Source organism: Ursus arctos, unplaced genomic scaffold (assembly GCF_023065955.2).
Source record: "Ursus arctos isolate Adak ecotype North America unplaced genomic scaffold, UrsArc2.0 scaffold_1, whole genome shotgun sequence".
Classification (NCBI taxonomy): domain Eukaryota; kingdom Metazoa; phylum Chordata; class Mammalia; order Carnivora; family Ursidae; genus Ursus; species Ursus arctos.
In genome coordinates this window covers 33,833,764-34,318,107 of record NW_026622763.1, presented here as the reverse complement: position 1 = coordinate 34,318,107, position 484,344 = coordinate 33,833,764, and the positions used below count along the sequence as shown (strand labels likewise).

Below are 484,344 nucleotides of genomic sequence, written 5' to 3'. Positions count from 1 at the left end.
AGGTTTTTTTTACTTATGTAATTATAGCATGCTGACTGATTTAATTCTTATTTAATTCTGCCTTATTTCAGAAAGGATTCAAGGGGACTATATGTTTTTCTCATTAGTTCTTGTGGTAGAAATCAGATTTATTTCCTTAAAAATGGCCTAAAAACATCATGCAGTACAATAAGTGGTGTATACAAATTTTATTTATTTGAAATTTGTGTGGGTCTGCATCTAGGAATGTCAGGAACATAACAGTTTATTGTAAGCATCTGCAGACATTGAAATGGTAAATGATACAAAGCTCTTTTGGGAAAAAAATCTTATCATCATCTTGATCCTTATGCGCTTTTTTCATTTTCACATCTGGATTACCCCTCTTTTACTACTAAGTCACCTTTGTCCCCTGAAAAGAATGAGATTTTCACAAGATATAATAGCCTCTGACAAGCCTTTTAAGTGTGTCCCTTATGACTGGTACCGACCTTTTGTAATTCTGTGACCGTGACCTGCCTAAGTGACCAGTTATTCACATCACTACATGCCTTGCATTTTAGCAAATTATTCTCTTATCAGCATGGATGAGATCTTTTTGAAGCAGTCCCAATGTTTGGTTGCTTCTAGATTTTGGATTCCCAGATAGTATTCTACTGTATTTTCATTATTTTCTTGTGCAAGGAACATTGTGAAGGACATATTCTACTAAAAGCTTTTTTTCATAGTTAGCAATGTTTCTTTCAGCTAGAATTTCAGAAGTGCAACTACTGGATTAAAAGGTATGATGGGGTTTGAGAGAGTGCCTGTTCACATTTAAGTAATATTGTGGGTTTTTTTTTTAAATCTTTCCACTTTAATAAAAGGATAATCATGTTGTCTTACTTTGCACTTGCTAATTGATACTTTCTATATATTTTAGTTTCTTCTTTAGCTTTGTTCATTTATTATTAGAATCTCACTGTTTTTCTTATAAGTCAATTAAATCCTTTAAATAGTAAATACGTTAGCACTTAATCATGATTTTACAGACTTCCCAGTTTGCCCCTTTAATTTTTATAATTATCTTTTTTGGCATTAAAGTGTTTATTAGTGTAAAAAATTACATAAGAAATACATATTTCTTTGAGTAAAAACCCAAAAAGAGATATAGTAAAAAGAAAATTAAAATCATCCATTGTCCCACCATTCTGAAAGCCAGTATTGATACTTTGGGATGGATATGTATGTATATATTTGAGTGTATGTTTTCAATATAGAATTCTAAGTGCCCTGTAGTTTTCCTACAATATACTATAGACATATTTCACATATAAAAATTATTTTAATGATGTATTTGCTGTTTGGGCTGTCCCAATTTATTTAACCAGTCTTCTGTTGATGTACATTAACTTGTTACTTCTTTCTCGCCATTAAAAACAATACCGCAATTAATACTTGAATTTAGTTTTCATTCGATCTACAAGTTGAATTTCTGTGTCAAAGTGTATGGACTTCTAAAAGGCACTAGTGGCATGTTGCCCAGTTGTCTTCTCCAAAGTTTCTGCACGTCCTGGTCAGTTCCTCACTCAAACACATGGCCATCTTTATATTAAAGCACTGTATACTGCATTAACCTGTTCTCACTCTTCACAGGCCACGACCGCTTCATCCAGGCATTTCCAGGTTGTTGGTGTATGTTCACCAGTTTTTCCCAGTCAGCAAAATGCAGGTTTCTCTGATCTTCAGCCTGTGATTTGTTGTTGAAAGCTTACTTGTTAACCTCCTTGTAATGTGTCCAACATGTGCTAATCATTGATTCCTTTTTGGAAGAATAGAAGGGAAAAACCTATAAAAATATATACTTCCAGCTGACCTTTTTTAATATTGGGGAAGGATACTCTCCACTTTTTATCATCTGGCATTAGATGACCTGTCTTCTTCCTTGGTGATGCTTTCCTGAAAGCATGTCAGTCTACAACTGTCAGCTTTCAATGCTAGTCCTTTTACTCTTCTGTTAAAGGTTCTTTGTCTTATAGAAAGTTCATATTCAATTTAATAATATAGACTGTACTCTTTCCCAAGTGTGACCGAATTCCCATTTCATCATTATCTTTGTAAGAAAATTGCTTTTGATGAACAAGGTTTTAAGTTTCAGGAACACATCTTTGTTTATTTCAAGTAATACCTGTTTCTTTTTTTTTTTTTTTTTTTTTAAGTCTCAGCTGATCCCTGGGTGAAAAGTGATACCCCACCTGTATAATTACATTTCTTTGGTTTACAACTGAGTTTGAATATCTTCATAGATTTTTGGTCATTTTATTTTATATAAAATTTTCACTCTCCTTTGTACATTTTGCTACTGGGTTTGTGAAAGTTTATTAATCTTTTTCCATGTGTCATTAAACTTTTTACCTTGTTTGTGGTATCTTAAGTTGGTCTCGTGAGAATTGAAAATTTTAGTTGAATATGTTCGCCTTTCTTTTCGGTCTGTGTCTCTTGTTCAAAATTTTTGTGTGGAGAAGATGGAAAATACCACAGCTAATGGTTGTAGGGTATTTTTATCTGTCCTCTGAGTGTGTGATAGTAACTATTCCTTTTTTTCCCCTTAATAAACAGTTTATGGTTAATGTGATAGGATTCATAAAGAGAACTGGTTGGCTTTTTGACCTGTTGGAATATGTATCCTACATTTTCTTTAAGTGTTTATAAAGTTTTGCCTTTTTTTCAGACCCTGCCTAAGCCCTACATTGAATACAGTTCAGATGTAAAAGTAAGTGTTGGAAGTCTTGTGTTAATTCATTCAAAAAATACATTCAGTGTCCCTCTGTTAATGACCGACATATTAAATTATAATATGAAATGTGCCATTAAAATTTTTTTACAAGGAGACTTTAATAGCATGGGGAAATGATAGTGACATGTGAAGTGGGGGGAAAAAAGGATACAAACCTTTACATCTAATATCTCAACTATGGAAAGTAAGTATAGAAAAAAAGATAGGAAGATATTACAGGTTGTTGTAAGGCAACACCACTATGGTTGATATTTTTCTGATTCTTTGTGCTTTTGTGCTAAATATTCTCTACCAAGCATATTACATTAATAATTAGAAAACAATGTTGGATCATTTTTGTTTGTTTTTAGAATCGTTTTAATTGGGATGGGAAGGAATACAAAAATAGTTTTTAATTTATGAGTAAATGAGATGCTCTTGGGTTTTGTTTCTTGCTCTTCTTCATTTAACACTACATTTGGAAGCCTTATGAAGAGAGATCAAGATGATTAATAAAAATTAATTAACTAATGCAATACCAGTTGCAAAGTCCAGTGCAAGGTTGAATGATTTTGTTAGAATTCTCACCAATCATTGTGAATATAAAAAGATTAAGTACTCTTTTGGTTTATTACTTGATATTTCACTGCTCTTGAGCATGATCTTTACTCAGAGGTTATTTTAAAAAGATAAAAGCAAAATATGCAGTGAGAATTAGAAGAAAGAGGTATTCTTTCCAGTGGGGGATTCAAGAAGGCTTCGTGTAAGCAGGATGGTATCGTAAACTAGACCCTGGACTGGACCACAGCCTGGTTAGTAAGCACAGGCCTGCTGTTAATTGCATGGCTTTATGCATATTGCCAGTGCTTTAAGACTTCAACTTCACCATTTTTCAAAACCTTTTTGGCAATGGAACCCTTTTTTAACAAGTGGTATTCTGTGGAACCCTTGTGTAAAAAACAAGTAAAGTTGGTGTTTTATTTCTATACAGTTTCTGTTAGACGCCATGATATTTACTGGGTGAAAATAAGAGCAGTTTAATTAAATTTAATTAAAATTTTCACTTTTAAATTGATTAATGTTTCACATTGATCGATATTTGAGAGTCAGAAAATAATTGACAGAAAATGGAAAAGATTGATTTACTAAAGATAGACATGAATTTGAAGTTATAAATGTGCATATAAATGGTGCTAACATTTTGGCTTTATGTTAATAAAACAAACTTTTTTTAGGAAGAGTGTAGTCATTTTTTTAAGAAAATGTAAAATATTTTTCAGAGTATAAAATAACCTGGCTATTTTTGTACTTAAAAAATTATTTATAGATTAATGGACTGCTTTACTAATATTTGTCAGATGAGAACCTTTAATAAAAGATGTGAGTTGAATTTATACAACATGTTTTTCATGGTGAATATGGCTCTCAGATATTTTGTTCTTTTCTATTATTATTTGATTCAATAAACTAAGTCGTTTGATTAGACAAAATCATTTGCTACCCCTTAAAATGAATGTAAGAACCCATCCATGAAAAAGCAAAATTGAGATATGAATAAAAGTCAGAAGGGAATGACACTAAATGGTTAACAGTGGCTTTTTCTAAGGAATGGGATTATGGGAACACAGTCTAAGTTTTATACCAGGTATAAAAATGACTTAGTTATAACTGTTAAATTAATTTTTTAAGTTTAATAATTACTAGATTGAATAGTTATAATTAGTATCAAATTAATTATAAATAGTATGTTAATTATATTATTGATAGTAATTTGGAACACAAGTATAAGAAATGTAAATATATTTAATGAATAATTAATATAAGCAAATAATAAATTATTTTCTACTCTTAGTATCAAAATTAATACACTGAAAATTAGAAAACAAGCTAGCACTTTAAACATTAATTGTAAATGTATTAAAGTTAAAACTACTTTTACTTTAAAAAGGGATTCAGGTAATTCATGATAACCTTTCTTTTGATTTTAAGCTGCCAACTGGTAGAGTGCAGAAGTGATAACTTTCTGAATACTGTTGCTATAAACAAACATCTCTTGGGTTCCTGCTGTGTGAAAAGGAGCCAAATGTAGTGATTGTGGTCTTATTCAAGGACAGAGTGCTGATGATATCATTTCCATAGACAGTACAATGCTGCAGCTGGCTCTGTCAGTCTAGAAGAGAGCTCACTTAAAAAAAGACCATGAAGTAATTTGCAATTCAGGGGCAATATTTTAAAGGAAGTGAGCTGGAAGTCTACTTGTTAAAATCAAAGGAAACCTTGTAGTATTTTTTTTTTTTTTAATAGTTAAGTCTGTTTAAAATGTAACCATACCAGCTTGCATAGCCCATCTTAGGAATTCAGGAAAAGGGGACGGTGTTCAGAATTTTGCTTCTTGGAAAAAGTCTTTAGAGTGAGACCGTGGGTGGGGGAAGTTATATAGGTGTCTGGAATTTAAACCTACATTGCTAATTTCATTTAAGGCATTTAAGAAATATCTTTCAGAGATACTTATTAGTTTTCTGTCTCCTCACAGTGTCAGGCTGACAAGCATGTAAGTGCATGAGTCCCAGTGGCTTGAAAGCAGAGTCAGAATTCCCACCTTCTTGGCTCAAGGGAAACACAGATAAAGTAACACTCAGTGGACCTGGTCAAAAATCCGTTAAGTACATAGCTAGTTTTCTTAGGACAATATTTTAGCTACAAATGGTTTTTTGATACTCTATTGATCTCCTTACCCCTTTTTCTAGTGCCCCAAACTGTGCCTTTGGCTTCCTTATATAATAGCAAAATAAGATTAAACATACCTGTACCTGCCATGTCTTAGAAACTGTGCTAGGAGTCACGGATGTATAATATGAAACAGTGTATGTTCCAAGGTTGTTGAATCTGGTGGGGGGGAGATCTATGAACAAATGGCTTGCGCAGTACTAGACACTTAACAGATACAGGTATTGCTACTTCTAGTCATAAAATTTCCAATGTATGTACTCTTGGAATGGCCCAAAGACCTATAAGAAGCAAATCTGTTCCAGAGCATCCCTCCCTTTTATCAGCTGCCAAGCTAACAAGCTTGGTTCTTCCTGGGATATTTTTTCATATTTTGCCTATTGCCTTTTTCATCCCCACGTTGTGGGCATTTCTCAAGACATGGCACCACTCCACTACTTGGTCATCCAAGGTTTTACCAAACCTCCTCCTCCGTCCTTGACCTTTTGTTCTTTATTTAGACTTATGTCATCTACTGACTCATGTTCCCTATGTGATTGTTCAGATGATGTCTGAAATGTGATGTGTACATCAGAAAGAATTCATCTTCCCTTACCACCCACCTCCTGCTCCTTTCTTCCCAATTTCCCCAAATTGGAGTACCACTGATCTACCCATGATCTTGTAACAACCTCCTTGAATAGAATGGCCTCTCCGTTTTTTCTTCCTCCCTCTCTCCCTTCTATCTTTGTTACCACTAAGTTTCTTTCCTTCTTTCAAACTCCAACCAACAAACTTTTGGAAGAGTTCTAATTTGAATGCATGAAACTCTACTCTTTTGAGTTTGCTCTTTCCAAATACTGCTCAAGTTATCTGATCAGTTACAGTGTTATAAAACTGCTGGTATACCACATACTTTTAAAGGATAGATTTAGTAGAACAATAACAACATTATTTCAAATGGATAATTTCTGATAATTACACATTTAGATTAATAGGGTTCTGAATGCACATGTGTCTTGAATTCCCTGACCTCTCAACAATAATGGGATTAAAACAATTCTAAGATGTTGTTTGAAAGTAAATGAATAGGGAACAGCTCTGAGTTAAACTTTTAACATATATTCAGAGATTTTCTAGTCGTTCAAACCTTTATTTTTTCTTCAAATATTGGAACAACCTAGGGGTGCCTGGGTGCTCAGTCGTTAAGGTTAAGCATCTGACTTGGGCTCAGGTCATGATCTCAGAGTCCCAGGATTGCCCTGCATTGGGCTCTGCACTCAGTGGGGAGTCTGCTTGTCCCTCTCCCTTTGGCCGTCTCCCCAGCTCATGCTTGCTCTCTCAAATCGACAAAATCTTTTTAAAAAAATTTTGGAACAACTTAAATAAGCTTATTGAATCTTTTTGTATACAAGAACCAGAAATCCCATAAAAGGATCAGATGCTTCTGAATTCAGCTTGCTAATTTTCCACAGATTTGCCTATAAACCAGTTCTTTTATTTTTGGTATTGTATTCTTCTTAACAACTTTTCTTTACAACAAAATAAGTTGGAGATTCCTTGAAGTTGTTTATTTCTCCTATAATTGTCCAGGGCAGGTGTTCCAGTTTGAAGGCCAGGTCCTTCCATCTTGTGGCCCCACCATCTGGAAAGCCTTGCTGTCACCTGCATCAAGCCTGAAGAAGGCCAGAGAACATGGAGGAGGTATGTCTGCTTCTTAAAGGCCTCAGCCCTAGAAGTAGAATGCCTCACTTCCTTTCACATTACATTGGCAAGAGCCAGCCTCGTGGCCACCCTGAGGTGCAAGGGAGGCTGGGAAGTGGGGTATCCACTTCTTCATTACCCTCGTATCGCAGTCAATGGGAAGCATAGGGTTTGGTTTGCTCTCTCATCTAGGACATTTGAACAAGTTAGCATGATCATAATACCACAGAGAATACATTTAACTCAGAGTGGGGGACAGATTGAGAGAGGCTTTTGGGAGGAGATGGCATTTGAGCTGTCTTGAAAGAAGCATGTAAACTAACCAGGTGAAGTAAAGGTAAAATATTTTAGGCAGAGGAAATACATGCAAAAGGTAAGGAAGTATGAAGGAATATGGCCTTATCTTAAGGGGGACAAAAGGTGGATTGTATTGTGGAACCATGATAAAAATGTGAGCCAAGAGATGTGGCAAAGACTCTTTGGGTCCAAAGGCAAAATTATGTATTCAAGAGTTTTTTTGGATGTAGAGTCCACAAGGTTTGGAATGAGATATGACCTCAAAGAGGAGAAACAGGCAGGTCCCTGACAGTCTAGAACGCCACATGGCAGGCAGAGGGAGTAGCAAGTGTGAAGGCCTCAGGTGGGATGGTGTTGGCGTGTTGGAGGAGAGCAAAGGCTTATGGCTGGAGCAGATGTGGGAGGAGCTGCGGTCTGAGAGGGAGCCACATCACCGAGGGCCTTGTAAACCATGAGGAAATTTTGGATTTTCTTCTAAATCTGGTGGAGAGGTATTGGAAAATTTTAGCTAGGGGAGTGACGTCTTTGTACTATAAGCCTACACTAAGGACACATGTATTTATTCAGTCATAACAAATATATTCTCCCCAAAATAGTGTTTTCTAAATGGTACATGTTAATGTAGTGTACTACTGTGGAATTGTTAATTTTAGAATGCCATTGATATGTTTATTTGAATTAATATTCTCAACTATCTCATGGTGAGAAAAACAAGTTCACATACAACAGGAATAGGAAAAGACAAGTATAGGGAGAGAGGGGAATGAGAAAATAATGTTGAACATTGCTAATCCTAATTTTTTTCGAGATGAATCATTTTGGGTATGGTTTTACGAAAGCCAAGCCAAGATTCAGTGTTGGGGGAGGCCCCCCACAGGAAAGTTTCCTTCGTGTAAGATGATGGCATCATTTCTCCCGAAGGCTGCGCCCTGATTCTCTTGGAGCCCGTGGAAGGCACTGGCCCCACAACTCCATGCAGAGGATTCTGGAAGAGTTCAAGAGAAATGAAAGAGAATTGTAACTTAGAAAACTCCTGCTTCTAAATAGGAATCTGGGACATTATAATCAGAAAATGTACATTTCACAAGTGCCTTCATTAGACCCAAGGAATAGTTTTAGAAAAGGGGAAGGTGTCAGGTTCTAGAGCAAACTTTGACACAGTCACCTATAGAATGTGATGCGAGGGGCATTTCTGCAAGGATTCCCTATTCAGCATGTCTCCCTGTAACCCCTCACTAACCCCAAGAACTTACCAAAGGGCTTGGTATTAAACTGTCATTCTGTTGGTTGGGGTGAGATTTTTATCTCTTGGAGTACAGGGGAAATATCCTTACCTGACATGGTAGATACATTAATAACAACAATAGAAATCCCATCTTCTACAGGGTCCCCCAAGACACCTAACTCAGCACACAGTCAGTGTTGCTCCTCGTGCATGTGACGGTATTGCAGCACTTCAGTGGACAAGTCAGGTCGCCTCCACTTTCCTCTTTCCGTCCCCAGCAGATAAAACCATGCCTCATAATTTAAAAACAAAAACAAGGCTATGGGGTATGACCTTCTTGATTTTCCTGCCCTTTTATTTACATATTTCTCTTCCTCTGCCTACTTTGGAGAATTTGTTCCCTCTACTCACTCTGACTGATTCAAGGCTCCTTACATGACTATACTCCTGGTTCCATATCCTCTTGCTTTAATTCTGTAATTGTTTGCTTCCTTCATTCCGAAACCTTTTCTTGAACACCTGATATGTGCATGCCACTGTGCTTGATGCTGGGAATATATATGTGATAAGATGGTCATGATCAGTTTTAACAAGAGGAGCCTTTATTGGATTTTAGATCTCTTTCTCTTAAATGGCACCGTCTCTATAGTCAAAACCACATCTAATTCTGTTCCTATTACAAACAAATAGAAAAAATTTTAATGTCTCTTGACTTTATGCCTTCTCGTTACTACTTACCACTTTATCACTTCCCTCCCTTATCAGCCACAGCTTCTTGAGAAAATATCATACTATAGTTTTTTCTAAAACCTAAGTTCACATGAACTATTTTTTTTTTAAAGATTTTATTTATTTGACAGAGACAACCAGCGAGAGAGGGAATACAAGCAGGGGGAGTGGGAGAGAGGAAGAAGCAGGCTCATAGCGGAGGAGCCTGATGTGGGGCTCGATCCCATAACGCTGGGATCACACCCTGAGCTGAAGGCAAGACGCCCAACGGCTGCACCACCCAGGCGCCCCCACATGAACTGTTTTTAAAGAAACTTGATCTATATTTGTACCCTATAAAAAAATAAACTGAAAATGAGATACAGACCTAACTATAAAACTTAAAACTGGGGCACTTGGCTCAGTTAGTTAAGCATCCAGCTCTTGGTTTCGGCGCAAGTCATGATCTCAGGGTCATGAGATCAAACCCCGCATCAGGCTCCACACTCAGCATGGAGTGTGCTTGAGAGATTCTCCCTCTCCCTCTGCCCCTTTCCCCACTCTTGCACTCTCTCTCTCTCTCTCAAATAAATAAATAAATAAATAAATAAATAAATAAATCTGTTTTTTGAAAAAAGAAAAAACTTAAAACTATTAAACTTCGTAAGAAAACCTAGAAGAAAAACTTTGTGACTTTGAGATAGGCAAATATTTGTTAGGTATGTTAACAAAATACGAGCCATAAAAAAAATTGAAAGGTGGGGTTTCATCAAGATGAAGAACTGTTCTTTGAAAGACACTGATAAGGGAAAGAACAGATAAGCCAGACACCGGGACACGATATTTGTAAATTACATATCTTACAAAGAACTTGTATTCTGAATACATAAAGAACTCAAAACTCAACAACAAGAAAATAAACAACTCAATTTACAAATAGGCAAAAGATCTGAACACACATTTCACAAAAGTAGACCTTCAGATGACAAACACGTGAAAAGATGTTCAATAGCATTAGTCATTAGAAAAATGCAAATTAAAACCACAAGGAGTTACCATTACACACCCACTAGAATTGCTAAAATTAAAAGGACTGATTAAACCAAGTTTGGTAAGGATGAGGAAGAACTGGAATGCTTATACGCTGCTGGTGGGAATGTAAAATGGCACAACCACTTTGGAAAAGTTTATCCATTTCTCAAGTTAACCCTACACTCAGCCATTTCACTAGTAGGCATTTTACCCAAGTGAAAACCAAACGAAACAAAACATATGCCCATACAAAGACTTGGACACAAATATTCAGAGCAGCTTTCTTTGTAAGAGTCCAAAACTGGAAACAAGCCAAATGTCCCTCTGCAGATGTGTGGATAAACAAATTGTGCTGTAGTCCTGCAGCGGAATATGACCCAGCATGAAAAAGGAATGAGCTTTTGATGCATAAAGCAAGCATGGATCTAAAAATTATTATGCTTGGTGTATGCCGGGCAAAAAAGATTCCATGCCCCATGGTAACATTTTTATAAACTTCCAGAAAATGCAGGCCTGTAGCTGTCTAGGGCTGGAGGAGGTGTAGGAAGTGGCATTATAAAGGTGGAATTAGAAAGAGGTGGGATTATAAAGTGGCATGGGGGAACATCATGGGATGATGTATATATTTGTTTTATATTGGTGACAATTTCATGAGTGTACTATACATATGTCAGAACTCCTCAAACATGCCCTTTCATATGTGCGATGCATTATGTCAGTTATACCTCAACAAAGATATTTTCTAAAAGGCTACATAATGTTCAAATTCCATTAATATGACATTTTTGCAAAAGCACAATTATAGGGGCAAAAAGTGGCATGGGGGACATTTTTGGATGATAAAAGTGTTCTATATTTTGATGGCAGTGATGGTCATATGACTATATGCATTTGTCAGAATTCATAGGGCTCTATACTAAAGAGGGGAGATTTTATTGTATATAAATTATGCCTTAAATTTAAAAATAGAAAATCAATTCAATGAACAATAGTGTTTTTGTTAAAATTCCATGTAATAGTACACATTTAAATCAAATGTATTTTTATAAATGTTTATTATTTAAGCCAAAATACATGTACAAATAAAAATTTAAACACTCAATTCAGTGCCATCCAAGTAAGCACCATTAATTCAACAAGGTGGAGAACATGGTTTTGCTGAAAATGAAACCATTATGGGTGCAGAATCTTTCTCTGAGACCCCTCAGCCACCCCCAACACCTAGCATAGTGTGTGTGCTCTCCACAGTCCTTTCTTTCCTCTTGGGTGGTCTCTCCCTTCTAACTCCCCTTCCTGCTGGAGCTTCATGGCCTCTCCGCCCCTCAGGGATTCAGTTGCAATTGTGTCTGATTTTGTAGCCTCAAGGATCAGTGGCCATTTTCTGCTCCCCACACATCTCCTTTTAGGTATGGGAAAACAGAAGTTTCTGATCCTAAAGCGAAGAGGAGGAAGCGAAAGGAAGCCACCCCCTGGGGCTGACCTGAGAAAAGAACATTTGAAAACCAAACTGGGATGGTTGTATACCTGCTGAGAACATCCTTATTTTTATGCCGAGAGTATCTGTCTCTGTCACAGTACCTAAGGACCCCTTCTCTGACCACAGTCTTGGAAGAACCAGGCTTGAGAGGGTGGCGGGGGGCAGGGGGACAGAAATGTCTCACCCTACCAGGTGTGTCATCCCCTTCTGGGCTTGAAGTGTAGTCTCTTGTTCATCTTTGTATCCTCCATGCCTTGCACTACCTGGCATATGTCAGTTAACGAATGAGTAAATGAGTAAATGGATCAACCAAATTCATTCAATTGTGATAAATAAAACATCAATGAATAAATGGTGCAACCCAAATACAACTTAAATTTTGCCTTAATTGCTGTATCGGTAGGTGTGATGGGCATCTGGTTCATGTATCAATCCTTAATAACACCCAAGTGATATTTGCCTTTTCTAGATGCCCTGTTATCTGAAAGAGGCTTTGGGGACTGACCTTCACACAGGTTCCGGTGCAGCTTGTCTTGTTAAAGAGCCTCAGAAGTCCACATGTTTTGGGGTTTTTTAAAGTAATCTCAACACCCTGCGTGGGGCTCGAACTCACGACCCCCAGATCAAGAGTCGCGTGCTCCACCAGCCGAGCCTGCCAGGTGCCTCAGTCCGCATGTTTTTAGGATAGGAGGTACAAACTCTGTACGCTTGGGCAAGTTTGAGTTATTTCTCTGCGACTTAATTTCTTTTGAGAAATTGAGTAAAATGGGGATAATAATAGCCACAACTTAACTGAGTTGATGTGAGGAATGAGTCAATACACATAAAGTGGTTGGTACAGTGCATGCCATAAAATAATAGTAAATGTTGGTATTCTACCTCCTTGTCCTCTTACTACCATCACCACCACCGCAATCTCCGCTAGTATTTTTGCTTTCTATTTCCCATTAAGATTCAAGGATAGCCTTGCTTCATTGGAGGAAGTACTCTGAACTGTGACCATTCTCTTCTTGAGCTCGCCTGGAATTCAAGAAATAGCCGTCTGGCATAATTTCACCTGGGATCTCCACAGGCAACGATTGCTTTTTATTTAAAGTTAAGTAGAATAAATTTGAATGACTTACAAGCTCCTGGGCACGCAGAATTTGTCCTGGAGAGAAAAAAACAACCACCACTTTATTCTTAGGAGGAAAAATGGCACTAAATTGGAATGTATTTTTGGCCATACAGATTCCACAAAATTTATTCTCTATTGAATCTCTAGTCATCTAGGTGAAAAGTGGATTTCTAAAAAGGAGGGGAGTAGGTAGTGGTGCCGTGTGGAGAAAAATGACCTTGCCCTTAGACCTTGTCTCTGCAGGGGAGTCGTAGGCTGGTGGTGGCCAGCCAGCGTTCCAGCTGGATTGAGTTTTGCATCTTCATCCCTTACTGGTTGTGTGATTTGGAATAGATTATTCTCTCAGCCACCACTTGTAGCTTTGCTTTGTTCACAAATGGAAATAACATCTACTTCATATGAGGATTCAATAAGGTCATACAAGTGTGGAGGAAAGAAAATGTGATTTAAAAACCGAATTTCAGCTGCTCCTGCATGAAAGGGCTTCAGCAAAGGAAAATGTATCCTTTTGACTAGGAACGGATGTTGATGGGCTGTTGACTTTTGAGAGGCAAAGCTGCGCACCCATCTGGATTGGAGAGGTTGAGATAAAGTGGGGAGTAAAGGTAACTCGCTCTAAGTAACGAAGTGTTGGGACTTTAAAATTTTCTCCCTGAAACCCGAGAAGAGGAGTCTGTACCGTGCAACTAGAGGAAAAGGAGATGGGGGAACAAGCCCCAAGTGCTCCATTGCAACAGGCAGAGTGGATAATAACGTGAAGTTTGCTTTTTCTTTGGGCTCCAACACTTTGTTACCCTTTCCCGTGTCTGGCAAAGCTTTACAGCTTCTTTAGACTTGTTCTAACACTGCTGTGGGCAATTGAGGGAAGGTCATGTTCAGGGCAAGCTGGGGTAGCCCACAGGAGGGCAATAGACAAGTTCTAGAGCAGGGAGCAGAAGCAAGTGGTGAGAGGAACCACCAGGAGAAGGTAACTTCCTCTCCCACACTCTTCAGAAATGTTAAGGAGGGAGCTAGACTCTCCTAATTGTTAATATGTTTGTATTTTATTGTCTTTGTATTCCTTTGAAGCCAGAAAGCTGGAGGACTTAGGGATAAGTGAAATGCACTTTCTCCTGTCCCCACCTTAGTACAAGCTCCTGCCGTCTCTAGCCTGCACTGCTGCATTGCCTCTCCGCTAGTTTCTCTGCGTCCTCTGTATCCCTTCCAATCCATTCTTTATACAATTGCCAGAAAGTATTTAAGGCAAAACGGAGGAAGTCACCACCCTTCTTAAATCTTTTCATTGGATTCCCAATTCTACCTTGACTAAAGTCACAACTCCTTACTTTGACCTGGGATGTCTGCCTCCTCTGTCCCTGCTGCCATGAGCAGCCTCACATGGTACCCAGTGGCCCCCTTCGCTAACGGTGCTCTAGGACCCTCAGGCTGTGAACTTGCTCTTGTTTCTTCCTGAAGTCCCCCTCCTCCGTTCTGCGCGTGTCTGGCCCATCCCACTTTCAGGTTTCAACACCAATGTCATCTTTTTGGTGGGGCCTTTCCTGCCCACTCTAGATAAATAGGTCTCACCCTTTGACCCTGGTTATGTTGCAACAACCTGCCTGTTTCTTCATCACACTTAAGCTCGTTTTGCAATTATTCATCTTTTTGCTTTTTTAGTTACTGTCTCCATGAGGCCAAAGGCTTGGATTATTTCATAAGCCCCACCATACACCTAGCACCTGGTTTAGTATCTGAATCCTAGTAAGCACTCAATAAATATTTAAAGGATGAACAAATGAACATGTATCCAGAGAAACATCGTCCAATAGAAATATAATGTGGGCCACAACTGTAATTTTATATTGTGTAGTAGCCATAGGAGAGCATGTAAAAAGAAACAGTGAAATTAATAAAGTATTTTATTTATCCAGTATATGCAAAATCTTATCATTGCAACATGTAATCAATATAAAAATTACTAATGAGATATTTTACATTTTTTCATACTAAGTCTTCAGAATCTGTTGTGTATTTTTACCCTTACAGCACATCTCCATTTGAACTGGCTCTGTTTCGAGTGCTTAAGAGCCAAATGTGGCTATCGGTCCTGTTTGGACAGTGCAGGTCTGGAGCATGCTAGCCCCTAATATATGGTAGCTATTGGATAAAAATGATGCAGAGCTTCAGAGGAAGAAAGGCCTATTTTAAGAGCTGTAGGGAAGAGCTGTGTTCACCGGCCAAGCCAACAGGAGGAGGCGCACTCACCCGCTAACGTCTGGAAGAGCAGGGAGACCATGAGTGCCCGGATGAATGAGTAAGACAGTGGACTCAGAGTGAGGTGGACACCTGTGCAAAAGCCCTTGCCTTCTAGATACCCGTGGAGAGCAGAGGAGCAAAAGAGCAACAGGCTTGTTGCATGAGTGGGAGGAGAGAGTGGGCAGCAGGCTTTGCTGGGAAGGCCTCTGCCAGCAGAGTATCTCAAAATGGAATCCATCCGGACACCATCAGAGTCTTGCAGAAACATACTGTTCCTGGGACTTGTTGGTGGCAGAATATGTAACATGGATTTTATTTTCTTTTGTAAAATTCCTTCCACTAATTTGTGCCAACATGCTTCCAGTTAGGATGTTGGAACTAGATAAACTCTGTCTACTGAAAAGAGTTTTTCCCCCAGGTTTCTGGGTAGGAAACTGTCCCCTAAAAAGTAACTTTTAGATGTGAGCCACTCACTAAATAATATTCAGCATCGTATCTGTGGCACAGTGCTTTGGAGAAAAAATCCATTATGTATATTTAAAACTCAGTTTCCATACTATGAGAGTAAAATGTGTGCAGTGCAAAGAGATAAGCCACTTACTCTGGTGAAGCAAAAACCTGTCTCCCACCCATATTGATTAATGATTCTGTTTCATTGCTCAGTGCCTGGTCTCCTGTTGCTGCGAGTTCCTGGAGCAGAAGGACAAAAGGGCAGTTACTGCCAAGCCACCAAGCCCATCTCTTTGCTCTTCAGAAGCAATCTGAGTGGTGAATTCTGACTCATTTTGCATGGAGAGTTCCCAGAAGCATCAGTAGAGGTCTGTCAGCATGGGTGAGTTTAGAATATTTAAGGGAGAATTCCACACTGCAGGTACGAGAATCCAGCCCACAGCTCAGAGTGAACAATTTTAACATTTTGACTTCTCCAGAAAGTGAAGACCCTTCCTCCCAAGTTGCCAGCAATAATTTTGTTGGAGATCCGTTACTTACAAAAGGTACAGTACTTTTGGTGAGAGATTTCCAAGGCAGGGGTAAGGAAGGTGAGGGGTTCCTGTGACAATTTCCTCAGCACTTAGAACGCTGCTAACTTGATAAAATATCAGCTGCTATTTGACAACAAACAGAAACACAGCATGAAAGCACAACTGTTCCTTTCAGACTGTATTAATAGAAAAATCTGGTAAACAAGAAAGATTAGTACAAGAATGTTCTACCAAGCAGATCCAATTTCTCCAAGGAAACATTAATCCCTATTCACTATAGGCTTTCACATTAAAATAAAATGAGTCATTATTGTATCACAGATTATTTTAAGAGATTTTATCAAGGTTAACAGGTGTAGAATCAAATGAGTCTTTTTATTTCTTTTTCCCCTTCAAATATTCCTAAAGCACATTACGAATATAATCTTAATGAAATAAAACATTAACATACACTTGAAGATTCTCATGGGCTCCTCACCAATTTCATTCCTCATTTTCCAGTAAACTTATATTATTATGTCTCAGTTCCTGGCCTGTTTTCTACTTGCTGTATATGTATGTATCTGTAGTGAAATACAGGTGAAATACAGTTAACAGGTGTAGAATCAAATGAGTCTTTTTATTTCTTTTTCCCCTTCAAATATTCCTAAAGCACATTACAAATATAATCTTAATGAAATAAAACATTAACATACACTTGAAGATTCTCATGGGCTCCTCACCAATTTCATTCCTCATTTTCCAGTAAACTTATATTATTATGTCTCAGTTCCTGGCCTGTTTTCTACTTGCTGTATATGTATGTATCTGTAGGTGAAATACAGTATTGCTTCTGCATATTTAAATTTTAAATAAATGGTAATTACTGCTAATAGTTTGTGTCTTCTTGCATAAATTTCTATGAACATATAAGCATGTATACACACACACACTCATTTCTACACCTAGTGTTTTTCACTTAATGGATCTTAGATATCTTCTGTATTCACCCATATAGATCTCCCTCATTCAGTTTAACAGCTGTAAGTATTCCATGTTACATATACCTTCATTTATCATCCCAATTTCTTACTAATGGGCATCTAAGTTGTTTACTTTCCTCTATTGCAAACATTCCTGTATTACAAATATTGCTGGAGATATTTCTATGTATAAGTTTATCTGTGATCTAAATTTCAAAGAGTGTGTTCATTTTAAAGCTTGGTAGACATAACTAAATTGCTCTTCAAAAAGCATGAAAGTGCCTGTTTTCCCATAATCTGGGAATTATCAAATGATTTAACTTTAGATAAGCATTGAAAAATGATATTTTATTGCTTCAATTCGTGTTTCCTTAACTATGTGTGAGATTATAAACTCTTTTCATTTGTTTATTGGTCCTTTATATATATTTTTTTCTTTGAACTGCCTGTCATAGCCTTTTCGCATTTTTTTAATTGAATTTCTTTTTCAAATTGCTATATGAGTGCTTTTGTATATTAGGGAAATTAACCCCAGTCTCACAATTGCACCCTTTGCACTCTTTTTTTTAATCAATTTTTTTTTACTTTGTTTATGGTATTAAGTTATAAGACCCTGCAGAATTTGATTCTTTCTTTTCTTTCTTCGTCTAGACTGAGCTCTTGCCACTCAAAGTTTCCTATTGAACAATTACAGAACCAAAGCAAGGCATTGCAGATAAACCTGCCTCACAATACTGAGGGATCCCAGACTCTGGAATGGCTCAAGCAGGCCCTGTTTATCTGATAGGAATGTTATGTGGAGGATAGGGACATTGCATTAGAAGGTACTAGAGTTCCTTCCAATTCTCAATAAAGTCTACGGTGCTAGGAAGTTTGTTTGGAGTCATTTTTTGTAGTCTTTCAGAATGAACATTTTTTAGTCCCCTTCATGGTCTGTGGTTTCTCACATTTATTATAGGGGAGTTTTCTTTCTAGGCTGTGATTTAAACCCATGTGGCCCTCTGGAAAGAAAAGATGTTGGAGACATAGCTTGGGCTATGGCCAACATCACACACACACTTCTGCCCTTGAAAGTCCCAGCACCCTCCCTGGTACAGGCGGGGAATGAGGAGAAGGTTTGTGCGACGTGTGAGGCGTCCACAAGCTGTTGATCAGCCAGAACACAGTGTATCCCCCTCCCAGCCCACGTGCCGTGTGTTTGCTAGCTACTTCTTGAAGATGGACACATTCCCTGCTGTTTACACCATGACACTCAATAAATAGCAAATGGTGGTAGTCATAATAATAGTTGGGTGCCTCAAAATACAAACCCTTGAGTGAAACCAGCATTAGTAGACTCCAAACAACTGTCACATCTCAGGCGCCTCAGAGCAAGCTTGCTATTTGGTGGCCAATGACCTTTCAGTGAGGGCCTGCTCCTGAGTGTTACTGGAGGAGAACCAACCGCTTTCCCATAGTACACAGGGGTGGCTTCCGACAGCTGTGTTTGCCCAACTGTTTGAGATCACCTCTCTATTTAGTTCGTGGACTAGATCGGAGAAAAGAAAACACACAACAAACTCTAAACTGTAACCATGACATGGCAATGAAAATGGCTTGTTTGCTTAGATATTGGGAATGCTCCACAGAGGCCAGGCTGAAGGCTGAAAAGGGTGGCGAAGCTGAAGATTTGGGGTACCCATTTCTAAGTTAAGGCCTTCAAAAGTCTGGATTAGTTTAGCATGAAAATTCTTCAGACCTGGCCTTCCTCCATTGGGCTGCTGACCAGGGGAGAGGCTAGCGAAGAGAGTGAAAGTCTTCCAACAAGCTGGTACGGTATAGCAGTAAGGGACCCGGAATGTTTCTGGAGAACAGCCTCCTACTTCTGGCTCTACTCTGGCCAAGACATTTTATTTCTAGGCTTAGTTTATGTCAGTTTGCCCATCTGCATAATGGGAGGGTCAGACTTCCTTAGATGATCCTTAAAGCCTTTTCTGGTCTCTCATTCTAAGTTTCATTTACCTTTGCAAAGTTAAATAGAGACCAGAAACTATCCAGGAGACTTAACTTCATCCATAAATAGGGCATATAAACATTGTTTGAAATGTCCTTTGTGAATTTTATATAGATTTTGCCACTCCCTCAATCACACTTCTTAGACTTTGTACCCTGAAGAGGGTTAGGGAGATGGTAGGGTTCCACGATTCCATTCATTAGAGCAGAGGGAGTTTGACAAGTTGGAACCGTAACAGATACTGATAACAGTGTTGTCACTGATAACAGAAACAAATACGTATTGAATATTCACAGTAAATGAGGAACTTACTATGCCAGGAACTTGGTTAAAAACAAAACCAGCTTTGGGGGACCTGGCTGGCTCACTCAGTAGAGCATGAGACTCTTGATCTCAAGGTTGTGAGTTCAAGCCCCACAATGGGCATCATGGAGCATATGTAAAATATAATTTTAAAAAAACACAAAAAACAAAATCAGCCTTATGCCCAATAGGCTCACCGTCATTGTAGAGGTTAATTTTAAATAACAAGGAAAAACACAGACGGAGTAGCATTTTGTGGATTTCAGTTGAACATGGGATCAGATGCTTTGTGGATGCAGAGAGCCCTCACAGGAATCCTGAAGGAGGAGACCTCAGTACAATGAAGAGGAGGTGGGAGCTGCTCCAAGACAGAAGGACATGACGAGTAAGGGCACACAAGTGCCATGTTTTTGAGACACTGAGCAGATAAGCCTCTAAAAGGCAGGACCAGTGAAAGCAAGTGGACAGTAGACTCAGCTGAAAGGGGTTTGAGGTGTTGGCAGACACTGCTAGTTGCCTACCCCAACATTTTTTCTTTTCTTCCTTCTTAGTAACCTAACCCTGATTTTTAGCTGAGCTCCTTGCTGCTCAGAATTAAAGATTACATAGTCCAACCTTTTTTGCAGTTAAGTGTGGTCATGTGGATGAGTTCTGGCCAATGAAATATAAGCAGAAGTATTCTGGGGGACTCTGGGAAGGTGCATGATTGTATTCCACCTTTCTTCCTGTAACTTGGAATGCTGATGAGATGGCTGGAGATCTAGCAGCCATCTTAGACCAGGAGGATGACTGGAGAATGGGTATCATGTGTTGAAGTTTATAAAGAAGAAAAGCAGGAGGCTGGGTCATTAATAATGCTTGTAGGCTGCATACTAGCCCAAGGCTGCTTATCTTTAGACTTGCTTTACATGAGAGAGAATTTCAAGGCACAGTTATGTAGTATTTTTCTGGTGTGTGTGTGTGTGTGTGTGTGTGTGTGTGTGTGTGTGTGTGTGTTTGTGTATCTCCTATTTGAAGAAGAACCAGATTGTGGTAAGTATAGTATTCCAGAATAAATTGTTTGGATTTAATCCTTTAGAAACTAGGAAACCCTACAGATCTTAAATCGATCTATAAATTATATTTTGGACATCTAGTATACATCAGACACTGTGCTCGATGCTGGAGAGATGTTATGCTGACTTTCTGAAGACCACAATTCAGCGATGCTTTGTTCATCTAAATTAAAACACAGCTTCCTCTCTAGTAAGATACCCATGTACTTTGACTCATCATACACCATTAGAAAAAATAGCTTGATTATGCTTTTACTGCCCCAAAGCACTTAGAATATGCCAAATTCATGAGAATGTTTGGCCGAGGTGGGGAGGCTGGAGCATTTGAAGCATTTGAGCATTAATATTTTTAACGTTTGCTTAAAAAAAAATAAACTGGGAGCAAATTTAACAACTCCCCTCACCTTTACCTCAACACACATGCCCTAATTACTAAATCAAAAGTGGGGCTGCTGCCTCAAAGCTGATCTAATCAGCTTTCAGGTGAGGCCTATGCTGCCGGCCCGCAGACCACACTTTCCGTAGCAAGTGTTTAGAAAAGGTAATTAATCCTAAGGAGTGCTTTAATTCAGCTTCTCATGGACGCTGTCCCAGCCGGGATGATACCCACGGAAAACACTGACGACCAGGGAATATTTGTGCTGCTCTAATGGTAAGAATGTGGCCCCTCCAGGATGGCAGTCCACTGTATGTTTGAATACTCCTTGTAGTAGCAAGTTAAATTTTTTAAATTTGAGTGGTTAACATACAATGTTACATTAGCTTCCAGTCTACCGCATAGTTTCAGGTGATCAACTCTACATTTTGCTATGCTCGCAAGTGTAAGTACAATAGCACTTTCTAGTACAGTTCATGATGAAGATGATGTTGATGTTAGGAATAATCCTGATAGCGAATCTTTTTTTGAGTATTTACCGTGTGTCAGATACCACCAAAAGTAGTATCTAATTTAATGCTAGCAGTAAATCTGTACCCTAAGTACCATTAGTCTCCATATTTCACATGAGGAAACTGACTCTTGGAGAAGTTCAGTAACTTTCCCAAGGTCACGGCAAAGTTCACAGTAGCAATGGCAAATATTTCCCTGTTCCTTTAAGGTTAGTGAGTCCTCTCTAGCACCTCAGCCAGGTGCAAGCTGAGTCAAGAGTGCTGAGCAGAGATTTTTAGGCTAATGGGAGGATTTATCTGGCTATTTCAGAGAGAAGGACGTCAATTTCGACTCCCTGGGTTTTGAGGACATTTTGACAGTGCCCTTCAATCTTGCTATCTGTAGTGATATTCTTTTTAAATATATCAGAGAGAGAGGGAGAGCTAAAATGATAAATACGTGTAACTTACCTTTGAAAGGCAAACCTAAACTCTCTGTTCATAAATCTATCTTCTTTCTTAAAGATTCAAAATGAGTGCATTTGGGATACGAAGATAGAAGCTTTCCTCCTGAACCACGGATGAGTCACAGGGACTTAAGGAACTGATGATTCAGCAAAATGACTCAACGAACGATGACAGTAAGTGAACCATTCAAGATGCCTTGGCGTCTTGGGGTTGGAAGGCCCATGGCATGCGGAGGTCCCCCCAGTGTTCCTACTCATACATTGTGCAGCCGTCTTCTGGTTCTTTGAGTTGCAAGAACTGCTCCTCACCATGCAGGCTCTCCTTTTGCAGACAGCTCTAGTGACTGGAATATTAACCCCAAATCTACATCCCTGTAGCCTACCCTTGCCTTCCCTTGAGCCGTATTCTGTCCTTGGGAATTCTGCCCTTGGGAGCCGCTCAGTTTCTGACTAACCCCTCTTCCATGTAACACTAACATCTGACTCCAGCTTTGAGTTGTCTGCCTCCGATCAAAAAATAACACTGTGTGTGTGTGTGTGTGTGTGTGTGTGTGTGTGTGTATTGGGGGAAGGAAGGAGAAAAGATGAAGTCGGGTAGCTATTCAAGGACTATCTGGCTAACTCGGGTGCCTGAACATGCATGTTTGAGCTCACCTTTGCTAAGTGCTAACTGGGCTTGTTCATTCTAACTAACTGAGTTTTGTCCGGTGAGCTCCAGCCTGGAACATGCAACTGTTCTTTCTGTTGCCACTAAGTTGTCACATGAGGGAGGATGAGAGTGACTCCTGGGAGAGGCAGGTGCCACTGAGTTTGTCTCAGTCCTTGGAAGCCTCAGAGGATGGTGTCCAGATGAGCCATTGTTCCAGAAAGCACCCCTGCACCCACAGACCTCCCTCAACCCTCCAGCACATGTACCCTAAACTCTGACTCAGAGGTAGGGCTGCTGTCACGGCACTGATGGAGGAGACTCAGCAGCTTGTGAAGAATCCGGGGGGCCACGGATTGCTGCAGGGCCAGACACATCCCCCAGTGACAGGGACACCCAACAGGAGACGGGGAGTTCAGGAAATTCAGTGCAGGAGCCTAGCTGAGCATGTAGGACCAAAGGGCTCTGGTGTCAGCACTGCAGCTAATGAGCAAAATTCCAGACCTCTCTGATGGCCAGTGTCTTCATTCCGTCAAATTGGGTTTGAATCCCACCTCGCAGGCTTTAGCACCTGAAGTTTGCTGGGTAGCTCTTTGCTTCCTTCCTTTCCTTGGCTCTATGTGGAGGCAGGAAACCACTTACTAAATAGCATTTACTTGAGATTTCCCTTACAGTCCATTGGAAACAAAAGGAGAGACTGAGACAGAGAGAAACAGAAATCTCAGGTCTGAGAGGACCAGGACCCTTGGACTTGGAAGCCCAGGTTCTGTTGCTGACAGACTGTGTGGCCTTAGGGGAAACCATTCTACCTTCCTGGGTAGGCCTCATTTTCCTCATTTCTACCGTGAATGTCATCAATGAGGAAGAAATTTCTGGTGTTTTATAATACACAAAAATTCTGACCCGTTCCTACTCGTTCAAGATTATTGCATACCTTTCACATGCAAGGAACAACCCTGAGGTCCCTGCTTTCCAGGTGCCTGTGTCCTGGGGAGAGAGAGATAATAAAGAGACAAATCCATGGCCAGGGTCAGATGATGATAAGCACCATGAAGGGAAACAAAGCAGGGCAATGTGCTGGGACCGAGTGGCTGGTGGATGCTGGTTTATACACCGTGGGAGGCTAGTGCTGTTAGAGCAGAGAGCTTAATGACGGGAGGAAGGGAGCCCAGACTATCTGGGGGAAGAATGTTCCAGGCAGGGAGCCACAGCAGATCTGAAGCCTGGAGCTCCCAGCAAGAAGGCCAAGGGACTGGCGCCCACTCCATGCGGGAGAGGAGAGCCTGGGGGCGCAGGTGGGAGGTGGATGGAGGAGCCAGGAGGGCTTTCATTCTGTGTCAGTTCTCAGAGACGTAGTTCAGTCTGTGCGTGACCCACGTGGTGAGAGGGGAGAGATGGGGGCTGTCTGAGAGGAGGGGAGGGCCAAGAAGTCATGGTAGGGCTCCTTGGGGAACTCGGGCATTGGTGACTGAAGGAAGGAGACTGGAAAGGGGACACCTTCCAGTTCATCTTATATTTTCAAACTCTAAACTCACGATGTAGAACAATGAGGAGAGAAACCCTGAATTCCTGTGTATTTCCTCTTCGAGTGAGAACATAGAGATAATTAATGTCAATGCCTATGCTTTGTCTCTTGGCTTACTCTTAAAATATTTGCAAAAGCTGAATAATTATGTGGTGTGCAGAAATCATTCTCATATTATCTTCCAAAATCTTTATATGATAAAACCTTTTGAAAGCAAAGTAGAAGAAAAAGCCACAAGCTTCCTGGCCTTGGTTTCTCCTGAGGGAGGAGTGGTGTGGCGTGGCTGTGGAGGCCGGTATAAGGGCACATCTACTTTCCAGAAGCCATACAGGCAAGTTCAGGTCCTCTAAAACAAATAAAAGAAATAATAAAAAGTAAACTGATAAACGAGTAAGAAGAGCCAGGCTGGGACTGGATCCGTGAGTCTAAAGCAAAGGGGAGACACAAATGATCAATGTTCCCCCGCTATGCGTCCCTTGCACCTTTGCTGGACGTCTGTCAAGGAGGGACGGCTTCAGAGGGTCAGCAGCAGGAAGCAGAGAAACAGCAGACCGATGCCCACTCCCAAAGTTACCCCGTCAAATCCGGTAGACTTGGATCAGAACTCACTCTCCACAAGTAATAGTGGCCCTCTGGCCATCCCTGAAAAGTCTGCCAGGGACACCAGCCCAAACAGCACAACTAAGACCCTTCCCAAGGTGATTGATGTGGACCACACTGCACATGGGTCCCACTTCCTGACTCAAAACCTTCCAATGGCACAACACAGACCAACTGGATCTGCTCCTGCCAGGCACTCCTTTTCTTTAAAGATTTTATTTATTTATTTGACACAGAGAGAGAAAGAGAGAGAGGGAGAGAGAGCAAGCAGAAGCAGGGGGAACGGCAGGCAGGGGAGAAGCAGGCAGGGGAGAAGCAGGCAGGGGAGAAGCAGGCAGGCACCCTGCGGGGCTCGATCCCAGGATCTTGGGACCGTGACCAGAGCCAAAGGTAGCCGCTTAACCGACTGAGCCAGCCAGGCGCCCCTGCCATGTATTCCTAAACGGTTCCTTGCTGATCTCCTTTGTCTCTCCCTTCCGGCCTCCTTATCTTGGCTTCTGCTGGACTAGGCCAGGCCCATTCCTTGCTCCAGGGCTTTGCATTTGCTGTGTCCTCTGCCTGGAAGGGTCTCCCTCAGATGCTCACATGGCCCACTCTCTCCTTTCACTGAGGGCCGCGCTCCACCGTGACCTCATCACAGAGCTTCCCTGGCTGCCCCAGACAGCTTGCCCGGCAGCCCTTCCCACTCCTGTTAGATTGACCTGGCTCTGCTCTGTCTCCCTCACTAGAATGTAAACTCAGGAGGGCAGAGACTTTGTCCCTTAGTCATTGTCATACCCGTGTCACAGTTCCTAGCACAGAGTTGACACTTGATAAATATTTGCTGGATGAATGCTCTGAGATGTGGGGCAGAGTCCTGCTTGCTGGCCCATCCTGTGTCTCAGTATAAGCTTGGTTCATGCGCCTACAGATATCATTTGCATTGATTGTATCCCCTGGTTGTGTGTTTGTGCATGTGTGTGTACATGCACGCATTTGAGTGTTAAGCATAATTGTTACTTCTAATAAATTGCTACTTTCTTTTTAACTTTTGAAAATTGTAAAAATAGGCATGGTTGCAAGTTCGGGAGCCCATTTGGCCAGCAAATAGAGGAAAATTCTGAAACTTCAGCCATGGAAGGCTTGCACTAGGGCTCGGGGAGGGAAGCTGGCATGCCTTCCTGCTGTCTCACCCTGCTGGCACATAGAGGGAATGCTGTTCAGGACACGCCCGGCCCTGGGCAGCTGAGGACAGATCTCGAAGAGATTCTGGTACTCAGATCTCTTTAGGGCCTTCAGAGCCCCCACGCAGCCCCAAGACCTCTGTGGCTTCACTCGAATTGGGTTGGGAGTATTTGATTGTTTTTTTGTTTGTTTGTTTGGTTTCTCTGTTCATATGAAGCATTTAAAGGTCATGAAAAGACCTCAGGACCTCTGAGTTCTCTTCACCTGGCTTCCTGTCTCTTCCCCGGGGGGAGGAGAGTATGCTGATGAATCCTCGGAGGCAGTATCAGGAGGAGGGTGGCACCTGTGTGGCATTCCTACAGCTCCCACTGAGTGGGTCTTTGTGGTCTGGCTTGCACTCCTAAGCACTGACATCATTTAGCATCTGCTAATCCAAAATGCACTAAGCACATATATTTTGAATCTCTGAGATCATTTAGTGACTCTTTTCTGAACGCCTGCTATCATGCATTAAAACAAAAAATCAAATTCTGCCTTGCTTTTTCAAGAGCTAAATTCCAGTATGTAAAGGAGGGGGAAATGCAGCAATTCTGTGGTAAGCTGGTACTGAGGGAACCCCCAGGGAACTCTACAAACACCGGGGTTCCAAAGGCAGAGGTCAGAAAACCTCTGGGCAAGAGTTGTTTTAAATGTTGTTTTAAAAAAAAAAAAAAGTGTTCTTTTCAGGTCTATATGAAGAGTTGATTTTAGGTAACATGCCCCTAATTTTTTTATTTTTTAAAGATTTATTTATTTGAGAGAGAGAGTGTGTGTGTGTGCACGTGTGCCCGTGAGTGGGGGGAGGGGCAGACAGCTAGGATCTCAAGCAGACACCTGGCTGAGTGTAGAGCTCAGGCACCGAGCTGGATGGAGGGGATGCGGTTCTCCACGCAGGGCTCGATTCCAGAACCCTGAGGTCATGACCTGAGCCAAAACCAAGAGTCAGAGTTTTAACTGACTGAGCCACCCAGGTGCCCCACATGCGCCCAATTTAAACCTGTCTGATTAACCCTCTGGCAAACTGCTGACCTTCCCACTGCTTGGTAGGTAGATGGACCTGAGCATTGAGTTAGAGAAAAGAAGGACTTACACTAACTAAGTTTTGCATCTAAAACACTTGTGCGCCCAAGTATGCATCTAGGTGAGTCAGAGTCTTCTAGATTTTTCTGGCATCATATTGTTCAAACCATATTTGGCTATCACGGTTCTGATCATTGAATCTGAGGTATGTTTACTGTGGTGTGGTCAGTTTATACAGTGGCAGGAAATATTTTTCTTTTTGGCAACTGATTTGAAGGTTAGCTGCCCTGAGTCCTTGGATTTTCTGGATCTTTTCTCAGGCAATATGGGAAACAGATGGTGAGCACATAGTCATTCTCTTTCCCATCTGATCATCTGGGCAACTATCGAGGTTGACCGGATGGTTCCAATGTTCAAGTCACGATGGTTCTCTGTTAGAAATAACTCAATTTGCATCTAAGGATAAATAACAAAATACAACTTTTTCTAAGTGAGGTATAAATTGGATATCTTTGAAGTAATACATTTTGAAGAATTTAAAATGTCCAGCACTTCTGAAAACACATAATCGTTAATGAGTTGATTTTTGTTTTACCATTCTTTTCCTTTTATTATGAATTTCATTTTTATTAACTGACATGTTTGATGATAACATGATTATTTCCAACCAAACAGATGCATAGACAATAATCATTGTATTAGCTTCATTGTAAAGGTCATCATGTATCAAATCAAATGGTGTTGACACCAACATCAGAAATTTATACACATGGCCACACACATGTACATGTGTGTGTATGTAGTCACACATACATGTGTTTAATGTATGGAGAGGGAGAAATGCTGCGTTATAGCTTATATCACCCAAATGTATACTTAACACTGAAGTGATACTCATTTTTAATTTTAAGGAGTTGTTTCCAAGGAATCAGTAAGGCATGTCAATTGTCTATAACTTACTTTTAAAAATACGCAAAGGCCAAGTGTGTAGCTCAGGGCTACTCAGAGGTTAGGTGAAGGCTGTGTGGTCCCCGCCGTGTCCCAGGCCCCACAGTGTCCTTCAGGCCCATTTGCCGCCACCCTGGTTTCTCACACCTGGCGCCTTTGCATACCTCCTAAGTTGGAACGTAGTCTAATACTCAAGGGCTGGAGGCTGGAGTTGGGTCAGCAGGCAGATCCTAGAGGTTCTTTGAGACGTACCCATTCATTCAAACAAGCAATTATTGAGCAACTGCTGTGTTCTGAGTTACTGGTGAATACATACCACTGCTGTTCAGAGCATAGTGAGGGAAGACATAATGCCACGCAGGGGACCCTGTTCTCACAGGTGCCTTGGACCAGCTAACAGAGGCTGGGGAAACAGAGGGAAAAATATAACTTCGTGTAATAGTTTGCTAGGGCCACCGTAACAAAGTACCACAAGCTGGATAGCTTAACACAACAGAAATCTATTGTCTCCCAGTTCTGGAGGCTGGAGGTCAGAAATCATGGCGTCAGCAGGACCATGTTCCCTCTGAAACCTGTAGGGGAGAATCCTGTCTTGCCTTTTGTTTGCTAGCAAGCCTTGGCTTTCCTGGGCTTGTCGAGGCAGCCCTTGAATCTCTGCGTCCGTCTTCACGTTGTCATCATTTCCTCTGTGTCTCTCTCTCCGGGTGGGTGTTCTCCTCCGTGTGTCTCCTCTTCTCAGAAGGACACCAGTCCTACTGCATCGAGGGCCCACCCTATTCCGGTACGACCTCATCTTCACTAATGACATCTTCAAGGACCCTCGTTCCAAATAAGGTCACTTTCTCTGCTCCTGGGAGTTAGGACTTCAACATATCTTTCTGGGGGACATAAATCTACCCCAAACACCGTTTCATTTCGTAAAATTAATATAAAGGTTCAGGAGATGACCATGCCTAACCTGTTCCACTTCCTCTTTGGAAACTCCTGATCTATTAAAAAATAATTTTTAGGGGTGCCTGGGTGGCTCAGTCATGTAAGTGTCTGCATCCGGTTTGGGTCATGATCTTGGGGTCCTGGGGCTGAGCCCCATGTCGGGCTCCCTGCTCAGTGGAGAGTCTGCTTCTTCCTCTCCCTCTGCCTGCTGCTGCCCCTGCTAGTGCTGTCTCTCTCTGTCAAATAAATAAATCCTTTTTTAAAAAATAATAATTTTTAGAAAATGTAGCAGGATTGGCAACATTATAAACATGGTAGAAGACTAAATGTTTTCAGTCAACAAATTAATTTATAACTTATAAATTTATAATTTATAACTTATAATTTATAATTTATAATAAAATAGAGTGTAATATAATTATGTTATTCGCAAGATGATGACAGAATTTACTTAAAAATCTTTATAGTGTATCCTGGGAAGTGGGGTCCAAGTGTTAAGTCTCCTGATGAACGGAGGTTTATTTTAATCCGGTCAGTTTGTCTTGGTCAGCGATTATGTAACCTCATTAGACATAACTTCAGACGCCTCCTCTTGAGGCTTTTTGTGAAAATGAGACTGGGCCACGGGGCCGGGCTCCCCACAGATAGCATGCCCCCACTTGGGAAAGAAGCCATTTTTTTCCCACTGAAGTGTGCCCAGTTCCTTCCCCTCTGTCTGCGGAGCCACACGGCTCTGGCACAGCCCTGCTCACACCCTCGTGCCCCTGACTCACCGCGGAGCCTGCTGTCTCCCGCCCGCTGCGTGTCTGCATCCTGCCTGCTCTTTGCCAGAGAACGGACGCGTTCCGCCGAGCCCGCAGGTGGCTGCTATTTGCAGCAGTGAGCTCCCCGGTCAACACTGTACTTACCCCGGGTCCTAAGCCTGTTGGCTCTTGTTCGGTGACCCAGAGAAAGCTCAAGGGCTCAAGACAATTTTCTAAGTGCTGCAAGTGTTCTCCCGAGATGCTGCGATTGCTCCCGTAATATAGTCCCCACCTTTTGATGGAGAGGGATTGCTTTGCCCACCCACATGGCTACTGCCCCAGAGAAACGATAGTCATCACCAACAGTTATGGATTAGGCACTGTGCTCAACTGTCCCCACAACTTCTCTCATTTAGCCTACGCAAAATCTGATGAGCCTGGTGCAGATACCAAACTCATGTGATAGGTGAGGAATCCAAGGCACAAAGTAGGGGGGCTAGTTGCCCAAGGTCACACACTGTTGGTATCTTTGCAAAGCCACTGACACGCAGGTGCTCTGACCCCAGGGACAAGACCCTTTACCAGTCTGGCCACCTATGGAGGACAATGGCTAGGTGACCAGTGAGTGGGTAGATGGATGGATGGACAAGAGAGCAATAGATTGACTTCTGCACAGTGAGCACAGCTGGCCTGCCCTCAGATGTATCAAGCCCTTCAGATAATGTCACATACCTAAGTCACAGACACGCTCTGAGGCGGTAGCGCACAGGGATTGAGAGTTTGGGCTCTGGGGTGACACTAACTCTCTTTGAACCCCAGCTCCATCACCTCCAAGTTGTGTAACTACGGGCAAGTTTTTTCCATGTCTGCTTGCCTCAGTTTTCTCTTATGTAAAAATGGGGAGATTATCATAGTACCTTTCTTGTACTCTAAATGCTCTCTAAATGCTGGCTAATGTAACTATTACAGTTATCGAACAACAATACTTTACTTTTGTCTTGTACTCTGAAGCTTTCAAAGCTTATTAAAAGTGTTTTCTCATTTGAGGGGCACCTGGCTGGCTCAGACGGAAGAGCATGGGGCTCTTAATCTTGGAGTTGTGAATTTGAGCCCCACGTTGGATGTAGAGATTACTTAAACAAGTGAAACTAAAAAAAGTTTTCTCATTTGAGCCTCACCAGCCCTATGTGCTAGAGAAGGCCGCATTTATCTCTAGTTCACAGAGGGAGAATTCATCTCAAAGAGATTAGGTACATAAGAAATCCTAGAGCCAAAGATAATAAATGCAGAAAGGGCTGGAAGCCCCAAGGCCTGACTGGGCCCTGAGGGGTAAGACCCTCCCTGAGGAAAACTGTAAGTAGAGAAAAATCTAGCTTCAGCCCTTCCCTCTTCTCCTCACCGATATGGCCCCCGTTGCTGTAGGCTGTAGATCCTCTCCAAAATTTGACGCTGCCTGGAAGGGTCGTCCTTTACATTCCTGTGGTTTCTTTAGAGGGGCACTGGAGGGGCCGTGAAGACCCTCCGCAATGGACCTGTGAGAGAGAGATGCCAGTCTTTGAGGGGCTGAACTGGGGGGAGGCTGTGTCTGTGGTCTAGGAGAACTAGGCAGGCGGGCGCCTGCCCTCGCACACGGCTTTGCGTGCACGTCCTGAGGAGCTCAGGTTCACGTTCAGAGCGCAGGCAGCAAGGGAAGCGTTTGAAGCGCAGGGCTGGGACACACTTGCGTTTGACACATGCAAACCCAGCGGCTGCTGGAGAACAGGTGGGAGGCCTGCAGGGGGAGGCTGCGTGGGTAATTGAGGGGAGCAATACTTTTTTTTTTTTAAAGATTTTATTTATTTATTTGACAGAGATAGAGACAGCCAGCGAGAGAGGGAACACAAGCAGGGGAAGTGGGAGAGGGAGAAGCAGGCTCCTAGCAGAGGAGCCTGATGTGGGGCTCGATCCCAGAACGCCGGGATCACGCCCTGAGCCGAAGGCAGACGCTCAACCTCTGTGCCACCCAGGCGCCCCCAGGAGAGCAATACTGACTGGAGGCAACGGAGGAGAAAAGAGGTTGACGCGAGAGAGATTTATGAGGTGGCACTGACAGTTTACACAGACTGAATAGTGTGGAAGATGAACGGGAACTGGAGTCGGAGCTTTTTACAGCCACATTGCGGGGCGGTGTGTGTGCAATAGGAAATCGTTCCCGAAACTGTTGTTCTCGAACTTCAGCATTCTCAAGTTCTATGGAATACTTGGAAGGCTTGTGAAAATAGAGATGCTAGGCCCTACCCAAGAGTATCTGATTCCAGAGGCTGGAGAAAGACTCCACATTTACATTTCTAGCAAGTTCCTGGGTGATCCTCATGCTGCCAGTCCTGGGACCACACTCTGAGAACCACTGTCTTAGAGAATAGTCTAGTTACATGTTGATGTAACTTGTAGGGAAGATTTAGACACAGAGGAGCTGAGAAGACGGAGGACAGACTCTCAGGTGGGCTGAAAGGCATGGGCGAGGCAGGAATACGAGACCATGACTTGCCCATAGAGCGGCCTCTTGAGAACCTTAGCATGTTGGAGGTGAGACTTCCTTTTATATCCAAGCCCCTTTGCAGTATTACCTGTTTTTGAGAATTTCCCTTCCTCATGTTATGAAATGGCCATGGGATATGAGTCTTAGTGTGGTTTTCCCAAATGCAGACACCCGAAAAGGATTTAAGTGAAAGTACTCTTTTAAAAAAGATTTTATGGGGCGCCTGGGTGGCTCAGTCGTTAAGCGTCTGCCTTCGGCTCAGGGCGTGATCCCGGCGTTCTGGGATCGAGCCCCACATCAGGCTTCTCCACTGGGAGCCTGCTTCTTCCTCTTCTACTCCCCCTGCTTGTGTTCCCTCTCTCACTGGCTGTCTCTCTCTCTGTCAAATAAATAAATAAAATTAAAAATAAAATAAATAAGCAAAAAAGATTTTATTTGAGATCAAGAGAGTGAGAGTGCACGAGCGGGGTGGGGGGGGCAGAGGGAGAGGGAGAGGAAGAAGCAGACTCCCTAGCTGAGCTGGGAGCCCGATGGAGGACTCAGGACTTGATCCCAGGACTCTGAGATCATGATCTGAGCCGAAGGCAGACGCTCACCAACTGAGCCCCCGGGTGAAAGTACTTTAAGAAGTGCAGGCAACTCCAGGAGAGAAAGGCATGTTAAGCAGGGAAGAGAAAACACAGCTGCTAGGCCACGGGTAAACTAGAATTGGTGCAAAGCACGTGCCTCAGAATTAACCCAGCCGAGGTGGGTGGGAACTGACATATTTGTGCAGAAGTTCCCGTCGGCCGGTGGTGTCTGCTGATAGAGGTGGTGTGGTAGTTCTTTGGCACTCTGGACATAGCTTGCTGGGCGGTGCCGCTTTCCTTAGTCCGGACGAAAGAGCCTCAGGCGCAGAGTTGCCGCTGCAGCTTTAGAAGTGGTGCGATACAGTCACAGGGCTAAGGGAGAGGCTGGATCCCGGCAGAGCACCACCCGCGGAACCTCCAGCTGAATACCAGTAAAGGTCCCTGATAAGGCACCTGGTCTGGGCCTTTGGCAGCATGGCAAAGCAATAACCAGCCTTGTGATTCTGTGTTCATTCCATCTTGTGCGTCTGCAGAAAGAGAAAGTCAATAGCATGAACTGAGGTGGAGTGGGGGGGCGGATTCCTTCTGGTTTTCTAAGTATTTGGCCTCTGAGAAATGTACATTTTAGACTTAATATTTTCTACCTATTCCTTACATGTAGGACTATTTTCTTCCTTTCTTTCTTTCTTTCTTTCTTTCTTTCTTCTTCCTTTCCTTTTCTTTTTCTTTCTTTCTTTCTCTCTCTCTTTCTTTTTTAGATTATTATTATTTGAGAGACAGAGCGAGAGAGAGAGAGCACATGAGCAGGGGCAGAGAGAGAGGGCGAAGCAGACCTACTGAGTAGGGAGCCCGATGTGGGGCTCCCTCCCAGGACCCTGGGATCATGAGCTGAGCCAAAGGCAGACGCTTAATGACTGAGCCACCCAGGTGCCCCTGTAGAATGATTCTTTACCTACTCCCTATCCACAGAAATATTCTCTGCTTATTCCAAAAAGTAGAAGCAAGTTACAAACTGTTAAGAGGGTTAGGATTTTGTGTTGGATATCCACTTGAGATGAACACATTACTACTTTATCTCGCACTTTCTATTACTTTTTCCTGAAAATACCATGACTTGGGTACTTCTTTATTCTTCCCTGGAAGTCCTATATTCCTGGGCATCTAAAGTAGATCTGCGTTTTACTTTCAGTCCCTCCGAGTCTCTGCAGCCTTGGATTCATTTTGAGATCAGCTGGAATGATATTCTGTCACCGTTCAGAGTTAACCAAAATGACAGAGAAACCAAGTGTCTCTGCTACTTGCTAAGCTCCTGGGGTGGTTGAATGAGGCATACCTATAACCAATTAAGAAAGGTACTAATCACATTGAAGGGTTGTTTTTTTTATTGCTTTTCATAAAAAGCAAAAGGAAACAGCAGTAGGAATTTTCTAGGTTAGAAGTCATTAACCCAGTGGCTCCTGGGGTAGCTCTAAGGTACATCGAAATGCCTCTTGGATGTTTTCCTGTCCAGAGAAATTATCAAGTATTGTTTGGCTTTAAATTTTTTTAAAAAATAAAAATCAGAGCTGTTATTTACGTTTGTTAAATTAAAAAAAAATACCATTGCTTTATAATGTAATGTAATGGCTAAAAAATAGTATAAAATATTTTTTCTTGGAGGTCAAATTGGTCTTGTTTGAAAGTTACTCCATGTCAGTCTTCAGCTATAAATTCATCCTGAGACCCAAGATACGGGACATCTATTTATGGAGGGTTAGCTGTGGTGCCTGTCACTCAGCAGTCCAGTGGGGCAGCGGAGAGGTCAAGGTCTAACGCGAGCCTCACACAGGGACAGATATTTCATGCTGTCACAGAGCTGAAAGGGTCGCACAGCTCACTCATTTCACAGATGAGGAAAATGAGTCCCGAAGCAGGGAGTGATTTCCCAGAGTAACTCATTATTCAGCTGTAAACTGCATGGCACACAGGTCGGAGATAGGATCGTAAACAGACTCTCTCCTCCCAGCCTTGGTGCCAGTTTCTTTCTGTGCCCGTCCCAAGCATTTGGGTTTGGACCAAGGCAGATCTGGAGTTGCCACCCTGGACAAGTGTTAACGTGGGGATTCACAAACTGTATTTTATGGGATGAAACTGACTGATGTTATTTCAAGATATTGTTCTGTGCTTATGTCATTTTTAGACATGCAGTGTGAAACAAAAGAAGCCAACCACTTTGTGGCTCTGTTTCTTGGAGCCATCACAACTGAATGTGCCTGCAGATCTCAGAGAAGTGTTATGCTCTGCATTTCCCATACTTATCAGCAAGGGAACCCTCTTCTCATGGACTGGGTTGTGAGTCTGATGATTCTCAAGAACTCATACTGGGAAAAGCCAGTCCCAATTCCCTTGTTTACTTACGAGGAAAGGAAGCCACAAAGAGGCTCTATGGGACCAGGTTTCCATTTTGAAAAATAACTGTCCTCGAGTTTAACCAAGTCCCAGATCCTGCCACTCTGGGCAGCTGTCTACCGAAATAATAATTCCAAAAGTATACCAAGCTAGGCTTCGGTTTGAATCTGAGATTATCTGTTTGGTTCAGGTCCCTAGTGCCATCTTGGTTCTCCCGAAGGTACATCTTAGGTCACTGGAAATGATGGAGCTGGCCTAGTTTTTTGGTGACTTTCAAACCACTTACATTCAATAGGTCAGCCAGACTGTCCAGTCCATGATGAACTGGATTTCCACAATAGACCTGCACTGCAGGGATCTTCCTGGGACTAAATTGGACTTGGAAACAATGGGACAATGGTCATCTACTCAGCCCATATTTGCCATATTGTCAAACATTCCGACTTGTAATGGTATGTGACTGGCCATGAAAATGACCAACCCACTCATTTTCACTTTCCTCCTTGGAAAACAATCTGTTCTGCCCTCAGTGACAATGACAGAAAGATGAGTTAGGTATTAGTTCAAACTCTGTCAAGTGAGTTCGGCATTTCCAGACTGTTCATTACTCATGCAGAGCATGAAGGACTACTTAATCAATTTTTTAAAAAAAGGAAAAAAAAGAACTATTTAATAAATCATTGTCTACAGATGGCCTGGGTGAGTTGGCCTGTCATATACAGGACCTGATAAAATGCCACCTCCTCCATACAGCCTTCTCTTGCTAACCAGAAGTGATACAACAGCTTCCTCACCTAGACCTGCTCATACAAAAACTAATGAACATGGAAATGTATCTTCAATTTAAAAAACTGTCATCTGAGCTAGAGGAAGCTTCTATGTTGTAAATTGTGTGGCTGCCTCTATGTTCATATTCACATGTATATATACATAAATACACATAATGAGTCCTTTCTGACCATTAGGCCTAACTTTTAACAACAATGTAAGGACTATATATTTAAACTCATATTTGGAATGTCTTTTCCCTGGGGAAACACACACACACACACACACACACACACACACACACACACTCTCTCTCTCTCTCTCTCTCTCACACACACACACACACATGTATGCACACACGGACATACATACATTTAATTTGTGTGTGAGGGGACAGTTGGAGGTACTTGTGCCTTACAAGTCACACGAGATAATCAGCTTTGCTGGTTTTTCTTTATGTCTCGGATTGGAAACTCCTTAGAAGTCAGCAGTTTAAGGCTGGCAGATTTTGAGACCCCATTCATTTGTGAAGTATCTGGAGATGGGCAATCAGTTGTAGATTCTGATAATTTACTCCATAGCAATTGAATAGCTGGTAGAGTGGGTTCAAAGAACAACTTTGGATTAGGCTGTGGAGAGGAGAGAATAGAAGGAAAACACAGAAAACCCTTGGCTGTTCTCACTTCAGGGCAGAGACTGGAGAGACATGTGGCCTCAAAGTCGGGACTCTCCAGCAAGAAAACAACAAAGAGCTCACATAGGAAATAAGCCTGTGTCCAAGTCCCACAAGAAATCAGAGAAATGGGTCAGAGGGTAATTTAACATTTTAAAATCCCCCTCTTCCATGTTTCTGTATTTTTCATGGGATCTCACTTTAGGCAACATCAGTAGGAGGAGGTAGGAGTATTTAGAAAGATGAGTGTGCAACATGGGCGAAACTTACAGTGTTTGACGTGGATTTTGGAAAGCAGGCACCACCTGGACAGTTTGATAATTTGGGGGAGCTCCTATTCACACCAAATATCCTGCTGGGTTACTGGATCTGCACGTTCCACAACTGAACATGTTTAATTTTATACGGTATAATGTGTGTTTCTGATGTATTTCCATTCTGCTAATGTATGACTTAAAGTTTGACACTATATAGAAAAAAGTGGCAATTTGGAATGTCAATCTGTATCATTTTCTGCTGCTTAGCTAGGCATTCAGCGTCCTGACAGCATAGCTTCTACTCTATAGTCTTCCGTTACATCTCCACATATACCTTACTTGGCCTAAACCAGATTAATCTTCATTCCCCAAATATGCCTCACACCTTCCCACCTCTATGTGATTGCTCATACTACCTATAATCCTGGAATGTTCTTCCTCCTGTCCAAAATTTGCTCAAAATGCTATGTCTATGCTTGGGATGCAAGATGGCTGACTGAGCACCCACATTATCACCTTTCTCAAAATCCTAATGAATTTCATGAAAAAGTTAATAATAATAATAATACATGATAAATCAATAATAACAAAAAAGAAACTTGATAAATAGTGTCTCTTAGAAATTATATACAAAATCTCATTTATAGTGAAAATAAATGCTTTAATATACCTAGGAATTCACTTGTACTGCTTATTGGGCAAGATCTATATAAAGAAAACCATAAAACTTTGTTGATGGATGTAAACAAGGATCTGGATGGGAAGATTAAATTATGAAAGTGTCAATTCTTGCAAAATAAATCCACAAATTCAATGCAATCACAAAAAAAAAAACAAGGATAATTTTCATGAAACTTGATAAGCTAATTCTTAACACCTCTAAAAGAATGAAAGCATAAATAGCCAAGTGAATTTTAGAAGAATGAGGGCAGCTTGGGCTACAGCTATCAAAACATACTAAAGAGCTATAATAATTAAAACAGCATGACACTGACTTAGGAAGAGTCACGTAGATTAATTGAACACGAGACTACACTTTTTAAGGAAATTGATAAGCCATTTCTAAAATTTTTACAGAAAATTTATCATCAGGGAAATGCCAATCAAAACCTTACACCTATCAGAATGGGTAAAATAAAAAAGATAAGAAATACCAAGTATTGGCGAGGATGTAGAGAAAAAGGAACCCTCATGCACTGTCGGTAGGAATGCAAGTTGGTGCAGCCACTGGAGAAAACATGGAGAAAACACACACATGCATATACACGATGGATATTACTCAGCCACAAAAAAGAATGAGATTTTGCCATTTGCAAAAACATGGGTGGACCAAGAGGGTATGATGCTAAGTGAAATAAGTCAGTTACAGAAAGACAAATACTGTATGATTTCACTTGTATTTGGATTTTAAGAAACAAAATAAACAGACCAACCACCCCCCTCTTAACAATCTGGTGGTTATCAGAGGAGAGGCGGATGGGGGGAGGAGTGAAATAAGTAAAAGGTATCAAGAGTACACTTATTGGGTTTTTTTTTTTTAATTTTTTTTTTTTACAGATTTTATTTATTTGTTAAAGAGAGAGAGAGCTCACAAGCAAGGGGAGCAGTAGGCAGAGGGAAAAGCAGGCTCCCGCTGTGCAAGGACATGGGGCTCCATCCCAGGACCCCAGGATCATGACCTGAGCCAAAGGCAGATGCTTAACTGACTGAGCCACCCAGGTGTTCCAAGAGTACACTTATTGTGATGAGCCCTGAGAAATGTATAGAATTGTTGAATCATTATATCGTATGCCTAAAACTAATATAACATTGTATGTTAATTATACTTCAATAAAGAGAAGAAAATTAAAATTTGTATCAAATATCAAAGACAAGAAGAGCCAAAATTCTCTTAAAAATAAAATCTAAGGTGGGAGGACTTGCTTTTCCAGACATCAAGGCAGATCATAAGGCTATAGAATTAATACAGTGTGGTATTGGTACAGAGATGGACAAATAGACCAGTCCATAGGGTAGGGAGTCCAGAAAAAACCCATACATATCTGGAAAAGATTGATAGCAGAGGAGGAATTTCACCTAGTGGGGAAACAATGGAATTTTTAATAAAAGGTGCTGCCACAACTGGGTACCCATATGTAAAAAAAAATAAAATAAAATCTCTTGTTCATACCACATCCCCAAACATAACAATTTCCAGGTAGATTAAGACTTAAATGTGAAGGGTAAAACTCTAAGCTTTTAGAAGTATATATTGGGATATATCTTCATGATCTTGGGGTAGAAGGATTTTTATTCTCCAAGTCACGAAGGACAACACTGATGAAGTTGACTACATGAAAATGAAGAACTCCTGTTCATCAAATGCCAGTACAAAAATAGTAAAAAATAAGCAAAGAGAGGGGGAAGATATTTACAACACATATTAACTACCAAAAGATTATTATCCAGAATAAAGAGTGTTTATAGATCAATGAGCAGAAGGCCAACAACTGAACAGAAAAAATGGGCAAGAGAATTAAACAGACACTTCTCAAAAAACAATAGAACACCCAAATATCTAATAAACATATGAAAAGGAGTTCAACTTTACTAGCAAGTCACAGAAATGCAAATTAAAACCACAAGATTATACTATTACACACCTACGAGATAGACCAAATTTAGAAAGCTTCATCTCAAGTGGTAGCTAAGGTAGGAGCACACACTACTGATGAGAATATAAATCAGCACCAATACTGGAAAACAGGCAGCATGATTTATTAAAGTTGACGATGAGCAATACTCCTTGACTCATAATTTCCACTCCTACTTATATACTCTCATCATTTAATTGTTTATGACCACCAGAATCTGTGTGCAAGAATGTTCATCTATTCTTAAATGAAAAATGCTGGAAATACACAATTCTGCTTCAACCGTAGAATGGATAGATGGAATAGAGTCATACAATGGAATATTCTACAATAATAACAATCAATGAACATGATATTAAGTGACAAGTGAAGTTATAAAAATTGCACATAGCATGAATCTATTATATAAAATTTTAAAACAGACAAAACTAAACTATATTGTTCCGGAATGCATTCAGGTGTGATAAAACTAAAAATAAAAGAAAGGAAATTATTACCGTCAAGGTCAGGATAGAAATGACCTTTCTGTACCTGAGTGGTAGTCATATGGATGCTTACTTTACCATCATTTGCTCACCTGTACACACAAGATTTATATAGTTTTCTGTTTATCACACCTCACAATCAAATAAAGTAAAAAATAAAAATAAAAACCCAGAAAGTAAAAAAAGAAAACAAGAGAAAACACAAAAGACTCTGGAAACGGACATGCATACTAGTTCAATATGTGCTGTAAGTGGCATTTCAAAATCAAATTCAATTTATTCAATAAGCGGTGTCAAAACTGGAAAGAAGGCATTGCCAAATTTGACTGCAAATAAATTTAACACATCTCTAAGGCCACAGACACCACAAACAACTTGGAGGAAATATTCACAACATCTACAAGGCACAAAAGGCTAATATACATAATATATTAAGAATGCCTATAAATCAATGTAAAAGGGGAGATATGGGCAGGCAATACACAGAATGAAAGCTACAAAGATCAATAAACATGAAAAAATAATAAATTTTACTAGAATTTTGTAAAGTGCAAAATAGAAAAAAATTATAATATTCAGGGTAATTTAAAATAATCACAATTTAATCATTTGTAAAAATTATATACTAAACTTATTAAGCTACAAAATAGTTACAAAATATAAGAACTAGGAAGTCATTAAAGGCTAAGTCTCCTTCTGGCTTTACCATTCTTAATGTAAGACTTACCCTCATAGTCTCAAGAAGGCTGCTCTGTCCCCAGACATTACATCTGTGTTCTAGGCATAGAGAAGGGAAGAATGGCAAGAGCAAAACAGTACATGCCAGCTGAATCTGACCCTTCCCATCAGTAAAGTTATACCTTTCCCAGAAGCCCTATTCCCTAGAATTACACTTAAATCTTACTGGCAAAACTGTGACACGTTTACCCCTAACTCTTAGGGGTTTGAGGAGAAGTGTATTCTTTAAAAGAGGATATTTTTGTGCCAAACTAAATTGCGGTTTTGTTAATAAACAAGAAGTGGAGCATATATATTGCTTAGTCAACTAGTGGTGCTGTGGGAAGGAAGCACCTAGAACGGTGCTTGGTATATTGTACATACTCAATAAACATTAGTAAAAAAGAATGGGACTTTTCATATGATAATCTACATAATCCCCAGAATGACAGTGAAGGGGGATCAAGATGAGAGCCGAGCACCAGCTACGGAGGAAACCAGTGCAGAGGGAACGGAAGGCTCCCTGAGATGTAGCATGAAGTGGATACAACGACGGAAGGCTACTTGAGGTCCCCGAGACTCCTGAGAGCAGAGGTAGACATGACGTTTGAAGTAGGGAGCAGTCCATCTCTAGGATTGCGCTATTCAATGCCACAGCCACCAGCTGCACGTGGCGATTTAAGTTGAAATTACATAAAAAGTATAACAGCTCAGTTCTGCAGGCACATTAGTCACATTTTGAATGCTCAATAGCCACTTGTGGCTAGTGGCCTCCGTGGTGGATGGTGCTGCTGTGGAACGTTCCCATCATTGCAGGAAGTTCTACGGAATACTGCTTGTCCAGAAGAATTAAGCCATGGGAAAAAAGAGAGAGAGATACCAATTTCCAGAAAAACAAACTCTTGGGCAGGAAAAGAAAAATAATCAGAATATGTGGGGTTCCTCTGAGATTAGCCTTTGCTAATCATGATGTAAACACTGAATTCTGAATTACCTAAGTAGAACTTCACTGGGAGGCTGCCGGGCTGAGACGAGGCTTGTGTCTGGTAAGAGCGGGGTCTCCTATGGAAGAGTGCGAAAGCCTCACATTCCGAGGCGGGAACCTGACAGGTAATGCCTGTGACCAAAACAATCAGAAAAGAACAAGAGAGACATTTTGTTAAATGTGTACAAATAACAAAAGGTTCGCTAAAAGAGTCAAAATGATTGTCTCCGTGGAGGGAAAAATAGAGGAATGGTGGGAACAGGGAGCACTGATTTAGGAATAAGCCTTGCAAAACGATTTGATTCTTAAATGATGTGCAGATATGATTTGATTGAACTAATAAATAAAACAGAATAAACTGCAAAAACAGGGGTGCCTGGGGGGGCTCAGTCATTTAAGCATCCGACTCTTGATTTCGGCTCAGGTCCTGATCTCAGGGTTGTGGGATTGAGCCCCACGGCTGGCTCCATGCTCAGCGCGGAGTCTGCAAGAGACTCTCTCCCTCTGCCCCTCCCGCTTGTCCTCTCTCTTTCTTAAATAAATAAATCTTAAAAAAAAAAAAAAACAAAAACCTGCAAAAACAAAAGCTCTGTTACAATGTCTTCTTCTCCATCAAGTCTATTCTGGTCCACAGACATGATACTTCTATACTTTGATATTTACGAACACATCGCCTGAAACTCTGCTCTTGGCACCAAACTCTACCCTGCTTTGCTCTGTAGTTAGTTGTAGAGGCTTATAGTCAAATTCTTACCTGTTCATAAATTCTTAGACTAACTACTGTCTGATTTCAGAAGCGTCACAATATTTCAGTCTAATACAGAGAAAAGCATGAAGACTCCAATAAAATGTTTAACAACCGTAATAATAAGGAGCACCTGGGTGGCTCAGTTGGCGAAGTGCCTGCCTTCAGCTCAGGTCATGATCTCCAGATCCTGGGATCGAGCCCCCTTTTGGCCTCCGTGCTCGGGGCGGGGGGCAGGGGTGGGGGAGTCTGCTTGTCCCTCTGCTCCTGCCCCTCTCTCTGTTTGCCCTGTCTCTGTCTCTCTCTCAAATGAATAAATAAAATATTTTAAAATGGTAATAATAATTTTAAAATAATAATAGCCAACGTGTATGGAGCACTTACTATGTGCAAGGCATGTGATAAGAGCCTACCAATAAATCAGGGGGTCACTTCTTCTTCTACAGAGGAGGCCATAGATAAGGCAGGAAAATAGTGCGGCTCTTTCATGCCTAGGGGACATAGTTCCAGGTTGGCATCAGAGTGCTTATGCTTATTTTTTTATTTTATAAGATTTTATACTATGTGTTTTTTAAAAAGTCAGCCTGAATTATTTTTCAATTTAATACCATCTTTTAAAACATAAGGAATTACTAGTCAATTCTAGTTTACATCTGCCAACGGAATGCTCTCATATGACACACATATCTCTTGGTCATAAAGCCTGTGCGAACATAGAAAATGAACAAGGTTTAATTAGTTAAGATGATAAAATGATGCTCAGTTTTATTCACCACCATATGAATCACGGAAGGGGGAGAGGTACATATGTTTGAAATGTGACAATCCTTCCTAACGCTTAGCTAAAAAAGAACTATTCCAATAGGTTTAGTCTCAAATCCATGTCAAGATACAGGTGACCCGCAGGGTTTTTGCCTTAGTACAGAGGTTTAGAGAGAGATTAAATCAGTGAAAATTGTCTTTAGATAGAAAATTGCTGGGTAATTTTTACAAACTCAGTGTCATACACTCTGACTTACCTAATAGAGCATTATCTTCTCCTGGTAATTTACAGATTTCAATTTTATCTGCTATTGCTGTTTGGAAATTGAACCCTTTGGGCTTGCATTCACACTTTGCCTCTAGATGCCGCCTAAGTCGAAAATCAAGAGACCCAGTTACATATGGAAGAGGCTCTGTATTCCCAGCAGCTGGCCTTACCTAAGGAGAGAGAAGATAATGAGTATGGTCTCAGGATCCCCCCCGCCCAACCACCAAAGGATGGGGCCTATTCTCTCTAATTACACCCTGTGGCTATCTTAGCTAGGGTCACATCAAATATTTTCACCTGTCATTTCATCTGTTCACAATTTTAAACATTGTTTTTGCCAACTTGAGGTTTCGTGGATTTTATTCCTCTGTTTATTTCACATCAATGCCTGGAACTTACCTGTAGCTCACCTGGTGAGCTGCACGAGGGGGAGTATGTTTACCTCCATGAAAGGGGGAAAAGTGACCTGAAGAAAGCAGCTAAAGAAGGGTCACAGCCCCTCAAAGACGTGCTTATTTTATCCTAAATTCTTTTGCGCAAGTACGGTATTAAACAGGGTGGCAGGAAATGGGAGAGTAAACCTCAATTTGAACCCCATATGCTAGAAGTTAAGTAAAATTCCATTACATTTGAATAGTTCTAAGCAAGCAATTTGTTACCCTTTATCCTTTAGTGGAATTGATGAACAGGTGGTTTTCAGAAGATCACTCAGTATATTTAGCTTCTGAAATTCGAGCGACTCGGGATCTGATTGGCTGCTGGTACCGCGTGATAATTCGGAGCCCAGGCACCACTCTGGCTCTTGCCTGGGGTTCTCAGGAGGGAAGAGTTGGGAGAGGCTTTGCTGCTGAGGAAATTGATTTGATAGATTAAAGGTAAGGCCGGTTTACGGCTTTTTCTGCAATGGTCTTGCTGGAGATGTTCTGCAGCTTCCCTTGAAGTATTTCCCAAAGTTTGGGGTCATAACTGGGGAAATTAGGGGTGGAAATGGGACTAGGAAAGTTTGTAACCCTGTTGCCCTACTCAGGCCCTACTTACATCTGCCGTGTGTTGTGTGATCAAGGTCCTATACTAACGAGCCTACTGTTTGAGTTGGCTCTCTCGTCTGACAACATTTTAAAAAGTTTTGCCTTTGATTTTTTTTCCCTAAATATAATGGTATGTAAAAGGATCTATGTTCTGCATTCCTATATTTAGCCTGTTCTACTGGGCTTCATTTGCCTCCGAAGGAGCGGCAGTTTCGCTGGCTTAACAAAACCAGCCATGGCGGGGTATTGGTTTACGTGGCAAATATCTTCGGGCAAAGGGACAGCTGCTCCAAGTCATCATCCCCTTTTATCAAGAGAGTCCCACTCTCTGGCGTCAAACTAAGGAGGCCTTGGGAGATCCTCTCGTCGGTGCCTGAATTAGCAGCTTAGACCAGAGACCCACAGTCTTCTATGTACTTCAGTCAACGCTTGAAACGTTTCTTATTTTTCAGGTTTGAGGAAGAGCTACAGAAGCAGAACCGAAAAACCCATACAAGCCAATGGTGTTCCGGAAAAAATAACCCCATTGCCTTGAGGTTTCTATTTTTTCTTTTAAAGCTATTGACAGATTTGTTTGTGTGTGTTCTCATTTCAAGCCTAGGACAGACTGCTGTGGTGTTTTAGAGCAGTAGAGAGACCCAAAGCAGCCCTCTTAGAATTTTGGTGCTGGCGAAAAATTCTGACTTCTGGAAGCCGAGCTGACCCCCCTTTCGCTAAGACGTTTGCTTGAAAATGTTTTTCCGCAAGTATTTAGAAACTTAAATACCCTGTTTCTTTGACTCCAAATCCTCTCGCTTTCTTACCTCCGCTTCCTTTTACAACTTGAGCTAAATTGGTAGTGTAGCTAGAAGCCACGACACCTGACCTGTTACTGAGGGCATCAAGAGACGCTGCCTGAAGTCTGCGGTTTTGAGAGCCATTTTGAAATATCCCCTCTCGCGTAGCCTGCGACAATCTATGGATGTGTAGGATGGATAATCTTACGTTCTGTTTCTATAATGTTATGATTTCAGTCCTAGGGATAGATGCTAATGCATTTTCATCTGTCTGGAATATGAGAAGTTTGTAGGTGCCCCTACTACTCTGGGAAAATGGCAGATGACGAAGAATATGAGGAGGTGGTGGAGGTAAGATGAAGAGGCTGACTCTGACAGCCGGGTATTTTATGTGGCGACAGCCAAAGCCGTGTAGGTGAATTAATCATTTGAAAAATACATCATCTATTATAACTTCACAAAGAGTCATTATTAAAGCATGAGAAAGGAATATTTTACGTTCAGTTTCACTATAATTATGTGGGATTTAGAATTGAAAAGAAATCTCACTGTTTCCCACTTTTGCTTTTCTTTAAACTCTCAGAAAAACATGGTGTGGGGTAAAGGTGGTGTTAATTTGTCTTCTGAAACTACCTTCTTCCCCACATGACAGCCCTCCTGATCAGAAGGACGGAGGAGATGAAGGGACAGTTCCAAAAACTGAACTTTTAGCTTCCACATAGCGATAGGGGGAAAGGGGCTACTTACTCTTTGCTATAACCAGCTGATTACTTAGAGGGTAATATGGGTTAAGTGTTCAGAATAATACACTAATGAGATTTTATGCATATGTGAGATTTGGTATGTATGTAAATGTGCACATGTGCCCATAAATATAAACTCATCACGCTCACAAGTGACATTTGGAGCCACACTTTCTGACCAACTCCCATTCTATTTACCTAAGGGAACAAGACTAGCTTTTGCTTTTACATTTTGAAAAACCCAAAACCAAACAAACAAAAAACAAAACCCAAAGTGGACATCTTGGAAAAATTTCCTCCGGGTTATTTGTGGACATCTGACACATTCTACAAAGCTGTTAATTATTTATTTTATAAAATTGTTTTTATGTTATGGTTTTTCTTCCTCAGCTCTTGGCTTCAGCTTCACATTCTAGAATCTCAAGGCTTGGGGACTATAATCCATATAAATATATTGCCATTGAATCTGAAAGTGCTTAATAATTTATAATTAATGATGATCTAAACATATAAAAATCTCCAGGTACCTAAGATGCTTGGAGACAGTTTTGAAAATCTGTGCTTTTTCATCAGAATGAAATTAAGAGCTACCCAGAGCCAAATTCCAAACGACAGTGCCAAAATTTGTCTTTGGAAGATTATTGTAGTGACCAGTCTATATTTAGATGAAGAAAAATTTGTTCTACACATAAAATTTTTTTTACTGAAGGATTTAGGAAGAAAACACAGAATGAATCTCGTGCAGTATAACAACGAACCCCTCTGGCTTGAATGCCAAAGGCTGCATTCTCCATGTTCAGTATTACTAGTGTGCATTTCACAAATTTCCTTGTGAGTTAGAATAATCACTATTCAATAATGACACAGTTAAAAATGAAATTGCCTTTCCTGTGGCAGTAATACCAGTAATACTTTTTAGCCTCCAAGTTAAAAATCCCTTGTTTTTCTTAAAATAATTGTGTTCATTGGTCATTGGATATTGTCCTCGGCGCTAGACCTGATTGATTTAACTAGATGGCGTAAAAATGGTGGGGGCTATTTTTAGGCATCTCATCCTTGCCATTTTATTCCTATTACTACTTCTGGGTCTGACCCGCAGTTGCTGAACTGCTAGACTTCCTGCCAGAGAGTGTTCAACCAAGGTCTCTCTGACCTCAAAAAAGATGCCATGAAGAATGGAATGGTGGCAAATTTGAGAAAATGGTCAGGGAAGAGTTCAAAACCAGGAACTAGCTTTAAAAAGAGATCTTCTAGGGGCCGTGGACATCTAAATAAAATTGTGCTTTTGCTCTTTTCTCAAACCTAAACTTGGATAGAAAGGAAAAGAAGCGAGGATGCACTAATTAGTGGCACAACTCTTAAAAAAAAAAAGTGGGATTTGGCGTATAAGTTAATGCCGACCATTTGGGTAATGTTGCTTTTTTTATAAGGTTATTTCTAAGCTATGTTTACCAATGGTGAGAGCCCAGCAAAGGTAAACTGGATGGCTACCAGGGAGCTGCTTGTCCTTGGATGCTAAGAAAATCCAAAATACCTGTGCATCATTCATTTTAGTTTAGTATTTCTTCTCAAGGCACTGATGCTTTGTGTGGCCAGAGGCATGGTTCTCTGTGGATCATCATCAAACAGTATTCCCTAAAGTGTCCAAGTGATATTTCCCATGTGATGAAGGCAAAAGCATATAAAAGAAATTCTCTGTCCTAAAAGAGCTGGTGGTTTCTCTAGCTATGCGTAAGGCCATACAGATGGATATTCGATTTTAATAAAGAAATAGTGTAGAAACAAAGCTCAAGAGTGAGGGACATCAGGCAAATTTTATGCTAATCTTCCTGCAGATGAAATATAGTCGGTGGCCTATTGGCAGCGGTTAAATAACTCGATCAGAGTGCACTGGACCAAGGGCGGAAGAAAGGCCACCTGAGGGGAAATTTTGTAGTCAGTGTTTTTCCCTCTTCCTGAGTGTGTTTTGGTGGCAGAGAAAAGAAAAATGTAGCCTACAATGATATACATTTTGTGGACCAAGAAAATGAGCCCAATGTTTCATTTTTGTCCCTTTCCTTGTGTGCGTTGGCCTGAGTCTTCACTTCTGCTCACCCAGCTTCTTGGGTGAGGCTAGGGGCAGGATTCCACTCCCCTTACGCGTCTGAAACAAAATGTCAGCCAGTTCCCATCAGCATCTATTTCCTGCCGCTGATGTCAGAAGTAGAACACAAGTAGGTTTGATTTCAGATCCAGCCTGCAGGCACCTCAGAGCCATCAGCTGCGAACTGCAGCCTAACTTTCCCACATCTTGTGCCTAAAGGTCTTTGCATTTTTTCCTTCTCCCCTTGGCGTTTGTAGATTTTCATCTTCGCATCCTTTTAGGACCATCGTGCTATAGAGGGATGCACCCCTCACTCTGGAAGAGACTCCCCTTTCTTAGTAATCAGGGAGCTACAGGGGTAATTGGGATGTGTATATGCTTTCGGATCTAGTGTTTCCATGATACAATCGGGTCAAAAAGTTCTGTTTTGTTTTATTGTTAGTTAAAAACAGTGGGTTATATCCAGTTCCTTTCTGCCCAACCCACATACTCAGAATATTGTTCTCACATTTTCTCTGCAAATTATACCCTGGGTACCAGAAGAAAATTTTTTATTTGTCATAAGTAAAATAACTGCCCCGGCAAATAATCAGCCCCACACACCTTTCTCGTCACCCTGCATCTCCTTGCCTCGTCTGATGGCATCCATGTTAGTGTCCCTGAAGTTTCATCAAGCTGAAATGGATTCCTTCATGTACTTCCTTCCCACACATAGTGCACGCCAGCTGGGCTAGTGAAATAACCCAGTGGTTCAGCTGAGGCAGAGGAGAGGTGATTTCTGCTTTGTTCTCATGAGTACTTTGTGCTCTATTTGTAGTATTACACAGAGGAGACAGTCTATGAAGAGGAGCCAGGAGAGGTAAGACGCAACCCATGTCTGCACGAACTGCATGCTGATGAAAGCAGGCAGAGCCTTCCCTTCTCACAGACTCCCAGGGCTACAGAGCTGGCAAAGGGAGAGTCTGAGAGAGAGTCGCTCACTTACATGTGCCCAGTGGCGATGGTACAAGAATGAATGCTACCTGTTTGACAGGTTACGTCACTGTTTGTGCTATTCAGCATATCCAAAGTGGCTGGGGATGGTTTCCGCCATTGTTCCTGTGGTATTTTTGGTGTAGGTGGTACTAATCAAAATAACATTGTTGGCCACCAGCGCTCTGTGACTGTAGCAATCACATGGCCTTGGACATGTGATTTGCATGGGGACCCGCGGTTTTATTGTTTAGAGTTGTGACTTGTGGGGCACCATCTCTGCCAACAGGGAAGGCCCTCCAAGACTTTGTCCCTGATGATGCAATGAAATGTTACTTCGACTGTAGCACAAAGCCTCTCCCATGAATATTCCAAGGTGGAATTTTTTAGGGTGAAATACCTCACTCATGCTTCGTTTTCTGAATAGAGCTCTTTCTCTTGAGCATGATGAACAGGGATGGCTATCCCTGGATCCTGCTCAAAGAGCTTATGACTGCCCGAAGCCTAACATTTGTAGATGCTATAAATTGGTTAGTTTCTCACCATCAACGGTACATCGGTAATGGCAGAAAGCAACCTATCAGCAGTGATCTGACAGCGCTAGGGGAAGTGGACATAGATGGCCAACGTCCTTGTTGCTTCAGTTTCTCTTTTCATAATTGACGCTAGAACTCTTCCTTCGGTATAAAGGATATTAGCTGTGAAGTAAATCATGCTAGCAGAGGGATTGAAGACTTGGCTGCTTACCTTCTTTTCTTACATATAGTATTTTTAACTTTGGACTAGACCTAAACTTTGGGCCTTAGTTTCTTCTTTTATACAGCCTGTTGTAAGAAATTGTGATTTCCCACCTACTGCATGCATAGGACTATTGTAAGGATAATTACCCCCTTATGTTGTCATCATTATCGTTGTTTACCTAAGCATTTATTAGTGTACATGGCACTCCAGTTCATTGTGGGACAAGCAACCAGCTTTTTCTTAGACTCATTTAAAAGTTAATATGAAGTCAAGAAGTCGAGCTTTATTTGATCACCTTAATCTTTTGTTCTCTGATCCCAAGTTTGCTTTTACTCTACCCAAATGATTTAAGATTTTAAATGCTTGAGAATATTGTATTTCTGATTTTTATCCAACCTGAAAGCATTTGGGTTCTATTCTACAAATGGAATTTTAAGGCACTGTAGCAAATTAAGAAGGAGTAACCTTTTGACTCCACTCCTGAGCAATCAGCATTCAGATTTATGTAACATGATGTACCTTCATATGGACAGAGTGTATGTTGCCTGCTTTGGCCTGTTTTAGAGATGGAGAAGTAACACTAGGGATGTAAGTCTGACTTGCAGTCAGAATAATGCCTATATACAAGATCACGCGATCACAGTTTTTACTTCCATAACAGTGTTGAACTGCATGTCCCATTTTCAGACAATAACAGGAATCTATGAAACTACGACAACACGGACAACCACGTCTGACTATGATCAATCAAAACCTTCCAAACCCGCGCTGGCACAGCCGGTGTCGGCACAGCCAGTCCCAGCCAAGCCAGTGGAGAGGAAGAGGGTTATCCGGAAGAAACTGGATACTTCGAAGTTCATGACCCCCTACATTGTACACAGTCAGAAAATGAAGGAACTCTTTAGCCCAGTAAGTTTCAAATGACTTCTGCTAATCTAGTTTTATTATTGAGAAATTACTGATTTCAACCAACTCTGTTTTGGGTGCTTGCTGGATTTTGTTTCTCAACCTTGTATGAGATAGAGACTTATCTGCAGAAATATAAGCTCTTGTGACTCTTGAATTTTCTTGTAATTCATTTGCACCATTGAGAATCAGAGAAAGCATCCTTACTGAAATTATTCCCACAAAATAAGCAGGAGGCTGATTATAAAGCATTTATTGGTAATCACAATTTCTTAGCCCGTCTAGAACCATGAAGTCATAAATATAGATTCAGTTGAAATCCATTCATAGAAGCTAAATAACATCTAAATAAACATCTGAGCAGGATGCCTCTTTTTTTTTTTGTTTAAAGATTTTATTTATTTATTCGACAGAGATGGAGACAGCCAGCGAGAGAGGGAACACAAGCAGGGGGAGTGGGAGAGGAAGAAGCAGGCTCATAGCGGAGGAGCCTGATGCGGGGCTCGATCCCATAATGCCGGGATACTCCCTGAGCCGAAGGCAGGAGCCCAGCCACTGTGCCACCCAGGTGCCCCAAGGATGCCTCTTAAGTAGACTAGTTAGCAATATGTAAAAAGGTCTTTAAGAGTTGTATGGTGAAGAAGAACGTGTAGTTTAGAAAACCAGGATTAGACTAAGAGTTCATCTGAAATGAAGATTGGAATGTTCGACTGTACCCTAGAACAGTGTTTTGTTTCGTTTTTAAGATTTTATTTATTTGAGAGAGAGGGAGAGAAGGAGATAGCAAGAGAGAACATGAGCAGGGGATGGGGAGAGGGAGAAGCAGGCTCTCTGCTGATCAGGGAGCCTGACGTGGGACTCGATCCCAGGACCTCGGATCATGACCTGAGCCGAAGGCAGATGCTTAACTGGCTGAGCCACCCAGGTGCCCCAGAACCATGGTTTTTAACTGTGGCTGCACATTGGAATCCTCTGGGAGCTTTAAATCTACTGATACCCAGGCTGTTCTTGTTTAATCAGTCTGAGGCTGGGACCTGTCCGTAAAGACTTTTAAAAACTGCCCGGCCTTTGAAATGTGCAGCTCAGGTTGAGAATCACTGCTGTTGAAGGTCCCTGGTCCTTAACTTTCCGTGTACAGTTACACCGTAACAAGTTACAGTGACCCATTTGAATGGATCTGATTTGTTGATTGTCCATGTGGGCTGAGTTCTCACTAGGTGGCTTGATTGCACATCCTCTGGCGGCTTGAAAAAAAGAAGAAAAGCAGCTCAGGGGAACATTGGCTAATAGAGGACTAAGAGCTTACGTCAAAAGCATCCTGTTGTGATTGGTCAATAAATGGCCACGTCTGGTTTAGTGTTAACTCCTGGGGACTATTTGGTAAATTTCTAGTTTAGATTCTTGAATGATCTAAAACCTAGTTTTCTAAGACTTCGAGCTCTAAAAAAAAGACTATCTTGCCTCCTTTATCATTGCAGTATTCAGCAAAAACAAAATTTTTGTCCATTTATTGCCATAAAATCTCATAAATTCTGACAATAATATCCTAGAATTTCTGATAGTCTGAAGACTATGTTGGCAAAGGTTTATAGTATTTTTAAAGTGGTTAGTGATAAAATCAAGAGTATGATTTAGATTGTCGACTATACTCAGGAGTACCATTGAAGCATTAATAATAAATTATGCAGATTGTTATTAAAGCAAGAACTCATTGTATATTTAGCAGAAATAATAAAATTGCATTCCTTTTCAAAATACTCCATAATTCAGACTTTCCATTAATTCAGCTGGTGTCTCAGCTATCCAAACTGTTGAGATTTAGCTGCAACTTCTGAATTGAATATTTTTGCATTGTATTAGCAATCAAATCTTTTCAGACAATTTCTATATTTATTTTCTAAAATTATTGAGGTTTGGGCTTTTTATGTGTGCATTGAGACAATAAAAACATCGAGAGAATCATTTTAGGGCATTTTCAAGACAATAGTCTGTAATAAAATTTCTACTGTCTCAAGTATCCAACCATGTTTACGAAGAACAATTAACAAATCTATTTTAGTTTTTGCTGAGAATCGGGTAAGGGACAAAAAGCTGTTATAATTGATAATTGTTAGAACTTGTAGAAAATTTTTTTTTTTTTTAATCAGAAGGGGAGGAATGCATTGCCTGAAATTTCCGCTGCTGTCTTGTCAGGTTTTAGACTAATGTCTGATATTCTTTTCAGAATAAATACAAGGAGAACTATGAGAAAGCAAAAGGACAGCCATACGCCATCACAACCGATACCCCAGAACTTCGCCGGATCAAGAAAGTACAAGATCAACTCAGTGAGGTGGGCTGCATTGCTAAAGTAAAGGAGAGAGACGTGTCAAAAACATGCCCACCGCTCGGAATCGAGGGCTTTAATGGGTGTAGGGAAGACGAGGAGTCAAATTACTGTGAGCCAGTGCAGAAATCTAGAGGAAGCATTGGCTATAGATTATGTGGCCCTAGATGTGAACCTCAAGAGATTTCTAAAAGCTGGGCTTGGCAAGTCAGCTAAGAGATGATATGAGACGGGAAGTTCGAAGTCACTGTGGCCCGCACGGAGAAGGGCAGGGGGGCTGAAATTCAGCCAGGAAAGCAGATATGCAGTGACTGCAGGGGCTGTGCAGATCTTTGGAGATCATTGTTTTCTAAAATGCAGAAACTTGGCTTTGCGGTGCAGACACTGGGTCATTGGGTTACTGCTCTTTGGGTATGGATCTCCCTTAGTATAGTCACATGGGCGTGCCTGTCATGAACTCTGTGCGTTATTTCTGCAGGTTAAGTATCGAATAGATGGCGATGTTGCTAAAACTATCTGTCACGTAGACGAAAAAGCAAAGGACATTGAACATGCAAAGAAAGTGTCGCAGCAAGTCAGTAAGGTGAGGTCCTGGTGTGGATGGCTGGGGTGCTGAAGAGTGTGTAGGTGGCCTCTACCTGGCCTTAGGGGAGAACTGGACAGGCCTGATCCTGCTCGCCGGTCTCCCTCGAATCCAGGGGCTTTGGGAGCTCTAGCGCCCGCATGTGTCAGGCCGCACAGGTGACTGAAGTAGCCATAGGACCTACGGAAAGTCTCTGCCCTGCAACTCGGCTCCAGGCGGCTGCTGCACAGAATGCAGGCCCAGTGTTACCAGAGTCTCTTACTTCTTTCTAAACAAGTCAGGGAGCTTAATTTTTACGAGAAGTCCTCAAATTTCAAATGTAAGCAACTAATTAAAAACATTTTAAAAATACCACATAAGTCAAAGGGGACATGTTCACTACCCCGATTCAGTCAATGGCCAAGAAGTTTGCAGCCTTTGAAAGGAATCTATAGGAGAATCATAATCATGATTTTGTTTAAAAAATCAGTTTCAAGTAAAAGCTTACCAATGCAGGGAAAGTATTATGGGATGTGGACATGGTCAACGTTTTTCCAGTTGATTCTAGTAACACATGGGGACAAAGGCCGCCTCGGTGTGAGGACACTTTGAACGTGAAAGACTTCACAGCACTCTATTCTCTATACCCTCATGCCCGCGGGGGTGACATCAACCACAGGTCCTCTGCTTTTTCCGTCTAGGTTTTATACAAGCAGAACTGGGAAGACACCAAGGATAAGTACCTGCTTCCCCCTGATGCCCCTGAACTTGTCCAGGCAGTTAAGAACACAGCCATGTTCAGTAAGGTAAGGGGATCTGCTCTGTCGCTCCTTCTGTCCTTCCCCCGCGTAATTCAGCACAATACCCAGTGCTCTTGATGATCTGGAATGCGGTTGCCCAATCTCTTTGCGAGTATCCTTGAGCCCTGTGGGTTGCAGGGGTGAGGGTGGGCAGGGAGGAACTGGGAGGAAACCTCTGGAGTAGAGTGCAAGAGAGGGTCCTGGCGGGGAGAGGGGCAACCTGGGCGGAGAACAAGTGGGGCAAATGAGGATACCCCTGGGAACTGGCTCTCAGAGACCCTGGGCTACACTGTGGGTATCTCTGGATATCGCTCTTATTAAATGTTTATTTCATGACAGAGATCGTGCAGAGTGTCTCCTGGCTCCTTACACTTGCTTTAGTCCTTGTTGTAGGAAGCAGGTAAAGTCCCGGAGAGGAGGGGACACAAAATCAGACACATCTACCCTTCAGAAAATAAGATTTCTCAGAAGCAGCAGGACAAGCTATTAATAAATATGACGTGGACTGACTGGAAAGGGGGAAGTTGTCTGTGGATTCCGTTTACCTTTGCTCTTACCTTGCCCTCGGTTCTTGCTGTTGATGGAGGAATTCAAAATTGTGTATTTCATGTAAGTGGGAGCTCACTTTCTCACAACTTTTCACCTTTTTCTTATTTAGAAACTGTACACTGAGGACTGGGAAGCTGACAAAAGCTTGTTTTACCCGTACAACGACAGCCCAGAGCTGAGAAGGGTGGCCCAAGCCCAGAAAGCCCTCAGTGACGTAAGTCAAGCGCACGGCAGCACCGTTTGGGAAGCGGTATCAGGACGTCTCAATTTACGTCTTCTGGCCAGATGTTCGTTGCAATTCTTCTTTCAGAAAGACTGAACGTCATTATAGCAGATAAATACATCTAGAATCATTATGATGTCTACTTAGATTTTATAATTTATATTAGCTATAATTAAACCCCATCTTGTTTTTTTATTAGGTGAAGAATCTGAGTCTCAGACCGCATAGGTCATTAGTGGCAAAGCCCAAATTAGAAGCCTGGTCTTGTGATCCCAAGACCAGAGTTCTTTCCACTGTAGCCTGTGCCCTCTGTCCCCTTGGCTAGAGTTGAAGTTTTTTTCTGTGACAATAGAACAGATCCCCTTTTGGGATCATAGCAACTTTCCCAAATATATTAAGTGAAAAATGTTATTGAAGGCTTTTGATTTGCTATCCTAATTACAAAGTCTGAATTGTGGTGTGCCCCCCTTTTCTGCATAGACTGACACACTTGTCCAAACATGTTTGTGTCATGACCTCACAAAAATCGCTTGCCATTTGTCTCTGTACACAGCGGATATTTCAGAGACACGGAGGATATTTCAGAGTTCGTAAAATATCAGCAGTCCCCATTGGAAGTTTAGTGTCTTCGACCTTGAAAATAGTGTATTAGAGGGACTTAGCAGGCGTACAAGAGTCCTTAGGTTGAAAGCACTAGAAGTAGTAGAGAATAGTAGAGAGCTCCACTCGATTCTAGTACTTTCCCTTGTTTTGAGAAGCTTTATTTTTTGACCCTTGGATTTGCTAGAGGCTGTATCGAAAATCCAGACTATTGCTCTCATCTTCAGGAGAGCACTGTTTTATAAAATAACAAGTTACTTCTCATTCAGTTGTCAACTAGACCCCTCAAATCTCTGACATTCGCTATGGACTTTACATTTTAGTTCGTGTCTTGAAAATTACTGGGATTTACTTCCAATGGATCTTAGGATCTTATCTTGCCCTGTTCTGGGATTATACATACTCATTTGATGGTGTCTCCAACTTTTGAGATCTTAATCTTTTATCACCTCTCACTCGATATCATTTGCAAATTTAGGGGATATATTTCTATCCCAGTTTTCATATAATTAAAATATAGTATAGGTATACTCCTATCTTTCCATAAAGTAAGTTAGGAACTAAAGAAGCTATAACAAAAATTTAAGACCATCTAGTACATGGTACCAATTTTAATGTGAGGGACTTCTTGCTTCTCTTTTAAGTTAGGTTTTTGGTTCTGTAGCTCATGAATATATAATATTATCGTGTAACCTTTATCAAGTGATCAGTAGTTACTTGTTGAAAGTCCGTTTTGGCATGCATAGCTAGTGGGATAGAAAAGTATGACAAGAAGTTTTCTTCCTTTCCCTTGAGACTTTATAATCAGGCTGGTAAGATGAAATTGTCATACATTAAACAATAAGAAATTTTTTCAAAAATTTTAGAAAGCAAATTCTATAGTCTAATACTTGCTGAAAGACAAGACGCATGCAAGTGATTAGAGAAGACCATGTGGAAGTGGCAATCCCAAGGGAAGGGGTGATGATGAACAGGAAAGCCATTTCAGGTAGAGAATACCCTTGAACAAAGGGACAGAGGTGAAATGACTTGGGGGGGGGGCAAAGAAAGTGAAAGCTGTGGGTGCCTAGTTAGGAGAGTACTTTTAAGAAACTGGTAGTAGGACCTTGAAAATCAGACAAAATAGTTCTGACATGATACGGTAGTCCATAAGAGATATCATATGATTTTTGGAGGGGAAAACAATATGGTAAAAGTAGGATATGGAAAAATTCTGGAGGACAATAAAGTAGATTGAGACTAGGAAAAATTGTGATCATTTGAAGAAGACTGTTTTAGTAATATAGAGGGACCAAACGGATGACAGGGACAAAGGAGAGGAAGAAAGGAATTTGTATTTTAAAAGTGTTAAGGACGTTGGATATTGGAGATGAAGGAGTGAAAGGAACCATAGAGGAGTTTATGACGAAGTCTGAGTGTATAGGGGTACAACTCGTAACGATGCACTAGTGAACAGAGAAATGGAGTTGAGATGATGGAACATTCAGATCAAGGCATTTTCTGGATAAATCAGAAACTTTGTCTTACTGCATAGGTGTGAGAACAGGACGAGAGATGAGTATTTGAGAGTCTTCAGAATGAAAGGGACAGCTGAAGACCTGAAACTGTATGAGAGAGACAGAACAGTGTACGGCCAAGGGCAGAGTTTTGGAGGACACCCATTCTTAGGACATCTGGAAAGGAGAGCCAGCAAAAGAATGAGGGAACAAATGGTTAGAGAAGTTGAAGGAGAACCAGGAAACGCTATGTCATGTAAGCCTAGGAAGGGGTTTCCAAGAAGACACTTAATCTCCACATGTCTCCCTTTATCCATAAATGGAGAGATGAAGGGATACCTCCATGCCACTCTAGTGCTATGGACTTTGAACAGTTACAATTGACCCCATCTTTTGAGCTATCTCAATAGAATACATAATGGAGAATGTATAATAATGAAGTAAAGTCTTCCCATCCTTCCTCAGAAAAACTTGGCAGTTAAGATAGGGCTTTTAATTTTATTGCAGATTATGTACCAAGTATCAGATTACCAACATGCCTATTAATACTGTTGTCCACACCATGAACTTCTATTATAATTGGGCACCGAGCCCCAAGCAAGCTGTTGTTCACAGAACATACCGCTGGGTAGGCATGTAGATTTCAAACTAAGCACTTGGGTTTAGAAGCTTTCTCTCCCTCTCCTGCACTTTCTTCCTGTTTCTCTGAAACCTACTTACTGTTTTTCTTGCTATCTGAGCAGAGACAAAATACTGTGCAAATACCAAGAGTCTTTAAGTTGATCTAGAGTGGAGAATTCTAACTAGACAGAAATCTGACCAAGGTTCCTGAGAAATCAGGACTTCTAGATCTGATTTCTCTGAAGGTTTTTGACAGGATGTCATACTTAGTAAGCATTTCTCCTGATAGGACGTTGCTTATTCTCTGAGGCAGCCGTGGAAAATACCAGTCACCCTATGTCTAAAATGAAGTCTTCCCTACTTAAAGATTGAGCAGTGGAAGTCATATAAATAAATGCATTTTAAAATGGTCTTTTGTATCCTCCACTGATCTAATGTCCATAAAACTTTTGTTATAGGCAGTAGGTAGATATTATCGGGTTAAGACATAGTTAGAGTTGGTTAAAGCATGAAGAAGATGACTGGGACCTTGGAACTATCCAACCTCTTTACATTGTAAATAAGAATACTGCCACGTGGAAGGAAAAATAATTTGTATAAGTCTCACAAGTGAGTAGAAGAGTTGGGGTGATAAATCTTGAGATTTCCCCCAATGGCCTCGGTATATGAAAAGCACATTCAGAAATCAGCCTCTGAACCTTTGCTCTGGTCAGGTTCTGCCCAAGCCACAAGGGCTCCCAGGTGCTGTCCTCCCAGAGCTCACAGGCCAAGGAGGGACAGGTAGGTAAACAACAAATCCCAGTGTCATCTAAAACTTCCTTTAAAGGAGATAAGGCTAAGTAAGTTGAGTGAGATCTCAGGACAAAGGTCCTCAGGTCAGGCAGGGCACAGGAGGGGAAACTGTTGCTTGTTCTGAGCCGTGGAGAATGAGCGGCAGTTTGCAGGCAGATGGGGAGAGCCTGGAGCTGGGGCATGCCAGGGAAAAGGTCCAGAGGCATAGGAGGGTTTCTTGTGTCTGGGGATCTACAAATGGTTCTGCATTTTTGGAGGCGGGGGTCAGGACTGGTGGAAGAAAAGGCCCAAGTAGTCAGTGAAGGAAAAAAGGAGGGCAAGAGTGAAGGGGTTGCATGGTTCATGGACATGATACTTGCAGGCAAGGGAGGCCTTTAATAGGCAAAGGAAAGGAGCTAATGAAGAGGGAGCGTTTGAAGCTGTCAAGAAAGAGAAGAGGTGATGGATGGAGCTGGGTACAGAGTGCAGCTGGAGGGAACAGCGGTCTGAGTACAGGGGTCCTGCCCTGCAAGGGCTGCTTCTCTGAGCCATGTAGCAGGTGGGAGGGGCAGGGATAAGTACAGGGACAGAGAAGTGTATATGCAGCCTTTCTTTACCCTATGAAAGAAGCAGCTGAGAGCTGACTGGGGTAAGGACAGTCTTGGGGATTTACACTAGCCACTGTGCACAGAGACTGACCAGAGGCACATAATGGGCTGTTCAAGCTCCCTGGAAGGCAAAGTGGCAACTGGTTACCATAAATTCAGAGTATCGGGCACACAGCCCCATGCAAGCTCTTGTTCACAGAACGTATCACTGGGTAGGCACCCAGACTTCAAGCTAAGGGCTTAGGTTCAAGAGACTCCCTTTCCCACCTCTGTAACCTTTTCCAGCGGCCCTTTAAGTCATGCTTAGAGCATTGTCATTCTCTGATCAGTAGAGTTGCAGGGTTTGCTTCGGTAGCGCTCAGCATCCTGGATATAAGCGGAGGAAGCGTGCCGTTGAGTTGACCTAGAGCTAGGGGTTTGGTAGCTGGTGTGATCCAAAGACAAGAGGTTGGGAGTTGAGGATGCTAGTTAACAGTAGTTCCAGTTACAAATGTGGCACAGAGACAAATGGAAGGAAACAGATCTAGGGTTCATAATCTTGGAGAAGAGGGAAGACTTAATGAGATAGGACACACCCTTGCTCTCAGTATTACCAGTGATTTCTATCTGCAAGGATACATTACTATTACGTGATACACTAAAGTTTAAAAACTTCAGATACAGATGAAAACATAGTCTTTAAAAAAAAATCCAAATGGAATCTGGGATGTAGAATAATTTTCTATGGCTCATGAACATCCCCATCTTTTATTTTCAGATTGCCTACAAAAAAGGTCACGCTGAACAGCAATCTCAATTCACAACTCTGCCAGATCCTCCAGAAATAGAATTTGCTAAGAAAGTGACCAATCAAGTGAGCAAGGTAAGTAAATAGGGCTGGGACACTGTCTCCCTTAAAAACTCTGGCTTAATCATCTCAAACACCAGAGAAAGTAAGTAAGGGGAACCCGAAGATTCAACACCAACCCTGGGAGTATTTTTGCAACATGACCCTAAAAAGTCTACAGCGAAAACAATACATCCATCAACATTGTGGGCCATGTTAATAACTGTTCAGCCAGCTTAATGACTTGGTGATCGGAAAATGTGAAAGCCGCATTTTAAAAAACAGAACCTGTGTCCTGATGTCATTTAACGTTTTGGCTTAGGGAAGTGCTACTAACTGAGAACTGAGTCACCACACATTTTCTTGGAGGATCTGATTGTCTCGATTCAGTGTGAAGACCTCGTACGGTTTTATGCTCTCCGTCAGACATGGAGAAAATAAGAATGCATGAGCGATCTCTCAGACATGGCTTAGTTTGACAGCCGTGGGCCGTGCACCTCATAACTTTTAAGGCCCAGGCAAACAGCTTAGTCTGTCTATATTTAGGCTGGTAAGCTAGCTCTGAGGAATGCAGGCCTCACAGAGAATGCCGAGAGACAGATGTGCAACTGATGACCAGACCCATGCGAAAGTCCTATTTTAAATTGGTTCAAATCAGGCCACTTTCTCCTGGGATACTAAATACTTTTCTTTGCTCTCTGTGGAGTTCCCGATTTGGTCTTCTTCTCGAGTTTTGGTGGAACCTCAAGGTTTCTACCTTGTTTAGGTATTTTTGGGGAAAGGATGTCTCCTGGAAAGGAGAAGAAGAAAAGTTATGGATGATGAAGTCTACTCAGTGACGTTTTTAGTGCCTGATATTGCAGACTACTAACTATCGCCAGAGGCTACGTGGATAATAGAGCTAATACGTACAGTAAGTTTTCACTAAGAGGAATGCCATGAACCTGAAATTTGCCCAGGGCAAAGCAGAAATGAACTTTAGAACTGTCCATAAAGAGCTGGCCTGCTGAAAGTATGGATACTTAAATAAAGTTAGGGAACAAGGACAATTGATCTTTTTCAAAGAAAAAGAACAAGCTGCTTTCAAATGGTCATTTAGAAAGGAAAAAAAATCTATTTTTAATTTTTATTTAAAGCATATTTTAAAAGATATATTACTAATGCAACACACTTTTACCTTGAGTGTGCAGGTGGGTACTTGAACATGATAAAAAAAATAATAAATCCCTTTCACACTGCTCTATAATCAGTCTCTCCACTAATTTAGACATGCCAGTTAGTCTAGAACTGCACTCTTCGATGTAGAGGCCGCCATCCACGTGTGACTATTGAGCATTTGAAATGCAATTGTATGAACTGACAGTCCTATATGCGTGGTAAATAGACCCTGGGTCTTGAACACTTAGGACAAAAAAAATGTAAAATAGCTCACTATTTTCATATTGACTACATGTCGAAATCATGTTTTTGGATCTATTGGGTTAAGTAAAATATATTATGAAAATTAATTTCGCACCTGTTCCTTCTTACATTTTAAAAATTGGCTACTAGAAAATGGAAAATTTCAGTGGTGGCTTGCACTATATGCCTGTCGGACTGCCCCACCCCACCCGGATACGGTGGCATCATTGGACATTTCGGAAACCTCACCAGTGCTGGGTTTGCCCTTGTGGAATAACAGTGTAAGCCACAGGGATGGCTGTGGGTGAAAGTCACCAGATTTGGCTCTTCATCCCAGTCTTACCCAAATTCCCAGTTTTTAATGGCTGCTCTGCCTCCAAAGTAACACTCACTTTGGGAAGAAAGGCTTGTGCTTGGCAGCAGTACGTCCAACAACAGACCATCCAATAAGAGAGGACTAGGACCGCGGGTGCAGGAGAGAGAGGCGATTTAGCTGTGGGACTTGCCTCTGTTCTCTTGAAGTGCTCCCCACCGTCATGGCCTTTGACCCATGTTTCAGGATCATCATTTCCTTGCTTTCCAACATGGATAAAATCTCCTTTATCTACTCACTCTTAGGTATTTAAATTCAGCATTTCCTTGTCTGTGTCTAGCTCTAGTCCTTTGTCTTACAGCCTTCGGCTCATACGTTAATATAATGATTGTGTATCTGCAATGATTATATGGCTTATATTTTGATTATACTGCTTACCAGCTTTCCTTACTGTACCTGTCAGAATCTGTTCTCTCCCCTTTGTCTTTGGCCAAAGCCCCCAGCTCCATACAGGCACTCGTCCTGGCTCGGCTGCATCTCACTGCTCCAACACAGATGGACAGGCAGGCAGGGTGGTTCGTGGAAGCGAGCATTCCAGTGAGGTTACCGTGCACACGACAGCCAGCTGAAAGTGGGGCTCTGAATGCAACATCGGGAAGTCCCTTTAGTTTCTCTGTGCTTGCCTCTCTGGTTCATAATGTGAGGGAAAATGTGAGCTTTCAAGCCTGAACTACCAGGGATACCTAACCGGGATCTAGAGTTGAAAGGAAAAGCTCTGTTTCCTCTACTCTCTGTGCACACTACTACTGCTACTACTTCTTCCCCCTTTTTTTTTTTTTTTTTTTTTAAGATTTTATTTATTTGACAGAGAGCACAAGCAGGGGGAGCTGCAGAAGAGGCAGAGGGAGAGGGAGAAGCAGGCTTCCTGCTGAGCAGAGAGCCCGACGCCGAGCTTGATCCCAGAACCCTGAGATCATGACCTGAGCCGAAGGCAGACGCTTAACCGACTGAGCCACCCAGACACCCCTCTGTGCACACTTCTGCTACTAAATGGTTTTTGTTTTGTTTTGCCTTTTTTTTTTTTTTTAAACCATACTGGCCAATTCTTTGACACCAACTCGGTGTCCTATAACTCAGTTCAATTCCGACATTATCTACCTGGAGTTAGCCTCAGATCTCACAAGTTAAGGGCTCAGACCCACGAGACTACCCCTGTTTCAGACAACTAGTCATAAATCTGGACCTCGCATACTTCTGACTGGCTCCAATCCAGGGTTCCCACAACCCCCTCCTCAGGTTTAATAATTTGCTAATCATTGGCTCATAGAACTCAGGGAAACATTTTCTTATGTTTATTACATAATAGAAGATACAGATGAACAACCAGGATAAAGAGGTACCCATGGTGAGGGCCTGTGGGTCCCAAACACAAGACCTTCCATCCCTGTGGAGCTGGGGTGTGCTACTCTCCCAGCATGTGGTTGTTTTCACCAACCTGGAAGCTCTCTGAATTGTGCACTTCAGGGACTTTTATGGTGGTTTCATCACATAGGACTGACTGATAATTAACTTCATCTCCAGCCCCTCTCCCCTCCTCAGAAGATGAAGGGCGGAGTGGAAAGTTCCAAGCTTCTAGGCACTGCTTGCTTTTTGTGGTGACTAGCCCCCATCATAGTGCTATCCAGGAGTTGTCTCAGAACAAAAGAAAACCCAGGGCACCTGGGTGGCTCAGTTGGTTAAGCCTCTGACTCTTGATTTCAGCTCAGGTCCTGATCTGAGGGTCATGGGATCGAGCCCCGTGTCGGGCTCTGTGCTGGGTGCGGAGTCTGCTTGTCCCTCTCTCTCTGCTCTCTTCCCCCCCAATGTCAAATAAATAAAATCTTAAAAAAAAAAAAAGAACAAAAAACAACCCTATCACTCAGGAGATTACAAGGGTTTAGGAGCTCTGTATTAGGAACTGGGGACAGAGATATATATATACACATATATATATATTAGTATTATATATTATATATTAGTATATATTAGTATTATATATATATACATATATATTAGTATTTCACTAGAATGTTTTCAAAAACATCTTTCAGTAAATATTATTGCACAGCACAAAGATGCCAAGCCCTGATCTTTTAAAACCATGGAAACTCCTCTATCACAAAGAATTACGGAGAGATTTCCATTGAGTTCACCAGAAGAGATTTGGTTGAGTTAGAAAAGCAGCCCTGGGCCCACTATGGACGATGAAAATATCAGTTGGGACCCCCTCCACCTGTCTGAGAGGATAGCATTTCTATGAATGAAGCTGTCAGAAGTCCCAGTATTTAGCAACTCACAGAAAAATTGAAGTGTGATTAACTCACAGGCTTTGTATTACTTCCCTTTGATAACCACATGAAAACCACAGATGTAGATATGGAAAGTAGATAATGAAGCCACGTGTTTAAGTAGGACATTAGGGTGTCTAATTTGTGGCCCAATGCAAGCTTCTCAACTCATTTCTGAGAAGGAGGGACTATGGTCTGGGGAAGGAATTTTACTACATCTATCGACATGCGGTTACTCTCTTGCCCACAGAAGGTGTTCCAGAGCTTGTAATTGACCCAATGTACTGTCCTCTGTGAAATGAACAAACACAGAATCCTAGAGAAAGTTCAGTCGATTCTTGTTGCCAGGTTTCCATTGATTGACTTCAAACATGACAGTTAGAAGGGCTCGGGTGGAGTTGGAAAGTTGGGTTTTGGACCCAACACTGTGTCTAACCCATCTCTGTATACCATGTAAACACTCAGGCCTTGTGGCCAGATGTGTAGAGTGAGACCACTTGGTTGACAGAGGAGGTCCCATGTGAATATGTGTCTCTCTCTCCCTCTCTCATTCCTCAAGCTACAGGTCTTTATTCTTTCAACTCCTCTCCTACCTGCAGATGAAGAGGAAGGCCATAACTTCCTCAACAGTTAACAAGCTGCAGCCTTAGTCCTTTGTAGTGAAAATCTTCCCAGACTTGGGAGTACTCAGGAGTAGATTGTGAGAGATCCACCTCTAAGCTGACCCATATTAGTTACTGGTTCATGAAGAGAAAGAAGTGGGGAAGGACTTTGGGTGAGAGTGCTGGGTGGTCTTATACTCTTGTTTTGCATGTTGTTTTATTTTACCTTTTTTTTTTTTTGGAGAGAGAATGTGCAGGTGGGGGTGGGGAGTGGGGAAGGGGCAGAAGGCAAGAGAGGGAATCTTAAACTGGCTCCATACCCAGTATGGAGCCCGATACAGGGCTCAGTCTCATGACCCTGAGATCATGACCTGAGCCAAATCCAAGAGTTGGACACTTAGCCAACTGAGCCCCCCAGCACCCCTGCGTCTTGTTTTAATATCTTTAAAAATATCAGATATCTATTTCTTAATGTGAGAATTAATTTTTCCTTAATTTTCTTTAACAAATCTACATATGTGATTCTTATTATTTCCCCATAATGGCCCAACTTTTGGACCTCATTAAGAATGTCTGCTGTGGGCTTGCCTGAGTGGCTCAGTTGGTTAAGTATCTGCCTCTGGCTCAGGTCATGATCCTAGGGTCCTGGGATTGAGTCCCACATCAGGCTCCTTGCCCAGCGGGGAGCCTGCTTCTCCTCCTGCCTGCCACTCCCTCTGCATGTGCGCGCGCTCTCTCTCTGACAAATAAATAAAATCTTAAAAAAAAAAAAAGAATGCTGCTTTCTCAATTTTAAATTATGTTACAAAGTTTTGGGGATGCATCAGGCCCTGTTGGCCCTACCCCCTAATCTTGGAGGTTTCTTCTTTTGAGAGCAAACAGAGGAAGGGCAATATCCCCTGCCAAGAATGTAGATTGGAGATCTTAACCTGGGGTGCATGTACATCAAGAACCCTCTGAAGTTGTGTTTATGGGCAATTTATAGCTTTCTCAGATTTCTGAAGAGGTCTGCTCCCCGAAAAGATTAGAAATACTTCTGTAGGCAATCAGCCAATCGAAAAATACATTTTGACCGATTGAATTCAGTCTGAGTGACTGAAGAGTGACTTCAATTTTTTAAAGCTTCAAAAGAGGAGAGTAGACAAATAGCGCTTTAATGTAAATATTATCTCAACAAAGATTTCTATCGAAGAATACACACAAAATTTTCTTCAGTTTCTTACTCTGTTATGCTAGCAATGTTACCATTATTGTTACAGTTACTGTAGTCTACATTTGTTTAGCACTGTGGAGTTTGCAAAGGACTCTTCAGGGTATGAACTTATTTAATCTTTCCAACAATTCTCTGTGGAAGGTATTATTATTGTTGGTGCTGTGGTTGAGAACCTGAAACTCAGAGGCAAAGTCACACCTTTGGTAATGATGGAGTCCAGTCTTGGGCCCATAGCTTCTGGACTCAGGCGCAGGACTCTAAAAGTTCTTAAGGAGGGCACGTATTGCATGGTGCACTGGGTGTTATATGCAAGTAATGAATCATGGAACTTTACATCAAAAACTAGGGATGTACTGTATGGTGACTAACATAATAAAAAAATATTATAAAAAATGTGAAATTTCATCTATTTAAAAAAAAATAAAAGTTATGAAAACCACTTGGCTATTTATCGGCATGTTAAGGTCTTGAGAAGAAAGGATATAGACATTTGAGAAAGGGTTGAGCATCTTTTAACTCAAACTCACTGGCTCTGCACATCACTCCTCCTTGGCACTGGTTCTGTTAAAGGTATATCACAAAACCACTCTCTTTTCTCTTGTAGAGTGTAGTGGGGGTGTAGATGTGCAGACACCTTGAGACTCATTGGTTGTGTCTGTTAACACATTTCCCAAGAAGGGGAAATTGCTATAAGCCAGCTCTGGCTCATATGCACAAGTTTGGGGTTGACCAGTTTAATTTTATTCTAAGAACACTAAAGGCCAAGGTAGTTTGAAGCCGCATCTCATGGACTCAGTTCAATTTAGTGTATTTGAGCATGCATTTATGAGGTCACTTTTGTGTGCTACATTTTGTGTTAGATTCTGAGGATATGATCATAAAGAAGACATAACTCCTCTCTTCAAAACGCTCACAGCCTGGGATTCAGGTGGGGTGGTGTTTGGGAGTAAGATGGGGCAGTTCTCATTAAAATTTCTTTAAGTCTCAACTAGAAAGTATTATTAATTAGTCTGCAAGCGAGATTTTGTGGTGGTATTGCTTTCTGGATAACTAGAAGTTTTGGTAAAACTCAGAAATAAGTTCATCTGGCATGGAAATCTGAGGCTGAGTGGTTTTATTATAACTGAGATATAAGTAGAGGATGCTTCTGAGTCTCCTCCCTCCGACATCAGAGAATATCCGTAAGTTCTGAATGAACTAAGTCCCCAGATTCAACAAAAAGAGGGTCAATTATTACCTCTACCTCCTTGCTCAACTTTCTTGTTGACACTATACTAGATTTGAAGACCTCTATTAAGAACGTAAGAAGGGCCATTGTCAAGATATTTTTGTTTATTTTTTTAAAGATATTTTTAAAAGCTGCCCATTACCACTTTTATTGTCAATTTCTGTATTTTCTATATTTTACCATTCCTTTTTTTTCTCCTAGCAAAAATACAAGGCAGACTATGAAAATAAAATCAAAGGTAAATGGAGTGAGACACCTTGCTTTGAAATTGCAACCGCCAGAATGAATGCTGATAACATCAGCACAGTAAGTAGGAAGGAATGGCCGGATGTTCTTAGGTTGAGAGGGTGACCCTTTCCTTTATGACTCCTAGCCCCCAGCCGTACCTGAAGTGGTACCAGAACATTATTAGAGTCTAGGTACCTCTTCTTGGGGGCAAGACCTGTGTAGAGTTCCTAACCAGAAAAAAATCTCCCAATCTTTCCTCCCTTTTGAGAAATACTGTTTTGATCAGATTCCATTATTCTTGCCTCAATATTAATGTGAACAATAGGGCTTCAAAGTGAGTACATGTTAAAGGGGCCCTTTTAAATTTATTCTTTGCCCGGGGAACCCAAAACAGTACATTTATGAAACTGACTAGTTTCTTTCCAGATTTTCTTCACTGAAAAACACTCTTTTTCTCCTCTCTGAAGTTCTCTGCCCCTGGCCTCTGAGAGCTCCTTCTTAGAGGCTGGTTTTCAGTCTCTTATAATTGCTCCAAATCTCTTTTAAGTTGCTAATTGTTTTTGTGATGGCCCTACCATCTCTCATTGTAACCTGACCTGGGTAAGCCAAGAGGAGCGGGGCTGTGCGTAAGTTCTCCAAGCAGCCCCTGTCCCCCCATGTGAACCCTTGCACGGTCTGTGCTCCCAGCAGTTCTCCAGCATGTTTAATGTCTTACAGAGGAAATACCAGGAAGACTTTGAGAATATGAAAGACCAGATCTACTTCATGCAGACCGAAACGCCGGAGTACAAAGTGAATAAACAAGCTGGGGTGGCAGCTAGCAAGGTATGAGGAAATGCTCTCATTTGTCGTGATGGTCTTATAGTGGGTGGATTTCTTATAACTCTTGTTTTGTATATAATGAAAAAAAAAAGGGTTCTTGAGCAAGAACTAAAAAAGTACTTTGGGGTTATAATGAGGCTACCAAATTTTCGAAAAATTTTGCTATGTATGAGCATTAACAATACTCAAGTACCATCTTCAATATTTCATAAAGGACCTTTTGATACCTGCAAGTAGAAAGGCTGTGCTCTCAGGCAGAAGGACCCCTCAAGAAAAGACAACTGGCAACCACACTCATCATTACTATTGTTTTTCTTATTTTCCTACTAATTGGTGAAAATCTAATCACAGACAAGATACACAAATCCATAGATATGCTCATATGCTCTATAGAGTAGACTTTGGTAAACAGAGCCCTTGGCATTCTAAAGCAATAGAAAGCATATAAACTTCAAAGCCAGTCAGATTTGATTCAAACCCTGGCCTTGGCTCTGCTGAAGCAGTGAAAGCAAGAAGATCTCATCACCTAGGAAGCTATTTCAGTATCCAGGTGCAAGATAGTGATGTTTTGGATCAGGTGATGAAATGTACCTTGAAGGTAGAGCTGACTTGGTTTTGTTATTGGGTTGGATACGGGATTTGAGAAGACAGTCTGGGTCTAAGCAACTGCATGGATGGAATTCTCTTTATCAAGAGAGAGAAGAGTGTGGAAGGAGTGGATAATTATTTTTGGAGGGGAAACATGGGCTTAGCTTCCAACACGTAAGATCTGAGATGCCTTTTTGACATCCAAGTGGAAATGTTAGGTGGGCAGTTGATTGTATGAGTGTGAAGTTTCAGGGGAGATATCTGGAAGGGTTGTATAAATTTGGGCATCATCGGTATATGCATACTATTTAACATCGTAAGACTGGAAGCCATCAAGGGAACAAGTGTAGACAGAAAGCTCTAAGGATTGACTCTGGAGTATCTCCATGTGAACACATCAGTGAGATGAGGTAGGAGGAGAGTTGGGAGAGAGTGGGAAGTGAGCGAAGGGAGAGGGAAGTGATCAGCTGGGTCAAATGTTTCTGACATGAATTGACCAAAGTATGGTCTCTAATGAGACCATACAAACTTGGTTGAGTCTGCTTAGCGATGGTTCATGAATGGGTAAGAACAGAGAAATAGAAGAATGTTAAGTATACTCAGGTTTTCAAAGTATTTTCCTGAAAGGAAAAGAAGAAAATGGGGTAGTGGCTTAGGGATATGTGGGTGAAGAGGGGATTCTTTTAAGATAGCAGACAAAGACACCGTGTTTCTATGCTGATGGGAAAAATCCAATGTGGAGGGAAAATGTGATGCTATCTGAGGCGGGAAGAGTGGCTGGAGTGATATCCTTGAGTAGGTGAAAGGGGAAGGGTCTGGTGCTTAACAGGAGGGGGAGATTTGCCGCAAGTCCTGACAGTTCATCCAGAAACAGGAGAAGAGGCCGCGTATCCCAGAGGCAGGTAGAGAGATAGGAGGGTGTGTGGAATTCCTTTGCAGTGAAAGGTTATGTCTTTCATTCCTGTAGAGTATCCCCTGTGAGGCTTCTGTGTGCTGTAGGGAGTGGTGCTTCTGTCAGCTGTGCATCTCCTGCCTTTGGAGACCAAACCGATATTTGTTTTTTGAAGTTCTCAGATTTTGGTAGGCTAGGATGCTTTGAACGGTTCTGTATTCTACAGTTACGTTGCCGGAATAAATAGCTGGCACTGGGGATCATGGTCAGAACTAGGATCAGTTTCTTGTTCTCCCTTTGGGCATGTTCCTAACAGGGGCTTTGGGTGCTCATTCAAAGCTTCTGCTAAAGCTGGAATCGAAGGTGCAAAGTGGGAAGGGCAGAAAGAAAACGTGAGGTTGTCATCCTTCGTCCAACCTCTAGCCCCTTCCTCTCTCTTCTGCATGTGCGTTAAATACACACATGCTCACACACAGGCACAGAGGAAGCATGAGAGAGTAGATTGATGCTGCTTCTGGCTTGCTTTCTTTAAAAACGTGTTGGCAATTAGGCAGCTGGAAGCTAAGAGCTAAGTGAGGGTTACAGAGAGCAGCGTCTGGGACAGGAGGCACTATCATTATTTGTGTGTGTCTTTTTCTCTCTGAGGACGGGGACCAGGGGTTATTCTTTCTTGGACCTGTCCCGGAGCTAGCACGTAATCGATACCCTATGGACATTTTTGAATGAATGAATGAATGGGAAGAAAAGTTATTCTGGAAATTTATGCAGTTTCTCTGCTGCTGTTATGAGTTACTATGAGTATTTTGTTTGTAAAATGTCAAACTTTTCTGGAGAGAACATTGATTTGTGGAACTATGTCATAATATCCATAATAGAGAGGAGCAAAAATAACCCAGAGAGTTACTTTATCATTTTATATCACTCCTACAGGTAAAATACAAAGAAGACTATGAAAAGAATAAAGGAAAAGCAGATTATAATGTACTTCCTGCTTCAGAGAACCCACTGCTCCAGCAGCTGAAGGCGGCAGGAAATGCCCTGAGTGACGTAAGTACATTCTTGTCAAAAAGTGTTTTTTTAACCTTAGCTGCCAGAGAGATGAAATTTTGCTCCTGGTACGACTAAATGCATATATAACTTTGCAAATACTCTAAGGTTCTAGTGTAGCAGTTCCCCTGGAGCTGGTTACCCACAGGTAGACATGAGTGCCTCCGAGTTTGATGTGTGTCAGTTTGGGGGGGCTGTGGGTTTAGCTCAGTGGGCAGAGAGAACCTCATTTGCTTATGGGCTCTGGTGCCTGAGCTTCCATATGGGCAAAGAGTACTGTGTGGGAGATACATGGGATCTTAACACAGGCAGGAGGAGACTTTGAAAGGGGAGGAGAGAGAGAGAGAGATGAAGTTGAGTGTGTGCCCTGCCCTTGTGTTCTTGAGGCGGGGTGAGAACAAGTGTCCTATGTCGCACAGCTGCTTCCGCTCACCTCCGCCATTCTCGGTACAGATCTTGGCCCTAGAAACCATCACTTGCAAACAGCATGACTTGAAAGATGGCTCCCAGAGTCTTCACAGGAGTTTCTACTTGCGAAATTGAGAGTCTGACCAATCCGTTAGATGTAAAATAGATTGGATCAGTGAGAGACTAGCAGCCCAAGACCACGCTGACTATATAAATAAAGAGGCTGAACGTGTGATCAGTTGAGTTTTCCCCTTGTAGTTACACTGTATTAAGCTTTCCCAATATTTGAGGATTATACATGGTTCTCTCTGCGGGTTAGTTCTCTTTTCTTTGTCCCTCAAATTAAGTCAGCACCGTAGAAATGTGCACATGCGACTGAGGAATGGGGTACGTGGAGCGGGAGTGGCGGTGAGAGTCAGTGCGTCTGTCCAAATAGCTCTGTTGGGAAATCAGTGCAAAGCAGGTCTCCTGTTTCCTAGATAAAGGTCATCTTTATCAAACATCTAAAAGCCCGGGTTCAAATCTCCTTTGTTGATAAAGAGAACAATACAAAAATGTAAAAACCAAACAGCACCATCTACAATCTCAAAACCCAACAGGAGAAAGACCCACTTTCTCAGTTGCACCTTTCAAATCCAATAGTTGTTTATTGTTCTCGTTAGAGCTAAATTTAAATCCTAGCGGAGAAGAAGAGTGAGTGACTTTATCATCTGAGTTCTGGTGTATACCGTAGTTTCAAGATATACTATCTGTTTGTGTAAGAGGTTTTCCCTTGGTGGAAGGAAGAAGGGAGACTGTTTTTCTCAGCGTATACTAAATTTTTCGTGAAGGTTTATTTAAAAAAAAAAAATCCACTCTTGCTCAGAATATTCCTGTCTGCTGTGGCACCATCAGTGAGGGTCTGTGAGTTGGGGGAGGGGAGATGTAGCAGTTCTGAAACACAGGTTTCCACAACAAAGGGCTTGGTCTGAGGCAGCATACTGGTTTCTTGATATTTCGGTGACCGTTAAAAACCTGAGCTTTACAGTAATTGCTAATAGAAGAAACTTATCATTCACCACACCCCAATGTTTGATTGTCAGTTTTTAAGAGAGTTGACAGGCGATATCTTTTTTTTTCTTCTTCTTCTTTTGTTGAGTGTTGGGAAATACAAGTGTTATAATCAGTGTGGGAGTGACAGGAATCTGACTTCTTTTTTCTTTGACAGAAACTATACAAGGAAAACTATGAAAAGACAAAGGCAAAGAGCATAAATTACTGCGAAACCCCCAAATTTCAACTTGATACAGTTCTGCACAACTTCACGAGCGATGTAAGCAACCCCGTGGTTACCTCTTCTGTTAAGAAAAGATCCATTATTTCCCCCTAATAAATACATGAAATATGTTTTATCTTTCAGACTAAATACAAAGATTCCTACTTAAAGAATATTTTGGGACATTATGTAGGCAGCTTTGAGGACCCATATCATACGCACTGTATGAAAGTCGCAGCTCAAAACAGTGACGTAAGTTCTAAGACAATCGTGTAGCTTTCCCACTAACACGTCTTTAGGGTGTGAATAACGGTTGCAACCTTATATCTGATTTCTTTTCCTCATAGAAAAACTATAAAGCAGAATATGAAGAAGACAGAGGCAAAGGCTTCTTCCCCCAGACTATAACTCAAGAATATGAAACGATCAAGAAACTGGATCAGTGTAAAGATGTAAGTCTGTAGTATGAACTTTGAGCGTCCTGTCCTTTGTAGCATCTCGGGGTCAAGAGATACATACAACGTTAACACTTTTCAAATTAATGCAAGCAAGGAAATTGCAAGAAACACAATTTATTTTGTAGTAGATGAATTGATTTTTCCTATTGTCATCCATACCTTTCAAGTGCTGGTTCTAGTTCTTTTCCCCAAAGAAAGGTTATCGGAAATCTGAAGAATCAGAAAGTTTTTTGTACAGATGTGAAAATATCTCTCAAAAACACGGCAGTCTAATTAGAAAAGAGCCATGTGTTTGATTAATTACAAGTTTCTTTTCTTTTGGGGGAATGCGTTCTCCTTGCTTGGCCTATAGGTCAACTCGGATTTCACCACTAAAATGATTCCTTTTTCCCTCCACAGCATACCTACAAAGTCCATCCGGATAAGACAAAATTCACTCAAGTCACTGACTCTCCTGTTCTGGTGCAAGCCCAAGTCAATTCCAAACAACTGAGTGATGTAAGTTCCTTTAAATATGCAGGAAATCCAGTTAGGAGGGATAACTTATCACAACTCCGTATATAAAATCCAGTGACTTGTCACATTTGCCAAAAAAAGGCTAAGTAAGTTTTAGCAAATTTAACTTGTCTATATTTGTAATCACCTAAAATATCTCCTTATTTAGTTGCCTTACATCTTGTCAGATGGATAACAATGATAGCAAAACGGTTCTAGAAGGGGAACTGATGTAGCTTACCGTCTGGGAAAGAACAGGAGTTCTTGAGTCAGACAAGACTGGGTGAAATTCCAGCTCTGTCGTTTACGACTGGCGGAGTAGGCAAATTGGTGAGCCTCTCTATGCCTCCTATTTCCCTTTCATAATTTGTGGTTGCTTTGAAGAGTAAGTGAAAGGAGATACGAGCATAGTAAATACCCTGGCCCAGAGCAGATATTCAATATGTGGAATGTCTCTGTCTCAAATAAGTTTTTGGAAAATGGAGTTTTTGAGGTAAGTTTTATCACATGAGTTTTAAGTATGAACTTCCAAGCTTGTGTTGAACTAAACAAAACAATAAAAGTAACCTCAGTCAATTTATGGCCAGAAATAAAGTCTTCACATAGAGTCTTAACAAACCATAATGTATGAGGAGACATAACCAGGCTTATTAGAACATGTTCCCCAGAAAGTGAGCATTGACAATGGAAAGAGAGAAAAGGCTGAGTCTCAGAGTCCCGTGATTCTGAGGACCGATTGTGCTATGCGTGGAGAGGGAGCATATGTGGGAGAGCCACCTCCTTCCAGGACAGTCCTACCCCGGTGACAGATGTGATATCGCACAGGGTGTCAGTAACGCAGGGTGGCCCACCCTAGCTCTGGACTTGTGTCTCGATCTTAACAACGTCAGTTGTTATTTAAACAAGATGTATTTTACATTTTATTTTATGAAATGTCCCACATGAGATTTTTGTATTTTGGGACAATTCTTCTTTAGAACTAATTGTCTCCTTTACTGTCTCTCTCTCTCCCTCTATCTCTGTCACTCTCTGTCTCAGCTGAACTACAAAGCAAAGCATGAAAATGAGAAGTTCAAGTGCCACATACCTCCAGATACCCCTGCCCTCCTCCAACACAAAGTCAATGCCTATAACCTGAGTGACGTAAGTTCCCACATACCATGCCGTGGGCTATCCTGATGACCTGTGCTTTTATTTCTGGATTGCTTCACTGAATAAACACTTCTGAGTTCAAATGGGAAGAACATTCAACCTGTGTATCATGTCCCTATGCCCCTGCTCACGTATCTTTGAATTCACCTTATAAATGCAGGTAGCAATGTTGTAAGTAGCTTCGTACAATCAGACAATCTTAGTATGTTTTAACCAACCCTCCAAATGCCCCCACTCATGTAGGTTTAACTGTGAATCACAGTGTTAGATATTTTAGCCATATATTCATTTATGTTATGCTATAATTAATTTTCACCCAGGACCTGGTTTTTCAGATACAGTTTCGTTTTATTTATTCCTCAGATGGGTAATGTGCCTTATTTCACACAGATGATGCTTATTTCTACATGTAAGTGAGTTTACACTAGGATATATAGGGTATTCAAAAGGCATTAAGGCCAAACGTCCGTTGCTACCTTTCATTTTCAAAACTTAATTTCATAGAAAAGTCAAATTCCCGTTGGAGGGGAGATCTCAATTTCTTCAACAATTCTATAAATAAGTACTAGATTATCCAGCATCAGTGAGTATTGTAATGATTCAGGAAATAACCTTTTCAGAGGACTTTGAGATCAATGAACGTGCTGTCTTTAGATCACAAAAAGTAAATTAATGATAGAATATTTGTGCCCCTCTGTGACATACTCAGTGTTAGGAATCAGATATTAGTATGGTCACTAAAATTAGGTTAATTTGATGAAAGATTCTAATGGCGAGTGGAGAACCTTGATCTTGGAAAATTAGAAGCTTCAGCTTAAAGAGAAATAACTCATATGCGTGATTTTCTGGACAATCCATTTATTTTGTCTTAAGCCAGAGTATTGAGATACTCCTTAGTCCTAAATGTGTGATAACACGTGTATCATTTTTGCCACTTCCTTTGTTAAAATGTTTCTGTCCAGAATATCTATAAGCATGACTGGGAGAAGAGCAAAGCGAAGAAGTTTGACATTAAAGTGGACGCCATTCCTCTGCTGGCAGCCAAGGCCAACAGCAGGATCACCAGCGATGTGAGTGTGGCCTGGGCACCTGGGCAGGGGGCCCGCAGGGACGATTCTTGGTGGGTGGGATCTGGCACGTGTATGATGTCTTTACAGGTGATGTACAAGAAAGACTATGAGAAAAATAAAGGGAAAATGATTGGATCCCTGAGCATTAATGATGATCCCAAGATGTTGCACTCTTTGAAGACGGCCAAAAACCAGAGTGATGTGAGTGTCTTTGTATATCACCCTTATTTTCAGATGTGGCTGCACTTACTGTTTAATATAATTTCAGATGGAACGTTAGCCTAAATGAAATCTCAGATTCAGGACGACAAGTCAGATGCGAAAGCCCAGTGGTAAAAGATGATTAAGTGCCTAATTCTTATGATGTCTCTGTACTTTGAGACACCAGTGAATATTGTAAATGTTTCCTTAATCTTTTTTTAATGCCATCTGTTTAATTAGGGGGAAAATATACTAGCAATAGCATTTTCTTTATTTTTCCTAGAGAGGGGCTTAATATTTCCCTATGTGTAAACACATACTCATTCCATATCATGATCTGACTTCAGGGACTTTGCAAAAATATGTACAGAGAAATAAAAGGAAGAAGTGAGAAAATCAGGCCAAAGACCAATAAAGTAGGAAAACTAGAAGAAGTATAACCTCAAGAACAAAGGATTTTAAGAATTTTATGAAATACTGATCTCATTTTAAAGACTAAAATATTAAAAATAAAACTCTTTATAAAAATTGCTTCTCTAATTCATGGCATGAAAGAAATACTCCCTATTCTGTATCATTTATAAGTATGCTTTTCTTTACTGAGTATATTTTTGAATTTCTAAACGGGAGAATGAAGAAGAATGTGTAGAAATACGTGATACATAAACAAAGTGGAAAAATCATCTTTTTACATATTATTACTCTAAAGAAAAATATTAGATCTCAGTGAGAAAAGCCAACTTCCAAAGGTATTGTAAAATGTGTTTTCATCAAGGGCTGAACTGAATACTTTCCTAGGCAGGACTGTGCCTACGTATCTAAGGTCCACTTTATACCTTTTACTTAATTTTGCGCTATTAAACAATTCATTTTCTTTCAAACGTGTTCAAGTGGGAAAGATTATTTTAAGACAAAAAGTTGCTTAGACAGCAGCCTTGGCATACTGCGGTACGTTCTGGCTGAGAAATGTGAGCAAAAGTAACACTGGCATATATATGGATATTAGCGGACTAGATTCTTCAAGACACGAACCTCTACCATATTCATTCTGCCTTTTTTGCCTTGTGGAAAATAAATGCTGAAAAATACAAAATCTGCCTATTTCGTTAAGTATCGCAATGATGGGAATGGCTTTTATACCATGAAATATATTTTTCTTTGGTTGATATTCTTTCTCCTTCGACAGAGATTATACAAGGAAAACTATGAGAAGACAAAAGCAAAGAGCATGAACTACTGTGAGACCCCTAAGTATCAGCTTGACACTCTGATGAAGAACTTCAGTGAGGTTCGAAAGGCCGCGGTTACCCCTGGGGTTTGAGGGCTTTTCTTCTGTTTGCCAAGTAACATACATAATCGACATATCTATCAATATGCTTTCTTTTTCAGGCTAAATACAAAGATTCATATGTACAGAATATTTTGGGACATTATGTAGGCAGCTCTGAGGACCCATATCAAATACACTGCATGAGAGTTTCCGCTCAAAACAGTGACGTAAGTTGAAGACCGTTTTTCTGTCTCTCAGTGACGTTATTTGGGGGCAGTAACAATCCTGATCTATTTTTGTTCTTTCTCATTATAGAAAAATTACAAAGCAGAGTATGAGGAAGATAAAGGGAAATGCTATTTCCCTCAGACAATAACACAAGAATATGAAGCAATCAAGAAGCTAGACCAGTGTAAAGATGTGAGTCAGGGGCCCTGAGTTCTTGAAATGGGGTTTGGGATTCGTGTGCCATCTAGTGGTAATTTTAGCAGGAGTTTAAATGCTAACATCTAGTGGTTTGAAACTTTGGGTGGAATTGGGGAGCACGAAAATTACTGTGAAAAAACCTATTTGTTACAAAATAGCTTGTGGTTTTATAAATCTTTACTTCTAGTAGTTTATATACACATGGATGGGGGAGGCAAAATAGGGAAATTTCTGAGAGACAGGTGTTCATTTATTTAACGAATTTACATGAGGAGCTAGCTTGTGTCAGACACCATCCTTGATGCTGGGAAAGAAGAGGGAACAAGGTGGGCTGCCTCTTGGGGAGCATGCATTTGAGAGGGAGAGACAATAAAGAAACAGAAAGAAGAAAGATACCGGACAATGATAAAACAACACATGTAGAATGATGCTACAGAATTAAGATAGAATGACGTGGGAGAGAGAGACTGGATGGGCACCATAGACGGGGTGCTCAAGGAGCGTCTAAGGCAGGAATGTGCAGCCATGCCAAGATCAAGGTGAGAGCAACTGGAAGAACAGCCTAAGGGGAGAACACACTTGGCACTTAGGGAATTGAAAGGATGAGGGAGCTGAAGGGTGCTGGAGAGGGGGAGAGGAGTAAGAGGTGAAATGGTAGGCGATGAAGGGAGGGGGGAGATTCTGTAGGGTAGGGCTCATCCGCGAAGGCACAGTTTCGGTTGAATGCAAGTCCAGTGGAGAGCCATCGTAAGGCTCCAGCAGGAGGAGAATTAATCCGGTTCCTGACTTGCAGCATGGAGACCAGTTTGGAGGCAGTGTCAGGAGATGGAGATGGAGAGAGAGAAAGTAGGAACATGTCAACCAGGTTTTCAGGAAGTAATCTCTATTTTTAACTGGAAACTTTTTATAAGACGGTGTATATGAACAAGAATATAAAGGTACATTATGAAATTTCATGAAAGAATATCTTTTCTAGCATACATACAAAGTTCATCCAGATAAGACCAAATTCACGGCCGTCACCGACACTCCTGTGCTGTTGCAAGCCCAGCTTAACACGAAGCAGCTTAGCGATGTAAGTGCCTTGATTTGCGCAAGCGTGGATGACCTAGAATGCTGTGTTTATTTGAAATGTACGCATTTTCACTTTAGCTTCATGGGCTCATCTATCTACCCAACAATGTCATTTTTCAAGATTTGTTTAATAAAATGCAAAGGAAACTGCTAGGTCAAATTGCAGCCTTAGGGAAAATGATGTTAGACAGTAATAAAAATAATATTTCTTCAATAAGTCTCCAATTTTTAGTGGGAAATTTGTCCATTATGGTCTGTCACATACCCAAAATGATGCATACTAAAACTTCATGGCACCTTAAAGACAACAAAAGTATCCGTGTAGGTAACAAGGGAAGCATTTCCCATTCTTGAGTTTGCTGAAGACTTTACAAAAAGACAAAGAGTAAAGAAACAAGGCAGACATCAGGCAGTAAGAAGAAAACTAAGACGGGGTGATAGAGAATTCAAACAGAATGATGTGCGAGACAGTGAGTGGGGGGACACTTCCAACTGGGTGGGCAAGGAAGATCTAAGCAGACGGCCCAGCCATGCGAAGATCAGGGGAAGAATAGCAGTGCTTTTCGAACATTCACATCCATGTGGGTCACCCAGTGATTCTGACGCCGTGGGTCTGGGGGGATATGCTGGCCCTAACACGCTCCTCGGTGATGTGGCTGCTGCTGTGGGTGGACCACACTTGGAGTAGCTGAGAGTAGCACAGCCTTCGCAGGAAGGAAAATACACTCTATCCTACTCTAAAACGTGCTTTAATATCACAGGGAGCTCATCTGCAATTGGTAAAGAAGGAAATGGCATCAGTATAACCCAGGAGTCCTATTCGTTCATTATGCAACTTTTCTAGCGTATTAACAGTTTACACCACAAGAAAGAACAGCTAAACCGTAACATCACTGACCCAGCTGAACTTGCAGGCAGCAAAGGAAGAGGGTGCTGTATGCAGTGCCTGGCCACCACACGCTCTTCTCGTTGGTGTGGCTAGGCCACGAGCTCTGTTTTGGAGGTGCTTACTACACAACATTCAGTCTCGTGCATTCGCCTTTGGCTCCAGAATTCAACAGCCTCGTTCTCTCTTTATACTCCCTGCCTTCCACCTATGTCACCTTTAAAAATTTTAAATAAAGGGCTATATTTTACATTTTTATTAATACAAATGTATCTTTTTAACTGTGCTAGCATATTAATTATTTAGAATTATTACTATTTCTGTTATTTCTCTGATGACAGAATTTAATAGACTTCGAGTGTTCCTGTCCTGAGGCACAGCCTAAAAGTTTAGATCCAACAATGAGTTTCCCCACATATACATTGTGATAGCATTTATGAAATGGCAACCCAAATTGGATTACACCACAATCCTGAAAGAGGGCGTGAGGGTCAAGGCCCTGTAATGGACTTTGACTGCATAGACTGCCTCTTTGAGGCATCTTTCAAAAAAGGGTAGAAATAACTTCGCCATTTATATACACTTGAGAAAATTCTGACCCCCAAACTGTTTGGATCTCTTCTATTTGTTTTCCAGCTGAATTACAAAGCAAAACATGAAAGTGAGAAGTTCAAGTGCAACGTACCAGCAGATGCTCCCCAGTTTATCCAACACAGAGTCAATGCCTATAACTTGAGTGATGTAAGTATTAAAGCCACAGAAATCTATGATTATGTGCACATGAGAAGAGGAAATGTTATGGGTATTTAAAAAGACCAGATAAGGAGTTATGCAACTAAACAACTGTGGCGATTGCTTCCAGGGTATAAGTGGAGCTTTTAAGGCCTAAATGCCAGGAAGGCTCTTAGCTATCCTATTTCATTTTCCACAGTCTCTGTTGCCATCAGAAACCCTCAGCTAATCTCTAGAATTTTGCAAGATCTCTCCTATAAATGTCACATCTCATCTCCTCCAAGTGGTTGTTTTTTTACACTGTCCTTCATACATAAGCGTAGCAGAATCTTTAGAAAGCTCACAGCATATTTAAAAAGTGTTTAGTATTATATGGTGGTAGATGGGAAGCTGGATGACAGAGTAATGAATAATTATACTATCATTTGGTAAACATAGTATTTGTAGGTGAAATAAGTCAACATATAAAAATTTTCAATCTCTTTCTTATTTTTACTGGATGAATCTGTGTTAGATGTTGTTCTTACAATTCTTCTGATCAAATTTTCTGTCCAGAATATCTATAAGCATGACTGGGAGAAGAGCAAAGCGAAGAAGTTTGACATTAAAGTGGACGCCATTCCCCTGCTGGCAGCCAAGGCCAACAGCAGGATCGCCAGCGATGTGAGTGTGGCCTGGGCACCTGGGCAGGGGCCCGCAGGGACGATTCTTGGTGGGCAGGATGTGGCACGTGTGTGATGTCTTTACAGGTGATGTACAAGAAAGACTATGAGAAAAATAAAGGGAAAATGATTGGATCCCTGAGCATTAATGATGATCCCAAGATGTTGCACTCTTTGAAGACGGCCAAAAACCAGAGTGATGTGAGTGTCTTTGTAAATGTCTTGTTTTCAAGGTGGCATCACTGTTAACATGCCCAGCAGTGGTAGCAAGTAAAAGGATTCCATATCCACGGGCTCTGTCCTGTTCACAACAAACTGCTGGGGATAAACTTTAGAAGTAGAATGATTTCCCAGATTCTTGTACCTTTCAGTGTTTGAGGAAAGAAATTACTGGTTTATCCTTGGTGTCCATTTCACTTTGAAAAATGTATGTTTTAATATTTAATAGAATATTGATTTTAATTCTCAAGGCTTTTTGGAAAACAACACTATTTTCATATTTTCTTCTGAGTGAAAAATAACCTTTAAAATGATGGCTTTAAAATGGTCTTTATATTAGAAGAAGATCAAGAGTCACAGAAAAAAATCTTATTGTTAACTCTCATTGTTCTTTATTGACTTTAGCAATTAGTACTAGTATAGTTTCAAGGAAAACACTCCATTGATTATAGGCCCCTTTGAGAATCTCATAAAAGACTTTGATCATTCATCTAGAAAAATGAACTTTTTCTTCATGCATTTTGTCTGAATTTCAGAGAATTTATAGATTCCCTAAGGCTTGTCTATGAGCCAACTCTCATCTTTTGGTTAGAATTCTTGCTATAGAGGAGAAAACATCTATTGCAAATTGCAGCATATACTGTGTTTCAAAAATGTTTAGAGAATTCCTTAAGAGTGGTAAGAATGTTCAACATAGCTTGCAAATATTTTTCATACTTAAATAGAAGGATGTTTGTATCATTTACTTTCATTTCAACCATGTGTTCACATCACGATCTATATATACCTTCTTTAATTCATTTTGCATGTGCTGTATAGTCATATGGCAGTTTAAAACACCCTGTATTCAGTAATTTTCTCTAATGACTTCACACTGAATTATATACAGTGCTCACATACATCATATTATATTTTTCACTAGTTCCTTATCCCTTCTCAATTCAAAAGGTTATAGCTGTCTGTTGACAGCATATGTATTATCTTTTGTTCTTTGTCCGATCACAGTACCCAGTAAAACACTAAGCACATAGCAGTGTTCAGTGAATACTTGTTAATTGATTGATATTGGCACCCAAAAGAGCTAGTCAGTGATGAATCATTTTCACATACTATCCAGGCTAAATGCTAAGCTGCAGATACAGAACATGCATAGCTTTTAAAGAGAATCTTTTAAAGCCGTTTGGACCTTTGACAACATTTTATATATGTAGATATGTGTGAACTGGTATGAACACGAACAAAAGAATAAAAACGATTTAGTCAAAAACACTTCCACACATCAATGTTGTTGCAACATTGCTTTATCAGTTTATTTATTTTTTAAAGATTTGTTTATTTTAGAGAAGGAGAGAGAGAGCACGAGCAGGAGGGGCAGAGGGAGAGGGAGAGAGAATCTCAAGCAGACTCCACGCTGAGCGTGGAGCCCAACATGGGGCTCAATCCCATAACTCTGAGATCATGACCAGCACTGAAACCAAGAGTTGGACACTCAACCAACAGCACCACCTAGGTGCCCCTATCAGTTTCTTCCTCCCTCCCTCCCTCCCTTGCTTCCTTCCTTCCTTCCTTTTTCTTTTTCTTTTTTTTAAGATTTTATTTACTTAGAGAGAGCAAGAGCGTGAGCAAGAGAGCACAAGTAGGGAGAGCTGCAGAGGAAGAGGGTGAAGTAGGCTCCCCACCGAGCAGGGAGCTCGATGTGGGGCTCCATCCCAGGACCTGAGCCAAAGGCAGACACTTAATGGACTGAGTGAGCCAAGCGTCCCCATTTTATTTCTAATAAAGAAAAACTGTATTTTTTTCACTGTTCTTGTGCACTGTCAGAAAGTTTCCATACTTTATTTTCATAAACCAGAGTCTAGATTTTACAATTAAGTGCTAAATTTATTCAGAGAAAGTGCCCACAAAATATTTAGAAGGAAGATCACATTCCCCGAGAAAGCTAAAAGATCAGATCGTTTGCAAAAGGAATTTCTACAGAAGACTTATAAGGCACCTGTATGCTTGCTACCTTGGGTCAATCTTTAATGCTTCTGTGATTATGGGGGGATATAATGGGTTTAGAATTTTCCTACAGGCACTGGTTCAGAATTTTTCTCTCTGTTAAGGTAATTGGTGAGTGGACATGATGAAGCTGGGACCTTGACCTAATTAGCACCCAAACATTCCAGACAACCAGCCAATGAAAGTGCCTTCTGAGGCCCAGTCAAGACATTTGGTTTATGAGAACACTGTAATAAGTGCCAAGGTTACTTTAATGGCTCAGTTTCACAGGCTTTTCTCCTTTGAGGTCTTATTACTGCTGCAATCTGAAGCTTCTTTTAAATTGTTACCAAAATTAAACTTGGTATGAAAAAACCTTTGGGATTCTCAGTGGAGCTTATTTACTGTCAAAAGTAGAATAATCCGGTTGAAAAAAATCAGTAGCCACTTAAAGATGACATTAGAAAAGCCAAGTAGTCAAGTGGACAGCTTTATTCATGAAGTAGTCATTTTATAAAATCAGAAGTATGAAATGATTGTCATGTGATTTTCATCAGTTAAAAAAATACTTCTTTATTGGAAAACAATTCAAAGATTAGATGACTTTCATAAAAATAATGCTTGTTAATGGTCCTTGAAAAACCTTGTGTTAAAATAAAATACATGGCTGACGCAGAAGCTGTGGCCCACTCCGGATGCCTGACAGTCGCTCTTTGACCGAAAAAGAGATTTGATAAGATACGTCCACAGTTGACTTTTTTGGAGGCAAAGTGTTCAATGATGTGTAACATAGGAACATATTTTAGGAAAAAATACCCAGATGTTGGAATGTGCTTTTGTAACTCGTGTTTGTTGTTTGTGAGAGATTTCTGTGCTTGTCTGGAAATCCATAGAGGATTTGTGGTAATAAATGGAAATTTCCTATTCACAGCGTGAATATCGTAAAGACTATGAAAAGTCAAAGACTATCTACACGGCACCTCTTGATATGCTCCAAGTCACTCAAGCTAAGAAATCTCAGGAAATTGCCAGCGATGTGGACTATAAGCATATCTTACACAATTACAGCTACCCACCCGATAGCATCAACGTGGATCTCGCCAAGAAGGCTTATGCACTGCAGAGTGATGTGAGTAATCGGGCTTTCTCGAGTCCCTCTTTCTAAGGTGGAAACTGAAATAATCTTTAAGCAGAGTGAGGTTTTTGACAATTCTCAGAGTGTTGGCATTGTCTTCTGTATGTAGCAAATATGTAATAGGAAAATGACCCTTATGGCTCAATGAGAGCGTGCCATTCAGAGTTAGAGACCTAGGTCTAGCATGAATTCATCACTACATCCCTTTCGGAAAGCTATCAACCTTGCCGAGTCTCGAGTCTTCCTTGTAAAATTGGACTAAACTAAAAGAATTGTTTTGAGAATTTCAGTGCATGCAAAATCCTTAGCTTAGTGTCAGGCCCTAGTGAATTCTCAGTAAACATTCACTATTCTTATCTTCATTACTATCACAATGATCTCATTTATTGTTAATAATTTTTTACATAGATAGCTATCTTGTCTGAAAATAAAATATCTTCTACCATTTACAGCATCAATTTTCACAATCACCAAGGTTTTTTTCTGCAGATGAAAGCTTGTTTAGGCAACTTAATTTGAGCTACATAATTGAACATTTCATCCTAATAATTCTATTTTTTTTTAATGTAGTGAACACATAACATACACATAACATAAAACTTGACATCTTTATCCTTTTTAAGTGTACTGTTCAGTAGCAGTTAATTGTATTCACGTTGCTGTGCACGCGGTCTCCAAAGCCTTTTCATCTTATAACATTGAAGCTCTAGAACAGTTAAACAACTCCCTGTTTTCCCCTCCCCCCAGCTCCTGGCAGCCACCCTTCTACTTTGTTTCTATGAGCTGGGCTACTCTATAGACCGCATATATGTGGAGTCATTCAGTCTTCGTCTTCTTGTTACTGGCTTGTTTCACTTAATGAAATGTCCTCAGTGTTCATTCATGTTGTAGCATGTGTCAGAATTTCCTTCCTTCTTGAGGCTGAATAATATTCCATTGTGTGTGCATAGCACATTTTGCTTATCCCTTCATCTGTCAGTGGACGTTTGGGTTGCTTCCATCTTTCGGTTGTTGTGAATAATGCTTCTACGAACGTAGTTGACCAATATTCCTTTGAGATCCTGCTCTCAATTCTTTTGAGTATACACTCAGAAATGGAGTTGCTAGATCACATGGGAATTTTATTTTTAATCTTTTGAGGAACCACCCTCCTCTTTTCTACAGCAACTCTACAATTTTAAATTCCCATCACTAACAATCCCTTTTTAATGCATTATTATTTATTTATTTTACTTTGCTACGTTTCTTTCTCCCAAGTAGATTGGAAGCCTCTCAAAGGCAGGAACCAGATAGTTTCTTGATTTTTCGTTCCAGTTAAAAGGCCCACACTAAAGAACAACAATTTGAATTTTGTATCTAGAATATAAGTTTTAGGTACCACCTATAGCAGACAATAAGAGGAGCCTGTTATTTTACTTATTTATTTTTTTAGAGAGCAAGAGTGGGGGTGGGGGGTGGGCCAGAGGGAGAGGGAGAGAGAGAGTCCCATGCAGGCTGCACACCCAGCACAGAGCCTTGTACGGGACTCGATCCCACAACCATGAGAGCATGACCTGAGCCGAAACCAAGAGTTGGACACCTAACCGAGTCACCCAGGCACCCCGAGAGTTGCCTGTGATTCTGACGGCACCACATATGTCCCCCAAAATAGGAAAAATTCCAAATGATAATGGCCTTCCATAAACAAATGAATGAGTGCAACCATTTTAAAGTGCACTGTTAGCCAGTGTAGAAACACTCCTAAGCTCACCATTACACACCAAGGGCAAAGTGTGCAAACACGTAGTGCAAGTAACTACTATCGTCTTATCGGATCAGAAAATGAGCAAAGTTATCCACCTTCAATGTGGCCATTAGTCCTAATTGACCAAAGAAACAATACTTAGAGTTCCAGGGAGCAGACATCTCACGTTTGATTATCTAAATGTAGCACTTTCATTTATTCCTTGAAGGACAGCTTTAAATGTTGCACTTATCCAGATCAGAATTAGAGTTCCACATACTTCCCTTCAGTTAGAAATAAGGATGAGATGGAATATATACCCGCTAGAAGAACAGTAATAACCTAAGGGCTGTTAAAATCTCTCACCAAGGAAATACTTAGAGTAACTTAATATGGGGCAACCCCTTGGGGGCTCAGTTGCACGTCCGACTCTTGGTTTTGGCTCAGGTCATGATCTTAGGGTCTGAGAGAAAGCCCCACATTGGGCTCCACACTCAGCCTGGAGTCTGCTTGGGATTCTCTTTCTCCCTCTCCCTCTGTCCACCCCCCCCCCACCAGTTTGCACTCGGTCTCTCTCAAATAAATAAGTAAAATCTTTAAAACAAAAACAAACCTTAATGTATGAAGTAAGGAAGCTGGTCAGAAATCTTAACATCGTTTTGGGTAAAATGTTAACAATTTTATGAATAAGGATGATGTTGAGCAAAGACCTGTAACCTTTCTCTTGGTGTTTTAGGTCGAATACAAAGCTGACTACAACAGCTGGATGAAAGGTTGTGGCTGGGTGCCTTTTGGGTCCTTAGAGATGGAAAAGGCAAAGAGAGCTTCAGACATCCTGAATGAGGTAAAGCCATCCGTGTGCCATCCCAGAGAGCTGGGAATGTGATGTCCTAAACCCGCAAACCGCAGAAGGGCCTTCTTTTTCCCTCTTCATTCTCTAGTCATTGTTGCTGAGCAAAAAGCACTTAGCACATGCATGAATTAATTATCCAGGTACATAAGCTTCACATCAGCAAAATCATTTATGTTAATCATTCATGATAAAAATATTTTAAACAACTTTATCAAGGTATATTTGCATACCATAAAATTCACCTATTTTAAGTGTACACCTTGGCAAGTTTTAACAAGTTCATATAGTTGTACAGTCATCACATATTAAATTTTAAAATGCCGCTACTACGCCAAAGTTTTGTTGAAAAATTCCTGCTCGCATCTTCAGTTCCGGGCAACCAGAGATCTGCTTTCTGTCTCTATAGTTGTATTTTTCTAGAAATTTCTTTTGGATCAGACTTCCTTCACTTAGCACCATGTTTTTGAGACTCATCTATATACCTGCCTGTGTCTGCAATTCATTGCTTCCTCTTACTGAGTAGTATTCCACTTTAGCTGTATTGCATCCTGGTTGTCCAGTTGGTGGACTTGTGGATTCTCTCTACTTTCTGGCAATTATGAATAATGCATATCATGAATATTATAGAATTTTTCCCTTAAGTGTTATACCCTGTGTCCTATTCTTGATGACTCTGAAGTAGTCTATAAGTTATTATTCAGTCTGAGGAAAAGGAGCAATGACCTTGCACTCTTCAAGTAGCCAGGTTATCTGTCCCTTCTCCAACAATGGAACATTCCCACTGCGGTCAGGTGAATCCATCATCAGGGAGGTTAACCTACATAAAGAAGGGACAGAGGTGTTGAGTGAGGGTTGTCTTCACACTCAAGTTTCTGTTGTTCTGTGCTTTTACTTGCTTTTGGTGAGCCACATTTTATCTCCTCAGAGATTTTTCATGAAAGTTCTCCTGGGTTGGTGATGTTCAGAAGTCTGAAGCTGAGTGATGCTACTTTGTACACAGAAGTGGGATGTATAACATGCACAAAGGAAGAAGCCTGGGAGACTAGATGGAGAAAGATCTAGAAGTATAGCTAGAAGTTGCCAGCTTCCCAGTGGAACACCTTCCAATGTTCTCTCTCCTGTAGCTCCTCAGCGCTTTAGTAAAAGATAACCTGTGTACTAACCACAGGGAGGCTGCAGAGCAAAAGTCCTCCCTTTCTTATGGGAACCCCTAGCTGTTGCCCGAATTCCTCAGTCCCTCCTCTCTCAACCAGAGAGCTTCTTTACTTCAGTTCGAGTGACAGCAACCTGGCAGTCTGTTAGGGTCACGCAAAAGACACTCCAAATTTCCTCACATGCCTTTTGGTAATCCTTTAGAAAACTTTGTGGTGTTTCTGGGTTCTGTTTAGCGGAGAGTACCCTCTTTCATTTCTTTTTTTTTTTTTTTTTAAGATTTTATTTGAGAGAGAGAGAGAGCACAAGCAGGGAGGAGAGGGAGAAGCAAGCTCTCCACTGAACAGGGAGCCCGATGTGGGACTTGATCCCAGGACCCTGAGAACATGACCTGACCTGAAGGCAGACGCTCAACCTACCGAACCACCAGGCGCTGCCCCACAGGCCCCCCCCACTTCCATTTCATAAGCAAGAAATAGTCTGGTTCCTGCAAGATGTATTGGTCTGTACTGCTCCAGACCATCCAAAATTAAGCCAATTTTTAAATCACTGGCTTTTGTATTGCATTCATCTTTTTCCCCAAGCCAACCAAGAATTGAGTATTTTTATATTTTAAAATCTGGAAAAATCCTTATCCCTCTAAAATACATTTCAAGGAATTTTATATATTAGCCTTCAGCGAAAGTAATATGCTTGTTTCTTTTGTTTTAATTCACCAAACAGAAAAAATACCGCCAACATCCAGACACTCTCAAGTTTACCTCAATTGAAGATGCTCCGATTATAGTACAGTCTAAAATCAACCAGGCCCAGAGAAGTGACGTAAGTGTTCATTCCATCTGTATTTTAATAAATGTTATACAAATACATTTGTATTCTAAACGTGCTGATTACCTGGAGTTACTGTGCAGTCTGAAGAGACTCAGTTACATGAGCAACTGTGCACCTCTCCCAGCCTTTCACTAGCGAAGCACTCCTCATTCCTATCTTTAGAGTGTTACGTATGCTGTGCTGACTGTCCTTTCAGCCATTTAACCTTGCTTCCCACGGAGAAGGTCAGGGGCTTCTCCTGATGACAAGAAACGCTGCAGGCCTATTTGTAGGAAAGACCAGGAAGACGAATATAGGCAACACACCTTACAGAGGCATTACACTGAGACACGAATCATGTAGAGTAAACCCCCCCCCAAGTCCCGTCAGTCACCCACAAAGTGTAAGAGAGATGGTTTGCGTACCCCACCCACTTAGCCTTTTCTGTGCGCAGGAAAGTGTCTGCAAGTTCACATCAGGTCATCTCCCTGGGCTAGCTTCTGTGAGGTGCCCCTACCGCAGTTCGGAGGTTCCTAGCGCATGCCGAGGGACCTTGGCCAAGGCTGAACTGGCACTAGGATAGGACCCTGTGCATTGCACGTGGAACCTTGAAGGCCTACAGATCTTTGCAGGTGAATGTGAGGATGACACAGAGAACGTCTTTGACGAAGAGCACTGCTATGCCATGTGACCTGTTCTGAGATGATTTTCCTGTGTCCTTAAACCCTTTCCCCTACTTTATACTTGTTGGTTAATGCATTTTCTTTTTATCTTTCAGGTGGCCTACAAAGCCAAAGGAGAAGAAATTCTTCACAAATACAACCTGCCGGCGGACCTGCCTCAGTTCCTCCAGGCGAAAGTTAATGCCTACAACATCAGTGAGGTGTGCCCGCGAGCTCAGCTGCCGATCGCTTGTGAGGCCTTTTCTAAATGGGCCTCGGTTACATTCAGATGCCTTTTTTCTTTCAGAATGTGTACAAAGCAGACTTGAAAGATTTGAGCAAGAAGGGGTATGACCTGAGAACGGACGCGATTCCCATCAGAGCTGCCAAAGCTGCCAGGCAGGCGGCAAGTGACGTAAGTCCAGCCGACGGTCGCCAGAGTGTAACTAGACCGTGTGGGTGGGGGTGGACCTGTGGTCCCGAAGCCACCACACCTGCCGTCCCCAGCTGAAGGGAGTCCTGCTGAAAACTGTTGAGAAAGGAAGATTCCCTAACCAGGTCTGAATTGTCCCGGTGTAAGGATATGTAGAGCCTTTACTGACCCTGTTCTAATGAACCACCCGAAGTGAAAGGTCTCCTCCGTATTTCTGCACAAATTCACATTATTCCCCTCATGGAAATAAAACAGTGGGTGGAAAAGTCACTCACTATTTAAGTCCTAACAGCCTCCTGGTGGAAAGATTTTGTCTCGGAATTTGCTTAGTTTATATGAATTCCCTCTTTCCCTTATTTCTTTTTGCTTCATTGCTTCCAGTGATGGATAAATTGGCCCTAAGGTTCATAGCAGTCGTTAGATTACATGAAAGTTAGAGATTTTGTTTGTCTTTGTTTTCCTTATCTTACTTTAACCTAGCTGTGAACTAGTTACTTTCCTCTTTGAGATTCAAATCAAATTGACTGAAGCCCCCTCCTGTTGACCTCTAGGAAGTGGGATCCCCTCCCCAATGCTTGTTGCAGATATTCTGAGGTTTATTCTCTTTCTGCGGCCTCTGGCTCCTGGTTTGCCCACAGCGGTTTTGCTCTGGCTCACCTGGACTCTCCCGCCCTGGACTCACTTCTCTTTCTGGTCTGCACGATCCAGAGATGGAACACAGCCCTGTCTTTTGGATTCCCCCAAGTCCCAAGCACAGCTTCACTGATTGTTTGAAATGAAGTTGACATTGCACTGATAGAAATAAGTTGCAATTGAATAATAAAGATTTGTGTTGTAAAAGCCCCACCATCCAAAATTTCTCACCCGTTCCCTTTCTCAGTGGGTGCTCTCCTCCCGCTGCTCCCCACGCCGACACACACACAAGCCTTCCTTCACATCTCTGCTTCTCCGTTTCCCACACTTCTTCCCAGATCTCCCCCAAGCAAGTTCAGTTCTTCTCACTTTATTATTCAGAACCAATTCATATTTACATACTGGCTCTGGGTCTCCCTTTGAATATCCAAAGACTCATTAAAATTCTACCACTAACACAGGCAGCTATTTGGGGTCTCCTGTAGCAGCACAATAGAATTGATAAAGATTGCAAAATGCTTATTTTTCATTTGTCTTTAACAGTATACAAGTGGAAAGGAATTTTACCTAGTCACCGACACCGATTATGGCAATGCACCCACCCCAACCTCTCTCAGGTGGCTGAAGCAGCGACAGACCATCAAATGGGCTCTAAGTTACATTTTACCAGGCTACATTTCAAACTGTATACAAATGAATATCTAATTGTTTGGTCATTGCAGTAGTTTCTGGGGAGCTCAATTGCTTTAAGTCACAGCCTCATTGTTCAGTATAATCTTCATAACTACATTTCAAAATTTGCCCACTTTTGTTTCCAATAGATTCAGTACAAAAAAGATTATGAAAAAGCCAAAGGAAAAATGGTTGGCTTCCAAAGTCTCCAAGATGACCCTAAACTGGTTCACTATATGAATGTGGCCAAGATGCAGTCAGACCGGGAGTATAAGAAAGACTATGAGAAGACAAAAACAAAACACAACACACCCCATGATATGTTCGATGTCGTGGCGGCCAAGAAAGCTCAGGATGTTGTCAGCAATGTCAACTATAAGCATCAGCTCCATCATTACACGTACCTGCCCGATGCCATGGACCTGGAGTTGTCTAAAAACATGATGCACATACAGAGCGATGTAAGTGACCCTTACTCCACGACACAATCCCCGTCCCCCGCCCCCCCCCGCCCAAGGTCAGAACCTGCAGGAGAACCCGCGGCTTCGGGCACCTACTCCTTTTTCCCCTTTGCTGTAGAATGCCTATAAGGAAGACTACAACACCTGGATGAAAGGCATAGGCTGGATCCCTATTGGCAGTCTGGAGGTGGAGAAAGTTAAGAAAGCAGGAGATGCCCTGAATGAAAAGAAGTACAGGCAACATCCAGACACCCTCAAATTTACCAGCATCGTGGACTCCCCAGTTATGGTCCAGGCAAAACAGAACACAAAGCAAGTCAGTGATGTAAGTACGAGGGAGGGGGCAAAGAATGGAGGGAGGCTTTCACAAAATAAATAACAGCTCAAATTTTTATTCTTCTGAGCCATTTTCCTTTTAATTTAATTTAAAGTAATTATTACAACTATTTTTAGTTTGGGGGGGTGCCTGGGTAGCTCAGTTGGTTAAGCATCCGACTCTTGATCTCAGCTCAGGTCTTAACCTCAGAGTCGTGAGTGCAAGCCCTGCATTGGGCTCCATGCTGGGCATGGAGCTTGCTTCAAAACAAAGCGAAAAACCGGACCACAGCCATTATTTTTAGTTTGGGCACTAATATTTTCTTTTATCTTGCTATTTATTTTCCTTTTTAAAACATCTTCCTATTTAGCTGCCTTTGAAATACTCTGTTATTGGATAAACTTGTCATGGTGAAAAATGCTACTCTCATACTCCACATGTGCGTGCACACACAAAATTCAGACTGAAATCCCAGACACTTTAAAGTAGCAAATTCATCGCATTCAATTCTGTACTAAGTTGCTTATATTTGCTTGTCATATGCAAAATACTAATACAGGGAAATAATTCACATGAGTATATTGTTTTGCTTCTCAGAATTCATCACACACAAATATTCTAGAGGCTTTTAAAAACACACATCTTGGAGATTAGGACGTTTTTTGCCTGCCTGTTCATAAACAATGTACGTGACCTGGCTAAAGTCAGATCTAGAGGGAAGTTTAGTGTATAGAAGGATTAAAGGGACATCAAAAGCGTTCATTTATTAATTCATTGAATGAATGTTTTTGAACTCCTTCCCTGTGCCCGGCATTGTATTATACGCTGATGGTATAAAGATGACGTAGACCAGGATTAGTGAGACATAGGGTATGACAAGGAAGGATGTGAGAGTATAAGACAAAGGCAAGGATAGAACCAGAGCACTGCCGTACCAAGAGTGAGTGCTGCAGGAGAGGTGTATGCCAAGTAAGTACAAGGCAAGAGGGTGACCGCCCACCAAGGCTTTCCTGGCAAATAGGGAAGGGTGCGTTCTTGGCGTGAGAAAAAACATAAGGACTGACAAGAGGTCATGGATGGAAGGACAGTGAAGGGTTTGGGATTGTTACCTGATCATTGAGGGTCTTGTGTGTTAACTTATCCTCTGGACATTGTGGGGTAGGTCGTGGGAGGTATTGAAGATTTTAATCCATGGAGTTGCATTATCAGGTCGGTGTTCTAAGACAGCTCTGACGAAGAGGCTGAGACTGCACTGGTGAGGGGAGAGATTGGAGGTAAGAAGGTAGATGAAAAGCTGTTACAGAAATCCAGCAGAAGCCTCATCTGGATTTGAACCGAAGTAGTAGCAATGGCAAGGGAGATGTGTACAAGGTAGAACGGGTGGGATTCTGTGAATGCTTAGCTATGGTTGCTAAAGGCAGTGAGGAAGTAAAGGCAGCTCTTGGATGCTTAGAAGAAATTATTTAGTATTTGAGGATTCAAATAGGTATCAGCCTCTTTAGACTCTGTGATACATACACAGCAGTTTACGCGCGATGTCCCACATAGACCTGACTGAGGGCTTATATGATAAATGACAGTCAAGAGGCTGGAATACTTGTGATTCTAGTTGTATTGTAGATTTTAGAAATTAAGCAATTTCTGTCTTTTCTATTACCAAGAGGAGGATACAGGTGCACCTAGATGTCTTTCTGACATCTGTAAAGGGATAAAATAGGGTAAATATGAAATGGTAAACCTTGTAAGTACACTGGGCTTATGTATAAGGGCCTTCATATCAAGAGAAAATTATTATATGGTTTTACTGCTACAATTATAATTGTAAAGTTTTTAGAAGAAATAAAAGATTCATTCTAAATGCTGTTTTCTAAGAATCAAATACCAAAAATGAAAGAACAAGACTTTAAGAACTGTTCACTCTACTAGCAAAGACCGGACTTTGCTGGCTTTGGTGAATTCTGTTTATTCAAGTTAGGGTTGCACATTTGAACGTATTTTCCATTAATCTCTAACAGTCCAAGATCTGTTTTCTATTTTTCTATTTTAATATACAATTTTTAGATCTTTCTAAAGATAAAAAATGCTTGAGTTTTTTAAAAACAGGAAAATACCTCCGATGATTTTTTTAAAGGTTTTATTTATTTGACAGAGAGTGTGAGTGACAGCGCACACGAGCACAAGCAGGGGGAGTGGCAGAGGGAGAGGGAGAAGCCGGCTCCCCGATGGGATCCATGCTCTGAGCCAAAGGCAGACACTTAACCAACTGAGCCACCCGGGCCCTCCCCCTTTGATGATTTTTAACATTAGAAATAGTGAGGGGACTGTGTTAGGGAATAACGCCTTTCAATGTGCAATCAAAGCATTTTCCTTTTTGTGCTATCTGCAGTGCATTTTAATTCTGTGATTGTGTGTTGCAGATCTTATACAAAGCGAAAGGAGAAGATGTGAAACATAAATACACTATGAGTCCTGATCTTCCTCAGTTTCTCCAGGCCAAGTGCAATGCTTACAATATAAGCGACGTGAGTAGGGTTTTTGATGGGGTGTGAAATCCAGACATGATTGAACAATAATAGAATTTTAGAGTAGGATGGGGCCTTGATAGTTATTTAGATCAGTTTCCCATACACCCTGTACGAAGCCTATGCCATGATGATGGCTCTCTGCCTCTTAAGCCTTTTCAAGGGTGGGACAAGTCGAAAGGATGTAACATTTTCCCTTACGTGGAGCCCAATATCTATTCCTCTAAAACTTTGATTTAGTTTTCCTAGTTTTGCAAGTGGAGGAAGATACTATCCTGCAGCAAAATGAGAATTATGAAATCCTTTTATTACAACAAACCTGAAATTTCTAAAGCTAACCACCAGGTCTTCCCTTGACCTTCCTTTCATAAGAGCGGACAACTTCATTTTCTCTAGTTGGTCCTCACACACCATGGTTTCCAGAACCTTTATTCCTGTCCTCTAAATCCACTCCAGTTCTTCAGTATCCCCCTGTGCTGTGTGCCCAAACCAGGCTGGGGTGAATAATTGGTGCAGCGTCCTATAATTTCATGCTACGTGAGGTGTGACGTTTTGCTAATGTGACTTCCTAAAGCAGAATGTGCTGTAGGAGATTCCTTTAGTTTATATCTGGAAACAAATAAAACAATCCCAGCAATCGAGGAATCACTTTAGCTGATTAATACAGAGCATGCTGACATCCTTTTTCCTTTTACATTGCAGGTCTGTTATAAACGGGACTGGCATGATTTAATAGCCAAGGGTAACAATGTGCTGGGTGACGCGATTCCCATCACTGCGGCCAAAGCGTCCAGAAACATTGCCAGTGATGTGAGTAAAAATTTTAGGTGAAATGTGGGTGATCGCCTGTTTAAAAAGTAATCAAACGTGTGCTTGTCTAAATGATACCAGATTGAAAACAATATGTTGAATTAGTGACATTGAAATTCTCCACAAAATATTGTTTTGAAAACCTGTCACTTTTCCAACATTCTGTGATTCTTTTCGGTTGACCCCACTTGGTAGAGCTGTCATAAATCTGACAGCCACTTCCTCCCTGGATTCATAGGCCAAATTACCTTTACTGACACATTTCCCTGACAGCCCACATTTATTTTCTGTGAGAACACCCTAAATGACACTAACGCATTAAATTCAAATGATTGCTTGCATTATAATTGTATTAAGAAGATGGAAAAGATGTTAGATAAAATGTAAAGTTTTTATAAGCCAAATGGGAAAAGGCCCATTTTTCTTGAATATACTTTTGGTTTATGTAAATCGATGCCCATTTCATCTCTAAAAGGAAAAGTATACACTTCTTCCCATCACTGAAGATCAAAAATTTCAAAACATGCGTGCCCGGTAGACTTCACTGTCACATACTGTTCCGGGGGCTACAATCACGGTTGGAGAAAAGAGAAGAAAGAAACCACCCATATGTACAGACTACATGGGAGCTAGGGGTGTAAGAATTCTACAGTTTCCTTGTCGGGATGCCACTGAAAATGTGTTCCTCAAAGATGTACACACCACTGTGAAATAAATTTCTAGTTTAAGGACAAAGTGAAAGTCCAAAATATGACGTCAATTTTTTTTTGTTAGAGTTTGAGCAGAGCTTTTTCTAACATGCCTAGAAAAGTCTTGATAATCCTTCTGCCTGCTAAACTCTTGTTTATAAATCAGTGCATTAAACGACGGGAGCAGAGTGTTAGCAGAGTTGAAGTAGATTTGCGTTCTCTTGCATAAAAATGGAGGCTTTGACCTGTTACCAACAGTACAACTCAATCTACACCCCACCCCCAGTTCAGCAGTGCGAGACCTTGGGCTGCAGAGCCGTCGCGTTGAGGCTTTTACTGCCGGGGAAGCTCGCAGCCTCTCCTGCCCTTGCTGCGGGTCCTGAACTCATCTGCAGCGGCTTCAGCAGCGAGCTTGGAAAGTAGCTGCTGAGACATGGGCGGGGAAGGCCAGGCACCTGCCTGTGCGGCATCTGAATTGCTGCCACCCAGAAAGAAGAGGGTTTTGTTTTAAGCTGATCCTGTCAGCCTGAGACAACACAGTCAAGTTTTGCTTCCCCTTCCCCAAGAAAACCTGAGTGTGAACTTGCATGTAGAGTCCTTTAGAGTTTCTTCTGCATCTGTTGCGTACGTATCACTAGGTCTCTGGCAACAGCAAATGGAAGATTTTCTCAATAATTTCTCATGTTCTATGATGTATGATAACCTTCTGTGGTGGTAATAACATATGGGGTGGGGAGAATTCACATCCCAGGAAACCAAGAGGTACTGGCCTTCTGTTTGGAAATGTGTCTTGTTTATATTAAGCATGAAAATTCAGGCTTTCAGTAAAGTTCTACATGCCAATGCCCTTGTAGGATCTATAGCAAAGAAAGAAACTGGTCCTGAATTTATCATGATACCCATTTGTAACCCGGCAGTGTTGGAGATAAACGTTTTCACTCTGACCTTTCTGGGGCACGTGGGAGTGGGTGGGTATGGTTTGCATTTCTTGTACAATCTTCCAGAAATGCACAATGTTCTAAGTTGCCTTTGTGTGTGAATATACTTGCTACACATAATGTTATCAATGCCTAGGACTTTGCTAACCAAATTTCGCCTTTGCAGTATAAATACAAGGAAGCTTATGAGAAGTCAAAGGGGAAGCATGTGGGCTTCAGAAGCCTCCAGGATGATCCCAAGCTGGTCCATTATATGAATGTGGCGAAGATGCAGTCAGATCGTGAATACAAGAAGAACTATGAGAACACCAAAACCAGCTACCATACCCCAGGGGACATGGTTAGCATCACTGCTGCAAAGTCGGCCCAAGATGTCGTCACCAACGTCAACTACAAACAGCCCGTACATCATTACACGTACCTACCCGATGCCCTGAGTCTCGAGCATACCAGGAATGTGAATCAAATTCAGAGTGATGTGAGTATATATAACATAACAGACCCAGACATGTTGGTACTTAAAGGATAATCATTTCTTCCTGTTTTAGTAGACTTCACAATACAGTAAGGTATTTGAAAAATGCACTTTAAAACAAACAGTCATTATTGAAAGACTAACAAAGGCATGGTAGACGAGCTGTGTTTTTGCTGGCTTTCTGTGCTCCTATTGTAATCATTGATACTGTCTTTATTAACTTATGGATCAAAGATAAAACCATATTCCACCAAGTATATAAACCACCTTCGTTCTCAACAAGAGGAAATGGTTGCTCTTGGCAGGCCCGCTTCAATGGTGAGATGTATAATGCAAAATAGTATTCTCTATTCTTTCTGAATTCGGGAAAGGTTTTTTCTTTTTTTAACTAAAAATCACACTCTCGTGCATGTTAATCTATGTGATGAGTCATCTAGAATGAACCAGGAAGGCTTTGTGATTGCAGCATGATTCATGGAGAGCTGCATGGGGAGGCTGTTTAATATTCAGGGCATCTCCTTCTGCAGGAACCAGATTTCTCTAAGAATCATCCTCTGTAAGGGAATATATCGTGTTCATTTATTGTTGCTCAACGAAGATGTCTCTCCCCAGCTGAGATCAGGAATAGCCTAGATGAACAGGATGGGTGAAATTCAAAGTTGTGGGTTTTCAGTGAAATCAAAAAGAAAGCCCAATTTATTGTCAAAAGAGACACAACTTTTTTTTAGCATGAGCCATGGAGATATGTGGCCTAGATTCCCTCTGTGTCGTATAATGCACTCTTAACAACAGAACTGCTTTTTCTTATTACCAAATTCTGGGTAACGAGCTCAGGGGCATAGCCGGGAGCATGCTGGAAGGGTCGAACTGCAGATTTCAGAGAGCTTCTTTGAGTATTCGGCAGGATATCTCCTCATATAAGGTTACTCTTTTACAGAATGTGTATAAGGACGAGTATAACAACTTCTTCAAGGGCATTGGATGGATCCCTATTGGTTCTCTGGAGGTTGAGAAGGTCAAGAAAGCAGGTGATGCTTTAAATGAGAGGAAGTATCGACAGCACCCAGATACCATCAAGTTCACAAGTGTGCCCGATTCCATGGGCATGGTTTTGGCTCAGCAGAACACTAAGCAGCTAAGCGATGTAAGTGGTTTCCCTTCAAAAGGGTTTATCCAGAGGCACCTGGGATTATCTGTGGATTTTATTTCTCAGGCCAGTCTCTGTTGTCACATTATCACAGATATCCAGGGGCGCCTGGGCGGCTTGGTCTGTCAGGCGGCCGACTCAGCGTATGATCTCAGGGTCCTGGGATTGAGCCCTGCATCAGGCTCTGCACTCGGCAGGGAGTTGGCTTGAGGATTCTCTCTCTCCTCCGCTCCCTCTGCCCCTTCCCCCGCCCACGCGTGTGCGCGCGCGCTCTCTCTCTCTCCCCCTCTCTCAAATAAATAAATAAATAAATCTTATAAAAAGGGGGTTTATCCATGAATAACCCCCATTCCACCATCCTTCTTAATTCAGTGTGTGAAGGTGCATCCGTGTTAGCTCATCAACTGCTGTCAGGGGTATGATAGAAAGGTCTTACTTTTGAAACAACATGCAACTTGAACATACAGAGAATGAGGGAGGAGAGAAGGAGGATTTTCCAAATTTGCTCTATTTTCCAAATGTAGAGAATCTGTGCCATTTATAAGCAGACCCCTATTATTATACACATGAAATGAAATGAAATGATTACTGTTATCATCTGTGATTCCATCTGAATTGTAAACCAAGCTATTTATTGCTCTGAGTTGCAACCGTCCTACCTAGCTACTTGAGGGGGAAGGTATAATGTCCTAATCTCTTGCGTAAGAGCTCAACATTCTGAAAGGCAAGCCAGAGAGAGGCCTCTGGGGAGGATGGAAGCAGTTTACTTTTCAAGTCAGCTGAGCCTCATTTCTGAGCCCAGGTCTATCCGGACCCTTATTCTTAGAGCCTAATTACCATGCTCAGTGCTTCCCCTCATTGGGTAATTTCAGAGTTCTGTTAAAGTAACTCCACCAGAAAGAGAGTGTAGGTAAAAAGCAAAGAAAAGAAGAGGTTGTGTGTTTTTAGCCCCAGATATTGGAAGGTGGGGAAGGCTTTGCTTGGCTCAGACTTGAGAATTATCTGTGGATTTTCTTTCTCAGGCCAGTGTCTGTTGCCGCATTACCACAGTTATTTTGGGATTAGTACTATTGTAGTAGGAATAAATGTGGAAATTCTTCTGATTTCTTTTGTTCTCACTGTGGTTTTCCAGTTAGCTAGGAGCACTGGACGCTCATTCTTTGTCTTCTCCACCCCAATAAATGCCATTAACATCTACCCAGTGACTCAAGCCAGAAACCTGGCTGTCATTGCTGCTGCCTCCCTGCGTGATCCCGGCATCGGTGCACCTCGGTCTCCCCCAGTGTCCCCTGGGGCACTCGCCTGTCATTCACCTGCCCACAGTTAGTTAGGGCTTCCGTACCTCTCATGGGGTCAACTGCACTAAGCTGGTATCTGGCTTCCCTGCCTGGAGTCACACATGACCACCAGAAGAATGGTCTTAAAATATAAATCACAGCCCTCTTATACTTAAAACCTTTTAGTAACTTCTCCTTGAACTTAAAAGCTAAACTTGTTCCCTTGGCTGAAAAGACCCTCAGCTCTGTGCCCCTGCTCCCCATCCTAATTCTGTCGGGCCCCCTTGGCACACTCCAGCCCTGTGATGCAGCTGCCTTCAGTCCCTCACGCTGGCGCTGCCCTTTCCAGACTCAGGGCCCCAAATGCTCTGCTTTGGCCTGAACCCCTCCCTTCAAGTCTGAGCATAAATGTTATCTCCTTAGAGAGCCTTTGCTGACTACCCTTGTTTCTTTCCTGAAGTTATTCTATTTACAACACATCACACATTCTAGCTCTATCTTAGAGTTAAATTTTTATTTTCTGTCTCCTCCACTGCACGGTAACCTTCAAGAGGGCATGTCCGCCCTTGTTAGCACATTACATGCAGAAACGTATCACCCTACCTGGCCCATAGTGCTGTCCAATAAATACTGGTGGAATAAGCAAACGGATATGTCTACTAACACCCTGCCATGTGGTAATATAGGTATTTGACCTGTATATGGAAAAACACAAATGATTACCTTCCTTTTTAAAGGGGTGTGTACCTGCTGGAACTGACATTATATCAGCTAATGATATTTGCATTCTGCCTCCTTTGGTTTTAGTTGAACTACAAGGTGGAGGGGGAGAAACTGAAGCACAAATACACCATGGACCCCGAATTACCTCAGTTTATTCAGGCCAAGGTCAACGCCTTCAACATGAGTGATGTAAGTATTTGGGCTGGTACCAGTCTAACACTGCTAAGATGGGCCTCTTCTTTTCCATTCTGTATAACTCTAGCAGTGAGCATTTTAAGGGAAGCAAACTCAGTGTGGATCTTTTGAGTCTCTGTTCGCAGAGGTCGTTGAGAAGAGATGACCTCTGGTTAACCTGTGAGGTAGACCCAGGTAGAGTCTCCTCACCATCCCCCATCCTTGGGATGTACATTCTGTCTGCTGTCCCCACAATGGGAGCCATTTTCAAGGATGCAGTCCTGATAGGGCAATATGTTATCGAGACCACCTGAACGGTATACGTGACTAAACCCAGTTAAGGCCTCTGTATAAACTTTAAGATCGTGGTGGGCAGGGGAGGAGAGCTACTTGTCTTGCGGCTGCCCAAGACAAGCCTTGTGTGTGAGTTCCCTTGTTTATTAAACCTGCCACCTACCAATTGGTATGGGCTCCCTCTTTGTTCAGTTTCATCTTGTCCTCCATGTCCGGGGACCAGTTTTTGAATCAGCAGTCTAAAGATTGGCCCAGAGGGGAAGACGAACCATGAGAGACTATGGACTCCGGGAAATAAACTGAGGGCTTCAGAGGGGAGGGGGTGGGGGGATGGGTTAGCCCGGTGATGGGTATTAAGGAGGGCACGTAGTGCATGGAGCACAGGGTGTTATGAGCAAACAATGAATCATGGAACACTACATCAAAAATTAATGATGTACTGTATGGTGACTAACATAACATAAAAAAAATAAAGATTGGCCCATTATCATAGAATCTGAGACTAGAAGCTACCATAAAATTTCACTTGATAACAGGCTTTTCCAAACTGTGGACATCACTCATTAGAGGGTTATAGAATCAATCTCGTAGGTTGTATTGCACTTTTTAAAAAGTGGAACAAAATGAGACACACAAGATTGGAAAGTACAGTAGTGAATAGTCTGTAATAAGGACAAGTATTGCTTTATATAACTTTTGTTTCAGTTATTAAAACTTGTATAAAAGTTTATTGTAATTTTCTTTAGAAACATTTCTTGCATATAACCAGCCTCTTGGGTAGTCTAGATACATAATTGGTGGTGATCTTTAAATTCACTATTATAAATTGTTTCTTTTTGCTTTAAAAAAAGTTGGTGGATTCTAACTTAAAAACATCATCAAACCGGATAAAATCGTTCATTTCTTAAGAGATGACTTAGTCATTTTTCCTAACATTTTAGACTCTCTTTTGTCTCCAAATACACATTTTTTGGTACTCATTTCTATGCTTTTGGTTTATTTAATTTTTTCCCCTGGTTTTATAAATAATATTTAAACATTAAGAGTAATCAGATCTGGGTGGTACTACATCCGAATTTTTTATTTTAGTATTCATACCTTTCTCTAAGTTTTAATTGTTTCATTACAAAAAATACAAGAAAATAAAGTATTGCATGCTTATTATAGAAGAGTTTGATAATATAGAAATATACTCAGATAGAATAATAAAATAATAAAATACTCTTTTCCTTTTTCAAGTCTCATTATAAAGCAGACTGGAAGAAAACTCTTGCTAAGGGCTATGATTTGAGACCAGATGCCATTCCAATTGTTGCTGCAAAAAGTTCAAGAAATATTGCTAGTGATGTAAGTATAATTTGAAAGTGGAAAACTCTTCTTTATATTTTAAAAATCTTTATATGGTATATGAGGCTATATGCGCTGTATTAGGAAATAAATAGAAAGTTATAATATAAAAATATTTCCTAACATCCAAAGTGCCAATGGTTTTTTTATTACTTCAAAATCTTTAGAAATTTAATACAGTTATTACAAAAAAGAAAATTCTTTGTTTTAAACTGAAATAGTTGGAACTGTCATTGGTATCATTGTTATGAACTTGGAAACTGCTGTTTATTTGGATTTTTTCAAGAAAAAAAGCGTTGGCATACTAAAATGTCACTAAATCATTTAAAATCTCCAAGTTTTTAAAAGAATAAGATTTTTAAATATAATTTTCACAAAAAACCCCGTAAAATAGGAAAACCAGGAAGAATTATAGATTAAATGACAGGATTTTAGTTACTTACCTACTTAATTACTTTTTATAAATTAAGTTATATTTTCATGTGAGTTGATATAATACCTTGATAGAGTAAAAACTCATTCACGTGGAGTCCAGTAAACTAATTTGTATAAGAGCTTTGCTGAAATTTATTCAGGATTATACAACTACTTTATAAAGTAATGCAAATTATTTGGAAATAGATCATTAAAAAATATACACCAAATTCTTCAAAAACTTTTCAGGAACCTTTGAGAATATTCAAAGAATCTACTTATGAATAATATAGATGTAAACCACAAATTATCCCATTCTTCATTATCCCCAGAACATATCTCAAGACCCTTCATTAGAAAAATTTTACTCGTTGTTTATTTAAAAATACTAAAATATTTAGGTGTTACTTGGATTCAGACCAGATTTGGCTGTTGCTTAATTTGTTATATAAATTCAGTCTGACACTTAAGCATTTCCTACAATTGACCCTATCACACTTCTGTCTGCCCTTCTTTTTCATATAGTTCAAGTATAAGGAGGCTTATGAGAAAGCCAAAGGCAGGCAGATTGGATTTCTCAGTCTTCAGGATGATCCTAAACTGGTTCATTACATGAATGTGGCCAAAATGCAGTCAGATCGTGAGTACAAAAAGGGCTATGAAGCCAGCAAGACCAGGTATCACACACCCTTGGACATGTTCAGCGTGACAGCCGCCAAGAAATCTCAGGAGGTCGTCACCAACACCAACTACAAACAGCCCTTCCACAGCTACACTCTTCTGCCTGATGCCTTGAATGTGGAGCATTCCAGGAATGCAATGCAGATCCAAAGCGATGTATGTAATAGCCAACACATCACTGGCATAGAATCAGTTATCCCTTTCTAGCTGGTGGGAGGGGAGAACAAGAAATTGGCAGTTCCATTTACTTCATCTTACACCTGGCTGGACTCACTATAATTAGAGATCCTCTCCAGAATTTGGAGTTTTAGAATTTCACTCATTTGAACTATATATAGCTTTAGAATTTTTTTGGTTATTATATATGTGTGTGTGTGTGTGTGTGTGTGTGTGTGTGTGTGTGTGTGTGTGTGTGTTTGACACAGTACATGATGTATTCTGTGAAAAACCAATAGACTCAAATGAATGCCATGTAATATCTTTTCCTGTATAAAATTCTTTTACCTTTTCCTCTAAGAAAGTTAAGTTTTATAAAAGAATTATTTGGGTTAGGTTTTCCTGTTCAAAACCACCATGGATGCAGTCATTTTTTTTTTAAGATTTTATGTTTAAGTAATCTTTGCACCCAATGTGGGGCTCAAACTCACAATCCTGAGATCGAGAGTCACATGGTCTACAGACTAAGCCAGCCAGGAGCCCCTGAATGCAACTGCTTTTGAAATTTTGTTTTTTCCAAAAGATGGTAGGGAATAAAAAGCAGGTGATTCTCTTCTCCCTCCCTTTTTTTTTTTTTTTTTTGATAAGGAGTAAATCATCTAGCCAAAGAAACCCAAGCCCCAACTCCTTCTGAAATGAAAATTTCCTTTTTCTTTGTAAAGAATCTCTACAAATCCGACTTTACCAACTGGATGAGAGGGATCGGCTGGATCCCATTAGAGTCACTGGAGGTGGAGAAAGCAAAGAAAGCTGGAGAGATCCTTAGTGAGAAGAAGTATCGCCAGCACCCTGAGAAGCTGAAGTTCACCTATGCCATGGACACAATGGAACAAGCACTTAACAAAAGCAACAAACTGAATATGGATAAGGTAAGAACTCTCCTGCTGGTCTCAGCCCAAGAACCCTTACAGCGCTCAAGTCCTTGAGCCCTGGCGGTGCTGCTATAATCGTCCTCAGCATTTTTCTCTTTATGATGGTCGCGGTGGTGGTGAGAGGGGGCATTCTATAACTTTCATCATGTCTAGAGAGCTCTCACATACACTGACTCAGGCTGTCTACACCACGCTGAGGGTGCGACAACTGCAAAACTCCACATAGTATGAGGTTGGGGCAAGATGACATTTGTTTTTGTGGAAGAAGGCTCCCTAGTTTGATGTTTTTTTCCTCATTGTGTGTTCAGTCTCATCAGCCCGTCTTCTTGCTAGGTCATCCATTTGCCAATATCAAATTTAATCTCTTCTATCTTGGAGACGTGAGTCTCTTCCTCTTGATAGCACTATTACAGACTTGTCCTGCTGTACAGTCACGTGCCTGTCTTCCTTGTTGCAGAGGCTCTACACTGAAAAATGGAACAAAGACAAGACCACCATTCACGTCATGCCGGATACTCCAGACATTTTACTGTCCAGAGTAAACCAAATCACCATGAGTGATGTAAGTAGATTAACAACAACAGTAAAGTGGGAGAAGGTTGGAGGGAACTAATATATATGGAATGTCTCTTTTATATACCAGCCACTTCAAAATCAAGATTCCCATTCTGACCAAGTCACATGTTGCTGGTGTTATTCTATTTCATTGTTTAGAAACTGTACAAAGCTGGCTGGGAAGAGGAAAAGAAGAAAGGCTATGACCTGAGGCCTGATGCCATCCCAATAAAGGCTGCAAAAGCCTGTAGAGACATTGCCAGTGATGTAAGTGCCTCCGCTGGGCCCTCTGTAGGCTCAGCGAATGAGAAGCCTATGAGCCAAGTTCGTGTATGTGTGTGTGTGTGTGTGTGTGTGTGTGTGTGTGTGTATTCAAGAGCTACAGTCAACCCTCCCCAGTGTTGGTGGGACCCTCCTCTGTGGAACACACAAGACCTTTTCCTTCACCCAGTTCAAGGACCCTCTAATCATTTGTTAATTATTTGATATAAAAAGTGACTAGGTCTTGTTAATATAAGTTGCTCTTACAGTACTCAAATCATTAATAGGCAATTCTGAGCAAATGCTGGATACAGGCTATCCATTTTACCCAAGAGACCCTTGGTTAGACTCGAATTAAAGATGCACCATGAGAAATTGTGCCTGTAGCCTATTCTGATGAGACAGGTGAGTGAGAAAAGCTGCTTTCTAAAGCACCCTAAAACAACTTATTCATGCATTTCTTTGATTAACACTGAGATCATTTTCTTTCCACGGACTCAAGTCTGGCAACAAATTTGAAGTAAAAAGATTTTGCTCCCTGCCCCTGTGAGCTCTAAAACCGTACACCTTTGACAAAGCTAATGGCATCTAATGAATTCTGTTTTGCTCTCTTTCCTTCACTGACTTCACCGTGCTTCCTTTCCCATCCACAGTACAAATACAAGCAAGCTTATGAACAAGCCAAAGGGAAACACATTGGCTTCCGGAGCCTAGAAGACGACCCCAAGTTGGTACACTTCATGCAGGTGGCCAAGATGCAGTCAGACCGGGAATACAAGAAGGGATACGAGAAATCAAAGACCTCCTTCCACACTCCGGTGGACATGCTGAGTGTGGTGGCAGCCAAGAAGTCTCAAGAAGTGGCCACCAACGCTAACTACAGAAATGTGATCCATTCCTACAACATGCTTCCCGATGCCATGGGCTTTGAATTGGCCAAAAATATGATGCAGATTCAAAGTGATGTACGTGACAGCCACATCATTTGCAGAACATTGACCTTGGTTAATAAGCAAATCAGGAATGACCATAACCTAGGACATTTTGAAAATCCTGAAAGAAATTAATGTATAATTTCCAACCAAGTTGCTTATTTTCTACCTTAGATGGAATTTCTTTAACAAAGGAGGATACATTCTAGAAACCAAAGTCTTATTTTCTACCATTACTGCTGTGAGGATTGGTGGTTGCTGGATTCAGCTAGGGCAAATGAAAATTTGTTTCAGAGAACATGTTGAAGGAAACATGTCAAGCAAAGAGGGTCAGAAGCAGAAACAGCTCCTGATACACGAGTAAGAGGAAAGTCAGGAAGTCCGATCACTTGCTAGCTCCTGCCCCTCACTCCTAACTCCACTACTTTCAATTCTGTAGTCGCCCGTATTACTTGCTGATGAAACGTTGAGGAGGTAGAAACTATCGGAATGAATGTGAGGCAGTCACAGAGTAGAGCCAAGAATTCCACTATAGAGGTCATTTATTTGGTGGCTGGGAGAAGGGAATTTAAATTACTAGCCAAAGGCAGGCCACACCATGCTCGTGTTTCTCTTAGGGAATGTAAGAGCTCAGCTCTTAATTGCCAGGCAGGTATGTAGTGTCCATATAAAAGCCACCAAGGTAGACTTGTAGAGGAAAATATCAGAATTGGGGGGGAAAAAAACAAAATTTGCACAGAGTACCAGTGAGGTTTCTGGCATACCCAAGGGAATTGTAGCAGTGGTGGGTAATCAAAGCTTACAACGAAAGAGAGAACCAGGATCCTGGTGAGTCACCTGTCAACCAAGGGAACTTGGAAATTTATGTAAGAAAGGCCAGCACAGTCACATTTCTCAAGATAATAGTCACATGATAACTAATCCAGTTGGTATTTCTTAGCATTTTTTCTTTATGAAGGCACTGAGGAAAACAAACCACAAAGATATTACTGCTTATTTTTAATTTCTCATGCAAAAAAAAATGTAAGAAAAATGTTTAGGAACAAAAATAGTTGGAGTTCGATATACTACTGGTTAAAAACTAAAGGGGAACTTAGGGAATATTGAATACCCACTCATGGTTCTTGGCAGCTTTGGTTTCTTCTGATCCCTGAACTTTCCCTCTTTTGCAGAATCAGTACAAAGCTGACTATGTTGACTTCATGAAGGGGATTGGATGGCTCCCTCTGGGCTCCCTGGAGGCTGAGAAAAACAAGAAAGCCATGGAGATAATCAGTGAAAAGAAGTACCGCCAACACCCAGACACTTTGAAGTATTCCACTTTGATGGACTCAATGAACATGGTTTTGGCCCAGAATAATGCAAAAATTATGAATGAAGTGAGTCTTTTGATAGTATAATATTTCCTGTGCACCAGCAAAAAAGCCAGGTCTTCGTACATTTATTTGATCTGCAGGTTTTGCTAAAGGTTTTAGGGCATCACAATTAATGTTTATTCAGCTTTGAAAAAGGGTTAAAAAAAGATAGAAATTAGTCCTAATTAGTGGTGCCCTAAATGTTCAGTGAACCACTCTGCCCAACAGACATAAGAAAATAAATATGAATCGTTTCTCTTCATGCAAATTTTGGAAAGAAGTCTTGTTTGGCTAAGGTGAGGTCGAGTAGACGTTCACAATGCTGAATCAGCAAATTGTTTGCCTGCCAGCTGGGTGTTGCTGCCCACCCTGCTTCTTAGCTGCTTTGATGGAATCAAAGGAGACTCCTGGATCCTGTGGCTATAGCAGCATTCTGAGCCAGGACCTTCTCTGGGCAAATCACGAGAGCAGTTGTTCTGTACAAGTAGTTCCTTGGATCGTTAATTATTCCAGCTTTAGAAAAGCCTTACTGTATTTTTAAATTTATTTTTTATTTTTTATTTTATTTTTTTAAAGAATTTATTTATTTATTTGACAGAGATAGAGACAGCCAGTGAGAGAGGGAACACAAACAGGGGGAGTGGGAGAGGAAGTAGCAGGCTCATAGCGGAGGAGCCTGATGTGGGGCTCGATCCCATAACGCCGGGATCACGCCCTGAGCCGAAGGCAGAAGCTTAACCGCTGTGCCACCCAGGCGCCCCTATTTTTAAATTTATTAGCCATGATAGATACCAAGACCAAAAAGCATATCCACCTTGGACTTCTCTTTTTAATTGATAAATAATAAAATAATTGCAGCAGTTTGGGTTATATTATATAGATCATAATTTGAAATACCATTGATTAGCAAAAAAAAAAAAATGGACTTTAAACAGTTGCAGAAAATGATGGTCCTATTTACACTAGAGAGAGCTGTATTATGCTAAGTGTCTGAGTAAACCCCTTGGAGTCTTCTGAGATTTGTCAAGATGACCGATCTCTTGGACGGGGACTTGCCTGAAAGACAAGGCACAGATCTCAGTGTCCCTTTTAAGATTTAGTATTTAAACTATCACAAGCTCACATTTGTTTTTTAGATGTTAAATCTTTCATTTTCAGTGTAATTTATTAATCATTTCAGAATAATGATGCCAAGATAAGATTCATTATCCTCTTATTGCAAAGTTCTGGAAATGATGGCCCAGACCTGCTGTGTGTCCTCAGGCAAGGTGCATTGCTTCTCTGGGCTATGGTTTTCTCAACTCTGCAATAAGAGGGTTCAACTGATGATCCCCAAGACATCTCTCAGTGTAGCATTTGCTATTTCTATGAGTCTCATCTTGGCATCATTTTACTTTCCATCTTGCGGCCTCTCCACTGTCTTGTTTGAATTAACACCTTTTCCATTTAAATTTAAAAAATAAGATCTAGCTAATAAAAATAATAAAATATGGGTATTTATGTACAATTTTATATATACATATGCATACACACACACAACACACACACACTAAATGAGCACCTTTTAAGATACTTAAATAATTTTCATTTTTTTTTTTTTTAACTTCCCAGCACCTCTACAAACAAGCATGGGAGGCTGATAAGACCAAAGTCCACATTATGCCCGATATCCCCCAGATTGTCTTGGCAAAGGCAAATGCAATTAATATGAGTGATGTAAGTATAATTCCCCCTGATTTATTTGAACCAGTATAAACTAATTAATGTCTCTTAATTATAAGAGTGAATGTTTCGAAAATAAGAGTAGGAATCCACAAGTGAGAATCTTTCTTTTTCTCGCTTTGCTGAGAGTGAGAGCAGGCCTGTGGATGGGACTCCGGCTCTGTAGTCCGGAATTTGAAGGGCAGCTGGGTTTTGTTTAGTGGTGGGTACTCCTCAGACTCTGAGAGTTGGCAGGAAGAGAAGGGCTTGGGGACCCCAAAAGAGAAAAAGGAAGTGAGAATCCTAGGACCTGCTTCCTGGCATCTCTCTTCCAAGGCTTTGAGATGGTCCTAAAGAAGGGGTCTTGGGAAAAGTTAAGTAGGAAGGGAATGTGAACATTTTGAAGAATTTGGGGCAAGCTCCATAACAAGGAATGTTCAACACTTAGTGTTAGAAAATGCGTTAAGTGTTTTATTTCACTTTCTTTCTCAACCTAACCACAGTTGCTAGGAAATCTCTAATCCTACCAGTGTTTTCTATTTTCCTTGAATTATACAGGCATTTGTGATTGATGACTTATTTTTGGATTGTAGAATCCACACAGTTACATAAATAAAAGTGTCAATGGCAAAATAGAGAAATTTTCTTTTGATGTAAGAGTATGGTTGTTTTGAGAATCTACTGGGCTTTCACATTTTTAAAAAGCATATTTACAACTTAATAGAGACCATTAAGTCTTATGTTTTCTGGTGGTTTCTTGAAGGTATGTTTGAGTATGTAGTAGACTTTTTTCAAACACAATTTTATTTGTCAGGACATTTAGCCATCGAACCACCAGTGAAGCGTTCTGCTCAAAAATAAACAATGCCACAGTGTTAGTTTACTCTTTTCAAATCAACCCAGGCTTTCCTATTTAGAAGAACATTATTCCCTTGCCTCTCTTTACAGAAACTCTACAAACTTTCTTTGGAAGAATCTAAAAAGAAAGGCTATGATCTCAGAACCGATGCAATTCCTATCAAAGCTGCCAAAGCCTCAAGAGATATTGCAAGTGATGTAAGTCTGAAGGAGAGCACTTACCTGACTGGGTTCCTCCCCCCAATTTATCAAAATAATAAGGGCTGAATTTTGGAAACACTCAGTGGAAGAGATATAGGGGGAAAAGCATGCCTGCTAACAGTGGTCTCCTTCTAGTCTGTGAATGCTTTTTAGGCTTGCTCTTTTGTTTTCTCTGGTATTTCTGGGGAAAAAAACAAACAGCATTGTGCTGTTTGCACAAAAAAACAAACAAACGTGCTAACCACACAATGACCACATATTTATGTGCTCCCTGGCTCATGAGCTCTAGGTGAATTTACTTTGAACTCCATCCCCAAGGCTATGGGCTATAGACATCCAGAGCCCTTCTCCAAGCTTTCCTGGTGAAAGACTTGGGTTGTTCCTGCTTCCTGCCTCTTAGGCGGTTTCCTCCTAGCAGGATGTCTCATTAAATGGTGTGCTGGGGATGCTGATCTTCTGGACTCATGACAGCTGATTATTAAGTAATCAGGAATTCTGCAAGCCAGTTATTAAATTCTTGGTAGCTTGACACCAGTCATGGTAGGAGTATTTACACCACAAAAATTGGCGAACACGACAGATCAGGGCTTTTTCCCTCCAGAGAGCTGGTGTGCCAGCTCACCATTCCCACAGCATATCACCTGTATGAAACTCAGTGCTTTCATTTGGTTGTTTCTGCAAGAAATCTTCTCACAGCGACCACTGAGTGATTGGGGGGTAATGGGAGGAACACACACATTTCAGAGTACTCTTTCCTTAGCCACCCCCCAGTGACACTTTCTCTTTCTTATTCTATGCCTGATCTTCCTCTTTTCCATCTGTCCATCCCTATGCCACTACTACATTGTCCTGAAATCTCAAAATTCTTTTCCCTCTATTCTGGAGTAATTTGCTCTCTGAGCTCCTACTCCTTAACTTGCACACTCAAACGCACAAGAGAGAGGCAGAATAAGAAGCTTTCCATGTATCAGAATCCTCCTCTGTAGAAACAGGTTGAGTGATAAATAGTAAAGTTTATTTTCCATTACACCAGTATAGAAAGTCTTAAAGGAAAAGGAGCTCCACAGATATAAGGGTACTCTACGATGATACTGTATATGTCATAAACTAAGTCTATTTTCTACAGTAAAAGACTGGGTGATTTCTTTGGGCAACAGTAAACTGCTTAGAACATTCTGCTTTTTTTCCCCTCTCATTTACTATACTGTTATCACCTACGAAAGATGTCCAACCTTAACAAAAGAAGTCAGTGTGGTATATCATCGTTAAGTTCTGGGTTCTAATCCTTAGTGACCTTAGCATGTCACTCACCTCTCTGGGTCTCAGCTTACTCATCTGTAAAACGGGGCAGGAGTAATACCTTTGCTATCTACCTCACAGCATGTAGTTGTGAGTATCAAGTTACACAAACAAATGTGAAAAACATGTTTTATAAACTGTAGAATTCTGCACAAGTATCACTTTTTATGAAATACAGAATATTGATACTGGAATGTTTCTAGTCAAGGGAATTGCTCAAATAAACTCATTTTTTCACAGTATAAATACAAATACAATTATGAAAAGGAGAGGGGGAAGATGTTTGGTTTCCGCAGCCTTGAGGATGATCCCAAATTAGTCCATTCCATGCAAGTGGCGAAGATGCAATCCGATCGGGAGTACAAGAAAAACTATGAGAATACGAAGACCAGCTACCATACCCCTGCGGACATGCTCAGTGTCACTGCGGCCAAGGATGCCCAGGCCAACATCACCAACACCAACTACAAGCATCTGATTCACAAGTACATCCTCCTTCCAGATGCCATGAGCATTGAGCTGAGCAGGAATATGAATCACATACAGAGTGATGTAAGTCTCTCTTCTTTCTGGGTGATGGTTGGATTTCTTGCATGGGAACAGAGATCACAATCTTCTCTGCCACACTTTTGTGTCTGAACTGATAAAAGTAAAGTAATTGGTAAGGTAAAGTCAAATTTGTCTCTTCTCTTTATAGAATGAATATAAGCAGGACTACAATGAGTGGTACAAAGGGCTTGGCTGGAGTCCAGCTGGTTCCCTAGAAGTGGAGAAGGCCAAGAAAGCTACCGAATATGCCAGTGATCAGAAATACCGCCAACACCCTAGCAACTTCCAGTTTAAGAAGCTGAATGACTCCATGGACATGGTTCTTGCCAAACAGAATACACAAACCATGAACAAGGTAGACAGCCATCCTTCTATACAGCTGCCCTTCCCTACAGCTCCCAGCAAGGCAGGACTAGCAGCCTCTGGTTCTTGTTTGGGAAATTTGGTTTGGGTCCACCACTTCTGGGCAGTGACAGACTGTTCCAGGGCATGTCGCTACATCATTTTCTTCTGCCTACTTATTTTTATTTCCCCTGACATCCTAAATTGAGTTAGGAATCATTTGTTTTTTTAAAATTGTTATATATTAAGGACTTCCAATTAATTCTAGAAGATAGAGAATATCCAAAATATTATTTTTTTAAAAAAAATCTGAGTTTGTTTTTGGTATCTTTCCTGAGTCATATACCACTTTAATTACTGAATTTAATTCAAATTGAGTGCATTTAAATGCTTGGTTACATTTTTTTCTTTTCTGTTTGTCCTTCAAATATCAAATGTCTTTCTTTTTTTCTCCTGACTTCCTAGCACTTATATACCATTGACTGGAACAAAGATAAAACCAAGATTCATGTGATGCCAGACACACCAGATATTTTACAAGCCAAGCAGAATCAAGCTCAGTATAGTCAGGTAAAGCTACATAAAAATTTGGCTTGAAACGAATTAAACTTTTTAAATGATGTAACGGTAAATAATTGACGTAAATGCTGAATTAATAGAAATGAATGACTCAAACTGGCAAGTTAGAGATGCTGCAGAATGTGGTGGTTAAAAGCAAGAGCCTTAGCTGTGACTCTTACGCTCCGTGGAGCAGGCACTGTGCTTGTTTTCTTTATCTCAGTACTCATTGTACTTGGCACAGAGTAGGAAATCAATAGATAATTGTTGAAAGAAAAAATGGCATCAGACAGACCTGGTATGGGTTTTTGGCTTTGCCATTTATGAGTTACATAACATCAGGTCTAAGCCTTCGTTTCCTCATCCCTGAAATTGGGACCATAGTAGTGCTTATGACATTGAACTGTTGTGAAGACCAAATGAGAAATTCCCATGTAAGGCTCTCAACACAGTACCTGGCACATAGTAAGTTCTGGAGGACTTTCAACTGTTTTTATTATTACCCTTTTAACACACATGCATCTATTCAATAAATTTCATTCATAAAGATTAATTCATCTATTGTACCTCATAAAAGACATTCAGTATCTATTGCTTTGATCACTTGGATAATCAAAATTTCGTTACCTGACTTTTTTTGGTTACCAATTTATTTAACATCTGTGAACAAAATAGCCTAGACTGTACTTAATAGCGGGGAGAAAGTATCTGATACACTTGATATGCCCAAATTGTGTCTGAACAGAAAAGCTACTCTAACATTGTAGTGTGTCTCTTGTAACTATTCTCAGAGCCAGAAAACTGAAGCAAGATCCTGCAGTGCTAAGTCAGTGCTCCGTAAAACAGCTTGAGCTGTACTATCCATATCTTTAGAGATAAGGTAGATGATAGAGTCTGATGCCTACTGTCTGGGTAGACTTTTGTCCAGTAATCCACTGGGATTTTAATATATACTGAATAACGCTAAATTAAGTGTTTAATTTCCAGAAACTCTATAAACTTGGATGGGAAGAAGCTCTGAAGAAAGGCTATGATCTCCCACTTGATGCAATTTCTGTACAGTCGGCCAAAGCTTCAAGAGACATTGTTAGCGACGTAAGTTTGGCTTGTTTGGCTTTTATGATGTATTTTATCTGAATCAGGTATCTTTAATACTGGTAACTGTTCTTACAGATAGGCTTTGCCTGTGTAACGGCAAAATGGCAAAATGTAATGCCACTCCCTTCATCTTCTCCTACCTACCCTCTTCATTTACTGAACATTCCCTTTTCTTTCTTACCGATCCAGTATCAAAATAAGGGCTTCCTGAATAGAGGTTGAGACAGAGGACCTGTAAGATCCATTACACTAAGATGCTATGTTTCTAGATATTACAAAGAAGCCAGAGATTTCAGTGTTCCCCTGCTTGCCTGAAAATAATTTCCTGTTTTCTCTTTGTCTATCTTAGACAAATTCAAAGCACCAGATAATAAATCAACCTCAACAACCTGATGTCGATAAATTTTTATATGCACATATTTAAGAATTAGATGCCAGTTCTTTTTATTTAACCTATTCTTACATTTACATGATTCTAATAAATTAGCTTGGGGCATAAAAAATTCAGGAAGTTTCAGGAATTTAGGTTTAAGTTCCAGAGTGCCAAACTTTCTGTTGGAAATCTGATCCCAAAGTTCATAAAACAGGGATATATTTGTTCTCCAAGGCAACTTCTAGTTATGATTGGAAGGGATAGTCAATTTGGTGAATAAACTAGGTACGATTCCTATTGATTAGTTAAATTTTTATTAATATTTGACTTTACTATTCTGCATATAAACATGTCATTTTGTTAATTCTAAGAATTAACCTCAAAAAATTCAGAGGACTTTGGAATTTCAGAGGGAAGCTCTACCTCTTAAAATTTTTAAAACAAGACAAAGACTTGAGTTGGAAAAAGGAGTGTCTAAAACAGCACCCGACAATAAATTCTAAGAATATAAGGGAAGCTTTTCTTTAAAGCAGTCAATTTGTGACACTCCAGAAATGTGGGAAAATTAGATGATTTATTATTACTCACTGGCTTGCAGGTCAATTCCGCATTAAAACAAATCAGCGTGCTGCAGAACAGCAAGAATGATGCTTGAATATCCCCGCAGGAGTGTTTAGTGTTATGTAGTCTCCGTGAGGTGAAGATTAGTTAGAAATTGAAGAAATACATCAGTGATTTCCTAACTATACGTTTGATAGTACCTAATTTCTTTTAGTATGAAACCATTAGTTAGAACCTTTTGAAATCTTACCCTAAAATTCACTTTATGTGAACTTTACCACCATTGTAGAGATTATATCTCCCCTCAGTTTCAAATGCTTTTTTTTTAAGATTTATTTATTTATCTTAGAGAGAGTGAATGGGGGGAGGGGCAGAGGGAGAGGAAGAGAGAATCTCAAGCTGAGTGCAAAACCTGAAGTGGAGCTCGATCTCACGACCCCGAGCTCATGACCTCAGCCAAAATCTAGAGGTGGACCCTTAACTGACTGAGCCACCCAGGTGCTCCTCGAATGGTTTTTATATTCTACAAAACTTAAGGAAATTAGAGATATTTTTATGAGAACTTAATTTAATAAATTAGAATCATAGAATTTAGTTAGACAACGTAAAAGCTATTTAATCCAGCCTCCCACTCAGTGTCCTGCCAACTCTACGAAAGCTGGTCATCTGGTCGTGTGAACACTTACACGTAAAAGAATTTTTGTGTCCTTCAGGGCAGGTCATCTCCTTGTTGGATCATCTCTAACTGTCATTATATAGTTCCCTATTTTGAACCTGAGTATGTTGTCGATCAACTCTAGGTCTGTGCTGTGTAACATCACGAAGTAGCTTATTTCCTCTTTCACTTGATATCTCTTCATATTACAAGCTTTTTGCTTATTCTCATTTGGTTTCAGTTTTCTGAGTCCTTCAGTATTCTGAATATTCACTATTCTTTAAAAGTCCTTCACTCTACCTGTGATTTATTCTATTTTTTTCAGTACCCCTCTCAAAATAGTTCCCCCAAACTTCGTGTTGTTTCCCTGTCGCAGGAGGTCAGGCCAGAGTAAACGAGCTTCTGACTTGTGTCCCTGTCTTTAACACTACTTTTATAAGCGATTTTGTCAGATTGCCCATATTGAGCTTATAGTCAACCTAAACTCCTGAGTATTTTTAACGTATGTAACTGTGAAGCTGGATGTTAAGAGAGAGTAGAACCTAACTCCATGAAGTAATGTATGCTGGCTGTCTAGCATCAAGTAAATGCTATTATTATTACTGTCATTATTATTGTTACGATTGTTGTCCAGTACTAAAGCAGTTTTTTCCCCAATTGAATCTAAATAGTGGATTTCACTTTTCTTGAATTTATGTAGTTCATTTGGACTCATCTTAACAATATGTTGAGATCTTGTGAAATTCTCTTTCTAATCTAACATATTTAGCTATTTGTAGCTACATGCACATGAAGATATGGATCCTAAACAGGACAAGTTTATCGGACATAATCATATGGCAAACCACTAAAAATCCTGCTGCTTAATAAGTTAATCTGTATTATGAGGCTCGTTGATCAAGTCCTGAATCTTTCTTATTTTTCTGCCATTCAGCCCATACTTTCCGATCACTCCCATAAGGCTATCACAACAGCGTTAGCAGGGTCAGCATACCCAATGTCTAGCACATCATGGCATATATTTTTGTCTCTAGTTAGAATTTTTTATCATAACCTCTCTTGATAATCAACTACATTACATTTTTTTTGGAAGCCTCTATGTAAGTTCTTACTTTTCTTACTAAATTAACATGGACATCCCTTTTCTCATTTCAGCTTTGGAAAACAAACATACAAACTATGCAAATTGAGCCTTTAATTAAGCTCAAATTGTTGAGCTTCACTTGATCTCTGTATGTTAATAAAAGAAATGATTCCTTTGATTTCAGTTTAAATACAAACAAGGCTACCGCAAACAACTTGGCCACCATATTGGATTCCGGAACCTGCAAGATGATCCAAAGCTTGTGCTGTCCATGAATGTAGCCAAAATGCAGAGTGAAAGAGAATACAAGAAGGACTTTGAGAAGTGGAAGACCAGGTTCAGCAGCCCAGTGGACATGCTGGGAGTGGTGCTGGCCAAGAAATGTCAGGCCTTAGTCAGTGACATAGACTATAAGAACTACCTGCACCAGTGGACATGCCTGCCTGACCAGAATGACGTTATTCAAGCTAAAAAGGTTTATCAACTGCAGAGTGAGGTGAGTTTCTATTTAATTGAATACCTTATATATTACCATTTGAGTAGCCATTGAGTCACAGAGAGACAAAGTAAAAAGGAATTATTATTGAATATCTAAAATACATCTCTTTGTAATGTGTAGAATCACTTGAGTCAAGGGTCCAAATGAGGATGGGGTTTTGATGGAGTTCTTTGTAATTTCACAGAATCTGTATAAGTCTGACCTTGAGTGGCTGAGAGGCATAGGATGGAGTCCCCTGGGTTCTTTGGAGGCAGAAAAGAACAAGCGGGCTTCAGAAATCATCAGTGAGAAGAAATACCGTCAGCCTCCAGACAGAAACAAGTTCACCAGCATTCCTGATGCCATGGACATAGTTCTGGCAAAGACAAATGCCAAAAATAGGAGTGATGTGAGTAACTCTTTAGAAATAAATAGAAAAATTATAGTGCCTGATAAGTGGTAGGTGCTCAATAGCATTTGCTTAAGTAATTAATAGAATAACATAGCATCATATCCTCCAGCATAGCCCAACAGAGCATAATGTTTAATATTGGCTGCTTCATTTGAATTATCAACTACTCTATACTGAATCATGTAAAATGGGTTAATATCAATTTTGTCACCTAAAGTTTTCATACTTATTTACTTATTTATCTACCTATTTATCTATCCATCCATCCATCATCCATCCTGTAAATGAGAAAGCTATTGAACATACTTTTTTTTCTTTGAAACTTGAACACATTAAAGACCTAGACTTCGTGGTGTTGTTGTTGTTGTTGTTGTTGTTGTAAAGTGTATGAGAGGGTAATATTTTGAGTACTTTGCACAAGCAAGGTGGAAATGTTATAAAGAGTGTATTTTCTCCCAAGTGTTTATAATGCATTTAGCTTTGCCAAATCAAGAGAAGTAGATAATACTACACACATACACGTGTGTGTATGTGTGTATATGTATCCCATCTTCAACTTATTTCCCTCTTTAGCACTGATACCAGTGGTTGACATGTAATTCTAAATATTTATTGAATGAAATGAAAGATAGCCGTGTAGAGTAATTCTATGCAAAGAGAAAGAGTACTGACCATTGTTCAGTGAGAAACAAAACCCTGAAAATTACAGAAAGTTGAATTATGTGCACTGAGATTCTGGAACTGGTAAGAAAGTTTGAATTGATATGTAATAATAATTGGGTCTTAGAGGGATCTGAATACTTCTGTATATTTTTACACCTATCGTACATATTCACTTTATTATAAAGCTCATAACTAGCTTATAGTAAGCATTTGATAAATTGTAGCTCCTCTCTTCCCAATCAACCTCTCACAGACTTCTTGAAATTTTTATATCCAAAATTTATAATAAATGCTGACCTGTTGGCTTTATTATAAATATTCAAGTTTTCATTTCTTTTTTTTTATGATGGTAATTTGAATCCAACAGGCTGACTAATAAATAAGCAAATTTATGCAAAATAGCTCCCCCTTTGGAATCCAAGATTTTTTTCTCTCCATGAAACAGGGCTGTTTACAGAGCTCTGAACTAATAAGGTGGGGAAGAGAAGACCCTTCAATCATGAAATTTATCAACATTAAAATGCCTCGGGACAGACCTCTTCAACAGTATGCCCTGAATCTAGGAATGCTGAGATACAGACCCCCTCAGGCCTCATAAGAGGGCCACTTGGATCCTTGAGCCTGCTGTTTCTCCTTTGAATAATAGATCAATACATCTAAGGATAAACAAATATTAGTATTTTCTGTTTTGGGGGGAGGTGAGGCGGGGTTGTGGTGAAAATGACACATACCATTGAAGAGATGGTACAACTTAGTGGTTCTCAAACAGGGACAGTTTTGTCCCACAGGGGAGATTTGGCAACACCTAGAGACCTTTTTAGTTGTCACAACTTGAGAGTGGCATGCTACTGGCATCTAGTGGATAGAAGTCAGGGATGCTACTAAACATTCCAGAAACCTACAGGACAGCACTCCTACAACCAAGAATCCTCCAGTGTACAACACCAATAGTGCTGAGATTGAGAATCTCTGATCTTAATCAGAAAGGTTAGTACAGAACCAGGATAAATGTATGTGGAAATTGGCAAGCCTTGCTTTGTTTTGGTCCTGGAGGTCTTAGATTCTCTGGGTTACGTGGATTGTAGTGAGCATGTGCAGAAGTGAATTGGAGGAAGGAGAAAAGCACCAGCCCCTATACCCTACACTGAATGCCTCGAGGGGAAATTGACAAGTCCAAGGAACCAATGAGACTTCTAAATTTTTTTATTTTGAAATAATTTCAGGCATATAGAAAAGTTGCAAAAATAGTACAAATAATTTAAATACATACAATAAATATATAAACATAATCATGTGTGTATATCTATATCTTCATCCCAGTTCCCCAATTGTTAGCATTAGTCACATTTGCTTTTTTCCCCCCTATTTTTCTTTCATATATATATGTAAGTTGCTGCATTGATGCCTCTCTAGCCCTAAATACTTCAGTGTGCATTTCCTGAAAACAAGAACATTCTCTTGCAAAACCACAGTGGGATGATCAAAATCAGGAAATTAACATTGAAATAAATTGTGTAGACTAGTATTGGACATCACTACTGTCCTTTATACAAAATAAGAACTATCTTCTGATCCAGAATCCAATCTAAGATCACATCCTGCATTTGCTTGTCATGTCTGTAGTCTCCTTTAATCTGGACTGGCTCCTCACTCTTCCTTTGTCTTTCAAGTTCTTGACATTTGGGAAGAGCACAGGCCAGTTATTCTGTAGAATCTTTCTGTAATTTGGGTCTATTTCCTCTGATTCGATTCAGGTTTTGTACTTTCAGCAGGACATATGTGTAGTACCCTCCTCTGTATGTCCTATCAGGTGGTACATAGTATCAATTCGTTTCATACTGATCATTTTAATTTTAATCCCTTGGTTATAAAATGGTGTTGAGAGGTTTCTCCATTGTCAAATTACATTTTATCTTTCGTAATTGATGAGTATCTTGTGAGGAGATTCTCTGACAGTTCTCTATTTTTCATCAGACTTTCACCCCCTTGTTTTAGTAAACCAATGAGATCTTTGTTTGGGTTATCTTGTCTTCTGTAGAAGACAGAGGATGGCCCTGGGACATATAAAAGATTTTGATCAAGTCCATACAAAATTCTCTCGGGATCCTAATCCACCCAAATTATTGTAAGGTAGAGCTATAAATAAAACATATAGGAAATGTGACTCCCTAATTTCTAGATAACCTCAAATATGTCATTTTTTTGAGAAGGGAAGTTAAATACCAAGGGTGACTTTTATAATCAGATGGAGAATTCTGCTCTATTTGTTGATCATGGCAAAGACTCTAATTACTTGGATTGATTTCTAATGGGCAGGGTTATTTGTAACCTCGAAAAGGTAATTCATACTTTATATTTTGAAAGGCAGTTATATCCCAGACAAGTCAAAAAATACACTGCCTATTTTCTGCTTACGTTACCTGCTTATGCTCTCAGTTATAATGCTTAATTCTGATGAATTCAGTGATCCTGTTTGAAGTTAATGATGTCATTCATTAATGAAACCACTGAAAAGCTCTTATTTCTCATTTTAGAGACTTTATAGAGAAGCTTGGGACAAAGACAAGACTCAAATCCACATCATGCCTGATACACCTGACATTATTCTGGCTAAAGCAAACTTAATCAATACAAGTGATGTAAGTCTCCAAATTCAGCGTGTTTTTCAGAAAGCTTTTAATTGCTTCTAAAGCAAGGAATTTATTTGGAAGTAAATTTGCATGTCTGAATGATTTTGATTAATAAACTACATACGACTTAGATTCCTTATTTAGTGTTTTTTAACTTGAATATCAAAATAATTGGCACTCCCTGTCTCAGGCAGGGTTGGGGGTCTGTGGTGTCTGTTCCTTGTAGTCGTTTATTACATATATTAGCATAATATAGTGGTTTATATTGCTCTCCCCTTTGTGGCTGGGAGCTTCTCAGGGTCAGAGACAATTTGTATGGGCCTGCAGTGCTTAGCTGGTATAGTGCCCAACACATGAAATTCAATGAAATTTCAAATGAATAAGCATGAAAAAAACCCATGCAGGAGAATTCCATTTTTATTTGTATTGTCATCATAGCATAATCTCCTGAAATCTGTAGATGTAAAAATTAAATATTTTAAAGACAAATTCTAAACCCTAATAGAAGGTCTTCACAACATTAAATAATATATTAGAATAATGCCACAAATGACTAAAATATAAACTCGTTTCAAGATCAATAGGCATTTTAAACAATCTGGCTTCGGGATAAAGTGCATTAAATTTTATTTAATGTTATTTTGTTATGTAACAAATCTGAAGAAACAAATTATTCCACTTAAGCTTTTAAATTCAACATTTAAAGTTTCCTCCAAAAAAATCTTAGATTTAAAAAATTATGAAGGATTTTGTTTCTTACCTACAGCCAGCCCTATATCGTGAAATAGGCTATTTTACAATGTGTTAGTTATGTGGAAGAGACAGCCCATTAGGCATAATTTTTCCCCACAAAAGGCATTGGTCTATTCTAACAAAAACTTCTAATGAAACACTCAAAGTTAATTGGAAAACAGCACCCAAATAATATTTTATTTCATTTCTCTATCAATTTACTTCTGCCTCATTCTCATAAGTATTTGGGAAGAGCTGAAATTTAATTTTGTTGATCTGGGTAATCGAAGAGCTTTAAGTTTAAAATAGGATCATTAGCAATCAATGGGCATAATTTCCGATTACATTTGAGTATTCTAGAGCAGATACTCTTTTCGGGGACTCTTAAAATAGTTAGCACATTGCATTCATTATGCTGCAGTTGTTTATGGAAAACAGCTTTTCCCAAAGTGATCTTCATCTCTTAACAGAAACTCTACCGAATGGGTTATGAAGAATTGAAGAAAAAAGGTTACGATCTTCCCCTTGATGCCATACCAATCAAAGCCGCAAAAGCATCTCGAGAAATTGCCAGTGAAGTAAGACTGTACCCACGGTTTATATTGATTTGATTGCAATTTATCACTTTAAAGCAGTTTCAATTTAATCTTAAATTGAACAAAATCTTCCCAGGAGTAACAAATTAAAACAGAGTGAAATGATCCCAAAGATGTAGTGTGGGATGAGGATAAACTCAAGGTCTTTGGAACTGGAATCTGTATGAAATATATCATGTATGACATTTGTACCTGGAGTTAGTCTTTAATCTTTCCTATCAGAAAACTTAAATCTGTGGCTTTCTAGGCTTTGTGAAATATGTGGAGTTCATGTGCTTTGTAACTGCAATGGAAGTTAATCTTGAAAGCAACAAGACATTTTTTTTTTCTTTAGTACAAGTACAAGGAAGGCTTTCGCAAGCAGCTTGGCCACCACATTGGAGCCCGGGACATCAAAGATGACCCCAAGATGATGTGGTCCATGCATGTGGCCAAGATCCAGAGCGACAGAGAGTACAAGAAGGACTTTGAGAAGTGGAAGACCAAGTTCAGCAGCCCAGTGGACATGCTGGGGTTGGTGCTGGCCAAGAAGTGCCAGACCTTAGTCAGTGACATAGACTACAAACACCCCCTACATGAATGGATGTGTCTGCCTGACCAGAACGACGTCATCCATGCCCGGCAGGCCTATGACCTCCAGAGTGACGTGAGTCTAAGATTTTCCTTTCGCCAACTGCATACCATGTCTGCTTTCCGAAGAAAGTAAATTTCCCCCAAAGTACATGGAGTTGAGTTTACACAACTGAGTTCTATATCCCTAGATTACTGCCCGTGGCCCATCCACTCCCCCAAATATCTGGAGGCACCATTATCCCACAGAGAAAGAGCCAACAAAGCCCTCATTGCTTTGGTGAAAGCCTCTAAGATTCTGATCTTGAAGAGTCGGATCGTTCTGTATGTGCTGCTATCTAAAATGTTTTCCAAAATAAAATGTTTTCCAAAATATGCTTCTAATTTGACTATTCCATTGATTCACAACTCAAACCAAAATTTGTAAATTTCCCAGGAATTCAAGCATTTAAATATATAGCATAGTAAAATATATATTTCTTTAGGGGCATATTATTATGCTTATGTTAAGTGGTTTGTCACCTGTAATTTCAGAATTTGTACAAGGCCGACCTTCAGTGGCTAAGAGGCATTGGCTGGTTACCTAGTGGCTCTCTTGAGGATGAGAAGAACAAGAGAGCTACCCAGATTTTGAGTGATCACATTTACCGTCAGCACCCAGATAAATTCAAGTTTTCCAGCCTTATGGACTCCATCCCAATGGTTTTGGCAAAAAACAATGCTATTACCATGAACCATGTAAGTCTTGTCTTTACTTGAAGGGGGTATTTGTGTGTGTGTGTGTGTGTGTGTGTGTGTGTGTGTGTGTAAACATGGACATCTGTTTCTATAAAAGAAAAATCATATTTAATTCTTTTGTAGTTTTTAAGTGGTTTTTAAGTGATTTTTAATTAAGTCCTGTGCATTTTACTGATATGAGACATCTAGACCTGAAGATGTCACAAATACCAACTCACAGAGCAGACTGCCTTTATTCTCATTAAGAACCAGATTAAAAGAAAGAAGAACCAGATTATTTTTATGTCTCTATTCATCACTAGCCTGTGCTAATCATGTCTGTTTTGTTTGCTGTAGCGCCTCTATACAGAAGCTTGGGATAAAGATAAAACCACTGTCCACATTATGCCAGATACTCCTGAAGTTTTACTGGCTAAACAAAACCAAATAAATTACAGCGAGGTAAGCAATATATTCATGGTGCATGGTATATTTTACTTACAGAGCACTTTATAAATCAAACTGATGATGATTTATGTCGGTTTCAGAAACTATATAAACTTGGCCTAGAAGAAGCCAAGAAGAAAGGCTATGATATGCGGCTGGATGCCATTCCCATCAGGGCGGCCAAGGCCTCCAGAGACATTGCAAGTGAAGTAAGTGCACCTAAAAAGTTCTTTGCCTTAGCTTTGGCTCAAAGACTTTTCTCTCTCCTGGTTATATAGTGGGGCAAGTAAGCTATGAGGTTAAAGTTCTTGCCAACAGTCTTTTTTCTAAGTAAATAGTTTAAAATAATGGTAATAAAATTCTCAATGCAAAGTTATGGTTGAGTCCATAGCAACATGCATTTCAAAATAGTGTCCATTTCCTGCTGAATGAAAGCATTGGATACTCGACTATAGTTCAGACATCCTTTGGGCTTGTCCACATGATATATTCTTATATACAATTGAACTCATTGTAGGATTCCTTCAAAATTAACCCATGCCTCATGAACCAATGAACCTACAAGGGATGAATGAACAGGACACATTATTCATAGTCCAACCATCCATTGTACCATATGTTTGCTTCTGCACCTGTGATTGGTTGCCAATATTTACTTTCTTTAAGTGATATCTTTGCTTACATTTCTAGGAACTTTTATCCTTCTATTTCATTAGTCCATGAGGTCAAGAATATATTCTTTATTTCCTAAATATGAGAAGTAACCATCATAATTTAAAAATAAATGGTCAACAATCACAGAAGGGTTAAAAGTATTAATATGTACCAATATAATGTAATACCTGCTATTAAAATTCATGTTTATAGAGAATATTTAATGACACAGAAGAATGCTTGTATAATAACTAGAAAAAGCAAGTCCTATTCTAATTTTATTCTCTCTGTCACACACACACACACACACACACACACACACTATAAAAAGCAGTTCTACAATGGTTATCACTGAATGGTAGGATAATGTCTTTATTTTTTTGTATACATATTCTTTATTTTCTAAATGGTTTACAAAGTACATGTATTTATATACAGAAAGAAATCATATTTTTAACGAACAGGAAAATTAGGGCCTAGTAATTGCTTTTTACTAAAAGCTAAAATAGTTGATGATAAGTGTTTTTCTTCCTCTAGTTCAAGTACAAAGAAGGCTATCGTCAGCAGCTTGGCCATCACATTGGTGCACGAGCAATACATGATGACCCCAAGATGATGTGGTCCATGCATGTGGCCAAGGTCCAGAGTGACAGGGAGTACAAGAAGGACTTTGAGAAGTGGAAGACCAAGTTCAGCAGCCCAGTGGACATGCTGGGAGTGGTGCTGGCCAAGAAATGTCAGGCCTTAGTCAGTGACATAGACTATAAGAACTACGTACACCAGTGGACGTGCCTGCCTGACCAGAATGACGTCATCCATGCTCGACAGGCCTATGACCTCCAGAGCGATGTGAGTATGTGAGGATCATAGTGGCATGCAAAGGTAGGAAATCAGTGAATTAACACCCCTTGGAGAAGGTAGCGATAGGTGGCACCAAGCTTACCAGCCCCTGCAAGGCAGGAATAGCATTTCTTCTTTCCTTGTGAGTATTGTTTAACTTCCCAGACCAAAAAGAAATATTGTCTGATACACTGCCTGTCCATCAAACTGTATTTTCAAGAGTGCTCCTTATTTCATATCCTTTAGATGAAAATGTTTTCCCAATGCAGAGATAAATATTTATTGACTGTTTGTCTCAACAGAATATGTACAAGTCAGATCTGCAGTGGTTGAGAGGCATCGGCTGGGTTCCTATTGGCTCTTTGGATGTGGAAAAATGCAAAAGGGCAACTGAAATTTTGAGTGATAAAATCTATCGCCAGCCTCCAGACCAATTCAAATTTACCAGTGTGACTGATTCTTTGGAACAAGTGTTAGCCAAGAATAACGCCATCACCATGAACAAGGTGAGGCTTCAAAGTTCAGAGAACCAAGGTAGGACTCCTAAAGCCAAGTCAAAGAAAAAGCAGCATAATCAAGAAAAGCAAGCATGCAAGCATTGAGCCACAAAAGACATCTCTCCATCCATCCATTTCTATTTATCTATGTGTCACTTATATTTAATTTTTACTTCAGTAGTTGTTTCATAGTTTTGAAAAATGACATATTTTTATGGAAAACCATCTTTGCATAAAAGACACTCTCAATTTCCTTTTGTTAACATACATTTCAGATTATCATAAGGCACTAAATATCTGTTCTATGAACCAATTACTTGATGATGTGTCTGCCATACATAGCATATAACCTATATAAGATGTATATGACCTTTTGTTATTTCTGTTTATAAAGTTCTTGTGACCCTGAAATTCTTCTTAATTATGTGCTGAATTTTTTTCCTGATGACATTATATATTTCCTCTGATAGCGTTTATACACGGAAGCCTGGGACAAAGACAAGACCCAGGTCCACATCATGCCAGACACACCAGAAATTACGTTGGCAAGAATGAACAAAATCAACTACAGTGAGGTGAGAGCACGTGCTAATTCTGTGAAGTTTGCATGCTGTTTCTTATTGCAGTTAATCTGCCCAGGGTGATATACTATTATATAACAGCTTTATAAAGAATCTTTGTTCTTGCTCCTGTGAATAGCAACTCTTGCATTTCTCAATCCTTATCCTAAACAAGAAAGTTCAGGTAATACAAATAATCACTTATGAAGTGAAGGATATACGACCTGATGATTTAAGCAGTAATCATAAGGTTAATCAGACCTTTTTCTTTTAGCAATTTTTTTAGTTGGGAAATTAGCAATAGTTTAAATATACATTTATCTTCTCCTTATGCTGTATTGCTGTGCTAGATATATTTTCCATATATGATATAATTTTAGCTTTAACTATAATTTTAGAGCTTATATAACTAGCTCTTCATTGTCTCCAAAACCGAAAAACATCAAGTCCTACTTGCAAAGCGAAAAGGAGTGAATTTTTTAGCTAAACCTATAATATGGGTCCTGTGTTGTTACAGGAAAGCATGTATTGTATGTGCAGGAATTTCAGAAGACAAAGAGCCTCTGTAACTGGCCACTCAGCATTTCTGGAATTCTGGACGCCCTGTCTTTGCTGCAAAAGCACAGGGAGGCTATAGTGTTGCTATTGGTTCGAAGACCTAAACTGCCTGGTCTGCTTTCTCTGTCTTTTCTCTCAGCTTAGTTCAATTCTTTTTTTTTTTTTTTTCTCATTTAGGATAGGAAGATAGAATGCAAGTCTGATTATGTCACTCTTCCTCAAAGATTATTGTTGGTTTCCTATTTCCTATGGAATTAAACACAAACTTATATTAGCACTAAGCCTTCAAACCAACTCCAGGTTCTTCTCAGTCCTTTCCTGCCACTTGTCCCTCGCACTGCTCCCCACTTCCTTTGATACCTCTACACTTTCACTCCCTTGTGCTTTGATTCATGCAATGCCCTCTGGCCTTTACTGCCATCCCAGTCTACTGAAACCATACTCCTCACTTAAGGTCCAGTGAGAAAATCAGTCCCTCTGCAGGAACCTTCCTGATTCTCAATTCAGAATTAAACACTCCTTCCTGGAGCTCTTTGTCAATAATATGGTTAAATCACCCCTCATAGTTTGACTTTTTGGTAGCTTAGTCTGTAGGCTACCAGTCTTTCCATGAATTCCCCCAGAAACCTTAACGATGGCAGAAGTCTCCTATTCCTCTGATTCCTAAGTACCCAGTATAGTCAAAGCACACAGTCGGTGCAGAATCAATGTGGATTGAATTAATTTCCATGATCAACAGTTAATCAAGTCTTTCCTCTTATTCACATTTTGCCACCTTATGCCCATGAGTTTCAGCTTAATTTTTTAGTTCTCTTCATTTTTTTTTATTTATAATATTTTTTATTATGTTAGTCACCATACAGTACATCCCTGGTTTCTGATGTAAAGTTCGATGATTCATTAGTTGCGTATAACACCCAGTGCACCATGCAATACATGCCCTCCTTACTACCCATCACCAGCCTATCCTATTCCCCCACCCCCCTCCCCTCTGAAGCAAAACTGATTCATGGTTGTAACTAAAAATTTTGAAACAGTGGATAATATCTATATTTAGTTAATTCAACGTGCGTTTTAAAATAAAAAAGGTACAATGTTCTATATATGTATCATTTTTAAGTCTTCAGCAAACAATGCAAAGGCTTAGAACTCTTAGAGTGAGATTATTATAGGTGCCTTCCTGTGTCAAATTTAGTGAATTATTTTAGTCCCCTGTCAGTTTTTGGATATGAATGTCAACATCTATGTGTATTTATATATTTTTTACCCAAACTTAGACTCTGTATAAACTCGCCAATGAGGAAGCAAAGAAGAAAGGCTACGACCTGCGAAGCGATGCCATCCCAATCGTGGCGGCCAAGGCCTCCAGGGACATCGCCAGTGACGTGAGTATATAATCAGGCTGAAGTGACATTTTCACTGGATTAAATCTTCAAAAAGAACTTTCCTTGCTCTTCGGAAATATGTTCTAATGTATTTATGTGGGATTTTTCAAAAACCTAGTTTTGAGGGCAATGAAAAATTTAATGTTCATACAAGGGGTTTATAACCTTTAAGACACAGTATCTTCAATGAAAACTGACCTATCGAAAATAGAGAAAGATCCATTCACGTGGAAATTATTAGAGCACAGCTGCAGGCTTGGAGATATAAAAATTATCACAGTGCTTCTAGAAAGTATAACTCATAAATTCAAGTATTCCCAGTGAAAAATCAGGTCCTGGCTTTTTTACATTTTACTATACAATATTCACAAAGTTCATATGACACTTGACATTATAATTCACCCTTCTAAGATTATGAAAAGAAGGCAGTGGATCAGTACCAGAGGTGGCTACTAGCCCAAGATTGCACCCTTAATAAGAGCTGCTGGCTGTAGCACATACGTCCCAGAATAAAACCATCATCCCTTCATGGTGCCTCAGGCGCTTCGTGAGGAACAGACCACTGCTGGCCCAGTATTTGGGAATATGGTAATACACTGCCCTTCATACTGTGTTAGTGACTCACTTTAGTGTATGTATGTTGTACCTTCCCCATGAATTTATGTCAACAATTATAAATAACAATAACTCAGAAGTATTGAGAATTCTGTGATAAGAGCTTGACATGTGTTATCTATACTTCATAATTATCGTAGCATGTAAGTTTTGTCATTATCCTGTTTTGTGGATTGCTTAAGCAACTTGTCTCACATCAAGCTCTTAGTAGGTGGTAGAATTAAAACTCCAGACAACTTCATTACTTCCCACTGTACCGTATTGCCTCCTGCTAACCCATCCATACTTCTCTTACTTAGTGATCTTTGAGACTAGAGGCATGTATTTTGAATAACTGACTCAGATCCCAGGACATCATTGAACATGGAATATTAAAAATATTCTTGGCCTATGCAGAAGTAGAACCCATGAGTTTTGGGAGCATGCTCTAACAAGTCGGATTCCTACATCAGCTTTACTAGTGTAATAATACTAGTGTTATATTAGTATACTAATAATATACTGTCTGTTTATAATAGTATAATACCTGGTGTACTAATACTAAACTAGGTCCTTGATCTAAAGTACTAAATCCTTCCAGGAACCAGACACTTACTTTATGACTTATGAAACATGCCATGTCACCAAGTGCATCTCTTTCCTGACATACTTTTAGTACCCAAAATTCATTTCTCCAAATTCTTGTTCAAATGGCCTCTCCCCGCTGTGGGCACTACCTGCCTCCAGAATTATTCCTTATTACCAGGCCAGAGGTGATTGGGGATATGCACTACAATTATATGTGTTCTATCTATTTTCTTACCTCTGTAAGCTTCAAGGGTAAAGGTTAGGATACCAACTTGAGTTAGTGTTTATTAGCAAAAGTCAATTTACAACTCTGATGTAAGCAAGGTGATTTTGTACAGACTTTTGACCTCCAGGGGCTTATAATAAAAACCTGATTTGTGTGTTTTCATCTCAGTACAAATACAAAGATGGTTACCGCAAGCAGCTCGGCCATCACATTGGAGCCCGCAACATCAAAGATGACCCCAAGATGATGTGGTCCATGCATGTGGCCAAGATCCAGAGTGACAGGGAGTACAAGAAGGACTTTGAGAAGTGGAAGACCAAGTTCAGCAGCCCAGTGGACATGCTGGGGTTGGTGCTGGCCAAGAAGTGCCAGACCTTAGTCAGTGACATAGATTACAAACATCCCCTACATGAATGGATGTGTCTGCCTGACCAGAACGACGTCATCCATGCCCGGCAGGCCTATGACCTCCAGAGTGACGTGAGTACCAGCATCTGTAAAAGAGCTGTGTTCAGAAATAATTTAAACTATATGAAAGTTATCGTTCATATGCAACCCATTGGCCCACTTAACCTAAGAGTTATTGATCAGTGAGTGAGATTTCAATCAGAATATACTTTTACTGCTTCATTGTGAATATGTTTAACAGGCTTTATAAGGAAATGAAGTTTACAATCTGGATTTGGTCCTATAAAAACAAAACCGGAATTATGCAATGTTAGAATTCAGAGTCCACCAGAGGGAGACATTTTCTTTTATTCTTTAAGGGGGTAGAAACAACACATGTTTATTAAAAATATTACTCCGAAATTTGTTTTTAGCTTCTTTGCAAACCAAATGAGGTTCTCATTAGAATTCTGATGCCTGCTCCCATGCTAATTGTGATGCTTATGAAATAAGAGAAGTTGCTGTGTTTGTAAACTATTGGGTCAGTTCGCTGACATTTTCTTCTCTTAGCACAGTTCTCATGGAGGGGTGCAATGGTGCTGACAGACCCTAGTACTTAGCGCAGCTGCTTTCAGCATCAAATCTGGGTGTGAGGAGCACAGTTCCTAAGGCTTGTAGTTTATAACTGTTTGAAGGGATTATTAAGCATTAGAGGATTTGGGAGAATAAAACAAATGAATAATAATTATACATTAATTGGCCCTTACTGGAAACTGTACAGCCCACCTGTGAAAACGCCCGCATTTGTTCGGTAGTTTTTGACACAACCCTGTGTTTTGCAATTGTGTCCAAATAGAAAGGCTTTGCCTGTGCATGAAAGAGAATTAAAATGGCTAATGTCACCCCTGGAGTGACAGCATTGACAGACTGCCTGCTTCTGTCTATTTGTTGAGTGCCTTTCCAAGATCTCCCCAGCCCTATGATATACAGCTTTAATGGTTATTTGAAAGTTAACAGTCATCTGAAAGTTAAAAAGCACTCCTGAGGCATGAAATGTTATTGTTTTCATTCTTGCTGTTGCTGTTTCGGGGCAATTAGTAGTCAGCATAGGGCAATCCAACAGGCTTTTTGTCTAGACTGCAAAATATCAGTCTCTATTTTCTACTTAATTGTTGTTACGGGTAAAATTCTTCAAATGAGCTGGGCAAAGGTCCAGTTCCTTTGCTGTGAAGTAGTTATGAATACTTAACGGGTTCACAAAAATCCTTAGCAGAAAAATGATTTAAAATAAATCACAAGAGAAAGGTATGGAAAAACAGTTCTGGAAAGGAGTCCATCTTCTCATCCTGAGCACTTGGTGGGAAGAGACCGGGGCCTTGGACCAATGACATGGCCTGAGCCTTGGGCAGGGCTGAGGCCGGGAAAGGTCTGCTCGGTGCTTCAGCGGCTCTATGCCATGACTAGATCTTCACTTCTTTTTGTTTTTATTCTTAAAGAGCATTACAGGTATTTTGAAATACAAGGAAAAAAAAAAACATAGAAGGCAATAAAACCCAACATAATCAAACCACTGAAAAAGCCCACTCCTGCTCATGTAATTTATCCACAGACATTGTTTTATGTTTTTTCTTCATGTAATGTTATATTAATGACATTTCTATAAGTAGCCAACATTCTTTAAAATGTGGCTATTAGTAGCTACAGAGGATGTCCTTTGACTAGGCCTAACATTTATTTACTGGTAGCCTGCAGTTGGACGTATCTGTGGTTTCCCCCACTCTGGGATGGCTTTGTTTTCCTGTACACACAGACTTTATAATAATATCCACTGACCTGACTGACAGAACATATTAGTTTAGATTATTCCTCTCCTTACAACAGGAAACATTATGACCACTTTTTGTTATGGCTAGGAGACCTTTCCGGGTTGTTTTTTAATGTAGTTGCTCTTTTAGTCTGTCTAACACAGTGAGCTTATTTTCTATTAAAAAACAACACACAACTTACTAGTATTGTATGTTATTAGCGATTGCATTGGCCTCTGTACCCTGAATCTTTTAGTCTTACTGAAGAGTTTCTGCCATTTTCCCTCTTCACAGAACATTTACAAATCGGATCTCCAGTGGCTAAGAGGCATCGGCTGGGTCCCCATCGGGTCTGTGGATGTGGTCAAGTGCAAGAGAGCCGCAGAGATACTGAGTGACAACCTCTACCGCCAGCCTCCGGACAAGCTGAAGTTCACCAGTGTGCCTGACTCCCTGGAACAGGTGCTGGCCAAGAGCAACGCCCTCAATATGAACAAGGTGAGCCCCGGCTGCCTCGAGCTTCTCTAACATGCCAGAAGAGGGGCGCCTGGGTGGCTCAGTCGTTGGGCATCTGCCTTCGGCTCAGGGCGTGATCCCAGTGTTCTGGGATTGAGCCCCGCATCGGACTCCTCTGCTGGGAGCCTGCTTCTTCCTCTCCCACTCCCCCTGCTTATATTCCCTCCCTCGCTGCCTGTCTCTCTGTCAAATAGATAAATAAAATCTTAAAAAAAAAAAAAAAGATGCTAGAAGAGGCTATCATACTCTAACGGCTAGTGCACTTAAAATTACACATCGAAGTGTAGGGTCACATTTACCTCCCGAATTACATACTTGAAATCCTCTAAATAACTTCATTATCCCCAGTTTTAACCTCGATAGCCAACATTAAGACTCAAACCTCAAATGGAATACCTATACCCAAGTTTGGTTTACTTTTTCTAACTAGATTAATAATAATCACACTTTATTTGACTTTTTGTAATTCCTATTTCAAATGGTTTTTAAATTTTTAAAATGTACATTCAATTTAATTAACATATACCGTATTATTAGTTTCACAGGTAGAATTTAGTGATTCATCAGTTGCATACCACACCCAGCGCTCATTACCTCAAGTGCCCTCCTTAATGCCCATCACCCAGTTACCCCATCTCCCCTCCAGCAACCCTGTTTGTTTCCTAAGGTTAAGAGTCTCTTATGGTTTGTCTCCTCTGTTTTATCTTACTTTATTTTCCCCTTCCCTTCCCCTATGTTCATCTGTTTGTTTCTTAAATTCTGTATATGAGTGAAATCCTACGGTATTTGTCTTTCTCTGACTTACTTTGCTTAGCATAATACCCTTTAGTTCCATCTACATTATTGCAAATGGATAGAGTTCCTTCTTTTTGATGGCTGCGTAATATTCCTCTGTGTGTGTGTGTGTGTGTGTGTGTGTGTGTGTGTACCACATCTTCACATGGTTTTCTATCAACATCTTCTTGATAGCGTTTATACACAGAGGCCTGGGACAAAGACAAGACTCAAGTGCATATCATGCCTGATACCCCGGAGATCATGCTGGCAAGGCAGAACAAGATCAACTACAGTGAGGTAGCTGCAGAATTCTGTGCTGCTGCGCTGGTTTTGTTATCATTGTTACTGTTTGTTGTCCTGTACTTAACTTTTATGGAGATTCTCAGGCCTCAGCTATTGTGATGCGTGTGGCTCTGTGTATGAACGCTCCTATCACAACCTTTCGTTTCTGGGTTGATATTATATGCTATATGATTCTGTTGTCAAACTAAAGTCACGTTACCGTTTTAGTTTATGGTGATTGCCAGTGTGGGTCAGTGGGGCCGAGGAATATTTTGGCATTTCCAAGGGGTAAGATGGCCAGATAAAATACTGGCTCAATATTTATACTGAAACACTACTTGTTGTTTACCTAATACTTGAGTCCAAGTGGACATGCTATCTTTTTATTTGCTAAATCTGGCAATCTTACCAAGGGGAACTCTGAGAATACGTACCTTTTTCCTACCTGGATCCTGAATAAAATTGAGAGGTAAAACAGAGGAGTATAAATAGAAGTTGAAATCTCATATTTTTTTTTTTACCATGAAAGTTAGGTTCAAGGATGCATTTGTAAGAGAATTAAATGAGCCTAACTAAACCCCAGAATTCGGTTCCCATTTGGACAGAGGCCACACTGGAGCAGGGCACTCAGCTCCACTCCCATCACGGCTAAGGTCTTGCTTAGAGCCCAGAGAAACAGAGAAGAGCACTGGGCTTATTCCTAGAGAGAACAGGTCAAAGCTAAGCAGGGAGTGTCCAGTTATCCCATCCCTACCAGTTAAATAAATCCATAAGTCAGTGCATCTCTTCACAGGCAGAGAAAAGAGAAAGGTCAGAGAAAAATAATTGAGCTCCTTCTATAGAAAGAAAGCTTCAGGCATGGGAAAAGAAGTGTTCTCTATGAACAGCACTGATTTCTTTTCTTTTCTTTTTTTTTTTTTTTTTTTAGGTAAAATGTAATTTATAGGCGCATGTTTTACTATCATGATACAGCCAAAATTTAGAATCTTAATGTTGTGATTATAGTCCAGTCAGCTATGTTTTAAATTGTACTTCAGTCCTTTTTCATTTGTTTTTTAAACATTATAAAGTATCACATGATTGTGAAAGATGTTTTAATAAAGAAATGAATATAAGTATATAAGTGTATATATTTTATATATAAATGAATAATATTAAACATTGTTCTACAGTTTTTTCACTTAAAAATATGTAGAAATTGAGGCTTTGTCAATTGATCTATATTATTGGATTATATTAATCTATGTTGATATGCATAATATTTCAAACCACATGATCTATATTAATCTAAAATATATAAAGTGGATTAATAAATCAATCTATGTTAATATCCATTGATAGATCACAGTGATTTCTAAAGCTATGTATATGGTTGGTTGGTTGTTTTTTTGGTAAGATGTAATTTACTTTCAATATTGCTAGAAATTTAGGTTATTTCCAGAGCCTGTCCTTTTAAAAATTATTCACTTAGTAATCTCCCAATTGTTGCTGTCCAACCTTTTACTCTGACACTATTTCTGTAGACTCTGTATAAACTCGCCAACGAAGAAGCAAAGAAAAAAGGCTACGACCTGCGAAGCGATGCCATCCCGATCGTGGCGGCCAAGGCCTCCAGGGAGATCGCCAGTGACGTGAGTAGCTGCACTCCATGTATGCACATAGCTGGATGGAGGCGGGGGGGATGATCATAATTACAGTAGGGAGATGCCTCTGGGTACCCTTTAAAGCACACTTATTGTGCTTTAAGTGAAAAAAAAAAAGTTCTTCATTGGAGAAAGCTCTTTTATATTTTTAACTCCAAATAACTTTAATATTCATGTCCCATAGGTGGAGAGGGTATCCTAAACTTCAGTATAAAATTGAATTTGAATCTATAATTGTTCGTATCTACAATTATGAGACATTCATCTCCATATTTTGAGCACATAGCTTATAAAGAAATGAGAAAATGCCAGAGGGTTAAAAAAAATAACTTGGTTACATGTGTTGGCTCAACATGAGAAAAAGACCTGGTTCAGCCAGGTCTAGGAAAATGTACCTTTCCCTGAACCTGATCTGGAGTTTGGCCAACTCTTTCTTAGGAAAATTACCTTAAGTGTTTCCTTTTGAGTTCTTTTTAAATGAAAACAGAAAAGCGAAGACCACCAAAAGCGATAAAATGGTGTTCCAAAAGCGATAAAATGGTGTTCCTGATTTCTCTTTCTGCTGTCTCTGAAAGAAGTGGGTCCTTTGGTGAAGATTTCAGGCCTCCATAAATACACATTAGGATTTGTGTGATGTTGTTGCCTAAAGTGAAAAGAGACTATCCAGTCAGCACTTACCACTACCATCAAAATGCTTTCTTGTAGTTATATAATCTGTGTTCTCACTCGAAGAATCCCAAGAAACCCCAGCCAAATTTGATCTCCAACAGAGCAGGGTATGCAGGATAGAAAACGCAAGCCAATTTTAGGGAGTCAGGTGACCCAGTGAAGATCAACAGAGCTAGAATTGGGAGGCCTGAGGGATGGGTGGGAGAGGTATTATGGTACCTGTGGACTGGGGAGTAGCATTCTCAAAATCATATGTAAAATTTCTAGGTTAGTGATTTCACTGGCCCAAGATGAAGAAAAGGCAGCATTGTACTTTTGTGTACAGTACTGTTGTGATTGATTTTCTGGAAGCGTTGCTGCCTTTATTTCCAGGGACTTAATGTCTGCAAACCATAGAACTATCTAGATCGGCCTGTTTTCCCATTAGAGCACTGCTGTGAAGTCAAATCAGAATTTAGGATGAGATAAGTTGATATTTAGATTATTCCAAATTTAAAATAATGATGTTTTAAACTAAAGGACTTTCAGCCCTTCCCATTTGTGTTTATTTTTTAAATGACTACCTTTATTTCAGTACAAATACAAAGATGGTTATCGAAAGCAACTTGGCCACCACATTGGAGCCCGGAAGGTTGAGGATGACCCCAAGATGATGTGGTCCATGCATGTGGCCAAGATCCAGAGTGACAGGGAGTACAAGAAGGACTTTGAGAAGTGGAAGACCAAGTTCAGCAGCCCAGTGGACATGCTGGGGTTGGTGCTGGCCAAGAAGTGCCAGACCTTAGTCAGTGACATAGATTACAAACATCCCCTACATGAATGGATGTGTCTGCCTGACCAGAATGATGTCATCCATGCTCGGAAGGCCTATGACCTCCAGAGTGACGTGAGTACCAGGACCCATTGTATACATCTGGTGACCATGCTTATGATAATAATGCACAGTGATACATAGATAATGGTCTAGGATTAGTTAGAGCCCTCAAAAGTAATAACAGTTTTTCTTTCCGCCTCTCGTTGATTGCACCTTTTCTTTTAGAGAGAATATGATACCATCAAGCTATATTTAATTGGGCTTCATATTTGAAAATACATAGACATGAAATTTGGCTATTAAAGTTTTTCAGTCTTTTTTTTTTTTCATTTTTTTAAATCAAGTCTCATTTGTTTAAATCTGCTTTAGTAATATTTGCTTTTGTGTTTGATCTCACCAGAACATTTACAAATCAGATCTCCAGTGGCTAAGAGGCATCGGCTGGGTCCCCATCGGGTCTGTGGATGTGGTCAAGTGCAAGAGAGCCGCAGAGATACTGAGTGACAACCTCTACCGCCAGCCTCCGGACAAGCTGAAGTTCACCAGTGTGCCTGACTCCCTGGAACAGGTGCTGGCCAAGAACAACGCCCTCAATATGAGCAAGGTAAGCCCCCAGTTTGGGGGGAAGTAAAATGGAACCATACATCCTTGAGAATATCTATGGTTAATTTAGTGTTTTTCATTTTATCCAATTGCCATATTGTGTTTAGTGATTTGGTTGCATTCTCTATGCAGTTACATCAGGATTCCAAAAATGTATGTGGGAGTTTCTGCTTTGACATCTCTTGTGAAATAGCCAGAGTAAAGAATAGGATAGATGTTTGGTGTTCAACTTGTCTTCAGTCAGTGGGAGTTTGATATCAATGATGGTTTGATATCAAGGTTTCTTTCTTGTTGAGTACTCATCTATGTGAATGTAAAACAAGTCAGATGCAAATTGCCGTAACATTTATCAAAAAGAAATCTGGAGAAGGTGTACCCAGTTACATTTGCAGTTCATAAACAACAAAACCATGGGAAGAATTTAAGGTAGCCACAGTATATAGTGATATGTGTATATGCTTGGAAAACACTTGTAATATAATTGGAGGTGATCATGTAACGAAACACACACGTTTTCTTTTTCTACTTAGTCTGCGTTTATATTTAGTGACAATAAGTATCTTGTCACTTCAAAGAGATCGAAGAGTATTGGCATACAGCACACAGCATAGATAGTGAGGAGGCTGGCTTTCAGCTTTGTCGTGATCTCTAAATTGGAGACTCCTATTTACAACAAACATTGTTTTTCTCATTCATTACCCTTTTTATCATTCACAGCGCTTATACACAGAAGCCTGGGACAAAGACAAGACCCAAGTCCACATCATGCCTGATACACCTGAAATTATGTTGGCAAGACAAAATAAAATAAATTATAGTGAGGTAAGACCATTTGTTTTGGTTTCTTGATCTGACCACATTGATTTTTTGCTGATGTAATAAAAAAGTTAGAATTCTGGATTTAATCCTCATATGCACCAATTAGCTTAGCTTTGTCTTTTTATGCCCATCACCCTGCCCTGAATATATGGCTGTCTATCAAAAGGTAGATAGATAAGAAGATACAGAAATAGATAAATACAAAAAATGTCTCTATGTCCAGAGAAGGAAAAAAAACCTCTCAACTATGAGTGATTGAAACTAATTATAATTTTAATTTAAAAATAATGATTGCTATTTATCAGATTAGTACTTCAATATTCTGTGAGTTTTTCTTCAGTTACCTGTAAAATGGGATAAAAATACGTATCTTGAAAAGTTTTTTGTGGTGACTAAGTAAGGTTGTATGTAATATGCCCAGCATAGAGCCTGACGCAAAATAGATGCTTAAGAAACTTGAATTTCTTCCCCATACACTCAAGTTACCATGCATGTTAGATTTATATAATGTGCTCAAAATAACTTGAAGTTTATTTACAAGAACTGAAATGAGAATTCTCAAATCCATCCATTTCAAAATTGCCTGAGGACAATAAAATATATTTTTTAAATGTGTTATCTCCCACCTCACTAAACTGGTCATCACATATCTTTGCAGCCCAGAAATACTGCTGCAGAAACAGCTTCTTGCCCAATTTTACTTGCCAAAGTCAACAATTCTCTGGTTTATTCAAGAAGAGGTTGATTTTGTACATGTTTTTGTGTCTTCATTTAAAAAAAAAAAAGACTTTTCTTGTTTGAGAGCATTGGAACATTAAGTACTCGTTTTCAAGACTTGACCATATTCATTCTTCTATCTACTAACTACTTCTGATTATAATAATGTGGCCCTAAAGAGGAGGCATGCTTGTATCGAGTAACCATGACAAGTGAGAAACCAAGAGGATACGATGTCCTTTCCTCCAGCATCATAAAGTAGACCTGAGGAAAAACCTGATCATAAGTATTTGATTGCTGTTGGCAATTCGAGCAAGCTGTTGTTCTCTTGGCCACAGAGGCTCTCTGTTGCTTTAGCGTTTCCCAAGAGGTCTGTCTCACCCCAGACAGATGAAATTAGTTTCTATCTCAAACTGTAATGACGCTTTTAAGCCTTTCCCTTTTGTTAAAATTAGGTCAGATGAGATAGGTGTTTTTTTGTTTGGTTATTTTTTTGTTTTTGTTTTTGTTTTTGTTTTTTCCAGACTGAGAGGAAATTGGGCTTTTATTGCCACAATTTTCAGCTTGATTTATTTTCTCTAAAATTACATGAGCGGGGCACTTAGGTGGCTCAGTCGTTAGGTGTCTGCCTTTGGCTCGGGTCGTGATCCCGGGGTCCTGGGATCGAGCCCCAGTTCAGGCTCCCTGCTCAGAGGGGAGCCTGCTTCTCCCTCTCCCTCTGCCCCTGCTTGTGTTCCCTCTCCTGTAGTCTCTGTCAAATAAATAAATAAAATCTTAAAAAAAAATAAAGTTTAAAAAATAAATAAAATAAAATAAAATAAAAAGACACGAACATGTTAATTACCTAAGGGCTGTCTCCTGAAGATTAGATTTCAGAATAGCTCTCTTGAGTTTTTTCTCAACCCACCTGGTACCTTCATTCCACACTTAGCTCATTAAATATAAACCAAAAAACAAAGCAACCACATTTAACTTTTTTTTCTTAAATTTTCATTTACTTTTTCTAGTTCTCTTGGGTAAATAACTTACCAAACAAGCTTTAAAATGTAGTCTAGATGGTGACCAGAAGTATTATCTTCTTTGAAGCCCTGCATCTTTTTCAAACGTTGAAAGAATGAAATAAATCTATTTGTTTGGCCTGAAGACATGAGATGATTTAAACACATTTTTTCCACTTATGCTTAAGGACAGAGTCCTCCGAGGAAAAATATAATAGAGGAGTTATTTGACTTTCCAGTTACAAAATAAACATTCCTAAGAATTTTTAGGAAGACCAAATGCCCTTGGGATTTTTTCCCAAATGTATCAAATTTATTCTTATTTCACTTTAACTTTTCCCTTATAAAAACCGTATCTTGGGAAGAATGTAATTTGTCACGTATTAATAATCTACATTAAAAACATACAAAAACTTCCTTCTAGGACTCTTAGGTCATTTAAAAATTAAGCACCTCTGTGTCATATTTAAAGATATTATTCCAGTATTTTAAATTCAATCTAACATGAGAGTGGGGCATAATAATGAAGCAATTAGTTTTCATTATTTCTGCCACACCATTTAAAGGCTTTCCTTACGTTTAAAATTTTGTCTTTACACAGCCTCAACAATGACAAAATACTGAATATTATAAAGTAGAAAGAAAGATAAAGCCCTAAAGAATCAAGATCATTGTTTACCCTTAAAACCATAGGTAATTTCTGAATCCTTTTTCCAGAACTGTCTATGGGTTCTGAGACTGCTTCCCTTGACTCAGTTAACTCTCTTAAGAGAGGAAAGGGGAGACACTGAAATGAAGGATTAAGTTATTCCATCATAGACCAGTTTAAGAACTATGCCTCTGTTTGGGGCATACAGATGACACTTTACGTGTCGTTGAGGTGTAAAACAGTCTTTCCAGTGGGTATGCTGACTTGCAGTGTTTTAAGCAGATCACTTCACAGAGCTTCCACTCTCCTAGTTCCCATCTAAGTTACCCGCCTGGGAGGGCCCCTGTCTTAGGTGGTGTCCACTTCTTCTGTCTTAGCCACTCTTCTTTCACTTTAAAACAAAAAGCACAGATTAAAGGCCCCGAAACAGATGAGACAGCCAAATGCCACTGTTCCTGACTTGGGTGCTAGGTAGAACAGCAGTAGTGCTATAAAGGACGTTATTGGAACAGTTGGTGACTTCTGAATATTCACCATCTATTAGCAGTATTGTGTCAATATTAAACTTCCCAAATTTAATAAATATATTACGGTTGTAAAAACGACTTTATTCTTAGGCAATACATGAACTTAAGCATTTAAAAGTGAAAGTCATGATGTCTACAGTTTACTTGCAATTGGTTCCTATTATTGAAAATAAGAAATATACATACCACACATACACACGAGAGAAAGACAAAGTAGATATGGTAAAAGCGTTAATAAAGGGCTAGCTGGCTGTTCATTGTACTATTCTTAAAACTTCTCTGTAGGTTTGAAATTTTTCAAATTAAGAAAAATACACATATTTAAATATTAAGACATACTTTAAGATATATAGGTAAGATTTTATAAAGATTTTATTTCTAAAAAGAGAGAAAAAAGAAAGGCCCACCTGTGCCAGCAGTTAATGTGATGCATGCCTGAGAGTATTAAAAACAAACAAACCAAAAAACCGTGCTGATTTAATTCATTAATGTCCACCAAAATCTTTTTCAATCAAGGTACCATGAGTTCCTATAAATCACAAAAATAACATTAAGAGATGCAATAATTTTTACTTTTTATGTTTAAAAATTATCAAAATGTATATTTTGTTTTGATTTAAAAATATTAGCAATTATTTTAAGTTTTATTTTAACATGATATAGCATTGGTCAAAATTCTTATAGGTGGCTCACAAGCAAAAACGGCTGACCACTTCCAGGATAGATGATTTGTTTAATGCACTGGTTCTCAAACTATGTTCCCATGGAACACCTGTGTTCCACTTACCACAGAAACTGAACAGTGGGGTCGTTTTCCAATTTACAGAAAAAAATTATCAAATGTAATTTTATCAATTGTGTGCTTTCAACTCATAAATTCTTGGTACCTGCTATTCCTATGTCTGCTAGCAGTTTCTAGCAGTCGACAAAATGAATAGGGAACAAATTGATATTAACACAGACATTCAGGAACAGCAGATTATCCTTAGTTCAGCACTGTTTTATTTTGCATACATACTCATAGCGGTAGTATTGTGTATTGTTACACGCCCATATTCTTTGCTAATAAAATTGTTCCTAATTCAAATGTGGTGTTAAATAAATCAACATCCCTTGGTTGTTTCGTGAGAAGAGCAAGTGCTGAACGATCTAGCACACTTGAAAGGTATTGACTTGGTGTCTATAATCTCTAAGGGTTTGTGTAAGAGAACTTGATATGTTCAAACCTGCTGAATGTAAAATTTCACCTTTTATACGTAGTTTGGATAAAGAGAGAGTAAAAGATTTTTTTCAAAAGATTTAAGGCTGAACATTTTAGTGCAGTGAGTTCTGCATCCAAAGTAGTCTTCTTTTAGCAAAAATACATTTTTAGAGTGCAAGTGAGTACTATATCTAAAAGCCATTACTTCTTTCCTCAGAACTTCTATCGTCAGGCCATGGAAGAAGCCAAGAAAGAAGGCTATGACTTGAGGAGTGACGCCATTCCCATCGTGGCTGCCAAGGCCTCCCGGGAGATTGCCAGTGATGTAAGAGCTGACCACATCCTTCCCTTTGCTGCTACCAACAGGCCAGGACCCTACAGAGGGTCATAGCGGGAATTCTGTAGTCATCATCCATAGGTCTGTAGTCCCCCATCTTACCTGCCTTCATTGTGCAGGCAGATAAATTGAGGATTTGAGACAGTAGGTAACCTGCCCAAGATTGCAAGCATCATAGAGACAAAGCCTGGCCTGGAATGTGATTCTTTTGACTCTTGTCCTTTGGTCTTTGCTTAACAAGATTGAGTGCCTTGATTAAAGCTAGATAGACGTCTGTTGAGCTTCTCATAAAAGCTTATAAGCTCTCCCCAGGATATACCCAAGACAAAGATACCAGGAAAGAAGCAGGCTTTAACAGAGTTCTCCCCCATGACTTCAGGAAGGACAGAGGATAGCAAAAAAGCTATGTGTCCTTGCTGAGGGGTCCACAAAATCACTATTCCTTTACCTTGAAAATGAAGACCTCAGATTCCTGGACAACTTCAGTATTAATCCAAATAGTAGTGAATTGTCCGTTTGTGTAGGTTTTTCTTTTTAATCATGATTAAAAAACATAACGTAAAATTTACTGTCCTGACCATTTTGGAGTGTATTGTTCAGCAGTGTTAAGGATATTCTCACTATTGTACAACAGACTCCCAGAACTTTTTCATTTTGCAAAACGGAAATTCTGTACCTATTAAAACAACAAAAATTGCCTATTTTTAAGCTACCCCTTCTATATTATTAGTGCAGAGGAAATTGTTTCTCAGAATACCCTAGGAAAAAAAGATTAATAAACCTCTCGTTTGAGTCCACCCACAGGACCGAGTTCTGAGACACTGTTCATCACTGTAATTAAGCTCACCTTTTCAGAGTTCACTTTTTAATCACTTTTTATCAACATACAATTTTTTACCATACTATAAAGGGATCGTTGTGGTGTTAGTCTGTGGAAATGTGCGAATGAGCACAGCATCCTCTCGGATGGGAGTAAGCATTTTCCAGTGTGTGATGTCTCAGCAGCACGTGATAAAACTCCCCTAGTGTCTTTCATTTTTTTTTTGAAGATTTTCTTTATTTATTAGAGGGAGCAAGGCTGAGTGGGGGTGGGGGAAGAGGCAGAGGGAGAAGTAGACTCCCCATTGAGCGGGGAGCCCAACACAGGGGTTACTCCCAGGACCCATGAGATCATGACCTGAGCTGAAGGCAGCCGCTTAACCGACTGAGCCAGCCAGGTGCCCTGAAACCTCTCTAGAGTCTTCAGGATTTCAGAGAAAAGCCTCATCACAAAAAGAATGACAGGAAATAGCCCTTGGTGCTCCCTCCTTCTCCCTCCTTACTCACTGGTTTCTCTCTTTCAGTACAAATACAAAGAAGCTTATCGTAAGCAGTTGGGTCACCACATCGGTGCCCGAGCAGTACACGACGACCCCAAGATAATGTGGTCTCTGCACATTGCCAAAGTGCAGAGTGACCTTGAGTACAAGAAGGATTTTGAGAAATACAAGACCAGGTACAGCAGCCCAGTGGACATGCTCAATATCGTTCAGGCCAAGCTGTGCCAGACGTTGGTCAGCGACGTGGACTATAGACATCCCCTGCACGAGTGGACCTGCCTGCCCGACCAGAATGACATCATCCAGGCTCGGAAAGCTTATGACCTCCAGAGCGACGTGAGTACCCCTGAGGCTTGTTCTGCACGTTGAAAGCAGATCTAAGACATGTCCCTGGCTTCTGTCTGATGCCGGTGGACTGGAATTTATTTGTGTATTTTAAATGATATACGATTAAATGTTTAAAAAGTGTTTCCCACAGAAAGCACTACAATTTACTTCAGTTTTTCTTCCCCAAAAGTCATACGTAAAAGAGGAGATAAAATATGTATTGGCCGTAATGAATCATCGAGCCTTACATCGGAAACCGGGGATGTACTGTATGGTGACTAACATAATATAATAAAAAATCATTTAAAAAAAATATGTATTGGCCGTTACATACAGGTATATTTCTTCCTGGTGTTTCAGGCTTCCTTTGCATGAGTTAGATGAAACTGAGTTCTCAAAAATATATAGCTGCACATTTTTGGCTGAAGAGGTAGAAACGTGGGTGTGGAGGGAGGTGGAAGAAGTAGGAACAGAAGTATATGATGCTAAGTTATTTCAATGAACATTCATATTTTATACCTACTGACAAGGAAATACTAAGATATTCTTGTCTTTTTCAAAACTGGTCATCAAATTCTTATAAACAGTTAGCATGCACTATTGAGAGTAAACTGAAATGAATAATGAGGGTAGTATCTAATATATTGTCTTTACAACACCATGTGACACACTTGACATTTTGTGATTTTGAAGGTGGATAAAAAGATGTTTTTAAAATTCTTATTACACACAAGAAATGTAGCTGTGTGTGGTGATGAATGTTAACTAGACTTCGTGTGATCGTTTCACAATATATACATATACTGAGTTATGTGGTGCACTTGAAACTAATACATTGTTACATGTTAATTATACCGCAACTTAAAAAATGCAAGTCAAGAGCGTGATTTGCAAAGGTTAATATTACTACATGTTGAAACTCATTACTATAGTTGAATTTCTCTTCTTTTCCCTTAGAAAGGCAAGAGGTTTTGTGACTGCAGCACTCACACAGCCTTGGTCTGAGTGTGGGGTCTCATTGGAAGCTGTTAGGTCGCACTTTGCAAAGCTAAAGAAACCCTGCTTTTGTGTAAAAATCCTGTAACACCCTCAAGAGGAGGTGTCTTCTTGTTTTTACAAAAATTCTTTCATCATTCTTGGTACAATGCTCTATACCAAAAAATGCTCAGGGAAAAAAATTATTCTCAAGATTCAATAATGCTCGTGAATGAGTGATGAGCTAGGCTGGGAGCTTTATCTGTCCATCCGTACTTTTGTACTTCTCTAGCCATTTTGTGACTATGAATCTGAAACTTGAAGTAGGAAATATGATTCCTATCCATTGATTTGCAGAATTTATATAAGTCAGACCTTGAATGGTTGAGAGGCATTGGCTGGGTTCCGATTGATTCCGTGGAAGTTGTTAAAGCCAAGAGGGCCATGGAGATACTGAGTGAAAATATCTACCGTCAGCGTCCAGAGACACTGAAATTTACCAGCATCACTGACACTCCGGAGCAGGTGTTGGCAAAGAGCAATGCTATGAACATGAGTAAGGTGAGTTTTTACCCCTTACTGTTAGATCGAGGAATTCACCATAGGAAAATGTAAAAAATCTGACATGTTACGGCGTTCCTATAATTCCTTTAGGATTTAGGATACCTTTTAAAATGATTTTTCCATTATAATACCATAGTTACTTAATAATACTTCAAGATATTAAACTATTAAAAATACTATGTGCTATAATTATTTCATAATTGCAGAGTTTACTGCAACCCAATTATACTTTTCAGATTGTTAAAGAATTTTAACAAGGAACGGTAACAACTGGGTCAATGAAATAGTAAACTGGTAAGCTAAATACTCTTGGAAATAGTAATTTATCTACATGAAAAGTAGGAATTTATGCAACTTTAGTCATTTTACTTCTGCTTTGTTTAGAGGAGAAGTGATCGGCACATAATCAAAAAGAAAAATGCCTGTGAATGCCCAAACAATTTTTCTCACTTTTTTCCCCCCAGCGCTTATATACTGAAGCCTGGGACAATGATAAGAAAACGATCCACGTCATGCCAGACACACCAGAAATCATGCTTGCCAAACTCAATCGCATAAACTACAGTGATGTGAGTACACTATTGGTCATATAATGAACAGTAAGGCAAAAAAAAAATGAGCTGTTGTAACTATTTCCTTGGTGAAATGTTTCAACTAATTTGTTATACATACTCCAAACTAACATGAGCAGAAAAGAGTTCTCTCTTGATTCCATTTTGGGCTGTGTGATAGATCCACAGTATAGACCAGCCTTTTAGCAACAGGGAATCAGAGAATGGAACGCTTATGGAGAAAGACTTCAATGGGAATGACATTCCTACTGCGTTTCCCTACCGGTCAGTGTGGGTATCACGTCATTACTTGATTAAACAATTATTTAGCAGGCAGGGTGCTGTACTGGAACCCAGTGGGTTATCATGCCGTGTGTTCTTTTGGTGCTTCAGTAATGTTCTGGTTACCATTTAATGCTCTTTGCAAGCATTTTTCTAGGCATCTCTTTCAGGACCAGTATTTTCATCAGGGCAATCATCCTGAAAGCCTACCATACAGACTAATCATGGTCTGTGATGAGAGTCCATAGCAAAATGAAAATATAAACACAATATATTGGGTTTTCCTTAAATCCAAATATATTCAATTTGAAAATAATGTCCTTATTCTTTTTCCTTCTGTAGTATTAAGATAGCCTTACTTTTATATTATGATGGTGAAAGTAAGTAGTTATTTTTTTATATGTGCTTATTTGGCAAAACAAAATTTTGGCAACCACATACTGATCTCCCCACCATTTTTTTTTTTGAAATTTAGCAATCAGTAAAATCCCAAAGTTTAGAACATGTGCCTCAGAGTCCTTATGCACCTATGAAGCAGTTTTGTAGAAACCCACCCTCATACTTGATTTTGTGGATTTCTTTCGATAGTTTAAATGAGGACAGGGAAAATTTAATAATAAACAGCTTTATTTTTTTATGAAAGGAGTAATGATTAATGACTCTCTTTTCTACAGAAACTCTATAAACTTGCTTTGGAAGAGTCCAGGAAGGAAGGCTGTGACTTGCGTTTGGACGCCATCCCAATCCAGGCAGCCAAGGCTTCAAGAGAGATTGCTAGTGATGTAAGTTGGTGTTTTTGGAAGAGGCATTTCTTACTCAAAGATGTTCCCAAATGGCAGCTTTTGTCATTTTTCTTGGCAGAATTTTGGTTGTCTCTACAAGTCTCAATTTCATGTAGTGATTCCCCCATGTACAAAGTTGCAAATGAAAAACAGAAAACCACAAGTTACTGTGTCCATTATACCTGTTAATCAGGGATAGAGGTATAGTCTTTAAAAATGCATGTTTTATAGACACTAAAAAATGGGTTCATATTTTTGTGCCTCAGAAGTTGAGCAGATGTTTGTAGAAACATTGAAAGCACGTGTAAGTCAGCCAATACAAATGGGAGTTCTTTCCTACTCCTTCTATCCATTTATCCTGGCATTGAAGGGAGACTAGACGATGGATGCATTTTAGAGTTTTGTTTCATTCTTTGTAACTTTTAGTGTGGTTCTTCTACCAAGCCCCTAACTGGTCGTAAGGACAAATTGAGAAGTGAGCGATGCTTTTTCCCAGCACCTACCTGTCTCTTCTCCGTAGCCCTTCCCTTCTCATGAGAAACCTCTCTTGAGGGTGTCTAGTGCCCTCGTTTTGTACCAGGGCTCCTTAGAACCCAAATCCAGGCTTTCCTTCTTCTGGAGGGACCCCGTGCCTTCGACTTATGCTTCATTCCTTCTACCATCAAAACGTTTTCTAGAAAAGCCCGCACTATGGGCTTTTATCATCTCATGGTAAAATGGACCATAATGTGTTATTCTTGAATTTTGAAAGTATAGAATATTAACCCAAGGCATGAGTCTCTCATGGTGAAAGATCAATAACATAACAGGCTAATAAGATATTTTCTGGTGAAACTCTCTAAATGTAGCCCATTCTCTCAATCAGGGCATTCAGTAAAAATTCTAATTAAAAGAGATATATTCTAAAATATTCTTAACAACACATTTTTAGAAAAAAATAGCCACATCTTTAAGTAGATGTTCTTTTAGATTGTACACAATGTTTTATCTTTCCTTGTTAAGCAATTAAATGTAAAGTACATAGTGCAGTTTGATAGAAGGGAAAAATATTAGGAACTAGTAGCTCTCACCTACTTGTGATGTCATCTTGAACAAATCACCTAAGACCCCTATAGGCTTTAGGTTTCTACTTTAGAAAATAGAGTTGATAATATTAACCTTTCTCCTTCACACTAAGAAAGGAAAAATCCAAAGAAATAATGTGTGTATGAAATTGTAAAATGTTATATAAATGAGATGTTCTTATCATTAGACTCATAACCCTTTTCTTTTTTCAGTACAAGTATAAGGAAGGGTACCGCAAACAGCTCGGCCACCACATTGGGGCCCGGAAGGTTGAGGATGACCCCAAGATGATGTGGTCCATGCATGTGGCCAAGATCCAGAGTGACAGGGAGTACAAGAAGGACTTTGAGAAGTGGAAGACCAAGTTCAGCAGCCCAGTGGACATGCTGGGGTTGGTGCTGGCCAAGAAGTGCCAGACCTTAGTCAGTGACATAGATTACAAACATCCCCTACATGAATGGATGTGTCTGCCTGATCAGAACGACGTCATCCATGCTCGGAAGGCCTATGACCTCCAGAGTGACGTGAGTGGGTCTAATATTCATCAGCATGTGTTTATTTCTATTATGTTCATTTGAAGATTTAAGTGGCTCTATTAAGCAGTTCATGAATGGGCAGCAATCTGTCCAGCAAGTAGAGGGTAACTCCAAAGAGTTGTAAAACATGGAAGGTTTTAGAGGAGGGACTGTAGGACAAAGAAGTTATCAGCAAAAGAAAGGATTATTTCAGACAGGGTCACCTTCCCTTAGGGGGAGTTGAAGGAGGTCTTATTAGGTGAATTACCTTTTTCCTTTGGGGATAGAGAGGGTCCATGTGACAGATTACCTCCTTGGTGCTGACCACATCAGCATATGTTTAAAAGATTTTTTAAAGGGGTTCTAACTTTTTTGTGCCATGGAATCTTTTGGCGGTCCTGTGAGCTTACAGGCAGCTTCTCAAGACAATGTCATGAAATGCATAAAATGCAGTATATAGGTTTCAGGAGAAATTGATCACATCAAAATATGGTTATGAAAATATTAAACTGAATCTGACATAGTAATATGCATAGTTTTTTAACACATTAAATAAAAGATCTAGCATTGGGCGTGATAACTAGTTTAATTTCAAAGAGGTAATGAGCATAAATATTTTAGGATGACTGCAGCAACTGTAATAGGATATGAAAATATTTGTGATTTTTCTTGCTGACAAAGTCTCATACGGTGCTAATGCTACTATGACCTGTGGCCTATACTTATAACTGAAAGAAACGCTATATTTCAATGAGAGGTTAATAAACATTTTATGTTTTTCCATTCAAGTTCATTGATGCCAGGTTCAGAATTGCTGGTTTAACACAACCTAATTTTCCAAATGAATTGATTGCATTATCGCATTATCATTTTTCTGACTGCTTAAAAGAAATATCTGTTACTGTGCCAGGAAGTTTAAGAACGAACTGTACATATTGGAAAAATTTTTCTAAGAAGCTGAAAATAGTAGCTCTCTAGAAATAGGTGAGGTACTTCTGTTGTCAGCCAGCAGATTGTCCTTGGGACTCAAATGCTACCTCATTGGTATAGTAGCTCCTTGTTTTTTTTGATCAGGCCCTGACAAGCAGCTGCTTTTGAAGGAATGATAATCATAGTGGCATTTAAGAAAGAGTTTTCCCAAAAAGCCATAGAAACAAAAAGAACTGTTACCTTTATTTATGAGAAAAGTTCTCCTTTAGCCAATTATTTAAATTCAGAAAAGGAAAATGAAGAAGAGATAAATATCTTTTTTTACTTAAATTATAACATAAGGAAGGGGATTGAGGATAAGATAGATAAGAGTAAAAATACATGTAATCTTTGGTTTAGGAGCATACATATAGAGTCACATGAAAAAAGATGCCCCTTTTTTGTCCCCAGATAGCACGTTAATTCCACATGTGGTCAGCTAGTAGTGTTCATCTTTATGATATGTGGCTAGTTGTGAAGACCAGTACCCCATGGGATAGGAACAAGCTGTATTCTGAGAGTATTCTTCCCACACAAGGAGCAACAGGCAATCAAATCAGAGAATAAATACTTTCTACCTGGGGACAGTCACTAATTTCCTAAAATGGGTTTGCATCAGTGAAATTGCATATTACTAGATTTTACGAGTCTTTAGTTTACGTGCTGCCAAAGTGAGCACAGATTTTATGAGTCTTTGAACCAGAAAACATTGGCTACTTTCAGGGACAAAGTGTTTGGCTAGCCACTCTACCCCAAAGTAAGCCAGTTCTGTGGGTGTTCCTGGAAATTCACACAAGACTCAGAATTATACGTCGTCTCTCTATGCTAAATCAAGATCAGACACCAGGCTGTCAAGGTAATATTTGACATTATTTCATTTTCAGGCTATTTACAAAGCTGATCTCGAGTGGCTGAGAGGCATTGGGTGGGTGCCCATTGGCTCTGTAGAGGTCGAGAAGGTGAAGAGAGCTGGAGAAATCCTCAGTGAAAGGAAGTACCGCCAGCCCGCAGACCAGCTTAAATTCACATGCATTACAGACACCCCAGAGATTGTCCTGGCCAAGAATAATGCCCTGACGATGAGCAAGGTGCGTATCCAATGGTTTCCAATTCCTGAGTCACCTCCCAAGTCCATGTGAGAGATGCCCTCCGAGGTTTCCAGAGAAAGGAGGTGTAACGGGCCTGATTTTCACGCAGGTCTTCAACAGAGTATCTATTTGACTTCTAGTTGGGCCTGCATGTGCTTCTCAACCCTGTATCCCCTAATTCTCTGTGTGCACGAGGAGGCATAGCCTGGGATAATTTCTCTGGAGTAATGCACATATTCTTCTGGGCAGTGACATGGAGACATCCATCAATTATTGCTTCTCCCTGTCCATTCTCCTAGGCAGAGCAGACTCAAACCATTGAGTTCCCTTTATGCATCCTGAGGGAATATATAGCCACCTAGCATTTTGTTCTGAAGTCTGGGAAACAGTGTGTATAGCAATGCCAGTGAGCAACTCAAATCAGTTGCTTGGTGTGCTCTTCCGTATTCGGTTGTGGAAATCTACTCCGGGAAGTGAACTGTTACCGTTGCTTTCAGTATCATTACACAAGATAGATAATCACTTCTTTTTTCTGGAGTTCTAGAATTCTGTTTATTGATACTGGGCTCATTCTTCATCCAACGGATAGGTCCATAGTATACATATTTTAGATTGAATTGAACTTACCTGACTTCTTCCACACCTGCCTGGACGTCTGCCAAACATTCAGGTAGTGAGATTGGGTGCTCAGTGCAGAATAGGAAATCAATTCTCAGCAAACTCCAAAGCTTGAAGTTTTAAAACTCTCTAGAAATTCTATTTTATACCATACCTATCACAGCAACCACAGTGCTAATAAGAATAGGAAACACCATAAATTCTGCTGAGAGACTCAGGCATTTTACATGTTATGGTTAATCTTCAAAAGCACTCAGCAAAAATATGATTATCCCCCTCTTAGAAATGAAGAATATAAGGCATTATGTACCTTTCTCAAGATTACACAGCTTGGGCATAGTGGAATTGGGTTAGAATTTGGGATTAATTCTGAAATCTAGGCATTTCTACTATATCATAATTCTATAGCCAGGTTACATCCTTGGAGGTCCTATGAGTAAGCTTGAGATTCACTGGAAGAAAAGAATTAATAATTGAGACCATTGTATCACTTCATATTAGCTGTGAAGTTATCATATGGCAGCTTAAATATTTAAATATTGTCATGTTTCACTCTCCCCAGTACCCTTTTGCTTCCTTCACCTCTAAATAGCCTTTAAAAGGCTTTTTTACAGTAAAATGTGTTAAATTTGAAAATAACTGTAATGTGTGGGCTTTCATAAAGGGTTTTACTTTGCTTCCCCCATAGCATTTATACACAGAAGCTTGGAATGCTGACAAAGCCTCCATCCACGTGATGCCAGACACCCCAGAAATCCTACTGGCCAAGAGCAATTCTGCCAATATCAGCCAAGTAAGGGGTTTCCTCATTGTCTCTTAAGCCTTTCTAGGATTCATTAAAATATTTTTTCCACCTTACACTTTCCTGTCTGGAATTGGCCTATTAGCTTTTCCAAAACACTTTTATTTTTCTGTTGTGTATTATCCTTCATGTAGAAACTTTACACCAAGGGATGGGATGAATCAAAGATGAAGGACTATGATCTGAGGGCTGATGCTATTCCCATCAAAAGTGCCAAGGCCTCAAGGGACATCGCCAGTGATGTAAGTGCCCTCCCTCCACCCCCCTTCGGTGTCACATTGCTGAATGGCCACTGTGAGGCTGGTGGGCCACATTTCACAATTGTTTCCACATGTATCCCCCACTCCTGTTTCCTATTTTCTGAGACTTTGTCCCGTTGTTGTCACAGAGAAGAATAGCACAGTTTGGAATTGTAGCTAGAAGGGCTGCACCATGAAGATGTATGAATGTACTACAGTTATGTTTACGATAGTGTAAAAGAGTTTAAAATTACTCAGAGATGCCAAAATGTTTGCCATATGAAAGTCTTACCATTTGCTTGCGGGTATTCACATTTTCTGTAGTTGTCAGCATGTGTATGGTCTTAAAACTGAGTTTCTAAACCTATATTTCTCCTATTTTAGTACAAATACAAAGAAGCATACTAGAAACAGAAAGGCCACCACATTGGAGCCCAGAGCGTTGAAGATGACTATTAGAGGGAGCGAGCCTGAGTGGGGGTGGAGGGAGAGGCAGAGGGAGAAGCAGACTCCCCATTGAGCGGGGAGCCCAACACAGGGGTTACTCCCAGGACCCATGAGATCATGACCTGAGCTGAAGGCAGCCGCTTAACCGACTGAGCCAGCCAGGTGCCCTGAAACCTCTCTAGAGTCTTCAGGATTTCAGAGAAAAGCCTCATCACAAAAAGAATGACAGGAAATAGCCCTTGGTGCTCCCTCCTTCTCCCTCCTTACTCACTGGTTTCTCTCTTTCAGTACCAATACAAAGAAGCTTATCGTAAGCAGTTGGGTCACCACATCGGTGCCCGAGCAGTACACGACGACCCCAAGATAATGTGGTCTCTGCACATTGCCAAAGTGCAGAGTGACCTTGAGTACAAGAAGGATTTTGAGAAATACAAGACCAGGTACAGCAGCCCGGTGGACATGCTCAATATCGTTCAGGCCAAGCTGTGCCAGACGTTGGTCAGCGACGTGGACTATAGACATCCGCTGCATGAGTGGACCTGCCTGCCCGACCAGAATGACATCATCCAGGCTCGGAAAGCTTATGACCTCCAGAGCGACGTGAGTACCCCTGAGGCTTGTTCTGCACGTTGAAAGCAGATCTAAGACGCGTCCCTGGCTTCTGTCTGATGCCGGTGGACTGGAATTTATTTGTGTATTTTAAATGATATACGATTAAATGTTTAAAAAGTGTTTCCCACAGAAAGCACTACAATTTACTTCAGTTTTTCTTCCCCAAAAGTCATACGTAAAAGAGGAGATAAAATATGTATTGGCCGTTACATACAGGTATACTTCTTCCTGGTGTTTCAGGCTTCCTTTGCATGAGTTAGATGAAACTGAGTTCTCAAAAATATATAGCTGCACATTTTTGGCTGAAGAGGTAGAAACGTGGGTGTGGAGGGAGGTGGAAGAAGTAGGAACAGAAGTATATGATGCTAAGTTATTTCAATGAACATTCATATTTTATACCTACTGACAAGGAAATACTAAGATATTCTTGTCTTTTTCAAAACTGGTCATCAAATTCTTATAAACAGTTAGCATGCACTATTGAGAGTAAACTGAAATGAATAATGAGGGTAGTATCTAATATATTGTCTTTACAACACCATGTGACACACTTGACATTTTGTGATTTTGAAGGTGGATATAAAGATGTTTTTAAAGTTCTTATTACACACAAGAAATGTAGCTGTGTGTGGTGATGAATGTTAACTAGACTTCGTGTGATCGTTTCACAATATATACATATACTGAGTTATGTGGTGCACTTGAAACTAATACATTGTTACATGTTAATTATACCGCAACTTAAAAAATGCAAGTCAAGAGCGTGATTTGCAAAGGTTAATATTACTACATGTTGAAACTCATTACTATAGTTGAATTTCTCTTCTTTTCCCTTAAAAAGAAAGGCAAGAGGTTTTGTGACTGCAGCACTCACACAGCCTTGGTCTGAGTGTGGGGTCTCATTGGAAGCTGTTAGGTCGCACTTTGCAAAGCTAAAGAAACCCTGCTTTTGTGTAAAAATCCTGTAACACCCTCAAGAGGAGGTGTCTTCTTGTTTTTACAAAAATTCTTTCATCATTCTTGGTACAATCCTCTATACCAAAAAATGCTCAGGGAAAAAAATTATTCTCAGGATTCAGTAATGCTCATGAATGAGTGATGAGCTAGGCTGGGAGCTTTATCTGTCCATCCGTACTTTTGTACTTCTCTAGCCATTTTGTGACTATGAATCTGAAACTTGAAGTAGGAAATATGATTCCTATCCATTGATTTGCAGAATTTATATAAGTCAGACCTTGAATGGTTGAGAGGCATTGGCTGGGTTCCGATTGATTCCGTGGAAGTTGTTAAAGCCAAGAGGGCCATGGAGATACTGAGTGAAAATATCTACCGTCAGCGTCCAGAGACACTGAAATTTACCAGCATCACTGACACTCCGGAGCAGGTGTTGGCAAAGAGCAATGCTATGAACATGAGTAAGGTGAGTTTTTACCCCTTACTGTTAGATCGAGGAATTCACCATAGGAAAATGTAAAAAATCTGACATGTTACAGCGTTCCTATAATTCTTTTAGGATTTAGGATACCTTTTAAAATGATTTTTCCATTATAATACCGTAGTTACTTAATAATACTTCAAGATATTAAACTATTAAAAATACTATGTGCTATAATTATTTCATAATTGCAGAGTTTACTGCAACCCAATTATACTTTTCAGATTGTTAAAGAATTTTAACAAGGAACGGTAACAACTGGGTCAATGAAATAGTAAACTGGTAAGCTAAATACTCTTGGAAATAGTAATTTATCTACATGAAAAGTAGGAATTTATGCAACTTTAGTCATTTTACTTCTGCTTTGTTTAGAGGAGAAGTGATCGGCACATAATCAAAAAGAAAAATGCCTGTGAATGCCCAAACAATTTTTCTCACTTCCCCCCCCCCCCACCAGCGCTTATATACTGAAGCCTGGGACAATGATAAGAAAACGATCCACGTCATGCCGGACACACCAGAAATCATGCTTGCCAAACTCAATCGCATAAACTACAGTGATGTGAGTACACTATTGGTCATATAATGAACAGTAAGGCAAAAAAAAATGAGCTGTTGTAACTATTTCCTTGGTGAAATGTTTCAACTAATTTGTTATACATACTCCAAACTAACATGAGCAGAAAAGAGTTCTCTCTTGATTCCATTTTGGGCTGTGTGATAGATCCACAGTATAGACCAGCCTTTTAGCAACAGGGAATCAGAGAATGGAACGCTTATGGAGAAAGACTTCAATGGGAATGACATTCCTACTGCGTTTCCCTACCGGTCAGTGTGGGTATCACATCATTACTTGATTAAACAATTATTTAGCAGGCAGGGTGCTGTACTGGAACCCAGTGGGTTATCATGCCGTGTGTTCTTTTGGTGCTTCAGTAATGTTCTGGTTACCATTTAATGCTCTTTGCAAGCATTTTTCTAGGCATCTCTTTCAGGACCAGTATTTTCATCAGGGCAATCATCCTGAAAGCCTACCATACAGACTAATCATGGTCTGTGATGAGAGTCCATAGCAAAATGAAAATATAAACACAATATATTGGGTTTTCCTTAAATCCAAATATATTCAATTTGAAAATAATGTCCTTATTCTTTTTCCTTCTGTAGTATTAAGATAGCCTTACTTTTATATTATGATGGTGAAAGTAAGTAGTTATTTTTTTATATGTGCTTATTTGGCAAAACAAAATTTTGGCAACCACATACTGATCTCCCCACCATTTTTTTTTTTGAAATTTAGCAATCAGTAAAATCCCAAAGTTTAGAACATGTGCCTCAGAGTCCTTATGCACCTATGAAGCAGTTTTGTAGAAACCCACCCTCATACTTGATTTTGTGGATTTCTTTCGATAGTTTAAATGAGGACAGGGAAAATTTAATAATAAACAGCTTTATTTTTTTATGAAAGGAGTAATGATTAATGACTCTCTTTTCTACAGAAACTCTATAAACTTGCTTTGGAAGAGTCCAGGAAGGAAGGCTGTGACTTGCGTTTGGACGCCATCCCAATCCAGGCAGCCAAGGCTTCAAGAGAGATTGCTAGTGATGTAAGTTGGTGTTTTTGGAAGAGGCATTTCTTACTCAAAGATGTTCCCAAATGGCAGCTTTTGTCATTTTTCTTGGCAGAATTTTGGTTGTCTCTACAAGTCTCAATTTCATGTAGTGATTCCCCCATGTACAAAGTTGCAAATGAAAAACAGAGAAAACCACAAGATACTGTGTCCATTATACCTGTTAATCAGGGATAGAGGTATAGTCTTTAAAAATGCATGTTTTATAGACACTAAAAAATGGGTTCATATTTTTGTGCCTCAGAAGTTGAGCAGATGTTTGTAGAAACATTGAAAGCACGTGTAAGTCAGCCAATACAAATGGGAGTTCTTTCCTACTCCTTCTATCCATTTATCCTGGCATTGAAGGGAGACTAGACGATGGATGCATTTTAGAGTTTTGTTTCATTCTTTGTGACTTTTAGTGTGGTTCTTCCACCAAGCCCCTAACTGGTCGTAAGGACAAATTGAGAAGTGAGCGATGCTTTTTCCCAGCACCTACCTGTCTCTTCTCCGTAGCCCTTCCCTTCTCATGAGAAACCTCTCTTGAGGGTGTCTAGTGCCCTCGTTTTGTACCAGGGCTCCTTAGAACCCAAATCCAGGCTTTCCTTCTTCTGGAGGGACCCCGTGCCTTCGACTTATGCTTCATTCCTTCTACCATCAAAACGTTTTCTAGAAAAGCCCGCACTATGGGCTTTTATCATCTCATGGTAAAATGGACCATAATGTGTTATTCTTGAATTTTGAAAGTATAGAATATTAACCCAAGGCATGAGTCTCTCATGGTGAAAGATCAATAACATAACAGGCTAATAAGATATTTTCTGGTGAAACTCTCTAAATGTAGCCCATTCTCTCAATCAGGGCATTCAGTAAAAATTCTAATTAAAAGAGATATATTCTAAAATATTCTTAACAACACATTTTTAGAAAAAAATAGCCACATCTTTAAGTAGATGTTCTTTTAGATTGTACACAATGTTTTATCTTTCCTTGTTAAGCAATTAAATGTAAAGTACATAGTGCAGTTTGATAGAAGGGAAAAATATTAGGAACTAGTAGCTCTCACCTACTTGTGATGTCATCTTGAACAAATCACCTAAGACCCCTATAGGCTTTAGGTTTCTACTTTAGAAAATAGAGTTGATAATATTAACCTTTCTCCTTCACACTAAGAAAGGAAAAATCCAAAGAAATAATGTGTGTATGAAATTGTAAAATGTTATATAAATGAGATGTTCTTATCATAAGACTCATAACCCTTTTCTTTTTTCAGTACAAGTACAAGGAAGGGTACCGCAAACAGCTCGGCCACCACATTGGGGCCCGGAAGGTGGAGGATGACCCCAAGATAGTATGGTCGATCCATGCGGCCAAGATCCAGAGTGACAGGGAGTACAAGAAGGACTTTGAGAAGTGGAAGACCAAGTTCAGCAGCCCAGTGGACATGCTGGGGTTGGTGCTGGCCAAGAAGTCCCAGACCTTAGTCAGTGACATAGACTACAAACACCCCCTACATGAATGGATGTGTCTGCCTGACCAGAATGATGTCATTCAGGCCCGGAAGGCCTATGACCTCCAGAGTGACGTGAGTGGGTCTAATATTCATCAGCATGTGTTTATTTCTATTATGTTCATTTGAAGATTTAAGTGGCTCTATTAAGCAGTTCATGAATGGGGCAGCAATCCGTCCAGCAAGTAGAGGGTAACTCCAAAGAGTTGTAAAACATGGAAGGTTTTAGAGGAGGGACCATAGGACAAAGAAGTTATCAGCAAAAGAAAGGATTATTTCAGACAGGGTCACCTTCCCTTAGGGGGAGTTGAAGGAGGTCTTATTAGGTGAATTACCTTTTTCCTTTGGGGATAGAGAGGGTCCATGTGACAGATTACCTCCTTGGTGCTGACCACATCAGCATATGTTTAAAAGATTTTTTAAAGAGGTTCTAACTTTTTTGTGCCATGGAATCTTTTGGCAGTCCTGTGAACCTAGAGGCAGCTTCTCAAGACAATGTCATGAAATGCATAAAATGCAGTATATAGGTTTCAGGAGAAATTGATCACATCAAAATATGGTTATGAAAATATTAAACTGAATCTGACATAGTAATATGCATAGTTTTTTAACACATTAAATAAAAGATCTAGCATTGGGCGTGATAACTAGTTTAATTTCAAAGAGGTAATGAGCATAAATATTTTAGGATGACTGCAGCAACTGTAATAGGATATGAAAATATTTGTGATTTTTCTTGCTGACAATGTCTCATACGGTGCTAATGCTACTATGACCTGTGGCCTATACTTATAACTGAAAGAAACGCTATATTTCAATGAGAGGTTAATAAACATTTTATGTTTTTCCATTCAAGTTCATTGATGCCAGGTTCAGAATTGCTGGTTTAACACAACCTAATTTTCCAAATGAATTGATTGCATTATCGCATTATCATTTTTCTGACTGCTTAAAAGAAATATCTGTTACTGTGCCAGGAAGTTTAAGAACGAACTGTACATATTGGAAAAATTTTTCTAAGAAGCTGAAAATAGTAGCTCTCTAGAAATAGGTGAGGTACTTCTGTTGTCAGCCAGCAGATTGTCCTTGGGACTCAAATGCTACCTCATTGGTATAGTAGCTCCTTGTTTTTTTTGATCAGGCCCTGACAAGCAGTTGCTTTTGAAGGAATGATAATCATAGTGGCATTTAAGAAAGAGTTTTCCCAAAAAGCCATAGAAACAAAAAGAACTGTTACCTTTATTTATGAGAAAAGTTCTCCTTTAGCCAATTATTTAAATTCAGAAAAGGAAAATGAAGAAGAGATAAATATCTTTTTTTACTTAAATTATAACATAAGGAAGGGGATTGAGGATAAGATAGATAAGAGTAAAAATACATGTAATCTTTGGTTTAGGAGCATACATATAGAGTCACATGAAAAAAGATGCCCCTTTTTTGTCCCCAGATAGCACGTTAATTCCACATGTGGTCAGCTAGTAGTGTTCATCTTTATGATATGTGGCTAGTTGTGAAGACCAGTACCCCATGGGATAGGAACAAGCTGTATTCTGAGAGTATTCTTCCCACACAAGGAGCAACAGGCAATCAAATCAGAGAATAAATACTTTCTACCTGGGGACAGTCACTAATTTCCTAAAATGGGTTTGCATCAGTGAAATTGCATATTACTAGATTTTACGAGTCTTTAGTTTACGTGCTGCCAAAGTGAGCACAGATTTTATGAGTCTTTGAACCAGAAAACATTGGCTACTTTCAGGGACAAAGTGTTTGGCTAGCCACTCTGCCCCAAAGTAAGCCAGTTCTGTGGGTGTTCCTGGAAATTCACACAAGACTCAGAATTATACGTCGTCTCTCTATGCTGAATCAAGATCAGACACCAGGCTGTCAAGGTAATATTTGACATTATTTCATTTTCAGGCTATTTACAAAGCTGATCTCGAGTGGCTGAGAGGCATTGGGTGGGTGCCCATTGGCTCTGTAGAGGTCGAGAAGGTGAAGAGAGCTGGAGAAATCCTCAGTGAAAGGAAGTACCGCCAGCCCGCAGACCAGCTCAAATTCACATGCATTACAGACACCCCAGAGATTGTCCTGGCCAAGAATAACGCCCTGACGATGAGCAAGGTGCGTATCCAATGGTTTCCAATTCCTGAGTCACCTCCCAAGTCCATGTGAGAGATGCCCTCTGAGGTTTCCAGAGAAAGGAGATGTAACGGGCCTGATTTTCACGCAGGTCTTCAACAGAGTATCTATTTGACTTCTAGTTGGGCCTGCATGTGCTTCTCAACCCTGTATCCCCTAATTCTCTGTGTGCACGAGGAGGCATAGCCTGGGATAATTTCTCTGGAGTAATGCACATATTCTTCTGGGCAGTGACATGGAGACATCCATCAATTATTGCTTCTCCCTGTCCATTCTCCTAGGCAGAGCAGACTCAAACCATTGAGTTCCCTTTATGCATCCTGAGGGAATATATAGCCACCTAGCATTTTGTTCTGAAGTCTGGGAAACAGTGTGTATAGCAATGCCAGTGAGCAACTCAAATCAGTTGCTTGGTGTGCTCTTCCGTATTCGGTTGTGGAAATCTACTCCGGGAAGTGAACTGTTACCGTTGCTTTCAGTATCATTACACAAGATAGATAATCACTTCTTTTTTCTGGAGTTCTAGAATTCTGTTTATTGATACTGGGCTCATTCTTCATCCAACGGATAGGTCCATAGTATACATATTTTAGATTGAATTGAACTTACCTGACTTCTTCCACACCTGCCTGGACGTCTGCCAAACATTCAGGTAGTGAGATTGGGTGCTCAGTGCAGAATAGGAAATCAATTCTCAGCAAACTCCAAAGCTTGAAGTTTTAAAACTCTCTAGAAATTCTATTTTATACCATACCTATCACAGCAACCACAGTGCTAATAAGAATAGGAAACACCATAAATTCTGCTGAGAGACTCAGGCATTTTACATGTTATGGTTAATCTTCGAAAGCACTCAGCAAAAATATGATTATCCCCCTCTTAGAAATGAAGAATATAAGGCATTATGTACCTTTCTCAAGATTACACAGCTTGGGCATAGTGGAATTGGGTTAGAATTTGGGATTAATTCTGAAATCTAGGCATTTCTACTATATCATAATTCTATAGCCAGGTTACATCCTTGGAGGTCCTATGAGTAAGCTTGAGATTCACTGGAAGAAAAGAATTAATAATTGAGACCATTGTATCACTTCATATTAGCTGTGAAGTTATCATATGGCAGCTTAAATATTTAAATATTGTCATGTTTCACTCTCCCCAGTACCCTTTTGCTTCCTTCACCTCTAAATAGCCTTTAAAAGGCTTTTTTACAGTAAAATGTGTTAAATTTGAAAATAACTGTAATGTGTGGGCTTTCATAAAGGGTTTTACTTTGCTTCCCCCATAGCATTTATACACAGAAGCTTGGAATGCTGACAAAGCCTCCATCCACGTGATGCCAGACACCCCAGAAATCCTACTGGCCAAGAGCAATTCTGCCAATATCAGCCAAGTAAGGGGTTTCCTCATTGTCTCTTAAGCCTTTCTAGGATTCATTAAAATATTTTTTCCACCTTACACTTTCCTGTCTGGAATTGGCCTATTAGCTTTTCCAAAACACTTTTATTTTTCTGTTGTGTATTATCCTTCATGTAGAAACTTTACACCAAGGGATGGGATGAATCAAAGATGAAGGACTATGATCTGAGGGCTGATGCTATTCCCATCAAAAGTGCCAAGGCCTCAAGGGACATCGCCAGTGATGTAAGTGCCCTCCATCCACCCCCCTTCGGTGTCACATTGCTGAATGGCCACTGTGAGGCTGGTGGGCCACATTTCACAATTGTTTCCACATGTATCCCCCACTCCTGTTTCCTATTTTCTGAGACTTTGTCCCGTTGTTGTCACAGAGAAGAATAGCACAGTTTGGAATTGTAGCTAGAAGGGCTAACCATGAAGATGTATGAATGTACTACAGTTATGTTTACGATAGTGTAAAAGAGTTTAAAATTACTCAGAGATGCCAAAATGTTTGCCATATGAAAGTCTTACCATTTGCTTGCGGGTATTCACATTTTCTGTAGTTGTCAGCATGTGTATGGTCTTAAAACTGAGTTTCTAAACCTATATTTCTCCTATTTTAGTACAAATACAAAGAAGCATACTAGAAACAGAAAGGCCACCACATTGGAGCCAGAGCGTTGAAGATGACTATTAGAGGGAGCGAGCCTGAGTGGGGGTGGAGGGAGAGGCAGAGGGAGAAGCAGACTCCCCATTGAGCGGGGAGCCCAACACAGGGGTTACTCCCAGGACCCATGAGATCATGACCTGAGCTGAAGGCAGCCGCTTAACCGACTGAGCCAGCCAGGTGCCCTGAAACCTCTCTAGAGTCTTCAGGATTTCAGAGAAAAGCCTCATCACAAAAAGAATGACAGGAAATAGCCCTTGGTGCTCCCTCCTTCTCCCTCCTTACTCACTGGTTTCTCTCTTTCAGTACCAATACAAAGAAGCTTATCGTAAGCAGTTGGGTCACCACATCGGTGCCCGAACAGTACACGACGACCCCAAGATAATGTGGTCTCTGCACATTGCCAAAGTGCAGAGTGACCTTGAGTACAAGAAGGATTTTGAGAAATACAAGACCAGGTACAGCAGCCCGGTGGACATGCTCAATATCGTTCAGGCCAAGCTGTGCCAGACGTTGGTCAGCGACGTGGACTATAGACATCCGCTGCATGAGTGGACCTGCCTGCCCGACCAGAATGACATCATCCAGGCTCGGAAAGCTTATGACCTCCAGAGCGACGTGAGTACCCCTGAGGCTTGTTCTGCACGTTGAAAGCAGATCTAAGACGCGTCCCTGGCTTCTGTCTGATGCCGGTGGACTGGAATTTATTTGTGTATTTTAAATGATATACGATTAAATGTTTAAAAAGTGTTTCCCACAGAAAGCACTACAATTTACTTCAGTTTTTCTTCCCCAAAAGTCATACGTAAAAGAGGAGATAAAATATGTATTGGCCGTTACATACAGGTATACTTCTTCCTGGTGTTTCAGGCTTCCTTTGCATGAGTTAGATGAAACTGAGTTCTCAAAAATATATAGCTGCACATTTTTGGCTGAAGAGGTAGAAACGTGGGTGTGGAGGGAGGTGGAAGAAGTAGGAACAGAAGTATATGATGCTAAGTTATTTCAATGAACATTCATATTTTATACCTACTGACAAGGAAATACTAAGATATTCTTGTCTTTTTCAAAACTGGTCATCAAATTCTTATAAACAGTTAGCATGCACTATTGAGAGTAAACTGAAATGAATAATGAGGGTAGTATCTAATATATTGTCTTTACAACACCATGTGACACACTTGACATTTTGTGATTTTGAAGGTGGATATAAAGATGTTTTTAAAGTTCTTATTACACACAAGAAATGTAGCTGTGTGTGGTGATGAATGTTAACTAGACTTCGTGTGATCGTTTCACAATATATACATATACTGAGTTATGTGGTGCACTTGAAACTAATACATTGTTACATGTTAATTATACCGCAACTTAAAAAATGCAAGTCAAGAGCGTGATTTGCAAAGGTTAATATTACTACATGTTGAAACTCATTACTATAGTTGAATTTCTCTTCTTTTCCCTTAAAAAGAAAGGCAAGAGGTTTTGTGACTGCAGCACTCACACAGCCTTGGTCTGAGTGTGGGGTCTCATTGGAAGCTGTTAGGTCGCACTTTGCAAAGCTAAAGAAACCCTGCTTTTGTGTAAAAATCCTGTAACACCCTCAAGAGGAGGTGTCTTCTTGTTTTTACAAAAATTCTTTCATCATTCTTGGTACAATCCTCTATACCAAAAAATGCTCAGGGAAAAAAATTATTCTCAGGATTCAGTAATGCTCATGAATGAGTGATGAGCTAGGCTGGGAGCTTTATCTGTCCATCCGTACTTTTGTACTTCTCTAGCCATTTTGTGACTATGAATCTGAAACTTGAAGTAGGAAATATGATTCCTATCCATTGATTTGCAGAATTTATATAAGTCAGACCTTGAATGGTTGAGAGGCATTGGCTGGGTTCCGATTGATTCCGTGGAAGTTGTTAAAGCCAAGAGGGCCATGGAGATACTGAGTGAAAATATCTACCGTCAGCGTCCAGAGACACTGAAATTTACCAGCATCACTGACACTCCGGAGCAGGTGTTGGCAAAGAGCAATGCTATGAACATGAGTAAGGTGAGTTTTTACCCCTTACTGTTAGATCGAGGAATTCACCATAGGAAAATGTAAAAAATCTGACATGTTACAGCGTTCCTATAATTCTTTTAGGATTTAGGATACCTTTTAAAATGATTTTTCCATTATAATACCGTAGTTACTTAATAATACTTCAAGATATTAAACTATTAAAAATACTATGTGCTATAATTATTTCATAATTGCAGAGTTTACTGCAACCCAATTATACTTTTCAGATTGTTAAAGAATTTTAACAAGGAACGGTAACAACTGGGTCAATGAAATAGTAAACTGGTAAGCTAAATACTCTTGGAAATAGTAATTTATCTACATGAAAAGTAGGAATTTATGCAACTTTAGTCATTTTACTTCTGCTTTGTTTAGAGGAGAAGTGATCGGCACATAATCAAAAAGAAAAATGCCTGTGAATGCCCAAACAATTTTTCTCACTTTCCCCCCCCACCAGCGCTTATATACTGAAGCCTGGGACAATGATAAGAAAACGATCCACGTCATGCCGGACACACCAGAAATCATGCTTGCCAAACTCAATCGCATAAACTACAGTGATGTGAGTACACTATTGGTCATATAATGAACAGTAAGGCAAAAAAAAAATGAGCTGTTGTAACTATTTCCTTGGTGAAATGTTTCAACTAATTTGTTATACATACTCCAAACTAACATGAGCAGAAAAGAGTTCTCTCTTGATTCCATTTTGGGCTGTGTGATAGATCCACAGTATAGACCAGCCTTTTAGCAACAGGGAATCAGAGAATGGAACGCTTATGGAGAAAGACTTCAATGGGAATGACATTCCTACTGCGTTTCCCTACCGGTCAGTGTGGGTATCACGTCATTACTTGATTAAACAATTATTTAGCAGGCAGGGTGCTGTACTGGAACCCAGTGGGTTATCATGCCGTGTGTTCTTTTGGTGCTTCAGTAATGTTCTGGTTACCATTTAATGCTCTTTGCAAGCATTTTTCTAGGCATCTCTTTCAGGACCAGTATTTTCATCAGGGCAATCATCCTGAAAGCCTACCATACAGACTAATCATGGTCTGTGATGAGAGTCCATAGCAAAATGAAAATATAAACACAATATATTGGGTTTTCCTTAAATCCAAATATATTCAATTTGAAAATAATGTCCTTATTCTTTTTCCTTCTGTAGTATTAAGATAGCCTTACTTTTATATTATGATGGTGAAAGTAAGTAGTTATTTTTTTATATGTGCTTATTTGGCAAAACAAAATTTTGGCAACCACATACTGATCTCCCCACCATTTTTTTTTTGAAATTTAGCAATCAGTAAAATCCCAAAGTTTAGAACATGTGCCTCAGAGTCCTTATGCACCTATGAAGCAGTTTTGTAGAAACCCACCCTCATACTTGATTTTGTGGATTTCTTTCGATAGTTTAAATGAGGACAGGGAAAATTTAATAATAAACAGCTTTATTTTTTTATGAAAGGAGTAATGATTAATGACTCTCTTTTCTACAGAAACTCTATAAACTTGCTTTGGAAGAGTCCAGGAAGGAAGGCTGTGACTTGCGTTTGGACGCCATCCCAATCCAGGCAGCCAAGGCTTCAAGAGAGATTGCTAGTGATGTAAGTTGGTGTTTTTGGAAGAGGCATTTCTTACTCAAAGATGTTCCCAAATGGCAGCTTTTGTCATTTTTCTTGGCAGAATTTTGGTTGTCTCTACAAGTCTCAATTTCATGTAGTGATTCCCCCATGTACAAAGTTGCAAATGAAAAACAGAGAAAACCACAAGATACTGTGTCCATTATACCTGTTAATCAGGGATAGAGGTATAGTCTTTAAAAATGCATGTTTTATAGACACTAAAAAATGGGTTCATATTTTTGTGCCTCAGAAGTTGAGCAGATGTTTGTAGAAACATTGAAAGCACGTGTAAGTCAGCCAATACAAATGGGAGTTCTTTCCTACTCCTTCTATCCATTTATCCTGGCATTGAAGGGAGACTAGACGATGGATGCATTTTAGAGTTTTGTTTCATTCTTTGTGACTTTTAGTGTGGTTCTTCCACCAAGCCCCTAACTGGTCGTAAGGACAAATTGAGAAGTGAGCGATGCTTTTTCCCAGCACCTACCTGTCTCTTCTCCGTAGCCCTTCCCTTCTCATGAGAAACCTCTCTTGAGGGTGTCTAGTGCCCTCGTTTTGTACCAGGGCTCCTTAGAACCCAAATCCAGGCTTTCCTTCTTCTGGAGGGACCCCGTGCCTTCGACTTATGCTTCATTCCTTCTACCATCAAAACGTTTTCTAGAAAAGCCCGCACTATGGGCTTTTATCATCTCATGGTAAAATGGACCATAATGTGTTATTCTTGAATTTTGAAAGTATAGAATATTAACCCAAGGCATGAGTCTCTCATGGTGAAAGATCAATAACATAACAGGCTAATAAGATATTTTCTGGTGAAACTCTCTAAATGTAGCCCATTCTCTCAATCAGGGCATTCAGTAAAAATTCTAATTAAAAGAGATATATTCTAAAATATTCTTAACAACACATTTTTAGAAAAAAATAGCCACATCTTTAAGTAGATGTTCTTTTAGATTGCACACAATGTTTTATCTTTCCTTGTTAAGCAATTAAATGTAAAGTACATAGTGCAGTTTGATAGAAGGGAAAAATATTAGGAACTAGTAGCTCTCACCTACTTGTGATGTCATCTTGAACAAATCACCTAAGACCCCTATAGGCTTTAGGTTTCTACTTTAGAAAATAGAGTTGATAATATTAACCTTTCTCCTTCACACTAAGAAAGGAAAAATCCAAAGAAATAATGTGTGTATGAAATTGTAAAATGTTATATAAATGAGATGTTCTTATCATAAGACTCATAACCCTTTTCTTTTTTCAGTACAAGTACAAGGAAGGGTACCGCAAACAGCTCGGCCACCACATTGGGGCCCGGAAGGTGGAGGATGACCCCAAGATAGTATGGTCGATCCATGCGGCCAAGATCCAGAGTGACAGGGAGTACAAGAAGGACTTTGAGAAGTGGAAGACCAAGTTCAGCAGCCCAGTGGACATGCTGGGGTTGGTGCTGGCCAAGAAGTCCCAGACCTTAGTCAGTGACATAGACTACAAACACCCCCTACATGAATGGATGTGTCTGCCTGACCAGAATGATGTCATTCAGGCCCGGAAGGCCTATGACCTCCAGAGTGACGTGAGTGGGTCTAATATTCATCAGCATGTGTTTATTTCTATTATGTTCATTTGAAGATTTAAGTGGCTCTATTAAGCAGTTCATGAATGGGGCAGCAATCCGTCCAGCAAGTAGAGGGTAACTCCAAAGAGTTGTAAAACATGGAAGGTTTTAGAGGAGGGACCATAGGACAAAGAAGTTATCAGCAAAAGAAAGGATTATTTCAGACAGGGTCACCTTCCCTTAGGGGGAGTTGAAGGAGGTCTTATTAGGTGAATTACCTTTTTCCTTTGGGGATAGAGAGGGTCCATGTGACAGATTACCTCCTTGGTGCTGACCACATCAGCATATGTTTAAAAGATTTTTTAAAGGGGTTCTAACTTTTTTGTGCCATGGAATCTTTTGGCAGTCCTGTGAACCTAGAGGCAGCTTCTCAAGACAATGTCATGAAATGCATAAAATGCAGTATATAGGTTTCAGGAGAAATTGATCACATCAAAATATGGTTATGAAAATATTAAACTGAATCTGACATAGTAATATGCATAGTTTTTTAACACATTAAATAAAAGATCTAGCATTGGGCGTGATAACTAGTTTAATTTCAAAGAGGTAATGAGCATAAATATTTTAGGATGACTGCAGCAACTGTAATAGGATATGAAAATATTTGTGATTTTTCTTGCTGACAATGTCTCATACGGTGCTAATGCTACTATGACCTGTGGCCTATACTTATAACTGAAAGAAACGCTATATTTCAATGAGAGGTTAATAAACATTTTATGTTTTTCCATTCAAGTTCATTGATGCCAGGTTCAGAATTGCTGGTTTAACACAACCTAATTTTCCAAATGAATTGATTGCATTATCGCATTATCATTTTTCTGACTGCTTAAAAGAAATATCTGTTACTGTGCCAGGAAGTTTAAGAACGAACTGTACATATTGGAAAAATTTTTCTAAGAAGCTGAAAATAGTAGCTCTCTAGAAATAGGTGAGGTACTTCTGTTGTCAGCCAGCAGATTGTCCTTGGGACTCAAATGCTACCTCATTGGTATAGTAGCTCCTTGTTTTTTTTGATCAGGCCCTGACAAGCAGTTGCTTTTGAAGGAATGATAATCATAGTGGCATTTAAGAAAGAGTTTTCCCAAAAAGCCATAGAAACAAAAAGAACTGTTACCTTTATTTATGAGAAAAGTTCTCCTTTAGCCAATTATTTAAATTCAGAAAAGGAAAATGAAGAAGAGATAAATATCTTTTTTTACTTAAATTATAACATAAGGAAGGGGATTGAGGATAAGATAGATAAGAGTAAAAATACATGTAATCTTTGGTTTAGGAGCATACATATAGAGTCACATGAAAAAAGATGCCCCTTTTTTGTCCCCAGATAGCACGTTAATTCCACATGTGGTCAGCTAGTAGTGTTCATCTTTATGATATGTGGCTAGTTGTGAAGACCAGTACCCCATGGGATAGGAACAAGCTGTATTCTGAGAGTATTCTTCCCACACAAGGAGCAACAGGCAATCAAATCAGAGAATAAATACTTTCTACCTGGGGACAGTCACTAATTTCCTAAAATGGGTTTGCATCAGTGAAATTGCATATTACTAGATTTTACGAGTCTTTAGTTTACGTGCTGCCAAAGTGAGCACAGATTTTATGAGTCTTTGAACCAGAAAACATTGGCTACTTTCAGGGACAAAGTGTTTGGCTAGCCACTCTGCCCCAAAGTAAGCCAGTTCTGTGGGTGTTCCTGGAAATTCACACAAGACTCAGAATTATACGTCGTCTCTCTATGCTGAATCAAGATCAGACACCAGGCTGTCAAGGTAATATTTGACATTATTTCATTTTCAGGCTATTTACAAAGCTGATCTCGAGTGGCTGAGAGGCATTGGGTGGGTGCCCATTGGCTCTGTAGAGGTCGAGAAGGTGAAGAGAGCTGGAGAAATCCTCAGTGAAAGGAAGTACCGCCAGCCCGCAGACCAGCTCAAATTCACATGCATTACAGACACCCCAGAGATTGTCCTGGCCAAGAATAACGCCCTGACGATGAGCAAGGTGCGTATCCAATGGTTTCCAATTCCTGAGTCACCTCCCAAGTCCATGTGAGAGATGCCCTCTGAGGTTTCCAGAGAAAGGAGATGTAACGGGCCTGATTTTCACGCAGGTCTTCAACAGAGTATCTATTTGACTTCTAGTTGGGCCTGCATGTGCTTCTCAACCCTGTATCCCCTAATTCTCTGTGTGCACGAGGAGGCATAGCCTGGGATAATTTCTCTGGAGTAATGCACATATTCTTCTGGGCAGTGACATGGAGACATCCATCAATTATTGCTTCTCCCTGTCCATTCTCCTAGGCAGAGCAGACTCAAACCATTGAGTTCCCTTTATGCATCCTGAGGGAATATATAGCCACCTAGCATTTTGTTCTGAAGTCTGGGAAACAGTGTGTATAGCAATGCCAGTGAGCAACTCAAATCAGTTGCTTGGTGTGCTCTTCCGTATTCGGTTGTGGAAATCTACTCCGGGAAGTGAACTGTTACCGTTGCTTTCAGTATCATTACACAAGATAGATAATCACTTCTTTTTTCTGGAGTTCTAGAATTCTGTTTATTGATACTGGGCTCATTCTTCATCCAACGGATAGGTCCATAGTATACATATTTTAGATTGAATTGAACTTACCTGACTTCTTCCACACCTGCCTGGACGTCTGCCAAACATTCAGGTAGTGAGATTGGGTGCTCAGTGCAGAATAGGAAATCAATTCTCAGCAAACTCCAAAGCTTGAAGTTTTAAAACTCTCTAGAAATTCTATTTTATACCATACCTATCACAGCAACCACAGTGCTAATAAGAATAGGAAACACCATAAATTCTGCTGAGAGACTCAGGCATTTTACATGTTATGGTTAATCTTCAAAAGCACTCAGCAAAAATATGATTATCCCCCTCTTAGAAATGAAGAATATAAGGCATTATGTACCTTTCTCAAGATTACACAGCTTGGGCATAGTGGAATTGGGTTAGAATTTGGGATTAATTCTGAAATCTAGGCATTTCTACTATATCATAATTCTATAGCCAGGTTACATCCTTGGAGGTCCTATGAGTAAGCTTGAGATTCACTGGAAGAAAAGAATTAATAAATGAGACCATTGTATCACTTCATATTAGCTGTGAAGTTATCATATGGCAGCTTAAATATTTAAATATTGTCATGTTTCACTCTCCCCAGTACCCTTTTGCTTCCTTCACCTCTAAATAGCCTTTAAAAGGCTTTTTTACAGTAAAATGTGTTAAATTTGAAAATAACTGTAATGTGTGGGCTTTCATAAAGGGTTTTACTTTGCTTCCCCCATAGCATTTATACACAGAAGCTTGGAATGCTGACAAAGCCTCCATCCACGTGATGCCAGACACCCCAGAAATCCTACTGGCCAAGAGCAATTCTGCCAATATCAGCCAAGTAAGGGGTTTCCTCATTGTCTCTTAAGCCTTTCTAGGATTCATTAAAATATTTTTTCCACCTTACACTTTCCTGTCTGGAATTGGCCTATTAGCTTTTCCAAAACACTTTTATTTTTCTGTTGTGTATTATCCTTCATGTAGAAACTTTACACCAAGGGATGGGATGAATCAAAGATGAAGGACTATGATCTGAGGGCTGATGCTATTCCCATCAAAAGTGCCAAGGCCTCAAGGGACATCGCCAGTGATGTAAGTGCCCTCCCTCCACCCCCCTTCGGTGTCACATTGCTGAATGGCCACTGTGAGGCTGGTGGGCCACATTTCACAATTGTTTCCACATGTATCCCCCACTCCTGTTTCCTATTTTCTGAGACTTTGTCCCGTTGTTGTCACAGAGAAGAATAGCACAGTTTGGAATTGTAGCTAGAAGGGCTAACCATGAAGATGTATGAATGTACTACAGTTATGTTTACGATAGTGTAAAAGAGTTTAAAATTACTCAGAGATGCCAAAATGTTTGCCATATGAAAGTCTTACCCATTTGCTTGCGGATGTTCACATTTTCTGTAGTTGTCAGCATGTGTATGGTCTTAAAACTGAGTTTCTAAACCTATATTTCTCCTATTTTAGTACAAATACAAAGAAGCATACGAGAAACAGAAAGGCCACCACATTGGAGCCCGGAGCGTTGAAGATGACCCCAAGATTATGTGTGCCATACATGCAGGGAAGATTCAAAGTGAAAGGGAGTACAAGAAGGAATTCCAGAAGTGGAAGACCAAATTCAGCAGCCCAGTGGACATGTTAGGCATTGTGGCGGCCAAGCAATGTCAGACTTTGGTCAGTGACATTGATTATCGCAATTACCTGCATCACTGGACATGCTTACCTGATCAAAACGACATTATCCAAGCGAAGAAGGCCTATGAACTGCAGAGCGATGTACGTAACACAAACTTTGGGAAAGGTGGAATGAGAGGACATATTTATTAATTGTCCAGGAAGTACCATATGGACCCCTCTGTGGATTGACTCGTGGATTGTGCACTATACGCCCCCAGGAGGCCCCCACTCACATTGTTTAATACATAATCCACAGTCAGGAGTTATGTCCTAGGAACCAAAGAACATAGATGAAGAATCCGACTTAGGCCTTGTCTTTTATTCCCTGGCCTAGATTCCAGAATGTTTTCTTCATGTCATCTGTGCTTTCTGGCGGTGAAAATATATTGCAGAGAAACATAAATTATCTGAGTATTTTTAAAGTAACTGCCACTATTGTACTATATCCAGTACACTAGCGGACACTTCAGTCAGTTATTGTGGGATTAAAATGGAATGAGATTCGACAAAATTTCCTTTGAAAATGTTTTCAGTTCTATAATTTTTTGGAAATATCAAATAATTATCATGAAATTCAGCATCATTATGATTTTTATCACTCTTCACAGCTGGTATATGTAATTATGCTTTTACAAATGACTCTGTCATTGATATTAAAACCCCTGAGTCCTATAAAATCTCAGCTCCTACTTTTTTGGAACCCCCATCTGCTGTGCTTATCAACCCCTCACTCCCATGTACTTTGCTTTTCAATTATGAGTGGGTGTGTCTAACCATGGGACATAATTTCTGTCTCACGTCTTTGTAGAGTGTGTATAAGGCGGACCTGGAGTGGCTGCGTGGCATTGGCTGGATGCCAGAAGACTCTGTAGAAATGAACAGGGTGAAGAATGCTCAAGGCCTGGTGAATGAAAGACTTTATAGAACGCGGCCAGAAGCCTTAAAGTTCACTTCCATTGTTGACACTCCAGATGTTATCCTGGCAAAAACCAATTCTCTGCAAATAAGTGAGGTGAGAACTACCCTATTACCAAGCATGCCTTTTGCAGGGCTCCATTCTCAGATGATGCCACCCAAACTGAGCATGTGGACTGTTTGTCTTGGAAGACTTAGAGTGATGGGAGCAACTCTTAGAATCTGTTGGCTAGTTTCGTAAAGGCCCATGCAAAGTAGAACAAATATTTAACTCCTATTAAATGCTAAAACCTGTAGCGTAATGCTGCATTTTAAATGGTATAACGTTGTATTGGTCACGGTTCTCCAGAAAAACAGAGCCAATAGGCGATATAGATATATATAGATAGAGATGTAGGTATCTAAATGTGTGTGTACTACATGTATATGTGTGTGCATACGTATGTATATGAGAGAGATGTAGATAGATCTGTAGACTGCACGTGTGTATACACACACACACAAAGAGATTTATTTTATGGAATTGGGCCATATGATTATGGAGGCTGGCAAGTCTACAGTCTGCAGGATAGGCTGGAGACCTAGAGAAGAGTCACAGTTCAAGTGCAAAGACAGTCTGCTGACAAAGTTCCTTCTTGCTCTGTGGAGGTCAGTTTTTTTTTTTTTTTCTGTTAAGGCCTTCAGCTCATTGGACAAGGCCCAGCCACATTATAGAGGATACTCTGCTTTACCAAAGTCTACTGATAACAATGTTAATCTCATCTAGAAACTATCTTCACAGAGACATCTGTAATGATGTCTGACCACATATCTGGGTACCGTGGCCTAGCCGAGTTAACACATAAAATGAACCATTACAAACAGTAAAAGAATTTTTCCAGGTTAGTTTCTAAGGCTTAATGTTTCAGATATCCACTATTAAAGTAATATTTCCCTTCTCTCCACAGAAACTGTATCAAGATGCGTGGAATAAAGATAAAACGAACATCACCATTCCATCTGACACACCAGTCATGCTGCAGGCCCATATAAATGCCCAGCAAATCAGCAATGTAAGTGGCATAAATATGAAGTGTAAATGTCTTTATAGGACAATATATGTCAGCTCGTGGGGTGTGGTATTATGGATAAATTACCTATCTTAGAGATATGTACAGCTTTCAGTGCTAGACAGTTTCTCTTTAGCTTCCATTCCCAATGCAATATGAATGGAAATTCTCTCTTTTAAACGTTAGTTTAGATCTGTGGCTGGGTCTCAGACTACAAAAAGTTGGGAATATCTGAATCCTGAGGGTGTCCTCCTTTCAATCTTCAAAGCATCGTTCTATATCCAATGTCCGCAGCTCAGTTTTATCATATATTAATTGAGAATAATAAAATCCTTAGTTAAATTTCTCTTACTTGAGGGAGTATGAGGTAACAGTCTCTTTTATCTTTCTAGGTTTTTGATTGATCCAGAACTTTCTTGTTTAACATTTCAAAGCCATTACAAAAGCAAAAGGACAAGTTTTAATCCTATCCAAAGAATAAGATAAATATAAATATCTACGTCACATCTCTTTAGTAGGGACCTCTGAAAAGTCAAAAGGCAGCATTAGGGGAAAAAAAAACAACAACATACCGGACCTTTCATGATACCTTGATGAAGGTTTTCTAGCTTCACAGTTGATTCTTAGTTTCCATGTATTGTGTGGTGGGGTATTTCCAGATGTGTGCCATATTGTGATGAAGACAAATATCCAAACATTTAGTAGACCTAGATGTTTAGCTTTAAAATTTAAGTCAGAAGTGTCCTGCATTTCATAAAGGAAATAGCCAGCAATCAGAAGAACTCAGAAATGACTGTTCCTCCTTATGTTGTCTTCATTTACTTTATGTCATAAAAGTCATATTTTGAGTACTTTGAGTATATTGACTTATTTTCAGTTTTTGTAAACAAACCTATGTTTTCCCTCAATAGAACCTTTACCAGAAACACTGGAATGAGACCAAGCAGAAAGGCTATGACTTCAGAGCGGATGCCATTGAAATCAAACAAGCCAAAGTCTCCAGAGACATCGCCAGTGAGGTACAGACTCTTTTTCCTTGTGGCTTTTCTCTTTTTACAACAAACAGGGAGAGTATTTTTTTTAAATTGGGTTTAAAAAAAAATTATGTAAACAATTTCATTTTGTTTTGCACTGAAGACTTTATTTGAAAACATTAAAACGGAATGAAGCACATTAAGGTTAGCATAGATAAGGTATATGTATAAATAATTTCTAAGTTGTTTCTAAGTAGAAGTAAAAAAAAAAAAACCATGAAGTATCTACACAGAATTCTTGGGAAAAATTCAGGAATCAATATATTTGATTGTTGACCAGTGTCATTTTATTCCCTAAATATTTATGACATTCTCCATAAATACAGATCACAGTTGAAAGTTTCATATGAGACTTAAGACTGAAATCACATTTTATGTGTAAGATATATATATATATATATATATATATGTATATATATATATATATATATATATATATATATATCAGTAACCTTTTGAAGTTCATTTAATAGTAATTTAAAACCTTAATCAAAATAATTATCCTACTTAGCTGCCTACCTCTCACCCCGGCTCCAAATCTTGAAGCAACCCTGTTCCCTTTCTCTGGGTTCTTCTCTATTTTTTATCTCCTGTATCCACCTTTTTCTTCCCTCTTACTTCTCATTTTTATCTCTGAAAACAATAGCCAATCTGTAGTATCTGCCTTATTCCCCGTTCTCTGTCCCTCCCTTTTGTCCTAACTTTTCTATGTTATCCAAATATGGAAAAGAAACAGACACTATCTTGCTCTAGTCCTAAGATACTTAGGACAGGCATGGACGAGGTGGAAACTCTTATCCCCAGGCCTTTTGTTATCATCTAATTAAAACCAATGACCTTGCTTTCCATTTCTGTGAAATAGACACCTTTTTTATCTGTCTCCAAAACCATACAAGTGACTTTTTCCTATCTGAGTATTGTTAGTACTCTTGGGGGACCATCTGACTTTCCAGGCAACCTTGGAGACCATGATTACACCCACTGTGTCTTATTTACTGCATCCGAAATATGTGATAATAATAGTATGTACTTCACAAAGATGTTGCGAAGATTAAATGAGATTGTAGTTGCTACTAAACTATTTTTAACTAAAAAATTTAGTAATTTCACATGAATCAATACATTTGAAGCATTCATAATAGTGTCTGGCATATAGTAATTGTTCAGTAAATGTCAGCTATAATTTTTTGTAATTACTCTTATTCACCATACTATTTCCCTCCTGGTTTACTCATGTTCTCTATCAAACTACCTAAAATAGCCCTATTTTCCTTAAAGTTAACTGAAATATGTAATGACTGCCGATGTTGAGCCAAACTTCTATTAAGGCAAGGAAAATATTCTGAAAACATTTAATGAAAAGTTCTCTTACTACATTATTTTCATGTATCTTTTTATCTGATTTTTCACAACTTTAGTACAAATACAAGGAAGGTTACCGTAAGCAACTGGGCCACCACGTGGGTTTCCGCACCCTACAAGATGACCCCAAATTGGTATGGTCTATACATGCTGCCAAGATCCAGAGTGACAGAGAATACAAGAAAGCTTATGAGAAGTGTAAAGGAATTCACAATACACCGTTGGACATGATGTCAATTGTGCAGGCCAAGAAATGCCAGGTCCTGGTCAGCGATATTGATTATCGCAATTATCTGCACCAGTGGACATGTTTGCCAGATCAGAATGATGTGATCCAGGCTAAGAAGGCCTACGAGCTGCAGAGCGATGTGCGTATATTATCACCAGACTCCTGGGGAGATGTGTGTCTTTGTACGTCATCGTGGTGTATTCCCTAGGGACATAATTTAAGTGGTAATCTTAGTAGAACCTAACATAATCTGTACATTTCATGGTAGTAGAGTTATTGTGAACATTTTCTGTCTTATAGAGGATTCCTTCTCATGTGGCAAGGCCTTATTAATGAGGATAAAAAAAATCACTCTCTCCCTCTATGTAATTAGATATAAAATTTGTTTTAACCCATTACATTTGCACGATTGGATATCTAAATTTTAGAAATAAATGTGAACATAAGGAAATGTTGGATTTTAAGTTTATCTGGCACATATAGGAAAAATGTATATATATTTATATAGAGATAGAGTGATGTATACAGATAAAAGTATATATCTTTTCCTCATTATATATGCATCTAAAGACCTTAGTCTCCCAAATTATTACAGATGTTATTCTCAGTAATGTAAAAAAGGCAGATTTCAAGTGATGAGCACAGAAGCTCAACCTTGTATAAAAACAAAATTATGTGCCATTGCTATCTGTCATCCCACAAGTAGCACTTGTCAGCCCTGCTCCAGTTCCTGTAGGCTACTGTGAACTTCTCCCAGCGATGCGTGCCAGGGATTAACACCCAAATATTAATATTTAATGTTGGTCCTTCTATTTCATGGGATTGGCCACCCAGCTGATTTGAACAGAGGGAGTATGTGGCCTGCTGGCATCGTGCTCTCATGGGCAGATTTGACTCTTGCACTCTGTGGTCCTTTTCTTCATGCAGAACGTGTACAAATCAGACCTGGAATGGTTGAAGGGTATAGGATGGTTGCCAGAGGGTTCTGTGGAGGTGATGAGAGTGAAGAATGCCCAGAATCTCCTGAATGAGAGGTTGTATCGTATAAAACCTGAAGACTTCAAATTCACCAGCATTGTTGATACCCCTGAAGTCATCCAGGCAAAGATCAATTCTGTACAGATCAGTGAGGTAAGCCGGGTTAATGATACATTTGGACATATTGAAGAAGTCAATAAGAATTCTGACTGTGAACTTTAAATTGCTAATACCAGCATTAGAACCTTGAACATTCATGTATCCAGATAGAATTTCATATAGTCAATCAAGTAATGGTATCCACATTTCATTTACTTAGATGACCCTTTGGTTGACATAAGTGTGTGGCATCTTTATATTCCACAGACCCTGATACATACTTTGAATACATTTTGAGGTCTTGCTTGTAATATGAGCCCACCAGTTAATACCATGATCACAGAACTGCCACTTTTGGGGCGCCTGGGTGGCTCAGTTGTTAAGCGTCTGCCTTCGGCTCAGGGCGTGATCCCAGAGTCCTGGGATCGAGCCCCATATCAGGCTCCTCCACTGGGAGCCTGCTTCTTCCTCTCCCATTCTCCCTGCTTGTGGTCCCTCTCTCTCTTTCTGTCAAATAAATAAAATCTTTAAAAAACAAAAACAAAACCAAACTGCCACCTTTTTTGTTTCTTTTCAATCATGAGGTAAGTTGAAAAGTCCAAGGGTGGCCTCAGTATCAGATAGTCTCATAGTTATTTGGGCCAACAAAGCTAGAACTTGATTAGTGATACAGGTTATCATAATTACCTGAAATGTGGGTTTACCTGCCGGATAATTACTTGTGCAATAATGAAAAAGGATCATTTTACTACCATATTTCTGACTCATTTTCTATTTATATCATGTCACACATCAATATATTCTTCTTGTTGAAATCACTATTGGCACCTTTTAAGTAAAAACACAAAGGAAGGGGTGCCTGGGTAGCTCAGTCAGTTGAGCATCTGACTCTTGGTCTCAGCTCAGATCTTGATCTTGGGGTGAAAGCCCCACATTGGGCTCCACACTGGGCGTGGAGCCTACTTAACAAAAAAAAAAAAAAAAGAAACTGCACAAATGAAAACAAAATGTGATCTACATTTATATCTGAGAAAATCCAAAGAGAACCTTTAATTGTACCTATAATTTTATTCATGTATTAATTGACTTATTTACTTATCAGCCATCCTTTGTTTTTCCTTTTTACCAGCCATTGTACCGTGATGCCTGGGAGAGAGAGAAGGCGAATGTGAATGTGCCAGCTGACACTCCAGTGATGCTGCAGTCCAAGATCAACGCCATGCAGATCAGTGATGTAAGGGACTCCACGCACATGCATTGTTTTACACAGTATTTTCTGCCCAACTGAAACTTAAGTTGATATGCTCCGGAGGGAGTGTAGCAAAAGGCATTTCCTTACCATTCCTTTTATTTCTAGTCTTTAAACTAATAAGTGTCATGTGTGCACACACACGTGCACAGGCACACATATGTGTATGCATGTGTGTTTATAAAGAGAGATGTGTGTCCTTATCTATGTTGGAAGGAAAAATGCGCTGGTTTCCCCAAAAAACACAACATAAAAACATGCATATGTAAGTATAGTAATATTTGGTTCTCTTTTTAGTGGCCCCTTATTGATTTTTCCTTTTATTTTATTTTATTGTGCTTCAGATATGTTTTTGTATTACATTATGTTAGTCACCATACAGTAGTACTTCATTAGTTCCATGATTTATTGTTTGCATAGAACACCCAGTGCTCATTGCAGTACATGCCCTCCTTAATACCCATCACAGAGCTAAGCCATCCCCCCACTGTTCCTCCCCTCTGAAACCCTCAGTTTGTTTCCTGGAGTCTGTAGTCTCTTATGGTTCATTTCCCCCTCTGATTTCCCAAAAACACAACGTTAAAACATACATATGCAAGTATAGTAATATTTGGTTCTCTTTTTAGTGGTCCATCATTGATTTTTCCTTTTAAAGCCAAACGATATATATTTTTCTCATTTTCACATGATTTACTGACTCCTAATTTCTTTCTTGAAAATAAATGAAACTTTACTAAAGTTCATTAAAAATTTACTGGAACTTAATTTCAATATGAAACCAGTCAATTTTATAAATCTTAAGGGGAGACTAATTTTCAGTGTAACTTCACAGGTTTTCTTAAACACATCAGTAATGCTGACTCAGTGGCTCCCTCTTCAGATTAACTGTGGCATTGCGATCTCCCTTTGCAGAAAAAATACAAGCAAGCGTGGGAAAATGTCAAGATGACGGGTTATGACCTTCGGGAAGATGCCATCCCAATTCAGCACGCCAGGGCTTCCAGGGATATCGCCAGCGATGTGAGAGCTCCTCCTTTCTCAGCCTTAACCAACACTAACTAATAGACAACACACGGGAGTTAATACTTTTCTAATCCTTAACTTAATTCCCCAGTAATACACTTAAATAGAACGGAGATCATCGGGATTAGTGTCTTGTTTTGAAATCTCAGATTCAAGAATAACTTTTACAACAGTTTGGTGACCCTTTTGCATCAGTGCTTGGTTCTGCTCTTCTTATGTTTAAGCACAGATTTTTATTTTCTCTTCAGTATCTTCTCTATCATTTTATTTACAAGCACTTATAAAAATTCAATGGGTACAAAGAGTTCTGTTGTTTCTTGAAGTACGGCATACATAAGTTGCTCCTGACATAATTTTATATAGTTGATGGACAAGCATTTTTTTAAAATTATGTGTTTTCATGTGTGCTAGAAAAATATGGAATTTTTTCCATTTAAATGGGATTATAAATTTTAGAAAAGAATATTTCAGAGTTTACACTTTAAATTTATTTAAACAAAGAATCTAGTTGGTAAAGTATGAAGTCCTGGTGGTACTTGATTGTGGCAAAACGTGAAGGTGGTAGACAGTGACCTAAGTTTGGGAAACACTAGATAAGCCTGTACTGGGGATAATCCAGAAGCACGGTTCTTGCCTTAGAGCTGCTCACGGTGTTTTCTTGCATGTAGACGTAGAAGACAAACCAATGTGTTAAGAATCATAACACATAGTATGGACTTAAAGAAGAGCAGTGCCCAAAAAAAGCTAATCTAAGGGAGATGGAGATATTTGGAGCAGGCTGTGTAGACAAAGTGAGTTTGAAAAATGACTCTTCTTTCTTCTGTTCACATATACCAGTACCTGTACAAAACTGCTTATGAGAAGCAGAAAGGCCATTATATTGGATGTCGCAATGCCAAGGAAGACCCTAAACTGGTTTGGGCGGCAAATGTGTTAAAGATGCAGAATGACAGGCTGTACAAAAAGGCCTACAATGACCACAAGGCCAGGATCTCCATCCCAGGGGACATGGTGTCCATCAATGCTGCCAAAGAGGGCCAGGCATTAGCAAGTGATGTGGATTATCGCCACTACCTGCACCACTGGTCTTGCTTTCCCGACCAGAATGATGTGATCCAAGCCAGGAAAGCCTACGACCTGCAGAGTGATGTAAGTTGTTGCTTGTGCGGAGAGTACCAGCCGAGGTGCCGGAGTAGCGAGCTCTTCTCCAAGAAGAGAGCCTTCCACAGCTTTGCCTGGTCATTCCTCCTAGGACTGGGGAAAACAACTCTCCCTACATAAGCACTTCCCTTTAGCATTTTACCAAGTTTACTGATTGCTTCTCTTACTGCTGGGCTTATTGAGAAAGTTGTCTTTTTTTACTGTTAGTGGCGCTACCAGAATGTTTCTATAGATTCCTTAATGTGTGCGGTGTTTGTAGTTTCCTAAACATGAGAATTCGCATGGTCTCTCAATTGAAGAATGACAGGGCTGCTTCCTTGAAATTAATGTCAAAGGTTAGCAGCATGCTCCGAACTCACTAGTTTCCCTTAATATGATATTCTTCACAATATGATGTTTCATTAGTTTACCTCAAGTATTTTTAGATTTATTCATATTCTCTGCCCAATCTTTTGGAAGTCATGGATTCCATCAGGATACTTATTTCTTGTGTAGAATGAATATCTTCTTTTAATTATTTTTTTTATTGCTTTAAAAGTCCACCTGAGCTAGTATGATGTTCCTTAAATACTCTTCAAAATCTTCCATGCATCCAACAGAGACAGAGCTCGTTCTGCATCATTCTGCTTTTTAGAATGTGCATAGGTGCTCCTGGCACAGAAAACAAAGCAGGATAGAGCAGTGCTGTGCATGGAATGAATTGTGTTTGTCAGGCCAATGCTTAATTTTATTGCTTGTGAGAGGCAAAATGTAACCTAAAACAGCTTTCTTACTTTACCACAATTAAAAAAAACCCGCTTGTATCTAACTTTGTTTTCTTTTCCAGGCCATCTATAAGGCTGACTTGGAGTGGCTCCGTGGCATTGGCTGGATGCCTGAAGGGTCTCCTGAAGTGCTGAGGGTCAAAAATGCCCAGAAGATCCTACGAGACAGCGTCTATCGGACTCCTGTAGTGAGCCTCAAGTACACAAGTGTCGTTGACACACCTGAAGTTGTCCTTGCTAAGTCGAATGCTGAAAATATTAGTATTGTAAGTCACCTTTCCCCCTATGTTAAAATAAGTCCTTATAAGTGACTGGTAAATAATTAACCTGGTAATCTATTTGTAAGATAAGAACGTTGGTGGTAGAAAAGGTTTTTATAGTAATGTTGATAGGATTGTGTTCTTGTTATTTATAAATTTTAAACAAAAAAGATATTAATACCAATTTCATATTAAGTTTGAGCAACTTATGTGAAGAACCTGTAGATGTTTTTTCCTTAATATGAAAAAATTTGGGATCAGGAAAGTTGAAAGTTGTGCGAACTAGCAGAATTACAAATTGCAAAGTAATTTTGTTATTGTGGTTTTTGCCATAGCCAAAGTACAGAGAAGTTTGGGACAAGGATAAAACGTCAATCCACATAATGCCAGATACGCCAGAAATCAACCTCGCTAGAGCCAATGCTCTTAATGTGAGCAATGTAAGTACCTCAACAGACTCCTTTTTTGTTTGGAAAGTCACCCACTTGGTGCTATGATATCCCTAGGGAACTCTTCATAGGCAGGAGAGAAAAGATTGACTGAGTGGGGATGGGGAAGGCTTTACCATCAGCGCTTTGACCAGGAGTGAGGAAGGAGCAGATCCCTGGCTCTGAGTCACCCAGCAAGGCCAGTTACTGTGAGCCAGTGTCAATATGACAAAAGGGAGATGGGAATAAGGATGAGAAGGCTAAAAGAGGAATGGATGAAGAGACACATGAACAAGAAAGGAGCATTAATGACAGACAAACATAAAATAAAGATGAGAATTCTTTGCAAAACTTTATACAAATTAATTTTAAAACCTGAATCTATAGGGGATTTTCTAGGTAATCATAAATTACCGAAATGACCCCAGAAAAAGCATAAAAATATATAGCAAGAAATTAAGAGGGTTGTTAAAGACTCTCCTTCCTCCTCTCAGATGTCAGGGTCATCCAGATGATCTCATAGGAGAATCTTCCAGAACTTCAAGAAATTATCAAACTATCGTAGAGCCTAAGGAAAGAAGGAAAGCCATCACAATTACCAAAACTTGTCAAAGATAATTCCACAAAGGAAAACTGTAGACCAGTAATGAGGAAAATCCTAAATAAAATATTAACAAATAAAATTCAGTAGTACATGAATATGATAGGAGACAAATAATTAGCGTTCATCCAGGAATGCCAAGAGGGCTCCATATTCAGAAACCTAATAATGTAATAAAACAAAAGAGAAAAATCACACATTCATCTTGTTAGATTTGAAAAAAGGCATGTGACCAATTCCAATATCCATTCTTATTTTAAAAAATAAAATCCTAGTAAAATAAGAATAAATGAATATCATTTTGATGCGACTAAAAGCATAAATCTCAGATCAAAGGCCAAGCTCATCCTCAGTAAGTTAATCTCATTCAAGCTAGGAAAAAAACAAGGATGCCCATGGACATCACCGTTATTTAACATTTGCTGGAACTACTAGCTGAGTGAGCTCCTCACTCAAGCTGAAATAATCACATAAGAGGAAGAATAAAAGCTAAATATTGGGTTTAAAAGGCAAAATTATCATTACTTGTAGGATAAATCATTATGTCTGGAAAAAGGAAGAGAATGAGCTTAAAAGTCTATTAGATAAAATGAGAGAATTCAATGGTTACTCTACAACTTAAGAAAGCTCAAGAAAGGTATTGTCTTCATGGATCATAGAGATTTCTTATATGTAGAATAAATATGACCCTAGAAGAAGGCTCCTGCCGTAGTGCAGTTCCCCATAGTTTGGAACTTCACCTCTTTCAGAAAATAACAAGTCTCTGTGAGAGAAGGAGACCACCCAGCAAAGATTCCTCACCGTGTGCCAAACCATACCCATCAACTCTGTTGTCATGAGATAACTTCTTCCAAGAGATGGGAAGAAAATAAAATTTGGGGCACTGATATATTTTTTTCAGACGAAAATAGTATGGTGCAGTGCCCTGTCATCACCAAGTGACAAGTTGGAGAGGCAGTTCAGTCTTCAGCGTAAACGGACTCCTCAGCCTCTTCTTTTCGATACAGAGGCATCTTTGGCTGGACAATCAGGGAAAGTCTCATGAGCTCTCTTTTGCCTAATATATTTGTCAGCTGCAAATACCAGAACCCTACTGTTGATATATTAATGTAAGCAGGACTAGTGTTTGAAACTATGGCAAAAGTGAAGTTGTAAACTTTAGATGTTTAGATATTCGATGTTAAGACATTAATGATAATGGCTTGTGCTTTGGAAGAAATCAAACACCCTATTTGAATGCTAACCAAAAATGTACTTTTTTTTTTTTACACATGGGGTCACCATTACTATAATCTTGATAAAATCCACTATTTAAACTTGTTTCTGTCATTTGGGAAACACAACTTTTTCAGGATATTTGTATACAATTTTCTAGTTAACCAAGCAAATTCATTAAATTGACTCATTTACTCTTCAAACGAATCATATGAGTAAAATAGTGTTACTTTGTTTTTATTAGATGGGAAGGTTGAGACTTAAAGTGATTGAGGAATTGACCCATGATCTTAAAGTTAGTAGATGAAGTTTGGCCTCAAACTCAGATTTTTTTCTTAATAAAAAATATATTTGACTACATAAAAATTTATTACATAATTAAAAATAGTGTAACAATATATGTAATAAAACTAAATAATAAAAACAAAATATTTTAAATAACATAATAACAAGTTTGCATTAAATATTCTCCAATATGTTGAAATTTGAAGAATACTATTTCTTTTGTACAAAGAGTCTATTGTTAAATAGAACCACCCAAAATTCATACAAAAACTTGAATGAAAATTCATACAAAACTTACCTGTACTTAGAAGGACAAAATTTGTATGAGCACTCATATTTCAGATATGCAAAGCCCATGAAACTATGAATAATTGAAATTCATCTCTCCTTTCTGCACTGTTAAAGCTCCCATATTCATTGGTATGATTTCTGAATTAGACACTTAAATTACTGTTATTTCTGAGTCTTTCTGACGTCAATATAGAATGTGTCCATTTAAATATGAGCATATATTTAAAAAGCTATCTGTAAATCAGTCACTACCCTAATTAACTTCTCTATACAAATAAAAACACACTGCATTTTAAAAAATGACTACTGTGTAGGCGCCTGGGTGGCTCAGTCGGTTAAGCATCCAACTCTGGATCTCAGCTCAGGTGTTGATCTCAGGATCATGAGTTCAAGCCCCACGTTGGGCTCCATGCTAGGTGTGGAGCCTACTTTTAAAAAATAAAAAGGCTGTTAACCTCTAACTGTCCTTCAGAATGAACATCTATTATTATTTTTTTTATTTTTATTATGTTATTCACCATACGGTACATATTAGTTTAGTGTTCCATGATTCACTGTTTGCGTATAACACCCAGTGCTCCATGCAATACGTGCCCTCCTTAATACCCAACACCAGCCTATCCCATTCCCCCACCCCCTCCCCTCTGAAACCCTCAGTTTGTTTCCCAGAGTCTGTAGTCTCTCGTGGTTCATTCTGCCTTCTGTTTACCTCCCCTTCATCTAAGAAACCGTCCCGGGGAAAACCTCCCCACCAATATAAAAGTCTATAATTCTGAAGATTACAAAATTAAGTTGAATTCTAAAATTAAATAAACTGAATTGTTGAATTAAAGAAATCCGGTAATCCTCATTAATGTCTGACGTTAACCTTATCCCAGCGCTACCAAAACGCTCAGTACAAAGAGCCGCTAAGCCCTGTCATATCAACCATGAGCAACTACATAGAAGCCATGATTTTAATTAGAAGGAACTCTCGTCAAGCCAGATCTTTGGACTCCAGACACAATTTCATCTTCCAGCAGTGTGGTGGAGAATTATTCTTTTACCTATTCCCTTCTTAACTCACTCTGGGACTTCGAAACTGGACTGCTTTGATATTAATTCTACTTGAACCCTTGAAGTTATCAGTACATCTGAGTCCGAAATGATACCCTATTTTTTCTCCTCTTTAGAAAATTTACCGCGAAGATTGGGATGGAATGAAGATGAGCTGTGATGTACGGCTGGATGCCATCCCCATTCAGGCTGCCAAGGCCTCCAGGGAGATTGCCAGTGACGTAAGTGTGGCCTTGTTTGACTTGTCAGTTTCTAAGCAAAAATCCTAGGTGCATCAGGAGTACATACTGTGATCCATCTGCTTTGTTTTTCCATCTTCAGTATAAATACAAGCTTGACCACGAGAAGCAGAAGGGACACTACGTGGGGACCCCCACCGCCAGAGATGACAACAAGATCCGCTGGGCCCTCATAGCTGGCAAGATCCAGAATGAAAGAGAGTACCGGATGCACTGGGCCAAATGGAAGACCAAGTTCCAAAGCCCTGTGGATATGCTTTCCATCGTGCATTCTAAAAATTGCCAGACCCTGGTCAGCGACATTGATTATCGCAATTACTTACACCAGTGGATATGCATGCCTGACCAGAACGATGTGATTCAGGCCAAGAAAGCCTACCAACTGCAAAGCGATGTGAGTGGGCTACGTTTTAGGATGAGCTCTTCTATCATTTTGCCATGACTCCCAGAAAGTTTATATCCTTAAATTTTTGTATCTTCGCTTTGTGTCTTTATAAAGCCAGGAATTTGGTTTTAGTTAGACCTTATAGTACAGTGTCAAAAATCAGCAAAGCCATGAAAGATCTGGATTCTGTATCAAGGAACAAATGGTTGTGTGAATATAAATCTTAATTGTAACAGTATAAAGACAACTGCTGTGAAAATATTATTTATGGAATTTAAGTAGTAACAGAGGTTGATATCATAAGTAAAACGCTGGCAGTTGTGGAAAGGATGCAGGCACAGACAAGTTTTTTAGTTAATACAGTGTTTAAAAATCTTGAATGTTTTAAAATCTTGAATTACGTTGCCAAGGTTTTTAAATCAGGAAATTTGGGGTACAAATCTAAGATTTCTTAGTTCTTAGGAAAAATCAGAGACTGAAGCTCCGGACATGCATTGGCAACAATAGCTGGAGCTGAAGTGAGTCTAACCCACTTTAAATAGCAAATAGAGCCCCCAGTTTTCCTGTCACCTGACCACCTAATGAATTTACTTATGTTACCTGCCTGGCTGCTTGAGTATGTCATCCGTATATGTATTTCTCCATCAAACCGAGGGATAGAATAAACAGGACCGTATGAGCAGAGTTGCTGAAATCACTCGGCCTTGTTTCCACAGGCTGTCTACAAGGCCGACTTGGAATGGTTACGTGGGATCGGGTGGTTGCCAAATGATTCCGTTTCCGTCAATCATGCCAAACATGCTGCGGATATCTTCAGTGAGGTATTCTAAGATTTTTTACCCTGCCATTCGGTGCATTTCCTGGGAGACTGAACAAAAATATACAAGCCAAAACTCAAGTCATTCCCCATCGGCAATTTTAACAAGTGCAGCTGCTATCATTTAAGCCAGACGTACCTTTTCGCAAAACAGTCCTCTACTGTCCCTAACACATCAGGGGACCACATCTGTAATATAACATCCAGCATACTCAGCTCATGCTTGGAATTATATAAAAGGAAAACATCTTTTGTCAGCAATGGCAATACGCTTGGGAGAAGTTTGTCCAGTTGAAAAAATGTATTGAGTAATATGATACATGGAACGATATGGTATATGACCTTGGTCGCTAAGCAAACCTGCTACTTTAGAATCCTTGGGAGATATAAGAAGCCAACCCAGTTGTTAAAAAATATGCTAAGGAAAAGGCCGAATTGCCAAGAAGGTGCTGTTCAACTCTGGCAGTTTACACTTCCAGTAGAGAAAGACCTTTAAACCTAGTGTCTCTTTCTCAGCTCAGGCAGGACCAGAAACTGCTACCGTCTGAAAGCTATTTTCTTTCCTATAGAAAAAATATCGCACAAAAATAGAAACTCTCAACTTTACTCCTGTGGATGACAGAGTTGATTATGTGACTGCAAAACAAAGTGGCGAGATCCTCAATGATGTAAGTACATGGCTCTCATCCTAAAATTGCCCAGTCGTGAAATGTCATTTCCAAAGCTTTCCACCTACGTTAGCTCAGCATGCAATCGCTGTTTGCGATACAGATTGTAATCATTGAGACAATGCTCAAATTTGCTCGGACAACGTTATGTTTTCTTCATATCAAGTAACTTAAGCCTCTTGCCTCTCATTTCCAGATTAAATACCGGAAAGACTGGAATGATACCAAATCGAAATATACCCTCACAGAAACCCCCTGGCTGCACACTGCCCAGGAGGCAGCTCGAATACTGGACCAGGTATGATTTTAGCCAGATGCCGGTACTCTGTGTGGGGACAGAGCACTATACTGTAACTGTGGGACATGGATACACACGGTCAGTGCCCCATTCCGACTCCTTAGTGTAAGCCTCTGTTGTGGCTCTGTCTTTTAGTACCTCTACAAGGAAGGCTGGGAGAAGCAGAAAGCTACGGGTTACATTTTGCCTCCAGACGCGGTGCCATTTGTTCACGCCCATCACTCCAACGAAGTTCAGAGCGAGGTAATCTACCCGTAGGCGAGTGCACGCGGGAGTGCTCCTGGGGCTAGCAGGCCCGGCCAGGCTTGGGGGTGGTTGAAGTACCGCTCCCTCCTGTCCTCCCTGGGGGCTTTGGGAGTTTGGTCTTGTTTTGTGGGCTTCTTTAAAAGTTATCCTTTCGGTGCCTTAGTCTTTCTTCTAGTCCCTCACTTCCTTAAGATCTTAAAGCTTTCAAATAAAATACAGGCAGAATTAGAAAGCCAATATTTTTTTTCTAATTTTAAATTGATATTTCTTTATATTTATTTCAATGCTTTTTGTTGTTTATTCTCAGGGAGGCAGTTGACAAGAGGCTGAGGGGCTGTATCTGCTGAGGTCTCAAGCCCCCCTTTTCCTTGAGTGCTTGTCAAAACTGATGCAATCTCTATTTTTTCTCCGAGCAGCTGAAATACAAAGCTGACCATGTGAAACAAAGAGGTCATTATGTTGGTGTCCCAACGATGAGAGATGATCCCAAACTGGTTTGGTTTGAGCATGCAGGCCAGATTCAGAATGACAGACTCTACAAAGAGGATTATCACAGAACAAAGGCCAGGATCAACCTACCTGCTGATATGGTGTCGGTGTTGGCCGCCAAGCACGGGCAGGAGCTCGTCAGTGATATTGATTACCGTAATTACCTGCACCAATGGATATGTCATCCTGACCAAAATGATGTTATCCAGGCAAGGAAGGCCTATGACCTCCAGAGCGATGTAAGTGATTTTGTTTCTTAATTATCGAGAAATGTACGGTATACTCAGAATTATCAGCAGCACTCTCGAAGCACCAGGTTTTGAAACTTTAAGCCATAAATATTGAGTTTGTTCCCAGAAGGGTATTAAGCTGGGTATGAAGTAGAGAAAGACCCGGAGCGGTGATTGGCTGACAGCTGCCTACTAGTATATCTGAATAACTTTCAAAGTCATTAAAAAAAATTTTTTTTGCAACATCTCACATTTGCCTGGAAAATTATCAGCTGATATAATAATTGGCTTGGGGTGAGAATGGAGAGTGAGTTGGATTTTAACAATATTAGTTGATAGTGTAGTCGAGGACCTGGGAATGCGCCGTTCTTGCTTTGCCAGGCATTTTACTCCTGCAGGCATTTATGAAGGACTTGCTTGCAAGGAATCAAAGCAAAAGGGAAGCCAAGTACTGATGAGCCTCATGAGGGCCAGAATCCCTCACGCAGAGCTTTGGTAAAGGTGGGGTAGAGAGCACATGACATAGGCCATCTTGCAGTGAGGCCTGAGTCAGGACCTCTAGCTGCCACCAGCAGTCAGCAAGGAACAGAAACTGCACCGACGTGATGCTCAGGTGTCCCTGGGAGCTAACCCTACCTGGTCTTCTCATTACCAAAGTGGAAACAGGAAACCAAAGACTGCCTGCAGCACAGGTGCTGAGCTCGAATATCCCACCGCACTGTTGCTGCGGCAGAATGACCGTGGTGGACCTTTAGCCAGACTAGCTGCTCCATTGCAGTTGGCGAGGGGTGGCCTGCGAGAATCCAGGCACTAGGTGGGGGAGGGGAGAGCTAGGCTTGGTCAGAGGGATGGGTCCCTCTGCTCTATAATATATGAGCATTTAGTCATGTCACTTTCTTTATATAGTCTTAATGTCCCACATATTTCTAAGTAATTACATATAATTCCATCTAAAATTATATCCTCCTTAGTAAAACCTTTTCTTAGGCTCACTGCTGAAAACAATGGCTCCCTGCCCGTAACTCCCACAGCACTTGAGTGTTCCGGCTTTTACACTCTCCCCTTGTAAATGACTTCTCTTTACACTAGACTCCTTTATACTTAGCCCTCAAAACACCTAGGACAGTACCTCACTCCTAATAACAGGCTCAAGAAATATTTCTCAGGTGAATAGGTGAAATCATGACCGAATCAATGAGGCACCAGTCACTAGAGAGAAATCCTTAAAAAGCTTCTGAAAAAGTTGCTTCCGATCTACTGTCTGTAATCCTGTGTCAGTCATTTATACCTGCATTGTATCTCTCTTCCTGCTCTCAGAATGTCTACAAAGCTGACCTGGAGTGGCTCCGTGGCATTGGCTGGATACCCCTGGATTCTGTGGACTACGTGAGGGTTACGAAGAACCAGGAAATGGTGAATCAGGTACACAAAGCCTGTTCTCACCCAATGCCTGGCCCCCTTGCCTGCCGTGTGGGGGCAGATACCCAATGGAAGGAGGCCAGTCTTAATCATCTCTGTTTCCTTGCAGATAAAATATAAGAAAGATGCTCTTGACAACTACCCTAACTTCACAAGTGTGGTGGATCCTCCAGAGATTGTCTTGGCTAAGATGAACTCAATCAATCAAAGTGACGTAAGTTTGCTTCACCTATAACGGTGTGCATGGACTGGGGAGTTCGTTGTCTGTCATCGACTGCATTCACCTACCTCCGGACAACTGCTTATAAGGAAATGGACAATGGGGTGGGAAACTATGAGATCATCTTTGGTGAGAACGTCTTAAAAGTCACTAGTAAGAGGTACACTGTACTCACAGAAAGTATCTATATTCTTGTTCAAATTATTCTATTAGGTAAAATGAACTGAAATTCAACCAGTTAGTTTTAAATCTCTAAATGCAGACTGATTATTATCTTGCTAGGTAGAAACTATGAAATTTTAAATATACATGCATATTAACCAAAGGTTTTGTTTGGTTTTGTCTTGTTTTTCCTCCTTAGGTAAAATATAAAGAAACATTTAATAAAAAAATAAAGGGCAAGTACATGTTTTCTCCAGATACGCCATACATCACCCACTCCAAAGACATGGGAAAACTCTATAGTACTGTAAGTTTTATTTTATGTGATTTACACCTCACTTCTTAATTTTAAGCTCTTGTCAGTATTCATATCCTTGGCTGATTTTGTGAACCACTGAGCTTATTATTTTTATTGTATTTAGTCTTGTTTATTAGAAATAATTTGTCTTGTTTATTAGAAACAGCATTTATTCAGCTGGTATATTTTTGAGCTCCTGTGGTGTTCCAGGCACTGTAGGAAGCACTAAGGAGCTAAAGCTCGATAAGATAAGCCAGTCAGGAGCCCATGAGAATGAGGACAGACATACAAGTCAACAGATAATAATGTATCAGGTGCTATCACAGCTCCAGGCACACACAGGACTGAGCACCTGCCAAAAGGGAAGAGAGGAAAGGCCAGTCCTTCTTTAGCAGGCACGTATAAATATCTCCAGCCAGCAAATGGAAGACTTGGCCTCCAAGTTTTAATTCATCTAAGCCAAAGGAGGATGTGTGTGTATGTAGTGGGTATGTATGTATGTATGCCCAATGGGAAGCAATCTTTGGTGATTGTCTCCCTACGTGAAAATTTATTTTCACTTTTATTAGAACTGTAAATATAGTTCAACTCGGTTATAAACTGCCTCCTTATCTATAGATTTAATATGCAGTAAAATCAAAAAACTCTGCCATATTCATAGGAAGGCACAAGAATGGCTCTAAGTGAAGGTGTAAGCTTTGCCTCTCAACAAATATTTTACTGGGGTTTTACTATTTTCTTTTTAGCAATATCTGAAGGAAGTTGACCACAGACTTTTGTTGACACCCATTTCTTTGTTCCAGATACTATATAAAGGGGCATGGGAAGGAACCAAGGCCTACGGCTATACCTTGGATGAACGCTACATTCCCATTGTTGGAGCTAAGCATGCCGACTACGTGAACAGTGAGGTCAGTGCTTTCTCCTCGCATGGGTTTAAGAGTCTTCACTGGGGAGCTGGTTAGAAAATCCCAGTGATTCTCAATGTTGTACCTACTTCACAGCTTAAATACAAAGAGACCTATGAGAAGCAGAAGGGCCACTACCTGGCTGGGAAAGAAATCAGTGAGTTCCCTGGTGTGGTTCACTGTCTGGATTTCCAAAAGATGAGGAGTGTGGTAAGCAAAGCTCGCTTTCATAGAGGATTTGTACCCTTCAGTGTACTGTTAGTCTGCCTGTCTGTAACTTGTTCTTTGGTTGAGAAGGGCATGGAGTCCTTCTTGAGATTCATCCCCACCCCTGCCAGTTAACCTTGTGTACCTTTGATAGCTATGGGATTCCTCCCTTTCCCTCCCTCCTCCACTATCCCCCCACCCCCGCCCCGCAGTGAGGTATCTAAGTTTGGAAAAAGGAGAAAGCAACAAGGTAACTCTTTACCCCTGTGTTATGAAAGAATGGGACATTGAAAAAGAAGAACATATTGACGTCTCTTTTTTTAGCCTTTGTTTCTTCTAAAGGTACTGATCTATCCTAGAGCTAAGACTCGAAAAGAGATCAATTTGAATAATTAACATTTGAATTCCTTTCTTCTTTTTGTCTTTAAAAAATGATTCTTTAGTTGAACTACAGAAAAAATTATGAGGATACCAAAGCAAATGTTCACATCCCCATCGATATGATGAATCACGTGCTGGCTAAACACTGCCAGTACATCCTCAGTGACCTGGAATACCAACACTTCTTCCATCAGTGGACGTCTCTCCCGGAAGAACCCAACGTTATACGGGCCCGAAATGCGCAGGAGATCTTGAGTGATGTATGATGTCCCTTCTGCAGCTTGACTTAGTTACAGGCTTCACTCAACCATGCCTTGGCCCTCCACGCTCCATTTGTCCCCGTATTCATAAATGGTGCTGCTTTTTCAAACACAGTGGCACGAGTAACCACTTTTTGGTGTAAGAATCCCCTCTGAGCCATGTGACACCTATGTTAACTATTTCACCTGCTTTCACACTGGACTAAATTTAGCTATTCCTCTCCTCCTAAGCTTCTTTAGGTCAGTGCAGTAAAGACCTCCAGCTGTTGAGAGGCCCACCCTGTGACCACTAAGCACTAAGTCCAGCCAACATCTGAGACGAAATTATCAAAATGCCCAATCATAAATTCAGTTAGTACCTGTGACCTTTCATCATTTCTTCTTTCTTGCAGAATGTGTATAAGGATGACTTGAATTGGCTGAAAGGCATCGGATGCTATGTTTGGGATACACCTCAAATCCTCCAAGCCAAGAAAGCATATGACCTCCAGAGTCAGGTGAGATCTTCCTAGAACGACAGGCTCGCTGTGGATCAGTGGCCTCCGTGGTGCGCTCAGTGGGGTGGCAGCCGGGCCAGCCGTGTGCCAGGCAGAGAAAGCTGCTTTAACAGTGCAGGCTCCAAGGCAACTGAAGGCCCCCTGCCCAATAAAACCTCTCCTGGTGATCTGCTCTCGTGTTGGACCTTCTCAGTTTTAGTCTCTCCTGTGGTGGAAGCATTTCATGTTTATAACAGAAAGTTTCCTGAGAGGTGTTTCATAGTAGACATCTATACTAAAGCTGATAAGGCCAACTTGCAGAGAATAGAATGCAAATGCATGCTTTGACCTTAGGTAGATAAGTTTTGAAGTAAAAAATAGATATTTGGACAATTTCCCAGCATATGATTCGGCTCTGACAGGGCAGGTTAACGGAATGTTGAGGCTGTGGGTCTGTAGTCAGGGGTGGGGCGCGTGCATGGAAAAGACAACATGGAGAAGAGGACCTGACGAAGAGCCCGACCCCACTGTTGGGCAAGACAAACTGTTCGTTTTGACAACCGTACAAAGTCGGCAGGAATATAGAATGATAGCCTCTCTGTTACTATTAGAGCAGAAATCCAGAAATAAATAAAGGCTCATCTAAGTTGGCACAAACTGCTCAAGCTGAGGCAGACCTGTATCTTACCATTTCCGATAACTTGTTTTTCTCTACAGCTACAATACACGGCGGCAGGTAAAGAAAATCTACAAAATTATAACCTGGTCACAGACACCCCACTTTACGTGACTGCTCTTCAAAGCGGCATTAATGCCAGTGAGGTGCGTCTTCCTTGTACTTCTCTTCCAGGACAAGCCATTATTGTCTTTATGTATTTTCGAACAACAGAAAAGAATAACCCATCTTTTTTTGTGTGTGTAGGTGAAATATAAAGAAAATTATCATCAGATTAAGGACAAATATACGACAGTTCTAGAAACAGTGGATTATGACAGAACCAAGAACCTGAAGAGTCTTTATAGCAGCGTGAGTTCTTTTTCTTATCTTTGTCTTTATTCTCCTTTAAAGACAACAAGGGAATAGTTGGGAGAGGCACCTTACCCCCAAAGGTTTTTCCAGTTTTTTCAGGGACCTTCAGATTTCTGCTGTGTCCCATCGGTAGTCCCAGTTACAATTCAGTGAGCCTCAAGCGGAATATTGCCCCATCTCATGCAGTTGACCCAAATTCAGGAGCGCCTTCCCTATTGCAGGCAGGTAGGGTTGAAACTACGCTACATTGACACTGAACGTGTCCTTCCCTGGCTTCTCCAGGGGCCAGCGGCTTATAGCCTACAAACACACTCTTTTTTTTTCCCCCTCCTCTGAATTGGTTAATTCAACAAACATTTTTTTAAACTTCATTTTGAAATCATTTTAAACTTACAGAAAAGTTGCAAAAATCACACAGAGAATTCCAGCATACTTTTCTCTGTAATACAATGATCAAAACTAAGAAATTGATAACGTTGTTGCAGTGTTAGTTATAGACTTCATCCAGATTGCAGCAGGGCTTTCCCAGAATGCTTTTCTGTTTCAGATGCCTGTCCATCATCCCACATTGCATTTAGTTGACGTGACTCCTTAGCCCTCTCCAATGTGATCATTTCTCAATTTTTCCTTGTCTTTTTCTGACTGTGACACTTCTGAAGAACACTGGCCAGTTATTTTGTGGAATGTCCCTCCATTTGGTTTCATATGATGTTTTCTCGTGATTAGATCGAGAGAGTACATTTTTGGCCAGCATAACACAAAAGCGATGTGCTTCCCTCAGGCATCAGAGCAGTTGGTACCGATGTCAGTAACTTGTGCTGTTGAACTTGATGACTTGGATAGGTTGCTGTCGGCTGAGCTTTTCCACTGTAAAGTTACTATTTTTCCCTTTGTTATTAATAAATTTCATGGAGGAGATACTTTGGAACTATGCAGATACCTTGTTTCTCCTCAAACATTCTCTCACATATTTTAGCATCCAATGATGGATCTTGCACAAAGCAGTTATTGCTGTGGAACGTGCCTGTTGGTGATTTTCTGTTTCCTTCGTCCTTTCCATATGTATTAACTGGAATTCTTCTGTAAGAAACAACTCTTCCTTCCTACCATTTGGGTTTTTTTATTTGTATCAGTATGGACTCATGTGGGATGTAGTCTAATACTGTTATTTATCTTGTTGCCCAAATTATTTCACCTTTGACCATTGGGAGCTCTTTCAGGGTGGCTCCTATAAGACCTTCACATACTCTGTCCTTGGTTTGAGCACTTCCTCACTTTCTGGCACCACAAGATGCTCACCTTGTATTTTCCCTGTTCCAGACCCACCTCTCCAAGGAGCCCTGGTTTATATATTAAAGAATAGCATTTCAAAACCAAGATCTAAGCACTAGGTGTGCCCATTCCTACTGAGGTGTCTTTGCTGCTAGGACCCTTATGTGGACTGAGCTTAGAAATATATGTATGTATACTAACCCATGTATGCGTACATATCTGTATTCGTTTGTATATTTACCTAATTATACTGTGTTTTTAACCATGAGTTCCTACTGATGCTTTCAATATAATTCAACACCACAGAGCTCATTCTAGACTTCTGCTTCTTATTTTTTCCAACATGTGACTTTTTCTTTTCCCAGAAAGCCTGGCTCTCATTACCTATGATACGTTTACTTATTTGTTCAACTCTTATAGGCACATAAAGTGTTTTCAGAATTGCTAACCCATATTCCTGTGAGAAACAAATTTACTAACTAGAGTACAGTATTTTGTATAGTTATTTTTGTCTATAGCATAACCAGTCAAAAAGCCATTTTTCCAAAATAACTTAGTTGTTTTCTTCCTCACTTCAGCGTGGTCTTGTTATGCATCTGTAACACAATTAGGTTTATTTGTTACAATTTGTATTCCATTTTAGTCCCCTCCCCATTATGGTTGATTCTATGTTTTAATTTACATACAGTAAATTTTACTTTGTGGTATATAGTACTACGGCGCTTTTTTTTTTTTTAAAGATTTTATTTATTTGAGAGAGAGAGAAAACATAAGCAGGGGAAGGAGCAGAGGGAGAAGTAGGCTCCCAGCCTAGCAGGGAGCCTGATGGGGTGCTCGAGCCCAGGACCCTGGGATCATGACCTGAGCCAAAGGCAGATGCTTAACTGACTGAGCCACCCAGGCGCCCGTAGTACTATGGCTTTTAACGAATGCAAAGAGTCATGTATTCGCCATCACAGGGGAGATACAGAAAACCTCTCTATCACCTCAAATTTTCCCTCTTGCTTCCCTTCTCTCCCTTGACATCCACTGAAGTATCTTCTGCACCTGTTTAAACAAAGCAAATTTTCAAAAACCTTTCCGGAGTATCATGTAAATGAAATTATGAAGTATGTAGCCATGAGGTCTGACTTCTTTCTCTTAGCAAAATGCATGTATGTACTACACACATTGCTGTAGAAACCAGTAGTTTATTGTTTTTATTGCAGAGTGGTATTCCACTGGGTGAACGTACCACAGTTGTTTTATCCATTCACGGTTGAAGGAGATCTGAGTTGTTTCTAGTTTTTAACAATTACGAATAGAGCAGTTATATACATTTGAGTATAAGTTTTTGTGTAGATGTAAGTTTTCGTTTCTCTTGAGTAAATGAATACCTAGGAGTAGAAATATTTTTTGAGCTCCCACTAGCTACAAAAAAGTAGGAAAGGATAAATAGATTTTAAGTTAGTAGTTTTCATCCTTCAGGATTTCCTAGATCTATGGGGAATGAACATGGCATCAAAAACTTTGCTTTATATTATGTACAGTGAATGTCACTCTTTGTGGTATATGGTACTGTGGCTTTACAAATGCATAGTCATGCAGTCACCACTGTAGTCAAGATATAGAGAAGTTCTTTATCACCCCATGATAACTGCCAAACTGTGATAAGTACCATGGTAGAGAACAAAATAATGGACTGTGAAATTATGGTCATGGCATTGAACGTGTTATTCACTGAGGGGTACTTGGATCCTACCGAGTACGAAGATTGGGGGTTGTTAAGGAGTGTCTGAAAAAGGCAGATGCAGGAAAGATCCCCTTCTCAAGAGCCAACCAGAATGCATTTTTCTGTATTCACAAGATGGTTTTTAACCCCTGCAGAACCTGTACAAGGAGGCTTGGGATAGAGTGAAAGCCACCAGCTACATCCTGCCTACCAACACCATGTCCCTGAAGCATGCCAGGAACCAGAAGCATCTGGCCAGCAACGTAAGTGACGTGCAGACGTGATAGCCTCCCACCCGCCCTCTGCCCTCCCCAGTCCTCTGCTCCTGGAGTTCTTCTGGCCAATTCGCATGTTAGCTATAATTATGTGATTATGTATATCATAAAAGAAAATCCTAAATTACATGAGCTATTTAGATACAGTATTAAGTCTTTGAACTTTATGCCTCTTATGAATCCTTTATGCCTAAAATGTTCTTAAGTAAAGCCTTTTATTGTAAAATCCCCTATAATCTTCATTGCAGTCCTAATAAGCCAGTTCCCTTTCAGAAACATAACTTCTTTTAGAGACATTTACCTCTTAATTGTGAACATTTTACATAGCATTTTAGATCAGTGTTTCTCAAACATTTTTTTTATACCATGACCCACAGAAATTTATTTTATATTGCAAGTCCACACACACGTGCGCGCGCACACACACACACACACACACACGAGCTGGTGTTTACGTGAGCTCCCTCTGACATAATGTTTTACAGAAGACTACGTACTGCTACACTAAAGTCAATACAGCCTCATCATTTCAACTCGGTTCTAGTCATTTAAATGCTAGTGATCCAGTAAATTGATTTCACTGACTTCTAATGGGCCTAGGGATGTATATTTAGGAAAAGACTTTGTTAGACAATATATGGAGTTAATTTCATTTTTACCTGGAGGAAAAACTAATGTATGTGATCTTGCCCAGACCCAAGTCTGTTTGGAGGACTGCCAACAGACTAGCCCAAAGGAGCAAACTTCATTTGGGAAGAAAGGTCTTGTATATAGAATTTAGAAAGCCCAGCAGAGGTTTTCTCCTTTAGTCATAAAAGTAGTTATAGAAGCAGAATTTTCAGCAACTTGGTTTTGGAACAAGATGGGACACAGAGAAATTTTTTAAAAGAATTTCAATAGTAGTTTTGAAAAAACAGTGCCTTTGAATACTATCTTCTTTATAACTGAAGAATGGTTTAGATGTAAGGAGCATATGAACTAATATTCTGGAAAATTCTGTTGAGAGTTTTACTTGGTTTCCAGTCAACAAAGGGCTTCGCTGCAATTTTGACACAAATCTTTCTCTTTCTTTCTTTCGTTCTTTCGTTCTTTCGTTCTTTCTTTCTTTTCTTAACTAAGATGTGGTTCTCTGAGTAATGAGAATTGTTATTTTATCATGGGCTAGGAGTTTGGATCTTAGTCTCTGTAAGGGCCTTCACTCCTAGTTCATGCAATCATGGAGCCTTAATTCATAGGCAATATGGCTTAAGAAGCAAAAGTTGGTTTCCCCATAGACATTGGTTACAGCGTATTTTTGGAAAACCTTGTAAAAACTGAAATTCAAGGAGTTTGTCTCTGAAACATCAGGCTTGTCAATTACTAAAAACAAAGAAATTCCTGAGCACATTTCTAAAACAGTAACTTAAATTGTATAGCTCTCTACAGTCTAGACAGGACTATCAGACATAGATTAGTTCTTGGGATAACCCTGTGGCAGGCACTCATGGCACACCTGTATGTCTGGGCACAGATGAGGAGACCCACAGACGTGGTGACCCCGAGTTGGCTGGATCTCGGAGCTGGGCCCTTCTTATTAAGTCTGCTACTCTTTAACAACATAGATCCATTACCCTCCAAAACGTTTTCTTCCTTTGTACTTTGTCTCTATAGATCAAATACCGAGAAGAATATGAAAAGTTCAAAGCTCTTTATACTTTACCAAAAAGCGTTGAGGATGATCCAAACACAGCACGCTGCCTCAGAGTCGGCAAGTTTAACATTGATGTAAGTAATCCCGGAGGCCTGACTTCAAGGCCGAGTCATGTAGCCCTCGGTCATAAATCAGAACACTCTCCAGTAATGCACAGGGCACTGACTGTGCCTATGTGAAGAAGCCAAGCGTTATTTCAGCACATGCTGCTTACCCCACCCCCATGAATCTGTAGAATGTGTCAGAAAATTCCAGATCCTGATGGCTGTAAGTTGTTTACCCTGGCTTCTGCAGGGCATAAGAGAGGCGTTTATTGCCATGGTACCTTGCGCAATTCCCTGCGTAACTGGCATGTCACTTTCTCTTCATAGCGCCTCTACAGGTCAGTGTATGAAAAGAACAAGATGAAAATCCACACCGTGCCTGACATGGTAGAGATGGTTACCGCTAAGGATTCTCAGAAGAAAGTCAGTGAGATTGATTACCGCCTCCACCTCCACGAGTGGATTTGCCACCCTGACTTACAAGTCAACAGCCACGTCCGGAAAGTCACGGATCAGATCAGCGACGTAAGCCCACTGCTCATGCAGGTCCCCCGCCCCGGCCCCGCACACCCATCCTGAAGAGAAGCAGACTCACCCGAGTCTTCACCCCAGCCTTCTTCCAGTGTTGCTTTCCTCTGCACCCATGGGTCTGTCCCTGGAAGCTGAGCTCTGTGGGTCACTGTTTTCACGACACCCTCGGTCGGCCTCACTGCATGATGCCTTTTGATGTTCATTCCATAAAGTCATCCTGGGTCCAGGGGTTGTCCATGTCTTTGGTGTTAAAGTAAATTTTTTATTTTTCTGATTACGTCTATCCGCGTCAATCCTTTAGATTGTATACAAGGATGACCTCAACTGGCTAAAAGGCATCGGCTGCTACATCTGGGACACCCCTGAAATTCTTCACGCCAAGCATGCTTATGATCTGCGGGACGATGTGAGTTTGCCTGGTTTTTTGGCTTGTTTTTGTTTTTTTTTTAATTTAAGTGTATTTCCTTTTCTACATAGTCTAAGTCAAAGGGAGAGTTATGGACATTGTCACAGACCAGCTATGTCGTAAGTGGTGTTGAGGATGGCTGAGCTGGAGAAAGATGCTAGGAGCAAAGAATGGCCATTCGCAGGAATGTGTGTGGCTTTCCTATTAAACAATGCAGTCAGGCTGTTCTGTTGTCCTCTCGTGGAGAAGGGACCCCTGGCTCTTCTCTCTACATTTGGACTATTTCAGATATATTGAGCACATAATTCCCACATTAGGAAAATCTCATTTGTGAGGTGTTTGTGATGCTAGAGACAGGATCTATTTATAAAGAGAGAATTTGCTAAGCAAATTAACACTGTAATCAAGATTTCAGTTAAAAAGCTTAAATGATTCTAGCCTGCTAGGAGGCTGCTAGAAGGCTCTGGAAGCTCCATAGGACTATAAGCATTAATTATGCAGATTATCATAAAATTCAAATGCCTCCTGGTCGATTGAATAAGTGCTAATGGAAAGTAAATGTCATGAGTGAAAAGCAACCAAGCCCTCTGTGAAAGCAGCAGTTTCTCATACAGGGAACCGTCTAACACAGGCTTATTTTATTCCTCTCGGCAGATCAAGTACAAATCTCATGCGCAGAAGACAAGGAATGACTACAAGTTGGTCACTGATACTCCAGTCTACGTGCAGGCTGTCAAAAGCGGGAAACAACTAAGTGATGTACGTGCCCGCGGGGAAGTAGTGTGGACAGTAATAAAGACGGGCCGCCACTCAAGCAGAGTGGGGAAAAAAAAAGTGTCCTTTTCTAACTGGGAGACCAGAGTTAGTGCCTTAGAAAGTACTTAACGATTCTGCTCTTGTCTCCTAAAACCCGGTGTGTTCAATCAGTTCCCAGGGTGGAGGTGTCAGCGGTCTCACTCCATGAACTACTCAGTGTTTTAGAGCTTTTTGCTTTAAAGTTGCATTTGGTATCCTTGTGTCAGGAGCAACAGTTCTGTCTCACTGCAGAAACCTTCTACTACGTGAGAGCTAACGGTGGTAGAGCGAGGAGGCAGCGGGCTCTGACGTGAGCGATGCGGGTGGAGTCCAGCCTCTCCCGCAGGTCCTCCAGGAGGCTCGGGCGGAGCCCGTCCGTGTGAGGCTCCGCGTGCTTCCGTGGGCGCCGACCGCATTATGTCCACTGTCACGTCTGACGCCGAGCAGGCAGAACCAGCACGAAGCTGCTCTTTTTTTTTTTTTTTTAACTAACCCTGCAGGTTAATAAGTAAACAGTAAATCCTACCAGTGAGTTAGAATGCTAAAACCTATTATTTTTCTTTAAAGATTTTATTTATTTATTTGACAGAGAGAGAGACAGCCAGCAAGAGAGGGAACAGAAGCAGGGGGAGTGGGAGAGGAGGAAGCAGGCTCCCAGTGGATCGGGGAGCCCGATGCGGGGCTCGATCCCAGGACCCCAGGATCACACCCTGAGCTGAAGGCAGACCCTTAACGACTGAGCCACCCAGGCGCCCCTAAAACCTATTATTTTGAAACTTACTTTGAAAGTGGTGGAATACCCACTCTTTCTCTTATCTGCTGCCTGAGACATGTCTTCCCGTCTCTCTCAGTGTGGGGTCTACACTCTGGTTGTGATCCTATTGATAAGACACAACAATAGATCAGACAGAGTTCTCTTGGGCAATTCCCTGTATAATTGGCATGTTAACATGGGAAGCAGGCTACTTTTTTTTTTTTTAAGAGAGACTTGGATTTCTATTTATGTTGCTTCTTTCCAACAATGCTGCTGCAGTAAGCCAACTGACTCCTCTTCTGTCTGCACACAGGCTGTCTACCACCATGACTATGTGCACAGCATCAGAGGCAAAGTGGCTCCAACGACGAAAACTGTGGATCTGGAGCGAGCCCTTCATGCATACAAGCTCCAGAGTGAGGTGAGCAGTGAGAAGCCTACACGGTGCCCAGCAGAAATCCAAGAGGCAGCCTGCAAGGGCCGGGCTGTCCGCTTCCGTAGAAACCGCCTTGGCCTGGGCATTTTCTCAGCCTGACCTTGTCGATTGTAAATGCTATTCCGTTCACATGAGTTAAAAAGACAAAGAAAACACTGAAACCATATAGTCTGTCTCCCCTCTCGGCTGGCAGGATCCTGACACCGAGCAAGCAGTGGGCATTTTTAGAGCAGCGTTTACAAAAGACAATGAAGGAAGCCAGCCTACTGTCTCAGCCTCAAAAACCTAAAACCAAGATGACAAAGACAAGGCATATAATCACAAAAGACTACTAATAATAAGAGCGAGAGCTAGAAATTTCTGCTGGAATTCAGAAGAGAAGGAAACTGGATTCCACTCACGTATTTCATATCCCTATTCTGTGTTACCTGGTCATGCTACTTTGGCCTCAGCCTTTCATGTTAGTCTCCTATCTTGAATGTTAAAAGTAATTTGGTTTGAATTTGGTTTTTCATATTTCAAATACTATTCCTACTCCTGGAGCTCCCCCAAAAGACAGACTATTTAAGGTTACAGTCAGGAACTCCTTTTCCCCTTCTGCCAGGGATAGAGTATCCTGACCTCTTGCCAGCCTGACATCAAGACACTATGTTTATGGGGAGGATGGGATTCCAGAGATGTGCCTTACAGTTATGACTCTGTCAGGGATTGGTGATGAAGTGAATATTACCAGAGGTGGGGGTTAATGGCAGAGGCAGCCCTGACTACCTGTTTTCTCTACGTTTCCCATTTTCTTGCTAGACACCATGTGACTAACTGGGCATATGTTCAAAACATAGAAGAATTATTTCCTATGAGCCCCTTCACTCATCATTCTCTTTTTCAAAAACAATTGGTTAAGAGTAATGTAATTCATTGCCTGACTCTTAGAACTTCCTTAATTTCTTCCTGAAATCGGTCTAGTGAACATAAGAACGTGAAGCATCTAATTGAAAACATAGCGCGGCTGCGTGTGACTTGTTGACTTAGTTACTTGATGTCGGTGTGGTTTACGCGCTCTTCCTCCTCCTGGCAGGGTCTGTATCGAGATGCTGGCCGGCGCTCTCTGCCTACTGGATATAGGCTTCCAGGAGACACCCCGCACTTCAAACATGCCAAAGACACCCGATACATGAGCAGTTATGTGAGTGGTCTCCTCCTCAGTAAGATGGGGTCTGAAGTGGGAGAGGGCACTGATATTCATGAATAGCCTCTCTAATGCCTAGTCACACCCCGAAGGTTCAATGTGTTATAATGACGGGACTAGAGACGGGGAGACAGTGTGTCTCCTAGGGGTGCTGTGGAATTGCAATCTGGCAGTGCTGTGTAGCCCAGTGGGTTAGCATAGGACTTTTGTGGGATTGTATCTGTGTGAGTCATTTACCTTGGCTTAGGACTCATGGCTGTCGTGCTGCCTCTCCTTCTGTTGGCGTTAGCACTGATGCGTCCTGAACTATTCCAAGCCATATACTGGAAATGGAGCTTCAGAAACGCATGCCGATGTGTGGCCATAGTGTTATCTTCAAGATAGAACATCACTGTGCATTCCTGTGAAGAAGAAAGGACTTCTTGCCTAGCTGCTGGCCAGGCAGGGTCCAAGAGCCAGGGGGCCCAAAAATATGGTGTCCAAAGCAGAGAGTTGCAGATTTAATCAGCTCATGTGTCATTTTTAAAAAATCAGTCTATAAAGCCATTCATCAGTCTCAAAAGTAGTCTCTCATTTCTTCTTTGCATCTCCTAACTTCCTAGTTGTACTGGGACAAAAAATATATGTTTTTTTTCTTGTATTTTTCATACCTGCCTATAAACAGATTTATCTAGGCAACACTGAATTTTATTCCTTTCTGGACCTGGCTTAATTAGCCAACAAAATAATTTTCATGGTTTAGATTACTATTGAAATTTTGTCAGTGACTTTTCCTTATACTTAATCCTAGAGGGTAATTTTCAAATGAAAGCAACAACTCCTTTCTATTTGAGAAATGTAAAGCTGCTTACCCATCAGCGAGCTTATTTCTACTTTGCTTTTCCAGTTCAAATACAAAGAAGTTTATGAACACTTCAAGGCAAATGGATATACGCTTGGCCCCAAAGACGTTCCATTTGTCCACGTCCGGAGGGTCAACGATGTTACCAGTGAGGTACTGTGAATGTTGATTCTGTGGGGGAAACACTGAGTTTCAAAGACCATGGCTCTGAAATAAGTCAATCAGTAAAGACATATGGTCATATGTGGAATTTAAGAAACAAAACAGGATTACTGGGGAAGAGGGGAAAAAATAAAACAAGACAAAATCATAGAGGGAGACAAACCATAAAAGACTCTTAATCATAGGAAACGAACAGAGTTGCTGGAGGGGAGGGGGTTGGCATATGGGGTAACTGGGTGATGGACATTAAGGAGGCACATGATGTAATGAGCACTGGGTATTATATAAGACTGATGAATCACTGACCTCTACCTCTGAAACTAATACACTATGTTAATTAATTGAATTTAAATTTTAAAAAAATTAAAAAGACCATGGCTTTGTTTGAAATGTATTAAGAGTTTACTATATCTTAGTTATAAATTTATACATCAACAAGGTGTAAGAGGGTCCTTTTAGTTACCATTTTGATACTTTTTTTTTTTAAAGATTTTATTTATTAATTCGACAGAGATAGAGACAGCCAGTGAGAGAGGGAACACAAGTAGGGGGAGTGGGAGAGGAAGAAGCAGGCTAGTAGCAGAGGAGCCTGTTGTGGGGCTCGATCCCATAATGCGAGATCACGCCCTGAGCCGAAGGCAGATGCTTAACTGCTCTGCCACCCAGGCGCCCCACCATTTTGATACTCTTATCCATTGGCAACATTTTTCTGTATTTGGTAATGCCATTATAGAGACCTACTTCATAGATTATAATGCAAATTAATTCCTTTTTTGACATTTGTATTTAAAAACTTTAATACATTTGCATTTTAGTCTGACTCATGACCCTGGTTTTCTATCTAAATGATTGGTTTGTATATCTGATCCTATCCAATCATCTGATAGAATGTGGAAGTCTTTGTGCTCAGAGTTCTTCTCCTAAATAAAATAAATACCATTTTCTCTTTTTTCCTAATCTCACTTTCTTTATCCTTAATTGCCCCCTCATGGCTCTTTATGTAGAATATTTGGTTGTTGATTAGTCAACAGATGCCCTCATCTTCCTACACTAAATACCTGGAATGCTTTTTCTTCCAATGTAGAGATTGTATCGACAATTGTATCACAAACTGAAAGACAAGATTCACACAACTCCCGACACACCTGAAATCCGCCAAGTCAAGAAGACACAAGAGGCTGTCAGTGAGGTGGGTATTTTCTTAGGAGAGAGGGCAGGCTGTGGAACCCAGGGAGGAATGTCAACCATTTGGTCTCTGATGTGTGTGTTTCTGGGCATTTTTTTAGTTGATCTACAAATCAGACTTCTTCAGGATGCAAGGCCACATGATCTCAATGCCATTCACACCCCAAGTGATCCATTGCCGCTACGTGGGAGACATCACCAGTGATGTAAGCCTCTCATGGGGTCTTTCTGAAACGTTCTTACCAAGAGGCTGTCTGCATTTAAGCCAGCCAGTTGTCTTTGAACATCCTTCTGCATTGAGTACTTCTAAACTGAGTATACAACTTGGAGGTGAAATTGTGTGGAAGCAGGACCCCACATTTCTCCAGCTATGGAAATAGTAGTAAGAGGACCACTTGGGAATTATAAGAATTGCTGACCACCATTCTACATTCAACACTGAATCATTACCAGCTCCTCACTCTGCATGGCCTCTGTCCTGGGTCCTGTTTAGTATCCTTCTTCTGCTCATCTCCACTCCCATCTCCTTTAACAACTTCCTCCTGCCATTTCTTTTCTCCTTAAGTGTTTCCTTCTTCTAAAAGACCATTCCATTCAATCTATGATTTCCTCCCATCAATATAATAATAAGAAACAGCAGTGTTCTCCTCAGCTTCAGATTAGAGATTAAATTTTAAAACCTGTTATTCATTTGGACGCAAGCAAACTAAGAAAACAGTAGGTGTGTTCAACCAAAAAGAAAAATATTTCAGTATGAAAGTGTCACTACTCTGTCTTACTTGTTCCTGGTTTATATTTACTCATGGCCAGCTATATTTCTGTTTCTGCCACACAGATTAAATATAAAGAGGACTTGCGGATCCTCAGGGGGCTGGGCTGCTTCCTGTATGACACTCCCGACATGGTCCGCTCCCGACACCTGCGCAAGCTATGGGTGAGTGCACACCTTCGCAGCACGGAGCTACCCCGGCACAGCTCCACACATCCCGTCACCAGCCGCAAGGTGCCGGACAGAAAGAATCTTTGCCTGCAGCTGCTTTTAAGGGGAAATTTACCATTAACCAACTTGAACAAGTTGTGACCCCCTTAAGGTGATACGTGCCTCTGTGAAAAGTGATGACATCAGTGAAACGACAGTCATCTTTGTTGGGATGGGAAGACATCCGGGGTTCATGACAGGCCTGCTCAGGTCACACATGCCAGCCCTGTGAAAGACAGTGTGTGACCACGGCATGCAATTCCTTAAATGATCAATTAACTCCTGTTTCCATTGTGTTTTTAAGTCTAACTACCTGTACACTGATAAGGCAAGGAAGATGCGAGACAAGTACAAAGTGGTGCTCGACACTCCAGAATACAGAAAAGTGCAGGAACTGAAGACACATCTGAGCGAGGTAAGGATGCTGAACCTGTCACTACAAGTGACTTGTTCCTCTGGTGACTGTTTTTCAGTCAAAAAATCTCCCCTCTGCCTTTAATGACGGAATGGCTGCCATGTCTAAGCAAGTTAGTTGACCTCATTTTGCCTCAGTTTACTTATTTTGTCCCCTTTTGAAAGGATGAGGATGTCGATACTTGACTACCTGTGACTAGAGTTGCTGAGAGTCGACACGATTTCATAAATTGGAAAGGCCTTCTGTCTTACGCTACCGTTGTAGTCTCCAAACTGAATTAATGTTAAAACTCTCCTTAATTCCTGCTGTCAGAAACCCTAATCCTGGCAGTGCCATCGGAAAAGTCTTTAATGGCTCCCTGCTCTGCTGCCCACTCAACAAATCCTAAACCACTGTGCTTCATTTTCAGTTGGCCCTGAGGCTTCTGATTTATCGCAGCTAATTGTGTATAGATCTCATGCTCTCACCTACACTCTTGCTTCCTTTTGAGGGGTGGACCCCATCTTGTTTAGATGCGTATCCCTTACGCTGTGATAGATGTCCATGTTTGCCAGTGACTAAATGTGCTTTGTAAAGGTAAGGGCATTCCACAAATGTGAACGGTCTTTCTTACCATGGGCGAGTTGGCCATTCTCACTCAACTTCATTTTGTCTTATGGCCTCATCACACTTCATCAAGCCAAGCCACACATTGGCTGTCAGGCCACTTCATTGACTCCCAGCTTTCAGTGGTTCTCATGGCTGCTAATTAGGAATCATTTATGCGCTTAGACGTAGAGATGTCCTGGCAAACCAAATGTTGCCCTCACTGGGGGTCGTGCGGCTTCCTAAACTAGTCAGCTAGAAGCAGAGGATGATTAATTCTTTAGCTTGTACAAATGCTATGTCGAGCCCCTTTGCTTTGCTGAAAGCTTATGTGTCTTCTGTCTCAGCAAAGCTATGTGTCTCCACACTGGCTGTGTGTCAGAATCACCTGGGAAATACTTCTGAACTACCCGAGTGGACTCCGACTCCCCAGCCTCACACCAGACTTTCTGATTCTCTCTGTGTCTGGGCATCTGCATGCTTTTAGCTGCTCCATAATGATTCTGACATGCAGCCAGTGTTGGAAACCACTGCTTTAAGTATCACATCTGTCCTCCAGCTGCCACATAAGAAAACATCATATGGCAACTTAACGTGCTTACTGGTGTCTCTAAGATACCTTTATTTCTCTTGGCTGTGTGGATTCAAAATTATCTAAAACTTTAAGTTCCCCTCTTCCCAATCCCTATTGGGATTCTCTGTGTGTTATGCATCAACATTGAGGAAGAAGAATAGCTAGTCTACAGGCATTCATTTTCTCCCACACTTGCCTCCCCGGAAGAATGACAGGAGCTTGATAAAATATTGATCCACTTCTTCTATTTTTTTGAAAGATTTTGAGAAAGATTGGTATTCATTCTTTGAAGGTTTGGTAGAATTCACCAGTGAAGTCTTCTGATCTTGGATTTTTATTTGTTGAGAGGTTTTTAATTATTGATTCAATCTCCTTACTAGTAATTGGTCTGTTCAGATTTTCTCTTTCATCATTATTCAGTGTTAGCATGTTGTATGCTTCCAGGAATTTATCTGTTTCTTCCAGATTGTCCAATTTGTTTAGCACATAATTGTTTATAGTAGTCTCCTTGATACTTTGTATTTCTGTGGTATCAGTTATAACATCTCTTTTATTTCTGATTTTGAGTTCTCACTTTTTCTTGATGAGTCTAGCTAAAGGTTTGTCAACTTTGTTTATCTTTTTAAGAACCAGCTTTCATTGACCTTTTCTATTATATTTTTAATTTGTATTTTCTTAGTTTGTATTTCTTCCCTGATCTTTATTTCCTTCTTTCCACTAACTGTTCTTTTTCAAGTTCCTTGAGGTATAAAGTTAGGTTTTTTGTTTGAGACTTTTCTTGTTTCTTGAGGTAGGCATTTTTATGAACTTTCCCCTTAGAACTGTATCCCATGAGTTTTGGTATGTTATATATTCATTGGTCTCAAGATTTTTTTTTAATTTCTCTTTTGATTTCTTCTTTGACCCATTGTTGTTCAGTATCATACTATTTAATCTCCACATATTTGTGAATTTTCCAATTTTCTTCATGTAATTAATTTCTAGTTTTATACCATTGTGGTTTGAAAAGATGAGTGATATGATTTCAGTCCTCTTTAATTTATTGAGGCTTGTTTTATGGCCTAACATGCAATCTATCTTGGAAAATGTTCTGTGCACTTGAAAAGAATATGTATTCTGTTGCTTTTGGATGGAATGTTCTGTAAATATCTGGTCTACTCTATCATTTAAGGCCAATGCTTCCATATTGATTTTCTGTCTGGATATTCTATACATTGATGTAGGTGGGGTACTAAAGTCCACAACTATTATTGTATTGCTATTTCTCTGTTTAGGTCTGCTAGTATTTGCTTTATATATATCTAGGTGCTCCTAGGTTGTGTGCATATTTACAAATATTATATCTTTTTGTTAGATTGGCCCCTTTATCATTATCTAATGCCCATCTTTGTCTCTTATTAGTCTTTAAAGACTAACATAATATAATAAAAAATCATTATAAAAAAAACTGACCACATTAAAAATAAATAAATTAAAAAAATAAAGTCTGTTTTGCCTCATGTAAGTGTAGCTACGCCACCTTTCTCTCGGTTTCCATTTACATGCAATATCTTTTTCTATCCCTTCACTTTCAGTCTCTGTGTGTCCTTACATATAATGTGAGTCTCTTGTAAGCAGTATACAGATAGGTCTTATTTTTTATTTTATTTTTCTAAAGATTTATTCACCTATTTGAGAGAGAGAGAGAGAGAGAGGAAGCACGAGTGGGGGGGGGGGGGCAGAGGGAGAGGGAGAATCTCAACCAAGACTCCATGCCAAGCACAAAGCCTGACACAGGACTTGCCACAACCCCAAGATCATGACTTGAGCTGAAACCAAGAGTCAGACACGTAACCAACTGTGCCACCCAGGTGCCCCAGTAGGTTTTGTTTTTTAATTCATTTGGCCACTCTATGTCTTTTGATTGGAGAATGTAGTCCATTTAGATTTAGATTAATTATTGATATGTATGTGTTAATTGCCATTTTGTTCATTGTTTTCTGGCTGTTTTTATAGTCCCTCTCTCTTCCTTTCTTCTTCTTTTGCTCTCTTCCTTTGTGGTTTGATGATTTCTTTTAGTGGGGTGCTTATATTTCTTTCTTTTTATCTTTTTTATATTTCCTGTCAGTTTTTGCTTTACCGTTACCATGAAGCAACTTGTAACAACTTGTATCTATGTAAGTCCATAACAACTTAAGTTTGATCCCATTGTAAAGGTCAGCATTACCCACCCCCCCACTATGTTTTATGTTTTTAATGTCCCATTTTACATGTTTTTGTCTTGTGTATCTCTTACCTAATTGTAATCATAGTTATTTTTACCACTTTTGTCTTTTAATCTTCATACTAGTTTTATGTGATTAATTCACTCCTTTTACTGTATATTTACCTTTCCAGTGAGATTTACTTTTCATATGTGTTCTTATCACTAATTAGCACCCTTTCTTTTCAACTTAAAAAAAATCTCTTTAACATCTCTGGTAAGGCTGCTTTAATGGTGATGAACTCCTTTAGCTTTTGCTTGTCTAGAAAACTCTATCTCTCCTTCACTTCTGAATGATAACTTTGCCAAGTAGAGTATTATTGGTCAGAAGTTTTTTTCTTTCAGCATTGGAATATATTGTGCCACTCCCTGTGGTCGGCAGTTTCTGCTGAAAAATCTGCTGATACGCTTATGGGAAGAGGAGGGGTTCCAATGTATGTAACAAGTTGTTTTTCTCTTGCTGCTTTTAATAGTTTCTTCTTGTCTTTAACTTTTGACATTTTAATTATTATGTGTCTTTGTATGGGTTTCCTTGGGTTCCTCTAATTTGGAACTCTCTGGGATTCTTGGATCTGGATGTCTGTTTTCTTCCCCAAGTTAGGGAAATTAATATTTCAGCCATTATTTTTTCAAATAAGATTTCTGTCCATTTCTCTCTTTTCCTTCTGGAAGCCCTGTGATACAAATGTTAGTCTATTTGATGCTTTCCCACAAGTCCGTAAGGCTATCTTCACTTTTTTTTCATTTTCTCTTTTTGCTGCTCTGGTTAGGTGAGCCCCACTGCCTTGTCTTCAAGTTGACTGATCCTTTCTTCTGCTTTATCTAGTCTGCTGTTGAACCCCTCATGTGTATTTTTCAGTTCGGTTATTGTATTCTTCAGCTCTTCTGTTTGATACTCTTATATTTTCCATCTTTTTATTAACATTCTCACAGTGTTCATTCATTCTTTGCAGTTTCGTGAACATCTCTATGACTGTTAAACTCTTTATCAAGTAAACTATCTCCATTTTATTAAGGTTTTTTTCTGAGTTTTATCTTGTTCTTTCATTTTGTAACATATTCCTCTGTTTCTTCATTTTTGCTTGACTTTCTGTGTTAATTTCTATACAATAAATAAAACAACTACCTTTCCCATTCTTGAAGGAATGGCCTCATGTAAGAGGTGAAACTTGTCACTCAACCCTGTCTCATCTCTTGGTTGTCTGTCAAACCTTTATGCTTGTGCAAGTAGACTATTATATTTTTAATAGCTCCCAGTAGTTGAGGATGTGCCAAGACCATGTAGTGTCCCAAAGGGGAGGATCTCAGCACCTAGATTTAGGCTGGCTGGAAGCCAACCCTCGCAGGCATCAGCTTTTAAATGTATGCAAATACATACAGTCCTAAGGGACTGCAAGCATACAAACAACAGCCCCAAGCAGATGAGCTACATTTTGTTTCAACTCATGCCTGTATGTATTTTATATTTAAAGAAATAGACATGCACCTACATAGGTATATACATATTATTTCCTATATTTTGTCTGTTCAACTGGCATTTATATCTATGATTGGAATTTATTTGCTATCTATTTGTACTTCCTAGTTTGCTTCATTGTATTAAACTCCCTCAACATTTATCAGAGGACTACTGTTTTTCATATCTTTTATCCAAGTACAAGGTGATAAAAGAATGATGGAACTGGGGGCGCCTGGATGGCTCAGTCATTAAATGTCTGCCTTCGGCTCAGGGCGTGATCCCAGAGTCCTGGGATCAAGCCCCACATCAGGCTCCTCCACTGGGAGCCTGCTTCTTCCTCTCCCACTCCCCCTGCCTGTGTTCCCTCTCTTGCTGGCTGTCTCTCTCTGTCAAATAAATAAATAAAAATCTTAAAAAAAAAAAAAAAAGAATGATAGAACTGAGCCCCTGCATTCCATGGGCCCGTAATCTGTGAGGAGAAACAAACATCAATATGATGAGTGATATCGTATAGGAATAATCAAGACAGTGTGGACTCTAGGAGCTTTCCAGGCAGATAAGAGGAGGAAGAACATTCTAAGTGGAAAGGCAGTATATGAAAATGGCCATGATGAGTTCTTAAAATTCGAAATAGTTTCAAGTAGCGTAAAGGGAGTATGGAAGAATGTTGGGAGATGAGACTAGAAACATAGGATAGAAGCCAGCTCATGAAGACTCTGGGGTGCTATCTTAATATTGGACTTGATGAAAAATCGTTGAAGAATTATTTCTGAGTATTGAGATATGATTAGATCTGAGCTTTAAGAAAATCTCCTTCTTGAAGAGCCTGGGTGGCTTAGTCGTTAAGCATCTGCCTTCAGCTCAAGTCATGATCCCAGCTTTCTGGGATCAAGCCCTGCATTGGGCTCCCTGCTCAGCAGGAAGCCTGCTTCTCCCTCTCCCACTCCCTGCTTGTGTTCCCTCTCTCGCTGCCTCTCTCTCTGGCAAATAAGATCTTTAAAAAACAAAAAGAAAGAAAATCTCCTTCTTGGACTTGTGGAAGATGAATGAGCCATGCAGAGTGGTCCAGTGGAGGACCTAGGAAGGTGTTTTAGGAGCCTCTTGAGGATGTGTAGAGAAGAAATGATACAGGAGGCCAAGCTAGGGCAGTGTCTGTGAGAAAGGAGAAGGTGGATCAGACTTTAAGGCTATCAAAAAGTTAGGAGCCCAGAATTCATGACCATTTGTTATGGGAATGAGGGAGAAGTCTAGGATGAGTCCCCAGGTTTCTGGCCTGCATGACTGGGAGATCAAGGAGTCATTTAACAAAGTAGAAAAAATAAATGAAAAAGCAGATTTGGGCTGGAGATGGAGATAATATAAAGAATTCTGCATTGAACATGGTAAGTTCAGAACATTGTTGAAAATGTGGGTCTGACTTAGGAGAAACACTGGATATATAGATTTGGAAATCCTCAACCTCAAATTGGTGATTGAGTCATACAAACAGATGAGGTTACCCAAGGAGAATGCATAGGGTGAAAGAGGCCAACCCTGACTCCAGCCAGTGGTAGCCTTTGGGGAAGGGCAGAACCATAGAAGGAAGCTGAGGAGTGCCTAGCAAGATGGGAGGCCACGTAGGGGAGAGTGTCAGAATGGGAGGCAGAGAAGAACATTTTCAGGAATGAAACTGCTGTGCAGTTTCAGTAGCTACAGAGAACCATTCTTGTGTATTTGGCAGTTGTAAAGGTTTTGGTAGTCTTCATGAGAGTGACTTCGTTGGTGTGGTTGGGTGGAAGCCACACTGTTGCCTTGAGAAAGTAATCAAAAGAGAGAAAAAGAAGAAATACATAGTCTGCTTGGTTGTGAAAGGTAGAAACAAGGTCGTTGGTAGAGACTGGAAAGGCTTAGTGAAGGAAGGGACTGGAATTTGTTTTCAGATGAAGGGAGAAGCCTGGAGAAACAGGAAGGTTGAAGATATAGAGAGGGAGGATATATTTGCTGGCACAGGCTCCTAGAATGGGACAGGTGAGAACAGGACCAAGAACTCAGGAGGAGGCTGAAATCTTGGACTGGCTACAGAATGTCTCTTATTTTGATAAAAGGGAAAAAGAAAAAGAGGGCTGGGGAGGTAAATAAATTATTGGTTTATTGGACAGAAACTGAGACTGTTGCAGTGGGACAGGCCCTGGTTTCTTTATGAAGTAAGCACTAAAGGCATCTTTCAGCAGAGAACATGATATGTCAATGAAGCAGAAATAATGGTAATGACTCTTTTATGTCCAGCTGGTGTACAGAGCTGCAGGCAAAAAGCAGAAGTCAATCTTCACCTCAGTTCCTGATACTCCTGATCTTTTAAGAGCCAAGCGAGGGCAGAAGCTTCAGAGTCAGGTGAGATTCATAAACAGAGATTCCTAAACCCGCAGCCGGCATCACGAGGTGGTTGGGTATGGCTGCCCGCTCCAGCTCAGTAACACACTCTCACACCTGTTTGTCCTTGATGCAGCCTCATGGCCCTTATCTTCTAGTAGTGTTCTTTGGGGCCATCATAACCGTGGTTATGTTGTACATAAGCAATATCATGTCTATTTTTCTAAGTTGTGTGTACAGTTTTCATCATTGGATGAATGGTCTGTAGACCAAACTGCTTGATTCGTTCTGTAGGACTTATCTATTGTTCATGATAAATGAAACCACGTTTTATGCATTCAGACAAAAATTGGGGGGAAATGTGTCAAGGGCTTTGTCAGAATCCTCTCATTCTTCCATCAGCATTCTTTTATCACATGGTTTTAGATCGGGCCATACTCAACAGTAAGGGTATTAGGTAACTAGTGTATGTATGCATGCTTCCAAATGTGGAACACAGAAAGAAACAAATGAACAGAAATACATATGATAAATGAAAAACCAGGACGACAACAAGTAGACACGACCCTCCCATTGAAGAGTTAGAAATGAATGAAAATGAATGAATACTAGATAATAAATGTTTTATCTCTATAACATCTGATCCCTCTTCTTTAATCATTTAGTATCTGTATGTTGAACTTGCCACCAAAGAGAGACCCCATCATCACGCTGGAAACCAGACCAAAGCCTTGAAGCACGCTAAAGACGTAAAGGACCTGGTCAGTGAGGTAAGTCGGGAATTTGGCATCAAGATGCACTGGGTTAAAGAAAAAGCCCTTGGGCGCCTGGGTGGCTCAATTGGTTAAGCAGCTGGCTCTTGATTTCAGCTCAAGTCATGATCTCAAGGTCGTGGGATCGAGCCTCACATCGGGCTCCACACTTAGCAGGGAGTCTGCTTAAGATTCTCTCTGTCCCTCTCCCTCTGGCCTTCCCTTCTCACACTTTCTCTCTCTTAGAATAAATAAATCATTAAAAAAAAATCTTTCCTTAAAACCTTCCCTTGCTGCCTCTGATCAGAGAGCTCATTTCTATAATTATGCTCAGCAGCGTCAAACACAGAAGCTAAAGCTATTCTCTAATCAAGCCCGATACATTATGTCCCTGGGCTGGATCTGTGACATGGTTGTGAATTGGGAGGGATGAAATTTAAGTTAATTTCAGTTTGTCTCTTTTTTCTATCTTTATTTCTTAGAACAAGTACAAGATTCAATATGAAAAAATGAAGGACAAGTACACCCCCGTTCCGGACACGCCAATCCTCATCAGAGCCAAGAGGGCTTATTGGAACGCCAGTGATGTACGCATATTTTCTTCTTGCTTCTGCTGTGATAGGGACAGCTGAGGTTGCACTACCTAAGACACAGAAGATATTACAGTCCTCCGTAATTCAAAGACCTGGTCCGCAGCATGGATCATGAGAACAACAACAACAACAACAACACTGAAACAACAAAAGGCACAAACAGTATCAGTCAGGCACAGTAGCTAAGAATAATGCTGGGAGATACTAAAAGCCTGTTGTTTTTCTTGTTGATCTTCTTAACAAATTATGACCCTTTCTTATAATTCTTTGGTAGCATTTGCTAGGAATACTTAACAAATAATTGTTGCTTATCCATAAAGTCATGGTCTTGGAGTCAGCCAAATGTGGTTCAAATCTTGTTGCTGTCACTTGCCCATTATATGACTCTATATAATTTACTTAATTTCTCTAAGACTCTGCTTTCTGGTATGTGGAATGAGGATAAGAACTGTGATAATGAAGTTAGACAAAACAAGGTAATGTATATAACATTCCTGGCACGGTGCTGGCCTCTTGTTAACATGAAGAAAATGTTTGTTCCCTTTCTTCTTTTGACCACCTCAATCGTGAGAATGACACATTTGTTAGAATTAGGAGGGGCAGACTTTCATTTCCCATACCACATGATCAAGGACACAACTGGCTTTTAGTGGTAATGAGATTACCTGTTAATAAAGATATGAAATTAACTCAGGGTAGATAACCAGTTCTTACCAGTTTCGTTTCTCAGAGCCCACCTGCAGATGCATTGCACCCATTACCAGAACCAGAATCCCTGGAGGACTGGGCATAATGGGACTTCAACTCAGCCCAAAGCTCGAGCAACCCCATGGCCCCTCAATTTAAGAATACTGTTCTAAATTATCATATGGTTTCTCTCATCTATGGAACATAAGAACTAGGAAGATCAGTAGGAGAAGAAAGGGATAAAGAAAGGGGGGATAATCAGAAGGGGGAATGAAGCATGAGAGACTATGGACTCTGAGAAACAAACTGAGGGCTTCAGAGGGGAGGGGGGTGGGGGAATGCAATAGGCTGGTGATGGGTATTAAGGAGGGCACATATTGCATGGTGCACTGGGTGCTATGCGCAACTAATGAATCATCGAACTTTACATCAAAAACCAGGGATGTACTGTATGATGACTAACATAATAAAAAAATATTATTATAAAAAAAAAGAATACTGTTCTAGGATTTCAGGGCATCTTAAAGTCATTACAGTGATAAAACTGAAACAGTATCTCAGTTCCATAATTTCGTCAACAGTTTTCATTTGGAGCTGAAAGGAGTCTTCTACTTGGACGAGCACCTTGTCCCCTGACCCTATGAGATATCGTAGGTCCCCACCCCTCACCACCACCACCGCCCCCCCCCCCCCGGTGTATAGGGGCATGAGATCCAATGGCCTGATAGAAATGGGCTGAGCACAGAGTGCTGGCATCTCCTGGTCGTTAGCACGCTCTTCACTAAATGTAAAATGCCCATGGGTGCTGCTCAGCGCTACAGCATACCAACATACCGAGGCACCGGTTGTACACTCTCAGGGCCCAGGGGCAGACCATTTTGCCTAAAATATAAGCTGAGAAAGTTGTATACTACCCTAAAAATCTATCCCCTAGGGTATTTTTAGTCTTCTTGTGACATCCCCATCTTTATCACTTCAAGGCTACTGTTGAATATTAACTTGAACCACGCCTACTCTATATCACCCCTCTCTGAGAGTGGTCGCATGGTGAAATTGGCCCCTAGGACTCATGATGCCCCAATGGACAGCCCCACCCCTAGGCCTTTCTCATACCAATGCTGATAACTCTAACCTTTAAAATAGTGCAGTGTAACAAGGATGGTATCTGGCATTGAGTTTGGCTTTTCTACAGTAGCAATCCCCCCAAGTGGAGTTAAGCAATTTTATGAGATTATTCATGTGAAAACTTAAGTTACAATGTCAGAGAAATGACACCTTTAATTATGTGTTTGTTCAGCTACCCAAAAAGACTTGAGGTTGAAAAAATATTGCTCAGAGAAATACTCATCTTGTGGAAATGGGATGAATCTTCTGTGATATTCTTAGGTTAAGGTCAGAGATGGTATCTCTTGAAATACCACAAAGATCAAGATTATAAAGTAAGATTTCAGGACTGCCTCGTGGAGAAGGCATTTTGATAGTAGGAGTTGGAAACTAAATCTTTCTCCTCTTTCCATGTACATTAATAAGTCTTAGGCTCAACAAGGTTGTTTGCTTTTTCCCTTCCCAATTAGCTTTTTGTTTGTTTGCTTGTTTTAGATTTAAATAAACTTCTTATTTTAAGCAGTTTTAAATTTACAGAATAGTTGCAAAGATAAGACAGAGTTCCCGTATACCCTACATCCTTTCCCCCTACTGTTAATACCTTACATTACCATGGTACGTTTGTCACAATGAGTGAATCCATATTGATACATCATTATTAAATTAAACTCTATTCAGATTTCACTAGTTTTCTCCTAATGTCCTTCTCTTCCAGGATGTGAAAATGAGCTTTTTAATCTCTCCTAAATTTATTCATGGGAAAACCTAAGACACAAGACTCAAGAGAGATCAAGCTTAAAAGAACTCAATTATTTAACTTGGTGGTTTTTCACGATCTATGTGCTTTTTCTCTTTCCAGTTACGCTACAAAGAAACATTTCAAAAGACCAAAGGAAGATACCACACTGTGAAGGATGCTCTGGACATTGTTTATCATCGTAAAGTCACAGATGACATTAGTAAAGTATGTCCTTATGTATTTCTATTTTGTGGGCTGAATAACCTACCATCTTTTCTTTTCTTTTCTAAGTATTCTCCCTTTCTTAAAACTCTCTAGAGAAATGTAGACTTTTTTATATTAAAGTTGGGTAAGACTTCATAGCTGTCTTTGTGTTTTTACCACAGGTGAAATACAAGGAGAACTACATGAGTCAGTTGGGAATCTGGTTGTCCATTCCTGACCGCCCAGAGCATTTTCACCATCGGGCAGTTACCGATGCAGTCAGTGATGTGAGTCTCAAAACTTTCTGTTTTCGCATATGAATTCATTTTCCCATGTGACTTATGAACTCAAACACTGCATAAAAACTGATGAAACACTTGGCTCAGTTTTAGATCTTCTGTATGGATGTTTAAGTCCTAAAACTCATTGCTACATAACTGAGTTTAACTTGAGAGAGAGAAAAAGATATCCAAATTTATGAACTTAATTTTTCTCCTAAATGTATGATATCAGATTACAGGCCTGGAAGTGATATACTTCATCTAGGAAATAGACTAAGTTTGGTCGTTCAAAGAGACAACGTCATGAAGCAATGAAGACACATAACAATGTTCGTTTTTGAAATTTCAGCTCTCTGAATGAAAATATAGCTGCTGAGCTAATAAACTTTCTAGGAAAATATGCCTGTTAGATTTGAATTGCTTTAATTAGTATTAAAAATTAAAATTTCCATATACAACAATACACCATAAAATGAACAGAAATCAGTATTACTGGAAACTTAAATAATTGTTTTAATACTTTAATATTCTTTATACTTCAGCAGTCAGAGCTTCTATTTGTTCTACTTGTATTGATCCTAGCCTACTACTGTTTGGAGAGAAGTTCTTAAAATTCTTTGATATTCTTCTCCCAGGTAAAATACAAAGAAGATTTGAACTGGCTTAGGGGCATTGGTTGCTATGCCTATGATACCCCTGACTTCACTCTGGCTGAAAAGAACAAGACTCTCTACAGCAAGGTGTGTCTACTTAAGGATAAGAACCACCTGCATTTAACATATTCCAGTGGCCACAGAGAGAATCACTACTAAAGAAACAGCTTTCCATATGTCTCGCTCTATCCTGGCTTCTAGACCCTGTACTTGGAGCACATACTGAATGGTTCACCCTACTAGGAAGTTTCTTAGTACCGACCTCACTGACTATAGTCATCATTTATTTATATCATTTATTTGAATTTAATGAAAAGTTATCTTAGTATAACTCATGACTCTTCCAGAATTTCTTCCCTGTTACTATGTCTCTGGGTGACTTACTTTGTTAGAGTTGATATGGTAGCAAATACAAAGTGGGATTATTTTAATCCACAAACTTGATGTGTGAGTTGAGGCAAATAACTTTGTTTTTATGGCCTTGTTTTCCTATTTACAAAATAAAGTAGTTGGATTAACTTCCTTTGAGTTCTAAAATAGGAGTCAACAAATTTTTCTGGAAAGTGCCAGATAGTAAATATTTTAGACTTTGTGGACCACATTTATTCTGTCACATAGTCTTTGTTACAATCCCCTAAAATTGTCAAAAAACTTTCTTAGTCCATGGGGTCATTTCAAAACAGATGGTGGTTTAGATGTTAGCTCACCTCTGCTTTAAAATATTATGATTATTTAATTAACTACTGGAAAATTATTTCAAATTCATGAATTAAAATGCCTTCAAGTTCACATGGAATAAAATAAAATAACACTTATAATATATAGAAACAGAGAAGGAACTGATTTGTGTTTTTGCCTAATATGGCAGATAGATTGAGTGGATATCTGTTCAATAAAGTATGTATTATGGGGCTCATATCCATGTGGGTATACCTTTCATTGCCTTAGGAGACAAAGTGTTCAGTAATTACTTGTTCTCCTCCATGAATAAATTATCTCAGTTGTGTGATAGGATAAATGACATGTCTCATTCTTAAGGTAATCACAGCCTGCTCTCAAGTAACCATATTCTCTTTTCTCTAGTATAAGTATAAAGAGGTATTTGAAAGGACGAAGTCAGATTTCAAGTATGTTGCGGATTGTCCCATCAATAGGCATTTCAAGTATGCAACTCAGTTGATGAATGAGGTACGTATGACTTGATCCAGTTAAGCCCATTCAGTTCCCTTAAGTCTATAGAGTTATTTGATTAAAACCCAATACATAAAATGACAAGAAGGTCAATTTAAATGTTGATTCAAGTTAAAGATTTGGAAAGACTCTTATAATGTCACCCTCTGATGGGCTGTGCCAAAAGCAGAGTGAAGAGACTGTCCAATGAATAAACAAGTGAAGGGACTGTCCAGAGTCGTGTGAGGGCCCCACTGCCATCATTGCCTCTGTTGGCACTAGCATAGGGCGGCAAAGCCTTTTGGGTAACAAGAGGAAGGAGGTCGAAGATTTTGTTGACTATCAGCTGGACTCCCTTAAACATGATACTGTGTAGGGTTGGGAGACCCAGAAGCTCAAGGTTAATTTGGCATCCCTTACCAGGGCACAGAAATGGCGGTGGTTGGAAGAGCCACCCCTAAGGGGATAATTGTGATTCATGCATTCAGATGTATTGCCACTGTCACTCATACATTGGTGCAGAGAAGTATCTATTTGCACCCAAAATATTCCTTTATGGTCTACCCAGCCTTTCCTGGAACTGTTGTTGCAATAATCTAAATTCAGCTTAAAATGGCTAAAATGAGCAAGCTATGAATTATCTTATGTTTGGATGATTTTATATTTAATTTCCTATCTTTGGATTTTCCATAGATTTATGTAAATCAAAAAGCAATGTCAGGAAACTAGTAAAATGTATCTAAAAGTGAAAATGTGGCCAATGGTATATTTATTTCAATATATGAATATTTTGTTATTTTTAAATTTGATTTAGTTCATTTTCAGTAGATTTCCACATGAGATGACTGAAGAACTACAGTCAGCTTATGAAAACAGTCTTGATAAATTTTGTTACTGTTTTTATAATTTGCAAAGGATTTCCAGGGTCTCTTTCATAATCAATTTACTACCATGAGAAGACTGGTAGAATTTGCCCATGAATATGCTTTTTGATTCTCACAGCGTTAGATAGTAAACCTTATTTAAGATGCCATAAAACCTAACATTGCTAATGGCATTGCATTTAAAGATGGAAGATGTTTAAGCACAAGGTAGTCCAATTTTGGTGTCATCAATCAGATCTATCCCAAGCCCTAGCCTTCTCCAGGTATAATCTTCACTCGATTCTCTTTACCACCATGTTATTACTACTCTGGATGCTTTGGAAGCCCACCTCTAGAAATGACCTGTTTCTGGCTCTCTGGAGTGTTTATGTTGGGACATTTCTGTGTAGCCTTGAAGTTGTACTCTTGCTATAATTTGATATGATGTTTGAGCAGAAAAAATACAGAGCTGATTATGAGCAGCGGAAAGATAAATACCACCTGGTAGTCGATGAGCCTAGACATCTGCTGGCTAAGATCGCAGGCGACCAGATCAGTCAGGTACTGTGATGGGGCTGGCCGGACGGCCCAGGCAGGACTGTGCTCCAGATTTCTCATGAGATGTCGTTCCGTCTGCTGCAAGGATGTCATAGGTTCTGCCTATGATATTGGGATGTTCTGTTTCAAAGTATCTGTCTAGCCACCCAAAGAGCCCATGAGCTCTCTGAGTGCGCCAGTCCATGCTCTGTGTCCTCACATGTGCTGTGGTGAAGATAAAAAGAAAAGTCGGTCCTCCCACCCTTGAATCTTCTAGAGGATCTAATTGTAAACTGCAAATGGAGTTGCAAAAGTGAAAATAAAGACACAAATTAATGGAAGGAAAGAAGACAGAGCTCCTTACTGGTTTTTTTCTACTCCAATGACGTCTTTTTTCCTGTAAGGCGGCGTTGGCGGGACCAGCTCTGGACCAGCTCTGTTACTCCCCATTCACAGGGTTATGGACGCGGGGCTGCAATATTGCAGTCATCTGCTTTGTGCTAGAACGTATTTGGTGCTTCACCCACATGTATATCTGAGTACATAAAGTGTGTGTGCCTACATCTCTTCACTCAGCAGTGATTGGGATATAGAGCCATGTTCTCTTCCGTCTTCCTAAGTCTCTTCTGTGCTTCACTGCTCTTTGCATGAACAGAGAAAATATAAATCTAGTGCCAAGATGCTTCTGAAACAAGGATGTAATGAAATCCTGCGTCCAGATATGTTGACCGCCCTGTACAACACACACATGTGGAGCCAGGTAATGTCTGATACGATGTGCAGAAGAGACTGAGAAGCCTTGAGGGCGTTCACTTTAACGCTTCCCTTGATTTCCTTCCCCTGCTCCCTGCCCAGCCTGGTGTCACGCGGTAAAGCTGCATAAGTGTTCATTCCTTGTAAATGGCCCCTGCCCGGGGCCCCGCGTGACGCGCAGCAGCCACCATCCGCACGTCATCTAGTGACTCCTAGTAAGGGTAACTGAGACTTTTCCAGACTTTATTTCCAAACTGGTATAACATTGATTTCAAGTTTTTTAATATTGGCCCCCAAAGAAATGGATTCCTTAGGGATTGAGGGTATTAAGTAGATTCAGTGGCATCTAAAATACCTGAATAATGTTTTCATCAAATATCTGTTGTTCAGAGATCACTACAAGTGTACCATTTGGGACAGATGAGGGTTGCAGTGCAACGCCTTGAATACTGTACATATTTATGGCCCCTCTTGAGTTTGATGCTAATTTGCTAGGTTATTTCCAGCATATCTGTCCTCATATATACTTGTCGGCAATGTTGCTGGTGACACTGTCTTCCTACAAGGTCAGCAGAAGCACATACCACCGCTTTTGCATCACATGCTGAAAGGTACATTTGACGCAGAAAACACACACACACTCACACACACACAAAACCAGTGATAATTGCTTAATAAAATGCCGTTTTCCCACATGAAAAAAGTTTTTAATCAGTCTTTTATATTAGGAACTCATTTTATCACTTTAGTTTGACACCAGATCAACGTGAAATGAGGGGGATGAGGTCTCCATAAGAACCACTTGTTTGCCTGAACTTGTTCCTCTGTCCTGATATGATCATCAAATAGTCGTGCATGAAATTTTGTTGCGCTGTCTCCGTATCGCTTTAAACAGCTTGTGTGCATGAAAAACCCTCATGACTTGGGAATTACAAAAATGAATGTCTTCTTTAAAATGATAAATACTTTCAACCGTATATACTCATTTTTAAATTTATATCTCTCTCATCTGTGACACGGATACGTACCTTAAGACACTATACACATTTGATGCAGCATATTGTAAGTGAATCATTACCTGTCAGAGTCCAGAGAACAAGGATCCAGTCCTGGCTCCGGGATTCATTCTATATGTGTCCCTTAGTTCAAGTTTTTTAACCTCTCTGGGCCTGAGCTTCTAATGTATAAAAATATGGAAAATATCTTGAGGATTATGATTATTTGCCCACCTCATTACACTATTGGTATCACATACAGTTTTATATTAAACATTTCTGTTAGGATTAAAAGAGAAAGTATGACACCATGGCCCACCTTCCCCACATCTGTGGCTTCTTCTAATAATCCTATTTGCTGTGGGGTTCTTGAGGAAAATCAGCTTTCTTAAAGCCCTCTACTCCACCTCAAGTTAACTTGTTCTTCTCTTCTACAATTTAGATCAAGTACAAGAAAAATTATGAAGACTCAAAGGACAAATTTACCTCAATTGTGGATACTCCAGAACACCTGCGTACTACAAAAGTCAACAAACAAATTAGTGACGTAAGTGCAAGAAACACTGAATGGATTCTCAAACTCAGGGAGCATTTGCAAATGTGGAGGGACATTTTTGACCATCACAATGTCTGGAAGATTCTCCTGCCATTTAGTGGGAGGGAGGCAGGGATGTTAATTGTCCTGCTATGCTCACAACTCTTCTTTTACAATAAAGAATTATTCCAACTAAATTGTCAGACACCCCAATTTAGAGGCAATGGAGCTTTAGCAGAAAGCGTGAAAGTGCCTGTTGATTTTATAGACTTCTCTTTCCTTTAGGTACACTCAAAAACACACGAAAAACTTTGCATTTATATTTTTACATTACATTGTAAACTGAGGTGCGCAATATTGTCTCCTTCTGCTTTTACTTCTCCTTCAGATACTTTATAAGTTGGAATACAACAAGGCCAAGCCCAGAGGCTACACGACAATCCACGACACACCCATGTTGCTGCATGTCCGAAAGGTCAAAGATGAAGTCAGTGATGTAAGTACCAGCATGTTTGCAGCCCCTCTCATCTTGGGCTCTTTCTAACGTGATATAATGAACCCCGGTCCAGTTATCTATTCCTGTGTAGCATTCACCCTAAAACTTAGTGGCTTGAAACCAAAATCATCTTTTTTTTGCTGGTGATTCTGTGAGCTGACTGGGCACGGCCGAGCAGATCCTCTCAGCCATGTGCCATGAGAAATGTTAAATACACCCAGTGCACTGTCTATGAAGGCAGGAATGTATAAAACATTCTAAAAATATTTTTTCATATTTTTTTATGTTAAGATAAGTTTCGGCACTTCAATCATGAACATCACTTGTTATAAATCCTCTATCAGATCCTTTCTCTGGAGCAGCCCGTTCCCTCTCACCATAGAAAAATGAAGCGTTTCTGTATCCATTCCTCCAAACTTTCTGATTATAATAATAACCAGAGATACTGATGAAAAATATGGACTTCTAGGCCTTTCCCCTAAAAAAAACTGATTTACTAGGTCCATGGCAAAGTGCAGACAACTGTGATTTGTATGATGACACTATGGGGCTTCTTTAGAACAGTTTTACTTTCAGACTTAGCCACATTAAAACCTAAAATCCTCGGGGCGCCTGGGTTGGCTCAGTTGAGTGTCCAACTCTTGGTTTCGGCCCAGGTCATGACCTCATGGTCGTGGGATCAAGCTCCTCATCGGGCTCCATGCTCAGCAGAAAGTCTGCTTGAAGATTCTCTCCCTCTGGCCCTCCTTCCACTCTCTCCCTCCCTCTCTCTGTGTCAAGTAAATAAATAAATCTTAAAAAACAAACAAACCTAAATCCTCTGCAACAAGTTAGTGAGAAGTCCCCGACGATGCCCCAGGGCCCGTATTTAGAGTGGCAGAAGTGGGTGAAGCTAGAAATGCCAGGCCCAGGATGGGCTGAGTTGGGCCCACAGAAGCTAAGCCTTCCCCATCCCTCTCCCTCCCAACCAAACCCCACATGCCCCAACTTGCTAAATTTGGCTCTAGTAATGAGGGTAATGGACGGCATCCATCAATTCTTTCATTTGTCACGTACTTATTGGTACACAGTCTCTGCCCTCCAGGGGCTCAGCTTAACGGAAGAACAGACAGATAAGCACATAATTACAACTTGATATAGATAAAGCCAGAACTGTGGGGGCACAGACGGAGGGCAAGTCTAACACCATCTGGGTGAGCTAGCGGGGGAAAGTTTCTCTTCCATCAGCAGTTTTCAAGATGTTCTGAACTCAGGTTTTTCTGAGTTGGGGAGGGAAAAACACACATGGCCCTTTCAGCCAAGCTTAGGGGACATAAATCCTATGGGGACACAGGTGACCATGCTCAGGTCTGGGGAGCTAGTTTGAAGATCTGAGACAGGAAAGTACATGGCGGCATTTTTTCTTCACAACAGATTTATTCTGTCTAAAGAAGCATTACGTACTACAGTCATGGTTTTAATTTCTTGCTTTTAAATGCTTAGTAGGCCATTGTAAAAATTAAACTTGTCTCACTGTGTTTCCTCCCACAGCTGAAATACAAAGAAGTTTACCAGAGAAATAAGTCCAACTGCACCATTGTGCCAGACTCTGTTCATATTAAAGCAGCCAAGGATGCCTACAAAGTCAACACCAACGTAAGTTCCAGAAGCTTTCCCAAGGCTAATGGGGGATTTAGCTTCTGCAGGACACATGACCTCCTTTTTCGTCTCTTCAGGTGATTGAGCTCTAATGAGTCTGGATCCAGGGTTAGCCCCAGCAGCATGACTACTAATGCTGGAATCTAAGTGCTGCCTTGGTTCTCACAGAGGAGAGCGGGGAAGAGCCAGGGTGGCAAACCCCATGTCACAGGTGTTACACCCACTCGGCCTCCCTGCCAGGTGGCTGAGAAGTAGGAGATATAATTCTAGAATGAAGGCTGCATGTTGAAAAGTGTCTCAGCATCTTTCATTCCCTCCACCCTCTATACCTTCCTCTTGCCCTGCTCTAGAACCTGCTTCTTCTGGAAAACACGCACACACACGCACGCACGCACACATGCACACGCACGCACACACGCACATTTTAGTCATGTGAGCCTGTCAGAAGTCGGTCTATGTTTCTCCTACTCCTATCTCTCCGTGCTGACTTTTTTTTTTTTTTTTTTTGTGGTAGGACATCTTAAAGCCTCAACCACAGAAATATTTTCGTGCATTTTGATGAGTCTGAACTTTTAAAAATATATATAAATGGTTAACTAATGAAACCATTATAACCCAACGAACGCCCACTAGTGCCAGAGAGAGCATACATTAATCAGGGTCAGCAAATACCCTCAGGGGCGGGCAGGGAGCTTACAGGTGTCCCGAGGATGGATTGAGGGCTGGGTAGGTAGCAGGATGGGTGCGTGAAAAAGCAAATGCAGGCAAATGTACAACGTAGAATCTGGGCAGTGGGTGTATGGGCTGTTCTCCAGGATTCTCGTAGCTCTGCTGTATGTTTGAAAAGTTTAACAATAATGGGGGGAACTCACGGCATCAAAAGCAAACCTCATGGAAAGACATGCAGAGTCGATTGTGTGCAAATTATACCTTGACAAAACAGAAAAAGAGGAAAGAAATGTGCCTGATGCTGAGGGCTCTTCCAAAGACGCAAATGAAGCCGTGTGTGCTTCTGGGCCTCACATTAGGCCCAGGCAGCCGGCTGCCCAGCTCAGGGGACAGTCTAGCAGGCGTGCAGGCCAGTCTCTGCCGGGGTGATCCCAGCTCCATCCTGTAGGAGCTGCCTGCCCTTGGGCAGTTCGTTTAACCCTCTAGCTGGTTCCTCAGCTGTCGATTTCATGCAGTTGTTACAAAGATTAAACGAGGTAGTAGTTACCAAGCACCGAGAAAAGTGCCTGGCGTAAAGTAAATACTGTAAGTTTAATCATTTCACAAAGATTAAGGCCGAGTTTAGCTAGAAATTGAAAGTCCTTGACTCTGAAGGTGATAAACTACAGCTGACGGAGTTAAAGGGATTGCAGAATTATTTCACCTGGAGGCCTTTAAACGTTTTAGCCCCTATTTTGAGACCAAAGGGTCCCACGAGATGACCTCTTCAGTGGCTGACTATTGGCATAAATCGTACAGAAATGTTGCTTGGGGCCCTCGCTTGCATAAAGAACCATGATTTGTTGTATGTTGAGTTTGCACGATGAGTCCCTCTGTGCCACGCGTGGGGTTACGAATTCAGCCCACTGAGCGAAATGACCTGTTTTCGTCTTTTACCAACAGCTGGACTACAAGAAGCAGTACGAAGCCAACAAAGCCCACTGGAGGTGGACCCCTGACCGACCGGACTTCATCCAGGCGGCCAAGTCGTCCCTGCAGCAGAGCGATGTGAGAGGGGAGGGGCAGTGAGGCTCTCTGCACGCCTGAGACAGAAGCATGAATAATGACTCCTGATAACCACTGTTGCGGGTGTCAGCCTGGCTCACTTGACCTCCAAGCGGGGGGGTAGGGGGGGGTGATGTGAGGAGCGGAAGGCAAACGCAGGGAGCAGACCTGCCCTGCAGCCTGGTCTCCCACAGCCGGGCCCAGGCACCATGGTGCAGAGTCTTGGGTGAGGCTGGGGAGGAACTGGGGATGAGCAGGCGGGAAGGGCCTGGTCCTGCCGCAGGGCTGGAGAGGGGGGAGCCCAGCATGCAGTGAGGGGCCAGCGAGCCTCCGTCCCCATTTTGGTAGCAAGTCCTTCTAGTACCCTTAAAAGAAGAAATCCATACAGATGACCGTGAACACTGGCTTCCTCCTCCGCCTTTCTTCTGTTTCAGTTTGAGTATAAGCTGGACCGAGAGTTCCTCAAAGGTTGTAAGCTTTCTGTCACCGATGATAAAGACATGGTGCTGGCCCTGCGGAATTCGTTAATAGAAAGTGAGGTAAGTATCCAGTGCCTTCCGTGACACCTAACCTGGCTCAGGGCCGTCCTCTGCGGCACAGTCCCCAGCGACACCAGGGAAGGACGGAGGAGGCTGGTGTAGGAGTTCAGGACTCTGTCCCCACTGAACGCCAGTGACATGGCAGAGCAGGGCGACAGGCAGGGGAAGCTATAAAATCCAGGTGACCGTTCTCGATGTATACTGCGCTGCGAGATCATTCACACGGCAGGAATTGGGAACTGAAGGTCTGGCTGGATTCTATGAGGAGACGTTCATTTTTGTGTGATCGTATTCTTCCTATGTTTCCCCATCTGTAAAGGAGAAATAATGCCTCCCAGGATTCGGGAGCCAGTCAAATGACATATTTGAAAGTCCTTTGAACTAAGGCTGGGTGTATAAAGATTCATCATGAGATCCATTTGGATCATTATTAAAGCCTCAACTTGCAAGAGAGAAAGAAAATCTCTTTTGTATATTTCCCAAGATTTCCCAACGTCAAATCTTTTATGGAGTTTAATGTTGCTACTGTGTCAAAGATTCTGTTTTCCCAGCTCTATCTAGTGATTCGGGGACTGAATAAATATATACCGGATACCCAGAGGAGCTAACAAAATACTTTTTTCACCCCTGCAGCTGAAATACAAAGAGAAGCATGTCAAAGAAAGAGGAACCTGCCATGCTGTGCCTGACACTCCTCAGATCCTCCTGGCAAAGACTGTCAGCAGGCTGGTGTCTGAGGTAACCCTCCAGCAACCATCTGCCCTGCTTCCGTCTTGGGCTGATGCCCCAGGCAGACACTCTAACCAGCTCTCTGTGGATTCCCTCAGAACAAGTACAAGGACTACGTGAAGAAGCACTTGGCCCAGGGCTCGTACACAACACTGCCAGAGACCAGGGACACCATCCATGTCAAGGAAGTGACCAAGAACGTCAGCGATGTAAGTGACCAGCCCCGGGACTCTTGGCAGCAGCAACGCCACTCTGCCTTAGAATCCAGGGAAACCCGGGGCAAGCTGCCTTGTTGCTTATAAGTGCTTTCCTGTACGTCGCTTCACCCTTCCCATCCTCAGTGCCTATGTGTGAGTTTTCAGTTCTGCTTTAAAGGAGGACTCATATTTATTAGGTTTCCTATTATGGCAACTATGGCAGACATGCATTTTGCCAGAAGATACGTTATCCTCAATATGTTAGTAACTTAGCATTAATAAAAGGAGGAAGCATTGCTGATTAAGAATGGCCTCTCATATCATTAAATTGCTGAAAAATTTTAAAGACTTTATTTATGTATTTGAGTGAGAGAGCACAAGCAGGGGGAGCAGCAGGCAGAGTGAGAGGGAGAAGCAGGCTCCCCGCTGAGCAGGGAGCCCAATGCGGAGCTCGATCCCAGGACCCTGAGATCATGACCCAAGCCAAAAGCAGATGCTTAACCGACTGAGCCACCCAGGGGTCCAAACTGCTGAGCAATTTTGGAGAAGTAAAATCACTACTTTGTAACTAAGTAATCCCTGCCCACTTTGTCCTTATCAATAATGCATTAATAATCTTGCTATTATATTTTTATGAGCCCAAATGGTTCCATATATTTTTTAAAGCTAGAAATGGGAAATGAAAGAGTTTAATTTGCTTGTAGTCAGTTCTCCCAAGATTGTCATGTGTGTCAAGTGTTGGCTCCCAGGACAGAAAGGACAAGGAAGAGCTAGAATATGGATCAGAGATCCAGGTTCCGGACTAATTGTAAACTGGGGAGCCGTGGATTTTCCTGGAGATCTCACAGTTCTTCAGGTAAACCAGTTCTTTTCCCAGATTCCTCTGCTCACGTAAGTAATTCTGGCTCTATTTAGACAAATTACAAAAAGAAGTTCGTCAAGGAGAAAGGGAAATCCAACTACTCCATCATGCTGGAGCCCCCGGATGTGAAGCATGCTATGGAAGTGGCCAAGAAGCAGAGCAACGTAAGTTCCCCTGGCCGCACTCTCAGGGCTCCTGTTGAGCCAGTGGATCCCAAATGGGTGCATATTGGGCTGGTTCCATTGAGTGGTATTCCTAATTTCCTATCTGGTAGTTTAAAAAATATGGTAGTTTAAAAAATCGGTTTGGTTTTAATAAAACGGTTCCTTGTGCTCGATGAGGACTTTTTCAAAGACAGCGTGTCTCCCACGTGAGTAAACATTTTTTTCTCTCCAAATGAAGGTCGCATACAAAAAAGACGCCAAAGAAAACCTGCATTACACCACGGTGGCTGACCGGCCCGACATCAAGAAGGCCACGCAGGCTGCCAAACAGGCCAGTGAGGTAAGCCTGTGGTGAAAATGTACCTGTTCCCCAGAGGTCACGGCCACCAAGCAATTCAAGGCACCCACCTCTTAGAATGTATTGCCCATCTTGGTTTTCTTTGATTCAGGTGGAGTACAGAGCCAAGCACCGCAAGGAAGGCAGCCATGGGTTAAGCATGCTCGGTCGCCCAGACATTGAAATGGCCAAGAAGGCAGCCAGGCTGAGCAGCCAGGTAACACAGACGGGCGAGTGGCAGCTCTCATGTGAAAAACCTTGCAGGAAGACATGATTCCCAGCATGGAAGGGCAGAAGTAGCCACAAGAGAGATCTGGGTCTTTGACAGCATTGCTGAGCTTCGATAAGTTAGATCGTAAAAGTCTACCAGGGGCCTTGTCTCTGGTTTGTCTCTAACATCTCCAGGCCTTTCTCATTCTCCACTTCTCCATTTATGAGGGTGTGTCTAGATGTTTGTGTGCTTAGTAGTCTTCATGGAACAAAAACATCAGCTTGTGAGGTCCTACTGGCACCTCTCCTCGGTAGTAAGATTACATCCCAAGGGTGGGATTCATACTTGAGTCATCTGTGGGAATTTAACAGGCAAGAGTCATGAAATTCGAACTTCTAAAACCCAACCAGATGCAGTCACCTTTATTCTTCCATTCAGCATCCATATATCGCATGACTGGGCTAAGAACTGGGGGGGTGAACAGATGTCATCAGTCCTTATGTCCATGGATAAATAATTACAATTTTGGGTGATGTGTAATCAAGGTATATCCAGGGTGCTGAGGGGAAATGTCTCGTTCTGTCGAATTTTCCCGTAAATCACCTTCTGTAGCCATTTTACCTAGGCATGACAACTCTCTTTCTTTCATTCAACTCAGTCACATTTATTGAGCAAGTCTACTCTGTCTTCCTACTCCAAGTGGCATGTTCTAGACGGAGGGGATGGGCCTGCACAGAAGTAAATCCTTCAACAAAGTTCTATAGCATTCTACACGTTCCAACACAAAATCAACAGAAAAGAGTGTAACTTGGTCAGTCCCCTGACCAAAGTTAAGAAAGCAGATGAGAAAAATGGAAAGAGATGTCGGCTTGCTGGTGTCAGTCCCTCATCCCTGATGAGTGCATTAGTTTTCTTCAAATGCCCCATCACAGAGGCATTGCAAGATGCAGCCCTGTGCCTTTGCTCTCTCTTTTGGCCTTTGAGGTATTCTTCCCAAGTATCAGCCGGGCAGTGAAGTCAGGATGGGGGAGGCCCCCACATCAGAAAGCCCCCGTGGGCCCAGGGCCATACTGAGAAGTTACAAACGCTGAGAAAAACCTTCCACAGAAAGTAATCCCAGATTCCTTCTCCACATTTGAGATTTCACATAGGATTAGAAATGCGAGCCTCTTGATTTTCAAAAACAGCAAAGTCTTCAAAATTTCAACATCAAAATCATTTCTTTGTTTTTACCTTGATGTTGGCACAACCTTGGAAATTTTTTTAAAAACGTATTAAAATTTGGAACAGCTATTAGTAGAGTAAGCTGGTATTTATGCTAATTTTTTAAATTGAAGTTAGCCCTTTGTATAGTCTGACTTTCATTTATCCTAAAAGTATACTTAATCTTATTTTTGTCATTATTGTAAAACGTCTTACTCCTTCTAGCCTAAATCATATTGGAGGCCTTGCCCCCCACACTCTGTTCTTTTTTTACTCAGAAATTATGCCATTGTTTGCTAAGTTTTTAAAAATCAAAATGATTTGGCCAAAGTACCATTTTAAAATTACAAAAAATTCTCCTAATTTAACAGGTTCCTTATGTCTCACTCTTCTGAACCATATACAATCCCTCTTTGAACTCCTTACAGTAGACCTGAAATGCTTTTGGTTTCACTGGTTACTAGGGTCAGAGCTCCAAATCAAATTCATTAGGTCACTGAATGTAGCTTGAAGCCTTTAGCTTTTTTCCACTTACTTTTGCTCTGTATTAAAAAGAGGTGATTATCTTTCTTACTTCTGGATAATATAAAATGAGCAAGGCAAATACTATAGCTCTCCGTCTTACCCTTGACTGCCTGTTGCCCCAACGCAGCTATTGGTTGTGCTCTTTACTCTTAAAAGCGTCCTAATGCAGATAGTAAGTTATATGATCACTTTACATATAACACATTCTTCTGTATTTATAGTTCCTCCATTTCTTAGTTTTCGAATTAAGTGATGTTTGAAAATAATTTGGAATTTTGCATTTGCTATTAGGTTAAATACCGAGAAAATTTCAACAAAGAGAAGGGCAAAACACCGCAATTCAATCCAAAAGACAGCCAGCTCTACAAAGTCATGAAAGATGCTAACAATCTCGCAAGTGAGGTATGTTTGTTTGTTTAATTGTGGCAAAATATATAACATGAAATTTGTCATTTTTAACTGCCATTTTTTAACTGTATGATTGGGGGCACCTGGCTGGCTCAAAAGAGCGTACGACTGTTGATCTCAGCCTTGTAAGTTCGAGCGCCACGGGTGTAGAGATTGCTTAAAAAAATAAGTAAATAAATAAAATGTACAGTTGAGTGGCATTGATTACATTCACGGTGTTGTCTAGCTACAACCATTATCTCCGTCACCCCAAACAGTACAACCATTAAGCCATAACTCCATTCCTCTCTCCCCCCAGCCTCTGGTAACCTCTGTAATCTATTTTCTGTCCCTATGATTTGCCTACGAAAGAATCTTATATAAGTGGAATCCTACAATATTTGCCCTTTTTCGTCTGGCTTACTCCGCTTAGCATCATGTTCTCAAGGTCCATGCATGTCATAACGTTTGTCAGAACTGCGTTTCTTCTAATGGCCAAGTCCTATGCCATTGTGTGTGTGCACCACATTTTACTTCTCCTTTTGTTGACGGACACTTGAGTTGTTTCCACTTTTTAGCTACTGTGAACGAGATGTGTGGATTTTCATCACCATCTCCAGAATTTGTTTCTGGATGGGATATCTTACCATGGCTTCCATTAGTACCGTCTTCCAGTTCCTATTTATGTGATTTCGTTTTTCCCCCTTCACATGCAGGTGAAATATAAGGCCGACCTAAAGAAACTTCACAAGCCTGTGACTGACATGAAGGAATCTCTGATAATGAATCATGTGCTGAATACAAGCCACCTTGCCAGTTCTGTAAGCTCCGTCATTTGCTACAGACACAGCAGCTTTCGCACATGTGCAGCTGAACTCCTTTGCTGAGCTCACATACATGTCCTTGTCTGCTCCCGGGACACTAGATTTATTAGAAAGCTCTTTTGTGTAACTGCATCCTTCCAAATTACAACACTAGTCTGTCAACTCTCCACGGATTGTGACACCTCTCAGAATGTAAAAAAGCTTTTATTCTTAGACTAAACATTTTATTTTCTAATTAAGCACTTCCCTCCTTCTAAGGACATCGAATCATGGTTTGGAATAGTTCCTTTCATTTTTCACTTTTCAAACCTCCTTTGAATACGCCGTATAACCTAAGCGTTGACCGTCTGTATTAACTGGGCAGGACTGGACGTGGGTCTTCCACCTTTGACGTGTTTTCGTAACCCCCCACTTAGTGTTTGCTGCTCTTAGTTTGGTCTTGACGAGGATGCTGTGTAAATGTCTAACCTAAAGAGGAAAAACAGAAATGCTGAGCAGCTTTTCCATCTGTGTGTCTCTTGCCCTCTTCCCCTCAGTACCAGTACAAGAAGAACTATGAGAAGAGTAAAGGCCACTACCACACAATTCCTGATAATCTGGAGCAGCTTCATCTCAAGGAGGCCACAGAGTTACAGAGTATAGTAAGTCAGTCAAGACTTTTCTCTCACGCACATTCAGCTGCAAGGTCAAACATGTCCATGAGTTCACCTCAGAATGGTAGTTATAGTTTTAGTAACCGTTGCTGGAGGAAAAGGTCGAAAGATATAAGGGAGCTTGGAATTTAGCACCATTTTGAAACAAAATTTTATGCTATAAATAACAGCATCAACGTGTATTGGAGAAATAGTGCCTATACACACAATGTGTGTTATTCAGATCACTGACAGGGCCTGGAAACGTAAAGATGATGTTCTGAGGGAGACAAACCCCTTACAGTAACCCCAATGTGCCCTCATGGGTCTGCACCCCCACTTAGGAAACCTTGCAATGGTGACAGCCTTTGGAGGGTTTTTGAGCAGAAAAGTAACACAATTGGACCCACCGTTGAAGTATCTGTGGGTATTTAAGGAATTGAAAATTTGTGAAATAATTAAGATCCTCAAAAGAAAGCACTCAGAGAAGGAGTTTGCTATCACATGACTTCCTGTATCACAAATCCAGAATTATTTAGGACCCTGTTGGGCATAACTGAGAGGGCGAAATGATTAGAAGTGTCTTCATGTCATCTGTGAAGGAGCCTAGGCCTCCAGGTTTCTATTTTCAGCGAGAATGCTGACAGTGAGCGTTGCATGAAGAGGCTGTGTGAACAAGGGCCTCTGCCTCTCTGACTTTCCATTCCCGAATATCTGCGGGCTGCCCCCACTCCTAATCACATGTCCGCGTCCTCCTTTGGATTGGGCCAGTGTATTTGTAGTGATGAGGACATTGTGTTTGTAAAGTAGCACTGGGGCTCTTTTGAGAATGTCAGATTTATTAGTAAGTCAGTCGACATGTAAAGTAGTTCTCATTTTTATATGAACATATATTGGCTGCATTGAAAAAGTGACCAATTATGACCTATGACCAGTACAATAACTGTACTGACGTATAAAGAAAGTTGTATCGAGACCCCAGGTCTCTGATAAAAGTCCTCATGAAAGAAAAACTGGAGCTATTTCTTGGAAACATTGGCAGATGCTGTGGTTACAGTGTTCACATCTACACCTATCAGATCTTGGCCGACCTTCTCTGATGGGGGACTTGCCCCATGCATTTCCTTGTCTTGGCCTTTCTCTCAGCTGATCCTTCTGCAGTGAGTCTTTTGTTTCCTTGAATTGAACACAAATCCTGACTCTGCCTTGCCGACAGCAAGGGTGGTTTCTCCCAGGCAACAGCAAAAAGGTACTAGATCTGAAACACAAGAACCTGTTTTGAATGGCAATGAGATGCCACCCATGTGGACTCATGTATGAATTAAAAAGAGATTGTCCCTACCCTTGTCTCTGGGAATTGACCAGAGGAGATCTAATAAGGCTTTTCGTCACTAGGTGAAATACAAAGAAAAGTATGAAAAGGAGCGAGGAAAGCCCATGCTGGACTTTGAAACACCAACGTACATCACTGCCAAAGAGTCTCAGCAAATGCAAAGTGGGGTAAGTCCTACAAAATGCACCACACAACAAACACACCATCAGGCTGTTAAAGACAAACTCTGCCCACACGTGTCTCCAGCCTTCTGTTATCCAAAAGTTGTGCCCGTGATGGAACTTTTTATCATGTGGTCACTAAAATGTTTCCATCTCAGAAATCTTACGGTTCACTTGCACTAAATGTTCTGAACGGTAAATACTTAATATGTATGTTTTCTTTCAACTCTCATTTTCATAGCATTAGAACATAGCAAATTATTCTTAACTCTGAAACAAATTATATTGAATATAATATGAATTTTTCTTCGATAAATGAAAAGTTCCCTCTGTACAGACCCACCATTGGCTTTGGATTGCTCTTAATTGGAAGCCCCAGGCCAAACAGAAGAATAATGATCAAGATGTCTATCAAAACATCAGATGTCAAGATGCCATTTTTCCTAAAAAAAATTGTTTTTTCCTTTTTAACGAACAGAGAAGAGTGGCATCTTATTTTGAATTTTAGGAAGTCTGTGTTCATTGGGAAACAGACTTATTTTGGGCTTTTACGGTTCCCCCATGGGGCATAGCACCAACTGTAAGGACAGAGGGTTGATGAGGTAGCACTTCGCGGAGCTTTCTGTTGTGTAGACGGCCAAACAATCACAAGTGTAACATAGCCTCATACAGTTGGCAAATCTGGGTGAGGGGCTGTGGACGTTCCTTGTGCTAGTCTTGCAATTTTTCTGTAAATTTAAAATTCTATCAAAATTAGAAATTATAAAAATGGAACTCCAGCATTTATTCCAAGTCTCCCGATGAGACAGCCTAGTCTGGGGATTGGAGAGGAGACGGGGGAGCTTGTGACTCTCTCAATGGAGGACAAAATCTTAGGATTTCTCTGTGTCTCATTGTCCACCTTATCTATGCAGAGATTAAAAATAATAAGTCTTGATTATGGAAAAGGCCAGATTTGCATTTCATGCCTTCAAGCTCTTCTTCCTCTGCGTTGTTATTTTCCCCTTACTTACTTTTAGTTCAGAAGTAAAATCTTGTTGCCTCAGGAGAGATTACAGTGGGTTCAGAGTCTCGGCGGCACACGTGTCCTTCCGCTGTCCTTCCCTGCTGCAAGGCAGACCGCCGGGCAGCCCCAGTTACAGTGTCGGACATATGAATGAGGAGCCCAAAAAAGGCTTCTCAAATTCTGAGTCTCTTTGAGGCTGTTTATTGTAGACAAAATATTTCCAGAACAGTCAGACACCTTTCAAATGTGTGACCTTCACAAAACTATAAACCAGTTAAGGGCTCATACACGAAAGGACAATGTTGTAATTTTTTCTTCTTCCTAGGTTTGAGAAATAAGTTGTAATAAAGATTCTGTTTTTAATTTGTGTTTCCTCCTACTCACATTAGAAAGAATATAGGAAAGAGTATGAAGAGTCCATTAAAGGCAGAAACCTGACAGGCCTGGAGGTCACGCCAGCTTTATTACATGTCAAATATGCAACCAAAATAGCCAGCGAGGTAGTGCCCACATGGTCTTTGCTTTCCCTCTTGATCCCAATAATTGCACTAATGACACTCGTCGGTGTGTTCCTCCTACCACTTTCATCACCATCTAACTTTTGTGGGTTTCAAGTTGGGTTCACATGTGTTTGCTATTACCACCTAATCTCTGTCTTTTTTTTTTATGTAATCAACATTTTATTTTTTTTTAATTATGTTAGTCTCTTACCCACGTTAATTCTTCGCATTTTTTATTTGAATACCTAATAAAATGTGCTTACCTTAGCATCCTGTTAATGTCTAGATTCTTATTTGATATTTAATTTAACTGATGAAGCTTAAAACGCTGCCTTTATCATATCTTTAATCACTAAACTGTAACTACTTAAAATTGGAAGGGGTTTTTCTTTGTCTTTGTTTGCTTGTTTGTTTTGTCTCTTCACCTAAGAGGAACGATCCAGGTTTTCTTGTCAGTGGTGTTGCTTTTATTTTGTGATATAGAAAGAATACAGGAAAGATCTAGAGGAAAGCATCCGTGGGAAGGGTCTCAGTGAAATGGAAGACACGCCCGACATGCTAAGAGCAAAGAACGCCACTCAAATCCTCAACGAGGTAGGCCCACAGCGTCCTCTCCTCCCTAGCCAAGTTACAGAAAAAAGAGAAGAGAGAGAAAGAGAGGGTTGACTTTCAAATTCCATATCCAACATGGTTATTAACTGTTAAGTGAAGTATATCTCAGTTTCCGATGAGCTGGTATTACAGCTTGTGTCCAGCGGCTGTCGTAATCTGTTACTTATCTAATGGTATCTCTGATTAACTACGGTCCATTTGGCGTGCTCATTTAAATTCAAACACTACACTGCAGTGTTAACACCTAAGTTTAGTACTAGTTACACAGCAAACCAGATTAAAAATGTCCTTTTTACTTTGCTTTTCTAAGTAGAGAATGCTAAAAGTGTTCAAAAGGAAGCCTTACTTGTGGACACGAGTAGAACAGTTTCCTAAAACAGGTTTCTGTGGCCCCCACTGCACCCGGCCACAGGGGATAGCAAAGGTGCACATGAGCGACCGAAGTGGTATAGCCTGTGGCTTTCCAGTCACTCTGTACATTGACTACCTAGCCGTGGAAGTTAGGTAACTCTTCTTTTAATGCTACTGCAGAAAGAATATAAGAGAGACTTGGAGCTGGAAGTCAAAGGAAGAGGCCTGAATGCCATGGCCAATGAAACTCCCGACTTCATGAGGGCCAAGAATGCTACTGATATTGCCAGTCAGGTCAGTGTTACTATTCCATGTCAACCTAAGGGGGAAAAAGTGATTACAAGGACACGGTGTTGTCCTTCTATTATCTTACTTGGTTGATTAACAGTCACATGTCTATAGTGGCATTTTTAAATATCTGCCTGATGGAATCCATTCTGATAGAAAAAGAAGAGACCCTATGTCAGGGCTTCTTTCCATCTGTGTTTCTGAGTCTATAGCCACAGAAGACATTCAGAGCTAAGGGTAGAAGTTGGGGAGCTTGAAGCTAGGACAGATTCGGACATCCTGGTCTTGTTTCTTCGTCAATACCCTCCCCCCCCATTTCGGCACCAAGAATTCCTTGCTTAGAACATTTTGGAAGTTCTTTCTTTTCTTAAATCACCTTAATTTAAAAGGTAGTTTTTAACATCCCACATTGTCTTTTGCTTATTTGTCTTGCTCCTAGCTCTTACATCTGTAAACAATCTATACCTTACTATGTGTTGATTATCTCACTCCTTTCCCAGCCCCTGGGCATAGTAAGTCTTTCAACAACTAGGACTCAACCTTTCTGAATCTCACTCTTCCGGAGAAAGCTATAAACACAAAAGGAAAAAATATATGTTGAGTCTCAAATGAATGAATCCTTTTGGAAAAGAAATATTGACCACCTTGTAATCAAATGAAATCAACAAATATGCACACTGTAAACATTTACCCAAGTGTTGGGTGTTCCTTTGCAGATTAAGTATAAGCAATTAGCAGAAATGGAAAAAGCCAATTTCACTTCTGTGGTTGATACTCCTGAGATCATTCATGCCCAGCAAGTCAAGAACCTTTCAAGCCAGGTAAGGACATTCATTGCAATATCACTCATAGACCCCAATCGTGAAGTCTTTCCATTAATACCCAAGTAGGCTCCTTCAAATCACAGTATTGCCCAGTAAAAGAGAAGGGATTAATCTGTGATGCAAGTTTGAGTCAGAGGTGAGATTTCTGTATCAGAATTAAGATAGATCATATGAGGGAACTTTAAGGTACTGAAGAACTCTTACATGGTAACATCCATGTTAATGAATCAGTATTTTAACCTGTAAAATCTATAACGTGGACGTAAAAATGTATGTGTGACTCTGGAAGGAACAAAGTAGACAGTCCATATCTGGATTATCAGGCTCCTTAACCAGATTGACCTGTGTCATCCACAGCAACCACGAGATCTCACCCTGCTGCCTCCGTGAGGGATAACTGGGCAATGAAGGAAAGCACGATGCCCTTCATACAGCGGAATGTACCCTTGTCTGTTTTGATCTGCAGTGATATCAGAGATCTGCAGTTTGTTTAAGCGGCTCCAAACTGTCTTTTAGGCAGTGAGTTATGACCCGCCCAGGCTGCGCTTTATAAAACCTGGGAGCGTAGTTTTCCTGGCCCCACCCTGGAATTTTGAAGCTAGTAAGCCTGATGTAGGCCCTGGAAATCTGTTTTTGTTTGTTTGCTTCTTTGTTTTTGTTTTTTTTAATCTTGACAGGTGATCTCTCAATGGCCAGTTGCGTCAGGGGAATCATGGATTTAAATCCTTCATTAGCAACGTATGATTTTATATCATAAAATTAGACATGAGAAAGTATCACCAGAGAATGGTTTATTTAAGAAATAGCTATATTCAAAGGAGAGAAATGAACATTTTTGGGGGGAGGGGGGTTGCGGAGCATCTTATTACCAAAATTATCTGGGTCCCAACTACCATGTTGTGTTCATTGAAGGAGGTCAACATTCTTGAGGCTGTGAGAGGCCTGCCAGCCATGTTACCTTGAGCCTTTTCCCATTGCTAATCTTTACGGAAAACCCCAGAGCAAAGGCCTGTTCGAAGAATTTAAGCCACTCACTCTGTTCTCTTGGAGCTTTCCCCAGCCTAGTTCCTCAAGGCCTAAGACATGGCCAGGCAGGGTTCTTCCTTTCCAGTTTAGATTAGTATTTACCTTTGAGTAGTGTAGTGGTGCTGGTGCTTTCTACAAAATTAATTCTTGGTTTACAGTGAAAATATGTATTTTATAACTTCTAAGCCTCATACTGAGGTTAATGCAAGCAGTGCAAACGGACCTAAAATTCAGGATAATATACTAAATATTCCCTAATGCCTTTCCTCTCAGAACACCCCCAAGCTCCAAGTACAAGTTAACCACTCCTCTCATGACTAGCACTAGCACGGCAAACCAGTTAAGGCAGCTTTTGCTTAATCTTAAGAAAATAAAAGGAGAAGAAAAGAGAAGGAGGACTAGTCTTACCCTTTCTCAGGGCAGTGAGACCTGTTTGCCTTACATTTGCATAACTAGGAGGAGTCATCCAGGTGACTTTTTCCTGAACAAGGAAGGCGGTGAACTGCTCTTTCCTTCCAGAAATCTTTGTTTTAACTGGCTTCCAGTTCAAAATCTAGGCTAAAATCTCTTATTGGTTGAAAGGGCTTCTTTGTTGCCTTTGAGGAGATTAAATCTTTCGATGCATAAATGTAATTAATAATTTGTGTGTAATACCATTCAGATGAGATATAGAAAGAATAGTTTTATCCCCTTGCACAAGTAGCTAGCCTTTCCTCAGCCCTCTACACCCAAACTTCCCTGAAAAGTGGGAAAAACTGGAGCTAAATAAAGCTGGAGAGGAAAGTGAAAGGACTCAGCAACAAGCAACAGAAGAGAAATCTGGCCCTAAGGCAGAGTAACTGTTCTGCCGCGGAGATTCCTGGAAGTGAACCAGCTCAGTGGGGGGACTGAGGGCAGGTGTCAGGCGGGAGAGCAGACCTCTGTGCACAGTCTTCAGCCAAACGCTAGGCAGTGTGGTGCATGAAAGGAGTGTCTCTCAATGGGATGGGGGCTCCAAATGTGGGACCATGATCAGGTGGAGGCTGGTGGCACGGGTGGTGAAAGAATTCACCTGAGGCAGAAGGAAGGAGGTAGAAGTTTACTGCGTACCCCCGGTGGTGGGGGGGGCAGGAGAGCAGAGAGGCAGTCTGCTGGGAGGTAGTGGGTGGGGGCTGCTTTTAAAGGGGGGAGGTAAGAGGGTATGGCGACGTATGGAATTCTCCCTGTTTGGTAACTGTGCCTCATTGTAGGTAATCCACTGGTCAGTTAGGGCTTATGGATATTTTGAGGTGGGTTGCCTCGTGGGCTTTTCTACTTTCCATCGCTCAAGGCTGTTTGCCTGCAAGGGGCCTCTGCGGGCAGGGGCAGGAAAGCCCAAGAACGATGCTGGCCGGTGCAGAGCCGTGGCCGGTCAGTGGGTCATAATGGTGGCCCCAGGTCTGTGGGAGCCTCCAGTGCCGCAGAATCAGAGCCACATTCCGCAGGTGCCTGCTGGTCCCACCTGCGACCACACCTGTTCAGAGCTCAGCAAAAATCTCCTTGTCACCAGCCCAGGCCGGCTTTACAGAGGCCTGCTGATGGCTCTTAAGCCTCCGCTTTTCTCTCCCCGCCTGTTGTCTGGCTCCTCGCTAAATGGCTCCATCCAGTTCACAGTGGGCACCCATCGCCAGGAGCTGGTTGTGTGTCACATTCCTCTGTGTGGACCAGCCAGCAAGGGCCTCCTGCTGCTGTCTTTGCCATGACAGTGGGTTTTATTCAATGCCCATGCTCAGCTCTCCCAGAAGGCGAATGCATGTCACTCACTGACCATGCATGCTTTAGACCTCCCCAACATCCATGAACAGTCCTAAAACTACAAAGGACTTTTCCTTCTGCTGAGCAGGATTGGCAGTTGTAGGGCCCATTGGCCCAGATCCCTGTGGAATTCACCATCCTTATTTCTTGGAATCTATTCTCAGAAAAAGTACAAGGAAGATGCAGAGAAATGCATGTCCTATTATGAGACTGTTTTGGACACCCCAGAGATACAGAGAGTCCGGGAGAACCAAAAGAACTTCAGCCTTGTAAGTTTGTATTGACTCCAAGACGCAGCCCCCTGATACCTGGGATAAGGTGGGCGCGGTGGTTGCCCCTGGGCGTACACAGTGGGCCTCCCCTCTGCCGTGGGGCTGTGGAGCAGCCCGACACAACTCCCACCTGGGGCCCAGGAAACATGTGCTCCGTGATATTCCCCAAATCATAGTGTGAAAGACCCACTGCTTCTTTGTTAGTGGCTTTTTGTCACAGTATGTGAACTATCTCCGTCTTCCATCGGTGGTGACATCTGTCTTTTCAAAATTAATTCAGGAAGGGACGCATTTTTTTTTTAAATCTAACTTGACACATCCATTTTTAGGGTTTTTAAATTTTTTTTTTTTTTTCAAAATTCTTATTAAAGAATTTCCCGTCAGCTATCAGACCATGATTGTTGTGGCATAGACATTTGGTTTTTGTTTTAGTTTGGATTTTACTTCCCTTACACAATAGAGATAGTTGAAACTATATTTTAAAATGTTGAAATCTTAACAAGATGTTTACTCTTTCTTCATAGCTCCAGTACCAATGTGACCTTAAAAACAGTAAAGGAAAAATTACAGTTGTTCAAGACACGCCAGAAATACTGCGTGTTAAAGAAAATCAAAAGAATTTCAGCTCGGTATATTTACTATTTTTTTCCATTGAATGCTAACCTAATAATTCCATTTTCCTCTTTAAAAATATGCCAGCCTCATGTTGATTCAGACAATTCACATCTAACCTCCCCAGTTAATACTAGCAGTTATTTGTTAAAATTTCCCATACTTTGCTCTAAAAACCTCACTCCAGAGACCATTTGAAATAACACGTTAAATCTGCTAACAAAGTAACTTCTCTTTCTTCTTAATTCTTTTAATCCCAGAGCAGTAACATGTGCTGTCTTGCTCCATGAGGATGGATTTCTTTTTGACATTGTGATTTCTTTTACTATCCTTCCCCAGAATAACTGACTTCCCACTTCTTTAATGGATTTTGTGTTTCGTATGGAAGGGGTCTTTTCAAATCAACATTTTCCTGGTTTTTCTGATCCTGTATTAATACACTACAATAATCTTAAAAGAAATATCAAGATCTGGAAAGTTGTCTGTGTTGTACATTCGGCTGGAGTTACTGATGCTGACGTGGAAGACGTCAGATCCTCCGGCACACGGCTAAGAACATTCTCTAGTGTCTTTTGTTTTCACAGAAGCCGTATTTCCTAGTCTTCCGGGAATTGCTGGCCTTTCTTTTCTTCTGTGTAATGTTGTCCTGATTCTGAATGCCCCAGGTTTTATATAAAGAGGATGTCTCACCTGGAACGGCGATCGGAAAGACCCCTGAGATGAAGAGAGTGAAGGAAACACAGGACCACATTAGCTCGGTAAAGTTGCCCCCCACCCCCACCTGCAGCCCCCCACCCCCGCCTCCCTGCCCCAAGGACTCATCCGATACATTTCCTGCCTGCCTTTGATCATTTACTTTGAAGGCTGAGCTGCGCTCAATCAACTTTTGTCGCCAGAAGCCGCTGAAGCTGCTGAAGGAGGTGCCCGTGGTGAGGGCCCTCCCACAGTCAGTGCAGCGAGCGGGAGGGGAGGTTACCTGTGGGAAACCGAGAGGCTGGTGTCAGAGCAAACCCAGAGCTGGACAGTGGTTAAAGCTGTAAAACAGATTTTATGCAGGACTGTTGCAATAGGGGAAAGAGATCTCAGTATAGAACTGGGCTCAATTCCAAACATTGCAAGGAAAAGGATTTATAATCGGGGTGGGAGCAGGGTGGATAAGGAGGCAGGGGGAGGATAAAAGATCAGAGCAAATGTCAGGGGTAAGGGGGGTTCTGGCTGAACCTACCTAACATGATTCTCGCTGGCAGTAGGCCAGGTTGACCAGACATTGCCTGGTGGGGCTGGTGGGTAAGAAATTTGGTCAGATATCATGGGTGAGGACATACCAAAGGTGGAGGGATTCTGGCTAAACTGACTTAGCGGGATTCTTGCTAAAATCAGGTGATACAAAGATAGAAGTCCGAAAGTCGAGGCCTAGTCGGGAAGAAGATTCAGAGGACCCTGGATGAAGTTTAGTCAAGGAGAGACTCCTTGTCACTTGTAAGAAAATAGAATATGTTAAAGTTGAAAATTCAGCCTTCCTGGATATTTGTTGTGAATGTGTCTGTCCTAGCCAAGCGAACTGTTGGGGATAGAAACATGAGTGCACGGGACAGGTAGAGGGCTACAGTCTGAGTATGGCCTCCGCCTCCTCCCCACCCCAAACAGACAGGCGAGAGACCAAGAGTCCTTGCCCGTGGCATGGTTCTCCAACCCAGTGTCGGAATGGAGCCCCGTGCACACTAAGTATAGAGTTCCTATTATTTAAATTGTGACTTTACAAACTGCAGGGCTACTAACCAAACATATGCACATGTTCCCGTTTTTATATCTGCAGGTGAAGTATAAGGAAGCCATTGGACAAGGAACTCCAATCCCTGACCTGCCTGAAGTAAAACGAGTCAAGGAGACACAGAAGCACATTAGCTCGGTAATGGCCCGTGTGCTCAGCATGCATTTGTGCAACCAGCCACCTCCCAATAGCCCCCTGGCTCTCTGTCATCCCTCCTTCCCAGGCCTTGGGAATGGTGTGAACCTCCCTCCTCCCTAGATAAGAAACCTCTGTCTTCACACCATCAGGGAGCAGAAGGGACTTGGCTTCTTGATTAATGATCATGCCTGCAGTTTCTAGAGTAAAATGTGCCAACAGTAGTAATAAGGTTAGCGGAATGATCTCCAGTTAAAAGATATAAACATAGAGAAACACAAAATATTATATATTATATATATTATCATATCTTAGATAATTGGTATATACATTTTAATTTTATATAATGTACATAATTATATATGATATACATATACAGAACTTATATTCTGGCTTCCTTGTGGTACAAATTTCATTTAGAGTTTTGTGTCCACAAATCAAGAAAACTCCTTTAGTCACTTTTGATGGCAACTTCCTTTCTTTCTCGGATTTTGGGGTTTTTTTTCTGTTATCCGTGATTGGTTCTGCTGCCTTGCTGGGTAAAGAAACACAACTTTGTACTAAAACAGTAGATTTTTAAAGATCCCTAAAAGTTTCGCAGCAAAACAAAGATATCACCATCAGTTTGTCAGTGATTTTGGGAATTAATCTGTGACTTAAACCCCCTGCGTTGTTCATGGTGCTCCCACCCCCTGCTCAAGTACACCATTAAATCCATTTATTTAAAAAGCATTCATTCATTCCTTTAGGCTGATGATTCTTAACATTAAAAGGGAAGAAGGAAAAGAAGGGGCCAGAGGTTCAGGAGGTTCTTTACTCTCTTCATTAAAATGTATAGACCTTTGATACAACCCCTAAAAAAATAGGGACCTTCCCTCAGTTTGAAAAACACTAGTTTACATGATCCAACAACCATCAGTAGAAATTTCAAGGAAAGATGCTCTTTCTGAAAAATATACTTTTAAGTCTCCTCATATATTAAGAGTACCTACGGACTAGGGTACCCCTAGGAATTTTCAGTAGAAAATACAAAACAAAATTCCCAACCCTGAAGGAATAGAGTATCACATGATTAGAAAATTTTAAACCAAGTAACCTATTTATTAAAAACAAGTCTACTGTGGAGCTACTAATACTAAATGTTATGAAATGGTTAGATTTTTCTCATTGTTGAATGTATTACTTTTGAATGCATTTTAGGAATGGTCTAAGTGTTGACCATAGAAAGTGCATAATTTAGTACCAAGTGTTCAAGGGTAGTGAGGTTACTTTTGAAGAGAGAACATAAATATTTGTGGAATTTCTTCTCATTCTTCCCTCAGTGTCCTACTTGAAAGCTAGATTGTCTTTAGGAGTTTCCACCACAGATGCAGCTGTAATCCAAGACGGTCTGGTCATTTCCCCTTTATGGCTATTCTCATTATTTTCTACAGGTTATGTACAAAGAAAACTTGGGAACAGGCATTCCAACCCCTGTCACTCCAGAGATTGAGAGAGTCAAACGCAATCAAGAGAACTTTAGCTCGGTATTTACAAATTTATCAAATAAGAAACTCTGTTTCCCCACTTAACTCTACTAGGATAACCCATTATCCTTTTTTAAAAAGTAACCTCTTAACAATCCTGTGTGTGTGTGTGTGCGTGCGTGCGTTGGGGGGGTGTTATTATCTGACCAAAACCATCTGGACTTATAGAGTGACTTGCTTTTCTGGTGGTACTTTAACATTTTTAGCAACTGACAAGTGTGAACGCTTAGATCTGAAATACTGTAAGTAGAATTAACAGAAGATTCCTCATCATTGTACTCATTTCCTATAACTCAATGCTTTGTGTTGTACTTTTTTATCCCCAGAATTAGCATGGTAGAATTCATCATTAAAGTTGTGAAGAAAAAGTAAACACATTATCCTTACTAAATATTACTCACTAAAAGACTCCCTCTTCACACAAACTACCTGCCCCTAATTTTCTCCCTTCCTTAATCTTTGTGCCTGTTTTGAATGTCTTCTGGGTACTTTCTTGTATCTCACAGGTTTTGTACAAAGAAAATTTGGGGAAAGGAACCCCAACACCTATCACTCCAGAGATGGAGAGAGTCAAACGCAATCAAGAGAACTTTAGCTCGGTATTTCTTAGGGGGCAAAAATAAAATCCCTTAATTCTTATTTAAAATAATATTTTTAACATGTTACAAACATATGATTTTTCTTCCTGTAAAATTACTAAATTCATATAATGAAAGTAATGATACCAAATATTACCTCAGTTTTCAACCCAAATCTAATTTAGTATTTACTTGAGTTCTGGTGTGAAATTTTAACTGTGTTTTCCCTAAAACATAACAACAGATCCCTTTCCTTAAAAACCCATAATATTCAGTGTTTTTTCCCCCCCTTAAACCCTCCTTTTAATAACAACAGGTGTTTCTAACTGGTGTGACACAAGTCAACAGTAAAAGTCTAACATCCCTTCAAAAGGTCAATGTTAACTAGAATTTTCTTTGTGTTTACTCTGGCTCTGTTTGATGTATTTTTTGTGTTTGTAGCTTTTTGTAAAAGAATGTGATTCTTAAATATTTTCATTCAAGAGATGGCAGAGCAATTTACCATGAAGTCAGAAATGTGGCTCAGCTATTTTTTGTATGCCATGTAAGCTATAGATGAGCTTCCTTTGGAATAGTTTAAGGATCACTGAAAGCTAATATTTATTTAGCTTTTAATATCTATTAACATTTATCCCCCAAACCTCTCTTTCTCTGGTTCCCTAATTAGGGTTTCCAACAACTCATTATGGATATTAATTGCAATTAACTTGAACACTGTTTGCTAAGGCCTCATCCTCTGTCTCCGAGCGAGGTCACCTGTATTAGTGTAAGTGACTCCTGCCGGTAGCCTGGCAGCTGTGCGTTTATTAATGCCACTCAGAGACAGCGCACTGGGCGGGACTGAACTTCTAAGGTGGTCAGTTGTTCTATTTCTTGAAGTTGTTTAGGCCTATTTTATGCCATTATGAAAACAAAAAATACTTTCAGGGACTGTTTTGAAGATCAAGTTACCTAAAAGATGGGTCAAAGCTGATGCGATTGTTGGTTTTGTGCACACAGATTTTGTACAAAGAGAACTTGAGCAAGGGGACCCCCATTCCCGTGACTCCTGAGATGGAGCGAGTCAAACGCAATCAAGAGAACTTTAGCTCGGTATTTCTTAGGGGGCAAAAATAAAATCCCTTAATTCATATTTAAAATAATACTTTTAACATGTTACAAACATATGATTTTTCTTCCTGTAAAATTACTAAATTCATATAATGAAAGTAATGATACCAAATATTACCTCAGTTTTCAACCCAAATCTAATTTAGTATTTACTTGAGTTCTGGTGTGAAATTTTAACTGTGTTTTCCCTAGAACATAACGACAGATCCCTTTCCTTAAAAACCCATAATATTCAGTGTTTTTTCCCCCCCTTAAACCCTCCTTTTAATAACAACAGGTGTTTCTAACTGGTGTGACACAAGTCAACAGTAAAAGTCTAACATCCCTTCAAAAGGTCAATTTAACTAGAATTTTCTTTGTGCTTACTCTGGCTCTGTTTGATGTATTTTTTGTGTTTGTAGCTTTTTGTAAAAGAATGTGATTCTTAAATATTTTCATTCAAGAGATGGCAGAGCAATTTACCATGAAGTCAGAAATGTGGCTCAGCTATTTTTTGTATGCCATGTAAGCTATAGATGAGCTTCCTTTGGAATAGTTTAAGGATCATTGAAAGCTAATATTTATTTAGCTTTTAATATCTATTAACATTTATTTTATCCCCCAAACCTCTCTTTCTCTGGTTCCCTAATTAGGGTTTCCAACAACTCATTATGGATATTAATTGCAATTAACTTGAACACTGTTTGCTAAGGCCTCATCCTCTGTCTCCGAGAGAGGTCACCTGTATTAGTGTAAGTGACTCCTGCCGGTAGCCTGGCAGCTGTGCGTTTATTAATGCCACTCAGAGACAGCGCACTGGGCGGGACTGAACTTCTAAGGTGGTCAGTTGTTCTATTTCTTGAAGTTGTTTAGGCCTATTTTATGCCATTATGAAAACAAAAAATACTTTCAGGGACTGTTTTGAAGATCAAGTTACCTAAAAGATGGGTCAAAGCTGATGCGATTGTTGGTTTTGTGCACACAGATTTTGTACAAAGAGAACTTGAGCAAGGGGACCCCCATTCCCGTGACTCCTGAGATGGAGCGAGTCAAACGCAATCAAGAGAACTTTAGCTCGGTATTTCTTAGGGGGCAAAAATAAAATCCCTTAATTCATATTTAAAATAATACTTTTAACATGTTACAAACATATGATTTTTCTTCCTGTAAAATTACTAAATTCATATAATGAAAGTAATGATACCAAATATTACCTCAGTTTTCAACCCAAATCTAATTTAGTATTTACTTGAGTTCTGGTGTGAAATTTTAACTGTGTTTTCCCTAGAACATAACGACAGATCCCTTTCCTTAAAAACCCATAATATTCAGTGTTTTTTCCCCCCCTTAAACCCTCCTTTTAATAACAACAGGTGTTTCTAACTGGTGTGACACAAGTCAACAGTAAAAGTCTAACATCCCTTCAAAAGGTCAATTTAACTAGAATTTTCTTTGTGCTTACTCTGGCTCTGTTTGGTGTATTTTTTGTGTTTGTAGCTTTTTGTAAAAGAATGTGATTCTTAAATATTTTCATTCAAGAGATGGCAGAGCAATTTACCATGAAGTCAGAAATGTGGCTCAGCTATTTTTTGTATGCCATGTAAGCTATAGATGAGCTTCCTTTGGAATAGTTTAAGGATCATTGAAAGCTAATATTTATTTAGCTTTTAATATCTATTAACATTTATTTTATCCCCCAAACCTCTCTTTCTCTGGTTCCCTAATTAGGGTTTCCAACAACTCATTATGGATATTAATTGCAATTAACTTGAACACTGTTTGCTAAGGCCTCATCCTCTGTCTCCGAGAGAGGTCACCTGTATTAGTGTAAGTGACTCCTGCCGGTAGCCTGGCAGCTGTGCGTTTATTAATGCCACTCAGAGACAGCGCACTGGGCGGGACTGAACTTCTAAGGTGGTCAGTTGTTCTATTTCTTGAAGTTGTTTAGGCCTATTTTATGCCATTATGAAAACAAAAAATACTTTCAGGGACTGTTTTGAAGATCAAGTTACCTAAAAGATGGGTCAAAGCTGATGCGATTGTTGGTTTTGTGCACACAGATTTTGTACAAAGAGAACTTGAGCAAGGGGACCCCCATTCCCGTGACTCCTGAGATGGAGCGAGTCAAACGCAATCAAGAGAACTTTAGCTCGGTATTCAGGAGAAAGCTCCTTTAATTCAAAATATAAAAAATAATCATTTTCTAAAAAACAAACTTCTATTAGTCCCTTTAAAATAATCAATTTAACATTTTTAAAATTTCATAAACTGAAGTCTGTTTTCCACGTCTTTTACTTACCATTTGATTCTAACATTTTATACATTCCATAATAGTCCCTTAAAACTTTTAATTGGTTCCTTTCCTTCTCTTTTCAACTTTTATGTTGCTGCTGGGACTTTTGAAGTTCATTGATGTCCAAAAAACCCAAACGCTATAGCTATCATTTGCTCGAGACTCTTTATTTAAGATGCTTCTGAGTTAGCGTTGCTCAAAGACACAGTACTTGAGGCCACATGTAGAAATAGTAGCTCTTGTTTGGGAACGGTGGTTGCCTTAACCTAGGCCCTAGCTGGATAAAGACAGGACAGAAAAAGAAAGCTCAGTGTCAGAACCCAAAGCAGCCTTATCTTGATACTTGTGCTAATAAACAAGCCATTCCATGACTAGAAATCCTTCTGATTTCTTTTAAATACACAAATCAGATCATAAATTTATATTTAATGCTTTTTATTTCATTAATATTGCAGAAAAATTCTAGAATAGTCTGTGAAACTTCTGTATAAGGATCTTAAGAGTTATTTGCCTGAGATAGAAAATCAAACGTTAATAGGAAAATTTAGCTGGAATTTTTTTTGGGGGGGGGAAGGGTAGAACAGGTTTGATCCAAAATGGTTTTTAATTGTGAGTTCAAATACTTTGAAAAAGTTTGATTTTTCATAATTAGATCAGTAACTTTCTTTGGTCCCACTGTCTTTTGGTTTTGTTTTCCCTTAATTACTATTCACTAACAACCTTTCAACTTTGTTAAATTGTCAATGTAAATTAATATCACTTTTTGGAATGTTCACTGTTTTCCCTGTGGGATGATGGTGGTGGTGGTGGTGGTGGTGGTGGTGGTGGTGATTTCTTCTTTTGGAAGAATTAAGGTATGCATTAATTTTCAAAATTGTATTTTAATTATTCTAAATTAGAGTAAGTATATTGTTATTTAGATCTGAGATCTTAATGATCCCAATGATCCTGGACAATTGTTTTTTTCCTAAGTAACCACTTGTATTCATTGTTACACAAATTTCATTTAGGCAAAATTGTCCAGTGGTACACAGAGTTTTTAAGATTCTATGGGAAATAAATAGTACTGTGTATTAAAACATTAACTTCCAGACTTGGCCACCTCCACAACTTGAGTTTACTCAACAAAGACCAGTTTTGCTATACTGCATAGATTTGGCCTGGGGTTTTAAATACCTGTTATTCTGCAAAACAGATGTTCTATGGAGGGAAAATAAGTATTTGCCAATCTAATTAAAAGATAATTTTTCTATTGTACACTAAGCACTTTAGTGCTCTTATAAAATTATTTGTAATTTTTTCCTTAATTCCCAACACAGAAAACAAACCTTCAATATAACATGAGTTAATAGTGAGGTGAATATCAGATACACTGGCACTGTACTTAAGGCAATAGAGCTTATTCTCCTCCCGATTTGTGTTTGAAGAGACAGGTCGACTTGGTGAATTTGTCTTTTCTGTTTGATGTCTGTAGTCTCATACTAGGGGCCCTACAGGATAGATGAAAGGGCTGTTTTGACTGCTCTTGTTTTTTCTGGATGCTTTCTTGTGTTGTACAGGTGTTGTATAAAGAAAACCTCGGGAAAGGGATCCCAATTCCCATCACTCCAGAGATGGAGAGAGTCAAACACAATCAAGAAAACTTTAGTTCGGTATTTAAAAGAAAAAAAAAATCCCTTTAACTATTTTTAAACCAAAAATTAATGGCTATATTTTAAATCTAATCAGCTTATCCCAATAAAAACTCTGACATGTCTTGTTCACAACTTAATGCTGCCATCTCCTGTGACTCCGTTTCCCCATTTTGGTTAAACATTAATACCATCATTTGACTTTAAAAAGAGAAAAGTGTTCAGTATATATCCTAGCCTTTAAAAACATAACCTCAGTGTCTAAGCACCCACATTTATCCTGCTTTGGCAAATTTGATCTGGACGTAAAGCTTACAAACATGTATTGAGCGAAGATCGGAGTACTGGCCTCACTTCCTGTTCTAACCTTCTCTGTCCCTACTGGTATTCGTATAGATACTGTCAAGTTTCTTTTTTTAGCATTTTGTCATTGCTCTCCATTTGCTTTAAAAATAGTTAATTCTTCCCAATATGTTCACCCAAACTAAATACTTGGACTTCTTTTGAAAGTCAACAAAAGAAGGTTTGTGCACATGTATCTTTATATATACAATGTTTATAAAAACCCAAATATCCTTATGTGGTTTATTAATAACATTTCCAAACCAAAAATAACTTCCTTGGTTCTCCTTTTGTCTCTTACTTTCTCTTCCTCATAACAAACTGGCAGGGACTAATTGTTCTTTTTCATGGTGCACTGTTGCTCGGCGCTGCAGAGATTAATTCAAACAACAAAAGTAACAAAACTTTCCTTTCCTGTCTCTTAGTTTTCTGCCGCTCTTTCCTGCATTCCCTTACTTATGACTTTATGCTCCTACAGGTTGGATTAGAAACTTCTGGTATTTCCCTTCCGCTTACCTATTCTCTTCCTCTTTGCCCTTCTTCTCCCCACTTCTCCACAAAAGGGGAAAGTGGTTGATCGTTCTTTTTGTTCTGGATGCTTATCATACAGGTGCTATACAAGGAAAACCTGGGGACAGGAATTCCAATCTCCATCACTCCTGAGATGCAGAGAGTCAAACACAATCAAGAAAACCTTAGCTCGGTATTTTGGAAAGAAAGGGAAAAGAAGATGCCACTTAACCTCATAATTATATAACACTTAACATTTATTCGTTTTTAAAACCCACTACCCTTCGTTTCTAATATATCTCACTTAGCAAAAGGACAATACTTTCTGCATTTTTATGTTACTACTATGGATTCAACTTTTTAGAACATTTTAGTTCTGATATTGATTCCATTTGGTATTTTTAAATATATTTTTTAAATTTGCTTGGATAACAACAAAACTGAGTTCTAACATCTCAAACCCCCATGTAATTGTTGGGAGGCACTGTACTCATAGAAATGACAAAATAACATGAATAACTGACAGCCTTTCCCCAGCAGCTCCTAAGGTCCTTGCTACCTAGAGACTCTGCTTCCCCAGCCCAACTATGGCCGCCATTAAAGTAGTTTGTGGCAGCTTGCCAACCTGTAACTCCTGGCTCCCTGGACTACTGTGTCATTTGGTAACAAGGAAGTTGAACTCACACTTAAAATCTTACAACAAATGTAATGTTACTTACGTTTTTTTTTTTTTTTCTGAATGCTTTCTCATTACACAGGTGTTGTACAAAGAAAATATGGGCAAGGGAACCCCTATACCTGTCACTCCAGAGATGGAGAGAGTCAAACACAATCAAGAAAATATTAGCTCGGTACTTTTGCAAGAAAACAAAAAGCTACTTCTTTAATGATTTAAAATAATACTTATTAATCCTACTTTTAAAAACCAACTTAAATTTTGTGAATTTTGTTGATCCCATTTATCCTTCTCTCCTAGAAGGCTACTCTTAGCTTTAACCCCATAATAACAAGATTGCTTTAATCTATAAAGTTCTAATATCAGGAAGTAACAGATTTTCCAATAAAATGTCCATTCACTCATCTGTCCCTGAACTTACTATCTACTATCCTCAAGGTCTCTTTGTTTTACATACTCCTGAAATTTGGGGGGTGGCATGGTAGGTATGAGAGATCTTTCCGGAAAACGAGTTATTTTCTCTGTTTTTGTACCTATGACTTTAGGTTCTAATTTACCCTGTCAGATTTAGACAAAGAGACCTTGGGAAAAATAACCCCTGAGCCTCTCCTCCAAGGATAATGACATTTCTATTCCATCTTGTATTTTAAAAAAAAATTTTTTTTTAACTTTTTTTTTTTTTTTAGTTTGCTTGGATTAACAACAAAATCAAGTTCTAACAATCTCAAATCTCCCATGTGATTGGAGTCAGACTGCTGGGTCCAGCCGCGCCCCCCCCCCTTTCCTATTATGTACATCTGGGGTGGGGGCCAGAAAATTTGCAATTCTATCAAGTGCTCAGGTGATGCTGACCTTGCTATTCAGGGACCCCACTTTAAGAACTACATTCTTCTTGAATGCCATTTTCCAAACTTCCCATGTCCCCATGACTGACACTGAAGGGAGACACTTGAGGTAAAGGATTTATCATGTCGCTAGTGATTTCATTGCTGAAAGCGCTTTCCTTTAGTGATAAGTTGGGTGAACTAAAGCAGGAGGCAGAGCACAGATGACTGCAGGGGGGAAAAAAGGAGGAATCCTTGTTTGTGGGCCCACAATTTACGGATGTGTCTATATGAGTTTAAGTGCTGCCATACAGGGAGCAGCCCCACCTTCTCGGTGTCAGTCAAGTGCATTTCTCCTAAGTCCCGTTAAGATGATCTGTCTGGTGCTTGAAATGCATAGATGAGCAGTAAAATGAAGGCCGTCTCTCATCCCTTTTGGGCACCTGCAAGTTCTGTCTTGCAGTCTGCCAGGATTTCAGGGCACAGTCCTACCCTGGATATGTGTGTCTTGCTGTAACTACACTCAACTTTGTTTGGAAACACACTCCTTTCCACCTAACCTTATTGCCCAAATGGTTTGGCACCCTGAGCCTCATAACAAATTATCTATTCTGTTTAATCTTTTGGTAACTGTAATCTTTTTTCTTTTTGCCTCTTTGGATCCATTGGACTTGCATAGGTTTTGTACAAAGAAAATGTGGGGAAAGCCACCCCAACCCCTGTCACGCCAGAGATGCAGAGAGTCAAACGCAATCAAGAGAACATTAGCTCGGTATTGTCTTGAGAAATGCAAGTGCTTTTAATTTTGCAAAGTAACCCCTGCAGTTTGGCCTGCTCCTAACTCCATCCCAGGTTAAAAAAAAAGCAAAATGCCAGTTTTTTAGAATCTCCTGTAAATGATACATGCTACTTACTATTGCCATTAACTGTTTTTAAGCTTTCTTCTTCAGAGCTGTTCTCACTTATGTAACAGATTAAACATGGAGTTTTCTCCCCCAAATTGCATTATGTTTAATAGCCTGAATATTGCCTCTTCGTGATTTTCGGGTCCAACTTTGTATCTCACAGGTGTTATACAAAGAGAACCTGGGGAAAGCGACCCCTACACCCTTTACTCCTGAGATGGAAAGAGTCAAACGCAATCAAGAAAACTTTAGCTCGGTATTTTGGAGAGGAAAAAAGAAATTGTTACACTTTTAATAAGCCTGGCAAATATGGTTATGTCACTAATTTATCTCACAGTTTCCCCAAAACTTTGGTTTATTTTTTGAAATTCTTTACCCACTTGAAAACAACAAAACCCCACCAGCTCAACCTGATTTAATTCTTTCCTCACCTTGTGCTTTATACAATAACATTTTAATGGCTTTATCTTCCTGACGTGTTTCTTACAGAGTGTGATATAATCGAGCTGTAACAGCAGCTAGATGATGGTTTTCAGAACTGGTTTTCTGCTCTCTGATGTCTGGATGCTCTCTTGGCTCCTCTAGGTATTATACAAAGAGAATATGAGAAAAGCAACTCCGACACCTGTCACTCCAGAGATGGAGCGAGCTAAGCGCAACCAAGAAAACATTAGCTCGGTATTGTCTAGGATTAAACACAGTAGTGCAACGACTTGGAAAATAACATTTTAACATCATATAAACACGCCTTTCTCATTCAACTGGAAAGCACACTAAAATGAAAAAAATTGCAACATCTTGAAAAATAACATTTTAACACCATAAAAATGTGCACCTTATTCAACTGAAAATTTACATTAAAATTAACACAACTGTGCTTTTAAATTCCAAATGATCATACTAAGAAATAACAATTGCCAATGTTTTCTCTTCCTTTTATTTTACGGGGGGGGGGGAGGAGTAGTCTTACATAACTAACTGTAACAAATTGACTTCCTAACATCCTGAATGTTCTGCTTTCCTTTATTAAGGTACTCTATGAAACAGGTAATACTCTGAGACGGATGTCTTCTTTGGCTTTGATATTTTAGGTTTTTCATGTCTGGAGGACTTTGATTTCTGTATTAACATTGGTTTATGAAATCTGCGCATAAACCTATGACAATGATCACTTGATGAAAAGGATAGTTGTTTGGAACATCCGGCTGGCTCAGAAGAGCATGAGACTCTTGACCTCAGGGTCGTGAGCTGAAGCACCATGCTGGGGGTAGAGATTACTTAAAAAAATTTAAAAGAATAGTTGTTTTGAATGTCAGAATCCCATCTAGTGCCAAATACCATCCAATCTGCTGGTGCTGCAATTCCTAGCAAATTCCGGAGACCACTTTCTTCCTATCCTCTCTGAAATTCTGTCTTGTCTCCTTTGAAAATTAAAGTTGCATTTTCAAAGTCAAAACATGTCCTTTCTCTCCTGATAAGAGCCCTGCCCATTGGTCCTCATGCTTATCTGTCCTGCTGTTATTAAGAATATCACTGGGTCCTTTCACATGACTCAAACTTCCTTCCCCAGCTACTTTTTTTTTTTTTTTTAAAGATTTTATTTATTTATTCAACAGAGACAGCCAGCGAGAGAGGGAACACAAACAGGGGGAGTGGGAGAGGAAGAAGCAGGCTCATAGCGGAAGAGCCTGATGTGGGGCTCGATCCCAGAACACTGAGATCACGCCCTGAGCCGAAGGCAGACGCTTAACCGCTGTGCCACCCAGGCGCCCCAATCCCCAGCTACTTTTTATCTCCATGTGTTGGAAAAGTTTTTGAGGCTTCAGAATTAGAACACTACCATGACCTGTAACTTAATTCATTGTGTCTCCTCTTTCAGGTTCTTTACTCTGATAGCTTCCGGAAACAAATACAAGGCAAAGCTGCCTATGTCTTGGACACTCCAGAGATGAGACGGGTGCGGGAGACCCAACGCCACATCTCAACGGTGAGTCAGAAATTCTTAAGGACTGATGGGCCAGTCTGCTGAATCATGTGGAAAAGGAAATGATCACATCATCATATTTTCACAAAATCAATTCATGAAATTTCAGGTGAAATATCATGAAGACTTTGAGAAACACAAGGGTTGCTTCACACCAGTGGTGACAGACCCTATCACTGAACGAGTAAAGAAGAACACACAGGACTTCAGTGACATTAACTACCGAGGTATTCAGAGAAAAGTGGTAGAAATGGAACAAAAACGGAATGACCAGGATCAGGAGACCATTACAGGTATATAAGCCCGGGGCGGGAATCAACTCTAACAACTCTAAGGGGATAGAAGAACAAGTGGCATTACCCATAGGAAGCTAAAGGATAGAGTACTTCAGCCTGTGTTTTCACCAGCTGTGAAAGAAAACCATTGTTTCACAGCTTGCAAAGCTGGTATCTTTCCTACCTTATGCTTTGTTCTCCTCTGAGAAGTCATGACCAGAATTAAGCTAAATTAGTGTTAGTCCTCCTGTGGTTAAGTTCATGCCTTGCTTTCCAAGCTATTAGGAGTCCTCCGAGAACATCTGCTCTGATCCTTGATCTCACTTGCAGGTTTTCGTGTCTGGCGTACTAATCCTGGCTCAGTGTTTGACTATGATCCAGCAGAAGACAACATTCAGTCACGAAGCTTACACATGGTTAATGGTATGTTAGAGCTTACAACATGAAGGTCACCATTTACTGGGCTAGGGTCAATGACCTCTAGGAAACTAGAGTTTTCAGTGTTGAGATGTCCTTCGGCATAAATCACCTTGCTGACTAGTGGGATGGTATCATTTTCGAGGCAAATTTAAGTCAGGGAAAGACTGTCTCACTGCCTCTGTGTAAATCTTCTCCAAGCCCCATTATTACCATTTTGTTTCTAAAGAAGAAAAAGTAGACATCTTTCTACTGGAGAAATAAGAAAGAAAAAAAAACCATAAGCAAAGGGAAGAGAATGAATTTACCTTTGGCAACTTTCCAAATACTCTTATGTCATCAAGGAAGGCTGTTAAAACAAGCCACATGCATTTATGCCTTCTGTTCACGTTAAAATGTAGTCTGTCCTTAAAGGATTTACACTCTAGTCTGCTGATGGAGAGAAGGAAATCAGTGGTTACACCCTGACGTGTAGTTTTAAAGGCCTGCACACAAATTGTGGGAACTCAGGTAATGGACATTTAAATAAATTTGGAAGTAAGGGAGGACTTTCTGGAGAAGTTGAAGGTGGAATCTGAATGTGAATATTTGCGAGCCAGGAAAAACGGGCAGGGTGGAAGGAAGAAGTTCTGCTCCAAGACAGACTCTGGCATTCTGAAGCCTGGCTGTACTATTTAGCAGCTATATGACCTTTGATGGGGTACTTCAGCTGTCACGTGCAAATGAGGATGGCAACCATACATATAGGGTTTCGAGGGTTTATTTTTTTTTAATTTAATTATATATTTTTTAAAAGATTTTATTTATTTATTTGATGGAGAGACAGCCAGCTAGAGAGGGAACACAGGCAGGGGGCGTGGGAGAGGAAGAAGCAGGCTCCCAGCGGAGGAGCCTGATGTGGGACTCGATCCCCCATGCCCTGAGCCAAAGGCAGATGCTTAACGACTGAGCCACCCAGGCGCCCCTCGAGGGTTTAATCCATGGGAGTCTACTGAAAACCATGCTTAGCAACCAACCCACCCCACCGCGCACCAAGACTGTTTCATGTCTGCCCCCCCCCCCCCCGTCCCCCCAGCACAAGCGCAGCGCCGAAGCCGGGAGCATTCGCGGTCTGCCAGCGCTCTGAGCATCAGCGGCGGCGAGGACAAGTCCGAGCACTCAGAAGCCGCTGATCAGCGCCTCTCCACCTACAGTGACGGTGGGGTCTTCTTCTCGGCAACCTCCTCAGGTACAAGTGCGCGGCCCACCCGCTTGCTGGGTTACTAGCACAGATGCTTTGAGTGAAAAAAATGAAAAAATCTGGATCATTTCTTCTGATGAGAAAAGACTAGAATTGTGGAGAGGTACATGAAACCAGATGTTTCACTTTTCATTAACTTTATTAGAGCCTCCTTTCTTGGAAATCATTCTTTAAGTGAGGGGACAAGAGAGCACTGCTCAACTGTTTAACACAGATTAAATGATGTCTGGTCACCTTTTCTTCTTACAAACTACTGCCCCCTACCTTTTAGCTTACAAACATGCAAAAACCACGGAGCTCCCACAACAGCGATCATCTTCAGTTGCAACTCAACAGACAACAGTATCCTCTATCCCATCTCACCCATCTACTGCTGGGGTAAGTAGACAGTCAAGAGCTTACTCAAATCATTCTTTTCAAATGTGCAGTAATGATTATCAGTATTCTGGATGGGTTTTTTTGTTGTTGTTTTTGAGCCAAACCTTCTATTTTATGCAGTGCTCTTTTAATACACATCATGTTACCAGCAATACCAGAAAGCCTTCATTACCAAACTCAAAACAAACTAAACAAATGATCACTTGGGGCTCATTGGTCCCACCCAGTACATTAAGGTATTTGCTGCTTGGAATCATTCTTCAAGAATATGTATATGTATGCATGTGTCACGCATATAAATGTGTCATTATCTTAGATCTCCCTTGTTAATATATATATTGAAGAGATAAGTCAATCATGCTTACAATTCACCAGCTTACTTTAAAAACTCTTAGTTTAAAACCCTGGACTCATTCATAATACCACAAAAACATAATTCTTTAGGGTTGAAGTAAAAGTATTTGTATTAAAAAAAAAAACTATAAAGAAAACTCTTTACCAAAAGACAAAGATCTAAATAAGTATTGAGAATTAAATCCATAAATTCAAGGCAGCTCCAATCAAAATCCTAGAAGCATTTTGTACATTAATTCTAAAATTTATTTGGAAGAATAATCAAGTAAATTTTGAAAATGACAAAATTATTAACCAGATAAGAGCAAAACATGTAATAAAGCTATTATCATTAAATATGGATTTAGCAGGGAAATAGATATGAAAATAGATGAGGTCCAGAAATTGATCCTAAAAGAATTACAAATCAACAGGGGGAAAAAAATCCAAATTGTAAAATAGTACAGAAAAGTAGAGACTAATTTTACAATACAGGGGACAAGGAAGGCTTTCCTCAGCAGGTTCCAGAACCTAGGAATGTGAAAGAAAAGACTGCGTATTTGACCATAAAATTTTAAATGTTTTGCAACAAAAACATGTCAGACTGGGAGAAAATATCTGCAGCATACATAACAAAAAGATTTACATCTAAAAAGCCTAACACTCAAAAATTCATTGGCAAATTATTTCCCTTCTGGTCAAAATAAGACCTGGAAGCAAATGAATTAGACAACTTACAGCAAAAGAGACAGAAATAGCCAACAAAAAAGATGTCCACCATAACTGCAAGCCAGGAATATGCAAATTAATAAGTATTATATTAGAACATTATTAGGGTAGTGAATTTTTTAAAAAATTAAAATGCACATACCATTCAATCTACTCCTTTCACCTTTACAAGCTCTTTTTCTGAAATACTTGCCTACAGAGAAACATTAGGGTAAGAAAAAATGGTGAACAATTAAATGTCCAGAAGTATAGAAATGGCTAATTTGTGATCTTACTAAAATACAGAATTCTCTGTAGCAGTAAAAAGTATAAAAAGTATGAGATCTAAATTTATATGGAAAAGCCCTGAAGCTATATTAAATGGAAAGAATGGGTCAGATTATTAATCACGGTAATTGTTTCACATATGCGGGGGGGGGGGGGAACCTATCCTTGAATATGAATATATGTATGTATATTTCAGAATGCTAGGAAAAAATATGCAGGTTACATACCAAATTACTAACCAGTGCCTGCTCCTATGAAGGTAATTTGGGCACTTTCAATTTTTGTTATTTTTGTCTAGAGATGGTTACAATTTAAAAAATTATTTTGCTGTTGTAAAAACACTTATCTATCTTCTTACCACATTTTTAAGTGTTTAGTACATTCTTGTTTACTATAGGTTCAAACTTATGTACAGATCTCTAGAGCTTATTCAAATTGCTGAATAAGCAATTAACTGAAACTTCATCCTTATTCATTAGTAATTCCCCATCTTCCCATGTTAGTTTTTTGTTTTGTTTCCTTTCGTTTTGTTTTTTTTTAAATGTGGAGGATAGCTTTTAGAAACTTTTAGTATGCTCCCAAATTCCCAGCATGAAAGATACATGCAATACTGCTTTCTCAAAAGGGAAGAAAAGGCCATATACAAAATAAGCATATTCTTTTTTCATACACACGGTTTTATGAATATATCATTAACATACTATTAAGGTCATTTGAAGAGTACAGGTCCACGATTTTATTTCATTTACAGTTATAAAATTAGATTGTAGTAGTGGTCGAATAACATTTTCTCACCCTAAAAGAACCCTTATACTCAACAGTCACTCCACTTCCTGAGCCTCTCCCTCCCCCACTGTCCAATCCAAGGGATTCACTCATGTACTTTGTCTCTTTGCCTGTGTAAGACATTTCATGTAAATGAAATCATACACTATGTGGTTTTTTGTGACTGGTTTCTTCTACTTAATGCTCTGAGGTTCATCTAATTTTATCATACAACAGTAACTCATTCCTTTTTATTACCAAATATTCCATTGTATGGAAATACCACCCTTTTTTCTTTTATTCATCCATTGGGAGGCAGTTGGGTTGCTACCATTTTTTGGCTGCTATAAATGATACTATGAATGTGGATGTACAAATTATTGTACAGACCTATGTTTTCATTCCGCTTGGGTATATACATAGGACTGCAATACGGTTAACTTCTGTATTTAACATGGGAGGAACTTAGAAAAACTCTTTTCAAAGTGGCTGCACCATTTTACATTCCCATCAGTTTATAAAATTTCTCCACATCCTCCCCAATACCTATTATTGTTTCTTTTTGATTATCACCATTCTAGTGTGTGTCATGTGGTATTTCATTGTGGTTTTCCCTGACGATTAGTAATGTCAAGTATTTTTTTCATGAGCTTATGGGCTATTTGTACATCTCCTTTGGAGAATTCAGATCCTTTGCCTCCTCTCCCACCTTTTTTCCAGTATTGAATGGTAGGAGTTATCTTCTCTGGGTGGTAATCCCTTACCAGATACAAAATAGGAGAAAATATTTGCAAATTGTGTGAGTAGTCTTTCTACCTTCCTGGCGGTGGTTGTACATTCTCTTTTGTGCAACTTGAGTAAGTCATAAGAGATCTTAAAATTAGACATTTGGGTTGACTGTTGCAAATCTAATACATATTTTCCTACCTTTTTTCGAATAGAAGATCTTCCGTGCCATGTACGACTATATGGCTGCTGATGCAGATGAGGTGTCCTTCAGAGATGGAGACGCTATTGTGAACGTGCAAGCGATCGATGAAGGGTGGATGTACGGCACCGTGCAGAGGACGGGCAGGACCGGCATGCTGCCGGCCAACTACGTGGAGGCTGTTTAGGCGTGTCCGCACCACACCTGTGTGCAGGGCCTGTACATCCTGCAGTCAGTATTTCAGCTCAGGCTAAGTCCTCAAGCTGCCTAGTGGTCTTTCTGTGTCAATATGATTACCATCCCTTGTTTCTATATGAACCTTGGTAATTCTCCAGTAAAACAAATGTTAATATCATCTCTAATTGTCCAATTATTAAACTAGATTTACTTCATTATTTTCTGGACTTGGACATAGAACTGGAGACATTAAACACACAGGTTCATTATTTTTTAAATTGTCATTAAATTTTCCATAGTGTTTTAAAGGAAGTTTACTTATAGCATAGATATTTTAAAAGTTTATGCAATGTATCAACCCAGAGTCTTTCTCCATTATGAAAATGTTTAACATTATTTTTTTAAAACAAGGATTCTGAACATGTTAAACACATTAAAGAAAAATGGCAGAAATACTCACCTTTTCCTTGCTTACCAAATGCTGATGCTTTTAATTCTATTCCAGTTCTGAAGTTATAAAGGTGAGTCAATATAAACTGTGGATAAGCTACTAATTAATAAAGTCTGTAATTCTGCAGTAAACACCACTGATGCAATGACTTTTATTTTTAATAGTTTTATGACTGACAAATTTCAGTAAACCAAATCCATTACTTTAGATTTCACCAAAAAAAATTTAAAAAATGTACCATTAAAAACGCACAAGCATAGGCTTTCTCAGAACTATACTGTGTTTGTTTAGCAATCTTCCCTTATGGCTCAGCTGATTGATAACATTTTAGAAACAACTGTGGGATCAGCAGTGGATAGCTGGGAAATGGATGGCACTGCATGCCCCATCCCTACTATTTCCTACAGACCTGCTCCCTCTAATATGCCTTTGGCCAGAGTCTATCCAAAGTGGTGTCATTAGTCTGGCAGTATGCAAGCAGCCTCAACAGGGGCCAGCACCACTCCACAGTGACTCCTGCCCTGAGGAGAGGGAAAGAAAGACAACCACACACACCAGCCCAACTGCGGCTCCAGCAGTGGACTGGGAGCAGACATCAGCCCTGACTGTAGGCCCCACCCACCACAGGAAAAGCAATGGGCCGTTCCATAACTACTGCATCTCTAGCGAACACCTGGTCTGACTCAACTCAAGCCCAAGGTGGCCCCAGACTGGTCCACTAGCACCATGGGGATGAAACCCTGTCCACAAGTGGCAAAGAGAGCCATTGCAGATGACTGGATTGAAGGCAAACATGACAACCACAAAGTAGGGTACACTCAACACACATAGGAGACAGACAGCCCTGAAGAGTCAGGTTCTGGTGAACAGGGCATATTGTGCAGGAGGACACCACAAGACCTCTTCTTCATAGGCCCCTACTTGCAAGAGCAGGAGATGTAGCTGACTTTCCTAACAAAAGAGAAATAGACACAGAGATAAAATGAGGTCATAGTCAGAGGACTATGTCCCAAATGAAAGGACAAATCACAGCAAGAGACCTAAAAAAAAAAAAACAGAGCTAAGTAATATGTCTGATAGAGAATTTAAAGAACTAGTCATAGAGATACTCCCTGGGCTTGAGAAAAGACTTGACCTTGGTGAGGTGCTTAACAAAGAGAAAACATGAAAACCAGAGATAAACTCAGTAACTGAAATTTAAAATATAATGGAATAAAAAATATATCCTGGAAAAAACAGACTAGAGAAAGCAGAACAAATCAGTGCTCTGGAGAACAGAGTAATGGAAAGCAATTAAGCTGAACAGGAGAGAGGAACAAATAATAAAAAAAATGAAAATAGACTACGGAAAGTAGGTGACACCATTAAGCATAATAACGTTCGCATTAAATCTCAGAAGGAGGAGAGAAAAGCGAGCAGAAAATTTATTTGAAGAAATAATAGCTGAAAACTTCCCAAATCTAAGAAAGGAAACCAATTTCAGATCCAGGAGCCATTAGAAAGTCCCCAACACAGCCCAAGGAACTCCATACCAAGACTCACAGTAATTAAGATGGCAAAAGGACTGATAGAGAATTTTAAAAGCAGCGAAAGAAAACAGTTACATACAAGGGAAACCCCATATGGCTGTAGGTTGATTTTTTTCAGCTGAAACCATAGGCCAAAGAGGAGTGGCATGACAAAGTGCCAAAAAGAAAACAAAGTACAAAACACCTGAGACCCAGAATACTCCATCCAGCAAGGCAAGGCTATCATTCAGAATGGAAGGAGAGAGAAGGAGTTTCAAGATAAACAAAAAGTTAAAGGAATTCATGACCACTAAACCAGTCCTACATGAAATGTTAAAGGGGACTGTGAGTGGAAAGACAAGTAGTATGAAGAAAAGAAAGAAGCACAAAAGCAGTAAAATTAAGTTATCTAGAAAAATAAGTCAAGGAATCCACAAAATAAAAGGATGTAAATTATGACACCGTGTACCCAAACCATTGAGGGGAGAGAAGAATGGGTTAAAACTTAAGCCACTATCAGCTTATATAGAGTACTATATGCAAAAGATGTTTTATATGTACCTAATGGTAACCACAAAAGTAACATATGCAAAAAATAAAGAGAAAGGATCCCAACTACATCACTATAGAAGGCCAGCAAACCATGAGAGAAAACGAGAAGGAACAGAGAAAAACTACAAAAACCACCATAAAACAAGTAACAAAATCAGTACATACCTATCAATAATTACTTTGAATGTAAATGGAGTAATGCTCCAATCAAAAGATATAAGGTGATGGGGGCGCCTGGGTGGCACAGCGGTTAAGCGTCTGCCTTCGGCTCAGGGCGTGATCCCGGCGTTACGGGATCGAGCCCCACATCAGGCTCTTCCGCTGTGAGCCTGCTTCTTCTTCTCCCGCTCCCCCTGCTTGTGTTCCCTCTCTCGCTGGCTGTCTCTATCTCTGTCGAATAAATAAATAAAACATCTTTAAAAAAAAATAAAAAGATATAAGGTGATGGAACAGATGAAAGGTAAGACCCATCTACACACTGCCCACAAGAGACTCATTTCAGAACTAAAGATACACACAGATTGAAAGTGAAGGAAAGGAAAACCAGTTACATGCAAATGAAAGTAAAAAGAAAGCTGAGATAGCAATACTTATATCGGACAAAAGAGACTAAAACAAAGACAGCAACGAGAGACAAAGGACACTATATAATCATAAAAGAACAATCCAACAAGAAGATACAATAATTGGGGGTGCCTGGCTGGCTCAGTAGGAAGGGCATGTGACTCCTGATCTCAGGACTGTGAGTTCGAGCCCCATGTTGGGTGTAGAGATTACTTAAACTTTTTTAAAAAGATATTATAATTGTAAACTGGGGAGCATCCAAATATATAAAGCAGCTAATAACAAAGATAAAGGAAGTAACTGATGGTAATACAATAGTAGGCAACTTAAACACCCCACACATCAATGGATAGATCATCCAAACAGAAAATCAACAAGGAAACAAGAGGCTCTGAATGATACACTGGGCCAGATGGATCTAGCAGATACATTCAGAACATTCCATCCTAAAACAGCAAAACACTTTCTTTTCAAGTGCACATGGAACATTCCCCAGAACAGATCACATATTAGGCCACAAAACAAGTCAACAAATTCAAAAAAATTAAAACCATACCATGTGTCTTTTCCTACCATAACACTATGAAACTAGAAATCAACCACTAGAAAAAATCTGGAAAAAACACAAATACATGGAGGTTAAATAGCATGCTACAAATGCATGGGTCAACCAAGAAATCAAAGAGAAAATTAAAAAATACATGGAGACAAAAGAAAATGAAAACGTAAGGGTCCAAATTCTTTGGGACACTGCAAAAGCTATTCTAAGAGGGAAGTTTATAGCAATACAGGCTTACCTCAAGAAGAAGAAAAATCCCAAACCCAACCCTAGACTTAAAGGAGCTAGAAAAGGAAGAACAAATAAAACCCAAAAACAGAAGAAAGAATAAAAATTAGAGCAGAAATAAGCAAAACAGAAATTAAGGAAACAATAGTACAGATTATTGAAACCAGGAGCTGGTTCTTTGAAAAAAACCAACAAAATTGATAAACCTTTAGCCCAGACTCCTCAACAAAAGAGAGGACTCAAACAAAATCAGAAATGAAAGAGGAGAAATAACAACCAACACTACAGAAATACAAAGGATTAAAGTATTATGAAAAATTATATGCCAATAAATTGGACAACCTAGAAGATTTGGATCAATTACTAGAAACATATAACCTCCCAACACTGAATCAGGAAAAAATAGAAAACTTGAATGACTACCAGCAATGCAATTGAATCATTTAAAAAATCCCAACAAACAAAAGTCCAGGACCAGATGGCATCACACGTGAACTCTACCAAACATTTAAAGAAGAGTTAATATCTGAGAAGGGCATATCATATGCACCCCAATGTTCATAGCAGCACTGTCCACAATAGCTAAACCGTGGAAGGAGCTGAGATGCCCTTCAACAGACTAATGGATAAAGAAGATGTGGTCCATATATACAACGGAATATTACTTAGCCATCAGAAAGAAAGATTACCCAACATTTGCAGCAACATGGACTGGACTGGAGGAGATTATGCTAAGTGAAAGAAGTCAAGCAGAGAAAGACAACTATCATATGGTTTCACTCATTTGTGGAACATAAGGAATAGCAAGGAGATTGGGAGGAGAAGGAAGGGAAGAATGGGGGGTTGGTAAGCAGAAGGGGGAATGAACCACGAGAGACTATGGACTCTGGGAAACAAACAAAGGGTTTCAGAGGGTTGGGGGGTGAGGGATTGGGATAGGCCGGTGATGGGTATTAAGGAGGGCACATATTGCATGGAGCACTGGGTGTTATACGCAAACAATGAATCATGGAACACTGCATCAAAAACTAATGATGTACTGTATGGTGACTAACATAATAAAAATTTAAAAAAATAAAGAGTTAGTACCTAGTCTTCTCGGGGCGGCTGGATGGCTCAGTCGGTTAAGTGTTTGCCTTTGGCTCAGGTCATGAGCCCCGCTATCAGGCTGCCTGCTTAGCAGGGAATCTGCTTCTCCCTTTGTACCCACCCCCTTGGCTCATGTTCTGTCTCTGTCTCTCAAATAAATAAAAATCTTAAAACAAAACAAAGTCTTCCCAAACTATTCCAAAAAATAAAAGAGGAAGAAAACTTCCAAATTCATTCTATGAGGCAGCATTATCCTGATATCAAAACCAGATAAAGACACTGCAAAAAAAGAGAACTACAGGCCAATATCTCTCATGAACACAGATGCAAAAACACTCAACAAATTTTAGCAAACTGAATCCAACAATAAACAAATCATTTGCCATCATCAAGTGGGATTTATTCATGGGATACAAGGGTGGTTCAACATACACAAATCAGTCAACATGACATTACATCAACAAGAGAAAGGAAAAAAACCACATGATCATTTCAACAGAGGCAGAAAAAGCATATGACAAAGCACACATCCATTCATGATAAAAACCCTCAATAAAGTTAGGTTTAGAGGAAACATATCTCAACATAATAAAGGCCGATTCTGAAAAACCCACAGCTAACATTATACTCAATGGTGAAAAACTGAGAGCTTTCTCCCTATGGTCAGGAACAAGACAAAGATGTTCACTCTTACCACCTTCACTATGTTGAATCAGAACTGGAAGCCCGAGTCACAGCAATCAAAGAAAAAGAAATAAAATGCAACCAAATTGGTAAGGGAGAACTAAAACTTTCACTATCTGTAGATGACATGATTCTATACATAGAAAGCCCTAAAGACTCCACCAAAAAACTACTAGAACTGATAAATGAATTCATTTAAGGTCACAGGATACAAAATCAATATACAGAAATCCATTGCGTTTCTATACACTAATAATGAAGCAACAGAAAGAGAAATTAAAGAAACAATCCCATTTACAATTGCACCAAAAAATAATAAACAGACCTAGGAATAAACTTCACCAAGGAGGTAAAAGACCTGTCTGATACCGAAAAAGTATAAAACCCTGATGAAAGAAACTGAAGATGACACAAACAAATCCAAAGATATTCCATGCACATGGATCGGAAGAACAAATATTGTTAAAATGTCCTTAATATCCAAAGCAATCCACAGATGGAATGCAATCCCTATCAAAACCCAACAGCATTTCTCACAGAAGTAGAACAATCTTAAAATTTGAATGGAACTACAAAAGACCCCAAATAGCCAAAGTGATCTTGAGAAAGACCAAAACAGGGTATCACAATCCCCCCAAACAAGATATATTACAAATCTGTAGTAATCAAAACAATATGGTACTGGCGCAAAACCAGACACACACAGATCAATGGAGCAGGACAGAAAGCCAAGAAACAAACCCATGATTACACAATCTTTGACAAAAGAGGCAAGACTATGCAATGTGAAAAGGACAGTCTCTTTAACAAATGGTGTTTGGAAAACTAGACCGTTACATGCAAAGAATAAAAGTGGACCACTTTCTTACACCATATGCAAAAATAAACCAAAAAATGGATTAAGGACCTAAATTTGAGACCTGAAACCATAACAATCCTGGAAGTAGAGTGCACACACATTATCTCTGATACTGACTGTAGCAACTTCTTTTCATAGCAGCATTTTTCTAGATATGTCTCCTAAGGCAAGGGAAACAAAAGCAAAAATAGTGGGACTATTATCAAAATAAAAAGCTTCTGCACAGCAAAGGAAACAATCAACAAAATTAAAAGACAATCTACTACAGAGCAGAAGATATTTGCAAATGACATATCTTATAAAAGGTTCATATCCAAAATATATAAAGAACTTATGCAATTCACCAAAAACACAATCTAAATAAAAATGGGCAGAAGACATGAACAGATATTTCTCCAAAGACATACAGGTGGCTAACAGACATATGAGAAAATGCTAAACATCACAGATCATCAGGGAAATGCAAATCAAAACCACAATGAGATATCACATCACACCTCACGCCTGTCAGAATGACTAAAATAAAAAACGCAAGAAACAACAAGCATTGGCAAGGATGTGGAGGAAAAGGAACCCTCACGCACTGTTGGTGGGAATACAAACTGGTGGTACAGTCACTACAGAAAAGAACTATGGAGGTTCCTCAAAAAATTAAAAATGGAACTACCCTATGATCCAGTAATCACACTATTTACCCAAATATTAAAACACTAATTTGAAAAGATATGTGCACCCCTATGTTGATGCAACATTATTTACAATAGCCAAATTGTGGAAGCAGCCCAAGCATCCATCCATAGACAAATGGATAAAGATGTGGTATACATATAATGGAATGTTACTTAGCCATAAAAAAGAATGAAATCTTGTCATTAGCAACACAGATATATATACAGGATATAATGCTAAGTGAAATAAGAGAAAGACAAATACCACATGATTTCACTCATATGTGGAATTTAAGAAAAACAACAACCTAACAAAGATAAAAGGAGACAAAAAAAAAGACTCTTAACTATCGAGAACTGATGGTTATCAGAATGGAGGTTGGTTGGGGGGTGAGGGGAGGAATTGGTAAAGTGAAGGGGATTACGGGTACATTTATCAAAAGCATGAAGTAATGTACAGAATTGCTCAATCACTATATTGTACACTTGAAACTAACCTTGCATGTTAACTATGCTGGAATTGAAAGGAGCAAAATAAAAGGAAAAAAATTTGCATACATATTCAATGCCAACTTACTATCTGTTTAATAATGCAATTTGCTTCCTTGTTTGTAATGCATGGTGTTGGGGGAGCCCTATGGAAAATGGTATCTAGGGAGGAAGCCCATGGAAAATGAGGAAGCTTTAAAAATGAGTTGTCACTCTGGCTCCTCCACTCGGGGGAAACGTGGCCTGAGAGGGGCTAAGTACAATGGAAAGAAGTAGGCAACTGGCCTCCCCAAATACACATCCTTAATTTAAGTGCTAATTTAAATTTAGAAATAGGTTATAAATTCACTACTGCAAAACTAAAAATTAAACTTATGCTAAAAAAAAAATAGCTATGGGATCGAATCCTAACCTCAGGGGATCTTTCTAATCTGCAGCCGTTAAGTTGACAGCACAAGGCAAAAACGTTAAACTGTCCTCAAGCTTCTTAATGCGTCTCTCTCGAGGAGACTCACAGTAAGCACACATTAGTGCAGAATGTACACGTGTGAATGCTCGGAGATCACATTTGTGTGCCAGGCACCACACCAGATGCTGGGGTTAGAGAGATGAACCAGAGACTGTTGGTGTCCTTATGAAACTCAACAGTTCCACAAAAAAGGCAGGCCATGCCGAAGTGTCCTAATGATGGGAGCGGCAGCCACTCTGCCATCTTCAATCTTCCTTTAACCTGGGTTAAAAATCCAGGTGAAACACAGCAATACCGTACGTGTGCTATTTTTCCAACCTTTGGGAACAAAGTTTATGCTGTCTCAGTTACAATAAATGTTTCAGTTTTAAAATTTTCTGTTCACTTTTTGAGGCTGCCAAAGCATACTTTGCAGTTGCTCTTACAGATAAACAGACACAATTTTTATCTAATTCTAGGGCTTTTAGTTAAAAGCTTGGAAATTTTTCATACAGAAAAATAGAGAATCCTACTATACCCACCTCCTGAAGGTTTCAATTCATGGCTGATCTCGTTTTGTCTACCCTACCAATGCTCTCCTCCGTTAAAGTAAATCCTACTAATCATATCTTAAAACAATCACAATTGACAAACCTTAAAACACTTGACAATCCGTATCCAGGGCTCAAATTTTCCCGCTCATCCAACTTTCAAGACTTCTGCTTGGAACCCCATTCTGTCAACACAGTGATACCAGGGAAGTCCTTTGTACAGATATCCACTACCACACAGACGACCTACGGCTGCAAAGATCCTCAGTGACTAGCTGTTCATACCATCTGCAAGAGGTTATAAAAGAGATCAATTGGCAACTGAGTTATATTGGAGTCAGAGTCAGAACTCCAACCCAATTTCCTTAATGACTAGAGTTCACCTACTCTTGTGAAATTCTTATGAGTTCTTCAGGTCCTACAAGCCCTAACACCCTCTCTGCGCCCCCCCTCCCGCCCCCGCACCTCAGAATGTGACCTTGTCAACAGGGTCATTGCAGAAGTTAGTTAAAATGAGGTCATTAGGATGAGCCCACAGCCAATACAACTGGTGTCTATAAAAAGGGCAAATACACAGAGAACACCTTGTGAAGATGAAAGCAGAGATTGGAGTGAAGCTTCCACATGTCAACAAAGTAAAAAATTGCTAGCAAAGCACCAGAAGCTAGGGGAGAAGCATGGAGTTCTTCCTCACAGCCCTTACAAAACACCAACCCTGTGAACAACTTGTCTCAGGCTTCTAGTCTCCAGAACTGTGAGACAATAAATTTGTTAAACAACTTTGTGGTTCTTTGTTGCAGTATTCTTCAGTATCATTAAGTCTATTTCATTTTTAATTTAGATGTATGGATCTACAAGCATGTGGAACCCATAAACTATGACTATGAGAGAACCTCTTCTATGGCTAAAATGGGCCATAAAATATGAATGGCTCATGTGTCTGTGGAGGGTCACGGTGTTCGCTAATGTTGGTATGTGAATTATGCGAATCTTACTCAATTCAAAGCCAAACCAACCAATAAAAACAGTGCCAGAATTGCTTAGTTTTTATAGTTTTATTTCAGATTAAAGTGCACTTCTTTAAAAATGTTTCAATATCCAGTTTCAATTGGCAAGTGATAACAGTTAACTCTCAAAAATATCATGAAAAGTTTTACTGTGGGTAAGACATATTTTCCCTCTCTCAATCCAATCATAATAAACCTGAAAATACACTTTTAGTATTGGTCTGCCTGCTTCAAACATTGTATAAAGCATTACACAAATACTGACCACATCCTTATTTCCCAAATACTAGTGCAGCTGAGTAATGAACAGGTACTTCTGCGAAATTTCAACTTAAATCATTCGACTTATCAAATATAAATACTTTGAATGTAAAACTAAGCTCTCAAGAGTTTATCAAGTGGTGGGAACAAAAATATTGTAGGGCTAATAAATGACTGATTTGGCTTCTCTCAGCCTTGTCTAAGTGCATTTAGTCAAGTCTATCCACAGGAGGTAGTTAAGATAGATTGAAAGCAACTGATTCCCCACCAACACAGAAAGTAAACTCCCTCAACTCCCAATTTATTTCACAGGTATGACAGAACCACCGAGTGCCAGATGCCTTTCCCCCACACATTGATGTCCCTTAACATCCATGGTAAACACATTACTATAATTGAGTTTAAATAGGAGAAAAAAAGCATGCCTCAGAAGTACCAGTATCTCCCAGTGTACGTCTATTTGAGCAACATAGTTAATATAAATGCAATCAGGAGAACACATTTTTGTAAAAGTAAAATCTAAGTAACAGCAATAAAAATTAAGGACTTAAGGAAGCAAGATCCTCACTTGCCATCTAGAAACAAATGACCAACTGGATTTACATGCCATGTATGAACAAACCCACCCTTTGTAACAGGGATCAGCAAACTTTACACAAAGGGGCCAAATATGTGAATGTTAGGTGTTCACAGGCCATACGGTCTGTCACACTATTCCAATCTGCTATTGCAGCAGGAAAGCAGCCAAAGATATTATGTAAATAAACATGGCTGTGTCCCAGTAAAACCTTATTACCAGCACTAAAATTGAAATTTCGTTTTTCTATGTGTCACAAAATATTACTGTTTTTTTCAACCTTTTAGAAAATGTAAAAACCATTCTTACCTCAGAGGATGTATATAAAAAACAGGTGGCAGGCTGTAGTTTTTCGACCTGTTCATAACAACTTACTAGGTTAAGACCGCCATATTTGTTTCTATACTCAAAATTCATCGTTCTTTCATTTTTTAGAAAATTCCCATTCTACAAAAATAAAAACGTCTTTAGATACTTGCTAATTATTCAATTAAGTATCAAAATAGCTATTACACTATATTCCATTTTCTATTCCATGACTTTATTCTGAAGGTGAACTTCCTAGTTCTATGCAATTTATTCACTTGAGAAATAATTCTGCCTATTGTTGGGAGTTATTTACTCCTTTTTGGGGGGCAGGGTATTAAATATGTATACTTTATTTTTTCGAGAGATTTTATTTTTAAGCAATCTCTACCCTTAATGCGGAGCTTGAACTTATAATTCCAAAATCAAGAGCCGCATGCTCCACCAGTGACTGAGCCAGACAAGTGACCTGTAAATAATGTATATTTTGAACAATTATTCAGGGTATTTACGAATATCAGTTCTGGTACTGTCTTATATACAGGGTAACTGCCAGCTATTTTCAAAGTATATATGACTGTCCCCATACTAAAAAGCTACATACTTTTTTTTTTAATTCCATGTGCTATCAATTTAAAATACTGCCTTCAATCTTATACTCTCAGGTAAAGGGAGCGATTATCTTTTCTTCTAATGGTATACTTCAGGAGAGCAAGCATTTACAGCTTGGCACTTCATGTTTGGTTTTAACTGTTCTTTGGCTTGGTATATAAAGAAAAAAATGGTTAAGACCATCTTATAAAATTTAACATTCTATTACAAGCAATGAGTGAACACTCAGTTCTGTTAGACTACTATTCTATCAAATAGCTAGACATTTCAAACCCTAATGACTCAGATTTTAATACTTTCAAAAAGCAATATACAAAGCCTGGCCTATGATAAACATATCATTAATTGGACCATCACAAACCAAAGCCCAGATTTGTTTTACAGATCAAGCAATCAACAAATTTTGATAAATCAATTAAAAAACCCCATTATTTAACCTCTGGCTGTACCTTAAGTGCTCTGGATGAGTACAATTCGTATGAAGAGAGTATTTAAAACATGTGAGGGAAATAAAACAGAATGCCAAGAAAGACTCATTTCTAGAGAATCAAATTATTCAACTGTCTTTCAAACACCACTTTAAGATGAAATAGAAACTTTCAACAATATAACAGCAAAGTAACCAGAGGTCTTTACTAAAATGACAAGTCAGATCTGTCAGATAGGGCTTATTTTGGTACTGCTAACTTTACTGCCAAGTTCATCTTAGTTAGGGTAGTCTGTTTGCAATGTTTATTAGTAAAGCAGTGAAGCCCTGTAACTTAGAAGGCAAGATTTATTTAGAAAGTAAATATATTTCTAATATCTGAAAATTTACTTTCATATTTAAAAAATGAGAACATAATCCACATACACTACTCATGAAAAAAAGCTCACACTGTCTCATCTGTTTAGTAAGGTTCTTTGTAACATGAGATACATTAACTGCCTGCCTATTTAAAAACCTAACTCTTCCTCCCAAAACTGTCCATATCTAAAAAAAGGCTCCAAATAAGGCAAAATTCTACCTTTAACTCTTGAAAAAATTTCGAACTTTAATTTGAAGACTTCAAGACCAGTCTGCTTCCCCAGAACATAAACTTGAAAAAGTTATTTAAAAAACACTTAAGTCTTTTGTGGCAATAATTCCTGGGACTTAAACCTGATCGTGTTACCTGTAATTCACAGCCTGAAGCCTCAAAGGCCTAACCACCACAAAGGCAATCCACGATACCAGCATTTGTATGGGTCATGTGGGAGCTTTTAGAGATCAACTATCAGGCCCCATCCCAGACCTCCTGAGTCAGAATCTGCATTTTCATACATACATAGATAAAAGTTTGAGAAACACTGTTAAAAGTCAAAACTTAACTCTAACGCTTATATACCATGCATAAGACCTTTCTGATGGCTTAGGGATAAAAGACATGGGTTGTGCTAATGAGCAAACAGCTCCCTCTCCCCCACCAAAATCTTAGCCTAATATTCTAACTGCTATTTTATGGCCTAGCCTAGCTGCAAATTATCTCCCTGAAAATCAGTAATGAAGAATATGAGATGGAAACTAGGCCCTTCTTACTGAATTATAAAGTCAAGTTGGAAAGAATGACATTAAGGTAAAATGTGAACCATTTTTAAACTCATATCTTCTGTTAAATTCCAACAAAGTTTTTTTAAACAGCACTGATTTTTAATTACTGTCATTCCCTTATCTTAAAAAAAAATACTCTTTAATTTTACATTTTAAACACACCCCTCCCATTTTCCCCTAATTTTGTTTCTTGCCCTGGCACTTTTATTTTAGGCAAAATACAATCCAGTTTCCTTGACATTTTTATGATTCTTAAGTATATAACAAAAGCCCTGACTACTTTCAAGCTGTAAAGAATCCATGAGCAATGCCAGAAACTACCATGTTCATATTTAAATCTTATTTTTGACTATATTATCTGATAATATTATCACTAAACCTGATTCATCCTATACTATATGGAATCTGAGCAAAAGCTCCATTCCATTCAACAATGGCTTTCAAATTTGTTCAAATATAACATCTCTGACAATGGGCTCAGTGCAATACTGAAATTTAAACCCACTATATGGAGTCCATTTTGGAACACGAGAAATTATACTGTGCTTCTGTAAGCAAACAGATTCTTTTTATAAATGCATAAAATAAGAAATCACATTTGAGTGTTCTTATTAATATCTGCCATTTGTTTTATTAACTCTTAGAAAATATTGAAAAAACTGATTTAATTTTAATAGTTAACATACTGAACTGATCACGGAGAATTAATATTTTTTGCTATTTAGGAATCACTCAGGGCAAAATTTAAGGCAAGAATATTAAAAATAAGGTGCCTCAAATATACACTTTACAACTATCAACAATGAAGATTTAGCAAACTGGTTTCTGCCTTCAAGTAACATTTTTAAACACATCCTTGTTCAACCACAGTATTTGCAAATGAATACTTGTGCTTTTATCAAATTCGGTGATTTAAGTAAATGCTAATCAATCACTTTAAGTCACATTTTCTCCTATACTGTTCAGGTTCTCAAGAACTTCATTCACCAGCTAGTTACACAAACATTAAGATAGTCATGAGATAAGCCAATTCTGACTCCATACAAACACATATACACACTCCTCCTTATACCTGTTAACTAAAAATTTATGTGCCTCTTTACTATAAAATAATAATGTGGGAAGTGGGAGGCAATATAAACCACAATTATAATTCTGTTATTCTATTTTTAGTTATTTCTTCAAGCTACAATCCTCAGTTTTATGGTCCCAGAATTTCCTTTAAATCCAACCTTGGTATAGGACTATGAAACTTATACCCCCAAAATATCTGTAATGATGATGGATTTATAATTATGAAAAAGACAGCAACTTTTGTGGCTGGCAGGTGGTCCCCTTCTGAATATAGGAACTAACTAAACACAAGAATTAAACTTTCTGTAACTTGTTGAAGACTGTGTGCCTTTTCAAGCTGGTTAGTTCTGAATAAAATATGAAACTGTGAAGGTCACTCACTCATTCTAATCAGAGAGCAAATGAGATATTCTCACTGGAAAGAGACGAAACAAATATGGGAGTCAGGCACTAATACTAGTCGGTAAAATTTACAAATGTTTTAATTATATACACCCTACTTTTTTAAAACTAGGCAAAACATACATATTTCAAAAGAACAGTTTCAAATTTCCAAGTCTGCTTTAAGTGTAGGTGAAAAGAACAGATAAATTCTGGATTTCATATAGTCCAAGTTGTAACAAAAATAGTCAAACTAACTCTCCATTAAAAAGAAATGTAATGAAGCTTTCTAGTGGCTGATACCCTCCTTCCGAACCAAAAAAAAAAAAAATAGTATGGGTATGAATAGTGAAGTTCTCATGTAACACTTTCTCATTTCTATAACTTTAACTCCTTCTGGTTACTTTAGAAAATAAACTCATGTTTTTACTAAGACTACTACGTACAAAACTATTTGTATTTGTAGATACAGAATCCTACAAACATCTGCAGCAAGCCCACAAAGCACTTCTACTGTCCATACTGATATCTCAGTATTTAATATATACAAAATAGGTTTCTATTAAACAAAGGTATTCACAAGTAGCTGCAGAAAAATTCATGCCATTAACAAAGGCTGAAATTTATAAATTAAAAACATTGTAATCTATACATAATGTACAAATAGTCATGCATTTTAAAATGAATAGGACATGTCTCATATGACTGAATTTTCACAAGCAATGCTGCACAAATATTTGCTAACGCAAATGAATGGACTCTTAGTAAGTTCTGCTTTAATATTTTAACCCCAAAAGTTGCAGCTTTTGGTATTTTCCATTAAAGTTGTCCAAAGCTGACATCTGTGGGAAAATGTTCCAATTCTTTTGCATCTCATCTAAGGTGTTCTACTGAGAACAAATTTCTTAAACCTCAGGCACAACAAATATAAATTAAAAAAATAAAATCAAGTATAAACACCTTTATCAGTTCAGCAAAAAATTCAAATAGAAATGTTCAATTTTACTTAAGGTATTTTTCATTTTTTATGAATGTTCATCAGAATACGTATGAGTTTAAGATGTGTGAAATAAAATGCTTTTGTTTCTAGTTCTTGCTTCCACATTTCAGTAAGATATTTAAATTTTTGAAAAACTATGCATAGCAGCCAAGAAAATGTTGTATGAACAAAAATCTTACATAATAAACTTACAAAACTGAACTTACATAAGTCACAGCCCTTCAGGGTTTGAAATGTTATCAACTTTGCGAACATTCAGTCTGAAATTGTGCTATACTTCAGAACTTATTTTATGATCAACAAATCCAGTGATATTGAATAAAAAAAAAAAAGAAAACCTTCAATTTTCTCTTAAAAGACTAAATGGAATTTTCATGGGTTGGTGACCTCCAACGTGACTGCAAATTTTTTATTATAGAGTTCGCCATGCTACAAAGTTTCTCATGCATTTCAAACAGCTGGCTTCCTGAATAATTATGGAGATCTTCTGAATCTAGCTGAAGAGCAAGTGCACTAATCTGTGCCACAAGATTTTTAGGTAATGGAGTTTCCAAAGCAACAGGATCAATTAAATCTAAAAGAAAAAGAAAAAAAAAGGACAATTAATCTATTCCAGATAAAACTTAAGTTGTATGTATCTCCTTTTAAAGTTAATAAAAAGTTTAAGCGCCTAGGATTTAAGTTGAGAATGCAGGCTGAGGTATCGCTCCTCAAGAGAATAAGGCAACAGAAAAATCTACACAACTTCTTCAGTGCCATTAAAGAAATAACCAGGCTACTTCATTTTTATTAACAGCATAACAAGAACACACTGTTTAGTTTATATTCCTATTTGAGGAGCAATTGACAATTTGAGAAAAACAACTAGATATACTTGGAGTAAATATCAGTTACTTTTTCATGCCGCTAGCACCAAAAAATCCCCCAAAAAACAAAAACCTTGTCAAATTAACAGAGCATAGTCAAATTAAAACTAGAAGCATATATCCAAAGTCAGCTGACCGTGTAAATAAGATTGTCCCGCTTTGCTAAAACATACCTGAGGCAAGTCTTTCTTCATCAGAAGGAAGGGATTTAGTTTGTATTCCATTTACTGCTTTTTCAGAAATATCAAAAACTGGAATCTCCTCTAGTCCACGAGACTTTACCTTGATTATACACAGGCCAGTAAACAAAAACAAAACCAACAAATTGAAAGCTGCTTTTAAAAGGACCAACAATACTAACACTGGAAAAGAATCTGACGTGTTTCCCAGCCCATCACATGACTATTAGCTTAGCAAATCTTGCTAAGAAACTATGTCCTACTAATGACACAAAAAATGGGATTACAAAGTGTTTTCTGTTTTCTCAAAAAGCTGGTTAGGAATTCATAATATTTTCTAATGGGCTTCTCAAGAAATAGCCATGGTAGCCAAGAAAATTACACTATATTTCCCAAGTTTAGTAGCATAAGAAAATCCAAGGAAGAGATTTCCAAGCTTAAAAAACATATGGACTTTTTTAAAAAAAGAACACAATTTAAAAACGTGTTCCCAGGCTTACTGATTAGTGACTGAGAAAATATTCGTTTCAGAAGGTTAGAGTTACCATACTGATGGGGTCCATCAATTTGACTATGTAGATACCCAAGAGAAAGATTAACACATACACACAAAAAATTGTATATGAGTGTGCGTAAGAGCAAAAGGTAAAAACAGTCTAAACGTTAAGCAACTGATGGACGACTGTAATGTTGTATATTCATACAAGAGGTATTATTTAGCCATAAAGAGGAATGAAGTACTGATACACATGAACCTTGAAAACATTATGCTCAAAGAAGCCAGTCACAAAAAGACCACAGCTCACATAATCCCACTTTTATGAAAGGTCCACAGCAGGCAAGTCTATGAGACTGAAAGTTACTATTATAATCTTTGGGTTTCTTAAAAGAGTTTTTACAGATTACAAATATTTAATGATCTTTAAATCAAAGACTTTCAAGGAAACAGAAGTCTTCAGTAGTTAGCAAACTCCAGTCTCGGAAATTCTAATATAAACACTAGTTTTCAAGCTTAACGTACCCTGTTTGCATTTATTCACAATTTTGTGTAATTTCAATGGACACATAAAGGGTTTCTGCACAGGTTTCAATACAGTCTGAATCCTTCTGAAATGATGTAAGAGTTTTCCACATATATTTTTATTGGGGGCTGGGGGGGGATCTTGGCTTTTATCAGAATCTTAAAAGAGGTCTATGACCCTAAATATTTATGTGCAAAAAGTTGCTAAGAACAAGAAAAATTAGTTACAGTTGTGTTTGACATCAAAATTGAAATACTGTTAATTACACATTTGCAAGATTTTTGTTATGATGTTTAAGATTCGAACATCCAGGTTTTAGGAATAGCAGCCATGGAACCGATCACTAATCTGGTGAAAATGAATTGAGACAAGGGTGCGGGGAAGAGAACTCAAAGAACAAAGAAATGCATTACACAAAACAGTACAAAATCAAGAAGCAAACTTCTCTGTGAAATTATAAAGTAATCTTTTAAGTTACTCTTGACTGTGGAGAAGGGAAGAAGAGGTGGCGTAAGTTTTTAAGCAAAACTACCAAATTCTGTAATTGTTACTGCGAGATCATTTATCTATTCATGATTGAGAACATCTAAGTTTACCTGCTGCTCATGATAGACTCTAAGAGCCTTTTTTACATTGGACACTTTTGGAGAACGGATAGGAAGAGTTTTTATTTCAGATGCGGTAAGAGTACTCAAATCACCAATCGTTTTTATATTCTTAGCTCTAATGAGCTGTCCCAGTCCTCTTGCCCTGAAGAGGTTAAGAAGAAAAGAAAAATGTCATCATATAGTTTCACATTTATTCTATTTGTGAGGGCCTATCCAGCTGAATTTCCTGATTATGCCCAATCATAACCAAATTTTACACAAGCTCACCTAGCCCAGTGACGACAGGCACATATACATTTAATTTAAAACAAAATTTGAATTTGATGTGTTTGCCTGGCTTCAGCAACAGTGCTAGGAAGAGACTAAGACCAATGTGTGTCTCAGACTTCACTTACATTATGACTTAATGGCTATCTTTGTAAACTTCAACTTGTAAGGTGTAAATAATAATTATACTCCTTATGGGATTTATAATTAGCATTAAATAACATATGCAAAGAGTTCAGCATAGCATCTGGCAAATATTAAGCACACAATTATCTTAGCCATTACTGTATTATGGTAGATGCTTCTCTTATTGCCCTATCTGTCCCATCTTCCCAGATGAATTTTTATTTCCAAAATAAAATGCGAAAGTGCATGTAAGTCAATTCTAAATATAAGAACCTCGATCACTTAAATATTCCTCTTAAAAAAGTGGCATCTTTAAGCATAAACCAGCACAAATAACTACTTACCACATGTTTGATGTAATCTGAGGTAAAATGATATCAACTGGAGCCACGCAGTTGACCAAAGCTGGGTAAACACTTTCTGTTGGACATGGCATAGATTCTTTAGCCATTTCTGCAATCTTAGAATAAATTTCAGAATTGTTAAATAGAAGTCATCTGACTGAACATGAAAATATAAAGTTGCATGAAAACTAAAGCACTTCTTACTAAACACTTCTTTGAGCTCTTAAACTTAGGGCTACGTGATCCTGGGGACAGAAATCCTTTGGTTGAAGTGGCATTATGCTAGATAGAAGGAGAGAAAAAAAAACTCAGAACCCTAGAAAACTGTAATTTTACAATTTTCATTATTTAGAGTGCACGAATTTCCTAAAATCTTGAGAAAATGTAAAATGTTAATAAACTACTATCTAATCAATTGCTGGAGTATCACTGCATCTTCCCACCTGTTCATGTTTGTTTACCATGCTGCAGACAAAACAGTGTATCCAAACCAAAGAAGTCTTACTCTTTATTACTTTTAAGACAAACTACACTATGCATTCTGTACCTGTATACATATATGCATATTTTAAACCCCACAGCTTACCTTAGATTGTGCAGTAGGTGAAGTTTTAACACTTTTTACTGTGGGAGAATTATTTGAAGAATGGGACCTAACAATAGAGCATCGCCTATCAATGTCATCTGCCAATCCTGCTTGGTATATTGGATCTGCAAAGGAGACACGGCGAACCTGAAAACACAGGTCATGTTTTAACAGAATTAGAGTTAAAAACAAACAAACAAACAAACAAAAAAAACACAAAACCACACCATAAATTCTCATTATAAGGTCCCCCCAAAATAGCATGTCGGTTTAGAAGCTTAATTTCCTTGACTAGAAGCCAACTGCACACAGATGTATTTCTTCCTAATGGCTGCTTTCACAGACATTACTTAATACCACAGGTCATTTTAATTATCCATGTTCTAAATGGTTTCTACGTAACATACCAACAAAGACCAAAATGGACAGTGGCAAAAATGAAATTGCATGTGGTAGCTGAAACTGTGTCATCAAATTATACTAACCTTGTAGGCTTACTACAGTGACTTAAAAATACAAGGTAAAGAGGTAGAAATAGTACTAACTGGCCTCTGGTGTATCGTACTAACCTCTGTTCTAAACTCTTTAGAGGGTACCAGAGTCACAGCAACTCAGTGGCAATTTTTCATTTTAGCCTCTTCTGAACCCTTATGATGTGTTCATTCATTCAGCTATTTGATATAATATGCAATAAATAAATATGCAATAAGGCATAACCACTAACCATGTATATAAATGTCTCCTGGTCTTGATTCCCAAGAGTGGGCAGATTCTGTACATATCTGCATAGAAAACTACAATGTCTTACTGTTGCCTAAAGAAAAATTAAATTTGAGGTACTATCAAACAAAAGATGACTAGTTAACTTTTATTAACAATCTAAAATATACTGAAGAAAAATAAAATATACTGAAGACATCAATCCCAACACATTCTATCTTCATACTTTTCAAAGACTTCTACCTTAAGACACTTAGAGCCTCGATATAAAAGCAAAGCAAAACAAAACCAAAAAACTGAATTCTCAGTGTAAGAATTTTTGGTACATCTTGAGGAAGTCTTCACAACATGCTTCCTAGAGGCAAAATTAAATCTATCTTCTATCTCTAACATACGTCTGTACATATAAACAACATGTATTCTACAGCAAATGGCAGACTCAATTTCAAAGTTAAAGAATGTTCACATCATACCTACCTTTTCAGAACATCTCCTTTACTAAGAAGAGGACAAGGTGAGCTATGTAAGCACATGTAACTTTTACTTTTTTAATTTATTTATTCAACAAATTATACAAAAGTTATAGGGTCAGGAGCTAAATAAAGTAAATACATAGAATCCAAATTTACAAACTAAAGGAGTCAGTGTAGTGAAGATGTGGAAATAAAATTATAAATGAGATCATATCCAGAAATTGATACAGGCACAACCTGAGATTTTTTTCATTAGACAAGGTCTGGAAATAAGAGTTTACATAAACACTTAAATGTGAAACAGACTGCATAATGTCCTAGCACAACGTAAGTGCTAACTAAAGCTGCTTTATCAGTTTCTAAATGTTTCTTCACATGTTATGAGCAAAAAAAAAAAAAAAAAAAACCAAAAAATAAAAGTCACCAACCCCCCCCCAACAAAAAACCACAAGAGATCCTCAACAATTTTGCAAAAGGTGAACAATGTACATGGTTGAAGATCTCTAGTGTCCTCAAATAAAGGAATATCTAAGGGCTTCAGTCCCCTTTTATCAACACTTCTTCTACCTGCCCTTTTCCCTACTTGCTGTGCTAATTATTCAAAATGAGTGTAAATGAGTAGTCCTATTAGTCTAATAAATATTCAGCCTCAATTCTCCTACCTTGTGAACAGGTGATGATATCTCATCTTCCTGAGGTCTTTTTAGTCCTCTCTTTAAAATGCTGGTGGATGGAGAAGCCAAAGGAGACCAGACACAGCGTGTCTGCATGCTACTAGGACTGCCATTTGCTGATATAAGTAAAGGATCAAGTTCCCTTAATTTTTGAGGAGATGCATTATTGTCTTCTGTTATTAGTCCAGAGATGGCTGTTTCAGATGTCAGAGACTGTGATATTTCCTCCACTTTCTCTGAAGTACGGCGAACTTCCTGTAAAATTTCATCATTTCCCCCCACCATTCCATTGTCATCTGATGTTGTTTCTTCAGACTTAAGTTCAATATTTGTTTCAGTTTTATTAGAGTCAACTTTTACTTCTTCAGTGCTCATCTCAAGTGTGCTGAGAACAGAACTGCCAATTTCCATAGCTGCTGTCTTTGTTTCAGCTTGTACAGGCTTAGTAGAGATTTCGGTAGTCGAGTCCTGGTCCACCGTTTCACTGACTTGGTCAACTTCAGCACTCACCTCACCAACCACTGTCTCTTCACAATTTTCCACTTCAGCATTCATTTCTTCAGATGAGCCTGGACCAGATTCGTCACTTCCTTCATCTAATTCCCCAACTGTTGCTTGTTCAGGTATCTCTACCTGAGCACTCATTTCTGTGGTATTATCAGAATGGCCAATACCGGAATTAAATTCTTCAGTTACTGCTTCTTCAGCCTTCAGTTTTTCAGCTGTGTCTGCTTCAGATTCATCACTTCTTTCACTATTTATCTCTTCTTCACTAATACCAGTTTCGGTACTCTTTTGTTCAGAAAAGCTAGCTTCAGATTTATCACTTTCTACATCCAATTCAATAGCTTCTATTTCTTCTGGATTGAATTTTGCTTCACCTTTACATGCATCTGTTTCAACACTGGCAATGTTCTCTATACTTAGTTCCTTTTCCAAAACAGTCTCTGGCTTTTCTTCTTTGGTCTCCAAAGTAGAACATTCCAGTGAATTATCTTTGGAATCATCTAAACATGGGCTAACAGTTATACATTTTTTATTGGATGGCTCTTGGCTTTCAAGAGGTGTTGCTTCTTCAGAATCCGTATCACAAGTTTCTTCTTCAAAATTTACTACTTCAGAAGGAAGAGGGTTTTGAATAGTATTTTTTTTCAACTCACTTTCAGATATAATTAATGAATCATTAAAAGCATCATTCTCCTCCTTGAGTCCCAAATGAAAATTCACACCATTATGTTCATCTAAAAGTTTTACCTCAGAGCACAGATTAGCTTTAGAAGTTTCTGATACACTTACAGGTGTTTGCATATCTGTCTTTTTTGTTTCACTGACTTTTACATCATTATTTTCTGTATTCTTTAACCCAATGAATGACTTTTCCTGAGGCTGTGATTTTTCTCCACAGCAATCACAACCTTTAGATCTCCTTACCCTCCTACTTCTCTTATGTTGGCATTCAAGTGTTTGAAAGTTTTTTTCAGAAAGCAAAGAAATGTCTGATGTTCCTATTTTTGAAGATTCTCCCATGCTGTTATTTTCTATAGAATCTCGTTTTTGTAATCTCTTGCTGGCATTTCTAGTCCTTAGATTTGATTCTGGCATAGAAGGGTTCGAAAAGGAATATTCTGCACATTTGTTGGTTTTACTTTTTCCCTCAAAAGTAGTTGACACATCATCAGAAACCTGCAATAAATCTGAAGATACTGTAGAATCTTCAAGAGTTATATTACTCTCATCTTTTTGTTCACAAATCTGAGATTTCAGCCTTCTCTCTACTTCAGAATTTGCTTTGCAGTCAAGTGTCTGGTTTTCAACATTTATACATTCCTGTTTTATCACTTTCTCCTCTTGATCTTCAATATCAACACTATCACTGCTTTTGTTTTTCCATTTTCCAGATCTCTTCTTTTTAGAGCCTTCTTCTTTTGCCTCAGAACTATCAGATTCTGAGTTTTCAATGCTGGAAAGTAAACCTTGGGATGCTCTTCTTGTTTGATACCGTGTTCGTCCACTTACTGGCTTTTCAGAGGACTTATCGGCAATATCCTGGGCACCGTCTCCCTCGGATTTAATATTCTCAAGGTCTAGCTTTCTTTTACTTTCATCAATTTCAGCAGTAGTGCTGTTTTCCCCAAAAGTCTTCTCGTGTAAATTATTCCCTTTCTCAATTAAATTTTCCTGTACAGTTTCTTCAGAAATCAGTTTTTGCTTAGGTAACACATCATCTTTTACATGCAACGGACTTTTCTGAAGGGTCTTTTCTTCTTCCTTACGTCTTTCTTTTTTTTGATGATTATTTTCTTTCTCTTGGCTATCAGTGGTAGGCTCTGCTATTTCTGAGCGTCGCCTTGAGGACCGTCTAAGCGTTTTCTGATTTGAAGTTATCTGAACAGGACTATCCTCATCTACCATTTGATCTGCTGGTATTACAGCTGGGGGTGTATTTTCTTTGGATTCCAAATTGATTCCTAATGTTTTCTCTTCTGCAGTATTATTTTCTAATAATACCACATTTTCCATTGTTGGTTTAAGCATTGTATCCTCATACTCCATTGTAGATTCAGAGAGATGAGCCTGATTATCTAACACACATTCTGTTTGATTAAGCAAACCAGGTGGGTTATTTTCTAAGACTACTGTGCCGTCAATAGATTCCTGAGTATTTTTCTCCTGATCAGATCTCATTAAGAGCTTAGACCTTTTGTTCCCTGTTTGTTCGGCTTTACTCAACCTTCGGCTTGATCTCTTAATTCCATGTGCTATTTTTTCAGAATCAGATTTTGTGAAAGCCATTTCCCTTTTCTTTGCTTTTGGTGGAATATCTGTTTTAGCCATGACTTCCTGGTTATTTTTCACTGTAACAGTTGAAGACATATTATTTAAGGGGGATGGACTAAAAGGTCTATTTTCTGAACCATCAAACTTCTCCAAAGTAATAAAGGTTTGCCTCCGACTTGTAGGCTGTGGGGGAATTCCAGAAATGATGGCGTTAGAAACTGAGCTGTTGAGACCAGAAGTATTTTCTGCATTAGGTGCACATTCAATTGTTTTCTTTGATGAAATTAAAGTTTTCTTTCTGGCATCATTATTTCTGCTCAGTATTGCTGGACTGGTTTCCTCATTAGAACCACACTCATTATTTGAAAGGGAAGCCTTTTCAAGATGCTCATCCATACCACAGTTTTCCATGACATCTTGAGGAGTAACAATGTCACTCTCCATCTGTTCCTCCTGCACAGAAACGTACACATGTATATAGATTAACCAACAAACAAGTCTTACTTTCTCAGGGAATTCTTAGTGTAAAACTTCAGGAATTCAAAAGGCTTTCAATATTTTGCAAATATTCCAAAGGTGGTGACAGATGCCCATTAATTTGTGTTTCTAAGTATTTAAAGTATTTAAATATTTTAAAAATATTTAAACACACATACACATCCACAAACACAGTAACTACAATTCTGCTAAAGTCTATCAGTGAGAATTATGAGATTATGCAATATATCTTAAAATTAATATAAGAAACTTCATAATGGAATGATTCTAAAAACCCCAAAATATGAAATACCAAATATACCTTATATATCACCTTGGAATCTTCCTTTGATTTTTCAGCTAAAGTAGGAATTTCCCTGAAATAAAAATACATAAATTAAAATACTGTTTTTATTTAAAAACTAGAAAAACAGTTACTTCAACAGCTTCCATACTTACATGGACTCTTCCTGGGTATACTGAGAAAACAAAGTGTCTTGTGAAACATCCAGATTATTATACATGACAGGAATATCATATCTGAAAAAGATCTTATATAAATAACTTCAAAATGTGATATTCCTAGAATGAGAAATTAAACTTACAATTGTACATCTAGTTATCTTTTAAGAACAATGCAAAATTAAGGCTTAGATGTTTCTTTTCCATGAAATCATCTTCTCTCCCTTCTCCAACACTACCTCCATTACCGATTCAGCTCTGAATGCATAAGCGTTTGGTACATTACTAAGTAACTATATATATTATGAATTGCAGCCACATATGGCATATCTTTTTGGCATTAAAATATAGCATATTATACATAATATTTTAGTTCTAAACACAAAGTTACAGTTACCGCATGAAATCTAAGTGTGAGTACAGAATACCCAATTCAAGATAAAAGGCTACAAACCTTTTTGTTTTGAGTACTTCTTTCTGATGTTCAGTTAGAATTCTTTCCTTTACTTCTTTTCCTTCTGGAGGTATAAACACAAAGTCAGTAGACTTTTCCTCTTCCAAAGGCATTTCACTCTTTGTTTTTGTAGAAGACGGCTCTAATTTCAACTGCAAATTTATAAAAGGCAAGTGCACATTCGAGTTACCAAATTATTTTCCAATACTTCAATCAATCCCTATTCTAGCACTCTAATAAAGTTATTCAATAATTACTAGGAAGTTTGAAGTTCAAACCTACAGGATATCTTTGGTTAATAATTAGTACAATGTCCCTCACTTTCATTCTGCTTCTAATGAACATTCAGAAAATAAAAATTATACCTCTTTAAAAAAAAAGTAGGCAACTTACCAACAAAGCACAGACAAATATGTTTTTCAGGCCAACATATGGAAATCAAGTAGTTGGCAAGAAGAGAATATATCAGCAGCTCTCAAGTTGAAGCATAAACTAAGTCAAATTAAGTTAAAGTCACCAAAATAAAACATGCTCCATACCAGTAACATTGGTACTGTTATTTTTACAAATTTTCAGTGCAACTGTTTTCAATCTACTTTATAGCCACTTCAAGACTGTGTTGAGAGTCATTCTTTAAAAATAGTATTTTTTTCTTTCATTTTTGCCAGGGCCATGGTTTCAAGATTCCAGAATACGCTAACTGGAAGTCACAGAGGACAGAATTACTGTCTGAAGAAAAGTTAACTGGCATCTAGTAAGATTATGGGTGTTAGATTTGAGGCCAAAATAGGTAACTTAGCTAGGTGTTCTCTTTCTATTCAATAACAGAAGTTCTAAAATGTTCTCTTATGCTACCTATGCTGTAACTACTCATACCTAGAGTTCATTCCATCTCAAGGGGGCTACTGCCTGAATTAACTATACTTAATGTATCTACATACTTTTTTAAAAAAGATTTTATTTGTCAGAGAGAGGAGAGAGAGTGTACACGCACATGCACACAAGCAGGAGGAGCGGCAGGCAGGGGAGAAGCAGGCTCCCCGCTGATCACGGAGCCCAATGTGGGACTCGATCTCAAGACCCCGGGAACATGACCTGAGCTCGAGGCAGACATCTAATCAACCAAGCCACCCATGCGTCCCTGGATGCTACATATTAAGCAGACTTAACTTTAGGAAGAATGAATCATTTCACAAAGCTTCTAGATTTCCACACTATCTTAATAGTCTTTTTAGACCAAGCTCTATTATTCCCCTTTAATCCTATCTTTTATTTAGCCTTTAATCACTTTTTTTGCTGTATGTTCTCAAGCTACCATCTATTTTACTATTAAAAGTTCTATTAAATAAAGTTTGGAAAAACATACTTTGACTGGTGGTTTCTTATTTTCTTTTGCATCCTTTGTTTGTGCCAAAAAAGAATCTCTTTTTCCACTTGATTTTCTTTCCATGCCACTTATCTTCATATTTAACTGTGAATTTTCGGTCTGTTTTATTAGAAATAAAACAATTTTTAAGTGCAAATGTTTTATTTCTCCTTTTCATGCTTTGAAAATGCCAGTATAATACTCATTTCAAATATCAAATTCCTTCTCATTATTATTAAAATCATGTCAAAGAAAAGAGCCGTTGTCTAATTCATTAACAGCAAATAGGTTTGGCATCTCTAACTTATAGGGGAGCTATTTTGCACCATTTTTAGAAATTTTATGAATTCTGAGTATTTTGAGAATTTTACAAATTCTAAAAAAAAGATACACCATATAAATACTTAAAATGAATCAAATTAATGAACTCAAAGACCCCTCCTATTACTGGGAATATTTCTAAGGAAAAAAATCACAGCCATAAAACTTTAAACATCAAACAATGAGGCATGCATGACAGAAAATATTACCTAATATGTCCCTTTTAGGCTTTTTCACGACAAATTACACCAAACGAGTCTCAACAAGCCTAATTATCTCATAAGAAATTTTTTATTTACCCAAAAATGAAAACTGGAGTGCTTAGGTAGCTGTTAACTTTTTTCTCCTCCAGGTTCTAAACAATGAACAGCCAAACTCCATTTGTTGCTGAATAGGAACAAATCTGTCTAAGGATATGTAATACCCATGCCTTTACTCCTTGATCCTCAAATAGTAATTAAGTATTAGCCAAAATAACCTTGTTTCAAATGGGTTATATGATAGCAAAGACGTGTTTTTCTGACAGAAGAAATGAGATCTGATGTAAAGAACTGAGAAAATGAAGGGCTGTTCTTGCTTAGACATAGACCAGTAACTATTATTCCTGGTTTACCTAAAGCAACACTTAACCATGTACTTTAATAATTACATTTGCAAAGGAATACACACGGAGTGCCACAGTTCAAAAAGGATCATTAATAAACAAGAATCAGAGACTATTTACCCGAGAATCTATGGTGAAATTTACTGCCCTTAAATCAGAAAATTATTTTAGACCAGAGGGCAAAAAAAGCTAAAATAAACAGATGAAATTACAGCAAATTGAAAACCTTCTGCACAGTGAAGGAAACCACAAATAAAATAGGAAAGGCAATCTACTTAATGGGAGAAGATATTCACAATATATCTGGACAAGGGGTTAATATCCAAAATACATAAAGAACTCATGCAACTTAATATAAAAAAAAAAAATCCCAATTAAAAGATGGGTATGAACCAATGTTTTACCAAAGATACAGAGAGGGCCAAAAAACACACGAGAATATGCTCAACGTCACTATCCTTATCAAGGAAATGCAAAGGAAAACTACAATGAGGTATAATATCACACCAGTAAGACTGACTGTTACGGAAAAGAAAAAACAGCAAGCGCTAGGAAAGACGTGGAGAAAAGGGAACCCTGGTACAACTGCTGGTGGGAATATAAATTGATGCAACCACTATGAAACACAGTATGGAGGTGCCTCAAAAAATTAAAAATAGAACTACCATGGAACCCAGTAGTTTCACTTCTGGGTATTTGTCCAAAGAAAACAAAAACACCAATTTGAAGAGATTGTTCACCCTCAGGTTCACCACAGCATTACTTACAATAACCAAGAAACGGAAACAACCTAAGTATTCATTGAAAGATAAATGGATAAGGAAGACACACACACACACCAACACACACACACACAATCACTCGACCATAAAAAAGAATGAAATCTTGTCATTTGTGACAACATGGATCAACCTAGACGGTATTATGTTAAGTGAATGTCAGATGAAGACAAATACTGTACGATTTCTCTAACATGTAGAATCTAAAATATAACATGAACGAACAAAGCAGAAACAGACTCAAAGACAGGAAACAAACTGTTGGTTACCAGAAGGGGGACTGGTTGGGGACAGATGAAATTGGTAAAGGGGATTAAAAAGTACAAACTTCCTGTTATTAATACATCATGGGGATGAAATATACAGTTTAGAAAATATAGTCAATAATACTGTCATAACTCTGTATAACATGGTAACTAGATTTATGAAGATCATTTCATAATGTATAAAAACATCAAATCACTATGACATATACCTGAAACATGATACTATATGTCAATTATACTTCAATTTTTTAAAAAAGTGTTTCAAGCCAGACGATGGACTTTATAGAAAAACCCTATGTTATGATGCTCTTATGCTCAAGTTTTACTCGTTTCTCACGTCAATAAAACATTCTAAGTTTTTGTCTTTTAAAAAATTACACAGAAATCCAATAAATGAACTACTCAAATATCATTTAAAAGTAAAAAAACCCTCAACTTACTGCATCTGAATATGGTCCGCTGGATTCCTCCATAATCTCAACATTTTCCAAACCAGGTAAAAGCAACAGAAATTTCTGTTTGGCTTCTCTTAGTACTGGTCTTTAAAAAAAAGTATATAAACATATACACCTTGAGCCAAGTAGTACTGAATACTGATGATATGTTAACAAGAACACTATTATTTTAAAGTAGCAAAATAGATCCACCTTAAAGACTGTTTCCCATTCTACACACACAAAACTGGGACAAATGCAGAATATTTAGTTTTTTGCTAACCTCTTCAGTTCCCAAATTTTCTTCTTTAAGAATTTTCCCAATTTTTATCATGCAAAATTCCAAGCAAAAGTAGACTATTAAATTCCTGTGTACACATCACCCAGATTGATTTAATATCCACCAATTTCTTGCCTTTATTTCTTTTATTAAGGAAAATTTAACACTGCTTTTTATGTTCCTAAAACCACAGTTACTCTAAGGACCAAAGTAAAAGGTCGAGTTATGTTTAATAGTTACCATGTATTCCAACAACATTTCAACTGAGAAATGTTCTGCAAAGATTCCTCATAAGAAAAATTCATGTTAAAACCAAAATATCAATTTATACGATCATAGTAACTATATAAAAGTTTTGTGATTAGCGTACTTTAACTCTTCAGGGTAAGTCAACATTGTCACTTTAGCAAATGTGGCATTCCAGAACTGAGCGCTTTGTTTTCGAATCTGTTTATTCTTGTGCAAAAATATTATGCATAATAATGGAGAGATCTGTTCAAGAAGTTCGCTGTCGTAAGTTCCAGTGTAGCTGAAGTGTAAACAAGCAATTGTCTCTCCTAGTAGCTTTTCTAACTAGGAAAAAGGGAAAATTTCATTAGGATAACACATGGAAATGTTCTTTTAAAACAGGAAAAAATAAAAGCACAGGGCATACTAAATTAAACAACTCACAACATGTTACTATTTCAATTTTTTAAATTCAATTTTTTTTTAAAAGCTCCCATCTGTGTCCTTAAATATATGACTATAAACTGACAAATTATTGGGTGAATTTATTGTAATTATTGATATAAGATCTTGATTTCAAACTTATTTTCCATTAACAGAAAAAATTACATTTTCTCATAAACAGAGAATAGTTGGCTATACAAGTTTTACCTATAAAATAATGGAACCAACTACCCTTATATATAAAGGAATAAGATAGGAGGTAGGGTGTTGTATGATTTAAAGAAACAGAAAAACTATGTGCCTGTGTCATGTTATTAAATGTCCATTAAAACTGGAATTATAATCCTTTTACAAATCAGAACTATATATAAGGAAGACAATTACCTAAACCCTAACATTTTTTTCACCATGAAAGTATGTTTTACAGACAATTGTCTATTTTTACCTTGTTGCTCATACAACTATACACTTTAGGAACTTCATCAAGCCTGGGAAGAAAAACACAAAAGTACCACTTTTATTTTAAAAAGTTAAACCTAAAAATATGTAATGCAGCTATAAAAATGAGGTATAGTGATATAAAAAGGTGCTCCAAGACTTAATTTTTAAAATGTCACATTATCAAACATTAAACAAACTTATCTTTAAAAAATGAATCACAGAAAACATCCAGAATAGACCTCAAAAATATTAATACTAATTACTTGTTTCTGTACCTCTTTAGAAAAGCATAAATTATTTTTAAGCTTGAAGACTAAAAGAAGATGTGCAAAAAGCTTATATTTGGGGTTCTAACTTTGTACTTTTATAAAATTTGTTCCTAAAACTTTCTCCATTAATTTATAAAGACACACTATGATGACTGAACCACATACGCTTGTTAGAAAAAACATCAATGAATCGTTTCAAATTACTTTTTAAAAAGTTACGTTATTTGTGATTTTTCAGGGTTCGAGGCACTGCTTGCTTTGATTCAAATGTAAAGGAGAATGTAAATTAAATTTTTACAGGATAATTCAGAAATTTAAATGTGTATACTTTTTGAACCAACAATCTGACATCTAGGACCTCCTTCTGCGTAAGTAGTGGCAAACGTGGACACTGACAGGTGTACAAACATGTTCAACTGTAATATTGTTAAGTTAGGATGGAAAAGGCTAGAAAAACATGTATTTCCACTAACAGGAAACTGGGTACAAAGTTTTATGGAACCCTCTGCAGACATCAAAGAGAATGAGGATTCTTAGATAAATGGTGCAAAATGCATACAGTATTTTAGGCATATACCATATACTTAATTGCAAAGTAGCACGTCAAGTATGCTTCATATACATATGTTTAACAGGTATGCTTGTTTGTATTATCAACTCTGAAAAGGTATGTACTAAACTGAAAAGGGGGGTTGAACAAGCACACAAAACTTAAAAACTCCCAATTTCTACCTCGTATTTATGTATGATTTTAACCATCTTTTTAACAAAAGCAGTTTAATATTACCCTCTTCACAAAATTTTAACAATTACCATCTGTAACAAGCAGCTGATAGGAAAATGACAAAAGTTTGCTACCTATATCTAAAGACATTTAATTTGAGGCTATTATGTAGAAATTCTAAATACTTACTTTAAGTTTTCATAAAATAATGCCAGAGGTCTTGTTAAAGTTGCAAATATTTTTCGGATCATAGAAGGCAAAGAAATACGTCCAAGTACATTAGAAAGAATACTGGTGATTGAGTTGCCGACAGTGAGGAGAGTATCAGAATGTACTTCCTTGAAGCTCAGTGTGTGGAAAGAATAGATCACACTCACAATAAGCTTAAATAAAGAAGCCAATTTCCCTAGAGGTTCTTTCTTCTTTTTGGACCAATCTGAAGGTCTCTGTGGTGCTAAGATAAAATTGAATTTATTAAAAACTCAAGTACTTGAAAAGTGTTACTGTACATCTTTACAATTTATATCTCATTTTAATGACAAATACATCTAAAAAAATGACATATTTCTAATACACATGTTTCTGTAGAGTGATACCCATAAATCTTAAAATGATATACCATTAGTGGATAAATATCACAATATTGTCTTTAAAACCGAAGCAGAGACAAAGAAAAACTATTTGGCAGATCCAGAAGTCTAGAAAAATGAGTATTTTCTCTAAGGAGTTATAAAATGCATTTCAAATGTTTAATTCTCTGAATTTCAACACCTGATTTGTAAGAAAATACTAAATCATAAGACAGGGTCCAGGGGGCACCTGGGGGGCTCAGTCACTTAAGTGTCCGACTCTTGGTTTAAGTTCCTGCCATGATCTCACTGGTGATGGGCTCAAGCCCTGATACAGATTCTGCGCTCAACGGGGAGAATGCTTGAAGATTCTCTCCCTCTGCCCCCACCCCTACTCATGTGCAAGCGCTCACTCTAAAATAAATAAATATTTATTTTAACAAAGGTTTAAATGTCAATTTTAAATTAAAATTTTAATTTATTAAATTTTAAATGTCAATTTTTAAAATAAGAAACAAAATTTCCCTGAGAAGTTATTGCTCCCTGGCTCACCTATTATACACCGAACGCTACAAATAACACTCAACAAGGCACAGAGCCAAATCCTCAGAAAGAATACAAAAGAAAGCGCCTAGATTTGAAGAAAAAGATGTATCTTAAAAGTACTGACTTTCCTGTGTACTATTCTTAGATCCTATCTATCTTCAGATACCTATCTATAGGGATAAACCCACATTCGTCAAGAAAGTCATACATATTCCAAAATCACCTTTCCTTCCCTCAATCCATTCTCTTAAGGTAAATATATCAGATTCAAGAGAAAACTCTAAATCAGTGCTTGTTGATGAAAAATATCATGTGGTAAAATGAAAAGCAAGTGTTACTAACAAAAGAAGTCAACCTTCTTCCCCAGAATCAGTTTCCCAGACATGAATATAAATTGGAATGGCTGCCCCAAAATTCCAGGCCAGGATGTTAAGCCTGAGAAGACAGCTCATGAATCACGTGACACCTATCCCACACATGTCTACTCAAGAGATTCCAGGAGTAGTGACATCTTAATAATAATAAATAGATCTCGGTTTCTAAATGCCATCCATCCTTAGCAAAAGGAACCACATTCTTTGGAAATATGGCTGGTTCCGGGCTAAAGAGAAGTACAGGATGAGCCAGACTGATATCTTATGCCAGCCTGATCTCAAAAAATAATGGAAACACATGAAATGGTCAGACAGGCCAACATGAGCACAAGTATTAATAATGATAAATTATAAACCACTGAATAACAGCCGCATGACAAAAAATAAAATGAGGGAGGGGCACCTGGGTGGCTCAGCTGGTTAAGTGGCTGCCTCTGGATTTTGGCTCAGATCATGATCTCGGGATCTTGAGATTGAGCCTCGAGTACAGCTCCCTACTCAGCAGGGAGTCTGCTTGAGATTCTCTCCACCTCTGCACCTCCCCCTGCTCACACTATTGCTCTTTTAAAATAAATAAATAAATCTTAAAAAAAATATATTGGGGACAAACGAAGCTATATCTTACATTAGGATGTCATTTGCACCTGGAAGTGACTGGTGCCTAGTAGTGGTCAACAACTGTAGAATGACTTTATTTAAGGCCTCAATGTGGGGCCTGAACTCACGACCCTGGAACAGGGAGTTTTTAGAATTAATGTAATTAAAGACAAAGGAGATAAACAGCTTGATACATTTCAATATAATTAAATGAAACAATGTGAACTGTTCTGGTAATCATTTTAGTGCTTTAGGCAAGAAGCATTAATGTATGATAAATTCATGAGTGAAAATTTGCTGAGAAAAAGGATATTTACATAGTCTTAAAGAACCTGCCACAAAACACTAATTTATTACTCATAGGTACTTACTTAATAGGAAACCTGGCAGATATTGTCTTAAACAACTAATAAATATTATTAACATCACCAGTAATGGGACAAATAAGAACATTTTAACAACATCAAAGTTTCCTGCCCAGATAACTTCTTGCCTATTACAAGTGATTTTAGGCAATCTCTAAATAGGATAATATTGATCTTTCCGTGTTATACAAAGGAGGAAAGACGTTTTGTGTTTGTGATATAGACAGAGAGAAGCGATCACAAGCACGTTCAACAACACGTGAGCTCCTAGCATACCAAGGTTATACAATATAGTTGTATGACAACCACATATGACAGTTAAACAACATCTAAAGCAGGTAAAATGAAGTCAGAAAAGATATTAGGATTTGATCTTGGCAACAGTTTAGACAGTTGTGTTTATGAAACACTGGGTGAACAAAATAAAAAAGTACTTACATTTAACTTTGGGCTGATACTTAATATTGTATGGTGAGAAGTCGATGCAATCAACCATTACAGTAATTATATGAATGATTCTATCCAAGAACAACAAATTCTAGGAAAGAATTAAGTATTATATTAGAAACTTTCAACTACTCGCATAATTTCCAAAAATAGTAAGCATCAACAAAAAATGTAAGACTTTTAATCCCATACAGAACATATAAGGTACATGAATGAAGTACAGTTATGAATACTTCCTAGTTAACTGCTGCACACCAAGTACTGTAATTTTTGTTTCTCGACATTTAGGGAAAATAATTCAGTTTTAAGATGCCCGTAAGATTCAGGGCAAGGTTCTTATTTGGATTCTTTATCAGATTCTTCATGAAAATTGTTCTTTGTTAAACCCAGTGATAAAACAGAAAATGAAAAAGTTGCTAAGCTCCCTCATACCCTTTTCCTCCTCCTCCTGCAATCTAACTGAAATAAAAAACAAATTCATAGAAGCATCAGAGATTTCCTAGAAAAAAAAATTTTTCAAGGCAGGGGGTAGGAAGACTAAAAAACAGAACGAAGGAAATCCCAGCACCGAATCAAAAAATAACTCCAAAATAGTGAGCTTTCCTAGCAAAACTTCTGAGTAACAGAAGACATACTGAGAGTTCTGAGAAAAAAAGGTAATTAAAACAAATACTGAGGGGCGCCTGGGTGGCACAGCGGTTAAGCGTCTGCCTTCGGCTCAGGGCGTGATCCCGGCATTGTGGGATCGAGCCCCACATCAGGCTCCTCCGCTATGAGCCTGCTTCTTCCTCTCCCACTCCCCCTGCTTGTGTTCCCTCTCTCGCTGGCTGTCTCTATCCGTCAAATAAATAAATAAAATCTTAAAAAAAAAAAATACTGAAATTAAAGCTCTAGAAAACAGATGCACTTTCTTCTCCCCTTATTCTTCATTACTATCTACTTTTCCATTTCACTGGACTAATTCACATGTTTGTCCCCCAAAGACAACGTCCCCAGTGAGTGTTAAGGGCCAGGAGGAGGAAAGCAGCAGTGCCCTAGTCAACCAACGAAAACTATGTGGAAAGTCAGTCCAGATGACAATCTATATTTTCAGGTAGAGAAGATATCAAAGTTCCAAGAGCTTCCTCCTTGCTCACAATTACGAAGTAAAGGACACTTCTAACTACAATTTGCTACCAAGACTGGAAAAAGGGCTCTCTCTTCAGTTAGGAAATGCATTCCAGCCACCAGTATCAACCTTGAGCAACAAACAAGTACAATCCTGAGGGGTACCAGCCCCACATAAAAGGTGTCCTAATACCAACAGAACTAATCCATGAGGAAAAATCCAGTAACAAACAGAAGAAAACTAATATGCTCAGAGGTAAGAGGAAATATTATCAACTTAAAAATTCTAATTGTAAAAACAAAACTATTATAAAACACTTTCAGCATTTAAACCACAAATGAATAGAGAAATACCAAGCTCCTAGAAAGCCATACCAAAACAAAACAGGTGTAGAAAAAGAAAAGTAAGGGATACATAAAATAAACTCAAAAGGTCTAAAACCATCTAAAATGGTACTCAGAAACAGAAGAGGAGCACCATTAAAGCAATGCAAGTTTCCTGAGATGAAGGCACAGCTCTTTAGACCTAAAGGGTCTATATCAAGGACTGAAAGAATAATTTAAAAAGATGCCCCAAGAGACAACCTGGTAAAATGTCTATATTCCAAAGACTAGAGAAAAATCCTACAGTTTTACAGAAAACATAATAAGAAAAAAATCACTATCAAACTATGCATTTGCAAAAATACAAGCTATTAAATGAATAACTTTAGTCAAAACTTTGTAACATAAAATCGCTGGAACCTAAAAATCGTAACTAATCAATTGATTATGTACTGAACAAGGAGGTATCAGTCACATATATGACTGCTGAAAAGTGTTCTTTTATTAAAGACTTAATAAGATACAGTGAACCAAAACAGGAAAATAATAGGATACAGGAAACTAAGATGAGTAACGAAATATCCTCAAATTTTGAAAACCTATTTGCCAAGTTTTATAGTACCCTGTATAATAGTGTAGTAAGTAAAATTTAGATTTTCAACAAAACCTAAAAGGTGTAGTATAAAAACTTGTGGGATAGTGATATCAAGGTCTTTGCTTGCTGACGTAGAATGGATAATAACTCTTCAAATCTGACAGATTAATGGAAGTTTCAAGAATAGTATCTGAAAGAAGCTAAGGATTAAAACACATTTCTTATTCAATATGAGATTAAATACACTTACTAAAAAACTCCCATGTTTACTTATATGCTACAAAAGACACAGAAAGGTTAAAACAAATTGAGAAATATATATAAAGAAAATCCTAAATCTATACAATGGAAAAATATATATTAATTACAGTAAATAAAATTAGTTAAATACAACATGAATGAACCTTCCAACTAAAACACTGAGCCCAATATGACTTTATTGTAAACTTGTAAAAGGAACACTGCTAATATATAGGTGTGGGTGTATAGCAAAAGTATTTTTTACGAAACAAATTTTCAAAAAGTCAGGACAGTAATTCACTCTTCAGGGAGAGGAGGGCATGATGATTCAAAATGCACAGGGGAGCATCTGAGGTGCTGACAATGCTCTATTAACTGACCTGGGTGATGCCTTCATAAGTATTTCTGTATGATTTGTCAAACTGAACTGTTTCATGCATTTTTCTTTGTAAGTTTCTCAGTAAGTTTTTTTTTTTTAAAGATTACACAAATTCTCAAAAAGGTGTGAGCATATTAGTATCAGTTAATATCAAATTGGTAAAATTCAAAAAAGGCAATCAGGAGGAACTAATTACTGTGAAGACTTAAAGTCACAAACTAAGTATGATGGTATAGCATTGAAATACATAATGAACACTTTCAAATCCATCAAATTCACAACCAGGGAGACTCTTTATCAAGGCTCTCAGAAACAGGTGGTAGGGGGAACCAAGGAACAAGTAATAAAATGGCAGTAAGTACACACCTTTCAATAATTACTTTGAATGTAAATGGAATAAATGCTCCAATCAAAAGACAAAGGATAAAGGAATGAACAAAAAAGGAAGACCCATGTATATGCAGCCTATAAGAGACTCATGTCAGACCCAAAGGCACATACAGATTGAAAGTGAAAGGATGCAAAAGCATTAATCATGCAAATGGAGTGGAAAAAAAGCTGGTAGTAATGCTTGTATTAAACAAAATAAACTTTGTTTTAAACAAAGACTCAACACAGGACAAAGAAAGATACTATACAAAAAAGGGAACAATCCAATAATATATAACAGGATGTTCTCCAGGATGGACAAGTTAAGCTGCAAAACAACGCTCAACAAATTCAAAAAAATCACTCATACCATGCATCTTTTCCAACCATAACCTTATAAAAACTAGTAATCAACCATAAGAAAAAATCTGGAAAGAACACAAATACATGAAAGTTAAATAACATGACACTAAACAATGAATGGGCCTAACAAGAAATCATGGAAACAAATGAAAATGAACACAACTGTCCAAAGCCTTTGGGATGCAGCAAAAGTGATTCTAAGAGAGAAGTTTATAGCAATATGGACCTACCTCAAGGGGCAAAAAAACTCTCGAACAACCTAATCTTACCTAAAGGAGCAGGAAAAAGAACAAACATGACTCAAAACCAGCAGAAGACAGGAAATAATAAAAATAAGAGCAGAAACATAAGAATTAGAAACAAGAAACAATAGAACATTGATCAATGTACCAAAGCAGTTTCTCTGAAAAATTCAACGAAACTGATACATCTTTAGCCAGATTTATGAACAAACAAAGAGGACTCAAATAAGCACAATCCGAAATGAAAGCGGATAAACAAGGACGCCTGGCTGGCTCAGCCAGAAGAGCACGTGACTCTAGATCTTGGGGTTGTGGGTTTGAGCCCCACCTTGGGTGGAGAGATTACTTAAATAAATAAGTAAATCTTTTTTCTTTTCTTTCTTCTTTTTTTTTTAAACAAATTCAGTTACTTTAATAAATATAAGGATCTTATAGTTCCGTATGTCTTCCTGATTGAGCTTTAATACTAGCTGTCTTTGTTAATCTCAATGAAAGGGACAAATTCCAACTTATTGACATAAAATCGTTCATAAAATTCTTATTTTTCTTCTTTTAAAGTCTTTTTAAATTTAAATTCAACTAACTAACATATAATGTATTATTGGTTTCAGAGATAGCTGAGTGATTCATCAGTCTTATATAATATATATAATTGCTCTGCTCATTACATCACATGCCCTCCTTCATGTCCTTATATCATCAGTCTTATATAATGTATATAATTGCCCTGCTCATTACATCACATGCCCTCCTTCATGTCCAGCACCCAGCCACCCTATTCCCCCACCCCCCCCCAGCAACCCTGTTTCCTATGATTAAGAGTCTCTTATGGTTTGTCCCCTCTCTGATTTCGTCTTGTTTTATTTTTTCCTTTCTTCCCCTATGAACCTGTTTTGTTTCTTAATTTCCACATACTAGTGAGATCATAACTGTCTTTCTGATTGACTTAAACAAGTAAATCTTTAAAAAATAAAGAGAAATAACTGACACTACAGAAATACAAAGGATTGTAAAAGAATATTATGAAAATTATATGCTAAGAAATCAGACAACCTAGAAGATATGGATCAATTCCTAGAAACATAACCTCCCAATACTTAATCAGGAAGAAACAGAAAATTTGAACAGAATGGTTACTAGCAACGCAATTGAATCAGTAATCAAAAAACTCCCAAGAAACAAAAGTCTAGGATCAGACACCTTCACAGATGAATTCTACCAAACATTTAAACAGTTAATAACTATTCTTCTCAAACTATTCCAAGAAACAGAACAGGGAGAAAACTTCCAAATTCATTCTACAAGGACAACATTACTCTGATACCAAAACACATATACTATGAAAAAAGAGAACTATAGACCAGTATCTGATGAACACAGACGCAAAAATCCTCAACAAAATATTAGCAAGTGAAATCCAAAACTACACTTAAAAAATCATTCATGGGGAAAAAAAAAAATCATTCATGGGGCACCTGGGTGGCTCAGTTGGTTGAGAATCTGACTTCTGATTTTGGGTCAGGTCATAATCTGAAGCCCCATGCCGGGTTTCACCCTGAGTGTGGAACCTGCCTGGGATCCTCTCTTCCTTCCCCTGAGCCCCCCCACCTCTGCTTGCGCTCTCTGCTGTCTCTTAAAAAGAAAAAGGAAAACCCTAAAGACTCCACCAAAAAAACTACTAGAACTGATAAATGAATTCAATAAGGTCACAGGATACAAAATCAATATACAGAAATCTGTTTCATTTCTATACACAAATAATGAAGCAGCACAAAGAGAAATTAAGGAAACAATCCCATTTACAATTACACCAAAAATAATAAAATACCCAGGAATAAATTTGACCAAGGAGGTAAAAGACTTGATGATGTCTAAAAAGTATAAAACAATGACAAAAGAAACTGAAGATGACACAAATAAATCCAAAGATATTCCATACACGTGGATTGTAAGAACAAATATCGTTAAAATGTCCTTAATATCCAAAGCAATCCATAGATGGAATGCAATCCCTATCAAAACCCGACAGCATTTTTCACAGAAGTAGAACAATCTTAAAATTTGAATGGAACCACAAAAGACCCCAAAGAGCCAAAGTGATCTTGAGAAAGACCAAAACCGAGGATATCACAATCCCCAAAAACAAGATATATTACAAATCTGTAGTGATCAAAACAATATGGTACTGGCACAAAACTAGACATACACAGATCAATGGAGCAGGACAGAAAGCCAAGAAACAAACCCATGATTACACAATCTTTGACAAAAGAGGCAAGACTATGCAATGTGAAAAGGACAATCTCTTTAACAAATGGTGTTTGGAAAACTAGACAGTTACATGCAAAGGAATAAAAGTGGACCACTTTCTTACACCATATGCAAAAATAATCTCAAAACGGATCTTAGGACCTAACTGTCAGAACCGAATATGAGACCAGAAACTATAAAAATTCTACAAGACAGCACGGGCAGTAATTTGTCTGACACTGGCCATAGCAACATCTTTTCTAGACAGGTCGGTCTATCGAGGCAAGGGAACAAAGGCACAAATAAATGAGTGGGACTATATCAAAATAAAAAGCTTCTGCAGAGCAAAGCAATCAACAAAACTACAGGGCAATCTATGGAATGGGAGAAGATATTTGCAAACGAAATGCCTGATACAAAGTTAGCATCCAAAATAAAGAACTTATACAACCCAACATCAAAAAACAAATAATCCAATTAAAAACAGGCAGAAAACATGAACAGACATTTCTCTAAAGCCGACAAACAGATGGCCAACAGACATGAGAAAATGCTCTACATCACTCATATCAAGGAAATGCAAATCAAAACTACAATGAGATTATCACTTCACACCTGTCAGAATGACTTAAAAAACACAAGAAACAACAAGCTCTGGCAAGGATGTGAAGAAAAAGGAACCTCTGTGCACTGCTGGTGGGAAAGCAAACTGATGCAGCCATTCTGAAAAACTGTACGGAAGTTCCTCAAAAAATTAAAAATAGAATTACCATATGATCCAGTAATTCCACTACTGGGTATTTACCGGAAGAATACAAGAACACTAATTTGAAAAGATATGTGTCCTCCGATGTTTACTGAAGCATTATCTACAATAGCTGAATTATGGAAGCAGTCTAAGTGTCCATCAATAGATGGATAAAAAAAGATAGAGTGTATGTATCTATCTATATATTATATATATATATATATATATATATAATAGACATAAAGAAGAATGAAATCTTGCCATTTCAACATGGATGGATCCAAAGGGTATAATGATAAGTGCAATAAGTCAGCCAGAGAAAGACAAATGTCATATGATTTCACTTATATATGGAATTTTAGTAACAAAACAAACAAGAACAAAGAGAGAAACCAAATAACAGACTCTTAACTATAGAGAACAAACTGATGGTTACCAGAGCAGAGATAGGTGGGAGGAATGAGTAAAACAGATGAAGAGGGTGAAGAGTACACTTATCATGGTAAGCACTATGTACAGAATTGTTAAATCACTATATTGTACACCTGAAACTAATTTAACACTGCAGGTTAACTATACTTGAGCTAAATAAAAATTAAAGAAAAAATTAATTATTTATAATAGAATCTATAATACAAATCACATATATTTATAACCGATATGCCCTGTAAGTTATATATAAATACATAAATATCAACTATAATATATAATACATAACACATACTTATAATTTACTAACATTTATCTATGATAATTGATAGCAGCAATAGCCTTACATGCATATATTGGAAAAGATGAAAAGTGAAGCCTTCACTTCAGATATAAGATAAAAAATTACCCAGAAAATGGAAACAAAAACATTCAGCATATAAGGACATAGAAAATTTAAAAAACTAGAAATCCATCTTTTCAGAATTTTTAATGAGTTTATAACATTCTTTTATTTTTTTTCAATTTTTAAAATTTAAGTATAGTTCACATACAATGGTTAGTATCAGGTGTAACATTCTTTTCGGGTGTAATATTCTTTAATATTGGGATAATTCTGATTATTGTATTTTCATATAAGATTTATCAGTGACTTTAAAAATAGTGATGATCAATGGACAATACAACTATAGATACGACATTCTTCTTATACTAGACAAAAATTTGAGAATGAGGAATTCCAGTCTCACTATGAAGATACATGCAAAAACCTTAAAACACTATATGCAATGTTTGAAAAGACTTTCACTAAGACTAAGGGTATCCGAAGAACACAAGATTGGTTCAATAAAAGGAAATGCACATCAGCAACAGCTTTTATATACTCCAACAGCAACCATGTATGGGTGTTGCATGGGTGGAGATAGCTGGGCCTTTATAATAGCTCAAAGACAGCTTCAAAACTACCAAAAAATTAAGCAACTTAGATTAAGTTTAAAAGAACTAAATATATGAACACAATTATTCCTGGATGGAAAGACTCAACATAACAAAGACGTAAAGTATTTTTAAATTTCTCTATGAATTCAACGTAACCAACCAATGCCAAGCAAAATCTAAAGCATATTTCATAAAACTTGACAGATTCTAGGGGCGCCTGGGTGGCACAGCGGTTAAACGTCTGCCTTCGGCTCAGGGCGTGATCCCAGCATTGTGGGATCGAGCCCCACATGGGGCTCCTCTGCTATGAGCCTGCTTCTTCCTCTCCCACTCCCCCTGCTTGTGTTCCCTCTCTCGCTGGCTGTCTCTATCTGTGTCAAATAAATAAATAAAATCTTAAAAATAAATAAATAAAACTTGACAGATTCTAAATTTCTTCCAGAACAGAACAAAGATGAAAATGTAACCAAGACAATATTTAAAAGATGAAAACTGTAGGTTGACATTCTCCCTAACAATTATAAAGTCATTCAACAAATTCAACTATGTGCCAGATAAATTCCAAGGTACATATCAAGACAGAATGTCCCTAACCTCATGGAGTGTTGATTAAGTAACGGAATGAAATATACAAATGATTTTGACTTAAGTGCCAAAAACGAAATAACAAGGTGTCAGGACAGATATTAACAAATTTAATTAAATAAGACCCCCTGGGGAATGAAGCATAGGCCTCATGGGCAGCTGTAAGCAGTTTAGATTTTTATTCCAAGTGCTACAGTAATTTTTTCAGTGATAAGATCTGATTTACATTAAGTCACTATGAAATTCCATATCAATATGTAACAATCAAAACTACGCCAATATTTTTGAAAAGATATTATAAATGTATTAAAAAATCTGAAAAGATGAATTTCTAGTTCTTGATAGGCATCTCTACTTTTCCAACAGTGATAACCATTATCAAAGGGTAGAAGTTCATCTTTTTAGATCAAAAGAAGGATGCTTCAGTAATAGAATTCAAGTGTCAAGAACACTGTATTCATGTACATATGTAAATTATTTGTGTAAACACAAAAAAGAGGTCTATTCTAGAAGGATACATACCAATTGAAAATATTTGTCTTTTTTAATAAAGAAAGAAAAGGAGTGAAACGGGGACCTACTTTTTTAGGTCTACAAACTTCCAAAGGATTGCCTTTAAAGATCTAAGACACAGATAATGAGAATGTTGGCTCCAGGACAAGGTCCTTGTATTGTTCATCTAGAATGGCACAGGCAGATATGCAACATAGTAGTAAAAGTGCATGACTGTTAAGGGTCCTGAAACATGGATCTCAGAGTCATGTAGACCAAAGACACAAAACTGTTTTGCAATGCTGTTACCTGTTCTATGTTATTAGTCACTTATAAACTAGAAGCCTTATAAATGTCAGTTCACAAATGTTATCTCAATTTATTTGAAAAGCATTCTTTAAATACAACCAAGGTCAGTACTGGGATAAACTCACTGAAAAGCCTGAATCTTCTAAACTGGACATTATCTTGGAAGAAAGTTCCTCACAGCACAAATTCTCTTCTGCAGTTGCCACCAAAGCAGCACAACGGGCAAATGCTCTATATAATTCTGACCAAGTTCTAAGTAAAGTCTTCATGGTGGCCTAAAAATAACAATAAAAAAGAAAAATTTAAAAATGTACATCTACATATCAAACACCTAACAGAATATATCTTAAAAAACCACTGATAACACTTAAGGTGTCATAGAAGAGACTAGTGTAGAGTAGTAAATTTGCCTCCCCCACAGAATTCTATTTGAAGAACTGTAATAACGCCACAACACTAGCAATTATCAAGGGTCAGGAGGAATTTCTCTTCCTTCACCATTTTCCTTTACCCTAAAGGGATTAAAAGTCATAAGGTAATCCCGCTGCAGGAAAAATTATTGTAGGAATTAATTATAAAGTGTGAAAAGAGCATTTTCAAAAAACGTAAATTTCTTAAGTAAAAAATCTGACATTGCCTTACCACTGGAAATTTCTGTACTGAAAAAATATGGTTTATTGGTAAAGTCAATGCACCATATATGGCACTAAAATTATGTTCTAAGGCATCACCTTGATTCACTTCATTGGTCTGAAACAAGAAAAATAATGAAGAAGTTAGACAAATTACCATCTAATTCTAGTCCTATGTAGCACCATCTTATCTGTAGCGAAGTTAGATACAGTGTTGAGATGTTCAAGAGGTGGTGTTGAGATGTTCAAGAGGTGAATTCCTAACTCCTGTAACTATGAATATGACCTTATTTGGAAACAGGAACTTTGCAGATATAATCAAGTTAAAATAAATTCTCTGGAGTCTTCATTTCATTTGAGAATTACAGTAGAGTATTTCCCAGAAAATATTTCCATTTAAAGATTGATAAAGCAACTGATGAACCATTAATAGTGACAAAAGTTGAGCTCCACACCCTGCAATAATGTCACTTTAGTAAGTATTTAAATGTAAGGGTTAGTGAACTCAACAGATTATAGGTTTAGGGACTACTATATGGCTTTGAGGTATTCACCAACTGACTTGTCCATGGAAATCTGAAGAATATACAGTCTAGTCAAGATGACCATTATTATTCCTCATAGTACAAATACTGAAAGAACTAAAAATATAAATGTGAAAAGTTAAATATAACATATCTGAGTCTTCTGGCTTTATAATCACTACTGGAGAAAAGGGAGCTGATTCGTCCCCATTAAGTTACACTTTCTCGAATAAGGCAGAAATACAATAGGGAGCCTGCTTCTTCCTCTCCCGCTCCCCTGCTGTGTTCCCTCTCTCGCTGGCTGTCTCTCTGTCACATAAATAAATAAAATAAAATCTTTAAAAAAAAAAAAAGAAATACAATAAAAAAAATCAACGAATATAAAGAATAGGAATTAATCAATCCCACGGAAAAAATTAACATTTTCTATTCAAGTTCAAACTTCTATTTATTTCCCCATGTGCTCTAACAAGAAAAGGAAAATGTTCCTTAAGTTTTGGGGGAAACATGTAGCACTTATGTCATACCTGATTAATCAATTCAGTTAATGGGGTGACTATAATACTCCACATTCTCCAGAGATGCTCCTTGTTTTCCAACAGCTTTGCATTTTGGTTAATCACATTGAAAACAGAGTCACTGAAAGCTAGTGGTGAAGTTGGACCAGAAAGGACACAGCCAACAAGTGTTTCCAGATTGAGAAAAAACCTGAAGAAAAAATTGAGCCATGCATAACCAGCGCTTTCTGCCAAAATATATGTTACACTATTACAAAATTCTAAAAATAACTGACAAGGAAATAAGAAATGATAAAGTCTTACTTTGATTTAATTAAAAATGATACAGCATATAAATCAAAAGGATCTCATTCATCTGGGGCACCTGGGTGGTTCAGTTGGTTAAAGGGTCTGCCTTCGGTTTTTAACTGCAGGTCCTGGGATGTCCCTGCTCAGAGGGGGGAAGTTGGCTTCTCCCTCTCCCTCCCCCTGCTCGTGCTTCTCTCTCTCTCTCTCTCACTCTCTCAAATAAATAAATAAAATCTTAAAAAAAAATCTCATCCATCAAATAACAACCTTTCCAAAGTAAACAGAAAGACTAGTTTAAATTACCTCTCATCTTCTACACCATATTCCAAGAGATTACTGTTGAAAATTAACTGAATTAAGAACAAAGCAGGAGTTCCCTGAAGAAAGATGGGAGATTGCAGTCAATCTTCTTGTTTTAAGGAGTATTATCTTGTTACACTTGTTTTCTACAATCAATTATGTAAAACATGATCCTTTTAAGCTAAAGAAATTTAACTTTTGATACTACTTAGGATATGACACAACGGCAGCAAATATATTTCTATAAACACACAAAAATCAAGCTCTTTATATTTTAGTAACAGCTATTCCATCTACATAAACAATTGAGGAATGGTATATTCCAGATATAAAAAGAAAATTAAGTTAAAACTTGCTGGACCAAATAAACAGCTACATTCTATAGATATTAAATTTATTTCACCATAATTAAGCAACTTACTACACTTCCAAATTTTTAAATAGTAACCACCACTATTACTATGTGTAAGCAAACAGAAAACTTTCTTGCTAGAACTTTTTGTGTAATTCAGAAAAACAGGTCCATTAATTGTGTCATATTTATTTAATCTATTACTTTACCAGTTTTCCCCTTTAACATAATCAGCATTTCCAAAACCAATTCTTTCAAAATTTTATAATCTAAATTTCACCATGTTAAGGAAAAAAACACTATCATGGAACTTTATCTTTTGGCTAATTTTAATCACATCATTACACTTAAGATACTTGCATTAAGAATATCCATATTAGCAACCTGATATGCTGGTGAACCTAATACTTTCTGGGGCAGTCCTTTAATTGTAATTTCCATGAGGACCTAAGAAAAATAAGAAGTTTTGTTGTAAATTAGCCATAAAAATACTTTACTTAGTAAAAATCTAGTACTGTTAGCTATATTTTTAATTTAACAATTTATTGTTAAGTAATGCTCATTAATGTAAATAGATTCTCCGTTCAAGAAGTTCAAATACAACGTTTACATATTAATGTGAATATATTTAACATTAGTTTTAGAAGTTCAAATACAGAAACATAAAAATCCTCCTTTATCTCCAGGGAAAATCAATACTATCAGTTTCTGGAGTTTATTTTTCTAGACCTTCTAAATTTCCATGTATTTAAGTACATAGAGAAACAAAACTTCCTGGGCTGTCATACATGTCTTCTTTCATAGCACTGATGACATTATACTGTGAGATACTCTGGAACTGACATTCCTCTAACTGTGTTACGGAGTTTTCACATCAATATACGTAGACATTAACTGCTGTGTGAATGTGCTTATTCAAACATTTTTCTATTAATAGCCCTTGTGGCCATTCTTTCATACCACAAAAAAGATATTCTGCAATGAATTATGTACTCACTAGTGCCAGAAGCAAGTGTGTCTCAAAGCACTACTAACTAGAAGCTGGGTCTAAAGACACATCTCTCCAATATGACAGAGCCTATCAAACTGTGCCATTCAAAATTATTATTATACCATTATTAATTTGAACTATGTAACAAGTGACATATGACATGACAAAAAAGGTTATGTTAGTTAAAATGTGCTTTCACACTCTCATTTGAATCAGACACTAATGATAATACTAAATAGCATTTGTAGACTCATATATTTTGTTCCTGACCCATTGTGCTCTGCATGTATTAATTATAAAACTACTACCACATTTACATAAGATAAGACAGTAGAAAAACTGACCAAATTCACACAGCTAATAAATAACTGGGTGGGGAGATTCAACCTAGTCTGCTCCAGAGCCCTTCCTATTAACCACTACGATCTACTGCCATAGTAGATACCCCAGTACACAGACTCGGAAGGAATTTAAGTAGGGTCTAGTTTACTCCATCTGCAGTTATCTTGGGAGACTCAATATTATAAAAAGTATATCCAATTTGTTTTTCCTTTTCTACTATATAGGATAAAAAAGGTGTTTAATACCAAAGTCATTATCTTGGTTAAACAGAGCTCCTTTAAATTGCCAAAGTTCCATAAGATTATACCAGACTTTTTCTTAAATGTACAAAATAACTATTAGTGGACCTCAGCAATCTTAGAAAATTAGTGTTCTGAGTTTCCTGAGTTCTAGTTTCATGTCCTTTACCCCATTTTCTCTGTATGGCTCATTCTTACAACACTGGAAGATTTTTGTATTGCCGGTATACTCAATTACTTTATTGAGGTTTCAAATGACTCCCAAGTCAATGGAATAACATTTATTACAGACCTAAACTGCTGATAAATACTTGATATAAAATCTTAAAATCTGGTGTGGGGGCACCCCAGTGGCTTAGTCGGGTAAGTGCCTGACTCTTGGTTTTAGCTCAGGTCATGATCTTGAGCCCTGCCTGGGGATCCACACTCAGCTAGGAGTCTGCTAGAGATTCTTTCCCCCTTTCTCCCTCCCACCCTGTTCTTCCCCCTGCTTGTGTGTGTTCATGCGTGCTTTCTGTCTCTAAATTTAAAAATCTTAAAAAGAAAAAGAAACCTGGTCTGTGTAAATATCTCCAACAAAAAATTCAATTTCAGAATATGATTTTTGAATTCCAGCATGTAATCATTATCCTTACCAGTGTTTTTGACACAGGAAATACTTCTGACTTCACTATGCTTTCTAAAGATTTTAGTAACAGGGTCAAAACTTCAGAACCTGGTCTCTCTTTTTTGTTACCTATCAAAAAGCAAAAGGAAGAATGTAGTTCTAAATATCAAGTATTTTAAGGGTGAAAATATAGTATTTTTAGGGATAAATACATATACTTAGCTATTAAACACTGATTATTAAAAAAATATATCAAACAGCTTTATTTGATTGAAAATCTGGAAGCTATACAGTTCAAAAACTGACTGTAAATTTTATTTACAAAAGCCGAACAAAAATTCATTGGATGCTATAAAAATCATCTTATCAGCTATAGTAGTTACCTGATTCAATAACTGACTTCATCAAGCTAATTAGCTCCTTCCAAATAGCATTGACAACTGCATCTGCCAAACGAAACAAACCTTAGAATGCAGTAGATATGACTATAAAGGTTTACCTTTTCATTCTTTTGCTAAAAAGTTGAGCAATACTTACAGTAAAATTCTTATAATATTCAACCCCACAATCAGTTTATGAAACACTATCACAACAATGAAATATTTTTTCAAACTGTAACCTATTAACACTGGGTCATGTAACTTAATTAAGGGTAATTATTTTCTTTTTTTCTGCTATCTGCATTTTCTTTACTGAATACCTTTTGCTTCTGAGACAAGGAGAAAACCCCAAAGATTCAAAAGGACATCTGAAGGCCCGTAGAAAAAAATTTCCCAGCCAGTCAAATAGCAAACTATTTCATTTTTGAAATTTTGTCTCAACATTTGATAGGCTATCAAACACAGGACTTTAAGTGTAGATGCTGGGATCATAAAGCCCAGGTTTGAATCACAGCTCCACCACTATGTGACTTTATACAAGTTATTAACTTCTCTGTACAACACAGTTTCTTCATCTGAAAAATGGACTAACACAGAAGGTTACTGTGAGAATTAAATGATTTATATGTAATGTTCTTAGAGCACAATTTGGCCAAAAGATGGTACTATATAAATATTTGCTATTTTATTTTCTTTTTAAACATAGGTATAAACAAATAATAAATAATTTCCTCTTAAATACTTACCAGAAGCATCTTTTCCAACCGCAACAAAGCTGTCATGAACAGCAGTGATAAGTGTATTTGCATGTTTGGAAAAAAAAGAAGAGCTGTTGATTAACGCATGTTCAAGGGGCTCTAAAAAAGAGAGGAAAAAAAGGACAATTATGCCAAACCAATGCTTTAAGAAATAAACATCTCAATATAAAATTTTATAAAATTTTAGGTGGTCTCATATGTGTTTTCTATTAAAAAGATTTATATTTATTTCATACGTAATTACAGAATATTTTGGCTTTGGGGAAAATAATCATCTTCTCACCCTAATGCACTCTTGCTCTGAACTGTTTTAAGAAATTAAATACCTAAGCTCAGTACGAGTTTGTTTTGCTTAGCAAAACTCAAGACTTCTGGACCCAACAAAAAATGAAGCAGCATTTCAAGTCCCAAAAGTTGAATAGAGGGGATTGTGGCCATTCCACCAAAATTTGAACTTAAGTTCATCCGGGGAGTTACGGGAGCTCCATATGGGGAAGCACCTTAAAAACAAAACAAAACAAAATGGTAAGGTATATTAACTTAAATTAGCTACCCAACTTAACATATTTTGTTTACTTCGTTTCAATGAAATGTATCTTTAAAAGTAAATAGTTTTTGTCAAATAAAAGTTGAATTTTTGCTTAAAGCCCACAGCAGAGTTCCTAATTATTTTATTAGGTTAAAAACAAGAGTAGTGTCACACACCTTTTTTTTTTTTTTTTTTTAAGATTTTTTTATTTATTTGACAGAAAGAGACACAGTGAGAGAGGGAACACAAGAACGGGGAGTGGGAGAAGGAGAAGCAGGCTTCCCGCTGAGCAGGGAGCCTGATGTGGGGCTCGATCCCAGAATGCTGGGATCATGACCTGAGCTGAAGGCAGATGTTTAACCGATTGAGCCACCCAGGCGCCCAGTGTCACATACCATTTAAATGAAGATAATTATCAAACATTAATCCATACTTTGAAATACTATTATGCAGGCATTCCTGACTCTTAAATATAAAAATCTGCCTAGAGTAGCTAACATAAAATTTAAAAAAACAGCAAATCATTGTCTTCCAATGGTATGTATACAAGACACTTTTTTAAAATAGATTTGTTTGTTTGAAGGGGGAGGGGCAGAGGAAGAGCATCTCAAGTAGGTGCTGTGCTGAGACACTAAGATCATGACCAGAGAAAAAATCAAGAATCGACTGAGCCACCCAGGCACCACCCCCCCTTAAGCCACTATTTTCCCCCCCAAACATCTGTTAAAATCTGTTGTTTTTAATAAAAGTTCTAAGATTCTGGTTCTGAAACAAACACAACGGTCGTTTGTAATATATTCACATGTATAGTGGAAAAACACTAATCTTTTCCCAACTACAACAAAAACACACAGGGAAAACAATTAGCACAGAATGGGCTTTGTGGTTAGGGAGCCAAAATTATAAAGTGCTTCATTTTGTGTGAATAACTGAGCAAAGGCTTCATTCAGCCCTTTTTAAAAATAGAGAAAAAAAAAAACCCACCTCAAGTATGTCTATCTCTTACCTTTGTGTATAGGAGTCATAGGACTTAAACCTGGAGAAGCAGCCACACGAGATGAACTGCCTTGAGGTGAAGCATTAGAATCGATGCTTATTGTACTTTGAATCAGAGGCACGCACACCTATTGGGGTTAAAAACAAAAAAAGGGAAACTATCTCTAAACTACCTAATTGACATATTTTTTAAAAGTCTTGCGTGATACAGTTGAATTTAAGAAGTACTCTTTTTTTTTTTTTAAAGATTTTATTTATTTATTCGACAGAGATAGAGACAGCCAGTGAGAGAGGGAACACAAGCAGGGGGAGTGGGAGAGGAAGAAGCAGGCTCATAGCGGAGGAGCCTGATGTGGGGCTTGATCCCATAACGCCAGGATCACGCCCTGAGCCGAAGGCAGACACTTAACCGCTGTGCTACCCAGGCGCCCCGAATTTAAGAAGTACTCTTAAGTTCTTTTGGTATGTTGAATCCTACTGGCTGTTTGGATGCACTGGCTAAAGAAACTGGAAAAGTAAAAATTTTTATTACAACTTTATTTGTCCTATAAATGTGTACTATCTATAAATTTCAGTTCTAAATTCCAGATGGGAAATTATACACATGAACAATGCCCAAGTTTTAATGCTATCGGTACAGACTCATTTTAAGCTTTTTAAAAATGCACCCTAAAAAAAAATATGCACTAAGACAGCCTCAAGCTCATTTCTAAGATCATTCCAGTACCAATCAAATCTAGCCAATGCATAAATTATAACAATGAATGTGTGGGGCAACTGGGTAAGATTAGCCTACTCAGGACCTCATAATGGAAGAATCTGTAATAATTATGTTCCCATTACATACTACCATTAATGCCCAATTCCAATTCATGGAGTTAAGTTTAAAAGCCTTAATACATTAAATAATTAAGAATTTAAAAACTTGCTAAAAATTCAAGATATTATTTTATTATAAAACCCAATTTCCAATAATATACTCACTGCTGTGCAATTACGTATACAGACCACAAGACAAGGAGTACAGATTTAAAAGATATACTCCAAAATTCCACATAAACAATAAAGAAATGAGAAAGACAGAAATTATCAGAGCTATCCTTTTTTACTTATTGTACAAAAATACAGAAACCAAGGATGGGACTGACTGCAAAATCAAGGAGGTATAGAGAAGATTAAGCCTATATCTAAATGCCAGCAAGGATATCAAAATCTTAAAAAAATTATAAAATCATTTATAACAATACTGAAAAGCTATGCTGAGATTAAATGATTTGTTACCATCATGTAGCCTAGAAATAGGAGATATAAAAAATAAGAACTGATCCAACTTTTTATCAACCCAGTGTAGAACTTGATTTCTATTTCAGTAATGTTGATTTTACACTCAACATTCTAAATCCTGTGAAATTTCTTTTAAAAAAATCTCTTAAAATGCCTTTAGAGTAAGAATAGATATTTGAGTGGTTGAGAAAGCTTTAGAGGCTCCATTTCACACAACTGGAGAATATCTTCTGAGGAAAATAAACTCAAGTTCTGTGTTAGGAAAGAAAGATCTTTTATACATTGTGGTCTGCTAACACAGCAAATGTAACACTGAAAGATTAGATTAAGAATTTTAGAATGTATTAAAACACACCAAGCATTATACTCAACACCTTTATTACCTGTTCAAAATTAGCAGGAAGATGAGGTCCAAGTCTCATGAGTAGATACCACCAGACTTCTAGCTTTGTTAGTGCTAGAGTTTCTGTTCTCACATGGATGGAACTCAAAGGCTGCATTAACAACTTCAGTCTTTTTGCACTGCATAGTATTTCTTAAAAGAAAAGCACATGGGTAAAAACAAATGAGGTGAAGACTAAATTTTTTTTTTTAAAGATTTCATTTATTTATTTGACACAGAAAGACAGTCAGAGAGGGAACACAAGCAAGGGGAGTGTGAGAGGGAGAAGCAGGCTTCCTGCGGAGCAGGGAGCCCGATGCGGGGCTCGATCCCAGGACCCTGGGATCATGACCTGAACCGAAGGCAGACGCTTAACGGCTGAGCCACCCAGGCACCCTGAAGACTGAATTTTAAGAATAAGTATGTAAGTCTCCTTTCTCACTGCAAGAAAATAGATTAAAAATCTTTTTAAAATCAGCTGTTCTTGTTATACCTCAAATTTTTACTATGAAAGACTCCAGTACAACTAGACTACATGTCATTAGGCGAAAGAAAAGAAAAAGGAAAAAAGAAAAAAGAGGAAGTAATGTTTATTAGAAACTGTGTGTACCAGGGACGATTTTCCTACCAAGGGACATCTGGCAATGTCCACAATATCTCTGGTTGTTAGACCTGAAAGCCAGGGGTACAGAGGATGCTGTTGGCATTTAGTGGGCTGTACCCAACGATACTGCTAAACTTCCTTCAACACACAGGGCAGTCCTCCACAACAAACTGTTCAGCCTAATATTAGAGTTTTACAACTGGGAATACATAAAATAAGATGCCTGTGCTCAAGTAACTTATCAGAAAGACTTAAAAAGGATTTTGAAACATCTGCCAAGCTATGTATTTGGTGGGATGGCATTAATGTTTCTGACACCTATTCTGCCATTTAGCTTTCACAATTAACATTTCTATAAAGAACAAAATAAAGTCAAATCACTGTGGGAACAAATTCTCTAATCTTTTTTGAACTCCTACTCTACTTATGAGAGAAGCTTCACAATATCCCCAGAGCAGAAATTGCCAATTGCCATTCTTTTTTAGATAAAAGACCTCTTTCACTCAGGAGAATGATAACCAGTTTTTTTGATTTCTTCATCTAGTCTCCCATTCAGCCATTCTACCTAATGAGCTATAAGGGGAAGTGTATGTGGAATTTCTGGAAGGCTCTGGAGCTAGATGGCTCCGCTGAAAAGAAGTTCATTTTTGCTCTTCAATCTTCTCCCCTTCCTATATCTGCAACTAAGCATACTGAAGATCATGGGATAGAAAGATAGGCATCTGATTCCTTAAGATTTCCTGGATCCATAATACCAGGGATGTACTCGTTAGCTCGGACTTATTTCAAATGAGAGAGCATTTTATTTCTCTTCAAGTCATGTCTATTTTATGCTTTAACACTCAACCATATGTAATTCCAACAGATTTAGTCCAGAACATTAACTTGCATTACCAGCTCATAATCAACAACAAAAAGGTAACATTTATAATTAAAATTTGTGCCTGGCAATGCATTTATCAATATTTTCAATAAAATTATAATTAATGAAAATAATCACCTTACAAAACATACTAAAAAGGCGAAGAGAAAGGATTATTAATGGTCTTTGGCAGAGAAAAAATATAGGATGAAATCAATACTACTTAGCTCTAATAAACACAGTACTGATTATATCTAAGACTAACTACCCAATTAAGTAGTTATTCCTACTGACCTACTTTTGGACTATATATACTCTTTCTCATATATACAGCTGACCTTTGAACATGGGTTTGAATTGCACGGGTCCACTTATACACAGATTTTTTTGTTTTTATGCAGTACAATACTGCAAATGTATTTTCTCTTCCTTATGATTTCCCTAACATTTCTCTAGCTTACTATATTGTAAGACTAGAGTATACAATACACATAACATACAAAATACGGGTTAATTGACTGTTTATGTTATTGGTAAGGCTTCTGGTCAACAGTGGGCTATTTGTAGTCAAATCTGGGGGGAGTGAAAAGTTATATGCAGTGGGATGTTGGCATCCCTTACCCTCCACTGTTCAAGGGTCAACTGTGTATCAGATACCTCCACTAGACAATAGGAAGATAAAATAAAGGTAAATCAAAAGGAATCACTTGTATATATTAATAGTAAAAACCCAATATTAAGCACTGTTCTAAAGGTCTTGAGAGAAAAAAGTTTATCAGTCACATTTCACAGCAATCACAACTGTTTCCTATCATCTACTGGCTATGTGACCTTTGATAAATTACTTAATCTCTCTAAAATAGTGATAATACTTAGTATCTCAGGTCTATTGTGATGATTAAATTAGAGGTACTCAAACTGCTCAAATAAGTGCTGGAATATACTAAAAAAAGCCACAAATGTTACTTGTCACTTCGTTCAATTTTTGAAATAGCATAAAACAAATTTTATATCTGTGATTTTCGATAATGTCTAGGCTTTTTAATTCTATTTTTGACTACAAGTTTATTCCCTTAAAATAAAAAAAAATTTCAATAGGTTAAGTTTCAATATAAAGTCCAAAATATCAGAAAGGCTTTGTTCTTATCATCTTGAGTAAAATCCATAGAAAAATCAAAATTTTAAGATATTATTTACTTACCTGGATTCAAAGCAAAATTATCTATTAAACTCTTCCAAGCAATAAAAGCTATTTTTTTAATCATGGGTGCTCCACTTCGAAATCCTAGTTCTTCCAGCTGTAATAAAGAATTAATGAAACTCCCGCTTCGATGCAAGGTCTAAAAATGAAAAATCATAACAAAGTTATTTACCTGCCTAAAACAACACATAGGCACTATCATTATTCATTTATCTAATTCATTCAGTGTTAACTATGTAAAGTCTTAAAAATCTGAAGTTTAAAATGTACTGGATTCTGTGTGCACATTCAAAACTCAAGATCACAAAATATAATGCTCCATGAATTAGATAATGCATAAAACAGAACATTTCTAAAACATCAGAGAAAATTAGGAAGATAAGATAAATACCAAAAAAATGGTATCCACACACAAAAAAAATCAGTACTTAAGAAAAAATAAGAAATTTTGAAGCTTGAAACAAACAAAAAAAGTCAGCTTTTTCAAATACACCAAAATAAGAAAAAGGGAAAAATGGACAAATGACAAGTAAACAATGCATCGCAAGGAAACATACATTAAAAAATGAAACATTAGCAATCGCAGCTATAAATCACATATAAACTGAACAGCATATAAACATTAAAAAATAACTTGCTTAGAAAATCAAAGAATCCATAAGAAAGTTACTAGAGCTAATAAGTTCAGCAACTGCAGAGTATACAAGATCAACACACAAAAATCAGCTGTGTTTCTACACAACAGCAACTAACAATCTGAAAAGGAAATTAAGTAAGCAATTCCATTTACAATAGCACCTAAAAGAATTAAATACTTAGGAATAAATCTAACCAAGGAGGTGAAAGGCTTGTACACTAAGAGCTACAAAATATTGCTGAAAAAACATTTAAAAAGATCCAAATAAATGGAAAACCATCCCAAGTTCAAGTACAGAAAGTTTTAATACCATTAAAATGTCAATATTACACAGAGCAATCTACAAATTCAACACAATCTCTATTAAAAGCCCAGCAGCCTTTTGCACAAAAAAAGAAAAGCCAATCTTTAAATTCATTATGGAATTGCAAAGAGCCCCAAATAGCCATATCAATTTTGAAAGAATAAATTTGGAGAACTCACACTTCTTGCCTTCCAAACTTACTTCAAAACTGAAGTAATTAAAACATATGGTAATGGCATAAGGATAAACATACAGGCCAATGGAATAGAGATCCCCAAAATAAAACTTCACATATGCTGTGAATTGATTTTTCTTTCTTTCTTTCTTTCTTTTTTTGGGGGGGAGGGGGAGTCTCAAGCAGACTCTGTACTGAGTGCAGTATCCCACACTGGGCTCCATCTCACGACCCCGAGATAATGACCTGAGACAAAATCAAGAGTCGGACACTTACCCAACTGTGCCGCCCAGGCACCCCTGCTGTCAACTGATTTTTCTTTTTTTTTCTTTTTTTAAGATTTTCTTTTTTAAAAGATTTTTTTTTATTATTTATTTATGTGACAGAGAGACAGCCAGCGGGAGAGGGAACACAGCAGGGGGAGTGGGAGAGGAAGAAGCAGGCTCCCAGTGGAGGAGCCCGATGTGGGACTCGATCCCGGCACGCCAGGATCACACCCTGAGCCAAAGGCAGCCGCCCAACAACTGCGCCACCCAGGTGCCCCTTTATTTTTTTATTCATGAGAGAGACGCAGAAGGAGAAGCAGGCTCCCCGCAGAGCAGGGAGCCCAAATCAGGACTCGATCCCAGGACCCCAGGAGATCATGCCTTGAGCCGAAGGCAGATGCTTAACCTATCAAGCCACCCAGGTGCCTCTTATTTTTCAACAAGGGTGCCAAGACCATTCGTTATATAAAGACCATTCTTTTCAACAAATGGTGCTGCAAAATTGCATATCCACAAGCAAAAGAATGAAAACTGGACCCTTGCCTTACACCATATACAAAAATAAGCTCAAAATGGATCAAAGATTAAAACTTACAGGAACTAGAACTATACAAATCCTACAAGAATACATAGGGAAAAAGATTCATGACCTTGGATTGACAACAACTTCACAGCTATGACACCAAAAGTAATGAAAGAAAAAAATCTAATTTATATTGGACTTCATCAAAAACTTCTGTGCACCAAAGGATATTATCAGGTTAAAAGACAACATACAGAATGGGGAAAAAATGTTTGAAAATCACATATCTGATAAGGGATTAATAACCCAGAATAAAGAACTCCTATAACTCAAAAACAAAAACCAACCACCCAATTAATAAATGGGCAAAGGCGGGACACCTGCGTGGCTCAGCCGATTAAGTGTCTGCCTTCAGCTCAGGTCATGATCCCAGGGTCCTGGGACTGAGCCCGTATTGGGCTCCCTGATCAGCAGAAAGCCTGCTTCTCTCTCTCCCTCAGTTGCCCGGCCCCCCCCCCCCCCCCCCGCTTGTGTGTGCGCACACAAGAAGGAAAGTCAAGAGGCTCATCAATTTTCAAAGGCAGCAGAAGAAGGCTAAGCACTATCATCAACAGCACCATGCTGAGAAAAAGCAAAAAATACTATTAAGATACATGAAAAGGGATACACCAAACTAAAGAATGATGAAAAGATTCCACAGGGAATTGTACGCCTATCTACACGACAGAGAGACAGTCCTGAGCTAAAATATTTTCAAATATAGTTAAAACCAAAAAGAGAAAGCAGGAAAATGGGAAGACTGCTCAAGGTTCATGCCCAAGGAGAAACAAGTATTAAGTTATTCAAATAGGAAAGAGAAAAAAGCAAGCATGAAAGCAGCTGTTTACTGTTACTAAAGTCTGCTCCATTGGAAATGGCTTTTTATGAAAACCATCTAAATATGAAAGATTCATCAGGCCAATGGATTTGTTTCAAGAAGGCCCAAGTAATACTGAAAGTCACCTTTTACCTCTCAATAAATGGTGTAAAGAAAAAGCCCTCATCCCCACTACATACAATCTCGGTTATTACTACCAAAGGTAATGTCAATGACAAAGATGTGAGCAAGCTGGGTCTTGTGACACAAAGAGGTAAGGGTATTTGGGAGAAGTATGTCCAGGTTACTAACAATCCTGAAAATGATGGATCATAAATGCAGTCTCACTGGCTTGACAGAAGTTCCATATAAGTAACTCCTTATAATCATTACTGAAGATGGCACACCAATCAGGAAAAACACCACTACTGTGACTGTTTCCAAATTATTACCCAAAAGTCTGCAATCATCAAGAGATGTTTAAAACATTAAAACGGCCCAGTTTTACAAAACAGAACAAAATTTTCTGGAATGACTATCATTATCAAAAACCAAAAAATAACAAGTTTGGTAAGGATGTGGAAAAACTAGAGGTGCCTGGGTGGCTCATCACCTAAGTGTCCGGCTCTTGATTTCGGCTCAGGTCATAATCTCAGGATCCTGTGTCAGGCTCCTCACTCAGCAGGCAGTCTGCTAGAGATTCTCTTTCCCTCTCCCTCTGCCCCTCCCTCCTCAGGCATTCTCTAAAATAAACAAATAAACCTTTAAAAGAAAAGAAAACTAGAAAGAACCCTAGTGTGTTACTGGTAGGAATGTAAAATAGTGCACCCACTATGGAACACAATTTGGAGGTGTCTTAAACAGTTAAGCACAGAACTACCATTATGACCCAGCCATTCCATTCTTACAAATATATCCAAAAGAATGAAAAGCAGAGAATCCAACAGATATTTGTACATAAATGTTTACAGCAACATTATTCACAATAGCTGAAGTGTTAAAACAAGCCAAGTGTCTATCAACAAATGAATGAACAAAAATGAGTTATATACAGAGTGAAATATTCAGCCATAAGAATGAAATTATTAAGTGCTTGCTACATGATTAGAAATTGAAAAAATTATATCTAACATAATAAGCCATACACAGGACAAATAGTGCATGATTCCACTTATGTGGGATGCCTAGAATTATCGAAACCAGAGACAGCAGATAGGATAGCAGTTACCAGGGGCTGGGGGACAGGGGAGCAAGAGGAGTTATTGTACAACATGTAAAGTTGTGGAGAGATGATGAAAAAGTTTTCAGTATAGACAGTGACAATGTTTACACAACTTGTGTATGTATTTAATGGCACTGAACCGTACACTTACGATGGGTATGATAAATATGCTTATTTACCACAATGAAGAAAAACACATTCCTTCCTCAAAAAAATAAAAACAAAAAACAAAACCTGGCTTAAAGACAAGACATATAGTCAATCCTCAACGATCCACCAAAGTTTTATAAAGTCCACTGCGAACACTAGGAAAGATGCAGGGTTAGGTTCCTACAAGAACCTTTTCTGTCAACCAATCGAACTCAACCTTGTTTTCTATTTATATCTGTTTAAAGACACCATATGTATTGTTGATTCACTATCACTGAACTCACAGCCAATGGCACTGTTATTCATGCTTAAACAGAGTTTATGTAACACATGTAATTCCTCCCTAGGGCACATCAGTCTTCCAGTGCTTAGGAACCATAAACACTTTGGCACTAAGCCTGGGGACCATTTAAAACTAAATTCACCAAGAAAAAGCACAAAACGTGGGAAATGTGTCACTAAATGGATTTATGAAAAGGACATGTTCTTTTTAAAAGATTTTATTTATTTGAGAGAGCATGTGAGAGAGCACGCACAAAAGCAGGGGAGGGGGCAGAGGGAGAGACAGGCTCCTGGCTTAGCAGGGAGCCCTATGCGAGGCTCAATCCCAGGACACTGGGATTATGACCTGAGCTGAAGGCAGACACTTAACCAACTGAGCCACTCAGACATCCCGAAAAGAACATCTGTTTAAAAAAGAACACTGAGGGGCGCCTGAGTGGCTCAGTCAGTTAAACGTCTGCCTTTGGTTCAGGTCATGATCCCAGCCAGGGTCCTGGGATGGAGTCCCATGTCAGGCTCCCTGCTCAGCAGGGGAGTCTGCTTCTCCCTCTCCCTCTGCCCCTGCTTGTGTGCTCTCTCTCTCTCCCAAATATATATTTAAAGAAAAAAAAAAAAAAAAAAAACACAGTGAAAGTCCAAATAAAAAGGCAGAGCATTATTTTGTTCTACTTCAGTTAAGAACCTGCACACTGGGGGACTCAAATTTATGCCACTCTGCAGGTTTGCAATTGACCGGAAAAGTAGCATAAGCACTTATTGTGGGTATGTAAACAAATTTTAGTTAACAGCTAAATTTACATATATGGCATGCATGAATAATGTAAAATTAAGAAAGAAAAGGGTCTCACAGGTATAAACTGTGAGCTATTAATTGCACACTTACCTTCCCAAGAAGTTTGACAAACAAAGGCCACAATTTTAACACATAAGTCTCATTCTTACTCATAAATAGCTTTTGGAGCTCTGAAAGTAATTTCTGTAAACAAAAGCAAAAATATTTACCAAAAACACTCTTGAGAAAACAAAATATGCAATATCAGACTGTCTTAGTTGAATTAACTTTCCCCAATGTTTTATTAGAAAATCTTTCATTTATATAGCAAAGCTGAAAGCTTTACAGTGAAAGCCCAAATAGAAACATCATTAACATCTTCCTATGCCTGTCTTATCACAAATCTGGCCATTATTCCATCCATCCATCAATTCAGCTTAATATTATTCTACCAATATATTTTTCCCTGAAAACTTCAACATGTATATCAATAGAGTTCAAATGATAATGTTTTAATTTTCACTCTTAAAAACATATTAATGCTTCATGGGTAACAGCTGAGAACATTTTAGTTCAAATTTATAAAGAATTTTATATATACTCTTAAGAAAATTAATAAACTTATCAAAATAAAAAAACTTGCAAAGACATTGGAGCTACTTTATTAGGAGCCAAACATTCCCGTGAGACCTCCTGAATTTTAAAAAATAAACAAAATCCCAGGTTTTAAAATCTGGAAGGCTCCCTCACCTCACCTAGATTACTGACGTTATCTCTGAACTAGTTTCCCTTCTTCTAGTCAACTCCTCCAGAGTCTATTCTCAACATAGACATAGTGATCCCTTTAAAGCCCAAGTCAGTACATATAACACTCCTAAACTCAAAACCTTCAAATACGGTCTTCAATATAAGTCAGAGTGAAAAACAAATACCTTGCAACACCACCAAGGTCCTATGTGATTTGCTCCTCTGCTTCTCTGACATTATCTCCTAATCCTCTTATCCTTATTCACTCTATCGCTTGTCCAGTGTTCACTGAACACCAACCAACACAAAACCATCAGAGCAGGGTCTTTTGCTCTCATGGTTCCTCCTGCTTGGAATGAGCTTACTCCATTATCATCCAAGTAGCTAATTCCTGTATCACTTTCAAATCACTGTTTAAATATCCTATTATTTTTCCTTTCCTGACCATACCCCTCCTCTCCAATGGCACTCTCCATCTAGTCTCTACGGTTCTCCATAATGTCCCTCACTGAATATACTACATTCTCTATTGCCTCTCCCACTGGACAGTAAGCTCCGAAAGTTCCTTTTGCTCACAGCTATATTCAGTGGCTAAAACAATGCATGGCATATAAGTGCTCAATAAATACCTGTTACAAGAACGACGACAGAAAAGCCTAAAGTCTGAGGCAAGTAATAACTTTAGGAAATTGTACACATTACATGCACTTATGTGCTTTAAATTTATATCTATTGGGATTATGTTAAAACAACCCAAACAGCACTGAAATCAGTAATGTTCTCCCTTTTCCAGAAATGCAAGCCCTTTCAAACACTATTCACTGGAGAGGAAATAAAATGCCTGGATCTACAAACACCAAACAGCTCCCTTCCTTAACCTAGGAGCAGTGTGCCTATACTAACTTAAGCAATTACTTATGTTTTGTTAAAAGTGGAACCGGGGCGCCTGGGTGGCACAGCGGTTAAGCTTCTGCCTTCAGCTCAGGGCGTGATCCCGGTGTTGTGGGATCGAGCCCCACATCAGGCTCCTTCGTTATGAGCGTTTCTTCCTCTCCCACTCCCCCTGCTTGTGTTCCCTCTCTCGCTGGCTGTCTCTATCTCTGTCAAATAAATAAATAAAATCTTAAAAAAAAAAAAAGTGGAACCTTCTAGATCATAATGCAATTATACCACTATGAGCCCTATGCTTGGGCCAGAAACTTAAAATGTAGTGTCCAAAAATTCCTTACACAAAATAATACTTACAGTAGTCATAAGCTGCTCTGTGATAGATGCTATTTCTTGTTGTTTCTGAAGCAACAATGGCATTCCCATCTCTAGAGCAGTTGCTCCCCGCAAATGTACCTTTTGAGCTGAATGAACCACTAAAGGTATGATCAATTTTGCCCACCTAACTGACTCTTCTCCCATTTGAACTGGGACTTGTTCAATTAGCCTATAATAGAGAAATCAATGAAATTAGCTTGACCTCACCTTTTATGTCTAGACTGCTAGGAAAATAAGCATCACACAGAAATATGCCTGGTATCATCTATCTGTTTTTGCATATATATATATATGCATACACGCAGATGTAATTTTTACTGATTTGTAGATTTCCTTATTATTTTTATAAATTTTTAAAATAAGAACACACCATTTTATCTTCAGATTAATATTTAAAATATTGATTTTTTTAAAAAATGCAAGTAAATTCAATATTCTTTTAGAAGATAGCCAGAGAGGGGCACCTGGGGTCAGCTGGTTAAGAGTCTGCCTTCAGCTCAGGTCATGATCCCAGGGTCCTGGGATCCAGCCACGCATCACATAGGGCTCCCTGCTCAGCAAGGAGTCTGCTTCTGCCCCTCCCCACCCCTGCTCCTGCTCTCTCTCTCTAATAAATAAGAATCTTAAGGGGGGGGGGGAAGATAGCCAGAGCATTATTGACATAAGGTGAGCATCATTCAGGACATCAGAACACTAAGTAATTAAAGCAAATAGCTCGATTACAGAAAACTTTAAAAGAATGAAAACCTAGGTAAGATAAACCACACCAACAAAGTTTGTGTGCTGTTAGCATGTCCTTTAAAGAGGAGGGATGGACAGGAAGAAAGTAGAACATTTTCCTGTTCTCCCATCTGCTGTTAGTTGCCATTAATGCCTTCTTATATACCCCCTACAGCCTACTTGGGAGCCTATTACAATTTTTTAAACTCTTGCAAAAGCTTTAATGAAAATAATTTTTAAAATCAGAATCATGTTAGCAGCAGCAACATGTACGCTCTACACCCAACATGGGGCTTGGACTCATGACCCCAAGATCAAGAGCAACATGCTCTACACCAAGTAAACCAGCCAGGCACCCCTACCAAGACTTCATTTTTAAGACTCAGTAAAAATAAACAAAGACATAAATAAATAAACCTAGTAACTTAAACAAATCTACTTCCTTCTTTTTCCTGTTACCTTTTTTCCTTGAGACTTTAGAAGATATTTTGCTTTTAATGTCTAACTCATAGTCTAGTCCCAAAGTCTACCCCTTGAAGTAAATTCTAAATTCACTGAAATTATTCTTCCAAAACAGCAAATTCATACCTTATGATGACATTTAATGCTTCATAATCAACAACAGCAGAATGCATTTCTCCTCTATTAAATACTATTTCTAATGAATCAATTATAGTGGATACCTAAAGACAGAATGAAATAAATACAAATAAGCCTGAATTTTTTAAGTGGCATGTAGTTAAGAAAACATACAAAAACCATACTCACTACTTTGCCAATGGCTTCAGCAGGAAACGTCTGCTTGGATATCACCCAAAGTGCCCTAGTACGTACATTTTTGTCTGGGCTTTTAACACTATCATTCAATTTTAAAAGCAGTTCTTGAGTATCTGTCTCTGAAAAACAAGCAGCCTTAATTATGTGGAACAGTTTGCATCCTTTAAAATCTCAAATACAGAAACAAAAAAACAACATATTCTTCACTGTCAAAAAATTAAATGCGTATCTGGAGAGAAGGATCAGTGAACCAATGCTAATACCAAACTTCTTCCCAAAACACAAAACTTAGAGGTCAGATGGGAAGGTATATTCAGAGAAAACAAACAGTATACTCAATTTTGTACAAATGAAAAAATTTCACAGGTATCATTATAGTTTTAAACATATAAGACAATTTTTGGCAAGTTGTTACAAATCCTACACCTCTGCTCTAAAACGAACCACCTCTATTTTAGATTGGCAACATTTGTACATCTAAAACAGAAAGGGCATAAAATTTACCATCAGAAAGGAAGATGGTAGTAACTTTCAGGCATCTTTATTCCCTGTCCTGGATTTCCCCCTCTCTAAAGATCTCGTCCTAGGTTTCCATTAAAATGGCAAACTACAGAGCGGTAATTAAGATTGCTTGAAAACTTAGCTACTTTTGGGTCCAAATTATCCCAACACCACTATGTAAAAGAACTTTTCAATTCAGCATGTTCCTTAGTGCATATGCCTGTTTTAAACAATAAATAACCATTTAAATTATTATTACTTTCCAAAGCAGATATGCTTTATGAAGGAGAAGGTTCAGTTTTTTGTTACAATCATTTTAAAATAGGTTTATATTCTTTTAGAAATTTTGTGACAACAAAGTTAAAGCTATGTCTACAAAAAAAAGAGATCTTCTAAAAGATGATAATCAAAACATTATTTCTTTCTCAAAAGCAAATCCTAAACTACAAGTTACAAAACTAATAGAGAAGTAACAGTACTTTTAACATATTAAACCATATTTATAAACTCTAAAAATATTTTTTCTGCGTCACAGTGGGTGTCAGACGCTCCCAGATCAAGTGTGTAAAATATAAACTCTAAAAATATTACATCATAATAAATTTAACTACCTGATAATCCTGAGGTAATTTTGGGATTATATAAGCAAAACCCCAAGGCCTGTAGAGCAGCACTACTGAGGTCTGAATTCTGACTGGAAATGTGAATCTACAAAAAAACAAAAAGCACATTCGTTATGAACAATTAAAATTGTAAATAAATTCTCAGAGAATGAGTCAACCAGGAAATAAAATTAGGTTTTAATCCAATCAATCAAAATATATTTAAGACTAGATAAAAAAGGAATAAAAATCAGGAAGACATGTATACAGCTTGGCAAAGGAAGAAGAGCACTAGAAAGAGATCACATAAAAAAGAATGTTTCTCTTAAAAGAACATCTCCACATACCTGAAAGCAATAAAAGAGCCAACAAATGGAAAATGCTGAAGGCACCTCCATAAAAGGAAAGCAAAAGACTCAAAAACAAAAGCTGGAACCCTAGTTTTAGAATGGAGTGACACCTCTAAAACAGAGAGGGGTTGGAATTTAACATTTACAGATGATCTGAAGTGATAGCTTTAAACATTATCTCAATCTTTTAAAAGAAATCCCTACTTTGTAGATTGGAAAATCTGAACATCAATCTGGAGTTTTAGGCCCAACCCATCTTATATATGTAAAAGCTATAAAATCCCAAATCTGTCAAAGATACTCTGCTATATTTCCCAACCCTATGTTTATTTGTAACTCTGCGTTTTTTTCCCGGTACCATTTCCTATCTCAAAGTGATTTACCTTCAAATCCCCCCACAGCTCTGAATCAGATATCTAAGGAATCCTTATGCATTTGCTGCTCTTGAGCAGGAAAAATAGGTGTATGAATAAAACACTTCCCTGGGTCACCCCTCTTATAATTAATCAAATGAAACCATACAAAAAACCAAACACTAGACTATAAGACATATTAAAACAACCAGTTCAGACAACCATAGAAAGATAGTATTAAATACCTAAGACTGGGAGCTACTACTGTATCTCCTGGACAATAGCTAGCTGTGATCAACTTTTTTTTTTTTTATTAAATATATATTGCCTGAAAAGTATTCCTTAACAGTGTTGTCTTCAAAAATCTTGTGGGTGGGGCACCTTCGTGGCTCAGTCCTTTAAGTGACTGACCCTTGCTTTTAGCTCAGGTCTTAATCTCAGGGTCCTGGGATCTGAGTCCTAGTTCTCTCTCCCTCTTCCGTGCCCCCCCTCTCCCTCTCTCTCAAATCAATCAATCAATCTATCTTTGGGGGGGAAAAATGTGGGTTCCTAGACTGACTACTAACAGAATTCTAAACAATATAGAAACATGTTATATTTCACCTAACCTGGCTCTTGTTCTAAAGAATTCAATTATTCTTGCAGTGCTTAATATTCACCCAGAAAGCTTTTGTTGACTGTCAAGCTTCTGTTGACTTTCCTATCATTAACCACCCACATGCTTCCAAATAACTATTCATCAGGCATTTAAGTTACCTCTATTAAACAGTGCAAGCAATTGCGTTCCTGATCATACATGTTCTCGAATACCAAATTTATGAAGGTGCATATTTTCACCACATCCAATATATTGCTAAGATGTGGAACATGATAATGAAGAAAAATATATTACAATTAATACTGTTCAATACTATTAATAACTACTGAACTATTACACAAAAAGTAAGTTCCTGCTTACACAAACAAAAAGCACTACTGACTGTAACAGGAATACTCACGGGTAGGCACTACCTTAAATGCCTCAACATTTAACTGGAAATCTTGCTAAAATGTACACTAAATATGACAGAGTACTTCTGTTCAAAAGCACAAAACATGATCATAAAAGTAAGAACTCTGGAGATGTAGTTCAACCTCTTCATTCTAAAAAACAAGGAATTCAGAAGTTAAGTGTTGAGGACAGTCACAAAGCCACTGTGTACTTAACTGAGGATAAGAACAGAAGTCTGCAGTCTGATGTTAAAATATAATACCTCCCTACAAATAAGCAAAAAAGATAACCATAATAACGGTTTTTTAACCAGACAAGAGTGGCAAGAACTGATGGTGAGTGAAGGTTAAAAAAAAAAAAAAAGAAAAAAAAAGAGTGTTGCCACAAAATAGACCAAAGATAAAATTATAGAATCATTTACTTTCAAGTACATTCCTACAAAAAGACAAAAAAACATGAAATAATTGCTGTTAACTGCTTTTAAATTAAAAGCACAGGTTTTGCGGGAGCGCATGACTCTTGATCTCAGGGTGGTGAGTTGGAGCCCCTTGCTGGATGTAGAGATTACTTAAAAAATAAAATCTTTAAAAAAATAAAAGCACAGGTTTTGTATTCACGTGGCCATGCGCAACATTAGGCAAGTTAAACCAATGTCTTCTACAAAGTGGGGATTAAAGAGTACTCTCACAGGGACATGGAGGATTAAGAGAATACATGTAAGGTAATTAAGAAAGTACTCAGTACATATAAAACACTGAAACAGTACTATAATAGTCCTGCTCTTATTCCATTTCGAAGTTTGTTTTTTTTTTTTTAATATTTTATTTATTTATTTAACAGAGATAGAGACAGCCAGTGAGAGACGGAACACAAGCAGGGGGAGTGGGAGAGGAAGAAGCAGGCTCATAGTGGAGAAGCCTGATGTGGGGCTCGATCCCATAACGCCAGGATCACGCCCTGAGCCGAAGGCAGACACTTAACCGCTGTGCCACCCAGGCGCCCCAGTGCCACCCAGGCGCCCCTTGAAGTTTTTCTGAGTTAGCTGGTAAAACTTTTTTTTTTCCACAACAAAAAACTATTCAATAAGCAGATACATACTTTTAAAACTCTGAATAGCTGGGGAAGTTTTTTCTCAATTTCCATAATGACTTCTTTTCCATCTTCTCCAGTCATTCGACTTAAAAGCAGAAAGAACATAAGCTTATGCAAATGGCACACAAAAGAAACTATAATTACTCCCTAAAATACCCGTTTGTACCCTCTTTCTAAAGCTTGTTAGAACTCTATCAAGTTGACTGGCTCAGTGCATAAAATACTTAATACCTGTTAGTACGATGCATCATGCAATATACGGTCTGAAATTAATGCAAAAAAACCCTTAGTAACTTTTGCTCCACAGTGTACGCATTTGGACAATATCACCAGGTAAAGAGGGAACACAAAACCCTAGCCCAAATTACAAATTTACTAAAAACTTACAAAATATTTATCGTTTTGTACCAATTGCTACCCTTTCCTAGCATTTCCAAATAAGTAGATAACTCAGCAAAACATGATTTGCAGAGAAAAATATCCTGTGAGGCATTACAGTTAAAAATGAAACCCAGATTATTGCTATTAAAAAAAACGATTCTGGGTTGCCACATTGTCCCAATACATTGCCGGCATACACCGAAAAGCATCCCGCCAGCATCCTCACTTCCAACCGAACTTAAAAAAAAAAATCCTTCGCCAGCCAGACACACGTGCAGGCTTCCTCATTCCAAACACACGCCTTGAGCTCCGCAGCAACACCCCGGAACGTCACTTAGCACGCACCACCTCCCCCCACCTTGCCCGCGACCCCGGCGTCCTCACAGCTGCCAGACTCCTAGAATACACCACCTCGTTTATGAGTGCCCCACCGCAGCTACCTTCTCCCCAAGACCCGCCAGAGCTTTCACCCCCAAACCCAGCGGGCCTTACCTGGTCAGAGTCAGGTAAGCGTCGGTTTGCTCTCCATGGGGGGCGGAAGGGTCTTCCAAAGTCTCCAACAGCGGCGCCAGGGGGCTCTCACCCGGGGCCGTCATGTTGGCGACCCTGAGCACGGACCGGAAGAGGAGAAAACCCAATGACCGATGGCAACAGCCCCGCGGCGGCCCGGTCCGAGTCCGGGCCCCAGACCCGCGCGCCCACCCCCGGCCTCACAGCCCCACGGCGTCCACACGCCCGGCCCCTGACCCCCAAATCCAAAACCCTAACCTCCTCCTGCGCCTCGCAACACGCAGCGGGGCCCACGCTGTGCTCCGGCCCAGGCCCGCTCCCGCCACCACTTTCCCGGGCAGCTTTCAACAGTGGGAGGAGACCCGCGGGGGGCGGGAGAAGCCCGGAGAGTGAGGCATCTCGCCGCGAGGGGGCGGAGGGTGCGCTGGACTAAGGGTTGCCAAGGCCCAGCACCGTGGCCCCGACACTTACCCCACGTAAGAAGATCAGGACTGCGTCCTCTCCGCGGCTTCCCCGCGGCACCCGGAGGGAGCCAGAACTCGACTTTCCCGTCTCGGGCTGTTTACTCTCGCGTGCGGCCCGCTCCCTCCTAGACCAAGATGGCGGCGGGGGCGGGCCCACGAGCGCGCGGGAGTAGTACAGGCCTGGCGGGAGAGCCTCGAGCCAATCCAACAGGCGGAGGCGCGCCGAAATCATCGATGGCCTCTCTTCCGGGTTGGCTGCTTTGCCTAGCCCATCAGGGGCATCTTACAGGTGGGAGTGTTTTGATCTAAATTTAACCCGCGAGGGACTTGAAATTCAAAGTATGAATGAATCGCCAAAGTTCACCAGACTAAATTTGGTGGGCATTCACACTCTTCAAACCCCAAGCTCTGTGCTTCTTGAAGTATTAGCAACAAATCATTTAGCAAGAGGATATTGTCCGCACTGTAATGTTTAAGACTAGAAGCTGCATCTAGATAGTGTGGATTCCAGCCCTAGCTCTGTGTGACTTCAGCAACGTAACCAACCTTTCTATGCCTCAGTTTCCTGCGGGGGAAAATAGGGATGATAATGGTAACTACTTCAGGTGAAAGTGAAGTGAGAAAAGGTAGGAGAAGCGTTTGATTTTCATATATTAAGGGTACATAACAATGGCCTCGGGGTATTCATGATTAAACTGCAGATTTCTGGGCCCCGCCCTTAGACATTGTGATTCAGTAGATTTAGGTAGCTCCCAAAGATCTGCATTCTTTTATTTAGGCCCGGGTGTTGAAGGGTGGGACTTAGTCAGGACTTAAGACGGCAGAGAAAGGACTGTAAACCCTTATTTTTTTATTAAAGATTTTACTTATTTATTTATTATTACTTATTTATTAGAGAGAGAGAGAGCACAAGCAGTTGGAGGGGCAGAGGGAGAGGGAGAAGTAGACTGCCCGCTGAGTAGGGAGCTGGACTCGGGGCTAGATCCCAGGATCATGACCTGAGCCAGAGGCAGACGCTTAACCAACCGAGCCACGCAGGTGCCCCTTGACGAACAATTTATCTGTCTCTCCCCTTTTCCTCGGCCTCTGAGCCCTGTCCACATCACGCAGGATTGTATCAACTGGAAACCAGGCATCTGAGGCTCAGCGGCAAGTGGTTGTTCCACTTTGGCCTCATAGGTTTCAGATCCCCCACGCCTCAAGCCTCTACGTAGGGAGTACAACCATCAGCTCCAGAGGTCAAGGCCACATTTGCCCTTCTCTTCCCCTAGCCAAGTGTCTGCCAAACTAAGCACTCAATAAAGAACATGTTTCTTAAGGAGACATACAGATCTTGTGACCCAAGCTATGGAAATTAAAGACTTTAAAAACAGTGAAGAGTTGGATCTGGGTGAAATGTAGAGACACCATAGAAGTGATGGTAGAGAAAGGTTTTCAGTGCAGCCTGATAATGAGTTCTATAAACGTCGGATATTTAAGAAAGTGAAGAAGTTATGAGATGATAAATGAAATATATGGACAAGTTTGCAACATTAAGATTTCAGTATAGTAGAGATGTGTTGGAAAGTGAGAGAAGATCTTGAAACCGTATTTTTTATGGTAGCTATGAGATGAGATTAGTGAAAAGAACACCGAGTTTGCCTTAAGACAGTAGCTCCGCCCAATCCTTCTGTGCCTTCTTGTGCTTTATTCTTCCAACACTTACCACTATCTAATATTGCATTATATATATATATATTTTATTGTTTTTCTCTCCCCATGGGAATGCAAATTCCTTGAGAATAGGGACTTTGTTTTATTCATGTTTTTCCTTATATTTCATTTACAAAGATGAGGTTGGGGTGGTGATGTTGCTTGTACCTCTTTCAAATGCATAGTCCTGTGATCTTCCTAAAATCTTTCAGAGTATTTTATCGTTGTCACTCGCGGGCTAAAATCCTTCAGTGGTTCCCATCAATCATAGGATGAATTTCAAAACTTTTGATATGGCATGTAGGCCTATGATGATTGGGCAACTGCTAACCCTTCATCTCCAGCCTTATCCCCACTTCAGCCAAGTTTTGAATAGTCTGCCAGAATCTCTAATTCTTGTGTCTTTGAAGATATGTGTTCCTTGCGTTTATACCATTAATTACCTTTTTCAAGTGTGATAAGTAAGAGTAGATTAAAATCACACCTTTTCATTAAATCCTTCCTCTAATCTTTCCCCAAGGAAAATTAAATGCTTCTACCTCCTTGCTGACATAGCTCTTTATTTGGAAACCTGTTAAAATAAATATCTCATTACTTTATTATTTATTTTTAAAAGATTTTATTTTTAAGTAATCTTTACACTCAGTGTGGACCTCAAACTCACAACCCCAAGATCAGGAGTCAAACACTCCACCAACTGAGCCAGCCGGATGCCCTATTATTGTTTACTTACGTAAGTCTGAATGACAGAGGTGAGGGTTAGTCTGAGGAAAATTAGTTCTAGCCTAATCTCAATCAGTACCCCTCCCTCTTTTTTGGTATTTTCTCATCTAAGGAGATTACAGAGTCAAGACAAATCCGCTTCCCCACCCAGACCCCTCTCTCCACACCCTTCCAAAGAGATTGCTGTCCCCAAGCTTCTCTTTTATAGAAATTCTGGAACTACTACCATAGATCTTCTCTTAGTAGGCAATAAATTCCTAGTACCTGGCACTCGATAAGTACATTTTGTTGGGTTTTTTTTATAAGTACATTTTTTTTTAAAGATTTTATTTATTTATTTGACAGAGAGAGACAGCCAGCGAGAGAGGGAACACAGGCAGGGGGAGTGGGAGAGGAAGAAGCAGGCTCTCAGCGGAGGAGCCTGATGTGGGGCTCGATCCCAGGACTCCGGGATCACACCCTGAGCCGAAGGCAGACGCTTAACAACTGAGCCACCCAGGCGCCCCCTTTTTATAAGTACATTTTGAATTAATTTTTTTATGTATTAATTCATCTGTCTTTTCCTCTAATCATTCAACCAATATACAATTTCTGTCTTCCTTGCCTCTTCAAATCCCGTATCTCTGTTTCTCCTCAGAACATCATGAAAAGCCTTGCACCTTCAATCCAGTATAGCTTCTAACTTCCCCATCTCTGTCTTTAACCACAGCATTACTCAGCAAATATCAAGACTATAATCTTAGGTCTCTCAATGACTCCTTTCTCCTACTTGCCCTCAGTAGTCCTAATGATTCCCTCTATCTAATAAGTGTTAGACCTGTCCAGCTGATATCTATAAGATCCCAACTTATGGACTGAACATAATCATTTCAAGGTTATAAAATCGCTTTTTAACTGCTTTTTATTGAGTGCTAGATGTTGAATGTACCTTATCTAATTTATTCCTGATAGTGGTTCTAAGACAAAGAAGTACTTTTCCTGGATTTACAAATAATCAAGGTGAAGCTTAAAGAGTAAAATAGAGAACTTTAATCTAGTCATATATAACTCCAAAGATAACTTATTTAAGCTACATTCATTCATCAACATTTAATGAACTCTACCCTGAGTAAAGCAGCATGGTGGTATGGTTTTCATGATAGATTAATTCTTGAACATGGTAAGAAGAATTCAATATAAGGAGTCCTAAGGAAGCTCACTATTTACAGGACTCCTGTAGTAATTCATTTAGTAAAGTATCCATCTGTAATCCAAATTACTGGATAGCAATAGCCCAGCTTTGAAACCAGTAATTGGATTCAAATACTGGCTCTGCCACTGTGTGACTTGAGATCTTCCAGGCAATAATCTTCAGTAGGTGTAAAACCATTGAGCAAAAGTCTGATCGGAAACACAGCCTCAAAGTATCTCCCCTTAAGATACTTATCAAATAGGGGCGCCTGGTTGTTCAGTCCGTTAGGCCTCCCACTCTTGTTTTTGGCTCAGGTCATGATCTCATGGTGGTGAGATCAATCGAGCCCCTCATCAGGCTCTGTGCTGAGCTGAGTGTGGAGCCTGCTTGGGATTCTCTCTTTCCTCTCCCCCTGCCCCTCCCCACCCCTGCTCATGCGCACGTGTGCTTTCTCTCTCAATAAATAAATAGATGGATAAATAGATAAATAAAATTTTTACAAAAAGATGCTTACCAAATAAGAGACAAATGGTAACTTTACAGTGGAGACACCTATGAAAACCATCAACACTGGTACAAGCTGATATGGTATGCCTGCCAAAAATTCATAACTTGAATCTATCCGTGAGGAAAGAATCAGAAAAACCATAATGAAAGATGTTCTATAAAAACAAAACAAAACCAAAAAACAAAAGTCAAACAAAAAACTGCCCTATACTCTTTGAATGACAGTGTCAAAAGAAACAAAGGAAAGCAGAGGGACTGTTTCAGAATAAAGAAGATTCAAGAGACATGACAATTAAAATGCAATACATAAGGGCACATGGGTGGTTCAGTCAGTTAAGCAGCAGGCTCTTGATTTCTGCTCAGGTCATGATCTCAGGGTCCTGGGATCTAGCCCCACAGTCGGCTCTGTGCTCAGCAGGGAGTCTACTTGAGGATTCTCTCCCCCCCAACCCCTCCCCCTGCTCGCACACTTTCTCTCAAATAAATAAATCTTTAAAAAAAAATAAAATGCAATATGTAATCATGGATCAATACATTTGGAAACAAATTTTGCTTTAAAAGAGTAGTGAAATTTGAACAAAGACTATACATTTTCTGTATTTGATAATTGTATATGGTTATATAAGATAATCAGAATAAGAAATTCTAACAAATTTAGGAAAAGATTGATAGTTCTGTAGCCATAGAACCAAGTTGCAACCAGAACCAATTTTAAACACATTCAGTGGATAAACACAAATCATCCTGGTGAACCTGCTTTTGCAAGCTGACCAATCATCATCACTGGTGAAAGTCAGCTGAGCAGGGCTGAACTCACTCCAAAAATGATGCCTCAGAGACCAATCAACAATGTCATTAGAGGAACCAAGTTTTTAAGGATAGTGCCAGCCTATTTATGCCCCTGAAAGCCCACCCATCTTGAACTCCATGCTTCCCAAAGACCCAGAAGTTTGCTTTGCTCAGACTTTGCCTGACCAATATTCCTCTTTTTATTTCAGAAATTGAGTAGTATTCTCATTATCCTTTGGTAATTCTGGAGGTTTCCCTAGGTCATTTTGAAAATTCTTTGTTGGCAGCATTCCAGGTCATATTTTGGCCAACAGTGGCGCTTGACTGGGCCCCTTGTGTCCAAACTCTGTCAGTCAGGTCAGCTGCTAGATGACTCAGTCTCAATAACCATTTGAGCTCTTTTTTCATTGAATTCTTGTTATTGCATTTATTCTTCTAGTATTTGTAACCAAGCAGTTCTTTGCATAAGATCATTAGGCTTAGGTCTTTTATTCTGAGTAATTAGACCTTTTGGGTTGGAATAACACCATTTGGTAATTACACCAAGGTGTTAATGAGGTTATTAGCCCTTTGCTTTTGAAGTCTACCATTTGAAAATGTTTGCTGTAAACCTGCTTATTCTCCTGCTGCATGCTTTGGTTTTGTTTTGTTTTAATATTTTTTTAAAGACTTTATTTTTAAGCAATCTCCATACCCAACATGGGGCTTCAACCTACAACCCCAAGATCAAAAGTCCCATGCTCTACTGACTGAGCCAGCCAGGCATGCCTGTTTCGCTTTTCAGAAATTTGAAAATATTTATTTTAAAAGTTCATTTAAAAACAATAGTAGGGGCGCCTTGATGGCTCAGCCATTAAGCGTCTGCCTTTGGCTCAGGTCATGATCCCAGCGTCCTGGGATGGAGCCCTGCATCGGGCTCCCTGCTCTGCGGGAAGCCTGCTTCTCCCTCTCCCACTCCCCCTGCTTGTGTTCCCTCTCTCGCTGTCTCTCTCTGTCAAATAAATAAATAAAACCTTAAAAAAAAATAGTAAACCATTGTATGTTAACATAAATATTATATGAAATAATAAATAACAAGATTTTATGAAAAAATAGAAGCATAGCCTTATGTTTTACATTTTTGCAGGACTAAACAGAAGATAGTTGAGTTCTCATAAAGGCTTCTGTCTTTAATTTATTGTGCTCTGCTGCTTTTTTGAAGAACAGAAAGAAAACCCATCCTGGCACAAGTATGTAGTTGGAATAGGGAGCAGTATTTTAATAGCTTTTACAGACAATTATGGATATTCTTCTTTGATATAACACTGGAACTTGACAAGCAATAGTTTCTTAAAGATTAAATGCAGTGTGGAATCTGAGATTGTATCAATGAACTTTTTATACTCTGTTACCTTAAAATACATTGGTCAATCTTGAATTTTGAATCAGTCTTTTGCTCATGCATGGTTTTGTATCAGTATGTATTGGTCATTTGAAAAATATTAAGTCATTGAGTTATATGGATCTTCGAAACGTTGACACATTTGGTTATACATTACCACATATCACATTTGTTAATATCACTGTCAGTATCATTAGAAAGCTCTTTCTATTGGTATATACTTAACAGTCAAATTTCTGGGTCATAGGCTATGAGAACATTTAACTTTATAAGGCTATGACAAATTTTTTTTCCGAAGTGGTGTTCCCAATTTATAATCCCTCAGCATCTTATTTTTTCTTATTTATGTATTTATATATTTATTTATTTTATTTACTTGGGAGAGAACATGGGGCGGGGTGAGAGAGAGAGAACACAGAGGGAGGAGCAGACTCCCCACTGAGCAGGGAACCTGACAGGGGACTTGATCCCAGGACCTAAGGCAGACATTCAACTGACTGAGCCACCCAGGCACCCCCCACAGCAATTTTATAAAAGATCTCATTGATCCACATTCTTTCTAATACTTGATAGTTTTAATTTGTACCAGTCACACAGTGAGATTTCTGATCATGAATTTGAGCAACTCTTTATATTATTCTCTTACGTGCGATAGACGGCCTGCCTTTTATTCTTCTCTTTTTTCCTAACAGTTTTATTGAGATAATTCACATTCGGTACAATTTACCCTTTTAAAGTGTACAGTTCAGTGGTTTTTAATATATTCACAGTTGTGCAGCCATCACTGAAATCCATTTTAGAATATTTTCATCACCTCAAAAAAAAAAAAAAACTTTTTACTTTTTAACTATCACCTCCTTCTCCACCTAATAGCACCCCATCCCATCCCCAGGTAACCACTAATCTACTTTCTGTTTCTATAGATTTGCCTGTTCTGGATGTTTTGTATAAATGGGATCATATAATATGTGACCTCCTGTGACTGGCTTCTGGCACTTAGCATTTTGTTTTCTAGGTTTATCCCTGTTGTAACATATATTGGTACTTTATTTCTTTTTACTGCTAAATATTCCATTAAATGGATATACCACATTTTACTTATCCATTTACAAGTTGATGGACATTTGAAGTCAAATTAAAATCCCAGTCTAGGGGCACCTGGGTGGCTCAGTCGGTTAAGCCTCTGCCTTCAGCTCAGGTCATGATCCCAGGGTCCTGGGATAAGCCCTGCGTTGGGCTCCTTGCTCAGTGGGGAGTCTGCTTTTCCCTCTCCCTTTGCCCCTCCCCCTGCTTGTGCACACCCACTCTCTCTCTGTTTCTTTCTTTCTCAAATAAATAAATAAAACCTTGAAAAAAAAAATCCTGGTCTAGACCCAAATTAAGGGCTATAATTAAAGAAGTTCCTAATCTTTAGAGGGACACAAAATTTTACTATTGAATCCAGGACTCTTTAAAGATCCTTATTATTCTGGACTATAGAGCTGTCCCAACTAATATAAAAGGGAAAAATGTCTAAAATCAGCAAGGCATGAAAGAGGAGATTTTAAAAATGCAGCTGTGAAAAACTTTTAAATATAAGGAAAAAAATACAGTACATAAAGCAATTATAGAAGCCCTTCTTTTAAGGGTAGACTAGACAAAGATTCACAATTGTAGCAGAAGTAAAAATACAAAACAGACTTCAGGAAACTTTGAAACAGTGCTCTGGATTAGATGCAGCTCCTGAAGTGAAAGGAGACTTGTCTTCTGTTTTTATAAATGGCTCACACCTAAATTAGGGGGTTTAGCAAAAAATTAGTTAAAAATGTGACAGTGCCAGTTTAGAAAATATCTAATATGTGGCTCAACATTTCCAGAGAGCTTTAAAAAGTAACAAGCTAGAAATCAGTACATCTTATGGCTCTCTAGGTGAAATAACCCAAAATGTCTCTACTCTAAGATGTGGGAGCCTGGAGATAAGGATATTTATAAATATAGTGAACAGAAGGGCCACTAAACAAACTGTGTACCATACTGGTTTGAAAACAGGACAACTATCCCCAAATCTATCCGGCGATGCACCTCCAAGGTAGAAAAAAGCATCCAACACTTATTCTAATTCCCTAGGGGAACAAAACAGCTTTCCTGTTAATCACTCTATCTAACATTCGTTTCACCTCTATCACAGAGCCAAAATTTAAAGTTGTCTTAAAAGGAAGAAAAAAGACAAATTGATTTTTCATGAGAAAAGAAAAAGTTTTTTATTAATGTAAAAATGGCAGTGCCATATTGTTTTTTTAAAAAAAAAGACTAGATAAATTTGAACATATACAGGGTCGCCTGGGTGGCTCAGTCGGTTAAGCATCTGCCTTTGGCTCAGGTCATGATACGGGGGTCCCTAGGATTGAGCCCTGCATCAGGCTCCAGCTCAGCGGAGAACCTGCTTCTCCCTCTCCCTCTGCTCCTCCCCCAGCTTGTGCTCTCTCTCTCTCTCAAATAAATAAAATCTTAAAAAAATTTTTTTTTGAACGTGTACAGTAAATTCCGAAAGGCTCAAGGAGAAATAAACTTTATTTTCTTTGGTTTAAAAGAACCACTCAAGTAGTCAAAATATTTAACAATTCAATGTCTTGGCTATAACTGATATTTTAAGATCATTATCAGAATATTCTTGGGGCATCTCAATGGCACGGTTGGTTAAGCATCCAGCTCTTGGTTACAGCTTAGATCATGATCTCACGGTTGTGAGATTGAGCCCCACATCAGGGCTGAGTGCCAAGTCCACTTGGGATTCTCTCTCTTCCTTTCCCACTCCTTCTGGCCTTCTTCACCATCCCCCACTCTCTCTCTCAAATCTTCTTTAAAAAAAAAAAAAGAATATTCTTTACTCTCTGTGATACAACGTTGTGCAGAAAACAGTCAGCCTAGCAGGCCTAAAGTGCTATCCTTGGAAAGGCCTGTTTGGGAGTTTGGCTCTTGGCTGGCATCTGGGAACTTAGGTTTTGGGAGGGTTCCCAACATTAACTGACGAGAGAGTGGCTCAATGAACTTTTTGTACAAACTATATGATTTTTTGCTGAATACTTGCTTTTCCTTTTGGGAGTCCAGAATTTGGGTACATGTGGGGGGGGGCAGGGAGGGGCTACACGATTAGCTCCCGGTAGAACCCCAGTTACTGATTCTTTAATGAGCTTCCATGTTTGGCAACATTGCACACATGTTTTCAGAACTCACTGCTAGGAGAATTAAGCATGTCCTGTGGAGCTTCACTGGCGGGACCCCTAGAAGCTTGCGTCTAGTTTCTCCCAGACTCTCTCCAGTTGCTTTTTCTCTTTACTGATTTTGCTCTGTATTATCTATCCTCTTCAGCCATGAGTACTACTGTGTGCTGAGTCCCGTGAGTCTTCCTAGTGAATCCTTGTCCCTGGGGGTGGTCTTGGGGATCTCTAATCCAAACACCTACAAATGTAGTTAAGATCTACTTTTAGAGAAAAATATACTGCAGCTTTTATACACGATCAGAGTACAGTGCATCTGGGTGTGAAAACTCATATACTATATATGATTTAGGAAACTACCCCCCACATAGCTATGGTTCCAGAATTCCTATGGATGAAAGATTCCACAGACTGGGCATTTTAACTTGAAGCAGAGCCCATAAGCTTACGGATTGATTTTTTTCCCCTTAATTACATAAATCTTTCTTTTTGTACAAAACCTGAACGTGTTAGGCCATGCTCTAGGGATTTTAACTCATTAAAAAAACATTGCCTATAAAACCTATGTCTTAAAGAAGCACCAGAATAGAGGGTCAGTGGGTGGGGGAAAAAAAGAAAAAATAAATTAACCTTCTTGCCTCAGATACAGGCTTCAACAAATAAGTCAAAATACTCTCAGATTTCATAGTAGCCTTGAAGTCTATGTTGCTAGTCCATGGTAAATCACTGTGGCAGACGCCACTCAGTATTTTTTACTTATTAAATAATTATGAATTATCATTATTTTCTCTTTCTTATAAAAGCAAATACTGGTGTAGCAACTCCATAACCCTACCCCATGAGGGAGAATCCCATACTTGTGTTTCTGTAATTCAAGAAGATTTCCACAATCAGAGCAGAACTTTTGTTGTTTGGGTTTTTTTGTTGTTTTTTTTTTAAGATTTTATTTATTTATTTGACACAGAGAGACAGCCAGCGAGAGACGGAACACAAGCAGGGGGAGCGGGAGAGGAAGAAGCAGGCTCCCAGCGGAGGAGCCTGATGTGGGGCTCGATCCCATGACTCTGGGATCACGCCCTGAGCCGAAGGCAGACGCTTAATGACTGAGCCACCCAGGCGCCCCTTTTGTTGTTGTTTTTAACACCAAATTTATCACTTTTTAAAAACAAGAGATTTTTCCCAAAAGTGAAGACTCAGAAACAAATCCAGTGTCTATGCATCCCCACTGCGGTCTTGATTCTGGGATACCTCCTTCATCCCTAGAACAAGTTGGCTCCCTGGGAATCTAATGGTGGTATATGGGTTAAGGGCTCCTCTGTGCTGGGTTTTTCACTGTGCCTCCTCTGAGTTTTAGGGATGGATTCTGCAGGCTTTTTCATTGTGGGTGTGGTCCTCGACACCTTCTTCCATTGCCATGGAGACATGGCCAAAGTGGACTTAAGAAGGGGCGCCTGGGTGGCTCAGTCAGTTAAGCATCTGCCTTTGGCTCAGTTTATGATCCCGGAGTGTTGGGATCGAGCCCCATGTCAGGCTCCTTGCTCAGTGGGGAGCCTGCTTCTCCCTCTGCCTCTGCCTGCAACTCTGCAACTCCCCCTGCTTGTGCTCTTTCTATGTGTCAAATGAATAAATAAATCTTTAAAAACAAAAGTGGACTTAAGAAGCAGGTTGGGGATCCAATCTTTATCTCTAGGGGTGACTGGTCACTGGTCAGCACAAGAGTTTCAGGGGTGGAGAAATGCCTGCGAATCTGCTCTGCCGCCTTGAGGTCAAGGTGCAGCTCCAGCAGCCGGAAGTAAATGGGATCCCAGGGCCTGTTACCTTGTTATCTTCCTCCATGGGTGGGGTGGCGGGGAGGCATTGGCTGAGGCAGGGGAGCTCCCTCTCCGCTCAGGTCCACACAAGCCCAGCCTAGAGAACAGAACTTTTGACGCTGTACTACCAAATCCCAACTCAACATTGTTTGTTGACAGATTTTTATATTAAAAATATGAAAACAAGCACCGGGATGGCTCAGTCGGTTGAGCGACGGACTCTTGTTTTCAGCTGGGGTTTTGATCTCCGGGTGGGGAGATCAGGCCCGCACTGGGCTCCACAATCACTGTAGAGTTAGCTTCTCCTCTCCTCTCCCTCTGCCCCTCCCCCACTTGTACACACGCGCGCGCGCGCGCACACACACACACACACACACACACACACACTCTATCTCTCTCTCTCTCAAATAAATCTTAAAAAAAATATTAGGCTTGATATATAAAATACCATCTTGTGTCTCTTATAAAATCTAATTTCTTACCAAAAACCAAATTATTCAAATAACTGAACAATGTTCCTTTCTAAGACATACTAAATTGTTAGTAAAAAAGAAAAAAGTAAATAATTAAGATTGGTAAGCTTAGAGAATAACACTTCTTTAAAATAATATAGGAAGAGATTTTTAAGTTATTCTTTAAAATTAAATAACAAATACATCAAATACCTGATATCTTCATGCTAAAATAATCACTGTCACAAAGCTAAAGACTCCCAGTAGAAAAGGTATTCTAGATGTCAGTATACTCTGCTGTAACCGCTGTAGAACTATTTTACATATATTATAGATATGCATTAATAGATCACCATACTAAACAGATTTCTCTGATTAAAGTCCTTATGTAAGAACATTATATAAAACAATACACATAAAAATAATTAACAAAAAATCCGAGTAGAAGTTCAAAGATTCCATCATAGATGCATAAAATCTGGATACCCAAATTCTGAAAATAAACACTGGGAATAATCAGGTTAAGATTCCTGAGGACAAAATCTGGCAAATTCAGAATGGCTACTTGGTAGCACCCAGTAAAACCCCAAATGAACACTTGTGAAAATCTTTTATGAAACAATCCATTCAGAGTATGGGTAAATTGGACACAAAATCAAACCCTTATGGGAAAACTTCTAGGAACAGAGGACTTGGCCAGTTTATACCCACTTGGAACCAAATTAACCTGGAAAAATTGTAAAGGTAGGGCATAGATTAGGACTATGCCCAGAAAGATCCTTTGAGCATCACCATGTGAATTTTTTCCGTTGCTTCTTTCTCTGGTTTATGAATGCACACTCATAATAGTACATTTATTTTCTGGATGGGCTAAAATGTTTTCCTGTTGAGAAGCATGACACTCACACGGTTAAAAAACTATTAGATATTGTGTTTCCTTATGTAGGATATTCTATCTTATTTGTCCAATAATGGGGACACATCTAACTGGAAGTTATTTGTGAATTTTAGTTACACATTGTTCTTGCTTTTCACTCCAAAACCTTATTGTCTATATCACTGCCAATCTTCTAGAAAAATACAAAGGACCTCAACATAACTGGAAAGTTACATCCGTTAGAGATCCAAAGTTACATCCTTAGAGATCAGCTTTGGATCTCTAAGAACCTCCAGAAATTGATGGTTCCAGAAAGTGAGCTGCTGATTCAAGATCTTTAGAATAAGCTGATAACTACACACAACAGAATGTGTTTGTCCAAGACCATTGGAACAATATTCTTCTATATATCACACTCTTTTCTTAAATATTTTTATCATGTTTTTTTCTTTACTGATTTAAAGTTCTATGCTTTTGATTCAGTCTGTCATGTTCCCCCAACCAATAATGATGTGCTTAGATAAAAGCTTTACTGAAAACAATCACCACCTCTCCTCAATAAAGCTGGGGAAAAAAATTAAGCAAATAAAATTTGTTTTTAAAGATTTTATTTATTTATTCGACAGAGATAGAGACAGCCAGCGAGAGAGGGAACACAAGCAGGGGGAGTGGGAGAGGAAGAAGCAGGCTCCTAGTGGAGGAGCCCGATGTGGGGCTCGATCCCATAACACCGGGATCACGCCCTGAGCCGAAGGCAGACGCTTAACCGCTGTGCCACCCAGGCGCCTGCAAATAAAATTTTTAATGTCAGGAAAGAAAAAAATTTTAAATAAAAAATCATTTCTCTAATTCTGTCAGTTAGTTGCCCTAATTAAGCTTTGTTAGTACAAGCAATTTGAAAAACAGTATGAATATATGTAGTAAAGACATAAAAATTCATATAAATGTATCAGATTACATTATATGTGATACGTATTGATTATATTAATGTAATATATATTAGTTAAAATATATAAAATAATGTACGATGTAAAATTATATTATTAATTTCCTCCAAATTATATTCTTTGTTTACAATATACAAATGAAGAAAAATGTTCTTTGGCTAGAAGAGGAGGATATAACTATTCTTCAGCTGTAGCAGAAGCTGTTTCTCAAGACCACACCCAGAGCCAATATATCTACAACTCTACTGAGATCTGTCATGTCTCTTAGCACTCCTGGATCCTTTTTCCTATGTGAAAATCAATCTGTTTAATGCTGACCCAGAACCAAGGTTAATTGATCTGTAGGGCTATTTGCAAGATCATCCAATGGGTATAACTCCCCAATACCCTCAGTGAACTCCATTTCTTAACAAAGAGTCTGAAAGCATAAAACTCTTTCTGGGAAAAGAGTCCCAAGGATATACACAAGTGGAGGTGGTAATATAAATAAATAAATAAGTAAGTAAATAAATAAATAAATAAATAAATAAATAAATAATTTTTTGCCAGCCAGGGAGGAGCTGTGCCATTACTAACACTTCTCATTATACGGGGTGTAATGCTTAAAGTGAGATAAAACCGTCAATATCTAAGCTGAACGAAAAGACAAACTGACTACCTAAGGTAGACTCAGACTTGTTGGGCCTTATTTTATTCATCAGGCTTGTGAACTCTTGGCTCATGGTTATGAAGTAACTTCCTTTCCCTTTTCATATTACAGGTACTTCTAATTGTACTTGTTTGTCTCACTATCGTTCAATGTCTGTTGTCCAAAATATTAAATGTGCCTATGTAGGAAAATACTGCTTGTTTCAGAAGCCATGATACCAAGTAATGATTAGAACTGGTCTTAAACCTGTTCGGCTTATCAACAACTCGCCTCAGCAAACAATGTTAAAAGCCAACAAATCAGCATCAGCTCCTCACTTATGAAAGTCAGCCAGTCAGCTATGAACTGTCTCCAGTAAACATGCCTCAGAGTTCCCATCAACAGCTTCACCCGAGTGACCCCACTTCTATTGATGATGTTTATCCATGTATGCCTCCGAAAATCTACCAATCCAAAATCCTACAAATATCCCTTTCCGAGGGACTCCTGGGTGGCTCAGTTGGACAAGGGTCTGCCTTCAGCTCAGGTCCTGATCCCAAGGCACTGGAATCGAGCCCCATCAGGCTCCCTGCTCAGCAAGGAGCCTCCTTCTCCTGCTTCCCCTACTTGTGCTCTTTCTCTCCCCCTCCTTGTGGTCTCTCGTATGTGTGCTCTCTCTCTCAAATAAATAAATAAATAAATATATAAATAAAATCTTTTAAAAAACCCCAAAACCCTTTCTGTAGTAAACAACGAATTCAAAATCATTTTTTTAATGTGAGGTATTGAGTGTTGGTCTTACCATCATTTGACAAATATGAACCTGTTCTTAAAGGATACACATGAAATATTTAGAGTCAAACACACAGTGTCCTCAATTGAACCTCTGACTGTACAGTAACGTTCATTTACATGACAGAAAAAGCAAATGTGGCAAAAATATTAATAATAGATTGTTAGCAAATCTAGGTGAAAGTGCATTATTATAGTCTGTAACTTTTCTGTAAATTTAAACTATTTTTCAGGTTTAAGAGAACAAAAGCAGAGACATCAGCAAAATGGTGGAATAGGAAGTTTCAGGTCCTCATTCCCCCACGGAGGCACCGACTTAACCATAACATAGGTGCCGACTTGCCCTTGTGAGAGCTCCCGAAACCAGTTAAGAGGTTGCAGCATCCCAGGTGAGTGCAAAGCCAAAAAGAGACACCCAGAAGCAGATAGGAAAGTTCTCTTTCGTCTGTCCCAGGCCCACCCTCTCCCCAGCATAGCACGTGCTATCAAAGTCGGCAAAAAACTCCCGACTCCCAGCTTCTCCCTGGGGAGGAAAAGAGAAGAATGGAAAGTGCATCCAGTGTTCTGGCTTCTCAGAGGGCTGCCTGAGGGGTTGGTTTCTCTTGCCTGACTCAGATGCTGATGGGAAGCAAGCAGGCATGTTTTGGATGTCAGGTTGGGGAGAGCAGAGGACAATGGTCAGCACCACCACGTTTACAGCACCAGAGGGTCTGCAGTACTGCAGACAGACACTAGGGGGAGAAGGAGATTGTGGGTTCCTGAGAAGAAACACGGGCAAACCTCTTTAATTGGGAGATTACGTGCACCAGCCTGGACAAGACACATCCCCAAGGAAAGGTTTGAGAGGTCTCCAGAATCTTTAGCCAAGTTGATGGGTTTTTCAAATGCTTAAATATCAACAAATGAGAGCTAGACATACAACGAAACAGGGAAACATGGCCAAATCAAAGGAACAACAGATTTTTACAACAGATTAGCCAAAACAATCTTGAAAACTAAGCATAGTTTTGCAAGACTTTCTGATTTTATTCAATTTTTTAAAATATTTTTTAATTTTATTATTTCTCTTTAAGATTTTATTTATTTGATGCAGAGAGAGAGAGAGAGAAAAAGAGAGCACGCGCAAGCAGGGGCAAAGGGAGACGGAGAAGCAGACTCCCCGCCGAGCAGGGACTCTGATGTGGGGCTCCATCCCAGAATCCTGGGATCTTGACCTGAGCTGAAAGCAGACGCTTAACTGACTGAGCCACCCAGGCACCCCTCATTTTATTTTTAAGTAGCTCTACACCCATCACGGGGCTCAAATTTATAACACCAAGATCAACTCACTCCACCAAATGAGCCAGGCAGGCACCCTAAGACTTTCTGATTTTAAAACTTATTTTAAAGCTACAGTAATCAAGAGAATGTGTTATTGGTATAAAGATAGAGCTGTAGATCAGTGGGGCAGAATACAGTCCAGAAATAGACCCACACATGTATGGTAAACTGAATTTCCACAAAACTGAAACTCCACAAAGATGCAATTCAGTTGGGGAAAGGATTTTTTTCTTTCTCTATTGTACTTTATTTTTATTATTAATTTATTTATTTAGAAATACAGTTGACACAATGTTACATTAGTTTCGGGCGTACAACATAGTGATTCCACAAGACTGTACGTTCTGCTATGTTCACCACAAGCGTAGCTACCATCTGTCACCATATAACTAATACTGTTGACTATATTGCTTATGCTGTACCTTTTATCCCCACTACTATTCATTCCATAATTGAAAGCCTGTATCTCCCACTCCCCTTCATGCATTTTGCCCATTTCCCCACTCCCTTTCCCTCTGGCAACGAACAGTTTATTCTCTGAAATTATAGGTCTGATATTATGATAACTTTTTTAAAAATTTTAATTCCAGTACAGTTAACATATAGTGTTACATTAGTTTCAGGTGTACAGTATAGTGATTCAACAATTCCATAAATTACTCAGTGCTCACCATGATAAGTGTACTCTTAATCCCTTTCATCTATTTCGCCCATCCCTGTGCCCCCCCCCCATAACCATCAGTTTGTTTTCTATAGTTCAGAGTCTGTTTGGTTTCTCTATCTTTTAGCCTTGTTTGTTTTGTTTCTTAAATTCCACATATGAGTGAAGTCCTATGGTATTTGTTCTTCTCTGGCTGACCTGTTTCACTTAACATTACACTCTCCATCCATGTTGTTGCAAAGGGCAAGATTTCATTCTTTTTTATGGCTGAGTGGTAGTCACATACATAGATACAGATATTGATATAAATATATATACCACTTCTTCTTTATCCATTTATCTATGGATGGACACCTGGGCTGCTTCCATAATTTGATTATTATAAATAATGCTGCAATAAACATAGGGGTGCATATATCTTTTTGAATTGTGTTTTTCTATTCTTTGGGTAAATACTCAGTAGTGGAATTACTGGATCACATGGTAATTCTATTTTCAATTTTTTGTGGAACCTTCATACTCTTTTCCACAGTGGCTGCACCAGTTTGTGTTCCTACCAATAGTACAGGAGGGTACTTTTTTCTCCACATCCTTGCCAGTGCTTTTTGTTTCTTGTGTTTTTGACTTTAGCCATTCTGACAGGTGTGAGGTAATATTTCATTGTGGTATTGATTTGCATTTCCCTTATGATTAGTGATGTAGAGCATAAATTCATGTGTTTTTTGGCCATCTGTATGTTTTTGGAGAGTGTCTGTTCATGTCTACTGCCCTTTTTTTAATTGGATTATTTGGGGGGTTTTTGGTGTTGAGTTTTATAAGTTCTTTATATATTTTGGATACTAACTCTTCATCACATATGTCATTTGCAAATATCTTCTCCCATTTAGTAGGTTGTCTTTTAGTTTTGTTGATTGTTTCCTTTGCTGTGCAGAGCTTTTTATTTTGATGTAGTCCCAGTAGTTTGTTTTTACTTTGGTTTTCCTTGTCTCAGGAGCTATATTTAGAAAAATGTTACTATCACCAATGTCAGAGAAATTACTGCCTGTGCTCTCTTCTGGACTTTAATGGTTTCAGGTCTCACATTTATGTCCTTAATCCATTTTGAATATACTTTTGTGAATGGTGTAAGAAAGTGGCTCGGTTTCATTCTTTTGCATGTAGCTGTCTAGTTTTCCCAACACCATTTGTTGAAGGGACCAGCTTTTTCCTACTGCATATTCTTCCCTCCTTTGTTGAAGATTAGTTGACCATAGGGGCATCTGGGTGGCTCAGTCATTAAGCATCTGCCTTTGGCTCAGGCCGTGATCCCAGGGTCCTGGGATCGAGGCCTGCATCGGGCTCCCTGCTCTGCTGGGAGCCTGCTTCTTCCTCTCCCACTCCCCGCGCTTGGGTTCCCTCTCTTGCTGGCTGTCTCTCTGTCAAATAAATAAATAAAATCTTAAAAACAAAAAAGATTAGTTGACCATATTATTGTGGGTTTATTTCTGGGCTCTCAATTCTGTTCTATTGATTTATGTGTCTATTTTTGTGCTGGTACCGTACCGTTTGATTACTACAGCTTTGTAGTCTTAAAATCTGGAATTGTGATACCACCAGTTTTGTTCTTCTTTTTCAAGATTGCTTTGGCTATTCAGGGTCTTTTGTGATTCCATACACATTTAAGGATTATTTGTTCTAGTTCTGTGAAAAATACTGTTGGTATTTTGATAGGAATTGGATTAAATGTGTAGATTGCTTTAGGTCACATAAACATTTTAACAATATTCTTGTCCCTCTCCCTCTGCCCCTCCCCACAGTGTCTGCTCCCTGTCACTCTCTTTTTCTCTCTCAAATAGGTAAATAAAATCTTTAAAAATATATATATATATTTGTTCTTCCAAATCATGTGCATGGAATATCTTTCCACTTGTTTGTGTCATCTTCGATTTCTTTCAACATTTTATAGTTTTTAGAGTACAGGTCTTTCACCTCCTTGGTGAAGTTTGTTCCTAGGTATTTTATTATTTTTGGTGCAATTGTAGATGGATGGTTTCCTTAATTTTGTTTTCTGCTAATTCATTATTAGTGTATGGAAATGCAATGGATTTCTGTATATTGATTTTGTATCCTGCAACCTTACTGAATTTGTCAGTTCTAGTAGTTTTCTGCTGGAGGCTTTAGGGTTTTCTATATATAGTATCATGTTACCTGCAAATAGTGAAAGGTTTTCTACTTCCTTACCAATTTGGATGCCTTTTATCTATTTTTCTTCTGTGATTGCTATGGCTCAGACTTCCAGTACTATGTTGAATAAAAATGGAAAGAGTGGACATCCTTGTCCTGTTCCTGAGACTGGGGGAAAAGCTCTCAGGTTTCCTCACTGAGTATGATATACACTGTGGGTTTTTCAGATATGGCCTTTATTATGTTGAGGTATGTTTCCTCTAAACCTAATTGGCTGAGTTTTTTTTTTTTTTTTAAGATTTATTTACTTATTTTAGAGGGGGGTTGCAGAGGGGCAGAAGGCAGAAGGAGAGGGGGAGAGAGAATCCTGAAGCAGACTCCCCGCTGAGTGAGGAACCCAACCCAAGGCTTGATCCCAGGACACTGAGATCATGACCTGAGCTGAAATAAGAGTCAGCCGCTTAACTGATTGAGCCACCCAGGCACCCCTGTTGAGGGTTTTTATCATGAATGGTTGTTGTACTTTGTCAAATGCTTTTTCTGCATCTGTTGAAATGATCATATGGTTTTTATCCTTTCTCTTGTTGATGTGATGTATCATGTTGATTGATTTGCAAATATAGAACCACCCTTGCATCGCAGAAATAAATCCCATTTGATCATGGTGAATGATATTTTTAAATGTATTGTTGGATTCGATTTGCTAGTATTTTGTTGAGGATTTTTGCATCTATGTTCATCATAGAAATTAGCATGTAGTTCTCTTTTTTTGTCATGTCTTTATTTGGTTTTGGAATCAGGGCAATGTTGGTCTCATAGAATGAATTTGGAAGCTTTATCTTCCTCTTCTATTTTTTTGGAATAGTTTGAGAAGAATAGGTATTAACCCTCCTCTAACTATTTGGTAGAATTTACCTGTGAAGCCATCTGGCCTTGGACTTTTGTTTGTTGAGAGTTTTTAAATTACTGATTCAATTTCATTACCAGTAATTGGTCTGTTCAAATTTTCTATTTCTTCCTGATCCAGTTTTGTGAGGTTATATGTATTTGGGACTTGATGCATTTCTTCTAGGTTGTCCAATTTGTTGGCATATAATTCGTCATTACATTCTTTTACAATCCATTGTATTTCTGTGGTGTTGGTTGTTATTTCTCCTCTTTCATATCTGATTTTGTTTATTTGGATCCTCTCTCTTTCTCTCTCTTTTTATGAATGTGGCTAAAAATTTATCAATTTTGTTATCTTTTCAAAGAACCAGCTCCTGGTTTCATTGATCGTTCTATTGTTTTTCTTTTTTTAGTTTCTAATTCTTTTATTTCTGCTCTAATCTTTATTATTTCCTCCCTTCTACTGGTTTGGGGTTGTGTTTGTTCTTTTTCTAGCTTCTTTATGTGAAGGCTAGGTTGTTTATCTCAGATTTTTCTTGCTTCTGAGGTAAACCTGTATTGCTCTAAACTTCCCTGTTGGAACACCTTTTGCTACATCCAAAAGATTTTGGACCCTTGTGTTTTCATTTTCTTTTTCTCCATGTATTTTGTGACTTCCTCTTTGATTCTTGGTTGACCCATTCATTGTTTAGTAGCATGTTATTTAACCTCTGAGCATTTGTGTTCTTTCTAGGTTTTTTTTTTCTTGTGAGTTGATTTTTAGCTTCATAGTGTTATGGTCAAAAAAGATGCATGGTATGACTTCAATCTCTTTGAATTTGTAGAGACTTGTTTTGTGGCCTATCGTGATCTATTCTGCAGAATGTTCCATGTGCACATGAAAACAATGTATATTCTGCTGTTTTAAGATGGAATGTTCTGAATATATCTGCTAGATCCATCTGGTCCAATTTTTTATTCAAAGCCACTGTTTCCTTTGTTGATTTTCTGTTTGAATGACCTATCTATTGATGTAAGTGGGGTGTTAAAGGCCCCTATTATTGTATTACTATCTATTACTTTCTTTATGTTTGTTATTAGCTGTTTTCTGTATTTAGGTGGTCCTATGTTAGATGCATTAATATTTACCATTGTTACATCTTTTGTTGTAATTGTTGGATTGTTCTTTTTATGATTATATGGTGTCCTTCTTTGTCTCTCATTACAGTCTTTGTTCTGTTTTTTAAGTAGGCTGCATACTGAGTGTGGAGTCCAATGTGGGGCTTGAACTCATGACCCTGAGATTAAGACCTGAGCTGAAATCAAGAGTTAGATACTTAACCGACTGAGCCACCCAGGCACCCCTACAGTCTATGTTTTAGAATATATTTTGCCTGATATAAATATTTCTACCCCAGCATTGTTTTCACTTCTATTCGCATGATAAATGGTTTTCCATCCCTTCACTTTTAATCTACATTTGTCTTTAGGTCTGAAGTGAGTCTCTTGTAGGCAGCATGTAGATGGGTCTTATTTCTTTATTCTGTCATCCTGTGTCTTTTCATTGGAGCTTTTAGTTCATTTAACATTCAAAGTAATTATTGATAAGTATGTACCTATATCATTTTGTTACTTGTTTTATGGTTGTTTTTGTAGTTCTTTTCTGTTTTTTTTTTTTTTTTCCTTCTCTTGCTCTCTCTTGGTTTACTGGCTTCTTCTCATATACTTGGATTCTTTTTTTTTTTTTTTTAAAGATTTTATTTTTATTTATTTGACAGAAAGAGACAGCCAGAGAGAAAGGGAACACAAGCAGGGGAAGTGGGAGAGGAAGAAGCGGCTCCCAGCAGAGGAGCCTTATGTGGCACTCGATCCCAGGACTCCGGGATCACGCCCTGAGCCGAAGGCAGATGTTTAACGACTGAGCCACCCAGGTGCCCCTGGATTCTTTTCTCTTTATATTTTTGCATATCTATTACAGGTTTTTGATTGCCATTAGGTTTATATATAACATCTTATGCATATAACACATAGCAACTTAATCTATATTAAGTCCAAACCATCTTTATTCCTCTCCTTGCCACATTGTAGGTATATGGTGTCATACTTTACATCCTTTTATTTTGTGAATCCCTTAACACATTTTTATAGATATACATAATTTAACTGTTTTTGTGCTTCCCACTTTTCTCACTCCTACTTTTGATCTTTCCTTTGCACTGAAAGAGTCCCTTTAACATTTCTTGTAGGACTGGTTTATTGGTCATGAATTCCTTTAACTTTTGTTCATCTGGGAAACTCTTTCTCTCTCCTTCTGTTCTGAATGGTAGCCTTGCTGGTTAGAGTATTCTTGGCTGGAAGTGTTTTTCTTTCAGCATTTTGAATATTTCATGCTACTCACTCCTGTCCTGCAAAGTTTTTGCTGAAAAATCAGCTTATAGCCTTACACAGTTTCCTTCCTATGTAACTGTTTTCTTTTCTCTTGCTGCTGTTAAAATTCTTTCTTTATCACTACTTTTTGCCATTTTTTTAAAAGACTTTATTTATTTGAGAGAGAGAGAGCAAGAGGGCACAAGCAGGGGGAGCTGCGGAGGGAGAGGGAGAAGCAGACTCCCCCTGAACAGAGAGCCTGATGTGGGGCTCGATCCCAGGACCCTGGGATCATGACCTGAGCCAAAGGCAGACACTCAACCAACTGAGCCACCCAAGCACCCCAACTTTTTGCCGTTTTAATTACCGCGTGTCTTGTTGTGGACTGCCTTGGGTTGATTTTGTTGAGGAATCTTTGTGCCTTCTGTATCTGGAATTCTGTTTCCTTCCCCAAATTTGGGAAGTTTTCAGCTATTATTTCTTCAAATACATTTTCTGTATACCTTCTCTCTTTTCTCCCTCTGGGATCCCTATAATGCGAATGTTATTATGCTTGATGGTCACTAAGTTTCCTTAGTCTATTTTCAGTTATTATTGTTATTTTTCTCCTCTGTTTAACTTGATTGCTTTCTGTTACTCTGTCCTCCAGGTCACTGATCTGTTTTTCTGCTTCATCTAATCTACTATTTATTAACTCTAGTGTAATTTTTATTTCAGTTATTGAGTTCTTCATCTTTTTGCTTTGTTTTGTTTTGTGTTTTTTTAATGTTTTCTCTCTCTTTGTTCAGGGCCTCACTTTGATCCTCTAGTCTTTTCTCAAGTCCAGTGAGTATCTTATGACCATTACTTTAAGCATATTACTTATCTCCATGTCATTTATCCTTCTTGCTGTGATTTTCTTGTTGTTTCATTTGGGACATTTTTCTGTGTCTACTCATTTTGTCTAACTCTCTGTGTCTATTTCTTTGTGGTAGGTAAGTCAGCTACATTTTCTGCTCTAGAAAGTACTGGACTTATGAAGAAGAGGTCCTGCAGTGCAGTGTCCCCTGTTCACAGAACATTTCAGGGGTGTCTTCTATGTTTGTCGTGTTGGCCCTGCTAATGTAGCTGAGCTGCTTTTGCTTTCAGTCCAGTCATGTGCAGTGGCTCTCTTTGCCTGTTGCGGGCAGGGGTTGGTCCCTGTGTTGTTAGTGGGCTAGTCTAGGGCTGCCTTGGGCTTAAGCTGAGTCAGACTAGGCATGTGCCAGAGATGTGGTAGCACTGAAATGCGGGTGGATGTGAGCATGAGGTATGTAGTGTCAGCACCATAGGCTCCAGTGGAAGAGAACCTGCAGTTGCCAGGGACTTAGGTAGGCCAGGTTGGAGGGGATGGATCAATAGGAGAACATGAAGGGTAGGGCTCACTGTTAGCAAGTTAGTTAGGAGTGTTGGTACCAGGCTGGTTCCTGCAGGTGTTCGTGTGTTTCTGGGGGAGTGGAGGAGGCAGGGGAAGTAAATGGCACCTGCCAGCTCTTTTGCTTCTGGAGAAGTCTCCCAATGATCCCTGCCCATCCAGCGCAGGGTCTGAGATTAGCAATACATCTTCCTATATACCCTGTGCATTTTTTGAAGTGCTGCTTCTATGTTACACCTCTGTGGGCTGTTTGTTTTGCTCTCTCCTTAAGAGCAAGGACTCAGCTCCTTCTCACCCTCCTGGCTGTCCCATGAGGCCAGTAATTTTTCAAGCTCCAGGTTTTAAGCCCTGCTGATTGCAAGAACCTGTGAAATTCAGCCCCTCTGGCTTTCAAAGCCAAATGTTATGGGGATTCACATTCCCCATGTGGGCTCCCTGGTGTTAGAGTCTGTTCCACTTCTCCCCACCCCCGTGCCCATGGCTCCCTCTCCCCCACAGATGGTCCCACAGGTTCATTTAGCTCCCCACCCCATCTCTGCCCTTCCTACCCTCTTCCATGTGTCTTTTTCTCTACATTTAGCTGTGGAGAGTCTATCTAATAGTCTTCAGCTTGTTTTCTGGGTTATTTACACTGAGGCGTTATCTAGTTGTATCCATGAAATGAGGTGAGCTTAGGGTCCTCCTACTCTGCCACCTTCCTGGGAAGTCCCCATGATAACTTTTGAAGATAGAAAATGTGCCCATATTCAGTTTGTTGTTTCTTAGCTCCAAATACTGCCTTTATGTCCTCTGAAAATTTAGATGAGCCCTTTAAAATGTATCCTTTATTCACAGTTGCAGATTGCTAAGCTTTCCAGTAGAAGGCACTTGGAGAGATGGGAGGAAGGATCTTTCCGTCTAGTTGCAGTGTGCTTGCTTAGCAAGTTCCTGCATTGCACAAGGCTTCTTCAGCATCCAGTTCCTACAGTGCTGCAGGGGCAGCAGCACCAGCTTTTCCTGGCAACCACCTCAGATGATTTTTCAATGGAGGGCCTTCCATGAGACACCTCTTTTTGAACAGACTTCCTGGGCAGGGTGTTTTCTAGCAAGTTCCACCAGCACTGCACCACAGTGACTTCTCTAATACTCAGGAATCATAGGAGTCATTCTCTCCAGCAAGGTCTGGTTTTCTAGGGGACTCTTCCTCAGGTGCTCTATCTCAGCCATAGGAATTGTGGCAGCTCCATTTATCTGCTTATATCTCCTTGTATATTTACTTTCCACTAGCCAATCCCTTATTGTTCCAGTCGCCTGTAGTAGTTAATAATTCTTTGTATTACAGTTTCCTTCTTTAAATTTCTTTATGGTTTCTGTCTCCTGATTGGACCCTAATTGATACAAATATAAAACATACATTCTCTATCACCTAACTCTTGGCATATGGTAAGAATATATATGATAGCCCCCGCCTTAATATTCCCCACTTGCTTTATGATTTTTAAGCTAACTATATTTCATATATCATATTTCATTCTAATTTTTTAAAATATTTTATTTATTTGTCAGGGAGAGAGAGAGAGCACAAGCAGGGGAAACAGCAGGCAGAGGGAGAAGCAGGCTCCCCACTGAGCAAGGAGCCCAATGCAGGACTCAATCCCAGGACCCCAAGATCATGACCTGAGCCAAAGGCAGACACCTAACTGACTGAGCCACCCAGGCATCCCTATCATATGTGCTTCTAAATAAAAGGCTAAATCTAATTCATTCCTTCATTTAATTAAAGATCTTTTATATGTCAGTTTCCATGCAAGGGCCTATAGATACAATAGCAGATAAAAAAAAAATCCAGCAAAAATCACTCTTCTCATAGAGCTTGCATTCTACTTTGTGGGGGGGGGGGGGCACAGCCAGGTAAATGATTAAAATATGTAGCATGCTAAATAGTGATAAGTTCTAAAGATAGAAATAAAGTAGAAAGGGGATATGAAATTTTAGGGAGGAGTTAGTTGAAATGAAAGGCCCAGGACAACTTTATTGAAATCGTGACTTTTGAATAAAGATCTGAAGGCACGATTGAGTAGGCCATGTGGCTATCTGGGGAAAGTGTTCCAGGCAGAGGGAACAACATGGATAAAGTCCCTGAGTAAGGAGTATGCTAGTGTGTCAAAGTGTAGTAAGGACACCAGTGTGGCTGGGACACAGATAATGGTGTTGGAGGGAGTGGGGGAAGAAATAGGAGATGAGCTGAGAGAAGTTAGAAGAGAGGACGAGATGATGATGGGTCTTCTAGGTCACAGGACTGACTTTGGCTTTTCTTCTGAGACGGGAGGCTATCAACATTGTCATCAATATACTGTTATTTTAAGAGTTCTTGTTTGTGCTTGCAAAATATTGATTACAAAAGTACTTGGTATTTTAGAATAGAAAAACAAAAAGAACCCTTTAAGATTGTTTTGTAAGTGATCCCCATTCACTGCACCGGGGATAGAATTTCAGAAACAATGTGAAAAGTAGTTTTTGTACTGTTTTACATGTAATTTTAATTTAAATGAACATCTCGATTCAATTAAATCTAATACTGCGTAACTTTTTCCTTGGCATCATGAGAATCACTGTGAGGTTACTGAGTCTTAGGCAGTAATAGTCCTATTTATAATTGTTTGACAGTCAAACAAATACTCAAAAACTCTTTTTTGTTGTTTGTTTGTATTTTATAAATACTGTTAAGAATGTGGTTCTTCCAGTGATGCCCCAAGAGCCAAGCAGTTTACTTTTATACATTTAGGTTTTGTGGTATGTGATCTCTTCTAGTGGTTTTCTTTCCTGGGTGTTTGTTCAGAAGGAAATTAAACAGCTGTGTATGTATGTTTTAGAATTTTTTATTATTTTTTAAAAGATTTTATTTATTTATTTGAGAGAGATAGAAGGCGAGAGACAGAGCACAAGCAGAGGGGGAGGGGCAGAGAGAGAGGGAGAAGCAGGCTCCCCACTGAGCAGGGAGCCCAAAGTGGGGCTCAATCCCAGGACCCTGGGATCATGACCTGAGCCAAAGGCAGATGCTTAACCAACTGAACCACCCAGGCACCCTGTTTTAGAAATTTTAAAAACAACATAAAAACATGAAAATAACTTGCCTTCACACTAAGAGCCTGGAAAAAATTTTTGAGGGAGACAAGTTGTAAAGTATATTCCTAAAAAAACTCCTTTTAAAAAAATGTTCTTTCCAAAAATCTGAACTTGAATGTCATATTAAATAAAATACTGAAAATAGTGACATGGTGAATGGAGGAAAACACAGCCCTGCTGACCGGTCTCCGATTCAAGTCCATACCACAAATTTTACATGGGCTCTTGATTCTGCCTGGTACCCATATGGGATTTTTCTGGTCCATTCTCTTTCCCACTTTCCTAGAAGACCCTCTCTTGCCTTCTCCTGTCTCCTCGAACCTCATACATTTACTTCTTCATCCTCATTCTTTTTTTAGAAAAAGGATTTTATTTATTTGAGAGAGAGAGAGAGAGAAAGCCTGAGTGGTAGGGCAGAGGGAGAGGGACAAGCAGACTCCCTGCTGAGCAGGGAGCCTGACACAGGGCTTGATCCCAGGACCCTGAGATCATGATCTGAGCTGAAGGCAGATGCTTAACCGTCTGAGCCACCCAAGCGCCCCTCTCCATACTCATTCTTGGCACATGACTTGACTCTTTACTGAGAAATGCAAAACAAGCAGAAGAGAGCCCTACAATTTCCCACATATCTCTCTACAGGTCAGCTTCTGAGCTCACACTCTACCTTCCTCCTAATGGATATTTGGACTTAATCCAGTCTATCGTGATCTTGCATGTGGAAATCCATCTTTATTTCTAATAACTCTTAACTGAAATCTAGTCATTTTCTTCTGTTGTGAATCTAGGTAGTAAACCATAGTAGCAATGCCTATGCTTTTGTCATGAATAAACATAGGGATTTTATACTATAATACAGTCTTTGTATCTACTTCAGAATATTGTACACATATGTATCACTACTTTAAAATTATGGTAGTTATGGGGCGCCTGGGTGGCTCAGTCGTTAAGCGTCTGCCTTCAGCTCAGGTCATGATCCTGGGTCCAGCGATAGAGCCCTGTGTCAAGCTCGCAGCTCAGCGGGAAGCCTGCTTCTCCCCCTCCCACTCCCCCTGCTTGTGTTCTCTCTCTCACTGTCTCTTTCTCTGTCAAATAAATAAATAAATAAAATCTTTAAAAAATAATTAAATAAAATACAGTGGTTATTAAGTTCACTACTAGATATTATTTATGGCATTAATATAGAAACACATGCATTAAAGTATCACAGATTTGATTTTTAAAATGATTGTATAACGGTGTTTCAAAATAATTAATTTTCTTTGTACTTCTATGTATTTTATGCATTTGAAAACAACACTGAGGGGATGCCTGGCTGGCTCCGTTGGTAGAGCATGTGACTCTTGATCTCAGGGTTATGTGTTCAAGCCTCACATTGGGAGTTGAGCACAGGTAAAATTAAAAAATTAAAAATTAAATTAAAAAATAAAATAAATAAAAACATAACACTGAGAAGTGTTCATAGGTCTCAACTGTTAAAGGATTCATGGCTTTAAAGAGGGACTATAGAGGGACTGTCTATGCTGCTATCTAAAGCCAATCCCTCCATTTGTACACTAGAACCACTCTCCTCTCACCCAAGGTGACAGATGTCCTCCTTTCACCCCTCCAGATCTATGCTCTGACTTATTGCTTTGGACCCTGGAGCTGATCTCTATGAACAGCCCAACCAGGTTTCCTCGTATTCTGATTTCCACTTGGGTTCAGACAGTAGGAAGCACCAGTAGGACATAAAAGTATGGGAGGAGGGAGGAGGAGTTAAGATGGCGGAGGAATAGGGGACCCCTTTTTCAGCCAGTCCCCTGAGTCGAGCTGGATAGGTACCAGACCATCCTGAACATCCACGGAATCAGCCTGAGACGCAGGAAGATACATCTGGATCTCTACAAATGAACATCTCCAGCGCTGAGTATTGAGGTACGAAGCGGGGAGCCGTGAAACCGCGCACAGATATTGGAAGATAAACGGAAGGGGGAGGGAGCCGCCACGTTCAGGTGCCGGGAAGTGGTAGCCACCTGCACGGGGGAGCGGGCAGACTCACAGACGGCACCCGTGAGAGAGTGGACTGAGACCGTGAGCCGGGAGCGCGCACCACCAGACTGAAACGGAGCTCCGGTGCGCTCACTGGAACCAGACTGAGACCGGGAGCTCAGGAGCGCGCAGGGGCGGCGGGCGGCTGGCGGCGTTAGAAACACAAAGGACAGAGACGTGCCGGCCCTGGGAGTGAGGGCTGGGACGCCGGGTGTGGGGCGCACATCCCGGGATGCTGCAGGGTTGAGCAGCACCAACAGTTAACAGAGTTAAAGTGGCCAGAACATCAGTGGAGAACGGTCCGCGATCCCTCTGTTCTGAGACAGAGGCTGAGATTTGGCCGCTGCTGCTCTGACTCTCAGAAGAGGCACAGCAAACCGCCAGGGAAAGCCGCCAGAGAGCAAAAGCCTGGAAATACCGGCTCACAGCGTGCCTGTCCCCATCCCCCCCTCACAGGGTACACCGAGACTCTACCCAAACAGGGTTGCCTGAGTATCAGTGTGGCAGGCCCCTCCCCCAGAAGGCAGGCTGAAAAATCAAGAAGCCCACATCCCTAAGGTCCCCATAAAACAAGTGCACACTGCATGGGTCCTGGTCAATAATTTGGGCTCTGTGCAACCCAGCAACCTCTCCGCATCAGAAGGACAAGAAGGAGAAATCGCCCCCAGCAAAGAAAAGACAATGAGTCTGTGGCCTCTGCCACAGAACTAATGGATATGGATATAACCAAATTATCAGAAATGGAGTTCAGAGTAACAGACAATATGTACACTTGAAAAAAATATTAACAAAAATATTAACGAGAATATAGAATCTCTAAGGGTGGAAATGAGAGTGAATCTGGCAGAAATTAAAAATGCTATGAATCAAATGCAGTCAAAACTAGATGCTCTGATGGCCAGGGTAAATGAGGCAGAAGAATAAATTAGTGAATTGGAGGATGGGATGGTAGAAAAGAAACCTAAAACAGAAACTTGGCTCAAAAAAATCCAATCTCAAGAATGTAGGTTATGGGAGATCACTGACTCAATGAAACGTTCCATTGTCAGAATCATCAGCATCCCCGAGGGGGTGGAGAAAAACAGAGGTCTAGAAGAGATATTTGAACAAATTGTAGCTGAACACTTCCCTAATCTAGTAAAGGAAACAAGCCTTCGTGTCCAAGAGGCAGAGAGGACCCCTCCCAAGGTCAACCATGACAAACCTACGCCACATCACGTCATAGTGCAGTTCGCAAATATTAGATCCAAGGATACAGTATTGAAAGCGGCCAGGGCAAAGAAATTTCTCACATACCAAGGCAAAAGTATCAGGATTACGTCAGACCTGTCTACACAGACCTGGAATGAAAGAAAGGGTTGGGGGGGGGCATTTTTAAAGCTCTTTCAGAGAAAAACATGCAGCCAAGGGTCCTTTATCCAGCAAGGCTGTCATTCAGAATTGATGGAGAGATAAGGACCTTCCAGAATCGCCAGTCACTGACCAATTTCGTAACCACGAAACCAGCCCTACATGAGATATTAAGGGGGGTTCCATAAAAGTAAAAAGGCCTCAAGAGTGATACAGAACAGAAAGTTACAATCTATAGAAACAAAAACTTTACGGGGAACATGGCATTATTAAAATCATATCTCTCAATAATCACTCTCAATGTGAATGGCCTAAATGCTCCCATAAACGACACAGGGTTGCAGATTGTATAAAAAGACATGACCCGTCCATTTGCTGTCTACAAGAGACTCATTTTGAACCTAAAGATACATCCAAACCTAAAGTAAAGGGATGGAAAACCATCTTTCATGCCAATGGACCTCAAAGAAAGCTGGGGTAGCAATCCTCATATCAGACAGATTGGATTTTAAACTAAAGACTGTAGTTAGGGATACAGAAGGACACTATGTTATTCTTTTTTTTAAGATTTTATTTATTTATTTGACAGAGATAGAGACAGCCAGCGAGAGAGGGAACACAAGCAGGGGGAGTGGGAGAGGAAGAAGCAGGCTCACAGCAGAGGAGCCTGATGTGGGGCTCGATCCCACAACGCCGGGATCACGCCCTGAGCCGAAGGCAGACGCTTAACTGCTGTGCCACCCAGGTGCCCCCACTATATTATTATTAAAGGATGTATCCAACAAGTGGATATGACAATTATAAATATCTATGCCCCCAACAGGGGAGCAGCAAGATACACAAGCCAACTCTTAACCAGAATAAAGAGACATATAGATAAAAATATGTTAATAGTAGGGGACCTCAACACTCCACTATCAGCAATAGACAGATCACCTAAGCAGAAAATCAACAAAGAAACAAGAGCTTTGAATGCCATACTAGACCAGATGGACCTCATAGATATATATAGAACACTACACCCCAGAACAAAAGAATACTCATTCTATTCAAATGCACATGGAACATACTCCAGAATAGATCATGTGCTGGGTCACAAAACAGGTCTCAACTGATACCAAAAGTCTGAAATTATTCCCTGCATATTCTCAGACCACAATGCTTTGAAATTGGAACTCAATCACAAGGAAAAATTTGGAAGAAACTCAAACACTTGGAGACTAAGAACCATCCTGCTCAAGAATGATTTGATAAACCAGGAAATCAAAAATCAATTTAAACAATTTATGGAGACCAATGAGAATGAAAACACAATGGTCCAAAACCTATGGGATACTGCAAAGGCAGTCCTAAGGGGAAAATACATAGCCATCCAAGCCTAACTCAAAAGAATAGAAAAATCTAAAATGCAGTTTTTATATTCTCACCTCAAGAAGCTGGAACAGCAACGGAAGAACAGGCCTAATCCACGCACGAGAAAGCAGTTGATCAAGATTAGAGCAGAGATCAATGAATTAGAAACCAGGAGCACAGTGGAGCAGATCAACAGAACTAGAAGCTGGTTCTATGAAAGAATAAATAAAATAGATAAGCCACTGGCAAGGCTTCTCCAAAAGAATAGAGAAAGGACCCAAATTAATAAAATTATGAATGAAAAGGGAGAGGTCACAACCAACACCAATGAAATAGGAAGGATCATTAGAAACTTTTATCAAAAGCTTTATGCCAATAAATTAAGCAATCTGAAAGAGATGGATGCCTTTCTGGAAACCTATAAACTACCAAGACTGAAACAGGAAGAAATTGATTTTTTTTGTTGTTGTTGTTAAAGATTTTATTTATTTATTCGACAGAGATAGAGATAGCCAGCGAGAGAGGAAACACAAGCAGGGGGAGTGGGAGAGGAAGAAGCAGCCTCATAGTGGAGGAGACTGATGTGGGGCTCGATCCCAGAACACTGGGATCACGCCCTGAGCCGAAGGCAGACGCTTAACCGCTGTGCCACCCAGGCGCCCCAGAAATTGATTTTTTAAACAGACCAATTAACTATGAAGAGATTGAAGCCGTGATTAAAAGCCTTCTGAAAAACAAAACTCCAGGGCCTGATGGATTCCCCGGGGAATTCTACCAAACATTCAAAGAAGAAATAATACCTATTCTCCTGAAGCTGTTTCAAAAAATAGAAACAGAAGGAAAACTACCAAACTCATTCTATGAGGCCAATATTACCTTGATCCCCAAACCAGGCAAAGAACCCATCAAAAAGGAGGATTACAGACCGATATCCCTGATGAATATGGACGCCAAAATTCTCAACAAGATCCTAGCTAATAGGATCCAACAGTACATTAAAAGGATTATCCATCATGACTAAGTGGGATTCATCTCTGGGATGCAAGGGTGGTTCAACATTCACAAATCTATCAGTGTGATAGATGATATCAACAAGAAAAGAGTCAAGAATCATATGATCCTCTCAATTGATGCAGAAAAAGCATTTGACAAAATACAGCATCCTTTTCTGATTAAAACACTTCAGAGTATAGGATAGAGGGTACATTCCTCAATCTCATGAAAACCATCTATGAAAAGCCTACAGCAAATATCATTCTCAATGGGGAAAGCTGGAAGCCCTTCCCTTAAGATCAGGAACACGACAAGGAGGCCCACTCTCACCGTTATTATTCAACACAGTACTGGAAGTCCTTGCAACAGCAATCAGACAGCAAAAAGGGATAAAAGGTATCCAAATTGGCAAAGAAGAAGTCAAACTGTCTCTCTTCGCAGACGACATGATACTCTATATAGAAAACCCAAAAGAATCCACCCCCAAACTATTAGAAGTTATAGAGCAATTCAGTAATGTGGCAGGATACAAAATCAACGCTCAGAAATCAGTTGCATTTCTATACACGAATAATGAGACTGAAGAAAGAGAAATTAGGGAATCCATCCCATTTACAATAGCACCAAAAACCATACGTTATCTTGGAATTAACTTAATCAGAGACATAAAGGATGTATATTCTAGAAACTACAAATCACTCTTGAAAGCCATTGAAGAAGACACAAAAAGATGGATAAATATTCCATGCTCATGGATCAGAAGAATTAACATAGTTAAAATGTCCATGCGACCCAGAGCAATCTACACTTTCAATGCTATCCCGATCAAAATACCAATGACATTTTTCAAAGAACTGGAATGAACAGCCCTTAAATTTGTGTGGAACCAGAAAAGGCCCTGAATCGCCAAGGAATTGTTGAAAAGGAAAAACAAAGCTGGGGGCATCACATTGCCGGATTTCGAGCTGTACTACAAAGCTGTGATCACAAAGTCAGCATGGTACTGGCACAAAAACAGACACATAGACCAATGGAACAGAATAGAGAACCCAGAAATGGACCTTCGGCTCTTTGGGCAACTAATCTTTGATAAAGCAGGAAAAAACATCCAGTGGAAAAAAGACAGTCTCTTCAATAAATGGTGCTGGGAAAATTGGACAGCTACATGCAAAAGAATGAAACTTGACCACTCTCTCACACCATACACAAAGATAAACTCCAAATGGATGAAAGACCTCGATGTGAGTCAGGAATCTATCAAAATCCTAGAAGAGAACATAGGCAGCAACCTCTACGACATCAGCCACAGCAACCTTTTTCATGACACATCTCCAAAGGCAAGAGAAACAAAAGATAAAATGAACTTGTGGGACTTCATCAAGATGAAAAGCTTCTGCACAGCCAAGGAAACAGTCAAAAAAACTAAGAGGCAGCCCACGGAATGGGAGAATATATTTGCAAATAATACTACAGATAAAAGACTGGTATCTACAAAGAACTTCTCAAACTCAATACACAAGAAACAAATAAACAAATCATAAAATGGGCAGAAGATATGAACAGACACTTTTCCAATGAAGACATACAAATGGCTAACAGACACATGAAAAAATGTTCAAAATCATTAGCCATCAGGGAAATTCAAATCAAAACCACACTGAGATATCACCTTACGCCAGTTAGAATGGCAAAAATTGACAAGGCAAGAAACAACAATTGTTGGAGAGGATGTGGAGAAAGGGGATCCCTCCTACATTGTTGGTGGGAATGCAAGTTGGTACAGCCACTCTGGAAAACAGTGTGGAGGTCCCTTATAAAGGTAAAAATTTAGCTACCCTATGATCCAGCAATTGCACTACTGGTTATTTACCCCAAAGATACAGACGTAGTGAAGAGAAGGGCCATATGCACCCCAATGTTCAAAGCAGCATTGTCCACAATAGCTAAATCGTGGAAGGAGCTGAGATGCCCTTCAACAGATGACTGGATTAAGAAGATGTGGTCCATATATACAATGGAATATTACTCAGCCATCAAAAAGAACGATTTCTCAACATTTGCTGCAACATGGATGGCACTGGAGGAGATAATGCTAAGTGAAATAAGTCAAGCAGATAAAGACAATTATCATATGGTTTCACTCATTTATGGAACATAAGAAGTAGGAAGATCGGTAGGAGAAGAAAGGGATAAAGAAATGGGAGGTAATCAACAGGGGGAATGAAGCATGAGAGACTATGGACTCTGGGAAACAAACTGAGGGCTTCAGAGGGGAGGGTGGTGGGGGAATGGAATAGGCTGGTGATGGGTAGTAAGGAGGGCACGTATTGCGTTGTGCACTGCGTGTTATATGCAGCTAATGCATCATGGAACTTTACATCAAAAACCAGGGATGTACTGTATGGTGACTAACATAATATAATAAAAAAATTATTATTTAAAAAAAAAGTATGGGAGGAGAGAGAAATTGGGGTATTTACCTGTGATCCCTTCCCAGAGACTTGGGTTGGCAGAAGCCCTGTTTCAGCTTCTGTTGAGCAACCTTTTCCTTTTTCGGAAGCTCACACTCTGGGTTCATGTATAACTGCCCCTGGTTTTTCTCCTCCAGGGGATCCTCCTTCTGTGGTGAGCATCTAATGATTCACCATCCTTTGAGAGCTTTCTATAAAGTCAACCCACATCTGTGTGATAATGTCTTCAGTTTCCCTCTTTTGACTGTGTCATCTGCTTTCTGCTAGGACCCGGACTACTATCTAGACTCAGAAAAATGCCCCTAGCATCTCGCCTTTCACTAGTTCATCCTCATCAAGAAAGCCTTCTTTTAATCCAGTTCTCCTGACAGCTCCCTTTCCTTGATAGCCAGACTCACTGTCTCCAGTGGTCTCCTCTACTTTGCTCTACAGATCACTCCAGGGGGCCTTTGCCTCCAACCCCCAAGACTGCTCCTTAAGGTCACCAACGATCTTCATTATGGTAAACCCGATGGTTATTGTTAGCACTTATCTTTGTAGATCTACTGGCAGCATTTAACAATTGATCGCTCCCTCCTCCTTGTTGGTTTTCCACTAGGCTTCTAGGACCCCAAGGCATATTCCTTCTAATACATACTTTGCTCCTTCTCAGTCTTCTCTGATGATCTTCCTCTTCCAGGGCTCAGGTCTCAGCCTCTTTTTAAAAATCTATACTCATTCCGTTAGTAATCTAATAAGGAAGTCTCTATTTCTAAGATGTAGTTTACTAATTTATCATGTTTTATTGTTGTCTCTCTCCTCGCACCAGAATACAAACTCCCCAAGCCTGGGGATTTTTGTTCATTTGGCTCTTGAGTATTTCCTAAGTGTCCAGAACAGTGCCGGGCACAAACATTTTTTGTTGAATTTAATTGGATGGTAACCATTACCCCTCATGTAAAAGGTAACACTATGACTTTTTCCTTCTATGAAAGCAAAGCCATAAAACAATAAGAATAAACTATTAATGAATAAATATATCATGTTCTAATGGGAATATTCATTCTAAACGTGAAGACAAGAGACTGAAGCAAGATCAGTAAGTATGACAGTAAATAAAAATTTAACCTTTAATAAAAATCATAAAAATCAAACCACATAAAATTAAATGGCAACATATTTATGACAGACATGAAATTATATATCTGAGATGTACTGATTTCTTATAAATCAATAAAAAATTTGTAAGTAAAACAATGGGTGAAAGACATGAAAAAATAATTCACCAAAGAAATAAAACTAATCAAAAATATGTAAACCAACCATCAATCTCACTACAAATTCAAACCATAATGATAGATCACTTTTCCCCATAAAAAAGAAAATTCTATTTTTTTAAAGCTGTACATTTATTTTATTATTTTTTTAAAGTAAACTCCACCCCCAATGTGGGGCTTGAACTCATGACCCCACAATCAAGAGTGCATGCTCTACTGACTGAGCCAGCCAGGGACCCTAAGAAAATTCTATTTTAATTAATATCTGAGCCAGTAACTCTACTTCAAGGACCCTATCCCAAATAATTAGAGAGCTGTACAAATACATATGTTCAAGGATATTTATTGCAGCAATGTTTTTGAAAGCAACTTAAAATTCCCACAATAGAAACAGGCTTAAATAAAGTATGGAACAATTATACCATGGAATATTTTACAGCTGTTCAAAATTATGTTTTTGCAGAATACTCAATGATATGGGAAAATGCTTAAGCCATAAAGTTCAAAGTTTAAAAAGCTAAGATATAAAACTGTACATGGAGCAGGATTCCAAAATTTCAAATACAAATACATATATATACATATATACATATACTGCAAATTGAAAAATAACTAAAAGAAAAATATATAAATGTTAATGCTTGTTATTTTTATGCAGTGGGATTATGAGAGATTTTATTTCTCATTTAAAGTTTTCTGTATTTTCCAATTTTCCCAAAATTATCAGGTATTGCCTTTCACATTTAGAAAATAAATAAACACTATTAATAATAATATAAAAGTGAGATCAGAGGGGTTCCATAAGATACAAACGTAAACACTGAGTGTCCTTTTTTTGTTTTATAAATGGCTAAATCTTCCCGCTAAGAAGTTTTTATTTCCAGTAGAAGTAGTACTTGTGTTTTTTCCTTGGCTGGATTTGGATAGAGGATCCAGGGCAACGTACTTGATTTGGAAACCTCCCGCTGTCACTGAAGCATCACTTAGAAACTTCAAGGTCATGACATTTCCTGGGGAGGAGGGGGAAATGCAAAAGAACAGAGATGTTACTCTGCTTTGATTTGGCTGGCAGTCCAAAGACTCATCATTCCTATAGGAAAATATGAAAATTCATGAACCAGACTCCCAGAATTCAGAGCTGGGTTCTCCAGCTGTGGAGTCTGTGTTTCCTTTGCCAAGTGTAGCAAGGTGAGAGGCATTCCTATTTTCTCTTCTGGCCCTTCAAGGTGTCCTACAAGAAATTTTGTCTATTCTGTTTTAAAAGGTATTCTTTACAGAAGGAACAGCCACTGAATTACAGGAGAATGACAGGCCATTTAAACGAGTGAGATATGGATGGATTATTTATAAATGATGTTAGGGCAACAAGCTTTACCTTGTAAGAAACGAAGCCACGATGCTAAATCCCTACTTTACACAGAGTACCTACGTTTGCTTTACCTGCATTTAAGCCCAAAATGTGCTAAGAATAAAAAGGAAGAATCTATTATATAAAATAAAATATAGGAATATTTTTCTTTTTCACCAGGGAAAGGCCTTCTTAATCCACATCACAGATGCAGAATTTATTACCAAAAAACCCCATATATATTGAATGCTAATGTTTGCCAAGCACAGCTTTAAGTGCCTTTCATCTATTAACTCATTTATTCCCCAGAACATTATGAGGTGGATATTGTAAATATTTATTTTACAGGAGAAATCGAGGCATGGAGAGCCTGAGTAGCTTGCCCGAGGCTACAATGCTACAACAGTGGCTGAACCAGCTCGGAGCCCAGGGAGCCTGGCTCCAGAGTTCATGCTCTTATCCAGTACACTTTTCTCAGACTTGGAAGAGTTGCCTCAATTAAAAACAAACAAACACCACATTTTACAGATTACTCAACTGGTTAACTGTAAGGCTAGTGCCAATTTGGCAGCATCTATCGACATTTAAAATGAAATCACTTGTGACCCCAAAATTTCACTTCTAGGAATCTACTCTTTAAAAAAAATAGCACCACCAAGTAGAGGTTTAAAAATATCCAGTGAAATGTTGAATAGCACAAGAAAAGAAAATCAGAAGCTATCGGATGTTAAATATTGGTACCTGACAAATTATGGTACAAATTATGATACAGGGACCTACTAGGCAGTCATTAAAATGAACTTGAATGATCTACATACTGTATGCTGACTTGGAAATATGTCCATGATATCTGCGTATATCATGTTTATATAATACAGGAAAACACCTCGAAGGATAGTAACTACACAGTCATCCAATGCCTTTCTTGGGTGGAGAAAGATGAGGAGAGTGGGTATAGTCTTACTCTATATACCATTTATTAAAGTGGTATAGTTTATGGTTAGTTTTTAATTCATTCATTTTCTGGTCTTGGTTTTGTTTTTTTTTTTTTTTTAAAGATTTTATTTATTTATTCGACAGAGATAGAGACAGCCAGCGAGAGAGGGAACACAAGCAGGGGGAGTGGGAGAGGAAGAAGCAGGCTCATAGCGGAAGAGCCTGATGTGGGGCTTGATCCCATAACGCCGGGATCACGCCCTGAGCCGAAGGCAGACGCTTAACCGCTGTGCCACCCAGGCGCCCCTCTGGTCTTGTTTTTTAATATAAGTATCCTGGGGTGAATAAACACATATTTAAGAAGAAAACTGGATCAAAATGTTAACAGCATTATACTTGACTGGTAGGATTATACTTCAAATGTATTTTAAATCTTTTTCTAGTTCTTGGTATCAATTTCCTCCTCTTGTTGTTTTGCTAAATCTTTGGCTGTTTTCTTTAACTATGTTCTCTTCTGTGTGTTGATTTGTTTCTGTTTGAATAATAAACTGTGGGGGGGTTGTTTTTTTGTTTTTTAGTTTCTTGCCGTTGTGTTAGAAAAACACTGATTTGATTATGCTTGCAGTAAGTTTTTTCTGTTTTAGACAAAACGAGAAAATGTCAAGTTTCAGGCTTTGATTCTGTTTCTTTTTTAACTTTTTTAAAAATAAGATTCTCATCCCCCAACTACCTTGTATGGATGGCTCCTGTCTTCTTTTAACTTTCTGTTAATGTAAAATATGTTTTCGAGAAAAGAATGAGATAAACAGTTTAAGAGGCTGCCCTTACTAGGGAGATTATAACAGAGAATGAATGAATAACTTTTAAGCATTAATCATTCCAGGATTGAATAAGAAATTCTATCTCTTGTAATAATGACGCATAAATGAGAATTTCATGAGCATTTCGTGCACTTCAAGGCTAGGGTGTGGGAGTAATTTAGCCAGTGGTATCTGAGCTTAAGGACTACTTAGAAATTACAGTTCAGTGTATTTTGTTGTTTTTAATTCCAGAAACATTGTGATAATTTTATGACTTGGAGGAAAAATAGGGCAAGTAAGAATGGCAACTACTAGTGCTGAGGATGGAACTAAAAAGAAAAAAACAAAGACACCTAAGAAAGTGAAGCTTCTTAGCCAGAAAATAGCAGTATGGAGCAATGGCAGTGGTATCACTTATAGAAATAAATACATACGACCACAAGCTCCTTGCTTGAGGTACATTGCGTGGAACAAAGTCACAAAAGTAATTGGCAGGAATTAAAGATTTGGAACACATCAACAACCATAGCTAGCCTTTTGAGATTTACTATGCCTAATTAGCATATTAAAAGCTCTCTGACATCTTCCAATAAAGAGACCTGTTTAACATTGTTTAAAACAATGTTTCCCAAATTCACTTGACCTTAGTGTTCTTTTCTCATGCAACACCTGTTAAAAATGTTTCCTGGAACTGTTCTTCACAACACTCCGGAGAATGCTGGCCTAAGACACAACGTAGTAAGTGTGATGTAAGATTTTTTCAGTAACAGGAGGTATTTTTAACAACTTTAATATTTCTGAAAATACTTTTCCATCCTTTATTGATGGAAAACTTTGGTCTTTTATTAGCACATTTTATGGAAGTCATAACCTGCAGCAGTATTCAGGATTTGCAGATTCAAGACCATCTCAGACTGCATTCCTGCACCTGATGAGTCTACGCATTTTTAGTGTAAGGAGTTGGCATTAGTCTTTAAGTATAAACACTACATTTTACAAACTGGTAAGCTGCATCTGTCCCAATGGTTCTCCCAACTTTAAAAAGGAAATAGTAATAACTACTGGGTTCTTCGATTTCAGTGACACTATGGAAAAACAAATCATAGTCCTACGCCTCAATTTAGAGTCATTACCTGTACTAACGATGTCTTCTGGAAGCTCATCTCCACAGTATCTGAAAGGGAATTTTTAAAAAAGAGAAGTCACACAGAAGAATATTACACGGGTATCGCAAGTGGCTCTAACCTGCAGTTAAAGTGCTTTATTTTTCCTAAGTAGTGGCTCATTTTCCTATTATTTTATAACTTTCTATTGTTTTGGGTTTTTTGTAACTTGAATTTGTAAGGGAGAAAAGCGATTAAAACAAAGTTTGTTGTTTCAAATAACTTCACAGTATAAATGAGACTTAAAACGGATATGTGGCATTTCTACTCTGTGTACTTGCAAAACTATTTGTGTAGTAGACAATTTGAATCTATTTGGCAAAATTTTAAATTTGATTATATTGATTAATCCCATAAAATTTTCCGCACAGTTAAAGAGGAATACGTGTATGGTTGATGGTATTACTAATTTGAATTCTAGAGTAGATTGATCTAAATGTGGAAAATTATGTTGGACCTTACAAGAGGGATTGATTTTTATCTGAATCATGACTTGAAAGGAACTCCCTTGTACATTACATAAAATGGAAGGATTTATCACATAATATAAATCCAATAAATAACCAATTAATCTATATTAATCTATTAATCTTTTAAAAAACAGTATATGATTTTATCTAGGGCTGTAATTGACTTCTGAAACTAGGTTTAGAATGAAAATGTCATCTTGATTCTCAAGGTAGGATGTCCATTCTTTTTTTTTTTTTTTTTTAAGATTTTATTTATTTGACAGAGAGAGAGAGACAGCCAGCGAGAGAGGGAACACAGACAGGGGGAGTGGGAGAGGAAGAAGCAGACTCCCAGCGGAGGAGCCTGATATGAGGCTCGATCCCAGAACGCCAGGATCACGCCCTGAGCCTAAGGCAGACGCTTAATGACTGAGCCACCCAGGCACCCCAGGATGTCCATTCTTTCAACAAATACTTTTCTCTTAATTTCACCCAACTATGCTTCATCTCTTTTTCAAACTACGTTTTAAAACTATTTGTATTTTTTTCTATAGCAGTAGTCTGTCAGCCAAAGAGCAACTAAAATAAAACAAAAACAATTTCCCTCCAAAAATTATTGTTCATTTATGCAAAAAATGCCTTTCTTTTTCTTTGTGTTTAAGTTACACATTTCAGTCACAGCAAACTACTGAGTCTCTCATTTTTAATTGTCTTTGCTACCATTTTCTTATATTAAGTTACCATTGTGGATAATAGGAAATTGATAACTGATAGTCTATTGATAATGGATAGTCTCAGATATGCATTATTAAGTGGGGGGCTAAATAAACAAAACATATAATTATATACTCTTTGATTTGTAATATTTTGTGAGACATTCAAAGTTTAAACTATATCGAAGATTTGGGATGGCAACAGAGAACTATTGATTGTGTCCCCACATATTAAAAAACCAAGGGAGAAATATTGAGGAAAGGAGCACTTGTTTTTTATGGCAAAGAAAGCTATTTAAAAGAAGATATCCATTGTACATTTAGGTAAATTATATGAGAGTAGGGGTTATACTTTGCTTATTCTTACATTCATAATGCTTAGCACAATGCTTTGTACACAGAAGAAAGGCAATAATTACTGAATTTATAATTATTTTTAGGAGGTTGATAGAAATTAGAATACTTAAAAACCCCAACAAATTTCTCAATTCATATGTGTCTTCTTCCTCCTATTGTTACTAAATCTTGAGGTCTTTTTATTTTTTTGTTTGAAAAGTTTTATTTATTTAAGTAATTTCTATACCCCACATGGGGCTTGAACTCACAACCCTGAAATCAAGAGTCACAAGCTCTTCTGACTGAGCCAGCCAGGCACCCCGGGTCTTTTTAAATAGACTATTCTTACAACTTAACAGTAATCAAAAGGCAGCTGTCACTGTTTTAATTATAAGAACATGCAACAGCTGACTGGCTTCACGTACTAAGAAAAATCTTTGCTAAAAAAGGATATGGTGTTACAGGGGAGTAGAAATACTAGAAAATCAGTAACTGTGGGGACCGCTAAAGAAAATTAGAGAAATATCAAACAAAATATTGGAGGTATTTTTAACTCTTTATATGGGAATCACGTACCTTCCCACAAAACCATGGACATCATCGTAACTGTCATATATTTCAACATAGTCGGCCAAGCAAGCTGGGTCATCTTCAAGGTCAAAGTCCAAAAAGCTCAGGTGAATACGCTGACCATACTTGAGTCTAATGTGCCAGTAACAGATCTGGTTATCATCGTACTCATTTGGGAAACCTGGAGATTTAAAAATTCTCTTTGGATCTGTAAAGACACCACCACACTCCTTTGCTGAAATGGATTAAAAGAAAAAAAAGAAAAAGAAAAGGAAAGAAAGAAAAGAAAGCATTAAAAAATTATTTCTATTTTAAACTGATACGCACTTCTTAGTGCCTATTTATTACTTTGATGAAACATTAAATGTATATACTTACAGCTAGATGTATATTCTTACAGCTAAAGAATAAATGAATATTTTCATTATTTATTGCTAAATTCTTTCAAATGAATATAGACTGAATTTTGAAAAAAATAAAATAGCAAGAAAAAAATAGCAATTTAATTAATTTGCTCTTGTTTACTTTTTTTGCTTTTTATCTTTTCCCTTAGAAGGCTCAAGCCTCAGGGCACCTGACTGGTTCAGTCGGTGGTGTGCAACTCTTGATCTTGGGGTTGTGGGTTCAAGCCGTATGTTGGGTGTAGAGATAACTTAAAAATAAAATCTTTTTTTTTTTAAAGATGTACAAGTCTCATGTGTATATGTTCATGTATTTTGGTGAATATATATACCCATGTTACCAACAGCCCAATCAAGATGGCTGGGATTTTGTCCTGTGGTGACAACACTGTGTCTTCAGGGACTTGGACATTTAGAATAAAGAGTCCAATAAATTCTGTTTGGAAAATCATTATAGAATTTCAGGATCACAAGGGACCTTGAAGGTCACTCTAATCCAGTTAAAAGGAATAATTTATAATCATTCTATACTCCTTTCACTGGTTTTAAACTAACACTTTAATCCTAATATTTGAGGATTTGACGGAGATACTCATGTGTGTTTTTTCCAAGTCATTTATCATTTTATAGATTTCTGCCATGCCTTATAACCTGGTATGAGAACAAACAATCAAACAACCTCTGCCAGAACCAGTGATTTTATAGTGTGACCTGGAGGGAAAGGTATGGAGAAGCCCTGGTTGATTTTAATTTCAGGTCAAATAAGTGTCTACAATCTGGAAACTCAAAAATAATGTGAATGGTGGGGGTGGTGGTGACTGGGTAGCATTCGGAGACATTTTTCATTATGTCAGTCAGAGGCTTTTTCCAAGAATATTATCCTTTAAAAGAGCTACTTAAACAAATTGTGTTAGAATCCTTAACACCATAGAAGGTGAGGAAGCTTATCATCCCCAAGGGCGAACAGGATCTTAGAAAGACAGGGGAGTGACAAAAGAAGGTCAGCGATCTGGTCGGAGCTCTGTGACCACTCTGTACTTCAGTTTCTTCATTGGTAAAGTAAATATAATCATGCCTCGCCTATTACCTACTTCACAGCATTATTCTAAGGATAGTAACATGGAAGATAACTTCAGGGTGTTATGTAAAATGTAAGCTGTTCTTATTGTCTTATTAAATATTATATGATACATAGTTTATACGTGTACATAAGCATGTGCAGTGCCAGTTTTTGGAATGATTTGCTCTGTCCCATACCATCCTATCTTTGTTGTCTATACCATTAGATTAGGAAACAATTCAGATAGTGAACAATTTGGTTGTCTATTTAGCTATTCCGCTCTATATTTTATTGATTAATTGATAGTCATTGGCTTATTTTTATGATACCGTTATGATTTTTTCATTCCGGTTATTTTTCATTGAACTATTCCTCTCCCAGTGCTAGTTCAGTCTGTCCCCAGTCCCCTCCAGGTTCACCACATCTAAAAAATCAATATGTCACTGAATCCAAAAGTAAGCTGAGAACTGAGTAAGAACAAGTCTCCCAGGATTCTGTACAAATACTCCCAGAGTAAAAAGGATTCAGCCTCTATGAGAAATAAAAGCCGTTTATAAAAATTTGTAAGTTAAGGTGGTGTCCTTATAAAAGGGTAAGGAAATCTGTAAGAACCTTTGCATTAGCACTTCTTTATCTCCCCTAGATCTTGACCTATGGAAATGATTGAATAGATGCTCAGAGATCCTAACGTTTATCAAGCAAAGGAAGAATCAGAGAATATACTTGGAAATAGAAGTGACTGTAGAGAGTAAAATGAAAGTTGCTTGTATAAATATACTGAAGAAAATGGAAGAGAGGAAGAGGGAGGAAAAGAAGATATATGAACTATTAACAATAACTAAATATAGAACTAAATATAACCTAGGTTTAATGTATGTCAAAGTGATTTGAAAATTATAGCCCTATATAAATGCACTATACATATTTATTCATATTTTGTCTTAAGTGGGAATAGATGATGGCTCTAGGCAAAATTCTTTTCTACTTAGAATAAACATTATTTTGAGATAAAGATTAGTTACAAACATGAGAAACTATTCTCCAATGGTTAATATCATTGAATAATAGATTCTATAGTAATATGCTAGAATTTCACTATAACTCACTGTAACTTCACTATAGGGACCTTCTTATAAGGCAGATTGAAACACGACAAGACCTGAGGATGTTTGTGATCATAAATGTGAGACAGACTTGATGACACATGATGATTTTTTGTAGTATCATCCTGGGGGAAATGCATCCAAAAAGAACAATCTATTTTCTCTCCAAGAACATGAACAAAGAATGGCTCTTTATAGTATTTATGTTGAATTAATTTTCCCTTTAAAATTTTCCTAGCTACAATCAACCATGGGAAAATATGAATAAAAATATACTATATAATAATAGCTAACTAGTGTATCCAGTATATAATTGTGAAAACAAACCACAGAGTGAGAGTGCTTAGTTTGAAAGTTAAAGAGTTTATGCACAAAAAGAAATTAGGGGAAGAGTTTATTTTGTCTCTTTTTTCCCCCATTCTATCAAAGCAGTAATTTTGAACAGTTAACATTTGATAGTACCACTTTGTTGTTTTAGCTAATGAACTGTGATAAGTTTACAACCTGCTTTTGTGTGTGTGTGTGTGTGTGTGGTCAGGAATAGAAAAAGATGTGGGATAGAAAAGACCTGAATCTGAGATCCAAACTGCCTGCTAATTATTGGATGTCTGATTTTGGTAAGTTATTTAAGCTCTTAGACTTTCAATTTCCTGATTTCTAAAATGGGTATAACAATAGCTCCTTGCAGAGTCATTGTGAATACTGATAGTGTGGAAGGGAGCAGCAGGCAGTGTCTGGCCCAGCATAATCACTCCGTGAATGGTTGTTGTTAATAATTACCATCACTAAGTTGATTTATCTCTGGGAGAAAGAGCCATTTATAGTTAATAACCTCTTAGTAACATGCAACTGTTTTGGCAAAGATAAAATTATTATTTGTAACAAACCATGTGGGTTGTAGCAATAGGCATCCCATCTTTCACTCCTATTAAGACGGACTCCATAATCAATAATACCAGTTTTTCCAAATCCGCAGTTGGGCCCTGGTTTCACAATGGGGTATCCAACTCTGCCCTTGGCCATCCACCCAGCAGCACAGACATGAAATCCTGCAAGAGAAGGAAAGGATTATGGGCTAACTGGTAAACCCCCTCAGTGAAGGTTATCTTAACAAAACTGGCCCCTTCTCAACTGCCCAAAGCCAGGTAAGTAAAAGGAGAAAAACCATTTTCTTTCTTTTCTTTTTCTTTTTTTGAAAAACTCTTTTCTTAAAAAATAAAATAAAGTTTGAATATATATAAAATGTAACATCTGACTTTTACTAGAAAATGACGTCTTGCTTGAAAAAAAAGAGGCAGATGGACTGGAAATCATAGTACCATGGATATGAAAACAATCCAAGTTCAGAACTGGCTTTTTTCCACAAATGACCTATCTAGTGCCATGAAATAATTTATGAAATTACCGTCAATCCTGGAAAATAATTTTTTTCAAATGATAATTTAATTAGTTTCTATTTCAGGATCAATTAAAATTTGCTAATATTTAAAAAATTTAATAGGAATAAATGTGCTCATAAATTTTGAACAAAGCCTCAGCCCTGTTTTCCTTGCCCAGCTTCAGAGGCTGTTTAAATATTTGCCACTGCCATCCATGAGTGGTTTTACTAAAGGTCCAGGACAGCGAGTAATGGCCCAGCCTTTGTATCCATCGTTCCAGGTACTGCGTCATGCACAGCCCTGTGGGTCTAGACTGAGCAATGTGCTGGGAAGACTTTGGGGATTTTTAGAGAAGAGTTATTTTTATCCTGAGTGATATATAATAATAGTTAAGTTTTGCCAGGCATTCTTTTTTTTTTATTATCAGCAAAGGGGATTCTTCAATGGAGAAGAATGTTCTGAATGGGGGGGTGGCCTTTTGGGTTCTCCTGTAAATCCACCTGTAAAACCACCAGGAGAGATGGTCATGGTGTTTTTTTGTTTTTTTGTTTGTTTTAAAGAAGGAACTAGCACTAGTTAATCATTGTGTTTGCACCAGGTCTCCGGACATCATCTTCTCAGTTTCTTTTTCCTGCCCTCTTAAAACCTGCTTATCTTCATTGTGATCCTAAAGTATGAATGCATTCTCCCACTTAAAGAAATTGAAAAAAAAGGAGGGGGCACCTGTGTGGCACAGTTGGTTAAGTGTCTGACTCTTGGTTTTGGTTGGGGTCATGATCTCAGGGTCGTGATCTAAGGGTTCTGAGATGGAGACCTGCCTGGGGCTCCATGCTCAGTGTGGAGTCTGCGCCGGACACTCTCCCTCTGCCTCTGCCCCTCCTTCTCCTCTCCCACACAGGGGCAAGCATTCACGCGCTCTCTCTCTCTCTCAAATAAATAAGTAAATCTTTAAAACAAAAAAACCCCACTAAATTCAGCATTTCTTCTACCAAGCAAATTTCTTTGTAAGCCTCAACATAGTAACATTTAACAGCTGAGGAAACCCATACTCAGAAGTTAAGAAAAGATAGAACAGTATTAAAAATGAATATAGGGCGCCTGGGTGGCTCAATTCGGTTAAACATCTGCTTTCAGCTCAGGTCATGATCTCAGGGTCCTGGGGGGGAGCCCCACAGTGGGCTCCCGGCTCAGCGGGAGGGAGCCTGCTTCTCCCTTTCCCACTCTCCCTGCTTGTTCTCTGTCAAATAAATAAATAATCTTTTAAAAAAAGAATAGAAGTGGCATTAAAATTAATGAGGAATTGAAATGATGTTGAGATAACGATGTCTTTGTTTTTTGACTTCTATTATATTAGCTCACAATGGTTGTGACTCCAAATAAGTTGCTAGCACCTTAGAACTTTCCATTGGCTCTAGGCAGAGAAGATGGGAGAAACCAGAGAGCAGAGATGTCATAGTGGCTTAGAGAACTATTGGAAGGACCGGAGAGAGAAATCTTATGAAGGGGTTACAGAAAAAGTGGGATTTTTTTTCCCCAAAGGTGGAAAAAGAAGAAAAATCATTGTCAAATTGGTTACCAATTTTTCTAGCTGCTTCTAGTTGCTTGTAGGTGGCGAGTTGGCCGCCTTCGTATTCGCATACTGCCTTGGCTTCTGCGTAGGTGAGCTTGTATTTGCCAGACCGCGCTTCTCTGTGGTACACACCTGCTGCTTGTTCTGTGAATTCACAAAATGTTGTAAATATGCTATGATCCGTTCTTGTGGAACAAGGGAAATTTTGTGGCCTCATCTAGAAGATTGCATCAGCGGTTGTTCCTGCCAAAGAGTTTCCCGGGTCAGTGGCCTGGGGTGGCTAAGTTTTCATTGTTAGAAAGCTTTGAAAAAAATATGAATGAGGGGAATTTTAGGGGAATTTGGGGACATAGCAGAAACTTGAGGCTTAATTTTGTGTCTGAGCTGATGGCTTGAAAGAGAGCTGTAAGACAGCATTGTATTTCTATGCTATCAAAAGGTGACAAAGTTTTGACTTTTTTGGCTTTCTTTTAAATCAAATAAAAACTTGGGAGGGTAAACAATAGGGGGGAAAGGAGTTGAAGACAAAAGAAACCAATGAAAATTGATCCATTATGTAGGCTCACAATGATGGAGGGAAATAATCCAAAATAGCCTTTTAAGGGAAATGACTAATGCAATATAATTGAGAATTTACTAAACAAATCAAAAACTGAGGAAAGGTATAAAGAATTCAAAGCAAATAAATACTGCATTAAGGGGAAAAAAATGATTCAAACACGGCAGAGAAAAAATTGGGCACACGGAACTACCAGTTGCTAAATTCTTTATCTGGTTTGTCTTTTTTAGTTCACATGTTGTTCCCAACATATTTTAGGGAGTAAGTCATAAATGAATTGTCTTCCAGTAGATCACTGTTTAAATTGTTTTGAGTTTGGACTGCATTTTGCCATAGAAACAATGTGAAAAATTTTCCAGGACAATAATCATAACATTACTTCTCATTGTTCTGTGTAGACTATCAGATTATTGTTAAGTCTTCGTACCCTGACCTGTACAGTCAGCCACCATTAAGATAATTTCCGATGAGAACACATATTCCTTGGCATGCAGCGAGACATGAAGCCAGCAGTAGTAGAAATGTCATTGCTTGCTCTCCTCCCCAAGCTAGAGTTGACACTCCCACAGTTCAACAGGAGATACTGCTTGGCACCTGCCCTGTTTCTCTGGACTGCAAGGGATCCTGTTCTTACACATTATATGGTAAAGTCCCATCACTTATGCACTAAAGACCTTAGTCAATCTGATGCTCATAGGTCAGGTAACACAAGGAACATGAAAGTTATCTTCCTGTTTGAAAGTCACCTGTTGCCCAAGTGTCCTTCATATTGGTAAAGCCTCATTAACTAAACTTCCACTAGTTTCCAATTTGGTTATTTTGAGAATATACCATGAGGTCTGCTAAACGCTGTGGATCAAGTCCTCTTCTCAAGCAACTTGGACACTAGTGGGCAATGGAAGTACCTTTATTTTGAAGTATAAGAATACTAGGGCTTTTAGTAGAGAAGGGAGACATGTTGAACTTACTTATGTATCATATTAGAGATTATCAAAAATGTTAAAATTGTATCTATTCCCTGAGAATATAGACCATAAGATCTTTACTAGTAGGAATTATTTTAATGTCTGCAAATGTTTCTCAAACTAAGATTTCCTTGACTTTTACTCCCTCATCAAAATATGACATTCATAGGGAAAGAATTAATTAGCAAAGAGGTTTTTGAAAAATAATTTTAAGTTTTCCTCCCAGTAATTTTTCTTAAATTTTTGGTACTAGAACTCATCTAGTAATAAGATAGTGACTTAAATGGTAGAAATGTATATGCTATCATTTTAAATTCATTAAATAATATTAATGTTCTACATTTTTCCTGAAAGAGTGACAGACTTCCTATTATTTTGCCTTATAAGCAGTTGAGAACTCTTGTATGTATTTGACAATTTTAAGCACACATTTATTTGAAAGTATTCCTCAATTCAGAATTTTAAACTACTACGGTGGTCCTTTGTACAATAAGTCCTAATATTAAGGTTTTACCTTTCGGAAGGAATAATAGCTTGTTCATTTTTAGAGTCCATAGTCATTCATTAAAACTGAGTTTTTAGCCAATACTATTTTTCTGTTAGCATGGGACAACAGTAGCACGTTGGCTCTAGTTTCTCTTTCTGGTTCTTCACTGGACGAGTTGTGTAACCTTGTACAAATTACTGCCTACACCTCGGTGTCTTCTATCAAATGGGAATAATGATAGTTATCGGGAGAATAAATAAATCATTAAAACTTGCAAGCATAACTTCTGGATCCTAGTAGGAGCTCATGATAATGTTACTTGTGCTTCTTTTTTCGATTCAATACAATGGCTGAAAAAAAATTGCTTATCTGTGCAGTTTTGATTTGCATCATCTTTGTAAATTAGTTGAAGTGTCTTGTCCTTATTATTAAAAAAAAATTACTTTTTAAGGAATAGTAATTACGATTTAAGGAACTGGAAGATACCAGAGTTAAAAATGAACTGTAGAGGTCCCCTACTTTGACCTTCTCATTTTCCTTGTGTGGAACTGAGACTGAATTTGAAGTGCCTCGTTCATGATAGTTGTTAGCAGATTCCTGCCTTCCCATTCAACTCTCTTCCTTCTCTAAATAGTTTTTAATACCATATTGACCTAACCAACTGTAAACAATTTGTGTTAGGCTGACCAGTCAATAATTTGTCCCAGATTGAAGCAATTTGCAGTCACCCTGAGCCTCAGCTTTGCAGCATTCTATTAACATGTGGGTGTGCTCCTCTCTACCTCTAGGACAGAACTTCTATTGTCCATGTTCACATTTTTGTAATACACAGCATCACTTAAAAAAAAAAAAAAAACAGCAACAAATTGCTTGATCATTAGAGAGTTTGATAGCGTTTCAAGATTAATGCATATGGATTTAACTCTTACTAGCTTTATGGCAGTTTTTACCAATTCTAACGAATGTGTGTATATTTACTAAGATTGGTGACGCGCAAGAAAAATAAACAAAGAGACCTGTTCACTCCTTGAGAAAGCCCCAGACCTCATCTTGGCCAAATGGATCGCACTGTTCAGCACGAAACTAGTTCACTGGCTCAAGCTGAAGAGAGAAGGGGCAAGGCTGTGCATTGCAAATTGAGCTTTTTAATGAAATCCGCATGGCTGCAGTTATTACCAGACAGAAACATGCCGAAAGGGAAAATATTCCACAACCATGTGCTGCTTAGCAAGCATCAGAACAAGACCTAGGTTAATTTTGCATTCTCTGTAATTCTTTATTTTGTACAAGAATTTGTCAATTTTTTTCTCGAGTCATTAAAAATTTTTTCGCTATCAAACACAGTAATGAACACAAAGCAATATTAATTTGTGTCATGAGAAAGCATGGTTTAGAGCACTATACAGGGTATTTTGGGTTTTCCCTCTTTGGCCTTTTTTGGTCTATTGTTTATATTCACAGTTAGGCGCGTGTCATTCCTTACATTTAACAAAACAAAACAACAAAAGAAACTTTCCTGGTTTAACAAAAGGAGTAGAAAAGTATTTCTATGGATAGATCAAACAAAAGGAATCAAAGTGCTGGGACTCCACTCAGAAATACAAGCCTTTTTCTTTTGTTTGGTATTTGCATCAAACTAGTCACAAGATGTTTAGAAAAAGCAAGCTATACATTACAGGTCAGAGTACACAGACAAATGATTATAAAATCATTGTATATTCCAATTTACCTGTTACATTTCTGTTATAATTACCTGCTATGAGATCTGAATGCAAATGCTTTGAAATAAAAACAAAATATGGTGTTTTTATTTTGCTAAACTTTCCCTACTATATACCACCACATCTGCTTTGAAAAATATTTTCCCATATGGAATATAAATATTAACGTTTATTTTCTACTGAATAGTTCGCTTTATTAAAAAACTATTTTTTTTTAATTTTAGAAGGCAAGAACAGTTTTTTTTTTAAAGGCACATGCATTCCAATAGCTGTTTTTCTTCAGCATTTTCTTTGAAAACATCAGCCTTGAACAGAACAAAAAAGTTTCCTGCTTCAATTCACTTCTCCATGAATTCAAAGAAGTAACGTCCCCAATAAGCTCATAAGTGAAGTTTCTTACCAAGCCATATGGAGTTATGAAAAATCCCGTTCTTGAATCCCCATCCGTGAGCCTCTTCCCACAGCAGGACAAATAAGTAAGTTAAGATGATCATATCTCAGTTGTAGAGAAGTAATAGCCTGTTAGGGGCTGCTCGGGGTAAGTTCTCAGAGCAGAGGCTGAAATGTGACTGAAACATCTGGTTTCCACATCTTTTAAATGGTTTTTTTGGACTGTGAGGTCAGCAACTACTCTCCAATGGCGTTTTTCACTGTAGAGTTACACAATTAACTCAGTGTCTGAAGCAAGTCCTCTGACTCATTTGCATTGGCAACCATAACCAAGGGTACAGGAGGATCATCTACATTTTAAAAGTCATCTCCTCGGAAAGTGGTTCATGAATTCTGTCACATTTTTCTATTAGGAAGTTTGTGTAACTTGGTGTAGATTCAGCAGTCATTAAAACAAGAACAAAACACTTCAGTAGGGATTTTTTAAAAAAAGATTTTATTTATTTATTTGACAGAGATAGAGACAGCCAGCGAGAGAGGGAGCACAAGCAGGGGGAGTGGGAGAGGAAGAAGCAGGCTCATAGCGGAGGAGCCTGATGTGGGGCTCGACGTGGGGCTGGACGTGGGGCTCGATCACAGATCGCCGGGATCACGCCCTGAGCCGAAGGCAGACGCTTAACAACTGAGCCACCCAGGTGCCCCTTCAGCAGGGATTTTAAGAGAAACCCTGAATGTCTTATTTGCAGTAAGTCAATTATGGAAGGTGGGGTTTAGGCTTAAACACTAATCTTGAACTTGATGCTGGTAACGTTACTGTAATTTTCCCTAAACATTGCCAAGCTTGTATAGAAAATTTAACACAAAGGTGTGCATAATTTGGCAAACTCGAAACTGTCTTCAGTGATGCAGGATGGCTTTGCCTTCTGTCTGTGTTTGTCCTGGGGTGGGTCTGTTGCAGTCCTTGGTTTATCATGGTCAGCAGGGAAATACATCCACTTCCAGAAAAGTAGCTCCATTTCAGAGCTTTAGGACGTTCCAGCAGCTTTGGGGTACCTTATTATATAACACTAATTTCCCGACACCACAAATCCTTGAAGTTGGGGGAGAGAGATGGGTGGGCAGATGGTCAGAGTTAATAAGAATATGGCCCTAGCTTCCCCAAACCACTCTAACTTTGAAGATGATCAAAATAAAAGGTAATCATTATTAGTAGTAAACTCGCTGTGCCTTAAAATAGCCCACACTTTCCACTCGTTTTGTGTAGGGTCGGGGGGTCTAGCGACAGCCCCACTACTCTGATGCTAGTGGCATTTCCTGTTGATTGACAGCCATTTTGGTGCAATGTTTGCCTTTCTTTCTTATACGTCATTCTTTGCTATTTATTTTTTCTACTCTTGCTGCCAAATTGCTTTCTATTTGCTCTCATATTCATTTCTCTCATGCTTTTTTAGTCCCTCCAGTGATACTGGAATTCTTTGAAAATGCCAACTTTCTGGACTTGCCTGGTCTGAAGTTAGCCTAGAATCCCTGAGTTGTCTTGTGCTGAACATTGGAGGTTTGCTCTCATCTCTCCTGGAAAGAGCAGTTGTGGGGCTGTAGTCTGAGGGTACAAAATTCACTGGATGCTCACTGAGGTATGTATAAAATTATTAGGTTCAAAATCTCTATTTTGGCCCCACAGCAAATGAGAAAAAAGGGACTTGTATCCCAGCTCCCTGATAGGGTTAGAAAGTGTCAGTGTGGTATAAAAGAGGATATAGTCTAGACCACGTGGGTGTGACTGTGAAGAACACAGGTGTGGTCGGAGAGAAACAGGGTGAATAGATAGTTGGAAGGAGCAAACCATGATATTGCTCTGGAAAGTAGAATTATATGAGTATTTTAAGTTTGTGGTTTAGGAAGTAAATATAACTTCACTTGAGCAAGGCTAGAGCAAAACCATCACAGCTTCCCCATTCTTTGCCTGGTCACACTTCTCTGGCTGTGCCTTCTGCATTTCTTTGAAGTCCCCAATTTCCCCTGGCTCTCATTTATCAAAATTACTCTCAGGAAAGGGTTGGAAATTAATCCTTACTCAGGTCAAATAACTAACAACAGATACCCATATCTTTGTTTATTTGCATTTTAATGAAGCTCCCAGCATAGGAAGGTATGAATGTTCACTTTGTTTTAACATGAACATTTAATGATTGCTTTGATGGATTAACCCAGCCCAGGTGGAGGACTTCTTTTCCTCTCTCTCAGCTCCTGGAAGTCCAAATATTTCCCCTTACCTCTGTACAGTGTTTGGAAACCCTGTCCTGCCTTTCATCAAGGAAATAGAAAACAGTGCCTAATAGAAGTGGTCTCTGGTTTTGAGGGGGGTGTTCATTTCTATTGTGGAAGAAGAGAGGAAGGTGAGGTTTTTATATGGAAAAGATGCAGTGAGTATGGGTGGGAATCAAGGGGAGGACAAGAGGGAGAAGAAGAGTAGCAAAGGGAGTGTGGTCTATGAAATTACCTTGGAAGTCGCCTAAGATAAGTAGGTACCCCCTGCCCAACTCTCAGTGCACACTACCCAGGATGTGTCTGGGGAGCAGGAGAGAAGATATCTTCTAAAAGTTCCTTTCGAGGGCTCAGCAGACTACCAGGCACATGCTCTCCTTCTTACATGAACGCCGTGCCAAACTTGCCTGCCCCCAATCTCTTGATCTGCCCGTCCCAAGGTGTGCAGTGCCTCCTTTTGCACCTGTCAGTTACTGGCTGAAAACCCAACAGCACTTTTTTTTTCCTTTTCTTTTCTTTCTCCCCCCCCCCTTATTTTTAGGAGGCAGCTCCCCTTTGGGTAGCTTTTCTACAGTGTTCCAATACCCACACATCTAAGCAGCTGCTAGATACCTAAAAACGTGATGGAGAGAACTCCAGATCTGATTTGAGCTAAGACTGCACTGAGCAAGCTTGAGATCTCCTAAGACAACACAGTGTTTTAGTGATGTCACTATTATACAAACTTAAAAAAATAAGACTCTAAAGTAGAATTTCAAATATTTGGTGGAGAATGAGAAGAGGCACATTAAACTTTTTTTGATAAGCTTAGTCTCAGCTGACAGGAAGAAGGTTTAGAGAAATGGCAGGTGGATGTGGACTGGGGGAGAAAAGGAAAAGAGGGAAGAGAGATTCTAAGAGATCAGATACGTATCTGATTGTACTTTAAAAAGACTGGGTTTGATTAGCAAGACATTGTAGGAAAATGTGATTCTTTGGCCATAGTATGAAAACTAAAGCATAAATTATATCATTTTAGGGGTGCCTGGGTGGCTCAGTTGGTTAAGCAACTGTCTTCAGCTCAGGTCATGATCTCAAGGTCCTGGGATAGAGCCCTGCATTGGGCTCTCTGCTCAGCTTGGAGTCTGCTTCTCCCTCTCCCTCTCCCTCTCCCTCTCCCTCTCCCTCTCCCTCTCCCTCTCCCTCTGTGCTCTCCCACTCTCTCTCAGATAAATGAATAAATCTTTAAAAAATTATATCATTTTATCGATTATATTTTGTAATCTTGGAAAGGGAAAGACAAAGCAAGAGGAAGAGAAAAGGGCGGAGCTCAGTGAATTGCACAATATGTTAGTGGAGGACGTCTTTATGAACTCTGCCTGTAAGGCTGTGAAATTGCATTACAGGAATGCCTCACCCACCCTAAGATCTCTATATGGTCTAGCATGGGAATAAGGGCAATAATGGAGATTAAGGTCATTCCCGTTAGCCTGATTTAAAAGAATTGGAGAGAAATTCTGATGCATGGCATAGAACAAGGTTAAAGAAATAAAATATGGGGGTGTCTGGATGTCTCAGTTGGTTAAGCAACTGACTCTTTATTTCGTCTCAGGGTCGTGATATCAAGCCCTGTGTTGGGCCCGTGCTGGATGTGGAGCCTGCTTAAGATTCTCTCTCTTCCTCTCCCTCAGCCCCTCTCTCCCCCACTCATGCACATGGTCTCTCTCTCTCTCTCTCTCTCTCTATTTCTCTCTCTTAAAAAAGAAATAAAATATGTGGCATTCCACTCGTTCATTCAATACATACTTAAGAATCTTAAGTGGAAGGTTGCCAACTTTTACAGGCCAGTGTGAAAGATGTAGAACAATGAGAAATATATTGGAAAAGTGAAAGATTTAATTATTTTATATCAAAAAGCTTTTAGAAAGTGAATATGAGCTGAAAGAGACCTGACATTGGATTTCCCTTAGGTATATGGTGTGACCGATAGTCGTTAGTAATGCCCACTAAGTATTTCCAGCTCTCCACCTTCTGGCAGCATGTACTCTATGGCTCTCTGGGATTTAGTGGGATCATATGATTGTTTCTGGGCCAATAATATGTGACCAGAAGTTATATAGGTTATCTCAGAGCCAAACATTTGATTGCTGACGCTCCAGAACTCTTTCTGTCTGGCAAGGAGGAAAACATTTGAGATGGTGTCTGCTTCATCACCTGGATCCCTGAATGATTCCTGATGTTATGCAGCATGAACAAAATATAAACCTTTATTATTTTAAGTCATTGAAATTTTGGGATTATTCGTTACTGTTAGCATAACTTGATCTTTCCTGATTTGTAGGAAGAAGTGAGCTTATATGGGTTTTAAAGCAAAGGATGATTTCAGAAGGTTGGGAGTCTAAGAACATTCAGATGAAAAGATTAAGACAAGAAGGAGAAAAGAAGAAGAGGAGAGAAAAACACGGAGATGGAGGTAATAGTTAATATATTTAATATCCTTCTTCTCTCCCATCCTAGCTCCTTCCAAAATACAGTTCCCCAAATCTACCTATGATCTGCCTTCCAAGATTATTTACCAGTACTCCCCCATATGCATTTATTCCTGTCAAACTGTTCCCTATACCTCTGATAAGTCCTGGAAATGCTGCCTCCTTCTCCCTACCTCATTGTGCCCCCCTGACTCTTAGTAAGACAATCACAGAGCTCAGTGTTGGAAACTTAAAGATCACCTGGTTTGAATTTTACCTGTGTTGTAAATCCTTGCTATGCTGCCCTTCTTGTGTTGACCTGAAACCTTTCAGTCGAACTTTGACTCATTTTTATTATTGAGGGGCACAGAATAAGTCTTAATTACATCTGCTTTCAGGAAAAAATGACCATGATCTATAAAGCTGGAACAAAGAAAAAAATACACATAATTGAAAACAACTTTGAAATATGCTCATCTAAAAATTTGCTCTTTAGATATATTTTTTTAAATAGGTTCAGAAATATTAAGTTCAGGGATGCCAGGGTGGCTCAGTCAGTTAAGTGTCTGACTTCAGCTCAGGTCTTGATCTCAGGATGCTGAGATTGAGCCCCAAGTCGGGCTCTCCCTCTGCCCCTACCCCCACTCTTGCTCTCTCTGTCTCTCTCTCCCAAAAGAATAAATAAACTCTTTAAAAAATATTAAGTTCGGAGTGATCCTATCTTGATAAAGGAGGGATATGTTATAAATATATGTGAAAGGAAAGTCCAGAAGGGTATACATACAAATGCCAACTATCTGTGCATGATTGAGTTATGGATACTTACTAATTTCTTCTTTTTGTTTTGTATTTTATACATTTTTGTTCAGTACATACGTATCATTTGTGGAATGAATGAAAAAAGTTATTCGGATACATATATTTAAAGGCATTAATTTGATTAGCATGGCAATGAAACTGTTAAAGAATACAAAAAAAAAATCATCACCAGAACAGAATATTAAAATTTTACAAGTACCTAAGAAAACTGAGTATTGTGTATCTTACCAGGTAAATGGGGCATAGGATTAACAGTCTTTCCAAGGAAAATGAGATTAGCGATAATGGGATCAAAGTTAAAGCCAAACCATACTTCATACATTTATGCTGAGGTTACCTGGCATACATGGTTGCTTTTGGATAACTCTCCAGGGCACTTGCTATATATAATCAATCTTGACCTTAACCTCCACATAAATATTTAATTTTTTATAGATGTTTACAGAGGGCATGATTGATTTATGCTAAGTATTATGCTGTATAATGGGTGGGGATATAAAGATTAATAAAACATGATCTCAAAGAGTTCACAATTTCCTATTTGGAAAGTTATCATGCAGGCTTGATTCTTCACCTGGAGGTTTTTGAAAGGGGTTTAGTTAAAGTATACTACCCCCGGGGCACCTGGGCGCCTGAGCAGCGCAGTGGTTAAGCAACTGCCTTCGGCTCAGGGCGTGGTCCCGGCCTTCTCGGTTCGAGCCCCACATCAGGCTCCTCCACTGGGAGCCTGCTTCTTCCTCTCCCACTCCCCCTGCTTGTGTTCCCTCTCTTGCTGGCTGTCTCTCTCAGTCAAATAAATAAATAAAATCTTAAAAAAAAAAAAAAGTATACTACCCTGTGTCTTTCCACACCCTCCGAGGCAGTGAAGGGAGGATCTCCCAGGAACGTTAGCGGTCTTAGCATCTTCAGTACTGATCACACTGGCAAGAGCAGCTGCTGCCCGCTGTCACCAAGACTGGTGGCTCTGCTCATTAAGTATTGGGTATAATTAGTCAAGTGAGTGCATCCTTCTTCAAAAAGATGCTCTATATCATCACGGCCAGCTTCACTTTTGAAGGAAGAAATAATTTCCTCCTTCTCTGCCCTTATGTTCTGCTCAGTTGCTATGGACAAGATCCCCGTGTCTCCTTCCACTCATCATCCCTTCTAAGGGGCTAAGGGAAGGAGAGGAACCCCGCATATCTTCCAGGTGTTATTTTACCGCAGTTACCAAGCACCACTAGTGAGACAAGTCCAAGGCTTCCTCCTCGATACCTCTCTTCCGCTCACCAGTTGCACCCAGCCCACTTCCATGTGGCAGAGACTGTTGGATGATTACCAAACCAGGTTCCCTTTCTTCCCGGGCACAATCACAGACTACATTTCTCTGCCCCCTTGGTAGTTAGGTGCATGCACTATGTGGCTAAGTTCTAGTTAACAGAGTGTGGGTTAATTTGGTGTATTCCAGTTTCAGACCAGACCCATAGGAATCTCCAGCAAGTAGTCACTCATTTGCATCTAATGACTAAATGAGGACCTCTGTGGCCCTAGAGGGCAGTATAGTCAGAAGGTAGAAGGAGCCTCATTCTCTCTGTGACCAGATAGAAGTACTCCAGTCAGGAATACTGAACAAAATTCTGTGGTAAGCCACAGAGATTGGGATTTACTTGTTATCCTGATTAATATAATACCATCCTATTGTATCAGATCTGCCTCCTTCTATCCGTACACTTCCACACTAGTCCATGACCTCATAATCTCTTGCATGGACTACTACAAAAACTCCTTCCACTCTTGCTCCCTGCAAGAGTCATTCTCTGCATAGCAGTCTGAGTGATCTTTTAAAAGCATACATCAGAACTTGTAATTCCCCTGCTTGCAAACCTATTTCCAGTGACACTGAAAATAACATCAGTCTCCTGATGTTGGTTTCTAACCCCACCCTGCTCTGGTTCTCATCCATATCTGCAACCTCCCCCACCCTGCTGTAACTTGAACGTGCCAAGCTCATTCCCACCACAGGGATTTTGCACTTACTCTTTCCTTTTTCTGGAATGAACTTTCCCTTCACCTTCTTTCTCGTACTCAAATCTCAACTTAATCACTACCCTCTTAGTGAGGCCTTTGTTGTTCAATCTAAAGTAGCCTCCTGTCACTTTTTGGGGGTAGGATCCTATTTTTTAAAGGTCAAGTTTACTGAGATATGATTTACATATGGCGAGTCACCCTTCATAGCGTATACCATTCTATGAATTCTGACAAATGCATACAACTGTATAAATATCACAATCAAGATACAGAGCATTTTCATCACCTGAAAAAGTGCCCTCCATACTATCTTAAGTCTCTGCATTAAATTTATTGCAATCTAATATTCCTTCTTGTTTATGTATTAATTTATAATTTCACTCATTTGTTTTGTGATTTATCATGTTCTACTAGAATATAGGCCCATAAGAGCAGGGCACTTACCTCCTGGTTTACCTCCATATTCATGGCACCAGGAATAGGACCTGGTATGTCATAGGCTCTGAACAAATACTTGTGGAAGGAAACAAGGAAGGAAAGACCTGTTTGAGTCACTGTATTTTCCTATGTCCCCTGAGATATGGTAATACCATCCCCTTATGAGTATTCATGAGGACCACAGGAGGTGTGGACTATAGAAGCCCCTAGCATCATGCTGGCATTTAGTGGTGTTCAGTACATAGATTTCCTGTTGCATTTGAAGTCAGTTCATCAGTCTTCCTTGGCCTACTTGACACTTTCAATAGGACTGGTCTTCTTTTTCCTTTTACTATTTTCTTCAGTGGTGCCATCCTCCACTGGTCCAGGGCTTCTCTCTCACTAGTGTCACCTCTTCAGGTCAGGGTGGTCACTGACCGCCCTCAGCAGCTTCCAGACTAGCAAGAGAGAGAAGCTTTCAGGTTTCTTTTTGTTCTGGCCAGTGATTGCATGTGTTTCTTTCACAAGACCCATACTATACACAGAGCAAAATAAGGGATTGTCTGTTGTCCCCTGTCTTTATGGCTCCAGTGACTCCACAAACCAAGTGGCTCCTTTTGCTATGAGGTTCTGGGGTTCTTGAAAGGATTTACTCCCCTCTCTAAGCCCCATTCAGTGCTTCACCATGGCCCAAACCTCAAGGGAGTCAGCCTCCTACGTGTTCTGGCACCCTTTTCTGAGGGACCACTGCCCACAATCATGTTCATTTAGCTTTAGGTTGCAGTTGTCAGATTTCTTATGACATTCAAGTGAAAACACTTTGTCACTATTCTCTAGGTCGCTTCTCAAGGGGACTTTATCTGCATACACTGGATACCTTTGTTTTAATTCTTCTTAGCCAATTAATGGTGGGGACAAAGTCCAGAGCACAGACCTTTTGCTCTAAGTAAAGCAGAGAGATCTTAGAAAATGTACATCATCTTACCAGGATGCTCACTCTAGCATTGTGTATAAGAAGACAAATTGGAAACAACCATGACGTCAATAGAGAAAGGAGTGATTAAATAACTGTGGTTTGGCCATATCATGGAATACTAGGAAACAGTATAAAGGATGAGAAGGAAGAATTCCAAGATTCATGAGGGACATTTTTTTAAAATCACTATTATTTGAGTATTTACATGACAATGTAGTTATTGAGTAATTAAAATTAATCTAGAAGTTAAAAAAAACCAAATTTATTGGACCTGCTATCTAATTTGAAACCTGGCAGGGAGCTCAGGGAGCCTCTTTCTAACACCCTTATGTAGATGGTACATTCTCAATGTAGAAACGTAGGCCCAGGGATATTAAACTGTTTTGACTTGTCAAGGTCATATTTATCAGAATCTGGACTAAGATCCAAGTCTGTTGATTTTTGCTCACACATCATTAATAAAGTCAATGTATTATCTTCTGGGAAGGGGAAATGGTTTGTTTTTTGTTTTTGTTTTGAAAGTCTTTAAACCTATCTAATATCCTGTCATTGCATAGCCAACGCTCTGAGATATTGATGGCCTTAGGATCGAGGGGAAGCTGAGAGATATATCATGCTTGAAAAGGAAGATAATATTGCATATAATAGGATGAGACATGGTAGCTAATTACAATAAACACACTACCAGTCTGATTCTTTAAAGAAAGAATTATCTTTAAACAGTTTGTATTTGGATGAGAGAATGTTGTCAGGGTCAAAATGTTCCAAGCAAAGAGAAGCATACACATGGAAGTTCAGAAGCTGAAACAGCTGATTCCTTTGGAGAACAGCAAGTTCGTTAGTATAGCTGGGGAAGGAAGCATAGTAGGATGGGGAACTTGTCAAAAGGAGTTTTGGAATGTTATTCTGGAAGCTAGAGGACAATTCTTAAGGGCCAAGAAACTGTCTACACCCTTTCTTTCCTTAATTACCTCAACCTCCAAGACTCTTCAGGATTCTCCTGTTTGTAAACTTCTATGACTCCTTAGACCAGTTAAGTGCATTTATTTGAGAGATTTAAGAACTATAGTCTGTTTTAAAGGAAGTGTGTGTGTGCGTGTGTGTGTGTGTGTGTGTGTGTGTGTATTACCATATATTAGGTATATCTTGCCATCAGATGTTATTGGGAGAGTAAACAAATTAAAATAAATACACACATGCACACAAACATATACATAGTTTTAAAATAATTGTTTACCCATGCTTCAATAGTACTTGGGTATCCAATGCATACCATTACATTTAAAAGTCTCTCCCACAGAAACAGATTATAGCCCTTGAATTTCTTCTATGTAGAAATTCCACAGCTGCAACAAAATAAAAAATTCATAAAGAATATATTCATAGAAGGACTAAAACCAGGGAAAATGCCATCATCAAGCAGAAATTTTGAAAAATTCCAAAGAGAAACAGATGTGGTTAGCTGAGTAGAGAAAAATGCATAAGCAGGAAAGTATTTCTATTAAAGGTGGGATTAGTTCCAGGATTGCTCTGAATGCATAGCAATGGCTGTAACAAATAGAAAGGATCCCTCCAGCAATCATTAGTGTGATTGGGGAAGCATCCAGAATTTTCAACCAAGTCAGCCCTGTCCTGGCAAGAGGAAGACAGCAGAACTGTTCCCACCTAGAGGGAGCAGTGGGGGTGGGCACTTGGCCAGAGGAAGGGCAATCCCCTGGGCGGCTTTTTACCCTCAGAAGGGAAGGGGAACTGGTATTTACAGAAGATAAGCTACTGTGATATCTCAATATGCATCAGATTCTACCCCTTCCCGGCAGTAACTGGTGCAGACTTACTGAACAGAAGCAGAATGCTCAGACAGGCAAAAATGGGATCTCAGAGACGCAGATGAGCTGAAAACCAAAGATCACCAACCAGTAAGGTAAAAATCACAACCATGAAATAGAAGCACTGAACTCAACTAACGAAACTAACACCTGAGAAAACCAAATTTATAGATATAAGAGTGGATTATAATCATCAAACAAGAACAGAATATTATAGAAGAGAACCGTGAATGATGCTGTGATCATTGAAATAAAAACTCAGTAGGTGAGCTGAATAGCAGAATGGACACAAGTGCAGACTATTCAGACTTATTCAAGGACTGGAAGGTCGAAAAGGGAAATTATCTCAGAGCCCAATGCAAAAGGACAGAAATATGAAAAGTACAAGAAACGTTGAGGCATGGTTTACAGCCCTAATGTTTTCACACTTCCTTAGGTAGATCCTAAAACAATGAGGTGGGATATATTCTCATGTGTTTATTAATCATATGCATTTTTAGTTCTTCTTTGTTAATGCTAGGCCGAACCACCATTGACAAGAATGGTGACTAAGATTTGGCTGAGATTACCTTTGCACAAGGTCAAGGACACAACATCGCAGGCGTTCTTCTTTCCAGTGCTCCTCACAGTTAGGGAAGCATGTCCAAGGTTCAGTAATCTGGGATACCTGTAAGAGTGTGGAATTCCTCAGATCAGGATATCCCAGTTTGTGGACCTTTTACCCACAGTACCCAGTACTAAAAAATTGCTTTGGGAGGAGGAAATAAAGATCAGAAATGTCAGTGCTTCTGAATTCATCTTATGAGCATAAAAGGGATTTCAAATATCACAATGCTATATGTTTCATTTTTGCTGTGCCCTTGGACCCACTCAGAGTTTCAGTGCTAGAAACCTGCACATTGCTTTTCATATAATTTTTGCCGTTTTTCTTTCAGTGTTGATATTTGCCGTTTCTAAACATACCACATAGGTCTATGTTTCCCTTCCCTCCACTAGAAAAAACCTATTTATTATTCAAAATTTTGCTCCCTCTCTCATGAAACTTTCCTTTATCCTGCCCAGGTAGAATTAATTTCTCTCAGACTTTCCTTTTTCTTTTTCTTTTTGTTTTAAGTAAGACTTTATTTATTTGTCAGAGAGAGAGAGAAAGAGAGCGCAAGTAGGGGGAGCAGCAGGCAGAGGGAGAAGCAGGCTCCCTGCTGAGCAAGTGGCCTGATGCGGGACTCAATCCTAGGATCCTGGGATCATGACCTGAGCCAAAGGCAGATGCTTACCCGACTGAGCCACCTAGGCGTCCGCCTTTTTTTTAAGTTCATTTATTTTTTTAGTAATCCTGACACCCAACATGGGGCTCGAACTCACAACCCCAAGACCAATAGTCACATGCTCTTCTAACAACTAAGCCAGCCAGGAACCCCTCTCAGACTTTATTTTACAAGAGTTCATTCTTATGACAACAACATTTTCTGAATCAAAAAGGAATTCAAGATATATCATTGACACGTTAAGGTTTGATGAACAAATGAACACACATATTCTTTGAAAACAAGCCTGTTCTGGAAAAGTTTGCCACAAATATAATAGTTATTCCATTTAATTCATAGGTGTGGCTTGAAAAATAGCACCTTCAACCTCAGAAAAAGTACCAATCATCATAAGAATGATAATTTGTCAGAGAGAGATAGTACGGTACTGGGAAGAAAATAGATTTGAAGTCAGATAAGTTAGCTTCGTGACCCAGAGCATGTTGCTTTATTTCACTGAACTTCAATATACTTGTCTGTAAAATGTGGGTACATACGCTCTTTGCGGGATTCTTGTGACATTCAAGGGTGCTAACATATGAGAATGGTTTCCAGTACCAGGTATGCAACCCACACCCAGTGAGGCTAATTCCCTTACTGCTTTATAGCACATTTTCCAAAGAAGTTCTCCTTGGGTGTTACACTGGAGTATCATAATCCAGATCGCAGTCTTAATTTGGAAAATTAGTTATGGTCCAGCACAACTAGTCCCTGAATATTTTATTTACAAAGTAAAATAAAATGTGAATCCATATTTTATTTTATTATTATTTTTTAAAGGTTTTATTTATTTAGGGTGTCTGGATGGCTCAGTCGGTTAAGCTTCTGCCTTGGGCTCAGATCATGATCCCAGGGTCCTGGGATTGAGTCCAGCATTGGGCTCCCTGCTTAGTGGGGAGTCTGCTTCTCCCTCTTCCTCTATCCTTCCCCCCTGCTCGTGCTCTCTCTCTCTCTCGCTCTTGCTCTTGCTGTGTCTCTCAAATAAATAAAATCTAAACAAAAATATTTTATTTATTTATTTGAGAGAGAGGGAGAGAGCATGCCAGCAAGGGGGGGCAGGCACAGGGAGAGGGAGAGAGGAAGTAGACTCCCCGCCAGAGGGCAGAGCACCACTGGGTTTGATCTTACAACCCCAGAGACCATGACCTAAGCTGAAATCAAGGCAGATGCCCAACAGACTGAGCCACCCAGGTGCCCCTGAATCCATATTTTGAAAGGTCTTCCATTTAAGTTGTCATTTTCCTTACACCTCTCCCCCTCGCCAAAAGAGCAGGGAGGTGATGGCAACAGGATTGCAAACCTACTAGCAACTGAGTAACTTCAAATTCTTTCTCCCTCCCTCTCTCCCACTGTCCCACTCTCCCTGCTTCCTTCCTTGTCTTCTTCCTCAGCCTCCCCTTCTTCTCTTCTCCTTGTTCACTTCTCTTTCTCTCTCTGTCTCTGTCTCTCCCTGGCTCTCTCTCTCTCTCTCTCTCTCTCTCTCTCACACACACACACACACACACACACACACACAGACTGCTTGAGGAAATAAAGAGAAAGAAACCATTCCAAGAGACAGTAATGCATTTAGGGACTCTCCACATGGACTTTCCTCTTTTTCTTTACCTTCCCGGCTTCCCGGGTTTTTGTCCTTCTTAGCAAGTTAGAGAAATGAGCATGGCAGGATGTGAGGTGTGGGAGTGTCCTGTGGGGCACTCTACTCTGACCACGAGCGGGTCCACTTCTCTGTCAGATATTCCCCAAATGAGAAGAGATGGGGGGCATAGAAGAAAAGGCTTTTGAAGGAGAGGGAAAATCACAGTAACCAGGGAGAGGAGGACTGGAGGCTCAGAATGGCGGCAGAGATCTGCTGTTCCTTTTCCTCACTTAATACCACTTACTGCCAACTGCTACCTGCTGCATTCACATCTTGCTGTCTTGTTTTTTTTTTATCCCAAATTCTCATTTCTGTCACTCTGCTGGTGTGCTTGTGAATGAATGGTTACAAAGTTCATTTGTAAAAGTAGCAAACGTTACTCCTTTATTAAAATTGATTTTTTCTCAAAATAGTTAATATAATTATTATAAAGAAAATATGATTATTTTATTCTTCAATACTTAACATAATTATAAGTGGTGGTTTGGCATCCCGGGCTACTTGCCACTGACCACCTCATACCCATTCTCCCAATCCTTGCTAACTTGGCTGTCCTTTTGCATGAAATGAATTCTACTTTATTTTCCTAAGTATTTGTCTCTATGTCAGCCTTGTTGCTTTTTCTTCTTCTTCTTCTCCTCCTTTTTCTTCTTCTTTTTTTGTTTTTTGCCAGAGAGGGGTTTTTTGGTGGCTGAGGGGAGGGAGTGCTATAGGTGGGCAATTGCTTAACTTCTCTCTACATCATGATTTTCAAAGCAATATTCACCTACCTAACTAAAAAGCAGATCATTTTTTCTTGTTGTTGTCCATTGCTTTTCATCTTCCAGACACTATTTCCCACCTCTCCAGCTACATTGGAAGTTTCACTATTAATGAAAATGCTTTGCCTTAACATGTCTCTGTTTTTGTGTAGTGATTCAGAAGAAGCGTGACTATTACTGGAATTGTTCACGCTGCCATGTGAAGTTTTATTGCTTCAAAATCTTACCCTAGTGCCATCTCTTTTGTGAAGTGATCTTTATTTCTCTTGAACAATTAATCTCTTGAATTACTTCTGCCTTTGTGTGGCCATAGCACACATGGGACACATCTCTACTATATACGCAGTATGATATACTTATCTGTGTCTCCCATGTAGACTGTGATAGGTATGAATGTTTTAAGAACTTTTAATCCATGCTGCCAGCTTGTCCCCTGAAAAGGTTTGTGCTAATATACACACCATCTTCAGCATGAGTTCCATTTTTCCTCTATTCCAACAAATACTGGATAGTGTAATTTTTTAAATCTTTGCTAATTGAGTAGACCAAAATTGGCATCTCATTATTATTTAAATTTACATCGCATTGATTACTTTTGAGATGAAACATTGAACAATATATTTTGTATAGTAGTGGCTATTTGTGTTTTGAACTAAATTATATTTTAAGGTCAATCCAGTTCTCTTATTTTATTATGATGTGCCCCACCCACCCCCACCTCTTACCCCATCCTATTCAGCACTTCTGGGGATTATGGTGCTTACTTTGCAAAACATTGAGCTATGGTGATCTGATTAAGATACTATCAATGCCATGTCTTCCTGGAAAATAGTAGCGCTGAATCAGTTCTTCATAGTTATTTCTGCCCAATCACACCACTGCTGAATTACACATCACTACAAGTAAGTCCAAAAAAAATTTATTCCAGATGACTTGTCACTAATAAATCTGGAGAAAATTCGAAAAGTCCCTGCGAGTCAGTGGAAAATTATTTTTTATGCTAGTAAAATTTTACAGTATGTTTTGTATATTTGTGTTGAAGAGTCTTATCAGGGATGGAGGGATGGGATTTAGAAAATGGTTAGGCTGGGGGTGCCTGGGTGGCTCACTCGGTTGAGTGTCTGCCTTCGGCTCTGGTCATGATCCCAGCATCCTGGGATTGAGCCCCACATCAGGCTCCCTGCTCAGCGGAGAGCCTGCTGCTCCTTCTCCCTCTCCCTGCTTGTGCGCTCTCTCTCTCTCTCTCTCTCCTAAATAAATAAATAAATAAATAAATAAATAAATAAAATCTTGAAAAAGAAAAGAAAATGGTTAGGCTGTTTGTCAATGTTTGATTTCATGTGAATTTTAATAGTTTCCTCTAAATGACAATAATGATGATGAAACTAACAACAACAATATAGGTAAGTTACACTGAGTGTTTAAAATGTGATGGGTGTTATTCTAAAGGCTTTACACATTTTAACAGATTTAGTCTTTATGACTTACTCCACCCTCTCCACCCTACTCAGTGTCCCGGGAGCCTGAGGTTTATAGACAGCATTGTTGCAGTCACTTGCCATCTGGCCTTCACTTGGTGTCTGGCCAGTGGGAAACACGAGCCGGAGACTGGAGGGAGGCCTGAGGAGAGAGCTTGGGGTCTGTATTTCCTGGCTGCTTGCCTGCCAGTTGAGGCAGTTGTCCGCATCCTCTACTAAAAGATACACCCTTGTCTTGTGGCCTTTTGTGTGCAGTTACTCTCTGGGTGCTGGTAACTTGTTCCTCCCTTTGTGCCCCTGTGATAATGGTGTTCTGCCCAAACCTTTACAGCCAGTCCCTTTATTAAACCTCCGCCATTATCCTCCTGGGGTTCACTGTCTCTTTCCTGCCAGGATCCTGACTGATACACTTGATTGATAATTTATAGAATTCTCAGTTCGAAATTATCCTCAGAATTGTAATGATATCTGTTTATTACTTCAGGCTTCCAGTGTTGCTCTTGAGAAGTCTGATAATATTTTGACTCCTGAATTTCTATCTTCCCAACTCCAGAATCTTGTTACATCTTCTCTCTGTCCCTGGTGTTGAGAAATTGCGCAAAGTTGTATCTTTCTTCTTTTTTTTTAGAAAATATTTTATTAAAGTTTTTTTTTATTATTTTGTTTATTTTACTTATTTTTTAAAGTAGACTCCACACCCAGTGTGGTGTTTGAACTGATGACCCTACAATCAAGAGTCGCACACTCTACCGACTGAACAAGCCAGGTGCCCCGTCTCTTCAATGAGAAACTTTTCCACCACTGTGTTGGACAATGGGTTCTTAGAATCTGAAAGCTTACAGTCTTGTGTATTGAGAATTTTTTATTATTTTGCTGCTGATTTTCTTCTCTCTGTTTCCCAAGTTTTCTCTTTCTAGTGTTCATATTACTGTAGATTAGATGTTGGAACTTCTTGTTTTACCCTCTAGTTTTCCTGATCTTTTCTCCTGTTTTTTACATTTCTTTGTGTTTTTTATTTACTTTCTGAGAGATCTACCTCATTTTATCTTTCCTTTTTTTTTTAAGATTTTAAAAAAATTTATTTGTCAGAGACAGAGAGAGCACAAGTAGGGGGAGCAGCAGGCAGAGGGAGAAGCAGGCTCCCCACTGAGCAAGGAGACGATGCGGGACTCCATCCCATGACCCTAGGATCATGACCTGAGTTGAAGGCAGATGCTTAACTGACTGAGCCACCCAGGTGTCCCTCATTTTATCTTTCAACACTTCTACTGAGTTTTTCATTTCTACCATCATTTTTTAAAATTTCTGTTTTTTTCTTCTCCTGGAATAAACTATTTTAAAAGTAGGTGTTTGTATTTCATGGATGTTAATAGCTCCTTTGAACTGTATGAGGATATTGGTTATGTTGGATTTTGAAGTTTTCTTTTCCTTGCTTAGTCTGTTTCTTCCAAGTTCCTTTTGTTCATTTGTTTTCATCATCTTTTTTTTTTTTTTAATCAAATACTTCCTCAATTTCTGGTAACCCTTGAGCATTTGCTCATATTTAAGGATTGGAAGTAAGAGCATGAATGGAAGCCGTGAGTGCATGTGTGAGTCTTGGAGGTGGTGATCTTCATTCTAGGGTGACCTGGCTGGACTGTGCTGGGAAACCCGTCAATGTCAGTGTCTTTAGGTCTGAGCTCTTAGACTGGTCCTGTTTTCCAGATAAGGATCTTCCAGTGACTTGTCTGGAAGATATAGACTGGCTGCCATATCTGGGAACTGTACCGGGGGGAAAGAACACCAGGGCCTCATCATTCATTATGCAAATATTCATTTAATCCTCCTGTCTTTAGTACATTGCCTCCACTCTCCATTATAACCGATTTTGTCCTGTCCGGAGATCCTCTATTCTGCCCCCTTCAAAGAAAACAAACAAACAAACAAACAAACAAACAAAAAACCACGTTCCAGTCTTCTGTGGGGGAGAGGAAGAGCAGTGGCCAAGCTGATCAGGTTGAGGGCATGGATCTGGGAGTTATGATGATTCCTCAACACACTTTCAATCAATCCTCACATTTTTACCACATTTACAAGTGTGTGGTACTATCAATTCCTGAGCTTTTTTTCTCTTTTTCTCTACAGTGTAATGATTACTTCTCAGATTCCCTCCCTTCTAGGACAGGGTTTAGCTTTCTTGTTCTGCTAAGGTAGTTGCCACTTTCACATCTCCTTATAGCTTCCAAAATCTACGTGTTAGACAAAGATCTTTTTAAATACTTCTGTATATGGTCCTTTCAGAGGAATTTCAGGAGAGAGAACATTAAAGCATTTGTTAAAGCCACCGTCTTTACCTATTTAATGCTGATTATGATTTCTTATGGCTAAAAAAAGAGATCTTACAATAGCCTGCTCTTTGCCACCTTTTATTAACAATTTTACTTATTAAGGATTTATTTATTAACAATTTTTTTAAAATTTTAATTGAAGTATAGTTGACATATAATATTCTCTTAGTTTCAGGTGTACAGCATAGTGATTTGACAATTATATACATTATGAAATGCTCCCCATGATAAGTGTACCATCCATTACCATCAAAGTTATTGCAATGTTATTGACAGTATTCCCTATGCTGTATTTTTTTTACGTCCATGACTGACTGATTTTGTTTTGATTTGTTTTTGTTTGATTTGTGCGTGTGTGTAACTGACTTATTTTATAACCAGTAGTCTGTGTCTCTTAATCCCCTTCACCTGTTTCACCTCCCCTGCTCTCCCAGCAACCACCACTTTGTTTTCTATACTTATGAGTCTGTTTCTGTTTTTGTTTGTTTGTTTGTTCGCTCATTTGTTTTGCCCTTTTCTATACTTTAAAGCACTCCCTTCTCCAAGACCACTTTATAATTGTTGAGTTCGGAAAGATGTATTATTCTTACAAGGAAATGAGCAATCTTGTGAAAAAGCAGGAGAGACTCAAGAACTCTGCTCTAGGGGCGCCTGGGTGGCTCTGTGGGCTGTGCATCTCCCTTCAGCTCGGGTCATGATCCCAGGGTCCTGGGATCAAGCCCCGCATCGGGCTCCCCACTCAGCAGGAAGCCTGCTTCTCCCTCTCCTTCTGCCTGTCTCTCCCTCTGCTTGTGCTCATGCTCTCTCTCTCTCTCTGTCAAATAAATAAAGTCTTTAAAAAAAAAAAAGGAGGGGTCTGCTCTAATATTGCTGTTAAAGTACCAGATGAGTCCATAATTGGGCTAAATAATTTTGCCCTTGACCATGGCCACCAAGCAAACTGGCATTTTGTTTTAGCACTCTCATCTACCGTTTGAGTAATCTCCCAATACATGTATCTCCAGTGGGGGGTAGTAGCCATCTTGGCCTTGATAGATTCAGAGGACATGTGACTTTGGACCCTCCTATTGGATACTCTGTCCTGCACTTTGTCATGCAAGATTATAGAAAGAGATGTAGGCCAGATTTATCATAGAGGCAGAGCCTTTGTTGTCCTGTTGGATGACCGTTGCCAGGGTTTCTGTTGCTCATCCTGGTCATACAGTCCTCTCTGAGATTATTCCCATTTCTCAAGCCTGGCCATCTGGCCTCCCATCAATTCGGTCAGCCCTGATGACCTTCTAATACATTGTTCTTTTTTTAAAGATAGCCAATGATGTTTCAGTTGCTTGCAAACGAAAGCCTTGACTAATAAATACAGCAATTATAGGAAGGCAATTTGTAAGTGCCACAGGAGGCTGAGCAGCTAGAATGGACAGACACAAATTCAACACGTCTTCAGAAAATAAATTGAAAATGCTTGCCCCATTAGGAATTGATTACCGGTATTCTCTGCTTATGAAAAAAGTAGTGGACTTTTTACAATCTCTGCTGCTTACAGTCTGGGAGTAGGGCAATGCTTACTTCTATGCCTCTGAAATCCCATGTTTGTTTGATCAGAGCCAAAGAGAATGACTCACTAATGAGCACCAGATTTGCCTTTGTCTCAAATGCTAAAGGAGTTGTTTAGTAATATTTGGGAGCAATCCCTGAAAACAACAGCACAAATCTAAAAGAGTCTGATAAATTACGTGGGAAATTAAATTGACTTTCATGCTGTCCATATTATATCATTCCTATAGACTCAGTTAAATCTATAGGTTCGATTTCGCTTATGGTAGGAGTGATATGATTTTGGCAGCAATGTAATCTGCACATACAAAATGTATCTTAAAATATCATAAGTACTACAGAAGATGATGAAAATGCTTATTGTAAAATAACTTCAAACAATACAGAAATATACTGGGGCGCCTGGGTGGCACAGCGGTTAAGTGTCTGCCTTCGGCTCAGGGCGTGATCCCGGCGTTGTGGGATCGAGCCCCACATCAGGCTCCTCCGCTATGAGCCTGCTTCTTCCTCTCCCACTCCCCCTGCTTGTGTTGCCTCTCTCGCTGGCTGTCTCTATCTCTGTTGAATAAATAAATAAAATCTTTAAAAAAAATACAGAAATATAAAATAAAACCTGAGGACTTCTTCTCTAACCCTCAGCCTCCCCAACCTATCCTCAATCCCATTCTTTCCCCTTAACTTGTGTTAACAGATGTATGTGTTCTTCCAGACCTAGCCATGACTTTTTGTTCATATCTCAACGTACATTTATAGATCTGCATTTTTACATATTTGTAGTCTAATTATACATTTTCCTCTGTGACATGCTTTTTTCATTTATCCAATATATTTTAGAGATCTTTCCATGTTAATACATACAGATCTCCTTTATTCTGTTTAAAGGCTACATGGTATTATATAATATGGTGTTAAACACGATTAACTTGGTGTGCCCCACATTTATAAACAAGTTGGTCGGGTTTTTCTCTATTGTAAACAATGCTAACATGGGTATCCTGTGTTACAGATTTCTGCATGCATTTAAGAACGCTGTATGATGAATTATTCCCAGAAATAGAATTGTGGGAAATGGCTGCAACTTTAACATGAACGATCCTGCCCCAAAAAACGATTTCTATGACTTCAATTTGTATTTCTATGCTTACTAGAGCATTTGAGCACCTTTCCTTATGCCTTTGTTGTGAAATTGCCCACTTACACTCTCTGTCCACTTTCCTGTTGGGTTGATTATCTCTTTCTTATTGATTTGCTTGAATAACATATTCATAGTAAACTACTTTCATCCTATGCAGTAGAAGTCTATAAACAAATGGCAATTTCACCTCCTTACGCCTCTTTTCTTTAATTGAAACAATATAAAAGCCTAATGGCTTACTCAGCTTTTAAAATTGCAATGCCAAGGAGTCAATCAATGCCAGCCACATGGATTATTCTAATTTGTTCTATATATCTCAAAATAATTTAAAAAGACAAATAAATTACTGAACTAATCAAACATTCTCTAGATAGCTCTTTTAAATTATATACATTGAATTAATTTAGAAGAAGATATTTGTAGACCTAGACAAATTTATTCTAAAATTTATATGGGAAGGCACAGGTCCTAGAGTAGCTAAAACAATCTCAAAAAAGACGAATAAAGCAGGAGGAATCACTCTACCTGATATGAAGGCCTACTGTAGAGCTATACTGATCAAGACAACATGGCCCTGTCAGAGAGAGAGAGATCAATAGAACAGGTAAAGAAGCCAGAAATCCACACAAATATGTCCAACTAATTTTTTTTGGTCCAACTAATTTTTGACAAACATGAAACAGTAATTCAATTGAGGAAAAATGGGAATAGACTTCCAACAAATGGTGCTAGAGAAATTTGATATCCACAGGCCAAAAAATGAACCAAGACTTAAACCTCATATCTAATTAAAAAATAACTCAAAATGGGTCATGTACTGAAGGCAAAATGTAACAGTAAAACTTTTAGAAAGAAGTAAAAGAGAAAATCTTCAAAATCTTGGACTAGGCAAAGACTTCAGGAATGAAAGACTGGGTCTTTGTCTAGGACCCCAAAACACTATGCGTAAAAGGAAAAATTGGACATCACCCAAATGAAAAAAAACCTTTGCTTTGTGAAAGATTCTGTTCACAGGATGAAAAACTGGGAGAAAACGTTGAAATCCATATATCTGACAAAGGACTAATATCTAGAATATATAAAAAACTCTCAAAACTCAACAGTAAAAAAAACCCCACAAATAATTCCACTAGAAAATGTGGGAAATACATAAACAGAATGTATAACTCACTGAAGAAAGTATACAGTTGGCAAATAAGCACATGAGAAAGATGTTTGCCATCCTTAGTCATTACAGAATGCAAAATTAAAACCGTACAATGAGATATCACTATACAACTATCAGAATGGCTAAAATTAAAAATAATGACAGCACCAGGTGCTGATGAGAATGCAGAAAAACTGGAACACTTCTACATTACTGGTAGGCATATAAAATGGTAAGCTCGTTCGGAAAAATAGATTGGTAATCTCTTATAGAACTAAACATGTAAAAGACAATCCTCAGGATACAAGACGTTATTTGCAAATCATGTATTCGTTAAGGGTGTAGTATCCAAAAAATATAAAGAATTCCTACAACTCATCTGTAAGAAGACAACCCAATTTAAAAATTGAGAAAAAGTTCTGAATAGACATTTTTTTCAAAGAAGATATATAAATGGCCAGTAAGTACTCAAAAAGTGCTCAATATCATTAGTCAACAGGGAAATGCAAACCAAAACCACAATGAGATATAGCTTCAAACCCGCCTGCATGGCTAGAATCAAAAAGTCAGACAATAACAAGTATTGATAAAGATGTGGAGAAATCAAAACCTCCATGCACTGCTGGTGTGAATGTTAAATGATGCAGCCACTTTGGAAAACAGTCTGGAAGTTTCTCAAAGTTAAACATGGAGTTGCCATATGACCCAGCAATTCTAGTCTCAGATATTTCCCAAGATGTCCACATGGAACTTGTACATGAATGTTCATAACTATTCATAATAGCTAAAGGTGAAAACAACCCACATGTCTATCAACTGATGAATGGCTCACAAAATGTGGTATATCTATATAATGGAATATTATTCAGCCATAAGAAGGAACAAGGTACTGATACATGTTAGAACGTGGATGAACTTCGAAAGCATTATGCTCCGTGAAAGAAGCCAGTCACAAAAACCACATATTATGTGATAACCTTTATATGAAATGTCAAGAATGGGCAGATGTATAAAGACAGAAATTACATTTCTGGTTGTTTGTTTAGGATTGGAGTGTTGGGGGAATGGGGAGTGATAGCTTAGGGCTCTGGGCTATCTTTTCGAGGTGATGAAAATGTTTTAAAATTAATTATAGTAATGGTAACACGAGTCTGTGAATATACCAAAAACCATTGAATTACACATTTAAATGGATGAATTATATTTTGATAAAACTCTCACAAAAAATACCTAAACATGCAACTACTGTACACCTCAAAAATTGTACTCTTGGGCGTCAATCTTTGAGAAATGGAAAATGTATGTCCCTTACAAACCTGTACACAAATGTTCATAACAGCTCTATTTGTAATAGCCAAAAACCAAAAAAACAACCCTGAGTCCTTCAAAGTGTGAATGGTTAAACAACCTATGATTCATCCATACCTTAGAATACTACTCTGGAATAAAAAAGAATGAATTATTTTCTTTTTAAGATTTTATTTATTTATTTATTTGAGAGAGAGCAGAGTAAGAGAGAGAGCATATGAACCGGGGGAAGGGGCAGAGGGAGAGGGAGAAGCAGGCTCCCCGCTTGAGCAGGGAGCCCAACATGGGGCTCTATCCCAGGACCTTGAGATCATGACCTGAGCCAAAGGCAAACGCTTAACCGACTGAGCCACCCAGGCACCCCTAAAAAATAATGAATTATTGATATACACAACAACTTGGGTGAATCTCCAGGGGATCACACTGAGTGAATAAAGCTAATCCCCCAAATTCACGTACTATGGATTTCATTTATCAGGTATTCTATAACGAAAAGATTATAGAAATGGAGAACCCAGGGTTCAGAGTTGGAGAGGGGGTAAGCAGAAGGAGGTGGGTAAGGCCGTACAAGAGTAACGTTAGGAAACTTTCTGGTGAAGGAATTACCTGTATCTTGACCATATCAGTGTCAGTATCCTGGTTGTGATATCATACTACAGTTTTGCAAGATGTTATCATTGAGGGAAACTGGGTATAGAACACACCCAATCTTCCTGTATTGTTTCTTACAACTTGCATATGAATCTATAATTTCTCAAAATTAAAAGTTTAATTAAAGGGAAAAAAACCAGCACAATGAGGGCAGGAGTTTTGTTGAATATTTAGCAGAAGAATCAATTAATGAAAAAATTATGGTAGATATCTTCAAGTCAGCTTTATATTCAGGAAAGTTCCTTCTTGGAAAGGAAACATTCATTTCACACTCTTTTCTTACATTTAATTTTAAATTTTTATCAGAGCTAAAAAATCAGACAGTTGTATAAGACTTAAAATATAGTAGCTTCTTGCCTGCCCTCTCTTTATTCTACTCTGTCCTCCTTCCAGTTCCTACTTCCAGTCAAGATTTTAGAGTCTTTCAGTAGTTTCTTCAGGTATTTACCTCTGTATGTCTTTAAAAAAAAATTTTTTTTTTAAGATTTTAATTTTAAGGGGCGCCTGGGTGGCACAGCGGTTAAAGCGTCTGCCTTCGGCTCAGGGCGTGATCCCAGCGTTATGGGATCGAGCCCCACATCAGGCTCCTCCGCTATGAGCCTGCTTCTTCCTCTCCCACTCCTCCTGCTTGTGTTCCCTCTCTCGCTGGCTGTCTCTATCTCTGTCAAATAAATAAATAAAATCTTTAGAAAAAAAAAAAGATTTTAATTTTAAGTACTCTTTACACTCAACATGGGGCTCAAACTTTCAACCCTGAGATCAGAAGTCTTGCTCGTGTTCCACTCACGAGCCAGGCAGGCGCCCCTGCCTCTATATTTCTGTTATAGTAACCCTGCACTGCAATTTCTGAGTGTGTTCACTTTTAGTTATTATGGGTTGATTTCCTACCAGGAAAGGTAAGGCTTTAGCTCTCTTCTTTCCTTCCTACCTTCACACTTCCCTACCCTCATCCTCCCCATATAGTTATATCAGAAACAGAGACAAATTATTTAGGTTCTTGCACGATTATGACTGTGTAAATACTCTTCTTTGCTGAGCCAGGTGATATGCTGTGGTTACATATCCATTCTTGCAGAAGTCTTTTTCTCTGAAGATAATAATTGCCTTTTTACAGAGTTGCTTAGTTTTCTCCCAAATTGTTATTTCAGCTCTAAACTTCCCACAGAATTATAAAATGGCTTTCACTGTAGGCAAACACATTAACTGAACTATCCAAATTTGCTTGACGACATCCCTCCCCAAGCCCCCTGCAGAGGAGGGAGGGTCAGTCACCGGGCTGTGTAGAGGTGGTGAGATCCGAAACCAAGCTTTCAGCCTCATCTGCTTCCTGCATTCAGAGACAGCTTGTGACTCTCATGTCTGGGTGTTGCAGGGTTTGGCGACCTAATCGGCTTACTTCTTGCCATCCTCCACCCTCACCCTATTGTCCAGACTTCATCCCCCCTTTCTCTAGTCTGCTAAGTCAGCTGTCCTGTATGTTGGGTTCACATCGCTCCTCTGCTATTATCGCCTCTCCCTCTGCTTGTGGATTTTTTAGGTTTCTTTAAAATAAAGTCTTTTTGAACGTTGTTTCCGTGAGGTTTTGGGTAAGGGGAGTGAGGGTAAACAGATGTTTTACAATTGCATACTCGAATGGCAGTCCAAACTTTTTGTATTCTAATATAAACATAAACGGTGCTGGCTTCCAGAAAATCAAGCACCGTATTCTGAGGACGTCCAAAGACAATTGTTCTGCTAATTATTCTCCACTAATTTCTAGCCAATGGACTATAAACAATTGGTTAATACTAATTCTGCTACCTGGAACATTGTCATGAATAACGTGGGTGAAGGATGTTCCCTAGAGATGGCAAAGCAACAAGGTAGGCAATCCGAATCCCTGACACTGGGGGGCTGTCACATCCTTATGGGAGAGAAATTAACTTTCATATCAATTTTGTGCAAATTTCCCTTACTGCTTTTTATTTGTTTCGTTGGTTTACTTCCACTAACCAGTATCTTACATAATAAACAACAGTATTTTTGTTAAGAAAGTCAAGGATATGAGAACTGCCATAATGAGGAAGGGTGAAAAAAGAAAGAAAAAAAGGAAAGAGAGCTCATGAAGAGTAACTTTTTTTCTTTGAGTGATTTTATATTTCATTAAAACAGAACATCATTCCTTTAAGATTAAGAGTGGAAAATTTTCATTCTGTTTTTAGAACCCTTTCAAAAAAGATCTTCTGTGTATCATATAACTTTGATCTTTTAAAATATAAAAACGTTGAAGAAAAATAACATGTTCTTCTGGGTTGCTGATTAATCTTAGGTTTATTTGTTATTACTAATGAAAAATGGAGTGATTTCTTAATATCCTTACATTTTAGTCAGACATGATATCATACAAACTGATTGCATTTTAAAATATAGCTTTTTCTCTGGTGACTCAACATCTTTCTCATTTATTACTCCAAGATGTCTAGGTTCTTGGGTTGGAAGATGATGTTAGACTAATATATTTTATTTAACATTGGCTAAAAGAATTCAGAATGTTGATATTATAACTTTTGTTTTTAAGGAATAAGACTGGATTACTTTTTAAGTATTAATTTTTATTTTTTTCTTTATTATTTTTTATGGAGGTATAATTTACATAAAATGCATAGACGTTACATGTTTTGTTCAATGAGTCCTGGCAAAAGAAGCCATAGAACACCTTCAGCACCTGAGAACTTTTCTTCATGCTTCTTTCCAGGCAATACCCTTCAAACATGTAGAGTTAATTATTGTTCAGATTTCTGTCATCACAGGCGAGTTTTGCCTGTTTTGGACTTCATATAAACAGAATCATACAGTGTGTATTCTTTTGTGGCTACGTTCTTTTGCCCATCATTATTGCATAGGATTTCCTGAAATTCATCTATGTTTCTGTGTGTATTAGTGGTTTATTCTTTTTTAAAAATTACTGAGTAGGGGGGGCCTGGGTGGCTCAGTCAGTTAAGCCTCCAACTGTTGATTTCAGCTCAGGTCATGATCTCAGAGTCCTGAGATCGAGCCTTGCACTGGACTCCATGCTCAGCACAGAGTCTGCCTGTCCCTCTCCCTCCTCGTCTGCCCCTCTCCCTGCTTGCACTCTCTCTGTTTCTCTCTTTCAAATAAATAAAATCTTTAAAAAATAAAATTACTGAGTAGTATTCCATTGTATGAAATTGTTACAGTTTTAAAATCTATTTTCCTGTGGATAGATGCGGGTGAGAGCTGCTGTTGTGCATTCCCAGTGATCCTCACCCCTTGCTGATCACACCCTTGAGCAATCCCCTTCCTTTGAGCATGGGTTGGACCTCATGACGTTCTTTTAATGAACAAAATATAGCAAATATGATGGAATGTTGCTTCCAAGATTTAGATGTAGAAGACTTGACTTCCATCCCTCTCTCTTTCTCTCTCTCTGGTTCTTCTTTCTTGCTTGCTCTAATGAAGCAAGCTGCCATGTTGTGAGCTACCCTATGGAGAGGTCTACATGGCAAGAAACTGAGGGAGACCTCCAACCAACAGCCAACGAGGAACTCAGGCCATCATTCCCACAGCCTGTGAGAAATTGAGTCTTGCCAACAATCATAGGAGTAAGCTTAGTAATAGACCCTTCCCCAGCCGAGCTTTGCGATGACCGCAGCCCCAGTCAACAGCTTCACTGAAGCCTCATGAGAGAAGAGACTGCTTCTTTTTGCTGAGATTCTTGACCTACAGAAACTATGAGATAATAAATGTTGTTTTAATCCATTAAGGTTTTGGACAATTCTTTTTTATGCAGCAATGGCTAACTATTGCAATAGACATTTGGTTGCTTCCAGTTTTTTGGCTATTGTAAATAAGACTGCTGTGAACATTCTCGTAATCTTTTTGCACTTGTTTTATTCAAAACGTGTTTCCTGAAAATAGCATGTAGTTGGGTCTTTCCTCCCTCCCACCGCCAGTCTGACAATCTTTACCTTTTTTTTCAATCTTTACCTTTTAATTGGAGTGTTCAGTCTATTTGAACTTAATGTAATTATTGATATGACTGGATTTAAGTTTACCATTTCATCATCTGTTTTCTATTTATTCCATTTATTCTTTTACGTTTCTTTTTTCTTGCCTTCTTTTGGGCAATATCAATCACTATTTAATATTTCATTCTGTTTCATATATTAACATTTTTAGCTGCATCTCTTTAGTGTTATTTTTAGCAGTTGCTCTAAAAATTATAATATCCATCTTTAATTTATCACTAACTTCAAATAATGTTATGCTGTTTGACAAACAATGTAAGACTCTACAACTGTGTACTTTTATTTACTACTCCTGTCTTTTGTGCTGTTGTTGTCATATGTTACTTCTACAATATACTGCTATACTTTTTTGTTTTAAATATATTTGAATACACAAAGTATATTTAAAGCAAAAAGAATAGTAATGCATCATAGGATATAGATCTATATAGCAAGAATGATAGCAATATATATAGTTTAAAAAACATCTCTTATTTACCTAAATATTTACTGTTTTTGATGCTCTGTACTCTATCCTGGAGATCCAGGATTTCATCTGATAACATTTCCTCAGCTTTTACCCTGAAGAATTTCTCTTAGCATTTCTTGTAGTGCAGATCTGTTGCAGAGAAATTCTCTTCATCTTTGTCTGCCTGAAGGTGTCTTCATTTTGACTTCATTTTTGAATGTTGTTTTTGTATATTTTGAATTCTGGGTTGAGAGCCTTCCTTCTCCTGGCATTTTAAAGATGTCATTCCCTTGTCTTCTGGCCTTTTTGGTTTGGGTTTTTTTAAAATATTTTATTTGTTTATTTATTTTATTTGAGAGAGGGAGAGGGAAAGTGCAAGCAGGGGGAGGAGCAAAGGAAGAGGGCTCTATTTCATGTCCGTGAGATCATGACCCAAGCTGAAACTAAGAATCAGATGCTTAACCCATTGAGCCACCCAGGCACCCCTGGGCTTTATTGTTTTTGATAAGAAATCAGTCACAATTCACGTTTTTGTTTCCCTGTATATATGTCTTTTTTATAGTTTGTTTTTAAGATTTTCTAATTTCTGGTTTTTAGCAATTGGACTATGATCTTAGGTGTGTTTTCTTTGTGTTTATCCTGTTAAATGTTTACTGAACTTCTTGGATCTGTGGGTTTCTTTTTTTTAAGATTTTATTTATTTATTTGAGAGAGAGCAAGCAAGCGAGTGAGAGAGAGCACAAGCAGGATGAAGGGCAAAGGGAGAAGCAGATTCCCTGCTGAGCAGGGAGCCCGATGCGGGACTTGATCCTGAGACTCCAGGATCATGACCTGAGCCGAAGGCAGATGCTTAACCAACTGAGCCACCCAGGTGCCCAGGATCTGTGGGGTTTTTAAAAAAAATTAATTTTTAGGGGTGCCTGAGTGGCTCAGTCAATTAAGCGCCTGCCTTCAGCTCAGGTCATGATCCTGGGGTCCTGGGATCGAGCCCCATATTGGGCTCCCTGCTCAGTGGGGAGTCTGCTTCTCCTGCCTGCTGATCCCCTGCTTGTGCTCTCTCTCTGTCAAATAGATAAATAAAATTTAAAAAAATTTTTTAATTTTACAGGGGCACCTGGTGGCTCAGTCAGTTAAGTGTCTGACTCTTGATTTCAGCTTAGGTCTTGGTCTCAGAGTCGTGAGTTCAAGCCCTGTGTTGGGCTCTACACTGGGCATGGAGCCTACTTCCAAAAAAAAATTAATTTTAGAAAATCTTTTTTTAAAGGATTTTAAATAAATTCAAGCTTTATTCATGACAACAGTATCTCCAGTCTCCTGAGGGCAAGTAGTCTAGATGTGTGTAAGGTATATTATTGGTTCCCTATATGGATAAGACTTGGTGCCTAAATGAATACAAGATATCTATAGAATAACTTCTGTATTCACAGGTTGGAAAACATAGTTCTGAATAAGGCTGGCAGCTGGGTTTCTTCTTTGCTCCAGGTTTTATGGAGGTGCTGTTCCTGCACTTTAATGTAATACCCGAGCCAAGAATGCTGTCAGAAAACACAAAGAAAGAAATGCCAAGGACTGCAAAGCCCGCAGAAAGCAATCTTTCCAACCAAGTTAGAGTTTTGTCTCCATGGCCAATCAATGTCAATGTAATTAGATTACTGGTTTATTATAAATGGATGTAACTCAGGAATAGCCAGATGGAAGAGCTGCAGAGGGCAGATATGTAGAAAAGGGTGTGGAGCTTCCATTCCCTCTCCGGGTGAGGCCCTCTCCCTGCACCTCCATGTGCTCACCATATTGGAAGCTCCTGTAGAAAATTCTTGACCACTAACTCCTCACATACTTCTCCTCTCTTTCTCTCCCTTCCTTATGGGGATCCAATGACTTATATGTTAGACTATTTACTGTTGTCCTACTGCTCTTGGATCCACTGTTCCATTTTTTAAACTCTTTTTTTATTCTTTATGTGTTTTCACCTGTCATCAAATTGCTCCTTGCCTCTGCTATGTCCAGCCTGCTGTTGAACCCATCAAATTGATATTTCATATATTTAAAATTTCAAGCATTTCCAGTAAGTTCTTTTTTTTAATAGATTTCATCTCTCTGAAGAAATTCTCCATCTATTCATCTACATTCTCTATTTTTTCCACTAAATTTTGAATATATTTAACATAATTACTTTAAAGTTCCAAACTTTGGTGTATAATTTCATCTTTGGGCTTGCTCTGTTGACTATATCTTGTCTTGATCTTGGGTCGTGTTTTCTTGCTTATTTATGTGTTTTGTAATTTTTTATCATACACCAAACATTTTGTGCAAAAGAACAGTAAAGACTAAAGCAAACAATATTGCTTCCTCTGTCGTGCTGCTTGTCTGGTGGGTGGAGTCAATCTAATCTATGGATTTCGCCTCTTCCCCCTGCTCTACTAGTAATGAAAGCAGCTGAGGGTCTCATCTTCTAGGATGGACTTATCACTTTCTGGAATTTAGTTAATTTAGGGTTTTTGGGGGGATTGTCCTTGGTTCTCTGATTTTTTTTATGGGGTATATTTGACATACAGAATTATATTGGTTTCAGGGGTTCTAGTATGTTTTTTAAAACTATGACTTTGTGGCTTATATCTTGTTTTCACCAGTAGATTTGGAGCTAGTTTCTCTTAAGACTTTCTAAATTTTAGGGGCGCCTGGGTGGCTCAGTCCCTTAAGCATCTGCCTTCAGCTCAGGTCATGATCCCAAGGTCCTGTGATCAAGCTTCTCCCTCTCCTTCTGCCTCTCCCCTCTGCTTGTGGTCTCTCTTTCTCAAATAAATATATAAAATTTTTTTAAAAATTTAAAAAAAGACTTTCTAAATTTTAATTTGAAATGGAATTCCTCTTTTTTTTCTTAATATATTTAATTGTGCACCTGATGGTCAAATGTGGACTTATGTAGCTCAAAAGTCAGTTTTTCTCTCCCTTTAGAAGGTCAGGAAAAATCGTGAAGGATGTTATAGTGAGCAAAAGCTTCCTGGTGGCATTGCCAATGGGATATTAGGTATTGTCTAGTACACCCTCTGAGTTAATCTGACTATAGAGTTATCTTTGCTTTTCATTGTCTTTGAGCTACTTCACAACTTTGTAAATCAAATAAAATTGACAGTAATGCAAATTATTCTTGTCGATAGAGATGTAAATTAGTTTTGTCCAATGGAGATACAATTGATTATTGTCCTGTGAATATTGGTCATTTTTGTGTCTGTAAATTACTTTATTTCCTCATTCCTAATTGCCTATTTCGGTGTCTGCTCTTTGGATTAGCCTTTGAACAGTTGTTACCTCCCCCTGCCCCCACCTTTTAAAAAATTTCACTGGATTCCTAATTAATTAATGAGTTAAATAAAAATCTTTGATATCTGCTCATGTTATATTTATTTGAGAGTTGTGACTGTACCCATTATAAAAATTCTTTTTTAACATGGGTCACCTTCATGGAGGATGTTGTTAGTCTGGAATCTTTTGTTCTGTCTGCTTCTTCAAGTTGCACATGGACCACTTACTTTGCGGCAATTTCTGGGCTTCTTGGGCACAGGCTTTCAATAGTATGTTATTCCTTCCACTTGAGAATCAGGTAAATGTGCGGTAAGCCTCACTTCCACACACCTCTCTTTTCCTTTATTCTCTATAACACTATTATTAAGGTTATAAAAGGTTTTTAGACCTTACTGAAGGACATGGTAGGTAGCCGACAACTGTCATTTGTGACTACTGAGGATTTTTTGAATACCTTCTTCGTATTCTGATAGTCACCCACAGTAAGAATCTTTCCATTTTAGTGGAGAATTCGAAAACATAATTTCCAGTCTCCCTGCTGCCGGGTGCGGATGTGTGATGTAAACGATGCCAGTCAGATGCGTCACCCGAGACGGGCACACAAATGAGCTACTTGGTAAAAGAGGCGGGACACAGAGCATCCATGTTATTGCCACAAAGCTAAGCAGCAGCAGTGTTGTTTTGGGGCTAGCGACTGTGACCAACCTCTCAATCATGACAGATGTTGCAATGGCCTATATTACATAGGTCTGAAGGGGTGCAAGAGATCAATGAATCATGCCCCTGTGCCTCTGTCCCTATGTAATGTGACCTTGTACTCATTTCATCAAGAAATGAGTCTGTTTCTCCACCCTCTGGAACCAGGGTTGGCCTTGACCATCATACTGTGAAGACAGCTAATTCAACCTATTGAAGAATGTAGGGCTTCATGGAGAAGAAAAAGTGCTTTCTAGCCAACAGTCAACACTGTGGACTCAGAAATGTAGTGAGGGCGACTCTTAACTGTGGAGAACAAACTGATCAGGAAAGGCCTCTCTGAAGAGGTGATATTTAAGCTTTGATCTGAATGATGTGAAGGAACTAGCCTTGTAAAAATCAGTGGCCAAGTGTGCCAGACAGATGTGAAGACTGGAATAAAAGTTAGGAGGCAAGAATGAACTTGGTCTGTTCTTCAGGAACAGAAAAGAGACCAAGAAGATGGAGCTAATGAGAAGGAAAAGCAGGCCATGGCCAGTACTGTGTGGTTCTGTAAGCCATTTCAGGAGTATGGCATTTAGTCTGTGTGCAGTGGGAAGCTACTGGTTTTTAAGCGGGAGATATTATGATCTAATCTAGATTTTTAAAAGATCCCTTTGGAGTTTATTCAGAGAATAGCTTGTGGTGGGTTAAGAGGGGCAACAGGGAGTCATGTAAGGAGGCTACCACAGTTGCCCAGAGAGACGAGATAGGATGGTGTCATGGACAGTGGTGGTAAAAATGGAGAAGAAGAAGCTGTGTACTGATTTGGGAATATTTTGGAGGTTTGCTCTTGAATTTGAAAAGCTGAAGGAAGAGATACCACTTTCAAGGATAACTGAATGAGTCCAAGTCCTTTATTCACTTTTTTTTTTTTTCAGATAAGCCTTTGTCATGAAAGAAAAGGGTGTAGAAACAATGTCTTGTTTATAGTTATTGAGTAGAATGTGAAGGTGGAGAAGAATGTGTCCTTGGATGGAGGTTGTCCATGGAAACATTGAGTATTTCCTTGAGGAAGGGAGTGCCCTGTTTACTAATACTTAATTTGTCCAGGGCAGATACTAAAACAGACCAGCAGAAGGTACACAGAATCTACCCGTGCCAGCAATACCAAAAGTTGAAGATACCAACACAAAAAGAACTTCTGGGCTTTAGTTTAGGTGCATCAGTGACTGAGATGTGGAGAGACAATGGGACATGACTAATGAAAGTATTTTTGAAAACACCTTCTAAGAGAAGCATCAAGTTGCCTACTAGAGCACTTTTCTAGCCAAATAGGAAAAGCATGAGTGCATTAAGGGCAAGGATCATCTCTTAGTCATCTTTGAATTCCTACTCAAGGTTTAACACTATACTTGACATACAATAAACCCTAAGGTTCAACATGCATTGAATGAATAGCTCAAGCAGAGAGAAAAGTAGCCATACTCTTGGATGGTACCCAGCCCTTTGTGCTCTGTATCTTCGACATCAAATTTGTGTTTTAAGGGTTTGGCTTTGATATTAATAAATCTCTCTTTTCTTGGAAACATGAGGTCATGTTCAATTTCTTTGCTCCATTTGCTTGATTAAACCCAATTTCCAAAGTATATTCCAAAACATTCATGTTTTTTGTTCTGTTGCAAATTTTGTATCATTTGATAACTCATCTCTACCTCAATTCTGTTTGCATGTGTAAATAAACATACTTTATAAATACTTTCTTCATTTATTGAAGAAATCATAAACCTTATTTGAATAAAAAATAGAAATAAACAAAGGTAGAAAATAAAGAGATGAACTTACTTGCAAAGGAACTATATATATTTATATAGAAGCTTTTTTTCTTGTACACACACACACACGTTTGGGAGGGGACCAAAATGGGATCACTCCAGACTTAATATTCTGCAATTAGTTTTAAATACTATTTTAAAATATAATTAGGGGCGCCTGGGTGGCTCAGTCGTTAAGCGTCTGCCTTCGGCTCAGGGCGTGATCCTGGCATTCAGGGATCGAGCCCCACATCAGGCTCCTCTGCTGGGAGCCTGCTTCTTCCTCTCCCACTCCCCCTGCTTGTGTTCCCTCTCTCGCTGGCTGTCTCTCTCTCTGTCTAATAAATAAATAAAATCTTTAAAAAAAATAAAATAAAATATAATTAATGAGCAAGAAGAACTTTAACTTTTATTTTAAATGATAGTCTGCTTATTTCCTTTTTTCCCTCTTTTCCCTGAGAGTAGCTTGCTTTCTTTCTTTCTTTCTTTCTTTCTTTCTTTCTTTCTTTCTTTTTTTTTTTTTTATACTATTCTATGGACCCAACTGGAAAACATGAGTGAAAAATCAACTAAATAAGATGTCAGTCCAATGTATGGAGCAACTATGTAGAAAGGACTCAAGCTTCTGGCCAGCAGTTGAACTAGATGACCTCTGAATTCTCCAGCTCTGAGATACCTGGCTGAGGGCAGGCAACAGGGATCTGTAGGCAGAAAGGACTGATAGGACTAATGTAAAGGAACTGTGGGAAATTAGATCGCAATTTCCTCAGATTCAGCCCAGTTGCATCTATATCTTGGATCCAAGACTGTGTGTGTAAGTGTGTGTCGGGAGAAACTTGTGGGAGTGCATCTGCATAAGAGTGCCAGGCCAGGAATATTCTTTTTCCTTTTCTTTTTCCTTCTTCCTCTTCTCTCTTCTCTTCCCCTTTTCTTTATTTTTACACAAAATGATCAAGTTCTCTCACCTTTCTGAGTCTCCTCTTTCTTGGACTCCCACGTGAAATGACTGGAGCTCACTTCCCAACTAATGAGGCAAATTCGATGTGAGGTACACAAATCTGTCTTCTCTTTTCCCGTCAATCTGAAAGCAGTAGCTCTTTGTAAAAACAGTCACTGATTTCACCTACATTATTCCACAATGTTATACAAAGACTCACATGCAAATAGGACTAAAATTTTTATTTTTGATTATGGTAAAATACATGTAAGTAGAATTTACCATTAACCATTTTTAAGTGTACAGTTTACATTTTACAGTTTAGTGGTATTAAGTACATTCTCATTGTTGTGCAACCATTATCACCTTCTAGCCTGAGAACTCATGTCATCTTCTTAAGCTGAAACTCTGTACCCATCAAATAATAATTCTCCATTCTCCCCACCTCCCACTGCTGGAAAACATGATTTTATGTTCTGTCTCTAAGAATTTGATGACACCAACCTCACATAGGTGGAATCACAATATTTGTTCATTTCTGACCATCTTCCTTCCTTTCCTTTCTTTTCTTTTCTTTTCTTTTCTTTTCTTTTCTTTTCTTTTCTTTTCTTTCTTAGACTTTAATCTCTACACCCATTGTGGGGCTTGAACTCATAATCCCAAGATCAAGAGTCCTATGCTCTACTGACTGAGCCAGGCAGGCACCCCTTGACCAGCTTATTTCACTTAGCATAATGTTCTCAAGGCTAATCCATGTTATAGCCTATGTCAGTATTTACTTCCTTTTTAGAGTTAAATAATATTCCACTGTGTGTGTGTGTGTATATATATACACACACACAATATATATATATTGTTTTTGCTTATTCATTCATCTCACTAAAAGTTTTTGAATGATAATCCTATAATCTATAGGATTCCATCATCCCGCTTTTGGAGCCTGGAAAAGTTACCACCATTTCACTTGAAAGTTTCCCAACATTTCTAGATTTTATGAGATAGCCTAGAATTTTTTGGGATTTTTTAATTTTTTTTTTTTTTTTTTTTTTATTCTCAGATACAGCTGCTGTTCTCCCAGGAAGTAGGGCATCTTAGGGCCAGAGGTGTGGTGTAAATAGGAAAAGAGTGAGGTCAGGCCCATAAACTGGTTCATATTACCTTATTCCATGAATATTCTCAGGTTACTCCTCTGTTGAAGGTACCACCTTAGTCACTCCAGTGGTCACTCCTCCCACAATGGCCAGATGCCCACTTGGTGGAGAGAGTGGACATCCGTGCTCAAACAGTAAGCTTAATACTACTGAGGCTCTGTGCCGCCCAGCCAAGTGGATGTTGAAGGAAAGTTGTGCATTTCACTCACGCACTGGTATTATCATAAATCAAGAAACAGCAGAAGATGGTCAAGTAACTCTTTGGTCTCCCCCTTCTCTCCTCCCCTGACCCCGCTTTGATAGCTTGGTTTTGTGAACATGTCATCAATTAGCTGCCGAAGAGGACCAGAGAGATTGCTTCTTCCAATGCTCTTTCCCTGCACCCCATGAATTCCCCTGAATCTCCTGTTACCATCATGGTATTTTAGGTAAGGACCTATCCATATGTTGGGCAGGGCACTGCACCACACAGAATGACGCAGTGAGAATTAATTTTCTCCTTTCAGACACTTCCACATGTTATCACAGTTGTCAAAGCAGATGAAAAATAGGGTTGCTGCTGAGTCACAGCATCCCCACTGCACACCCTCTCTTACATGAGTCCAGAGAACTGATGTAATTTCTCCAAAGATTTTTTTTTGGAAAACAGTGACTTTTTGGTGTTTCCCAGTAATATTACTTTGGTTTGTGGCCATAAAAGCATAGGTTGGCTCTAATTTTAATCAGCATTTATGGAACTATTTTTTCCTTATTATTTTCTTCTGGGGCTCTCCTCGCTCTCCATATCTAACGTCTCTGGGGTGGTAGTGCGTGCCAAGAAGTTTCAGACAATAGAAACCAATCCAAAGATTAATAGTATATAAGAGATTTCATACTTTTTCCCAAGAAGCGAAACAAATCAGTATGAAATATGAGAAAGTGTAATTTTTCTAGACTTTCATGTCTCTGCCATAGCAGGGAGCTTCCCTTGTAAATAAGTTCTTTTTTTTCTTCCGGAGAGAAGTTTATTGCAAGGAAGCTAGTTTAACTACCTTGGGGAATTGATGGAAGTCCACCTCTTTGAGTCATGGTGCGTAACTCAGTGGGAGTCGATTCCACACAGGGTTTCAGTGACGATGATCTCACTATTTTATGGCTCATGTCTACACTTTAATTTATGTACCAAGGTTGCTTTCCCTGATGAACAAAGTCCTGTCTAAGACACACTTGATCTTGCATTTTCGTATGTCCTGTTTCCCTTCCAGTTAAACATGAATCACGCCCTTCACACTTCGGCATGTGATACTTGTTAATTAGTTCAACCCGTGAAAGACGCTGTCACTTGAGATTGTTACGGCACTTGTTACTTGACATCTACAAGTATAACCGGTAATAAGCGTGCGTTAGCTGAACCTCTCAGGTGGTAGTATAACATTTCTGGAGACCACTGGCCCACAACAGCGAGCATGTGGGTCCTGCTGTTCTTCTGCCTTCCGGGTAGAAGTAAGGAAAAAAACCCATAGATACCATGAGACGAGGGTGGAAAAAGGATGAGCTCTCTTGAAGTCTCTTCCTTACTGGAATGCCAAGATAACATCTGAGTTTAGTCTTTAATAGTTGGCTGTGGGGCTTTGGTGTGGTCTAGGCCATTTGTCTTGTGCCAAGATGCTTATTAAAAATGTTTGGATCCTCCATGAAGACCTACCATACTCAAGGTTCCCTAGAGATTTGGGTAGGAATGGGGTTGATGGTCTTCATAATTTATATAGTCAAGAGTACTGATAAAAGAAGTAAAGCTTTGAAAACTTTGAGTCCTGGGCCTGCTCATGGTCATCGTGAACAGCTTTACTTGGAGCCCCGATCAGATGAAACGTCAGCCTGGCTGTGCATTTAAGCAAGCTCTGTTAAATGGGAACACGGAACGTTGCTGTATACTTGTAGGTCCAAGTGCTGTTTCCTTCATGACATGAATAAGTCTACCTGTAGGATACACACATACACACACATACACACACACACACAGAGTTAATTCCTTAGGTTAGTGTTCTAGTTTCACTTAAAATTTCATTGAAACCATGGTCCTTAAACTAGGATCCATGAACTCCCAGGAATCTATGAATGGCTTAGGGGATAAGTCAGATACCTGAATTTGAGTGCATAATTTTGTGTGGCTGTAGAGGTTTCTGGGAAGAGAGTCTCTAGCTCTTATCAGAGTCTCAAAGATGTCTGTCACTCCCTCACCAAGTGGTTTGAAATGACTGAGTTATGAGATATATAACTCAGTTCTCTTGTTCTCGCTTATTCTCAATTATTCAGTCAACTGATGTTCATTAATAAATGTAGGATAAGTGACTGTTTAAGAGAGGCACCGTATTTGACGTTTAGGGAGGGACAAAGATATAGTGCAACTCTTGATTTCCAACTTCTTGGGAAAAATTGCATAATAGTCCCTAAAAACCAATTAATGATGCAAGATTGTAAATGTGCCTAGTAAGTGGAATGGGCAAAACATGCTAAAATGATTTAGTGGGGAGGTATCACTGTCCCTTGATTTGTTGGACAGGAGCTTAAGTTGAGCCTGGAGACGAATGAGCAAAGCCTGACTCGTGTCCAGCCAGTATGCTCTGGGTGTTCCGATGTTACATAGTGAAATATTTTTTATGCCAATTGATTGCCACCTTCCTCCATGCCCACCCCAGTGTCTCCGCTGCCCTGGCCATACCTCCATCAGGAATTCCCAATAACTGCCCCCCCTCTTCCCACCTTCCTAGGATTCAACAACTGCACGACTAATGCTTGGCTCAGAAAGAATTCTCTAGGACACTGTTCCAGCTCTTTGGCGAGAGCCTTTCTGATGGCTCAATGTCCATACTGATCAGTTGTTAATATTTTGAGTATCACCACTGCATTTAAATTATAATATGTGTTTGTTGGAAGTTCACTTGTATGACTGTGTGACTGAAATAATAGGAAGGAGAGGGAAAACATCTCAGGAAGGTCAGAGGGAGAAGAAGCCCAGTTTGTTGATAAGACCATTCTGGAGTTGGATAGCTGAGTAATTCGTTGGATACAGAGAAGGGGAGAAATAAATACTAAAGTTAAAAAGAAAAGCTATAGCCAGCTTGTTGCGCAAACAGTTCGGGGTGGGGAGCCTGGAAGGGAGAGTAGGTCTTGCACTCTGGAGCTTGGGCCATATATGTTAGATGTCATCTACAAGTGCTTAAGGTGTGGAATGACATGATGAAAGCAATGCTTTTAAGAGAATAATCTGGCAGGGGTGTTCAGGATGAAAGGACAAAGGGAATCATTAGCAAGGTAAATTTCAAATGTAAATTAGCCATCATGAAAAGTCTTATGGAAATGAAACAATCCACTGTGAATTTTAACGCAAGAACGTGTGGAAGAAAAGAGACACTGGCTATGGCACATGAATAAAGAACATTTGAAATGGAGTCGTAAGAAACCTGGGCCATCTCGTCACATTGTCCCTTGGTGGAGGGCAGATCAGGGTAGTGGCCACAGAAGGGAGCTCTGTGAAGAGCAGGGAAAATTGCATTGTTGCGTGGGGTACCTTCAGGGTTAAAAGATGGAGACTACATCACAAAAATGCCACTCAGCAATTATGTCTTTCTTATGTAAAGTTCATAAGATAATATGACAAAAATAGTTGAGACAGAGAATGAATGGATCTTAGACTTATTATTTGATTGACTTGTTCTTACTTGTTCGATCCAATTCTAGACCAGCAATGAAGCAATTTTTGGCAGCCCAGAATCCCTCCCTAGCACACATTGCACAATCCTAGGGAACACCAGCAGGCCTTATACAGTATACATTCCACGTGGTTATATGCAATTGCCTTTGTGACCCCATGAGATCTTAAATTTTATTAAAATTGTTTAGTTTTCTCCTATCCCACAATCACCCCTGAAAGTCAACTCTTCTAATTGGACCTTAAGACCAGAAGATAATATTAATAATATTATTTTACTTTGCATTTACTGTTCAAAAAGCTTTTTTATGTTTATTAGTTCATTTAATCCTCACAAAACACCCTATAATTGTTAGGTAAACATTACCTTCATTTCGCATTTGAGGAAACTGAGAAACTGAGTTTCAGAAAGTTAAAGGCGAATGAGGTCAGAACTCATATTTTTTGAGCAACTATTATATGCCAGACCCATTATATATGCACGAGTTCACAGAGCTAGTAAGGGTCAGAGCGGAGACTTAGCCTGGTTCCCCTGGGGATTTTAAGATGGTGACAGGCAAACTACCAGCCATTGTTCATCCACCTGAGAAAACTGCTTTGAGCGCTGGCACCAAAACTAGAGTTCTTATTCTCCAAATGGTTGAAAAACAGCTGAGGTCAGCCTCCCAAAAGGCATTAATGTTTCCATTCCAATTCATAAGCAATAAGGGACCAACCAAGCAATAAGATCCAAAAGACACTTTTTTGTTTTATTTTTATTGGGGATGAAGCCTGTTTTTATTTGTAATTTTTCTGGAGAAGTTTAAGGGCTGAAGGGGTGAATTACCTCTGGTTTTATGTTTCAACATCATCAAAATGCCCCAGTAGGTATTATGTTGTTAAAACGAATGCTCTGTGTGAGAGCATTCTATCTTGTTACATTGTATACTAGGACAAAGTATTTAAAATAAATTAACATGAATAATTAATAAATAGGAAAGAATGTTTTTTTTCAAGTTTCCTAGATACGCTAGTCTTTTTTTTTTTTTTTTCCCAGATACACTGGTCTTGTTCTTACTCCCGACCCTACTGACTTCTTACTTCCTCTTTCCATTTTTTGCATCATCTTGACCTGTTCACCCTCATGGTTTAGTCCTTCCTTTCCATTTTAGAATAGCTATGCTGGCAGCCTAGCCGCCGATAAGGAGCCGTTGTTCTCTCAAGGAGATGGCATGGAAGACAGGAACAGCTGTTGCTCTTTCTACCATGAGCTCCTGGAAATGCCTTGCCTTCCATCCATGGACCCACCCACCAGGCTGGCAAACAGGCTAAGCCGGGACAAGGAGAGCCCCACAGTACACAGCACCCTTCCACTGGAATGACGATTTCTGGTCACTCTCTGCTCTTTCAGTGAACTGGTTAGTCTACAGCCTCGCTATTCGGAGTATAGTCCAAGAACCAGCATCATCAGCATCACCTAGCAACGTCTGAAATACAGAACCTTTACCCTAAACCTGTGGAACCAGGATCTGCATGTTGACAAGATTCTCAGATCCAAATGCACGTCGAAGTTTGAGAAGTACTAGTCTACCGGATGTCCTTTTGCCCACAAACATGTTTTCTCTTTCTTATAACTTTGGCACACACTGCAAGGAAAATCAACAGAAATCATACACTATACTGAGATACAACTTAGTGGAAATTATATTCTTACATCTAACTAGGTTCACTATACCAGGAAAACAACTTAGAACAGGAAGTTGAACTCTTTTGCCTGATACGTTTTTAATATGCCAAATAGATCAGTGACTACCTTGTTGCAGTGATTCTTTAAACCAAAGAAATAATCAGAAACAACTTACTCAACCACCAACCCAAATCTTGCTTCTTGGCAATTTCTAGAACTCCTCATATAGCCCCGCAGGCAAAAACAAACTAGAAATTCCCAAAGCAAAAGCAAAGATAGTAAGCAAAATAAATTTCTTCTAACATTTTTTTTAGCCATTTTCGTTATGTTTATGCATGTTCTTTTAACAACTGATCTCCCTGAGAAGCTACATTAATTTATATGGATGCTGTGCCTGATTCTTTCTCATTTGGGAATTTTGGTGATAACACAATCAGAATTTAATGTTTGATTTTCCCAACATTCTGAGGCTATGTTCTTTTTAAACACCCTGAGAATCTCAAGATTTTTTGAGTTTTTTCTCTCCTGTGATTTTTAAGTTCAAGCCTAACAGTTTGGTTAATCCTTTCATCAGTTCAGCCTAAGAGAGTTCTTAGGTTCAGTTTGCAATTAGACAAGCAAAGCAAGAAAACTTCAGCAATATTCTCAGATTTCTTTAGTTTCCTTAACACACTATTGAGGTTTACTGCTTGCTGTCTTCCAGGCTTGGATATTAAGAACTGATGTTTATTTTTGAACCTCTAGTTCATGAGCAGAACACTTAATTGTTCCCCTTTCCAGCATTGTCAAAGACAGTAGCTTCATTTTCTAAATACTTTAACAAAATAGAATTTTCTAATAATCAATTATGTTTACATGATAAATGAGTGACCCAGGGAAGAGTCAAGAAGATAATGTCCTTTAATCTTTATTATTATTTTCCTTGGATTAACTTTTATGTTTTTATTTTTTAAAATATTTTATTTATTTATTTGACACAGACAGAGAGAAAGAAAGAGAGAGAGAGAGAACACAAGCAGATGGAGCCCTGCTCAGCAGGGAGCCTGATGCAGGGCTCGATCCCAGGACCCTGGGATCATGACCTGAGCTGAAGACAGGCATTTAATTGCTGAGTGACCCAGGTGCCCCTTAACTTTTTTTTAATGTTTGATCTATCTCACAATATTTTATTCACTTGTATGAACTGAATCATGCACATTAATATGAAAACTCATACAAAAGGGTTATAACATTGGGTCCAGAGTATTGACTTCTCCTCTTGCATCTAACCACTAGTTAGAAATAAGTAGCTGTATAGCATTGGACTAGTAAGTGTAGGTGATGCAAAAAAAAAAAAATATTTTTGTCTTAAAAGTAGTTCTGTGGGTAGGAAGACAAAGGAGAAGAAATGTGTAAGAAAAAAATGGAAAAGAAAATCTCCAGTGTATAAGATGGTAACAGCCACTATTTACTGAGCTTACTGTGGGTAAGGCACTATGCTTAGCCCTTGACGTGTACCATGTATCTCATTCACAACAGCTCCATTTTACAGATGAGGAAACTGGGAGCGGGGACCTCAGTAACTTGAAATTGGTACTTAAACCCCCATGTGATATCAAAATCATGCTCTAGCTGTGTAGTATTTCTTGCCTGATAGAGAATAAGGGATAGGATACTTATTTTGCTTTACTTTAAAAAAATCAGCTGCTTACTATTTTATTCTTTCCAGCTTTATTGAGATAAAATTGGCACATAACACTGTGTAAGTTTTAGGTGTACATCTTGTTGATTCGATATATATTGCAAAATGATTACTACCACCGTGTTTTCCTTAACACCTTCATCACATCACATAACGACCATTTCTTTTTGGTGGTGAAAACATTTAAGATCGGCTTCTTTAGCAACATCCCTTTACTTTTATATATTTCATTTGCAAACCTCTTGACTCCCTCAGGATCTTGCACAATGCTGGGAGCCTTGTAAGTATTCTAACTTCCCCAAGGAGGAACTGCAAACCAGGTCATCAGAATCTCGGCAACACCAGTATAAGCTTGAGGTACAAGACCTTTTCTCAAAGGAAGGGCATGATATAGTGGATTTCAGGTAGTTTTCTTATTGGCATACCCACAAAAGTCTTGGTGCCTCCCTCAATTGTTTCATGCCTCTGGGTGTTTTTACCTGACCCTTGGTTTCAGTCTGCCTCCTTTAACTTTAAGAGTCAATTCAATCTCCATCTCTTCTATAGAGGAAATTCATCTCCTGAGATAGTGGGGACCACTCCCTCCTTTGTGTTTTTCTGGTTCCTGTCTGTCACCTCTTCATAGCACACATTATACTGTACCACATAAGTGGTGTGTGTGTGTGTGTGTGTGCGCGCGCGTGCACGTGGTTGTGTGAATTTATAGAAAAGTCTGGGAGGAGTTCGTTGCCATCTGGTGGGGGAGATAAATACGTAATGTAATATATGTCTCATATCAAGGCAGTGCAGAGTTACATGCGATGTCCAAGGCATCTCATGCATGATGTAATATTCATCGAGTGTCTTATAGACTTTCAATAATTTTTATATTAGGAGATGGTATAATTTAGTGTAGGGAAGGAAAATTTTTCCGGTATGTCCGTAGGGTCCCCGGCTGGGTCTGAAAATTAAACTGACAAAGAGATTAGCAGGAGAAAAGCATACAAATCTGTGTTTCATACAAGTTTTACGTGACATGGGAACCTTCATAAGGAAATGAAGACCCAAGGAAACAGTGAGGCCTGGCATTTGTATGCTAGGCTTAATGAAGACTGAACAGTCATGTAGAAATACGTTAGATCAGAGTGTGAGGTAGTCATAGTGAACTGAGGGAAACTTAGTAAGTCCTGCTTGTTAGGATTCTTCTTAGGGTCCCTTTGTCTTCAGAGATAAGAGTGCTCCCTTTCTCCAGGTATAGGGAAGACACCTCTCATAGAAGAGTTTTAGGACCTGTCTTAGAGGAGAAGCGTGGTGGTAGGGGAAAAGGGCAGAATGATCTTGCTTCTACTGTTTTCTCAAACTCCTTCAGTTTAAAATATTCAACAGGCCATGTTTTGAAGTAGCATGTGCTGAACCTGTCACTAGTGAAGCATCACTCAAAACGCCCTGTTAGAAACTCTTTGAGATAGCAACAGCTGCTCCATGAGAGAAAGAATTTAGTGGTCAAATTAGTTTGATAAATTCAAGATTGAATAAAGTGAAACGTCTTAATGTGTGCTTTAATTTTTTCCTGCAGTACCTTTCAGAACTCTGTGTGTGCTGACGCCCATTGCGAATCTCCGGAAGTGAATCCAGTATGCAACATTTCCCAGTCATATTTGGCCGTGGAATTCTTCCTTCTCCAGGCACCATAGAACACAGTGTGGAGATACTTGATTTCATGGTCGAGAGTAAAATATGGTATCAGGGTCATCATATATTAATTGCTTGATTTTCATCACCTTTTTCAGCCTAAGTGTCCTCATCTGCACATGCAGGTAATTCCTGTATTTCATATTGTTGGCAAAATACAAAAAGGTCATGAAATGTCTAGGAGCCCTCTGTAGATGAACAATCACGATTGTTAATAATAATACGTCCAACAGCTGACTGCTCATCATTAGAACCCCCATCACTCTGCAGAGTACTGGATCTGAAGACTGTTACACATGACCCAGCTTTAGCATGTAGGTGGCCAAAAAAGGCTTCCCTACTCCCTGTATCTTTTGCCCTTTAACAGGATCTGAGTCAATATTAGATCAGTCGTCTTCTGGTCATGGTCCTACTGCTTATCATCTTCTTATGAAAAATAAAAATAAGACAAAGAAGAAATAAAGTTGAACGAGATAACCTCTAGAGTTCATGCCCTCTAAAATTCTAAAGTTGAACAGAAGTAATTCTCAAGCTGCAACAGACGGAGTCTTTGTACTTCTAACTGAGCCAACGAGAACAAAATCCTTGTCATGCACTTTTTTCACTTAGAAAAGCAACTTTATTCCCATCAGTATTCTTTTTTTTTTTCTTCAGATCTTATTTATTTATTTGAGAGAGTGAGAGAGCACAGAGGGAGAGGGAGAAGCAGGCTCTCCACTGAGCAGGGAGCCCAAGGTGGGGCTCAGTCTCAGGACCCTGGTCATGACCTGAGCCGTTTAACTGACTGAGCCACCCAGGTGCCCCTCCGTCAGTATTCTTGATATAAATGAATTTGACTTGTGTTAACCTGTCATTTGAGAGCACTGTACTGATTATTATATATAACTCTGTCGCACTATATCCTAGAATGTATGCCTGGGAATCATTTTGATACATCTCCTCCCTGACCTCTATTTATGAGCAAGTGCAGCTGTGAGGTGGTTCTTTGTGTAGGATTAAGAAACACTGCAGTTCTTGAAATAAGCCAGATGTTTTTATTTTCAAAGGAAAAGATCACACTTAGTGAAGTATTTATTTACAACTTCACAACAGAACAGAAGATCATAAGAAAACTTTCAAGGGACATGGGTCATAGAGACCAAGTGAACACCACAGCTTTCCCAACTTCATAGCCTAAAAGATGTTGCAAAAGACAAAAATTGACCTTGTGCTGGCTGTAAATATTTGTAGATTGAGGTTAAAATGACCAATAAATTACAGTGAGAGTTATTATCTTGAAGAGAGACTTCCACTTTGACTTTATTTGGTTTCTATCCACTTCTTCAACAATATGTCCAGTAATATGCACATGAAAGGAGTGGTTTTTAAAAACATGTCCTGAAATTAGTGCTTATGCAAACTTCAGGAATACTTTTTGGACAGATTCTCTCAAAACAAAAACCACTTTTATTTTTTAATTAAAGTATAGTTGACTTACGATATCCCATCAGTTTCAGGTGTACATCACAGTGATTTGATATTTTTATACATCACCAGGAAATGACCCCCATAAGCCTAGTTATCATCTGTCACCATACAGTTATTACAATATTTACTGTATTCCCTATGCTGTAATGTACATTATATCTCTGTTCCTAATTTCTTTTATAACTGGAAGTTTGTACCTGTTTAATCCCCTTCACCTATTTCACCCTAACCCCTCCTGGCTTTGGTACCCAACAGTGTATCTTCTATATCAAAAGAACCGTGTTTTCAAAATCGAAACTGAAAATACTTGTAACTCGTTAGTAATCATTCATTGGAGACACCATATTTGGTATTCCAAACAGTGGTTAGTTTTAAAGAAAATCCCCATTTGAGCAGAGCTTTCTTTTTCTTCCCTCTGTCTTCTTTTTTTTGTTTTAGGAACCCAGCTGTTAATCTGAGCGACGGGCACTCGGGCATTAGGCCGCGCCGGCCTCGGGGACCCAGGCGGCCCGCCCAGCCCGCGGGGCTCCCGGCCACTCCGGCGGGCGCTCGCTCGGGGCGCCGCCCAACCAGCTTTCCCGGAAGGGCGGGCGCGCCGGGCTCGCCGCGCTGCGTTCCACTGGCGAGGCGGGTGAGTGGGCGCCCTGCCGGCTTCCCTGGCTGCCATCGCCGCTCCTCGAGAGGCCCGGGTGGGGAGGGAGGCGCGTTCCGCGGGGCCGCCGACTGCCTGGCGGGCAGCGCCCCGCGGACAGCTCGCGGGTCGCTACGGGACGCTGCCGCCGGGGTGGGGGTGGGGGTGGTGGCAGGGGTGAGGCGGGCTGCGTCATTTGTCCCGGTTTCCCGGTCCCTCCCGCCCTCCTCCCCCACCCAGCCGGTGCCTCTCACCTCGTCTTCTTCGTGCGGTTTGCTTAATTTCGGAAATCGACATTTGAAATGGTTTGTGTTTCCCCACTGTTTCCGTAGTGTCTCTCGAGATAATTGGGAAATTTACTCTCCTTGGCAGGTGCAGGGTTTGGCAGTTGCGCCTCACTTTTCGGAATATGCAGGGATTTTCTCGAAAGAGACATCGAAAGGAGAATACGATGTATTTCTGTCTATAGAACATGCATACTTAAAAAAAAAAAAACTATAGACGTGTATCACTGTTTTATTAATCACCCCCTTCTTTCTTCCATCCCCTCATTTCCTCTCTTTTTGCTGCCGGGTATGCATATGGAAAGACTCCATTCTGTCCGGCCTGGCACAAAGTGATATGAGTATAGTAGGAAAACAGGTGATAGGTGGGTGGTGGTGATAACATGGTGGGTGCTGTCTTTACAATGACTACCGACTTAGTGGCTTAAAAACCAACATTATCTTAGTCTGGAGGTTAGAAGTCCACCCAGGGTCCCACTGGCCTAAAATCAAGGTGTCTGCAGGATTGCCTTCCTTTCTGGAGGCTACTGGGGTGAAATCTATTTTCTTGGGGGTTTTGTTTTGTTTTGTTTTCCAGCTTCTGTATGTTGCCCACCTTCCTCGGCTTAGTGATGCGTTTTTCCATCTGAGGAGGCAGCAACACTGCATATCTCTGACCTTTATTCTGTTATCACACCTCCCTCTGACTCTGCTTTTCTGCTTTCGTCTTTTACTTTTAAGGGCCCTCATGATTGTATTGGCCCTATGGATAATTCGGGATGATTTTCATATTAAAGTCAGTTGATTAGCAACCTTAATTCAGTCTACAATCTTAACTGTAATCTGACATATTCATAGATTCTGGGGATTAGGTTTGGGTATCTTTGAGAGGGTCATTATTTTGCCTACCATATAACGGCATAAAAGGAAGCCTGTTACTGTACATCCGACTCATGCAAAGAAGGAAAGTATCCAGACCCTAAATTGCCAAGAAAAGTTCTGCGAGTATTATGTAGCAGACCTTTTGTATGAGTTACATATATTGAGAGTCTTCATTACAAGCTCTTAAGAATATGGAGTTTTTTAAAAAAGCAATTAAAAAATGTTGCCATTTCTGCTTTCTGGAAATATAAGAACAGAACTTCGTATGTATGGGATGTCCTGAGCAGAATAAGTACGAGTCAAGATACCACGCACTTCTGTAAATATTGACTGTTTTCAGCATGTGTGCTTATATATTGTGCTCTGAATGGATGCAAGGAGGAGTGGGCATCGTCCTTGGCCTCAAGGTCATGACCATCTAGTCATGGAAAGTGACGCAGGTACACAAATAGTTAAAGCTCTCCAAAAGAGCTAAAAGAGGGAGAAGTAATGTCCTGTACGGGAATCAGAAAAGGCTTTAAAAACTTGGGGTGGACCTTGAAGAGCAGTATAAGTTCATTAAGGTTGGGAGGAAAGGAAGGATGTGACATATTAAGGGACAGGAGGGAGAAGAGGGACCCTTTGAGTGTTTAGTGTGGTTAGGGTACTTAGTCTAGAAGTTGTCTAAATAAGACTAGAAGGTAAGTTTTGGTTAGATTGTGTAAGACTTTAGATGACTTGTAAGGACTCTGCAGTTGGTGCAATAGGGAGCTACGGATATATTTTTGAAACCATCTGAAATTTACAGAAAAGTTGCAAGTGCAATACAAACAGCTTCTCTTTTTCCTTATTTGAGAATAAGATTCTAACTTGGAATTCTTGAATATCTATTTCCTACAAAAAAGGTATTCTCTACATAACTAAAATTCAGTAATCAAAATCAGGAAATTAATATTGATACACTACTGCCATCTAATCCTTGGATCTAATTTACATTTTGACAGTTGTGCCAATAATATCCTATATAGCAAAAGGACCCAATTCAGAGTCTTGCATTGCATTTAGTTGCGATGTCCCTTTTAGTCTCCCTCTGCCTCGAAGAGCTTCTCAGCCTTTCCTTGGCTTTCATGAACTTAACACTTTTGAAGAGAACAAGCCAGTTTGTCTAATGTTTCCTCATGCTGAGATTCAGATTATGTATCTTTGGCAGGAATATCATAGAAGACATGCTGTGTTCTAAGGGCACTCTATCAGATGGCAGATGATTTTGACTTATCTCTTTATTTACTTTGATTATTTTATTATGGTGGCGTCTGCCTGGCTTCTTCAATGGAAAGCTACTTTCCCCGCTTTGAAATTAGTAAGTATTTTGTAGGGAAGTATTTTGAAACTATCTAGATGGTCCTTTTCTCACCAAAATTTCAATTTGTGTGTGTATGTATGTCAATATGGACTCATAGTTTTTTTTTGTTTTGTTTTGTTTTTACTCAGCGGATTTAATCATTACTGTCATTATTTTTTTATGCTGAATTTATTCTTTGACTTGGCCAGTGAGAACCTCCTCAGGCTGGATTCTGTGTCTTTTTAACATGCTCTCATCATTCTTTGAGCACTTTCTGCTTTCTGGCACTATAAGGTGCTTATTTTGTATTTTTCCTGTCTCAGTCGTGGAATCAACCATTTCTCAACCAAAACCTTGGTTCCTTATAAGGAAGGATGGTATTAGAAACCAAATTCTGAATGCTAGGTGTGCTCATTGCTATTGTCTTTGCTTCCAGGCCTTCTGAGCGGACAGAGCTAGGGAATATATATACAGATAGATATGTGCAGTATGTATATGTGTGAGCACATACACACTTATATCTATATTTATATCTCTGTATCTTTCTCTCATTCTATTGGAAATCATGAGATTACACTGATTGTTGCAATTCCAATCCATAGCATTCATTCTAGTTTTCTGTCTTTCTATATTTATAATTATAAATTACATTTATAATTAACTTGTCCAGCAATGAAAAACCTGGCTCCTTTTATCCTCTATATATTTACTTACTGGAAAATCCCCTTTATGTACTTTTGGCCACTGAAAGCTCCAGTGTATATTTCCTGCCCCATAGGTAGAATCAGCCGTTGCTCCAGGGAACCCGGGTTCCTTTACTGGAGAATAGATTAGAAACCAAGATCTAGGTGCTATGTGATCCCCGTTTTGAACACTGCTTGTGTTCACACTAATTTTTTGCTAATCTTTTTTTTTTTTTTTAAGGAGGAATAAATGTTTTTCTACATTCTTCTACAGGAGTAGTGAGAATTTAGTTACTTGAAATTTTAGAAGATTATATCACAAACTGATTATTAATGTGCTTCTAAAGCAATAAAAACAGTTATGATATTCCTTGTCCCATTTTTGATCTGGAACGTCTCCATCTCAGCAAATTCATATGCAGGCAATGTTCTTTACTTTTTTTGTGCCATGGTTTCTCTCCCAGTCTGATAAAGCTTATGGGCCTTTAAAAAAGAAAGTTTTAAAATGTATAAAATAAGATATATAGAATTACAAAGGAAACCAATTATATTGAAATATGATCATCAGAATATTAAAGAAGTAAGTCTTTGATATAGTAATATGTATCAATATATTACAGTGTATTATAAGACCTAGTAGTGAGTTTAATAACTACCATAATTTTGAAGGAAGCTTTTACACAAACAATATTTCAGGATATCTGCAATAGTTATAACATTTTATGAAAATATTTGTGCCGTCTTGGTGACTTTTGTCACAGGTGCTGCAAATACTATGTGGCTTGTTGCCTATATTCATATTTGAAGAGAACGCTAAGTTTCCGTCAGAGATTATTAGAAGTAAAGGTGTAATTTTTTTCCTATTCAGGTGTATGGACTAGGGAGGATTTGTGAAAACTCCAGGTAAGAACTGTTGTACATGTAGGGGCTCCTGGGTGGCTCAGTCGATTAAGCATCTGAGTCTTGATTTCAGCCTAGGTCTTGATCTCAGGGTTGTGGGTTTGAGCGCTGTAATGGGATCCATACTGGGGTGTGGAGCCTACTTAAAATTTTTTTTAAAAGAACTAGAGGAGAGGTGTCTGGGGGGGCCTTTTACTCCAAATTTACATTTGGGAAGTACAATAAGAAGAATTGGATGTTTAAATCAAAACCTTCGAAAAGACCAAAATAGTAATCTTTTAAAATGGGGCACCATATTATGATTAAGATGTGAACCTCAAGGGAATGTTCATACCTGTTATTTTCTATTATTGTGTTGAAAAGAAAATGATCTTTAGAATCCTTTTGTATATTTATAGGTGTGAAAGTTATTTGAAATATAGACTCTTATCACCACATGATAATAAAGACTTTGATGATAGGGAAAAAGGTACAGCAAAGAAGAGATGTTTCTTCTTCTTTAAAAGGGTAAAAGTTATTTCTTTCTTCTTGAATTTGTATATATGTACTATTTTAAAAAATATTTATTTTTGTAATAACTAGGTAATCATGGCAGCTGATGAAGATAACAAAAAACAAGTCCTTAAGGAGCATCAGTCAGATGAAGAATTTATGAAAGATGAACAAAGAGTGGTAAAAATTACTGGGTCCTATTAAAAATTAATTTATATCTATTAATTTATATCTATTAAAATAATTTACACCTATTTAAAATATATTTGCATCTATTAATGTATATCTATTAGTTTTGCAGTGAGGCATGTTTTATATGTTTTTGCCCTACATTACTTTGAATTTGGAAAGATATTAAGGTTCTCAAAAATTTTTTCTTCCATTATTCAAGACTTACAAAGTCATATTTCTATTCTTTCTCTTACAAGGCTTACAACGTTAGCTGTTTTTTCCTTCCCTCCCTCCTTTCTTTGATTTGCACCCTGAAGTTAAGAGCTTAATTAGCAATTATCAGATCTGACCCAAGAGCGATGGAGAATCAGGTAGCTTAAGCCACTTACCCAGGACCATATGCCCGGCATGTCAAGGCAGCTGTACTGTGGGAATCACAGCAAAAAAAATTTTTTTAATTACCCCCAAGTAACATATGTCCACAATTACAGTGCAATTCACTTATTTATTTTTTAAAGATGTATTTATTTATTCTAGACAGAGAGTGTGAGCACGAGCCAGGTGGGGGAAGGGGCAGAGGAGAAGGAGAGAGACTCCCAGGCTGACTCCACGCTGAGCGCAGAGTCTGATATAGGACTCAGTCTCATGACCTGGAGACCGTGACCTGAGCCAAAACCAGGAGTCAGATGCCCCACCGACTGTGCCAGCCAGGCGCCCCTCCGTGCAACTTCAAAGTCATACTGTTGTCACAAATAGCCAGGAAGGGAGTTGGTAAGATTCAGGTCTGGCTCTCAATCCTTGCTCTACTGCAAAAATTTCTGTGACTTTGGTCTCATATGAAAGGTAGTTTCCCTGCTTGTGTAAAGGAGATAATAACACTTGTCAGAAGTAGGAGAATCAACAGGTAATGATATCTTTCTTTGCCTTTATCAGGGTGCTAGAAATATCGCTTCTTTAATTGATTTAGAAAAATGAGGTCAGGGGCTGTTGAATTTTTTGGTGCTGTTTGATTTTTTTAGAGATTAATTGATGAAATTGCAAAGGAAAATACTCAGTTAAAGGAAGAGATCCAAAGGCTTGAAGCTGAGTTACAAGAGGCCACCAGAAACTCCCAGGTACCTCCTTCATTATTTTATGTATCACATTTTTAACTGATACTATTTTTTAGAAAAATCAATTTAATTATACAAAATTCACTTTTAAGATAATGTGGTCATTGACGGCACCATTGTTTGTAATAGCCCCAACAACTCAACTGTCCCTCCGTAGTAGAATGAATTATTAATTTGGAGTGTCTTCACACATGGAATACTACACAGCAATGAGAATGAACAGACTACAACTATATGCAGCCACATGGATGAATTTCATAAATACAGTGTTGAGGCAAAAAAGATAAAAGAGGGCATACCAAATGCTTGCATTTAAGTAAAGCACAAAAGCAGGATGTTAGAAGTTAGCATTCTGGTTATCCTTGGAGGCAGGTAGGAACTGGAAGGGAGCCCAAGGAGGCTTCTGGGTGTTGGTCATGTTCTGTTTATTGATCAGGGTTCTGGTCACATGTGTGTGATCACTTTGTAAAATTTCATCTGGCTGTACATTTCTGATAATACACTTTTTAAATTTACATATATATTTTTATTTTTTATGTGTGTATATGTTAATGCAAAAACACAAAAATGACAGTCATTATCAGTCACTTTTGGGTCAAATTCTTGGTCTTCTCACTAAGTTCCTTTATTTCTCTTCTCATCCAAGTAACTCAAATGAATTTCACAGTTAAAAAAATTGGATATATATCTTCACCATTTAAGTTCTCTCCTAAATTTTCCTGTAATTGAGCTAGACAGAACTTTCACCCCTTTTTTCTTCATAACAACTCATATTGTTAAAAAAAATCCTGTCTCTAAACAATTTAAATGCTTAAAACATTGTCACTTTTTGTTTCTGAAATGAAGGGTAGGGTATTGAATATCAGGAGGTGGGGTTCCCCATGTTTATGGGACTTAGTGAACACTCTATTACAGTTCTGGTTACTTCTCAGTCTGGAGAGGAATCACATAGTCCTACAACTCACAGGGTCTTGGGAGCCCAACCAGCTCAGCTGATCCAATTTACAGAGGACTGAAACTGTGGTCTAGAGAGCATAGGTGAGTTGCTCCTGGCCAAGTGTGCCCAAGACCAGAATCAGGCACTCTCATTCCAGAAAGCTCTCGACTTTTCAGCATTATATTGGGTATTTCCGCAGTATTGGGAAACACTCTGCCTTTTCTCAGACACTGCCAGTTGTTTTGAAATTGGATTTATGGTAATCAGAAATTCTCTATGGAGATTATGTGTGAAGATATAGAACAAATGTGAGATTAGGTCAGGTAACTCATTGAATATTTCTAAACCCTTTGTGATAACACAAACATTTTCTTTCAGCATGTAAAATACTTATGGGAAATAGAAATGCAAACAACAGATTCGTTTGTGCATTTATGTATAGTTGTATATGCCCGTTAATCCTGATGATTTTAAACAGATTAAGTATAACCAATAACTTTATCCTTCAGGTTAAGAATTTTGTTGATAGTGTCCCTTCACAGTTTTATAAACCTGAACTTGAGAATGGTTAAAAAGTTGGGCAGGTATTGGGGAAAGGGGAATTTAAATTTGATAAATGTTAAATCATATAATTCAGGAGTCTTTCTTTTTGGATAAAATTATCTGGGTTTGGTATCAAAATAAAGATGGTATATACACAACTCTAATTTATATTGTTTTGTAGTGAGAGTAAACGTACTAATGATTCCCTTGTAGGATAGCCTATTATTGGTACAGTTGTTTAAAAGGTACTTATCTACAGGAATGATGTAGGCTTTAGAACTGAACACCATACAATATTGGCTAGTTTAAACATTGATTAGAAAGTGAGAGATTATATATTTATAATTTCATCTGGGAAATAATATTAAAGGATCAGCATCTGATTACATTACTGAGTACTTACCTAGGAAGAAGTAATTACTAAAGATATTAAATAAGACCACACTCGGTATTCTGTCAGATTCTGAAATCAGTGGAGAATGAATTATTGGATGATCAAATCACATTATCACAAGAAGGGCTTAAGTTATTTCTTGTCTTGTTTTTAATCAAACATTTCTGTTTAAATTAGATTAAAGAGGATATTCCTGAAACAAAGGTGAAATTCACATCTTTAGAGAATCCGGAGAATGACAGCCAGTTTTTAAATATCTCCTGTTCATTTCAAGTGAGCTCACAAGTTCTCTATGAGCTACAGAAAGGACAAGGTCTTATCACCTTTGAAAAAGAAGAAGGTATGAGTAATGTTAAAAAATTTGACTGTCTTACTTTTGGAAAGCACTGAGACTTTCAAAGAGCTTTCTTAGATATTTGACTACTGCTCTACAGTTTTTATATCTATCATTTCATCTCATCTCATAGTGATACCTTGGGGCAGATAGGATTATCCCCATTTTATGATAAGAAACTGAGACAGTAAGTGGCTTGAATATGATCACTTGTTCAGAACATGACGACTCTGGGACTCAAGCGCAGGTATTGTGATGTCTAATACCAGCATCTTTGTACTCCACCTGCTGCCTCCAAATGATACTAGTAATAATGTCTTAAGCTATTAGAGCTCTACACAGTTCTCAGAGAGTTCTCACAGACATCTCATTTTATACTCACATGACTCTGTGAAAGCAATATGATAGGAGAATTACTGTTTACATCTTATTACTAAGAAAACAGATCCTTGGGTGTTTAAGTGATTTACCTAAGGGTACATGACAGGTGAATGGAAAGAGCCCAAGACTCAGAGATTTGGTAATGGGACCTGATGTTTGCTAAGTCTGACATGGTGTAGGACCTTGTTCAGAACTGGGGGCACGTTAGGAAAATCTGACCTTCAGTGCCAACTTAGCCCATTTCTAGGTATGTGATTTGGGTTGGGTTCTTTCTAAATCTCAGATTTTTATGACAGGCTTTGTGGTATACCTACCTCATGGGGTTGAGCTGAGTATTAAATGAGAAATGCTGATATAATACTTAGCATGGTGTCTGACACATAATAAACACTTAATAAATATTAGCTGTCATTATTGCTACTCGTTAGGAATTTTCCGGATAAGGAAACTGAAACTTAAAGAAGATAAAAGAACTTGCTCGAGGTCCATACAGTTAAAACTTGCAAAACTGAGAGCCAAACCCATGAGTATCCATGTGCCTTATACTGGACCAACAGTCCTTAGAGCAGGCCACTCTTCCAGGCCTTCGTTCTTGTATTCATCTGGTTGTGGGGTGGGACCAGATGGTCTTAAGCCCTTCCAGTGCTCAGATTCTGAGAATCTAGGATTATAGCTTGTATCTCCTTACACCTGGTCCGTCACTATAGCCTGAAAATAAATATTAAAAAGGAAGGCATTCTAGCTGGTCAGCATATGCACATACTGTTGGTTCACCATGGGTCTACCCTGGATCTACCCCTGAGCTGAGGACAGAGGAGGAGGCCAAGAGCCCTGTGTTGGCAGTTGGCAATGGTGATGGAGATATAACCAAAAGACAGAAGCGAGGATTTGAGAGGCAGGGATTCTGCGCAGGAATGACCCGGGAACGCTGGGACTAGGGTTGTCTTCAGAAGCAGCTGCATCGCTGCTCCCATTCTGGGCACGGCTCTGAGGTCTTCCTCTCCTGGGACAACTTTGGGCTTATACACAATTAAACAGGAGTTGGCTTTTGATAGAGTCACAAAAGTTGAAACGCAAGTGGTCCTTTCAGCTGCGTCAGATCACCAGATGTTGGAGGTTTGGGTGGGGGGTGTGGGAGGGAAAGGGCATCATCTAAGTATTACTTCATTGACATTCTCTGTTATTGTTGCCTGTTGTCATTAACACACAAAAAAATTGTAATTCAAGTTATCGAGTCATATCACGGTACAATGAGTGTGAATTCCCACATGACAACGCCCTGCCTTTTAGCCTGTTTCTCTCTTCCTTCAGCTGTGATGTGTGTGCTGTCTGGTTGTCATAAACACTTGTGAGATTTATAAGACCGGGAGTGGGCATCTCTTATCTTTATGACAAATTAGAATAAGCGGCTCTGTATTAACAACTGAAGTGTTATAAACTCTCATGTCACACAAGTAAAAATAAATGCACACCCACACGCATTTCAAACTGAAATATAGTTGCTGTCGGGAGTTCTAATGATTTTTGGCATAATTACATTACTGAGCCTCTCCCATTTGCACAAATAAATTAGATTTGATAGTTTTGTGATTGGTATAGGCTATCATCTTTTTAATAAAGTGATCTCAAGAGCATTTTAGCAAAAGTAGAATTCCTCATTAAATACAGCAAAAAAATAAAAAAGACTCACACTTTGATATTCAAGCCTATGTGGTCTTTAATATGTCGCCCTTAGGAAAGACAAAAATGAGTATTTATTTCTTTGGTGTTTATAACATATTAAAGAGAAATGACAAATGATAAATAAGATTGTCAGAATGCCACTGACCCACACAACTTTTTCCTACTTACTCAACATGGAAGAAGTTTCTGGCTGTGCTTTAATTAATGTACTAAGGGAATTCTCTCATCATTCTGTTAACAGGGGAATTCTAAAGGGTGTGTGGCTGTGCTGAAATAATATATGAGTCTCTGAAGGATCGCCAGGCTTATCTCTTAAGAGATGAATCTAGTACTTGATGAGACTTTCTACATTATAGTTTTTTTTGAGTTTTACTGAGAAATAATCGACGCATATCACTAAGTTTAAGGTGTATGGCATGATGGCTTGATTTACGCATATTGTGAAACGGTGACCACAGCAGGTGCAGCCAACATCCATCTTCTCATATAGGTGCAATAAACAGGACCCCCATAGATTCAACAAAAAGGAAAAAAAAAGGGAACAACTTTTTTTTGCTTGTAATGAGAACGCTTAGGATCTACCCCCTTAACAGTTTTCCTGTATACCACACAGCATGTTGTACATTATATCCCTGGCACTTATTTTTTGTACCTTTTGACTACTTTGCAACTCTTGCTGATGTATTTTGACATTTTCGACATTAATATGTTTATTTGCCACTTTGGTGGCAAGACCAATAACACCTGGAAGTCCTAGGAAAATTTTAAAAAATTAGATCCTTTAAAATTAAAGAAAATTGTAAATATTTAGGACAATTTGTTCTTAAACCAAAAGTGAAAACATTTATTAAAATATTGGCAATTAATACTCCCAAATTATTTTTCAGTTGCCCAAAACATCATCAGGATGGGGAAGCATCATGTGCAGATAAATGATGTAGATGTGGAGGTTTTGGCCCAGCCAGTTCCGTTAAACTCAGGAATCAGATTCCAGGTAACATGGTGATTATAGCTTTTTAGAATTCTGTTAGGTGTGAACACTTTTCTCACCCGTATTGCTGAATATGAAATGATATCCCAGGTTCTTGAAGAATACTCTAAGGTGAAGATCAATGTTACTGAAATTCCTGACGTGTTGCCTGAAGATCAGATGAGAGACAAGCTAGAACTGAGCTTTTCTAAGTCCATAAATGGAGGCGGGGAAGTGCTATGCGTGCAGTACGATAAGCAGTCCCGGAATGCCGTGATCACGTTTGTGGAAACTGGAGGTATTCACCCATTTAGGCGGTTAAAAAATACTTCACCATTTAAATTACGTTTTGCCATTTTTCTTTTCTTTTCTTTTCTTTTCTTTTTCTTTTTTTTTTTTAAGATTTTATTTATTTATTTGACAGAGAGAGCAAGAGAGCACAAGCAAGGGGAGGAGCAGAGGCAGAGGGAGAAGCAGACTCCCCAGTGATCAGGGAGCCTAACACAGGGGCTCGATCCCAGGACCCTGGGATCATGACCTGACCCAAAGGCAGACACTTAACCGACTGAGCCACCCACGTGTCCCTTCTTTCTTTCTTTCTTTCTTTTTTTTTTTTTTTAAGATTTATTTATTTATTTTAGAGAGTGAGAGAGAGTGAGGGGGGGAGGGGCAGGGGCAGAGGGAGAGAGTCTTAAGCAGGCTCTGTGCTGAGCACAGAGCCAGTCATGGGGCTCGATCTCATGACCCTGAGATCAGGACCTGAGCAGACACCAAGAGTGGGACACTTAACCAGCAGTACCACCCAGGTGCCCCAATGATCTGCTATTTCTTTCTTTCTTTTCTTTTCTTTTCTTTCTTTCTTTCTTTCTTCTTTCTTTCTTTCTTTCTTTCTTTCTTTCTTTCTTTCTTTCTTTTTTTCTTTTGTTTTGTTTTCTTTTCTTTTTTTTTTTTTTTTTTTGGTGGGCAGCAAAGTTTATTGAGCAGTAGCAAAGTGATAGCACAAAGCTCCCGAGGAGGGAGAGGGGCCTGAGAGGGTTGACCTGATCTGCCATTTCTGAAAGTGTTCCTTTTCTACTTCTTTTATTTAGAATTTATTAGCATAATAATAGGGGATTTTTTTTTAACCTTATAAAGTGGTAGAGTCCTGAAAATGATTTCTGTGAATGCTACTGAGAATAATATTACATATAACAAGTACATCAATCTTCGTGTGTCCTCCTCACATGCCAGGCAAGGAGCCAGGTGTTCTGTACACATACCTCGTCTGAGCCACAGCAAAACTTTGGAGATAGGTGTTTTCCTCTATTTGCATTCTATTGATGAGAAAACTGAGTCCTGAGAAGGGTAAATAACTTACCCAAAATCACAGTGGGTATGTGGCAGATTTCTCTGTTAAACTGTCACTTCCATCCCACCTATTTTGACAGATGAGGGTCTCTTACGTGGAGGGAATAGATTCCAGGCAAGACAGGGTGAATGGAAGGAACAGCTAGACATCTGTTGCCTTTGTACGTAGAAATGGATCTTTACCAAATCATCTGAGGAGGGTTTACATTCTTATGATTAAAAATATAAAATTCTACAGCTGCTTTTGTTAATATGTGCAAGTGATTCTCAATGTAAAAATATCTTGCTCTAGTTAATCCAGTTTTTAGGGTTTCTCCTGGGTTTGCACATATAATAGAAATCCAGCTATACAATTGAAAAACATTGACTGATTGTTTTTTCATAACAAAGTAATACATTCTTTTCAAAAAAAATTGAAATAAAAGAGCATTAATTTAGTAAAAATGGAAACATTTCATGAAACTTCCTTTCTACTATGTAGTTAGGTATGGTTAGTTGAATGTCTTTTTAGATCTTTCCAGAATTGCCGGATCATATGTTGATTCTAATGTTTAATGTTTTGAGCAATGGCCATTCTGTTTTGCACAGTGGTTGTACCATTTTATATTCCTACCAGCGTTGTCCCAGGTGTCAATTTGTCCACATCCTCACCAACAGGGGCCTGCACTCTTAACCACTGCACCATATTGCTCATTCAAGATGGACTGGTGACAGGAGAAAAAGCAAAGTGATAGGATATTCTCAAGAATATCCTATCTGTTAAACTTTATGCAGTCTGAAACATATTCTCCTTCCCCTGTAGGAGAAAAATACTGCTAAAAATAAATCTGATTATTCTTTGTGTTAGAGGAAACTGATCAACTTCTGTTATTTGCCTTCACTTTCTAGATGACATTCAGATCCCTCCCCCCGATGTTGGTTAACATCATTATATCAGTTTACTGAATAATATCATGTATTAGTTACAGGACAACTAAGTAATTTTATATATATAATATATATTACAGTAATTTATTATATATGTGTATATTATAAATATATATATAGTATTTTTTTAAATTTTATTTATTTATTTGTCAGAGACGAAGAGAGAGCACAAGCAGGGCAAGCAGCAGGCAGAGGGAGAAGGAGGCTCCCCGCTGAGTAAGGAGCCTGATGTGGGACTGGATCCCAGGACCCTGGGATCATGACCTGAGCCAAAGGCAGACACTTAACCGACTGAGCCACCCAGGTGTCCCTATATATATAGTATTCTAATCGTACTTTTCAATTATACTTCTGGAGAAACGGGGAAACTCACAGTCCTTTTAGGGTGTGTGGATTGCTTTTTGCAGATGGTTATTGCATTTTATGTAGCTGAAGATAGATCTGTCTGAGGACATCACAGCTCTCTGCAGTGATTGCAGTGGATAGTTCAGACAGAAGGATCTGTTAACCCCCATTATTGTTTGGTCTTGTATTTTTCAAAATTATGTACTGTGAAGTGGATTGTAGAATTTTAAAAAACATAACCACTCAGTTCACTGTTTACTGTGATGTTCTGTTTGAAGAAACTTTTAACTTTGGTTAAAAATGTCTATGATATAAAAAAGAAAATAATTTTTTAAAAATTTACTTCCAGTTGCTGACAAGATTTTGAAAAAGAAAGACTTTCCACTTTATATAAATCAAAACTGCTATAGAGTTACTGTTTCTCCATACACAGAAACACACTTGAAACATTTTCAGGTAAAGTCATCTCTTTTCTTTCATTTCGGGAACTTACGGCTCAAGCCCACCCCACAAAAAATAAAGAAAAAATTGTGAGTCTGTTACTGTTGAATCTTATTAGCGAGCAATATCAAAATAGTTTCTTCATATCTGCTTGGTGCAAAATTAGTTTGTCTTTTAAAAAAATGTTTTAGTGCAAACCTGTACCTTATTTAATTTCTTACATACTTTTTAAAACCTGAAATTACTCAGATAATGGTATAATATTTTTGTATGTGGAGACATAGCTATATTTCTCTCATGTGTCTACTATCCTTGGGCATTAAAAATAATTCTTCCTGCTCATTTTCTCTGAACTTATGATCTTTACCCCAGACCTAGTCCTTTTTTCTGTTCCTACTCAGGTATTCAATGGCACCCCCATCTACCTAGTTCACCATTTGGAAAGCTACAGCTCGTGCTGAATTCTTCATTTTGCTTCACCTTCTGCATTCATTTGATCACTCACTCTTGTCCCTGGCACCTCTGACTGCCCCTCTCACTGGTCTTTCTGTCCATAGAGATGCCTGTCTTTCCTTTCTTCCTCATAATGCCACCAGAGTTACCTTTCTGGAATTCCAATCTGACTCAGATATTCTCATGTATGAAACATCTTGCTGAGGCTCCTTGTCTCTTCTAAGATAAAGTCCAAAATATGAAACAGAGCTTTATCAGTCTAAAGTTTTGCAATTCAAAGCTCTTAGAAAATTCTCTATCTTTTTTTATTTTTCTTTTTAGGTATTTTTGGGAATATCGGAGAGGACGGTGCTTCTGACTGGAATGGAAGATCTTCAGATGACGGATGAAGAACTTTTACAGGATTTAGTTAACATTCACTTTCAACGGGAGACGAATGGAGGTGGAGAGGTGGAAGTGGTCAAATGTTCTCTAGGTCAACCTTGCATCGCATACTTTGAAGAAGAGAGGAATAGAATGATCTGAATAGTACAGCCTCTGAGCCCAAATCACTGTAGTGTGTAACAAAAATGAATATCCTTTTCCTTTAAAGAATGAAGACTTTAATTCCTTAGTGGCCATTCATTCTTAGATACAAAATATATGTCCATGTTTTTGAATTCTTCTTTGTTTCAAGCTCTGCTGCATGCTTATAAATGCAGTAAGCTCACTGTATTAAAAACAATTTTGTTTGTTCATAAATTATGTGGATTGGTGCCATGTTCGTTGAAATCAACCGTATGTGATGCAATTGTCCCTCTGCTGTGTTGGCTTATTTGGTCATGAGCATGTGGGCCAATTCTTTTTTGGCCCCAGGTCCACCAATATGCAGACTTGACTTTAACATTTCCCAAAAGAAATGTTACATTCAGCTGTTTGTGATTTCCGTAGACTTTGACTTTCAAGGGACTTCAAGAGTAACCATTTCCCACTTTCCCATCGTGTAGCATTTTCCTCCTCAGCCCCAGAGGTATTTTTCAGAGCTGAGTGTGGTCTTTTTACTTAAAATTTTCTTCGCCCACAGTGCCAAGTGTCCCCTGATTCTTTCCAAAACATCTTCTCCAAATAGAACTTGTGAAGACCATAATTTTCTTTCTTTCACACTTAAGAGGGAAAGAAGAAGTTTAACGGAATGGCGTCCTTGGAATAAAGGGAGGAGTAAATGCAAAGCTGGTGGCTCATCACTCATCAGGCTAGATGCCGAGGAGCACTTGAGGCTGAAAGCGGAGGAGCTGCTCTGCGGGGGCTTACATTTTACTTTGAGAGACACCCAAGTCATTAGCATCCCACTGGTTCTAAGCTGTAGAAACTAAACAGTGAGGTGCGAAGTTCCTATCCAGAGAAGGTAAAATTCTTCTTTGGTAAAGAACACCGGAACAGCTTTTATCCTAATATGCTGTGTTCCATAAAGGCAGAAGTAAATTCATATTAAAATGCTGGCAGAAATGAAATGCTTTAGAAAAGATTCTAAACCTAAATACCCAATGCTGCCTGCCATCTAAAATAAAGGGAAAGCTAAAAAAAAAAAAAAAAAAAAAAATGAAGAAGCCTGGCTTGCTTCTGATGTTTTATTTTTAGGTTTTAAAGTTGTTACGTGACATCAGAAGTATTCATTGCTTTCACATTTCTCTTTAGAATGAGAGATGGTGCCTAAAAACTGGACAATTTATAATAACTTCATATTCTGTTTTAGGGGGAAAAAATCTCTCCTATGTCAGTTGTTCTTTGGGAATGGTAAGATGATTTCAAGCTCCTCAAAATATTCAGAAAAATTTAAAGAACCTATTTGTTTTGATTGGTACAGTCTCACTGGCACGAAAGGTGTCATTTTTAGTCTGTGGCAGACTGCCAGTCAGAAAGAATGTTTTCCTAATATTTAGGTCAAGGTTTGAAATAGTCACTTTTGTTTCTTTTGGGGGTCTTCTTCAGGCAGTAAAATAGATAATTTCATTCAATTCTAAATATTCACGACGGTTTTTTAATAATTATTACTTATTGTGGAAAATTAGGCTCCTCTTACCATTCCACCCTTGTGTGATCTGGCAAGAGCTCAGAAATCAAGCACTGACTCTCCTGCTTATTTCTAGAGTTTTAGAGATTTTATAGAAGTAAAGTTGCCTTCGAAAAGTGACCAAAAGATACTGTGTTGACTCTGGTGTATGAAGTCAGGAGGCCTTATATTGTGTGTCCAGAATGAGACAGCTCCACTTGATGTGTGAAGAGACACTGTCAACATATAAGTCAGGAAAGATGAATATGTGGAATCACCATCCCTCTTGCCCTTTGTGGGTTTCTCCGTCAGGATAGCCTAGGTCACGCTCTAACGACAACCTCCCGAATCTCAGGGGCCTAACAGAACAAAAGCTTAATTCTCATTCATGTTGAATTTCAACAAAGGTTGGTAGGGGAGTCTTTTTGTCCTAATCACTTAAGGCCCCATCGTGAGACACACTTCCAGAAACATGGAGGTGGGGAGAAGTGAAGTCTGCAGTCTTGCACCAGGAATTAAATGCTGTAATTCGGAAGTGACCACATCTTTTGTCTCCCATCTCATTGGCCAGAAATAGTCATCTGACCTCACTGAAACAAAAAGGGACTGGAAAATTTGGTCTTGTAAAAATGGGGAGAAGCCGATATAGTTGAGCCAGAATGTTAATGAATGTGGTCTTTCCTGTCCTACTGATCATCAATATTTGGATCACTCTTCCACATACACAAAACACACTCACCCATACCCCAGCGGGGAAAACCCAAAATTCCATTAAGTCATGATATCGAATTCAAGGTGCGTGAACTCTAGGTGGCATGTGGTAGTTTCCGTATCAAGTCTGAATGTTACTCTTTATGCAGATACCACAGCCCACAGTAGACAGTAGTGGGACTGGAACAAGTGAACTGCGATAAACTCTTAAATTTGGAAAAAGGGGTGAATGGGGGACAAGTAGTGGTCTCTGGGCCAAAGCCATTCTGAAATCTCGCTGAGTGGATACATGCTTCATACTCCCTGAGTGTGGAATTTGGGTTAGGCCATGATTCCACTCTGGAAATTCTTCTCTTGCTCATTGTCCGTATAGCTCCCGGGCATTCTTTTTCCATTATTCTCCTTTTCCGTATCTAGAATATATCCTTCTTGGAGGCTGAAAAGGTTATTCATTCAGTACACTATCTATGATCAACGTTTGGGACCAAAATTTTTAAAGTTCTGAACCATTCCAGTCTCTTTACTCTGGCTGGTGGCTAGTTAGCTGTTATAATTCACACATTTAATAGGCTTCTAATCTACTTTATTTCAGTCAGCTTACATGTGCTAATAGCCACACCGACAGTTTTTTCTAGACTCACTTTTTAGCGTTGCTATAATTCTCTGCTTTCTTGGTCCTATTCTTCTCTCCCTCTCTTTACTTAATTGTAGGTACTTTGGTCTATCAGACCACTTTTAGTTTCTTTTCCCTGAGCCAGTGTGTCTAGCTGAACGGGTTTATTGAATTCAACAGCCTTAACTGTTTTTTGTTGTTGTTGTTCTGAGGGACCTTAATCTGTTCAGAGATCCAAGGCTTGATTATTGATTTGGTCCTTGCAATAGAGCAGAGTTCTAATCAGCCTTTGTTACTTAAAGGTTTTAGTATTTGAGAATGAGACGTATGGTTTCTTCCATCCTCCAAGTTCCCATATTTCTGGATTTCTCTCTTCCCTTTCATGCTGGCTTTCCAACTGGCCGATTCTTTTCTAAGCTCATTTCTTTTTTATATTACTTTGTCAAATGCACTCAATAGTAACAGACATATGCTACTAATTTTGTTTTTCACACCCTTTTTAAAAAAACGACAAACTAATTAGGTACATTATCTGCCTTCCAAGCTATCACATGTGACAGTTTTACCAAATGTTTTTCCACTACATAATATGGATCACCATCCTTCTAATCTCTGATACTTATTTTCTAATTACCTGCCCCAAAACCAAAGCCATATATTTTAGATTGTGTTGTGGATTGTCTTTTTTTTTTTTCTTTTGACTATAGCAATGCTCCAGAATACCAACTCTGCATCAGTCAGGATAGACTATATGATGCCTATGTGGCAAAGTGCCTCTACATTTCGGAGGCCAAAACAACAAAATGTTACTCCTTGGTCATGCTACATGCCCGTGATGGGTCAACAAAAAGAGTGCTCAGGGTAGACACTCAGAGGGACCCAGACTGACAGCAACCACAAACTTTTTTTTTTTTTTTTAAGATTTATTTATTTCAGAGCGAGAGAGACACAGCACTTGTGGGAGGGGCAGAGGGAGAGAGAATCCCAGGTAGACGCTCTGCTCAGCACAGAGCTGGGTGGAGGGCTCCATCTCACGACCATGAGATCACAACCCGAGCGGGAATCTAGAGTCGGATGCTTAACCGACTGCGCCACTGAAGCACCCCAGCAGCCAACAACTTTATTGCTGGATGTCATGCCAGAGGAAAAGAGCTTTGAAGTGTCTTGAAATAGCAATTAAATTCTTGGTCCAGAAGTGTCCCTTTCATTCACAACTCAACCAGAACTAAGTATATGGCCCCACCCAACCACAAAGGAGCTTGGATGTTCAATCCTACGGTATGCTTGGAAGGCAGGAAGCCAAAAATGTACGATGAATAGCATTAATGATATCTAGTTGGTATTGAAAAAAAAGATGCTCATTCTTGAAAGATACACAAACGATAATGAAGATAATAATCTTCAAAAATCCAAACCCAGGGGTGCCTGGGTGCCTCAATCGGTCAAGCGCCTGCCTTCGGCTCAGGTCATGATCCCAGGATCCTGGGATTGAGTCCTGAATTGGGCTCTCTGCTCAGTGGGGAGCCTGCTTCTCCCTCTCCCTCTGTCTACCACTCTGCCTCCTTGTGCTCTCTTTGTCAAATAAATAAAATCTTAAAAAAAAAAAATCCACACCCAGATAATAATATTTTTATGTCCTCCTTTCCAATTTTTTTCCCCAACCATATATCACATTTCGTTTTGTGAATATAACCTATTTCTAGGGTTATTATTTCTCCATTGTAGGACATTAAGATTGTTTTCAATTTTTCACATTTATATGTGCTATGATGTATGTAAACCCTTTTATATCCTAGAATACAGATCTTTTTCTGCAATTCTAATCTCATTTCAAGGTGATAATTACTAGGTTGATAGGGTGAAGGATATAAATTTTTTTAAGGATCTTGATACATATGGTTACAATTGCTTTCCAGAAAGGTAGGCATCAGTGTGTACTTTTATTATAAGTATAGTAAGGGCTATTTTATTGCTCCCTTTCACCACTGAGTACTACTTTAAAAAATGATTTTCTTCTTATGCTATTTTTAGAAATCTTCACCATATATGCCACATCTTATGAAATTAAATAATTAACAAGATACAGATGAAATATCCAGTAATGGGTTTTATTTTTGTTTTTTGGTATCACAAATTAAAAACGTCCAGGAAAATGTCAACCAATGTGATTTTACTTAAGCTATGATTCAGAGCAAAGTACAGTGAGATGGGAGGCCTCATAACTGGGGCTGTAAGAGATTAAAATACTTTTTGGATGCAGTTTCTGTAATAAGCTGCTAGAATCATCTTGGCCACATTTGGAGTCATGCTTCCTCAAGGATTGTTTGGCACATTAGGGGAAGAAAAAATACTCCTTAACCCTCCTAGAGTCCCTGGCTGGGCCTGAAAATTAAACTGATATAACCAAATTAACGGGAGAAAAGCATAGAAATTTATTTAATATGAATTTTATGTGATATGGGAGCCTTTATAATGAGATGAAGACCCAAAAAATGCTTAAACCCGAGTGTTTTTACACTAAAGTTGATGAGTATATAGTCATAAAAAGTCGGAGATGATAGGACAAAGAGTGTTAGCTAAGCGTAGTAAACAAAGGGAAACAGCAAGGCCTGTCCATTCAGATTCCTTTCTGTGTCCTTTTGTCTTTGGAGGCAAGGCTATTCCTTTCTTCTGGATACAGGGAGGAATGAGGGTTACATAAAACACAAGAGGGTTTTATGACCCGCTTCCGGGAACGTCAGAAAGTCCTTGCACATGTCCTTTCTCTTTTTCCCTCCGTTTGAAGTATTCAGTATGCCAAGCGGCCATATTTTGGGGATAGCATTGTCCTGCGCCCCGTCAGCACGTACAAGCTGGAATAGTTGGAACATACGAGGTTAAGGGTCATTCTAAGTCAGGTTCCATGGCACACATGGGTAGACCTGCCTTCCTGACTCTAATCTCAGATCTTTCTTTATTCCCTGGAGAAGATCCCAGCTTGGATCATGGTGCTCATGTCCATTTACAGTTCATCTCTGTTCCCACCTCCAGCCCAAGGCACCTCTTTTCTCCTTTCTCTCTTCATGTGTTTGTCTTTTCTGGTTAAACAGAAGTATACAGCATATGATCTTTTGTGTCTGGTTTTTTTGCTTCCCTCGATGTTTTTGGGCTTCATCTTTGTATCATGTATTAGTATTTCATTCCTTTTTATTGGCGAGTAGTATTACATTGTATGTATATACTGCGTTTAGTTTATCCTTCGAGCAATTGTTGGTCATTTGGGTTATTTCTACTTCTTGGCCATTATATATAATGTTGTTATGAACATGTCAGTCTTAGTTTGGACATATGTTTTCATTTCTCTCGGCAAGTTATCTAGGAGTGAAATTTCCTGGCCATGTGGTAAATTTATGCTTAACTTTTTGAGAAACTGGTAAACTGTTTTAAAAAGTGGCTGTAACATTTTACTTTCCCACCAACAGTGTATGAGAGTTCTCCTTTCTCCACGTTCTTGACAACATGTTATTATCTGTCTTTTTTATTATAACCATTTCAGTCAGTGTGGAGTGGCATGTCATCGTGGTTTTAATTTGCATTTCTTTAATGACTAATGATGCTGAGTATATTTTCATGTGCATATTATCTGTTCATGTATCTTCTTTGAAAAAAATGTCTATTATTCAATTTTTTTGTTCATTTTTAAGTTCGGTCATCTTATTTTTGTGTTGTAATAGTTCTTTGTATATTGTAGATATAAATCTCTTATTAGATAAGTAATTTGCAAATATTTTCATGGTGTTCTTTGATTCTAGTGGGCTATATTAGAGTGTGCTAGGTGATATTGCTGAACAAAATTCAGTGGCTTAAAACATCAGAGCTTTATTTTTCATTCACATATATTTTGTTATGGGTCCAGGCAACTCTCTAATGCAAATGTGTTCTGCACATTGGCTCAGTGATGCACATTTCCTTCGATGCAGTCTTCTATGAGCACCAAGGCCAAGAAGAGAGCATTGAAGACTCTTGTGATGCCAGTGAAACACCTTCACCCAAATATGAGACATGTCAGTTCTCTGCACTTTCATTGCCTGAATAAATGATATGGCCTTGCCTAAATCAAAGGCTGAGGAAGGGCAATCCCTCCAGGTACCTGAATTAAGAACATCAAGCAACATTGGTGAGCAGTACTAATGTCTACCATGTGGGGGGAGACAAGTGAGAAAAAAATAAATATATGAAGATATTTTTAGAAAAAGGTGATGCTATTAAGACATAATGACAGGGTGATAGTTTAAAAACTGGGGGACTAATTTAAACTGAGTAATCAGAAGCAGTCTCTCTGAAGAGGGTCATTTGAGCTAAGGCTCCAGTCACAGCGAGGAGTCAGTAAAGTGAAGATCAGGGAGGAGCTGTTCAAGCCTGGACAGAGAACCAACGGCAAGGGGCGCCTGGGTGGCTCAGGTGGTTTAGCATCTGCCTTTGGCTCAGGTCATGATCCCAGGGTCCTGGGATTTGGCTCCCATGTCAGGCTTCCTGCTCAGCGGGGAGTCTGCTTCTCCCTCTCCCTCTGCTGCTCCCCCTGCTTGTGCTCTCTCTCTCTGTCAAAAAAAAAAAAAAAAAAAAAAAAAAACAAAGGGAAGAAAAGACCCCAGTAGATGGCTTGTTGTGTGGTCAGAACAGGGGGAGTGAGGACAGTTTAGGGGGTCTAGCCAGAGAAAGCAGATCAAGGCCATTTTGGTTTTCGGGTGAGAAATGTAAATTTTATTCAAAGTGCAATGGGAACTTAAAGTAAAAATAAGTAAATAAAAAATAAAACAAATGTACAGTATTTTAAAAAGTGCAATGGGAAAACAACAGTGTTTAAACAAGAGCAAACCTGATTTACATTAAAAAAGAATTGTTCAGTGTGTGGTATCCAGAATGAATTGAAGGGGAACAAGGCTGGATGCAGACTTGATCTGGCTGGTGAAAGTGGAGTTGGAGAGAGTGTCTGTTTATGGGATGTACTAACAGAGCTAAGGAAAAGAGGAATCACTGAAGACAAGTGATTCATGAGCTTGGGCTCCTGGGTGGGTGGTGGTATTATTTACTGAGAGGGAAGAAAGGGTAGAAGGAGAGTTTTGCTTGGTCTTGTTAAATTTCATGTGCTTATTACACATACAAGCGGGCATTTAGGTGTAGGAATATGAAGATAAAGTCTGAGCTGGGGAATTACATATAGATTTACCTCATCCTGTTTAAAATCTTCATTGTCTTGGGCCCTGTAGATGTGCGATCAGCCATATAATTATAGTAGGTCTACTCATGGATTAACTGAATGAAAAAACTTTATAAAAAATTACACATATTAGGGGTGTCTGGGTGGCTCAGTCGTTAAGCGTCTGCCTTGGGCTCAGGAGGTGATCCCAGAGTCTTGGGATCGAGCCCCCCATCGGGCTCCCTGCTCCGCTGGGAGCCTGCTTCTTCCCCTCCCAAAACCCCCGCTTGTGTTCCCTCTCTCCCTGGTTGCCTCTGTCAAATAAATAAATAAAATCTTTAAAAAAAATTACACATATTAAAGCAATGCACGGTTGAAATTTGTGTACAATATCTTCATTCCACTTGTGCACTATAACTTCACTTCTGAAAGTGGAACTGCTAAGTCTATGCATTTTCACACTTCTTTATCACTTTACATTTTGAAACGGACCAAAATTCTTAGAAATGTTTGCATCTATCTCTGCTTGCAGCAACACGGATGCTTCCTCACGCTCTGGCTAACACTGGTATTACTACACTTTTTAATTTTTACCAATCTAATCGTGGAAAAAAGGGATCTCATAATGATTTCGATTTGTATTTCTTAGGAGTGGAGCCAAACTTCCTCGTTTGCCAGCCATTTGCCTTTCTTCTTCATGCTCTCTCTTGACTTCAAAGCCGTGTATGCAGATTACTTGTGCCCCCCTAGGTGCCAGACTCTGGAGTCGGAAGGTGGACAAGATGGTGAGCTCTCTGTTGACAGGGACCCTACGCTTTTCAACCCGTGCCCTGCGCACCTGACCGCCGCGCGCCTGGCCCTGGGCAGGCAGGCGAGGAAGGGGAGAAACAGGTGTGGTGTGGTGAGAAGTCCCACGACTGGGGAGCTGACGCCGCAGAAGGGACGGTCCAGAGAGCCACTGAGCACGGGACAGACACAGCACCCTGAGAGTTCCCGAATTACTGCCGGGGATTCCTGCTGGCCCCTCTCCAGCGCCGTTTCAAAAGTTGTGAAACTACCGAGGCAGCAGCCGGCCCAGGTCGGGGCTTCAGCCCGGAGGCCAAGAGGCGCAGAGAGCGCAGCGGGAGGGGGTGGAGGGGCCGTCCTTTTCTGGCAAGGTCTCCAGGCTAGCCGCCGCCAAGAACTGAAAGCAAAACCTGCCTGCCGGGCCCCGCCCTGTGGCCCGCGCTGTGCTCGATTTGGGTCCTCCCGCCGCCGAAGGCGCGTCTCTCCTCTGCCATGGCAAGTTGCTTTTGTTTTGCGTTTTGCGGGGCAGGGTCGTTCCCGCCCGGTTACCTCGGTCCCGCAGAAGGGCGCGGAGCGGGGCGGGCGGGGGTGCGGAGCTGTCCCGGGCGGCGTGCGGAGGAGCCCGGTGCTGGCGGAGAGCCACCTGCCGCGGAGGCCGACGGCCGCGGACCTGGCCCTGACTTCTCTCGCACCTGCTCCTGTGGCAGTGCTGCGCGCGCTTGAAATTCGTAGTGGGCTGGGTGAGAGAGGCGCCACTCCAGGGGCCTCCCGCACCCAGTGTCTCATGGTCAGGGACACAGCTGTCACGTCGAGGAGTCGCTTCACAGGCTTAACTGTTGCCTCCCCCTTCTTGGGAACAAGAGCGGAGAGAATTACCCAGAAATGGAGGCCACTGTTTCCTTTTGAAAAGGGCCAGCAAGAAGGATTCGAGCCAAGGATTCAAGTTGGGAAGGCATCCTGATGTCTTGTCTGCATTAGTGGGAATCCTCTCTTGTGGCCTTAGTTCTTTCTCCAGGCACAAAGGGCTCTGTGTTTTCACCATCCGTGCTGGCTAGCAAGAACCATGAGCAAGGTCAAGGTTGAGCCTTCCGGGTTCTTTCCAACGAGGGCTTGAAAGCGGTGGCAGGGCCTTTAACTGCTAGGTCCCGGAAATGCCAAAGCATTCGTGAGATTCCAGTACAGATTTTGTTTATTGGCAGCAGTAAAGGCAATGTCAATGAAAATAAACAACTAATTTTTTTTAAAAAAGAGATACACGTGAATGCAAGGAATAAATCTAATAATTTCTCTCTTTGCCTTATTTACAAAAAAAAACTCACCATGGTTTTTTTTTTTTTTCATAGCTTTTTGCTTTCTGACACTATGGTCAAAATTGTCTTAAAATTTATCATTGATACTGGGAAAATGCCATCACCTTAATAACTCTTGGCCAAAATGCTGCTCTTGTTTCAAAGCCCTGTACCTCTGTGGTAACTCTTGAAGGGGTTATTTATTTTTTTTTTAAGATTTTTAAGAAATTTATTTGACAGAGAGAGACACAGCGAGAGAGGGAACACAAGCAGGGAGAGTGTGAGAGGGACAAACAGGTTTCCTGCTGAGCAGGGAGCTGGATGCCAGGCTGGATCCCAGGGCCCTGAGACCTGGATCATGACCTGAGCTGAGGGCAGACGCTTAACGACTGAGCCACCCAGGCACCCCTGGAGGGGTTATTTCTTTTTTTTTTTTCTTTTCTTTTTTTTTAAAGATTTATTTATTTATTTATTCGACAGAGATAGAGACAGCCAGCGAGAGAAGGAACACAGGCAGGGGGAGCGGGAGAGGAAGAAGCAGGCTCATAGCGGAGGAGCCTGATGTGGGGCTCGATCCCATAACGCCGGGATCACGCCCTGAGCCGAAGGCAGACGCTTAACCGCTGTGCCACCCAGGCGCCCCTGGAGGGGTTATTTCTAAGACGTCTTCTTCTTCTTCTTCTTCTTCTTCTTCTTCTTCTTCTTCTTCTTCTTCTTCTTCTTCTTTTTTAATGTTGGATAGAAGAGATTAATAGCTGTCAGGGAGAATTCCTTTGAGTTCAAAGATAAATTAAATGCAGACACTTGAATAAAGAAATATGGCGTTAGTATTGATGAGGGCAGAGGTGGAGTAAGATTTTCTGAATTTAAATTGATTGTTTTTCTTTGATATTGATGAAAGGCAAAAAGAAAGCTAATTGACTAACCATGTAACCATTGAGATTGGTGTGGACCATTACAGCCAGTGTTGTATAGAGACAACTGTGAAGTAAAATGGCTGGAAAATCTCATGTCATTTCTTTTCCTCTGCTAGGAAGAACTGTTTTGGGATTATTACATCATACCGATCTATCCTAGGATGGAGGAACACATATATTTTTACTGTTTCCGACAAAATCTAGTTGTGAATATTTTAAGAAACTCTGTTTTCCTCCATTTGAAAGTATCTTTTGTAACAAATACTCAATAGATTATTATGAATTTCATTTTCAGGAGACACTCCCTTTGTTTTATATGTCTCAACATGAGCCATTTTCATCCCCTGCCCTTCTGTCCCTTTGCTGTTGGTGTGAACTCGTCTTTTGCATTTTTAATTAAATTTGACCATTAATTAAAATTTGACCTCAGCCTTTTTTATTCTTTTACTTTCATTTTAAGGTGCCACTGGGATGGACAAGATGTTGTGTACCTAGACTGTTTTCTTGAGCTGGGAGGTCAGAAGTAGCCTGCTTGTCCCCAGTGAAGTCCTATTCTGAGTAGAGAGCCCTCTGAACTGACAGCCCCAAGCATCTTTGTGATCTGTTAGCCCTAACTCAGGCCCATGAGATAGCCTGTCCCCCCCGGGGGTAATTTAGGGTAGATTGAGTCTGAGCTATGGTATAATCAGCTGGACTACCTGTGTGAGCCCTGGGAGCAGCTTATGGCTCACTTCCCCAAATGGGCCAGGGAACAAATCAAAACATTGAAATAGAAGCCCCTTACCTGGAGAATATAAGTTCAGAGAGAGTGAGCTCAGGGAAGGATCCACTTGTAGCTGGTACTCTGTGCTCAGGATGGTGGCAGGGTCTGCAATAGCATATGCTCCCAGTAGTTGAATTCCATCTCAAATATGTGCAGGAAGGCAGGATTTACTCCATTGCAGCCCCAGTATGGTTCCTGTTTTTTAAATATTTTTTATGGTGTCTTTTTTCTAATTCTGACCAAAAAAGTAGGAGATGTGTTTCTTACTGGCTTATGTACTTCGGACTCTACAATCAACAAGACATACAGCCATCTCCAAACTACCATGTTTTGTGGTTAGCCTGATTTGTTTTTAAACTTAAATTTTTAAAATTTATATCTCTGATCTCTTCCTTTGTGACTGCCATTACTTTTAGGCCTTTCCAAAAATCAGACAAATATTAACCAGTGCTTTCCATTTATAAAAAAAATTAAGAGTCCACTTTTTACCTTTAACCCTCAAGTTCATGTGGTATATGATGTGAGGCAAAGATCTATCCTTAATTTTTTTTTTCAAGTATCTAATCAACTGTACTAGCACCGTTATTGAATAAAATAGCCTCTCCCCCACTGGTGTGTGATGATGTCTTTATTAAGTTGAACCTTATTTTTCTATTTAAAAAGTATCCTACTGTTTCTCTTGCAGGCATCAGTTTTGAAAGGCAAGGAACCCGAAACATCTGAAAGAACAGCTGCAGCTACTGGTCATTCGGTCGGCCTTCTTAATGATCAATTACTGACCACAGTAGTGAAGACTCACTTCCAAGATATTGAGAATGAAGGCGGAGTTGTTGAAAATGTGATATATCCAACAAGAAGCAGGAGAGTTGCAAATGTGACCTTCAAAGAAAAAAAAGGTATTTCCAAATCAAATTTTGTAATCTTAGAAATACTTCTGCAATGAAATTAAAAACTGAATTTCATTAAGATGATTCATGGGATTGGTAAAGTTTAAAGTAGCTTTTTGAAAATATTATTCTATTCTGAATATAAAAGTGGTACAATATTGCATTAACAAGAATATATGTGAAAATGGTTCATGATAAAGTTGGTAGTAACTGCCAAATTCTTGAAGACTTCTTTCCTTCTATATTTGGAATCTGTCTAGATCTTGGGAAAAAAAGTGATACATTTTATTGTAGAAAGCTTGTAAAATATAGGAAAAAAATCCCATAAAAATAATCTATAATCTCACAAGCAAGATGACTGCTTTGGGAATTTTCAAGTGGCTTCAGCAATATAATCATACCATTTGCTTCTCTCTGTTCAAACCAATGAAAGGATATTTTAATACAGAATTGGCTTAATCACTGATAACGTTGGACTGGAGATATGGCTTGGATCTGAGATCACATTGAGCCATTCTCTTCCTCACCTCCATCCCTGACATGGGTGAGGACACTGGATCTGTAGAACATATTCATCCCTTTAGGCTTCTGGAGAGGGGCAGTCTCCTTTACAGTTCGGTGACTGGCAAAAATAAATTGCCAGAGAAAGATGAGTCTCCATGCCAGCATCTTGGCGGTCAAATACCACGTGGTATTGGGAGCAGAAGAAAAGACCTTGCTTTGCTTGAGGGAAGATAGGGTCTAGAGAGAGACGTAAGAGACTCTGGATTATCAGAGCACCTTTCCTTCTCAATGGGGACGCTCAGGTAGGGATGCCAGGAAGGGCTCCTTATTATTTCTCTCAGGGGATTGTAGTGTTTTTGGAAGTTAATTTTTCAAACGTTGAACTGGTAACTCAGAGAGAGAATGAGAAGGCTCATTCCTTCATTTGTTCACAAATATTTGTGAGTGCTTATTATTTGCCAGGCCCCATTCTAGGCCTTCCAGATACAACAGTAAGTGAAATAGGCAAAATATTTTCTTTCCTGAAGCATACATCTGTGCAGGAGGACAGATAATAAAAAAGCAAATAAATGAATATATATTGCATTGGGTGTTTTATTAATTTGTATGTTTATACCTTATTTGTATATTCATATTTGTTTATGTTTATATATTTATTTGTGGATATTAACATATAATATGAGTGCTATGAAAAAATATAAAACAGAATAAAGGGATAGAATGTGATGAAGAGGGCTCTTTTATTAGATAGAGTGGGTAGGGAAATATTCTCTTTAGGTGACATTTGAACAGAGCCCTGAATGAGGTAAGGGAATATGCAGATAAGGGGCAAGAACGTTCTAGGGCAAGGGAAAGACTGGGAAAACTTCTCTGAGAAGGTATCATGCTGGGCATCTTGAAGATAGCAAGGTGGCCGGAGTAGCCAGAGCAGAGCGAGTAGGGGGGAGGGTAAAAGGAGATGTGGTCAGATGGGTAGCTATGGGCCAGTTTATATCAAGCAGGCTATAGGTCAAGGCAAGATGTCTGGATTTTATTCTGGGTGAGAAGGAGGGTTTTGAGCAGATAACTGGCAAAGTGTGGCTGCCTTTTCTCAGGTGGTCACTCTGGCAGTGGTGTGGAGAGCCGGAGCCAGTAGTCGTTGCTGGTTTTGACTAGGGTGTTAACAGGCTGGTGACTGAGAACTGGTGGACATTAGGGATTTGCTGACAGATTAGGTGTCATATTCTAAGATGTGGAACACTAGAGGAAGAGTACTTTTGGAAGGGGGATAGTTATCAAGAGTTGAATTTTGGTTATTAAGATGTTTATTTGGACAATGAAGTAGAGATTTCCATACGCAAAGGAAAGTCAAGGCCAAAGACAGAATTTGCAAGTGATCCATCTAGAGATGGTGTCTAAAGCTGTGGGATTGTCAAGATCAACCCTTGGCTGGGTGTATGTTTGTTAAGAGGTGCAAGGCCTGAGGCATGCCAACATCTAGAGAATGGAAGGAGAAAGAAAATTAGCAAAGGACACGGTGAATTCTGAGGAAAACCTGGATAGTGTGGTATCCTGGATTCAAGAAGGTGGTCTCCTCATGGCCATAATTAACAAAGGGAGAATTTTCTTTGAGGTTTCTGTTTTCTACTCATATATATATGTATACATTTGTGTGTTTTAAAAATATGATTAGGATCATATGTACACATAAAATGAATTTTAAAGTACAAGGGAAAACTATTTAAATATTGAATTTAAAGGAAAAATGCAGGAAAAAAATCAGGTGTGCAAAATAATAGAGTTGAAGATTTCTATTATTAATAATTAAAGTAATTATGAGTGTGTCATCCCACAAACACTTCTGATGGCAGTGTTTCCACTTAGGTGCAGAGAATGTCAACAGAAAACAGGAACACTATCAGGCAGAGAAGTTTGGAACTGCTCAGTTCACAGACTCTCATTTCAGTGAAAAGGTAAGGTGTGATACTGACAGTCCTGGATCCTGTTTGTTTCTTTCTTTCTTTGAGATTTTATTTATTTATTTGAAAGAGAGAGAGTGAGTGAGAGAGAGAGAGCATGAGCAGGAGAAGGGGCAGAGAGACAAGCAGACTCCCCAATGAGCAGGGAGCCCACTGAGCAGGGAGCCGGACGCAGGGCTCAGTCCCAGGACCCTGGGATCATGACCTGAGCTGAAGGCAGCCACTTAACCAACTGAACCACCGAGGTGCCCCTGGATCCTGTTTCTTCTGTGTGTTCCCTACATAGGAGACACAATGCACTCTCATCACGTGATTCCTACCAAAGAAAAGGCAAACTTGCTAACCCGAGTCAGTGTTAAATGCCAAATCTGTGTCTTGAAATTTTTTGCTTATTGCCTGGTCTATTTTATGTTTCTGTGTATTCCTCTTGGTGCTTTCAAAGTAACAAGGAGCTTTTATGCTCATATGGAGGATGTCAGGTATCTACCTAAAGACTTATTTGGGGACAAAAACCCAGTTAAGATGAACATGAAAAAGGAGCTTTTAAAGAGGCAGGAAAAAGTTAAAATTCATTGGTTTAAAACTATTCACTAAGAAACTCGGGATTCTGGGCAGCCATCTGATGAACTTCACTAGAGGCGCTCTCTAGGGAGACCCCTGTCCACAGAGAAGAGTCAGAACAGAGTGTATCTGTACATAGTAACAATGTATGGCTTCTGCTTAAGGCTTTGTTTCAAATAACATTCTGTTTCTAAATAATTGACTATCTCTGTTTTGGGAAATGCAGTGAGGGACTGTGACAAGCTCAAACTGAACGTTGTGGCCTCGATGGGGTTGTGGGATCCCTTTGATGGGCTGCTATGGTGCAAGAAACCAGTCTGTGCTGGGTGGTTGGGGCTTGGCTTGGGGTAACTGCTGTGGAGACAGAAAACGTGGCAGAAAAAGAATGTGTTTATGTAGTCTGCTCCACTAGCCAGTGCTGTGTTAATTTCTCTCTGTTTAATTTTAGGTCTTCAGCTCTGTAAAAGCTGTCCTCGATCTTTCTGTTTTTCGGAGGCAAGTCCCTCTAGAAAGTCTGGTAATGGACCTAAAAAGGAAAATCCCAACTTTATGCTTCAGTCCTTTGGAATCCAATGGAAGAATCTCCGTCCAAGGATCATTTCTGGCTATTCAGAAGCTCAAAGAATCTTTGCTATTAAAAGCAAGTTCTCTTTCAGAAAAAAAAAGGAATTGTATCAGTGAGGGGAAAAGGTGGACTAGGCAGGACCCCAGAAGGCATCTCCAGAAAAGTAACTCCTCGGCATCGCTCGGGTCCTCAGTAGCTGAGGCCGCGAGGAAAGGAGAAACGCTTGTTCTCGACACAGATATTTTCCTTTACCTCAAAAAGAGCAGATTTTATGAAAGCACATTGAAAAACTGTCATGTTTTCTGTGAGGAAAGAGTGGATGGTGAAATTACCACAATTTGTATAAAAAATGCTCAAGAATGTTCTCATCCAAACAATGAAAAGGTTGTAAAAGCACTTTTTGAGAAATATTCACTAGCTCTTCACTTTGAGCTTAGAAAGGAGACACTTATTTTGAAAGGAAAGGAAAGTAGAGATAAAAGAAATACTAAGTTGGCATGTGAACAACTAAGTTCGAGGTTCCCTCAGGTTCTGCTTCATTTTTATGAGACACACATTGACATTATAGGATCTTCTTCTGAGGTAGCCTTGTTTAAAAAAGAGGTAATGGAATTAATAAGGTTTAAAAGTTAGGTGATGAGATCTCAGCAGTAGTAATGACAATGGCAGTTATTTTCCCTCACTGAGTAGTGACGATGCTGTGTCTGATGCCAGCTTTACACACATTATCTCTTTTAATCCTCGAAACCATCCTCAGAGCAGGCGTTGCTATCCTCATGTTGTAGTGGAAGAACCTAGGATTTGGAGAGGTTAAAGCTTTTGTCTGGAGTTATCCAGTGGGCAAGGAATGGGGCTGGGGTTAAACTCGGCCTATCTGACTACAAAAATAATATTTAAGGCTTTAAACTTTGAAAAAAAACTCATTAAAATTTGAAGAAATCTCACTTTCTCCGCACCCCCAAATTCTTAGAAAGAGAAGTAGCCTTAATTGTAACATAGAAGAAGTTTGGATGATCATTCTGACATTGGGAATTTCGTAGCATTTACAAAGTTTGTGTTGACTCCAAATAGAATTAGAATGCTGGCAAAACTCACTGAGAAGCAACTTAGATTGAAAGTACTTCTGAAGCACATAATCATTACGTGACTAAATCCAATTGGTACAAGACTACTGGACCATATGGGACCTTTTTATTGTTGCTTATTAAGTACATACATAAATTGTTGGTTCTGTTAGAATTATGAAGAATTACATATAGTGTCTTTTTTCTTTATTCCCCCCCTTTATTTTATAATTGTGCGGTTAAAGTAATAGCATTTGAGGAAAAAAAATCATGGATGTTTCCTTAAAGATGACAGAAGGATTTGAAAATTCATTACTGAAGAAAGGAAATGAGAACTTGTAAGTCATTTGGTTGTCTATGACTCCCCTGGATTTATGGGATAGTTTTAAGTGCTTGGGGCATATTGTCCTAGGATAATAAAATGTATACATCTTGCTTATCTCAAAGTAAATAAATGTGATCATGATGACGTGAACTGTTTATATCAAAAGAAAAGCATAAGACAAATCTCTCTATATGCTTTCATTTTTCTTAGCCATCTAAATCCCAAATATTTCCATATTTTAAAATACGATATTTCATTGTTGTTCGAATAAACTTTTTTTTTTTTTTTTTGCTCACGGCAAGCTGCTGTTTATATCAAGTACTTAATAAGATGTCTTTAAATTAAAAGGTGCTTATTTTTATTTTGCTTCGAGGAGTTTGTCTCAGTCTGGGTCCAATCAGGAGGGAGAAGGCGCACGGCAATTTGAATAGGGAGAGTTTAATATAAAGAATTGTTAACTATAATAGGGGATTGGAATAATGAGGGATTGGCTAGTAAGAAATAAAGAGAACTCTAAAAAAATATAGGAATAGCAGATCTAAGACAATTTAGATAGAGCACCCATGGAAGAGTCCCCCACCCTCCGTCCCAGGACTGAGAACTTGCTGGAAGGTTTGTGTAAGGGGATCTTGCTGGAAATCCATCCTCTAGGTTGCTGGAGGAAACTGTTCAGAGGAATTGTCTTACCAGAGACAGTCCACTACACAAAGCCCTCAGGGAGTTGCTGGGGGAAGCTGCTAGCGGCTGGGTGCTGCCGGCCATTATGCTCTTACAAGCCCTGAATGCTGGGGAGGCCTTGTGTGCCAGGGGCTGGACACGTGAGCAACTGCTCATGCTGCATGAGCCTAATGTTGGAGAAGCTGCCCATGCTGCAGAAGCTGGGTACTGGGATTAGCTTCCTCTATGGAAAAACTGGATCCCTAATAGCCTGTCAATTGAACAATTTGAAGTAGGAACAAGACTACTCTTGCAGTGTCTCTCCAGCGCCCTCTACTGAGAAAATTTAGCATCCTATCAGCCACAGAGGAAAAACCTTGAAGGGTCCCAGATTCATTTTTCACCTACTAGGCACATGGGATGAATTTAAAGCAGAGTCAATAAATTGATGCCTGACAGAGTTTAGTTTGATACATACTAAGGCTTTCATCATTATCACAAATTTAATACCAACAGAATAGTCTTTAAACAAAGAGCCGGATTGGAAAAATGATGCTCATTCCATGATCTGATAGACATCAATTTACAAGTATGGACATAGCATCTTCTGATTGAGATGATGTATTTCAGATGTTTTTACATATTGTCATGCATTTTAGAGTTTAACAAGACTTTCCTTATAATAATCTAGTTGTATAATCAATTTCTATGTTTAATAAAAACCGGTATTTTTTCCAAAGTGGCAGTAGTGACTTTTATTAAAACTTATTTTTGAGGGTTACCGATGCCCAGGCAGATGATGCAAATTCCATTCTGTTATCAGGCCTACACCCTGTTTTAGGTCTGCCCCGGGAGAAAAACCTATCATTTAATTAGATAATAAGTTGATGTTTTTCAGACAGGCTGCAGGTAGTAAAGAGGGCCGGTATCCAGTTAAAAAAAAGAAGATGTAGGAGATTGAGATCAAGAGAGACAAAGGAGTAGAGGGGGAGAAAGGGTTCCAAGGCATTTAGTTAAGAAATGCATTCAGAAATACTTGTTGAGCTCATCCCCTGGGACAACCATTCTGCAGGGTTCTGGAGACAATGGTGGGATGTACAACAGAAAGGTTCACTGGTTTCCTAGAAGTCACTGGTTAGTCTGGCAGAGAAGGCAAACAAGCCATTACCTTAGTGCTTGCTACAGAAGGAGCTGGTGTAAGGTGGAGGGGACTGTCAATTCTTAGCAAGGATATGTTAACCATTTTCAAATTATTTGCATAATGTTCATAGAAAAAGATAATGAGCATGTGTCCCAGTTTTATTTGCCTTGTCGAGGAGTAAACGAACAGAATGACAATACTGGTTGAAAAAGAACAAGAGAAATAGAATTTAAAAATCAGTAGGGAAAAGCATGTTCATAAAGATTGCTAAACTAGAAACAAAGGTTATCAATATCCGATGAGCGTATAAAACTGTGATTTGGGGGGTTGTTTTCTCTGCTAGACAGAAAAAAATAATCATACTTTATCATGTTTTTTAGAAGTTAAAGTTCTAACTGTACTGAGTTGTAAAATGTCAGTGCCCCAATCAATTGTGGTATTAAGTGAAACGAAGTTACATTCCCCAAAAGAGATGACCCAATAGTGGGCTTATTGGAGCATTTCTAGCCAGACATTAAAAGGTCACAAAATTATTTTTTGCCTTATTTCTGTGTTTTGAGTGATTTTCTTTAACAGGGGTCAGAAGAAGCTTCCCAGAGGCTAAGAGCTGATGGATGGGTATTAGCCCAGTGAAGAGATGAGGAGGGAGGGCAAACAGCACTTGGTTTGGTAGGTGAATGCCAAGTTTAGGGATGGCTGAATTTTGGCAGCTTAGTTTTTACAAATCTTATTTGATGGACAGGATTCCTTGATTCCTCAATAAGAGAGCCACACACACAAAAGTGTAGAGGGAAGGAAATGTGTGATTTCCTTTGTGAATCTCTCCATACAAACCAATTATGGATTTTCCCAAAGATAGTAATTAAACCTATCAGTGCCTAGATTTAATTCTTCTAGAACCATTTCCTGGTGTAAATACTGGTCTAGGCAAATAAAAACTCTTTCAACTCCAGGGGACTCTCTTCCATATTCTCTGCCCACCCCTTCTCTTTCATCTTTCACTTCTTCCAAACTGAGTGATTCTAGGAAAGTTCCTTACCCTTCTAGCTTCAGTTCCTTACCCTTCTTACTCATCAGTGCTTAGCTGTAATCTGAACTTTGTACCTATTTTCACAGAGTTATTGTGAGTTTTAGAAATCATGGTAGGTAATAAATGTTTAAAAATAGTAGTCATTATTCTTAAGAACTTAATAATACCAAGACCCCAAGAAAAGCTTCCTCTGCTTGGAATGCCTCATCTCAGGGTGGGCACCAACATGTTACCAACATGAAAACCAGGCATTGTTTTGGACTTATCCCTCTTCTTTTTATTACCTTAGATCAGGCCTATGTCATTTCTTGCCTGGGTTAGTGGGTTGAATAGTATCCCCTCAAAATTCAGAATGTAACCTTATTTGGAAATAGGGTCTTTGCAGATGTGATTTGTTAAGATGACATCATGCCGGATTGGAGTGAGGCTTTAACCCAGGGACTGGTGTCCTTATAAGAAAGGCAGAGGACACTGAGATCAGAGGAGACAGGGGTGAAGTTCATGTGACAACGGAGGCAGAGGGTGGACTGATCAGCTGTAAGGAAGGAATGCTAGGGATGACTGGGAATCACCAGCACCCGAAAGAGGCAAGGAAGAATTCTTGCCAACCCCTTGGTTTTAGACTTCTGGCCTCCAGAACTGTGAAAGAATAAATTTCTGTTGTTTTAAGCCACCAACTTTGTGGCAATTTGTTATGGCAGCTCTAGGAAACCAATACACATGGCTGTCTTTCAAAAAAAGTTCCTGGGATCTTCTGATCTTTACAGGTGGTTTTGTGTGTGGGCCCCTGTTGTAAACTCTATACCCCCCTCTCTTGTGACAGCATTTCACAGTACATTTTGTTAGTTTCTCATCTTCCCTTCCGACTATGTGGTCTCCCTGAGGCCAGGAATTTTGTCTATTTCTACTTTATTTATTCTGTTTATAACACTATGTGTCTGGCACATAATAAACATTCCACAAATACCTATGAAATATATGAACAATTTTTGTGCTCCCCACAGAATTTATACAGGATTTTGTACTGAAATAAGCATCTCATAAATGTGTATTCATTGGTCCAGGAATTTTCTTTTTATGGTCTTCCCACTTGCCAACATCAAAATACTGATATTAATCTCTTACCCCTTTAGAATGTGTCTTCAGTTCCTATTTGTATTATTTCCTTCAATGTAGGAAATTCTGGCAAGAGAAAGTCAAGCAACAAGGTATCCCTCTCTTTTATATTCTTCTCATGCAGGTTGGTCAGTAATTGCTCCTAGCAGGAAGGCACTAAGCATATTCCTTAAAAGTGCCTGGGATGGTTCTTTCCATTTGTCTAGTTCTTGACTGGGTTTCACTAGGGAGACAAAAAGTCTCTTGCGATTTAATTAGATAGTTATGAAGATTTGCTGCATCTGTCTACTCTTGTATCTGGTTATTGTCAGCACTAGGAGGTCAATGGGGGGGATTTCTCAATGTTTATAAGCAGTTTACCCATTAATGCTTGAGATATTAAAACATTTAACCAGTAAAAAATACTATATAGCATATGTATATGTGTCACGACTATCCTGCAGTTAACATATTTCTAGCAATACTGAGAAAAACAGTAAGAGTAGAATATGCCTCCTTTTGATTTTCTATGAAATTTAATATTGGAGGAAATTAGTCTAACAAATATTTTATGGATTCAGATTATTACAAGAGTATTAACTTAAAAAATACGGTCTTTCGGGGGTTGGGTGGGAAGAGGGATATAGAATATAAAAAAGGCTTTTTTGTTGTTATGGGAGAAATCTGTTTAAATTAATAAGTGATTTCATGAAAGGAATAAAAAGAGCAAATGTAAAAAGAGTAGCACAATTTCCTTCTCTCATTGTATAAATGACCAAGCATTTTGGATCCTATCTCCATACCGTTCCCCGGATTTGTTTCCTCTTCTCCATTCTTTATGCCACTACCTTTGCTTTTGCTTCAGGCCTTTATTAATAATACGAGCAGCATGGTAAGGAAGATACTGCCTGATGTTACAAAATATTTCTTGTAAAAGAGATGCCCGCTGAAGTGGTATCCCCATTTGTACAGAGGTAGAACTGAAGCAGGGTTCATTGTTTCACTGAATAATTTTGGAAGGGGATATCAGAATTTTGTCCTGATGTTTTTCATCTCTGGGGGAAGAAGGAGTGATTTTTGTTCAGTGATTTTTTGACAATTGATGACTCTACCTCTTAATCCCCAAAGGGCTGAGCTCTGCCTTCATGTTAAAGTCACACTTTGTGACTCTGTAGCTTTCTACCTGCAGGATAACTTGGACCAGGTTAGATTAAATTCTGGTAGTTTTCAACTTCCACCCTTAATTTTTTTGCTGGGGCAGCATGATGGGGTGGGGGTGGAGTGTACTTCTGTAGTTCGTTCTTTGTGGTCAACAATGCCACACAGGAAATTGCTCTAAACCCTTTTAAGTACTCTATTATGTTTTATCACCTTGGAGTATAAGGTAAGATTACATTCTATTTAAATATTTAAATGAAAGCCTCCTATCATTATTTGTATGCATTTTTGAGACGTCTTTCTTTTTTCCCTGGGTCCTCTCTTTCTTTTAAGTCTGAAAGCGCTAGGAATACTTACTCAGCAGAAAGGTCACGGCTGAAGGAAAGAAACCTGGTAAACCTGCTCAGTTTTGCATGGGAACCCATCCTGGTTAACGAGTTGCCTCTAGTGGTGTCCTTTCATTATGTCACCCTAAATAAAGAGGTAAACCAAGGCAAGGTCAAATTTCTAGAAATTGACCTTACTCGGGAATAGTGGAGGAATTGCAATTTGGGAAATGCATGCTGAAGGAAGCTGCAGGACAGTCCCTTGTGGGTTCGGCGGTATTTATGGGCAAGGAGTGCAAAGAGGAGAAAGTCCTGCCAGAGTCCACGCTGTACGGGTATTGGCTTGATGATGGGGGGAGATTTTTCGTGGCTGTTTATTGGTCAGGGGATAAGTATCGGTCTTCTGTAAATCAGGCATTGGCGGGAAATCAGTTTCAGTTCTGTTCTGTTTTTCCGAGGGCGCATGCGTGGGACTCTTCCGGTATGCTGGGTTACATTTTCGATGGAAACCCTTTCACCAACCGCGTCTGTACCCGCCAGGTGCTCAAGCCCTGTGACTATCTATCTCCGATCTGGTAGTAGTTTCTGCAGGTGAAGAAAGAAGACTCTGCCCGGTGTTGTACTCAGCAGTACTCATGCCAAGGTAGGTCAGCCCCCCGGGGTGCGCCTCCGAGACACAGAGTTTTCGCCTCACAGATGCAGTCAGTTGTCAGTATTCGTTGGATTCTGTGTTTGTGAATTCCCCTACTTGATAACATTTATTTGTAACCCCATTCCCGGACCTCAGCGAAAGGTGGAAAAAATTTGAGTTGCGTGACCGGCATGCTCTCAGCATGTTCTGGAACAAGGTGAGGCGGCGCATTTCAGCATTTTGCTGTAAACGGGTGTCCTTTTCGCGGTGTTTAGTGCCATGTTTTTCACATTTCTGTGCATTTTGGCGATGATTTTGCTGTTGAAAGTGGCCCGGAGTGCAGTGTTGAGGTCCTGTCTGATGTGCGTGCAAGGAGGCTGTGACGTGCTTTGCCGAGAAAATACCGCGGCGATAAACTTCATTCAGGAGTGAGTTATGGTGCTGTTGGACATGAATTCAATGTTAATGAATCAACAGTAGACATGAAATAAAGCATCTTTAGGCGGAAATCCACATAAAACAAGGTTATGTATTGATGGGTTGACGAAAATGTGGTGACCAGAAGCTTGCGGGAATCCAACCCTGAATTTCCCCTCGGAGCGATGGCTCCCTGTTACTGAGAATCGGTGTTCGCAGCGACTTTGTAAGACATAACCACCACGAGTAAGGAGAACTGACTGTATATACAGCCATTTCCCTCAGATATGCCCATGATGCCGGGAAGGATGAGTCAGAAATTGTCGTTCTGTGAGACCTGGAAGGACCAGACTACCTCGTTTCCAAAGCCCTGCCCCTCTTGCTGTTCTCCAGGGGTTGGCACCGCCAGGGGGGTCTCTGTCTTCCTTGTCGCTGCCACTAGCCAGCGTGGCGCGGCGGTGGGGCTGTGGCAAGGGGGTGATAATCCAGGGGTGTGATGGTGCAACTCACCCTTGCCTCCTCATGCAGCCGTCCACCAGCCCCACTCCTGTGGTGCCAGATATGCAGAACATTCCTCGTTCTGACTTCAGAATGATTTGTAGTGGGAATATCTACTGTCTGGCTCTCATCCCTCCAACGTATAATTGCAAAAATAAAACAATCTGACACTGGTACATTTCCTAAAATCTGAGCTGTCCAGTTGTTGCCAAGGTCACTCTGATAGAGAGTGATATAAACATTAAAAACAGTTCTCTCTAGGTCCTGTTTATATCATTCCTAGAATAAAACCTGAGGCTTCACTGGGGAGTGAGGAGTAAATCAGCACTGCCCACAGTCAAGTCAGGTTTGAGCTGGGCTGGAGATTGAAATCGTGTTTAATCAAAAGTGTATTGGATTTTGTTGTTGAACCTTAGCTTTAGTGCAGAATCCAAAGGTGGCAATGTTTTCCTAAATTTGGTATTCTCTTGACATAGTCAGAAAGATTTCTCACATGTTTAAGAGACCAGTCTTGAATAACTAAGTTACAGCTATTTTGAGAATTTCTGTATGAGGGACTTTGGGGGTGTTCACCCAGTATTTAAGAGATAGGATTCAATTTATACCCTGCCTCCTTTTCACTTTAATTTAGCTTTCCTACTTCTTTCAGGAATGCATTTTTAAAAATGATTTGTGACAGAACAATAAGAATTTTTGAACATAAATAACAAAAATATCTTTAAAGCATTTTGGCAGGAAATGCATGCATATCCATATACTCATAGATGTGAAAATTATTCAAGGCAAACAAGTCTTGCTTAATTAGGTATGTCTTTACTTGCCCTTGCTTTCTTTTTTAAAATACCAGTCATAACATTTTGTATAATCAATTATTATTTTAAAATATATTAATTTAATATATGTAAATTATACGTAGTGTATACCCACCTTTTCTTGCTACCTGGTGCTATGTCCTAGTATTAAGAATTTTTGTTATCTGTGTACATGTTTTTCTTTCATTTTCTCTCGCTCTTCTGTTCCATTGTTCATCATCCTATGCAATGACAAAAGCAACTATAAGGCATCAGATTGCTTTTAGAGAAACCCCTGGTTACTCCCAAATACAGTAATGAATGAAATGTAACAGTAGCAGTTTAAAATAAAGGAGCTATTAAAACAGGGATATCTTGGAAACAGCAGCTAGATATTCTGGAATAAATGATGGTAATGCTACTTTGAATGGTGGACCACGACGTATTCCATGATAGAAAATATCACGAAGAACTGACTCTGGGGGCGCCTGGGTGGCACAGCGGTTATGTGTCTGCCTTCGGCTCAGGGCGTGATCCCTGCGTTCTGGGATGGAGCCCCACATCGGGCTCCTCCGCTAGGAGCCTGCTTCTTCTTCTCCCACTCCCCCTGCTTGTGTTCCCTCTCTCGCTGGCTGTCTCTACGTTATCTTTCATTATTAAAAGGAAGAAAATAATTCCACTTTTACTGTTGAGTAGTATGATGTAAGAAATACACAGCTACAAGGTTATATAATGGAACTATTTACATCAGGATTATTTTTCTGTTATAGTTGGTTTGAGTTCAGAGACAGCTACTGTCTGAATAAGCACTAGAGGGAGCCAGACCCCTATCTGATGAATTCTTCTTTGTCCCCGAGCTGGATGGAGCACAACCCTCGCCCACATTTAGATCAGCTTGTAAACTTGTGAGTTTAGTGCTCATCTCAGTCCACAGACGTGATTACATGAGTATCTGAGATTTAAAAACCACAGATTTTAGAGAGTCAACTGTTACACATTAAAAGGGATTTAAGAGACCTATTATCTAAATACAATCTATGGACCTTGTTTGGATCCTGATTCAAACAAACCAGCCTTAAAAAGATGTTTGTGGGACAACTAGGGAAATTTGAACAGGCACTAAATATAATATCATGGAACTGTTGTTAATTTTATTAGGTATGATGATGGTATCTTGGTAATGCTAAAAAACTCTTTAAATGCTATTAAAGATACATATGGAGGAATTTTGCATGAAATTATATGATGCCTATAATTCATTATAAAGTATTCTACAATAAAGAAAATGTGTGTATATGTGTGTGTTAGTAGATGAAACAAGATTGGTAACATCTTAATTGCTGAAACTGGGGTTCATTGTACTACTTGTTCTACTTTTTAAGCGTTTGAAAATTTCCATCAAAAGTAAAAAAACAAAACAAAACACACAGTATTTTCTTACAATTTATCCTTATGGTTTAGTTTATGATCATTTACTGTTAATGTGTATTTCTTAGTCAGGTATACAAGAAAATATCATCTTTTCCCCTGAAGGGTAGCAGATTATGCCACTCCAAACTGTGACTTTTGGAGGTTAGGACATTCCACCCCAAACATGCTGCTATGGTATATTGATTATTTTGAGCTGAAGGCGCTTGAAAAGCACCAAATGCAGGGAGAGGCTTTCTCTGAAATCCCCTAGCTGCCTAAAGGCACATTCTCCAAAAGGAACTCAGTTGTCATAAATCTCCTCCCCCCGAGTTTCATCAGCCAGGGAAGATTGACTCTTGTCACAGGAGAGGGGACTAGAAGTTGTCACCATATCCAGACCGACTTCATCACAAACTATCATCTTACTTCCTATGTATTCTTCTAAGGGCTCATTTATCTTTCCTGAAAATAATTTACTTTCCCCTAAAAGGTCTACATGCCTCCTCCCCATTCCCTATTAATATGGTGTTTAATCCTGGTTTCTAAGCCACCTTGAGGAATTGCTTATTTTTTTCTTGGTATTGGGTATGGATCCCATGTTAATAAACTTCTGTTTGTTTTTCCCTTGTTAATCTGTCTTTTATTACAGGAGTCTCAGCTAAGAAATCAGAAGGGTAGATGGAAAATTAATTTCCCTCCCCTACTCCCCCCTCCATAATTTAATTTGTATTTTGAGTTTCTATTCCAGTAGATATCTGAAATTAAGTATCATTTAATTTAGAGTAATCTCACATTGCACGAGGTCAAAAACTTAATTCAAGATCATCTTAGTCAGTTCTGGGTTTTACCACCCCCGCTGGCACAGCAGGGTCTAAATGTGGTAGTGAAAGCCAGTGAGTGAGAGGTAGTGGTGGTGAGGTGAGAACTGGTCCATTGTTCTCATCTCTATAGTCAGATGTCTAGAAGTCTAGAAAGACAACTTTGATCCTCTTTCCTGTCCGTTTGTCCTGCAAATGACAGCGGCATTGCCCAAAACCCATCTGCAAGGCTTCTGTTCAGTATTGCCAGACCTTTCTTGGAATAGGGAAAACATCCAGAGGTTTTCCTATCCCATTCTGGCTTTTTCAGCCCTGCCTATTTAGTCATTTCTGCTCTACTCCCATGCCACATTTGTTATAGAAGGCCCTGGAGGACTTCTCTAGGACACTTGCCACTTTCCTAGGCTGTATTTGGTGAGAAGGGCAAAGATACCTTCTGTTTTCAAGTTCCTTTACAAATCTGGGGGTTTTGGGATATACTTAGAAGAGGGGGACATACATAGGCCACCTTCTTAAGGAAATATCACAATATCCAGCATCTCTTCCTGAAGCCTGTTGTGTCTCTGTCGGAATTGGTGGGTAGGCTGAGTAGGCAATCTTCTATAATGATTGCTTATGGCATGAACATGCCCAAAGTCCTTCTGAATTCTGGATGCACAGAAGGGTCGGGGTTAACAGGAATTTTGAAGAAACGTTTCATCAATTAATATAATAACATGTTATCCTATTGAATAATTTATTTTTAATTTTAATTTTTTAAAGTTTTATTTATTTATTTGAGAGAGAGAGAGTGTGAGCTGGGAAAGGGGCAGAGGAAGCGGGAGAGAGAGAATCTCAAGCAGACTTCCTGCTGAGCTCAGAGCTTGATCCCCGGGCCCTGAGATCATGACCTCAGTGGGAATCAAGATCAAGAGTCAGAGGCTTAACCAACTGAGCCACGCAGGCACAACCCCCCCCCCCCCCCGCCCCGCCCTGGTCGAATAATTTAAATTAAAAGCTTACCTGTTGCTTTTCATACAGAAATGAACTAGGGAAACAGGTCAGTGGTGGTCAAGAATGTGGGTTCTGGCCTTAGATACACCAGTGTTTTAATTTTGCCTCTGTGTTCTTCAAGTGGAGATCAAGTTCAAATTTGTTAAGGTTTTTTTTTTTTTTTTTTTAAAGATTTTATTTATTTATTTGACAGAGATAGAGACAGCCAGCGAGAGAGGGAACACAAGCAGGGGGAGTGGGAGAGGAAGAAGCAGGCTCATAACGGAGGAGCCTGATGTGGGACTCGATCCCAGATCGCTGGGATCACGCCCTGAGCTGAAGGCAGACGCTTAACCGCTGTGCCACCCAGGCGCCCCTGTTAAGGTTTTTAAACCTCAATTTTCTTATGTATAAAGCAGAGACAGTAATATCTAAAATGTATCTATGTATGTGAAAGTGCACAAAGAGAGTTGGGCCCTTCGTATAGAAAAAATAAATGGCAACCATTTTTAGTAAGAATAACAAAAGCAGAAAAAAGGACCATCTGCAGGTTTTCCATTTGGTTATTAGATCCTTCCCCTAGGACTTCCCAGGTTATTAGATCAAGTCTCACAGGACCTCATGGGCATTTGGGTGCAGCTCCAGAAAACTGAAACTACTACCACCTAAACAGATTCTTTCTCTGGTATTCACTCTTAGCTCTACAGAGCCTAAAGTCTTGTGGTATTTTAAGAAACAATTGCTTAGCTTTCATTCCCAGTGTGGCCCATCCTTTATGAACTGTCAGTGGAAAGGAAGCAGATGAAAGCAGGAATTCCAAGAGTATAATATCACCATGGCCTCATGAAACAGGGGGAAAGAAACCAAACAATTTATAGTGGACAGGCTTCCAGATGTTTATTGCCAAGACCTTCTGCTCAGAGTAAAAAGAAAATGCAAACAAATGCCATGTCTCTCTCCTGCACTGTAAGAAAAAGCAAAGTTACTTTACTAAGCTTTTAAAATTTTTTTTTCTACCCTCCCTTATGGCTCTGGTATTCTGGATAGAAGAGGAAGATAAATTGCTGCTATTTTCTTGGGAGGTCTTGACAGTGATTCCGTGTTGAATTGGTCTCTGATTCCTTTTTGCTCTTGGACATTGGATTTCAACCCCTTTGGTAGAGATGTTCAGCTTTGTAATTAGCCTCCTTCTAGAGGTAATATGGTGCTTTCTGGTGAGGTAGCAAGAATTGACTTGGAATGAGAAAGTGCAGTTTCAGATATACACAGGCTCTCCATCTAGATATGATCTATTAATTAATCTTAATGCACCCATTAGGTTTTAATGCTTTACTGTGTAAAGTCAGCTCTATGAAAAAATGTGACTCATATTCCAAAAATCAGTTAATCTCACAGTGCTATTTAACACAAGGCTCTCAGATTCAGAGTATTTTTTTTTTTTTTTAAGATTTTATTTCTTTGACAGAGAGAGATGGGCGGAGAGAGAGTGCACAAGGAGGGGGAGCAGCAGGGAGAAGCAGGCTCCCATGCAGGGCTTGATTCGAGAACCCTGGGATCATGACCTGAACTGAAGGCAGACGCTTAACTGACTGAGCCACCCAGGTGCCCCAGATTCAGAGTATTTTTAAAAAATATCCTTGGTGGAATTGTTGAAAAGGAAAAACAAAGATGGGGACATCACAATGCCGGATTTCAAGCTGTACTACAAAGCTGTGATCACAAAGACAGCATGGTACTGGCACAAAAACAGACACATAGACCAATGGAACAGAATAGAGAACCCAGAAATGGACCCTCAGCTCTTTGGGCAACTAATCTTTGATAAAGCAGGAAAAAACATCCAGTGGAAAAAAGACAGTCTCTTCAATAAATGGTGCTGGGAAAATTGGACAGCTACATGCAAAAGAATGAAACTTGACCACTCTCTCACACCATACACAAAGATAAACTCCAAATGGATGAAAGACCTCGATGTGAGACAGGAATCCATCAAAATCTTAGAGGAGAGCATAGGCAGCAACCTCTACGACATCGGCCAAAGCAACCTTTTTCATGGCACATCTTCAAAGTCAAGAGAAACAAAAGATAAAATGAACTTGTGGGACTTCATCAAGATGAAAACCTTCTGCACAGCCAAGGAAACAGTCAAAAAAACTAAGAGGCAGCCCACGGAATGGGAGAATATATCTGCAAATGACACTACAGATAAAAGACTGGTATCCAAGATCTACAATGAACTTCTCAAACTCAATACACAAGAAACAAACAAATCATAAAATGGGCAGAAGATATGAACAGACACTTTTCCAATGAAGACATACAAATGGCTAACAGACACATGAAAAAAATGTTCAAAATCATTAGCCATCAGGGAAATTCAAATCAAAACCACACTAAGATACCACCTTATGCCAGTGAGAATGGCAAAAATTGACAAGGCAAGAAACAACAAATGTTGGAGAGGATGTGGAGAAAGGGGATCCCTCCTACATTGGTGGTGGGAATGCAGGTTGGTACAGCCACTCTGGAAAACAGTGTGGAGGTCCCTTAAAAAGTTAAAAATTGAGCTACCCTATGATCCAGCAATTGCACTACTGGGTATTTACCCCAAAGATACAGGCGTAGTGAAGAGAAGGGTCATATGCACCCCGATGTTCATAGCAGCATTGTCCACAATAGCTAAATCGAGGAAGGAGCTGAGATGCCCTTCAACAGATGACTGGACTAAGAAGTTGTGGTCCATATATACAATGGAATATTACTCAGCTATCAAAAAGAATGATTTCTCAACATTTGCTGCAACATGGATGGCACTGGAGGAGATAATGCTAAGTGAAATAAGTCAAGCAGAGAAAGACAATTATCATATGGTTTCTCTCATCTATGGAACATAAGAAGTAGGAAGATCAGTAGGAGAAGAAAGGGATAAAGAAAGAGGGGGTAATCAGAAGGGGGAATGAAGCATGAGAGACTATGGACTCTGAGAAACAAACTGAGGGCTTCAGAGGGGAGGGGGGTGGGGGAATGGGATAGGCCGGTGATGGGTAGTAAGGAGGGCACGTATTGCATGGTGCACTGGGTGTTATACGCAACTAATGAATCATGGAAGTTTACATCAAAACCCAGGGATGTATTGTATGGTGAATAACATAATATAATAAAAAAAATATTATTATAAAAAAAATCCTTGGTGGGCACTTGTATTCATTTTTGTTGTGGCTGTAAGCCTTATGATGGGTCCATCCAAATAATCCATATAAGCCCTCCATCTGAAGATCTTGAACACAATCATATCTGTAAAATCACTTTGCCACATAAAATAACATATTCACAATTTTGGGGATGAAGATTTGGACATCTTTGGGGTCCATTGTTCTATCTAACATAGTCTATGCTCTGTTTCATGAAGATTTACTTCTGACCAGATGTAAAATACATTCATCCCCATCCCAACATCTCAAAAAGTATTAACCCATTATAGCATTAACTGAAAGTCCCAAATCTCGTCAGCTCAAAAATCCCACATCTCATCAGGTATGGGTGAGTCTCTGGGTAATTCTGAGGCACAATTAATCTCTATCTGTGAACCTGTGGAACTCAAGAAACAAGTTACCAGCTCCCCAAATACAGTGGTGGGATAAGCACAAGATGACAGACATAGATGTTCTAATTCAAAAGGGGAGAAGATGGAAAGAGTGAAGTAGTCCCAAGTCCCAAGTAACTTCAAGGTCCAGCAGCGCAAACATTAGGTTTCAAGGCCTGGAAACAAACCTCTGTGGTTCATAGTTTCACCCCCTAGGCTGGAGACTATGGCCTTGGTCATCCTTCCTTCTTCATGAAGGAGAGTGAGTGTTTGCAAATGAGTAGTTTTATCAGTCTGTTTCCTGCTTGTAGAATTTTGGGAATCTGACAACTTTATTTCATTTCATCTTCTCTCCATCCCCTTTAGCCCAGCTGGCAGTGTTTCTCACGAACCTTGTGGATCTCCTATGTATATCATGGGGATTTACTCCATTAGATAGGAAGCTTCTCTGTAGATACTTCTTGGATAACCCAATCTCTGGTCCTCATTCCTGACTTCTGCTGAGATAGTTGAGAGGATCCTTGAATTATGTGCCTAATCTAGTCAAAGAACTCTCTGGGACTGAATGCTCAGACTTATTGATCCCTTTGAAGTTTGTTCAGCCACACACTCAGCTTTCTCTAGAGCATGATTTCCTAACAAGTGAATCTCCTAATATTAGGAGATTCTCAAATCTCCAGATACCTTTTGATTGGATAGGTTAAGAGTTTTTCAAATCATCTAGGCCTAGTTTTTCTTTGGCTGAATGATTCTTCCTTCAACTTGTCTCTTTCCTCTAGCATTTTACTATAAGCAGCAAGAAGAAACCAGGCCACACCTTCAGCACTTGGCTTAGAAATCTCAGCCTTATATCCAAGTTCATCACTTATAAGTTTGCTTTCTATATAGCCATAGGACACAATTCACCTACACTTTTTGTCACTATATAACAAGGATCCACTTTCCTCAAGTTTTCAATGATAAGTTCCTAATTTCTGCCTGAGCTCTCATTAGCAGTACCTTTAACACTCATATTTCTACCAATAGTCTCTTTGTGACAATTTAGGTTTTCTGTACATGGCCACTCCCCTCCTTCTGAGACTTCTCTAGCAGAATCATTAACATCCATATTTCTATAAACAGTCTGTAGACAATCTAGGCTTTTCTACCATGCCCCTCAAAAGTCTTCTAGCTTCTGTCCATTGCCCAGTTCCAAAGGCATTTCTACATTTTTTTAAACAGTGCACCTTATTTCTAGGTACCAAAATTTGCATCTATTTTCTATTGTAACAAATTGCCAAAAACCTGGTGACTTAAAGCAGCACAAGTTTATTATAGTTCTGGAGGTTAAGTATGAAATCTATCTCATGGGGCTAAAATGAAGAATCAGCAGGGCTGCATTTCTTCTGTGCTCTTAGAGATAATTTATTCCTTAATTTTTCCAGCTCCTAAAGCTCCTTTCTCATATTCCTTAGCTTTTACCTCCCTTCCAGCAACCATATTGCTCTAACCTCAGCTTTCATTGTCACATCTCCTTCTGTGACTGACTCTCATCTGCTTTCTTTCACTTCTAAGGATCCTTATGATCACACTGGTCCCACCTATATAATCCAGGATAGTCTCTCCACTTTAAATCCTTAACTTAATCACACCTGCAAAGTCCCTTTTGCCATGTAAGGTAACATATTCACAGGTTCTGAAGACTAGAATGTGGACATCTCTGGGGGACTTTTATTTTGCTTAAGATGCTTAAGATGCTTATCATAGCATCTTAACTACCTCAGGTTGGGTTCTCTGGAATTAGGCACGGAGAGTCAGGTTGAGATGCAAAGATTTTAGGGATTAACACCTGAGGAAGGAAGCAAGAACGGGCAAAGAAAAAACTTGGACTTTGATGCACGTCTGATAAAGCCGTGGCCAACTCAAAGCCCATTGTCATCAAAGTTATCCTGTGTTGAGCCAGAACGGTCAAGGTTTTATAACCCCCCCTTGTTCCTTCACTGAATAGACATTGCCTACAGCAGCTTTCTGCAGCTGAGGCAGTCTCTGAAAGAGCCAACACTTGGAGGCTGTCTGCTGATGACAAGGGAAGTTCTTCCTTGAAGGGTAATCTGGGTCATGCATCTTTGTGTTTATCAAATGTATTGGGTCACGGTGAATGTGAGAGAGATTAGAAAGTAGGTCTGTAGTTCCTGTAACCTTTGAGTAGTGATTTGGAAGCTTCTCCTGGACCAGCTCTCAAGTCCTGGAACAGCGGTGGTACAATTATCATAGTATTTAGGGCAGCCATTTACCTTAGGAAAAAGCTCAATTGGGCTCCAGGGACCAATAGCCATCATAGAAGTTTCCCTCTATACTTAGATCATTTCTCCTGGAGGTAGGTTGTTGGGGAAAGTCTAGTTTATTCAAGACCCAGATACAGTCTTCTATTTCCATGCCAGTAATTATTGTTATCACCGAATTTCATATTGCTATTTATTGAAAACTTGCTCTGTATCAAGCACTGTGATAATTATTTTACATGTAGCATCTCACTTAATCATTTCAATATGGCTGGAAACAATTCAGGAAGTAGATGTGGGTTAAGTAAACCTCTGGTCACCATCTTCTTTTGCCCAAGTCTTGATGTGTAACTACAATATGTTACAACATGGAATGGGGGTCAGTGAGATCAGTTGTTTGAGTTCTGGAACACTCAGCTTCTTTGCGATTCAAACAATTGACTCTGTCCTAATAAGTTCCACTATGTTCTAGAAAGTGCTGAATGGTCTTATTCTTTTTAAATTTAGATTAGGACTTCGTTTTTGGTGTGGTTGAGGCCAAATGGGAGGAGAGATTTGTCATGCTATTTGTATCATTAAATTCTGATTACCCACTGAAAGTGACAGGTAAGACCATTAGTCTAGAAGCTATAGCCAAAGCAATCCTCCTAATTTTCTCTGACACTGTGAATTTCTTGGTGTATTTTTTCCTATGTTCAGTATTTATGGTGATCAGAAAAACAAGTCATATTATATGTCACATCATATATAAAGATATTTACAAACATGCTCACATTTTATGTGTGATATGGTGTCTTTTTGAAGTTCTGCGCTCAGCTATGAAAATCTGTTCCACTCTTGTAGATTTGTATAACTAAAATTTAGACTCTTTTTAGACTATGGGAGAGATCTATGAAAGACAAATTAAATCCTCTCATTTGTAATTTTGTGCTTAAATTTTAAGGTCGTCACATGTTTGAAGTCTCTTGCATGATGATAGACTGCATGCATAATTTCTCTTCAGTGCTAGACACTTTTGAATTCTCTGAAATAATCTGTAACTTCCCAAAGCATATTCATGTGAACAAGATTTTGAATTCTAAATGTATATGGATTTTTTTGTTGGTTTTTATCAGGATTTTGAGTTTTCTGGCAACAAGTAAACTTGAGATAGTAGCTTTCTTACCGAAATAGAATTCTCTGGATAAATCGTGAATGTAGTCCTTGAGTGAGAAGGTGGGCACGAATAACTACATGTGTGTTTGATGGGACAAGACCTTGACAATTTTCAGTTAGTATCCTCTACATTACAAGGAAAAGCCTTGCAACTAGCCTTCCCAAGTTCAGGGAAGTGTGTTTGCCCTGTATTAGTTTTGTATTGCTGGTATAACAAATTAACAGCAATTTAGTGGCTTAAAACCACATAGATGTATTATAGCTCTGAAGGTCAGAAGAAGATCTAGGGGAGAATCCGTACCTTGCCATTTCCAGCTTCTAAGGACTGCCTGCATCACTTGACCAATGGGGTCATATCACTCTGACCATTATTCCTCAGTAATGCCGATAAACAGTTATCTGGCTCAGACCCCCTTGCCTCCCTCTTAAAAAGACCCCTGTGATTACATTAGGCCCTGCTTGATAATTCGGGGTAATTTTTCCACCTCAATTTCCTTAACCTAATCACATATGCAAAGTTCCCTTTGTAGTTTATGGTATCATATTTGCCAGTTCCCGGGATTAGGACATGGACTTTTTTGGTGGGCCATTATTAACTTACCATATACTCATTCATATTGAGCCTACTAACTAAAACGGCTCCAGCTAGCCATCTCCATTGGCTTCCTACTTCTTCTCACATCAAATCCATATTTATTTTAATGTTTAAAAACTTTAATATTTGGAACCATCCCTTCTTTCTAATTTTAGCTTCTTTCTTTCATTTAAACTCTTTTGTGAGCAGGCTATACTTTGCTGTATTTAGTTAAAACGAGTGTGCCCTTGTTTGTGTTCTCTTACTGAGAATCTCTGCTCTTCAAACCATCTAAATCCTACTCATTATTTAAGGTTCATGCTCACATTTTGCCTCTTATCTGAGACTACTTTTAATGACCCTGCCTTTTGTTTTGTTTTGTTTTGTTTTCTTCAGGACCTTCTAAAACATTTGAGGATTTCATACACAACTTTTATATCTATGTTTATATATATAATATCAGTCTTTTGCTGTTACTTCACTAATGTTTTCCTTGCATCATTTTTAA

The 484,344-nt window shown here is 39.2% G+C and overlaps 5 protein-coding genes, 3 long non-coding RNA genes and 1 pseudogene across 71 annotated transcripts; 6 read left to right on the top strand and 3 right to left on the bottom strand.

The window, feature by feature from the left end:
* Window positions 1-31,927: 31,927 nt before the first annotated feature.
* Window positions 31,928-264,080, top strand: NEB (nebulin). Of its 50 annotated transcripts, XM_057317716.1 has the most exons (184): window positions 31,928-32,048; window positions 43,925-44,126; window positions 44,732-44,815; window positions 45,293-45,406; window positions 48,699-48,740; window positions 50,282-50,503; window positions 52,725-52,832; window positions 53,305-53,409; window positions 54,090-54,194; window positions 54,847-54,951; window positions 59,814-59,918; window positions 67,168-67,272; window positions 67,912-68,019; window positions 70,427-70,543; window positions 72,159-72,263; window positions 72,351-72,458; window positions 72,554-72,658; window positions 73,064-73,162; window positions 74,198-74,302; window positions 75,274-75,381; window positions 75,469-75,582; window positions 76,769-76,870; window positions 76,972-77,079; window positions 77,168-77,272; window positions 78,255-78,353; window positions 79,875-79,979; window positions 80,526-80,633; window positions 80,720-80,833; window positions 83,763-83,960; window positions 86,426-86,533; window positions 88,418-88,516; window positions 89,283-89,387; window positions 89,474-89,581; window positions 91,054-91,365; window positions 91,484-91,690; window positions 94,099-94,203; window positions 94,906-95,013; window positions 96,807-97,118; window positions 98,053-98,259; window positions 100,347-100,451; window positions 101,970-102,077; window positions 103,017-103,328; window positions 104,051-104,257; window positions 104,718-104,822; window positions 104,975-105,082; window positions 105,730-106,041; window positions 107,181-107,387; window positions 108,975-109,079; window positions 110,013-110,120; window positions 111,663-111,974; window positions 112,120-112,326; window positions 112,779-112,883; window positions 113,859-113,966; window positions 116,827-117,138; window positions 117,326-117,529; window positions 120,730-120,834; window positions 122,028-122,135; window positions 122,488-122,799; window positions 123,258-123,461; window positions 123,798-123,902; window positions 123,989-124,096; window positions 125,079-125,390; window positions 125,684-125,887; window positions 126,349-126,453; window positions 128,274-128,381; window positions 129,958-130,269; window positions 132,276-132,479; window positions 133,467-133,571; window positions 135,080-135,187; window positions 136,443-136,754; window positions 137,083-137,286; window positions 138,003-138,107; window positions 142,414-142,521; window positions 143,877-144,188; window positions 145,512-145,715; window positions 146,183-146,287; window positions 147,226-147,333; window positions 148,611-148,922; window positions 150,767-150,970; window positions 152,277-152,381; window positions 152,525-152,632; window positions 153,365-153,676; window positions 154,905-155,108; window positions 155,581-155,685; window positions 156,623-156,730; window positions 158,010-158,321; window positions 160,167-160,370; window positions 161,677-161,781; window positions 161,925-162,032; window positions 162,763-163,074; window positions 164,303-164,506; window positions 164,976-165,080; window positions 166,018-166,125; window positions 167,405-167,716; window positions 169,562-169,765; window positions 171,072-171,176; window positions 171,320-171,427; window positions 171,809-172,120; window positions 172,830-173,033; window positions 173,884-173,988; window positions 174,897-175,004; window positions 176,438-176,749; window positions 177,538-177,741; window positions 178,817-178,921; window positions 179,849-179,956; window positions 180,797-181,108; window positions 181,947-182,150; window positions 182,480-182,584; window positions 186,137-186,241; window positions 186,342-186,653; window positions 187,361-187,465; window positions 188,031-188,129; window positions 188,326-188,427; window positions 188,563-188,670; window positions 189,090-189,401; window positions 190,710-190,814; window positions 190,921-191,025; window positions 191,393-191,500; window positions 192,295-192,402; window positions 192,496-192,609; window positions 193,050-193,247; window positions 193,640-193,744; window positions 194,441-194,545; window positions 194,646-194,750; window positions 197,892-197,999; window positions 199,662-199,775; window positions 200,073-200,270; window positions 200,578-200,682; window positions 201,337-201,441; window positions 202,545-202,652; window positions 203,743-203,850; window positions 204,740-204,847; window positions 205,941-206,045; window positions 206,143-206,247; window positions 206,877-206,975; window positions 207,325-207,435; window positions 214,561-214,665; window positions 215,310-215,414; window positions 215,879-215,983; window positions 218,640-218,744; window positions 218,906-219,010; window positions 219,640-219,744; window positions 220,741-220,845; window positions 222,147-222,251; window positions 222,883-222,987; window positions 224,418-224,522; window positions 224,899-225,006; window positions 226,537-226,641; window positions 228,256-228,360; window positions 228,792-228,896; window positions 229,530-229,634; window positions 229,724-229,834; window positions 230,738-230,848; window positions 231,087-231,188; window positions 231,298-231,402; window positions 233,416-233,526; window positions 234,228-234,332; window positions 234,872-234,976; window positions 236,363-236,467; window positions 237,857-237,967; window positions 238,451-238,561; window positions 239,111-239,224; window positions 239,935-240,039; window positions 243,006-243,110; window positions 243,638-243,742; window positions 244,391-244,483; window positions 245,542-245,634; window positions 247,065-247,157; window positions 247,664-247,756; window positions 248,735-248,827; window positions 249,810-249,902; window positions 250,885-250,977; window positions 252,677-252,769; window positions 253,701-253,793; window positions 254,359-254,451; window positions 255,780-255,872; window positions 256,169-256,261; window positions 256,591-256,683; window positions 257,885-257,992; window positions 258,099-258,282; window positions 258,595-258,687; window positions 259,757-259,909; window positions 260,193-260,299; window positions 263,335-264,080. In XM_057317716.1, the coding sequence occupies exons 4-184, from the start codon at window positions 45,371-45,373 to the stop codon at window positions 263,506-263,508; spliced, it is 25,701 nt and encodes an 8,566-aa protein (XP_057173699.1). In that variant the 5' UTR covers window positions 31,928-32,048; window positions 43,925-44,126; window positions 44,732-44,815; window positions 45,293-45,370; the 3' UTR covers window positions 263,509-264,080. The 50 variants fall into 50 exon arrangements, with proteins under 50 accessions (XP_057173699.1, XP_057173606.1, XP_048070444.2 ...); XM_057317623.1 differs by lacking the exon at window positions 222,147-222,251; XM_048214487.2 differs by lacking the exon at window positions 222,883-222,987.
* LOC123000659 (uncharacterized) lies at window positions 39,097-43,945 on the bottom strand. 3 transcript variants are annotated; one of them, XR_006408814.3, is made up of 4 exons: window positions 43,911-43,942; window positions 43,241-43,421; window positions 41,486-41,608; window positions 39,390-41,323 (listed from the first exon to the last, which is right to left on the bottom strand). It is a non-coding gene; the product is annotated as an uncharacterized LOC123000659 (long non-coding RNA). The 3 variants fall into 3 exon arrangements; XR_006408813.3 differs by having other exon boundaries at window positions 39,097-41,608; window positions 43,911-43,945; XR_006408810.2 differs by having other exon boundaries at window positions 39,097-41,608; window positions 43,651-43,938.
* Window positions 145,891-146,137, top strand: LOC130544701 (uncharacterized). Its single transcript, XR_008961189.1, has 2 exons — window positions 145,891-146,012; window positions 146,103-146,137. It is a non-coding gene; the product is annotated as an uncharacterized LOC130544701 (long non-coding RNA).
* RIF1 (replication timing regulatory factor 1) lies at window positions 263,783-333,301 on the bottom strand. Of its 8 annotated transcripts, XR_008961180.1 has the most exons (37): window positions 333,135-333,301; window positions 332,646-332,759; window positions 331,779-331,857; window positions 328,996-329,092; window positions 327,875-328,002; window positions 327,695-327,789; window positions 326,366-326,555; window positions 324,485-324,577; window positions 319,187-319,325; window positions 316,521-316,672; window positions 314,864-314,981; window positions 313,655-313,828; window positions 313,317-313,427; window positions 312,574-312,636; window positions 312,219-312,319; window positions 310,372-310,458; window positions 309,663-309,736; window positions 309,081-309,261; window positions 308,040-308,147; window positions 307,523-307,672; window positions 298,018-298,117; window positions 295,318-295,582; window positions 294,140-294,182; window positions 293,393-293,595; window positions 292,749-292,848; window positions 290,339-290,458; window positions 288,973-289,124; window positions 288,516-288,596; window positions 288,379-288,433; window positions 284,790-288,032; window positions 282,935-283,081; window positions 282,553-282,630; window positions 282,349-282,464; window positions 281,600-281,753; window positions 279,976-280,084; window positions 274,303-279,510; window positions 263,783-272,436 (listed from the first exon to the last, which is right to left on the bottom strand). XR_008961180.1 is itself a non-coding variant. In XM_026492800.4 (36 exons), the coding sequence occupies exons 2-36, from the start codon at window positions 332,747-332,749 to the stop codon at window positions 279,296-279,298; spliced, it is 7,425 nt and encodes a 2,474-aa protein (XP_026348585.2). In that variant the 5' UTR covers window positions 332,750-332,759; window positions 333,135-333,301; the 3' UTR covers window positions 273,189-279,295. The 8 variants fall into 8 exon arrangements, 7 of the variants coding, with proteins under 7 accessions (XP_026348585.2, XP_048070446.1, XP_048070447.1 ...); XM_026492800.4 differs by lacking the exon at window positions 263,783-272,436 and having other exon boundaries at window positions 273,189-279,510; XM_048214489.2 differs by lacking the exon at window positions 263,783-272,436 and having other exon boundaries at window positions 273,189-279,510; window positions 310,396-310,458; window positions 333,135-333,264.
* LOC113247872 (ribosome biogenesis protein NSA2 homolog) lies at window positions 321,245-322,283 on the top strand (annotated as a pseudogene).
* A 15,009-nt stretch (window positions 333,302-348,310) lies between the features above and the next one.
* LOC130544688 (uncharacterized) lies at window positions 348,311-422,173 on the top strand. The gene is made up of 3 exons (XR_008961150.1): window positions 348,311-348,483; window positions 389,957-390,088; window positions 422,089-422,173. It is a non-coding gene; the product is annotated as an uncharacterized LOC130544688 (long non-coding RNA).
* TNFAIP6 (TNF alpha induced protein 6) lies at window positions 369,251-385,607 on the bottom strand. Its single transcript, XM_026492804.4, has 6 exons — window positions 385,382-385,607; window positions 381,256-381,393; window positions 379,188-379,349; window positions 375,743-375,971; window positions 373,639-373,679; window positions 369,251-370,431 (listed from the first exon to the last, which is right to left on the bottom strand). The coding sequence occupies exons 1-6, from the start codon at window positions 385,473-385,475 to the stop codon at window positions 370,262-370,264; spliced, it is 834 nt and encodes a 277-aa protein (XP_026348589.1). The 5' UTR covers window positions 385,476-385,607; the 3' UTR covers window positions 369,251-370,261.
* Window positions 422,174-432,486: 10,313 nt separating the features above from the next.
* Window positions 432,487-447,912, top strand: NMI (N-myc and STAT interactor). 5 transcript variants are annotated; one of them, XM_044381602.3, is made up of 10 exons: window positions 432,809-432,897; window positions 435,054-435,076; window positions 436,610-436,644; window positions 437,224-437,313; window positions 438,324-438,419; window positions 440,468-440,630; window positions 443,576-443,682; window positions 443,770-443,956; window positions 446,627-446,733; window positions 447,493-447,912. In XM_044381602.3, the coding sequence occupies exons 4-10, from the start codon at window positions 437,230-437,232 to the stop codon at window positions 447,694-447,696; spliced, it is 948 nt and encodes a 315-aa protein (XP_044237537.2). In that variant the 5' UTR covers window positions 432,809-432,897; window positions 435,054-435,076; window positions 436,610-436,644; window positions 437,224-437,229; the 3' UTR covers window positions 447,697-447,912. The 5 variants fall into 5 exon arrangements, with proteins under 5 accessions (XP_026348596.2, XP_026348593.2, XP_026348591.2 ...); XM_026492808.4 differs by lacking the exons at window positions 432,809-432,897; window positions 435,054-435,076 and adding an exon at window positions 432,558-432,592; XM_026492809.4 differs by lacking the exon at window positions 435,054-435,076 and having other exon boundaries at window positions 432,805-432,897.
* Window positions 447,913-448,007: 95 nt separating this feature from the next.
* Window positions 448,008-466,715, top strand: RBM43 (RNA binding motif protein 43). Of its 2 annotated transcripts, XM_057317589.1 has the most exons (5): window positions 448,008-454,680; window positions 456,350-456,981; window positions 460,141-460,351; window positions 462,710-462,798; window positions 463,814-466,715. In XM_057317589.1, exons 2-5 carry the CDS (start codon window positions 456,979-456,981, stop codon window positions 464,561-464,563), a joined length of 1,053 nt encoding a protein of 350 aa, XP_057173572.1. In that variant the 5' UTR covers window positions 448,008-454,680; window positions 456,350-456,978; the 3' UTR covers window positions 464,564-466,715. The 2 variants fall into 2 exon arrangements, with proteins under 2 accessions (XP_057173572.1, XP_026348597.1); XM_026492812.4 differs by lacking the exon at window positions 448,008-454,680 and having other exon boundaries at window positions 456,316-456,981.
* Window positions 466,716-484,344: the final 17,629 nt, after the last annotated feature.

Bases quoted from the DNA above. Each gene is read 5' to 3' on its own strand.
- NEB (XM_057317595.1), top strand. From the start codon at position 45,371: ATGGCAGATGACGAAGAATATGAGGAGGTGGTGGAG. The intron at 107,388-108,974 runs GTGAGTCTTTTG...TTAACTTCCCAG, and splicing joins ATGCAAAAATTATGAATGAA to CACCTCTACAAACAAGCATG. The intron at 166,126-167,404 runs GTAAGTTGGTGT...TTCTTTTTTCAG, and splicing joins CAAGAGAGATTGCTAGTGAT to TACAAGTACAAGGAAGGGTA.
- RIF1 (XM_026492800.4), bottom strand. From the start codon at position 332,749: ATGACGGCCCCGGGTGAGAGCCCCCTGGCGCCGCTGTTGGAGACTTTG. The intron at 313,829-314,863 runs GTAAGAGATAGA...TTTGTTTTTAAG, and splicing joins TATGACTCCTATACACAAAG to GTGCTTCCCCATATGGAGCT. The intron at 313,428-313,654 runs GTATTTAATTTC...TCTCTTTTTTAG, and splicing joins CAAACTCGTACTGAGCTTAG to AGCCCCTTGAACATGCGTTA.
- TNFAIP6 (XM_026492804.4), bottom strand. From the start codon at position 385,475: ATGATCATCTTAACTTACTTATTTGTCCTGCTGTGGGAAGAGGCTCAC. The intron at 381,394-385,381 runs GTAAGAAACTTC...GTGAATTCACAG, and splicing joins TCATAACTCCATATGGCTTG to AACAAGCAGCAGGTGTGTAC. The intron at 370,432-373,638 runs GTAATGACTCTA...CCTCCTCCCCAG, and splicing joins AGAAGACATCGTTAGTACAG to GAAATGTCATGACCTTGAAG.
- NMI (XM_026492806.4), top strand. The intron at 437,314-438,323 runs GTAAAAATTACT...TGATTTTTTTAG, and splicing joins TGAAAGATGAACAAAGAGTG to AGATTAATTGATGAAATTGC. The intron at 440,631-443,575 runs GTATGAGTAATG...ATTATTTTTCAG, and splicing joins CACCTTTGAAAAAGAAGAAG to TTGCCCAAAACATCATCAGG.
- RBM43 (XM_057317589.1), top strand. The intron at 460,352-462,709 runs GTATTTCCAAAT...GTTTCCACTTAG, and splicing joins GACCTTCAAAGAAAAAAAAG to GTGCAGAGAATGTCAACAGA. The intron at 462,799-463,813 runs GTAAGGTGTGAT...GTTTAATTTTAG, and splicing joins ACTCTCATTTCAGTGAAAAG to GTCTTCAGCTCTGTAAAAGC.